The 576,716-nt window shown below is 42.2% G+C and overlaps 255 non-coding genes across 255 annotated transcripts; all 255 read right to left on the bottom strand.

Annotated features, from left to right (window-relative positions):
- Window positions 1-107,677: 107,677 nt before the first annotated feature.
- TRNAK-UUU (transfer RNA lysine (anticodon UUU)) lies at window positions 107,678-107,750 on the bottom strand. The gene has a single exon. It is a non-coding gene; the product is annotated as a tRNA-Lys (tRNA).
- Window positions 107,751-110,583: 2,833 nt separating this feature from the next.
- On the bottom strand, window positions 110,584-110,656 carry TRNAK-UUU (transfer RNA lysine (anticodon UUU)). Its single transcript has one exon. It is a non-coding gene; the product is annotated as a tRNA-Lys (tRNA).
- A 2,951-nt stretch (window positions 110,657-113,607) lies between these two features.
- TRNAK-UUU (transfer RNA lysine (anticodon UUU)) lies at window positions 113,608-113,680 on the bottom strand. The gene has a single exon. It is a non-coding gene; the product is annotated as a tRNA-Lys (tRNA).
- A 935-nt stretch (window positions 113,681-114,615) lies between these two features.
- TRNAK-UUU (transfer RNA lysine (anticodon UUU)) lies at window positions 114,616-114,688 on the bottom strand. Its single transcript has one exon. It is a non-coding gene; the product is annotated as a tRNA-Lys (tRNA).
- A 935-nt stretch (window positions 114,689-115,623) lies between these two features.
- Window positions 115,624-115,696, bottom strand: TRNAK-UUU (transfer RNA lysine (anticodon UUU)). Its single transcript has one exon. It is a non-coding gene; the product is annotated as a tRNA-Lys (tRNA).
- A 935-nt stretch (window positions 115,697-116,631) lies between these two features.
- On the bottom strand, window positions 116,632-116,704 carry TRNAK-UUU (transfer RNA lysine (anticodon UUU)). The gene has a single exon. It is a non-coding gene; the product is annotated as a tRNA-Lys (tRNA).
- A 1,943-nt stretch (window positions 116,705-118,647) lies between these two features.
- On the bottom strand, window positions 118,648-118,720 carry TRNAK-UUU (transfer RNA lysine (anticodon UUU)). Its single transcript has one exon. It is a non-coding gene; the product is annotated as a tRNA-Lys (tRNA).
- A 935-nt stretch (window positions 118,721-119,655) lies between these two features.
- Window positions 119,656-119,728, bottom strand: TRNAK-UUU (transfer RNA lysine (anticodon UUU)). The gene has a single exon. It is a non-coding gene; the product is annotated as a tRNA-Lys (tRNA).
- A 935-nt stretch (window positions 119,729-120,663) lies between these two features.
- TRNAK-UUU (transfer RNA lysine (anticodon UUU)) lies at window positions 120,664-120,736 on the bottom strand. The gene has a single exon. It is a non-coding gene; the product is annotated as a tRNA-Lys (tRNA).
- A 935-nt stretch (window positions 120,737-121,671) lies between these two features.
- On the bottom strand, window positions 121,672-121,744 carry TRNAK-UUU (transfer RNA lysine (anticodon UUU)). The gene has a single exon. It is a non-coding gene; the product is annotated as a tRNA-Lys (tRNA).
- Window positions 121,745-122,679: 935 nt separating this feature from the next.
- Window positions 122,680-122,752, bottom strand: TRNAK-UUU (transfer RNA lysine (anticodon UUU)). The gene has a single exon. It is a non-coding gene; the product is annotated as a tRNA-Lys (tRNA).
- Window positions 122,753-123,687: 935 nt separating this feature from the next.
- TRNAK-UUU (transfer RNA lysine (anticodon UUU)) lies at window positions 123,688-123,760 on the bottom strand. The gene has a single exon. It is a non-coding gene; the product is annotated as a tRNA-Lys (tRNA).
- Window positions 123,761-124,695: 935 nt separating this feature from the next.
- Window positions 124,696-124,768, bottom strand: TRNAK-UUU (transfer RNA lysine (anticodon UUU)). Its single transcript has one exon. It is a non-coding gene; the product is annotated as a tRNA-Lys (tRNA).
- A 3,959-nt stretch (window positions 124,769-128,727) lies between these two features.
- Window positions 128,728-128,800, bottom strand: TRNAK-UUU (transfer RNA lysine (anticodon UUU)). Its single transcript has one exon. It is a non-coding gene; the product is annotated as a tRNA-Lys (tRNA).
- Window positions 128,801-130,743: 1,943 nt separating this feature from the next.
- TRNAK-UUU (transfer RNA lysine (anticodon UUU)) lies at window positions 130,744-130,816 on the bottom strand. The gene has a single exon. It is a non-coding gene; the product is annotated as a tRNA-Lys (tRNA).
- Window positions 130,817-131,751: 935 nt separating this feature from the next.
- Window positions 131,752-131,824, bottom strand: TRNAK-UUU (transfer RNA lysine (anticodon UUU)). Its single transcript has one exon. It is a non-coding gene; the product is annotated as a tRNA-Lys (tRNA).
- A 935-nt stretch (window positions 131,825-132,759) lies between these two features.
- TRNAK-UUU (transfer RNA lysine (anticodon UUU)) lies at window positions 132,760-132,832 on the bottom strand. Its single transcript has one exon. It is a non-coding gene; the product is annotated as a tRNA-Lys (tRNA).
- A 2,951-nt stretch (window positions 132,833-135,783) lies between these two features.
- On the bottom strand, window positions 135,784-135,856 carry TRNAK-UUU (transfer RNA lysine (anticodon UUU)). The gene has a single exon. It is a non-coding gene; the product is annotated as a tRNA-Lys (tRNA).
- Window positions 135,857-137,787: 1,931 nt separating this feature from the next.
- Window positions 137,788-137,860, bottom strand: TRNAK-UUU (transfer RNA lysine (anticodon UUU)). Its single transcript has one exon. It is a non-coding gene; the product is annotated as a tRNA-Lys (tRNA).
- A 1,931-nt stretch (window positions 137,861-139,791) lies between these two features.
- On the bottom strand, window positions 139,792-139,864 carry TRNAK-UUU (transfer RNA lysine (anticodon UUU)). The gene has a single exon. It is a non-coding gene; the product is annotated as a tRNA-Lys (tRNA).
- A 935-nt stretch (window positions 139,865-140,799) lies between these two features.
- TRNAK-UUU (transfer RNA lysine (anticodon UUU)) lies at window positions 140,800-140,872 on the bottom strand. Its single transcript has one exon. It is a non-coding gene; the product is annotated as a tRNA-Lys (tRNA).
- Window positions 140,873-141,807: 935 nt separating this feature from the next.
- On the bottom strand, window positions 141,808-141,880 carry TRNAK-UUU (transfer RNA lysine (anticodon UUU)). Its single transcript has one exon. It is a non-coding gene; the product is annotated as a tRNA-Lys (tRNA).
- Window positions 141,881-143,810: 1,930 nt separating this feature from the next.
- On the bottom strand, window positions 143,811-143,883 carry TRNAK-UUU (transfer RNA lysine (anticodon UUU)). Its single transcript has one exon. It is a non-coding gene; the product is annotated as a tRNA-Lys (tRNA).
- A 3,959-nt stretch (window positions 143,884-147,842) lies between these two features.
- TRNAK-UUU (transfer RNA lysine (anticodon UUU)) lies at window positions 147,843-147,915 on the bottom strand. The gene has a single exon. It is a non-coding gene; the product is annotated as a tRNA-Lys (tRNA).
- A 2,951-nt stretch (window positions 147,916-150,866) lies between these two features.
- On the bottom strand, window positions 150,867-150,939 carry TRNAK-UUU (transfer RNA lysine (anticodon UUU)). Its single transcript has one exon. It is a non-coding gene; the product is annotated as a tRNA-Lys (tRNA).
- Window positions 150,940-155,278: 4,339 nt separating this feature from the next.
- TRNAK-UUU (transfer RNA lysine (anticodon UUU)) lies at window positions 155,279-155,351 on the bottom strand. The gene has a single exon. It is a non-coding gene; the product is annotated as a tRNA-Lys (tRNA).
- Window positions 155,352-158,302: 2,951 nt separating this feature from the next.
- On the bottom strand, window positions 158,303-158,375 carry TRNAK-UUU (transfer RNA lysine (anticodon UUU)). Its single transcript has one exon. It is a non-coding gene; the product is annotated as a tRNA-Lys (tRNA).
- Window positions 158,376-160,318: 1,943 nt separating this feature from the next.
- On the bottom strand, window positions 160,319-160,391 carry TRNAK-UUU (transfer RNA lysine (anticodon UUU)). Its single transcript has one exon. It is a non-coding gene; the product is annotated as a tRNA-Lys (tRNA).
- Window positions 160,392-162,334: 1,943 nt separating this feature from the next.
- Window positions 162,335-162,407, bottom strand: TRNAK-UUU (transfer RNA lysine (anticodon UUU)). The gene has a single exon. It is a non-coding gene; the product is annotated as a tRNA-Lys (tRNA).
- A 2,951-nt stretch (window positions 162,408-165,358) lies between these two features.
- TRNAK-UUU (transfer RNA lysine (anticodon UUU)) lies at window positions 165,359-165,431 on the bottom strand. The gene has a single exon. It is a non-coding gene; the product is annotated as a tRNA-Lys (tRNA).
- A 7,788-nt stretch (window positions 165,432-173,219) lies between these two features.
- TRNAK-UUU (transfer RNA lysine (anticodon UUU)) lies at window positions 173,220-173,292 on the bottom strand. Its single transcript has one exon. It is a non-coding gene; the product is annotated as a tRNA-Lys (tRNA).
- A 935-nt stretch (window positions 173,293-174,227) lies between these two features.
- Window positions 174,228-174,300, bottom strand: TRNAK-UUU (transfer RNA lysine (anticodon UUU)). The gene has a single exon. It is a non-coding gene; the product is annotated as a tRNA-Lys (tRNA).
- A 935-nt stretch (window positions 174,301-175,235) lies between these two features.
- Window positions 175,236-175,308, bottom strand: TRNAK-UUU (transfer RNA lysine (anticodon UUU)). Its single transcript has one exon. It is a non-coding gene; the product is annotated as a tRNA-Lys (tRNA).
- Window positions 175,309-176,243: 935 nt separating this feature from the next.
- TRNAK-UUU (transfer RNA lysine (anticodon UUU)) lies at window positions 176,244-176,316 on the bottom strand. The gene has a single exon. It is a non-coding gene; the product is annotated as a tRNA-Lys (tRNA).
- Window positions 176,317-178,428: 2,112 nt separating this feature from the next.
- TRNAK-UUU (transfer RNA lysine (anticodon UUU)) lies at window positions 178,429-178,501 on the bottom strand. Its single transcript has one exon. It is a non-coding gene; the product is annotated as a tRNA-Lys (tRNA).
- Window positions 178,502-179,436: 935 nt separating this feature from the next.
- TRNAK-UUU (transfer RNA lysine (anticodon UUU)) lies at window positions 179,437-179,509 on the bottom strand. The gene has a single exon. It is a non-coding gene; the product is annotated as a tRNA-Lys (tRNA).
- A 1,943-nt stretch (window positions 179,510-181,452) lies between these two features.
- On the bottom strand, window positions 181,453-181,525 carry TRNAK-UUU (transfer RNA lysine (anticodon UUU)). Its single transcript has one exon. It is a non-coding gene; the product is annotated as a tRNA-Lys (tRNA).
- A 935-nt stretch (window positions 181,526-182,460) lies between these two features.
- TRNAK-UUU (transfer RNA lysine (anticodon UUU)) lies at window positions 182,461-182,533 on the bottom strand. The gene has a single exon. It is a non-coding gene; the product is annotated as a tRNA-Lys (tRNA).
- Window positions 182,534-185,616: 3,083 nt separating this feature from the next.
- On the bottom strand, window positions 185,617-185,689 carry TRNAK-UUU (transfer RNA lysine (anticodon UUU)). Its single transcript has one exon. It is a non-coding gene; the product is annotated as a tRNA-Lys (tRNA).
- A 4,967-nt stretch (window positions 185,690-190,656) lies between these two features.
- On the bottom strand, window positions 190,657-190,729 carry TRNAK-UUU (transfer RNA lysine (anticodon UUU)). The gene has a single exon. It is a non-coding gene; the product is annotated as a tRNA-Lys (tRNA).
- Window positions 190,730-191,664: 935 nt separating this feature from the next.
- On the bottom strand, window positions 191,665-191,737 carry TRNAK-UUU (transfer RNA lysine (anticodon UUU)). Its single transcript has one exon. It is a non-coding gene; the product is annotated as a tRNA-Lys (tRNA).
- Window positions 191,738-195,390: 3,653 nt separating this feature from the next.
- TRNAK-UUU (transfer RNA lysine (anticodon UUU)) lies at window positions 195,391-195,463 on the bottom strand. Its single transcript has one exon. It is a non-coding gene; the product is annotated as a tRNA-Lys (tRNA).
- A 935-nt stretch (window positions 195,464-196,398) lies between these two features.
- Window positions 196,399-196,471, bottom strand: TRNAK-UUU (transfer RNA lysine (anticodon UUU)). Its single transcript has one exon. It is a non-coding gene; the product is annotated as a tRNA-Lys (tRNA).
- Window positions 196,472-200,104: 3,633 nt separating this feature from the next.
- Window positions 200,105-200,177, bottom strand: TRNAK-UUU (transfer RNA lysine (anticodon UUU)). Its single transcript has one exon. It is a non-coding gene; the product is annotated as a tRNA-Lys (tRNA).
- Window positions 200,178-208,913: 8,736 nt separating this feature from the next.
- Window positions 208,914-208,986, bottom strand: TRNAK-UUU (transfer RNA lysine (anticodon UUU)). The gene has a single exon. It is a non-coding gene; the product is annotated as a tRNA-Lys (tRNA).
- A 935-nt stretch (window positions 208,987-209,921) lies between these two features.
- Window positions 209,922-209,994, bottom strand: TRNAK-UUU (transfer RNA lysine (anticodon UUU)). The gene has a single exon. It is a non-coding gene; the product is annotated as a tRNA-Lys (tRNA).
- Window positions 209,995-212,945: 2,951 nt separating this feature from the next.
- TRNAK-UUU (transfer RNA lysine (anticodon UUU)) lies at window positions 212,946-213,018 on the bottom strand. The gene has a single exon. It is a non-coding gene; the product is annotated as a tRNA-Lys (tRNA).
- Window positions 213,019-213,953: 935 nt separating this feature from the next.
- TRNAK-UUU (transfer RNA lysine (anticodon UUU)) lies at window positions 213,954-214,026 on the bottom strand. Its single transcript has one exon. It is a non-coding gene; the product is annotated as a tRNA-Lys (tRNA).
- Window positions 214,027-214,961: 935 nt separating this feature from the next.
- On the bottom strand, window positions 214,962-215,034 carry TRNAK-UUU (transfer RNA lysine (anticodon UUU)). The gene has a single exon. It is a non-coding gene; the product is annotated as a tRNA-Lys (tRNA).
- A 935-nt stretch (window positions 215,035-215,969) lies between these two features.
- On the bottom strand, window positions 215,970-216,042 carry TRNAK-UUU (transfer RNA lysine (anticodon UUU)). Its single transcript has one exon. It is a non-coding gene; the product is annotated as a tRNA-Lys (tRNA).
- Window positions 216,043-217,985: 1,943 nt separating this feature from the next.
- On the bottom strand, window positions 217,986-218,058 carry TRNAK-UUU (transfer RNA lysine (anticodon UUU)). The gene has a single exon. It is a non-coding gene; the product is annotated as a tRNA-Lys (tRNA).
- Window positions 218,059-218,993: 935 nt separating this feature from the next.
- On the bottom strand, window positions 218,994-219,066 carry TRNAK-UUU (transfer RNA lysine (anticodon UUU)). The gene has a single exon. It is a non-coding gene; the product is annotated as a tRNA-Lys (tRNA).
- A 1,935-nt stretch (window positions 219,067-221,001) lies between these two features.
- On the bottom strand, window positions 221,002-221,074 carry TRNAK-UUU (transfer RNA lysine (anticodon UUU)). The gene has a single exon. It is a non-coding gene; the product is annotated as a tRNA-Lys (tRNA).
- Window positions 221,075-222,009: 935 nt separating this feature from the next.
- TRNAK-UUU (transfer RNA lysine (anticodon UUU)) lies at window positions 222,010-222,082 on the bottom strand. The gene has a single exon. It is a non-coding gene; the product is annotated as a tRNA-Lys (tRNA).
- Window positions 222,083-223,017: 935 nt separating this feature from the next.
- On the bottom strand, window positions 223,018-223,090 carry TRNAK-UUU (transfer RNA lysine (anticodon UUU)). The gene has a single exon. It is a non-coding gene; the product is annotated as a tRNA-Lys (tRNA).
- Window positions 223,091-225,025: 1,935 nt separating this feature from the next.
- Window positions 225,026-225,098, bottom strand: TRNAK-UUU (transfer RNA lysine (anticodon UUU)). Its single transcript has one exon. It is a non-coding gene; the product is annotated as a tRNA-Lys (tRNA).
- A 935-nt stretch (window positions 225,099-226,033) lies between these two features.
- Window positions 226,034-226,106, bottom strand: TRNAK-UUU (transfer RNA lysine (anticodon UUU)). The gene has a single exon. It is a non-coding gene; the product is annotated as a tRNA-Lys (tRNA).
- A 935-nt stretch (window positions 226,107-227,041) lies between these two features.
- On the bottom strand, window positions 227,042-227,114 carry TRNAK-UUU (transfer RNA lysine (anticodon UUU)). The gene has a single exon. It is a non-coding gene; the product is annotated as a tRNA-Lys (tRNA).
- A 1,935-nt stretch (window positions 227,115-229,049) lies between these two features.
- TRNAK-UUU (transfer RNA lysine (anticodon UUU)) lies at window positions 229,050-229,122 on the bottom strand. The gene has a single exon. It is a non-coding gene; the product is annotated as a tRNA-Lys (tRNA).
- A 935-nt stretch (window positions 229,123-230,057) lies between these two features.
- Window positions 230,058-230,130, bottom strand: TRNAK-UUU (transfer RNA lysine (anticodon UUU)). Its single transcript has one exon. It is a non-coding gene; the product is annotated as a tRNA-Lys (tRNA).
- Window positions 230,131-231,020: 890 nt separating this feature from the next.
- On the bottom strand, window positions 231,021-231,093 carry TRNAK-UUU (transfer RNA lysine (anticodon UUU)). The gene has a single exon. It is a non-coding gene; the product is annotated as a tRNA-Lys (tRNA).
- A 1,943-nt stretch (window positions 231,094-233,036) lies between these two features.
- TRNAI-UAU (transfer RNA isoleucine (anticodon UAU)) lies at window positions 233,037-233,109 on the bottom strand. The gene has a single exon. It is a non-coding gene; the product is annotated as a tRNA-Ile (tRNA).
- A 1,935-nt stretch (window positions 233,110-235,044) lies between these two features.
- On the bottom strand, window positions 235,045-235,117 carry TRNAK-UUU (transfer RNA lysine (anticodon UUU)). Its single transcript has one exon. It is a non-coding gene; the product is annotated as a tRNA-Lys (tRNA).
- A 935-nt stretch (window positions 235,118-236,052) lies between these two features.
- TRNAK-UUU (transfer RNA lysine (anticodon UUU)) lies at window positions 236,053-236,125 on the bottom strand. Its single transcript has one exon. It is a non-coding gene; the product is annotated as a tRNA-Lys (tRNA).
- Window positions 236,126-238,068: 1,943 nt separating this feature from the next.
- TRNAI-UAU (transfer RNA isoleucine (anticodon UAU)) lies at window positions 238,069-238,141 on the bottom strand. Its single transcript has one exon. It is a non-coding gene; the product is annotated as a tRNA-Ile (tRNA).
- A 935-nt stretch (window positions 238,142-239,076) lies between these two features.
- TRNAK-UUU (transfer RNA lysine (anticodon UUU)) lies at window positions 239,077-239,149 on the bottom strand. Its single transcript has one exon. It is a non-coding gene; the product is annotated as a tRNA-Lys (tRNA).
- Window positions 239,150-243,108: 3,959 nt separating this feature from the next.
- Window positions 243,109-243,181, bottom strand: TRNAK-UUU (transfer RNA lysine (anticodon UUU)). Its single transcript has one exon. It is a non-coding gene; the product is annotated as a tRNA-Lys (tRNA).
- Window positions 243,182-245,124: 1,943 nt separating this feature from the next.
- Window positions 245,125-245,197, bottom strand: TRNAK-UUU (transfer RNA lysine (anticodon UUU)). Its single transcript has one exon. It is a non-coding gene; the product is annotated as a tRNA-Lys (tRNA).
- A 935-nt stretch (window positions 245,198-246,132) lies between these two features.
- TRNAK-UUU (transfer RNA lysine (anticodon UUU)) lies at window positions 246,133-246,205 on the bottom strand. Its single transcript has one exon. It is a non-coding gene; the product is annotated as a tRNA-Lys (tRNA).
- A 935-nt stretch (window positions 246,206-247,140) lies between these two features.
- Window positions 247,141-247,213, bottom strand: TRNAK-UUU (transfer RNA lysine (anticodon UUU)). The gene has a single exon. It is a non-coding gene; the product is annotated as a tRNA-Lys (tRNA).
- A 935-nt stretch (window positions 247,214-248,148) lies between these two features.
- On the bottom strand, window positions 248,149-248,221 carry TRNAK-UUU (transfer RNA lysine (anticodon UUU)). The gene has a single exon. It is a non-coding gene; the product is annotated as a tRNA-Lys (tRNA).
- Window positions 248,222-249,156: 935 nt separating this feature from the next.
- Window positions 249,157-249,229, bottom strand: TRNAK-UUU (transfer RNA lysine (anticodon UUU)). Its single transcript has one exon. It is a non-coding gene; the product is annotated as a tRNA-Lys (tRNA).
- Window positions 249,230-250,164: 935 nt separating this feature from the next.
- Window positions 250,165-250,237, bottom strand: TRNAK-UUU (transfer RNA lysine (anticodon UUU)). Its single transcript has one exon. It is a non-coding gene; the product is annotated as a tRNA-Lys (tRNA).
- A 935-nt stretch (window positions 250,238-251,172) lies between these two features.
- TRNAK-UUU (transfer RNA lysine (anticodon UUU)) lies at window positions 251,173-251,245 on the bottom strand. Its single transcript has one exon. It is a non-coding gene; the product is annotated as a tRNA-Lys (tRNA).
- A 935-nt stretch (window positions 251,246-252,180) lies between these two features.
- TRNAK-UUU (transfer RNA lysine (anticodon UUU)) lies at window positions 252,181-252,253 on the bottom strand. The gene has a single exon. It is a non-coding gene; the product is annotated as a tRNA-Lys (tRNA).
- Window positions 252,254-253,188: 935 nt separating this feature from the next.
- Window positions 253,189-253,261, bottom strand: TRNAK-UUU (transfer RNA lysine (anticodon UUU)). The gene has a single exon. It is a non-coding gene; the product is annotated as a tRNA-Lys (tRNA).
- Window positions 253,262-254,196: 935 nt separating this feature from the next.
- Window positions 254,197-254,269, bottom strand: TRNAK-UUU (transfer RNA lysine (anticodon UUU)). The gene has a single exon. It is a non-coding gene; the product is annotated as a tRNA-Lys (tRNA).
- Window positions 254,270-255,204: 935 nt separating this feature from the next.
- Window positions 255,205-255,277, bottom strand: TRNAK-UUU (transfer RNA lysine (anticodon UUU)). Its single transcript has one exon. It is a non-coding gene; the product is annotated as a tRNA-Lys (tRNA).
- A 935-nt stretch (window positions 255,278-256,212) lies between these two features.
- Window positions 256,213-256,285, bottom strand: TRNAK-UUU (transfer RNA lysine (anticodon UUU)). The gene has a single exon. It is a non-coding gene; the product is annotated as a tRNA-Lys (tRNA).
- A 935-nt stretch (window positions 256,286-257,220) lies between these two features.
- Window positions 257,221-257,293, bottom strand: TRNAK-UUU (transfer RNA lysine (anticodon UUU)). Its single transcript has one exon. It is a non-coding gene; the product is annotated as a tRNA-Lys (tRNA).
- A 935-nt stretch (window positions 257,294-258,228) lies between these two features.
- TRNAK-UUU (transfer RNA lysine (anticodon UUU)) lies at window positions 258,229-258,301 on the bottom strand. Its single transcript has one exon. It is a non-coding gene; the product is annotated as a tRNA-Lys (tRNA).
- Window positions 258,302-259,236: 935 nt separating this feature from the next.
- Window positions 259,237-259,309, bottom strand: TRNAK-UUU (transfer RNA lysine (anticodon UUU)). The gene has a single exon. It is a non-coding gene; the product is annotated as a tRNA-Lys (tRNA).
- A 1,943-nt stretch (window positions 259,310-261,252) lies between these two features.
- Window positions 261,253-261,325, bottom strand: TRNAK-UUU (transfer RNA lysine (anticodon UUU)). Its single transcript has one exon. It is a non-coding gene; the product is annotated as a tRNA-Lys (tRNA).
- A 935-nt stretch (window positions 261,326-262,260) lies between these two features.
- On the bottom strand, window positions 262,261-262,333 carry TRNAK-UUU (transfer RNA lysine (anticodon UUU)). Its single transcript has one exon. It is a non-coding gene; the product is annotated as a tRNA-Lys (tRNA).
- A 935-nt stretch (window positions 262,334-263,268) lies between these two features.
- On the bottom strand, window positions 263,269-263,341 carry TRNAK-UUU (transfer RNA lysine (anticodon UUU)). Its single transcript has one exon. It is a non-coding gene; the product is annotated as a tRNA-Lys (tRNA).
- Window positions 263,342-264,275: 934 nt separating this feature from the next.
- Window positions 264,276-264,348, bottom strand: TRNAK-UUU (transfer RNA lysine (anticodon UUU)). Its single transcript has one exon. It is a non-coding gene; the product is annotated as a tRNA-Lys (tRNA).
- A 935-nt stretch (window positions 264,349-265,283) lies between these two features.
- On the bottom strand, window positions 265,284-265,356 carry TRNAK-UUU (transfer RNA lysine (anticodon UUU)). Its single transcript has one exon. It is a non-coding gene; the product is annotated as a tRNA-Lys (tRNA).
- Window positions 265,357-266,290: 934 nt separating this feature from the next.
- Window positions 266,291-266,363, bottom strand: TRNAK-UUU (transfer RNA lysine (anticodon UUU)). The gene has a single exon. It is a non-coding gene; the product is annotated as a tRNA-Lys (tRNA).
- Window positions 266,364-267,298: 935 nt separating this feature from the next.
- Window positions 267,299-267,371, bottom strand: TRNAK-UUU (transfer RNA lysine (anticodon UUU)). The gene has a single exon. It is a non-coding gene; the product is annotated as a tRNA-Lys (tRNA).
- A 935-nt stretch (window positions 267,372-268,306) lies between these two features.
- Window positions 268,307-268,379, bottom strand: TRNAK-UUU (transfer RNA lysine (anticodon UUU)). The gene has a single exon. It is a non-coding gene; the product is annotated as a tRNA-Lys (tRNA).
- A 935-nt stretch (window positions 268,380-269,314) lies between these two features.
- Window positions 269,315-269,387, bottom strand: TRNAK-UUU (transfer RNA lysine (anticodon UUU)). The gene has a single exon. It is a non-coding gene; the product is annotated as a tRNA-Lys (tRNA).
- Window positions 269,388-271,330: 1,943 nt separating this feature from the next.
- On the bottom strand, window positions 271,331-271,403 carry TRNAK-UUU (transfer RNA lysine (anticodon UUU)). The gene has a single exon. It is a non-coding gene; the product is annotated as a tRNA-Lys (tRNA).
- Window positions 271,404-272,338: 935 nt separating this feature from the next.
- On the bottom strand, window positions 272,339-272,411 carry TRNAK-UUU (transfer RNA lysine (anticodon UUU)). Its single transcript has one exon. It is a non-coding gene; the product is annotated as a tRNA-Lys (tRNA).
- Window positions 272,412-273,346: 935 nt separating this feature from the next.
- Window positions 273,347-273,419, bottom strand: TRNAK-UUU (transfer RNA lysine (anticodon UUU)). The gene has a single exon. It is a non-coding gene; the product is annotated as a tRNA-Lys (tRNA).
- Window positions 273,420-277,378: 3,959 nt separating this feature from the next.
- TRNAK-UUU (transfer RNA lysine (anticodon UUU)) lies at window positions 277,379-277,451 on the bottom strand. The gene has a single exon. It is a non-coding gene; the product is annotated as a tRNA-Lys (tRNA).
- An 890-nt stretch (window positions 277,452-278,341) lies between these two features.
- TRNAK-UUU (transfer RNA lysine (anticodon UUU)) lies at window positions 278,342-278,414 on the bottom strand. The gene has a single exon. It is a non-coding gene; the product is annotated as a tRNA-Lys (tRNA).
- A 935-nt stretch (window positions 278,415-279,349) lies between these two features.
- Window positions 279,350-279,422, bottom strand: TRNAK-UUU (transfer RNA lysine (anticodon UUU)). Its single transcript has one exon. It is a non-coding gene; the product is annotated as a tRNA-Lys (tRNA).
- A 935-nt stretch (window positions 279,423-280,357) lies between these two features.
- TRNAK-UUU (transfer RNA lysine (anticodon UUU)) lies at window positions 280,358-280,430 on the bottom strand. The gene has a single exon. It is a non-coding gene; the product is annotated as a tRNA-Lys (tRNA).
- A 9,804-nt stretch (window positions 280,431-290,234) lies between these two features.
- On the bottom strand, window positions 290,235-290,307 carry TRNAK-UUU (transfer RNA lysine (anticodon UUU)). The gene has a single exon. It is a non-coding gene; the product is annotated as a tRNA-Lys (tRNA).
- A 1,943-nt stretch (window positions 290,308-292,250) lies between these two features.
- Window positions 292,251-292,323, bottom strand: TRNAK-UUU (transfer RNA lysine (anticodon UUU)). The gene has a single exon. It is a non-coding gene; the product is annotated as a tRNA-Lys (tRNA).
- A 935-nt stretch (window positions 292,324-293,258) lies between these two features.
- Window positions 293,259-293,331, bottom strand: TRNAK-UUU (transfer RNA lysine (anticodon UUU)). Its single transcript has one exon. It is a non-coding gene; the product is annotated as a tRNA-Lys (tRNA).
- A 935-nt stretch (window positions 293,332-294,266) lies between these two features.
- Window positions 294,267-294,339, bottom strand: TRNAK-UUU (transfer RNA lysine (anticodon UUU)). Its single transcript has one exon. It is a non-coding gene; the product is annotated as a tRNA-Lys (tRNA).
- Window positions 294,340-295,274: 935 nt separating this feature from the next.
- Window positions 295,275-295,347, bottom strand: TRNAK-UUU (transfer RNA lysine (anticodon UUU)). The gene has a single exon. It is a non-coding gene; the product is annotated as a tRNA-Lys (tRNA).
- A 934-nt stretch (window positions 295,348-296,281) lies between these two features.
- Window positions 296,282-296,354, bottom strand: TRNAK-UUU (transfer RNA lysine (anticodon UUU)). The gene has a single exon. It is a non-coding gene; the product is annotated as a tRNA-Lys (tRNA).
- Window positions 296,355-297,289: 935 nt separating this feature from the next.
- Window positions 297,290-297,362, bottom strand: TRNAK-UUU (transfer RNA lysine (anticodon UUU)). Its single transcript has one exon. It is a non-coding gene; the product is annotated as a tRNA-Lys (tRNA).
- A 935-nt stretch (window positions 297,363-298,297) lies between these two features.
- On the bottom strand, window positions 298,298-298,370 carry TRNAK-UUU (transfer RNA lysine (anticodon UUU)). Its single transcript has one exon. It is a non-coding gene; the product is annotated as a tRNA-Lys (tRNA).
- Window positions 298,371-299,305: 935 nt separating this feature from the next.
- TRNAK-UUU (transfer RNA lysine (anticodon UUU)) lies at window positions 299,306-299,378 on the bottom strand. Its single transcript has one exon. It is a non-coding gene; the product is annotated as a tRNA-Lys (tRNA).
- A 934-nt stretch (window positions 299,379-300,312) lies between these two features.
- Window positions 300,313-300,385, bottom strand: TRNAK-UUU (transfer RNA lysine (anticodon UUU)). The gene has a single exon. It is a non-coding gene; the product is annotated as a tRNA-Lys (tRNA).
- A 935-nt stretch (window positions 300,386-301,320) lies between these two features.
- Window positions 301,321-301,393, bottom strand: TRNAK-UUU (transfer RNA lysine (anticodon UUU)). The gene has a single exon. It is a non-coding gene; the product is annotated as a tRNA-Lys (tRNA).
- Window positions 301,394-302,328: 935 nt separating this feature from the next.
- Window positions 302,329-302,401, bottom strand: TRNAK-UUU (transfer RNA lysine (anticodon UUU)). Its single transcript has one exon. It is a non-coding gene; the product is annotated as a tRNA-Lys (tRNA).
- Window positions 302,402-303,336: 935 nt separating this feature from the next.
- TRNAK-UUU (transfer RNA lysine (anticodon UUU)) lies at window positions 303,337-303,409 on the bottom strand. Its single transcript has one exon. It is a non-coding gene; the product is annotated as a tRNA-Lys (tRNA).
- A 935-nt stretch (window positions 303,410-304,344) lies between these two features.
- On the bottom strand, window positions 304,345-304,417 carry TRNAK-UUU (transfer RNA lysine (anticodon UUU)). The gene has a single exon. It is a non-coding gene; the product is annotated as a tRNA-Lys (tRNA).
- A 935-nt stretch (window positions 304,418-305,352) lies between these two features.
- On the bottom strand, window positions 305,353-305,425 carry TRNAK-UUU (transfer RNA lysine (anticodon UUU)). Its single transcript has one exon. It is a non-coding gene; the product is annotated as a tRNA-Lys (tRNA).
- An 890-nt stretch (window positions 305,426-306,315) lies between these two features.
- TRNAK-UUU (transfer RNA lysine (anticodon UUU)) lies at window positions 306,316-306,388 on the bottom strand. Its single transcript has one exon. It is a non-coding gene; the product is annotated as a tRNA-Lys (tRNA).
- Window positions 306,389-307,323: 935 nt separating this feature from the next.
- On the bottom strand, window positions 307,324-307,396 carry TRNAK-UUU (transfer RNA lysine (anticodon UUU)). The gene has a single exon. It is a non-coding gene; the product is annotated as a tRNA-Lys (tRNA).
- A 935-nt stretch (window positions 307,397-308,331) lies between these two features.
- Window positions 308,332-308,404, bottom strand: TRNAK-UUU (transfer RNA lysine (anticodon UUU)). The gene has a single exon. It is a non-coding gene; the product is annotated as a tRNA-Lys (tRNA).
- Window positions 308,405-309,339: 935 nt separating this feature from the next.
- TRNAK-UUU (transfer RNA lysine (anticodon UUU)) lies at window positions 309,340-309,412 on the bottom strand. The gene has a single exon. It is a non-coding gene; the product is annotated as a tRNA-Lys (tRNA).
- Window positions 309,413-316,307: 6,895 nt separating this feature from the next.
- TRNAK-UUU (transfer RNA lysine (anticodon UUU)) lies at window positions 316,308-316,380 on the bottom strand. The gene has a single exon. It is a non-coding gene; the product is annotated as a tRNA-Lys (tRNA).
- A 1,943-nt stretch (window positions 316,381-318,323) lies between these two features.
- TRNAK-UUU (transfer RNA lysine (anticodon UUU)) lies at window positions 318,324-318,396 on the bottom strand. Its single transcript has one exon. It is a non-coding gene; the product is annotated as a tRNA-Lys (tRNA).
- A 6,895-nt stretch (window positions 318,397-325,291) lies between these two features.
- TRNAK-UUU (transfer RNA lysine (anticodon UUU)) lies at window positions 325,292-325,364 on the bottom strand. Its single transcript has one exon. It is a non-coding gene; the product is annotated as a tRNA-Lys (tRNA).
- A 1,943-nt stretch (window positions 325,365-327,307) lies between these two features.
- Window positions 327,308-327,380, bottom strand: TRNAK-UUU (transfer RNA lysine (anticodon UUU)). The gene has a single exon. It is a non-coding gene; the product is annotated as a tRNA-Lys (tRNA).
- A 935-nt stretch (window positions 327,381-328,315) lies between these two features.
- Window positions 328,316-328,388, bottom strand: TRNAK-UUU (transfer RNA lysine (anticodon UUU)). The gene has a single exon. It is a non-coding gene; the product is annotated as a tRNA-Lys (tRNA).
- A 1,943-nt stretch (window positions 328,389-330,331) lies between these two features.
- TRNAK-UUU (transfer RNA lysine (anticodon UUU)) lies at window positions 330,332-330,404 on the bottom strand. Its single transcript has one exon. It is a non-coding gene; the product is annotated as a tRNA-Lys (tRNA).
- A 1,104-nt stretch (window positions 330,405-331,508) lies between these two features.
- On the bottom strand, window positions 331,509-331,581 carry TRNAK-UUU (transfer RNA lysine (anticodon UUU)). Its single transcript has one exon. It is a non-coding gene; the product is annotated as a tRNA-Lys (tRNA).
- Window positions 331,582-333,524: 1,943 nt separating this feature from the next.
- Window positions 333,525-333,597, bottom strand: TRNAK-UUU (transfer RNA lysine (anticodon UUU)). The gene has a single exon. It is a non-coding gene; the product is annotated as a tRNA-Lys (tRNA).
- Window positions 333,598-335,540: 1,943 nt separating this feature from the next.
- On the bottom strand, window positions 335,541-335,613 carry TRNAK-UUU (transfer RNA lysine (anticodon UUU)). Its single transcript has one exon. It is a non-coding gene; the product is annotated as a tRNA-Lys (tRNA).
- Window positions 335,614-337,556: 1,943 nt separating this feature from the next.
- Window positions 337,557-337,629, bottom strand: TRNAK-UUU (transfer RNA lysine (anticodon UUU)). Its single transcript has one exon. It is a non-coding gene; the product is annotated as a tRNA-Lys (tRNA).
- Window positions 337,630-338,564: 935 nt separating this feature from the next.
- On the bottom strand, window positions 338,565-338,637 carry TRNAK-UUU (transfer RNA lysine (anticodon UUU)). The gene has a single exon. It is a non-coding gene; the product is annotated as a tRNA-Lys (tRNA).
- Window positions 338,638-340,580: 1,943 nt separating this feature from the next.
- TRNAK-UUU (transfer RNA lysine (anticodon UUU)) lies at window positions 340,581-340,653 on the bottom strand. Its single transcript has one exon. It is a non-coding gene; the product is annotated as a tRNA-Lys (tRNA).
- Window positions 340,654-344,332: 3,679 nt separating this feature from the next.
- On the bottom strand, window positions 344,333-344,405 carry TRNAK-UUU (transfer RNA lysine (anticodon UUU)). The gene has a single exon. It is a non-coding gene; the product is annotated as a tRNA-Lys (tRNA).
- A 3,456-nt stretch (window positions 344,406-347,861) lies between these two features.
- Window positions 347,862-347,934, bottom strand: TRNAK-UUU (transfer RNA lysine (anticodon UUU)). The gene has a single exon. It is a non-coding gene; the product is annotated as a tRNA-Lys (tRNA).
- A 4,808-nt stretch (window positions 347,935-352,742) lies between these two features.
- Window positions 352,743-352,815, bottom strand: TRNAK-UUU (transfer RNA lysine (anticodon UUU)). Its single transcript has one exon. It is a non-coding gene; the product is annotated as a tRNA-Lys (tRNA).
- A 935-nt stretch (window positions 352,816-353,750) lies between these two features.
- On the bottom strand, window positions 353,751-353,823 carry TRNAK-UUU (transfer RNA lysine (anticodon UUU)). Its single transcript has one exon. It is a non-coding gene; the product is annotated as a tRNA-Lys (tRNA).
- Window positions 353,824-362,150: 8,327 nt separating this feature from the next.
- TRNAK-UUU (transfer RNA lysine (anticodon UUU)) lies at window positions 362,151-362,223 on the bottom strand. Its single transcript has one exon. It is a non-coding gene; the product is annotated as a tRNA-Lys (tRNA).
- A 929-nt stretch (window positions 362,224-363,152) lies between these two features.
- Window positions 363,153-363,225, bottom strand: TRNAK-UUU (transfer RNA lysine (anticodon UUU)). Its single transcript has one exon. It is a non-coding gene; the product is annotated as a tRNA-Lys (tRNA).
- Window positions 363,226-364,157: 932 nt separating this feature from the next.
- TRNAK-UUU (transfer RNA lysine (anticodon UUU)) lies at window positions 364,158-364,230 on the bottom strand. The gene has a single exon. It is a non-coding gene; the product is annotated as a tRNA-Lys (tRNA).
- An 892-nt stretch (window positions 364,231-365,122) lies between these two features.
- On the bottom strand, window positions 365,123-365,195 carry TRNAK-UUU (transfer RNA lysine (anticodon UUU)). The gene has a single exon. It is a non-coding gene; the product is annotated as a tRNA-Lys (tRNA).
- Window positions 365,196-366,125: 930 nt separating this feature from the next.
- TRNAK-UUU (transfer RNA lysine (anticodon UUU)) lies at window positions 366,126-366,198 on the bottom strand. Its single transcript has one exon. It is a non-coding gene; the product is annotated as a tRNA-Lys (tRNA).
- A 1,906-nt stretch (window positions 366,199-368,104) lies between these two features.
- TRNAK-UUU (transfer RNA lysine (anticodon UUU)) lies at window positions 368,105-368,177 on the bottom strand. The gene has a single exon. It is a non-coding gene; the product is annotated as a tRNA-Lys (tRNA).
- Window positions 368,178-369,112: 935 nt separating this feature from the next.
- On the bottom strand, window positions 369,113-369,185 carry TRNAK-UUU (transfer RNA lysine (anticodon UUU)). The gene has a single exon. It is a non-coding gene; the product is annotated as a tRNA-Lys (tRNA).
- A 935-nt stretch (window positions 369,186-370,120) lies between these two features.
- Window positions 370,121-370,193, bottom strand: TRNAK-UUU (transfer RNA lysine (anticodon UUU)). The gene has a single exon. It is a non-coding gene; the product is annotated as a tRNA-Lys (tRNA).
- A 1,966-nt stretch (window positions 370,194-372,159) lies between these two features.
- TRNAK-UUU (transfer RNA lysine (anticodon UUU)) lies at window positions 372,160-372,232 on the bottom strand. Its single transcript has one exon. It is a non-coding gene; the product is annotated as a tRNA-Lys (tRNA).
- A 4,538-nt stretch (window positions 372,233-376,770) lies between these two features.
- On the bottom strand, window positions 376,771-376,843 carry TRNAK-UUU (transfer RNA lysine (anticodon UUU)). The gene has a single exon. It is a non-coding gene; the product is annotated as a tRNA-Lys (tRNA).
- A 935-nt stretch (window positions 376,844-377,778) lies between these two features.
- TRNAK-UUU (transfer RNA lysine (anticodon UUU)) lies at window positions 377,779-377,851 on the bottom strand. The gene has a single exon. It is a non-coding gene; the product is annotated as a tRNA-Lys (tRNA).
- A 935-nt stretch (window positions 377,852-378,786) lies between these two features.
- Window positions 378,787-378,859, bottom strand: TRNAK-UUU (transfer RNA lysine (anticodon UUU)). The gene has a single exon. It is a non-coding gene; the product is annotated as a tRNA-Lys (tRNA).
- Window positions 378,860-379,793: 934 nt separating this feature from the next.
- TRNAK-UUU (transfer RNA lysine (anticodon UUU)) lies at window positions 379,794-379,866 on the bottom strand. The gene has a single exon. It is a non-coding gene; the product is annotated as a tRNA-Lys (tRNA).
- Window positions 379,867-381,809: 1,943 nt separating this feature from the next.
- Window positions 381,810-381,882, bottom strand: TRNAK-UUU (transfer RNA lysine (anticodon UUU)). The gene has a single exon. It is a non-coding gene; the product is annotated as a tRNA-Lys (tRNA).
- A 935-nt stretch (window positions 381,883-382,817) lies between these two features.
- TRNAK-UUU (transfer RNA lysine (anticodon UUU)) lies at window positions 382,818-382,890 on the bottom strand. The gene has a single exon. It is a non-coding gene; the product is annotated as a tRNA-Lys (tRNA).
- Window positions 382,891-384,833: 1,943 nt separating this feature from the next.
- On the bottom strand, window positions 384,834-384,906 carry TRNAK-UUU (transfer RNA lysine (anticodon UUU)). Its single transcript has one exon. It is a non-coding gene; the product is annotated as a tRNA-Lys (tRNA).
- A 935-nt stretch (window positions 384,907-385,841) lies between these two features.
- Window positions 385,842-385,914, bottom strand: TRNAK-UUU (transfer RNA lysine (anticodon UUU)). Its single transcript has one exon. It is a non-coding gene; the product is annotated as a tRNA-Lys (tRNA).
- A 3,959-nt stretch (window positions 385,915-389,873) lies between these two features.
- TRNAK-UUU (transfer RNA lysine (anticodon UUU)) lies at window positions 389,874-389,946 on the bottom strand. Its single transcript has one exon. It is a non-coding gene; the product is annotated as a tRNA-Lys (tRNA).
- Window positions 389,947-391,881: 1,935 nt separating this feature from the next.
- TRNAK-UUU (transfer RNA lysine (anticodon UUU)) lies at window positions 391,882-391,954 on the bottom strand. The gene has a single exon. It is a non-coding gene; the product is annotated as a tRNA-Lys (tRNA).
- A 3,959-nt stretch (window positions 391,955-395,913) lies between these two features.
- On the bottom strand, window positions 395,914-395,986 carry TRNAK-UUU (transfer RNA lysine (anticodon UUU)). The gene has a single exon. It is a non-coding gene; the product is annotated as a tRNA-Lys (tRNA).
- A 1,935-nt stretch (window positions 395,987-397,921) lies between these two features.
- Window positions 397,922-397,994, bottom strand: TRNAK-UUU (transfer RNA lysine (anticodon UUU)). The gene has a single exon. It is a non-coding gene; the product is annotated as a tRNA-Lys (tRNA).
- Window positions 397,995-399,929: 1,935 nt separating this feature from the next.
- Window positions 399,930-400,002, bottom strand: TRNAK-UUU (transfer RNA lysine (anticodon UUU)). Its single transcript has one exon. It is a non-coding gene; the product is annotated as a tRNA-Lys (tRNA).
- A 935-nt stretch (window positions 400,003-400,937) lies between these two features.
- On the bottom strand, window positions 400,938-401,010 carry TRNAK-UUU (transfer RNA lysine (anticodon UUU)). Its single transcript has one exon. It is a non-coding gene; the product is annotated as a tRNA-Lys (tRNA).
- Window positions 401,011-407,516: 6,506 nt separating this feature from the next.
- TRNAK-UUU (transfer RNA lysine (anticodon UUU)) lies at window positions 407,517-407,589 on the bottom strand. The gene has a single exon. It is a non-coding gene; the product is annotated as a tRNA-Lys (tRNA).
- A 1,935-nt stretch (window positions 407,590-409,524) lies between these two features.
- TRNAK-UUU (transfer RNA lysine (anticodon UUU)) lies at window positions 409,525-409,597 on the bottom strand. The gene has a single exon. It is a non-coding gene; the product is annotated as a tRNA-Lys (tRNA).
- A 935-nt stretch (window positions 409,598-410,532) lies between these two features.
- Window positions 410,533-410,605, bottom strand: TRNAK-UUU (transfer RNA lysine (anticodon UUU)). The gene has a single exon. It is a non-coding gene; the product is annotated as a tRNA-Lys (tRNA).
- A 1,943-nt stretch (window positions 410,606-412,548) lies between these two features.
- Window positions 412,549-412,621, bottom strand: TRNAK-UUU (transfer RNA lysine (anticodon UUU)). Its single transcript has one exon. It is a non-coding gene; the product is annotated as a tRNA-Lys (tRNA).
- A 935-nt stretch (window positions 412,622-413,556) lies between these two features.
- Window positions 413,557-413,629, bottom strand: TRNAK-UUU (transfer RNA lysine (anticodon UUU)). Its single transcript has one exon. It is a non-coding gene; the product is annotated as a tRNA-Lys (tRNA).
- A 935-nt stretch (window positions 413,630-414,564) lies between these two features.
- TRNAK-UUU (transfer RNA lysine (anticodon UUU)) lies at window positions 414,565-414,637 on the bottom strand. The gene has a single exon. It is a non-coding gene; the product is annotated as a tRNA-Lys (tRNA).
- Window positions 414,638-415,572: 935 nt separating this feature from the next.
- Window positions 415,573-415,645, bottom strand: TRNAK-UUU (transfer RNA lysine (anticodon UUU)). Its single transcript has one exon. It is a non-coding gene; the product is annotated as a tRNA-Lys (tRNA).
- Window positions 415,646-424,127: 8,482 nt separating this feature from the next.
- On the bottom strand, window positions 424,128-424,200 carry TRNAK-UUU (transfer RNA lysine (anticodon UUU)). Its single transcript has one exon. It is a non-coding gene; the product is annotated as a tRNA-Lys (tRNA).
- A 1,943-nt stretch (window positions 424,201-426,143) lies between these two features.
- Window positions 426,144-426,216, bottom strand: TRNAK-UUU (transfer RNA lysine (anticodon UUU)). Its single transcript has one exon. It is a non-coding gene; the product is annotated as a tRNA-Lys (tRNA).
- Window positions 426,217-428,159: 1,943 nt separating this feature from the next.
- Window positions 428,160-428,232, bottom strand: TRNAK-UUU (transfer RNA lysine (anticodon UUU)). Its single transcript has one exon. It is a non-coding gene; the product is annotated as a tRNA-Lys (tRNA).
- A 1,935-nt stretch (window positions 428,233-430,167) lies between these two features.
- TRNAK-UUU (transfer RNA lysine (anticodon UUU)) lies at window positions 430,168-430,240 on the bottom strand. Its single transcript has one exon. It is a non-coding gene; the product is annotated as a tRNA-Lys (tRNA).
- A 935-nt stretch (window positions 430,241-431,175) lies between these two features.
- On the bottom strand, window positions 431,176-431,248 carry TRNAK-UUU (transfer RNA lysine (anticodon UUU)). Its single transcript has one exon. It is a non-coding gene; the product is annotated as a tRNA-Lys (tRNA).
- Window positions 431,249-433,191: 1,943 nt separating this feature from the next.
- On the bottom strand, window positions 433,192-433,264 carry TRNAK-UUU (transfer RNA lysine (anticodon UUU)). Its single transcript has one exon. It is a non-coding gene; the product is annotated as a tRNA-Lys (tRNA).
- Window positions 433,265-435,199: 1,935 nt separating this feature from the next.
- TRNAK-UUU (transfer RNA lysine (anticodon UUU)) lies at window positions 435,200-435,272 on the bottom strand. Its single transcript has one exon. It is a non-coding gene; the product is annotated as a tRNA-Lys (tRNA).
- Window positions 435,273-439,215: 3,943 nt separating this feature from the next.
- Window positions 439,216-439,288, bottom strand: TRNAK-UUU (transfer RNA lysine (anticodon UUU)). Its single transcript has one exon. It is a non-coding gene; the product is annotated as a tRNA-Lys (tRNA).
- A 2,943-nt stretch (window positions 439,289-442,231) lies between these two features.
- TRNAK-UUU (transfer RNA lysine (anticodon UUU)) lies at window positions 442,232-442,304 on the bottom strand. The gene has a single exon. It is a non-coding gene; the product is annotated as a tRNA-Lys (tRNA).
- A 935-nt stretch (window positions 442,305-443,239) lies between these two features.
- TRNAK-UUU (transfer RNA lysine (anticodon UUU)) lies at window positions 443,240-443,312 on the bottom strand. The gene has a single exon. It is a non-coding gene; the product is annotated as a tRNA-Lys (tRNA).
- Window positions 443,313-448,271: 4,959 nt separating this feature from the next.
- TRNAK-UUU (transfer RNA lysine (anticodon UUU)) lies at window positions 448,272-448,344 on the bottom strand. The gene has a single exon. It is a non-coding gene; the product is annotated as a tRNA-Lys (tRNA).
- A 935-nt stretch (window positions 448,345-449,279) lies between these two features.
- Window positions 449,280-449,352, bottom strand: TRNAK-UUU (transfer RNA lysine (anticodon UUU)). The gene has a single exon. It is a non-coding gene; the product is annotated as a tRNA-Lys (tRNA).
- A 935-nt stretch (window positions 449,353-450,287) lies between these two features.
- On the bottom strand, window positions 450,288-450,360 carry TRNAK-UUU (transfer RNA lysine (anticodon UUU)). Its single transcript has one exon. It is a non-coding gene; the product is annotated as a tRNA-Lys (tRNA).
- A 1,943-nt stretch (window positions 450,361-452,303) lies between these two features.
- Window positions 452,304-452,376, bottom strand: TRNAK-UUU (transfer RNA lysine (anticodon UUU)). Its single transcript has one exon. It is a non-coding gene; the product is annotated as a tRNA-Lys (tRNA).
- Window positions 452,377-453,311: 935 nt separating this feature from the next.
- On the bottom strand, window positions 453,312-453,384 carry TRNAK-UUU (transfer RNA lysine (anticodon UUU)). The gene has a single exon. It is a non-coding gene; the product is annotated as a tRNA-Lys (tRNA).
- A 935-nt stretch (window positions 453,385-454,319) lies between these two features.
- On the bottom strand, window positions 454,320-454,392 carry TRNAK-UUU (transfer RNA lysine (anticodon UUU)). Its single transcript has one exon. It is a non-coding gene; the product is annotated as a tRNA-Lys (tRNA).
- A 935-nt stretch (window positions 454,393-455,327) lies between these two features.
- TRNAK-UUU (transfer RNA lysine (anticodon UUU)) lies at window positions 455,328-455,400 on the bottom strand. The gene has a single exon. It is a non-coding gene; the product is annotated as a tRNA-Lys (tRNA).
- A 935-nt stretch (window positions 455,401-456,335) lies between these two features.
- Window positions 456,336-456,408, bottom strand: TRNAK-UUU (transfer RNA lysine (anticodon UUU)). Its single transcript has one exon. It is a non-coding gene; the product is annotated as a tRNA-Lys (tRNA).
- A 935-nt stretch (window positions 456,409-457,343) lies between these two features.
- Window positions 457,344-457,416, bottom strand: TRNAK-UUU (transfer RNA lysine (anticodon UUU)). Its single transcript has one exon. It is a non-coding gene; the product is annotated as a tRNA-Lys (tRNA).
- Window positions 457,417-459,359: 1,943 nt separating this feature from the next.
- TRNAK-UUU (transfer RNA lysine (anticodon UUU)) lies at window positions 459,360-459,432 on the bottom strand. The gene has a single exon. It is a non-coding gene; the product is annotated as a tRNA-Lys (tRNA).
- A 935-nt stretch (window positions 459,433-460,367) lies between these two features.
- On the bottom strand, window positions 460,368-460,440 carry TRNAK-UUU (transfer RNA lysine (anticodon UUU)). Its single transcript has one exon. It is a non-coding gene; the product is annotated as a tRNA-Lys (tRNA).
- A 1,935-nt stretch (window positions 460,441-462,375) lies between these two features.
- TRNAK-UUU (transfer RNA lysine (anticodon UUU)) lies at window positions 462,376-462,448 on the bottom strand. Its single transcript has one exon. It is a non-coding gene; the product is annotated as a tRNA-Lys (tRNA).
- Window positions 462,449-463,383: 935 nt separating this feature from the next.
- On the bottom strand, window positions 463,384-463,456 carry TRNAK-UUU (transfer RNA lysine (anticodon UUU)). Its single transcript has one exon. It is a non-coding gene; the product is annotated as a tRNA-Lys (tRNA).
- Window positions 463,457-465,399: 1,943 nt separating this feature from the next.
- On the bottom strand, window positions 465,400-465,472 carry TRNAK-UUU (transfer RNA lysine (anticodon UUU)). Its single transcript has one exon. It is a non-coding gene; the product is annotated as a tRNA-Lys (tRNA).
- Window positions 465,473-466,407: 935 nt separating this feature from the next.
- Window positions 466,408-466,480, bottom strand: TRNAK-UUU (transfer RNA lysine (anticodon UUU)). The gene has a single exon. It is a non-coding gene; the product is annotated as a tRNA-Lys (tRNA).
- A 935-nt stretch (window positions 466,481-467,415) lies between these two features.
- TRNAK-UUU (transfer RNA lysine (anticodon UUU)) lies at window positions 467,416-467,488 on the bottom strand. Its single transcript has one exon. It is a non-coding gene; the product is annotated as a tRNA-Lys (tRNA).
- A 935-nt stretch (window positions 467,489-468,423) lies between these two features.
- Window positions 468,424-468,496, bottom strand: TRNAK-UUU (transfer RNA lysine (anticodon UUU)). Its single transcript has one exon. It is a non-coding gene; the product is annotated as a tRNA-Lys (tRNA).
- Window positions 468,497-469,431: 935 nt separating this feature from the next.
- TRNAK-UUU (transfer RNA lysine (anticodon UUU)) lies at window positions 469,432-469,504 on the bottom strand. Its single transcript has one exon. It is a non-coding gene; the product is annotated as a tRNA-Lys (tRNA).
- Window positions 469,505-471,439: 1,935 nt separating this feature from the next.
- Window positions 471,440-471,512, bottom strand: TRNAK-UUU (transfer RNA lysine (anticodon UUU)). Its single transcript has one exon. It is a non-coding gene; the product is annotated as a tRNA-Lys (tRNA).
- A 935-nt stretch (window positions 471,513-472,447) lies between these two features.
- On the bottom strand, window positions 472,448-472,520 carry TRNAK-UUU (transfer RNA lysine (anticodon UUU)). The gene has a single exon. It is a non-coding gene; the product is annotated as a tRNA-Lys (tRNA).
- Window positions 472,521-474,463: 1,943 nt separating this feature from the next.
- On the bottom strand, window positions 474,464-474,536 carry TRNAK-UUU (transfer RNA lysine (anticodon UUU)). The gene has a single exon. It is a non-coding gene; the product is annotated as a tRNA-Lys (tRNA).
- Window positions 474,537-477,479: 2,943 nt separating this feature from the next.
- TRNAK-UUU (transfer RNA lysine (anticodon UUU)) lies at window positions 477,480-477,552 on the bottom strand. Its single transcript has one exon. It is a non-coding gene; the product is annotated as a tRNA-Lys (tRNA).
- A 935-nt stretch (window positions 477,553-478,487) lies between these two features.
- TRNAI-UAU (transfer RNA isoleucine (anticodon UAU)) lies at window positions 478,488-478,560 on the bottom strand. Its single transcript has one exon. It is a non-coding gene; the product is annotated as a tRNA-Ile (tRNA).
- A 935-nt stretch (window positions 478,561-479,495) lies between these two features.
- On the bottom strand, window positions 479,496-479,568 carry TRNAK-UUU (transfer RNA lysine (anticodon UUU)). The gene has a single exon. It is a non-coding gene; the product is annotated as a tRNA-Lys (tRNA).
- A 1,935-nt stretch (window positions 479,569-481,503) lies between these two features.
- Window positions 481,504-481,576, bottom strand: TRNAK-UUU (transfer RNA lysine (anticodon UUU)). Its single transcript has one exon. It is a non-coding gene; the product is annotated as a tRNA-Lys (tRNA).
- A 935-nt stretch (window positions 481,577-482,511) lies between these two features.
- Window positions 482,512-482,584, bottom strand: TRNAI-UAU (transfer RNA isoleucine (anticodon UAU)). Its single transcript has one exon. It is a non-coding gene; the product is annotated as a tRNA-Ile (tRNA).
- Window positions 482,585-483,519: 935 nt separating this feature from the next.
- TRNAK-UUU (transfer RNA lysine (anticodon UUU)) lies at window positions 483,520-483,592 on the bottom strand. Its single transcript has one exon. It is a non-coding gene; the product is annotated as a tRNA-Lys (tRNA).
- Window positions 483,593-489,363: 5,771 nt separating this feature from the next.
- TRNAK-UUU (transfer RNA lysine (anticodon UUU)) lies at window positions 489,364-489,436 on the bottom strand. Its single transcript has one exon. It is a non-coding gene; the product is annotated as a tRNA-Lys (tRNA).
- Window positions 489,437-490,371: 935 nt separating this feature from the next.
- On the bottom strand, window positions 490,372-490,444 carry TRNAK-UUU (transfer RNA lysine (anticodon UUU)). Its single transcript has one exon. It is a non-coding gene; the product is annotated as a tRNA-Lys (tRNA).
- A 940-nt stretch (window positions 490,445-491,384) lies between these two features.
- Window positions 491,385-491,457, bottom strand: TRNAK-UUU (transfer RNA lysine (anticodon UUU)). The gene has a single exon. It is a non-coding gene; the product is annotated as a tRNA-Lys (tRNA).
- Window positions 491,458-492,392: 935 nt separating this feature from the next.
- On the bottom strand, window positions 492,393-492,465 carry TRNAK-UUU (transfer RNA lysine (anticodon UUU)). Its single transcript has one exon. It is a non-coding gene; the product is annotated as a tRNA-Lys (tRNA).
- A 935-nt stretch (window positions 492,466-493,400) lies between these two features.
- Window positions 493,401-493,473, bottom strand: TRNAK-UUU (transfer RNA lysine (anticodon UUU)). Its single transcript has one exon. It is a non-coding gene; the product is annotated as a tRNA-Lys (tRNA).
- Window positions 493,474-495,416: 1,943 nt separating this feature from the next.
- TRNAK-UUU (transfer RNA lysine (anticodon UUU)) lies at window positions 495,417-495,489 on the bottom strand. The gene has a single exon. It is a non-coding gene; the product is annotated as a tRNA-Lys (tRNA).
- Window positions 495,490-497,432: 1,943 nt separating this feature from the next.
- Window positions 497,433-497,505, bottom strand: TRNAK-UUU (transfer RNA lysine (anticodon UUU)). Its single transcript has one exon. It is a non-coding gene; the product is annotated as a tRNA-Lys (tRNA).
- A 935-nt stretch (window positions 497,506-498,440) lies between these two features.
- On the bottom strand, window positions 498,441-498,513 carry TRNAK-UUU (transfer RNA lysine (anticodon UUU)). Its single transcript has one exon. It is a non-coding gene; the product is annotated as a tRNA-Lys (tRNA).
- Window positions 498,514-499,448: 935 nt separating this feature from the next.
- On the bottom strand, window positions 499,449-499,521 carry TRNAK-UUU (transfer RNA lysine (anticodon UUU)). The gene has a single exon. It is a non-coding gene; the product is annotated as a tRNA-Lys (tRNA).
- Window positions 499,522-500,456: 935 nt separating this feature from the next.
- Window positions 500,457-500,529, bottom strand: TRNAK-UUU (transfer RNA lysine (anticodon UUU)). Its single transcript has one exon. It is a non-coding gene; the product is annotated as a tRNA-Lys (tRNA).
- Window positions 500,530-501,464: 935 nt separating this feature from the next.
- On the bottom strand, window positions 501,465-501,537 carry TRNAK-UUU (transfer RNA lysine (anticodon UUU)). Its single transcript has one exon. It is a non-coding gene; the product is annotated as a tRNA-Lys (tRNA).
- A 935-nt stretch (window positions 501,538-502,472) lies between these two features.
- On the bottom strand, window positions 502,473-502,545 carry TRNAK-UUU (transfer RNA lysine (anticodon UUU)). The gene has a single exon. It is a non-coding gene; the product is annotated as a tRNA-Lys (tRNA).
- Window positions 502,546-503,480: 935 nt separating this feature from the next.
- On the bottom strand, window positions 503,481-503,553 carry TRNAK-UUU (transfer RNA lysine (anticodon UUU)). Its single transcript has one exon. It is a non-coding gene; the product is annotated as a tRNA-Lys (tRNA).
- A 935-nt stretch (window positions 503,554-504,488) lies between these two features.
- Window positions 504,489-504,561, bottom strand: TRNAK-UUU (transfer RNA lysine (anticodon UUU)). Its single transcript has one exon. It is a non-coding gene; the product is annotated as a tRNA-Lys (tRNA).
- Window positions 504,562-505,496: 935 nt separating this feature from the next.
- Window positions 505,497-505,569, bottom strand: TRNAK-UUU (transfer RNA lysine (anticodon UUU)). The gene has a single exon. It is a non-coding gene; the product is annotated as a tRNA-Lys (tRNA).
- A 935-nt stretch (window positions 505,570-506,504) lies between these two features.
- TRNAK-UUU (transfer RNA lysine (anticodon UUU)) lies at window positions 506,505-506,577 on the bottom strand. Its single transcript has one exon. It is a non-coding gene; the product is annotated as a tRNA-Lys (tRNA).
- Window positions 506,578-507,512: 935 nt separating this feature from the next.
- On the bottom strand, window positions 507,513-507,585 carry TRNAK-UUU (transfer RNA lysine (anticodon UUU)). The gene has a single exon. It is a non-coding gene; the product is annotated as a tRNA-Lys (tRNA).
- A 935-nt stretch (window positions 507,586-508,520) lies between these two features.
- Window positions 508,521-508,593, bottom strand: TRNAK-UUU (transfer RNA lysine (anticodon UUU)). The gene has a single exon. It is a non-coding gene; the product is annotated as a tRNA-Lys (tRNA).
- Window positions 508,594-509,528: 935 nt separating this feature from the next.
- Window positions 509,529-509,601, bottom strand: TRNAK-UUU (transfer RNA lysine (anticodon UUU)). The gene has a single exon. It is a non-coding gene; the product is annotated as a tRNA-Lys (tRNA).
- Window positions 509,602-510,536: 935 nt separating this feature from the next.
- Window positions 510,537-510,609, bottom strand: TRNAK-UUU (transfer RNA lysine (anticodon UUU)). Its single transcript has one exon. It is a non-coding gene; the product is annotated as a tRNA-Lys (tRNA).
- A 935-nt stretch (window positions 510,610-511,544) lies between these two features.
- Window positions 511,545-511,617, bottom strand: TRNAK-UUU (transfer RNA lysine (anticodon UUU)). Its single transcript has one exon. It is a non-coding gene; the product is annotated as a tRNA-Lys (tRNA).
- Window positions 511,618-512,552: 935 nt separating this feature from the next.
- On the bottom strand, window positions 512,553-512,625 carry TRNAK-UUU (transfer RNA lysine (anticodon UUU)). Its single transcript has one exon. It is a non-coding gene; the product is annotated as a tRNA-Lys (tRNA).
- A 935-nt stretch (window positions 512,626-513,560) lies between these two features.
- On the bottom strand, window positions 513,561-513,633 carry TRNAK-UUU (transfer RNA lysine (anticodon UUU)). The gene has a single exon. It is a non-coding gene; the product is annotated as a tRNA-Lys (tRNA).
- Window positions 513,634-514,568: 935 nt separating this feature from the next.
- TRNAK-UUU (transfer RNA lysine (anticodon UUU)) lies at window positions 514,569-514,641 on the bottom strand. The gene has a single exon. It is a non-coding gene; the product is annotated as a tRNA-Lys (tRNA).
- Window positions 514,642-515,576: 935 nt separating this feature from the next.
- On the bottom strand, window positions 515,577-515,649 carry TRNAK-UUU (transfer RNA lysine (anticodon UUU)). Its single transcript has one exon. It is a non-coding gene; the product is annotated as a tRNA-Lys (tRNA).
- Window positions 515,650-516,584: 935 nt separating this feature from the next.
- Window positions 516,585-516,657, bottom strand: TRNAK-UUU (transfer RNA lysine (anticodon UUU)). The gene has a single exon. It is a non-coding gene; the product is annotated as a tRNA-Lys (tRNA).
- Window positions 516,658-522,098: 5,441 nt separating this feature from the next.
- Window positions 522,099-522,171, bottom strand: TRNAK-UUU (transfer RNA lysine (anticodon UUU)). Its single transcript has one exon. It is a non-coding gene; the product is annotated as a tRNA-Lys (tRNA).
- A 935-nt stretch (window positions 522,172-523,106) lies between these two features.
- Window positions 523,107-523,179, bottom strand: TRNAK-UUU (transfer RNA lysine (anticodon UUU)). Its single transcript has one exon. It is a non-coding gene; the product is annotated as a tRNA-Lys (tRNA).
- A 3,959-nt stretch (window positions 523,180-527,138) lies between these two features.
- Window positions 527,139-527,211, bottom strand: TRNAK-UUU (transfer RNA lysine (anticodon UUU)). Its single transcript has one exon. It is a non-coding gene; the product is annotated as a tRNA-Lys (tRNA).
- Window positions 527,212-528,146: 935 nt separating this feature from the next.
- TRNAK-UUU (transfer RNA lysine (anticodon UUU)) lies at window positions 528,147-528,219 on the bottom strand. The gene has a single exon. It is a non-coding gene; the product is annotated as a tRNA-Lys (tRNA).
- A 935-nt stretch (window positions 528,220-529,154) lies between these two features.
- TRNAK-UUU (transfer RNA lysine (anticodon UUU)) lies at window positions 529,155-529,227 on the bottom strand. Its single transcript has one exon. It is a non-coding gene; the product is annotated as a tRNA-Lys (tRNA).
- A 1,943-nt stretch (window positions 529,228-531,170) lies between these two features.
- On the bottom strand, window positions 531,171-531,243 carry TRNAK-UUU (transfer RNA lysine (anticodon UUU)). The gene has a single exon. It is a non-coding gene; the product is annotated as a tRNA-Lys (tRNA).
- Window positions 531,244-532,178: 935 nt separating this feature from the next.
- TRNAK-UUU (transfer RNA lysine (anticodon UUU)) lies at window positions 532,179-532,251 on the bottom strand. The gene has a single exon. It is a non-coding gene; the product is annotated as a tRNA-Lys (tRNA).
- A 935-nt stretch (window positions 532,252-533,186) lies between these two features.
- Window positions 533,187-533,259, bottom strand: TRNAK-UUU (transfer RNA lysine (anticodon UUU)). The gene has a single exon. It is a non-coding gene; the product is annotated as a tRNA-Lys (tRNA).
- A 935-nt stretch (window positions 533,260-534,194) lies between these two features.
- TRNAK-UUU (transfer RNA lysine (anticodon UUU)) lies at window positions 534,195-534,267 on the bottom strand. Its single transcript has one exon. It is a non-coding gene; the product is annotated as a tRNA-Lys (tRNA).
- Window positions 534,268-535,202: 935 nt separating this feature from the next.
- Window positions 535,203-535,275, bottom strand: TRNAK-UUU (transfer RNA lysine (anticodon UUU)). The gene has a single exon. It is a non-coding gene; the product is annotated as a tRNA-Lys (tRNA).
- A 935-nt stretch (window positions 535,276-536,210) lies between these two features.
- TRNAK-UUU (transfer RNA lysine (anticodon UUU)) lies at window positions 536,211-536,283 on the bottom strand. Its single transcript has one exon. It is a non-coding gene; the product is annotated as a tRNA-Lys (tRNA).
- A 1,943-nt stretch (window positions 536,284-538,226) lies between these two features.
- On the bottom strand, window positions 538,227-538,299 carry TRNAK-UUU (transfer RNA lysine (anticodon UUU)). The gene has a single exon. It is a non-coding gene; the product is annotated as a tRNA-Lys (tRNA).
- A 935-nt stretch (window positions 538,300-539,234) lies between these two features.
- On the bottom strand, window positions 539,235-539,307 carry TRNAK-UUU (transfer RNA lysine (anticodon UUU)). Its single transcript has one exon. It is a non-coding gene; the product is annotated as a tRNA-Lys (tRNA).
- A 935-nt stretch (window positions 539,308-540,242) lies between these two features.
- On the bottom strand, window positions 540,243-540,315 carry TRNAK-UUU (transfer RNA lysine (anticodon UUU)). The gene has a single exon. It is a non-coding gene; the product is annotated as a tRNA-Lys (tRNA).
- Window positions 540,316-541,250: 935 nt separating this feature from the next.
- Window positions 541,251-541,323, bottom strand: TRNAK-UUU (transfer RNA lysine (anticodon UUU)). The gene has a single exon. It is a non-coding gene; the product is annotated as a tRNA-Lys (tRNA).
- A 935-nt stretch (window positions 541,324-542,258) lies between these two features.
- On the bottom strand, window positions 542,259-542,331 carry TRNAK-UUU (transfer RNA lysine (anticodon UUU)). The gene has a single exon. It is a non-coding gene; the product is annotated as a tRNA-Lys (tRNA).
- Window positions 542,332-543,266: 935 nt separating this feature from the next.
- Window positions 543,267-543,339, bottom strand: TRNAK-UUU (transfer RNA lysine (anticodon UUU)). Its single transcript has one exon. It is a non-coding gene; the product is annotated as a tRNA-Lys (tRNA).
- A 935-nt stretch (window positions 543,340-544,274) lies between these two features.
- Window positions 544,275-544,347, bottom strand: TRNAK-UUU (transfer RNA lysine (anticodon UUU)). Its single transcript has one exon. It is a non-coding gene; the product is annotated as a tRNA-Lys (tRNA).
- A 935-nt stretch (window positions 544,348-545,282) lies between these two features.
- TRNAK-UUU (transfer RNA lysine (anticodon UUU)) lies at window positions 545,283-545,355 on the bottom strand. Its single transcript has one exon. It is a non-coding gene; the product is annotated as a tRNA-Lys (tRNA).
- Window positions 545,356-549,314: 3,959 nt separating this feature from the next.
- On the bottom strand, window positions 549,315-549,387 carry TRNAK-UUU (transfer RNA lysine (anticodon UUU)). The gene has a single exon. It is a non-coding gene; the product is annotated as a tRNA-Lys (tRNA).
- Window positions 549,388-550,277: 890 nt separating this feature from the next.
- Window positions 550,278-550,350, bottom strand: TRNAK-UUU (transfer RNA lysine (anticodon UUU)). Its single transcript has one exon. It is a non-coding gene; the product is annotated as a tRNA-Lys (tRNA).
- A 1,943-nt stretch (window positions 550,351-552,293) lies between these two features.
- TRNAK-UUU (transfer RNA lysine (anticodon UUU)) lies at window positions 552,294-552,366 on the bottom strand. Its single transcript has one exon. It is a non-coding gene; the product is annotated as a tRNA-Lys (tRNA).
- Window positions 552,367-556,325: 3,959 nt separating this feature from the next.
- On the bottom strand, window positions 556,326-556,398 carry TRNAK-UUU (transfer RNA lysine (anticodon UUU)). The gene has a single exon. It is a non-coding gene; the product is annotated as a tRNA-Lys (tRNA).
- A 935-nt stretch (window positions 556,399-557,333) lies between these two features.
- Window positions 557,334-557,406, bottom strand: TRNAK-UUU (transfer RNA lysine (anticodon UUU)). Its single transcript has one exon. It is a non-coding gene; the product is annotated as a tRNA-Lys (tRNA).
- A 2,906-nt stretch (window positions 557,407-560,312) lies between these two features.
- Window positions 560,313-560,385, bottom strand: TRNAK-UUU (transfer RNA lysine (anticodon UUU)). Its single transcript has one exon. It is a non-coding gene; the product is annotated as a tRNA-Lys (tRNA).
- A 935-nt stretch (window positions 560,386-561,320) lies between these two features.
- On the bottom strand, window positions 561,321-561,393 carry TRNAK-UUU (transfer RNA lysine (anticodon UUU)). Its single transcript has one exon. It is a non-coding gene; the product is annotated as a tRNA-Lys (tRNA).
- A 2,906-nt stretch (window positions 561,394-564,299) lies between these two features.
- On the bottom strand, window positions 564,300-564,372 carry TRNAK-UUU (transfer RNA lysine (anticodon UUU)). Its single transcript has one exon. It is a non-coding gene; the product is annotated as a tRNA-Lys (tRNA).
- Window positions 564,373-568,331: 3,959 nt separating this feature from the next.
- TRNAK-UUU (transfer RNA lysine (anticodon UUU)) lies at window positions 568,332-568,404 on the bottom strand. Its single transcript has one exon. It is a non-coding gene; the product is annotated as a tRNA-Lys (tRNA).
- A 935-nt stretch (window positions 568,405-569,339) lies between these two features.
- On the bottom strand, window positions 569,340-569,412 carry TRNAK-UUU (transfer RNA lysine (anticodon UUU)). Its single transcript has one exon. It is a non-coding gene; the product is annotated as a tRNA-Lys (tRNA).
- Between the last annotated feature and the right edge of the window lie 7,304 nt (window positions 569,413-576,716).

Here is a 576,716-nt window from a genome sequence, read left to right as displayed (position 1 = left end):
TCATCGTGAGAAGATAACTTTCTATGTTTTGCCTAATCTAACCCATACTCTGCTTCTAGGTTTACCTTGGCTCCGTTTGCACGAACCCACCCTGGACTGGCGTTCAGGTGATATACTCCGTTGGGGATCTACGTGTCAAACACAATGCCTTCTGCCTGTTCGCCCTGTAGTTTCGCTTCCGACTGATTCCGTTCTTCCCGGACTATCTACTCCATATCTGTCCTACATCGATGTTTTTGACAAGAAAGAAGCAGAGAGTCTTCCTCCGCATCGACTCTACGATTGCCCGATCGAACTTCTTCCCGGTTCCACTCAACCTAGAGGGAGGATTTACCCTCTGTCTCCTGCTGAGACTAAAGCTATGTCTGAGTACGTCCAAGAGAATCTATCTAGGGGATTCATCCGAAAGTCTTCTTCCCCTGCCGGTGCGGGGTTCTTCTTCGTCAAGAAAAAAGACGGATCTCTACGACCCTGCATTGACTACAGAGGTTTGAACAACATTACTATCAAGAACAAGTACCCTCTGCCCCTTATTCCTGAACTCTTCGACCGATTAAGAGGAGCACGAATCTTTACGAAGCTGGATCTTCGAGGTGCTTATAATCTTGTTCGAATCCGGGCCGGCGACGAGTGGAAGACTGCCTTTAACACTCGGGACGGGCATTATGAATACCTAGTCATGCCGTTTGGTCTCTGCAATGCTCCCGCAGTCTTCCAAGAATTCGTCAATGACATTTTCCGAGACCTTCTTTACTCCTGTGTGGTAGTATATCTAGACGACATCCTAATTTTTTCGGCTGACCTATCATCTCACAGAAGAAGCGTCCGTTTGGTTTTGCAACGCCTTAGAGAGAATCGTCTTTTTGCTAAGTTTGAGAAGTGTCTCTTCGAACAGACTTCACTGCCTTTTCTCGGATACGTCATTTCGGATTCTGGTCTCAAGATGGACCCTGAGAAGCTGAGAACCATTCTCAGTTGGCCACGTCCCTATGGAACAAAAGCCATCCAGCGCTTTCTAGGGTTCGCCAACTACTACAGGCAGTTCATTTCACATTTCTCCTCGGTAGTTCGGCCTCTTGCTGCTCTCACTCGTAAAGGTGCCAATCCGAAGACTTGGACTCCAGAGGCCGAAAAAGCTTTTGAGCTTCTGAAGCAATCCTTTTCCTCCGCTCCCGTTTTACACCATCCAGAGATCAATAGACCATTCATTCTCGAGGTGGATGCCTCTTCTACCGGTGCCGGGGCAGTGCTCTCTCAAAGATCTTCTACTGGTCGCCTGGTTCCCTGTGGCTTCTTTTCCAAGACATTCTCAGCATCGGAACGAAATTATACCATTGGGGACCGAGAACTCTTGGCCATAAAGCTGGCTCTTGGGGAGTGGAGGCATCTTCTGGAGGGAGCCGTTCATCCGTTTGTGATTTTTTCTGACCACAAGAATTTGGCCTATCTTCAGACCGCACACAGACTTAATCCACGGCAAGCTCGATGGTCCCTGTTTTTTGCCCGCTTCGACTTTGAGCATCGTTTTCGTCCTGGCGACAAGAACGTCAAAGCAGATGCCCTGTCCAGACTTTCGCAGCTTGAGGACATCGACGAGGAACCAGCGCATATTGTGGATCCCGGTAAAATCGTTACTGTGGCCCCTTTAAGTATAAGCTGTCCACCCCCGGGTAAGACGTTTGTCACTGAGAAGGACAGAGAGACAGTGCTGCGATGGGGACATTCCTCCAAATTGGCAGGCCACGCCGGGATTAGAAAAACCTCTCTTCTCATCTCTCGCTACTATTGGTGGCGCTCGTTACGTCATGATGTCGAGGAGTTTGTCGTCTCCTGCCCTTCCTGTGCCAAGTGCAAGGTGCCTAGACAATTACCTCGTGGAGGGTTACTTCCTCTTCCTGTGCCTTCGAGTCCTTGGCAACACATCGCCATGGACTTCATTACCGATTTACCGAGATCCTCTGGTTGTACAGCCATCCTTATGGTGGTAGATCGGTTCTCTAAGATGGCCCATTTCGTTACCTTGTCTGGACTTCCCTCAGCTCCAGAATTGGCGAGGATCTTTATTTCTAATATCTTCAAACTCCATGGGTTCCCTTTAAACATCGTGTCTGACCGAGGAGTCCAGTTTACATCACGATTCTGGAGAGCGTTATGCAGCTTTTGAAGGTATCACTAGATTTTTCATCAGCCTATCACCCTCAGACTAATGGTCAAGCTGAACGAACAAATCAGATTGTGACTGCCTATCTTCGTCATTTCATCAACTCCCACCAAGATGATTGGGTAAACCTTCTGCCTTGGGCCGAATTCGCCTATAACAATCATTCTAGTGAATCCTCAGCCAAGTCTCCTTTTTTTGTCGTATTCGGACAACATCCGAATATGCCTCTTCCAATTTCTTCCACTACTGGAGTTCCGGCAGCAGACTCTTTGACTTTAAATTTTTCTGCAATTTGGGGTGAGGTTAAAGAGGCTCTCAAAAAGACTTCTGTTAAAATGAAGAGACATGCCGACAAGAAGCGCTTAGATTCTTTCTCATTTTTACCAGGCGATAAAGTTTGGCTCGCCTCTCGTTACATTAGGCTCAAGATACCATCCTATAAACTTGGTCCTCGTTTCATCGGTCCCTTCGAGATTCTGAGTCGAGTCAACGAAGTTGCCTACAAGCTGAAGTTGCCCGCTTCGCTCCGGATTCCCAATACTTTTCATGTGTCTCTGCTCAAGCCTGTTGTTCTTAATCGCTTCCATCCTTCTTCCTGTACCTCTCCTCAGCCTGTCCATGCTGATAACATCTTTGAGGTGAGGGATATTTTAGCCAAGAAGAGTATTCGCGGGAGAGAGTTTTTCCTAGTGGATTGGAAGGGGTTTGGGCCTGAGGAAAGATCCTGGGAACCTCGAGAGAATATCGATGCACCTCGTCTACTTAACAAATTCCTCTCTAGTTTTAGGAAGGGAGATTTTAAAGAGGGGGGTACTGTTACAGCGGCTGCTCACCGCTCTGTTCCTGGTCCTCAGTGTGCCGCCTCCGCCCCCCTCGCGCGCTCTTCTTTCAGCGCTCGGCGCGTTGTCCTCTCCTCCTCTCGGGCGGCGCCATCTTCTTCCGGCATCGCTCGTTCCTGTGCCCCTACTTCCGGCACTCCTGCGCAGGCGCACAGGCTTCAGCATTAGATACAGCCTCACAGCTCCGGATCACCTAGCACCGGGTGTGGTGCATCTGCAGACAATCACCATGGAGAGCACGGTATTTCAGGCCACCTCCTCTGCTAGGAGGTGCCTGAGTATCTTAAGTGTTTGCTTAGTCTCTGGCCGTTCGCTGTGTCTCTGTACTTGCTCTGCGCTCCGGCGCTACTATTTACTGTGTTTGTTTTCCGTTACTTTGTTTCAGTTCCCTCTCCGTCCCTGGTTCTCCTCTGCCGATTCCTGCCTTCCGCTCCCGTGTCTTCTGCCTCTGGATTTTCCGCTGCTGATTCCGGTCCTCAGTTTTGTCTACTCTTCAGCCTTCCCTTTACTTGAGCTGTCCCTTCTGGTATCCGCTACCGTGGTAAGGTAACCTCTGGGCCTGCTCCTAAACAGCCCCTGTATAGGGGTTGGTTAACACTGGGTCTGCTCGCCCACGAGGGGGACTTCTACGGTCCAGAGAGTCCACTCTCGTACCCATCTCTGTAGTCCTAACACTCAATTGGAGTTGGTGTCTGAGCTCTTCCCCCATCATAAGGGAATGTTCAAACTACATCTTTTTCTGACAATCCAAAACTACCATTATTTTTTTTAGCATTTTTGGTTGTTTCCTGTTGGCTTTTCTTTGATTTTTGGATGACTTTTTATGATTGTTTTCCTGAGGTTTTTGTAATTCCATTAAACAGTGAAGGAGACCCTAGTGGTTTTTAAGCAAAAATGCTGACAAAATGCTTGAGAAGATACTTGAGTGTCTTCTGCGCATCTTTTTAGCCTTCCCATTGATGTCTATTGTAAAGGTAGATCCATTTTTTTCAGAGTTTTTCAGAGGTTTTTCCAATGCTCTCAATGCAAAAAGTGGAGAAAAAAGAAGGCTGTTTTTACCTAGTGTTGATCCTACTTGCATTTACATTTTTAGGTTTTGCCTGGGGAGATATTAGTATCCCATCAGTGTACACCCTGTTGTGGCTGGTGGGCACACAGCAATTGAATAATTTGTCTGCTAAGTACCTCAATTTTATAAGTATATTGTTTACTCTATATGGTCTACTCTATATTGGAGTGCACACACTGTGAGAATTTTTTGGTGCCGGTTTCGAGACCCGGTGGTCATGTGATCATAAGTATGCAATATGCATTCTTCTGGCCACATTCCGACTAGACGTGTATGGCCCCTCTCAAGCCACACATGTCTAGTCGAAATATGGCCAGGAGTATGCATATCACATACTGGTGTTCATATGACCACCCATTCTCACTGCTGGTATTGGAGAAATCTGCCTCTCACAAATCTACGGTCTCACAAATTGACTACAGAGTTTAATGAGAAACGTGGACAATCCCGTTCGTGTGGTCCTTTACCTGGAAGCCACATGTAGAGAATGTGTTTTGGAGCTCTGCTGATCTACAGCCATTGGCCCCTATGAAGGAGACTGTCACCCATCTTAGGCCCTTATGGAAGAGAACTGAAAGGTTTATTAAAATAAAAAGAGATCTAAATATTTCCAAGAATGAAATCCACAGAGATGGCCGAGTCCCAGATTTTGTGATGTAGTTGTGGTTTTTGTCTTGCGGCTTCGACCCTTCGTTTCCATGTCCTCACAGCACTCGGAAAACCATCTACTCCTATTACGTGAGACAGTAAATGTCATTCTCAGATGTGCAGATCCCAATGCGCCGTTATTTCAGTGGCAAGAACCACGCAAACCCGAAACGGGCACCAAAGTCAGCGGTGTAATAAAAAACTAGTGCTACAATACAGCAGAGGCTCACGTAGCACACTAGCCAAAAAAAAAAGATCCAGGATCTTTACCCATAAAATTCAGGTTGTACAATAAAACTCCAACATCTTTATGGTTGGGGTTTTCCAACCAAATAAATGTATTGTTAAAATTGTTCAAACTAGTTAAAATTTTAAAAAAAGTGATACTCAATGGCACCAGTCTACTGCCGCTTCTCTTACGATGGCTATCGTCTACGATACACATCAGAAATGGGCTGCGCAATATACTACGTGGGCATGTGTAGTGTAATGTGTGTATTTATATATGCACTAGATGGTAGCCCGATTCTAACGCATCGGGTATTCTAGAATATGTATGTAGTTTATTTATGAAGATTTTAGAATAATACGTTGAATACACAGGACTGCGCCTGTCGCTAATTGTTCGCGGCCGGCCACGTAGTATATAGCACAGCCACGTAGTATATAACAGCCCACGTAGTAAATAGCAGAGCCACTAAATATATAGCAGAGCCACGTAGTATATAGCAGAGCCACGTAGTATATAGCACAGCCCACGGAGTACATTGCACAGCCCGCGTAGTATATTGCACAGCCCACGTAGTATATAGCACAGCCCACGTAGTATATAGCAATGTGGGCATCATATCCCTGTTAAAAAAAAAAAAAGAATTAAAATAAAAAATAGTTATATACTCGCCTTCAGTTGGCCCCCGGATCGAAGCGGTTACCGACGCTCCTCGCGCACTCCGGTCTGAAGAGTGCATTGCGGTCTCACGAGATGATGACGTAGCGGTCTCGTGAGACCGATACGTCATAATCTCGCGAGATCGCAATGCATGGAGCGGTCACCAGCGCGTCGCGAAGAGCGGGAAAGGCCTGTTGTGAATCCTAGGGGCCGACGGACGGTGAGTATATAACGATTTTTTTTTTTTATTATTATTTTTAACATTAGATCTTTTTACTAGTGATGCTGCATAGGCGCATGGCAGAGCTTGGAAGAGATGGAGTTCCGTTTGACTTTTTCAATGCAGAATTGGCTGGAATTGAGATGGGACGCCATGTCGCGTTTGGAGAGCCCCTGATGTGCCTAAACAGTGGAAACCCCCCACAAGTGACCCCATTTTGGAAACTAGACCCATTACGGAACTTATCTAGATGTGTGGTGAGCACTTTGAACCCCCAAGTGCTTCACCGAAATTTATAACGTAGAGCCGTGAAAATAAAACATCCTTTTTTTTTCTCAAAATTGATTTTTTAGCTCGCAATTTTTTGTCACAGGAGAAATTGGACCCCAAAATTTGTTGTCCAGTTTGTCCTGAGTATGCTGCCCATATGTGGGGGGGACCACTCTTTGGGCACACGTCGGGGCTCAGAAGGAAAGTAGTGACGTTTTAAAATGCAGACTTTGATGGAATGGTCTGCGGGCGTCATGTTGCATTTGCAGAGCTCTTGATGTACCTACACAGTAGAAACCCCCCACAAGTGACCCCATTTTGGAAACTAGACCCCCAAAGAGCTTATCTAGATGTGTGGTGAGCACTATGAACCCCCAACTGCTTCACAGAAGTTTATAATGTAGAGCCATGAAAATAAAAAATCATATTTTTTCCACAAAAATTATCTTTTCACCCCCAAATTTTTACTTTCACAAGGGTAACAGGAGAAATTGGACCCCCAAATTTATTGTGCAATTTATGCTGAGTACGGTGATACCCCATATGTGGGGGGGACCACTGTTTGGGTGCATGGCAGAGCTCGGAAGGGTTCTGAAATGCAGACTTTGATAGAATGGTCTGCGTGCGTTACGTTGCGTTTGCAGCGCCCCTGATGTACCTAAACAGTAGAAACCCCCCCCACAAGTGTCCCTATTTTGGAAACTAGACCCCAAAGGAACTTATCTAGATGTGTGGTGAGCACTTTGAATGCCCAAGTGCTTCATAAAAGTTTATAATGCAGAGTCGTGAAAATAATTTTTTTTCCACAAAAATGATTTTTTTAGCCCCCAATTTTTTTAACAGGAGAAATTGGACCCCAAAATTTGTTATCCAATTTGTCCTGAGTACGCTGATACCTCATATGTGGAGGAGACCACTGTTTGGGCACACATCAGGGCACGGAAGGGAAGTAGTGACGTTTTAAAATGCAGACTTTGATGGAATGGTCTGCGGGCGTCATGTTGCATTTTCAGTGCCCCTGATGTACCTAAACAGTAGAAACCCTATTTTGGAAACTAGACCCCCAAGGAACTTATCTAGATATGTGGTGAGCATTTTGAACGCACAAGTGCTTCACAGAAGTTTGACGCAGAGCCGTGAAAATAAAAAATCATTTTTTTTCGACAAAAATGATTTTTTAGCCCCCAATTGTTTTTAATTTTTGCAAGGGTAACAGGAGAAACTTGACCCCAAAAGTTGTTGTCCAATTTGTCTTGAGTACGCTGATACCCCATATGTGGGGGTAAACCACTGTTTGGGCGCACGGCAGAGCTCAGAAGGGAGGGAGCACCATTTGACTTTTTGAGCGCAAAATTGGCTGTCGCGTTTGGAGACCCCCTGATGTACCTAAACAGTGGAAACCCCCCCAATTCTAACTCCAACCCTAACCCCAACACACCCCTAACCCTAATCCCAACCCAATCCATAACCCTAATTAAAACCCTAATCTCAATACACCCCTAACCCTATTCCCAACCCTAACCTTAACCCTAATCCCAAACCTATCCCTAATCCCAAACGTAACCCTAATGCCAACCCTAACCCTATCTTTAGCACCAACCCTATCCCTAACTTTAGCACCAACCCTAACTTTAGCACCAACCCTAGCACTAACCCTAACTTTAGCCCCAACCCTAACCCTAACTTTAGCACCAACCCTAACCCTATCCCTAACCCTAATTGGAAAATGGAAATAGATACTTTTTTTATTTTATTGTTTTTTCCTAACTAAGGGGGAGATTTTTATTATTTTTTCACTGTGATAGGATCTCGCAGTGACCAAAATAAAACAAGAGGAAGAATCTTCCTCTGCTGGCCGGCACATCACGGCGGGTGCACTGCGCATGCGCCCGCCATTTTCTTCTTGGAGGAAGAAGCCAGCGGCCAGGAGGGAATGCAGGAGGACCCTGGGACACCGGTAAGTATAACAGGGTCCCCGATCCCCCTATTTCTCTGTCCTCTGATGTGGGATCACATCAGAGGACAGAGAATGACACGCCGCTTTTTTTTTTGCGGTCGCCGGTAAACTATTAATTACCGGCGATCGCAAAACAGGGGTCGGTAAAAACCGACTTCGATCATGTTCTTTGGGGTCTCTGCTACCCCTGGCAGCCGAGACACCAAACATCTGCCAGATGCCGGGCCGGAAAAAGATGGTGGTGCCTGTTATGATGAGGTAATTCAGTACCACAATGGACATAGAAGTCAGAGCACATACAGTGATCTGACAATAACCCAAAAACATAGAACGAGCTCTGAGACGTGGGAACTCTGCTGACCGCAATCCCTAATCCTCTCCAACCACACTAGAGGCAGCCGTGGATTGCGCCTAACGCTCCCTATGCAACTCGGCACAGCCTGAGAAACTAGCTAGCCTGAAGATAGAAAATAAGCCTACCTTGCCTCAGAGAAATACCCCAAAGGAAAAGGCAGCCCCCACATATAATGACTGTGAGTTAAGATGAAAAGACAAACGTAGAGATGAAATAGATTTAGCAAAGTGAGGCCCGACTTACTAAACAGAGCGAGGATAGGAAAGGTAACTTTGCGGTCAACACAAAACCCTACAAACAACCACGCAAAGGGGGCAAAAAGACCCTCCGTACTGAACTAACGGCACGGAGGTACACCCTCTGCGTCCCAGAGCTTCCAGCAAGCAAGAAAAATCAATAGACAAGCTGGACAGAAAAAAACAGCAAACAAAATAGCAAAGCAGAACTTAGCTATGAAGAGCAGCAGGCCACAGGAACGATCCAGGAGGAAACAGGTCCAATACTAGAACATTGACTGGAGGCCAGGATCAAAGCACTAGGTGGAGTTAAATAGAGCAGCACCTAACGACTTCACTACATCACCTGAGAAAGGAAACTCAGAAGCCGCAGTACCACTTTCCTCCACCAACGGAAGCTCACAGAGAGAATCAGCCGAAATACCACTTGTGACCACAGGAGGGAGCTCTGCCACAGAATTCACAACAGGTGCCCATTGGGAGCCACGAGGAGCATCAGGGGAGACGGGTGAGTATCGGGGGGCGATCGGGGACCCCATTTCTCTGTCCTCTGATGTGCGATCACATCGGAGGACAGAGAAATTAAATGGCAAATCGCTTTTTTTTTTAACCGGTAAATGGTTAATTACCGGCGATCGCAACCCGGGGTTGGGTAAAAACCGACCCGAATCATGTTCTCTGGGGTCTTGGCTACCCCCGGCAACCGAGACCCCAGAGAAAATCTGACTCTGGGGGCACTATACACTTTTTCCACAGCGCCGTTAATTACGTGGTTGTTAATAAAATGATACATGGTTTTCTAATTAATTTAAAAATGTAAATCTGACGTGCATTTGTATTCAGCCCTCCTGTAGTCTGATACCCCTAAATAAAATTCTGAGTGACTAATCGCCTCCAGAAGTCAAATAATTTGTATATTGAGTTCACCTGTGTGTAATTTATTCTCAGTATAACTTCAGCTGTTCTGTGAAGGCCTCATAGGTTTGTTTTAGAACAAGGAACACACCAGGCAGGTCAGGGATAAAGTTGTGGAAAAGAGTAAAACAGGGTTAGGTTGTAAAATATAGCCCAAGCTCTGAACATGTCACGGAGCACTGTTCAATCCATCATCCAAAAATGGATGGAGTATGGCACAACTGTAAACCTACCTATACATGGCCCCCACCTAAACTGACATCCCAAGCAAGAAGAATACTAATGAGAGAAGCAGCCAAGAAGCCCATGGTGACTCGGGAGGAGCTGTAGAGATCCACACCTCGGGGGGGGAGAATCTGTCCACAGGACAACTATTAGTCATATACACCACAAATCTGGCCTTTATGGAAGAGTATCAAGAAGAAAGCCATTTTTGAAAGCAAGCCATATGAAGTCCCGTTTGGAGTTTGCAAAATGCCTTGTAGGGGACACATTGAGCAGGTAGAAGAAGGTGTTCTGGTCAGATGAGACCAAAGTAGTACTTTTTGGGCTAAGTGCAAAATGTTATGTTTGGTAGACAACTAACATTGCACATCACCCTGAAAACACCAGCTTTTATTCAGCAGGAACAGGGAAGCTGGTAAGAGATTATGGTAAGATGGATGAAGCTCAATACAGAGCAATCCAAGAGGAAAAGTTGTCAGAGACTGCAAATGTTGTGAATTCTGTGGCCAAGCTCCCTCCTGTGGTCGTGAGTGGTACTGCGGCTGGTTCTGTCTATAAGCTTCCTTTGGTGGATGAGAGTGGTACTGCGGCTTCTGAGTTTCCTTCCTCAGGTGATGAGGTTAAGTCGTTAGGTGCTGCTCTATTTAACTCCACCTGGTGCTTTGATCCTGGCCTCCAGTCAATGTTCTAGTATTGGTCTTGCTTCCTCCTGGATCGTTCCTGTGGCCTCTCTATCCTGCATAAGCTAAGTTCTGCTTGTGTTATTTTTGTTTGCTATATTTTCTGTCCAGCTTGCTATATTGTTTTTTTCTTGCTTGCTGAAAGCTCTGAGACGCAGAGGGAGCACCTCCATACCATTAGTCGGTGCGGAGGGTCTTTTTGCCCCTCTGCGTGGTTGTTTGTAGGTTTTTGTGTTGACCGCAAAGCTATCTTTCCTATCCTCGGTCTATTCAGTAAGTCGGGCCTCACTTTGCTAAATCTATTTAATCTCTGTGTTTGTATTTCATCTTTACTCACAGTCATTATATGTGGGGGGCTGCCTTTTCCTTTGGGGAATTTCTCTGAGGCAAGGTAGGCTTATTTTTCTATCTTCAGGGCTAGTTAGTTTCTCAGGCTGTGCCGAGTTGCATAGGGAGCGTTAGGCGCAATCCACGGCTACCTCTAGTGTGGTGTGTTAGGATTAGGGATTGCGGTCAGCAGAGTTTCCACGTCTCAGAGCTCGTCCTATGTTTTTGGTAAATGTCAGGTCACCTTGTGTGCTCTGAACTTCAAGGTCCATTGTGGTTCTGAATTACCTGTTCATAACAGTACTGGAGGCCCAAAATACTAATGCTTCTCAATAGAGGGAAATGAGAAGTTCTGAGACCATTTTTTTTCTTTGCACTGTGTTCTGTCTTTCTTTTCCCCTTTACATCAGGGTGGTTCAGAACACAGGTGTGGACATGGACATTCAGGGTCTGTCCTCTTTGATGGATAATCTCACTATAAGAGTACAGAACATTCAAGATTTAGTGGTTCAGAATCCTATGTTAGAACCTAAAATTCCTATTCCTGAGTTATTTTCTGGAGATAGAACTAAGTTTTTGAATTTTAAAAATAATTGTAAACTGTTTCTGGCTTTGAAACCCCGCTCCTCTGGTGACCCAGTTCAACAAGTTAAAATCATTATTTCTTTATTACATGGCGACCCTCAAGACTGGGCATTTTCCCTTGCGCCAGGAGATCCTGCATTATGTAATATTGATGCGTTTTTTCTGGCGCTCGGATTGCTGTACGACGAACCTAATTCAGTGGATCAGGTAGAGAAAAATTTGCTGGCTCTGTGTCAGGGTCAGGATGAGATAGAGATTTATTGTCAGAAGTTTAGAAAGTGGTCCGTGCTCACTCAATGGAATGAATGTGCGCTGGCAGCTATTTTCAGAAAGGGTCTCTCTGAAGCCCTTAAGGATGTCATGGTGGGATTTCCTATGCCTGCTGGTCTGAATGAGTCTATGTCTTTGGCCATTCAGATCGGTCAACGCTTGCGCGAGCGTAAATCTGTGCACCATTTGGCGATATTATCTGAGCATAAACCTGAGCCTATGCAGTGCGATAGGACTTTGACCAGAGCTGAAAGGCAAGAACACAGACGTCAGAATGGGCTGTGTTTCTACTGTGGTGATTCCACTCATGCTATCTCCGATTGTCCTAAGCGCACTAAGCGGTTCGCTAGGTCTGCCACCATTGGTACGGTACGGTTGAAATTTCTTTTGTCCGTTACTTTGATCTGCTCTTTGTCTTCCTATTCTGTCATGGCATTTGTGGATTCAGGCACTGCCCTGAATTTGATGGACTTGGAGTATGCTAGGCGCTGTGGGTTTGTCTTGGAGCCCTTGCAGTGTCCTATTCCATTGAGAGGAATTGATGCTACGCCTTTGGCCAAGAATAAGCCTCAGTATTGGACCCAGCTGACCATGTGCATGGCTCCTGCGCACCAGGAGGATATTCGCTTTCTGGTGTTGCATAATCTGCATGATGTGGTCGTGTTGGGGTTGCCATGGCTACAAGTCCATAACCCAGTATTAGATTGGAAATCAATGTCTGTGTCCAGCTGGGGTTGTCAGGGGGTACATGGTGATGTTCCATTTCTGTCTATCTCATCATCCACCCCTTCTGAGGTCCCAGAGTTCTTGTCTGATTACCGGGATGTATTCGATGAGCCCAAGTCCAATGCCCTACCTCCGCATAGGGATTGTGATTGTGCTATCGATTTGATTCCTGGTAGTAAGTTTCCTAAGGGTCGACTGTTTAATTTATCTGTACCTGAGCACGCCGCTATGCGGAGTTACGTGAAGGAGTCTTTGGAGAAGGGTCATATTCGCCCGTCATCGTCGCCATTGGCAGCGGGTTTCTTTTTTGTGGCCAAGAAGGATGGTTCGCTGAGACCTTGTATTGATTACCGCCTTCTAAATAAAATTACGGTCAAATTTCAGTACCCCTTGCTGCTGCTGTCTGATTTGTTTGCTCGGATTAAGGGGGCTAGTTGGTTCACCAAGATAGATCTTCGTGGTGCGTATAATCTTATGCGTATCAAACAGGGAGATGAATGGAAAACAGCATTTAATACGCCCGAAGGCCATTTTGAGTACCTGGTTATGCCATTCGGACTTTCTAATGCTCCATCAGTGTTTCAGTCCTTTATGCATGACATCTTCCGAGAGTACCTGGATAAATTCCTGATTGTATACTTGGATGATATTTTGGTCTTCTCGGATGATTGGGAGTCTCATGTGAAGCAGGTCAGAATGGTGTTCCGGGTCCTGCGTGCTAATTCTTTGTTTGTGAAGGGATCAAAGTGTCTCTTTGGTGTTCAGAAAATTTCATTTTTTGGGTTCATTTTTTCTCCTTCTACTATCGAGATGGACCCTGTTAAAGTTCAGGCCATTTATGATTGGACTCAGCCAACATCTCTGAAGAGTCTGCAGAAGTTCCTGGGCTTTGCTAATTTTTATCGTCGCTTCATCGCTAATTTTTCTAGCGTTGCTAAACCGTTGACTGATTTAACCAAGAAGGGTGCTGATGTGGTCAATTGGTCTTCTGCTGCTGTGGAAGCTTTTCAGGAGTTGAAGCGTCGTTTTTCTTCTGCCCCTGTGTTGTGCCAACCAGATGTTTCGCTTCCGTTCCAGGTCGAGGTTGATGCTTCCGAAATTGGAGCAGGGGCTGTTTTGTCGCAGAGAAGTTCTAATTGCTCGGTGATGAAACCATGCGCCTTCTTTTCCAGGAAATTTTTGCCTGCTGAGCGAAATTATGATGTTGGCAATCGAGAGTTGCTAGCCATGAAGTGGGCATTCGAGGAGTGGCGTCATTGGCTTGAAGGAGCTAAGCATCGCGTGGTGGTCTTGACTGATCACAAAAACTTGACTTATCTCGAGTCTGCCAAACGGTTGAATCCTAGACAGGCTCATTGGTCGCTGTTTTTCTCCCGTTTTGACTTTGTGGTTTCGTACCTTCCGGGTTCTAAAAATGTGAAGGCGGATGCCCTGTCTAGGAGTTTTGTGCCCGATTCTCCGGGTTTGTCTGAGCCGGCGGGTATTCTCAAAGAGGGGGTAATTTTGTCTGCCATCCCCCCTGATTTGCGGCGGGTGCTGCAAAAATTTCAGGCTAATAGACCTGACCGTTGCCCAGCGGAGAAACTGTTTGTCCCTGATAGGTGGACGAATAAAGTTATCTCTGAGGTTCATTGTTCGGTGTTGGCTGGTCATCCTGGAATCTTTGGTACCAGAGATTTGGTGGCTAGATCCTTTTGGTGGCCGTCTCTGTCACGGGATGTGCGTTCTTTTGTGCAGTCCTGTGGGATTTGTGCTCGGGCTAAGCCCTGCTGTTCTCGTGCCAGTGGGTTGCTTTTGCCCTTGCCGGTCCCGAAGAGGCCTTGGACACATATCTCTATGGATTTTATTTCGGATCTCCCCGTCTCTCAAAGAATGTCGGTCATTTGGGTGGTTTGTGATCGCTTCTCTAAGATGGTCCATTTGGTGCCCTTGTCTAAATTGCCTTCCTCCTCTGATTTGGTGCTATTGTTTTTTCAGCATGTGGTTCGTTTACATGGCATTCCAGAGAACATCGTTTCTGACAGAGGTTCCCAGTTTGTTTCGAGGTTTTGGCGAGCCTTTTGTGCTAGGATGGGCATTGATTTGTCTTTTTCCTCGGCTTTCCATCCTCAGACAAATGGCCAGACTGAACGAACCAATCAGACCTTGGAAACATATCTGAGATGTTTTGTTTCTGCTGATCAGGATGATTGGGTGTCCTTTTTGCCTTTGGCTGAGTTCGCCCTTAATAATCGGGCCAGCTCGGCTACTTTGGTTTCGCCGTTTTTCTGCAATTCTGGGTTCCACCCTCGTTTCTCTTCAGGGCAGGTTGAGTCTTCGGACTGTCCTGGTGTGGATACTGTGGTGGATAGGTTGCAGCAGATTTGGACTCATGTAGTGGACAATTTGACTTTGTCCCAGGAGAAGGCTCAACGTTTCGCTAACCGCAGGCGCTGTGTGGGTCCCCGACTTCGTGTTGGGGATTTGGTTTGGTTGTCATCTCGTTATATTCCTATGAAGGTTTCCTCTCCTAAATTTAAGCCTCGTTTCATTGGTCCATATAGGATTTCTGAGGTTCTTAATCCTGTCTCTTTTCGTTTGACTCTTCCGGCTTCTTTTTCCATCCATAACGTGTTCCATAGGTCATTGTTGCGGAGATACGTGGCACCTGTGGTTCCATCTATTGATCCTCCTGCTCCGGTTTTGGTTGAAGGGGAATTGGAGTATATTGTGGAGAAGATTTTGGATTCTCGTGTTTCGAGACGGAACTCCAGTATCTGGTTAAGTGGAAAGGTTATGGTCAGGAAGATAATTCCTGGGTCTTTGCCTCTGATGTCCATGCTGCCGATCTGGTTCGTGCCTTTCATGTGGCTCATCCTGGTCGGCCTGGAGGCTCTGGTGAGGGTTCGGTGACCCCTCCTCAAGGGGGGGGTACTGTTGTGAATTCTGTGGCCAAGCTCCCTCCTGTGGTCGTGAGTGGTACTGCGGCTGGTTCTGTCTATAAGCTTCCTTTGGTGGATGAGAGTGGTACTGCGGCTTCTGAGTTTCCTTCCTCAGGTGATGAGGTTAAGTCGTTAGGTGCTGCTCTATTTAACTCCACCTGGTGCTTTGATCCTGGCCTCCAGTCAATGTTCTAGTATTGGTCTTGCTTCCTCCTGGATCGTTCCTGTGGCCTCTCTATCCTGCATAAGCTAAGTTCTGCTTGTGTTATTTTTGTTTGCTATATTTTCTGTCCAGCTTGCTATATTGGTTTTTTCTTGCTTGCTGGAAGCTCTGAGACGCAGAGGGAGCACCTCCGTACCATTAGTCGGTGCGGAGGGTCTTTTTGCCCCTCTGCGTGGTTGTTTGTAGGTTTTTGTGTTGACCGCAAAGCTATCTTTCCTATCCTCGGTCTATTCAGTAAGTCGGGCCTCACTTTGCTAAATCTATTTCATCTCTGTGTTTGTATTTCATCTTTACTCACAGTCATTATATGTGGGGGGCTGCCTTTTCCTTTGGGGAATTTCTCTGAGGTAAGGTAGGCTTATTTTTCTATCTTCAGGGCTAGTTAGTTTCTCAGGCTGTGCCGAGTTGCATAGGGAGCGTTAGGCGCAATCCACGGCTATTTCTAGTGTGGTTGATAGGATTAGGGATTGCGGTCAGCAGAGTTTCCACGTCTCAGAGCTCGTCCTATGTTTTTGGTAAATGTCAGGTCACCTTGTGTGCTCTGAACTTCAAGGTCCATTGTGGTTCTGAATTACCTGTTCATAACATGCAAAAGCCTTTAGAGTGGGGCATAGGTTCTCCTTTCAGCGGGACAACGACCTAGACATACTGCCAGAACTACAATGAATGGTTTAGATCAAAGCATGTCCATGTATGTGTATGGTCCAGTCACAGTCCAGACCTAAATCTTATTGAGAATCTGTTGCAAGACGTGAAAATTGGCAAGACTAGGATTCGCTGAAGTTTTGTAATACATAACATGTGCACTCTCGAGTGGTTGATAACTGAACTAGTCTTTTCTGATGTGTGATCCTTTTTTTTTACAATTGAGCTCAATCTCACTGATCTGTTTCTTTTCTGTGATTCTCCCCATTTTTGAGCCCAGCTTCAGGTTATGTGGAGCTCTAGGTGATCCAGTAAGCCCCCATTACTTTAAATTTTTCCTCCTCATATTCTAGGAGCTATTACTTTTTTATTTTTTGTTGATCAAGCTGTATCAGAAACTATAGCCCATAGCCCAAAAATAAGCTCTATCACAATTTTGGGGTCCATACAAGCTTATGATTTTTATTTATTCCATTTTTTTTTTTAGAAAAAAAGTGACCAAAAAACATCACTTCCTCCATTTTGGTTATTCTTTTTAAGTTTCAGCATCCACTGTTTGGGACACAAATTATGATATTTTACTAGTTTATACAGTTTGGAAATATTAAATGTGTCTTTTTACATTTTATTTATGTGATATGAACTTTTATATGTTTTTAATTGTTCACTTTTTTTTTATTATACAAACCCAAATGTTGGGCCTCTGTGTATGTAAAGAAAAAAATAAGAATGCAATGATTTCGAAATCTCTTATCACCATATTTTATTGACAACGAAACATAATACGTGCGTCAGACGTTGGACATTTTTCTATGTCATTTGAAAAAAATTATCTAATTTGGAAATAGATGGCAGCAACACATCTCAAAAAAATTGGAATGGTTAATACAAGGCTGGAAAAGTAAGTGGCATTAATAAAAAACAACTGGAGGATCAATTTTCAACTGATTCGCTTGACTGTGTATAATAATACATGTTAGAGAGGCAGAGTTTCTAAGAAGCAAAGATGGTCAGAGGTTTAACAATCTGTGAATAACTGCGCCTAAAAATTGTGGAACAATTTCAGAAAAATGTGACTCATGCCTAGTGCCTAGTGCAGTCGAAACGTGCCGACTGGGTCATGTCGACCATGTACATTTTTCTTTTGTATGCACTATATTTTCTTTTGAAAAAGAAAAAGGAAAGAAAAATCCAGTCCTGTTGAGCCGGACTCCAATTTTTTCTATTTTCCTTGATGGGAGGCCGGTGTCTGAGCCCCAGGTGGATGAGCATAGAGCAACTGGGTGAGCTGGAATTAAGTTTTTATAATATCAAAAGATTCAGAGATTCTGGAGAAATTCATGTGAACAAAGGACGACCAGAAAATACGCATTGCACACGGCCCAATGATTCTCTATGGGGCAGCTCCTATCTGCCGTATATTACGCATCCGTAATATACGGTATGTTACGGGCGTAGAAAATCGCAGCTTGCTGCGTTTGTCAGCGTATTGCGCAAAGAAAAAGCCAATGAAAGTCTATGGGGGCAAGAAAATTACGGATTACACACGGACCATGCGTGTGACTTGCGAGAAATACGCAGCGGTGTTCTATAGAAAAGCCGGCAATTCAGCGCGGTGTACAGTAAAATCACACTGACAGCTTACAGTAGAATAGGTAGAATAAATGTGTACAGATAGAATAGATATATATATATGTCAAGGACATATATATATGTATATATATACATACATTACATATATTACATACAGTAAACCATCTCATATCCCTTCTTTTATTACATATTCCTCTTTAGTAATGTTAGTAGTGTGTTTGTGTCAAATTTGGGGTCTCTAGCTATTAAATTAGCGGGTTAAATCCCGGAAAAAATTGACGTGGGCTCCCGCGCAATTTTCTCCGCCAGAGTGGGAAAGCCAGTGACTGAGGGCAGACATTAATAGCCTAGAGAGGGTCCATGGTTATTGGCTCCCCCCCCCCCCCCCCGGCTAAAAACATCTTCCCCAGCCACCCCAGAAAAGACACATCTGTAAGATGGGCCTATTCTGGCACTTAGCCTCTCTCTTCTCACTCCCCTGTAGCGGTGGGATATGGGGTAATGAAGGATTAATGTCACCTTGCTATTGTAAGGTGACATTAAGCCAGGTTAATAATGGAGAGGCGTCAATTATGACACCTATCCATTATTAATCCAATAGTACAAAATGGTTAATAAAACACACACACATTATTAAAAAGTATTTTAATGAAATAAAGACACATGGTGTTTTAATATTTTATTATACTCTTAATCCACCTGAAGAGCCTTGTCACCTGAAACAAAGTTAAAACAAACAACAACAATATTCCATACCTTCCGTCGTTACAGTCTTGTCCCACGCTGTAAATCCATCTGAAGGGGTCAAATCATTTTACACCCAGGAGCCTGCTAATGCAGCTGTGCTCCTGACTGTAAAACTTGGTGAATGAATGGAATGCAGGGGAATGTACTGTAGTTACCTCGAGTCGCGGTGATGCGCCCTCTGCTGGATGAACTCATATGAACTCGAGCTTGGGAACTTTTCAGAATATTTTCCCAAGCTCAAGTCCTCGCATTGAATATGGAACAGTGTTTTGGGACAATTACTGCGTATTACGGCTGTAAAAAATGGACCGTATTTACTTACGCCTAGTGTGAGACCGGCCTTATAGTCAATTTTGGATGCTCATAATCTGCAGGCCCTCAGGTGGCACAACATTAAAATCAGGCAGGATCGAGTCATGCAAATCACAGCATAGGCTCAGGAATGCTTCCAGACATCATTTTCTGCAATCACAGTTTGCCGTGCAATGGACAAATAGAAGGTAAAGCTCTATCGTGTGATGAAGAAGTCATATATGGAATCAATGGTGCTATATAAATAAATAATAATAATAATAATAATATATCAACACAATCCAGAAATGCTGATGTCACAAAGTGACTAGGGTCTGTGGGTGCCTACCAAATCCCTCAAACTAGGGGCGCCTAGTTCAGATCTGAATGTGCGACTATGAACTATGTACCTATGAAGTAGGTACTGGCGTCGGTGGGCACCCTCCTGCATGGGCTTGATTGTGGCCACATTCTCAGCACTGACAACCATTACACACCTGTCGGTTGTCATAAATCAGCTGAGAGGAGTTAAGAAAGAGGGAAATCAGAATTCTGAAATCAGATTGAGCTCACTGATTGATACTCAGTTAACTCATTCTGAAGCCAGCAATAGAAAGCATAAAACAGGGGCCATAAAAGACAAACCGTGCTAAATTTTTAATGAAACCCAACTGAAAAAAAATATACGGTATATGTTCTTTTAAGTAAAAAAAAACTCTTTTAATCTTAATTTTTATCTTTGCTGATGCACATTATTAGTTTCTCTCTAGTCTGCGAGTACTACATTGGGTTTATCCCTTCTCCATTGTGATAAACGGTCCTGCAGATAAGCAAGAAGAACTTATCCAGCGTCTCCTACATTTTCCGTCAATTAATCCCCTTCCCTGTGTGTAATTCTTACATGATATTCTACGATGTGCCTCATTGTTCCATAATTGGAAAAAAAACTATATTTAATGTCTGGTCGGTGGCTAAAGGGAGGAATTTCTGGGACGGATACCCCATAATTTAGCACATGACCTCAGCCTCCTTAAATTATTCTCTTTTCAGGGTATTTCTTTCCATTGAAAAGAGCTGACGAGGCTTCAATTATAATCCGTCCGGAATAGGAGATACTATGATATGAAAACATTTAACCCCGTTGTTGATGAGTATAAACTAATCCAGGATACTGCACACCCGCTGAACTGGATCATACTGTTCCCATGAGCAAAATAATAATTGTCCCATAATCACAGACAAGTGGTGGATGAAGGTGTGTGTTTCCCCATGTGCTCCCTGCAGGGAGATTTCAAGGCCCTGAGTATAATTAAGAACATAAATCTGAAAAGAAAGTTCTACACTGGGTTTGGAAAGTATTCAGACCCCTTTAAATTTTTCACTCTTTGTTTCATTGCAGCCATTTGGTAAATTCAAAAAAGTTCATTTTTTTCTCATTAATGTACATCCTGCGCCCCATCTTGACTGAAAAAAACAGAAATATAAAATTTTTTTGCAAATTTAATAAAAAAGAAAAACTGAAATATCACATGGTCATTAGTCTTCAGACCCTTTGCTCAGACACTCATATTTAAGTCACATGCTGTCCATTTCCTTGTGATCCTCCTTGAGATGGTTATACTCCTTCATTGGAGTCCAGCTGTGTTTAATTAAACTGATAGGACTTGATTTGGAAAGGCGCACACCTCTCTATATAAGACCTCACAGCTCACAGTGCATGTCAGACCAAATGAGAATCATGAGGTCAAAGGAACTGGCCAACGAGCTCAGAGACAGAATTGTGGCAAGGCACAGATCTGGCCAAGATTACAACAGAATGTCTGCAGTACTCAAGGTTCCTAAGAGCACAGTGGCCTCCATAATCCTTAAATGGATAAAGTTTGGGACCACAAGAAGTCTTCCTAGACCTGGCCGTCCAGCCAAACTGAGCAATTGAGGGAGAAGAGCCTTGGTGAGAGAGGTAAAGAAGAACTCCAAGATCACTGTGCCTGAGCTCCAGAGATGCAGTAGGAAGATGGGAGAAAGTTCCACAAAGCCAGCTATCACTGCAGCCCTCAACCCATCGAGCCTTTATGGCAGAGTGGCCCGACGGAAGCCTCTCCTCAGTGCAAGATATATGAAAGCCCACATAGAGTTTGCTAAAAAAACACATGAAGGACTCCCAGACTATGAGAAATAAGATTCTCTGGTGTGAGGAGAGGAAGATAGACCTTTTTGGTGATAATTCTAAGCTTCATGTGTGGAGAAAACCAGGCACTGCTCATCACCTGCTCAATACAGTCCCAACAGTGAAACATGGTGGAGGCAGCATCATGCTATGGGGGTGTTTTTCAGCTGCAGGGACAGGGCGACTGGTTGTCATTGGAGGAAACACGAATGCGGCCAAGTACAGAGATATCCTGGATGAAAACCTCTTCCAGAGTGCCTTGGACCTCAGACTTGGCCAAAGGTTCACCTTCCAACAAGACAATGACCCTAAGCACACAGCTAAAATAACAAAGGAGTGGCTTCAGAACAACTCTGTAACCATTCTTGACTGGCCCAGCTAGAGCCCTGACCTAAACCCAATTGAGCATCTCTGGAGAGACCTGAAAATGGCCGTCCACCAACGTTCACCATCCAACCTGACGGAACTAGAGAGGATCTGCAAGGAAGAATGGCAGAGGATCCCCAAATCCAGGTGTGAGAAACTTGTTGCATCATTCCCAAGAAGACTCGTGGCTGTACTAGCTCAGAAGGTGCTTCTACTCAATGCTGAGCAAAGGGTCTGCATACTTATGACCATTAAGGGCTTAGAGATGCCCTTAATCTGGTAGACTGGGACAATATCCTAAGAAATGAGAATACAGATAATAAATGGGAAATGTTTAAGAACATCCTAAATAGGCAGTGTAAGCGGTTTATACCTTGTGGGAATAAAAGGACTAGAAATAGGAAAAACCCAATGTGGCTAAACAAAGAAGTAAGACAGGCAATTAACAGTAAAAAGAAAGCATTTGCACTACTAAAGCAGGATGGCACCATTGAAGCTCTAAAAAACTATAGGGAGAAAAATACTTTATCTAAAAAACTAATTAAAGCTGCCAAAAAGGAAACAGAGAAGCACATTGCTAAGGAGAGTAAAACTAATCCCAAACTGTTCTTCAACTATATCAATAGTAAAAGAATAAAAACTGAAAATGTAGGCCCCTTAAAAAATAGTGAGGAAAGAATGGTTGTAGATGACGAGGAAAAAGCTAACATATTAAACACCTTCTTCTCCACGGTATTCACGGTGGAAAATGAAATGCTAGGTGAAATCCCAAGAAACAATGAAAACCCTATATTAAGGGTCACCAATCTAACCCAAGAAGAGGTGCGAAACCGGCTAAATAAGATTAAAATAGATAAATCTCCGGGTCCGGATGGCATACACCCACGAGTACTAAGAGAACTAAGTAATGTAATAGATAAACCATTATTTCTTATTTTTAGTGACTCTATAGCGACAGGGTCTGTTCCGCAGGACTGGCGCATAGCAAATGTGGTGCCAATATTCAAAAAGGGCTCTAAAAGTGAACCTGGAAATTATAGGCCAGTAAGTCTAACCTCTATTGTTGGTAAAATATTTGAAGGGTTTCTGAGGGATGTTATTCTGGATTATCTCAATGAGAATAACTGTTTAACTCCATATCAGCATGGGTTTATGAGAAATCGCTCCTGTCAAACCAATCTAATCAGTTTTTATGAAGAGGTAAGCTATAGGCTGGACCACGGTGAGTCATTGGACGTGGTATATCTCGATTTTTCCAAAGCGTTTGATACCGTGCCGCACAAGAGGTTGGTACACAAAATGAGAATGCTTGGTCTGGGGGAAAATGTGTGTAAATGGGTTAGTAACTGGCTTAGTGATAGAAAGCAGAGGGTGGTTATAAATGGTATAGTCTCTAACTGGGTCGCTGTGACCAGTGGGGTACCGCAGGGGTCAGTATTGGGACCTGTTCTCTTCAACATATTCATTAATGATCTGGTAGAAGGTTTACACAGTAAAATATCGATATTTGCAGATGATACAAAACTATGTAAAGCAGTTAATACAAGAGAAGATAGTATTCTGCTACAGATGGATCTGGATAAGTTGGAAACTTGGGCTGAAAGGTGGCAGATGAGGTTTAACAATGATAAATGTAAGGTTATACACATGGGAAGAGGGAATCAATATCACCATTACACACTGAACGGGAAACCACTGGGTAAATCTGACAGGGAGAAGGACTTGGGGATCCTAGTTAATGATAAACTTACCTGGAGCAGCCAGTGCCAGGCAGCAGCTGCCAAGGCAAACAGGATCATGGGGTGCATTAAAAGAGGTCTGGATACACATGATGAGAGCATTATACTGCCTCTGTACAAATCCCTAGTTAGACCGCACATGGAGTACTGTGTCCAGTTTTGGGCACCGGTGCTCAGGAAGGATATAATGGAACTAGAGAGAGTACAAAGGAGGGCAACAAAATTAATAAAGGGGATGGGAGAACTACAATACCCAGATAGATTAGCGAAATTAGGATTATTTAGTCTAGAAAAAAGACGACTGAGGGGCGATCTAATAACCATGTATAAGTATATAAGGGGACAATACAAATATCTCGCTGAGGATCTGTTTATACCAAGGAAGGTGACGGGCACAAGGGGGCATTCTTTGCGTCTGGAGGAGAGAAGGTTTTTCCACCAACATAGAAGAGGATTCTTTACTGTTAGGGCAGTGAGAATCTGGAATTGCTTGCCTGAGGAGGTGGTGATGGCGAACTCAGTCGAGGGGTTCAAGAGAGGCCTGGATGTCTTCCTGGAGCAGAACAATATTGTATCATACAATTATTAGGTTCTGTAGAAGGACGTAGATCTGGGTATTTATTATGATGGAATATAGGCTGAACTGGATGGACAAATGTCTTTTTTCGGCCTTACTAACTATGTTACTATGTTACTATGTTACTATGTGATATTTCAGTTTTTCTATTTACCGTATATACTCGAGTATAAGCCGACCCGAGTATAAGCCGACCCCCCTAATTTTGCCACAAAAAACTGGGAAAACTTATTGACTCGAGTATAAGCCTAGGGTGGAAATGCAGCATTTACCGGTGAATTTCAAAAACAAAAATAGATCATTATTTCCCCATAGCTGTGCCATATAGTGCTCTGCACCGTTCATATTTCCCCATAGGTGTGAACCATATAGTGCTCTGCACCGTTCATTGTGCCTCCTAGCTGTGCCATATACGGTGCTCTGCACCGTTCATTGTGCCCCATAGATGTGCCATATACGGTGCTCTGCACCGTTCACTGTGCCCCATAGCTGTGCCATATACGGTGCTCTGCACCGTTCACTGTGCCCCATAGATGTGCTGTGCCATATACGGTGCTCTGCACCGTTCACTGTGCCCCATAGCTGTGCTGTGCCATATACGGTGCTCTGCACCGTTCACTGTGCCCCATAGCTGTGCTGTGCCATATACGGTGCTCTGCACCGTTCACTGTGCCCCATAGCTGTGCCATATACGGTGCTCTGCACCGTTCACTGTGCCCCATAGCTGTGCTGTGCCATATACGGTGCTCTGCACCGTTCACTGTGCCCCATACATAGCTGTGCTGTGCCATATACGGTGCTCTGCACCGTTCACTGTGCCCCATAGCTGTGCTGTGCCATATACGGTGCTCTGCACCGTTCACTGTGCCCCATACATAGCTGTGCTGTGCCATATACGGTGCTCTGCACCGTTCACTGTGCCCCATAGCTGTGCTGTGCCATATACGGTGCTCTGCACCGTTCACTGTGCCCCATAGCTGTGCTGTGCCATATACGGTGCTCTGCACCGTTCACTGTGCCCCATAGCTGTGCCATATACGGTGCTCTGCACCGTTCACTGTGCCCCATAGCTGTGCTGTGCCATATACGGTGCCCTGCACCGTTCACTGTGCCCCATAGCTGTGCTGTGCCATATACGGTGCTCTGCACCGTTCACTGTGCCCCATAGCTGTGCTGTGCCATATACGGTGCTCTGCACCGTTCACTGTGCCCCATAGCTGTGCTGTGCCATATACGGTGCTCTGCACCGTTCACTGTACCCCATAGCTGTGCTGTGCCATATACGGTGCCCTGCACCGTTCACTGTGCCCCATAGCTGTGCTGTGCCATATACGGTGCTCTGCACCGTTCACTGTGCCCCATAGCTGTGCTGTGCCATATACGGTGCTCTGCACCGTTCACTGTGCCCCATAGCTGTGCTGTGCCATATACGGTGCTCTGCACCGTTCACTGTGCCCCATACATAGCTGTGCTGTGCCATATACGGTGCTCTGCACCGTTCACTGTGCCCCATAGCTGTGCCATATACGGTGCTCTGCACCGTTCACTGTGCCCCATAGCTGTGCTGTGCCATATACGGTGCTCTGCACCGTTCACTGTGCCCCATAGCTGTGCTGTGCCATATACGGTGCTCTGCACCGTTCACTGTGCCCCATAGCTGTGCTGTGCCATATACGGTGCTCTGCACCGTTCACTGTGCCCCATAGATGTTCCACATAAATTTGTGCCGCCGCTGCCGCAATAAAGAAAAAAAACACATACTCACCTCCCTTGATTGCAGCTCCCGGCGTCTCGTTCCGGCGCCTCCATCTTCCCGGCGTCTCTGCTCTGACTGATCAGGCAGAGGGCGCCGCGCACACTATATGCGTCATCGCGCCCTCTGCCTGAACAGTCAGAGAGCAGAGACGCCGGGAAGATGGAGGCGCCGGCCGGGAAGATGGATCGGCGCCCGGCGGCTGGAACGAGGACAGGTGAATATGCTATACTCACCTAGTCCTGGCGATCCTCGCGCTGTCCCTCTGCCTGGTCTTCGGTGCCGCAGCTTCTTTCTCTATCAGCGGTCACCGGCACCGCTGATTAGAGAAATGAATAAGCGGCTCCGCCCCTATGGGAGGTGGAGCCGCTTATTCATTTCTGTAATGAGCGGTCCCACGTGACCGCTGAAGAGAGGAAGAAACTGCAGCGCCGAAGCCCGTGGGACGGCAGGGACAGCGCGAGGATCGCTGGGACTAGGTAAGTATGCCTCAGCGCCCTCACCCCCTCACCCGCCGACCCCACCGCTACCGTGACTCGAGTATAAGCCGAGGGGGGCACTTTCAGCCCAAAAATTTGGGCTGAAAATCTCGGCTTATACTCGAGTATATACGGTAAATAAATTTGCAAAAATTGCCAAATTTCTATTTTTTTAGTCAAGATAGGGTGCAGAGTGTACGTCAATGAGAAAAAAATAAACTTTTTTGAATTTACGAAATGGCTGCAATGAAAAAAAGAGTGAAAAATTTAAAGGGGTCTGAATACTTCCCATACCCACTGTAGGTCAGACTGTATAAGGCCATATACACAAGAGAAGACAGTGCCAGAGAGAGAATAATATCAGCACATCGATATCATTATACAGTGTGGTGTGGTTATTATCAGTATATAGATACAGTGCCTTGAAAAAGTATTCATGCCTTGTGAACTTTTCCACATTTTTCACGCTACACCCACAAACTTCAATCTATTTTATTGGGATTTTATGTGATACTATCACAAAGTAGCAAGTATTTGTGAAGTATAAAGGAAATTATATACAGGGTCCAATAAAAGAAGAAAAAAGCAGCAACACTCCACTTCTTGGTGAAAAAACAACCTTAGTCCTTTATTGCATAATAAAGATCATGGACAAGGTATTACGGGTAAAACAAGTGCAGGTTATGCAGGCAAATGAAGCAGGACATGCTTCATTTGCCTGCATAACCTGCACTTGTTTTACCCGTAATACCTTGTCCATGATCTTTATTATGCAGTAAAGGACTAAGGTTGTTTTTTCACCAAGAAGTGGAGTGTTGCTGCTTTTTTCTTCTTTTATTGGACCCTGTATGCACCTTCTTCATAGCAAGCACCTCCAGCAGGGTGAAGGTTTCTGGAATGTGTCCGTGATTCAGAGCTCATTCATCCTTTATCAGTGAGTACTAAGAGCGGTTTTTCTCAGTGCCATTCATATCTCTTTTTACTGATAAAGGAAATTATACAAGGTCTTATAATTCTTTTTCAACTATAAATAGGAAAATTGTAAAATGCATTTGTTTTCAACCCCCTGAGTCAACACTCTAAAGGACCACCTTTTGATGCAATTATTTCTGCAAGTTTTTTTATGCCTATCTCTAAGAGCTTTGCACATCTAGAGGTGACATTTTTGCCCCATCTTTGGGATGTAGTGCAGCAGTAGCACACTTAGGCAGTGATGAGGCAGTGACCCAGAAAAAAGTTCAACTCATATAAACACAACACATGTATCCAGCGGTGCATTTGCCCACCTCTGACTGGTTACAGTGAGCAAATGCACTGCCGTGTTAATGTCTCTTTACTCACAGCAATACACAGTACACTATATCCTCCGGATCGCAGCCGGGAACCATATCTTCCAGTTAACAGTCAGTAAACATGCCAATCCACCTCCTGAGACCAGTTGCCGTGGGCGACTGCACCGCTGTGTACGCTGTAGGTTCCAGGCTTTTCAGCTGGCTTGGCCATTTGGCTCCATTGGCCTGTGTTGCCACACACCACGTGGAGCTCTGCAGAGCATTCTGCTCTGTACTCCTCCAAACACCAGACTGACACTGACTCTGAACGTGACACACCATGTCCAAGACCTATACTCACTTTAGTCTACATTGCAACCACAGCTATGCATGTGACTGCAATGCACTCTCACGGCCTCAATATGCTTCCATGTGCATGCTGGGGAGAACATACAGTGACCCTCACATGTAACACCAGTCACTGCTTCACAGGGGACAAATATTGGGGATATTACTAGAAGATGGGGACATTACTACAAGATGGGACATTACTAGAGATGGGGACATTACTAGAAAATGGGGACATTACTACAGGATGGAAAGATTTCTACAAGATGGGGACCAGGATAGGAAACATTAATACATGAAGGGGACCAGGATAGGGGACATTACTACATGAAGGCAACCTGGATAGGGACATTAATACAGAATGGGATCATTACTACAAAATGAGAACCAAGAAGAGGAATGTTGCTACAAGATGGGGACCATGATGGAGGACATTGCCACAGGATGGGGAACATTGCTACAGGATGGAGAGATTTCTGCAAGATGGAGACCAGGATAGGAAACATTAATACATGAAGGGGACCAGGAAAGGGGACATTACTACATGAAGGCAACCTGGATAGGGACATTAATACAGAATGGGATCATTACTACAAAATGAGAACCAAGAAGAGGAATGTTGCTACAAGATGGGGACCATGATGGAGGACATTGCCACAGGATGGGGAACATTGCTACAGGATGGAGAGATTTCTGCAAGATGGAGACCAGGATAGGAGACAATATTACATGAAGGGGATCAGGATTGGGGACATTAATACAGCAATATTGCTCTGTTTGATGAATCCTGTCATAAATCACACTCTGTGAGTATCTCCAGGCTCTTTATTCACATCATGTCTCAACCTCCATTACATGAATTCCGAGTACAACAACATCCAACAAGTTCCAAACAAAGAATATAGAACACACATAAAAGTAGTGAGACCCCTAGAGGCCACATGAACATATAACATATTGCTACATCCTTTCTCTTTTAACTAGAGGAACAATAAAAGATACTAAACTAATGTATACTATGACCAAGTTAGAAATTAACCTAGTACGTCCAGTTAGATATAATCTTTGAGGTGCGCCGGCTTTTTGCTAATTCTGCCAGCTCTGGTAATATAAGATGTGTCACTTTCTACATCTGGTACATCTGGTAGTTCTTCTGATATTGTCTGTCTCTGGCCAGAGCCCTCACCCTGATGGTTAGCTGTCACTGTTGGTGCCTGACTTGTACTTGCTGCCTCGTTGTCTTGGGTGTCTGGATACTGTTCAAAAGGCCATGAATCATCTCTTTCTTGCGTTTTCCTCAAATATCTTCGATTCCTCCTTAGTCTTCTTCCGTCGTCTGTTAGAATTTCGTAAGACCGAGGTCCCAGTTTCTGGACAACCTTTGCCTTTTGCCAGTGTTTGTCAAATGTGGTGCTTGGCTGCAGCCGAATGTTGTCATTTCTCTGGAGCTCCGGCAGATCCTTTGCAGATTTATTGTAATAGAAAGCTTGCCTAGCTTGATTCTTCTGTATTTTAGCTTCGATGTTTCCCAGCAGCTTTGGCTCTAACAGATGACTCGCAGTTGGTACTAGTGTCTTTGTACGCCTACTCATGAGCCTCTGTGCCGGACTGCTGTCTAGGCCTTGGGTGGGTGTGTTTCTATGATCCAGTATAGACAGATATACATCAGCACCCGCCTGGTTTGCTTTCTGCATGAGTCTTTTGGCCGTTTTTACTGCTGACTCTGCTTTCCCATTACTCTGAGAATATTTTGGAGAAGACGTCTGGTGTTCAAATTCCCATTTCTTACTGAAAGTTTTGAATTCTTCCGACGTAAACTGTGCCGCATTGTCAGAGAAAACGATATCTGGAATGCCATACCTGGCAAAATGGGCCTTGAGTTTTTTAATCACTGTTCTCGCCCTTGTGTCCTGCACCAAATCAACCTCCCAGAAGTTAGAGAAATAGTCCACTGTAATCAGGTATTCTTTGTCATTCCATGTGAACAAGTCTGTTCCTATTTTTGACCAAGGCCTATGTGGAATTTCATGAGGTTGCAATGTCTCCTTTGGTTGCTTATCATTGCAGGATGCACATATTTCACATTGTGCTATGTAATTTTTTATGTGGTCATTCATTCCTGGCCAATAAACTGATTCTCGTGCCCGACGTAGGCATCCTTCCATGCCTAAGTGAGAAGAGTGCAATGTCTTCAATATGCCTCTTCTGAGAACTTCAGGTATAACAGCCCTGTCTCCTTTAAAGATGATTCCTTGCTGCACTGACAATTCATCTCTTATGTGGAAGAATGGTGAGACTTCCCTCGGAGCATGCTGCTTGTATTTTGGCCAGCCCTGCAAGATGACAGTCTTTAAACTCTGGAGACTTTTATCCTTCTCTGTAAAAGTCTGGATTTGCTTGGCCTTTTCTTTTGACACTGCAAGGTAGTTACACATATTGATGGTTTCAATGTCTTCCTCCTCATCATTTGTGATAGGAAGGTAAGCTCTGCTTAGCGTATCTGCAATCAGTAAGTCTCTTCCTGGACAGTACCCGATGTCAACATCATATTTCTGAAGTCGCAACAGCATGCGCTGTAGTCTCTTTGGGGCATTTAGTAATGGTTTCTTTGTAATGCTCTCCAATGGTTTGTGATCCGACTGCACTGTTACCCGTCGACCATAGGTGTACTGGTGAAACGTCTCCATCCCAAATACCACAGCCAGTAGTTCCTTCTCAATCTGCGCATATCCCTGCTCTGTTGTTGTAAGGGCTCTGCTTGCAAATGTAATTGGCTGTTTGTTCTGCATTAATGTGGCTCCAAGGCCTTTTTCCGAAGCATCACATTGTACCACCACTTCTCGATCTGGATCGAAATACTTTAGGTTGCTGTATCTGCAATGGCATTCTTTACTGCTCGGAAAGCAGTCTCCTGGCTTTCTGTCCATTCCCAGCGCACATCTTTGTGGGTTAGCTGTCTCAGTGGCTCACACATGTCTGACAGATGTCTGCAAAATTTTGAGAGATAATTCACCATGCCCAAAAATCGTTGTACTCCAGAAACATCAGTAGGGGTAGGCAAATCTTGTATTGCTCTCACCTTTTCAGGATCCACTTTGACCCCAGTTGAAGTCAGTCGATGACCAATATAGGCCACTTCTGTCATTTTCAATTTGAATTTGTCCAAATTCAGCTTTATGTTTTTTTCTCTGCATCTGTCCAAAAATTGTATCATCTTCTGATCGTGATCCTTGATTGCAGATTCCACATTTTCACCTTCTCCCACTACTAGGATATCATCCGCTATTGTCTTCACTCCAGTAAGTCCTTCCAAAGCCTGCATCAATTTCTGCTGGAATATCTCTGGAGCAGGTTTTAGTCCCATGGGCATTTTCAGCCATTTAAAGCGTCCAAATGGTGAAGAAAATGTTGTCAATAAACTTGAATCTTCAGTCAGGGCCACATGCCAGAATCCATTTTTTACATCACATACAGAAAATATTTTAGCCTTTGATAAATCTTGTAGAACATCATCTAATGTTGGCATTGGGTAATGATTTTGTTTCAGCGCCTTGTTGAGTGGCTTAGGATCAATACATATTCTTAACTTGCCCGATGGTTTCTGCACTATGACCAAACTGCTGATCCAATCTGTGCTCTTATGGACTGGTGCTATCATGCCTCTTCTCTGTAGATCTTGCAGTTCTACTTTCAACGGTTGCATTAACGCTACAGGCACTCTTCTTGTAGGTAATCTGGTGGGCTGCACTGTGTTGTCAATTTCTAGCCTATATTTACCTTCAAAGCATCCATCACCTTCAAATACATCAGCATACTCTGCTTTTATTTTCTGCATGTCCAAGTTGTGCTCTGCATTTAGTTTTGGATTTTGTATATCCTGGGCAACTTCAACAGACATAATGTTCTGAGACTGTACTTTTATTAAGTCCATTGCCTGAACTGCTTTTACTCCCAGTAATGGTACATGGTTACCACCCCGTAACACGATAAATTCAACTCTATAACTCTTTCTGTTACATGGGTTTCGTATTTTTAGCTTACATGTCCCCATTGGTTTCAGAACACTTTTGTTGTACATCACCAGTACCTTGTCAGTTGGCTCAATAGAAACCTGTTTGTTTAGCAGATCAAATGAAATTACATTGCAGCTTGCTCCACAATCCAGCTGAAATCTAATGGGCTTCTCATCCAACAAGAATGTTGCATAAAGCTGCTTGGCATCTGTCATGTCTCACGACTTAGGAAATCATTCAATGTTTGCATTGCTTGTGTTCGATCCTTCTTTCTAGGCAGAAGTTTGCCTTTCCCTGTATTTTGTCCCAACTCTCTCACTGTAGTCTTGTGATGTATGTTTGTTCACGCCCTTATTCTCCATTTTGTTATCATTCCTCCATCTGTATGCATCCAACTACATGTCCTCTGTTGAATATTCCTTTTTACCTGCTACTTTCATCATAATACAAGAATTTCAGTTAAAGCAACCCTCTTTTCCTGGAGTCTTCTTACATGAGATCGTGGCTGAGTTAAGCTGTCTGATTAATCGGTATGAACGTGAGTACAGGTGAATACGGAAGCGCCTAAAAAGAAGGGTCTATCCAGGCACCACTACGTTCTACATATCCATGAGTCAGAATAGTAAAAAGGAATAGCCTGCCTTCAGAGACAGTAACTCAAGGTCTGTGCTGAACCTCAGTGGAATAGGACATTTCCCAGATAGATGGTATCCCAGTTCCCAGCCAGACCCCAGCGTGCATAGAAGCACACACTGCAGATAAACAGGGAGAAGTATAACCCTCATCCTCCACTCTTCCTGCCTGCAATCAAATCATGTCTGAAGCAAGGAATACAATGTCCCTACCAGACTTACAAACACAGGAAAGAGACCCAGATCCCCATCCACCAGCTAGTGAAAGGGGAAAACGTACAGTCAAACCTACATGGAAAGTCATGGAGAATTTAGAGACTGCAAAATGTGTCGTGTATAGTGATGTGTCTTCACTGTGGGAGAAAGTGCTGAATCACATAGACACTGTATCAAGGCCTGCTTCTCATGAGTTACCACTTGAGGGAGCCCTAGAACAATTATGCACAGCATACCAAATGTATATGGAGAAGACTGACCAATACATTATTCTCCTGAAAAAACTGAATCTGCCAGAGACTTTAAACGAATTGCAAAGTTTCCAGCAGCTTAATTCTGAAAGAGACTGCACCGTACGTGACATTAAAACCAAGTTAGAGGCTAAAATTGCACGGACACCAGATGCATCAACTCGCTCATCCAAATTGTCCAAGCACTCAAAACGCTCATCTAGGTCAAGTTCATCAAAATATTCCACTCTCAGCGAGCAGCTTATAAGAGCACGTGCTAAGGCTGAAACGTCTAAGATACAAGCTGCCTTTGCGCAAAGGAGAGCAGAAATGGATGCAGCCACGGCACAAAAGAGAGCAGAAATGGATGCAGCCGCAGCACAAAGGAGAGCAGAAATGGATGCAGCCGCAGCACAAAGGAGAGCAGAAATGGATGCGGATGCAGCACGCAAGGAAGCTCTGGAGAAGGAATGCGAGCACGCGACAGCCATGGCAGAGTTAAGGATCCTGGAGCGAGCTATCAGTGGGAGTCAAAGAGACAGCATCAGTTTGTGTGAAGTGGAGGCAGAAGACCCTATTGAACGCACAAGAGACTACGTGCTAAGCCAAAATGGCGAACCGCAGATCATTACTAACACTCCTGGTGGCGTTCATGCTTCTCCAGGGCACCAGGATGCCGATCCACTTACAGAACCCTGCATTCAAGGTCAGTACAATGCTCCCAAACTTGAACTTCCTTCGTATTCCAGTATGCGCCAAGACCCCGCATCTCACCAAACTCCACAGGCTATTATCTACACGCAACTCAATATGCCGGCAGGTCATTATACTCTCGACAACCGCGCAGTGCCAGCTCCGCATGTAGCAGAGACTATACCCACCAAACCGGTTGCTGGACTAAATGCATATGCCACTCCATACTTACCCACGTCTCAAGGCCAGGACGTCTCCACCCCTATGTACAACACTGCTCAGCCTACATTTGTGCATCCTAAGTCAGAAAGAACAGACATGTCCGACTTCGCAAGGTACATGATTCGCCGCGAACTTACTAAAACCGGTCTCACAAGGTTTGACGACCAACCTGAAAATTACAGAGGTTGGAAAAATGCCTTTAGAACCGTAACTAGTGACCTCGGCATCACTGCTACCGAAGAGCTGGACCTGCTAATCAGATGGCTAGGACCACAATCCACAGAGCGTGTCAAGAGACTCAGGTCTGTACATATCAGTAATCCAATGGCTGGTCTCATGGCTGCATGGGAAAGACTAGAGAAAAACTTTGGCAGTCCAGAAGCCATAGAGGATGCACTGTTCAAGCGATTACAGAGTTTTCCAAAGATATCAAGCAAAGACAGTTCAAAGTTCCTAGAGCTCAGTGACTTGCTGTTAGAGCTCCAGCTGGCCAAGGCAGACACCCACCTACCTGGCCTCAGCTACCTGGACACTGCTCGTGGAGTAAATCCCATTATCTCCAAGCTACCGTACAATGTACAAGAAAGGTGGACTACACTAGGGTCAAAATACAAGAAAGACCATAAAGTGTCATTTCCTCCATTCTCCTACTTCTGTGAGCTTATAAAAGACGTGGCAGAGTGTAAGAACGACCCAAGCTTTTCCTACGAAGAATCCAGTGGCCCAGCTTCACCTCCTTCTAAGTACGTCAGCGCACGCTCGAATGACAGAAACCGCAGGGGTCCAGTGTCAGTGAAGAAGACGGATATTCTTCCCTCACCAACATCAGCCCCAAGCAAGAGCAACAAGGGTGAAAAGATAGAGAACCCAAATCGTGAATGTCCCATCCACAAGAAGCCACATCCCTTAAAAAAGTGCATCGGCTTCAGGAAGAAACCGCTCGAAGAACGCAAGGAGCTTCTAAAGAAGTTCGGGGTATGCTACAGATGTTGTGCTTCTACTGAACACCTTGCTAAAGACTGTAAAACTACAATTAAGTGCATGGAGTGTGACAGTGAGGACCACGTACAAGCACTCCACCCATTCCGTCCTGACTCTACACTTACTCCTTCCCTCACCATGAGCCATGGCGGGGAGGACGCAACTCAAACTGCAAGCCATACCACAATATCTTCTTCATGCACAGAAGTCTGCGGAGAAGACCTCTGGGACAAGTCCTGTGCGAAGATTTGCCTGGTGAACGTGTATCCCAACGGTCACCCAGAGAAAGCCGTGAAGGTGTATGTCCTTCTGGATGATCAGAGCAACCGATCACTTGCAAGGTCAGAACTCTTTGATATGTTTAACTTAAAGGGAAATGCTTACCCTTACACCTTAGGTACCTGCAGTGGTGTTACAGAGGTTTCTGGGAGAAGGGCCAGTGGCCTTACAGCGACATCTCTCGAGAACACCGTCGAGATACCGTTACCTACACTGGTCGAGTGCAACCAGATTCCATCCAATCGAGAAGAGATCCCAACGCCAGAGGCTGCTCTTCATCATCAACATCTCAAGAAGATAGCAAACAAGATACCAGCCCTCAACAACAAAGCAGATATCCTGATTCTGCTGGGCAGAGACATTCTCCGGCTGCACAAGGTACGTCAGCAAATTAACGGACCACACGATGCACCATTTGCCCAACGCTTAGATCTAGGCTGGGTAATCGTAGGCAATGTTTGCATACATAAGATGAAGAGACCTAACAACATCTCCTCTTACAAAACACACATCTTGTCAAATGGTCGCAGCACCCATTTCCAACCATGCCCACATCACTACTGGGTGAAAGAGAAAGTGAGCAACACCAAGTGGCAACAGGAATCCTTCAACAACATGAACACGCACCAGCCCAGGGATGAAAACCTCGGGTCATCAGTGTTCGACTCTACAAGTAGTGACAACAAGTTGGCACCCACAAGGGAAGATAAAGAATTCATAAAGGTTATGGATAAAGAATTTGCTCAAGATGACTCCAACAGTTGGGTAGCTCCTTTACCCTTTCGTTTCCCAAGAGTGAGGTTGCCGAACAACCTGCAACAAGCTACTGCAAGGTTCTCATCCTTAAAGCGTACCCTAAAGAGGAAACCAGAGATGGAGAAGCATTTCATCGACTTTATGCAGAACATCTTTGACAGAGATCATGCCGAACCTGCGCCACCACTGAGGGAGGGAGAAGAATGTTGGTATCTTCCATCCTTTGGTGTCTATCACCCTCGCAAGCCTAATCAGATCAGAGTCGTGTTTGACTCCAGTACTCAGTTTGAAGGCCTCTCTCTCAATAACCTGCTCCTAACTGGGCCCAACCTGAACAACAGCCTCCTTGGAGTATTGATCCGCTTCAGACAAGAACCTGTCGCCATAATGGCCGACATTCAGCAGATGTTTCATTGCTTCATCGTGAAAGAAGACAACAGAAACTATCTTAGGTTCCTATGGCACAAAGACAACAATGTCAACAATCAGGTCATAGACTATCGGATGAAGGTCCATGTCTTCGGCAATAGTCCCTCACCTGCTGTGGCGATCTATGGTCTGAGACGGACAGCCCAGGAAGGTGAGAGAGAGTACGGATCCGATGCTCGGCAATTTGTAGAGAAGAACTTCTACGTGGACGATGGGCTCAAGTCCTTGCCCACAAGTCAAGATGCAATGGACCTACTCTCCAGGACACAGGAAATGCTATCCATATCAAACCTCAGACTCCACAAGATTATCTCTAACAGTCAAGAGGTAATGAACGCGTTTCCATCTGAAGACCATGCCACAAACCTAAAAGACCTCGACTTGGGTTCTGATGTTCCTGCAACACAGCGCAGCCTTGGTCTACTGTGGGATATCAAACGGGACACCTTCACCTTCCAAGTGTCAGCCATAATAAATGCTAGACCTTTGGTTCCAGTATCATCCGACCCCGATGCTCCAATGATCCTTACTCCAGCTACACTTCTTACACAGAAGACTGGAGCTGCTACAGTTCCGCCTGGGAATTTCGATAACAAGGACATTTACAAACGTCAGTGGAGGCAAGTACAACGTCTGGCTAACGTGTTTTGGCATCGCTGGAAGACTGAATATTTGCACTTGCTTCAAACTCGTCACAAATGGCAGACGCCCAGTCCCAATCTCCAAGAAGGAGACCTTGTTCTCTTAAAGAACATAGAGGCTCATCGCAATGACTGGCCAATGGGACTTATCGCCAAGGTCCTACCCAGTGAGGACGGAAAGACTCGTAAGGTAGAAGTTAAGGTGACAAAAGGGGGCTCTACCCGAACCTTCTTCCGCCCGGTCACGGAACTCGTGCTGCTTCTACGAAAGGAGGACATCACATGAACTGAACATGCTCCTGGACGTTGCTCACGGCGGGGAGCATTCCTCCTCGTCTCCCAGTTTATTGAATATTGACATTTTCCTTTGGATTGAACTGTTAACATTCCCATTGGATTCTGGGTTGGTGGAAGAGTTGGCATGTTTGCGGCTTCCCCAATCTGAAGATGGGTTTAATATATTTGGACTTATCTTTCGGTTTGATCTACGGGTCGACAACAACGAGTTTGGACTTTAAATTCTTTGATGTTTATTATTGCATGCATGTTTTCTTTCCTCTTGTTTTTCTTTTTCAGCTTCGAACGACTTCGAAGAATTACGGACATCGTGAAATCCAAGGATTTCAGACGGGGAGTGTCATGTCTCACGACTTAGGAAATCATTCAATGTTTGCATTGCTTGTGTTCGATCCTTCTTTCTAGGCAGAAGTTTGCCTTTCCCTGTATTTTGTCCCAACTCTCTCACTGTAGTCTTGTGATGTATGTTTGTTCACGCCCTTATTCTCCATTTTGTTATCATTCCTCCATCTGTATGCATCCAACTACATGTCCTCTGTTGAATATTCCTTTTTACCTGCTACTTTCATCATAATACAAGAATTTCAGTTAAAGCAACCCTCTTTTCCTGGAGTCTTCTTACATGAGATCGTGGCTGAGTTAAGCTGTCTGATTAATCGGTATGAACGTGAGTACAGGTGAATACGGAAGCGCCTAAAAAGAAGGGTCTATCCAGGCACCACTACGTTCTACATATCCATGAGTCAGAATAGCATCCTTCACTACTGACTGCCCGACTACATTGACTTTCTCTGTTGTAGATTGCATTTGTAGCCATGTAATGTCCTCTGCACTGTCAGTGTCTGGTGTCACAGTGTGGAGCTGTCTGTACTGTTTGCCTCTTCCTTGCCTGCAGACAGCAGAGGAATGATTCTTCTTGCCACATGACCTGCAGGTTTCCCCATATGCTGGACACTTGGTTTTGTCTCTCTCATGTCTTTTCCCACAATACTTGCAGTGGACAGTGTTTATAGGGTAGTCTGGTCCTGTCTTTCCTTTCATAGATACTGCATGTACCTTGTCATCATCATTCTCACTGGTGCCTGCCATCATCTTCAGGCTGTGCTTTGTGAGCTCAGCAGCCCTGCAGATTTGCAAACATTTCTCTAAAGTCATGCCTTCCTCTCTCAGTAATCTTTCTTTGAGATGACTGTCCTTTATGCCACACACCATTCTGTCCTTGATCAGACTGTCCCTGATCTCTCCAAAGCCACATGTTTCTGCAAGTCTCCTCAGCTCTGTCAGATATCTGTCCACATTTTCACCATCCTCCTGATGTCTTGTGAAAAACTTATATCTTTCCACTGTCTCATTCTTCTTTGGGTCACAGTGTTTATCAAATGCCTGCACAATGTCTGCTAGGAGGAGGTTGTCTGTGTCTGGGAGCAAGGTGTGGGCTAACTCTCTGCCACTTTCCCCAATTAGGTAATAAAACAGCTTTACTTTCCGTTTGTCATCAGTGGGGCCCACAGTCAGATCCACATACAGTGTAAACTCTTCCTTCCAATGTCTCCAAGTCTGGGACAGATTACATGAAGTGACATCCAGTCTCTGAGGGGGCTTCAGACCAGTCTCCATTTTTCTGTACTGTCAGGGAATCTGTACTTACAGTTGTAGTGACCTGTGCAGTTCCAGCCTCATATAAGCTCTAAGAATTTGCAGGTTCTGTGCCCGGCTGCCACCATGTTCTGTTTGATGAATCCTGTCATAAATCACACTCTGTGTGTATCTCCAGGCTCTTTATTCACATCATGTCTTAACCTCCATTACATGAATCCCGAGTACAACAACATCCAACAAGTTCCAAACAAAGAATATAGAACACACATAAAAGTAGTGAGACCCCTAGAGGCCACATGAACATATAACATATTGCTACAAATATTGTTACAAGATGGGGACCAGGATGAGGGACATTGCTACAAGATGGGAAAGGGATGGAAACATTACTACAAGATGGGGATGAGAATCAGGAACGTTACTACAAGATGGAGACCAGGATGGAATACATTACTACAAGATGAGGATCAGGAAGAGGAACTTTGCTACAAAATGGGGACTAGGATGAGGGACATTGCTACAAGATGGGGACCATGATGGGAGACATTGCTACAAGATAGGGATCAGAATGAGGAACATTGCTACAAGATGGGGACCAGGATGGAGTACATTATTACAAGATGGGAATCAGGAAGAAGAATGTTGCTATAAGATGGGGACCAGGATGAGGAACATTGCTACAAGATGGGGGACCATGATGGGGACATTGCTACAAGATGGAAGCCAAAATTACTATATGGGGCTAATTTTAGGACAATATTACTGTAAGGCACCAATTGGAGGACAAAAGAGGAAAAATGTAAAAAAAAAAAAATTAAAATAAAGTTTGGAAAAATATTTGCCACTAAAAATGCTTTGTTCTGTACAAACTAAAGTTTGCCATTGCAAAAAAAAAGTACACTTTATCACTGCATCCATAACAGTCCAAGCTATAAAGCCTTAACAGAACCCATGCAATGAATTCAGTTGGGAAAAAAATCCCAAAATATAAAAAAAAAAGTATAAAAAAGTGCTAATATTAAAAAAAAACACGGGAAAACTGAAAACGTCATCTCGTCCTGCAAACAATGTGACCTAAAAAATTTGAATTTTCTTCCAAGTACGGTATTTACTCAAGGGGGCTGAATTAGAAATGCAAGTCATAATTTTCAGATTCCACCCTGTATCATTTCTTTGACACTTCACAAATACTTGCTACTTTGTGTTGGTATCACATAAAATCCAAATAAAATGCATTTAAGTTGGTGGGTGTAACATGACAAATGCGGAACAGTTCATGGGGTATGAATACTTTTTCAAGGCACTGTATATCATACAGTGCAGTGTGATTATTATCAGTATATATTGATACAGTGGCATGTAAAAGTTTGGCCACCCCTGGTCTAAATTACTGTGAGATTCCCGGGTCGTCTTGTATCCTTTGCTATTTTGAGGTGAAGGCATAGATTTTCAATGATGTTCAGATCAGGGAACTGTGAAGGCCATTGTAAAATCTTCAACTTGTAAAATCTTCAGATTTGATTTTTTTTTCTTCCTATAAAATTACAAAAAAAAAAAGAAAAACATTTACAATAATGTCATTTTTAAAGTGCTTTAAAAAAAATAAAATAATAATAAGCATCACAAATCAGATTATTTACAGACACAAAAAGCCATATGCCATATAGTGAAGCTACATAATAATAATGCTTTTATTTCTATAGCACCAACATATTTTGCAGCACTTTACATTCTAAAAGGGAGTTGTACAGACAATAAAAGACATTACAGAATAACAATAATCCCATTAATCATCAGATACCAAGAGGAGTGAGGGTCCGGCTGCTCGCAAGCTTACAATCTATGAGGAAATAGGGGTGATATGAATGATCGATGGTAAAAATTGCTTGTATTGTACAGTCCAGCCATCAATGTAATAAATAAAGTATTCACATAATGCTGCATGAACCGGTCACCAACCAATACGTGTACAAATACAGATACAGAGGACCATTAAGTGCATGGGGATGTGTCAACAGATGGTACTAGCTAGAGGGCTAGCAGACGGTCCTGACTAAGCATTTTTGGAGGGCAAGCAGATGGCTATGCTTTGCATAGCCATATATTGCTACTGCAATATAATGTAGCCATCTGAGGTGGGCAAATTTTTTTTCTCAATAATATTGTAAAGTTTGAAACTTAGAGCGCCAGCACACAACCCTCACAATTTATAGCTGGCCAGCAGGTGGCACTCAACTATTTTTAGAGGGCCTGCAGGTGTCCTGTGGACAGATGAGACCAAGATAGAGCTTTTTGGCAAAGCACATCATTCTACCGTTTACTGTTAAGGGAATGAAGCCTACAGATAAAAGAACACAGTAGTTACAGTCAAATATGGTGGAGGTTCAAAGATATTTTGTGGTTGTTTTGCTGCCTCTAGCACTGGGTGCCTTGACTATCATGAAATGTGAAGATTCCCAAAGGATTTTGGATCGCAATGTAGTGCCCAGTGTCAGAAAGCTGGGTTTGTATCCTAGGTCATAGGTCTTACAATAGGGCAATGACCCCAAACATACTTTTGAAGCACCCAGAAATGGATGGAAACAATGCACTGGAGAGTTTAGAAGTGGTAATTCCATCTCTAGTAGGGTGAAGTCTTCCACCACTACCTCTTACATATGGAAGCTACAGAGTAACTGAGAATGGACACATTAAATCAGTTAATTTTGCCTGCTTTGATGAATTTCTGAGTAGAGATCACTGTAAAAAACACGAATCGGTCAATGAGTATATGGAAAAAAGCAGCAGCAAGGATTATAATTTATAAGGCAATAATCCCTGACTAGATGCATGTAATACGCTATCCCTACTGCTACACCTCACCCAAAAATGAATTGCAGATAAGAGCGGTATTATTGTAGAATGTAGACGGGATTTGAACTGGCCCTGAAAATATATTTTCTTGTACGTAGCAGCAACAAACTCTGGTGGAACGCAAATAACACTGCCAGCTTTTATGAATTTCTGAGTACAGATCACCATAAAAAACTGAATCTGTCAATGAGTGTATGGAAAAAAGCAGCAGCAAGGAATATAATTTATAAGGAAATAATCCCTGACTACAGTAGATGACTGCAATACGCTATCTACTTCGACAGCTCACCCTACACGAATTGCAGATAAGAGCGATATTATAATTACAGAACAAAAATCTATTTGAATTAGGTCTTAAAAAAGTTATTAGTTTACCGTAGCAGCATCAAGGACTGTTATTTCATCAACTCTGCTGGGGAATTTAGTGGAGCGTTTTGCATTTACTCAGCCTACAAAGAAAAAAGAGAAAAAAAGAAACATGCCCACAAATTGGAAAGACCCAAAATTTAAAAATATATAAATATGATTTATATTGTTGATCAGCAAAAAGCACACACGCACAAAAAACAACACAGACTCAATAAAAGCATTTAACAACAATGAAACAAATGTCTAGTTATGCCCATAACAAGGCGAAAACTGGCCCACACTATATCCTAATCAGCAGTGTATAAATATCAACATTAGCTCCAACTAAAGATCCATACATGACAGTAAGACATGATGTATACCACTGAAAACCAATCATGTCGATGTAGCCCCAGAACAGAATATATCCGTGCAAAATTCTTTATATATGCAAAAAGACAATATTAAACAAGACGGCATGTATATATCTATTCACGGCACTATATGTGTAGCTAGACACAGGGAACCAGTGATCAAATAAAGGAACAAAATGTGCAAAATAACACACATGCAACTATTAAACACCAAATAGAGCTAGTCCACTGTATACCAACGAGACAAGAAATATATAAAGACAAAGAATATAAGATAGAAAACAAACCAATCCTTATAATGCATCCATAAGGAACAACCTGGGTATTATGCCCATTGGTGTAGAGATGAAGGAAGTATAAAGGGAGCCATAAGTGCTGAAGGATTTTAGGAGGGTCGGGGCCGGCGTTAGGGGCAGGCAGACTAGGCAGCTGCCTAGGGCCCCACCGCACAGCACACAGGGACAGCAGTGGAGGAAGAGCAGGACTTACACGTCTTCTGCTTCCTCCACAGTTCTATTCGGAGCAGGCTGCAGCATCTCCTCACTGTGAAGAGACGGGGGAGGACCTCACTGCACAGGACAGCATTGCAGAACCAGGGGGCTGATATCAGTCCAGTCTCCTCTGTGCCCCATCCCCCACAGTGGGTTCTGCAGCCCACTCCAGCGGAACTATGTGACCTCTTCCAGGGCTCATCTGATCACCTGATATCACAGATTAGTATGTATGTATGTGTGCATCTGTGTATGTGTGTGTATCTATGTGTATGTTTCTATCTGTGTGTATCTGTGTACGGTATATGTGTGCATGTATGGTATATTTGTATGGCTGTGTGTGTATGTACAGTACGTGTATGTGTATCCGTATGTATGTACGGTATATGTGTGTATGCATGTAAGGTATATATATGTATATACGGTATATGTATGTGTATCTGTGTGTATGTACGTTATATGTATGTACTGTATGTGTGTGAATGTACGGTGTATGCATGTGTGTATGTATGGTATGTGTATGTATGATGTATGTGTATGTATGGTATATGTATGTGTTTGCATATACTGTATTTATATGTGTATCTCTATGTATGTACAGTATATGGAGCGCCCCCAGACACAGGACCACGAGTTCTCGGTACCGGGCCTCTCTGGTTCGGTTCTGAGGCTGTCACGGTGGCTAGACCCGGTCCGCGACCCTGCTAAGGGGCGTCCAATAAAGGTGGTGCAGTCTGTCAGGGGTTTGTGACGCCACCTGTGGTGTTCGGTCAGGGTGACCGACGCTGCTGTGGGGTCCGCTGGGGTGATGGAATAGCAGCTGGATGGTATACCTTCCCACAGGTGAAGTATGTCCCCAGGGCTTCCCAGTAATGTGGATAGTGATGGTGTGAGGTGCAGGCAATAACGAGGACACAAGGTTGCAGTCTCTTTACCTCTTTACTGAAGACTTCAGGACCCTCAATCCAGAGCACGTTTAACAGGGTTATCAGAGAGCGGCCGGTCCGATGGGCACTTCCAGAGTTTCCCTCGCAGATGAAAATCGTTGCCCACCACTAGCACCTGTGTGTTGTAGTCCTACCCTGCTGAGCATTCGGAATAGTCCTCACAACTGCTGTTCTCATTCGTCGTTCTCTACAGCTCTCTCTCTCTTTAGTTCCAGATGTTGCTAGTTTCTCGTCCCCCAGTATGTTTTGGCTAGGACGCACCCGTATGACGGGAAGGCCTGGAGGTCTTCCGGGACCCTAGAGATGCCCCTCTCCCACTGTTGCCCCCTATGTCTTCTTAGGAAATTTACGGTAGACAGCCAACCTATAATTAACTGTCCTGCGGAGTTTGAAGTAAGGCCTAAAGTCAGTTACTCCTGCAGTGTTCCGGCCACCGGCTACGCTCCTCAGTAGGATGTTGCCTCGGTCTCACGGCACGACTCCTACTGGTACTCCTTTTTGCTTGATCTCGTTTACACTGTTCCACAATATCCTTCCCTTCTTGTCTCTTTCTTAGGATACCGCTGCAAGGAGGTGCAGGCGCGGCTCCGTTACATTCTGCTCTGTTCGCTAGGCACCTGCCAGGTTCCCACGCCTGACAGGGACCCCCCTGTGTCTTCTCCCTGCAACACCCCCTGCCACGGGATGTTGCCTGAATCCAACCCAGTCAGCTTCTGACTAACTTTCTATCCAACCCCTAGTTTTACCAGTGTGAGGAGGGGCCCAATAAATAAAGCCTTTTGCTCCCCCTAGTGGCCGGAGTGTGAAGTGTAATGTGTGCTGGTGATACCTGGTTGTTGTGAATTCTGTGGCAGAGCTCCCTTCTGTGGTCACAAGTGGTACTTCGGCTGATTCTCTCTGTGAGCTTCCGTTGGTGGAGGAAAGTGGTACTGCGGCTTCTGAGTTTCCTTCCTCAGGTGATGTGGTGAAGTCGTTAGGTGCTGCTCTATTTAACTCCACCTAGTGCTTTGATCCTGGCCTCCAGTCAATGTTCTAGTATTGGACCTGTTTCCTCCTGGATCGTTCCTGTGGCCTGCTGCTCTGCATAGCTAAGTTCCTCTTTGCTATTTGTTTGCTGTTTTTTTCTGTCCAGCTTGTCAATTTGTTTTTTTTCTGCTTGCTGGAAGCTCTGGGACGCAGAGGGTGTACCTCCGTGCCGTTAGTTCGGTACGGAGGGTCTTTTTGCCCCCTTTGCGTGGTTTTTGTAGGGTTTTGTGTTGACCGCAAAGTTACCTTTCCTATCCTCGCTCTGTTCAGAAAGTTGGGCCTCACTTTGCTAAATCTATTTCATCTCTACGTTTGTCTTTTCATCTTAACTCACAGTCATTATATGTGGGGGCTGCCTTTTCCTTTGGGGTATTTCTCTGAGGCAAGGTAGGCTTATTTTCTATCTTCAGGCTAGCTAGTTTCTCAGGCCGTGCCGAGTTGCATAGGGAGCGTTAGGCGCAATCCACGGCTGCCTTTAGTGTGGTTGGAGAGGATTAGGGATTGCGGTCAACAGAGTTCCCACGTCTCAGAGCTCGTTCTTGTTTTTTGGGTTATTGCCAGGTCACTGTATGTGCGCTGACCTCTATGTCCATTGTGGTGCTGAATTACCTTTCATAACAGTACTGGAGGCCCAAAGTACTAATGATTCCCAATAGAGGGAAAAAAGAAGTTCTGAGACCATTTTTTTTTCTTTGCACTGTGTTTTGCCTTTTTTTTCCCCTAGACATTTGGGTGGTTCAGGACACAGGTGTAGCAATGGACATTAAAGGTCTGTCTTCATGTGTGGATCAGCTCACGGCAAGAGTACAAAGTATTCAAGACTTTGTGGTTCAGAATTCTATGTTAGAACCGAGAATTCCTATTCCTGATTTGTTTTTTGGAGATAGAACTAAATTTCTGAGTTTCAAAAATAATTGTAAACTATTTCTGGCTTTGAAACCTCGCTCCTCTGGTGACCCAGTTCAACAAGTTAGGATCGTTATTTCTTTTTTGCGTGGCGACCCTCAGGACTGGGCATTTTCTCTTGCGTCAGGAGATCCTGCATTAAGTAATATCGATACATTTTTCCTGGCGCTCGGATTGCTGTACGATGAGCCTAATTCTGTGGATCAGGCAGAGAAGAATTTGCTGGCTCTGTGTCAGGGTCAGGATGAAATAGAGGTATATTGTCAGAAATTTAGAAAGTGGTCCGTACTCACTCAGTGGAATGAAGGTGCGCTCGCAGCTATTTTCAGAAAAGGTCTCTCTGAAGCCCTTAAGGATGTCATGGTGGGATTTCTTATGCCTGCTGGTCTGAATGAGTCTGTCTTTGGCCATTCAGATCGGTCGACGCTTGCGCGAGCGTAAATCTGTGCACCATTTGGCGGTATTACCTGAGCTTAAACCTGAGCCTATGCAGTGCGATAGGACTTTGACCAGAGTTGAACGGCAAGAACACAGACGTCTGAATGGGCTGTGTTTCTACTGTGGTGATTCCACTCATGCTATCTCTGATTGTCCTAAGCGCCCTAAGCGGTTCGCTAGGTCTGCCACCATTGGTACGGTACAGTCAAAATTTCTTCTGTCCGTTACCTTGATCTGCTCTTTGTCATCGTATTCTGTCATGGCATTTGTGGACTCAGGCGCTGCTCTGAATTTGATGGACTTGGAGTATGCTAGGCGTTGTGGGTTTTTCTTGGAGCCCTTGCAGTGTCCTATTCCATTGAGAGGAACTGATGCTACGCCTTTGGCCAAGAATAAGCCTCAGTACTGGACCCAGCTGACCATGTGCATGGCTCCTGCACATCAGGAGGTTATTCGCTTTCTGATGTTGCATAATCTGCATGATGTGGTCGTGTTGGGGTTGCCATGGCTACAAGTCCATAATCCAGTATTAGATTGGAAATCCATGTCTGTGTCCAGCTGGGGTTGTCAGGGGGTACATGGTGATGTCCCATTTCTGACTATTTCGTCATCCACCCCTTCTGAGGTTCCTGAGTTCTTGTCTGATTACCGGGATTTATTTGATGAGCCCAAGTCCGATACCCTACCTCCGCATAGGGATTGTGATTGTGCTATCGATTTGATTCCTGGTAGTAAATTCCCAAAAGGTCGACTGTTTAATTTATCTGTGCCTGAGCACGCCGCTATGCGGAGTTATGTGAAGGAGTCTTTGGAGAAGGGGCATATTCGCCCGTCATCGTCGCCATTAGGAGCAGGGTTCTTTTTTGTAGCCAAGAAGGATGGTTCACTGAGACCTTGTATAGATTACCGCCTTCTAAATAAGATCACGGTTAAATTTCAGTACCCCTTGCCATTGTTATCTGATTTGTTTGCTCGGATTAAGGGGGCTAGTTGGTTCACCAAGATAGATCTTCGTGGTGCGTATAATTTTGTGCGTATTAAGCGAGGCGATGAGTGGAAAACTGCATTTAATACGCCCAAGGGCCATTTTGAGTATCTAGTAATGCCATTCGGACTTGCCAATGCTCCATCAGTGTTTCAGTCCTTTATGCATGACATCTTCCGAGAGTACCTGGATAAATTCCTGATTGTGTACTTAGATGACATTTTGATCTTCTCGGATGATTGGGAGTCTCATGTGAAGCAGGTCAGAACGGTGTTTCAGGTCCTGCGTGCTAATTCTTTGTTTGTGAAGGGATCAAAGTGTCTCTTTGGTGTTCAGAAGGTTTCATTTTTGGGGTTCATCTTTTCCCCTTCTACTATCGAGATGGACCCTGTTAAGGTCCAAGCCATCCATAATTGGACTCAGCCGACATCTCTGAAAAGTCTGCAAAAGTTCCTGGGCTTTGCTAATTTTTATCGTCGCTTCATCTGCAATTTTTCTAGTATTGCTAAACCATTGACCGATTTGACCAAGAAAGGTGCTGATTTGGTCAATTGGTCTTCTGCTGCGGTGGAAGCTTTTCAAGAGTTGAAGCGTCGTTTTTATTCTGCCCCTGTGTTGTGTCAACCAGATGTTTCGCTTCCGTTCCAGGTCGAGGTTGATGCTTCTGAGATTGGAGCAGGGGCTGTTTTGTCGCAGAGAAGTTCTGATTGCTCGGTGATGAAACCATGCGCCTTCTTTTCCAGGAAGTTTTCGCCTGCTGAGCGAAATTATGATGTGGGCAATCGAGAGTTGCTGGCCATGAAGTGGGCATTCGAGGAGTGGCGTCATTGGCTTGAAGGAGCTAAGCATCGCGTGGTGGTCTTGACTGATCATAAGAACTTGACTTATCTCGAGTCCGCCAAGCGGTTGAATCCTAGACAAGCTCGTTGGTCGTTGTTTTTTGCCCGTTTTGACTTTGTGATTTCATACCTTCCGGGCTCTAAAAATGTGAAGGGGGATGCTCTGTCTAGGAGTTTTGTGCCCGACTCTCCGGGTGTATCTGAGCCGGCGGGTATCCTCAAAGAGGGAGTAATTGTGTCTGCCATCTCCCCTGATTTGCGGCGGGTGCTGCAAAAATTTCAGGCTAATAAACCTGATCGTTGCCCAGCGGAGAAACTGTTTGTCCCTGATAGGTGGACGAATAAAGTTGTCTCTGAGGTTCATTGTTCGGTGTTGGCTGGTCATCCTGGAATCTTTGGTACCAGAGAGTTAGTGGCTAGATCCTTTTGGTGACCATCTCTGTCGCGGGATGTGCGTACTTTTGTGCAGTCCTGTGGGATTTGTGCTCGGGCTAAGCCCTGCTGTTCTCGTGCCAGTGGGTTGCTTTTGCCATTGCTGGTCCCGAAGAGGCCTTGGACACATATCTCTATGGATTTTATTTCAGATCTTCCCGTCTCTCAAAAGATGTCAGTCATTTGGGTGATCTGTGATCGCTTCTCTAAGATGGTCCATTTGGTACCCTTGTCTAAATTGCCTTCCTCCTCTGATTTGGTGCTATTGTTTTTCCAGCATGTGGTTCGTTTACATGGCATTCCAGAGAATATCGTTTCTGACAGAGGTTCCCAGTTTGTTTCGAGGTTTTGGCAAGCCTTTTGTGGTAGGATGGGCATTGACTTGTCTTTTTCCTCGGCTTTCCATCCTCAGACTAATGGCCAGACCGAACGAACCAATCAGACCTTGGAAACATATCTGAGATGCTTTGTTTCTGCTGATCAGGATGACTGGGTGTCCTTTTTGCCTTTGGCTGAGTTCGCCCTTAATAATCGGGCCAGCTCGGCTACCTTGGTTTCACCGTTTTTCTGCAACTCTGGGTTCCATCCTCGTTTCTCTTCAGGGCAGGTTGAGTCTTCGGACTGTCCTGGTGTGGATACTGTGGTGGACAGGTTGCAGCAGATTTGGACTCTTGTAGTGGACAATTTGACTTTGTCCCAGGAGAAGGCTCAACGTTTCGCTAATCGCAGACGCTGTGTGGGTCCCCGACTTCGGGTTGGGGACTTGGTTTGGTTATCTTCTTGTCATATTCCTATGAAGGTTTCCTCTCCAAAGTTTAAACCTCGTTTTATTGGTCCATATAGGATCTCTGAGGTTCTTAATCCTGTGTCTTTTCGTCTGACCCTTCCAGATTCTTTTTCCATACATAACGTATTCCATAGGTCATTGTTGCGGAGATACGTGGCACCTATGGTTCCATCTGTTGATCCTCCTGCCCCGGTTTTGGTGGAGGGGGAGTTGGAGTATATTGTGGAGAAGATTTTGGATTCTCGTGTTTCAAGGCGGAAACTCCAGTATCTGGTTAAGTGGAAGGGTTATGCTCAGGAAGATAATTCCTGGGTCTTTGCCTCTGATGTCCATGCTCCCGATCTTGTTCGTGCCTTTCATATGGCTCATCCTGGTCGTCCTGGGAGCTCTGGTAAGGGTTCGGTGACCCCTCCTTAAGGGGGGGGTACTGTTGTGAATTCTGTGGCAGAGCTCCCTCCTGTGGTCACAAGTGGTACTTCGGCTGGTTCTCTCTGTGAGCTTCCGTTGGTGGAGGAAAGTGGTACTGCGGCTTCTGAGTTTCCTTCCTCAGGTGATGTGGTGAAGTCGTTAGGTGCTGCTCTATTTAACTCCACCTAGTGCTTTGATCCTGGCCTCCAGTCAATGTTCTAGTATTGGACCTGTTTCCTCCTGGATCGTTCCTGTGGCCTGCTGCTCTGCATAGCTAAGTTCCTCTTTGCTATTTGTTTGCTGTTTTTTTCTGTCCAGCTTGTCAATTTGTTTTTTTCTGCTTGCTGGAAGCTCTGGGACGCAGAGGGTGTACCTCCGTGCCGTTAGTTCGGTACGGAGGGTCTTTTTGCCCCCTTTGCGTGGTTTTTGTAGGGTTTTGTGTTGACCGCAAAGTTACCTTTCCTATCCTCGCTCTGTTCAGAAAGTTGGGCCTCACTTTGCTAAATCTATTTCATCTCTACGTTTGTCTTTTCATCTTAACTCATAGTCATTATATGTGGGGGCTGCCTTTTCCTTTGGGGTATTTCTCTGAGGCAAGGTAGGCTTATTTTCTATCTTCAGGCTAGCTAGTTTCTCAGGCCGTGCCGAGTTGCATAGGGAGCGTTAGGCGCAATCCACGGCTGCCTTTAGTGTGGTTGGAGAGGATTAGGGAATTAGGGATTGCGGTCAACAGAGTTCCCACGTCTCAGAGCTCGTTCTTGTTTTTTGGGTTATTGCCAGGTCACTGTATGTGAGCTGACCTCTATGTCCATTGTGGTACTGAATTACCTTTCATAACACCTGGTCAGGACAATTCCTTCAGTGCCATCAGACGTACCATCACTCCCCTTAGTGGCAGAGTGTCATACTGCAACGACCAGATCTCTGGGGTGCTGCACTCCCCCCCGGTTAAATCCAGTACTCCTGGACTGGGAAGAAGAACAAAAATACATAGCAGCAAAAGACATACAAAATTTTTGAAATGCTAAAACAAGTAAATAGAACAATGCTTCCCTTTATGGGAGGTGAGGACACTTGAACGTTACAAACAAAATTAAATATTTTTAAATAACAGGTTGACTATAAATAACTCTCAGTACCCAGCCGGGTATTCTACCAAGTGCAAACTTTGAACAATAATTTAACCTTTTCCTTCAAGGGCGTATAAGCTGAACCCACTAAAGGCCTACTATAAAATACTATATAAATATCTCAACTTTTCTTTCTGTTCTAACTTCCCCAATGCAGGACCGCCTAGCTCCTTGGCTGAGCCTACTGTCATTGTGCCGACCATCTTTCTACAGTTCTCAGGAGGACTCTCTCTCTAACCCCTACGGGTTCACTTTCAAGCTTTCCTGTCCTCAGTCTCTATCAACATTATCAAACTTTATTAACTTTCAACATTATTAACGTTTCAATCTTGTCTAAGGCAACATGTCAACATTCCCTTTAAGAGGGAACCAAGTCTCTAGAAAGTAGTGCAGATTCTCTCTGTCTGCAAGTCCACTGAAAGCAAGACCTTCTGCGTCATGTCCAGAAGCATTATCTTCGCAAAGTCTTCTTTCTGTGTAAAACCAGTAGGGAGCACCTTTAAGAAGGTGCAAACTATATACAAAAACAGTTTTGAATCATTCACCGTCCATGATCCGGCAGTCTTTAGAACAATTATAACTCTGTGCAAAAGTAGAAAAAGAACTATAACCGATAGGGATCCCGGGTAATCAAAGGGACCCCTTTAAGAAATAACCCTGGTCGGGTTTAAAGCAGCAGCAAAAGCAGGACATAGTCAACTATTTACATATCCGGGCTTTTGAGGTTTAGTTCTGTGAAGGTTGTGGTCTTACCTCGCAGACCACTCCTCTCCGTTGAGCATGGGTCGGATCCACAGTCGCACGCGGGGCCTAGTCAGCCCGGCGATCCGCAGCGGGAACCTCATCCTTCGGAGTCCCAGCTGCGACCTGAAGGACTGCGCACCGCTGAACGCCCCTGGCCGTCCAGCCGGTCTCCCTCGACCATCGGGTATAAGTTACCGCATCTCCAGGTCTTAGGTCGCGGTCTTCGACCGTCCCATAACACGGCTCCACCTCGCTCCAGTTGAAATGGACTCGCACGGGCTCTCCGATCTCCTGGATAGCTCCTCTTTCCTCCCTGGGATCAAAAAGGACCACCACTCCCCAGTGCGACGGCGAGACCTCCACTTCCTCCGTGAGGTCGACTACGGTCACGGGTTGAGGCTGCTTCCTCCGGGCCGCCACCAGGCCACCATCACCGTTAGGATCTTCAGATCCGACCCCTGCGGTACACGTTCCCCTGGCCAGGTTCGGGGGTCTGCCGCAGCTGGAACGGGTAAAGGAGGAGACATGGGCGACAGGCGAATCTCTGTCGGGTAGCCCAATCGGGAACTCACAAGAGCTTGGGCCCTCAGGCAGCGCGCCAGCTGCCGGGCCTCGGCCGCGGCCATCCCACCGACGGGCATCCATCAGCCGGATTTTCCCTCCGGCTGCTCCGCGATGGGAAGTCTCTGCAGCGGTGATGACTCCGAGGTCGCTGCAGGGGGTGCAGGTCTCTGCCTGGCCGGGTTGTCGCCATGCGGTGGCCTGGACGTCGCCATCTTTGTCTCCTCCTCTGGGTCTTCTTCCCGGGCTCTTTTCCGAGGGCGGTCCCGTCTCCATTGTCTACACCCTCCATGGAGAATGAGAAGGCGGACCTCAGCCGCTGACGGACATGCCCTCAGGATACAGCAATGCTTAGACTGGGCGGCCATTATCTTTCGCACTCTCCAGTTTACGCCCACTTCCACGCCCTTCTTCTCTTGCGCTCCTCGTGGCGCTACAATGGCTTCAGTTTTGGCAGGAATCTTGCGGCAGATAGCAATACACAGTCCTTGCAATAAATCACAGTCCAACACGTTTCAATCCCAGTTCCAAGGCACACATGACACAATTCTTCAGGCTTAAGTACGATCCTGTTCGTGACGCCAAGTTGGAGCGCCCCCAGACACAGGGCCACGAGTTCTCGGTACCGGGCCTCTCTGGTTCGGTTCTGAGGCTGTCACGGTGGCTAGACCTGGTCCGCGACCCTGCTAAGGGGCGTCCAATAAAGGTGGTGCAGTCTGTCAGGGGTTCGTGACGCCACCTGTGGTGTTTGGTCAGGGTGACCGACGCTGCTGTGGGGTCCGCTGGGGTGATGGAATAGCAGCTGGATGGTATACCTTCCCACAGGTGAAGTATGTCCCCAGGGCTTCCCAGTAAGGTAGATGGTGATGGTGTGAGGTGCAGGCAATAACGAGGACACAAGGTTGCAGTCTCTTTACCTCTTTACTGAAGGCTTCAGGATCCTCAATCCAGAGCACGTTTAACAGGGCTATCAGAGACCGGCCGGTCCGATGGGCACTTCCAGAGTTTCCCTCGCAGATGGAAATCGTTGCCCACCACTAGCACCTGTGTGTTGTAGTCCTACCCTGCTGAGCATTCGGAATAGTCCTCACAACTGCTGTTCTCATTTGTTGTTCTCTACAGCTCTCTCTCTCTTTAGTTCCAGATGTTGCTAGTTTCTCGTCCCCCAGTATGTTTTGGCTAGGACGCACCCGTATGACGGGAAGGCCTGGAGGTCTTCCGGGACCCTAGAGACGCCCCTCTCCCACTATTGCCCCCTATGTCTTCTTAGGAAATTTAAGGTAGACAGCCAACCTATAATTAACTGTCCTGCGGAGTTTGAAGTAAGGCCTAAAGTCAGTTACTCCCGCAGTGTTCCAGCCACCGGCTACGCGCCTCAGTAGGATGTTGCTCCGGTCTCACGGCACGACTCCTACTGGTACTCCTTTTTGCTTGATCTCGTTTTCACTGTTCCACAATATCCTTCCCTTCTTGTCTCTTTGTTAGGATACCGCCGCAAGGAGGTGCAGGCGCGGCTCCATTACATTCTGCTCTGTTCGCTAGGCACCTGCCAGGTTCCCACGCCTGACAGGGACCCCCCTGTGTCTTCTCCCTGCAACACCCCCTGCCACGGGATGTTGCCTGAATCCAACCCAGTCAGCTTCTGACTAACTTCCTATCCAACCCCTAGTTTTACCAGTGTGAGGAGGGGCCCAATAAATAAAGCCTTTTGCTCCCCCTAGTGGCCGGAGTGTGAAGTGTAATGTGTGCTGGTGATACCTGGTCAGGAGATTTCCTTCAGTGCCATCAAACGTACCATCACTCCCCTTAGTGGCAGAGTGTCTTACTGCAACGAATAGATGTCTGTGGCGCTGCACAAATCGTGGTTATGTAATCTATATACCGTATATACTCGAGTATAAGCCGACCCGAGTATAAGCCGACCCCCCTAATTTTGCCACAATAAACTGGGAAAACTTATTGACTCGAGTATAAGCCTAGGGTGGGAAATGCAACAGCTACCGGTGAATTTCAAAAATAAAAATAGATGCTCCATACCGTTCATTATGGCCCCATAGCTGTGCCATATAGTGATCTGCACCGTTCATTATTGCCCCATAGATGTACCATAGAAAGCTCTGCCATATAGTGCTCTGCACCGTTCATTATTGCCCCATAGCTGTGCCATATAGTGCCCTGCACCGTTTATTATTGCCCCATAGATGTACCATAGAAACCTCTGCCATATAGTGCTCTGCACCGTTCCTTATTGCCCCATAGCTGTGCCATATAGTGCTCTGCACCGTTCATTATTGCCCCATAGATGTACCATAGAAAGCTCTGCCATATAGTGCTCTGCACCATTCATTATTGCCCCATAGCTATACCATATAGTGCTCTGCACCGTTCATTATTGCCCCATAGCTGTGCCATATAGTGCTCTGCATCGTTCATTATTGCCCCATAGCTGTGCCATATAGTGCTCTGCACCGTTCATTATTGCCCCATAGTTGTGCCATATAGTGCTCTGCACCGTTCATTATTGCCCCATAGCTGTGCCATATAGTGCTCTGCACCGTTCATTATTGCCCCATAGATATACCATAGAAAGCTGTGCCATTGCTGCTGCTGCTGCAATAAAAAAAAAGCCATACTCACCTCTCTTGCTTGCAGCTCCTAAGCGTCCCGTCCCGGCGTCTCTCTGCACTGGCTGATCAGGCAGAGGGCGGCGCGCACACTATATGCGTCATCGCGCCCTCTGACCTGAACAGTCAGTGCAAGAGGACGCGAAGACAGAGCGACGCCCGGCGTGTGGAACGCGGACAGGTGAATATGTAATACTTATCTGCTCCCGGCGTCCCGCTCCTTCTCCCGGACAGCTGGTCATCGGTGCCGCAGCCTCTTCCTCTATCAGCGGTCACCGTTACCGCTCATTAGAGAAATGAATATGCGGCTCCACCCCTATGGAAGTAGAGACCATATTCATTTCTCTAATGAGCGGTCCCACGTGACCGCTGAACAGGGGAAGAGCTGCAGCACCCGGAGACCATGGGACTGCAGGGACAGCGCCAGGAGCCCCGGAAGCAGGTAAGTATGCCTCAGCGCCCTCTCCCCCTCACCCGCCGACCCCACCGCCGACCGTGACTCGAGTATAAGCCGAGAGGGGCACTTTCAGCCCAAAAATTTGGGCTGAAAATCTTGGCTTATACTCGAGTATATACGGTATATAATTGTCTAAGGGTCACTTCCGTCTGTCTGTCTGTCTGTAACTAACTTCCGTAGCGGAAATCCCGCGTCGCTGATTGGTCGCGGCCGGCTGGGCACGACCAATCAGTGACAGACTTAGTCCGGCCGCGAATTGGCCCCTCCCTACTCTCCGCAAGTCAGTGCCCCCCTCCCTACTACCCTCCAGTCAGCGCCAGTGTGTCGCCCCATCCCGGACCAACTTTTTTACTATTGATGCTGCTTGTGCAGCATCAATAGTAAAAATATATAATGTTAAAAATAATAAAAAAAAAAAAAAATTGTGCTATTCTCACCTTCCTACGTCTACCGAAGCGCGCGATGCTGCCGCCAGCTTCCGTTCCCTGTGATGCATTGCGAAATTACCCAGGTGACTTAGCGGTCTCGCGAGACCGCTAAGTCATCTGGGTAATTTTGCAATGCATCACTGGGAACGGAAGCTGGCGGCAGCATCGCGCACATTGGGACAGCTTTGGTGGACGCCGGAGGGTGAATATATAACTATTTTTTATTTGAATTTTTTTTTTAACAGGGATATGGTGCCCACACTGCTATATACTATGTGGGCTGTGTTATATACTGCGTGTGCTGTGTTATATACTATATGGGCTGTGCTATATATTATGTGGGCTGTGTTATATACTGCCTGGCTGCTATATACTACATGGGCAGTGTTTTATACTGCGTGGGCTGTGTTATATACTACGTGGGCAGTGTTATATACTACGTGGGCAGTGTTATATACTACGTGGGCTGTGTTATATACTACGTGGGCTGTGTTATATACTACGTGGGCTGTGTTATATACTGCGTGGGCTGTGTTCTATACTGCATGGGCAGTGTTATATACTACATGGGCTGTACTATATACTACGTGGGCTGTGTTATATACTGCGTGGGCTGTGTTATATACTGTGTGGGCTGTGTTATATAATGCATGGCCTGTGTTATATACTACGTAGCCTATGTAATAAAGTACGTGGGCTGTGCTATATATTACGTGGGCTGTGTTATATATTACGTGGGCTGTGTTATATACTGGCTGGCTGCTTTATACTACATGGGCAGTGTTATATACTGTGTGGGCTTTGTTATATACTACGTGGCCTGTGTTATATACTGCATGGGCTGTGTTATATATTACATGGGCTGTGCTATATATTACGTGGGCTGTGCTATATACTATGTGGCTGCTATATACTACGTGGCTGTCCTATATACTACGTGACTGTCCTAGATACTACGTGGCTGCCCTATATAATACGTGGCTGTGCTACATACTACGTGGCTGTGCTATATACTTCGTGGCTGTGCTATATACTACGTGGCTGTGTTATATACTACGTGGCTGTGTTATATACTACGTGGCTGTGTTATATTCTATGTGGCTGTGCTATATACTACGTGGCTGTGCTAAGCGCGATGTACATACATACATATTTTAGAATACCTGATGCGTTAGAATCGGGCCACCATCTAGTATCACATAACAACGAGGAGACGCTTTGCACACTTGCTGTCATGTGCCAACTAGAGTGTCAGCCATGTCTGTAGTGTTCTATTCACTGACATAGAGGACACTAGTTGCCACTTGGCTGCAAGTCTGACTGCACTGGAACCAGCAGAAATGAATGCGAACGTATATATATATTTATTTAAAACACACAAAGTGTATATATATCTCTCCATCTCAGTGAAAAAATATAAATATATATTTTTTATTGCTGACGGGGCCCTGTGATTGCTAAGTATGCCCTGCTTGCAAGGCAGTAATAATGAGGGCATTCTGACTTGTTTCTTGGAGCCCGAGGGTCCCATTGACAGATTGCAATCATCATAAGCAGCGTACCGGGCAGGGAGGGGGCCCACACACAGTTCTTGAACAGGGGCCCCAAGCTATTAGTGTCCGCCCCTGCCCCCAGCCAGTGTTGTGCCACTAATAGCGGCACACCATGCATCTGCTATGGGGCCCCTGAGCAGGGCCGCCATCAGGGCATTACAGCCGTGACTGGCGTATGGGGCCCGGTGAGCAGAGGGGGCCCGCAGGCTGAACCGGGCCCTTAGCGGCGGCCGGCGCTACAGCTGTTTAACGCTATTGACGTGCGGGCCCGCGCCCGCACGTCAATAGTTAACAGTCGCCGGCGTCTGACGTCATTGTCAGTCGCCGACGAGTGCATGCTTCAGCTGCGTGGAGAGATCAGGAGCGCGGCAGGTAAGCAGAACTTTTTTTTTTTTTTTTTTTTTTTTTTATTGAGAGCGGCGATCCGGGGGGGGGGGGCCCAGGGCAGTAAAGCTGGACACAGAGGGGTCAGTAAAGCTGGTCACAGAGGGGGCAGAAAGCTGGACACAGAGGGGGCAGTAAAGCTGGTCACAGAGGGGGCAGTAAAGCTGGTCACAGAGGGGGCAGAAAGCTGGACACAGAGGGGGCAGTAAAGCTGGACACAGAGGGGGCAGTAAAGCTGGACACAGAGGGGGCAGTAAAGCTGGACACAGAGGGGGCAGAAAGCTGGACACAGAGGGGGCAGTAAAGCTGGACACAGAGGGGGCAGTAAAGCTGGACACATGGGGGGCAGAGTGCTGGACAGAGATGGGGCAGAGTGCTGGACAGAGATGGGGCAGAGTGCTGGACAGAGATGGGGCAGAGTGCTGGACAGAGATGGGACAGAGTGCTGGACAGAGATGGGGCAGAGTGCTGGACAGAGATGGGGCAGAGTGCTGGACAGAGATGGGGCAGAGTGCTGGACAGAGATGGGGCAGAGTGCTGGACAGAGATGGGGCAGGATTGGACACCGATGGGGCAGAGTGCTGGACAGAGATGGGGCAGAGTGCTGGACAGAGATGGGGCAGAGTGCTGGACAGAGATGGGGCAGAGTGCTGGACAGAGATGGGGCAGAGTGCTGGACAGAGATGGGGCAGAGTGCTGGACAGAGATGGGGCAGAGTGCTGGACAGAGATGGGGCAGAGTGCTGGACAGAGATGGGGCAGAGTGCTGGACAGAGATGGGGCAGAGTGCTGGACAGAGATGGGGCAGAGTGCAGGACAGAGATGGGGCAGAGTGCTGGACAGAGATGGGGCAGAGTGCTGGACAGAGATGGGGCAGAGTGCTGGACAGAGATGGGGCAGAGTGCTGGACAGAGATGGGGCAGAGTGCTGGACAGAGATGGGGCAGAGTGCTGGACAGAGATGGGGCAGGATTGGAAACAGATGGGGCAGAATGGAGACAGATGGGGCAAGATTGGAGACAGATGGGGCAGGATGGATACGATGGAGACAGATGGGGCAGGATGGGGAGATCATATGGGGCAGAATGGATACTCATGAGGGCAGGATGGGAGAACATATGGCTGGAGCCTGGAATGAGACACACGGGGGCTAGGATGGCGAATATTACCATAGGGGCTAATTAAGGGATATTATTATTGCAGTGATGTATTTATTTTATTTTTTGAGTATACTGTTTTAAATGGGGGGGCGGTCCTGTTACTGTGTAGAGTGATACTATGTTGCCTTCTTCATGTGGTGTAATGTAGAAGTTGGGAAAATTAAGTAATGTGTTCTACAAGCGGAACTCGAGATAACTGTTTTATTTCCTGCAGAGACGAGTCCTGGCTGGATGAAGTGATGGCGGTCTGTGCTGGATGAAAGATGAAGGACTTCACCTAGAGGCGTCACTGGTGAGTCAGTGTTACCTTTACACTGACACTATACACTGTATACTATATACAGAGGTCCTGTGTACAATGTCACCAGTGATCACTGTATTACCTATACATTATATACAGAGCTCCTGTGTGTAATGTCACCGGTGATCACTGTATTACCTGTACACAGACACTGCTTAATAATTACAGATCTCCTGTGCATAATGGCACTGATGGTGATAGTATTCTGGTTTTTTTTTTATTACTGATCAGTATTGTAGTATTCAGTCATTTGTGGTAATATGCGGTGTGATCATGGTGTAGCGGTATTTGTTCCTTGTATTTTATATTATTCGATCACTGTGGTGGTAATATGTCATCTGGTCATAGTGCTGTGGTATTTGTTCCTTGTATGTAGTATTATAGGTCATTTTAAAAATTGAAAAATAAATAAAAATATACCTAAATTGTATTGCATATTTTAACAAATATTTAGTAGGTTACAGTAGAGTAGGGCCCGGCCAAAAGTGTCTACCGTGTTATGGTGGCGGCTTAAAAAATCTTTTGGCCAAAACAAAAGCTGCTGGCTATATGTGTGATCTGGTGATGGGAACTGTTAATGTATGATAGGTGAGAAGTGGAGATTTTCCAAGAGAGAGCGGTGGGACTGTGGACAGTTCGAGGGGTGGAGCCTGGAGGCGGGGCTGGGGTGGAGCCTGGGCGGAGTTTCAAGGGGGCCCCGAAAATTTTGCCAGTATGGGGCCCCGAAATTTCTAGTGGCAGCCCTGCCCCTGAGTCAGGCCCAATAGCCTGCCCGATGTCAGTGAAACAGCAGCGGAGCAGTGGGTGACTGGAGGCAAGAGTCGGCTGCTGTGGCTAGTGCCTGTGCCCGCTGTTAAAGAGAAATTCATATTCACTGCACCCCTCGCCCATAGTCCCTCCCACCGCTATGCACTGAAGCCAGCACCCAGAGATGGGAGGGACTATAGGAGTGGAGAGCATTTAATATTCATTTCACTTTAATCACTTTAATAGCGGGCACAGTAGCCGCAGCTGCAGGCTTCCTGCTGCTGGGCAATCATATGTGCCCATTACTAAAGGGAATGAATATTCACTGCTCTGCACACCCATGAATACGGTATATATCAGTGAGCGAGTGAGTACATGGTGGCCATAATACTGTAGGACTGAATTATAATCTATAGGCAGCTGCATTATATTCTATGGGGGGGGCTGAATTATATTCTATGTGGGGGTTGCGTTATACTGTATGAGGTCAAAATTATATTCTATACAGTGACTGCATTATACTCTATGGAGGACTATGGGGAGTGTATTATACTCTATGGAGGACTATGGGAATTGTATTATACTCTATGGAGGACTATGGGGAGTGTATTATACTCTATGGAGGACTCTGGGGAGTGTGTTGTGAATTCTGTTGTTAAGCTCCCTCCTGTGGTCATGAATGGTACTTCGGCTGGTTCTGTCCATGGGCTTCCTCTGGTGGTTGTGAGTGGGGCTGCGGCTTCTGAGGTTCCTTCCACAGGTGACGAGGTTAATTCGTTAGCTGGCTGCTCTATTTAACTCCACCTAGATCTTTGCTCCATGCCACCTGTCAATGTTCCAGTATTGGTCTAGTTCGCTCCTGGATCGTTCTTGTGACCTGTCTTCCCAGCAGAAGCTAAGTTCCTGCTTGTTTTTCTCTGTTTACTATTTTTTCTGTCCAGCTTGCTATTTTGATTTTTGTCTTGCTTGCTGGAAGCTCTGGGATGCAGAGGGAGTGCCTCCGCACCGTGAGTCGGTGCGGAGGGTCTTTTTGCGCCCTCTGCATGGTCTTTTTGTAGTTTTTTGTGCTGACCGCAAAGTTACCTTTCCTATCCTCTGTCTGTTCAGTAAGTCGGGCCTCACTTTGCTAAATCTATTTCATCTCTGTGTTTGTAATTTTCATCTTAACTCACAGTCATTATATGTGGGGGGCTGCCTGTTCCTTTGCGGAATTTCTCTGAGGCAAGGTAGGCTTTATTTTTCTATCTCTAGGGCTAGCTAGTTCCTTAGGCTGTGACGAGGCGCCTAGGAAGCGTCAGGAGCGCTCCACGGCTATTTCTAGTGTGTGTGATAGGATTAGGGATTGCGGTCAGCAGAGTTCCCACGTCTCAGAGCTTGTCCTGTATTGTTAGTAACTATCAGGTCATTCCGTGTGATCTTAACCACCAGGTCCATTATTGTCCTCACCACCAGGTCATAACAGTACAGGTGGCCCAAAGTACTAATGCATCTCAATAGAGGGATAAGAGAAGTTCTGAGACCATTTTTTTTTCTTTGCAGTGTGTTTTGTCTCTCTTTTCCCCTTTACCTCTGGGTGGTTCAGGATACAGGTGTAGATATGGACATTCAAGGTCTGTTCTCTTGTATGGATAATCTCACTACAAGGGTACAAAACATTCAAGATTTTGTGGTTCAGAATCCGATGTTAGAGCCTAGGATTCCAATTCCTGATTTGTTTTTTGGGGATAGATCTAAGTTTCTGAATTTCAAAAATAATTGTAAATTGTTTCTTGCTTTGAAACCTCGCTCCTCAGGTGACCCTGTTCAACAAGTGAAAATCATTATTTCTTTGTTACGTGGCGACCCTCAAGACTGGGCATTTTCCCTTGCGCCAGGAGATCCGGCATTGCGTGATGTTGATGCGTTTTTTCTGGCGCTTGGATTGCTTTATGATGAACCAAATTCAGTGGATCAGGCAGAGAAAATCTTGCTGGCTCTGTGTCAGGGTCAGGATGAGGTAGAGATATATTGTCAGAAGTTTAGGAAGTGGTCTGTACTCACTCAGTGGAATGAATATGCGCTGGCAGCAATTTTCAGAAAGGGTCTCTCTGAAGCCCTTAAGGATGTCATGGTGGGATTTCCCATGCCTGCTGGTCTGAATGAGTCTATGTCTTTGGCCATTCAGATCGATCGACGCTTGCGTGAGCGTAAAGTTGTGCACCATTTGGCGGTATTATCTGAGCATAGACCTGAGCCTATGCGATGTGATAGGACTTTGACCAGAGCTGAACGGCAGGAACACAGACGTCGGAATGGGCTGTGTTTTTACTGTGGTGATTCCACTCATGCTATCTCCGATTGTCCTAAGCGCACTAAGCGGTTCGCTAGGTCTGCCACCATTGGTACGGTACAGTCGAAATTTCTTTTGTCCGTTACTCTGATTTGCTCTTTGTCATCCTATTCTGTTATGGCATTTGTGGATTCAGGCGCTGCCCTGAATTTGATGGACTTGGAGTTTGCTAGGCGCTGTGGTTTTTTCTTGGAGCCCTTGCAGTGTCCTATTCCATTGAGAGGAATTGATGCTACGCCTTTGGCCAAGAATAAGCCCCAGTACTGGACCCAATTGACCATGTGCATGGCTCCTGCACATCAGGAGGATATTCGCTTTTTGGTGTTGCATAATCTGCATGATGTGGTCGTTTTGGGGTTGCCATGGCTACAGGTCCATAATCCAGTATTGGATTGGAAATCTATGTCTGTGTCCAGCTGGGGTTGTCAGGGGGTACATGGTGATGTTCCATTTTTGTCTATTTCGTCATCCACCCCTTCTGAAGTCCCGGAGTTTTTGTCGGATTACCGGGATGTATTTGATGAGCCCAAATCCAGTGCCCTACCTCCTCATAGGGATTGCGATTGTGCTATCAATTTGATTCCTGGTAGTAAGTTTCCTAAGGGCCGACTGTTCAATTTATCTGTGCCAGAACACGCCGCTATGCGGAGTTATATAAAGGAATCCTTGGAGAAGGGTCATATTCGCCCGTCGTCGTCACCATTGGGAGCAGGGTTCTTTTTTGTGGCCAAGAAGGATGGTTCTTTGAGACCTTGTATTGATTACCGCCTTCTCAATAAGATCACAGTCAAATTTCAGTACCCTTTGCCGCTGCTGTCTGATTTATTTGCTCGGATCAAGGGGGCTAGTTGGTTCACCAAGATAGATCTTCGTGGTGCGTATAATCTTGTGCGTATTAAACAGGGCGATGAATGGAAAACAGCATTTAATACGCCCGAGGGCCATTTTGAGTACCTGGTTATGCCATTCGGGCTTTCCAATGCTCCATCAGTATTTCAGTCCTTTATGCATGACATCTTCCGAGAGTACCTGGATAAATTCCTGATTGTATATTTGGATGATATTTTGGTCTTCTCGGATGATTGGGAGTCTCACGTGAAGCAGGTCAGAATGGTGTTCCAGGTCCTTCGTGCTAATTCTTTGTTTGTGAAGGGGTCTAAGTGTCTCTTTGGAGTTCAGAAGGTTTCATTTTTGGGTTTCATTTTTTTCCCCTTCTACTATTGAGATGGACCCTGTTAAAGTCCAGGCTATTTATGATTGGACTCAGCCGACATCTGTGAAGAGTCTGCAAAAGTTCCTGGGCTTTGCTAATTTTTATCATCGCTTCATCAGTAATTTTTCTAGTGTTGCTAAACCGTTGACTGATTTGACCAAGAAGGGTGCTGATGTGGTCAATTGGTCTTCTGCGGCTGTGGAAGCTTTTCAGGAGTTGAAGCGTCGTTTTTCTTCTGCCCCTGTGTTGTGCCAGCCAGATGTTTCGCTCCCGTTTCAGGTCGAGGTTGATGCTTCTGAGATTGGAGCAGGAGCTGTTTTGTCGCATAGAATTTCTGATGGCTCGGTGATGAAACCATGTGCCTTCTTTTCTAGAAAGTTTTCGCCTGCTGAGCGCAATTATGATGTTGGAAATCGAGAGTTGTTGGCCATGAAGTGGGCATTCGAGGAGTGGCGTCATTGGCTTGAAGGAGCCAAGCATCGCGTGGTGGTCTTGACGGATCACAAGAATTTGACTTATCTCGAGTCTGCCAAACGGTTGAATCCTAGACAGGCTCGTTGGTCGCTATTTTTCTCCCGTTTTGATTTTGTGGTTTCGTACCTTCCGGGCTCTAAGAATGTGAAGGCTGATGCCCTCTCAAGGAGTTTTGTGCCCGGGTGTTCCTGAGCCGGCGGGTATTCTCAAAAAGGGGGTAATTTTGTCTGCCATCTCCCCTGATTTGCGGCGGGTGCTGCAAAAAATTTCAGGCTGATAGACCTGACCGTTGCCCAGCGGAGAAACTGTTTGTCCCTGATAAATGGACTAGTAGAGTTATCTCTGAGGTTCATTGTTCGGTGTTGGCTGGTCATCCTGGAATCTTTGGTACCAGAGATTTGGTGGCTAGATCCTTTTGGTGGCCGTCTTTGTCACGGGATGTGCGTTCTTTTGTGCAGTCCTGTGGGACTTGTGCTCGGGCTAAGCCCTGCTGTTCTCGTGCCAGTGGGTTGCATATTTCTATGGATTTTATTTCGGATCTCCCTGTCTCTCAAAAGATGACGGTCATTTGGGTGGTTTGTGATCGCTTCTCTAAGATGGTCCATTTGGTACCCTTGTCTAAATTGCCTTCCTCCTCTGATTTGGTGCCGTTGTTTTTCCAGCATGTGGTTCGTTTACATGGCATTCCGGAGAACATTGTTTTGGACAGAGGTTCCCAGTTTGTTTTGAGGTTTTGGCGATCCTTTTGTGCTAGGATGGGCATTGATTTGTCTTTTTCCTCGGCTTTCCATCCTCAGACAAATGGCCAAACCGAACGTACTAATCAGACTTTGGAAACATATCTGAGATGCTTTGTTTCTGCTGATCAGGATGATTGGGTGTCCTTTTTGCCTTTGGCTGAGTTCGCCCTTAATAATCGGGCCAGCTCGGCTACTTTGGTTTCGCCGTTTTTCTGCAATTCTGGTTTCCATCCTCGTTTCTCTTCAGGGCAGGTTGAGTCTTCGGACTGTCCTGGTGTAGATACTGTGGTGGATAGGTTGCAGCAGATTTGGACTCATGTGGTGGACAATTTGACATTGTCCCAGGAGAAGGCTCAACGTTTCGCTAACCGCCGGCGCTGTGTGGGTCCCCGACTTCGTGTTGGGGATTTGGTTTGGTTGTCGTCTCGTTTTATTCCTATGAAGGTTTCCTCTCCTAAGTTTAAGCCTCGTTTCATTGGTCCGTATAAGATTTCTGAGGTTCTCAATCCTGTGTCATTTCGTTTGGCCCTTCCAGCTTCTTTTGCCATCCATAATGTATTCCATAGGTCGTTGTTGCGGAGATACGTGGCGCCTGTGGTTTCATCCGTTGATCCTCCTGCCCCGGTGTTGGTTGAGGGGGAGTTGGAGTATGTGGTGGAGAAGATTTTGGATTCTCGTATTTCGAGACGAAAACTCCAGTACCTGGTCAAGTGGAAGGGTTATGGTCAGGAAGATAATTCCTGGGTCTTTGCCTCTGATGTTCATGCTGCCGATCTGGTTCGTGCCTTTCATTTGGCTCGTCCTGGTCGGCCTGGGGGCTCTGGTGAGGGTTCGGTGACCCCTCCTCAAGGGCGGGGTACTGTTGTGAATTCTGTTGTTAAGCTCCCTCCTGTGGTCATGAATGGTACTTCGGCTGGTTCTGTCCATGGGCTTCCTCTGGTGGTTGTGAGTGGGGCTGCGGCTTCTGAGGTTCCTTCCACAGGTGACGAGGTTAATTCGTTAGCTGGCTGCTCTATTTAACTCCACCTAGATCTTTGCTCCATGCCCCCTGTCAATGTTCCAGTATTGGTCTAGTTCGTACTGGATCGTTCTTGTGACCTGTCTTCCCAGCAGAAGCTAAGTTCCTGCTTGTTTTTCTCTGTTTGCTATTTTTTCTGTCCAGCTTGCTATTTTGATTCTTGTCTTGCTTGCTGGAAGCTCTGGGACGCAGAGGGAGCGCCTCAGCACTGTGAGTCGGTGCGGAGGGTCTTTTTGCGCCCTCTGCGTGGTCTTTTTGTAGTTTTTTGTGCTGACCGCAAAGTTACCTTTCCTATCCTCTGTCTATTATAATATATAGAGGACTATGGGGAGTGTATTATACTATATGGAGGTCTAGGGGAGTGTATTATACTAAATGGAGGACCATGGGGAGTCTGTTACCTTATATGGAGGGCTATGGGGAGTCTATTATACTATATAGAGGACTATGGAGAGTGTATTATACTATATGGAGGTCTAGGGGGAGTCTATTATACTATATGGAGGACTATGGTGAGTATATTATACTATATGGAGGACTATGGCGAGTGTATTATACTATAAGGAGGACTAGGGGGAGTACATTATACTATATGGAGGACTATGAGGAGTCTATTATACTATATGGAGGACTATGCTGAGTGTATTATACTATGTGGAGGACTAGAGGGAGTATATTATACTGTATGGAAGACTATGGAGGTGCATTATACTATATGGAGGACTATGGGGTGAATTATACTATATGGAGGACTAGAGGGACTGCAAAATGCAGGATATTCATCAAGTAATTGGATTGGTTATGCCGGAACAAAATTTATTTACTTGTGATCATTCTGTCCCCTTCATTATTCCTCAGCCAGTGTAAAGAGGCTGGGAAATAAGTGGCAAATGACTTTAATATTGTTGATCACACACATGTAGCTACAACCAAAATGTTTCTGTGTGATGTGCAATATGTTAGTATTTGGGGCCCCATTTTAAACTTTTGCCTAGGGCTCCACTTTGCCTAAAACCAGCCCTTTCCATATGGGACCATCACCTGAAAGCCCACAACCGGTCATTGGATCATATACTAATACTGTAGAACCCACAGGCTCTTTAGGTTTCCAAAAATGTTCCCTCAACTAGAAGGTGGAGCCTGGTAAAGCATATGCACTAAGTGCAAGGGATGCCAAAAAATTAGGAGGTCGCAATCCAATACCCCTTTGAAGAAGCGTAGTGGAGGGCCTCAGAAAACATTTTTTTCCCATGGATAAGGAGTGAGTATCCTCGACTGGTAATGCGCACTCACTAAGTGCATTCAATGAAAAACATTTACCCCTGGGGTGTATACATATATATTAAAGAATGTGAGAGGTAGGCCTCTCAATATTCTAAATCCGGGCAACATAAATACCCTTACAAAATTTATAGCGAGGGTAGAATTATCACCCTGTTGATATGGTGGAGGAGCAGGACAACACAAAAATAGACGAAATCCTGAAGCGTATACCCATTTTTGGGTTTAAAGGGGTGCATGGGAATACACCAGAAAAAAAAGCACTGGATTTAAGTTTATGTTCCACTACTGTCATCCGGTAGTGTTAAGGATTCTGGGAGAATCTAGCCCTGGTTCGTTTTGATTAGATTCAGTCTGACAGCATTTTCAGTTGACAGGCGGACGTGTCTATTAATTTTAATAGCACTAAAAACCTGCTCTGACAAAACGCTAGCGGCAGGGCAGGCCAGAATATCCAAGACGTAGAGAGACAGTTCATGCCCCGTGTCTAGCTTGGATACCCAATAGTTGTAAGGCACTGAGGAATCATGAAGGATGCTGGTATGGTCGGCAAGGCACTCCTTCAGCATCTTCTAAAACTTTTCCTGTGTCAGTATCCCGCGCATCAGGGCCTGGGTACAGCAACATTTAATTAGACCACCATGGGAAGGAGAGACGGAAAGTTCTCCTTGTAGAGTGGGTCTAGAAGGGTGTCCAACCAGTCCACTGAAAAGGCAGTGGAACATAAACTCAGCCGTGTGTGCCAGACTGCCAACAGCCAAGACTTCCTGATCCCCACCAAGAGGATGACTGTCCATCTTCTCCTCACTGACTGATTACAGAGACTGTCAGGCAATCCCCGCCTGTTTATAGCATGTCTGAAAAGTGCCGAACATCTGGGGAGGAGACTCGAGCTTCCACTCAAGCATTAAAAAAAATACTCGCCGAGTAACGAGCATCCCGAGCACACTGATGCTCGATCGAGTACTTAGAAGTGATAAGGACACTCACTCATCACTAATGAGAAAGTTCTGGTGGCTCCGACTCTTAATGAAGGACCAAAAAAATAAATCCACAGGTCCCAACTAAAGATGAGCAGGACACCCAGAAGATGTCACACCAGTCCTGGGTGATCAAAAGCCGCGCCGGAGACGCTGGAAGGTTAGAGATTCACAGGACTCAAGTCCAGTTGCCATTTAGCACTGACCTGGGTGCTGGACCGAAGTCCCATGAATCCATCCAGTCATCTCTAGTCTCAACTGTCCTGGATACAGCTTAGAGTCCCAGATTTGCGTCTATGTCCTGCGTTAATTGGGGTGTGGCCAATATTTACTACTGTGCGCTTTGTATACTTTATCCCTGTTTCTGTTCTTCAAAAGTTGTGAGGTATGATCAGTATACGGTGCACTTCTGATTTTCTTGGTGTTGAGGTCAATAACTGATTGAAGTTTTATGTGTGAGTGTAGGTTGATGTGGGTGGATCTGAGAATTGTGTCTTGATATTCCATCTAGAATGCAAAATCCATATGTTTGAGGATATACTAGGAATTATTGTGGTCTGAGCGACAGGACCACAGGATCAGATTTACACTTCAGGGCTTCAGACTCCAAACCCAAGACTTCCATCCTGACAACGCTCCAGCACCATGAACTTTCTACCTACCATTGCCATCTGCTGGTGATATTGCATACGCCAAGTTATACTTTCCAGGTGCATCACAGTGGATGACTGCTGCTAGAAAACCATGCTATAAGGGTATGTGCACGCATTGCAGGTTTGCCTGGGGAATTTTCTGTGCAGATTCTTCCCTCTCTTGCCAGAAAATGCAGGTGCCGATTTGCTGCTTTTTTTATGCGTTTCTTGTGCGTTTTTTCATGCGGATTTTTTTGCATTTTTGTAACCTAAATAAAGCTAACATCACTTAAAAAAAAGAATTGTGATGTCATTTCTTGTCCAACTTCTTAATTTACATACTCCATTGAAGAATACTGTTTACACAGATAGATAGATAGATAGATATATAGATAGATAGATAATAGATAGATTGAAGATAGATAGATAGATAGATAACCAAAAAAAATAGAAAAAAAACAGCACAGTTAAGAGGTAGGGTGCAGACGCCTCACAGGTGCATACCAGTCCTACTAAATACTTATTCAAAAAAGTTGAGGCAGCACACCAAATCCAAAGTTACAAAGTGCTTTTTAATGGCCCATGTGGCGACGTTTCGGTCCTGGGTACAGACCTTTCTTAGATAGATACTGTGATTCAGTGACCCCTGTTACAGGTTGGGGGCGCTGCATGGTCTCCCCAGAATACGCATGGAGGTGTATTGAGGTCATAGGAATGCATGGCAATCGCAGGCTAGTTCTACTTGCCCAGCTCTCAGAACTAGCACTGTCAGCCTCCCTCTAAAACAACACAATTACTTGCAGGACTACAGGTCCCAGAACATCCTTACTTAAGGCTGACAGTGCAGAGTATCATCCTCTGCGACACACACTGGCCATTCGCAATAATGCCGGACTTTGACTCATCACCACAGTAATGTCTGCAATTGCCATGCATTCCTATGGCCTCAATACGCCACCATGCATATTCTGGGGAGACCATGCAGCGCCCCCTCCCTGTAAGGCTGGGTTCACACTGCGTTAGTGTGAACCCGTTTAACGGACTACGTTACACCGTGGCATAACGCGGTGTAACGTAGTCCGTTAACGCCGCCATTACTAGCAATGGCAATAGCATCGCTAGCGCACGCCCACAATGGGCGTGCGCTAGCTATGTGCCATCATTGGAGTGACGGACCCGAGACGCGGGCTGCAGCGTTTCCGGGTCCGTCACTGCGAACGCACTGCTAGCGCAGATGGAGCTAGCAGATGCTCCATCTGCGCTAGCGCAGTGCCAAAGTCGGCACTTGCGTTAGTGCAGTCCGTGAACGGATTTGTTGAACGGACTGTACTAACGCAGTCTGAACCTAGGGGTCACTGCATCACAATATATAGATAATTGATAGATAGATAGATAAATACCAAGCCCAATGTTTAGTAATAAACATAATAAAATGGTACATAGAGAGTTAAATAAAGACACACACACAAAATTTTGTGTTAGGCTGGGGTTACACTTGCGAGAAACTCACACGAGTCTCGCACCTCAGTACCTAGTACTGCCACCGGCACTTGGGACCGGAGTGTGCGGTTGCATCTATTTCTATGTAGCTGAACACTCCGGTCCGAGTGCCGGCGGCAGTGCGAGGTATTGAGGTGCGAGACTTGTGCGAGGTTTTCGCAAGTGTGACCCCGGCCTTAAACGTAATATCTGTTTAATTTCAACAAAATGGGAAAAAAATGGTGTAGGCTCCCGTGCAATTTTCAAGTCTAGTGTGGGAAAGTCAGCGACTGGGGGCCGATGTTTATAGCCTGGGAAGTGGATAATACCCATGGAGCTTCCCAGGCTAAGAATATCAGCCCACAGCTGTCTGCGTAGCCTTTACTGGCTATTCAAATAGGGGGACCTCCCAAAAAATGATGTGGGGTCCCCCTATAATTTATAGCCAGAAAGGCTATGCAGACAGCTGTGGGCTGATATTCATAGCCTACAGAGGGGCCATGGATATTGCCCCCCTCCCCCGGCTACAAATACCAGCTCCCAGCCGCCCCAGAAATGGCGCATACTCCTAGATCCACTCTCTTGGCCATGATATTTTAATCGTTTGAATAGAGTATGGAATTTTGATAAGGATCGGTGAGTGCTATCCATCTTCTCTCCATGATGTTAAAAATTCTTTTGGCCAGAACAAAAGCTGCTGGTTATGAATGTGACCTGGTGGTTGATGGGAACTGTTAATATCTAATTGGTGAGGATGTGGTGGAGAAGTTGAGTTTTTCCAAGAGTGGGCGGTGGTCCGGTGGTGGCGGAGCTGGGGTGGAGCCTGGGCAGAGTCTCAAGGGAACCCGAAAATGTTGCCAGTATGGGGCCCCGAAATTCCTAGTGGAAGTCCTGGTCTGTCTCATAAGCTGCAGACTGCAGCGTGCTCACTCAGGCGGCGCGATGACATTATTACCTCTTGCCATTCTGTGGACCGGAAGAGAAAATGGAGGCTGCAGTGTCGGGAATCAGGATGAGGTGAGTATAAACTTCACTATTTTCATATGGAGAACTGGGGCCATCATACTGTATACATGGGGAGAACGGGGGCCATCATACTAGATATATGGGGAGAACTGGGGCCACCATACTATATATATGGGCAAATGGTGCCATCGTACTATATGGTGGGAACTGGGGCCATCGCAATATATATACTATATATGTGGGGCTGTGGGGACCTTCATACTATATATGTGGGACAGTGGGATACCTTCATACTATATATATAACTAAAATAAACTGTGGACACCATCATATGGGGGCTGTGGGGCCACCATATTCCATGTAGGGGGCTGTAGGGACATGATACTATATATAGAGGGGATGCGGAATCATCATACTATATATAGGAAGCTGTGAGGTACATAAGATCGCAATTAGAGAGCTGTAGGGGACCATCATACTTTATTTAGGGGGTTTTGGAGACATACTATTTGTAGGGAGCTATAGTATACGGCAGGGGTCCCCAACTCCAGTCCTCAAGGCCCACCAACAGGTCATGTTTTCAGGATTTCCTTTGCATTGCACAGGTGATGCAATTATTACCTGGGCAAGATTAAGGAAATCCTGAAAACATGACATGTTGGTGGGCCTTGAGGACTGGAGTTGGGGACCCCTGGTATACGGTATATAGAAAACTCTAAAGCCTCATACTATATATAGGAGGCAGTGGCGACATCATATTGTATATTCCATATCTATGTACCAGCCTGTTTTTAAAGCACGTTATCTCTGCTGCTTTAATGCAATAGCCAGAGATAAGCAGGAAAAAGGAGGGCCGCCGCAACTCGAGGGCCACTGCCTTGTGATTGCCCCCCAGGCTGAAAAGTACCAGCCAGCCCCTGCATGCTGGGCACTAATTCCTACTAGCTCTATGGAGATCTGAATACCGCAATACCATCACCACATAACATCATATAGAGACTGACAACCGCCATAAAATATCCACATACTACACAGATCACAGAGATGATTCAGTATAGCAAAGGAGAGCACTTCGATTGGAGATTTTCCGTGAACAGGATTCATGCATGTTCTATGGCTATGGTATGATGGTACTCAGTCTCTATTTGGCACTATTATGTGGTTCTGTTATGGTGATATTCAGAAAATCCATATTTTTATAACTGTAACTCCTGCCTATAAGCCACAAATCAATAGTAGACAGATCAACAGCCATGTGATGTTTGGTCTCTGGATAGTGGTAAAATCCCAAGTCCTAAAAAGATATAGCGGCGAAGGAGAGCACTTCGATTGGAGATGATCTGTGAAGAGGATTCATGCATACACCGATGTGTATCTCTCTACAGGAACACAGATCATAATTTCTTTAGACCTTTTACCAGCACACAAGTTACACCCACTTTACTCTCGTGATGAACTCTTGTGAGCCTGCTTATGGGATGCCCTCAGCCCTTCAGAATTTGATGAAATTCCCAACTTATGTGATATCTTCACCTCTGAAGATCGCAAGAGTTTGAGATCGCCACCATATTAAAAACATCCGCCCGAACAGAGATTTGAACCCTGGACCCTCAGGTTAAAAGTCTGATGCTCTACCGACTGAGCTATCTGGGATTTATATCAAGTCATGAATGAATACCGCCAAACCGTCACCATATACTAACAACACATGTTATAAAATATCGTCAAACCATCACCACATAATAGCACCAAATAGTGACTGATTACTGCCATACAATCACCACATAATAATGCAGCGCCCTAGAGACCTGGTCGTTGCAGTAACGTCGCTCTGCCACTAAGGGGAGTGATGGTACGTCTGATGGCACTAAAGGAGTTCACCTGACCAGGTATCATAGTCACACACTACATTTCACACTCCGGCCACCAGGGGGAGCAAAAGGTTCTATTTATTAGGCCACTCCTCACACTTTGGTAAAACTAGGGGTTGGATAGGAAGTTAGTGAGAAGCTGGCTGGGTTTTGTCCAGGCAACATCCCGTGGCAGGGGGTGTTGCGGGGAAGATTCAGAGGGGTCCCTGTCAGGCGTGGGAACCTGGCTTAGCGACAAGGACAGATCGTTACAGAACCGCGCCTGCACTACCTTGCGCCGGTATCTAAAGAAAGGACACGAAGCGAAGTATATTGTGGAGAAGTGAGAAACGAGATCAAAGCACAAAGGAGAACCAGTAGGAGTCGTGCCCCGAGATCGGCAACATCCTACTGAGGCGCGTAGCCAGTGACCAGAACGCCGAGGAAGTAATTGACTCCAAGCATTACTTCAAACAGAGGCAGGACAGTTGACTATAGGTTGGCTGTCTAACATACATCACCTAAGAAGACATAGGGGGCAAGCGTGGAGAGGGCCGTCTCTAGGGTCCCAGAATAGCTCCAAGCCTTCCCGTCAAACGGGTGCATCCTAGCCATAACAAACTGGGGGACGAAGCAGAACATCATAATAGAAATGACAGTTGTGAGGACTATCCCGAATGCTCAGTAGGGAAGGACTGCAACACACAGGCGCTAGTTGGTAGGCACTGATTTCCACCTGCAAAGGGAACTCTGGAAGTGCCTTCGGACCGGCCTGTCTCAGCCAGCCCTGTTAACAGTGCTCTGGATTGAGGATCCTGAAGTCACCAGTAAAGTGGTAAAGAGACTGCAACCCTGTGTCCTCGTTATTAACTGCGCCTCACACCATCGCCACCTACACTACTGGGAAGACCTGGGGATACACTTCACCTGTGGGAAGGTATACCATCTAGCTGCCATTCCATCACCCCAGCGGACCACGAAGCAGCGTCGGTCGCCCTGACCGAACACCACAGGTGGCGTCACGAACCCTTGACAAACTACCATCAACCCTTTCATTGGACGCCCCTTAGCAGGGTCACGGACCGGGTCCCGCCACCGTGACAACCCCAGAACTGAGACAGAGAGGACCGGTACCGAGTAACCTGTGGCCCTGTGTCCGGGGGCGCTCCAACTTGACATCACAGACAGGATCGTACTGAAGCCTGAAGAATCGGGTCATGTGTGCCTTGGAACTGTGATTGAATCGTGCTTGAACTGTGATTTATTGCAAAGACTGTGTATTGCTATTTGCTGCCAAAAGTTCCCGCCAAAACCGCCGCCATTACAGCGCCAAGAGGGGCGCAGGAGAAGAAGAAGGGCGTGGAAGTGGGCGTGAACAAGCTGAAGAGCGTGAACGACAATGGCCGCCCAGTCTAAATATCTCTGTACCTTGAGGACGTGTCCGTCAGCAGCCGAGATCCGCCTCCTGATCCTCAGTGGTGCGCGGAGGCAAAGAAAGCGAAACCGCCCACGAAGGAGAGAGTGAGAAAAGGACAAAGAGGACAGCAGTCACGTGGAGGACGCCATGACAAGCCGCCCGGGATCGGAGCGTGGGGTCGGAGCAGAGGACTCCCCCAGCTACCCAGAGAGATACCGCGGCCAGGCATCACCTGTTGGCCCTGACTTCCTGCAGGCTGGAGTGGATGGGCTCAGCGATCAACTCCGGCAGACGCAGCTGAGCACTGAGGCCGGGTGGAAGGAGACCGTCATCGGGGGCCTCACCAGACGTCTGTCGGCAGCCTCGTCTGGTCCGGAGCAAGAAAGAAGTTCCAGCGCTCCGAAGCCAGAAAGCAAGGCCCTGCCGGAAAGTGAGATACTGCAAACAGAGATGACAACGCCGCAGCGCAAGGCCCCGCAGTCAGCGTTCCAGACCCCAGTGGAGACGGAGCAGGCCGACACCGGAGGGACCGCATCTGAAGCAGGTATGAAGAACGACCCTGCCTCAGTGACAGAAGACCTGCGGGTAAGCCCCGTCGCGGCGCCACCTGCTGCCCTGACTAAGACTACCTCTGAACTGAAGAGTCCCAGCACTACTACCACTGTGTGCACCATTTCTACTACTGCACCTACTACCAAAACTGACATTCGAACACCGATCCCTAACGACTTGACTATACCGGAGAAACCGATTAGTGACATTGATACCGCATTGGATGAGAAAAGAGATATGCAAAGCCATAAGACCCCCTTCTGGAGTGAGGGAGCCCCTTATGTGGCACCTGGTAGCCGCCAGTATCCAGCTGGGCTACTCCGACCGGTGCTACCCCCTGAGTTACAGCACTAAACCTCAAAACCCCGACAACTGTAAATAGTTGATTGTCTTCCTGCTGTTTTGCTGCTAGTACCCGTCTAGGGTTAACTCTAAAAGGATCCCTTTGTTGACCCGGGATCCCTATTGTTTTACATTTTTTCTATTTTGCACAAGTTCATCACTGTTTAAAAGACTGCCGAATCATGGACGTTGAATGATTCACAAACTGTGTTGTATATAGTTTGCACCTTCTTAAAGGTGCCCTCTACTGGTTTTGTCGGGGTCGTCACGACAATACCCTTCATCCACCAGTCATTCCAAATCAGAATAAAGCAGTGGTACCGGGGTGAAGAATGAGTCAGACAAAAGCTGGTTCCATCTCAGTGCCTGCTCGTGCCTCCACACGTAGTGGGAACGTCACAGCAACTACTTTATTTCCTGATACACAACACTACATGATCTATTGGGGGAAGGTGTGCAGAGGGCGGGGATATGCAGGGGTTAAGCAATGTATCTAGTATTCAGTCCTTCTGGTTGGCTCTGACATCATCTGATGAATCTTCCTTTGTCCACATCTTGTCCACATCGCTTTAAGTATCATTTCCAGAGAAGTGATACTTGTCCTTCTGGAATGTGTAACTTGCTTCTTCAGCAGGGCGAATCTGGGGCAAAGGTGAATACTGGCAGCCATCTTAAATACAGTTAAATTTGCATTAATAAGCATGAAGGGGAAAAACCTATTGTTTCACAGCATAAGAATACATAAAAGTACAAAAGAGTATAAAGATATATATTTTCACCTTGACAATCCCCCCTAAACACTAAGTTTTTCCCTAAAAAGAAAGATCCTTCGATACTGTCCATGTGATGGGGAAAGGGGAGGTGGATTTCTTCATCCAGACACCTCAGAAGCTCTCCCCTTGTGAGAGGCCTCCAGGCAGCTGAACCCTTCACTAGCTTCACATGGAGTTCTCCTGCTGTCCCTAAACTAAATCTCTTAGCATCATCTGAAAGTAGTGGGTTTTGTCTATCTTCTTGGTTGAGCAAGGTGCCAGTCGGAGTTGCCTCAGTGATAACCTTTTTATACAGGGGAATAACACAACAGAGAATTATTGATCCAACTACAAGAAGAGCAATCAGTACTAGACAAGCTTGTTGGAGGAATCCTTTGAGACCACCCAACCAGCCGGAAAAGAAAGATGTGTCTACTCCAGCATTAATTTTTAATTCTGCTGTCAACCCATTTATCTTTTTAAGGGCTATCATGGTCTTTCCATTTATCCCAGAGTTCTGAGGGATATAGGTACAACATTCCTCTCCCACCATCCCACAGACTCCTCCTTTCTCAGCTAAGATCATATCAAGGGCTAGTCAGTTTTGGAGGGTCATTCTAGTGTTAGGGCCTAACTCCTCAACTATACCTTGGAAAGCATCACAGATAAAATTGACAAACCTTTGTTCACTGTAATATATGTAATTGATCCAATCAACATTTTTATTAATCTGCACCTGTGGGATTATAGAAGCAAAGCCAGCATAGATCTGGTTCTGGGCTTTAAATTGGTGAGGCACCCCCCTTGGCACTCCAATGCCATCGACATAAACCAATGGATCTTCTTCATAACTCATGTGGAACTGATCGAGACTTCTCCTCTTTCTGGTATATTCATCAGGTGTCTCTGGATCCCAAAGTAAAATCTTGAACAAGGGTACATTGACCTGTCCAGGCATTAAGCAACCTAGGACGGAGCTTACCATCTCCACATAATCAATAAATGTCGTACATGTACTGTGTATGATTAGCTAGCAAATCAGTATCAGTTCTCTTTGCAGAAACCTGTCTCGAAGACCCCTACTGGTGTACCTGTAGTGTCATGGGAATTATAGCAGGTATAATTATCAGCTAATACAGTTATCCCCCCTGGGACCTTTAGTTTAGGTGCTTCATGAATTAGTGGGACATAATCTGAGCAATCAGTGGACTTTAGACCCCTCAACAGATTCATAACACAGGCAGTGGTATTAAGTATATCCAATATATCCCAAATTTGATCATCTGGACAATCTGTGGCCCTAACCAATTTATCCCACATTTGTATAACTGACAATTTTATTGGCTATACCCATCTGTACTACTAATCTTTTATGATATTGTACAAACTTATTATTCAAGAATATTGGGGAATTTAGACTGTCCCATACGGTTACCAATATTATTATATGGAAATACGAAAAACTAAAACATTATGTCCCCTTATTTGCTACTAGTCTGTTTGACCAGCTTGCAGTGCGATACGTTGATCCACGTCGGCCTTCCTTCCAGCTTTACTGACATAGGAGTAATGAGGACTTGGTAGGGACCGTCATACAAGGGTTCTAGTCCGTGTTTTCTGACATGCCTTTTCACGACCATAAAACCACCAGGCTTCAAATTGTGACCAATATCGGTTTCTGCTGAATCTGGAAGGGAAGAAGAAACTAAAACATGGGTGTTAGCAACATTTTTACTAAGCTGAATAACATATTGAACAGCACAGTCAATTTCTTCTGACAACTACTGAGACTGAAAATTTGCAACTGAGAACCTAGCACCAAACAATATCTCATATGGGGACAGGCCATGTTTTGCAATAGGGGTAGTACGAATGTGTAAGAGCCCTGGCCATGGAGCCGTAGTCTCCTGAATCATTTTGATCAATTCTCCCTTCAGTGTGTCGTTCAGCCTCTTAACTTTCCCACTGGATTGTGGATGGTATGGAGGGCTACAGTGGATCCAAGCATTGTCAGAACCTCCTGATACACATGAAAAGAAAAGGCCGGGCCTTGGTCACTTTCAACAACTTCTGGAACACCATATCTGCATATAACTTCCATCACCAGTTTCCTTGCTGTGATCTTTGCAGTCACGTTGGTAACGGGGAATACTTCTGGCCAACTGGAGAACATATCGACAACCACCAGACAATATTCATACCTTCCAGACTTAGGCAACGTGATGTAGTCCACCTGGAGCCTTTGGAAAGGATAGTCGGGCTTTAGCAAGATACTTCGGGGGGTACACGTTGAAATTGACCGGGATTGCAGGTCTGACAGATACCTCGATGTGTGGGCCCATGCGCCCACGTGGCAATAGCAGGGTACATCCGCTTAGGGAGACACACAAGTTGGTCCTTTTTTTCCAGCGACCATTGTCCATACGTGCTCCATCAGCTTTCCACTGCTTCACTTCTTCCTTTGGAGACATTCTCTGCATCGTCATTAAGCGGTCTTGCGGGGTCCGACAGAAAACCTCAGTCTGGCATAGATCATCAGGTTCCTGTAGAGTCAGTGTTTCTTGTAACTGTTTACGCTGAGAGCGTGTGGTCACCATAGTTGGTATGGGCTGTTCAACAGGCAGGAGAGCAGCGGCTTTTGCTTGCATATCCGCAAAGGCGTTACCACCAGTCTGTGGACTGTTCCATAGTACCATGCTCCTTAACTTTGATAATGGCCACCTGAGTAGGTAATTTGATTGAGTCCATGAGGGTTTTAACAGCTTCAGCATTCTTCACTGAGTCCCGGCGGTAGTAACAAACCCTCGATTGGTCCATAGGGCTCCGAAATCATGAGCAATACCAAATGCATACTGTGAGTCCGTATATATTAGCCCGCCTGTCTTTGGCCAGAACAGATGCAGTAGACAAATCCTGAAGTTCTACTTCTTGTGCTGACAGGGAGGGAGAGAGTGCAGCTCCGTGCACTACAGTATCTTCCGTAGTATCAGCGTATCCGGTGTGAAATCTGCCAAAATCATCAGCATATCTTGAACAGTCTTTCAGGGCCTTGTAGAGAGGTAGCATTATGCGGGATGCGTCCGGTATCCACTGACAACAATAAGTACATAGTCCAAGGAAACGTTGGAGTTCAGTCACATCCTTTGTAGCTTACGGCTATTTTTCTTTCTACTATGAGGTGTCTGGCACCCTGAAGGAGACAGTGACCCAAAAATATCACTTGACCAAGGCAGAACCGAAGTTTCGAGGCCGAAACCCGACAGTTCAGATCTGCCAGATACTTGTGAAAACTAACAGTGGCAACAATGGCTTCCTGCTCTGTCTGTGCACACAACAAAAAATTACCCACATACTGAAGCAACGTGACATAAGGATATTCTAACTGCCAGGGTTAGAGACACTATCCCCCCCCCCTTTTTTTTTTTGCAAACTGATTGGGAAAGGGCGTGTAAGATACATATCTCATTATATTCATCTGCATAGGGGTTATATAACATAAATACCATCTGACCATCATCTTGGCTCACCAACTCTCTAGGTCTGCTCAGGTGCACTTATACATCCATCATATTATCTTTGTCTGTAAAATGGGAAAGGTTTGTTCTCAGGGTCAGCCAATTATTTTAGCATACCTAGCTAGTTAGAGGGCTTCCAGGGATAATACTCCTGTATCTGTCTTACACTACCTGATGTGGTTGGTTCTCTGGTGGTGGGGGTGACATGATGACCGGTTGGAGGTGACATGACATGCTGGTCTACAGCTCCTTCCCAAAAGGATTACTGTCAGCTTACTCCCAAAAGTTAATGTCCCCACTACCCACTAACCACAATCCTGTGTCAGCTTCTTATATCACTACATGTGATCTTATCTGGACAGGATTCAGCGTAATTCACTTAGGTTGGGTTGCAGCACAGATTATACAAGTATTTCTCCAGTCTGGGTTTTGTTGTGAATTCTGTGGCAGAGCTCCCTCTTGTGGTCACAAGTGGTACTTCGGCTGATTCTCTCTGTGAGCTTCCGTTGGTGGAGGAAAGTGGTACTGCGGCTTCTGAGTTTCCTTCCTCAGGTGATATGGTGAAGTCGTTAGGTGCTACCCTATTTAACTCCACCTGGTGCTTTGATCCTGGCTTCCAGTCAATGTTCTAGTATTGGACCTGTTTCCTCCTGGATCATTCCTGTGGCCTGCTGCTCTGCATAGCTAAGTTCCTCTTTGCTATTTGTTTGCTGTTTTGTTTTCTGTCCAGCTTGTCATTTTGTTTTTTCTGCTTGCTGGAAGCTCTGGGACGCAGAGGGTGTACCTCCGTGCCGTTAGTTCGGTACGGAGGGTCTTTTTGCCCCCTTTGCGTGGTTTTTGTAGGGTTTTGTGTTGACCGCAAAGTTACCTTTCCTATCCTCGCTCTGTTCAGAAAGTTGGGCCTCACTTTGCTAAGTCTATTTCATCTCTACGTTTGTCTTTTCATCTTAACTCACAGTCATTATATGTGGGGGCTGCCTTTTCGTTTGGGGTATTTCTCTGAGGCAAGGTAGGCTTATTTTCTATCTTCAGGCTAGCTAGTTTCTCAGGCCGTGCCGAGTTGCATAGGCAGCGTTAGGCGCAATCCACGGCTGCCTCTAGTGTGGTTGGAGAGGATCAGGGATTGCGGTCAACAGAGTTCCCACGTCTCAGGGCTCGTTCTTGTTTTTTGGGTTATTGCCAGGTCACTATATGTGCACTGACCTCTATGTCCATTGTGGTACTGAATTACCTTTCATAACAGTACTGGAAGCCCAAAGTACTAATGATTCTCAATAGAGGGAAAAAAGAAGTTCTGAGACCATTTTTTTTTCTTTGCACTGTGTTTTGCCTTTTTTTTCCCCTAGACATTTGGGTGGTTCAGGACACAGGTGTAGCAATGGACATTAAAGGTCTGTCATCATGTGTGGATCAGCTCACGGCAAGAGTACAAAGTATTCAAGACTTTGTGGTTCAGAATTCTATGTTAGAACCGAGAATTCCTATTCCTGATTTGTTTTTTGGAGACAGAACTAAATTTCTGAGTTTCAAAAATAATTGTAAACTATTTCTGGCTTTGAAACCTCGCTCCTCTGGTGACCCAGTTCAACAAGTTAGGATCGTTATTTCTTTTTTGCGTGGCGACCCTCAGGACTGGAGAAGCAAAGGTGTGTAGAAATCACACCATACATCTACCCTCTGGCTCAAGACAAAATCAGCTGTGGAGGATGTCCACTAATAAAACATAACTTTTAATAGTAAACACTAAAAAACGCACACCCAATAGGACACAAACAAGAAACATATACATACAAAGTGCTCAGGTGAACCAGTGCTCTATATATAAAATGGTTTGATCTCACCCAAGCTGCCGGACACTGTGTAATTCCGTGTAATTCCGTATGACACAATAAGGATCCACGTAGATGAAAGGAGGCAGGGCTAAAATAGTATATCTACCCTGTAGCCCCCATGTAACTCCTGTCCTAACAAGGACAGGCCCCAAGTGGACCTAACTCAGAGGGACCAATCCACCCAATATGTATGGAGGAAAAGTCCCAAATCCTCTTGAAATATAAATTCTTCCTCCCTACGCGTTTCAACTCCGGTCATGGAGAATCATCAGGGGAGTCTTTATGGAGAAAAATGCCAACAGGCAGAGAGATTGAGGTCAATATAATGTCTGGTGCCTGCAGTGGCTAGGCATTCCAGACTGGAAGTATCCGTCTGTGTCCACAGTCTCTGATGGATTGGTCCCTCTGAGTTAGGTCCACTTGGGGCCTGTCCTTGTTAGGACAGGAGTTACATGGGGGCTACAGGGTAGATATACTATTTTAGCCCTGCCTCCTTTCATCTACGTGGATCCTTATTGTGTCATACGGAATTACACGGAATTACACAGTATAGAATAAATTACTTGGCACTCAAGAGATAGTCTTTGCAAGATAAAACGTGAACAATTCGTTTATTAGGTGCATCCAGTTCCACATAAATTGAACGTTTTCGGTCTAATCATAAGACCTTCATCAGAAAGGTTATTGAGTACTGGATGATGTGAACAATCTGATAGGGCCCATAAGGTGCCAGCATCAGAGCAGTCCTGGGAGAGGGAGGGCGCCTGTCAGAGGGTATAGAAGGCGAGCGCTGTGGGAGGCGAACTAATCGCAGGAGCAGAAGCGCTGTAACGCCGGAGGACGCCGGCACCGTGCTGTGGAGGCTGCGAGACTCCCAGCCTCCACAGCACGGTGCCGGCGTCCTCCGGCGTTACAGCGCTTCTGCTCCTGCGATTAGTTCGCCTCCCACAGCGCTCGCCTTCTATACCCTCTGACAGGCGCCCTCCCTCTCCCAGGACTGCTCTGATGCTGGCACCTTATGGGCCCTATCAGATTGTTCACATCATCCAGTACTCAATAACCTTTCTGATGAAGGTCTTATGATTAGACCGAAAATGTTCAATTTATGTGGAACTGGATGCACCTAATAAACGAATTGTTCACGTTTTATCTTGCAAAGACTATCTCTTGAGTGCCAAGTAATTTATTCTATATGATTGATGGGTTGGATACCTAACTTGTGCACCTCCTACAAACCTTGAGTGCCGTGTCCTCTATTATTATACGGAATTACACAGTGTCCGGCAGCTTGGGTGAGATCAAACCATTTTATATATAGAGCACTGGTTCACCTGAGCACTTTGTATGTATATGTTTCTTGTTTGTGTCCTATTGGGTGTGCGTTTTTTAGTGTTTACTATTAAAAGTTATGTTTTATTAGTGGATATCCTCCACAGCTGACCCTCAGGACTGGGCATTTTCTCTTGCGTCAGGAGATCCTGCATTAAGTAATATCGATGCGTTTTTCCTGGCGCTCGGATTGCTGTACGATGAGCCTAATTCTGTGGATCAGGCAGAGAAGAATTTGCTGGCTCTGTGTCAGGGTCAAGATGAAATAGAGGTATATTGTCAGAAATTTAGAAAGTGGTCCGTACTCACTCAGTGGAATGAAGGTGCGCTCGCAGCTATTTTCAGAAAAGGTCTCTCTGAAGCCCTTAAGGATGTCATGGTGGGATTTCCTATGCCTGCTGGTCTGAATGAGTCTATGTCTTTGGCCATTCAGATCGGTCGACGCTTGCGCGAGCGTAAATCTGTGCACCGTTTGGCGGTATTACCTGAGCTTAGACCTGAGCCTATGCAGTGCGATAGGACTTTGACCAGAGTTGAACGGCAAGAACACAGACGTCTGAATGGGCTGTGTTTCTACTGTGGTGATTCCACTCATGCTATCTCTGATTGTCCTAAGCGCACTAAGCGGTTCGCTAGGTCTGCCACCATTGGTACGGTACAGTCAAAATTTCTTCTGTCCGTTACCTTGATCTGCTCTTTGTCATCGTATTCTGTCATGGCATTTGTGGACTCAGGCGCTGCTTTGAATTTGATGGACTTGGAGTATGCTAGGCGTTGTGGGTTTTTCTTGGAGCCCTTGCAGTGTCCTATTCCATTGAGAGGAATTGATGCTACGCCTTTGGCCAAGAATAAGCCTCAGTACTGGACCCAGCTGACCATGTGCATGGCTCCTGCACATCAGGAGGTTATTCGCTTTCTGGTGTTGCATAATCTGCAAGATGTGGTCGTGTTGGGGTTGCCATGGCTACAAGTCCATAATCCAGTATTAGATTGGAAATCCATGTCTGTGTCCAGCTGGGGTTGTCAGGGGGTACATGGTGATGTCCCATTTCTGACTATTTCGTCATCCACCCCTTCTGAGGTTCCTGAGTTCTTGTCTGATTACCGGGATTTATTTGATGAGCCCAAGTCCGATACCCTACCTCCGCATAGGGATTGTGATTGTGCTATCGATTTGATTCCTGGTAGTAAATTCCCAAAAGGTCGACTGTTTAATTTATCTGTGCCTGAGCACGCCGCTATGCGGAGTTATGTGAAGGAGTCTTTGGAGAAGGGGCATATTCGCCCGTCATCGTCGCCATTAGGAGCAGGGTTCTTTTTTGTAGCCAAGAAGGATGGTTCACTGAGACCTTGTATAGATTACCGCCTTCTAAATAAGATCACGGTTAAATTTCAGTACACCTTGCCATTGTTATCTGATTTGTTTGCTCGGATTAAAGGGGCTAGTTGGTTCACCAAGATAGATCTTCGTGGTGCGTATAATCTTGTGCGTATTAAGCGAAGAGATGAGTGGAAAACTGCATTTAATACGCCCGAGGGCCATTTTGAGTACCTGGTAATGCCATTCGGACTTGCCAATGCTCCATCAGTGTTTCAGTCCTTTATGCATGACATCTTCCGAGAGTACCTGGATAAATTCCTGATTGTGTACTTAGATGACATTTTGATCTTCTCGGATGATTGGGAGTCTCATGTGAAGCAGGTCAGAACGGTGTTTCAGGTCCTGCGTGCTAATTCTTTGTTTGTGAAGGGATCAAAGTGTCTCTTTGGTGTTCAGAAGGTTTCATTTTTGGGGTTCATCTTTTCCCCTTCTACTATCGAGATGGACCCTGTTAAGGTCCAAGCCATCCATAATTGGACTCAGCCGACATCTCTGAAAAGTCTGCAAAAGTTCCTGGGCTTTGCTAATTTTTATCGTCGCTTCATCTGCAATTTTTCTAGTATTGCTAAACCATTGACCGATTTGACCAAGAAAGGTGCTGATGTGGTCAATTGGTCTTCTGCTGCTGTGGAAGCTTTTCGAGAGTTGAAGCGTCGTTTTTCTTCTGCCCCTGTGTTGTGTCAGCCAGATGTTTCGCTTCCATTCCAGGTCGAGGTTGATGCTTCTGAGATTGGAGCAGGGGCTGTTTTGTCGCAGAGAAGTTCTGATTGCTCGGTGATGAAACCATGCGCCTTCTTTTCCAGGAAGTTTTCGCCTGCTGAGCGAAATTATGATGTGGGCAATCGTGAGTTGCTGGCCATGAAGTGGGCATTCGAGGCATGGAGTCATTGGCTTGAAGGAGCTAAGCATCGCGTGGTGGTCTTGACTGATCATAAGAACTTGACTTATCTCGAGTCCGCCAAGCGGTTGAATCCTAGACAAGCTCGTTGGTCGTTGTTTTTTGCCCGTTTTGACTTTGTGATTTCATACCTTCCGGGCTCTAAAAATGTGAAGGCGGATGCTCTGTCTAGGAGTTTTGTGCCCGACTCTCCGGGTGTATCTGAGCTGGCGAGTATCCTCAAAGAGGGAGTAATTGTGTCTGCCATCTCCCCTGATTTGCGGCGGGTGCTGCAGAAATTTCAGGCTAATAAACCTGATCGTTGCCCAGCGGAGAAACTGTTTGTCCCTGATAGGTGGACGAATAAAGTCATCTCTGAGGTTCATTGTTCGGTGTTGGCTGGTCATCCTGGAATCTTTGGTACCAGAGAGTTAGTGGCTAGATCCTTTTGGTGGCCATCTCTGTCGCGGGATGTGCGTACTTTTGTGCAGTCCTGTGGGATTTGTGCTCCGGCTAAGCCCTGCTGTTCTCGTGCCAGTGGGTTGCTTTTGCCCTTGCCGGTCCCAAAGAGGCCTTGGACACATATCTCTATGGATTTTATTTCAGATCTTCCTGTCTCTCAAAAGATGTCAGTCATTTGGGTGGTCTGTGATCGCTTCTCTAAGATGGTCCATTTGGTACCCTTGTCTAAATTGCCTTCCTCCTCTGATTTGGTGCCATTGTTTTTCCAGCATGTGGTTCGTTTACATGGCATTCCAGAGAATATCGTTTCTGACAGAGGTTCCCAGTTTGTTTCGAGGTTTTGGCGAGCCTTTTGTGGTAGGATGGGCATTGACTTGTCTTTTTCCTCGGCTTTCCATCCTCAGACTAATGGCCAGACCGAACGAACCAATCAGACCTTGGAAACATATCTGAGATGCTTTGTTTCTGCTGATCAGGATGACTGGGTGTCCTTTTTGCCTTTGGCTGAGTTCGCCCTTAATAATCGGGCCAGCTCGGCTACCTTGGTTTCACCGTTTTTCTGCAACTCTGGGTTCCATCCTCGTTTCTCTTCAGGGCAGGTTGAGTCTTCGGACTGTCCTGGTGTGGATACTGTGGTGGACAGGTTGCAGCAGATTTGGACTCATGTAGTGGACAATTTGACTTTGTCCCAGGAGAATGCTCAACGTTTCGCTAATCGCAGACGCTGTGTGGGTCCCCGACTTCGGGTTGGGGACTTGGTTTGGTTATCTTCTCGTCATATTCCTATGAAGGTTTCCTCTCCTAAGTTTAAACCTCGTTTTATTGGTCCGTATAGGATTTCTGAGGTTCTTAATCCTGTGTCTTTTCGTCTGACCCTTCCAGATTCTTTTTCCATACATAACGTATTCCATAGGTCATTGTTGCGGAGATACGTGGCACCCGCGGTTCCATCTGTTGATCCTCCTGCCCCGGTTTTGGTGGAGGGGGAGTTGGAGTATATTGTGGAGAAGATTTTGGATTCTCGTGTTTCTAGACGGAAACTCCAGTATCTGGTTAAGTGGAAGGGTTATGCTCAGGAAGATAATTCCTGGGTCTTTGCCTCTGATGTCCATGCTCCCGATCTTGTTCGTGCCTTTCATATGGCTCATCCTGGTCGTCCTGGGAGCTCTGGTGAGGGTTCGGTGACCCCTCCTTAAGGGGGGGGTACTGTTGTGAATTCTGTGGCAGAGCTCCCTCTTGTGGTCACAAGTGGTACTTCGGCTGATTCTCTCTGTGAGCTTCCGTTGGTGAAGGAAAGTGGTACTGCGGCTTCTGAGTTTCCTTCCTCAGGTGATATGGTGAAGTCGTTAGGTGCTACCCTATTTAACTCCACCTGGTGCTTTGATCCTGGCTTCCAGTCAATGTTCTAGTATTGGACCTGTTTCCTCCTGGATCATTCCTGTGGCCTGCTGCTCTGCATAGCTAAGTTCCTCTTTGCTATTTGTTTGCTGTTTTGTTTTCTGTCCAGCTTGTCATTTTGTTTTTTCTGCTTGCTGGAAGCTCTGGGACGCAGAGGGTGTACCTCCGTGCCGTTAGTTCGGTACGGAGGGTCTTTTTGCCCCCTTTGCGTGGTTTTTGTAGGGTTTTGTGTTGACCACAAAGTTACCTTTCCTATCCTCGCTCTGTTCAGAAAGTTGGGCCTCACTTTGCTAAGTCTATTTCATCTCTACGTTTGTCTTTTCATCTTAACTCACAGTCATTATATGTGGGGGCTGCCTTTTCCTTTGGAGTATTTCTCTGAGGCAAGGTAGGCTTATTTTCTATCTTCAGGCTAGCTAGTTTCTCAGGCCGTGCCGAGTTGCATAGGCAGCGTTAGGCGCAATCCACGGCTGCCTCTAGTGTGGTTGGAGAGGATCAGGGATTGCGGTCAACAGAGTTCCCACGTCTCAGAGCTCGTTCTTGTTTTTTGGGTTATTGCCAGGTCACTGTATGTGCACTGACCTCTATGTCCATTGTGGTACTGAATTACCTTTCATAACAGGGTTTGTCTGACCGCAATGTTTACAAGTCCATCTGTCTTGTCTTGGTCTGAGAATAAACATGGCAAGGGAGATTTCCAGACACAGGGTTAAAATGGATATTGGAGTATGAGACTGGATTTGTGTAGGGGAGGGGGGGCTGGAGCTGGAGTCTAGTGGGCCACTGATAAGGAACTAGCTGTGTCCTTGAAGCTGCCGTTCCTGCTCCTTGAAGCTACGGTGGGGGCTACAGAGCGCAGCTGCTGATACAGAATGGGTTAAGTTCTTCTGGAAACTTTGTACTACTTTTAATGCATCGTCCGGAGTGGAATTCTCGATGTCAGGTCTGACTGACATTATTGCCTCTTTCAATTCAGATTTAAAACTCGGACATCAAATCTACCACAAAAACGTGTAAATGGGCTTTATTATACAGTGAAAACCCCAGATCTTTAAACACTACCATAAGACGCCCATAGAACTTCTCGGCAGTCTAGGATATATTGGTGCCTTGGGGTTAAGGGGCACAGAGCTTACAGTCGGGAAAAGAGACTTAATTTCCTGGGGAGGGACCATATTACCTAACAGGGAGCCCCCCTGTACCAAATTTTTTATTGTTTGCTTTCCCAATACATTAATCTCAGTCACTTTCTCAGTTCCTTCTTGCACCACAAAACATCAAGTTTTTGTCATAGCAACAGACAATTTTTCCTTTTTCAACGTAACAATCTAAAACAAAACACCATATTTTACTTTAAACTTACAATAATTCTTACTACACAAGGAGAGAACGCAGCGACTCTACCCCCTCCATACCAGAAACACAGAACAGATAAGAACATCACAGCATTCCTCAACACAAAGAAGGAAGAAAGGCACAGCGCAGCTGTTTGACCCCTCCCATCGGGTGTCTCGGAAAACCACACAGAGTAACGAAATACAGCAGTTCTCAGACTTAATTCATTTCTACAAAACCTTCACACAACTCATATGCCAGAACACCCTAGAAAAACTAATGATTGAGGTATTTTATAACCAAACACGGGCTCTGCATCCTTTCATCTTTCCTCTCCATCAACCTTTTTCCATTCCTCGTTCTTTAAACCTCGCGCAACTCGCAGATGAGCTTGCGCTTGTTCTAACAGTCCTTTATCTTTCAACATTCTTGACTGCCTTCTTGCCCTCCCGTGACTCTACTGTTGTCTTGACTTCCACAGCATCCTCACTTAACTCGTGGGGCACGGACTTCTTCTGCTATAAGAGACGCAACATGACTCACAGAATACTACGCCCTTCTGCAGCAGGCCGCTGACAGCGACAACAACACGTGTGTCCTAACACGGAGCCTCGCGCTCGACGTGTTATGAATAAAGAGCCTCGCGCTCAATATTTTTCCCTGACCTGAACACCAGTGATTACAGTCTGTCCTGTCACGATATTCTAAACGTTGGGAGGCTGTCTCCTAGTGAGACCCCTCCACTGAGATTCTGGTGGTCCCCCCACTTGGGACGTCTTAATTACCAATGTGATTCTGGTGGTCCCCCCACTTGGGACGTCTTAATTACCAATGTGATTCTGGTGGTCCCCTCACTTGGGACGTCTTAATTACCAATGTGATTCTGGTGGTCCCCCCACTTGGGACGTCTTAATTACCAATGTGTACAATATCACAGAGGCTGCGTCTCCTGTACCTTTCTCAAAGCCGCCCCCAATCCACAAACTTCCTCAATCTTTCACTCTATCACTACTAGGCAACAGTCACGGGTAGGGTGGTTGAATGGAGTACAATGACCGGTGGAGGAGGTGTGGTGTACACGAGGACGCGCAGAGTGCGACGTCTCTCAGTTGCTGGTTCGAAGCGTGGCTCGGGATCGCGCTCGGTCTCACCACTCGACCGGTCACTCCCCAGACCCAAGGAGACCACAGACTAACCAATAATGGCTGAAACACTAGCAAGTGTGACACATACATAGTATGTGATCTCCACTTACCGTGTTTGGAGGGTAATCAGTTCTCGAGGTCAGCCACTATGGGTGTCGTCCACGGACGTCCAGGCATGGGTCCAGGGGGTCTCGGATCACGGGCCACGCCCCACGTTGGTTGCATTAAATTGTCGGGGTCGTCACGACAATACCCTTCATCCACCAGTCATTCCAAATCAGAATAAAGCAGTGGTACCGGGGTGAAGAATGAGTCAGACAAAAGCTGGTTTAAACTCAGTGCCTGCTTGTGCCTCCACACGTAGTGGGAACGTCACAGCAACTACTTTATTACACAACACTACATGATCTATTGGGGGAAGGTGTGCAGAGGGCGGGGATATGCAGGGGTTAAGCAATGTATCTAGTATTCAGTCCTTCTGGTTGGCTCTGACATCATCTGATGAATCTTCCTTTGTCCACATCGCTTTAAGTATCATTTCCAGAGAAATGATACTTGTCCTTCTGGAATGTGTAACTTGCTTCTTCAGCAGGGCGAATCTGGGGCAAAGGTGAATACTGGCAGCCATCTTAAATACAGTTAAATTTGCATTAATAAGCATGAAGGGGAAAAACTTATTGTTTCACAGCATAAGAATACATAAAAGTACAAAAGAGTATAAAGATATATATTTTCACCTTGACAGTTTTACAAAAGAAAGAAGACTTTGTGAAGAGACTGTTTCTGAATACAGCATAGAAGTTCTTGCTTTCCAAAGGACTTGCAGATAGAGAGAATCTGTACTACCTCAAAGAGACTTAGTTCCCTCTTAAAGGGAATGTTCACGTGTTGCACTTAAGTAGAATGTTGCCTTAAGAAAGTTAAATTGTAATAGTATTGAGACTTAGGAAATGTTAATAATGTTACTAGAGATTGAGGACAGGAAAAGTTGGAAGCCGAATTTCAACACAGTGAACCCGTAGGGGTTAGAGAGTCCTCCTGAGAACCATAGAGAGATGGTTGATTGCGCTGATAGAAGAACAATGGCAGTAGGCCCAGACAAGGAGCTAGGCGGTCCTGCATTTGTGAAGTCAGAAAAATAAAGAAAAAGTTAAGTTTGCATTATAGTATTTTATAGTAAGCCTTTAGTAGGTTCAGGCTATACGCCCTTAACGGAGAAGTAAAATTATTGTTCAGAATTTGCACTTAGTAGAATACCCGGCAGGGTACCAGAAGTTATTTATAGTCAGTGTGTTATTTAAAATATTTAACCTTGTTTTCATTTGTAACGTTCAAGTGTTCTCACCTCCCATAAAGGGAAGCATTTTTATATTTATTTGTTCCTTGCATTTCAAAAATTTGCATGTCTTTTGCTAACATGTTTTGTTGTTCTTCTTCCCAGTCCGGGAGTACTGGATTTAACCGGGGGGGAGTGCAGCGCCCTAGAGACCTGGTCGTTGCAGTAATGTCGCTCTGCCACTAAGGGGAGTGATGGTACGTCTGATGGCACTAAAGGAGTTCACCTGACCAGGTATCACAGTCACACACTACATTTCACACTCCGGCCACCAGGGGGAGCAAAAGGTTCTATTTATTAGGCCACTCCTCACACTTTGGTAAAACTAGGGGTTGGATAGGAAGTTAGTGAGAAGCTGGCTGGGTTTTGTCCAGGCAACATCCCATGGCAGGAGGTGTTGCAGGGAAGATTCAGAGGGGTCCCTGTCAGGCGTGGGAACCTGGCTTAGCGACAAGGACAGATCGTTACAGAACCGCGCCTGCACTACCTTGCGCCGGTATCTAAAGAAAGGACACGAAGCGAAGTATATTGTGGAGAAGTGAGAAACGAGATCAAAGCACAAAGGAGAACCAGTAGGAGTCGTGCCCCGAGATCGGCAACATCCTACTGAGGCGCGTAGCCGGTGGCCAAAATGTCGAGGAAGTAACTGACTCCAAGCATTACTTCAAACAGAGGCAGGACAGTTGATTATAGGTTGGCTGTCTAACATACATCACTTAAGAAGACATAGGGGGCAAGCGTGGAGAGGGGCGTCTCTAGGGTCCCAGAATAGCTCCGAGCCTTCCCGTCAAACGGGTGCGTCCTAGCCATAACAAACTGGGGGACGAAGCAGAACATCAGAATAGAAACGACAGTTGTGAGGACTATCCCGAATGCTCAGTAGGGAAGGACTGCAACACACAGGCGCTAGTTGGTAGGCACTGATTTCCCCCTGCAAAGGGAACTCTGGATGTGCCTTCGGACCGGCCTGTCTCAGCCAGCCCTGTTAACAGTGCTCCGGATTGAGGATCCTGATGTCACCAGTAAAGAGGTAAAGAGACTGCAACCCTGTGTCCTCGTTATTAACTGCGCCTCACACCATCGCCACCTACACTACTGGGAAGCCCTGGGGATACACTTCACCTGTGGGAAGGTATACCATCTAGCTGCCATTCCATCACCCCAGCGGACCCCGAAGCAGCGTCGTTCGCCCTGACCGAACACCACAGGTGGCGTCACGAACCCTTGACAAACTACCATCAACCCTTTCATTGGACGCCCCTTAGCAAGGTCACGGACCGGGTCCTGCCACCGTGACAACCGCAGAACTGAGACAGAGAGGACCGGTACCGAGTAACCTGTGGCCCTGTGTCCGGGGGCGCTCCAATAACACTGTAAAGTGACTTAATAGCGCCATACAACACAAACATAACATAAAATAGCGACAGAATACTGCCATACCATCACCACATAATAACAGCATATAATGACTGAACACCGCCATACAATTACCACATAAAATCACCAAATAGTGACTGAACACCATCCCAACATAAAAACACCAAATAATGACTGATTACCACAATACCATGACCACATAATAACACAAAATAGTGACTGAATACCGCCATACTAAGTTACACCCACTTTACTCTCGTGATGACCTCACGTGAATCTGCTTGTGGGATGCCCTCAGCCGTTCAGAATTTTATGAAATTCCCAACTTATGTGATATCTTTATCCCTGAAGATCGCAAAAGGTTGAGATTGCCGCCATATCTTTTATCAGGATTTTACCACTACCCAGAGACCAAACATCACATGGCTGTTGTTAGCGATCTGTCTACTATTGATTTGTGGCTTATAGGCAGGAGTTACAGTTATGAAAATAAGCATCTTCTGAATATCACCATAACAGAACCAAGTAATAGTGCTAAACAGTGACTGAGTACCATCATACCATAGCCATGGTACATAACATAACCAGTGATCACTTGCTGCTGGTGCCAAAAAAGCAACCAAGCAGAACATGGTCACGGCTCTATACTGTCATAAACTAGCCGAAATTAAAGAAATTACGGTAACTAATATTTTTTGCTGAATAATCGCAATCATTTGTTTTTCAGTAGTTTTCTCACATCCTTTAAATATAGCGTTTACTGGTTTACACTATATTCAAAAAATACACCCAAACAGGGACTTGAACCCAGGACCTTAAGATTAAAAGTCCGATGCTCTACCGACTGAGCTATCCAGTTCTGTATCAAGTTAGGACTGAATGCCGCCATACCATCACCATATACCAGACCTGGGCAAGATGTGGCCCACGGGCCGCATCCGGCCCGCCTAATGATTTTAAACGGCCCGCCAGCCAATGGCGTATCTAGGGGGGGCAGCCGGGGCATGTGCCCCGGGCGCAGCTGGCAGGGGGGTGCAGTCGGGCTGCAATTCGGCGGTCCGCAGTGTCTCTCCCGGCGGCTGCAATCTGCCGCCCCCGGTCTGGGAGTCAGCTGTTCTCTGTGCCGACTGTCAAGCTGACAGCCGGCACAGAGAAGCTGCAGAGCGCCGGCTCCCAACATATGCAGAGGTGGAGGAGGCCCCTGCAGGGTGGCTGCGGCAGGCAGGGAGAAATCCGTGCAGCTCCGCTGCCCAGCGATTTGTCTTTCTGCTTCCTCTCACACAGACGCGCCGCTGGATGACGTCATCATTCAGCGGTCGGCTGTGTCAGAGGAAGGCGATGGAGATGCTGCGGCAGAACGCGAGGAGAGGTGAGAGGGGTGTGTGTGTGTGTGTGTGGCGCGCTGCAGGGGAATGTGCAGAGAAGTGAATGGTGTGTGTGTGGGGGGGAGGAGAGGGCAATGATCGGGCTGACGGGGAGAGAGCAATGATGGGAATGGTGGAGGAGGAGAGGGCAATGATGGGGCTGACGGGGAGAGAGCAATGATGGGGATGGTGGGGGAGGAGAGGGCAATGATGGGGCTGACGGGGCGAGAGCATTGATGGGGATGGTGAGGGAGGAGAGGGCAATGATGGGGCTGATGGGGAGAGAGCAATGATGGGGATGGTAGGGGAGGAGAGGGCAATGATGGGGCTGATGGGGGGCATAAGTCCTTGGAGGGGCGCCAAAATGACATATGTATACTATTGGGTAAAAATGAGTTCATTATATTAGTCCAGCCCTCTAAAACCATCCCAATTTCTCATGTGGCCCCATGACAAAATTAATTGCCCACCCTTGCCATATACCAACAACAAACGTGATAAAATATCGCCAAACATTAACCAAATAATAACAACAAATAGTGACTGAATACCACCATACAATCACCACATAATAACACTGTAAAGTGACTGAATATCGCCATACAACACAAACATAATAACATAAAATAGCGACAGAATACTGCCTTACCATCACCACATGATAACAGCATAAAATGACTGAATACCGCCATACAATTACCACATAAAAACACCAAATAGTGACGGAACACCATCCCAACATAATAATACCAAATAATGACTGATTACCACAATACCATTACCACATAATAACACCATAGTGACCGAATACCGCCATCCTATCACCACATAACACCAAACACAGATTGAATACCGCCATACCATCACCACATAATGATACTATATATTGACTGAACACCGCCATTCCATCACCACATAACATCATATAGAGACGACCATAAAATATCCACATACTATACAGATCACAGACATGATTCAGCGAAGGAGAGCATTCGATTGGAGATGATCTGTGAAGAGGATTAATGCATACACCGATGTATATCTCTCTACAGGAACACAGATCATAATTTCTTTAGACCTTTTACCAGCACACAAGTTACACCCACTTTACTCTCGTGATGAACTCTTGTGAGCCTGCTTGTGGGATGCCCTCAGCCCTTCAGAATTTTATGAAATTCCCAACTTATGTGACATCTTCACCCCTATTTGTGGCTTATAGGCTGGAGTTACAGTTATGAAAATAAGCATCTTCTGAATATCACCATAACAGAACCAAGTAATAGTGCTAAATAGTGACTGAGTACCATCATACCATAGCCATGGTACATAACATTACCAGTGATCACTTGCTGCTGGTGCCAAAAAAGCAACCGAGTAGAACATGGTCACTGCTCTATACTGTCAAAAGCTAGCTGAAATAAAAAAAACTATGGTAACCAAGATATTTTCCTTAATAGTCACCATCATTTGTTTTTCAGTAGTCTTCATACATCCTTTCAATATAGCGTTTATTGTTTTCCGCTTTATTAAAAACATCCACCCAAACAGGGACTTGAACCCTGGACCCTCAGATTAAAAGTCTGATGTTCTACCGACTGAGCTATCCAGAACAAGTGTGAAGTCATGACTGAATACCGCCAAACAATCACCATATAATAACAACAAATGTGATAAAATATCGCCAAACCAGCACCACATAATAACACCAAATAGTGACTGAATACCACCATACAATCACCACGTAATAACACTGTAAAGTGACTGAATATCGCCATACAACACAAACATAACATAAAATAGCGACAGAATACTGCCATACCATCACCACATAATAACAGCATATAATGACTGAACACCGCCATAAAATTAGCACATAAAAACACCAAATAGTGACTGAACACTATCCCAACATAAAACACCCCCCCTCACCCAAAGCCTGGGCGGAGGCCAATGGAGCGCCCCCAGGCACAGGGCCACGCGTTTCGGTACTGGGCCTCTCTGGTTCGGTTCTGAGGCTGTCACGGTGGCTAGACCCGGTCCGCGACCCTGCTAAGGGGCGTCCAATAAAGGTGGAGAATAGTCTGTCAGGGGTTCGTGACGCCACCTGTGGTGTTCGGTCAGGGTGACCGACGCTGCTATGGGGTCCGCTGGGGTGATGGAATGGCAGCTGGATGGTATACCTTCCCACAGGTGAAGTATGTCCCCAGGGCTTCCCAGTAAGTTGGATGGTGATGATGTGAGGTGCAGTCAATAGCGAGGACACAAGGTTGCAGTCTCTTTACCTCTTTACTGAAGGCTTCAGGATCCTCAATCCAGAGTACGTTTAACAGGGCTCTCTGAGACCGGCCGGTCCGATGGGCACATCCAGAGTTTCCTTCGCAGATGGAAATCGTTACCTACCATTTGCGCTTGTGTGTTGTAGTCCTACCATGCTGAGCATTCGGAATAGTCCTCACAACTGCTGTTCTCGTTCGTTCGTTCTCTACAGCTCTCTCTCGTTCTTTGGTTCCAGATGTTACTAGTTTCTAACATCCCCCAGGTATGTTATGTGTTGTGAATTCTGTGGCAGAGCTCCCTCCTGTGGTCACAAGTGGTACTTCGGCTGGTTCTCTCTGTGAGCTTCCGTAGGTGGAGGAAAGTGGTACTGCGGCTTCTGAGTTTCCTTCCTCGGGTGATGTGGTGAAGTTGTTAGGTGCTGCTCTATTTAACTCCACCTAGTGCTTTGATCCTGGCCTCCAGTCAATGTTCTAGTATTGGACCTGTTTCCTCCTGGATCGTTCCTGTGGCCTGCTGCTCTGCATAGCTAAGTTCCTCTTTGCTATTTGTTTGGTGTTTTTTTCTGTCCAGCTTGTCAATTTGTTTTTTACTGCTTGCTGGAAGCTCTGGGACGCAGAGGGTGTACCTCCGTGCCGTTAGTTCGGTATGGAGGGTCTTTTTGCCCCCTTTGCGTCGTTTTTGTAGGGTTTTGTGTTGACCGCAAAGTTACCTTTCCTATCCTCGCTCTGTTCAGAAAGTTGGGCCTCACTTTGCTAAATCTATTTCATCTCTACGTTTGTCTTTTCATCTTAACTCACAGTCATTATATGTGGGGGCTGCCTTTTCCTTTGGGGTATTTCTCTGAGGCAAGGTAGGCTTATTTTCTATCTTCAGGCTAGCTAGTTTCTCAGGCCGTGCCGAGTTGCATAGTGAGCGTTAGGCGCAATCCACGGCTGCCTTTAGTGTGGTTGGAGAGGATTAGGGATTGCGGTCAACAGAGTTCCCACGTCTCAGAGCTCGTTCTTGTTTTTTGGGTGATTGCCAGGTCACTGTATGTGCGCTGACCTCTATGTCCATTGTGGTACTGAATTACCTTTCATAACAGTTATGGCTAGGACGCCACCCGTGTGACGGGAAGGCTTGGAGGTCTTCCGGGACCCTAGAGACGCCCCTCTCCCAATGTTGCCCCCTATGTCTTCGTAGGTGTAGTAAGGTAGACAGCCAACCTATGATTAACTGTCCGGCGGAGTTTGAAGTAAGGCCTGAAGTCAGTTACTCCTGCGGTGTTCCAGCCACCGACTACGCGCCTCAGTAAGATGTTGCCTCTCTCTCTCGGCACGACTCCTACTGACTCTCATTTTAGCTTCATCTCGTTTACACTTTTCCACAATATCCTTCCCTTCGTGTCTCTCTCTTAGGATGCCGCCGCAAGTGGTGCAGGTGCGGCTCCGTAACGTTCAGTCCTGTTCGCTAGGCACCTGCCAGATTCCCACGCCTGACAGGGACCCCCCTGTGCCTTCTCCCTGCAACACCCCCTGCCACGGGATGTTGCCTGGATCCAACCCAGTCAGCTTCTGACTAACTTCCTCCCCAGCCCCTAGTTTTACCAATGTGAGGAGTGGCCCAATAAATAAAGCCTTTTTCTCCCCCTAGTGGCCGGAGTGTGAAGTGTAATGTGTTCTGGTGATACCTGGTCAGGAGAACTCCTTAGTGCCATCAGACGTACCGCTACTCCCCTTAGTGGCAGAGTGCCATACTGCAACGACCAGGTCTCTGGGGCGCTGCACCAACATGACAGTGGTTTGGAGGTGGGTATTTAGGGTAATTAGGGGGAGATTTAGTGGGGCTGGGGGTATTATAGGGCTAGTTGGGGGTGGGGCCTGTCAGTTCTCGCTCTCTGAACCCCTGAAGCATCACTCACCATGTCTGCCATAGACAGGGTTTTGGAGGGCCTCAGGGCTGCGGCGACTTTGCACCCTGATGGCTGGCTTGAGGCGCAAGTGTCCAGAATTCTCGGTGGAGGCGCGGTGGCGGCAGCGGTTTCACTGCCGGAGCGGCGTTTCCGGTGGTGCAGGCCCCCGGAATGGCTGTCGCCGGACATGGCTCCTAAGGCCCCCCACAGGCGCAGGAGCCCCTCCAGGGACTCTCCAGGCTGGGCGCCGGTGAGTTCCAGTGCCAGCAGGACCTGGCCTGTGAGGAATCCTAGGCTTCCGCCGCGTGTCAGAAAGGGGGCGGAGCCGGCGCGCGCCAGGCAGCGTGCAGGGCCCAGCAGTTCGGGAGGCCGCAGCGGCGATGCTCCTGTCGTGCGGCCTGCCTCTTTATCCCGGAGCAGTGTCGGAGCCGCAGATGGGGCAGACGGCTGGGGGCAGCATTACGCTGGGCCGGTCCATTCACCGTCAGCAGGGAGCTATTCTGCACACTTGAATACCAGCGGCGGTGCGTCTGTGGCGCCTGGGCTGGCATCTGGTGATCGGTGGTGCTCGGCAGGATCATCAGGACTGGCAAGTACTCCTGTCGGAAGTGGAGTGGCAGCCCTTTCTTCAGCGGTGGCGCAAGACCCTTCGTCCGAGGTTCGCAGTCCACGCAATGTTTCACCAGGTCCGGAGTTCGTGCTCCAGGGACGTCTGGATACCGGTATTCCGGCTGGAGGGGTCACAGCTTCCTCGCAGCCTGGTGAGTATATGTCTGTGTCTAGTCTATGTCCTCAAAATGTTTCCATACCGGTTGATGATGGTACGCGGGGTAGTGTGTCTGGTGCGGATGTAGCCAGTAAGTCTGCTTTTGTGGAGGGCGCAGGTGTGCGGAAAGTGTTAGATAATGTGCGGGATTTGTTAGCCAGGTTGGATAGAGGTTTGATTGAGCAGAGGCAGCTGGCTGCGTGGGTAGCCTCTTGTGGGCCCCCGGTTGGTGTTTTAGCGACAGCGGCGTTGCCGGCGGCTCCGGTTTCCGTGACGGTTCAGACGGAAAAGGAGAAGGAATGCAGGGTGCATCTGGATGATAGGGTACACGGAGAGGTCTACGTCTGTTTTGAGGGTCCTTTGGGGACCCATCTTAAAAAGGAGGTAAAAGAGAAGGTTGTGAAAGATGAATATGTTGAGATATTTTTGTAGCTTCCTCTAGAGAAATTTCATTCGGACAAGGGCAAAAAGGAGGGTAGCAAAAAAGAGGATGAGGAAAAGCGGAGGTGGCGTGTGATTCCGCAGACGTTTACCAATTGGCTTCAAGCGTTTGCTATTTTAGCCAGTGTGATTGCGGAAAAGGCGCATGAGAACTGTGCAGGGTTATTTTGTTACATGAACTCCATCGGCGAGGCCTACCGGGTTTATGGGGGGCAGGCGTGGCTTCGGTATGATGAACAATTTACACAGCGTAAAGCTATTCGGCCCACCATCACGTGGGATCAAAAAGACATTGGGCTATGGTTGAGGGTCATGGCGCAGTATAAGTTCGGGCATTCCTTTCACGGGGGATCCGGAACCTCTAATCAGGCTAATCAAGCCAGTGGGTCAGGTTCCTCAGGTCAATTGGGTAATTCGGAAGGGCTTAAACCGGGCTTATGCTGGCAGTTCAATGATGGTCAATGCAAGTTTGGGGCCAACTGCAAATTTAAACATCTTTTGCTCCCATTGCAGTGGCTCTGCTCATGGGGCCGTGAAATGTTTTAAAAAAGCCAAGTCCAAGACAGGGGCCGGTAATACCCAAGAGGGTGACTCCAGTGAAGTTGGAAAAGATGGCCCCTTATCTAAGTAGATACCCCGATAAGGAAAAGGCGGAATTGTTATTTTCAGGTTTTAAGGACGGTTTCGTTATACCGGCACCTAACTTTGTTGTGTCACAGGTGGTTAAAAATTTACATTCAGCTCTGTTGCACAGTGCGGTGGTTACAGAAAAATTAGTCAAGGAAGTGACGTTGGGTCGCATGGCAGGCCCATTTGAGGTGCCACCATTGACTGACTTAGTGGTTTCACCGTTGGGTGTTGTGCCCAAGAAAGAATCCGGAAAATTTTGGCTGATTCATCATTTGCCCTATCCGTGGGGGTTGTCTGTTAATGACGGTATTGCACCTGAGCTTTGCTCCGTGGTATATGTGTCTTTCGATGAAGCAGTGTCTTGGGTTTGTAGGTCCGGCAAGGGGGCGCTATTGGCTAAGACGGACATTGAATCAGCGTTCCATTTGTTGCCGGTTCAACCAACCAGTGTTAGATTGTTGGGTTGTTTTTGGAATGGGGTTTTTTTTGTTGACAGGTGTTTACTGATGGGTTGTTCGCTGTCATGTGCTTTATTTGAGGCATTTAGTTCATTTTTGGAATGGGTGGTTCGCGATGTGTCCTGTTATGACTCTGTCATTCATTACTTGGATGATTTTTTGTGCGTCAGCCCAGCAGGGTCTGACCGTTGTCTCAGGTTGTTGTACGCGGTTCAGTGGGTGGCTAATCTTTTTGGTGTTCCTTTAGCTCCTGGTAAAACGGAGGGCCCTGACACTTGTCTTTGTTTTTTGGGCATTGTTATTGACACGGTACGGTGGGAGTTTAGGTTGCCGATCGAGAAGGTTCAGGGTCTTCAGGCCGAAGTGGCCAGGGCCTGTTGCTTGAAAAAATTGTCAGTCATTGTTGGGGAAGCTTAATTTTGCTTGTCGTGTTATGCCAATGGGAGAGTTTTCTTCAGAAGGTTGGCTAGTGCTACGGCTGGAGTTCGGGCCCCTAACCATTTCATCAGATTGTCGGCTGAGCTGCGGGAGGATTTGGCAGTCTGGAATACGTTTTTGTCAGATTATAATGGACACTCCTTGATTTTGGAGGATGTGATTGACAGCGACATTTTGGAGTTGTTTACGGACATCGCAGGTGGGATTGGTTTTGGAGCATATTTTCAGGGCCAGTGGTGCATGGAAAAATGGCCTGAAGCTTGGATTGCTGCAGGTTTGGTCAGGAATATTGCGTTGTTAGAGATTTTTCCCATCCTGGTGGCGGTCCATTTGTGGAAAAATGACTTTCGTGACAAGCGTGTGCGCTTTATTTGTGATAATATGGGTGTTGTATGCGCTATCAATGGGCTTACGGCGTCGTCACCCCCGGTGGTGCGTGTGCTGAGGCAGTTGGTTTTGACATGTCTGGCGTTGAATGCACATGTGACGGCATCCCATGTGCCGGGTTCACGAAATTCCATTGCTGACTCTCTTTCTCGTTCGCAGTTCGACTGTTTCCGGTCGCTGGCCCCAGAAGCAGAGGTCGTCGGCTTGAAATGCCCTGCGGAGCTTTGGCAAGTGGTATTCAGGACGCTGAGGGATTGATAAGGTCATCACTGGCTCCTAGGACTTGTGAGGCTTATCAGACGGTGTGGTTATCTTGGGAGGGTGTATTGGCAGAAGGGCCGTATGGGACAAGTGTGCAGGATCAAGTGGGTGCGTTGCTATCCTGGTTAAGTGTGGGGGCATCTGAAGGGTGGTAAGTGGCAAAGGTGTCACGTACTATGGCAGCCCTAGCCTTTGGTTTCAAATTACGAGGGCAGCAAGATTTGTCCAAGGTCGTTTTGGTTAAACAGGCGGTTAAAGGTTTTCGTAGGAGACGTAGTCAAGGGGATACTAGGTGGCCGGTTTCTTTTGCCTTGTTAGAACAATTGGGAAGGGTCTTGCCTTCGGTATGTACGTCAGATTTTGAATGCTGTCTGCTCAGGTTGGCTTTTTCGTTTGCCTTTTTTGGGGCGCTTAGGCTGGGGGAACTGGTGTCTCCCAGTAAAAGTGAGATGGGGGGTATTTTAGCGAAAGATGTGCTGTTGTCTTCCGATTGTGTGGAATTTTGGTTACGTAGGTCTAAAACCGATCAGGAAGGTTGGTGTCAGAGGGTTGTATTGGGTAAGGTTGCCGGTTCGACAATGTGTCCGGTGAGTTGTTTGGCTAACTTTTATTGGCTGCGGCCTAATCGGGATGGGGCTTTGTTGTGTCATGCCGACGGTACGTTTTTGTCTAGATATCAATTTACGGTGGTCTTCAAGAAGGCGGTTCAATTGATAGGGTTGGATAATTCGTGTTTTGTGCCTCACTCTTTTCGGATTGGGGCGGCGACTGAGGCCGCATTGGGCGGTTTGGGGGGAGATGTAATTCGGCGAATTGGTCGGTGGCAGTCCAATAGGTATCGCAGTTATGTTAGGCCGCAATGTGTGACCGCAGAACGTTAATGCCTCATGACCTGTTGGTACTTGCATGTTTTGTTTAGGTTTTTCTGAGTTGCTGTGTTTTGTTGTTTCAGGGTCTCCGCCAGTATTAGTGTGGATCTTTGGTCATTCGTTTATTCATTGGGGAGCTTTGCGTGCCGACGTGCGGAAGGAGGGTAGACAACTTGGTTTTGAACGAACATTGGCTGTGGTACGGTGGCTCGGTCTTAGGGGAATGCTATGGAGCAGGTTTTTGCGGGAGGTGCACAACAGCGTGAGTTTGGATAGGGCTCCAGATATTTTTGTTCTGCACGCCGGGGGGAACGATTTGGGGGTGCGGCCTTTCCGGGAATTGGTTAGGGATATCAAGCAGGATTTGTTACGTTTGTGGGTTTTGTATTCTGGCCTAATAGTTGTTTGGTCGGAAATTGTGCCACATACACGTTGGCGGAACATGCGGTCTTGTGTCAAAATCAACAAGGCCAGGGTGAAGGTGAACAGGGCGGTGTCATCTTTTGTGTCCTGGAATGGGGGTGTAGCCGTTTGGCATTTTGAATTGGAAAAAGGTGAAGGTGGTTATTGGTTGGCGGACGGCGTGCATTTGAATGCGGTGGGCAGTGACCTTTGGGCTTTGGGCCTACAAGAGGGTGTTGAAAGGGCCATAGCTTTTCGGTTTGGTGGAGTCTCGGGCCTTTGAGGTGTTCATCGGCCCTCGTTGTGGCGGCTGGGGGGAGTCCTTGGAGTTATTGGAAATTGGTTTGGAGGATTCATTGGCATATGGGTCCCCTGTTTTTTCAGCGTTCAACAGGTTTCGGATCTGGTGAATTGTGCAGGGCAATTTCGGCTGGGGTGGCCGAATCCCCGAGAAGTTTATCATGAACAGTTAAACCTTTGAGTTTATTGGTGCTCCCGAGCCAGGGTGGTAACGGCTGGGAGTAATTCGGTGTTTACTGTTATGTTCACAGTTATGTTTTGGGGTATTCGCCAGATTCTTTGTAGCTTCAAGGACTCCTCCTAGTATAAGAGTTAATATATAAATTGTGAGTACCGTAATTATTTATTTCATGTGTTAAAATAAAAGGCTGCTGTGGCCAAGTTATTCCAAAAGAAATTATTACCATGTGTTCTTTGTGTGATTGGGAGTATGGGTATTGTGCAATGGTTGGGTAAAGGGGGAAGTTATAGGGGTGGGTTTCGGGTAAAAAGGGCTCACCCGGTATACCCAAGGACTCGACAATGCCAGTGTCATGACTGATTACCACAATACCATGACCACATAATAACACAAAATAGTGACTGAATACCGCCATACTAAGTTACACCCACTTTACTCTCGTGATGACCTCACGTGAGTCTGCTCGTGGGATGCCCTCAGCTGTTCAGAATTTTATGAAATTCCCAACTTATGTGATGCCTACGATCCTGCAGCCTTCCCCTTTAATGGTACAAACATCTCTTCTCGCTGTTGTCTGCTGTACACCATCCTGCAACCTTCCCTTTAATGTACCTGCTGAATGTTTGTTAAATTCATTTGTTGCATTGTATTACTTACAGCTGTACATCCATGCTGGGGTCACAGGAGATATTATCGTGTTCAAGGTGTTAGAGCATATGTCTGCAGCCAGGCTCAGTGCCTTTGATCATGTAACCTCCCCTGAGGTGTTGGCCAATTGCTAATTTATCCCAAATAAGGACCCACAATCCCTCTCACCTGATCCTTTACTCTGCCCTCTAAATTTATGAGCTTTTTAAGGGGTGCACGCGTGTGGGGTCAGGCACGCGCATTTCTGCAGCAAAGCATTTCGAAGCTAAGCATTAAGGCGCCGCAGTTATTTCAACGGCAGTTAGTCACGGCAGGAGTCAGGACCCCACACTATGTCGCCGTCTCTTTTGGGTATGTCTGCTGAGTAAGGACTTCTTATTACTTGGATCTAACTTTTCTATTAACCCATCTTAAGGTACCTTCACACTGAACGATATCGCTAGCGATCCGTGACGTTGCAGCGTCCTGGCTAGCGATATCGTTGAGTTTGACAGGCAGCAGCGATCAGGATCCTGCTGTGCCATCGTTGGTCGGAGCAGAAAGTCCAGAACTTTATTTCGTCGCTGGACTCCCGCAGACATCGCTTAATCGGCGTGTGTGACGCCGATTCAGCAATGTCTTCACTGGTAACCAGGGTGAACATCGGGTTACTAAGCGCAGGACCGCGCTTAGTAACCCGATGTTTACCCTGGTTACCAGGGGACTTCGCATAGTTGGTCGCTAGAGAGCTGTTTGTGTGACAGCTCTCCAGCGACCACACAGCGACGCTGCAGCGATCGGGATCGTTGTCCAGATCGCTGCAGCGTCGCTAGATGTGACGGTACCTTTACTCCTTCACCATGTTTACCTATGCCCTTACAGTGTTTGCTCCACTAATCCTCTCTCTCCTTCGCTATCACAAACCCCAGCAGTCTCTAACCTAATAATCATCTCCCCTTCCCTCTTACCTCCCTCCCCACCTGTCCTCCTCTGCTGACCTGCTCCTCAACCTCAAATCTGTCCTAAGAAAACATAAAACAAGTCGGCCACTCTCTTTCTCCCACCTGCTCTCCCTTTCTCTGCTTCCCCTCACTGCTGGAGACATATGTACCAACCCAGGACCCCCACAGCTCATACCTCCCACTTCTACCCCCTCCTATCGCTCCCTATCTAATATGAACTACCGCAATCTTTCAAACATAAAACCCGTACCCCTGACGCCCATCTCCCTGCTCCCTCTCTCTGGAGCACTCTGGAATGCCCGCTCAATCTGCAATAAGCTTCACGTGATTCACAACCTTTTTCTCTCTCGCAATCTTGCCTTCCTTGGCCTCACAGAAACATGGCTAACACCCTCTGACACCGACTCCCCTGCTGCGCTGTGTTACGGAGGCCTCCACTTCACCCACACCCTTCGACCCGGCAACAAACATGGTGGAGGAGTGGGTCTTCTCCTTTCTCCTAACTGCACCTTTAACCCAATCCCACCTCTACCCTCCCTTATCCTCCCCTCTGTTGAAGTCCATTCTGTCCGCATCTACTCTCCCTCCAACCTCCAAGTGGCCATCATATACTGACCTCCGGGCCTGGTCCAGGCCTTTATTGACCAATTCTCTACCTGGCTTCTTCACTTTCTTTCCACTGACATTCCCACCATCATCATGGATGACTTCAACATCTCCATTGATACTCTTCAGTCAACAGCCTCCAAACTTCTGTCCCTTACCTCATCCTTTGGACTTACTCAGTGGTCTTCCGCAGCCACCCACATAGATGGACATACATTAGACCTGGTATTCACCAGACCACCATCTGCTCACCTTCTCATCCCTGTCCTCGCCACCGATCATCCATGTCCAGCAAAATGCGCACCCCCGCAGAAACCTTGCACACCTAGACACCCACACACTCTCTGACTCTGTCCTACCATTGGCAGCCATGTCCTCACTCCACGACAAAGACAGTGCCACTGCTTTCTACAATGCCACTCTCGCATCAGCTATTGACACAGTTGCCCCTCTCATCCATGGCAGAGTGCAACGTCGCAATAGACAACCTTGGCATAATAACACCACTAAAAAGCTCCAGCGAGTGTCCGGGGTTGCGGTGCGGCGTCGGAAGAAAACATACCTGCAAGATGACTTCACTGCATTCAAACAGGCAACACTCGCTTTTAAATCTGCTCTCACCTCTGCTAAACAGGTCTACTTCACAACCCTCGTCTCTTCCCTATCCTACAACCCTAAACAGTTAAGGTACCGTCACACTAAGCGACGCTGCAGCGATACCGACAACGATGCTGATCGCTGCAGCGTCGCTGTTTGGTCGCTGGAGAGCTGTCACACAGACAGCTCTCCAGCGACCAACGATCCCGAAGTCCCCGGGTAACCAAGGTAAACATCGGGTTACTAAGCGCAGGGCCGCACTTAGTAACCCGATGTTTACCCTGGTTACCATTGTAAATGTAAAAAAACAAACACTACATACTTACATTCACGGTGTCTGGTCATGTCCCTTGCCTTCAGCTTCCCGCACTGACTGAGCGCCGGCCGTAAAGTACAGCGGTGACGTCACCGCTGTGCTGTGCTTTATGGCTGGCCGGCGCTCACCAGTCAGTGCGGGAAGCTGACGGCGAGGGACATGACCAGACACCGGGAATGTAAGTATGTAGTGTTTGTTTTTTTACATTTACAACGGTAACCAGGGTAAACATCGGGTTACTAAGCGCGGCCCTGCGCTTAGTAACCCGATATTTACCCTGGTTACTAGTGAAGACATCGCTGAATCGGCGTCACACACGCCGATTCAGCGATGTCAGCGGGAGATCCAGTGACAAAATAAAGTGCTGGACTTTCCCCAGCGACCAACGATCTCCCAGCAGGGGGCTGATCGTTGGTCGCTGTCACACATAACGATTTAGTTAACGATATCGTTGCTACGTCACAAAAAGCAATGATATCGTTAACGATATCGTTATGTGTGACGGTACCTTTATTCAAAACCTTTAACTCCATATATCTCTGAACTAATCTCCCGATATCTTCCCTCACGTGATCTCCGGTCCTCCCAAGACCTCCTTCTCTCCTCCACACTTATTCGCTCCTTATCCAACCGCCTCCAAGACTTCTCCCGAATATCCCCCATCCCCTGGAATTCTTTGCCTCAACACGTCCGACTATCAACCACATTCGGATGCTTCTGACAGAACCTGAAAACCTATCTCTTCAGGAAAGCCTACAGCCTGCACAGACCCCGCTGCTGCCTCATCACTACCGAAGCTACCGCCTCACCAACACTGGAGCTCCTGCAACCCTCAACCTGCTGTCTCCTTCCCCATAATCCTGTAGAATGTAAGCCCGCAAGGGCAGGGTCCTTGCCCCTCTGTATCAGACTGTCATTGTTAGTTTGTTTACTGTAAGTGATATCTGTAAATTATATGTAACCCATTCTCATGTAAAGCACCATGGAATCAATGGTGCTGTATAAATAAATAATAATAATAACAACAATAATATCTTTACCCCTGAAGATCGCAAAAGGTTGAGATCGCTGCCATATCTTTTATCAGGATTTTACCACTACCCAGAGACCAAACATCACATGGCTGTTGTTAGCGATCTGTCTACTATTGATTTGTGGCTTATAGGCAGGAGTTACAGTTATGAAAATAAGCATCTTCTGAATATCACCATAACAGAACCAAGTAATAGTGCTAAACAGTGACTGAGTACCATCATACCATAGCCATGGTACATAACATTACCAGTGATCACTTGCTGCTGGTGCCAAAAAAGCAACCGAGCAGAACATGGTCACGGCTCTATACTGTCATAAACTAGCTGAAATCAAAGAAACTACGGTAACCAAGATATTTTTCTGAATAGTCACCATCATTTGTTTTTCAGTAGTTTTCTCACATCCTTAAATTATAGCGTTTATTGTTTTCCGCTTTATTAAAAGCATCCGCCCGAACAGGGACTTGAACCCTGGACCCTCAGATTAAAAGTCTGATGCTCTACCGACTGAGCTATCTGGGCTCTGTATCGAGTCGTGACTGAATACCGCCAAACCGTCACCATATACTAACAACAAATGTGATAAAATATCGCCAAACCACCACTACATAATAACACCAAATAGTGACTGAATACCGCCATACAATCACCACATAATAACACTGTAAACTGACTGAATATCGCCATGCAACACAAACATAATAACCTAAAATAGCGACAGAATACTGCCATACCATCACCACATAATAACAGCATATAATGACTGAACACCGCCATACAATTACCACATAAAATCACCAAATAGTGACTGAACACCATCCCAACATAAAAACACCAAATAATGACTGATTACCACAATACCATGACCACATAATAACACAAAATAGTGACTGAATACCGCCATACTAATTTACACCCACTTTACTCTCGTGATGACCTCACGTGAGTCTGCTTGTGGGATGCCCTCAGCCGTTCAGAATTTTATGAAATTCCCAACTTATGTGATATCTTTACCCCTGAAGATCGCAAAAGGTTCAGATCGCCGCCATATCTTTTATCAGGATTTTACCACTACCCAGAGACCAAACATCACATGGCTGTTGTTAGCGATCTGTCTACTATTGATTTGTGGCTTATAGGCAGGAGTTACAGTTATGAAAATAAGCATCTTCTGAATATCACCATAACAGAACCAAGTAATAGTGCTAAACAGTGACTGAGTACCATCATACCATAGCCATGGTACATAACATTACCAGTGATCACTTGCTGCTGGTGCCAAAAAAGCAACCGAGCAGAACATGGTCACGGCTCTATACTGTCATAAACTAGCTGAAATCAAAGAAACTACGGTAACCAAGAAATTTTTCTGAATAGTCACCATCATTTGTTTTTCAGTAGTTTTCTCACATCCTTAAATTATAGCGTTTATTGTTTTCCGCTTTATTAAAAGCATCCGCCCGAACAGGGACTTGAACCCTGGACCCTCAGATTAAAAGTCTGATGCTCTACCGACTGAGCTATCCGGGCTCTGTATCGAGTCGTGACTGAATACCGCCAAACCGTCACCATATACTAACAACAAATGTGATAAAATATCGCCAAACCACCACCACATAATAACACCAAATAGTGACTGAATACCGCCATACAATCACCACATAATAACACTGTAAACTGACTGAATATCGCCATGCAACACAAACATAATAACCTAAAATAGCGACAGAATACTGCCATACCATCACCACATAATAACAGCATATAATGACTGAACACCGCCATACAATTACCACATAAAATCACCAAATAGTGACTGAACACCATCCCAACATAAAAACACCAAATAATGACTGATTAACACAATACCATGACCACATAATAACACAAAATAGTGACTGAATACCGCCATACTAAGTTACACCCACTTTACTCTCGTGATGACCTCACGTGAGTCTGCTTGTGGGATGCCCTCAGCCGTTCAGAATTTTATGAAATTCCCAACTTATGTGATATCTTTACCCCTGAAGATCGCAAAAGGTTCAGATCGCCGCCCTATCTTTTATCAGGATTTTACCACTACCCAGAGACCAAACATCACATGGCTGTTGTTAGCGATCTGTCTACTATTGATTTGTGGCTTATAGGCAGGAGTTACAGTTATGAAAATAAGCATCTTCTGAATATCACCATAACAGAACCAAGTAATAGTGCTAAACAGTGACTGAGTACCATCATACCATAGCCATGGTACATAACATTACCAGTGATCACTTGCTGCTGGTGCCAAAAAAGCAACCGAGCAGAACATGGTCACGGCTCTATACTGTCATAAACTAGCTGAAATCAAAGAAACTACGGTAACCAAGATATTTTTCTGAATAGTCACCATCATTTGTTTTTCAGTAGTTTTCTCACATCCTTAAATTATAGCGTTTATTGTTTTCCGCTTTATTAAAAGCATCCGCCCGAACAGGGACTTGAACCCTGGACCCTCAGATTAAAAGTCTGATGCTCTACCGACTGAGCTATCCGGGATCTGTATCGAGTCGTGACTGAATACCGCCAAACCGTCACCATATACTAACAACAAATGTGATAAAATATCGCCAAACCACCACCACATAATAACACCAAATAGTGACTGAATACCGCCATACAATCACCACATAATAACACTGTAAACTGACTGAATATCGCCATGCAACACAAACATAATAACCTAAAATAGCGACAGAATACTGCCATACCATCACCACATAATAACAGCATATAATGACTGAACACCGCCATACAATTACCACATAAAATCACCAAATAGTGACTGAACACCATCCCAACATAAAAACACCAAATAATGACTGATTACCACAATACCATGACCACATAATAACACAAAATAGTGACTGAATACCGCCATACTAAGTTACACCCACTTTACTCTCGTGATGACCTCACGTGAGTCTGCTTGTGGGATGCCCTCAGCCATTCAGAATTTTATGAAATTCCCAACTTATGTGATATCTTTACCCCTGAAGATCGCAAAAGGTTCAGATCGCCGCCATATCTTTTATCAGGATTTTACCACTACCCAGAGACCAAACATCACATGGCTGTTGTTAGCGATCTGTCTACTATTGATTTGTGGCTTATAGGCAGGAGTTACAGTTATGAAAATAAGCATCTTCTGAATATCACCATAACAGAACCAAGTAATAGTGCTAAACAGTGACTGAGTACCATCATACCATAGCCATGGTACATAACATTACCAGTGATCACTTGCTGCTGGTGCCAAAAAAGCAACCGAGCAGAACATGGTCACGGCTCTATACTGTCATAAACTAGCTGAAATCAAAGAAACTACGGTAACCAAGATATTTTTCTGAATAGTCACCATCATTTGTTTTTCAGTAGTTTTCTCACATCCTTAAATTATAGCGTTTATTGTTTTCCGCTTTATTAAAAGCATCCGCCCGAACAGGGACTTGAACCCTGGACCCTCAGATTAAAAGTCTGATGCTCTACCGATTGAGCTATCCGGGATCTGTATCGAGTCGTGACTGAATACCGCCAAACCGTCACCATATACTAACAACAAATGTGATAAAATATCGCCAAACCACCACCACATAATAACACCAAATAGTGACTGAATACCGCCATACAATCACCACATAATAACACTGTAAACTGACTGAATATCGCCATGCAACACAAACATAATAACCTAAAATAGCGACAGAATACTGCCATACCATCACCACATAATAACAGCATATAATGACTGAACACCGCCATACAATTACCACATAAAATCACCAAATAGTGACTGAACACCATCCCAACATAAAAACACCAAATAATGACTGATTACCACAATACCATGACCACATAATAACACAAAATAGTGACTGAATACCGCCATACTAAGTTACACCCACTTTACTCTCGTGATGACCTCACGTGAGTCTGCTTGTGGGATGCCCTCAGCCGTTCAGAATTTTATGAAATTCCCAACTTATGTGATATCTTTACCCCTGAAGATCGCAAAAGGTTGAGATCGCCGCCATATCTTTTATCAGGATTTTACCACTACCCAGAGACCAAACATCACATGGCTGTTGTTAGCGATCTGTCTACTATTGATTTGTGGCTTATAGGCAGGAGTTACAGTTATGAAAATAAGCATCTTCTGAATATCACCATAACAGAACCAAGTAATAGTGCTAAACTAGCTGAAATCAAAGAAACTACGGTAACCAAGATATTTTTCTGAATAGTCACCATCATTTGTTTTTCAGTAGTTTTCTCACATCCTTAAATTATAGCGTTTATTGTTTTCCGCTTTATTGAAAGCATCCGCCCGAACAGGGACTTGAACCCTGGACCCTCAGATTAAAAGTCTGATGCTCTACCGACTGAGCTATCCGGGCTCTGTATCGAGTCGTGACTGAATACCGCCAAACCGTCACCATATACTAACAACAAATGTGATAAAATATCGCCAAACCACCACCACATAATAACACCAAATAGTGACTGAATACCGCCATACAATCACCACATAATAACACTGTAAACTGACTGAATATCGCCATGCAACACAAACATAATAACCTAAAATAGCTACAGAATACTGCCATACCATCACCACATAATAACAGCATATAATGACTGAACACCGCCATACAATTACCACATAAAATCACCAAATAGTGACTGAACACCATCCCAACATAAAAACACCAAATAATGACTGATTACCACAATACCATGACCACATAATAACACAAAATAGTGACTGAATACCGCCATACTAAGTTACACCCACTTTACTCTCGTGATGACCTCACGTGAGTCTGCTTGTGGGATGCCCTCAGCCGTTCAGAATTTTATGAAATTCCCAACTTATGTGATATCTTTACCCCTGAAGATCGCAAAAGGTTCAGATCGCCGCCATATCTTTTATCAGGATTTTACCACTACCCAGAGACCAAACATCACATGGCTGTTGTTAGCGATCTGTCTACTATTGATTTGTGGCTTATAGGCAGGAGTTACAGTTATGAAAATAAGCATCTTCTGAATATCACCATAACAGAACCAAGTAATAGTGCTAAACAGTGACTGAGTACCATCATACCATAGCCATGGTACATAACATTACCAGTGATCACTTGCTGCTGGTGCCAAAAAAGCAACCGAGCAGAACATGGTCACGGCTCTATACTGTCATAAACTAGCTGAAATCAAAGAAACTACGGTAACCAAGATATTTTTCTGAATAGTCACCATCATTTGTTTTTCAGTAGTTTTCTCACATCCTTAAATTATAGCGTTTATTGTTTTCCGCTTTATTAAAAGCATCCGCCCGAACAGGGACTTGAACCCTGGACCCTCAGATTAAAAGTCTGATGCTCTACCGATTGAGCTATCCGGGCTCTGTATCGAGTCGTGACTGAATACCGCCAAACCGTCACCATATACTAACAACAAATGTGATAAAATATCGCCAAACCACCACCACATAATAACACCAAATAGTGACTGAATACCGCCATACAATCACCACATAATAACACTGTAAACTGACTGAATATCGCCATGCAACACAAACATAATAACCTAAAATAGCGACAGAATACTGCCATACCATCACCACATAATAACAGCATATAATGACTGAACACCGCCATACAATTACCACATAAAATCACCAAATAGTGACTGAACACCATCCCAACATAAAAACACCAAATAATGACTGATTACCACAATACCATGACCACATAATAACACAAAATAGTGACTGAATACCGCCATACTAAGTTACACCCACTTTACTCTCGTGATGACCTCACGTGAGTCTGCTTGTGGGATGCCCTCAGCCGTTCAGAATTTTATGAAATTCCCAACTTATGTGATATCTTTACCCCTGAAGATCGCAAAAGGTTCAGATCGCCGCCATATCTTTTATCAGGATTTTACCACTACCCAGAGACCAAACATCACATGGCTGTTGTTAGCGATCTGTCTACTATTGATTTGTGGCTTATAGGCAGGAGTTACAGTTATGAAAATAAGCATCTTCTGAATATCACAATAACAGAACCAAGTAATAGTGCTAAACAGTGACTGAGTACCATCATACCATAGCCATGGTACATAACATTACCAGTGATCACTTGCTGCTGGTGCCAAAAAAGCAACCGAGCAGAACATGGTCACGGCTCTATACTGTCATAAACTAGCTGAAATCAAAGAAACTACGGTAACCAAGATATTTTTCTGAATAGTCACCATCATTTGTTTTTCAGTAGTTTTCTCACATCCTTAAATTATAGCGTTTATTGTTTTCCGCTTTATTAAAAGCATCCGCCCGAACAGGGACTTGAACCCTGGACCCTCAGATTAAAAGTCTGATGCTCTACCGATTGAGCTATCCGGGCTCTGTATCGAGTCGTGACTGAATACCGCCAAACCGTCACCATATACTAACAACAAATGTGATAAAATATCGCCAAACCACCACCACATAATAACACCAAATAGTGACTGAATACCGCCATACAATCACCACATAATAACACTGTAAACTGACTGAATATCGCCATGCAACACAAACATAATAACCTAAAATAGCGACAGAATACTGCCATACCATCACCACATAATAACAGCATATAATGACTGAACACAGCCATACAATTACCACATAAAATCACCAAATAGTGACTGAACACCATCCCAACATAAAAACACCAAATAATGACTGATTACCACAATACCATGACCACATAATAACACAAAATAGTGACTGAATACCGCCATACTAAGTTACACCCACTTTACTCTCGTGATGACCTCACGTGAGTCTGCTTGTGGGATGCCCTCAGCCGTTCAGAATTTTATGAAATTCCCAACTTATGTGATATCTTTACCCCTGAAGATCGCAAAAGGTTGAGATCGCCGCCATATCTTTTATCAGGATTTTACCACTACCCAGAGACCAAACATCACATGGCTGTTGTTAGCGATCTGTCTACTATTGATTTGTGGCTTATAGGCAGGAGTTACAGTTATGAAAATAAGCATCTTCTGAATATCACCATAACAGAACCAAGTAATAGTGCTAAACAGTGACTGAGTACCATCATACCATAGCCATGGTACATAACATTACCAGTGATCACTTGCTGCTGGTGCCAAAAAAGCAACCGAGCAGAACATGGTCACGGCTCTATACTGTCCTAAACTAGCTGAAATCAAAGAAACTACGGTAACCAAGATATTTTTCTGAATAGTCACCATCATTTGTTTTTCAGTAGTTTTCTCACATCCTTAAATTATAGCGTTTATTGTTTTCCGCTTTATTAAAAGCATCCGCCCGAACAGGGACTTGAACCCTGGACCCTCAGATTAAAAGTCTGACGCTCTACCGACTGAGCTATCCGGGCTCTGTATCGAGTCGTGACTGAATACCGCCAAACCGTCACCATATACTAACAACAAATGTGATAAAATATCGCCAAACCACCACCACATAATAACACCAAATAGTGACTGAATACCGCCATACAATCACCACATAATAACACTGTAAACTGACTGAATATCGCCATGCAACACAAACATAATAACCTAAAATAGCTACAGAATACTGCTATACCATCACCACATAATAACAGCATATAATGACTGAACACCGCCATACAATTACCACATAAAATCACCAAATAGTGACTGAACACCATCCCAACATAAAAACACCAAATAATGACTGATTACCACAATACCATGACCACATAATAACACAAAATAGTGACTGAATACCGCCATACTAAGTTACACCCACTTTACTCTCGTGATGACCTCACGTGAGTCTGCTTGTGGGATGCCCTCAGCCGTTCAGAATTTTATGAAATTCCCAACTTATGTGATATCTTTACCCCTGAAGATCGCAAAAGGTTCAGATCGCCGCCATATCTTTTATCAGGATTTTACCACTACCCAGAGACCAAACATCACATGGCTGTTGTTAGCGATCTGTCTACTATTGATTTGTGGCTTATAGGCAGGAGTTACAGTTATGAAAATAAGCATCTTCTGAATATCACCATAACAGAACCAAGTAATAGTGCTAAACAGTGACTGAGTACCATCATACCATAGCCATGGTACATAACATTACCAGTGATCACTTGCTGCTGGTGCCAAAAAAGCAACCGAGCAGAACATGGTCACGGCTCTATACTGTCATAAACTAGCTGAAATCAAAGAAACTACGGTAACCAAGATATTTTTCTGAATAGTCACCATCATTTGTTTTTCAGTAGTTTTCTCACATCCTTAAATTATAGCGTTTATTGTTTTCCGCTTTATTAAAAGCATCCGCCCGAACAGGGACTTGAACCCTGGACCCTCAGATTAAAAGTCTGATGCTCTACCGACTGAGCTATCCGGGCTCTGTATCGAGTCGTGACTGAATACCGCCAAACCGTCACCATATACTAACAACAAATGTGATAAAATATCGCCAAACCACCACCACATAATAACACCAAATAGTGACTGAATACCGCCATACAATCACCACATAATAACACTGTAAACTGACTGAATATCGCCATGCAACACAAACATAATAACCTAAAATAGCGACAGAATACTGCCATACCATCACCACATAATAACAGCATATAATGACTGAACACCGCCATACAATTACCACATAAAATCACCAAATAGTGACTGAACACCATCCCAACATAAAAACACCAAATAATGACTGATTACCACAATACCATGACCACATAATAACACAAAATAGTGACTGAATACCGCCATACTAAGTTACACCCACTTTACTCTCGTGATGACCTCACGTGAGTCTGCTTGTGGGATGCCCTCAGCCGTTCAGAATTTTATGAAATTCCCAACTTATGTGATATCTTTACCCCTGAAGATCGCAAAAGGTTCAGATCGCCGCCATATCTTTTATCAGGATTTTACCACTACCCAGAGACCAAACATCACATGGCTGTTGTTAGCGATCTGTCTACTATTGATTTGTGGCTTATAGGCAGGAGTTACAGTTATGAAAATAAGCATCTTCTGAATATCACCATAACAGAACCAAGTAATAGTGCTAAACAGTGACTGAGTACCATCATACCATAGCCATGGTACATAACATTACCAGTGATCACTTGCTGCTGGTGCCAAAAAAGCAACCGAGCAGAACATGGTCACGGCTCTATACTGTCCTAAACTAGCTGAAATCAAAGAAACTACGGTAACCAAGATATTTTTCTGAATAGTCACCATCATTTGTTTTTCAGTAGTTTTCTCACATCCTTAAATTATAGCGTTTATTGTTTTCCGCTTTATTAAAAGCATCCGCCCGAACAGGGACTTGAACCCTGGACCCTCAGATTAAAAGTCTGATGCTCTACCGACTGAGCTATCCGGGCTCTGTATCGAGTCGTGACTGAATACCGCCAAACCGTCACCATATACTAACAACAAATGTGATAAAATATCGCCAAACCACCACTACATAATAACACCAAATAGTGACTGAATACCGCCATACAATCACCACATAATAACACTGTAAACTGACTGAATATCGCCATGCAACACAAACATAATAACCTAAAATAGCGACAGAATACTGCCATACCATCACCACATAATAATAGCATATAATGACTGAACACCGCCATACAATTACCACATAAAATCACCAAATAGTGACTGAACACCATCCCAACATAAAAACACCAAATAATGACTGATTACCACAATACCATGACCACATAATAACACAAAATAGTGACTGAATACCGCCATACTAAGTTACACCCACTTTACTCTCGTGATGACCTCACGTGAGTCTGCTTGTGGGATGCCCTCAGCCGTTCAGAATTTTATGAAATTCCCAACTTATGTGATATCTTTACCCCTGAAGATCGCAAAAGGTTCAGATCGCCGCCATATCTTTTATCAGGATTTTACCACTACCCAGAGACCAAACATCACATGGCTGTTGTTAGCGATCTGTCTACTATTGATTTGTGGCTTATAGGCAGGAGTTACAGTTATGAAAATAAGCATCTTCTGAATATCACCATAACAGAACCAAGTAATAGTGCTAAACAGTGACTGAGTACCATCATACCATAGCCATGGTACATAACATTACCAGTGATCACTTGCTGCTGGTGCCAAAAAAGCAACCGAGCAGAACATGGTCACGGCTCTATACTGTCATAAACTAGCTGAAATCAAAGAAACTACGGTAACCAAGAAATTTTTCTGAATAGTCACCATCATTTGTTTTTCAGTAGTTTTCTCACATCCTTAAATTATAGCGTTTATTGTTTTCCGCTTTATTAAAAGCATCCGCCCGAACAGGGACTTGAACCCTGGACCCTCAGATTAAAAGTCTGATGCTCTACCGACTGAGCTATCCGGGCTCTGTATCGAGTCGTGACTGAATACCGCCAAACCGTCACCATATACTAACAACAAATGTGATAAAATATCGCCAAACCACCACCACATAATAACACCAAATAGTGACTGAATACCGCCATACAATCACCACATAATAACACTGTAAACTGACTGAATATCGCCATGCAACACAAACATAATAACCTAAAATAGCGACAGAATACTGCCATACCATCACCACATAATAACAGCATATAATGACTGAACACCGCCATACAATTACCACATAAAATCACCAAATAGTGACTGAACACCATCCCAACATAAAAACACCAAATAATGACTGATTAACACAATACCATGACCACATAATAACACAAAATAGTGACTGAATACCGCCATACTAAGTTACACCCACTTTACTCTCGTGATGACCTCACGTGAGTCTGCTTGTGGGATGCCCTCAGCCGTTCAGAATTTTATGAAATTCCCAACTTATGTGATATCTTTACCCCTGAAGATCGCAAAAGGTTCAGATCGCCGCCATATCTTTTATCAGGATTTTACCACTACCCAGAGACCAAACATCACATGGCTGTTGTTAGCGATCTGTCTACTATTGATTTGTGGCTTATAGGCAGGAGTTACAGTTATGAAAATAAGCATCTTCTGAATATCACCATAACAGAACCAAGTAATAGTGCTAAACAGTGACTGAGTACCATCATACCATAGCCATGGTACATAACATTACCAGTGATCACTTGCTGCTGGTGCCAAAAAAGCAACCGAGCAGAACATGGTCACGGCTCTATACTGTCATCAACTAGCTGAAATCAAAGAAACTACGGTAACCAAGATATTTTTCTGAATAGTCACCATCATTTGTTTTTCAGTAGTTTTCTCACATCCTTAAATTATAGCGTTTATTGTTTTCCGCTTTATTAAAAGCATCCGCCCGAACAGGGACTTGAACCCTGGACCCTCAGATTAAAAGTCTGATGCTCTACCGACTGAGCTATCCGGGATCTGTATCGAGTCGTGACTGAATACCGCCAAACCGTCACCATATACTAACAACAAATGTGATAAAATATCGCCAAACCACCACCACATAATAACACCAAATAGTGACTGAATACCGCCATACAATCACCACATAATAACACTGTAAACTGACTGAATATCGCCATGCAACACAAACATAATAACCTAAAATAGCGACAGAATACTGCCATACCATCACCACATAATAACAGCATATAATGACTGAACACCGCCATACAATTACCACATAAAATCACCAAATAGTGACTGAACACCATCCCAACATAAAAACACCAAATAATGACTGATTACCACAATACCATGACCACATAATAACACAAAATAGTGACTGAATACCGCCATACTAAGTTACACCCACTTTACTCTCGTGATGACCTCACGTGAGTCTGCTTGTGGGATGCCCTCAGCCGTTCAGAATTTTATGAAATTCCCAACTTATGTGATATCTTTACCCCTGAAGATCGCAAAAGGTTCAGATCGCCGCCATATCTTTTATCAGGATTTTACCACTACCCAGAGACCAAACATCACATGGCTGTTGTTAGCGATCTGTCTACTATTGATTTGTGGCTTATAGGCAGGAGTTACAGTTATGAAAATAAGCATCTTCTGAATATCACCATAACAGAACCAAGTAATAGTGCTAAACAGTGACTGAGTACCATCATACCATAGCCATGGTACATAACATTACCAGTGATCACTTGCTGCTGGTGCCAAAAAAGCAACCGAGCAGAACATGGTCACGGCTCTATACTGTCATAAACTAGCTGAAATCAAAGAAACTACGGTAACCAAGATATTTTTCTGAATAGTCACCATCATTTGTTTTTCAGTAGTTTTCTCACATCCTTAAATTATAGCGTTTATTGTTTTCCGCTTTATTAAAAGCATCCGCCCGAACAGGGACTTGAACCCTGGACCCTCAGATTAAAAGTCTGATGCTCTACCGACTGAGCTATCCGGGCTCTGTATCGAGTCGTGACTGAATACCGCCAAACCGTCACCATATACTAACAACAAATGTGATAAAATATCGCCAAACCACCACCACATAATAACACCAAATAGTGACTGAATACCGCCATACAATCACCACATAATAACACTGTAAACTGACTGAATATCGCCATGCAACACAAACATAATAACCTAAAATAGCGACAGAATACTGCCATACCATCACCACATAATAACAGCATATAATGACTGAACACCGCCATACAATTACCACATAAAATCACCAAATAGTGACTGAACACCATCCCAACATAAAAACACCAAATAATGACTGATTACCACAATACCATGACCACATAATAACACAAAATAGTGACTGAATACCGCCATACTAAGTTACACCCACTTTACTCTCGTGATGACCTCACGTGAGTCTGCTTGTGGGATGCCCTCAGCCGTTCAGAATTTTATGAAATTCCCAACTTATGTGATATCTTTACCCCTGAAGATCGCAAAAGGTTCAGATCGCCGCCATATCTTTTATCAGGATTTTACCACTACCCAGAGACCAAACATCACATGGCTGTTGTTAGCGATCTGTCTACTATTGATTTGTGGCTTATAGGCAGGAGTTACAGTTATGAAAATAAGCATCTTCTGAATATCACCATAACAGAACCAAGTAATAGTGCTAAACAGTGACTGAGTACCATCATACCATAGCCATGGTACATAACATTACCAGTGATCACTTGCTGCTGGTGCCAAAAAAGCAACCGAGCAGAACATGGTCACGGCTCTATACTGTCATAAACTAGCTGAAATCAAAGAAACTACGGTAACCAAGATATTTTTCTGAATAGTCACCATCATTTGTTTTTCAGTAGTTTTCTCACATCCTTAAATTATAGCGTTTATTGTTTTCCGCTTTATTAAAAGCATCCGCCCGAACAGGGACTTGAACCCTGGACCCTCAGATTAAAAGTCTGATGCTCTACCGACTGAGCTATCCGGGCTCTGTATCGAGTCGTGACTGAATACCGCCAAACCGTCACCATATACTAACAACAAATGTGATAAAATATCGCCAAACCACCACCACATAATAACACCAAATAGTGACTGAATACCGCCATACAATCACCACATAATAACACTGTAAACTGACTGAATATCGCCATGCAACACAAACATAATAACCTAAAATAGCGACAGAATACTGCCATACCATCACCACATAATAACAGCATATAATGACTGAACACCGCCATACAATTACCACATAAAATCACCAAATAGTGACTGAACACCATCCCAACATAAAAACACCAAATAATGACTGATTACCACAATACCATGACCACATAATAACACAAAATAGTGACTGAATACCGCCATACTAAGTTACACCCACTTTACTCTCGTGATGACCTCACGTGAGTCTGCTTGTGGGATGCCCTCAGCCGTTCAGAATTTTATGAAATTCCCAACTTATGTGATATCTTTACCCCTGAAGATCGCAAAAGGTTGAGATCGCCGCCATATCTTTTATCAGGATTTTACCACTACCCAGAGACCAAACATCACATGGCTGTTGTTAGCGATCTGTCTACTATTGATTTGTGGCTTATAGGCAGGAGTTACAGTTATGAAAATAAGCATCTTCTGAATATCACCATAACAGAACCAAGTAATAGTGCTAAACAGTGACTGAGTACCATCATACCATAGCCATGGTACATAACATTACCAGTGATCACTTGCTGCTGGTGCCAAAAAAGCAACCGAGCAGAACATGGTCACGGCTCTATACTGTCCTAAACTAGCTGAAATCAAAGAAACTACGGTAACCAAGATATTTTTCTGAATAGTCACCATCATTTGTTTTTCAGTAGTTTTCTCACATCCTTAAATTATAGCGTTTATTGTTTTCCGCTTTATTAAAAGCATCCGCCCGAACAGGGACTTGAACCCTGGACCCTCAGATTAAAAGTCTGATGCTCTACCGACTGAGCTATCCGGGCTCTGTATCGAGTCGTGACTGAATACCGCCAAACCGTCACCATATACTAACAACAAATGTGATAAAATATCGCCAAACCACCACCACATAATAACACCAAATAGTGACTGAATACCGCCATACAATCACCACATAATAACACTGTAAACTGACTGAATATCGCCATGCAACACAAACATAATAACCTAAAATAGCGACAGAATACTGCCATACCATCACCACATAATAACAGCATATAATGACTGAACACCGCCATACAATTACCACATAAAATCACCAAATAGTGACTGAACACCATCCCAACATAAAAACACCAAATAATGACTGATTACCACAATACCATGACCACATAATAACACAAAATAGTGACTGAATACCGCCATACTAAGTTACACCCACTTTACTCTCGTGATGACCTCACGTGAGTCTGCTTGTGGGATGCCCTCAGCCGTTCAGAATTTTATGAAATTCCCAACTTATGTGATATCTTTACCCCTGAAGATCGCAAAAGGTTGAGATCGCCGCCATATCTTTTATCCGGATTTTACCACTACCCAGAGACCAAACATCACATGGCTGTTGTTAGCGATCTGTCTACTATTGATTTGTGGCTTATAGGCAGGAGTTACAGTTATGAAAATAAGCATCTTCTGAATATCACCATAACAGAACCAAGTAATAGTGCTAAACAGTGACTGAGTACCATCATACCATAGCCATGGTACATAACATTACCAGTGATCACTTGCTGCTGGTGCCAAAAAAGCAACCGAGCAGAACATGGTCACGGCTCTATACTGTCATAAACTAGCTGAAATCAAAGAAACTACGGTAACCAAGATATTTTTCTGAATAGTCACCATCATTTGTTTTTCAGTAGTTTTCTCACATCCTTAAATTATAGCGTTTATTGTTTTCCGCTTTATTAAAAGCATCCGCCCGAACAGGGACTTGAACCCTGGACCCTCAGATTAAAAGTCTGATGCTCTACCGACTGAGCTATCCGGGCTCTGTATCGAGTCGTGACTGAATACCGCCAAACCGTCACCATATACTAACAACAAATGTGATAAAATATCGCCAAACCACCACCACATAATAACACCAAATAGTGACTGAATACCGCCATACAATCACCACATAATAACACTGTAAACTGACTGAATATCGCCATGCAACACAAACATAATAACCTAAAATAGCGACAGAATACTGCCATACCATCACCACATAATAACAGCATATAATGACTGAACACCGCCATACAATTACCACATAAAATCACCAAATAGTGACTGAACACCATCCCAACATAAAAACACCAAATAATGACTGATTACCACAATACCATGACCACATAATAACACAAAATAGTGACTGAATACCGCCATACTAAGTTACACCCACTTTACTCTCGTGATGACCTCACGTGAGTCTGCTTGTGGGATGCCCTCAGCCGTTCAGAATTTTATGAAATTCCCAACTTATGTGATATCTTTACCCCTGAAGATCGCAAAAGGTTCAGATCGCCGCCATATCTTTTATCAGGATTTTACCACTACCCAGAGACCAAACATCACATGGCTGTTGTTAGCGATCTGTCTACTATTGATTTGTGGCTTATAGGCAGGAGTTACAGTTATGAAAATAAGCATCTTCTGAATATCACCATAACAGAACCAAGTAATAGTGCTAAACAGTGACTGAGTACCATCATACCATAGCCATGGTACATAACATTACCAGTGATCACTTGCTGCTGGTGCCAAAAAAGCAACCGAGCAGAACATGGTCACGGCTCTATACTGTCATAAACTAGCTGAAATCAAAGAAACTACGGTAACCAAGAAATTTTTCTGAATAGTCACCATCATTTGTTTTTCAGTAGTTTTCTCACATCCTTAAATTATAGCGTTTATTGTTTTCCGCTTTATTAAAAGCATCCGCCCGAACAGGGACTTGAACCCTGGACCCTCAGATTAAAAGTCTGATGCTCTACCGACTGAGCTATCCGGGCTCTGTATCGAGTCGTGACTGAATACCGCCAAACCGTCACCATATACTAACAACAAATGTGATAAAATATCGCCAAACCACCACCACATAATAACACCAAATAGTGACTGAATACCGCCATACAATCACCACATAATAACACTGTAAACTGACTGAATATCGCCATGCAACACAAACATAATAACCTAAAATAGCGACAGAATACTGCCATACCATCACCACATAATAACAGCATATAATGACTGAACACCGCCATACAATTACCACATAAAATCACCAAATAGTGACTGAACACCATCCCAACATAAAAACACCAAATAATGACTGATTACCACAATACCATGACCACATAATAACACAAAATAGTGACTGAATACCGCCATACTAAGTTACACCCACTTTACTCTCGTGATGACCTCACGTGAGTCTGCTTGTGGGATGCCCTCAGCCGTTCAGAATTTTATGAAATTCCCAACTTATGTGATATCTTTACCCCTGAAGATCGCAAAAGGTTCAGATCGCCGCCATATCTTTTATCAGGATTTTACCACTACCCAGAGACCAAACATCACATGGCTGTTGTTAGCGATCTGTCTACTATTGATTTGTGGCTTATAGGCAGGAGTTACAGTTATGAAAATAAGCATCTTCTGAATATCACCATAACAGAACCAAGTAATAGTGCTAAACAGTGACTGAGTACCATCATACCATAGCCATGGTACATAACATTACCAGTGATCACTTGCTGCTGGTGCCAAAAAAGCAACCGAGCAGAACATGGTCACGGCTCTATACTGTCATAAACTAGCTGAAATCAAAGAAACTACGGTAACCAAGAAATTTTTCTGAATAGTCACCATCATTTGTTTTTCAGTAGTTTTCTCACATCCTTAAATTATAGCGTTTATTGTTTTCCGCTTTATTAAAAGCATCCGCCCGAACAGGGACTTGAACCCTGGACCCTCAGATTAAAAGTCTGATGCTCTACCGACTGAGCTATCCGGGCTCTGTATCGAGTCGTGACTGAATACCGCCAAACCGTCACCATATACTAACAACAAATGTGATAAAATATCGCCAAACCACCACCACATAATAACACCAAATAGTGACTGAATACCGCCATACAATCACCACATAATAACACTGTAAACTGACTGAATATCGCCATGCAACACAAACATAATAACCTAAAATAGCGACAGAATACTGCCATACCATCACCACATAATAACAGCATATAATGACTGAACACCGCCATACAATTACCACATAAAATCACCAAATAGTGACTGAACACCATCCCAACATAAAAACACCAAATAATGACTGATTACCACAATACCATGACCACATAATAACACAAAATAGTGACTGAATACCGCCATACTAAGTTACACCCACTTTACTCTCGTGATGACCTCACGTGAGTCTGCTTGTGGGATGCCCTCAGCCGTTCAGAATTTTATGAAATTCCCAACTTATGTGATATCTTTACCCCTGAAGATCGCAAAAGGTTCAGATCGCCGCCATATCTTTTATCAGGATTTTACCACTACCCAGAGACCAAACATCACATGGCTGTTGTTAGCGATCTGTCTACTATTGATTTGTGGCTTATAGGCAGGAGTTACAGTTATGAAAATAAGCATCTTCTGAATATCACCATAACAGAACCAAGTAATAGTGCTAAACAGTGACTGAGTACCATCATACCATAGCCATGGTACATAACATTACCAGTGATCACTTGCTGCTGGTGCCAAAAAAGCAACCGAGCAGAACATGGTCACGGCTCTATACTGTCATAAACTAGCTGAAATCAAAGAAACTACGGTAACCAAGAAATTTTTCTGAATAGTCACCATCATTTGTTTTTCAGTAGTTTTCTCACATCCTTAAATTATAGCGTTTATTGTTTTCCGCTTTATTAAAAGCATCCGCCCGAACAGGGACTTGAACCCTGGACCCTCAGATTAAAAGTCTGATGCTCTACCGACTGAGCTATCCGGGCTCTGTATCGAGTCGTGACTGAATACCGCCAAACCGTCACCATATACTAACAACAAATGTGATAAAATATCGCCAAACCACCACCACATAATAACACCAAATAGTGACTGAATACCGCCATACAATCACCACATAATAACACTGTAAACTGACTGAATATCGCCATGCAACACAAACATAATAACCTAAAATAGCGACAGAATACTGCCATACCATCACCACATAATAACAGCATATAATGACTGAACACCGCCATACAATTACCACATAAAATCACCAAATAGTGACTGAACACCATCCCAACATAAAAACACCAAATAATGACTGATTAACACAATACCATGACCACATAATAACACAAAATAGTGACTGAATACCGCCATACTAAGTTACACCCACTTTACTCTCGTGATGACCTCACGTGAGTCTGCTTGTGGGATGCCCTCAGCCGTTCAGAATTTTATGAAATTCCCAACTTATGTGATATCTTTACCCCTGAAGATCGCAAAAGGTTCAGATCGCCGCCATATCTTTTATCAGGATTTTACCACTACCCAGAGACCAAACATCACATGGCTGTTGTTAGCGATCTGTCTACTATTGATTTGTGGCTTATAGGCAGGAGTTACAGTTATGAAAATAAGCATCTTCTGAATATCACCATAACAGAACCAAGTAATAGTGCTAAACAGTGACTGAGTACCATCATACCATAGCCATGGTACATAACATTACCAGTGATCACTTGCTGCTGGTGCCAAAAAAGCAACCGAGCAGAACATGGTCACGGCTCTATACTGTCATAAACTAGCTGAAATCAAAGAAACTACGGTAACCAAGATATTTTTCTGAATAGTCACCATCATTTGTTTTTCAGTAGTTTTCTCACATCCTTAAATTATAGCGTTTATTGTTTTCCGCTTTATTAAAAGCATCCGCCCGAACAGGGACTTGAACCCTGGACCCTCAGATTAAAAGTCTGATGCTCTACCGACTGAGCTATCCGGGATCTGTATCGAGTCGTGACTGAATACCGCCAAACCGTCACCATATACTAACAACAAATGTGATAAAATATCGCCAAACCACCACCACATAATAACACCAAATAGTGACTGAATACCGCCATACAATCACCACATAATAACACTGTAAACTGACTGAATTTCGCCATGCAACACAAACATAATAACCTAAAATAGCGACAGAATACTGCCATACCATCACCACATAATAACAGCATATAATGACTGAACACCGCCATACAATTACCACATAAAATCACCAAATAGTGACTGAACACCATCCCAACATAAAAACACCAAATAATGACTGATTACCACAATACCATGACCACATAATAACACAAAATAGTGACTGAATACCGCCATACTAAGTTACACCCACTTTACTCTCGTGATGACCTCACGTGAGTCTGCTTGTGGGATGCCCTCAGCCGTTCAGAATTTTATGAAATTCCCAACTTATGTGATATCTTTACCCCTGAAGATCGCAAAAGGTTGAGATCGCCGCCATATCTTTTATCAGGATTTTACCACTACCCAGAGACCAAACATCACATGGCTGTTGTTAGCGATCTGTCTACTATTGATTTGTGGCTTATAGGCAGGAGTTACAGTTATGAAAATAAGCATCTTCTGAATATCACCATAACAGAACCAAGTAATAGTGCTAAACAGTGACTGAGTACCATCATACCATAGCCATGGTACATAACATTACCAGTGATCACTTGCTGCTGGTGCCAAAAAAGCAACCGAGCAGAACATGGTCACGGCTCTATACTGTCATAAACTAGCTGAAATCAAAGAAACTACGGTAACCAAGATATTTTTCTGAATAGTCACCATCATTTGTTTTTCAGTAGTTTTCTCACATCCTTAAATTATAGCGTTTATTGTTTTCCGCTTTATTAAAAGCATCCGCCCGAACAGGGACTTGAACCCTGGACCCTCAGATTAAAAGTCTGATGCTCTACCGATTGAGCTATCCGGGCTCTGTATCGAGTCGTGACTGAATACCGCCAAACCGTCACCATATACTAACAACAAATGTGATAAAATATCGCCAAACCACCACCACATAATAACACCAAATAGTGACTGAATACCGCCATACAATCACCACATAATAACACTGTAAACTGACTGAATATCGCCATTCAACACAAACATAATAACCTAAAATAGCGACAGAATACTGCCATACCATCACCACATAATAACAGCATATAATGACTGAACACCGCCATACAATTACCACATAAAATCACCAAATAGTGACTGAACACCATCCCAACATAAAAACACCAAATAATGACTGATTACCACAATACCATGACCACATAATAACACAAAATAGTGACTGAATACCGCCATACTAAGTTACACCCACTTTACTCTCGTGATGACCTCACGTGAGTCTGCTTGTGGGATGCCCTCAGCCGTTCAGAATTTTATGAAATTCCCAACTTATGTGATATCTTTACCCCTGAAGATCGCAAAAGGTTGAGATCGCCGCCATATCTTTTATCAGGATTTTACCACTACCCAGAGACCAAACATCACATGGCTGTTGTTAGCGATCTGTCTACTATTGATTTGTGGCTTATAGGCAGGAGTTACAGTTATGAAAATAAGCATCTTCTGAATATCACCATAACAGAACCAAGTAATAGTGCTAAACAGTGACTGAGTACCATCATACCATAGCCATGGTACATAACATTACCAGTGATCACTTGCTGCTGGTGCCAAAAAAGCAACCGAGCAGAACATGGTCACGGCTCTATACTGTCCTAAACTAGCTGAAATCAAAGAAACTACGGTAACCAAGATATTTTTCTGAATAGTCACCATCATTTGTTTTTCAGTAGTTTTCTCACATCCTTAAATTATAGCGTTTATTGTTTTCCGCTTTATTAAAAGCATCCGCCCGAACAGGGACTTGAACCCTGGACCCTCAGATTAAAAGTATGATGCTCTACCGACTGAGCTATCCGGGCTCTGTATCGAGTCGTGACTGAATACCGCCAAACCGTCACCATATACTAACAACAAATGTGATAAAATATCGCCAAACCACCACCACATAATAACACCAAATAGTGACTGAATACCGCCATACAATCACCACATAATAACACTGTAAACTGACTGAATATCGCCATGCAACACAAACATAATAACCTAAAATAGCTACAGAATACTGCCATACCATCACCACATAATAACAGCATATAATGACTGAACACCGCCATACAATTACCACATAAAATCACCAAATAGTGACTGAACACCATCCCAACATAAAAACACCAAATAATGACTGATTACCACAATACCATGACCACATAATAACACAAAATAGTGACTGAATACCGCCATACTAAGTTACACCCACTTTACTCTCGTGATGACCTCACGTGAGTCTGCTTGTGGGATGCCCTCAGCCGTTCAGAATTTTATGAAATTCCCAACTTATGTGATATCTTTACCCCTGAAGATCGCAAAAGGTTGAGATCGCCGCAATATCTTTTATCAGGATTTTACCACTACCCAGAGACCAAACATCACATGGCTGTTGTTAGCGATCTGTCTACTATTGATTTGTGGCTTATAGGCAGGAGTTACAGTTATGAAAATAAGCATCTTCTGAATATCACCATAACAGAACCAAGTAATAGTGCTAAACAGTGACTGAGTACCATCATACCATAGCCATGGTACATAACATTACCAGTGATCACTTGCTGCTGGTGCCAAAAAAGCAACCGAGCAGAACATGGTCACGGCTCTATACTGTCATAAACTAGCTGAAATCAAAGAAACTACGGTAACCAAGATATTTTTCTGAATAGTCACCATCATTTGTTTTTCAGTAGTTTTCTCACATCCTTAAATTATAGCGTTTATTGTTTTCCGCTTTATTAAAAGCATCCGCCCGAACAGGGACTTGAACCCTGGACCCTCAGATTAAAAGTCTGATGCTCTACCGACTGAGCTATCCGGGCTCTGTATCGAGTCGTGACTGAATACCGCCAAACCGTCACCATATACTAAGAACAAATGTGATAAAATATCGCCAAACCACCACCACATAATAACACCAAATAGTGACTGAATATCGCCATACAATCACCACATAATAACACTGTAAACTGACTGAATATCGCCATGCAACACAAACATAATAACCTAAAATAGCGACAGAATACTGCCATACCATCACCACATAATAACAGCATATAATGACTGAACACCGCCATACAATTACCACATAAAATCACCAAATAGTGACTGAACACCATCCCAACATAAAAACACCAAATAATGACTGATTACCACAATACCATGACCACATAATAACACAAAATAGTGACTGAATACCGCCATACTAAGTTACACCCACTTTACTCTCGTGATGACCTCACGTGAGTCTGCTTGTGGGATGCCCTCAGCCGTTCAGAATTTTATGAAATTCCCAACTTATGTGATATCTTTACCCCTGAAGATCGCAAAAGGTTGAGATCGCCGCCATATCTTTTATCAGGATTTTACCACTACCCAGAGACCAAACATCACATGGCTGTTGTTAGCGATCTGTCTACTATTGATTTGTGGCTTATAGGCAGGAGTTACAGTTATGAAAATAAGCATCTTCTGAATATCACCATAACAGAACCAAGTAATAGTGCTAAACAGTGACTGAGTACCATCATACCATAGCCATGGTACATAACATTACCAGTGATCACTTGCTGCTGGTGCCAAAAAAGCAACCGAGCAGAACATGGTCACGGCTCTATACTGTCATAAACTAGCTGAAATGAAAGAAACTACGGTAACCAAGATATTTTTCTGAATAGTCACCATCATTTGTTTTTCAGTAGTTTTCTCACATCCTTAAATTATAGCGTTTATTGTTTTCCGCTTTATTAAAAGCATCCGCCCGAACAGGGACTTGAACCCTGGACCCTCAGATTAAAAGTCTGATGCTCTACCGATTGAGCTATCCGGGCTCTGTATCGAGTCGTGACTGAATACCGCCAAACCGTCACCATATACTAACAACAAATGTGATAAAATATCGCCAAACCACCACCACATAATAACACCAAATAGTGACTGAATACCGCCATACAATCACCACATAATAACACTGTAAACTGACTGAATATCGCCATGCAACACAAACATAATAACCTAAAATAGCGACAGAATACTGCCATACCATCACCACATAATAACAGCATATAATGACTGAACACCGCCATACAATTACCACATAAAATCACCAAATAGTGACTGAACACCATCCCAACATAAAAACACCAAATAATGACTGATTACCACAATACCATGACCACATAATAACACAAAATAGTGACTGAATACCGCCATACTAAGTTACACCCACTTTACTCTCGTGATGACCTCACGTGAGTCTGCTTGTGGGATGCCCTCAGCCGTTCAGAATTTTATGAAATTCCCAACTTATGTGATATCTTTACCCCTGAAGATCGCAAAAGGTTCAGATCGCCGCCATATCTTTTATCAGGATTTTACCACTACCCAGAGCCCAAACATCACATGGCTGTTGTTAGCGATCTGTCTACTATTGATTTGTGGCTTATAGGCAGGAGTTACAGTTATGAAAATAAGCATCTTCTGAATATCACCATAACAGAACCAAGTAATAGTGCTAAACAGTGACTGAGTACCATCATACCATAGCCATGGTACATAACATTACCAGTGATCACTTGCTGCTGGTGCCAAAAAAGCAACCGAGCAGAACATGGTCACGGCTCTATACTGTCATAAACTAGCTGAAATCAAAGAAACTACGGTAACCAAGATATTTTTCTGAATAGTCACCATCATTTGTTTTTCAGTAGTTTTCTCACATCCTTAAATTATAGCGTTTATTGTTTTCCGCTTTATTAAAAGCATCCGCCCGAACAGGGACTTGAACCCTGGACCCTCAGATTAAAAGTCTGATGCTCTACCGACTGAGCTATCCGGGCTCTGTATCGAGTCGTGACTGAATACCGCCAAACCGTCACCATATACTAACAACAAATGTGATAAAATATCGCCAAACCACCACCACATAATAACACCAAATAGTGACTGAATACCGCCATACAATCACCACATAATAACACTGTAAACTGACTAAATATCGCCATGCAACACAAACATAATAACCTAAAATAGCGACAGAATACTGCCATACCATCACCACATAATAACAGCATATAATGACTGAACACCGCCATACAATTACCACATAAAATCACCAAATAGTGACTGAACACCATCCCAACATAAAAACACCAAATAATGACTGATTACCACAATACCATGACCACATAATAACACAAAATAGTGACTGAATACCGCCATACTAAGTTACACCCACTTTACTCTCGTGATGACCTCACGTGAGTCTGCTTGTGGGATGCCCTCAGCCGTTCAGAATTTTATGAAATTCCCAACTTATGTGATATCTTTACCCCTGAAGATCGCAAAAGGTTCAGATCGCCGCCATATCTTTTATCAGGATTTTACCACTACCCAGAGACCAAACATCACATGGCTGTTGTTAGCGATCTGTCTACTATTGATTTGTGGCTTATAGGCAGGAGTTACAGTTATGAAAATAAGCATCTTCTGAATATCACCATAACAGAACCAAGTAATAGTGCTAAACAGTGACTGAGTACCATCATACCATAGCCATGGTACATAACATTACCAGTGATCACTTGCTGCTGGTGCCAAAAAAGCAACCGAGCAGAACATGGTCACGGCTCTATACTGTCATAAACTAGCTGAAATCAAAGAAACTACGGTAACCAAGAAATTTTTCTGAATAGTCACCATCATTTGTTTTTCAGTAGTTTTCTCACATCCTTAAATTATAGCGTTTATTGTTTTCCGCTTTATTAAAAGCATCCGCCCGAACAGGGACTTGAACCCTGGACCCTCAGATTAAAAGTCTGATGCTCTACCGACTGAGCTATCCGGGCTCTGTATCGAGTCGTGACTGAATACCGCCAAACCGTCACCATATACTAACAACAAATGTGATAAAATATCGCCAAACCACCACCACATAATAACACCAAATAGTGACTGAATACCGCCATACAATCACCACATAATAACACTGTAAACTGACTGAATATCGCCATGCAACACAAACATAATAACCTAAAATAGCGACAGAATACTGCCATACCATCACCACATAATAACAGCATATAATGACTGAACACCGCCATACAATTACCACATAAAATCACCAAATAGTGACTGAACACCATCCCAACATAAAAACACCAAATAATGACTGATTACCACAATACCATGACCACATAATAACACAAAATAGTGACTGAATACCGCCATACTAAGTTACACCCACTTTACTCTCGTGATGACCTCACGTGAGTCTGCTTGTGGGATGCCCTCAGCCGTTCAGAATTTTATGAAATTCCCAACTTATGTGATATCTTTACCCCTGAAGATCGCAAAAGGTTCAGATCGCCGCCATATCTTTTATCAGGATTTTACCACTACCCAGAGACCAAACATCACATGGCTGTTGTTAGCGATCTGTCTACTATTGATTTGTGGCTTATAGGCAGGAGTTACAGTTATGAAAATAAGCATCTTCTGAATATCACCATAACAGAACCAAGTAATAGTGCTAAACAGTGACTGAGTACCATCATACCATAGCCATGGTACATAACATTACCAGTGATCACTTGCTGCTGGTGCCAAAAAAGCAACCGAGCAGAACATGGTCACGGCTCTATACTGTCATAAACTAGCTGAAATCAAAGAAACTACGGTAACCAAGAAATTTTTCTGAATACTCACCATCATTTGTTTTTCAGTAGTTTTCTCACATCCTTAAATTATAGCGTTTATTGTTTTCCGCTTTATTAAAAGCATCCGCCCGAACAGGGACTTGAACCCTGGACCCTCAGATTAAAAGTCTGATGCTCTACCGACTGAGCTATCCGGGCTCTGTATCGAGTCGTGACTGAATACCGCCAAACCGTCACCATATACTAACAACAAATGTGATAAAATATCGCCAAACCACCACCACATAATAACACCAAATAGTGACTGAATACCGCCATACAATCACCACATAATAACACTGTAAACTGACTGAATATCGCCATGCAACACAAACATAATAACCTAAAATAGCGACAGAATACTGCCATACCATCACCACATAATAACAGCATATAATGACTGAACACCGCCATACAATTACCACATAAAATCACCAAATAGTGACTGAACACCATCCCAACATAAAAACACCAAATAATGACTGATTAACACAATACCATGACCACATAATAACACAAAATAGTGACTGAATACCGCCATACTAAGTTACACCCACTTTACTCTCGTGATGACCTCACGTGAGTCTGCTTGTGGGATGCCCTCAGCCGTTCAGAATTTTATGAAATTCCCAACTTATGTGATATCTTTACCCCTGAAGATCGCAAAAGGTTCAGATCGCCGCCATATCTTTTATCAGGATTTTACCACTACCCAGAGACCAAACATCACATGGCTGTTGTTAGCGATCTGTCTACTATTGATTTGTGGCTTATAGGCAGGAGTTACAGTTATGAAAATAAGCATCTTCTGAATATCACCATAACAGAACCAAGTAATAGTGCTAAACAGTGACTGAGTACCATCATACCATAGCCATGGTACATAACATTACCAGTGATCACTTGCTGCTGGTGCCAAAAAAGCAACCGAGCAGAACATGGTCACGGCTCTATACTGTCATAAACTAGCTGAAATCAAAGAAACTACGGTAACCAAGATATTTTTCTGAATAGTCACCATCATTTGTTTTTCAGTAGTTTTCTCACATCCTTAAATTATAGCGTTTATTGTTTTCCGCTTTATTAAAAGCATCCGCCCGAACAGGGACTTGAACCCTGGACCCTCAGATTAAAAGTCTGATGCTCTACCGACTGAGCTATCCGGGATCTGTATCGAGTCGTGACTGAATACCGCCAAACCGTCACCATATACTAACAACAAATGTGATAAAATATCGCCAAACCACCACCACATAATAACACCAAATAGTGACTGAATACCGCCATACAATCACCACATAATAACACTGTAAACTGACTGAATATCGCCATGCAACACAAACATAATAACCTAAAATAGCGACAGAATACTGCCATGCCATCACCACATAATAACAGCATATAATGACTGAACACCGCCATACAATTACCACATAAAATCACCAAATAGTGACTGAACACCATCCCAACATAAAAACACCAAATAATGACTGATTACCACAATACCATGACCACATAATAACACAAAATAGTGACTGAATACCGCCATACTAAGTTACACCCACTTTACTCTCTTGATGACCTCACGTGAGTCTGCTTGTGGGATGCCCTCAGCCGTTCAGAATTTTATGAAATTCCCAACTTATGTGATATCTTTACCCCTGAAGATCGCAAAAGGTTGAGATCGCCGCCATATCTTTTATCAGGATTTTACCACTACCCAGAGACCAAACATCACATGGCTGTTGTTAGCGATCTGTCTACTATTGATTTGTGGCTTATAGGCAGGAGTTACAGTTATGAAAATAAGCATCTTCTGAATATCACCATAACAGAACCAAGTAATAGTGCTAAACAGTGACTGAGTACCATCATACCATAGCCATGGTACATAACATTACCAGTGATCACTTGCTGCTGGTGCCAAAAAAGCAACCGAGCAGAACATGGTCACGGCTCTATACTGTCATACACTAGCTGAAATCAAAGAAACTACGGTAACCAAGATATTTTTCTGAATAGTCACCATCATTTGTTTTTCAGTAGTTTTCTCACATCCTTAAATTATAGCATTTATTGTTTTCCGCTTTATTAAAAGCATCCGCCCGAACAGGGACTTGAACCCTGGACCCTCAGATTAAAAGTCTGATGCTCTACCGATTGAGCTATCCGGGCTCTGTATCGAGTCGTGACTGAATACCGCCAAACCGTCACCATATACTAACAACAAATGTGATAAAATATCGCCAAACCACCACCACATAATAACACCAAATAGTGACTGAATACCGCCATACAATCACCACATAATAACACTGTAAACTGACTGAATATCGCCATTCAACACAAACATAATAACCTAAAATAGCGACAGAATACTGCCATACCATCACCACATAATAACAGCATATAATGACTGAACACCGCCATACAATTACCACATAAAATCACCAAATAGTGACTGAACACCATCCCAACATAAAAACACCAAATAATGACTGATTACCACAATACCATGACCACATAATAACACAAAATAGTGACTGAATACCGCCATACTAAGTTACACCCACTTTACTCTCGTGATGACCTCACGTGAGTCTGCTTGTGGGATGCCCTCAGCCGTTCAGAATTTTATGAAATTCCCAACTTATGTGATATCTTTACCCCTGAAGATCGCAAAAGGTTGAGATCGCCGCCATATCTTTTATCAGGATTTTACCACTACCCAGAGACCAAACATCACATGGCTGTTGTTAGCGATCTGTCTACTATTGATTTGTGGCTTATAGGCAGGAGTTACAGTTATGAAAATAAGCATCTTCTGAATATCACCATAACAGAACCAAGTAATAGTGCTAAACAGTGACTGAGTACCATCATACCATAGCCATGGTACATAACATTACCAGTGATCACTTGCTGCTGGTGCCAAAAAAGCAACCGAGCAGAACATGGTCACGGCTCTATACTGTCCTAAACTAGCTGAAATCAAAGAAACTACGGTAACCAAGATATTTTTCTGAATAGTCACCATCATTTGTTTTTCAGTAGTTTTCTCACATCCTTAAATTATAGCGTTTATTGTTTTCCGCTTTATTAAAAGCATCCGCCCGAACAGGGACTTGAACCCTGGACCCTCAGATTAAAAGTCTGATGCTCTACCGACTGAGCTATCCGGGCTCTGTATCGAGTCGTGACTGAATACCGCCAAACCGTCACCATATACTAACAACCAATGTGATAAAATATCGCCAAACCACCACCACATAATAACACCAAATAGTGACTGAATACCGCCATACAATCACCACATAATAACACTGTAAACTGACTGAATATCGCCATGCAACACAAACATAATAACCTAAAATAGCGACAGAATACTGCCATACCATCACCACATAATAACAGCATATAATGACTGAACACCGCCATACAATTACCACATAAAATCACCAAATAGTGACTGAACACCATCCCAACATAAAAACACCAAATAATGACTGATTACCACAATACCATGACCACATAATAACACAAAATAGTGACTGAATACCGCCATACTAAGTTACACCCACTTTACTCTCGTGATGACCTCACGTGAGTCTGCTTGTGGGATGCCCTCAGCCGTTCAGAATTTTATGAAATTCCCAACTTATGTGATATCTTTACCCCTGAAGATCGCAAAAGGTTGAGATCGCCGCCATATCTTTTATCAGGATTTTACCACTACCCAGAGACCAAACATCACATGGCTGTTGTTAGCGATCTGTCTACTATTGATTTGTGGCTTATAGGCAGGAGTTACAGTTATGAAAATAAGCATCTTCTGAATATCACCATAACAGGACCAAGTAATAGTGCTAAACAGTGACTGAGTACCATCATACCATAGCCATGGTACATAACATTACCAGTGATCACTTTGCTGCTGCTGCCAAAAATGCAACCGAGCAGAACATGGTCACGGCTCTATACTGTCATAAACTAGCTGAAATCAAAGAAACTACGGTAACCAAGATATTTTTCTGAATAGTCACCATCATTTGTTTTTCAGTAGTTTTCTCACATCCTTAAATTATAGCGTTTATTGTTTTCCGCTTTATTAAAAGCATCCGCCCGAACAGGGACTTGAACCCTGGACCCTCAGATTAAAAGTCTGATGCTCTACCGACTGAGCTATCGAGTCGTGACTGAATACCGCCAAACCGTCACCATATACTAACAACAAATGTGATAAAATATCGCCAAACCACCACCACATAATAACACCAAATAGTGACTGAATACCGCCATACAATCACCACATAATAACACTGTAAACTGACTGAATATCGCCATGCAACACAAACATAATAACCTAAAATAGCGACAGAATACTGCCATACCATCACCACATAATAACAGCATATAATGACTGAACACCGCCATACAATTACCACATAAAATCACCAAATAGTGACTGAACACCATCCCAACATAAAAACACCAAATAATGACTGATTACCACAATACCATGACCACATAATAACACAAAATAGTGACTGAATACCGCCATACTAAGTTACACCCACTTTACTCTCGTGATGACCTCACGTGAGTCTGCTTGTGGGATGCCCTCAGCCGTTCAGAATTTTATGAAATTCCCAACTTATGTGATATCTTTACCCCTGAAGATCGCAAAAGGTTGAGATCGCTGCCATATCTTTTATCAGGATTTTACCACTACCCAGAGACCAAACATCACATGGCTGTTGTTAGCGATCTGTCTACTATTGATTTGTGGCTTATAGGCAGGAGTTACAGTTATGAAAATAAGCATCTTCTGAATATCACCATAACAGAACCAAGTAATAGTGCTAAACAGTGACTGAGTACCATCATACCATAGCCATGGTACATAACATTACCAGTGATCACTTGCTGCTGGTGCCAAAAAAGCAACCGAGCAGAACATGGTCACGGCTCTATACTGTCATCAACTAGCTGAAATCAAAGAAACTACGGTAACCAAGATATTTTTCTGAATAGTCACCATCATTTGTTTTTCAGTAGTTTTCTCACATCCTTAAATTATAGCGTTTATTGTTTTCCGCTTTATTAAAAGCATCCGCCCGAACAGGGACTTGAACCCTGGACCCTCAGATTAAAAGTCTGATGCTCTACCGACTGAGCTATCCGGGCTCTGTATCGAGTCGTGACTGAATACCGCCAAACCGTCACCATATACTAACAACAAATGTGATAAAATATCGCCAAACCACCACCACATAATAACACCAAATAGTGACTGAATACCGCCATACAATCACCACATAATAACACTGTAAACTGACTGAATATCGCCATGCAACACAAACATAATAACCTAAAATAGCGACAGAATACTGCCATACCATCACCACATAATAACAGCATATAATGACTGAACACCGCCATACAATTACCACATAAAATCACCAAATAGTGACTGAACACCATCCCAACATAAAAACACCAAATAATGACTGATTACCACAATACCATGACCACATAATAACACAAAATAGTGACTGAATACCGCCATACTAAGTTACACCCACTTTACTCTCGTGATGACCTCACGTGAGTCTGCTTGTGGGATGCCCTCAGCCGTTCAGAATTTTATGAAATTCCCAACTTATGTGATATCTTTACCCCTGAAGATCGCAAAAGGTTGAGATCGCCGCCATATCTTTTATCAGGATTTTACCACTACCCAGAGACCAAACATCACATGGCTGTTGTTAGCGATCTGTCTACTATTGATTTGTGGCTTATAGGCAGGAGTTACAGTTATGAAAATAAGCATCTTCTGAATATCACCATAACAGAACCAAGTAATAGTGCTAAACAGTGACTGAGTACCATCATACCATAGCCATGGTACATAACATTACCAGTGATCACTTTGCTGCTGCTGCCAAAAAAGCAACCGAGCAGAACATGGTCACGGCTCTATACTGTCATAAACTAGCTGAAATCAAAGAAACTACGGTAACCAAGATATTTTTCTGAATAGTCACCATCATTTGTTTTTCAGTAGTTTTCTCACATCCTTAAATTATAGCGTTTATTGTTTTCCGCTTTATTAAAAGCATCCGCCCGAACAGGGACTTGAACCCTGGACCCTCAGATTAAAAGTCTGATGCTCTACCGACTGAGCTATCGAGTCGTGACTGAATACCGCCAAACCGTCACCATATACTAACAACAAATGTGATAAAATATCGCCAAACCACCACCACATAATAACACCAAATAGTGACTGAATACCGCCATACAATCACCACATAATAACACTGTAAACTGACTGAATATCGCCATGCAACACAAACATAATAACCTAAAATAGCGACAGAATACTGCCATACCATCACCACATAATAACAGCATATAATGACTGAACACCGCCATACAATTACCACATAAAATCACCAAATAGTGACTGAACACCATCCCAACATAAAAACACCAAATAATGACTGATTACCACAATACCATTACCACATAATAACACAAAATAGTGACTGAATACCGCCATACTAAGTTACACCCACTTTACTCTCGTGATGACCTCACGTGAGTCTGCTTGTGGGATGCCCTCAGCCGTTCAGAATTTTATGAAATTCCCAACTTATGTGATATCGTTACCCCTGAAGATCGCAAAAGGTTGAGATCGCCGCCATATCTTTTATCAGGATTTTACCACTACCCAGAGACCAAACATCACATGGCTGTTGTTAGCGATCTGTCTACTATTGATTTGTGGCTTATAGGCAGGAGTTACAGTTATGAAAATAAGCATCTTCTGAATATCACCATAACAGAACCAAGTAATAGTGCTAAACAGTGACTGAGTACCATCATACCATAGCCATGGTACATAACATTACCAGTGATCACTTGCTGCTGGTGCCAAAAAAGCAACCGAGCAGAACATGGTCACGGCTCTATACTGTCATAAACTAGCTGAAATCAAAGAAACTACGGTAACCAAGATATTTTTCTGAATAGTCACCATCATTTGTTTTTCAGTAGTTTTCTCACATCCTTAAATTATAGCGTTTATTGTTTTCCGCTTTATTAAAAGCATCCGCCCGAACAGGGACTTGAACCCTGGACCCTCAGATTAAAAGTCTGATGCTCTACCGACTGAGCTATCCGGGCTCTGTATCGAGTCGTGACTGAATACCGTGAAACCGTCACCATATACTAACAACAAATGTGATAAAATATCGCCAAACCACCACCACATAATAACACCAAATAGTGACTGAATACCGCCATACAATCACCACATAATAACACTGTAAACTGACTGAATATCGCCATGCAACACAAACATAATAACCTAAAATAGCGACAGAATACTGCCATACCATCACCACATAATAACAGCATATAATGACTGAACACCGCCATACAATTACCACATAAAATCACCAAATAGTGACTGAACACCATCACAACATAAAAACACCAAATAATGACTGATTACCACAATACCATGACCACATAATAACACAAAATAGTGACTGAATACCGCCATACTAAGTTACACCCACTTTACTCTCGTGATGACCTCACGTGAGTCTGCTTGTGGGATGCCCTCAGCCGTTCAGAATTTTATGAAATTCCCAACTTATGTGATATCTTTACCCCTGAAGATCGCAAAAGGTTCAGATCGCCGCCATATCTTTTATCAGGATTTTACCACTACCCAGAGACCAAACATCACATGGCTGTTGTTAGCGATCTGTCTACTATTGATTTGTGGCTTATAGGCAGGAGTTACAGTTATGAAAATAAGCATCTTCTGAATATCACCATAACAGAACCAAGTAATAGTGCTAAACAGTGACTGAGTACCATCATACCATAGCCATGGTACATAACATTACCAGTGATCACTTGCTGCTGGTGCCAAAAAAGCAACCGAGCAGAACATGGTCACGGCTCTATACTGTCATAAACTAGCTGAAATCAAAGAAACTACGGTAACCAAGATATTTTTCTGAATAGTCACCATCATTTGTTTTTCAGTAGTTTTCTCACATCCTTAAATTATAGCGTTTATTGTTTTCCGCTTTATTAAAAGCATCCGCCCGAACAGGGACTTGAACCCTGGACCCTCAGATTAAAAGTCTGATGCTCTACCGACTGAGCTATCCGGGCTCTGTATCGAGTCGTGACTGAATACCGCCAAACCGTCACCATATACTAACAACAAATGTGATAAAATATCGCCAAACCACCACCACATAATAACACCAAATAGTGACTGAATACCGCCATACAATCACCACATAATAACACTGTAAACTGACTGAATATCGCCATGCAACACAAACATAATAACCTAAAATAGCGACAGAATACTGCCATACCATCACCACATAATAACAGCATATAATGACTGAACACCGCCATACAATTACCACATAAAATCACCAAATAGTGACTGAACACCATCCCAACATAAAAACACCAAATAATGACTGATTACCACAATACCATGACCACATAATAACACAAAATAGTGACTGAATACCGCCATACTAAGTTACACCCACTTTACTCTCGTGATGACCTCACGTGAGTCTGCTTGTGGGATGCCCTCAGCCGTTCAGAATTTTATGAAATTCCCAACTTATGTGATATCTTTACCCCTGAAGATCGCAAAAGGTTGAGATCGCTGCCATATCTTTTATCAGGATTTTACCACTACCCAGAGACCAAACATCACATGGCTGTTGTTAGCGATCTGTCTACTATTGATTTGTGGCTTATAGGCAGGAGTTACAGTTATGAAAATAAGCATCTTCTGAATATCACCATAACAGAACCAAGTAATAGTGCTAAACAGTGACTGAGTACCATCATACCATAGCCATGGTACATAACATTACCAGTGATCACTTGCTGCTGGTGCCAAAAAAGCAACCGAGCAGAACATGGTCACGGCTCTATACTGTCATCAACTAGCTGAAATCAAAGAAACTACGGTAACCAAGATATTTTTCTGAATAGTCACCATCATTTGTTTTTCAGTAGTTTTCTCACATCCTTAAATTATAGCGTTTATTGTTTTCCGCTTTATTAAAAGCATCCGCCCGAACAGGGACTTGAACCCTGGACCCTCAGATTAAAAGTCTGATGCTCTACCGACTGAGCTATCCGGGCTCTGTATCGAGTCGTGACTGAATACCGCCAAACCGTCACCATATACTAACAACAAATGTGATAAAATATCGCCAAACCACCACCACATAATAACACCAAATAGTGACTGAATACCGCCATACAATCACCACATAATAACACTGTAAACTGACTGAATATCGCCATGCAACACAAACATAATAACCTAAAATAGCGACAGAATACTGCCATACCATCACCACATAATAACAGCATATAATGACTGAACACCGCCATACAATTACCACATAAAATCACCAAATAGTGACTGAACACCATCCCAACATAAAAACACCAAATAATGACTGATTACCACAATACCATGACCACATAATAACACAAAATAGTGACTGAATACCGCCATACTAAGTTACACCCACTTTACTCTCGTGATGACCTCACGTGAGTCTGCTTGTGGGATGCCCTCAGCCGTTCAGAATTTTATGAAATTCCCAACTTATGTGATATCTTTACCCCTGAAGATCGCAAAAGGTTGAGATCGCCGCCATATCTTTTATCAGGATTTTACCACTACCCAGAGACCAAACATCACATGGCTGTTGTTAGCGATCTGTCTACTATTGATTTGTGGCTTATAGGCAGGAGTTACAGTTATGAAAATAAGCATCTTCTGAATATCACCATAACAGAACCAAGTAATAGTGCTAAACAGTGACTGAGTACCATCATACCATAGCCATGGTACATAACATTACCAGTGATCACTTGCTGCTGGTGCCAAAAAAGCAACCGAGCAGAACATGGTCACGGCTCTATACTGTCATAAACTAGCTGAAATCAAAGAAACTACGGTAACCAAGATATTTTTCTGAATAGTCACCATCATTTGTTTTTCAGTAGTTTTCTCACATCCTTAAATTATAGCGTTTATTGTTTTCCGCTTTATTAAAAGCATCCGCCCGAACAGGGACTTGAACCCTGGACCCTCAGATTAAAAGTCTGATGCTCTACCGACTGAGCTATCGAGTCGTGACTGAATACCGCCAAACCGTCACCATATACTAACAACAAATGTGATAAAATATCGCCAAACCACCACCACATAATAACACCAAATAGTGACTGAATACCGCCATACAATCACCACATAATAACACTGTAAACTGACTGAATATCGCCATGCAACACAAACATAATAACCTAAAATAGCGACAGAATACTGCCATACCATCACCACATAATAACAGCATATAATGACTGAACACCGCCATACAATTACCACATAAAATCACCAAATAGTGACTGAACACCATCCCAACATAAAAACACCAAATAATGACTGATTACCACAATACCATGACCACATAATAACACAAAATAGTGACTGAATACCGCCATACTAAGTTACACCCACTTTACTCTCGTGATGACCTCACGTGAGTCTGCTTGTGGGATGCCCTCAGCCGTTCAGAATTTTATGAAATTCCCAACTTATGTGATATCTTTACCCCTGAAGATCGCAAAAGGTTGAGATCGCCGCCATATCTTTTATCAGGATTTTACCACTACCCAGAGACCAAACATCACATGGCTGTTGTTAGCGATCTGTCTACTATTGATTTGTGGCTTATAGGCAGGAGTTACAGTTATGAAAATAAGCATCTTCTGAATATCACCATAACAGAACCAAGTAATAGTGCTAAACAGTGACTGAGTACCATCATACCATAGCCATGGTACATAACATTACCAGTGATCACTTGCTGCTGGTGCCAAAAAAGCAACCGAGCAGAACATGGTCACGGCTCTATACTGTCATAAACTAGCTGAAATCAAAGAAACTACGGTAACCAAGATATTTTTCTGAATAGTCACCATCATTTGTTTTTCAGTAGTTTTCTCACATCCTTAAATTATAGCGTTTATTGTTTTCCGCTTTATTAAAAGCATCCGCCCGAACAGGGACTTGAACCCTGGACCCTCAGATTAAAAGTCTGATGCTCTACCGACTGAGCTATCCGGGCTCTGTATCGAGTCGTGACTGAATACCGCCAAACCGTCACCATATACTAACAACAAATGTGATAAAATATCGCCAAACCACCACCACATAATAACACCAAATAGTGACTGAATACCGCCATACAATCACCACATAATAACACTGTAAACTGACTGAATATCGCCATGCAACACAAACATAATAACCTAAAATAGCGACAGAATACTGCCATACCATCACCACATAATAACAGCATATAATGACTGAACACCGCCATACAATTACCACATAAAATCACCAAATAGTGACTGAACACCATCCCAACATAAAAACACCAAATAATGACTGATTACCACAATACCATGACCACATAATAACACAAAATAGTGACTGAATACCGCCATACTAAGTTACACCCACTTTACTCTCGTGATGACCTCACGTGAGTCTGCTTGTGGGATGCCCTCAGCCGTTCAGAATTTTATGAAATTCCCAACTTATGTGATATCTTTACCCCTGAAGATCGCAAAAGGTTGAGATCGCCGCCATATCTTTTATCAGGATTTTACCACTACCCAGAGACCAAACATCACATGGCTGTTGTTAGCGATCTGTCTACTATTGATTTGTGGCTTATAGGCAGGAGTTACAGTTATGAAAATAAGCATCTTCTGAATATCACCATAACAGAACCAAGTAATAGTGCTAAACAGTGACTGAGTACCATCATACCATAGCCATGGTACATAACATTACCAGTGATCACTTGCTGCTGGTGCCAAAAAAGCAACCGAGCAGAACATGGTCACGGCTCTATACTGTCATAAACTAGCTGAAATCAAAGAAACTACGGTAACCAAGACATTTTTCTGAATAGTCACCATCATTTGTTTTTCAGTAGTTTTCTCACATCCTTAAATTATAGCGTTTATTGTTTTCCGCTTTATTAAAAGCATCCGCCCGAACGGGGACTTGAACCCTGGACCCTCAGATTAAAAGTCTGATGCTCTACCGACTGAGCTATCCGGGCTCTGTATCGAGTCGTGACTGAATACCGCCAAACCGTCACCATATACTAACAACAAATGTGATAAAATATCGCCAAACCACCACCACATAATAACACCAAATAGTGACTGAATACCGCCATACAATCACCACATAATAACACTGTAAACTGACTGAATATCGCCATGCAACACAAACATAATAACCTAAAATAGCGACAGAATACTGCCATACCATCACCACATAATAACAGCATATAATGACTGAACACCGCCATACAATTACCACATAAAATCACCAAATAGTGACTGAACACCATCCCAACATAAAAACACCAAATAATGACTGATTACCACAATACCATGACCACATAATAACACAAAATAGTGACTGAATACCGCCATACTAAGTTACACCCACTTTACTCTCGTGATGACCTCACGTGAGTCTGCTTGTGGGATGCCCTCAGCCGTTCAGAATTTTATGAAATTCCCAACTTATGTGATATCTTTACCCCTGAAGATCGCAAAAGGTTGAGATCGCCGCCATATCTTTTATCAGGATTTTACCACTACCCAGAGACCAAACATCACATGGCTGTTGTTAGCGATCTGTCTACTATTGATTTGTGGCTTATAGGCAGGAGTTACAGTTATGAAAATAAGCATCTTCTGAATATCACCATAACAGAACCAAGTAATAGTGCTAAACAGTGACTGAGTACCATCATACCATAGCCATGGTACATAACATTACCAGTGATCACTTGCTGCTGGTGCCAAAAAAGCAACCGAGCAGAACATAGTCACGGCTCTATACTGTCGTAAACTAGCTGAAATCAAAGAAACTACGGTAACCAAGATATTTTTCTGAATAGTCACCATCATTTGTTTTTCAGTAGTTTTCTCACATCCTTAAATTATAGCGTTTATTGTTTTCCGCTTTATTAAAAGCATCCGCCCGAACAGGGACTTGAACCCTGGACCCTCAGATTAAAAGTCTGATGCTCTACCGACTGAGCTATCCGAGATCTGTATCGAGTCGTGACTGAATACCGCCAAACCGTCACCATATACTAACAACAAATGTGATAAAATATCGCCAAACCACCACCACATAATAACACCAAATAATGACTGAATACCGCCATACAATCACCACATAATAACACTGTAAACTGACTGAATATCGCCATGCAACACAAACATAATAACCTAAAATAGCGACAGAATACTGCCATACCATCACCACATAATAACAGCATATAATGACTGAACACCGCCATACAATTACCACATAAAATCACCAAATAGTGACTGAACACCATCCCAACATAAAAACACCAAATAATGACTGATTACCACAATACCATGACCACATAATAACACAAAATAGTGACTGAATACCGCCATACTAAGTTACACCCACTTTACTCTCGTGATGACCTCACGTGAGTCTGCTTGTGGGATGCCCTCAGCCGTTCAGAATTTTATGAAATTCCCAACTTATGTGATATCTTTACCCCTGAAGATCGCAAAAGGTTGAGATCGCCGCCATATCTTTTATCAGGATTTTACCACTACCCAGAGACCAAACATCACATGGCTGTTGTTAGCGATCTGTCTACTATTGATTTGTGGCTTATAGGCAGGAGTTACAGTTATGAAAATAAGCATCTTCTGAATATCACCATAACAGAACCAAGTAATAGTGCTAAACAGTGACTGAGTACCATCATACCATAGCCATGGTACATAACATTACCAGTGATCACTTGCTGCTGGTGCCAAAAAAGCAACCGAGCAGAACATGGTCACGGCTCTATACTGTCATAAACTAGCTGAAATCAAAGAAACTACGGTAACCAAGATATTTTTCTGAATAGTCACCATCATTTGTTTTTCAGTAGTTTTCTCACATCCTTAAATTATAGCGTTTATTGTTTTCCGCTTTATTAAAAGCATCCGCCCGAACGGGGACTTGAACCCTGGACCCTCAGATTAAAAGTCTGATGCTCTACCGACTGAGCTATCCGGGCTCTGTATCGAGTCGTGACTGAATACCGCCAAACCGTCACCATATACTAACAACAAATGTGATAAAATATCGCCAAACCACCACCACATAATAACACCAAATAGTGACTGAATACCGCCATACAATCACCACATAATAACACTGTAAACTGACTGAATATCGCCATGCAACACAAACATAATAACCTAAAATAGCGACAGAATACTGCCATACCATCACCACATAATAACAGCATATAATGACTGAACACCGCCATACAATTACCACATAAAATCACCAAATAGTGACTGAACACCATCCCAACATAAAAACACCAAATAATGACTGATTACCACAATACCATGACCACATAATAACACAAAATAGTGACTGAATACCGCCATACTAAGTTACACCCACTTTACTCTCGTGATGACCTCACGTGAGTCTGCTTGTGGGATGCCCTCAGCCGTTCAGAATTTTATGAAATTCCCAACTTATGTGATATCTTTACCCCTGAAGATCGCAAAAGGTTGAGATCGCCGCCATATCTTTTATCAGGATTTTACCACTACCCAGAGACCAAACATCACATGGCTGTTGTTAGCGATCTGTCTACTATTGATTTGTGGCTTATAGGCAGGAGTTACAGTTATGAAAATAAGCATCTTCTGAATATCACCATAACAGAACCAAGTAATAGTGCTAAACAGTGACTGAGTACCATCATACCATAGCCATGGTACATAACATTACCAGTGATCACTTGCTGCTGGTGCCAAAAAAGCAACCGAGCAGAACATAGTCACGGCTCTATACTGTCATAAACTAGCTGAAATCAAAGAAACTACGGTAACCAAGATATTTTTCTGAATAGTCACCATCATTTGTTTTTCAGTAGTTTTCTCACATCCTTAAATTATAGCGTTTATTGTTTTCCGCTTTATTAAAAGCATCCGCCCGAACAGGGACTTGAACCCTGGACCCTCAGATTAAAAGTCTGATGCTCTACCGACTGAGCTATCCGGGCTCTGTATCGAGTCGTGACTGAATACCGCCAAACCGTCACCATATACTAACAACAAATGTGATAAAATATCGCCAAACCACCACCACATAATAACACCAAATAATGACTGAATACCGCCATACAATCACCACATAATAACACTGTAAACTGACTGAATATCGCCATGCAACACAAACATAATAACCTAAAATAGCGACAGAATACTGCCATACCATCACCACATAATAACAGCATATAATGACTGAACACCGCCATACAATTACCACATAAAATCACCAAATAGTGACTGAACACCATCCCAACATAAAAACACCAAATAATGACTGATTACCACAATACCATGACCACATAATAACACAAAATAGTGACTGAATACCGCCATACTAAGTTACACCCACTTTACTCTCGTGATGACCTCACGTGAGTCTGCTTGTGGGATGCCCTCAGCCGTTCAGAATTTTATGAAATTCCCAACTTATGTGATATCTTTACCCCTGAAGATCGCAAAAGGTTGAGATCGCCGCCATATCTTTTATCAGGATTTTACCACTACCCAGAGACCAAACATCACATGGCTGTTGTTAGCGATCTGTCTACTATTGATTTGTGGCTTATAGGCAGGAGTTACAGTTATGAAAATAAGCATCTTCTGAATATCACCATAACAGAACCAAGTAATAGTGCTAAACAGTGACTGAGTACCATCATACCATAGCCATGGTACATAACATTACCAGTGATCACTTGCTGCTGGTGCCAAAAAAGCAACCGAGCAGAACATGGTCACGGCTCTATACTGTCATAAACTAGCTGAAATCAAAGAAACTACGGTAACCAAGATATTTTTCTGAATAGTCACCATCATTTGTTTTTCAGTAGTTTTCTCACATCCTTAAATTATAGCGTTTATTGTTTTCCGCTTTATTAAAAGCATCCGCCCGAACAGGGACTTGAACCCTGGACCCTCAGATTAAAAGTCTGATGCTCTACCGACTGAGCTATCCGGGATCTGTATCGAGTCGTGACTGAATACCGCCAAACCGTCACCATATACTAACAACAAATGTGATAAAATATCGCCAAACCACCACCACATAATAACACCAAATAATGACTGAATACCGCCATACAATCACCACATAATAACACTGTAAACTGACTGAATATCGCCATGCAACACAAACATAATAACCTAAAATAGCGACAGAATACTGCCATACCATCACCACATAATAACAGCATATAATGACTGAACACCGCCATACAATTACCACATAAAATCACCAAATAGTGACTGAACACCATCCCAACATAAAAACACCAAATAATGACTGATTACCACAATACCATGACCACATAATAACACAAAATAGTGACTGAATACCGCCATACTAAGTTACACCCACTTTACTCTCGTGATGACCTCACGTGAGTCTGCTTGTGGGATGCCCTCAGCCGTTCAGAATTTTATGAAATTCCCAACTTATGTGATATCTTTACCCCTGAAGATCGCAAAAGGTTGAGATCGCCGCCATATCTTTTATCAGGATTTTACCACTACCCAGAGACCAAACATCACATGGCTGTTGTTAGCGATCTGTCTACTATTGATTTGTGGCTTATAGGCAGGAGTTACAGTTATGAAAATAAGCATCTTCTGAATATCACCATAACAGAACCAAGTAATAGTGCTAAACAGTGACTGAGTACCATCATACCATAGCCATGGTACATAACATTACCAGTGATCACTTGCTGCTGGTGCCAAAAAAGCAACCGAGCAGAACATGGTCACGGCTCTATACTGTCATAAACTAGCTGAAATCAAAGAAACTACGGTAACCAAGATATTTTTCTGAATAGTCACCATCATTTGTTTTTCAGTAGTTTTCTCACATCCTTAAATTATAGCGTTTATTGTTTTCCGCTTTATTAAAAGCATCCGCCCGAACGGGGACTTGAACCCTGGACCCTCAGATTAAAAGTCTGATGCTCTACCGACTGAGCTATCCGGGCTCTGTATCGAGTCGTGACTGAATACCGCCAAACCGTCACCATATACTAACAACAAATGTGATAAAATATCGCCAAACCACCACCACATAATAACACCAAATAGTGACTGAATACCGCCATACAATCACCACATAATAACACTGTAAACTGACTGAATATCGCCATGCAACACAAACATAATAACCTAAAATAGCGACAGAATACTGCCATACCATCACCACATAATAACAGCATATAATGACTGAACACCGCCATACAATTACCACATAAAATCACCAAATAGTGACTGAACACCATCCCAACATAAAAACACCAAATAATGACTGATTACCACAATACCATGACCACATAATAACACAAAATAGTGACTGAATACCGCCATACTAAGTTACACCCACTTTACTCTCGTGATGACCTCACGTGAGTCTGCTTGTGGGATGCCCTCAGCCGTTCAGAATTTTATGAAATTCCCAACTTATGTGATATCTTTACCCCTGAAGATCGCAAAAGGTTGAGATCGCCGCCATATCTTTTATCAGGATTTTACCACTACCCAGAGACCAAACATCACATGGCTGTTGTTAGCGATCTGTCTACTATTGATTTGTGGCTTATAGGCAGGAGTTACAGTTATGAAAATAAGCATCTTCTGAATATCACCATAACAGAACCAAGTAATAGTGCTAAACAGTGACTGAGTACCATCATACCATAGCCATGGTACATAACATTACCAGTGATCACTTGCTGCTGGTGCCAAAAAAGCAACCGAGCAGAACATAGTCACGGCTCTATACTGTCATAAACTAGCTGAAATCAAAGAAACTACGGTAACCAAGATATTTTTCTGAATAGTCACCATCATTTGTTTTTCAGTAGTTTTCTCACATCCTTAAATTATAGCGTTTATTGTTTTCCGCTTTATTAAAAGCATCCGCCCGAACAGGGACTTGAACCCTGGACCCTCAGATTAAAAGTCTGATGCTCTACCGACTGAGCTATCCGGGCTCTGTATCGAGTCGTGACTGAATACCGCCAAGGACAGCTCCAAGGACGTCTACCCATTTCTTCTGATACATGTTGGCACCAATGACACGGCAAGGAAGGACCTACCGACAATCTGCAAGGACTTTGAAGAGTTGGGGAAGAAAGTAAAGGAACTGGATGCACAGGTAGTTTTTTCTTCTATCCTTCCAGTAGACGGGCATGGCACCAGGAGATGGAACAGGATCCTTGATGCAAACAACTGGCTAAGACGATGGTGCAGACAACAAGGATTTGGATTCCTGGACCACGGTGTGAATTACTGGTATGATGGACTCCTCGCCAGAGACGGACTACACCTCAACAAACCTGGGAAACACACATTCGCCAGAAGACTCGCTACACTCATCAGGAGGGCGTTAAACTAGAAGAAGAGGGGACGGGAAGAAAAACATTAGACTCGAACAAAGACGACCCAGGAAAACATACTCAGAAGGGAGGTAAGAACATTTCTAAAACAATCCACAGTGAGGAGATTGGAACAAAACAAAATCCTCTAAACTGCATGCTCGCAAACGCCAGAAGCCTGACAAACAAGATGGAAGAACTAGAAGCAGAAATATCTACAGGTAACTTTGACATAGTGGGAATAACCGAGACATGGTTAGATGAAAGCTATGACTGGGCAGTTAACTTACAGGGTTACAGTCTGTTTAGAAAGGATCGTAAAAATCGGAGAGGAGGAGGGGTTTGTCTCTATGTAAAGTCTTGTCTAAAGTCCACTTTAAGGGAGGATATTAGCGAAGGGAATGAGGATGTCGAGTCCATATGGGTTGAAATTCATGGAGGGAAAAATGGTAACAAAATTCTCATTGGGGTCTGTTACAAACCCCCAAATATAACAGAAAGCATGGAAAGTCTACTTCTAAAGCAGATAGATGAAGCTGCAACCCATAATGAGGTCCTGGTTATGGGGGACTTTAACTACCCGGATATTAACTGGGAAACAGAAACCTGTGAAACCCATAAAGGCAACAGGTTTCTGCTAATAACCAAGAAAAATTATCTTTCACAATTGGTGCAGAATCCAACCAGAGGAGCAGCACTTTTAGACCTAATACTATCTAATAGACCTGACAGAATAACAAATCTGCAGGTGGTCGGGCATCTAGGAAATAGCGACCACAATATTGTGCAGTTTCACCTGTCTTTCACTAGGGGGACTTGTCAGGGAGTCACAAAAACATTGAACTTTAGGAAGGCAAAGTTTGAACAGCTTAGAGATGCCCTTAATCTGGTAGACTGGGACAATATCCTCAGAAATGAGAATACAGATAATAAATGGGAAATGTTTAAGAACATCCTAAATAGGCAGTGTAAGCGGTTTATACCTTGTGGGAATAAAAGGACTAGAAATAGGAAAAACCCAATGTGGCTAAACAAAGAAGTAAGACAGGCAATTAACAGTAAAAAGAAAGCATTTGCACTACTAAAGCAGGATGGCACCATTGAAGCTCTAAAAAACTATAGGGAGAAAAATACTTTATCTAAAAAACTAATTAAAGCTGCCAAAAAGGAAACAGAGAAGCACATTGCTAAGGAGAGTAAAACTAATCCCAAACTGTTCTTCAACTATATCAATAGTAAAAGAATAAAAACTGAAAATGTAGGCCCCTTAAAAAATAGTGAGGAAAGAATGGTTGTAGATGACGAGGAAAAAGCTAACATATTAAACACCTTCTTCTCCACGGTATTCACGGTGGAAAATGAAATGCTAGGTGAAATCCCAAGAAACAATGAAAACCCTATATTAAGGGTCACCAATCTAACCCAAGAAGAGGTGCGAAACCGGCTAAATAAGATTAAAATAGATAAATCTCCGGGTCCGGATGGCATACACCCACGAGTACTAAGAGAACTAAGTAATGTAATAGATAAACCATTATTTCTTATTTTTAGTGACTCTATAGCGACAGGGTCTGTTCCGCAGGACTGGCGCATAGCAAATGTGGTGCCAATATTCAAAAAGGGCTCTAAAAGTGAACCTGGAAATTATAGGCCAGTAAGTCTAACCTCTATTGTTGGTAAAATATTTGAAGGGTTTCTGAGGGATGTTATTCTGGATTATCTCAATGAGAATAACTGTTTAACTCCATATCAGCATGGGTTTATGAGAAATCGCTCCTGTCAAACCAATCTAATCAGTTTTTATGAAGAGGTAAGCTATAGACTGGACCACGGTGAGTCATTGGACGTGGTATATCTCGATTTTTCCAAAGCGTTTGATACCGTGCCGCACAAGAGGTTGGTACACAAAATGAGAATGCTTGGTCTGGGGGAAAATGTGTGTAAATGGGTTAGTAACTGGCTTAGTGATAGAAAGCAGAGGGTGGTTATAAATGGTATAGTCTCTAACTGGGTCGCTGTGACCAGTGGGGTACCGCAGGGGTCAGTATTGGGACCTGTTCTCTTCAACATATTCATTAATGATCTGGTAGAAGGTTTACACAGTAAAATATCGATATTTGCAGATGATGCAAAACTATGTAAAGCAGTTAATACAAGAGAAGATAGTATTCTGCTACAGATGGATCTGGATAAGTTGGAAACTTGGGCTGAAAGGTGGCAGATGAGGTTTAACAATGATAAATGTAAGGTTATACACATGGGAAGAGGGAATCAATATCACCATTACACACTGAATGGGAAACCACTGGGTAAATCTGACAGGGAGAAGGACTTGGGGATCCTAGTTAATGATAAACTTACCTGGAGCAGCCAGTGCCAGGCAGCAGCTGCCAAGGCAAACAGGATCATGGGGTGCATTAAAAGAGGTCTGGATACACATGATGAGAGCATTATACTGCCTCTGTACAAATCCCTAGTTAGACCGCACATGGAGTACTGTGTCCAGTTTTGGGCACCGGTGCTCAGGAAGGATATAATGGAACTAGAGAGAGTACAAAGGAGGGCAACAAAATTAATAAAGGGGATGGGAGAACTACAATACCCAGATAGATTAGCGAAATTAGGATTATTTAGTCTAGAAAAAAGACGACTAAGGGGCGATCTAATAACCATGTATAAGTATATAAGGGGACAATACAAATATCTCGCTGAGGATCTGTTTATACCAAGGAAGGTGACGGGCACAAGGGGGCATTCTTTGCGTCTGGAGGAGAGAAGGTTTTTCCACCAACATAGAAGAGGATTCTTTACTGTTAGGGCAGTGAGAATCTGGAATTGCTTGCCTGAGGAGGTGGTGATGGCGAACTCAGTCGAGGGGTTCAAGAGAGGCCTGGATGTCTTCCTGGAGCAGAACAATATTGTATCATACAATTATTAGGTTCTGTAGAAGGACGTAGATCTGGGTATTTATTATGATGGAATATAGGCTGAACTGGATGGACAAATGTCTTTTTTCGGCCTTACTAACTATGTTACTATGTTACTATGTAAACCGTCACCATATACTAACAACAAATGTGATAAAATATCGCCAAACCACCACCACATAATAACACCAAATAATGACTGAATACCGCCATACAATCACCACATAATAACACTGTAAACTGACTGAATATCGCCATGCAACACAAACATAATAACCTAAAATAGCGACAGAATACTGCCATACCATCACCACATAATAACAGCATATAATGACTGAACACCGCCATACAATTACCACATAAAATCACCAAATAGTGACTGAACACCATCCCAACATAAAAACACCAAATAATGACTGATTACCACAATACCATGACCACATAATAACACAAAATAGTGACTGAATACCGCCATACTAAGTTACACCCACTTTACTCTCGTGATGACCTCACGTGAGTCTGCTTGTGGGATGCCCTCAGCCGTTCAGAATTTTATGAAATTCCCAACTTATGTGATATCTTTACCCCTGAAGATCGCAAAAGGTTGAGATCGCCGCCATATCTTTTATCAGGATTTTACCACTACCCAGAGACCAAACATCACATGGCTGTTGTTAGCGATCTGTCTACTATTGATTTGTGGCTTATAGGCAGGAGTTACAGTTATGAAAATAAGCATCTTCTGAATATCACCATAACAGAACCAAGTAATAGTGCTAAACAGTGACTGAGTACCATCATACCATAGCCATGGTACATAACATTACCAGTGATCACTTGCTGCTGGTGCCAAAAATGCAACCGAGCAGAACATGGTCACGGCTCTATACTGTCATAAACTAGCTGAAATCAAAGAAACTACGGTAACCAAGACATTTTTCTGAATAGTCACCATCATTTGTTTTTCAGTAGTTTTCTCACATCCTTAAATTATAGCGTTTATTGTTTTCCGCTTTATTAAAAGCATCCGCCCGAACAGGGACTTGAACCCTGGACCCTCAGATTAAAAGTCTGATGCTCTACCGACTGAGCTATCCGGGCTCTGTATCGAGTCGTGACTGAATACCGCCAAACCGTCACCATATACTAACAACAAATGTGATAAAATATCGCCAAACCACCACCACATAATAACACCAAATAGTGACTGAATACCGCCATACAATCACCACATAATAACACTGTAAACTGACTGAATATCGCCATGCAACACAAACATAATAACCTAAAATAGCGACAGAATACTGCCATACCATCACCACATAATAACAGCATATAATGACTGAACACCGCCATACAATTACCACATAAAATCACCAAATAGTGACTGAACACCATCCCAACATAAAAACACCAAATAATGACTGATTACCACAATACCATGACCACATAATAACACAAAATAGTGACTGAATACCGCCATACTAAGTTACACCCACTTTACTCTCGTGATGACCTCACGTGAGTCTGCTTGTGGGATGCCCTCAGCCGTTCAGAATTTTATGAAATTCCCAACTTATGTGATATCTTTACCCCTGAAGATCGCAAAAGGTTGAGATCGCCGCCATATCTTTTATCAGGATTTTACCACTACCCAGAGACCAAACATCACATGGCTGTTGTTAGCGATCTGTCTACTATTGATTTGTGGCTTATAGGCAGGAGTTACAGTTATGAAAATAAGCATCTTCTGAATATCACCATAACAGAACCAAGTAATAGTGCTAAACAGTGACTGAGTACCATCATACCATAGCCATGGTACATAACATTACCAGTGATCACTTGCTGCTGGTGCCAAAAAAGCAACCGAGCAGAACATAGTCACGGCTCTATACTGTCATAAACTAGCTGAAATCAAAGAAACTACGGTAACCAAGATATTTTTCTGAATAGTCACCATCATTTGTTTTTCAGTAGTTTTCTCACATCCTTAAATTATAGCGTTTATTGTTTTCCGCTTTATTAAAAGCATCCGCCCGAACAGGGACTTGAACCCTGGACCCTCAGATTAAAAGTCTGATGCTCTACCGACTGAGCTATCCGGGATCTGTATCGAGTCGTGACTGAATACCGCCAAACCGTCACCATATACTAACAACAAATGTGATAAAATATCGCCAAACCACCACCACATAATAACACCAAATAATGACTGAATACCGCCATACAATCACCACATAATAACACTGTAAACTGACTGAATATCGCCATGCAACACAAACATAATAACCTAAAATAGCGACAGAATACTGCCATACCATCACCACATAATAACAGCATATAATGACTGAACACCGCCATACAATTACCACATAAAATCACCAAATAGTGACTGAACACCATCCCAACATAAAAACACCAAATAATGACTGATTACCACAATACCATGACCACATAATAACACAAAATAGTGACTGAATACCGCCATACTAAGTTACACCCACTTTACTCTCGTGATGACCTCACGTGAGTCTGCTTGTGGGATGCCCTCAGCCGTTCAGAATTTTATGAAATTCCCAACTTATGTGATATCTTTACCCCTGAAGATCGCAAAAGGTTGAGATCGCCGCCATATCTTTTATCAGGATTTTACCACTACCCAGAGACCAAACATCACATGGCTGTTGTTAGCGATCTGTCTACTATTGATTTGTGGCTTATAGGCAGGAGTTACAGTTATGAAAATAAGCATCTTCTGAATATCACCATAACAGAACCAAGTAATAGTGCTAAACAGTGACTGAGTACCATCATACCATAGCCATGGTACATAACATTACCAGTGATCACTTGCTGCTGGTGCCAAAAAAGCAACCGAGCAGAACATGGTCACGGCTCTATACTGTCATAAACTAGCTGAAATCAAAGAAACTACGGTAACCAAGATATTTTTCTGAATAGTCACCATCATTTGTTTTTCAGTAGTTTTCTCACATCCTTAAATTATAGCGTTTATTGTTTTCCGCTTTATTAAAAGCATCCGCCCGAACGGGGACTTGAACCCTGGACCCTCAGATTAAAAGTCTGATGCTCTACCGACTGAGCTATCCGGGCTCTGTATCGAGTCGTGACTGAATACCGCCAAACCGTCACCATATACTAACAACAAATGTGATAAAATATCGCCAAACCACCACCACATAATAACACCAAATAGTGACTGAATACCGCCATACAATCACCACATAATAACACTGTAAACTGACTGAATATCGCCATGCAACACAAACATAATAACCTAAAATAGCGACAGAATACTGCCATACCATCACCACATAATAACAGCATATAATGACTGAACACCGCCATACAATTACCACATAAAATCACCAAATAGTGACTGAACACCATCCCAACATAAAAACACCAAATAATGACTGATTACCACAATACCATGACCACATAATAACACAAAATAGTGACTGAATACCGCCATACTAAGTTACACCCACTTTACTCTCGTGATGACCTCACGTGAGTCTGCTTGTGGGATGCCCTCAGCCGTTCAGAATTTTATGAAATTCCCAACTTATGTGATATCTTTACCCCTGAAGATCGCAAAAGGTTGAGATCGCCGCCATATCTTTTATCAGGATTTTACCACTACCCAGAGACCAAACATCACATGGCTGTTGTTAGCGATCTGTCTACTATTGATTTGTGGCTTATAGGCAGGAGTTACAGTTATGAAAATAAGCATCTTCTGAATATCACCATAACAGAACCAAGTAATAGTGCTAAACAGTGACTGAGTACCATCATACCATAGCCATGGTACATAACATTACCAGTGATCACTTGCTGCTGGTGCCAAAAAAGCAACCGAGCAGAACATAGTCACGGCTCTATACTGTCATAAACTAGCTGAAATCAAAGAAACTACGGTAACCAAGATATTTTTCTGAATAGTCACCATCATTTGTTTTTCAGTAGTTTTCTCACATCCTTAAATTATAGCGTTTATTGTTTTCCGCTTTATTAAAAGCATCCGCCCGAACAGGGACTTGAACCCTGGACCCTCAGATTAAAAGTCTGATGCTCTACCGACTGAGCTATCCGGGCTCTGTATCGAGTCGTGACTGAATACCGCCAAACCGTCACCATATACTAACAACAAATGTGATAAAATATCGCCAAACCACCACCACATAATAACACCAAATAATGACTGAATACCGCCATACAATCACCACATAATAACACTGTAAACTGACTGAATATCGCCATGCAACACAAACATAATAACCTAAAATAGCGACAGAATACTGCCATACCATCACCACATAATAACAGCATATAATGACTGAACACCGCCATACAATTACCACATAAAATCACCAAATAGTGACTGAACACCATCCCAACATAAAAACACCAAATAATGACTGATTACCACAATACCATGACCACATAATAACACAAAATAGTGACTGAATACCGCCATACTAAGTTACACCCACTTTACTCTCGTGATGACCTCACGTGAGTCTGCTTGTGGGATGCCCTCAGCCGTTCAGAATTTTATGAAATTCCCAACTTATGTGATATCTTTACCCCTGAAGATCGCAAAAGGTTGAGATCGCCGCCATATCTTTTATCAGGATTTTACCACTACCCAGAGACCAAACATCACATGGCTGTTGTTAGCGATCTGTCTACTATTGATTTGTGGCTTATAGGCAGGAGTTACAGTTATGAAAATAAGCATCTTCTGAATATCACCATAACAGAACCAAGTAATAGTGCTAAACAGTGACTGAGTACCATCATACCATAGCCATGGTACATAACATTACCAGTGATCACTTGCTGCTGGTGCCAAAAAAGCAACCGAGCAGAACATGGTCACGGCTCTATACTGTCATAAACTAGCTGAAATCAAAGAAACTACGGTAACCAAGATATTTTTCTGAATAGTCACCATCATTTGTTTTTCAGTAGTTTTCTCACATCCTTAAATTATAGCGTTTATTGTTTTCCGCTTTATTAAAAGCATCCGCCCGAACGGGGACTTGAACCCTGGACCCTCAGATTAAAAGTCTGATGCTCTACCGACTGAGCTATCCGGGCTCTGTATCGAGTCGTGACTGAATACCGCCAAACCGTCACCATATACTAACAACAAATGTGATAAAATATCGCCAAACCACCACCACATAATAACACCAAATAGTGACTGAATACCGCCATACAATCACCACATAATAACACTGTAAACTGACTGAATATCGCCATGCAACACAAACATAATAACCTAAAATAGCGACAGAATACTGCCATACCATCACCACATAATAACAGCATATAATGACTGAACACCGCCATACAATTACCACATAAAATCACCAAATAGTGACTGAACACCATCCCAACATAAAAACACCAAATAATGACTGATTACCACAATACCATGACCACATAATAACACAAAATAGTGACTGAATACCGCCATACTAAGTTACACCCACTTTACTCTCGTGATGACCTCACGTGAGTCTGCTTGTGGGATGCCCTCAGCCGTTCAGAATTTTATGAAATTCCCAACTTATGTGATTTCTTTACCCCTGAAGATCGCAAAAGGTTCAGATCGCTGCCATATCTTTTATCAGGATTTTACCACTACCCAGAGACCAAACATCACATGGCTGTTGTTAGCGATCTGTCTACTATTGATTTGTGGCTTATAGGCAGGAGTTACAGTTATGAAAATAAGCATCTTCTGAATATCACCATAACAGAACCAAGTAATAGTGCTAAACAGTGACTGAGTACCATCATACCATAGCCATGGTACATAACATTACCAGTGATCACTTGCTGCTGGTGCCAAAAAAGCAACCGAGCAGAACATGGTCACGGCTCTATACTGTCATAAACTAGCTGAAATCAAAGAAACTACGGTAACCAAGATATTTTTCTGAATAGTCACCATCATTTGTTTTTCAGTAGTTTTCTCACATCCTTAAATTATAGCGTTTATTGTTTTCCGCTTTATTAAAAGCATCCGCCCGAACAGGGACTTGAACCCTGGACCCTCAGATTAAAAGTCTGATGCTCTACCGACTGAGCTATCCGGGCTCTGTATCGAGTCGTGACTGAATACCGCCAAACCGTCACCATATACTAACAACAAATGTGATAAAATATCGCCAAACCACCACCACATAATAACACCAAATAGTGACTGAATACCGCCATACAATCACCACATAATAACACTGTAAACTGACTGAATATCGCCATGCAACACAAACATAATAACCTAAAATAGCGACAGAATACTGCCATACCATCACCACATAATAACAGCATATAATGACTGAACACCGCCATACAATTACCACATAAAATCACCAAATAGTGACTGAACACCATCCCAACATAAAAACACCAAATAATGACTGATTACCACAATACCATGACCACATAATAACACAAAATAGTGACTGAATACCGCCATACCAAGTTACACCCACTTTACTCTCGTGATGACCTCATGTGAGTCTGCTTGTGGGATGCCCTCAGCCGTTCAGAATTTTATGAAATTCCCAACTTATGTGATATCTTTACCCCTGAAGATCGCAAAAGGTTGAGATCGCCGCCATATCTTTTATCAGGATTTTACCACTACCCAGAGACCAAACATCACATGGCTGTTGTTAGCGATCTGTCTACTATTAATTTGTGGCTTATAGGCAGGAGTTACAGTTATGAAAATAAGCATCTTCTGAATATCACCATAACAGAACCAAGTAATAGTGCTAAACAGTGACTGAGTACCATCATACCATAGCCATGGTACATAACATTACCAGTGATCACTTGCTGCTGGTGCCAAAAACGCAACCGAGCAGAACATGGTCACGGCTCTATACTGTCATAAACCAGCTGAAATCAAAGAAACTACGGTAACCAAGATATTTTTCTGAATAGTCACCATTATTTGTTTTTCAGTAGTTTTCTCACATCCTTAAATTATAGCGTTTATTGTTTTCCGCTTTATTAAAAGCATCCGCCCGAACAGGGACTTGAACCCTGGACCCTCAGATTAAAAGTCTGATGCTCTATCGACTGAGCTATCTGGGCTCTGTAGCGAGTCGTGACTGAATTCCCGCAAATCGTCACCATATACTAACAACAAATGTGATAAAATATCGCCAAACCACCACCACATAATAACACCAAATAGTGACTGAATACCGCCATACAATCATCACATAATAACACTGTAAACTGACTGAATATCGCCATGCAACACAAACATAATAACCTAAAATAGCGACAGAATACTGCCATACCATCACCACATAATAACAGCATATAATGACTGAACACCGCCATACAATTACCACATAAAATCACCAAATAGTGACTGAACACCATCCCAACATAAAAACACCAAATAATGACTGATTACCACAATACCATGACCACATAATAACACAAAATAGTGACTGAATACCGCCATACTAAGTTACACCCACTTTACTCTCGTGATGACCTCACGTGAGTCTGCTTGTGGGATGCCCTCAGCCGTTCAGAATTTTATGAAATTCCCAACTTATGTGATATCTTTACCCCTGAAGATCGCAAAAGGTTGAGATCGCCGCCATATCTTTTATCAGGATTTTACCACTACCCAGAGACCAAACATCACATGGCTGTTGTTAGCGATCTGTCTACTATTGATTTGTGGCTTATAGGCAGGAGTTACAGTTATGAAAATAAGCATCTTCTGAATATCACCATAACAGAACCAAGTAATAGTGCTAAACAGTAACTGAGTACCATCATACCATAGCCATGGTACATAACATTACCAGTGATCACTTGCTGCTGGTGCCAAAAAAGCAACCGAGCAGAACATGGTCACGGCTCTATACTGTCATAAACTAGCTGAAATCAAAGAAACTACGGTAACCAAGATATTTTTCTGAATAGTCACCATCATTTGTTTTTCAGTAGTTTTCTCACATCCTTAAATTATAGCGTTTATTGTTTTCCGCTTTATTAAAAGCATCCGCCCGAACAGGGACTTGAACCCTGGACCCTCAGATTAAAAGTCTGATGCTCTACCGACTGAGCTATCCGGGCTCTGTATCGAGTCGTGACTGAATTCCCGCAAACCGTCACCATATACTAACAACAAATGTGATAAAATATCGCCAAACCACCACCACATAATAACACCAAATAGTGACTGAATACCGCCATACAATCACCACATAATAACACTGTAAACTGACTGAATATCGCCATGCAACACAAACATAATAACCTAAAATAGCGACAGAATACTGCCATACCATCACCACATAATAACAGCATATAATGACTGAACACCGCCATACAATTACCACATAAAATCACCAAATAGTGACTGAACACCATCCCAACATAAAAACACCAAATAATGACTGATTACCACAATACCATGACCACATAATAACACAAAATAGTGACTGAATACCGCCATACTAAGTTACACCCACTTTACTCTCGTGATGACCTCACGTGAGTCTGCTTGTGGGATGCCCTCAGCCGTTCAGAATTTTATGAAATTCCCAACTTATGTGATATCTTTACCCCTGAAGATCGCAAAAGGTTGAGATCGCCGCCATATCTTTTATCAGGATTTTACCACTACCCAGAGACCAAACATCACATGGCTGTTGTTAGCGATCTGTCTACTATTGATTTGTGGCTTATAGGCAGGAGTTACAGTTATGAAAATAAGCATCTTCTGAATATCACCATAACAGAACCAAGTAATAGTGCTAAACAGTGACTGAGTACCATCATACCATAGCCATGGTACATAACATTACCAGTGATCACTTGCTGCTGGTGCCAAAAACGCAACCGAGCAGAACATGGTCACGGCTCTATACTGTCATAAACTAGCTGAAATCAAAGAAACTACGGTAACCAAGATATTTTTCTGAATAGTCACCATCATTTGTTTTTCAGTAGTTTTCTCACATCCTTAAATTATAGCGTTTATTGTTTTCCGCTTTATTAAAAGCATCCGCCCGAACAGGAACTTGAACCCTGGACCCTCAGATTAAAAGTCTGATGCTCTACCGACTGAGCTATCTGGGCTCTGTATCGAGTCGTGACTGAATTCCCGCAAACCGTCACCATATACTAACAACAAATGTGATAAAATATCGACAAACCACCACCACATAATAACACCAAATAGTGACTGAATACCGCCATACAATCACCACATAATAACACTGTAAACTGACTGAATATCGCCATGCAACACAAACATAATAACCTAAAATAGCGACAGAATACTGCCATACCATCACCACATAATAACAGCATATAATGACTGAACACCGCCATACAATTACCACATAAAATCACCAAATAGTGACTGAACACCATCCCAACATAAAAACACCAAATAATGACTGATTACCACAATACCATGACCACATAATAACACAAAATAGTGACTGAATACCGCCATACTAAGTTACACCCACTTTACTCTCGTGATGACCTCACGTGAGTCTGCTTGTGGGATGCCCTCAGCCGTTCAGAATTTTATGAAATTCCCAACTTATGTGATATCTTTACCCCTGAAGATCGCAAAAGGTTGAGATCGCTGCCATTTCTTTTATCAGGATTTTACCACTACCCAGAGACCAAACATCACATGGCTGTTGTTAGCGATCTGTCTACTATTGATTTGTGGCTTATAGGCAGGAGTTACAGTTATGAAAATAAGCATCTTCTGAATATCACCATAACAGAACCAAGTAATAGTGCTAAACAGTGACTGAGTACCATCATACCATAGCCATGGTACATAACATTACCAGTGATCACTTGCTGCTGGTGCCAAAAAAGCAACCGAGCAGAACATGGTCACGGCTCTATACTGTCATAAACTAGCTGAAATCAAAGAAACTACGGTAACCAAGATATTTTTCTGAATAGTCACCATCATTTGTTTTTCAGTAGTTTTCTCACATCCTTAAATTATAGCGTTTATTGTTTTCCGCTTTATTAAAAGCATCCGCCCGAACAGGGACTTGAACCCTGGACCCTCAGATTAAAAGTCTGATGTTCTACCGACTGAGCTATCCGGGCTCTGTATCGAGTCGTGACTGAATACCGCCAAACCGTCACCATATACTAACAACAAATGTGATAAAATATCGCCAAACCACCACCACATAATAACACCAAATAGTGACTGAATACCGCCATACAATCACCACATAATAACACTGTAAACTGACTGAATATCGCCATGCAACACAAACATAATAACCTAAAATAGCGACAGAATACTGCCATACCATCACCACATAATAACAGCATATAATGACTGAACACCGCCATACAATTACCACATAAAATCACCAAATAGTGACTGAACACCATCCCAACATAAAAACACCAAATAATGACTGATTACCACAATACCATGACCACATAATAACACAAAATAGTGACTGAATACCGCCATACTAAGTTACACCCACTTTACTCTCGTGATGACCTCACGTGAGTCTGCTTGTGGGATGCCCTCAGCCGTTCAGAATTTTATGAAATTCCCAACTTATGTGATATCTTTACCCCTGAAGATCGCAAAAGGTTGAGATCGCCGCCATATCTTTTATCAGGATTTTACCACTACCCAGAGACCAAACATCACATGGCTGTTGTTAGCGATCTGTCTACTATTGATTTGTGGCTTATAGGCAGGAGTTACAGTTATGAAAATAAGCATCTTCTGAATATCACCATAACAGAACCAAGTAATAGTGCTAAACAGTGACTGAGTACCATCATACCATAGCCATGGTACATAACATTACCAGTGATCACTTGCTGCTGGTGCCAAAAAAGCAACCGAGCAGAACATGGTCACGGCTCTATACTGTCATAAACTAGCTGAAATCAAAGAAACTACGGTAACCAAGATATTTTTCTGAATAGTCACCATCATTTGTTTTTCAGTAGTTTTCTCACATCCTTAAATTATAGCGTTTATTGTTTTCCGCTTTATTAAAAGCATCCGCCCGAACAGGGACTTGAACCCTGGACCCTCAGATTAAAAGTCTGATGCTCTACCGACTGAGCTATCCGGGCTCTGTATCGAGTCGTGACTGAATACCGCCAAACCGTCACCATATACTAACAACAAATGTGATAAAATATCGCCAAACCACCACCACATAATAACACCAAATAGTGACTGAATACCGCCATACAATCACCACATAATAACACTGTAAACTGACTGAATATCGCCATGCAACACAAACATAATAACCTAAAATAGCGACAGAATACTGCCATACCATCACCACATAATAACAGCATATAATGACTGAACACCGCCATACAATTACCACATAAAATCACCAAATAGTGACTGAACACCATCCCAACATAAAAACACCAAATAATGACTGATTACCACAATACCATGACCACATAATAACACAAAATAGTGACTGAATACCGCCATACTAAGTTACACCCACTTTACTCTCGTGATGACCTCACGTGAGTCTGCTTGTGGGATGCCCTCAGCCGTTCAGAATTTTATGAAATTCCCAACTTATGTGATATCTTTACCCCTGAAGATCGCAAAAGGTTGAGATCGCTGCCATATCTTTTATCAGGATTTTACCACTACCCAGAGACCAAACATCACATGACATAGGGTATACGTGAGTTCCGTGACCTGGAAAAAATTACCCCAACCCCCTTAAACAGATCTCTTAACAATCTAAAGAATAAACTTCTAACGTACTCAAAACAGCAGACGGAGACATATGTTGGATTTAATTGGCCACAGCAGCCATTTTATTAAATAAAAGATAACAGAACTTTTATGACAACCCAGAATAGGAGGGGCGGTCCTCGAAGCCCCAAAGTTATAAAAAACTCAGTATCCCAAAAACTCCACAATGTTCAGCCCAGGATGAGTCTTACCCCCAGCCGTAAAGCACCAGCTCAGGGATAGATAACAACCAATCCTGGTCCACCGAACCCACCCCCATGCCAGGGGTCCATAAATCCACCTCACGCGGAATAACCGTACCGCGCCTTGTTAAATTCTCTCATGGGGTGTCCAGGACCTCTCAAGATCCCCACCCCATTGAACCACGATTTACCATTTCCACCGACTTCGAGGACCTCCACCCCCGCCAACTGCCGTGACAATACCCTGACAGCATTCACATAACAAAATAAATACATTTAGACGCCTCTTAAAACAATACTCCAAAAGCCCACATATGCCGACTTCACCCCCCCCATTACCCTAACCAAAAAAGGGAGGGTGGGCGGGAGATTCCTCACTTGTCACGCAGGCACCTAAAATGGATGCCTGCGTGAGGAGCGTGCCCCTTTTTATGTGCCCCCTCCCCACAGTCCCCTAGTTCCACCCCTTATTTTCAAAAAATGCCCCTAAAGCCACCCCTCAAGTTCCCAGTTAACCCCTTACCACCGTATCCCTTCTAACTGCTCCAGCTCCCCAGGTCCCACGTAACCCCGTCATGGCGGCCTCCCTTTACGTGCCGTAGGCCCCCAGTACGGCCTTTCTTGACATAGGGTATACGTGAGTTCCGTGACCTGGAAAAAATTACCCCAACCCCCTTAAACAGATCTCTTAACAATCTAAAGAATAAACTTCTAACGTACTCAAAACAGCAGACGGAGACATATGTTGGATTTAATTGGCCACAGCAGCCATTTTATTAAATAAAAGATAACAGAACTTTTATGACAACCCAGAATAGGAGGGGCGGTCCTCGAAGCCCCAAAGTTATAAAAAACTCAGTATCCCAAAAACTCCACAATGTTCAGCCCAGGATGAGTCTTACCCCCAGCCGTAAAGCACCAGCTCAGGGATAGATAACAACCAATCCTGGTCCACCGAACCCACCCCCATGCCAGGGGTCCATAAATCCACCTCACGCGGAATAACCGTACCGCGCCTTGTTAAATTCTCTCATGGGGTGTCCAGGACCTCTCAAGATCCCCACCCCATTGAACCACGATTTACCATTTCCACCGACTTCGAGGACCTCCACCCCCGCCACGAACACGAATGGCCTGACACCTTAGCCATTCATGTCCCTCCACACCTTCAAGCTTAATTCAATGCCACTACGGATAGCCAAACACCACATATCGTTACCCACCGCGTTCAGGTGCACGCCATCAGCTCTCCAGTAAGCTCCTTGACCCGATTCCAAGTCCACATGTCTCACGGCCAACGCGCCATTCCTCACCATAAACCGAGATATGGCCCTGTTTATTTTAATCCGGGCCCTGTTCACCCCCTCGTGTGATCTAGCACCTCTCCATCTTTTACGGGGAATGATGTCGGACCACACCAACAACACTTTTGGAAACATGACCCAGAACCTCAGGATATCGAATTTGATATCCTTAATCAGCTCCCTACAAGACCGTTTAGCCAAATCATTCCCCCCTAAATGTATCACCACGATCTCCGGCACTCTATCCAGTCTAACAAAACGATGAAATTCAGGTAACCATTCCTTCCACACCATCCCCCTTTTACCGATCCATCGTAAAGTCACTGTCTCTCGAGAAAGACCCAACTGACGACCGTCCGGACGAACCGCAGCACGCAACGCAGCCCATACAACATACGAATGCCCCATGATCCAGACGAGCATCGGATCAGGCCCTGCAACACAGAAAGAAAGGCAACAAACAATTAACTTAACACAGCTTCTAACTCACAATAGGTTTGGGCGAACATACGACTGGAATCTTGAAGATTCCCACCTCCCAATTCTCCGAACCACATCCTCACCAAGGCCCCACCTAGCGGCCTCAGTCGCTGCCCCGATCCTGAAGGAGTGACCACTATATTGTGTTGCAGGTAAGCCCGCTGCCGCCAAACATTTCCTAAAAACAGAAATAAACTGAAAACGGGACAAGAAAGACCCATTTTCGTGCACCAAGAATGGCTCGTCTAACACCCCGCCCTTTGCCATGTACTTCTTCACGGATGCCACCGGGCACACCGGGGATCCTTCAACATTGAACAACACCACTTTGCACCCTTTCCCATACACGTCCGTTTTGGAAGCCTTAATAAACACTACCACCTTATTCCCTTCGACATCCACGTTTTCTCTTAACAAAATACCTTTTTTACTAACGGACGGGCTAACCAACTCACCTAACCGAAATGCCCCAAAGAAGGCCAAAGAAAAGGCTGCACGGAACAGAACCACTTCCCATTCGGAAAAACACACCTCTTGCAACTTCCGCTCAATGGCTGAGAGCACCTCATAAGATACGGGTCGGCGACCGTCCGAAGCCTTCCAGCCTTTCTTCCAACCCCGAACAACTTGCCGAACCAAGAAGGATTTCGTTATATCCTTACCCCCCCTACATTTAAGGTTGAAGGCTAGCCCCGCCAGAAACTTATTCAAACGTGTCACAGACCAACCTGCCTCCCAATGATGACCTAAGAACAACAACAAACCATACTCCTCCTCCATATCCTGGTCCATACTTGACATCCAGGATTCCCACAAGCTCCAAGCCTGATTATAATGAGACCAAGATGAATCCGCGAGCGATTTGGTAAATAACTCTGTTACGGCCCTCGCGGCAGGTTCCACAACTCCACTGGACAATCCCAGCCCGCGCTCTCCGCCTGTGGTGCCAAATCCCGGAAAAGCTGCCACTGAAATTGAGAAAGAGCAACAACTATTGGATCAGGCGCTGACAAGCTAACTTCAGATACAATCCATAAGTTAAACTTAAGACCCAGGAAAACCAAGTGCTGCAAGACCTTCACTACTGCAGGCGTAGCCGCTGACAACGAGTTTACCGCCGTCACCGTTCCAACATGCTCACAATGAAAAGAAATCTTCAAATTCCTCAATTTGTCACCCCACAGGGCCAACGCAACTCCCCTGGGGAACAAATGCAACAGTAGCCGGTTGTTTGTTAACCCCTCCTCCTTCCATTCTTCCGGCCAAGCCGCTGCTGACCAGCTACCATGAAAGAAAAGACCAAAGCCACTCATTTCAACGACATGCACCAAAATGCCCAAGGAGGTAGCATCTGCCACCGGCTGAATCCACAGAGATCTGCCATTGTACTCGTCCAGAAAATCCGCCCACATCTTCAAATCGTCCCGAAACTCTTTCTTTATCCTGATGAAATGCAAAGGGGACTTTACCCCTACTGTTGCCAAGGATAGGCGGCGGCAGAACGCTCGACCCATCGGCATGATCCTACATGCAAAGTTCAGTTTCCCTAACAACGATTGCAAACTGCGCAAATTTATCTTCTTCAAACCAATCGTATTAACCACATCTTGGCGCAACGCGGTAACCTTGTCTGCAGGTAGCCTACATTCCATTGCTACCGTGTCGATTTCAATGCCTAGGAAGCTCAACACTGTCACCGGACCAACTGTTTTATCCTCCGCCAAAGGCACCCCGAAGTTTTTTGTCACACTCTCCATTGTATGCAACAAAATCGAACAATCTGCTGATTCCGCTGGCCCTATAAACAGAAAGTCATCCAGATAGTGCGAACATGAGCGTATCCCAGACACATCTTTCACCACCCATTCTAGGAACGTGCTGAAGGCCTCAAAGTAAGCACATGAAATCGAGCAACCCATGGGAAGACAACGATCAACAAAGAAGCCGCCATCCCAAAAACAACCCAATAAATGCAAACTGTCAGTATGAACTGGCAACAAACGAAAGGCCGCTTCGATGTCGGTCTTAGCCAGCTTAGCCCCCTTTCCACATGCTCTAACCCACTCCATCGCTGAATCGAATGATAAGTACGACACCGAACTCAACTCGGGATCAATACCATCATTAACCGAAGATCCCTTCGGAAATGACAGGTGATGGATTAACCTAAATTTATTAGGTTCTTTCTTAGGGACCACGCCAAGAGGTGACACCCTCAGATTTGCAATCGGAGGGGCGACAAACGGGCCTGCCATTCTTCCCAGAGCAACTTCCTTATTCAACTTCTCCGACACGACCTCCGGGAATTGTAACGCCGATTTCAAATTTTTTCTTTTTAAACTAACATCCTGCTCAACATAAGGGATTTTGAAACCCTCCTTAAAACCGTCGCGCAATAAAACTGCAGCTGACCTATCAGGGTATCTACTTAGAAAGGCCTCCATCACGACCCACTGCACCGGAGTCACCCCTTTTGTCAGCTGAATCTCCAACTTTTTGCCTGTTACCCCTGAAACATTTTGAAGCGCTATGCACCCCCCGCAGGTTGAACACTCGTGCCTATATTTACACTTGCTCCCGAATCTGCATATGCCATCATTGAAGGCGAAACACAGTCCCTTCTGCAAAGCCGCCGAGTGTCCTGACTGCCCTGAACTCCCGGCGCCCCCGTGAAAAGGCTGGCTGGTCTGACCTAAACGGGACGGGACCATAACTCTCATCCACAACGCTATGTCCTTGTAATCCCACCTGATACTTGGCCTAAAAGCCTTACGCTGACGAAACTGTTCGTCATAGCGTAACCAACCCTGTCCCCCATAGGTCCTGTAAGCCTCCCCTATGGCATCTAAGTAACAAAATAATGCCGAGCAATTTTCCGGGGCCTTCTCCCCGATTACGCTAGCCATAATAGCGAAAGCTTGCAGCCAATTTGAAAATGATCTGGGAATCAGCCTATATCTCCGTTTCTCCTCATCTTCTTTTTTAGAGTCCTCCCTTCTAGGTCTATCCAAATTAAATCTCTCTAGGGGTAAAAGAGAAAATATTTCTATGTACTCCCCTTTCCAGATTTTTTCCCTAACCTCTTGTTTTAAATGTGCCCCTAACGGGCCCTCGAAGCAGACATAGACCTCCCCCCTAGCCGCATCGTCTAGTTGCGGTACATCCTCCTTTTCCTTATCCTGCAAAGCTCCCTCACCTGGTGCATCAATTCCTGACCCAGGCCCTGGTGCTGTTCCGTCCTTCTCCCTTGATGAGCTCCCCGTGTCTGCCGCAGGACCCGCACTGCTGGATGTACCCGTAACTTCAGACAACTGTCTAGACCCCTCAAACGACCCCGTATTTCCCAACCAAGCAGCTGACGGCAAAGACCCCCTGCTAAGACCGGACCCCCACAAGCCCGCTAGCTCCCCTAAACCTCTAAGGATTAAACCCATACCCCCGCTAGCAACTCCCGAAGTAATGTCACTATTCCTAGCTTCAGGGGAAACTATGCCTGGCAAATTAAAGATAGGGAAAATGTTCTCACCTAGCTGCCTGGGTGCTGTGAGCCCAGCAGCCGAAGATCCAGCTCCCAGCCGAAGGTGTCCTGCATCCCGACCGGCTTGATCCGCGATGTTGCCCGCCGAACTCCTGGCGGCCGTATCCGTGTCCTGGCGACTCGGTGATGCCGTCGACTGCCCTGGTGCTGCGGAAAGGGAAAAGGCCGAGCCAGCATCCTGCCGCCCGATGGAAGATGTGCGGCTCCTTGCCACGGATACGTCCCCGGCACTGCGTACCGAAGCGACGGAATGTCGCCTGCCGGAATCCGGAAAATTTCCGCCACCACCAGCAGAGGACGCAGATCCAGGAAAGTTCCAGCCATCACCAGCAGAGGGCGCAGATCCAGGAAAATCCCGGCCATCACCAGCAGAGGGCGCAGCTGCAGGAAAATCCCGGCCAACACCAGCAGAGGGCGCAGAACTTGCAATATCCAGGCCACCACCAGCAGAGGGCGCTGCTGCGTTGAAGACTCCAGAGCTGTGCACTGCAGAAGGCCGCACGCTGATGCCAGGGCCAGCCGACTGCCGCCCGCATAATCCTCGGCGCTGAGGGGCCACCGCACCTGACCCCCGTCTCCTCGGCTGTCGCTGCCTCCCACGCTGAGCGGCGCCAGCGGGCATGCTGGCGGCCGCCGTACCGGCTCCTGCTCCTGCCGCCCGGACACTGAAGGAGGGGAGGAAGGATCCACCCCCCGTTGTAGGCCCCGCCGCACTGGAGGATTCCTCCCGGCGCCGCGCTGTGAGGTGGAGGGAACAGCGCTGCTTACCGGAGGGTCCGCAGAGGGGCTCCTATTTCGGCACCGGGCCCTGGGGATGATGTCCGGGCTTAGGCGCGCCGGAGGCCTAGTCCTCCGCGGCCGGCGCCCGTCCTGCGGTGTCTGCGATGGTGCTCCCCTGGAGAAGGCTGTTAACGGATGCATTCAGCCAATCTGTCCCCTGGGAGCTGGCTGCCGTCCGGAGACGCTGGAGGATCGCTTCAACGTCCATTCTGGTAAGTGTGACAGAGATTCCTCACTTGTCACGCAGGCACCTAAAATGGATGCCTGCGTGAGGAGCGTGCCCCTTTTTATGTGCCCCCTCCCCACAGTCCCCTAGTTCCACCCCTTATTTTCAAAAAATGCCCCTAAAGCCACCCCTCAAGTTCCCAGTTAACCCCTTACCACCGTATCCCTTCTAACTGCTCCAGCTCCCCAGGTCCCACGTAACCCCGTCATGGCGGCCTCCCTTTACGTGCCGTGGGCCCCCAGTACGGCCTTTCTTGGCTGTTGTTAGCGATCTGTCTACTATTGATTTGTGGCTTATAGGCAGGAGTTACAGTTATGAAAATAAGCATCTTCTGAATATCACCATAACAGAACCAAGTAATAGTGCTAAACAGTGACTGAGTACCATCATACCATAGCCATGGTACATAACATTACCAGTGATCACTTGCTGCTGGTGCCAAAAAAGCAACCGAGCAGAACATGGTCACGGCTCTATACTGTCATAAACTAGCTGAAATCAAAGAAACTACGGTAACCAAGATATTTTTCTGAATAGTCACCATCATTTGTTTTTCAGTAGTTTTCTCACATCCTTAAATTATAGCGTTTATTGTTTTCCGCTTTATTAAAAGCATCCGCCCGAACAGGGACTTGAACCCTGGACCCTCAGATTAAAAGTCTGATGCTCTACCGACTGAGCTATCCGGGCTCTGTATCGAGTCGTGACTGAATACCGCCAAACCGTCACCATATACTAACAACAAATGTGATAAAATATCGCCAAACCACCACCACATAATAACACCAAATAGTGACTGAATACCGCCATACAATCACCACATAATAACACTGTAAACTGACTGAATATCGCCATGCAACACAAACATAATAACCTAAAATAGCGACAGAATACTGCCATACCATCACCACATAATAACAGCATATAATGACTGAACACCGCCATACAATTACCACATAAAATCACCAAATAGTGACTGAACACCATCCCAACATAAAAACACCAAATAATGACTGATTACCACAATACCATGACCACATAATAACACAAAATAGTGACTGAATACCGCCATACTAAGTTACACCCACTTTACTCTCGTGATGACCTCACGTGAGTCTGCTTGTGGGATGCCCTCAGCCGTTCAGAATTTTATGAAATTCCCAACTTATGTGATATCTTTACCCCTGAAGATCGCAAAAGGTTGAGATCGCTGCCATATCTTTTATCAGGATTTTACCACTACCCAGAGACCAAACATCACATGGCTGTTGTTAGCGATCTGTCTACTATTGATTTGTGGCTTATAGGCAGGAGTTACAGTTATGAAAATAAGCATCTTCTGAATATCACCATAACAGAACCAAGTAATAGTGCTAAACAGTGACTGAGTACCATCATACCATAGCCATGGTACATAACATTACCAGTGATCACTTGCTGCTGGTGCCAAAAAAGCAACCGAGCAGAACATGGTCACGGCTCTATACTGTCATAAACTAGCTGAAATCAAAGAAACTACGGTAACCAAGATATTTTTCTGAATAGTCACCATCATTTGTTTTTCAGTAGTTTTCTCACATCCTTAAATTATAGCGTTTATTGTTTTCCGCTTTATTAAAAGCATCCGCCCGAACAGGGACTTGAACCCTGGACCCTCAGATTAAAAGTCTGATGCTCTACCGACTGAGCTATCCGGGCTCTGTATCGAGTTGTGACTGAATACCGCCAAACCGTCACCATATACTAACAACAAATGTGATAAAATATCGCCAAACCACCACCACATAATAACACCAAATAGTGACTGAATACCGCCATACAATCACCACATAATAACACTGTAAACTGACTGAATATCGCCATGCAACACAAACATAATAACCTAAAATAGCGACAGAATACTGCCATACCATCACCACATAATAACAGCATATAATGACTGAACACCGCCATACAATTACCACATAAAATCACCAAATAGTGACTGAACACCATCCCAACATAAAAACACCAAATAATGACTGATTACCACAATACCATGACCACATAATAACACAAAATAGTGACTGAATACCGCCATACTAAGTTACACCCACTTTACTCTCGTGATGACCTCACGTGAGTCTGCTTGTGGGATGCCCTCAGCCGTTCAGAATTTTATGAAATTCCCAACTTATGTGATATCTTTACCCCTGAAGATCGCAAAAGGTTGAGATCGCCGCCATATCTTTTATCAGGATTTTACCACTACCCAGAGACCAAACATCACATGGCTGTTGTTAGCGATCTGTCTACTATTGATTTGTGGCTTATAGGCAGGAGTTACAGTTATGAAAATAAGCATCTTCTGAATATCACCATAACAGAACCAAGTAATAGTGCGAAACAGTGACTGAGTACCATCATACCATAGCCATGGTACATAACATTACCAGTGATCACTTGCTGCTGGTGCCAAAAAAGCAACCGAGCAGAACATGGTCACGGCTCTATACTGTCATAAACTAGCTGAAATCAAAGAAACTACGGTAACCAAGATATTTTTCTGAATAGTCACCATCATTTGTTTTTCACTAGTTTTCTCACATCCTTAAATTATAGCGTTTATTGTTTTCCGCTTTATTAAAAGCATCCGCCCGAACAGGGACTTGAACCCTGGACCCTCAGATTAAAAGTCTGATGCTCTACCGACTGAGCTATCCGGGCTCTGTATCGAGTCGTGACTGAATACCGCCAAACCGTCACCATATACTAACAACAAATGTGATAAAATATCGCCAAACCACCACCACATAATAACACCAAATAGTGACTGAATACCGCCATACAATCACCACATAATAACACTGTAAACTGACTGAATATCGCCATGCAACACAAACATAATAACCTAAAATAGCGACAGAATACTGCCATACCATCACCACATAATAACAGCATATAATGACTGAACACCGCCATACAATTACCACATAAAATCACCAAATAGTGACTGAACACCATCCCAACATAAAAACACCAAATAATGACTGATTACCACAATACCATGACCACATAATAACACAAAATAGTGACTGAATACCGCCATACTAAGTTACACCCACTTTACTCTCGTGATGACCTCACGTGAGTCTGCTTGTGGGATGCCCTCAGCCGTTCAGAATTTTATGAAATTCCCAACTTATGTGATATCTTTACCCCTGAAGATCGCAAAAGGTTGAGATCGCCGCCATATCTTTTATCAGGATTTTACCACTACCCAGAGACCAAACATCACATGGCTGTTGTTAGCGATCTGTCTACTATTGATTTGTGGCTTATAGGCAGGAGTTACAGTTATGAAAATAAGCATCTTCTGAATATCACCATAACAGAACCAAGTAATAGTGCTAAACAGTGACTGAGTACCATCATACCATAGCCATGGTACATAACATTACCAGTGATCACTTGCTGCTGGTGCCAAAAAAGCAACCGAGCAGAACATGGTCACGGCTCTATACTGTCATAAACTAGCTGAAATCAAAGAAACTACGGTAACCAAGATATTTTTCTGAATAGTCACCATCATTTGTTTTTCAGTAGTTTTCTCACATCCTTAAATTATAGCGTTTATTGTTTTCCGCTTTATTAAAAGCATCCGCCCGAACAGGGACTTGAACCCTGGACCCTCAGATTAAAAGTCTGATGCTCTACCGACTGAGCTATCCGGGCTCTGTATCGAGTCGTGACTGAATACCGCCAAACCGTCACCATATACTAACAACAAATGTGATAAAATATCGCCAAACCACCACCGCTTAATAACACCAAATAGTGACTGAATATCGCCATACAATCACCACATAATAACATGATGCTCTACCGACTGAGCTATCCGGGCTCTGTATCGAGTCGTGACTGAATACCGCCAAACCGTCACCATATACTAACAACAAATGTGATAAAATATCGCCAAACCACCACCACATAATAACACCAAATAGTGACTGAATACCGCCATAGAATCACCACATAATAACACTGTAAACTGACTGAATATCGCCATGCAACACAAACATAATAACCTAAAATAGCGACAGAATACTGCCATACCATCACCACATAATAACAGCATATAATGACTGAACACCGCCATACAATTACCACATAAAATCACCAAATAGTGACTGAACACCATCTCAACATAAAAACACCAAATAATGACTGATTACCACAATACCATGACCACATAATAACACAAAATAGTGACTGAATACCGCCATACTAAGTTACACCCACTTTACTCTCGTGATGACCTCACGTGAGTCTGCTTGTGGGATGCCCTCAGCCGTTCAGAATTTTATGAAATTCCCAACTTATGTGATATCTTTACCCCTGAAGATCGCAAAAGGTTGAGATCGCCGCCATTTCTTTTATCAGGATTTTACCACTACCCAGAGACCAAACATCACATGGCTGTTGTTAGCGATCTGTCTACTATTGATTTGTGGCTTATAGGCAGGAGTTACAGTTATGAAAATAAGCATCTTCTGAATATCACCATAACAGAACCAAGTAATAGTGCTAAACAGTGACTGAGTACCATCATACCATAGCCATGGTACATAACATTACCAGTGATCACTTGCTGCTGGTGCCAAAAAAGCAACCGAGCAGAACATGGTCACGGCTCTATACTGTCATAAACTAGCTGAAATCAAAGAAACTACGGTAACCAAGATATTTTTCTGAATAGTCACCATCATTTGTTTTTCAGTAGTTTTCTCACATCCTTAAATTATAGCGTTTATTGTTTTCCGCTTTATTAAAAGCATCCGCCTGAACAGGGACTTGAACCCTGGACCCTCAGATTAAAAGTCTGATGCTCTACCGACTGAGCTATCCGGGATCTGTATCGAGTCGTGACTGAATACCGCCAAACCGTCACCATATACTAACAACAAATGTGATAAAATATCGCCAAACCACCACCACATAATAACACCAAATAGTGACTGAATACCGCCATACAATCACCACATAATAACACTGTAAACTGACTGAATATCGCCATGCAACACAAACATAATAACCTAAAATAGCGACAGAATACTGCCATACCATCACCACATAATAACAGCATATAATGACTGAACACCGCCATACAATTACCACATAAAATCACCAAATAGTGACTGAACACCATGCCAACATAAAAACACCAAATATTGACTGATTACCACAATACCATGACCACATAATAACACAAAATAGTGACTGAATACCGCCATACTAAGTTACACCCACTTTACTCTCGTGATGACCTCACGTGAGTCTGCTTGTGGGATGCCCTCAGCCGTTCAGAATTTTATGAAATTCCCAACTTATGTGATATCTTTACCCCTGAAGATCGCAAAAGGTTCAGATCGCCGCCATATCTTTTATCAGGATTTTACCACTACCCAGAGACCAAACATCACATGGCTGTTGTTAGCGATCTGTCTACTATTGATTTGTGGCTTATAGGCAGGAGTTACAGTTATGAAAATAAGCATCTTCTGAATATCACCATAACAGAACCAAGTAATAGTGCTAAACAGTGACTGAGTACCATCATACCATAGCCATGGTACATAACATTACCAGTGATCACTTGCTGCTGGTGCCAAAAAAGCAACCGAGCAGAACATGGTCACGGCTCTATACTGTCATAAACTAGCTGAAATCAAAGAAACTACGGTAACCAAGATATTTTTCTGAATAGTCACCATCATTTGTTTTTCAGTAGTTTTCTCACATCCTTAAATTATAGCGTTTATTGTTTTCCGCTTTATTAAAAGCATCCGCCCGAACAGGGACTTGAACCCTGGACCCTCAGATTAAAAGTCTGATGCTCTACCGACTGAGCTATCCGGGCTCTGTATCGAGTTGTGACTGAATACCGCCAAACCGTCACCATATACTAACAACAAATGTGATAAAATATCGCCAAACCACCACCACATAATAACACCAAATAGTGACTGAATACCGCCATACAATCACCACATAATAACACTGTAAACTGACTGAATATCGCCATGCAACACAAACATAATAACCTAAAATAGCGACAGAATACTGCCATACCATCACCACATAATAACAGCATATAATGACTGAACACCGCCATACAATTACCACATAAAATCACGAAATAGTGACTGAACACCATCCCAACATAAAAACACCAAATAATGACTGATTACCACAATACCATGACCACATAATAACACAAAATAGTGACTGAATACCGCCATACTAAGTTACACCCACTTTACTCTCGTGATGACCTCACGTGAGTCTGCTTGTGGGATGCCCTCAGCCGTTCAGAATTTTATGAAATTCCCAACTTATGTGATATCTTTACCCCTGAAGATCGCAAAAGGTTGAGATCGCCGCCATATCTTTTATCAGGATTTTACCACTACCCAGAGACCAAACATCACATGGCTGTTGTTAGCGATCTGTCTACTATTGATTTGTGGCTTATAGGCAGGAGTTACAGTTATGAAAATAAGCATCTTCTGAATATCACCATAACAGAACCAAGTAATAGTGCTAAACAGTGACTGAGTACCATCATACCATAGCCATGGTACATAACATTACCAGTGATCACTTGCTGCTGGTGCCAAAAAAGCAACCGAGCAGAACATGGTCACGGCTCTATACTGTCATAAACTAGCTGAAATCAAAGAAACTACGGTAACCAAGATATTTTTCTGAATAGTCACCATCATTTGTTTTTCAGTAGTTTTCTCACATCCTTAAATTATAGCGTTTATTGTTTTCCGCTTTATTAAAAGCATCCGCCCGAACAGGGACTTGAACCCTGGACCCTCAGATTAAAAGTCTGATGCTCTACCGACTGAGCTATCCGGGCTCTGTATCGAGTCGTGACTGAATACCGCCAAACCGTCACCATATACTAACAACAAATGTGATAAAATATCGCCAAACCACCACCACATAATAACACCAAATAGTGACTGAATACCGCCATACAATCACCACATAATAACACTGTAAACTGACTGAATATCGCCATGCAACACAAACATAATAACCTAAAATAGCGACAGAATACTGCCATACCATCACCACATAATAACAGCATATAATGACTGAACACCGCCATACAATTACCACATAAAATCACCAAATAGTGACTGAACACCATCCCAACATAAAAACACCAAATAATGACTGATTACCACAATACCATGACCACATAATAACACAAAATAGTGACTGAATACCGCCATACTAAGTTACACCCACTTTACTCTCGTGATGACCTCACGTGAGTCTGCTTGTGGGATGCCCTCAGCCGTTCAGAATTTTATGAAATTCCCAACTTATGTGATATCTTTACCCCTGAAGATCGCAAAAGGTTGAGATCGCTGCCATATCTTTTATCAGGATTTTACCACTACCCAGAGACCAAACATCACATGGCTGTTGTTAGCGATCTGTCTACTATTGATTTGTGGCTTATAGGCAGGAGTTACAGTTATGAAAATAAGCATCTTCTGAATATCACCATAACAGAACCAAGTAATAGTGCTAAACAGTGACTGAGTACCATCATACCATAGCCATGGTACATAACATTACCAGTGATCACTTGCTGCTGGTGCCAAAAAAGCAACCGAGCAGAACATGGTCACGGCTCTATACTGTCATAAACTAGCTGAAATCAAAGAAACTACGGTAACCAAGATATTTTTCTGAATAGTCACCATCATTTGTTTTTCAGTAGTTTTCTCACATCCTTAAATTATAGCGTTTATTGTTTTCCGCTTTATTAAAAGCATCCGCCCGAACAGGGACTTGAACCCTGGACCCTCAGATTAAAAGTCTGATGCTCTACCGACTGAGCTATCTGGGCTCTGTATCGAGTCGTGACTGAATACCGCCAAACCGTCACCATATACTAACAACAAATGTGATAAAATATCGCCAAACCACCACCACATAATAACACCAAATAGTGACTGAATACCGCCATACAATCACCACATAATAACACTGTAAACTGACTGAATATCGCCATGCAACACAAACATAATAACCTAAAATAGCGACAGAATACTGCCATACCATCACCACATAATAACAGCATATAATGACTGAACACCGCCATACAATTACCACATAAAATCACCAAATAGTGACTGAACACCATCCCAACATAAAAACACCAAATAATGACTGATTACCACAATACCATGACCACATAATAACACAAAATAGTGACTGAATACCGCCATACTAAGTTACACCCACTTTACTCTCGTGATGACCTCACGTGAGTCTGCTTGTGGGATGCCCTCAGCCGTTCAGAATTTTATGAAATTCCCAACTTATGTGATATCTTTACCCCTGAAGATCGCAAAAGGTTCAGATCGCCGCCATATCTTTTATCAGGATTTTACCACTACCCAGAGACCAAACATCACATGGCTGTTGTTAGCGATCTGTCTACTATTGATTTGTGGTTTATAGGCAGGAGTTACAGTTATAAAAATAAGCATCTTCTGAATATCACCATAACAGAACCAAGTAATAGTGCTAAACAGTGACTGAGTACCATCATACCATAGCCATGGTACATAACATTACCAGTGATCACTTGCTGCTGGTGCCAAAAAAGCAACCGAGCAGAACATGGTCACGGCTCTATACTGTCATAAACTAGCTGAAATCAAAGAAACTACGGTAACCAAGATATTTTTCTGAATAGTCACCATCATTTGTTTTTCACTAGTTTTCTCACATCCTTAAATTATAGCGTTTATTGTTTTCCGCTTTATTAAAAGCATCCGCCCGAACAGGGACTTGAACCCTGGACCCTCAGATTAAAAGTCTGATGCTCTACCGACTGAGCTATCCGGGCTCTGTATCGAGTCGTGACTGAATACCGCCAAACCGTCACCATATACTAACAACAAATGTGATAAAATATCGCCAAACCACCACCACATAATAACACCAAATAGTGACTGAATACCGCCATACAATCACCACATAATAACACTGTAAACTGACTGAATATCGCCATGCAACACAAACATAATAACCTAAAATAGCGACAGAATACTGCCATACCATCACCACATAATAACAGCATATAATGACTGAACACCGCCATACAATTACCACATAAAATCACCAAATAGTGACTGAACACCATCCCAACATAAAAACACCAAATAATGACTGATTACCACAATACCATGACCACATAATAACACAAAATAGTGACTGAATACCGCCATACTAAGTTACACCCACTTTACTCTCGTGATGACCTCACGTGAGTCTGCTTGTGGGATGCCCTCAGCCGTTCAGAATTTTATGAAATTCCCAACTTATGTGATATCTTTACCCCTGAAGATCGCAAAAGGTTGAGATCGCCGCCATATCTTTTATCAGGATTTTACCACTACCCAGAGACCAAACATCACATGGCTGTTGTTAGCGATCTGTCTACTATTGATTTGTGGCTTATAGGCAGGAGTTACAGTTATGAAAATAAGCATCTTCTGAATATCACCATAACAGAACCAAGTAATAGTGCGAAACAGTGACTGAGTACCATCATACCATAGCCATGGTACATAACATTACCAGTGATCACTTGCTGCTGGTGCCAAAAAAGCAACCGAGCAGAACATGGTCACGGCTCTATACTGTCATAAACTAGCTGAAATCAAAGAAACTACGGTAACCAAGATATTTTTCTGAATAGTCACCATCATTTGTTTTTCACTAGTTTTCTCACATCCTTAAATTATAGCGTTTATTGTTTTCCGCTTTATTAAAAGCATCCGCCCGAACAGGGACTTGAACCCTGGACCCTCAGATTAAAAGTCTGATGCTCTACCGACTGAGCTATCCGGGCTCTGTATCGAGTCGTGACTGAATACCGCCAAACCGTCACCATATACTAACAACAAATGTGATAAAATATCGCCAAACCACCACCACATAATAACACCAAATAGTGACTGAATACCGCCATACAATCACCACATAATAACACTGTAAACTGACTGAATATCGCCATGCAACACAAACATAATAACCTAAAATAGCGACAGAATACTGCCATACCATCACCACATAATAACAGCATATAATGACTGAACACCGCCATACAATTACCACATAAAAACACCAAATAATGACTGATTACCACAATACCATGACCACATAATAACACAAAATAGTGACTGAATACCGCCATACTAAGTTACACCCACTTTACTCTCGTGATAACCTCACGTGAGTCTGCTTGTGGGATGCCCTCAGCCGTTCAGAATTTTATGAAATTCCCAACTTATGTGATATCTTTACCCCTGAAGATCGCAAAAGGTTGAGATCGCTGCCATATCTTTTATCAGGATTTTACCACTACCCAGAGACCAAACATCACATGGCTGTTGTTAGCGATCTGTCTACTATTGATTTGTGGCTTATAGGCAGGAGTTACAGTTATGAAAATAAGCATCTTCTGAATATCACCATAACAGAACCAAGTAATAGTGCTAAACAGTGACTGAGTACCATCATACCATAGCCATGGTACATAACATTACCAGTGATCACTTGCTGCTGGTGCCAAAAAAGCAACCGAGCAGAACATGGTCACGGCTCTATACTGTCATAAACTAGCTGGAATCAAAGAAACAACGGTAACCAAGATATTTTTCTGAATAGTCACCATCATTTGTTTTTCAGTAGTTTTCTCACATCCTTAAATTATAGCGTTTATTGTTTTCCGCTTTATTAAAAGCATCCGCCCGAACAGGGACTTGAACTCTGGACCCTCAGATTAAGAGTCTGATGCTCTACCGACTGAGCTATCCGGGCTCTGTATCGAGTTGTGACTGAATACCGCCAAACCGTCACCATATACTAACAACAAATGTGATAAAATATCGCCAAACCACCACCACATAATAACACCAAATAGTGACTGAATACCGCCATACAATCACCACATAATAACACTGTAAACTGACTGAATATCCCCATGCAACACAAACATAATAACCTAAAATAGCGACAGAATACTGCCATACCATCACCACATAATAACAGCATATAATGACTGAACACCGCCATACAATTACCACATAAAATCACCAAATAGTGACTGAACACCATCCCAACATAAAAACACCAAATAATGACTGATTACCACAATACCATGACCACATAATAACACAAAATAGTGACTGAATACCGCCATACTAAGTTACACCCACTTTACTCTCGTGATGACCTCACGTGAGTCTGCTTGTGGGATGCCCTCAGCCGTTCAGAATTTTATGAAATTCCCAACTTATGTGATATCTTTACCCCTGAAGATCGCAAAAGGTTGAGATCGCCGCCATATCTTTTATCAGGATTTTACCACTACCCAGAGACCAAACATCACATGGCTGTTGTTAGCGATCTGTCTACTATTGATTTGTGGCTTATAGGCAGGAGTTACAGTTATGAAAATAAGCATCTTCTGAATATCACCATAACAGAACCAAGTAATAGTGCTAAACAGTGACTGAGTACCATCATACCATAGCCATGGTACATAACATTACCAGTGATCACTTGCTGCTGGTGCCAAAAAAGCAACCGAGCAGAACATGGTCACGGCTCTATACTGTCATAAACTAGCTGGAATCAAAGAAACTACGGTAACCAAGATATTTTTCTGAATAGTCACCATCATTTGTTTTTCAGTAGTTTTCTCACATCCTTAAATTATAGCGTTTATTGTTTTCCGCTTTATTAAAAGCATACGCCCGAACAGGGACTTGAACCCTGGACCCTCAGATTAAAAGTCTGATGCTCTACCGACTGAGCTATCCGGGTTCTGTATCGATTCGTGACTGAATACCGCCAAACCGTCACCATATACTAACAACAAATGTGATAAAATATCGCCAAACCACCACCGCTTAATAACACCAAATAGTGACTGAATATCGCCATACAATCACCACATAATAACATGATGCTCTACCGACTGAGCTATCCGGGCTCTGTATCGAGTCGTGACTGAATACCGCCAAACCGTCACCATATACTAACAACAAATGTGATAAAATATCGCCAAACCACCACCACATAATAACACCAAATAGTGACTGAATACCGCCATAGAATCACCACATAATAACACTGTAAACTGACTGAATATCGCCATGCAACACAAACATAATAACCTAAAATAGCGACAGAATACTGCCATACCATCACCACATAATAACAGCATATAATGACTGAACACCGCCATACAATTACCACATAAAATCACCAAATAGTGACTGAACACCATCCCAACATAAAAACACCAAATAATGACTGATTACCACAATACCATGACCACATAATAACACAAAATAGTGACTGAATACCGCCATACTAAGTTACACCCACTTTACTCTCGTGATGACCTCACGTGAGTCTGCTTGTGGGATGCCCTCAGCCGTTCAGAATTTTATGAAATTCCCAACTTATGTGATATCTTTACCCCTGAAGATCGCAAAAGGTTGAGATCGCCGCCATTTCTTTTATCAGGATTTTACCACTACCCAGAGACCAAACATCACATGGCTGTTGTTAGCGATCTGTCTACTATTGATTTGTGGCTTATAGGCAGGAGTTACAGTTATGAAAATAAGCATCTTCTGAATATCACCATAACAGAACCAAGTAATAGTGCTAAACAGTGACTGAGTACCATCATACCATAGCCATGGTACATAACATTACCAGTGATCACTTGCTGCTGGTGCCAAAAAAGCAACCGAGCAGAACATGGTCACGGCTCTATACTGTCATAAACTAGCTGAAATCAAAGAAACTACGGTAACCAAGATATTTTTCTGAATAGTCACCATCATTTGTTTTTCAGTAGTTTTCTCACATCCTTAAATTATAGCGTTTATTGTTTTCCGCTTTATTAAAAGCATCCGCCCGAACAGGGACTTGAACCCTGGACCCTCAGATTAAAAGTCTGATGCTCTACCGACTGAGCTATCCGGGCTCTGTATCGAGTCGTGACTGAATACCGCCAAACCGTCACCATATACTAACAACAAATGTGATAAAATATCGCCAAACCACCACCACATAATAACACCAAATAGTGACTGAATACCGCCATACAATCACCACATAATAACACTGTAAACTGACTGAATATCGCCATGCAACACAAACATAATAACCTAAAATAGCGACAGAATACTGCCATACCATCACCACATAATAACAGCATATAATGACTGAACACCGCCATACAATTACCACATAAAATCACGAAATAGTGACTGAACACCATCCCAACATAAAAACACCAAATAATGACTGATTACCACAATACCATGACCACATAATAACACAAAATAGTGACTGAATACCGCCATACTAAGTTACACCCACTTTACTCTCGTGATGACCTCACGTGACTCTGCTTGTGGGATGCCCTCAGCCATTCAGAATTTTATGAAATTCCCAACTTATGTGATATCTTTACCCCTGAAGATCGCAAAAGGTTGAGATCGCCGCCATATCTTTTATCAGGATTTTACCACTACCCAGAGACCAAACATCACATGGCTGTTGTTAGCGATCTGTCTACTATTGATTTGTGGCTTATAGGCAGGAGTTACAGTTATGAAAATAAGCATCTTCTGAATATCACCATAACAGAACCAAGTAATAGTGCTAAACAGTGACTGAGTACCATCATACCATAGCCATGGTACATAACATTACCAGTGATCACTTGCTGCTGGTGCCAAAAAAGCAACCGAGCAGAACATGGTCACGGCTCTATACTGTCATAAACTAGCTGAAATCAAAGAAACTACGGTAACCAAGATATTTTTCTGAATAGTCACCATCATTTGTTTTTCAGTAGTTTTCTCACATCCTTAAATTATAGCGTTTATTGTTTTACGCTTTATTAAAAGCATCCGCCCGAACAGGGACTTGAACCCTGGACCCTCAGATTAAAAGTCTGATGCGCTACCGACTGAGCTATCCGGGCTCTGTATCGAGTCGTGACTGAATACCGCCAAACCGTCACCATATACTAACAACAAATGTGATAAAATATCGCCAAACCACCACCACATAATAACACCAAATAGTGACTGAATACCGCCATACAATCACCACATAATAACACTGTAAACTGACTGAATATCGCCATGCAACACAAACATAATAACCTAAAATAGCGACAGAATACTGCCATACCATCACCACATAATAACAGCATATAATGACTGAACACCGCCATACAATTACCACATAAAATCACCAAATAGTGACTGAACACCATCCCAACATAAAAACACCAAATAATGACTGATTACCACAATACCATGACCACATAATAACACAAAATAGTGACTGAATACCGCCATACTAAGTTACACCCACTTTACTCTCGTGATGACCTCACGTGAGTCTGCTTGTGGGATGCCCTCAGCCGTTCAGAATTTTATGAAATTCCCAACTTATGTGATATCTTTACCCCTGAAGATCGCAAAAGGTTCAGATCGCCGCCATATCTTTTATCAGGATTTTACCACTACCCAGAGACCAAACATCACATGGCTGTTGTTAGCGATCTGTCTACTATTGATTTGTGGCTTATAGGCAGGAGTTACAGTTATGAAAATAAGCATCTTCTGAATATCACCATAACAGAACCAAGTAATAGTGCTAAACAGTGACTGAGTACCATCATACCATAGCCATGGTACATAACATTACCAGTGATCACTTGCTGCTGGTGCCAAAAAAGCAACCGAGCAGAACATGGTCACGGCTCTATACTGTCATAAACTAGCTGAAATCAAAGAAACTACGGTAACCAAGATATTTTTCTGAATAGTCACCATCATTTGTTTTTCAGTAGTTTTCTCACATCCTTAAATTATAGCGTTTATTGTTTTCCGCTTTATTAAAAGCATCCGCCCGAACAGGGACTTGAACCCTGGACCCTCAGATTAAAAGTCTGATGCTCTACCGACTGAGATATCCGGGCTCTGTATCGAGTCGTGACTGAATACCGCCAAACCGTCACCATATACTAACAACAAATGTGATAAAATATCGCCAAACCACCACCACATAATAACACCAAATAGTGACTGAATACCGCCATACAATCACCACATAATAACACTGTAAACTGACTGAATATCGCCATGCAACACAAACATAATAACCTAAAATAGCGACAGAATACTGCCATACCATCACCACATAATAACAGCATATAATGACTGAACACCGCCATACAATTACCACATAAAATCACCAAATAGTGACTGAACACCATCCCAACATAAAAACACCAAATAATGACTGATTACCACAATACCATGACCACATAATAACACAAAATAGTGACTGAATACCGCCATACTAAGTTACACCCACTTTACTCTCGTGATGACCTCACGTGAGTCTGCTTGTGGGATGCCCTCAGCCGTTCAGAATTTTATGAAATTCCCAACTTATGTGATATCTTTACCCCTGAAGATCGCAAAAGGTTGAGATCGCTGACATATCTTTTATCAGGATTTTACCACTACCCAGAGACCAAACATCACATGGCTGTTGTTAGCGATCTGTCTACTATTGATTTGTGGCTTATAGGCAGGAGTTACAGTTATGAAAATAAGCATCTTCTGAATATCACCATAACAGAACCAAGTAATAGTGCTAAACAGTGACTGAGTACCATCATACCATAGCCATGGTACATAACATTACCAGTGATCACTTGCTGCTGGTGCCAAAAAAGCAACCGAGCAGAACATGGTCACGGCTCTATACTGTCATAAACTAGCTGAAATCAAAGAAACTACGGTAACCAAGATATTTTTCTGAATAGTCACCATCATTTGTTTTTCAGTAGTTTTCTCACATCCTTAAATTATAGCGTTTATTGTTTTCCGCTTTATTAAAAGCATCCGCCCGAACAGGGACTTGAACCCTGGACCCTCAGATTAAAAGTCTGATGCGCTACCGACTGAGCTATCCGGGCTCTGTATCGAGTCGTGACTGAATACCGCCAAACCGTCACCATATACTAACAACAAATGTGACAAAATATTGCCAAACCACCACCACATAATAACACCAAATAGTGACTGAATACCGCCATACAATCACCACATAATAACACTGTAAACTGACTGAATATCGCCATGCAACACAAACATAATAACCTAAAATAGCGACAGAATACTGCCATACCATCACCACATAATAACAGCATATAATGACTGAACACCGCCATACAATTACCACATAAAATCACCAAATAGTGACTGAACACCATCCCAACATAAAAACACCAAATAATGACTGATTACCACAATACCATGACCACATAATAACACAAAATAGTGACTGAATACCGCCATACTAAGTTACACCCACTTTACTCTCGTGATGACCTCACGTGAGTCTGCTTGTGGGATGCCCTCAGCCGTTCAGAATTTTATGAAATTCCCAACTTATGTGATATCTTTACCCCTGAAGATCGCAAAAGGTTGAGATCGCCGCCATATCTTTTATCAGGATGTTACCACTACCCAGAGACCAAACATCACATGGCTGTTGTTAGCGATCTGTCTACTATTGATTTGTGGCTTATAGGCAGGAGTTACAGTTATGAAAATAAGCATCTTCTGAATATCACCATAACAGAACCAAGTAATAGTGCTAAACAGTGACTGAGTACCATCATACTATAGCCATGGTACATAACATTACCAGTGATCACTTGCTGCTGGTGCCAAAAAAGCAACCGAGCAGAACATGGTCACGGCTCTATACTGTCATAAACTAGCTGAAATCAAAGAAACTACGGTAACCAAGATATTTTTCTGAATAGTCACCATCATTTGTTTTTCAGTAGTTTTCTCACATCCTTAAATTATAGCGTTTATTGTTTTCCGCTTTATTAAAAGCATCCGCCCGAACAGGAACTTGAACCCTGGACCCTCAGATTAAAAGTCTGATGCTCTACCGACTGAGCTATCCGGGCTCTGTATCGAGTCGTGACTGAATACCGCCAAACCGTCACCATATACTAACAACAAATGTGATAAAATATCGCCAAACCACCACCACATAATAACACCAAATAGTGACTGAATACCGCCATACAATCACCACATAATAACACTGTAAACTGACTGAATATCGCCATGCAACACAAACATAATAACCTAAAATAGCGACAGAATACTGCCATACCATCACCACATAATAACAGCATATAATGACTGAACACCGCCATACAATTACCACATAAAATCACCAAATAGTGACTGAACACCATCCCAACATAAAAACACCAAATAATGACTGATTACCACAATACCATGACCACATAATAACACAAAATAGTGACTGAATACCGCCATACTAAGTTACACCCACTTTACTCTCGTGATGACCTCACGTGAGTCTGCTTGTGGGATGCCCTCAGCCGTTCAGAATTTTATGAAATTCCCAACTTATGTGATATCTTTACCCCTGAAGATCGCAAAAGGTTGAGATCGCCGCCATATCTTTTATCAGGATTTTACCACTACCCAGAGACCAAACATCACATGGCTGTTGTTAGCGATCTGTCTACTATTGATTTGTGGCTTATAGGCAGGAGTTACAGTTATGAAAATAAGCATCTTCTGAATATCACCATAACAGAACCAAGTAATAGTGCTAAACAGTGACTGAGTACCATCATACCATAGCCATGGTACATAACATTACCAGTGATCACTTGCTGCTGGTGCCAAAAAAGCAACCGAGCAGAACATGGTCACGGCTCTATACTGTCATAAACTAGCTGAAATCAAAGAAACTACGGTAACCAAGATATTTTTCTGAATAGTCACCATCATTTGTTTTTCAGTAGTTTTCTCACATCCTTAAATTATAGCGTTTATTGTTTTCCGCTTTATTAAAAGCATCCGCCCGAACAGGGACTTGAACCCTGGACCCTCAGATTAAAAGTCTGATGCTCTACCGACTGAGCTATCCGGGCTCTGTATCGAGTCGTGACTGAATACCGCCAAACCGTCACCATATACTAACAACAAATGTGATAAAATATCGCCAAACCACCACCACATAATAACACCAAATAGTGACTGAATACCGCCATACAATCACCACATAATAACACTGTAAACTGACTGAATATCGCCATGCAACACAAACATAATAACCTAAAATAGCGACAGAATACTGCCATACCATCACCACATAATAACAGCATATAATGACTGAACACCGCCATACAATTACCACATAAAATCACCAAATAGTGACTGAACACCATCCCAACATAAAAACACCAAATAATGACTGATTACCACAATACCATGACCACATAATAACACAAAATAGTGACTGAATACCGCCATACTAAGTTACACCCACTTTACTCTCGTGATGACCTCACGTGAGTCTGCTTGTGGGATGCCCTCAGCCGTTCAGAATTTTATGAAATTCCCAACTTATGTGATATCTTTACCCCTGAAGATCGCAAAAGGTTCAGATCGCCGCCATATCTTTTATCAGGATTTTACCACTACCCAGAGACCAAACATCACATGGCTGTTGTTAGCGATCTGTCTACTATTGATTTGTGGCTTATAGGCAGGAGTTACAGTTATGAAAATAAGCATCTTCTGAATATCACCATAACAGAACCAAGTAATAGTGCTAAACAGTGACTGAGTACCATCATACCATAGCCATGGTACATTACATTACCAGTGATCACTTGCTGCTGGTGCCAAAAAAGCAACCGAGCAGAATATGGTCACGGCTCTATACTGTCATAAACTAGCTGAAATCAAAGAAACTACGGTAACCAAGATATTTTTCTGAATAGTCACCATCATTTGTTTTTCAGTAGTTTTCTCACATCCTTAAATTATAGCGTTTATTGTTTTCCGCTTTATTAAAAGCATCCGCCCGAACAGGGACTTGAACCCTGGACCCTCAGATTAAAAGTCTGATGCTCTACCGACTGAGCTATCCGGGCTCTGTATCGAGTCGTGACTGAATACCGCCAAACCGTCACCATATACTAACAACAAATGTGATAAAATATCGCCAAACCACCACCACATAATAACACCAAATAGTGACTGAATACCGCCATACAATCACCACATAATAACACTGTAAACTGACTGAATATCGCCATGCAACACAAACATAATAACCTAAAATAGCGACAGAATACTGCCATACCATCACCACATAATAACAGCATATAATGACTGAACACCGCCATACAATTACCACATAAAATCACCAAATAGTGACTGAACACCATCCCAACATAAAAACACCAAATAATGACTGATTACCACAATACCATGACCACATAATAACACAAAATAGTGACTGAATACCGCCATACTAAGTTACACCCACTTTACTCTCGTGATGACCTCACGTGAGTCTGCTTGTGGGATGCCCTCAGCCAGAGGCGTAGCTAGAGCTTTTGCCGCTCGGGGCTGATCCTGAGTTTGGCGCCCCCCCCCAGCTCAATACACACAAAGGTTACCAAAAATGGTTTTCCTGTTTTGTAGAACTTAAACTGGGCCTAATGGTGTCACCCCCACATGCCACACCTGTGACTTAATACCACCACACCATGACCAGGCCACATAGTGACCGAATAATACTACATACAAGGGACAAATACCACCGCACCATTTCCAGACCACATATTACCACCACATAGTGACTGAATACTACAATACTGATCAGTAATAAAAAAAAAACCACAATACTATCACCATAAGTGCCAGTATTCACAGGAGATCTGTACTTAGTATGCAGTGTCTGTGTAGAGGTAATACAGAGATCACTGGTGACATTATACACAGGACCTCTATATAGTATACAGTGTATAGTGTCAGTGTATAGGTAACACTGACTCACCAGTGACGTCTCTAGGTGAAGTCCTTCATCTTTCATCCAGCACAGACCGCCATCATTCCTTCCAGCCAGGACTCGTTTCTGCAGGAAATAACACAGTTATCTCGAGCTCCGCTTGCAGAACACATTACTTAATTTTTCACAACTTCTACATTACACCACATGAAGAAAAAAAGGTGATATAGTGTCACTCTGCACAGTAACAGGACCGCCCCCCCATTTAAAACAGTATACTCAAAAAATAAAATAAATACATCACTGCAGTAATAATATCCCTTAATTATCCCCTATGGTAATAATATTCCCCACCCTGGCCCCGTTTATCTCATTCCTGGCTCCAGCCATATGTTGTCGTATCCTGCCCTCATGAGTATCCATTCTACCCCATATGATCTCCCCATCCTGCCCCACCAGCCTCCATCGTATCCGTCCTGCCCCATGATCCAATCCTGCCCCGTGTCTCCAATCATGCCCCGTATCTACATTCTGCCCATGCCTCAAGTCCTGCCCCCAGTGTGTCCAGCATATTACCCCCAGTGTGTCCAGCAATCTGCCCCAGTGTCCAGCCTTTCCCCAGTGTGTCCAGCAGTCTGCCCCAGTGTGTCCAGCATATTACCCCCAGTGTCCAGCATTGCCCCAGTGTCTCCAGTATATTACCCCCAGTGTGTCCAGCAATCTGCCCCAGTGTCCAGCATTGCCCCAGTGTGTCCAGAAGTCTGCCCCAGGGTCTCCAGCATTGCCTCAATGTGTCCAGAAATCTGCCCCAGGGTCTCCAGTATTGCCCCAGTGTGTCCAGCAATCTGCCCCAGGGTCTCCAGTATTGCCCCAGTGTGTCCAGCAATCTGCCCCATGGTCTCCTGTATTGCCCCAGTGTGTCCAGCATTCTGCCCCATGGTCTCCAGTATTGCCCCGGTGTGTCCAGCAATCTGCCCCATGGTCTCCAGTATTGCCCCAGTATGTCCAGAAATCTGCCCCAGGGTCTCCAGTATTGCCCCAGTGTGTCCAGCAATCTGCCCCAGGGTCTCCAGTATTGCCCCAGTGTGTCCAGCAATCTGCCCCATGGTCTCCTGTATTGCCCCAGTGTGTCCAGCATTCTGCCCCATGGTCTCCAGTATTGCCCCGGTGTGTCCAGCAATCTGCCCCATGGTCTCCAGTATTGCCCCAGTATGTCCAGAAGTCTGCCCCAGGGTCTCCAGCATTGCCTCAATGTGTCCTGAAATCTGCCACATGGTCTCCAGTATTCAGTGTGTCCAGCATTCTGCCCCATAGTCTCCTGTACTGCCCCAGTGTGTCCAGCATTCTGCCCCATGGTCTCCAGTATTGCCCCAGTGTGTCCAGCATTCTGCCCCATGGTCTCCAGTATTGCCCCAGTGTGTCCAGCATTCTGCCCCAGGGTCTCCAGTATTGCCCCAGTGTGTCCAGCAATCTGCCCCATGGTCTCCAGTATTGCCCCAGTGTGTCCAGCATTCTGCCCCATGGTCTCCAGTATTGCCCCAGTGTGACCAGCAATCTGCCCCATAGTCTCCTGTATTGCCCCAGTGTGTCCAGCAATCTGCCCCATGGTCTCCTGTATTGCCCCAGTGTGTCCAGCAATCTGCCCCATGGTCTCCTGTATTGCCCCAGTGTGTCCAGCAATCTGCCCCATAGTCTCCTGTATTGCCCTAGTGTGTCCAGCAATCTGCCCCATGGTCTCCTGTATTGCCCCAGTGTGTCCAGCATTCTGCCCCATGGTCTCCAGTACTGCCCCAGTGTGTCCAGCAATCTGCCCCATGGTCTCCAGTATTGCCCCAGTGTGTCCAGCATTGCCCCAGCCCCAGACAGTCAGACATAAAGAAAAAAAAAAAAAAAGTAAAATCCTCACCTCTCCCGTTCCCAGCGCAGGTCCGGTGCAGTCAGCGTCTCTCCGGCTCTGCGACGCTCAGGACAGAGAGGCAGAGCGGCGCGCACAGTAGTGACGTCATCGCGCCCTCTGCTCTGAGACGTCGCAGAGTCAGAGGACGCTGCAGCTGCCGGCGCCGCAGGAATCAGGAGAGGTGAGTATAGAGCGGGGGGCGGGGGCGGGGGCGGGGGCGGGACCCGGGGGTGGGGGGAGCTGGCCCTGGTCGTGGCGGCGGACGGCGCCGCCCGAAGATTTAAAGGGGCGTCTTTTTTTTTTTTTTTTCATCTTCTTCTCCTGCAGCGCCGGCCGCCCCCAGCATTGTGCCGCCCGGGGCGGACAGCCCCCCCCGCACCCCCCTTCCTACGCCACTGCCCTCAGCCGTTCAGAATTTTATGAAATTCCCAACTTATGTGATATCTTTACCCCTGAAGATCGCAAAAGGTTCAGATCGCCGCCATATCTTTTATCAGGATTTTACCACTACCCAGAGACCAAACATCACATGGCTGTTGTTAGCGATCTGTCTACTATTGATTTGTGGCTTATAGGCAGGAGTTACAGTTATGAAAATAAGCATCTTCTGAATATCACCATTACAGAACCAAGTAATAGTGCTAAACAGTGACTGAGTACCATCATACCATAGCCATGGTACATAACATTACCAGTGATCACTTGCTGCTGGTGCCAAAAAAGCAACCGAGCAGAATATGGTCACGGCTCTATACTGTCATAAACTAGCTGAAATCAAAGAAACTACGGTAACCAAGATATTTTTCTGAATAGTCACCATCATTTGTTTTTCAGTAGTTTTCTCACATCCTTAAATTATAGCGTTTATTGTTTTCCGCTTTATTAAAAGCATCCGCCCGAACAGGGACTTGAACCCTGGACCCTCAGATTAAAAGTCTGATGCTCTACCGACTGAGCTATCCGGGCTCTGTATCGAGTCGTGACTGAATACCGCCAAACCGTCACCATATACTAACAACAAATGTGATAAAATATCGCCAAACCACCACCACATAATAACACCAAATAGTGACTGAATACCGCCATACAATCACCACATAATAACACTGTAAACTGACTGAATATCGCCATGCAACACAAACATAATAACCTAAAATAGCGACAGAATACTGCCATACCATCACCACATAATAACAGCATATAATGACTGAACACCGCCATACAATTACCACATAAAATCACCAAATAGTGACTGAACACCATCCCAACATAAAAACACCAAATAATGACTGATTACCACAATACCATGACCACATAATAACACAAAATAGTGACTGAATACCGCCATACTAAGTTACACCCACTTTACTCTCGTGATGACCTCACGTGAGTCTGCTTGTGGGATGCCCTCAGCCGTTCAGAATTTTATGAAATTCCCAACTTATGTGATATCTTTACCCCTGAAGATCGCAAAAGGTTGAGATCGCCGCCATATCTTTTATCAGGATTTTACCACTACCCAGAGACCAAACATCACATGGCTGTTGTTAGCGATCTGTCTACTATTGATTTGTGGCTTATAGGCAGGAGTTACAGTTATGAAAATAAGCATCTTCTGAATATCACCATAACAGAACCAAGTAATAGTGCTAAACAGTGACTGAGTACCATCATACCATAGCCATGGTACATAACATTACCAGTGATCACTTGCTGCTGGTGCCAAAAAAGCAACCGAGCAGAATATGGTCACGGCTCTATACTGTCATAAACTAGCTGAAATCAAAGAAACTACGGTAACCAAGATATTTTTCTGAATAGTCACCATCATTTGTTTTTCAGTAGTTTTCTCACATCCTTAAATTATAGCGTTTATTGTTTTCCGCTTTATTAAAAGCATCCGCCCGAACAGGGACTTGAACCCTGGACCCTCAGATTAAAAGTCTGATGCTCTACCGACTGAGCTATCCGGGCTCTGTATCGAGTCGTGACTGAATACCGCCAAACCGTCACCATATACTAACAACAAATGTGATAAAATATCGCCAAACCACCACCACATAATAACACCAAATAGTGACTGAATACCGCCATACAATCACCACAATCACCACATAATAACACTGTAAACTGACTGAATATCGCCATGCAACACAAACATAATAACCTAAAATAGCGACAGAATACTGCCATACCATCACCACATAATAACAGCATATAATGACTGAACACCGCCATACAATTACCACATAAAATCACCAAATAGTGACTGAACACCATCCCAACATAAAAACACCAAATAATGACTGATTACCACAATACCATGACCACATAATAACACAAAATAGTGACTGAATACCGCCATACTAAGTTACACCCACTTTACTCTCGTGATGACCTCACGTGAGTCTGCTTGTGGGATGCCCTCAGCCAGAGGCGTAGCTAGAGCTTTTGCCGCTCGGGGCTGATCCTGAGTTTGGCGCCCCCCCCCCCAGCTCAATACACACAAAGGTTACCAAAAATGGTTTTCCTGTTTTGTAGAACTTAAACTGGGCCTAATGGTGTCACCCCCACATGCCACACCTGTGACTTAATACCACCACACCATGACCAGGCCACATAGTGACCGAATAATACTACATACAAGGGACAAATACCACCGCACCATTTCCAGACCACATATTACCACCACATAGTGACTGAATACTACAATACTGATCAGTAATAAAAAAAAAACCACAATACTATCACCATAAGTGCCAGTATTCACAGGAGATCTGTACTTAGTATGCAGTGTCTGTGTAGAGGTAATACAGAGATCACTGGTGACATTATACACAGGACCTCTATATAGTATACAGTGTATAGTGTCAGTGTATAGGTAACACTGACTCACCAGTGACGTCTCTAGGTGAAGTCCTTCATCTTTCATCCAGCACAGACCGCCATCATTCCTTCCAGCCAGGACTCGTTTCTGCAGGAAATAACACAGTTATCTCGAGCTCCGCTTGCAGAACACATTACTTAATTTTTCACAACTTCTACATTACACCACATGAAGAAAAAAAGGTGATATAGTGTCACTATGCACAGTAACAGGACCGCCCCCCCATTTAAAACAGTATACTCAAAAAATAAAATAAATACATCACTGCAGTAATAATATCCCTTAATTATCCCCTATGGTAATAATATTCCCCACCCTGGCCCCGTTTATCTCATTCCTGGCTCCAGCCATATGTTGTCGTATCCTGCCCTCATGAGTATCCATTCTACCCCATATGATCTCCCCATCCTGCCCCACCAGCCTCCATCGTATCCGTCCTGCCCCATGATCCAATCCTGCCCCGTGTCTCCAATCATGCCCCGTATCTACATTCTGCCCATGCCTCAAGTCCTGCCCCCAGTGTGTCCAGCATATTACCCCCAGTGTGTCCAGCAATCTGCCCTCAGTGTGTCCAGCAATCTGCCCCAGTGTCCAGCCTTTCCCCAGTGTGTCCAGCAGTCTGCCCCAGTGTGTCCAGCATATTACCCCCAGTGTCCAGCATTGCCCCAGTGTGTCCAGTATATTACCCCCAGTGTGTCCAGCAATCTGCCCCAGTGTCCAGCATTGCCCCAGTGTGTCCAGAAGTCTGCCCCAGGGTCTCCAGCATTGCCTCAATGTGTCCAGAAATCTGCCCCAGGGTCTCCAGTATTGCCCCAGTGTGTCCAGCAATCTGCCCCAGGGTCTCCAGTACTGCCCCAGTGTGTCCAGCAATCTGCCCCATGGTCTCCTGTATTGCCCCAGTGTGTCCAGCATTCTGCCCCATGGTCTCCAGTATTGCCCCGGTGTGTCCAGCAATCTGCCCCATGGTCTCCAGTATTGCCCCAGTATGTCCAGAAATCTGCCCCAGGGTCTCCAGTATTGCCCCAGTGTGTCCAGCAATCTGCCCCAGGGTCTCCAGTATTGCCCCAGTGTGTCCAGCAATCTGCCCCATGGTCTCCTGTATTGCCCCAGTGTGTCCAGCATTCTGCCCCATGGTCTCCAGTATTGCCCCGGTGTGTCCAGCAATCTGCCCCATGGTCTCCAGTATTGCCCCAGTATGTCCAGAAGTCTGCCCCAGGGTCTCCAGCATTGCCTCAATGTGTCCTGAAATCTGCCCCATGGTCTCCAGTATTCAGTGTGTCCAGCATTCTGCCCCATAGTCTCCTGTACTGCCCCAGTGTGTCCAGCATTCTGCCCCATGGTCTCCAGTATTGCCCCAGTGTGTCCAGCATTCTGCCCCATGGTCTCCAGTATTGCCCCAGTGTGTCCAGCATTCTGCCCCATGGTCTCCAGTATTGCCCCAGTGTGTCCAGCATTCTGCCCCATGGTCTCCAGTATTGCCCCAGTGTGACCAGCAATCTGCCCCATAGTCTCCTGTATTGCCCCAGTGTGTCCAGCAATCTGCCCCATGGTCTCCTGTATTGCCCCAGTGTGTCCAGCAATCTGCCCCATGGTCTCCTGTATTGCCCCAGTGTGTCCAGCAATCTGCCCCATAGTCTCCTGTATTGCCCTAGTGTGTCCAGCAATCTGCCCCATGGTCTCCTGTATTGCCCCAGTGTGTCCAGCATTCTGCCCCATGGTCTCCAGTACTGCCCCAGTGTGTCCAGCAATCTGCCCCATGGTCTCCAGTATTGCCCCAGTGTGTCCAGCATTGCCCCAGCCCCAGACAGTCAGACATAAAGAAAAAAAAAAAAAAAGTAAAATCCTCACCTCTCCCGTTCCCAGCGCAGGTCCGGTGCAGTCAGCGTCTCTCCGGCTCTGCGACGCTCAGGACAGAGAGGCAGAGCGGCGCGCACAGTAGTGACGTCATCGCGCCCTCTGCTCTGAGACGTCGCAGAGTCAGAGGACGCTGCAGCTGCCGGCGCCGCAGGAATCAGGAGAGGTGAGTATAGAGCGGGGGGCGGGGGCGGGACCCGGGGGTGGGGGGAGCTGGCCCTGGTCGTGGCGGCGGACGGCGCCGCCCGAAGATTTAAAGGGGCGTCTTTTTTTTTTTTTTTTCATCTTCTTCTCCTGCAGCGCCGGCCGCCCCCAGCATTGTGCCGCCCGGGGCGGACCGCCCCCCCCGCACCCCCCTTCCTACGCCACTGCCCTCAGCCGTTCAGAATTTTATGAAATTCCCAACTTATGTGATATCTTTACCCCTGAAGATCGCAAAAGGTTCAGATCGCCGCCATATCTTTTATCAGGATTTTACCACTACCCAGAGACCAAACATCACATGGCTGTTGTTAGCGATCTGTCTACTATTGATTTGTGGCTTATAGGCAGGAGTTACAGTTATGAAAATAAGCATCTTCTGAATATCACCATAACAGAACCAAGTAATAGTGCTAAACAGTGACTGAGTACCATCATACCATAGCCATGGTACATAACATTACCAGTGATCACTTGCTGCTGGTGCCAAAAAAGCAACCGAGCAGAATATGGTCACGGCTCTATACTGTCATAAACTAGCTGAAATCAAAGAAACTACGGTAACCAAGATATTTTTCTGAATAGTCACCATCATTTGTTTTTCAGTAGTTTTCTCACATCCTTAAATTATAGCGTTTATTGTTTTCCGCTTTATTAAAAGCATCCGCCCGAACAGGGACTTGAACCCTGGACCCTCAGATTAAAAGTCTGATGCTCTACCGACTGAGCTATCCGGGCTCTGTATCGAGTCGTGACTGAATACCGCCAAACCGTCACCATATACTAACAACAAATGTGATAAAATATCGCCAAACCACCACCACATAATAACACCAAATAGTGACTGAATACCGCCATACAATCACCACATAATAACACTGTAAACTGACTGAATATCGCCATGCAACACAAACATAATAACCTAAAATAGCGACAGAATACTGCCATACCATCACCACATAATAACAGCATATAATGACTGAACACCGCCATACAATTACCACATAAAATCACCAAATAGTGACTGAACACCATCCCAACATAAAAACACCAAATAATGACTGATTACCACAATACCATGACCACATAATAACACAAAATAGTGACTGAATACCGCCATACTAAGTTACACCCACTTTACTCTCGTGATGACCTCACGTGAGTCTGCTTGTGGGATGCCCTCAGCCAGAGGCGTAGCTAGAGCTTTTGCCGCTCGGGGCTGATCCTGAGTTTGGCGCCCCCCCCCCAGCTCAATACACACAAAGGTTACCAAAAATGGTTTTCCTGTTTTGTAGAACTTAAACTGGGCCTAATGGTGTCACCCCCACATGCCACACCTGTGACTTAATACCACCACACCATGACCAGGCCACATAGTGACCGAATAATACTACATACAAGGGACAAATACCACCGCACCATTTCCAGACCACATATTACCACCACATAGTGACTGAATACTACAATACTGATCAGTAATAAAAAAAAAACCACAATACTATCACCATAAGTGCCAGTATTCACAGGAGATCTGTACTTAGTATGCAGTGTCTGTGTAGAGGTAATACAGAGATCACTGGTGACATTATACACAGGACCTCTATATAGTATACAGTGTATAGTGTCAGTGTATAGGTAACACTGACTCACCAGTGACGTCTCTAGGTGAAGTCCTTCATCTTTCATCCAGCACAGACCTGTTGTGAATTCTGTGGCTGAGTTCACTTCTGTGGTCACAAGTGGTATTGCAGTCTCTGGGCTTCCTCCCTCAGGTGTTTTGGTGAGCTCGTTGGCTGCCTTGCTATTTAGCTCCACCTGAGTCTGTCTTCCTTGCTCCTTGTCAATGTTCCAGTGTTGGATCTGAGCTACTGCATCTTTCCTTGGGCCTGCTGCTCTGCTAGATAAGTGCTTCTAGTTTGTTTTCTGTTTTTTCTGTCCAGCTTGTTATTATCTTTTGCTGGAAGCTCTGAGAAGCAAAGGGGTGCACCGCCGTGCTGTTAGTTCGGCACGGTGGGTCTTTTTGCCCCTTTGCGTGGTTTTTGTTTTAGGGTTTTTTGTAGACTGCATAGTTCTCTTTGCTATCCTCGCTCTGTCTAGAATATCGGGCCTCACTTTGCTGAATCTATTTCATTCCTACGTTTGTCTTTTCATCTTGCTAACAGTCATTATATGTGGGGGCTGCCTATTCCTTTGGGGTATTTCTCTGAGGTAAGTCAGGCTTGTATTTCTATCTTCAGGCTAGTCAGCTCCTCAGGCAGTGCCGAGTTGCATAGGTAGTTGATAGGCGCAATCCACTGCTGCTTCCAGTTGTGTGAGGATAGATCAGGTACTGCAGTCTACAGAGATTCCACGTCTCAGAGCTCGTCCTATTGTTTTGGGTTTTGCCAGATCTCTGTATGTGCGCTGATTACTGCACGCTGTGTTGCCTGATTGCCAGCCATAACAGTACAAGGAGCCATTCAATGATTTCCAATAGAGGGAAAAAAGAAATCCTGACATCATTTTTTTTTCTTAGCTCTGTCTTCAGTCTTTTTTTTCCCCTAGACATTAGAGTGCTTCAGGACACAGCTGTGGACATGGATATTCAGGCTCTGTGCTCCTCAATGGATAATCTCGTTGTAAATGTACAAAAGATTCAAGATACTATTGATCAGAAATCGATGCTAGAACCAAGAATTCCGATTCCTGATTTGTTTTTTGGTGACAGAACTAAGTTCCTGAGCTTCAGAAATAATTGTAAGCTATTTTTGGCCTTGAAACCTCATTCTTCTGGTAATCCTATTCAACAGGTTTTGATTATTATTTCTTTTTTGCGCGGCGACCCACAGGACTGGGCGTTTTCTCTTGCACCAGGAGATTCTGCATTGAGTAATGTTGATGCATTTTTCCAGGCGCTGGGATTGCTTTACGATGAGCCTAATTCAGTGGATCAAGCTGAGAAAAATCTGCTGGCTTTATGCCAGGGTCAGGATGATGTAGAAGTATATTGTCAGAAATTTAGAAAATGGTCAGTACTCACTCTGTGGAATGAATCTGCACTAGCGGCTTTGTTCAGAAAGGGTCTCTCTGAAGCTCTTAAGGATGTAATGGTGGGATTTCCTATGCCTGCTGGTTTGAATGAGTCTATGTCCTTGGCCATTCAGATCGGTCGTCGCTTGCGCGAGCGTAAATCTGTGCACCATCTGGCGGTATTGTCTGAGAGTAAGCCTGAGCCTATGCAGTGCGACAGGACTATGACTAAAGTAGAACGGCACGAACACAGACGTCTGAACAGACTGTGTTTCTATTGTGGTGATTCTACTCATGCTATTTCTAATTGTCCTAAACGCACTAGGCGGTTCGATAGCTCTGCCGTTATTGGTACTGTACAGTCCAAATTCCTTTTGTCCATTACCTTAATGTGCTCTTTGTCATCATATTCTGTCATGGCGTTTGTGGATTCAGGCGCTGCCCTGAATCTGATGGATTTGGATTATGCTAAACGTTGTGGATTTTTCTTGGAGCCTTTGCGGTGTCCTATTCCGTTGAGAGGAATTGATGCTACACCTCTGGCCAAGAATAAGCCTCAGTACTGGGCCCAGTTGACCATGTGCATGGCTCCTGCACATCAGGAAGTTATTCGCTTTTTGGTACTGCATAATTTGCATGATGTGGTCGTGTTGGGGTTGCCATGGCTACAAACCCATAATCCAGTATTGGATTGGAACTCTATGTCGGTAACCAGCTGGGGTTGTCAGGGAGTACATGGTGATGTTCTATTTTTGTCTATTTCGTCATCCATCCCTTCTGACATCCCAGAGTTCTTGTCGGACTTTCAGGATGTATTTGAAGAGTCCAAGTCTGATGCCCTTCCTCCGCATAGGAATTGTGATTGTGCTATCGATTTGATTCCTGGTAGTAAATTCCCTAAGGGTCGTTTATTTAATTTGTCCGTACCTGAACACACCGCTATGCGCAGTTATGTGAAGGAGTCCCTGGAGAAGGGACATATTCGCCCATCGTCGTCACCATTGGGAGCAGGGTTCTTTTTTGTAGCCAAGAAGGATGGTTCGCTAAGACCGTGTATTGATTACCGCCTTCTTAATAAGATCACTGTTAAGTTTCAGTATCCCTTGCCATTGATTTCTGACTTGTTTGCTCGGATTAAGGGGGCTAGTTGGTTTACTAAGATTGATCTTCGTGGTGCGTATAATCTGGTGAGAATCAGGCAGGGAGATGAATGGAAAACGGCATTTAATACGCCCGAGGGTCATTTTGAGTATCTGGTGATGCCGTTCGGACTTGCCAATGCTCCATCTGTTTTTCAGTCTTTTATGCATGACATTTTCCGTGAGTATCTGGATAAATTCTTGATTGTTTACTTGGATGACATTTTGATCTTCTCAGATGATTGGGAGTCTCATGTGAAGCAAGTCAGAATGGTTTTCCAGGTACTGCGTGCTAATTCCTTGTTCGTGAAGGGATCAAAGTGTCTCTTCGGTGTGCAGAAAGTTTCATTTTTGGGGTTCATCTTTTCCCCTTCTACTATCGAGATGGATCCGGTTAAGGTTCAGGCCATCCAGGATTGGACTCAGCCGACATCTCTAAAAAGTTTGCAGAAATTCCTGGGCTTTGCTAATTTTTATCGTCGCTTCATCTGTAATTTTTCTAGCATTGCCAGACCATTGACCGATTTGACCAAGAAGGGTGCTGATTTGGTTAATTGGTCTTCTGCTGCCGTGGAAGCTTTTCAGGAGTTGAAGCGTCGTTTTTGCTGTGCCCCTGTGTTGTGTCAACCTGATGTTTCTCTTCCGTTCCAGGTCGAGGTTGATGCTTCTGAGATTGGTGCAGGGGCGGTTTTGTCACAGAGAGGTTCTGGTTGCTCAGTGTTCAAACCATGTGCTTTCTTTTCCAGGAAATTTTCTGCTGCTGAGCGTAATTATGATGTGGGCAACCGAGAGTTGCTGGCCATGAAGTGGGCATTCGAGGAGTGGCGTCATTGGCTTGAGGGTGCTAAGCATCGCGTGGTGGTTTTGACTGATCATAAGAACCTTACTTATCTTGAGTCTGCCAAGCGCTTGAATCCTAGACAGGCCCGTTGGTCGTTATTTTTTGCTCGTTTTGATTTTGTGATTTCATATCTTCCGGGCTCTAAAAATGTGAAGGCGGATGCTCTGTCTAGGAGTTTTGTGCCCGACTCTCCGGGGTTATCTGAGCCGGCGAGTATCCTCAAGGAAGGAGTCATTGTGTCTGCCATCTCCCCTGATTTGCGGAGAGTGTTGCAGAAATTTCAGGCTAATAAACCTGATCGTTGTCCGGCCGAGAAACTGTTCGTCCCTGATAGGTGGACTAGTAAAGTTATCTCTGAACTTCATTGTTCGGTGCTGGCCGGTCATCCAGGAATCTTTGGTACCAGGGAGTTGGTTGCTAGATCCTTCTGGTGGCCATCTCTGTCACGGGATGTGCGTGCTTTTGTGCAGTCCTGTGGAATTTGTGCTAGGGCTAAGCCCTGCTGTTCACGTGCCAGTGGGTTGCTTTTGCCCTTGCCGGTCCCGAAGAGGCCTTGGACACATATTTCGATGGATTTCATTTCTGACCTTCCCGTTTCTCAAAAAATGTCGGTCATTTGGGTGGTCTGTGATCGCTTTTCTAAAATGGTCCATCTGGTGCCCTTGGTTAAATTGCCTTCCTCCTCTGATTTGGTGCCTTTGTTCTTCCAGCATGTGGTTCGTTTACATGGCATTCCTGAGAATATTGTTTCTGACAGAGGTTCCCAGTTTGTCTCGAGGTTCTGGCGAGCCTTTTGTGGTAGGATGGGCATTGACCTATCTTTTTCCTCGGCCTTCCATCCTCAGACTAATGGCCAGACCGAACGAACCAATCAGACCTTGGAAACATATCTGAGATGTTTTGTTTCCGCTGACCAGGATGATTGGGTGTCATTTTTGCCGTTGGCTGAGTTCGCCCTTAATAATCGGGCCAGCTCGGCTACCTTGGTCTCTCCATTTTTCTGCAATTCTGGGTTCCATCCTCGTTTCTCTTCAGGACAGGTTGAGTCTTCGGACTGTCCTGGTGTGGATTATGTGGTGGACAGGTTGCAGCAGATCTGGACTCAGGTAGTGGACAATTTGACCTTGTCCCAGGAGAAGGCTCAGCTTTTCGCTAATCGCAGACGCCGTGTGGGACCCCGACTTCGTGTTGGGGATCTGGTTTGGTTATCTTCTCGTCATATACCTATGAAGGTTTCCTCTCCTAAATTTAAACCTCGTTTTATTGGTCCGTATAGGATTTCTGAGATTCTCAATCCGGTGTCTTTTCGTCTGATCCTCCCAGACTCCTTTTCCATACATAATGTATTCCATAGGTCGTTGTTGAGGAGATACGTGGCACCTATGGTTCCATCTGTGGAGCCTCCTGCCCCTGTTTTGGTGGAGGGGGAATTGGAGTATATTGTGGAGAAGATTTTGGATTCTCGTGTCTCTAGACGGAAACTCCAGTATCTGGTCAAATGGAAGGGTTATGCTCAGGAAGATAATTCCTGGGTTTTTGCCTCTGATGTCCATGCCCCAGATCTTGTTCGTGCCTTTCATGTGGCTCATCCTGGTCGGCCTGGGGGTTCTGGTGAGGGTTCGGTGACCCCTCCTCAAGGGGGGGGTACTGTTGTGAATTCTGTGGCTGAGTTCACTTCTGTGGTCACAAGTGGTATTGCAGTCTCTGGGCTTCCTCCCTCAGGTGTTTTGGTGAGCTCGTTGGCTGCCTTGCTATTTAGCTCCACCTGAGTCTGTCTTCCTTGCTCCTTGTCAATGTTCCAGTGTTGGATCTGAGCTACTGCATCTTTCCTTGGGCCTGCTGCTCTGCTAGATAAGTGCTTCTAGTTTGTTTTCTGTTTTTTCTGTCCAGCTTGTTATTATCTTTTGCTGGAAGCTCTGAGAAGCAAAGGGGTGCACCGCCGTGCTGTTAGTTCGGCACGGTGGGTCTTTTTGCCCCTTTGCGTGGTTTTCGTTTTAGGGTTTTTTGTAGACTGCATAGTTCTCTTTGCTATCCTCGCTCTGTCTAGAATATCGGGCCTCACTTTGCTGAATCTATTTCATTCCTACGTTTGTCTTTTCATCTTGCTAACAGTCATTATATGTGGGGGCTGCCTATTCCTTTGGGGTATTTCTCTGAGGTAAGTCAGGCTTGTATTTCTATCTTCAGGCTAGTCAGCTCCTCAGGCAGTGCCGAGTTGCATAGGTAGTTGATAGGCGCAATCCACTGCTGCTTCCAGTTGTGTGAGGATAGATCAGGTACTGCAGTCTACAGAGATTCCACGTCTCAGAGCTCGTCCTATTGTTTTGGGTTTTGCCAGATCTCTGTATGTGCGCTGATTACTGCACGCTGTGTTGCCTGATTGCCAGCCATAACACAGACCGCCATCATTCCTTCCAGCCAGGACTCGTTTCTGCAGGAAATAACACAGTTATCTCGAGCTCCGCTTGCAGAACACATTACTTAATTTTTCACAACTTCTACATTACACCACATGAAGAAAAAAAGGTGATATAGTGTCACTCTGCACAGTAACAGGACTGCCCCCCCATTTAAAACAGTATACTCAAAAAATAAAATAAATACATCACTGCAGTAATAATATCCCTTAATTATCCCCTATGGTAATAATATTCCCCACCCTGGCCCCGTTTATCTCATTCCTGGCTCCAGCCATATGTTGTCGTATCCTGCCCTCATGAGTATCCATTCTACCCCATATGATCTCCCCATCCTGCCCCACCAGCCTCCATCGTATCCGTCCTGCCCCATGATCCAATCCTGCCCAGTGTCTCCAATCATGCCCCGTATCTACATTCTGCCCATGCCTCAAGTCCTGCCCCCAGTGTGTCCAGCATATTACCCCCAGTGTGTCCAGCAATCTGCCCTCAGTGTGTCCAGCAATCTGCCCCAGTGTCCAGCCTTTCCCCAGTGTGTCCAGCAGTCTGCCCCAGTGTGTCCAGCATATTACCCCCAGTGTCCAGCATTGCCCCAGTGTGTCCAGTATATTACCCCCAGTGTGTCCAGCAATCTGCCCCAGTGTCCAGCATTGCCCCAGTGTGTCCAGAAGTCTGCCCCAGGGTCTCCAGCATTGCCTCAATGTGTCCAGAAATCTGCCCCAGGGTCTCCAGTATTGCCCCAGTGTGTCCAGCAATCTGCCCCAGGGTCTCCAGTATTGCCCCAGTGTGTCCAGCAATCTGCCCCATGGTCTCCTGTATTGCCCCAGTGTGTCCAGCATTCTGCCCCATGGTCTCCAGTATTGCCCCGGTGTGTCCAGCAATCTGCCCCATGGTCTCCAGTATTGCCCCAGTATGTCCAGAAATCTGCCCCAGGGTCTCCAGTATTGCCCCAGTGTGTCCAGCAATCTGCCCCAGGGTCTCCAGTATTGCCCCAGTGTGTCCAGCAATCTGCCCCATGGTCTCCTGTATTGCCCCAGTGTGTCCAGCATTCTGCCCCATGGTCTCCAGTACTGCCCCAGTGTGTCCAGCAATCTGCCCCATGGTCTCCAGTATTGCCCCAGTGTGTCCAGCATTGCCCCAGCCCCAGACAGTCAGACATAAAGAAAAAAAAAAAAAAAGTAAAATCCTCACCTCTCCCGTTCCCAGCGCAGGTCCGGTGCAGTCAGCGTCTCTCCGGCTCTGCGACGCTCAGGACAGAGAGGCAGAGCGGCGCGCACAGTAGTGACGTCATCGCGCCCTCTGCTCTGAGACGTCGCAGAGTCAGAGGACGCTGCAGCTGCCGGCGCCGCAGGAACCAGGAGAGGTGAGTATAGAGCGGGGGGCGGGGGCGGGGGCGGGACCCGGGGGTGGGGGGAGCTGGCCCTGGTCGTGGCGGCGGACGGCGCCGCCCGAAGATTTAAAGGGGCGTCTTTTTTTTTTTTTTTTCATCTTCTTCTCCTGCAGCGCCGGCCGCCCCCAGCATTGTGCCGCCCGGGGCGGACCGCCCCCCCCGCACCCCCTTCCTACGCCACTGCCCTCAGCCGTTCAGAATTTTATGAAATTCCCAACTTATGTGATATCTTTACCCCTGAAGATCGCAAAAGGTTCAGATCGCCGCCATATCTTTTATCAGGATTTTACCACTACCCAGAGACCAAACATCACATGGCTGTTGTTAGCGATCTGTCTACTATTGATTTGTGGCTTATAGGCAGGAGTTACAGTTATGAAAATAAGCATCTTCTGAATATCACCATAACAGAACCAAGTAATAGTGCTAAACAGTGACTGAGTACCATCATACCATAGCCATGGTACATAACATTACCAGTGATCACTTGCTGCTGGTGCCAAAAAAGCAACCGAGCAGAACATGGTCACGGCTCTATACTGTCATAAACTAGCTGAAATCAAAGAAACTACGGTAACCAAGATATTTTTCTGAATAGTCACCATCATTTGTTTTTCAGTAGTTTTCTCACATCCTTAAATTATAGCGTTAATTGTTTTCCGCTTTATTAAAAGCATCCGCCCGAACAGGGACTTGAACCCTGGACCCTCAGATTAAAAGTCTGATGCTCTACCGACTGAGCTATCCGGGCTCTGTATCGAGTCGTGACTGAATACCGCCAAACCGTCACCATATACTAACAACAAATGTGATAAAATATCGCCAAACCACCACCACATAATAACACCAAATAGTGACTGAATACCGCCATACAATCACCACATAATAACACTGTAAACTGACTGAATATCGCCATGCAACACAAACATAATAACCTAAAATAGCGACAGAATACTGCCATACCATCACCACATAATAACAGCATATAATGACTGAACACCGCCATACAATTACCACATAAAATCACCAAATAGTGACTGAACACCATCCCAACATAAAAACACCAAATAATGACTGATTACCACAATACCATGACCACATAATAACACAAAATAGTGACTGAATACCGCCATACTAAGTTACACCCACTTTACTCTCGTGATGACCTCACGTGAGTCTGCTTGTGGGATGCCCTCAGCCGTTCAGAATTTTATGAAATTCCCAACTTATGTGATATCTTTACCCCTGAAGATCGCAAAAGGTTGAGATCGCCGCCATATCTTTTATCAGGATTTTACCACTACCCAGAGACCAAACATCACATGGCTGTTGTTAGCGATCTGTCTACTATTGATTTGTGGCTTATAGGCAGGAGCTACAGTTATGAAAATAAGCATCTTCTGAATATCACCATAACAGAACCAAGTAATAGTGCTAAACAGTGACTGAGTACCATCATACCATAGCCATGTTACATAACATTACCAGTGATCACTTGCTGCTGGTGCCAAAAAAGCAACCGAGCAGAACATGGTCACGGCTCTATACTGTCATAAACTAGCTGAAATCAAAGAAACTACGGTAACCAAGATATTTTTCTGAATAGTCACCATCATTTGTTTTTCAGTAGTTTTCTCACATCCTTAAATTATAGCGTTTATTGTTTTCCGCTTTATTAAAAGCATCCGCCCGAACAGGGACTTGAACCCTGGACCCTCAGATTAAAAGTCTGATGCTCTACCGACTGAGCTATCCGGGCTCTGTATCGAGTCGTGACTGAATACCGCCAAACCGTCACCATATACTAACAACAAATGTGATAAAATATCGCCAAACCACCACCACATAATAACACCAAATAGTGACTGAATACCGCCATACAATCACCACATAATAACACTGTAAACTGACTGAATATCGCCATGCAACACAAACATAATAACCTAAAATAGCGACAGAATACTGCCATACCATCACCACATAATAACAGCATATAATGACTGAACACCGCCATACAATTACCACATAAAATCACCAAATAGTGACTGAACACCATCCCAACATAAAAACACCAAATAATGACTGATTACCACAATACCATGACCACGTAATAACACAAAATAGTGACTGAATACCGCCATACTAAGTTACACCCACTTTACTCTCGTGATGACCTCACGTGAGTCTGCTTGTGGGATGCCCTCAGCCGTTCAGAATTTTATGAAATTCCCAACTTATGTGATATCTTTACCCATGAAGATCACAAAAGGTTGAGATCGCCGCCATATCTTTTATCAGGATTTTACCACTACCCAGAGACCAAACATCACATGGCTGTTGTTAGCGATCTGTCTACTATTGATTTGTGGCTTATAGGCAGGAGTTACAGTTATGAAAATAAGCATCTTCTGAATATCACCATAACAGAACCAAGTAATAGTGCTAAACAGTGACTGAGTACCATCATACCATAGCCATGGTACATAACATTACCAGTGATCACTTGCTGCTGGTGCCAAAAAAGCAACCGAGCAGAACATGGTCACGGCTCTATACTGTCATAAACTAGCTGAAATCAAAGAAACTACGGTAACCAAGATATTTTTCTGAATAGTCACCATCATTTGTTTTTCAGTAGTTTTCTCACATCCTTAAATTATAGCGTTTATTGTTTTCCGCTTTATTAAAAGCATCCGCCAGAACAGGGACTTGAACCCTGGACCCTCAGATTAAAAGTCTGATGCTCTACCGACTGAGCTATCCGGGCTCTGTATCGAGTCGTGACTGAATACCGCCAAACCGTCACCATATACTAACAACAAATGTGATAAAATATCGCCAAACCACCACCACATAATAACACCAAATAGTGACTGAATACCGCCATACAATCACCACATAATAACACTGTAAACTGACTGAATATCGCCATGCAACACAAACATAATAACCTAAAATAGCGACAGAATACTGCCATACCATCACCACATAATAACAGCATATAATGACTGAACACCGCCATACAATTACCACATAAAATCACCAAATAGTGACTGAACACCATCCCAACATAAAAACACCAAATAATGACTGATTACCACAATACCATGACCACATAATAACACAAAATAGTGACTGAATACCGCCATACTAAGTTACACCCACTTTACTCTCGTGATGACCTCACGTGAGTCTGCTTGTGGGATGCCCTCAGCCGTTCAGAATTTTATGAAATTCCCAACTTATGTGATATCTTTACCCCTGAAGATCGCAAAAGGTTGAGATCGCCGCCATATCTTTTATCAGGATTTTACCACTACCCAGAGACCAAACATCACATGGCTGTTGTTAGCGATCTGTCTACTATTGATTTGTGGCTTATAGGCAGGAGTTACAGTTATGAAAATAAGCATCTTCTGAATATCACCATAACAGAACCAAGTAATAGTGCTAAACAGTGACTGAGTACCATCATACCATAGCCATGGTACATAACATTACCAGTGATCACTTGCTGCTGGTGCCAAAAAAGCAACCGAGCAGAACATGGTCACGGCTCTATACTGTCATAAACTAGCTGAAATCAAAGAAACTACGGTAACCAAGATATTTTTCTGAATAGTCACCATCATTTGTTTTTCAGTAGTTTTCTCACATCCTTAAATTATAGCTTTTATTGTTTTCCGCTTTATTGAAAGCATCCGCCCGAACAGGGACGTGAACCCTGGACCCTCAGATTAAAAGTCTGATGCTCTACCGACTGAGCTATCCGGGCTCTGTATCGAGGCGTGACTGAATACCGCCAAACCGTCACCATATACTAACAACAAATGTGATAAAATATCGCCAAACCACCACCACATAATAACACCAAATAGTGACTGAATACCGCCATACAATCACCACATAATAACACTGTAAACTGACTGAATATCGCCATGCAACACAAACATAATAACCTAAAATAGCGACAGAATACTGCCATACCATCACCACATAATAACAGCATATAATGACTGAACACCGCCATACAATTACCACATAAAATCACCAAATAGTGACTGAACACCATCCCAACATAAAAACACCAAATAATGACTGATTACCACAATACCATGACCACATAATAACACAAAATAGTGACTGAATACCGCCATACTAAGTTACACCCACTTTACTCTCGTGATGACCTCACGTGAGTCTGCTTGTGGGATGCCCTCAGCCGTTCAGAATTTTATGAAATTCCCAACTTATGTGATATCGTTACCCCTGAAGATCGCAAAAGGTTGAGATCGCCGCCATATCTTTTATCAGGATTTTACCACTACCCAGAGACCAAACATCACATGGCTGTTGTTAGCGATCTGTCTACTATTGATTTGTGGCTTATAGGCAGGAGCTACAGTTATGAAAATAAGCATCTTCTGAATATCACCATAACAGAACCAAGTAATAGTGCTAAACAGTGACTGAGTACCATCATACCATAGCCATGGTACATAACATTACCAGTGATCACTTGCTGCTGGTGCCAAAAAAGGAACCGAGCAGAACATGGTCACGGCTCTATACTGTCATAAACTAGCTGAAATCAAAGAAACTACGGTAACCAAGATATTTTTCTGAATAGTCACCATCATTTGTTTTTCAGTAGTTTTCTCACATCCTTAAATTATAGCGTTTATTGTTTTCCGTTTTATTAAAAGCATCCGCCCGAACAGGGACTTGAACCCTGGACCCTCAGATTAAAAGTCTGATGCTCTACCGACTGAGCTATCCGGGCTCTGTATCGAGTCGTGACTGAATACCGCCAAACCGTCACCATATACTAACAACAAATGTGATAAAATATCGCCAAACCACCACCACATAATAACACCAAATAGTGACTGAATACCGCCATACAATCACCACATAATAACACTGTAAACTGACTGAATATCGCCATGCAACACAAACATAATAACCTAAAATAGCGACAGAATACTGCCATACCATCACCACATAATAACAGCATATAATGACTGAACACCGCCATACAATTACCACATAAAATCACCAAATAGTGACTGAACACCATCCCAACATAAAAACACCAAATAATGACTGATTACCACAATACCATGACCACATAATAACACAAAATAGTGACTGAATACCGCCATACTAAGTTACACCCACTTTACTCTCGTGATGACCTCACGTGAGTCTGCTTGTGGGATGCCCTCAGCCGTTCAGAATTTTATGAAATTCCCAACTTATGTGATATCTTTACCCCTGAAGATCGCAAAAGGTTGAGATCGCCGCCATATCTTTTATCAGGATTTTACCACTACCCAGAGACCAAACATCACATGGCTGTTGTTAGCGATCTGTCTACTATTGATTTGTGGCTTATAGGCAGGAGTTACAGTTATGAAAATAAGCATCTTCTGAATATCACCATAACAGAACCAAGTAATAGTGCTAAACAGTGACTGAGTACCATCATACCATAGCCATGGTACATAACATTACCAGTGATCACTTGCTGCTGGTGCCAAAAAAGCAACCGAGCAGAACATGGTCACGGCTCTATACTGTCATAAACTAGCTGAAATCAAAGAAACTACGGTAACCAAGATATTTTTCTGAATAGTCACCATCATTTGTTTTTCAGTAGTTTTCTCACATCCTTAAATTATAGCGTTTATTGTTTTCCGTTTTATTAAAAGCATCCGCCCGAACAGGGACTTGAACCCTGGACCCTCAGATTAAAAGTCTGATGCTCTACCGACTGAGCTATCCGGGCTCTGTATCGAGTCGTGACTGAATACCGCCAAACCGTCACCATATACTAACAACAAATGTGATAAAATATCGCCAAACCACCACCACATAATAACACCAAATAGTGACTGAATACCGCCATACAATCACCACATAATAACACTGTAAACTGACTGAATATCGCCATGCAACACAAACATAATAACCTAAAATAGCGACAGAATACTGCCATACCATCACCACATAATAACAGCATATAATGACTGAACACCGCCATACAATTACCACATAAAATCACCAAATAGTGACTGAACACCATCCCAACATAAAAACACCAAATAATGACTGATTACCACAATACCATGACCACATAATAACACAAAATAGTGACTGAATACCGCCATACTAAGTTACACCCACTTTACTCTCGTGATGACCTCACGTGAGTCTGCTTGTGGGATGCCCTCAGCCGTTCAGAATTTTATGAAATTCCCAACTTATGTGATATCGTTACCCCTGAAGATCGCAAAAGGTTGAGATCGCCGCCATATCTTTTATCAGGATTTTACCACTACCCAGAGACCAAACATCACATGGCTGTTGTTAGCGATCTGTCTACTATTGATTTGTGGCTTATAGGCAGGAGCTACAGTTATGAAAATAAGCATCTTCTGAATATCACCATAACAGAACCAAGTAATAGTGCTAAACAGTGACTGAGTACCATCATACCATAGCCATGGTACATAACATTACCAGTGATCACTTGCTGCTGGTGCCAAAAAAGCAACCGAGCAGAACATGGTCACGGCTCTATACTGTCATAAACTAGCTGAAATCAAAGAAACTACGGTAACCAAGATATTTTTCTGAATAGTCACCATCATTTGTTTTTCAGTAGTTTTCTCACATCCTTAAATTATAGCGTTTATTGTTTTCCGTTTTATTAAAAGCATCCGCCCGAACAGGGACTTGAACCCTGGACCCTCAGATTAAAAGTCTGATGCTCTACCGACTGAGCTATCCGGGCTCTGTATCGAGTCGTGACTGAATACCGCCAAACCGTCACCATATACTAACAACAAATGTGATAAAATATCGCCAAACCACCACCACATAATAACACCAAATAGTGACTGAATACCGCCATACAATCACCACATAATAACACTGTAAACTGACTGAATATCGCCATGCAACACAAACATAATAACCTAAAATAGCGACAGAATACTGCCATACCATCACCACATAATAACAGCATATAATGACTGAACACCGCCATACAATTACCACATAAAATCACCAAATAGTGACTGAACACCATCCCAACATAAAAACACCAAATAATGACTGATTACCACAATACCATGACCACATAATAACACAAAATAGTGACTGAATACCGCCATACTAAGTTACACCCACTTTACTCTCGTGATGACCTCACGTGAGTCTGCTTGTGGGATGCCCTCAGCCGTTCAGAATTTTATGAAATTCCCAACTTATGTGATATCGTTACCCCTGAAGATCGCAAAAGGTTGAGATCGCCGCCATATCTTTTATCAGGATTTTACCACTACCCAGACACCAAACATCACATGGCTGTTGTTAGCGATCTGTCTACTATTGATTTGTGGCTTATAGGCAGGAGCTACAGTTATGAAAATAAGCATCTTCTGAATATCACCATAACAGAACCAAGTAATAGTGCTAAACAGTGACTGAGTACCATCATACCATAGCCATGGTACATAACATTACCAGTGATCACTTGCTGCTGGTGCCAAAAAAGCAACCGAGCAGAACATGGTCACGGCTCTATACTGTCATAAACTAGCTGAAATCAAAGAAACTACGGTAACCAAGATATTTTTCTGAATAGTCACCATCATTTGTTTTTCAGTAGTTTTCTCACATCCTTAAATTATAGCGTTTATTGTTTTCCGTTTTATTAAAAGCATCCGCCCGAACAGGGACTTGAACCCTGGACCCTCAGATTAAAAGTCTGATGCTCTACCGACTGAGCTATCCGGGCTCTGTATCGAGTCGTGACTGAATACCGCCAAACCGTCACCATATACTAACAACAAATGTGATAAAATATCGCCAAACCACCACCACATAATAACACCAAATAGTGACTGAATACCGCCATACAATCACCACATAATAACACTGTAAACTGACTGAATATCGCCATGCAACACAAACATAATAACCTAAAATAGCGACAGAATACTGCCATACCATCACCACATAATAACAGCATATAATGACTGAACACCGCCATACAATTACCACATAAAATCACCAAATAGTGACTGAACACCATCCCAACATAAAAACACCAAATAATGACTGATTACCACAATACCATGACCACATAATAACACAAAATAGTGACTGAATACCGCCATACTAAGTTACACCCACTTTACTCTCGTGATGACCTCACGTGAGTCTGCTTGTGGGATGCCCTCAGCCGTTCAGAATTTTATGAAATTCCCAACTTATGTGATATCTTTACCCCTGAAGATCGCAAAAGGTTGAGATCGCCGCCATATCTTTTATCAGGATTTTACCACTACCCAGAGACCAAACATCACATGGCTGTTGTTAGCGATCTGTCTACTATTGATTTGTGGCTTATAGGCAGGAGTTACAGTTATGAAAATAAGCATCTTCTGAATATCACCATAACAGAACCAAGTAATAGTGCTAAACAGTGACTGAGTACCATCATACCATAGCCATGGTACATAACATTACCAGTGATCACTTGCTGCTGGTGCCAAAAAAGCAACCGAGCAGAACATGGTCACGGCTCTATACTGTCATAAACTAGCTGAAATCAAAGAAACTACGGTAACCAAGATATTTTTCTGAATAGTCACCATCATTTGTTTTTCAGTAGTTTTCTCACATCCTTAAATTATAGCGTTTATTGTTTTCCGCTTTATTAAAAGCATCCGCCCGAACAGGGACGTGAACCCTGGACCCTCAGATTAAAAGTCTGATGCTCTACCGACTGAGCTATCCGGGCTCTGTATCGAGTCGTGACTGAATACCGCCAAACCGTCACCATATACTAACAACAAATGTGATAAAATATCGCCAAACCACCACCACATAATAACACCAAATAGTGACTGAATACCGCCATACAATCACCACATAATAACACTGTAAACTGACTGAATATCGCCATGCAACACAAACATAATAACCTAAAATAGCGACAGAATACTGCCATACCATCACCACATAATAACAGCATATAATGACTGAACACCGCCATACAATTACCACATAAAATCACCAAATAGTGACTGAACACCATCCCAACATAAAAACACCAAATAATGACTGATTACCACAATACCATGACCACATAATAACACAAAATAGTGACTGAATACCGCCATACTAAGTTACACCCACTTTACTCTCGTGATGACCTCACGTGAGTCTGCTTGTGGGATGCCCTCAGCCGTTCAGAATTTTATGAAATTCCCAACTTATGTGATATCTTTACCCCTGAAGATCGCAAAAGGTTGAGATCGCCGCCATATCTTTTATCAGGATTTTACCACTACCCAGAGACAAAACATCACATGGCTGTTGTTAGCGATCTGTCTACTATTGATTTGTGGCTTATAGGCAGGAGTTACAGTTATGAAAATAAGCATCTTCTGAATATCACCATAACAGAACCAAGTAATAGTGCTAAACAGTGACTGAGTACCATCATACCATAGCCATGGTACATAACATTACCAGTGATCACTTGCTGCTGGTGCCAAAAAAGCAACCGAGCAGAACATGGTCACGGCTCTATACTGTCATAAACTAGCTGAAATCAAAGAAACTACGGTAACCAAGATATTTTTCTGAATAGTCACCATCATTTGTTTTTCAGTAGTTTTCTCACATCCTTAAATTATAGCGTTTATTGTTTTCCGTTTTATTAAAAGCATCCGCCCGAACAGGGACTTGAACCCTGGACCCTCAGATTAAAAGTCTGATGCTCTACCGACTGAGCTATCCGGGCTCTGTATCGAGTTGTGACTGAATACCGCCAAACCGTCACCATATACTAACAACAAATGTGATAAAATATCGCCAAACCACCACCACATAATAACACCAAATAGTGACTGAATACCGCCATACAATCACCACATAATAACACTGTAAACTGACTGAATATCGCCATGCAACACAAACATAATAACCTAAAATAGCGACAGAATACTGCCATACCATCACCACATAATAACAGCATATAATGACTGAACACCGCCATACAATTACCACATAAAATCACCAAATAGTGACTGAACACCATCCCAACATAAAAACACCAAATAATGACTGATTACCACAATACCATGACCACATAATAACACAAAATAGTGACTGAATACCGCCATACTAAGTTACACCCACTTTACTCTCGTGATGACCTCACGTGAGTCTGCTTGTGGGATGCCCTCAGCCGTTCAGAATTTTATGAAATTCCAAACTTATGTGATATCTTTACCCCTGAAGATCGCAAAAGGTTGAGATCGCCGCCATATCTTTTATCAGGATTTTACCACTACCCAGAGACCAAACATCACATGGCTGTTGTTAGCGATCTGTCTACTATTGATTTGTGGCTTATAGGCAGGAGTTACAGTTATGAAAATAAGCATCTTCTGAATATCACCATAACAGAACCAAGTAATAGTGCTAAACAGTGACTGAGTACCATCATACCATAGCCATGGTACATAACATTACCAGTGATCACTTGCTGCTGGTGCCAAAAAAGCAACCGAGCAGAACATGGTCACGGCTCTATACTGTCATAAACTAGCTGAAATCAAAGAAACTACGGTAACCAAGATATTTTTCTGAATAGTCACCATCATTTGTTTTTCAGTAGTTTTCTCACATCCTTAAATTATAGCGTTTATTGTTTTCCGCTTTATTAAAAGCATCCGCCCGAACAGGGACTTGAACCCTGGACCCTCAGATTAAAAGTCTGATGCTCTACCGACTGAGCTATCCGGGCTCTGTATCGAGTCGTGACTGAATACCGCCAAACTGTCACCATATACTAACAACAAATGTGATAAAATATCGCCAAACCACCACCACATAATAACACCAAATAGTGACTGAATACCGCCATACAATCACCACATAATAACACTGTAAACTGACTGAATATCGCCATGCAACACAAACATAATAACCTAAAATAGCGACAGAATACTGCCATACCATCACCACATAATAACAGCATATAATGACTGAACACCGCCATACAATTACCACATAAAATCACCAAATAGTGACTGAACACCATCCCAACATAAAAACACCAAATAATGACTGATTACCACAATACCATGACCACATAATAACACAAAATAGTGACTGAATACCGCCATACTAAGTTACACCCACTTTACTCTCGTGATGACCTCACGTGAGTCTGCTTGTGGGATGCCCTCAGCCGTTCAGAATTTTATGAAATTCCCAACTTATGTGATATCTTTACCCCTGAAGATCGCAAAAGGTTGAGATCGCCGCCATATCTTTTATCAGGATTTTACCACTACCCAGAGACCAAACATCACATGGCTGTTGTTAGCGATCTGTCTACTATTGATTTGTGGCTTATAGGCAGGAGTTACAGTTATGAAAATAAGCATCTTCTGAATATCACCATAACAGAACCAAGTAATAGTGCTAAACAGTGACTGAGTACCATCATACCATAGCCATGGTACATAACATTACCAGTGATCACTTGCTGCTGGTGCCAAAAAAGCAACCGAGCAGAACATGGTCACGGCTCTATACTGTCATAAACTAGCTGAAATCAAAGAAACTACGGTAACCAAGATATTTTTCTGAATAGTCACCATCATTTGTTTTTCAGTAGTTTTCTCACATCCTTAAATTATAGCGTTTATTGTTTTCCGCTTTATTAAAAGCATCCGCCCGAACAGGGACTTGAACCTCAGATTAAAAGTCTGATGCTCTACCGACTTAGCTATCCGGGCTCTGTATCGAGTCGTGACTGAATACCGCCAAACCGTCACCATATACTAACAACAAATGTGATAAAATATCGCCAAACCACCACCACATAATAACACCAAATAGTGACTGAATACCGCCATACAATCACCACATAATAACACTGTAAACTGACTGAATATCGCCATGCAACACAAACATAATAACCTAAAATAGCGACAGAATACTGCCATACCATCACCACATAATAACAGCATATAATGACTGAACACCGCCATACAATTACCACATAAAATCACCAAATAGTGACTGAACACCATCCCAACATAAAAACACCAAATAATGACTGATTACCACAATACCATGACCACATAATAACACAAAATAGTGACTGAATACCGCCATACTAAGTTACACCCACTTTACTCTCGTGATGACCTCACGTGAGTCTGCTTGTGGGATGCCCTCAGCCGTTCAGAATTTTATGAAATTCCCAACTTATGTGATATCTTTACCCCTGAAGATCGCAAAAGGTTGAGATCGCCGCCATATCTTTTATCAGGATTTTACCACTACCCAGAGACCAAACATCACATGGCTGTTGTTAGCGATCTGTCTACTATTGATTTGTGGCTTATAGGCAGGAGCTACAGTTATGAAAATAAGCATCTTCTGAATATCACCATAACAGAACCAAGTAATAGTGCTAAACAGTGACTGAGTACCATCATACCATAGCCATGGTACATAACATTACCAGTGATCACTTGCTGCTGGTGCCAAAAAAGCAACCGAGCAGAACATGGTCACGGCTCTATACTGTCATAAACTAGCTGAAATCAAAGAAACTACGGTAACCAAGATATTTTTCTGAATAGTCACCATCATTTGTTTTTCAGTAGTTTTCTCACATCCTTAAATTATAGCGTTTATTGTTTTCCGTTTTATTAAAAGCATCCGCCCGAACAGGGACTTGAACCCTGGACCCTCAGATTAAAAGTCTGATGCTCTACCGACTGAGCTATCCGGGCTCTGTATCAAGTCGTGACTGAATACCGCCAAACCGTCACCATATACTAACAACAAATGTGATAAAATATCGCCAAACCACCACCACATAATAACACCAAATAGTGACTGAATACCGCCATACAATCACCACATAATAACACTGTAAACTGACTGAATATCGCCATGCAACACAAACATAATAACCTAAAATAGCGACAGAATACTGCCATACCATCACCACATAATAACAGCATATAATGACTGAACACCGCCATACAATTACCACATAAAATCACCAAATAGTGACTGAACACCATCCCAACATAAAAACACCAAATAATGACTGATTACCACAATACCATGACCACATAATAACACAAAATAGTGACTGAATACCGCCATACTAAGTTACACCCACTTTACTCTCGTGATGACCTCACGTGAGTCTGCTTGTGGGATGCCCTCAGCCGTTCAGAATTTTATGAAATTCCCAACTTATGTGATATCTTTACCCCTGAAGATCGCAAAAGGTTGAGATCGCCGCCATATCTTTTATCAGGATTTTACCACTACCCAGAGACCAAACATCACATGGCTGTTGTTAGCGATCTGTCTACTATTGATTTGTGGCTTATAGGCAGGAGTTACAGTTATGAAAATAAGCATCTTCTGAATATCACCATAACAGAACCAAGTAATAGTGCTAAACAGTGACTGAGTACCATCATACCATAGCCATGGTACATAACATTACCAGTGATCACTTGCTGCTGGTGCCAAAAAAGCAACCGAGCAGAACATGGTCACGGCTCTATACTGTCATAAACTAGCTGAAATCAAAGAAACTACGGTAACCAAGATATTTTTCTGAATAGTCACCATCATTTGTTTTTCAGTAGTTTTCTCACATCCTTAAATTATAGCGTTTATTGTTTTCCGCTTTATTAAAAGCATCCGCCCGAACAGGGACTTGAACCCTGGACCCTCAGATTAAAAGTCTGATGCTCTACCGACTGAGCTATCCGGGCTCTGTATCGAGTCGTGACTGAATACCGCCAAACCGTCACCATATACTAACAACAAATGTGATAAAATATCGCCAAACCACCACCACATAATAACACCAAATAGTGACTGAATACCGCCATACAATCACCACATAATAACACTGTAAACTGACTGAATATCGCCATGCAACACAAACATAATAACCTAAAATAGCGACAGAATACTGCCATACCATCACCACATAATAACAGCATATAATGACTGAACACCGCCATACAATTACCACATAAAATCACCAAATAGTGACTGAACACCATCCCAACATAAAAACACCAAATAATGACTGATTACCACAATACCATGACCACATAATAACACAAAATAGTGACTGAATACCGCCATACTAAGTTACACCCACTTTACTCTCGTGATGACCTCACGTGAGTCTGCTTGTGGGATGCCCTCAGCCGTTCAGAATTTTATGAAATTCCCAACTTATGTGATATCTTTACCCCTGAAGATCGCAAAAGGTTGAGATCGCCGCCATATCTTTTATCAGGATTTTACCACTACCCAGAGACCAAACATCACATGGCTGTTGTTAGCGATCTGTCTACTATTGATTTGTGGCTTATAGGCAGGAGCTACAGTTATGAAAATAAGCATCTTCTGAATATCACCATAACAGAACCAAGTAATAGTGCTAAACAGTGACTGAGTACCATCATACCATAGCCATGGTACATAACATTACCAGTGATCACTTGCTGCTGGTGCCAAAAAAGCAACCGAGCAGAACATGGTCACGGCTCTATACTGTCATAAACTAGCTGAAATCAAAGAAACTACGGTAACCAAGATATTTTTCTGAATAGTCACCATCATTTGTTTTTCAATAGTTTTCTCACATCCTTAAATTATAGCGTTTATTGTTTTCCGTTTTATTAAAAGCATCCGCCCGAACAGGGACTTGAACCCTGGACCCTCAGATTAAAAGTCTGATGCTCTACCGACTGAGCTATCCGGGCTCTGTATCGAGTCGTGACTGAATACCGCCAAACCGTCACCATATACTAACAACAAATGTAATAAAATATCGCCAAACCACCACCACATAATAACACCAAATAGTGACTGAATACCGCCATACAATCACCACATAATAACACTGTAAACTGACTGAATATCGCCATGCAACACAAACATAATAACCTAAAATAGCGACAGAATACTGCCATACCATCACCACATAATAACAGCATATAATGACTGAACACCGCCATACAATTACCACATAAAATCACCAAATAGTGACTGAACACCATCCCAACATAAAAACACCAAATAATGACTGATTACCACAATACCATGACCACATAATAACACAAAATAGTGACTGAATACCGCCATACTAAGTTACACCCACTTTACTCTCGTGATGACCTCACGTGAGCCTGCTTGTGGGATGCCCTCAGCCGTTCAGAATTTTATGAAATTCCCAACTTATGTGATATCTTTACCCCTGAAGATCGCAAAAGGTTGAGATCGCCGCCATATCTTTTATCAGGATTTTACCACTACCCAGAGACCAAACATCACATGGCTGTTGTTAGCGATCTGTCTACTATTGATTTGTGGCTTATAGGCAGGAGTTACAGTTATGAAAATAAGCATCTTCTGAATATCACCATAACAGAACCAAGTAATAGTGCTAAACAGTGACTGAGTACCATCATACCATAGCCATGGTACATAACATTACCAGTGATCACTTGCTGCTGGTGCCAAAAAAGCAACCGAGCAGAACATGGTCACGGCTCTATACTGTCATAAACTAGCTGAAATCAAAGAAACTACGGTAACCAAGATATTTTTCTGAATAGTCACCATCATTTGTTTTTCAGTAGTTTTCTCACATCCTTAAATTATAGCGTTTATTGTTTTCCGCTTTATTAAAAGCATCCGCCCGAACAGGGACTTGAACCTCAGATTAAAAGTCTGATGCTCTACCGACTTAGCTATCCGGGCTCTGTATCGAGTCGTGACTGAATACCGCCAAACCGTCACCATATACTAACAACAAATGTGATAAAATATCGCCAAACCACCACCACATAATAACACCAAATAGTGACTGAATACCGCCATACAATCACCACATAATAACACTGTAAACTGACTGAATATCGCCATGCAACACAAACATAATAACCTAAAATAGCGACAGAATACTGCCATACCATCACCACATAATAACAGCATATAATGACTGAACACCGCCATACAATTACCACATAAAATCACCAAATAGTGACTGAACACCATCCCAACATAAAAACACCAAATAATGACTGATTACCACAATACCATGACCACATAATAACACAAAATAGTGACTGAATACCGCCATACTAAGTTACACCCACTTTACTCTCGTGATGACCTCACGTGAGTCTGCTTGTGGGATGCCCTCAGCCGTTCAGAATTTTATGAAATTCCCAACTTATGTGATATCTTTACCCCTGAAGATCGCAAAAGGTTGAGATCGCCGCCATATCTTTTATCAGGATTTTACCACTACCCAGAGACCAAACATCACATGGCTGTTGTTAGCGATCTGTCTACTATTGATTTGTGGCTTATAGGCAGGAGCTACAGTTATGAAAATAAGCATCTTCTGAATATCACCATAACAGAACCAAGTAATAGTGCTAAACAGTGACTGAGTACCATCATACCATAGCCATGGTACATAACATTACCAGTGATCACTTGCTGCTGGTGCCAAAAAAGCAACCGAGCAGAACATGGTCACGGCTCTATACTGTCATAAACTAGCTGAAATCAAAGAAACTACGGTAACCAAGATATTTTTCTGAATAGTCACCATCATTTGTTTTTCAGTAGTTTTCTCACATCCTTAAATTATAGCGTTTATTGTTTTCCGTTTTATTAAAAGCATCCGCCCGAACAGGGACTTGAACCCTGGACCCTCAGATTAAAAGTCTGATGCTCTACCGACTGAGCTATCCGGGCTCTGTATCGAGTCGTGACTGAATACCGCCAAACCGTCACCATATACTAACAACAAATGTGATAAAATATCGCCAAACCACCACCACATAATAACACCAAATAGTGACTGAATACCGCCATACAATCACCACATAATAACACTGTAAACTGACTGAATATCGCCATGCAACACAAACATAATAACCTAAAATAGCGACAGAATACTGCCATACCATCACCACATAATAACAGCATATAATGACTGAACACCGCCATACAATTACCACATAAAATCACCAAATAGTGACTGAACACCATCCCAACATAAAAACACCAAATAATGACTGATTACCACAATACCATGACCACATAATAACACAAAATAGTGACTGAATACCGCCATACTAAGTTACACCCACTTTACTCTCGTGATGACCTCACGTGAGTCTGCTTGTGGGATGCCCTCAGCCGTTCAGAATTTTATGAAATTCCCAACTTATGTGATATCTTTACCCCTGAAGATCGCAAAAGGTTGAGATCGCCGCCATATCTTTTATCAGGATTTTACCACTACCCAGAGACCAAACATCACATGGCTGTTGTTAGCGATCTGTCTACTATTGATTTGTGGCTTATAGGCAGGAGTTACAGTTATGAAAATAAGCATCTTCTGAATATCACCATAACAGAACCAAGTAATAGTGCTAAACAGTGACTGAGTACCATCATACCATAGCCATGGTACATAACATTACCAGTGATCACTTGCTGCTGGTGCCAAAAAAGCAACCGAGCAGAACATGGTCACGGCTCTATACTGTCATAAACTAGCTGAAATCAAAGAAACTACGGTAACCAAGATATTTTTCTGAATAGTCACCATCATTTGTTTTTCAGTAGTTTTCTCACATCCTTAAATTATAGCGTTTATTGTTTTCCGCTTTATTAAAAGCATCCGCCCGAACAGGGACTTGAACCCTGGACCCTCAGATTAAAAGTCTGATGCTCTACCGACTGAGCTATCCGGGCTCTGTATCGAGTCGTGACTGAATACCGCCAAACCGTCACCATATACTAACAACAAATGTGATAAAATATCGCCAAACCACCACCACATAATAACACCAAATAGTGACTGAATACCGCCATACAATCACCACATAATAACACTGTAAACTGACTGAATATCGCCATGCAACACAAACATAATAACCTAAAATAGCGACAGAATACTGCCATACCATCACCACATAATAACAGCATATAATGACTGAACACCGCCATACAATTACCACATAAAATCACCAAATAGTGACTGAACACCATCCCAACATAAAAACACCAAATAATGACTGATTACCACAATACCATGACCACATAATAACACAAAATAGTGACTGAATACCGCCATACTAAGTTACACCCACTTTACTCTCGTGATGACCTCACGTGAGTCTGCTTGTGGGATGCCCTCAGCCGTTCAGAATTTTATGAAATTCCCAACTTATGTGATATCTTTACCCCTGAAGATCGCAAAAGGTTGAGATCGCCGCCATATCTTTTATCAGGATTTTACCACTACCCAGAGACCAAACATCACATGGCTGTTGTTAGCGATCTGTCTACTATTGATTTGTGGCTTATAGGCAGGAGTTACAGTTATGAAAATAAGCATCTTCTGAATATCACCATAACAGAACCAAGTAATAGTGCTAAACAGTGACTGAGTACCATCATACCATAGCCATGGTACATAACATTACCAGTGATCACTTGCTGCTGGTGCCAAAAAAGCAACCGAGCAGAACATGGTCACGGCTCTATACTGTCATAAACTAGCTGAAATCAAAGAAACTACGGTAACCAAGATATTTTTCTGAATAGTCACCATCATTTGTTTTTCAGTAGTTTTCTCACATCCTTAAATTATAGCGTTTATTGTTTTCCGCTTTATTAAAAGCATCCGCCCGAACAGGGACTTGAACCCTGGACCCTCAGATTAAAAGTCTGATGCTCTACCGACTGAGCTATCCGGGCTCTGTATCGAGTCGTGACTGAATACCGCCAAACCGTCACCATATACTAACAACAAATGTGATAAAATATCGCCAAACCACCACCACATAATAACACCAAATAGTGACTGAATACCGCCATACAATCACCACATAATAACACTGTAAACTGACTGAATATCGCCATGCAACACAAACATAATAACCTAAAATAGCGACAGAATACTGCCATACCATCACCACATAATAACAGCATATAATGACTGAACACCGCCATACAATTACCACATAAAATCACCAAATAGTGACTGAACACCATCCCAACATAAAAACACCAAATAATGACTGATTACCACAATACCATGACCACATAATAACACAAAATAGTGACTGAATACCGCCATACTAAGTTACACCCACTTTACTCTCGTGATGACCTCACGTGAGCCTGCTTGTGGGATGCCCTCAGCCGTTCAGAATTTTATGAAATTCCCAACTTATGTGATATCTTTACCCCTGAAGATCGCAAAAGGTTGAGATCGCCGCCATATCTTTTATCAGGATTTTACCACTACCCAGAGACCAAACATCACATGGCTGTTGTTAGCGATCTGTCTACTATTGATTTGTGGCTTATAGGCAGGAGTTACAGTTATGAAAATAAGCATCTTCTGAATATCACCATAACAGAACCAAGTAATAGTGCTAAACAGTGACTGAGTACCATCATACCATAGCCATGGTACATAACATTACCAGTGATCACTTGCTGCTGGTGCCAAAAAAGCAACCGAGCAGAACATGGTCACGGCTCTATACTGTCATAAACTAGCTGAAATCAAAGAAACTACGGTAACCAAGATATTTTTCTGAATAGTCACCATCATTTGTTTTTCAGTAGTTTTCTCACATCCTTAAATTATAGCGTTTATTGTTTTCCGCTTTATTAAAAGCATCCGCCCGAACAGGGACTTGAACCTCAGATTAAAAGTCTGATGCTCTACCGACTTAGCTATCCGGGCTCTGTATCGAGTCGTGACTGAATACCGCCAAACCGTCACCATATACTAACAACAAATGTGATAAAATATCGCCAAACCACCACCACATAATAACACCAAATAGTGACTGAATACCGCCATACAATCACCACATAATAACACTGTAAACTGACTGAATATCGCCATGCAACACAAACATAATAACCTAAAATAGCGACAGAATACTGCCATACCATCACCACATAATAACAGCATATAATGACTGAACACCGCCATACAATTACCACATAAAATCACCAAATAGTGACTGAACACCATCCCAACATAAAAACACCAAATAATGACTGATTACCACAATACCATGACCACATAATAACACAAAATAGTGACTGAATACCGCCATACTAAGTTACACCCACTTTACTCTCGTGATGACCTCACGTGAGTCTGCTTGTGGGATGCCCTCAGCCGTTCAGAATTTTATGAAATTCCCAACTTATGTGATATCTTTACCCCTGAAGATCGCAAAAGGTTGAGATCGCCGCCATATCTTTTATCAGGATTTTACCACTACCCAGAGACCAAACATCACATGGCTGTTGTTAGCGATCTGTCTACTATTGATTTGTGGCTTATAGGCAGGAGTTACAGTTATGAAAATAAGCATCTTCTGAATATCACCATAACAGAACCAAGTAATAGTGCTAAACAGTGACTGAGTACCATCATACCATAGCCATGGTACATAACATTACCAGTGATCACTTGCTGCTGGTGCCAAAAAAGCAACCGAGCAGAACATGGTCACGGCTCTATACTGTCATAAACTAGCTGAAATCAAAGAAACTACGGTAACCAAGATATTTTTCTGAATAGTCACCATCATTTGTTTTTCAGTAGTTTTCTCACATCCTTAAATTATAGCGTTTATTGTTTTCCGCTTTATTAAAAGCATCCGCCCGAACAGGGACTTGAACCCTGGACCCTCAGATTAAAAGTCTGATGCTCTACCGACTGAGCTATCCGGGCTCTGTATCGAGTCGTGACTGAATACCGCCAAACCGTCACCATATACTAACAACAAATGTGATAAAATATCGCCAAACCACCACCACATAATAACACCAAATAGTGACTGAATACCGCCATACAATCACCACATAATAACACTGTAAACTGACTGAATATCGCCATGCAACACAAACATAATAACCTAAAATAGCGACAGAATACTGCCATACCATCACCACATAATAACAGCATATAATGACTGAACACCGCCATACAATTACCACATAAAATCACCAAATAGTGACTGAACACCATCCCAACATAAAAACACCAAATAATGACTGATTACCACAATACCATGACCACATAATAACACAAAATAGTGACTGAATACCGCCATACTAAGTTACACCCACTTTACTCTCGTGATGACCTCACGTGAGTCTGCTTGTGGGATGCCCTCAGCCGTTCAGAATTTTATGAAATTCCCAACTTATGTGATATCTTTACCCCTGAAGATCGCAAAAGGTTGAGATCGCTGCCATATCTTTTATCAGGATTTTACCACTACCCAGAGACCAAACATCACATGGCTGTTGTTAGCGATCTGTCTACTATTGATTTGTGGCTTATAGGCAGGAGTTACAGTTATGAAAATAAGCATCTTCTGAATATCACCATAACAGAACCAAGTAATAGTGCTAAACAGTGACTGAGTACCATCATACCATAGCCATGGTACATAACATTACCAGTGATCACTTGCTGCTGGTGCCAAAAAAGGAACCGAGCAGAACATGGTCACGGCTCTATACTGTCATAAACTAGCTGAAATCAAAGAAACTACGGTAACCAAGATATTTTTCTGAATAGTCACCATCATTTGTTTTTCAGTAGTTTTCTCACATCCTTAAATTATAGCGTTTATTGTTTTCCGCTTTATTAAAAGCATCCGCCCGAACAGGGACTTGAACCCTGGACCCTCAGATTAAAAGTCTGATGCTCTACCGACTGAGCTATCCGGGCTCTGTATCGAGTCGTGACTGAATACCGCCAAACCGTCACCATATACTAACAACAAATGTGATCAAATATCGCCAAACCACCACCACATAATAACACCAAATAGTGACTGAATACCGCCATACAATCACCACATAATAACACTGTAAACTGACTGAATATCGCCATGCAACACAAACATAATAACCTAAAATAGCGACAGAATACTGCCATACCATCACCACATAATAACAGCATATAATGACTGAACACCGCCATACAATTACCACATAAAATCACCAAATAGTGACTGAACACCATCCCAACATAAAAACACCAAATAATGACTGAATACCGCCATACTAAGTTACACCCACTTTACTCTCGTGATGACCTCACGTGAGTCTGCTTGTGGGATGCCCTCAGCCGTTCAGAATTTTATGAAATTCCCAACTTATGTGATATCTTTACCCCTGAAGATCGCAAAAGGTTCAGATCGCCGCCATATCTTTTATCAGGATTTTACCACTACCCAGAGACCAAACATCACATGGCTGTTGTTAGCGATCTGTCTACTATTGATTTGTGGCTTATAGGCAGGAGTTACAGTTATGAAAATAAGCATCTTCTGAATATCACCATAACAGAACCAAGTAATAGTGCTAAACAGTGACCGAGTACCATCATACCATAGCCATGGTACATAACATTACCAGTGATCACTTGCTGCTGGTGCCAAAAAAGCAACCGAGCAGAACATGGTCACGGCTCTATACTGTCATAAACTAGCTGAAATCAAAGAAACTACGGTAACCAAGATATTTTTCTGAATAGTCACCATCATTTGTTTTTCAGTAGTTTTCTCACATCCTTCAATTATAGCGTTTATTGTTTTCCGCTTTATTAAAAGCATCCGCCCGAACAGGGACTTGAACCCTGGACCCTCAGATTAAAAGTCTGATGCTCTACCGACTGAGCTATCCGGGCTCTGTATCGAGTCGTGACTGAATACCGCCAAACCGTCACCATATACTAACAACAAATGTGATAAAATATCGCCAAACCACCACCACATAATAACACCAAATAGTGACTGAATACCGCCATACAATCACCACATAATAACACTGTAAACTGACTGAATATCGCCATGCAACACAAACATAATAACCTAAAATAGCGACAGAATACTGCCATACCATCACCACATAATAACAGCATATAATGACTGAACACCGCCATACAATTACCACATAAAATCACCAAATAGTGACTGAACACCATCCCAACATAAAAACACCAAATAATGACTGATTACCACAATACCATGACCACATAATAACACAAAATAGTGACTGAATACCGCCATACTAAGTTACACCCACTTTACTCTCGTGATGACCTCACGTGAGTCTGCTTGTGGGATGCCCTCAGCCGTTCAGAATTTTATGAAATTCCCAACTTATGTGATATCTTTACCCCTGAAGATCACAAAAGGTTGAGATCGCCGCCATATCTTTTATCAGGATTTTACCACTACCCAGAGACCAAACATCACATGGCTGTTGTTAGCGATCTGTCTACTATTGATTTGTGGCTTATAGGCAGGAGTTACAGTTATGAAAATAAGCATCTTCTGAATATCACCATAACAGAACCAAGTAATAGTGCTAAACAGTGACTGAGTACCATCATACCATAGCCATGGTACATAACATTACCAGTGATCACTTGCTGCTGGTGCCAAAAAAGCAACCGAGCAGAACATGGTCACGGCTCTATACTGTCATAAACTAGCTGAAATCAAAGAAACTACGGTAACCAAGATATTTTTCTGAATAGTCACCATCATTTGTTTTTCAGTAGTTTTCTCACATCCTTAAATTATAGCGTTTATTGTTTTCCGCTTTATTAAAAGCATCCGCCCGAACAGGGACTTGAACCCTGGACCCTCAGATTAAAAGTCTGATGCTCTACCGACTGAGCTATCCGGGATCTGTATCGAGTCGTGACTGAATACCGCCAAACCGTCACCATATACTAACAACAAATGTGATAAAATATCGCCAAACCACCACCACATAATAACACGAAATAGTGACTGAATACCGCCATACAATCACCACATAATAACACTGTAAACTGACTGAATATCGCCATGCAACACAAACATAATAACCTAAAATAGCGACAGAATACTGCCATACCATCACCACATAATAACAGCATATAATGACTGAACACCGCCATACAATTACCACATAAAATCACCAAATAGTGACTGAACACCATCCCAACATAAAAACACCAAATAATGACTGATTACCACAATACCATGACCACATAATAACACAAAATAGTGACTGAATACCGCCATACTAAGTTACACCCACTTTACTCTCGTGATGACCTCACGTGAGTCTGCTTGTGGGATGCCCTCAGCCGTTCAGAATTTTATGAAATTCCCAACTTATGTGATATCTTTACCCCTGAAGATCGCAAAAGGTTCAGATCGCCGCCATATCTTTTATCAGGATTTTACCACTACCCAGAGACCAAACATCACATGGCTGTTGTTAGCGATCTGTCTACTATTGATTTGTGGCTTATAGGCAGGAGTTACAGTTATGAAAATAAGCATCTTCTGAATATCACCATAACAGAACCAAGTAATAGTGCTAAACAGTGACTGAGTACCATCATACCATAGCCATGGTACATAACATTACCAGTGATCACTTGCTGCTGGTGCCAAAAAAGCAACCGAGCAGAACATGGTCACGGCTCTATACTGTCATGAACTAGCTGAAATCAAAGAAACTACAGTAACCAAGATATTTTTCTGAATAGTCACCATCATTTGTTTTTCAGTAGTTTTCTCACATCCTTAAATTATAGCGTTTATTGTTTTCCGCTTTATTAAAAGCATCCGCCCGAACAGGGACTTGAACCCTGGACCCTCAGATTATAAGTCTAATGCTCTACCGACTGAGCTATCCGGGCTCTGTATCGAGTCGTGACTGAATACCGCCAAACCGTCACCATATACTAACAACAAATGTGATAAAATATCGCCAAACCACCACCACATAATAACACCAAATAGTGACTGAATACCGCCATACAATCACCACATAATAACACTGTAAACTGACTGAATATCGCCATGCAACACAAACATAATAACCTAAAATAGCGACAGAATACTGCCATACCATCACCACATAATAACAGCATATAATGACTGAACACCGCCATACAATTACCACATAAAATCACCAAATAGTGACTGAACACCATCCCAACATAAAAACACCAAATAATGACTGATTACCACAATACCATGACCACGTAATAACACAAAATAGTGACTGAATACCGCCATACTAAGTTACACCCACTTTACTCTCGTGATGACCTCACGTGAGTCTGCTTGTGGGATGCCCTCAGCCGTTCAGAATTTTATGAAATTCCCAACTTATGTGATATCTTTACCCCTGAAGATCGCAAAAGGTTCAGATCGCCGCCATATCTTTTATCAGGATTTTACCACTACCCAGAGACCAAACATCACATGGCTGTTGTTAGCGATCTGTCTACTATTGATTTGTGGCTTATAGGCAGGAGTTACAGTTATGAAAATAAGCATCTTCTGAATATCACCATAACAGAACCAAGTAATAGTGCTAAACAGTGACTGAGTACCATCATACCATAGCCATGGTACATAACATTACCAGTGATCACTTGCTGCTGGTGCCAAAAAAGCAACCGAGCAGAACATGGTCACGGCTCTATACTGTCATAAACTAGCTGAAATCAAAGAAACTACGGTAACCAAGATATTTTTCTGAATAGTCACCATCATTTGTTTTTCAGTAGTTTTCTCACATCCTTAAATTATAGCGTTTATTGTTTTCCGCTTTATTAAAAGCATCCGCCCGAACAGGGACTTGAACCTCAGATTAAAAGTCTGATGCTCTACCGACTTAGCTATCCGGGCTCTGTATCGAGTCGTGACTGAATACCGCCAAACCGTCACCATATACTAACAACAAATGTGATAAAATATCGCCAAACCACCACCACATAATAACACCAAATAGTGACTGAATACCGCCATACAATCACCACATAATAACACTGTAAACTGACTGAATATCGCCATGCAACACAAACATAATAACCTAAAATAGCGACAGAATACTGCCATACCATCACCACATAATAACAGCATATAATGACTGAACACCGCCATACAATTACCACATAAAATCACCAAATAGTGACTGAACACCATCCCAACATAAAAACACCAAATAATGACTGATTACCACAATACCATGACCACATAATAACACAAAATAGTGACTGAATACCGCCATACTAAGTTACACCCACTTTACTCTCGTGATGACCTCACGTGAGTCTGCTTGTGGGATGCCCTCAGCCGTTCAGAATTTTATGAAATTCCCAACTTATGTGATATCTTTACCCCTGAAGATCGCAAAAGGTTGAGATCGCCGCCATATCTTTTATCAGGATTTTACCACTACCCAGAGACCAAACATCACATGGCTGTTGTTAGCGATCTGTCTACTATTGATTTGTGGCTTATAGGCAGGAGTTACAGTTATGAAAATAAGCATCTTCTGAATATCACCATAACAGAACCAAGTAATAGTGCTAAACAGTGACTGAGTACCATCATACCATAGCCATGGTACATAACATTACCAGTGATCACTTGCTGCTGGTGCCAAAAAAGCAACCGAGCAGAACATGGTCACGGCTCTATACTGTCATAAACTAGCTGAAATCAAAGAAACTACGGTAACCAAGATATTTTTCTGAATAGTCACCATCATTTGTTTTTCAGTAGTTTTCTCACATCCTTAAATTATAGCGTTTATTGTTTTCCGCTTTATTAAAAGCATCCGCCCGAACAGGGACTTGAACCCTGGACCCTCAGATTAAAAGTCTGATGCTCTACCGACTGAGCTATCCGGGCTCTGTATCGAGTCGTGACTGAATACCGCCAAACCGTCACCATATACTAACAACAAATGTGATAAAATATCGCCAAACCACCACCACATAATAACACCAAATAGTGACTGAATACCGCCATACAATCACCACATAATAACACTGTAAACTGACTGAATATCGCCATGCAACACAAACATAATAACCTAAAATAGCGACAGAATACTGCCATACCATCACCACATAATAACAGCATATAATGACTGAACACCGCCATACAATTACCACATAAAATCACCAAATAGTGACTGAACACCATCCCAACATAAAAACACCAAATAATGACTGATTACCACAATACCATGACCACATAATAACACAAAATAGTGACTGAATACCGCCATACTAAGTTACACCCACTTTACTCTCGTGATGACCTCACGTGAGTCTGCTTGTGGGATGCCCTCAGCCGTTCAGAATTTTATGAAATTCCCAACTTATGTGATATCTTTACCCCTGAAGATCGCAAAAGGTTGAGATCGCTGCCATATCTTTTATCAGGATTTTACCACTACCCAGAGACCAAACATCACATGGCTGTTGTTAGCGATCTGTCTACTATTGATTTGTGGCTTATAGGCAGGAGTTACAGTTATGAAAATAAGCATCTTCTGAATATCACCATAACAGAACCAAGTAATAGTGCTAAACAGTGACTGAGTACCATCATACCATAGCCATGGTACATAACATTACCAGTGATCACTTGCTGCTGGTGCCAAAAAAGGAACCGAGCAGAACATGGTCACGGCTCTATACTGTCATAAACTAGCTGAAATCAAAGAAACTACGGTAACCAAGATATTTTTCTGAATAGTCACCATCATTTGTTTTTCAGTAGTTTTCTCACATCCTTAAATTATAGCGTTTATTGTTTTCCGCTTTATTAAAAGCATCCGCCCGAACAGGGACTTGAACCCTGGACCCTCAGATTAAAAGTCTGATGCTCTACCGACTGAGCTATCCGGGCTCTGTATCGAGTCGTGACTGAATACCGCCAAACCGTCACCATATACTAACAACAAATGTGATAAAATATCGCCAAACCACCACCACATAATAACACCAAATAGTGACTGAATACCGCCATACAATCACCACATAATAACACTGTAAACTGACTGAATATCGCCATGCAACACAAACATAATAACCTAAAATAGCGACAGAATACTGCCATACCATCACCACATAATAACAGCATATAATGACTGAACACCGCCATACAATTACCACATAAAATCACCAAATAGTGACTGAACACCATCCCAACATAAAAACACCAAATAATGACTGATTACCACAATACCATGACCACATAATAACACAAAATAGTGACTGAATACCGCCATACTAAGTTACACCCACTTTACTCTCGTGATGACCTCACGTGAGTCTGCTTGTGGGATGCCCTCAGCCGTTCAGAATTTTATGAAATTCCCAACTTATGTGATATCTTTACCCCTGAAGATCGCAAAAGGTTGAGATCGCCGCCATATCTTTTATCAGGATTTTACCACTACCCAGAGACCAAACATCACATGGCTGTTGTTAGCGATCTGTCTACTATTGATTTGTGGCTTATAGGCAGGAGTTACAGTTATGAAAATAAGCATCTTCTGAATATCACCATAACAGAACCAAGTAATAGTGCTAAACAGTGACTGAGTACCATCATACCATAGCCATGGTACATAACATTACCAGTGATCACTTGCTGCTGGTGCCAAAAAAGCAACCGAGCAGAACATGGTCACGGCTCTATACTGTCATAAACTAGCTGAAATCAAAGAAACTACGGTAACCAAGATATTTTTCTGAATAGTCACCATCATTTGTTTTTCAGTAGTTTTCTCACATCCTTAAATTATAGCGTTTATTGTTTTCCGCTTTATTAAAAGCATCTGCCCGAACAGGGACTTGAACCCTGGACCCTCAGATTAAAAGTCTGATGCTCTACCGACTGAGCTATCCGGGATCTGTATCGAGTCGTGACTGAATACCGCCAAACCGTCACCATATACTAACAACAAATGTGATAAAATATCGCCAAACCACCACCACATAATAACACGAAATAGTGACTGAATACCGCCATACAATCACCACATAATAACACTGTAAACTGACTGAATATCGCCATGCAACACAAACATAATAACCTAAAATAGCGACAGAATACTGCCATACCATCACCACATAATAACAGCATATAATGACTGAACACCGCCATACAATTACCACATAAAATCACCAAATAGTGACTGAACACCATCCCAACATAAAAACACCAAATAATGACTGATTACCACAATACCATGACCACATAATAACACAAAATAGTGACTGAATACCGCCATACTAAGTTACACCCACTTTACTCTCGTGATGACCTCACGTGAGTCTGCTTGTGGGATGCCCTCAGCCGTTCAGAATTTTATGAAATTCCCAACTTATGTGATATCTTTACCCCTGAAGATCGCAAAAGGTTCAGATCGCCGCCATATCTTTTATCAGGATTTTACCACTACCCAGAGACCAAACATCACATGGCTGTTGTTAGCGATCTGTCTACTATTGATTTGTGGCTTATAGGCAGGAGTTACAGTTATGAAAATAAGCATCTTCTGAATATCACCATAACAGAACCAAGTAATAGTGCTAAACAGTGACTGAGTACCATCATACCATAGCCATGGTACATAACATTACCAGTGATCACTTGCTGCTGGTGCCAAAAAAGCAACCGAGCAGAACATGGTCACGGCTCTATACTGTCATAAACTAGCTGAAATCAAAGAAACTACGGTAACCAAGATATTTTTCTGAATAGTCACCATCATTTGTTTTTCAGTAGTTTTCTCACATCCTTAAATTATAGCGTTTATTGTTTTCCGCTTTATTAAAAGCATCCGCCCGAACAGGGACTTGAACCCTGGACCCTCAGATTATAAGTCTAATGCTCTACCGACTGAGCTATCCGGGCTCTGTATCGAGTCGTGACTGAATACCGCCAAACCGTCACCATATACTAACAACAAATGTGATAAAATATCGCCAAACCACCACCACATAATAACACCAAATAGTGACTGAATACCGCCATACAATCACCACATAATAACACTGTAAACTGACTGAATATCGCCATGCAACACAAACATAATAACCTAAAATAGCGACAGAATACTGCCATACCATCACCACATAATAACAGCATATAATGACTGAACACCGCCATACAATTACCACATAAAATCACCAAATAGTGACTGAACACCATCCCAACATAAAAACACCAAATAATGTCTGATTACCACAATACCATGACCACGTAATAACACAAAATAGTGACTGAATACCGCCATACTAAGTTACACCCACTTTACTCTCGTGATGACCTCACGTGAGTCTGCTTGTGGGATGCCCTCAGCCGTTCAGAATTTTATGAAATTCCCAACTTATGTGATATCTTTACCCCTGAAGATCGCAAAAGGTTCAGATCGCCGCCATATCTTTTATCAGGATTTTACCACTACCCAGAGACCAAACATCACATGGCTGTTGTTAGCGATCTGTCTACTATTGATTTGTGGCTTATAGGCAGGAGTTACAGTTATGAAAATAAGCATCTTCTGAATATCACCATAACAGAACCAAGTAATAGTGCTAAACAGTGACTGAGTACCATCATACCATAGCCATGGTACATAACATTACCAGTGATCACTTGCTGCTGGTGCCAAAAAAGCAACCGAGCAGAACATGGTCACGGCTCTATACTGTCATAAACTAGCTGAAATCAAAGAAACTACGGTAACCAAGATATTTTTCTGAATAGTCACCATCATTTGTTTTTCAGTAGTTTTCTCACATCCTTAAATTATAGCGTTTATTGTTTTCCGCTTTATTAAAAGCATCCGCCCGAACAGGGACTTGAACCCTGGACCCTCAGATTAAAAGTCTGATGCTCTACCGACTGAGCTATCCGGGCTCTGTATCGAGTCGTGACTGAATACCGCCAAACCGTCACCATATACTAACAACAAATGTGATAAAATATCGCCAAACCACCACCACATAATAACACCAAATAGTGACTGAATACCGCCATACAATCACCACATAATAACACTGTAAACTGACTGAATATCGCCATGCAACACAAACATAATGACCTAAAATAGCGACAGAATACTGCCATACCATCACCACATAATAACAGCATATAATGACTGAACACCGCCATACAATTACCACATAAAATCACCAAATAGTGACTGAACACCATCCCAACATAAAAACACCAAATATTGACTGATTACCACAATACCATGACCACATAATAACACAAAATAGTGACTGAATACCGCCATACTAAGTTACACCCACTTTACTCTCGTGATGACCTCACGTGAGTCTGCTTGTGGAATGCCCTCAGCCGTTCAGAATTTTATGAAATTCCCAACTTATGTGATATCTTTACCCCTGAAGATCGCAAAAGGTTCAGATCGCCGCCATATCTTTTATCAGGATTTTACCACTACCCAGAGACCAAACATCACATGGCTGTTGTTAGCGATCTGTCTACTATTGATTTGTGGCTTATAGGCAGGAGTTACAGTTATGAAAATAAGCATCTTCTGAATATCACCATAACAGAACCAAGTAATAGTGCTAAACAGTGACTGAGTACCATCATACCATAGCCATGGTACATAACATTACCAGTGATCACTTGCTGCTGGTGCCAAAAAAGCAACCGAGCAGAACATGGTCACGGCTCTATACTGTCATAAACTAGCTGAAATCAAAGAAACTACGGTAACCAAGATATTTTTCTGAATAGTCACCATCATTTGTTTTTCAGTAGTTTTCTCACATCCTTAAATTATAGCGTTTATTGTTTTCCGCTTTATTAAAAGCATCAGCCCGAACAGGGACTTGAACCCTGGGCCCTCAGATTAAAAGTCTGATGCTCTACCGACTGAGCTATCCGGGCTCTGTATTGAGTCGTGACTGAATACCGCCAAACCGTCACCATATACTAACAACAAATGTGATAAAATATCGCCAAACCACCACCACATAATAACACCAAATAGTGACTGAATACCGCCATACAATCACCACATAATAACACTGTAAACTGACTGAATATCGCCATGCAACACAAACATAATAACCTAAAATAGCGACAGAATACTGCCATACCATCACTACATAATAACAGCATATAATGACTGAACACCGCCATACAATTACCACATAAAATCACCAAATAGTGACTGAACACCATCCCAACATAAAAACACCAAATAATGACTGATTACCACAATACCATGACCACATAATAACACAAAATAGTGACTGAATACCGCCATACTAAGTTACACCCACTTTACTCTCGTGATGACCTCACGTGAGTCTGCTTGTGGGATGCCCTCAGCCGTTCAGAATTTTATGAAATTCCCAACTTATGTGATATCTTTACCCCTGAAGATCGCAAAAGGTTCAGATCGCCGCCATATCTTTTATCAGGATTTTACCACTACCCAGAGACCAAACATCACATGGCTGTTGTTAGCGATCTGTCTACTATTGATTTGTGGCTTATAGGCAGGAGTTACAGTTATGAAAATAAGCATCTTCTGAATATCACCATAACAGAACCAAGTAATAGTGCTAAACAGTGACTGAGTACCATCATACCATAGCCATGGTACATAACATTACCAGTGATCACTTGCTGCTGGTGCCAAAAAAGCAACCGAGCAGAACATGGTCACGGCTCTATACTGTCATAAACTAGCTGAAATCAAAGAAACTACGGTAACCAAGATATTTTTCTGAATAGTCACCATCATTTGTTTTTCAGTAGTTTTCTCACATCCTTAAATTATAGCGTTTATTGTTTTCCGCTTTATTAAAAGCATCCGCCCGAACAGGGACTTGAACCCCGGACCCTCAGATTAAAAGTCTGATGCTCTACCGACTGAGCTATCCGGGCTCTGTATCGAGTCATGACTGAATACCGCCAAACCGTCACCATATACTAACAACAACTGTGATAAAATATCGCCAAACCACCAGCACATAATAAAAACAAATAGTGACTGAATACCGCCATACAATCACCACATAATAACACTGTAAACTGACTGAATATCGCCATGCAACACAAACATAATAACCTAAAATAGCGACAGAATACTGCCATACCATCACCACATAATAACAGCATATAATGACTGAACACCGCCATACAATTACCACATAAAATCATCAAATAGTGACTGAACACCATCCCAACATAAAAACACCAAATAATGACTGATTACCACAATACCATGACCACATAATAACACAAAATAGTGACTGAATACCGCCATACTAAGTTACACCCACTTTACTCTCGTGATGACCTCACGTGAGTCTGCTTGTGGGATGCCCTCAGCCGTTCAGAATTTTATGAAATTCCCAACTTATGTGATATCTTTACCCCTGAAGATCGCAAAAGGTTGAGATCGCCGCCATATCTTTTATCAGGATTTTACCACTACCCAGAGACCAAACATCACATGGCTGTTGTTAGCGATCTGTCTACTATTGATTTGTGGCTTGTAGGCAGGAGTTACAGTTATGAAAATAAGCATCTTCTGAATATCACCATAACAGAACCAAGTAATAGTGCTAAACAGTGACTGAGTACCATCATACCATAGCCATGGTACATAACATTACCAGTGATCACTTGCTGCTGGTGCCAAAAAAGCAACCGAGCAGAACATGGTCACGGCTCTATACTGTCATAAACTAGCTGAAATCAAAGAAACTACGGTAACCAAGATATTTTTCTGAATAGTCACCATCATTTGTTTTTCAGTAGTTTTCTCACATCCTTAAATTATAGCGTTTATTGTTTTCCGCTTTATTAAAAGCATCCGCCCGAACAGGGACTTGAACCCTGGACCCTCAGATTAAAAGTCTGATGCTTTACCGACTGAGCTATCCGGGCTCTGTATCGAGTCGTGACTGAATACCGCCAAACCGTCACCATATACTAACAACAAATGTGATAAAATATCGCCAAACCACCACCACATAATAACACCAAATAGTGACTGAATACCGCCATACAATCACCACATAATAACACTGTAAACTGACTGAATATCGCCATGCAACACAAACATAATAACCTAAAATAGCGACAGAATACTGCCATACCATCACCACATAATAACAGCATATAATGACTGAACACCGCCATACAATTACCACATAAAATCACCAAATAGTGACTGAACACCATCCCAACATAAAAACACCAAATAATGACTGATTACCACAATACCATGACCACATAATAACACAAAATAGTGACTGAATACCGCCATACTAAGTTACACCCACTTTACTCTCGTGATGACCTCACGTGAGTCTGCTTGTGGGATGCCCTCAGCCGTTCAGAATTTTATGAAATTCCCAACTTATGTGATATCTTTACCCCTGAAGATCGCAAAAGGTTGAGATCGCCGCCATATCTTTTATCAGGATTTTACCACTACCCAGAGACCAAACATCACATGGCTGTTGTTAGCGATCTGTCTACTATTGATTTGTGGCTTATAGGCAGGAGTTACAGTTATGAAAATAAGCATCTTCTGAATATCACCATAACAGAACCAAGTAATAGTGCTAAACAGTGACTGAGTACCATCATACCATAGCCATGGTACATAACATTACCAGTGATCACTTGCTGCTGGTGCCAAAAAAGCAACCGAGCAGAACATGGTCACGGCTCTATACTGTCATAAACTAGCTGAAATCAAAGAAACTACGGTAACCAAGATATTTTTCTGAATAGTCACCATCATTTGTTTTTCAGTAGTTTTCTCACATCCTTAAATTATTGCGTTTATTGTTTTCCGCTTTATTAAAAGCATCCGCCCGAACAGGGACTTGAACCCTGGACCCTCAGATTAAAAGTCTGATGCTCTACCGACTGAGCTATCCGGGCTCTGTATCGAGTCGTGACTGAATACCGCCAAACCGTCACCATATACTAACAACAAATGTGATAAAATATCGCCAAACCACCACCACATAATAACACCAAATAGTGACTGAATACCGCCATACAATCACCACATAATAACACTGTAAACTGACTGAATATCGCCATGCAACACAAACATAATAACCTAAAATAGCGACAGAATTCTGCCATACCATCACCACATAATAACAGCATATAATGACTGAACACCGCCATACAATTACCACATAAAATCACCAAATAGTGACTGAACACCATCCCAACATAAAAACACCAAATAATGACTGATTACCACAATACCATGACCACATAATAACACAAAATAGTGACTGAATACCGCCATACTAAGTTACACCCACTTTACTCTCGTGATGACCTCACTTGAGTCTGCTTGTGGGATGCCCTCAGCCGTTCAGAATTTTATGAAATTCCCAACTTATGTGATATCTTTACCCCTGAAGATCGCAAAAGGTTGAGATCGCCGCCATATCTTTTATCAGGATTTTACCACTACCCAGAGACCAAACATCACATGGCTGTTGTTAGCGATCTGTCTACTATTGATTTGTGGCTTATAGGCAGGAGTTACAGTTATGAAAATAAGCATCTTCTGAATATCACCATAACAGAACCAAGTAATAGTGCTAAACAGTGACTGAGTACCATCATACCATAGCCATGGTACATAACATTACCAGTGATCATTTGCTGCTGGTGCCAAAAAAGCAACCGAGCAGAACATGGTCACGGCTCTATACTGTCATAAACTAGCTGAAATCAAAGAAACTACGGTAACCAAGATATTTTTCTGAATAGTCACCATCATTTGTTTTTCAGTAGTTTTCTCACATCCTTAAATTATAGCGTTTATTGTTTTCCGCTTTATTAAAAGCATCCGCCCGAACAGGGACTTGAACCCTGGACCCTCAGATTAAAAGTCTGATGCTCTACCGACTGAGCTATCCAGGCTCTGTATCAAGTCGTGACTGAATACCGCCAAACCGTCACCATATACTAACAACAAATGTGATAAAATATCGCCAAACCACCACCACATAATAACACCAAATAGTGACTGAATACCGCCATACAATCACCACATAATAACACTGTAAACTGACTGAATATCGCCATGCAACACAAACATAATAACCTAAAATAGCGACAGAATACTGCCATACCATCACCACATAATAACAGCATATAATGACTGAACACCGCCATACAATTACCACATAAAATCACCAAATAGTGACTGATCACCATCCCAACATAAAAACACCAAATAATGACTGATTACCACAATACCATGACCACATAATAACACAAAATAGTGACTGAATACCGCCATACTAAGTTACACCCACTTTACTCTCGTGATGACCTCACGTGAGTCTGCTTGTGGGATGCCCTCAGCCGTTCAGAATTTTATGAAATTCCCAACTTATGTGATATCTTTACCCCTGAAGATCGCAAAAGGTTCAGATCGCCGCCATATCTTTTATCAGGATTTTACCACTACCCAGAGACCAAACATCACATGGCTGTTGTTAGCGATCTGTCTACTATTGATTTGTGGCTTATAGGCAGGAGTTACAGTTATGAAAATAAGCATCTTCTGAATATCACCATAACAGAACCAAGTAATAGTGCTAAACAGTGACTGAGTACCATCATACCATAGCCATGGTACATAACATTACCAGTGATCACTTGCTGCTGGTGCCAAAAAAGCAACCGAGCAGAACATGGTCACGGCTCTATACTGTCATAAACTAGCTGAAATCAAAGAAACTACGGTAACCAAGATATTTTTCTGAATAGTCACCATCATTTGTTTTTCAGTAGTTTTCTCACATCCTTAAATTATAGCGTTTATTGTTTTCCGCTTTATTAAAAGCATCCGCCCGAACAGGGACTTGAACCCTGGACCCTCAGATTAAAAGTCTGATGCTCTACCGACTGAGCTATCCGGGCTCTGTATCGAGTCGTGACTGAATACCGCCAAACCGTCACCATATACTAACAACAAATGTGATAAAATATCGCCAAACCACCACCACATAATAACACCAAATAGTGACTGAATACCGCCATACAATCACCACATAATAACACTGTAAACTGACTGAATATCGCCATGCAACACAAACATAATAACCTAAAATAGCGACAGAATACTGCCATACCATCACCACATAATAACAGCATATAATGACTGAACACCGCCATACAATTACCACATAAAATCACCAAATAGTGACTGAACACCATCCCAACATAAAAACACCAAATAATGACTGATTACCACAATACCATGACCACATAATAACACAAAATAGTGACTGAATACCGCCATACTAAGTTACACCCACTTTACTCTCGTGATGACCTCACGTGAGTCTGCTTGTGGGATGCCCTCAGCCGTTCAGAATTTTATGAAATTCCCAACTTATGTGATATCTTTACCCCTGAAGATCGCAAAAGGTTGAGATCGCCGCCATATCTTTTATCAGGATTTTACCACTACCCAGAGACCAAACATCACATGGCTGTTGTTAGCGATCTGTCTACTATTGATTTGTGGCTTATAGGCAGGAGTTACAGTTATGAAAATAAGCATCTTCTGAATATCACCATAACAGAACCAAGTAATAGTGCTAAACAGTGACTGAGTACCATCATACCATAGCCATGGTACATAACATTACCAGTGATCACTTGCTGCTGGTGCCAAAAAAGCAACCGAGCAGAACATGGTCACGGCTCTATACTGTCATAAACTAGCTGAAATCAAAGAAACTACGGTAACCAAGATATTTTTCTGAATAGTCACCATCATTTGTTTTTCAGTAGTTTTCTCACATCCTTAAATTATAGCGTTTATTGTTTTCCGCTTTATTAAAAGCATCCGCCCGAACAGGGACTTGAACCCTGGACCCTCAGATTAAAAGTCTGATGCTCTACCGACTGAGCTATCCGGGCTCTGTATCGAGTCGTGACTGAATACCGCCAAACCGTCACCATATACTAACAACAAATGTGATAAAATATCGCCAAACCACCACCACATAATAACACCAAATAGTGACTGAATACCGCCATACAATCACCACATAATAACACTGTAAACTGACTGAATATCGCCATGCAACACAAACATAATAACCTAAAATAGCGACAGAATACTGCCATACCATCACCACATAATAACAGCATATAATGACTGAACACCGCCATACAATTACCACATAAAATCACCAAATAGTGACTGAACACCATCCCAACATAAAAACACCAAATAATGACTGATTACCACAATACCATGACCACATAATAACACAAAATAGTGACTGAATACCGCCATACTAAGTTACACCCACTTTACTCTCGTGATGACCTCACGTGAGTCTGCTTGTGGGATGCCCTCAGCCGTTCAGAATTTTATGAAATTCCCAACTTATGTGATATCTTTACCCCTGAAGATCGCAAAAGGTTGAGATCGCCGCCATATCTTTTATCAGGATTTTACCACTACCCAGAGACCAAACATCACATGGCTGTTGTTAGCGATCTGTCTACTATTGATTTGTGGCTTATAGGCAGGAGTTACAGTTATGAAAATAAGCATCTTCTGAATATCACCATAACAGAACCAAGTAATAGTGCTAAACAGTGACTGAGTACCATCATACCATAGCCATGGTACATAACATTACCAGTGATCACTTGCTGCTGGTGCCAAAAAAGCAACCGAGCAGAACATGGTCACGGCTCTATACTGTCATAAACTAGCTGAAATCAAAGAAACTACGGTAACCAAGATATTTTTCTGAATAGTCACCATCATTTGTTTTTCAGTAGTTTTCTCACATCCTTAAATTATAGCGTTTATTGTTTTCCGCTTTATTAAAAGCATCCGCCCGAACAGGGACTTGAACCCTGGACCCTCAGATTAAAAGTCTGATGCTCTACCGACTGAGCTATCCGGGCTCTGTATCGAGTCGTGACTGAATACCGCCAAACCGTCACCATATACTAACAACAAATGTGATAAAATATCGCCAAACCACCACCACATAATAACACCAAATAGTGACTGAATACCGCCATACAATCACCACATAATAACACTGTAAACTGACTGAATATCGCCATGCAACACAAACATAATAACCTAAAATAGCGACAGAATACTGCCATACCATCACCACATAATAACAGCATATAATGACTGAACACCGCCATACAATTACCACATAAAATCACCAAATAGTGACTGAACACCATCCCAACATAAAAACACCAAATAATGACTGATTACCACAATACCATGACCACATAATAACACAAAATAGTGACTGAATACCGCCATACTAAGTTACACCCACTTTACTCTCGTGATGACCTCACGTGAGTCTGCTTGTGGGATGCCCTCAGCCGTTCAGAATTTTATGAAATTCCCAACTTATGTGATATCTTTACCCCTGAAGATCGCAAAAGGTTGAGATCGCCGCCATATCTTTTATCAGGATTTTACCACTACCCAGAGACCAAACATCACATGGCTGTTGTTAGCGATCTGTCTACTATTGATTTGTGGCTTATAGGCAGGAGTTACAGTTATGAAAATAAGCATCTTCTGAATATCACCATAACAGAACCAAGTAATAGTGCTAAACAGTGACTGAGTACCATCATACCATAGCCATGGTACATAACATTACCAGTGATCACTTGCTGCTGGTGCCAAAAAAGCAACCGAGCAGAACATGGTCACGGCTCTATACTGTCATAAACTAGCTGAAATCAAAGAAACTACGGTAACCAAGATATTTTTCTGAATAGTCACCATCATTTGTTTTTCAGTAGTTTTCTCACATCCTTAAATTATTGCGTTTATTGTTTTCCGCTTTATTAAAAGCATCCGCCCGAACAGGGACTTGAACCCTGGACCCTCAGATTAAAAGTCTGATGCTCTACCGACTGAGCTATCCGGGCTCTGTATCGAGTCGTGACTGAATACCGCCAAACCGTCACCATATACTAACAACAAATGTGATAAAATATCGCCAAACCACCACCACATAATAACACCAAATAGTGACTGAATACCGCCATACAATCACCACATAATAACACTGTAAACTGACTGAATATCGCCATGCAACACAAACATAATAACCTAAAATAGCGACAGAATTCTGCCATACCATCACCACATAATAACAGCATATAATGACTGAACACCGCCATACAATTACCACATAAAATCACCAAATAGTGACTGAACACCATCCCAACATAAAAACACCAAATAATGACTGATTACCACAATACCATGACCACATAATAACACAAAATAGTGACTGAATACCGCCATACTAAGTTACACCCACTTTACTCTCGTGATGACCTCACTTGAGTCTGCTTGTGGGATGCCCTCAGCCGTTCAGAATTTTATGAAATTCCCAACTTATGTGATATCTTTACCCCTGAAGATCGCAAAAGGTTGAGATCGCCGCCATATCTTTTATCAGGATTTTACCACTACCCAGAGACCAAACATCACATGGCTGTTGTTAGCGATCTGTCTACTATTGATTTGTGGCTTATAGGCAGGAGTTACAGTTATGAAAATAAGCATCTTCTGAATATCACCATAACAGAACCAAGTAATAGTGCTAAACAGTGACTGAGTACCATCATACCATAGCCATGGTACATAACATTACCAGTGATCATTTGCTGCTGGTGCCAAAAAAGCAACCGAGCAGAACATGGTCACGGCTCTATACTGTCATAAACTAGCTGAAATCAAAGAAACTACGGTAACCAAGATATTTTTCTGAATAGTCACCATCATTTGTTTTTCAGTAGTTTTCTCACATCCTTAAATTATAGCGTTTATTGTTTTCCGCTTTATTAAAAGCATCCGCCCGAACAGGGACTTGAACCCTGGACCCTCAGATTAAAAGTCTGATGCTCTACCGACTGAGCTATCCGGGCTCTGTATCAAGTCGTGACTGAATACCGCCAAACCGTCACCATATACTAACAACAAATGTGATAAAATATCGCCAAACCACCACCACATAATAACACCAAATAGTGACTGAATACCGCCATACAATCACCACATAATAACACTGTAAACTGACTGAATATCGCCATGCAACACAAACATAATAACCTAAAATAGCGACAGAATACTGCCATACCATCACCACATAATAACAGCATATAATGACTGAACACCGCCATACAATTACCACATAAAATCACCAAATAGTGACTGATCACCATCCCAACATAAAAACACCAAATAATGACTGATTACCACAATACCATGACCACATAATAACACAAAATAGTGACTGAATACCGCCATACTAAGTTACACCCACTTTACTCTCGTGATGACCTCACGTGAGTCTGCTTGTGGGATGCCCTCAGCCGTTCAGAATTTTATGAAATTCCCAACTTATGTGATATCTTTACCCCTGAAGATCGCAAAAGGTTCAGATCGCCGCCATATCTTTTATCAGGATTTTACCACTACCCAGAGACCAAACATCACATGGCTGTTGTTAGCGATCTGTCTACTATTGATTTGTGGCTTATAGGCAGGAGTTACAGTTATGAAAATAAGCATCTTCTGAATATCACCATAACAGAACCAAGTAATAGTGCTAAACAGTGACTGAGTACCATCATACCATAGCCATGGTACATAACATTACCAGTGATCACTTGCTGCTGGTGCCAAAAAAGCAACCGAGCAGAACATGGTCACGGCTCTATACTGTCATAAACTAGCTGAAATCAAAGAAACTACGGTAACCAAGATATTTTTCTGAATAGTCACCATCATTTGTTTTTCAGTAGTTTTCTCACATCCTTAAATTATAGCGTTTATTGTTTTCCGCTTTATTAAAAGCATCCGCCCGAACAGGGACTTGAACCCTGGACCCTCAGATTAAAAGTCTGATGCTCTACCGACTGAGCTATCCGGGCTCTGTATCGAGTCGTGACTGAATACCGCCAAACCGTCACCATATACTAACAACAAATGTGATAAAATATCGCCAAACCACCACCACATAATAACACCAAATAGTGACTGAATACCGCCATACAATCACCACATAATAACACTGTAAACTGACTGAATATCGCCATGCAACACAAACATAATAACCTAAAATAGCGACAGAATACTGCCATACCATCACCACATAATAACAGCATATAATGACTGAACACCGCCATACAATTACCACATAAAATCACCAAATAGTGACTGAACACCATCCCAACATAAAAACACCAAATAATGACTGATTACCACAATACCATGACCACATAATAACACAAAATAGTGACTGAATACCGCCATACTAAGTTACACCCACTTTACTCTCGTGATGACCTCACGTGAGTCTGCTTGTGGGATGCCCTCAGCCGTTCAGAATTTTATGAAATTCCCAACTTATGTGATATCTTTACCCCTGAAGATCGCAAAAGGTTGAGATCGCCGCCATATCTTTTATCAGGATTTTACCACTACCCAGAGACCAAACATCACATGGCTGTTGTTAGCGATCTGTCTACTATTGATTTGTGGCTTATAGGCAGGAGTTACAGTTATGAAAATAAGCATCTTCTGAATATCACCATAACAGAACCAAGTAATAGTGCTAAACAGTGACTGAGTACCATCATACCATAGCCATGGTACATAACATTACCAGTGATCACTTGCTGCTGGTGCCAAAAAAGCAACCGAGCAGAACATGGTCACGGCTCTATACTGTCATAAACTAGCTGAAATCAAAGAAACTACGGTAACCAAGATATTTTTCTGAATAGTCACCATCATTTGTTTTTCAGTAGTTTTCTCACATCCTTAAATTATAGCGTTTATTGTTTTCCGCTTTATTAAAAGCATCCGCCCGAACAGGGACTTGAACCCTGGACCCTCAGATTAAAAGTCTGATGCTCTACCGACTGAGCTATCCGGGCTCTGTATCGAGTCGTGACTGAATACCGCCAAACCGTCACCATATACTAACAACAAATGTGATAAAATATCGCCAAACCACCACCACATAATAACACCAAATAGTGACTGAATACCGCCATACAATCACCACATAATAACACTGTAAACTGACTGAATATCGCCATGCAACACAAACATAATAACCTAAAATAGCGACAGAATACTGCCATACCATCACCACATAATAACAGCATATAATGACTGAACACCGCCATACAATTACCACATAAAATCACCAAATAGTGACTGAACACCATCCCAACATAAAAACACCAAATAATGACTGATTACCACAATACCATGACCACATAATAACACAAAATAGTGACTGAATACCGCCATACTAAGTTACACCCACTTTACTCTCGTGATGACCTCACGTGAGTCTGCTTGTGGGATGCCCTCAGCCGTTCAGAATTTTATGAAATTCCCAACTTATGTGATATCTTTACCCCTGAAGATCGCAAAAGGTTGAGATCGCCGCCATATCTTTTATCAGGATTTTACCACTACCCAGAGACCAAACATCACATGGCTGTTGTTAGCGATCTGTCTACTATTGATTTGTGGCTTATAGGCAGGAGTTACAGTTATGAAAATAAGCATCTTCTGAATATCACCATAACAGAACCAAGTAATAGTGCTAAACAGTGACTGAGTACCATCATACCATAGCCATGGTACATAACATTACCAGTGATCACTTGCTGCTGGTGCCAAAAAAGCAACCGAGCAGAACATGGTCACGGCTCTATACTGTCATAAACTAGCTGAAATCAAAGAAACTACGGTAACCAAGATATTTTTCTGAATAGTCACCATCATTTGTTTTTCAGTAGTTTTCTCACATCCTTAAATTATAGCGTTTATTGTTTTCCGCTTTATTAAAAGCATCCGCCCGAACAGGGACTTGAACCCTGGACCCTCAGATTAAAAGTCTGATGCTCTACCGACTGAGCTATCCGGGCTCTGTATCGAGTCGTGACTGAATACCGCCAAACCGTCACCATATACTAACAACAAATGTGATAAAATATCGCCAAACCACCACCACATAATAACACCAAATAGTGACTGAATACCGCCATACAATCACCACATAATAACACTGTAAACTGACTGAATATCGCCATGCAACACAAACATAATAACCTAAAATAGCGACAGAATACTGCCATACCATCACCACATAATAACAGCATATAATGACTGAACACCGCCATACAATTACCACATAAAATCACCAAATAGTGACTGAACACCATCCCAACATAAAAACACCAAATAATGACTGATTACCACAATACCATGACCACATAATAACACAAAATAGTGACTGAATACCGCCATACTAAGTTACACCCACTTTACTCTCGTGATGACCTCACGTGAGTCTGCTTGTGGGATGCCCTCAGCCGTTCAGAATTTTATGAAATTCCCAACTTATGTGATATCTTTACCCCTGAAGATCGCAAAAGGTTGAGATCGCCGCCATATCTTTTATCAGGATTTTACCACTACCCAGAGACCAAACATCACATGGCTGTTGTTAGCGATCTGTCTACTATTGATTTGTGGCTTATAGGCAGGAGTTACAGTTATGAAAATAAGCATCTTCTGAATATCACCATAACAGAACCAAGTAATAGTGCTAAACAGTGACTGAGTACCATCATACCATAGCCATGGTACATAACATTACCAGTGATCACTTGCTGCTGGTGCCAAAAAAGCAACCGAGCAGAACATGGTCACGGCTCTATACTGTCATAAACTAGCTGAAATCAAAGAAACTATGGTAACCAAGATATTTTTCTGAATAGTCACCATCATTTGTTTTTCAGTAGTTTTCTCACATCCTTAAATTATAGCGTTTATTGTTTTCCGCTTTATTAAAAGCATCCGCCCGAACAGGGACTTGAACCCTGGACCCTCAGATTAAAAGTCTGATGCTCTACCGACTGAGCTATCCGGGCTCTGTATCGAGTCGTGACTGAATACCGCCAAACCGTCACCATATACTAACAACAAATGTGATAAAATATCGCCAAACCACCACCACATAATAACACCAAATAGTGACTGAATACCGCCATACAATCACCACATAATAACACTGTAAACTGACTGAATATCGCCATGCAACACAAACATAATAACCTAAAATAGCGACAGAATACTGCCATACCATCACCACATAATAACAGCATATAATGACTGAACACCGCCATACAATTACCACATAAAATCACCAAATAGTGACTGATCACCATCCCAACATAAAAACACCAAATAATGACTGATTACCACAATACCATGACCACATAATAACACAAAATAGTGACTGAATACCGCCATACTAAGTTACACCCACTTTACTCTCGTGATGACCTCACGTGAGTCTGCTTGTGGGATGCCCTCAGCCGTTCAGAATTTTATGAAATTCCCAACTTATGTGATATCTTTACCCCTGAAGATCGCAAAAGGTTGAGATCGCCGCCATATCTTTTATCAGGATTTTACCACTACCCAGAGACCAAACATCACATGGCTGTTGTTAGCGATCTGTCTACTATTGATTTGTGGCTTATAGGCAGGAGTTACAGTTATGAAAATAAGCATCTTCTGAATATCACCATAACAGAACCAAGTAATAGTGCTAAACAGTGACTGAGTACCATCATACCATAGCCATGGTACATAACATTACCAGTGATCACTTGCTGCTGGTGCCAAAAAAGCAACCGAGCAGAACATGGTCACGGCTCTATACTGTCATAAACTAGCTGAAATCAAAGAAACTACGGTAACCAAGATATTTTTCTGAATAGTCACCATCATTTGTTTTTCAGTAGTTTTCTCACATCCTTAAATTATAGCGTTTATTGTTTTCCGCTTTATTAAAAGCATCCGCCCGAACAGGGACTTGAACCCTGGACCCTCAGATTAAAAGTCTGATGCTCTACCGACTGAGCTATCCGGGCTCTGTATCGAGTCGTGACTGAATACCGCCAAACCGTCACCATATACTAACAACAAATGTGATAAAATATCGCCAAACCACCACCACATAATAACACCAAATAGTGACTGAATACCGCCATACAATCACCACATAATAACACTGTAAACTGACTGAATATCGCCATGCAACACAAACATAATAACCTAAAATAGCGACAGAATACTGCCATACCATCACCACATAATAACAGCATATAATGACTGAACACCGCCATACAATTACCACATAAAATCACCAAATAGTGACTGAACACCATCCCAACATAAAAACACCAAATAATGACTGATTACCACAATACCATGACCACGTAATAACACAAAATAGTGACTGAATACCGCCATACTAAGTTACACCCACTTTACTCTCGTGATGACCTCACGTGAGTCTGCTTGTGGGATGCCCTCAGCCGTTCAGAATTTTATGAAATTCCCAACTTATGTGATATCTTTACCCCTGAAGATCGCAAAAGGTTGAGATCGCCGCCATATCTTTTATCAGGATTTTACCACTACCCAGAGACCAAACATCACATGGCTGTTGTTAGCGATCTGTCTACTATTGATTTGTGGCTTATAGGCAGGAGTTACAGTTATGAAAATAAGCATCTTCTGAATATCACCATAACAGAACCAAGTAATAGTGCTAAACAGTGACTGAGTACCATCATACCATAGCCATGGTACATAACATTACCAGTGATCACTTGCTGCTGGTGCCAAAAAAGCAACCGAGCAGAACATGGTCACGGCTCTATACTGTCATAAACTAGCTGAAATCAAAGAAACTACGGTAACCAAGATATTTTTCTGAATAGTCACCATCATTTGTTTTTCAGTAGTTTTCTCACATCCTTAAATTATAGCGTTTATTGTTTTCCGCTTTATTAAAAGCATCCGCCCGAACAGGGACTTGAACCCTGGACCCTCAGATTAAAAGTCTGATGCTCTACCGACTGAGCTATCCGGGCTCTGTATCGAGTCGTGACTGAATACCGCCAAACCGTCACCATATACTAACAACAAATGTGATAAAATATCGCCAAACCACCACCACATAATAACACCAAATAGTGACTGAATACCGCCATACAATCACCACATAATAACACTGTAAACTGACTGAATATCGCCATGCAACACAAACATAATAACCTAAAATAGCGACAGAATACTGCCATACCATCACCACATAATAACAGCATATAATGACTGAACACCGCCATACAATTACCACATAAAATCACCAAATAGTGACTGAACACCATCCCAACATAAAAACACCAAATAATGACTGATTACCACAATACCATGACCACATAATAACACAAAATAGTGACTGAATACCGCCATACTAAGTTACACCCACTTTACTCTCGTGATGACCTCACGTGAGTCTGCTTGTGGGATGCCCTCAGCCGTTCAGAATTTTATGAAATTCCCAACTTATGTGATATCTTTACCCCTGAAGATCGCAAAAGGTTGAGATCGCCGCCATATCTTTTATCAGGATTTTACCACTACCCAGAGACCAAACATCACATGGCTGTTGTTAGCGATCTGTCTACTATTGATTTGTGGCTTATAGGCAGGAGCTACAGTTATGAAAATAAGCATCTTCTGAATATCACCATAACAGAACCAAGTAATAGTGCTAAACAGTGACTGAGTACCATCATACCATAGCCATGTTACATAACATTACCAGTGATCACTTGCTGCTGGTGCCAAAAAAGCAACCGAGCAGAACATGGTCACGGCTCTATACTGTCATAAACTAGCTGAAATCAAAGAAACTACGGTAACCAAGATATTTTTCTGAATAGTCACCATCATTTGTTTTTCAGTAGTTTTCTCACATCCTTAAATTATAGCGTTTATTGTTTTCCGCTTTATTAAAAGCATCCGCCCGAACAGGGACTTGAACCCTGGACCCTCAGATTAAAAGTCTGATGCTCTACCGACTGAGCTATCCGGGCTCTGTATCGAGTCGTGACTGAATACCGCCAAACCGTCACCATATACTAACAACAAATGTGATAAAATATCGCCAAACCACCACCACATAATAACACCAAATAGTGACTGAATACCGCCATACAATCACCACATAATAACACTGTAAACTGACTGAATATCGCCATGCAACACAAACATAATAACCTAAAATAGCGACAGAATACTGCCATACCATCACCACATAATAACAGCATATAATGACTGAACACCGCCATACAATTACCACATAAAATCACCAAATAGTGACTGAACACCATCCCAACATAAAAACACCAAATAATGACTGATTACCACAATACCATGACCACGTAATAACACAAAATAGTGACTGAATACCGCCATACTAAGTTACACCCACTTTACTCTCGTGATGACCTCACGTGAGTCTGCTTGTGGGATGCCCTCAGCCGTTCAGAATTTTATGAAATTCCCAACTTATGTGATATCTTTACCCCTGAAGATCGCAAAAGGTTGAGATCGCCGCCATATCTTTTATCAGGATTTTACCACTACCCAGAGACCAAACATCACATGGCTGTTGTTAGCGATCTGTCTACTATTGATTTGTGGCTTATAGGCAGGAGTTACAGTTATGAAAATAAGCATCTTCTGAATATCACCATAACAGAACCAAGTAATAGTGCTAAACAGTGACTGAGTACCATCATACCATAGCCATGGTACATAACATTACCAGTGATCACTTGCTGCTGGTGCCAAAAAAGCAACCGAGCAGAACATGGTCATGGCTCTATACTGTCATAAACTAGCTGAAATCAAAGAAACTACGGTAACCAAGATATTTTTCTGAATAGTCACCATCATTTGTTTTTCAGTAGTTTTCTCACATCCTTAAATTATAGCGTTTATTGTTTTCCGTTTTATTAAAAGCATCCGCCCGAACAGGGACTTGAACCCTGGACCCTCAGATTAAAAGTCTGATGCTCTACCGACTGAGCTATCCGGGCTCTGTATCGAGTCGTGACTGAATACCGCCAAACCGTCACCATATACTAACAACAAATGTGATAAAATATCGCCAAACCACCACCACATAATAACACCAAATAGTGACTGAATACCGCCATACAATCACCACATAATAACACTGTAAACTGACTGAATATCGCCATGCAACACAAACATAATAACCTAAAATAGCGACAGAATACTGCCATACCATCACCACATAATAACAGCATATAATGACTGAACACCGCCATACAATTACCACATAAAATCACCAAATAGTGACTGAACACCATCCCAACATAAAAACACCAAACAATGACTGATTACCACAATACCATGACCACGTAATAACACAAAATAGTGACTGAATACCGCCATACTAAGTTACACCCACTTTACTCTCGTGATGACCTCACGTGAGTCTGCTTGTGGGATGCCCTCAGCCGTTCAGAATTTTATGAAATTCCCAACTTATGTGATATCTTTACCCCTGAAGATCGCAAAAGGTTCAGATCGCCGCCATATCTTTTATCAGGATTTTACCACTACCCAGAGACCAAACATCACATGGCTGTTGTTAGCGATCTGTCTACTATTGATTTGTGGCTTATAGGCAGGAGTTACAGTTATGAAAATAAGCATCTTCTGAATATCACCATAACAGAACCAAGTAATAGTGCTAAACAGTGACTGAGTACCATCATACCATAGCCATGGTACATAACATTACCAGTGATCACTTGCTGCTGGTGCCAAAAAAGCAACCGAGCAGAACATGGTCACGGCTCTATACTGTCATAAACTAGCTGAAATCAAAGAAACTACGGTAACCAAGATATTTTTCTGAATAGTCACCATCATTTGTTTTTCAGTAGTTTTCTCACATCCTTAAATTATAGCGTTTATTGTTTTCCGCTTTATTAAAAGCATCCGCCCGAACAGGGACTTGAACCCTGGACCCTCAGATTAAAAGTCTGATGCTCTACCGACTGAGCTATCCGGGCTCTGTATCGAGTCGTGACTGAATACCGCCAAACCGTCACCATATACTAACAACAAATGTGATAAAATATCGCCAAACCACCACCACATAATAACACCAAATAGTGACTGAATACCGCCATACAATCACCACATAATAACACTGTAAACTGACTGAATATCGCCATGCAACACAAACATAATAACCTAAAATAGCGACAGAATACTGCCATACCATCACCACATAATAACAGCATATAATGACTGAACACCGCCATACAATTACCACATAAAATCACCAAATAGTGACTGAACACCATCCCAACATAAAAACACCAAATAATGACTGATTACCACAATACCATGACCACATAATAACACAAAATAGTGACTGAATACCGCCATACTAAGTTACACCCACTTTACTCTCGTGATGACCTCACGTGAGTCTGCTTGTGGGATGCCCTCAGCCGTTCAGAATTTTATGAAATTCCCAACTTATGTGATATCTTTACCCCTGAAGATCGCAAAAGGTTGAGATCGCCGCCATATCTTTTATCAGGATTTTACCACTACCCAGAGACCAAACATCACATGGCTGTTGTTAGCGATCTGTCTACTATTGATTTGTGGCTTATAGGCAGGAGTTACAGTTATGAAAATAAGCATCTTCTGAATATCACCATAACAGAACCAAGTAATAGTGCTAAACAGTGACTGAGTACCATCATACCATATCCATGGTACATAACATTACCAGTGATCACTTGCTGCTGGTGCCAAAAAAGCAACCGAGCAGAACATGGTCACGGCTCTATACTGTCATAAACTAGCTGAAATCAAAGAAACTACGGTAACCAAGATATTTTTCTGAATAGTCACCATCATTTGTTTTTCAGTAGTTTTCTCACATCCTTAAATTATAGCGTTTATTGTTTTCCGCTTTATTAAAAGCATCCGCCCGAACAGGGACTTGAACCCTGGACCCTCAGATTAAAAGTCTGATGCTCTACCGACTGAGCTATCCGGGCTCTGTATCAAGTCGTGACTGAATACCGCCAAACCGTCACCATATACTAACAACAAATGTGATAAAATATCGCCAAACCACCACCACATAATAACACCAAATAGTGACTGAATACCGCCATACAATCACCACATAATAACACTGTAAACTGACTGAATATCGCCATGCAACACAAACATAATAACCTAAAATAGCGACAGAATACTGCCATACCATCACCACATAATAACAGCATATAATGACTGAACACCGCCATACAATTACCACATAAAATCACCAAATAGTGACTGATCACCATCCCAACATAAAAACACCAAATAATGACTGATTACCACAATACCATGACCACATAATAACACAAAATAGTGACTGAATACCGCCATACTAAGTTACACCCACTTTACTCTCGTGATGACCTCACGTGAGTCTGCTTGTGGGATGCCCTCAGCCGTTCAGAATTTTATGAAATTCCCAACTTATGTGATATCTTTACCCCTGAAGATCGCAAAAGGTTGAGATCGCCGCCATATCTTTTATCAGGATTTTACCACTACCCAGAGACCAAACATCACATGGCTGTTGTTAGCGATCTGTCTACTATTGATTTGTGGCTTATAGGCAGGAGTTACAGTTATGAAAATAAGCATCTTCTGAATATCACCATAACAGAACCAAGTAATAGTGCTAAACAGTGACTGAGTACCATCATACCATAGCCATGGTACATAACATTACCAGTGATCACTTGCTGCTGGTGCCAAAAAAGCAACCGAGCAGAACATGGTCACGGCTCTATACTGTCATAAACTAGCTGAAATCAAAGAAACTACGGTAACCAAGATATTTTTCTGAATAGTCACCATCATTTGTTTTTCAGTAGTTTTCTCACATCCTTAAATTATAGCGTTTATTGTTTTCCGCTTTATTAAAAGCATCCGCCCGAACAGGGACTTGAACCCTGGACCCTCAGATTAAAAGTCTGATGCTCTACCGACTGAGCTATCCGGGTTCTGTATCGAGTCGTGACTGAATACCGCCAAACCGTCACCATATACTAACAACAAATGTGATAAAATATCGCCAAACCACCACCACATAATAACACCAAATAGTGACTGAATACCGCCATACAATCACCACATAATAACACTGTAAACTGACTGAATATCGCCATGCAACACAAACATAATAACCTAAAATAGCGACAGAATACTGCCATACCATCACCACATAATAACAGCATATAATGACTGAACACCGCCATACAATTACCACATAAAATCACCAAATAGTGACTGAACACCATCCCAACATAAAAACACCAAATAATGACTGATTACCACAATACCATGACCACATAATAACACAAAATAGTGACTGAATACCGCCATACTAAGTTACACCCACTTTACTCTCGTGATGACCTCACGTGAGTCTGCTTGTGGGATGCCCTCAGCCGTTCAGAATTTTATGAAATTCCCAACTTATGTGATATCTTTACCCCTGAAGATCGCAAAAGGTTGAGATCGCCGCCATATCTTTTATCAGGATTTTACCACTACCCAGAGACCAAACATCACATGGCTGTTGTTAGCGATCTGTCTACTATTGATTTGTGGCTTATAGGCAGGAGCTACAGTTATGAAAATAAGCATCTTCTGAATATCACCATAACAGAACCAAGTAATAGTGCTAAACAGTGACTGAGTACCATCATACCATAGTCATGTTACATAACATTACCAGTGATCACTTGCTGCTGGTGCCAAAAAAGCAACCGAGCAGAACATGGTCACGGCTCTATACTGTCATAAACTAGCTGAAATCAAAGAAACTACGGTAACCAAGATATTTTTCTGAATAGTCACCATCATTTGTTTTTCAGTAGTTTTCTCACATCCTTAAATTATAGCGTTTATTGTTTTCCGCTCTATTGAAAGCATCCGCCCGAACAGGGACTTGAACCCTGGACCCTCAGATTAAAAGTCTGATGCTCTACCGACTGAGCTATCCGGGCTCTGTATCGAGTCGTGACTGAATACCGCCAAACCGTCACCATATACTAACAACAAATGTGATAAAATATCGCCAAACCACCACCACATAATAACACCAAATAGTGACTGAATACCGCCATACAATCACCACATAATAACACTGTAAACTGACTGAATATCGCCATGCAACACAAACATAATAACCTAAAATAGCGACAGAATACTGCCATACCATCACCACATAATAACAGCATATAATGACTGAACACCGCCATACAATTACCACATAAAATCACCAAATAGTGACTGAACACCATCCCAACATAAAAACACCAAATAATGACTGATTACCACAATACCATGACCACGTAATAACACAAAATAGTGACTGAATACCGCCATACTAAGTTACACCCACTTTACTCTCGTGATGACCTCACGTGAGTCTGCTTGTGGGATGCCCTCAGCCGTTCAGAATTTTATGAAATTCCCAACTTATGTGATATCTTTACCCCTGAAGATCGCAAAAGGTTGAGATCGCCGCCATATCTTTTATCAGGATTTTACCACTACCCAGAGACCAAACATCACATGGCTGTTGTTAGCGATCTGTCTACTATTGATTTGTGGCTTATAGGCAGGAGTTACAGTTATGAAAATAAGCATCTTCTGAATATCACCATAACAGAACCAAGTAATAGTGCTAAACAGTGACTGAGTACCATCATACCATAGCCATGGTACATAACATTACCAGTGATCACTTGCTGCTGGTGCCAAAAAAGCAACCGAGCAGAACATGGTCACGGCTCTATACTGTCATAAACTAGCTGAAATCAAAGAAACTACGGTAACCAAGATATTTTTCTGAATAGTCACCATCATTTGTTTTTCAGTAGTTTTCTCACATCCTTAAATTATAGCGTTTATTGTTTTCCGCTTTATTAAAAGCATCCGCCCGAACAGGGACTTGAACCCTGGACCCTCAGATTAAAAGTCTGATGCTCTACCGACTGAGCTATCCGGGCTCTGTATCGAGTCGTGACTGAATACCGCCAAACCGTCACCATATACTAACAACAAATGTGATAAAATATCGCCAAACCACCACCACATAATAACACCAAATAGTGACTGAATACCGCCATACAATCACCACATAATAACACTGTAAACTGACTGAATATCGCCATGCAACAGAAACATAATAACCTAAAATAGCGACAGAATACTGCCATACCATCACCACATAATAACAGCATATAATGACTGAACACCGCCATACAATTACCACATAAAATCACCAAATAGTGACTGAACACCATCCCAACATAAAAACACCAAATAATGACTGATTACCACAATACCATGACCACATAATAACACAAAATAGTGACTGAATACCGCCATACTAAGTTACACCCACTTTACTCTCGTGATGACCTCACGTGAGTCTGCTTGTGGGATGCCCTCAGCCGTTCAGAATTTTATGAAATTCCCAACTTATGTGATATCTTTACCCCTGAAGATCGCAAAAGGTTGAGATCGCCGCCATATCTTTTATCAGGATTTTACCACTACCCAGAGACCAAACATCACATGGCTGTTGTTAGCGATCTGTCTACTATTGATTTGTGGCTTATAGGCAGGAGTTACAGTTATGAAAATAAGCATCTTCTGAATATCACCATAACAGAACCAAGTAATAGTGCTAAACAGTGACTGAGTACCATCATACCATAGCCATGGTACATAACATTACCAGTGATCACTTGCTGCTGGTGCCAAAAAAGCAACCGAGCAGAACATGGTCACGGCTCTATACTGTCATAAACTAGCTGAAATCAAAGAAACTACGGTAACCAAGATATTTTTCTGAATAGTCACCATCATTTGTTTTTCAGTAGTTTTCTCACATCCTTAAATTATAGCGTTTATTGTTTTCCGCTTTATTAAAAGCATCCGCCCGAACAGGGACTTGAACCCTGGACCCTCAGATTAAAAGTCTGATGCTCTACCGACTGAGCTATCCGGGCTCTGTATCGAGTCGTGACTGAATACCGCCAAACCGTCACCATATACTAACAACAAATGTGATAAAATATCGCCAAACCACCACCACATAATAACACCAAATAGTGACTGAATACCGCCATACAATCACCACATAATAACACTGTAAACTGACTGAATATCGCCATGCAACACAAACATAATAACCTAAAATAGCGACAGAAACTGCCATACCATCACCACATAATAACAGCATATAATGACTGAACACCGCCATACAATTACCACATAAAATCACCAAATAGTGACTGATCACCATCCCAACATAAAAACACCAAATAATGACTGATTACCACAATACCATGACCACATAATAACACAAAATAGTGACTGAATACCGCCATACTAAGTTACACCCACTTTACTCTCGTGATGACCTCACGTGAGTCTGCTTGCGGGATGCCCTCAGCCGTTCAGAATTTTATGAAATTCCCAACTTATGTGATATCTTTACCCCTGAAGATCGCAAAAGGTTCAGATCGCCGCCATATCTTTTATCAGGATTTTACCACTACCCAGAGACCAAACATCACATGGCTGTTGTTAGCGATCTGTCTACTATTGATTTGTGGCTTATAGGCAGGAGTTACAGTTATGAAAATAAGCATCTTCTGAATATCACCATAACAGAACCAAGTAATAGTGCTAAACAGTGACTGAGTACCATCATACCATAGCCATGGTACATAACATTACCAGTGATCACTTGCTGCTGGTGCCAAAAAAGCAACCGAGCAGAACATGGTCACGGCTCTATACTGTCATAAACTAGCTGAAATCAAAGAAACTACGGTAACCAAGATATTTTTCTGAATAGTCACCATCATTTGTTTTTCAGTAGTTTTCTCACATCCTTAAATTATAGCGTTTATTGTTTTCCGCTTTATTAAAAGCATCCGCCCGAACAGGGACTTGAACCCTGGACCCTCAGATTAAAAGTCTGATGCTCTACCGACTGAGCTATCCGGGCTCTGTATCGAGTCGTGACTGAATACCGCCAAACCGTCACCATATACTAACAACAAATGTGATAAAATATCGCCAAACCACCACCACATAATAACACCAAATAGTGACTGAATACCGCCATACAATCACCACATAATAACACTGTAAACTGACTGAATATCGCCATGCAACACAAACATAATAACCTAAAATAGCGACAGAATACTGCCATACCATCACCACATAATAACAGCATATAATGACTGAACACCGCCATACAATTACCACATAAAATCACCAAATAGTGACTGAACACCATCCCAACATAAAAACACCAAATAATGACTGATTACCACAATACCATGACCACATAATAACACAAAATAGTGACTGAATACCGCCATACTAAGTTACACCCACTTTACTCTCGTGATGACCTCACGTGAGTCTGCTTGTGGGATGCCCTCAGCCGTTCAGAATTTTATGAAATTCCCAACTTATGTGATATCTTTACCCCTGAAGATCGCAAAAGGTTGAGATCGCCGCCATATCTTTTATCAGGATTTTACCACTACCCAGAGACCAAACATCACATGGCTGTTGTTAGCGATCTGTCTACTATTGATTTGTGGCTTATAGGCAGGAGTTACAGTTATGAAAATAAGCATCTTCTGAATATCACCATAACAGAACCAAGTAATAGTGCTAAACAGTGACTGAGTACCATCATACCATAGCCATGGTACATAACATTACCAGTGATCACTTGCTGCTGGTGCCAAAAAAGCAACCGAGCAGAACATGGTCACGGCTCTATACTGTCATAAACTAGCTGAAATCAAAGAAACTACGGTAACCAAGATATTTTTCTGAATAGTCACCATCATTTGTTTTTCAGTAGTTTTCTCACATCCTTAAATTATAGCGTTTATTGTTTTCCGCTTTATTAAAAGCATCCGCCCGAACAGGGACTTGAACCCTGGACCCTCAGATTAAAAGTCTGATGCTCTACCGACTGAGCTATCCGGGCTCTGTATCGAGTCGTGACTGAATACCGCCAAACCGTCACCATATACTAACAACAAATGTGATAAAATATCGCCAAACCACCACCACATAATAACACCAAATAGTGACTGAATACCGCCATACAATCACCACATAATAACACTGTAAACTGACTGAATATCGCCATGCAACACAAACATAATAACCTAAAATAGCGACAGAAACTGCCATACCATCACCACATAATAACAGCATATAATGACTGAACACCGCCATACAATTACCACATAAAATCACCAAATAGTGACTGATCACCATCCCAACATAAAAACACCAAATAATGACTGATTACCACAATACCATGACCACATAATAACACAAAATAGTGACTGAATACCGCCATACTAAGTTACACCCACTTTACTCTCGTGATGACCTCACGTGAGTCTGCTTGCGGGATGCCCTCAGCCGTTCAGAATTTTATGAAATTCCCAACTTATGTGATATCTTTACCCCTGAAGATCGCAAAAGGTTCAGATCGCCGCCATATCTTTTATCAGGATTTTACCACTACCCAGAGACCAAACATCACATGGCTGTTGTTAGCGATCTGTCTACTATTGATTTGTGGCTTATAGGCAGGAGTTACAGTTATGAAAATAAGCATCTTCTGAATATCACCATAACAGAACCAAGTAATAGTGCTAAACAGTGACTGAGTACCATCATACCATAGCCATGGTACATAACATTACCAGTGATCACTTGCTGCTGGTGCCAAAAAAGCAACCGAGCAGAACATGGTCACGGCTCTATACTGTCATAAACTAGCTGAAATCAAAGAAACTACGGTAACCAAGATATTTTTCTGAATAGTCACCATCATTTGTTTTTCAGTAGTTTTCTCACATCCTTAAATTATAGCGTTTATTGTTTTCCGCTTTATTAAAAGCATCCGCCCGAACAGGGACTTGAACCCTGGACCCTCAGATTAAAAGTCTGATGCTCTACCGACTGAGCTATCCGGGCTCTGTATCGAGTCGTGACTGAATACCGCCAAACCGTCACCATATACTAACAACAAATGTGATAAAATATCGCCAAACCACCACCACATAATAACACCAAATAGTGACTGAATACCGCCATACAATCACCACATAATAACACTGTAAACTGACTGAATATCGCCATGCAACACAAACATAATAACCTAAAATAGCGACAGAATACTGCCATACCATCACCACATAATAACAGCATATAATGACTGAACACCGCCATACAATTACCACATAAAATCACCAAATAGTGACTGAACACCATCCCAACATAAAAACACCAAATAATGACTGATTACCACAATACCATGACCACATAATAACACAAAATAGTGACTGAATACCGCCATACTAAGTTACACCCACTTTACTCTCGTGATGACCTCACGTGAGTCTGCTTGTGGGATGCCCTCAGCCGTTCAGAATTTTATGAAATTCCCAACTTATGTGATATCTTTACCCCTGAAGATCGCAAAAGGTTGAGATCGCCGCCATATCTTTTATCAGGATTTTACCACTACCCAGAGACCAAACATCACATGGCTGTTGTTAGCGATCTGTCTACTATTGATTTGTGGCTTATAGGCAGGAGCTACAGTTATGAAAATAAGCATCTTCTGAATATCACCATAACAGAACCAAGTAATAGTGCTAAACAGTGACTGAGTACCATCATACCATAGCCATGTTACATAACATTACCAGTGATCACTTGCTGCTGGTGCCAAAAAAGCAACCGAGCAGAACATGGTCACGGCTCTATACTGTCATAAACTAGCTGAAATCAAAGAAACTACGGTAACCAAGATATTTTTCTGAATAGTCACCATCATTTGTTTTTCAGTAGTTTTCTCACATCCTTAAATTATAGCGTTTATTGTTTTCCGCTTTATTAAAAGCATCCGCCCGAACAGGGACTTGAACCCTGGACCCTCAGATTAAAAGTCTGATGCTCTACCGACTGAGCTATCCGGGCTCTGTATCGAGTCGTGACTGAATACCGCCAAACCGTCACCATATACTAACAACAAATGTGATAAAATATCGCCAAACCACCACCACATAATAACACCAAATAGTGACTGAATACCGCCATACAATCACCACATAATAACACTGTAAACTGACTGAATATCGCCATGCAACACAAACATAATAACCTAAAATAGCGACAGAATACTGCCATACCATCACCACATAATAACAGCATATAATGACTGAACACCGCCATACAATTACCACATAAAATCACCAAATAGTGACTGAACACCATCCCAACATAAAAACACCAAATAATGACTGATTACCACAATACCATGACCACGTAATAACACAAAATAGTGACTGAATACCGCCATACTAAGTTACACCCACTTTACTCTCGTGATGACCTCACGTGAGTCTGCTTGTGGGATGCCCTCAGCCGTTCAGAATTTTATGAAATTCCCAACTTATGTGATATCTTTACCCCTGAAGATCGCAAAAGGTTGAGATCGCCGCCATATCTTTTATCAGGATTTTACCACTACCCAGAGACCAAACATCACATGGCTGTTGTTAGCGATCTGTCTACTATTGATTTGTGGCTTATAGGCAGGAGTTACAGTTATGAAAATAAGCATCTTCTGAATATCACCATAACAGAACCAAGTAATAGTGCTAAACAGTGACTGAGTACCATCATACCATAGCCATGGTACATAACATTACCAGTGATCACTTGCTGCTGGTGCCAAAAAAGCAACCGAGCAGAACATGGTCATGGCTCTATACTGTCATAAACTAGCTGAAATCAAAGAAACTACGGTAACCAAGATATTTTTCTGAATAGTCACCATCATTTGTTTTTCAGTAGTTTTCTCACATCCTTAAATTATAGCGTTTATTGTTTTCCGTTTTATTAAAAGCATCCGCCCGAACAGGGACTTGAACCCTGGACCCTCAGATTAAAAGTCTGATGCTCTACCGACTGAGCTATCCGGGCTCTGTATCGAGTCGTGACTGAATACCGCCAAACCGTCACCATATACTAACAACAAATGTGATAAAATATCGCCAAACCACCACCACATAATAACACCAAATAGTGACTGAATACCGCCATACAATCACCACATAATAACACTGTAAACTGACTGAATATCGCCATGCAACACAAACATAATAACCTAAAATAGCGACAGAATACTGCCATACCATCACCACATAATAACAGCATATAATGACTGAACACCGCCATACAATTACCACATAAAATCACCAAATAGTGACTGAACACCATCCCAACATAAAAACACCAAATAATGACTGATTACCACAATACCATGACCACATAATAACACAAAATAGTGACTGAATACCGCCATACTAAGTTACACCCACTTTACTCTCGTGATGACCTCACGTGAGTCTGCTTGTGGGATGCCCTCAGCCGTTCAGAATTTTATGAAATTCCCAACTTATGTGATATCTTTACCCCTGAAGATCGCAAAAGGTTGAGATCGCCGCCATATCTTTTATCAGGATTTTACCACTACCCAGAGACCAAACATCACATGGCTGTTGTTAGCGATCTGTCTACTATTGATTTGTGGCTTATAGGCAGGAGTTACAGTTATGAAAATAAGCATCTTCTGAATATCACCATAACAGAACCAAGTAATAGTGCTAAACAGTGACTGAGTACCATCATACCATAGCCATGGTACATAACATTACCAGTGATCACTTGCTGCTGGTGCCAAAAAAGCAACCGAGCAGAACATGGTCACGGCTCTATACTGTCATAAACTAGCTGAAATCAAAGAAACTACGGTAACCAAGATATTTTTCTGAATAGTCACCATCATTTGTTTTTCAGTAGTTTTCTCACATCCTTAAATTATAGCGTTTATTGTTTTCCGCTTTATTAAAAGCATCCGCCCGAACAGGGACTTGAACCCTGGACCCTCAGATTAAAAGTCTGATGCTCTACCGACTGAGCTATCCGGGCTCTGTATCGAGTCGTGACTGAATACCGCCAAACCGTCACCATATACTAACAACAAATGTGATAAAATATCGCCAAACCACCACCACATAATAACACCAAATAGTGACTGAATACCGCCATACAATCACCACATAATAACACTGTAAACTGACTGAATATCGCCATGCAACACAAACATAATAACCTAAAATAGCGACAGAATACTGCCATACCATCACCACATAATAACAGCATATAATGACTGAACACCGCCATACAATTACCACATAAAATCACCAAATAGTGACTGATCACCATCCCAACATAAAAACACCAAATAATGACTGATTACCACAATACCATGACCACATAATAACACAAAATAGTGACTGAATACCGCCATACTAAGTTACACCCACTTTACTCTCGTGATGACCTCACGTGAGTCTGCTTGTGGGATGCCCTCAGCCGTTCAGAATTTTATGAAATTCCCAACTTATGTGATATCTTTACCCCTGAAGATCGCAAAAGGTTGAGATCGCCGCCATATCTTTTATCAGGATTTTACCACTACCCAGAGACCAAACATCACATGGCTGTTGTTAGCGATCTGTCTACTATTGATTTGTGGCTTATAGGCAGGAGTTACAGTTATGAAAATAAGCATCTTCTGAATATCACCATAACAGAACCAAGTAATAGTGCTAAACAGTGACTGAGTACCATCATACCATAGCCATGGTACATAACATTACCAGTGATCACTTGCTGCTGGTGCCAAAAAAGCAACCGAGCAGAACATGGTCACGGCTCTATACTGTCATAAACTAGCTGAAATCAAAGAAACTACGGTAACCAAGATATTTTTCTGAATAGTCACCATCATTTGTTTTTCAGTAGTTTTCTCACATCCTTAAATTATAGCGTTTATTGTTTTCCGCTTTATTAAAAGCATCCGCCCGAACAGGGACTTGAACCCTGAACCCTCAGATTAAAAGTCTGATGCTCTACCGACTGAGCTATCCGGGCTCTGTATCGAGTCGTGACTGAATACCGCCAAACCGTCACCATATACTAACAACAAATGTGATAAAATATCGCCAAACCACCACCACATAATAACACCAAATAGTGACTGAATACCGCCATACAATCACCACATAATAACACTGTAAACTGACTGAATATCGCCATGCAACACAAACATAATAACCTAAAATAGCGACAGAATACTGCCATACCATCACCACATAATAACAGCATATAATGACTGAACACCGCCATACAATTACCACATAAAATCACCAAATAGTGACTGAACACCATCCCAACATAAAAACACCAAATAATGACTGATTACCACAATACCATGACCACATAATAACACAAAATAGTGACTGAATACCGCCATACTAAGTTACACCCACTTTACTCTCGTGATGACCTCACGTGAGTCTGCTTGTGGGATGCCCTCAGCCGTTCAGAATTTTATGAAATTCCCAACTTATGTGATATCTTTACCCCTGAAGATCGCAAAAGGTTGAGATCGCCGCCATATCTTTTATCAGGATTTTACCACTACCCAGAGACCAAACATCACATGGCTGTTGTTAGCGATCTGTCTACTATTGATTTGTGGCTTATAGGCAGGAGCTACAGTTATGAAAATAAGCATCTTCTGAATATCACCATAACAGAACCAAGTAATAGTGCTAAACAGTGACTGAGTACCATCATACCATAGCCATGGTACATAACATTACCAGTGATCACTTGCTGCTGGTGCCAAAAAAGCAACCGAGCAGAACATGGTCACGGCTCTATACTGTCATAAACTAGCTGAAATCAAAGAAACTACGGTAACCAAGATAATTTTCTGAATAGTCACCATCATTTGTTTTTCAGTAGTTTTCTCACATCCTTAAATTATAGCGTTTATTGTTTTCCGCTTTATTAAAAGCATCCGCCCGAACAGGGACTTGAACCCTGGACCCTCAGATTAAAAGTCTGATGCTCTACCGACTGAGCTATCCGGGCTCTGTATCGAGTCGTGACTGAATACCGCCAAACCGTCACCATATACTAACAACAAATGTGATAAAATATCGCCAAACCACCACCACATAATAACACCAAATAGTGACTGAATACCGCCATACAATCACCACATAATAACACTGTAAACTGACTGAATATCGCCATGCAACACAAACATAATAGCCTAAAATAGCGACAGAATACTGCCATACCATCACCACATAATAACAGCATATAATGACTGAACACCGCCATACAATTACCACATAAAATCACCAAATAGTGACTGAACACCATCCCAACATAAAAACACCAAATAATGACTGATTACCACAATACCATGACCACGTAATAACACAAAATAGTGACTGAATACCGCCATACTAAGTTACACCCACTTTACTCTCGTGATGACCTCACGTGAGTCTGCTTGTGGGATGCCCTCAGCCGTTCAGAATTTTATGAAATTCCCAACTTATGTGATATCTTTACCCCTGAAGATCGCAAAAGGTTCAGATCGCCGCCATATCTTTTATCAGGATTTTACCACTACCCAGAGACCAAACATCACATGGCTGTTGTTAGCGATCTGTCTACTATTGATTTGTGGCTTATAGGCAGGAGTTACAGTTATGAAAATAAGCATCTTCTGAATATCACCATAACAGAACCAAGTAATAGTGCTAAACAGTGACTGAGTACCATCATACCATAGCCATGGTACATAACATTACCAGTGATCACTTGCTGCTGGTGCCAAAAAAGCAACCGAGCAGAACATGGTCATGGCTCTATACTGTCATAAACTAGCTGAAATCAAAGAAACTACGGTAACCAAGATATTTTTCTGAATAGTCACCATCATTTGTTTTTCAGTAGTTTTCTCACATCCTTAAATTATAGCGTTTATTGTTTTCCGTTTTATTAAAAGCATCCGCCCGAACAGGGACTTGAACCCTGGACCCTCAGATTAAAAGTCTGATGCTCTACCGACTGAGCTATCCGGGCTCTGTATCGAGTCGTGACTGAATACCGCCAAACCGTCACCATATACTAACAACAAATGTGATAAAATATCGCCAAACCACCACCACATAATAACACCAAATAGTGACTGAATACCGCCATACAATCACCACATAATAACACTGTAAACTGACTGAATATCGCCATGCAACACAAACATAATAACCTAAAATAGCGACAGAATACTGCCATACCATCACCACATAATAACAGCATATAATGACTGAACACCGCCATACAATTACCACATAAAATCACCAAATAGTGACTGAACACCATCCCAACATAAAAACACCAAATAATGACTGATTACCACAATACCATGACCACATAATAACACAAAATAGTGACTGAATACCGCCATACTAAGTTACACCCACTTTACTCTCGTGATGACCTCACGTGAGTCTGCTTGTGGGATGCCCTCAGCCGTTCAGAATTTTATGAAATTCCCAACTTATGTGATATCTTTACCCCTGAAGATCGCAAAAGGTTGAGATCGCCGCCATATCTTTTATCAGGATTTTACCACTACCCAGAGACCAAACATCACATGGCTGTTGTTAGCGATCTGTCTACTATTGATTTGTGGCTTATAGGCAGGAGTTACAGTTATGAAAATAAGCATCTTCTGAATATCACCATAACAGAACCAAGTAATAGTGCTAAACAGTGACTGAGTACCATCATACCATAGCCATGGTACATAACATTACCAGTGATCACTTGCTGCTGGTGCCAAAAAAGCAACCGAGCAGAACATGGTCACGGCTCTATACTGTCATAAACTAGCTGAAATCAAAGAAACTACGGTAACCAAGATATTTTTCTGAATAGTCACCATCATTTGTTTTTCAGTAGTTTTCTCACATCCTTAAATTATAGCGTTTATTGTTTTCCGCTTTATTAAAAGCATCCGCCCGAACAGGGACTTGAACCCTGGACCCTCAGATTAAAAGTCTGATGCTCTACCGACTGAGCTATCCGGGCTCTGTATCGAGTCGTGACTGAATACCGCCAAACCGTCACCATATACTAACAACAAATGTGATAAAATATCGCCAAACCACCACCACATAATAACACCAAATAGTGACTGAATACCGCCATACAATCACCACATAATAACACTGTAAACTGACTGAATATCGCCATGCAACACAAACATAATAACCTAAAATAGCGACAGAATACTGCCATACCATCACCACATAATAACAGCATATAATGACTGAACACCGCCATACAATTACCACATAAAATCACCAAATAGTGACTGAACACCATCCCAACATAAAAACACCAAATAATGACTGATTACCACAATACCATGACCACATAATAACACAAAATAGTGACTGAATACCGCCATACTAAGTTACACCCACTTTACTCTCGTGATGACCTCACGTGAGTCTGCTTGTGGGATGCCCTCAGCCGTTCAGAATTTTATGAAATTCCCAACTTATGTGATATCTTTACCCCTGAAGATCGCAAAAGGTTGAGATCGCCGCCATATCTTTTATCAGGATTTTACCACTACCCAGAGACCAAACATCACATGGCTGTTGTTAGCGATCTGTCTACTATTGATTTGTGGCTTATAGGCAGGAGTTACAGTTATGAAAATAAGCATCTTCTGAATATCACCATAACAGAACCAAGTAATAGTGCTAAACAGTGACTGAGTACCATCACACCATAGCCATGGTACATAACATTACCAGTGATCACTTGCTGCTGGTGCCAAAAAAGCAACCGAGCAGAACATGGTCACGGCTCTATACTGTCATAAACTAGCTGAAATCAAAGAAACTACGGTAACCAAGATATTTTTCTGAATAGTCACCATCATTTGTTTTTCAGTAGTTTTCTCACATCCTTAAATTATAGCGTTTATTGTTTTCTGCTTTATTAAAAGCATCCGCCCGAACAGGGACTTGAACCCTGGACCCTCAGATTAAAAGTCTGATGCTCTACCGACTGAGCTATCCGGGATCTGTATCGAGTCGTGACTGAATACCGACAAACCGTCACCATATACTAACAACAAATGTGATAAAATATCGCCAAACCACCACCACATAATAACACCAAATAGTGACTGAATACCGCCATACAATCACCACATAATAACACTGTAAACTGACTGAATATCGCCATGCAACACAAACATAATAACCTAAAATAGCGACAGAATACTGCCATACCATCACCACATAATAACAGCATATAATGACTGAACACCGCCATACAATTACCACATAAAATCACCAAATAGTGACTGAACACCATCCCAACATAAAAACACCAAATAATGACTGATTACCACAATACCATGACCACATAATAACACAAAATAGTGACTGAATACCGCCATACTAAGTTACACCCACTTTACTCTCGTGATGACCTCACGTGAGTCTGCTTGTGGGATGCCCTCAGCCGTTCAGAATTTTATGAAATTCCCAACTTATGTGATATCTTTACCCCTGAAGATCGCAAAAGGTTCAGATCGCCGCCATATCTTTTATCAGGATTTTACCACTACCCAGAGACCAAACATCACATGGCTGTTGTTAGCGATCTGTCTACTATTGATTTGTGGCTTATAGGCAGGAGTTACAGTTATGAAAATAAGCATCTTCTGAATATCACCATAACAGAACCAAGTAATAGTGCTAAACAGTGACTGAGTACCATCACACCATAGCCATGGTACATAACATTACCAGTGATCACTTGCTGCTGGTGCCAAAAAAGCAACCGAGCAGAACATGGTCACGGCTCTATACTGTCATAAACTAGCTGAAATCAAAGAAACTACGGTAACCAAGATATTTTTCTGAATAGTCACCATCATTTGTTTTTCAGTAGTTTTCTCACATCCTTAAATTATAGCGTTTATTGTTTTCTGCTTTATTAAAAGCATCCGCCCGAACAGGGACTTGAACCCTGGACCCTCAGATTAAAAGTCTGATGCTCTACCGACTGAGCTATCCGGGATCTGTATCGAGTCGTGACTGAATACCGACAAACCGTCACCATATACTAACAACAAATGTGATAAAATATCGCCAAACCACCACCACATAATAACACCAAATAGTGACTGAATACCGCCATACAATCACCACATAATAACACTGTAAACTGACTGAATATCGCCATGCAACACAAACATAATAACCTAAAATAGCGACAGAATACTGCCATACCATCACCACATAATAACAGCATATAATGACTGAACACCGCCATACAATTACCACATAAAATCACCAAATAGTGACTGAACACCATCCCAACATAAAAACACCAAATAATGACTGATTACCACAATACCATGACCACATAATAACACAAAATAGTGACTGAATACCGCCATACTAAGTTACACCCACTTTACTCTCGTGATGACCTCACGTGAGTCTGCTTGTGGGATGCCCTCAGCCGTTCAGAATTTTATGAAATTCCCAACTTATGTGATATCTTTACCCCTGAAGATCGCAAAAGGTTGAGATCGCCGCCATATCTTTTATCAGGATTTTACCACTACCCAGAGACCAAACATCACATGGCTGTTGTTAGCGATCTGTCTACTATTGATTTGTGGCTTATAGGCAGGAGTTACAGTTATGAAAATAAGCATCTTCTGAATATCACCATAACAGAACCAAGTAATAGTGCTAAACAGTGACTGAGTACCATCATACCATAGCCATGGTACATAACATTACCAGTGATCACTTGCTGCTGGTGCCAAAAAAGCAACCGAGCAGAACATGGTCACGGCTCTATACTGTCATAAACTAGCTGAAATCAAAGAAACTACGGTAACCAAGATATTTTTCTGAATAGTCACCATCATTTGTTTTTCAGTAGTTTTCTCACATCCTTAAATTATAGCGTTTATTGTTTTCCGCTTTATTAAAAGCATCCGCCCGAACAGGGACTTGAACCCTGGACCCTCAGATTAAAAGTCTGATGCTCTACCGACTGAGCTATCCAGGCTCTGTATCGAGTCGTGACTGAATACCGCCAAACCGTCACCATATACTAACAACAAATGTGATAAAATATCGCCAAACCACCACCACATAATAACACCAAATAGTGACTGAATACCGCCATACAATGACCACATAATAACACTGTAAACTGACTGAATATCGCCATGCAACACAAACATAATAACCTAAAATAGCGACAGAATACTGCCATACCATCACCACATAATAACAGCATATAATGACTGAACACCGCCATACAATTACCACATAAAATCACCAAATAGTGACTGAACACCATCCCAACATAAAAACACCAAATAATGACTGATTACCACAATACCATGACCACATAATAACACAAAATAGTGACTGAATACCGCCATACTAAGTTACACCCACTTTACTCTCGTGATGACCTCACGTGAGCCTGCTTGTGGGATGCCCTCAGCCGTTCAGAATTTTATGAAATTCCCAACTTATGTGATATCTTTACCCCTGAAGATCGCAAAAGGTTGAGATCGCCGCCATATCTTTTATCAGGATTTTACCACTACCCAGAGACCAAACATCACATGGCTGTTGTTAGCGATCTGTCTACTATTGATTTGTGGCTTATAGGCAGGAGTTACAGTTATGAAAATAAGCATCTTCTGAATATCACCATAACAGAACCAAGTAATAGTGCTAAACAGTGACTGAGTACCATCATACCATAGCCATGGTACATAACATTACCAGTGATCACTTGCTGCTGGTGCCAAAAAAGCAACCGAGCAGAACATGGTCACGGCTCTATACTGTCATAAACTAGCTGAAATCAAAGAAACTACGGTAACCAAGATATTTTTCTGAATAGTCACCATCATTTGTTTTTCAGTAGTTTTCTCACATCCTTAAATTATAGCGTTTATTGTTTTCCGCTTTATTAAAAGCATCCGCCCGAACAGGGACTTGAACCCTGGACCCTCAGATTAAAAGTCTGATGCTCTACCGACTGAGCTATCCGGGCTCTGTATCGAGTCGTGACTGAATACCGCCAAACCGTCACCATATACTAACAACAAATGTGATAAAATATCGCCAAACCACCACCACATAATAACACCAAATAGTGACTGAATACCGCTATACAATCACCACATAATAACACTGTAAACTGACTGAATATCGCCATGCAACACAAACATAATAACCTAAAATAGCGACAGAATACTGCCATACCATCACCACATAATAACAGCATATAATGACTGAACACCGCCATACAATTACCACATAAAATCACCAAATAGTGACTGAACACCATCCCAACATAAAAACACCAAATAATGACTGAATACCGCCATACTAAGTTACACCCACTTTACTCTCGTGATGACCTCACGTGAGTCTGCTTGTGGGATGCCCTCAGCCGTTCAGAATTTTATGAAATTCCCAACTTATGTGATATCTTTACCCCTGAAGATCGCAAAAGGTTCAGATCGCCGCCATATCTTTTATCAGGATTTTACCACTACCCAGAGACCAAACATCACATGGCTGTTGTTAGCGATCTGTCTACTATTGATTTGTGGCTTATAGGCAGGAGTTACAGTTATGAAAATAAGCATCTTCTGAATATCACCATAACAGAACCAAGTAATAGTGCTAAACAGTGACTGAGTACCATCATACCATAGCCATGGTACATAACATTACCAGTGATCACTTGCTGCTGGTGCCAAAAAAGCAACCGAGCAGAACATGGTCACGGCTCTATACTGTCATAAACTAGCTGAAATCAAAGAAACTACGGTAACCAAGATATTTTTCTGAATAGTCACCATCATTTGTTTTTCAGTAGTTTTCTCACATCCTTAAATTATAGCGTTTATTGTTTTCCGCTTTATTAAAAGCATCCGCCCGAACAGGGACTTGAACCCTGGACCCTCAGATTAAAAGTCTGATGCTCTACCGACTGAGCTATCCGGGCTCTGTATCGAGTCGTGACTGAATACCGCCAAACCGTCACCATATACTAACAACAAATGTGATAAAATATCGCCAAACCACCACCACATAATAACACGAAATAGTGACTGAATACCGCCATACAATCACCACATAATAACACTGTAAACTGACTGAATATCGCCATGCAACACAAACATAATAACCTAAAATAGCGACAGAATACTGCCATACCATCACCACATAATAACAGCATATAATGACTGAACACCGCCATACAATTACCACATAAAATCACCAAATAGTGACTGAACACCATCCCAACATAAAAACACCAAATAATGACTGATTACCACAATACCATGACCACATAATAACACAAAATAGTGACTGAATACCGCCATACTAAGTTACACCCACTTTACTCTCGTGATGACCTCACGTGAGTCTGCTTGTGGGATGCCCTCAGCCGTTCAGAATTTTATGAAATTCCCAACTTATGTGATATCTTTACCCCTGAAGATCGCAAAAGGTTGAGATCGCCGCCATATCTTTTATCAGGATTTTACCACTACCCAGAGACCAAACATCACATGGCTGTTGTTAGCGATCTGTCTACTATTGATTTGTGGCTTATAGGCAGGAGTTACAGTTATGAAAATAAGCATCTTCTGAATATCACCATAACAGAACCAAGTAATAGTGCTAAACAGTGACTGAGTACCATCATACCATAGCCATGGTACATAACATTACCAGTGATCACTTGCTGCTGGTGCCAAAAAAGCAACCGAGCAGAACATGGTCACGGCTCTATACTGTCATAAACTAGCTGAAATCAAAGAAACTACGGTAACCAAGATATTTTTCTGAATAGTCACCATCATTTGTTTTTCAGTAGTTTTCTCACATCCTTAAATTATAGCGTTTATTGTTTTCCGCTTTATTAAAAGCATCCGCCCGAACAGGGACTTGAACCCTGGACCCTCAGATTAAAAGTCTGATGCTCTACCGACTGAGCTATCCGGGCTTTGTATCGAGTCGTGACTGAATACCGCCAAACCGTCACCATATACCAACAACAAATGTGATAAAATATCGCCAAACCACCACCACATAATAACACCAAATAGTGACTGAATACCGCCATACAATCACCACATAATAACACTGTAAACTGACTGAATATCGCCATGCAACACAAACATAATAACCTAAAATAGCGACAGAATACTGCCATACCATCACCACATAATAACAGCATATAATGACTGAACACCGCCATACAATTACCACATAAAATCACCAAATAGTGACTGAACACCATCCCAACATAAAAACACCAAATAATGACTGATTACCACAATACCATGACCACATAATAACACAAAATAGTGACTGAATACCGCCATACTAAGTTACACCCACTTTACTCTCGTGATGACCTCACGTGAGTCTGCTTGTGGGATGCCCTCAGCCGTTCAGAATTTTATGAAATTCCCAACTTATGTGATATCTTTACCCCTGAAGATCGCAAAAGGTTGAGATCGCCGCCATATCTTTTATCAGGATTTTACCACTACCCAGAGACCAAACATCACATGGCTGTTGTTAGCGATCTGTCTACTATTGATTTGTGGCTTATAGGCAGGAGTTACAGTTATGAAAATAAGCATCTTCTGAATATCACCATAACAGAACCAAGTAATAGTGCTAAACAGTGACTGAGTACCATCACACCATAGCCATGGTACATAACATTACCAGTGATCACTTGCTGCTGGTGCCAAAAAAGCAACCGAGCAGAACATGGTCACGGCTCTATACTGTCATAAACTAGCTGAAATCAAAGAAACTACGGTAACCAAGATATTTTTCTGAATAGTCACCATCATTTGTTTTTCAGTAGTTTTCTCACATCCTTAAATTATAGCGTTTATTGTTTTCCGCTTTATTAAAAGCATCCGCCCGAACAGGGACTTGAACCCTGGACCCTCAGATTAAAAGTCTGATGCTCTACCGACTGAGCTATCCGGGCTTTGTATCGAGTCGTGACTGAATACCGCCAAACCGTCACCATATACCAACAACAAATGTGATAAAATATCGCCAAACCACCACCACATAATAACACCAAATAGTGACTGAATACCGCCATACAATCACCACATAATAACACTGTAAACTGACTGAATATCGCCATGCAACACAAACATAATAACCTAAAATAGCGACAGAATACTGCCATACCATCACCACATAATAACAGCATATAATGACTGAACACCGCCATACAATTACCACATAAAATCACCAAATAGTGACTGAACACCATCCCAACATAAAAACACCAAATAATGACTGATTACCACAATACCATGACCACATAATAACACAAAATAGTGACTGAATACCGCCATACTAAGTTACACCCACTTTACTCTCGTGATGACCTCACGTGAGTCTGCTTGTGGGATGCCCTCAGCCGTTCAGAATTTTATGAAATTCCCAACTTATGTGATATCTTTACCCCTGAAGATCGCAAAAGGTTGAGATCGCTGCCATATCTTTTATCAGGATTTTACCACTACCCAGAGACCAAACATCACATGACATAGGGTATACGTGAGTTCCGTGACCTGGAAAAAATTACCCCAACCCCCTTAAACAGATCTCTTAACAATCTAAAGAATAAACTTCTAACGTACTCAAAACAGCAGACGGAGACATATGTTGGATTTAATTGGCCACAGCAGCCATTTTATTAAATAAAAGATAACAGAACTTTTATGACAACCCAGAATAGGAGGGGCGGTCCTCGAAGCCCCAAAGTTATAAAAAACTCAGTATCCCAAAAACTCCACAATGTTCAGCCCAGGATGAGTCTTACCCCCAGCCGTAAAGCACCAGCTCAGGGATAGATAACAACCAATCCTGGTCCACCGAACCCACCCCCATGCCAGGGGTCCATAAATCCACCTCACGCGGAATAACCGTACCGCGCCTTGTTAAATTCTCTCATGGGGTGTCCAGGACCTCTCAAGATCCCCACCCCATTGAACCACGATTTACCATTTCCACCGACTTCGAGGACCTCCACCCCCGCCAACTGCCGTGACAATACCCTGACAGCATTCACATAACAAAATAAATACATTTAGACGCCTCTTAAAACAATACTCCAAAAGCCCACATATGCCGACTTCACCCCCCCCATTACCCTAACCAAAAAAGGGAGGGTGGGCTGGAGATTCCTCACTTGTCACGCAGGCACCTAAAATGGATGCCTGCGTGAGGAGCGTGCCCCTTTTTATGTGCCCCCTCCCCACAGTCCCCTAGTTCCACCCCTTATTTTCAAAAAATGCCCCTAAAGCCACCCCTCAAGTTCCCAGTTAACCCCTTACCACCGTATCCCTTCTAACTGCTCCAGCTCCCCAGGTCCCACGTAACCCCGTCATGGCGGCCTCCCTTTACGTGCCGTGGGCCCCCAGTACGGCCTTTCTTGACATAGGGTATACGTGAGTTCCGTGACCTGGAAAAAATTACCCCAACCCCCTTAAACAGATCTCTTAACAATCTAAAGAATAAACTTCTAACGTACTCAAAACAGCAGACGGAGACATATGTTGGATTTAATTGGCCACAGCAGCCATTTTATTAAATAAAAGATAACAGAACTTTTATGACAACCCAGAATAGGAGGGGCGGTCCTCGAAGCCCCAAAGTTATAAAAAACTCAGTATCCCAAAAACTCCACAATGTTCAGCCCAGGATGAGTCTTACCCCCAGCCGTAAAGCACCAGCTCAGGGATAGATAACAACCAATCCTGGTCCACCGAACCAACCCCCATGCCAGGGGTCCATAAATCCACCTCACGCGGAATAACCGTACCGCGCCTTGTTAAATTCTCTCATGGGGTGTCCAGGACCTCTCAAGATCCCCACCCCATTGAACCACGATTTACCATTTCCACCGACTTCGAGGACCTCCACCCCCGCCACGAACACGAATGGCCTGACACCTTAGCCATTCATGTCCCTCCACACCTTCAAGCTTAATTCAATGCCACTACGGATAGCCAAACACCACATATCATTACCCACCGCGTTCAGGTGCACGCCATCAGCTCTCCAGTAAGCTCCTTGACCCGATTCCAAGTCCACATGTCTCACGGCCAACGCGCCATTCCTCACCATAAACCGAGATATGGCCCTGTTTATTTTAATCCGGGCCCTGTTCACCCCCTCGTGTGATCTAGCACCTCTCCATCTTTTACGGGGAATGATGTCGGACCACACCAACAACACTTTTGGAAACATGACCCAGAACCTCAGGATATCGAATTTGATATCCTTAATCAGCTCCCTACAAGACCGTTTAGCCAAATCATTCCCCCCTAAATGTATCACCACGATCTCCGGCACTCTATCCAGTCTAACAAAACGATGAAATTCAGGTAACCATTCCTTCCACACCATCCCCCTTTTACCGATCCATCGTAAAGTCACTGTCTCTCGAGAAAGACCCAACTGACGACCGTCCGGACGAACCGCAGCACGCAACGCAGCCCATACAACATACGAATGCCCCATGATCCAGACGAGCATCGGATCAGGCCCTGCAACACAGAAAGAAAGGCAACAAACAATTAACTTAACACAGCTTCTAACTCACAATAGGTTTGGGCGAACATACGACTGGAATCTTGAAGATTCCCACCTCCCAATTCTCCGAACCACATCCTCACCAAGGCCCCACCTAGCGGCCTCAGTCGCTGCCCCGATCCTGAAGGAGTGACCACTATATTGTGTTGCAGGTAAGCCCGCTGCCGCCAAACATTTCCTAAAAACAGAAATAAACTGAAAACGGGACAAGAAAGACCCATTTTCGTGCACCAAGAATGGCTCGTCTAACACCCCGCCCTTTGCCATGTACTTCTTCACGGATGCCACCGGGCACACCGGGGATCCTTCAACATTGAACAACACCACTTTGCACCCTTTCCCATACACGTCCGTTTTGGAAGCCTTAATAAACACTACCACCTTATTCCCTTCGACATCCACGTTTTCTCTTAACAAAATACCTTTTTTACTAACGGACGGGCTAACCAACTCACCTAACCGAAATGCCCCAAAGAAGGCCAAAGAAAAGGCTGCACGGAACAGAACCACTTCCCATTCGGAAAAACACACCTCTTGCAACTTCCGCTCAATGGCTGAGAGCACCTCATAAGATACGGGTCGGCGACCGTCCGAAGCCTTCCAGCCTTTCTTCCAACCCCGAACAACTTGCCGAACCAAGAAGGATTTCGTTATATCCTTACCCCCCCTCCATTTAAGGTTGAAGGCTAGCCCCGCCAGAAACTTATTCAAACGTATCACGGACCAACCTGCCTCCCAATGATGACCTAAGAACAACAACAAACCATACTCCTCCTCCATATCCTGGTCCATACTTGACATCCAGGATTCCCACAAGCTCCAAGCCTGATTATAATGAGACCAAGATGAATCCGCGAGCGATTTGGTAAATAACTCTGTTACGGCCCTCGCGGCAGGTTCCACAACTCCACTGGACAATCCCAGCCCGCGCTCTCCGCCTGTGGTGCCAAATCCCGGAAAAGCTGCCACTGAAATTGAGAAAGAGCAACAACTATTGGATCAGGCGCTGACAAGCTAACTTCAGATACAATCCATAAGTTAAACTTAAGACCCAGGAAAACCAAGTGCTGCAAGACCTTCACTACTGCAGGCGTAGCCGCTGACAACGAGTTTACCGCCGTCACCGTTCCAACATGCTCACAATGAAAAGAAATCTTCAAATTCCTCAATTTGTCACCCCACAGGGCCAACGCAACTCCCCTGGGGAACAAATGCAACAGTAGCCGGTTGTTTGTTAACCCCTCCTCCTTCCATTCTTCCGGCCAAGCCGCTGCTGACCAGCTACCATGAAAGAAAAGACCAAAGCCACTCATTTCAACGACATGCACCAAAATGCCCAAGGAGGTAGCATCTGCCACCGGCTGAATCCACAGAGATCTGCCATTGTACTCGTCCAGAAAATCCGCCCACATCTTCAAATCGTCCCGAAACTCTTTCTTTATCCTGATGAAATGCAAAGGGGACTTTACCCCTACTGTTGCCAAGGATAGGCGGCGGCAGAACGCTCGACCCATCGGCATGATCCTACATGCAAAGTTCAGTTTCCCTAACAACGATTGCAAACTGCGCAAATTTATCTTCTTCAAACCAATCGTATTAACCACATCTTGGCGCAACGCGGTAACCTTGTCTGCAGGTAGCCTACATTCCATTGCTACCGTGTCGATTTCAATGCCTAGGAAGCTCAACACTGTCACCGGACCAACTGTTTTATCCTCCGCCAAAGGCACCCCGAAGTTTTTTGTCACACTCTCCATTGTATGCAACAAAATCGAACAATCTGCTGATTCCGCTGGCCCTATAAACAGAAAGTCATCCAGATAGTGCGAACATGAGCGTATCCCAGACACATCTTTCACCACCCATTCTAGGAACGTGCTGAAGGCCTCAAAGTAAGCACATGAAATCGAGCAACCCATGGGAAGACAACGATCAACAAAGAAGCCGCCATCCCAAAAACAACCCAATAAATGCAAACTGTCAGTATGAACTGGCAACAAACGAAAGGCCGCTTCGATGTCGGTCTTAGCCAGCTTAGCCCCCTTTCCACATGCTCTAACCCACTCCATCGCTGAATCGAATGATAAGTACGACACCGAACTCAACTCGGGATCAATACCATCATTAACCGAAGATCCCTTCGGAAATGACAGGTGATGGATTAACCTAAATTTATTAGGTTCTTTCTTAGGGACCACGCCAAGAGGTGACACCCTCAGATTTGCAATCGGAGGGGCGACAAACGGGCCTGCCATTCTTCCCAGAGCAACTTCCTTATTCAACTTCTCCGACACGACCTCCGGGAATTGTAACGCCGATTTCAAATTTTTTCTTTTTAAACTAACATCCTGCTCAACATAAGGGATTTTGAAACCCTCCTTAAAACCGTCGCGCAATAAAACTGCAGCTGACCTATCAGGGTATCTACTTAGAAAGGCCTCCATCACGACCCACTGCACCGGAGTCACCCCTTTTGTCAGCTGAATCTCCAACTTTTTGCCTGTTACCCCTGAAACATTTTGAAGCGCTATGCACCCCCCGCAGGTTGAACACTCGTGCCTATATTTACACTTGCTCCCGAATCTGCATATGCCATCATTGAAGGCGAAACACAGTCCCTTCTGCAAAGCCGCCGAGTGTCCTGACTGCCCTGAACTCCCGGCGCCCCCGTGAAAAGGCTGGCTGGTCTGACCTAAACGGGACGGGACCATAACTCTCATCCACAACGCTATGTCCTTGTAATCCCACCTGATACTTGGCCTAAAAGCCTTACGCTGACGAAACTGTTCGTCATAGCGTAACCAACCCTGTCCCCCATAGGTCCTGTAAGCCTCCCCTATGGCATCTAAGTAACAAAATAATGCCGAGCAATTTTCCGGGGCCTTCTCCCCGATTACGCTAGCCATAATAGCGAAAGCTTGCAGCCAATTTGAAAATGATCTGGGAATCAGCCTATATCTCCGTTTCTCCTCATCTTCTTTTTTAGAGTCCTCCCTTCTAGGTCTATCCAAATTAAATCTCTCTAGGGGTAAAAGAGAAAATATTTCTATGTACTCCCCTTTCCAGATTTTTTCCCTAACCTCTTGTTTTAAATGTGCCCCTAACGGGCCCTCGAAGCAGACATAGACCTCCCCCCTAGCCGCATCGTCTAGTTGCGGTACATCCTCCTTTTCCTTATCCTGCAAAGCTCCCTCACCTGGTGCATCAATTCCTGACCCAGGCCCTGGTGCTGTTCCGTCCTTCTCCCTTGATGAGCTCCCCGTGTCTGCCGCAGGACCCGCACTGCTGGATGTACCCGTAACTTCAGACAACTGTCTAGACCCCTCAAACGACCCCGTATTTCCCAACCAAGCAGCTGACGGCAAAGACCCCCTGCTAAGACCGGACCCCCACAAGCCCGCTAGCTCCCCTAAACCTCTAAGGATTAAACCCATACCCCCGCTAGCAACTCCCGAAGTAATGTCACTATTCCTAGGTTCAGGGGAAACTATGCCTGGCAAATTAAAGATAGGGAAAATGTTCTCACCTAGCTGCCTGGGTGCTGTGAGCCCAGCAGCCGAAGATCCAGCTCCCAGCCGAAGGTGTCCTGCATCCCGACCGGCTTGATCCGCGATGTTGCCCGCCGAACTCCTGGCGGCCGTATCCGTGTCCTGGCGACTCGGTGATGCCGTCGACTGCCCTGGTGCTGCGGAAAGGGAAAAGGCCGAGCCAGCATCCTGCCGCCCGATGGAAGATGTGCGGCTCCTTGCCACGGATACGTCCCCGGCACTGCGTACCGAAGCGACGGAATGTCGCCTGCCGGAATCCGGAAAATTTCCGCCACCACCAGCAGAGGACGCAGATCCAGGAAAGTTCCAGCCATCACCAGCAGAGGGCGCAGATCCAGGAAAATCCCGGCCATCACCAGCAGAGGGCGCAGCTGCAGGAAAATCCCGGCCAACACCAGCAGAGGGCGCAGAACTTGCAATATCCAGGCCACCACCAGCAGAGGGCGCTGCTGCGTTGAAGACTCCAGAGCTGTGCACTGCAGAAGGCCGCACGCTGATGCCAGGGCCAGCCGACTGCCGCCCGCATAATCCTCGGCGCTGAGGGGCCACCGCACCTGACCCCCGTCTCCTCGGCTGTCGCTGCCTCCCACGCTGAGCGGCGCCAGCGGGCATGCTGGCGGCCGCCGTACCGGCTCCTGCTCCTGCCGCCCGGACACTGAAGGAGGGGAGGAAGGATCCACCCCCCGTTGTAGGCCCCGCCGCACTGGAGGATTCCTCCCGGCGCCGCGCTGTGAGGTGGAGGGAACAGCGCTGCTTACCGGAGGGTCCGCAGAGGGGCTCCTATTTCGGCACCGGGCCCTGGGGATGATGTCCGGGCTTAGGCGCGCCGGAGGCCTAGTCCTCCGCGGCCGGCGCCCGTCCTGCGGTGTCTGCGATGGTGCTCCCCTGGAGAAGGCTGTTAACGGATGCATTCAGCCAATCTGTCCCCTGGGAGCTGGCTGCCGTCCGGAGACGCTGGAGGATCGCTTCAACGTCCATTCTGGTAAGTGTGACAGAGATTCCTCACTTGTCACGCAGGCACCTAAAATGGATGCCTGCGTGAGGAGCGTGCCCCTTTTTATGTGCCCCCTCCCCACAGTCCCCTAGTTCCACCCCTTATTTTCAAAAAATGCCCCTAAAGCCACCCCTCAAGTTCCCAGTTAACCCCTTACCACCGTATCCCTTCTAACTGCTCCAGCTCCCCAGGTCCCACGTAACCCCGTCATGGCGGCCTCCCTTTACGTGCCGTGGGCCCCCAGTACGGCCTTTCTTGGCTGTTGTTAGCGATCTGTCTACTATTGATTTGTGGCTTATAGGCAGGAGTTACAGTTATGAAAATAAGCATCTTCTGAATATCACCATAACAGAACCAAGTAATAGTGCTAAACAGTGACTGAGTACCATCATACCATAGCCATGGTACATAACATTACCAGTGATCACTTGCTGCTGGTGCCAAAAAAGCAACCGAGCAGAACATGGTCACGGCTCTATACTGTCATAAACTAGCTGAAATCAAAGAAACTACGGTAACCAAGATATTTTTCTGAATAGTCACCATCATTTGTTTTTCAGTAGTTTTCTCACATCCTTAAATTATAGCGTTTATTGTTTTTCGCTTTATTAAAAGCATCCGCCCGAACAGGGACTTGAACCCTGGACCCTCAGATTAAAAGTCTGATGCTCTACCGACTGAGCTATCCAGGCTCTGTATCGAGTCGTGACTGAATACCGCCAAACCGTCACCATATACTAACAACAAATGTGATAAAATATCGCCAAACCACCACCACATAATAACACCAAATAGTGACTGAATACCGCCATACAATCACCACATAATAACACTGTAAACTGACTGAATATCGCCATGCAACACAAACATAATAACCTAAAATAGCGACAGAATACTGCCATACCATCACCACATAATAACAGCATATAATGACTGAACACCGCCATACAATTACCACATAAAATCACCAAATAGTGACTGAACACCATCCCAACATAAAAACACCAAATAATGACTGATTACCACAATACCATGACCACATAATAACACAAAATAGTGACTGAATACCGCCATACTAAGTTACACCCACTTTACTCTCGTGATGACCTCACGTGAGTCTGCTTGTGGGATGCCCTCAGCCGTTCAGAATTTTATGAAATTCCCAACTTATGTGATATCTTTACCCCTGAAGATCGCAAAAGGTTGAGATCGCTGCCATATCTTTTATCAGGATTTTACCACTACCCAGAGACCAAACATCACATGGCTGTTGTTAGCGATCTGTCTACTATTGATTTGTGGCTTATAGGCAGGAGTTACAGTTATGAAAATAAGCATCTTCTGAATATCACCATAACAGAACCAAGTAATAGTGCTAAACAGTGACTGAGTACCATCATACCATAGCCATGGTACATAACATTACCAGTGATCACTTGCTGCTGGTGCCAAAAAAGCAACCGAGCAGAACATGGTCACGGCTCTATACTGTCATAAACTAGCTGAAATCAAAGAAACTACGGTAACCAAGATATTTTTCTGAATAGTCACCATCATTTGTTTTTCAGTAGTTTTCTCACATCCTTAAATTATAGCGTTTATTGTTTTCCGCTTTATTAAAAGCATCCGCCCGAACAGGGACTTGAACCCTGGACCCTCAGATTAAAAGTCTGATGCTCTACCGACTGAGCTATCTGGGCTCTGTATCGAGTCATGACTGAATACCGCCAAACCGTCACCATATACTAACAACAAATGTGATAAAATATCGCCAAACCACCACCACATAATAACACCAAATAGTGACTGAATACCGCCATACAATCACCACATAATAACACTGTAAACTGACTGAATATCGCCATGCAACACAAACATAATAACCTAAAATAGCGACAGAATACTGCCATACCATCACCACATAATAACAGCATATAATGACTGAACACCGCCATACAATTACCACATAAAATCACCAAATAGTGACTGAACACCATCCCAACATAAAAACACCAAATAATGACTGATTACCACAATACCATGACCACATAATAACACAAAATAGTGACTGAATACCGCCATACTAAGTTACACCCACTTTACTCTCGTGATGACCTCACGTGAGTCTGCTTGTGGGATGCCCTCAGCCGTTCAGAATTTTATGAAATTCCCAACTTATGTGATATCTTTACCCCTGAAGATCGCAAAAGGTTGAGATCGCCGCCATATCTTTTATCAGGATTTTACCACTACCCAGAGACCAAACATCACATGGCTGTTGTTAGCGATCTGTCTACTATTGATTTGTGGCTTATAGGCAGGAGTTACAGTTATGAAAATAAGCATCTTCTGAATATCACCATAACAGAACCAAGTAATAGTGCGAAACAGTGACTGAGTACCATCATACCATAGCCATGGTACATAACATTACCAGTGATCACTTGCTGCTGGTGCCAAAAAAGCAACCGAGCAGAACATGGTCACGGCTCTATACTGTCATAAACTAGCTGAAATCAAAGAAACTACGGTAACCAAGATATTTTTCTGAATAGTCACCATCATTTGTTTTTCACTAGTTTTCTCACATCCTTAAATTATAGCGTTTATTGTTTTCCGCTTTATTAAAAGCATCCGCCCGAACAGGGACTTGAACCCTGGACCCTCAGATTAAAAGTCTGATGCTCTACCGACTGAGCTATCCGGGCTCTGTATCGAGTCGTGACTGAATACCGCCAAACCGTCACCATATACTAACAACAAATGTGATAAAATATCGCCAAACCACCACCACATAATAACACCAAATAGTGACTGAATACCGCCATACAATCACCACATAATAACACTGTAAACTGACTGAATATCGCCATGCAACACAAACATAATAACCTAAAATAGCGACAGAATACTGCCATACCATCACCACATAATAACAGCATATAATGACTGAACACCGCCATACAATTACCACATAAAATCACCAAATAGTGACTGAACACCATCCCAACATAAAAACACCAAATAATGACTGATTACCACAATACCATGACCACATAATAACACAAAATAGTGACTGAATACCGCCATACTAAGTTACACCCACTTTACTCTCGTGATAACCTCACGTGAGTCTGCTTGTGGGATGCCCTCAGCCGTTCAGAATTTTATGAAATTCCCAACTTATGTGATATCTTTACCCCTGAAGATCGCAAAAGGTTGAGATCGCTGCCATATCTTTTATCAGGATTTTACCACTACCCAGAGACCAAACATCACATGGCTGTTGTTAGCGATCTGTCTACTATTGATTTGTGGCTTATAGGCAGGAGTTACAGTTATGAAAATAAGCATCTTCTGAATATCACCATAACAGAACCAAGTAACAGTGCTAAACAGTGACTGAGTACCATCATACCATAGCCATGGTACATAACATTACCAGTGATCACTTGCTGCTGGTGCCAAAAAAGCAACCGAGCAGAACATGGTCACGGCTCTATACTGTCATAAACTAGCTGAAATCAAAGAAACAACGGTAACCAAGATATTTTTCTGAATAGTCACCATCATTTGTTTTTCAGTAGTTTTCTCACATCCTTAAATTATAGCGTTTATTGTTTTCCGCTTTATTAAAAGCATCCGCCCGAACAGGGACTTGAACTCTGGACCCTCAGATTAAGAGTCTGATGCTCTACCGACTGAGCTATCCGGGCTCTGTATCGAGTCGTGACTGAATACCGCCAAACCGTCACCATATACTAACAACAAATGTGATAAAATATCGCCAAACCACCACCACATAATAACACCAAATAGTGACTGAATACCGCCATAGAATCACCACATAATAACACTGTAAACTGACTGAATATCGCCATGCAACACAAACATAATAACCTAAAATAGCGACAGAATACTGCCATACCATCACCACATAATAACAGCATATAATGACTGAACACCGCCATACAATTACCACATAAAATCACCAAATAGTGACTGAACACCATCCCAACATAAAAACACCAAATAATGACTGATTACCACAATACCATGACCACATAATAACACAAAATAGTGACTGAATACCGCCATACTAAGTTACACCCACTTTACTCTCGTGATGACCTCACGTGAGTCTGCTTGTGGGATGCCCTCAGCCGTTCAGAATTTTATGAAATTCCCAACTTATGTGATATCTTTACCCCTGAAGATCGCAAAAGGTTGAGATCGCCGCCATTTCTTTTATCAGGATTTTACCACTACCCAGAGACCAAACATCACATGGCTGTTGTTAGCGATCTGTCTACTATTGATTTGTGGCTTATAGGCAGGAGTTACAGTTATGAAAATAAGCATCTTCTGAATATCACCATAACAGAACCAAGTAATAGTGCTAAACAGTGACTGAGTACCATCATACCATAGCCATGGTACATAACATTACCAGTGATCACTTGCTGCTGGTGCCAAAAAAGCAACCGAGCAGAACATGGTCACGGCTCTATACTGTCATAAACTAGCTGAAATCAAAGAAACTACGGTAACCAAGATATTTTTCTGAATAGTCACCATCATTTGTTTTTCAGTAGTTTTCTCACATCCTTAAATTATAGCGTTTATTGTTTTCCGCTTTATTAAAAGCATCCGCCCGAACAGGGACTTGAACCCTGGACCCTCAGATTAAAAGTCTGATGCTCTACCGACTGAGCTATCCGGGCTCTGTATCGAGTCGTGACTGAATACCGCCAAACCGTCACCATATACTAACAACAAATGTGATAAAATATCGCCAAACCACCACCACATAATAACACCAAATAGTGACTGAATACCGCCATACAATCACCACATAATAACACTGTAAACTGACTGAATATCGCCATGCAACACAAACATAATAACCTAAAATAGCGACAGAATACTGCCATACCATCACCACATAATAACAGCATATAATGACTGAACACCGCCATACAATTACCACATAAAATCACGAAATAGTGACTGAACACCATCCCAACATAAAAACACCAAATAATGACTGATTACCACAATACCATGACCACATAATAACACAAAATAGTGACTGAATACCGCCATACTAAGTTACACCCACTTTACTCTCGTGATGACCTCACGTGAGTCTGCTTGTGGGATGCCCTCAGCCATTCAGAATTTTATGAAATTCCCAACTTATGTGATATCTTTACCCCTGAAGATCGCAAAAGGTTGAGATCGCCGCCATATCTTTTATCAGGATTTTACCACTACCCAGAGACCAAACATCACATGGCTGTTGTTAGCGATCTGTCTACTATTGATTTGTGGCTTATAGGCAGGAGCTACAGTTATGAAAATAAGCATCTTCTGAATATCACCATAACAGAACCAAGTAATAGTGCTAAACAGTGACTGAGTACCATCATACCATAGTCATGTTACATAACATTACCAGTGATCACTTGCTGCTGGTGCCAAAAAAGCAACCGAGCAGAACATGGTCACGGCTCTATACTGTCATAAACTAGCTGAAATCAAAGAAACTACGGTAACCAAGATATTTTTCTGAATAGTCACCATCATTTGTTTTTCAGTAGTTTTCTCACATCCTTAAATTATAGCGTTTATTGTTTTCCGCTCTATTAAAAGCATCCGCCCGAACAGGGACTTGAACCCTGGACCCTCAGATTAAAAGTCTGATGCTCTACCGACTGAGCTATCCGGGCTCTGTATCGAGTCGTGACTGAATACCGCCAAACCGTCACCATATACTAACAACAAATGTGATAAAATATCGCCAAACCACCACCACATAATAACACCAAATAGTGACTGAATACCGCCATACAATCACCACATAATAACACTGTAAACTGACTGAATATCGCCATGCAACACAAACATAATAACCTAAAATAGCGACAGAATACTGCCATACCATCACCACATAATAACAGCATATAATGACTGAACACCGCCATACAATTACCACATAAAATCACCAAATAGTGACTGAACACCATCCCAACATAAAAACACCAAATAATGACTGATTACCACAATACCATGACCACGTAATAACACAAAATAGTGACTGAATACCGCCATACTAAGTTACACCCACTTTACTCTCGTGATGACCTCACGTGAGTCTGCTTGTGGGATGCCCTCAGCCGTTCAGAATTTTATGAAATTCCCAACTTATGTGATATCTTTACCCCTGAAGATCGCAAAAGGTTCAGATCGCCGCCATATCTTTTATCAGGATTTTACCACTACCCAGAGACCAAACATCACATGGCTGTTGTTAGCGATCTGTCTACTATTGATTTGTGGCTTATAGGCAGGAGTTACAGTTATGAAAATAAGCATCTTCTGAATATCACCATAACAGAACCAAGTAATAGTGCTAAACAGTGACTGAGTACCATCATACCATAGCCATGGTACATAACATTACCAGTGATCACTTGCTGCTGGTGCCAAAAAAGCAACCGAGCAGAACATGGTCACGGCTCTATACTGTCATAAACTAGCTGAAATCAAAGAAACTACGGTAACCAAGATATTTTTCTGAATAGTCACCATCATTTGTTTTTCAGTAGTTTTCTCACATCCTTAAATTATAGCGTTTATTGTTTTCCGCTTTATTAAAAGCATCCGCCCGAACAGGGACTTGAACCCTGGACCCTCAGATTAAAAGTCTGATGCTCTACCGACTGAGCTATCCGGGCTCTGTATCGAGTCGTGACTGAATACCGCCAAACCGTCACCATATACTAACAACAAATGTGATAAAATATCGCCAAACCACCACCACATAATAACACCAAATAGTGACTGAATACCGCCATACAAACACCACATAATAACACTGTAAACTGACTGAATATCGCCATGCAACACAAACATAATAACCTAAAATAGCGACAGAATACTGCCATACCATCACCACATAATAACAGCATATAATGACTGAACACCGCCATACAATTACCACATAAAATCACCAAATAGTGACTGAACACCATCCCAACATAAAAACACCAAATAATGACTGATTACCACAATACCATGACCACATAATAACACAAAATAGTGACTGAATACCGCCATACTAAGTTACACCCACTTTACTCTCGTGATGACCTCACGTGAGTCTGCTTGTGGGATGCCCTCAGCCGTTCAGAATTTTATGAAATTCCCAACTTATGTGATATCTTTACCCCTGAAGATCGCAAAAGGTTGAGATCGCCGCCATATCTTTTATCAGGATTTTACCACTACCCAGAGACCAAACATCACATGGCTGTTGTTAGCGATCTGTCTACTATTGATTTGTGGCTTATAGGCAGGAGTTACAGTTATGAAAATAAGCATCTTCTGAATATCACCATAACAGAACCAAGTAATAGTGCTAAACAGTGACTGAGTACCATCATACCATAGCCATGGTACATAACATTACCAGTGATCACTTGCTGCTGGTGCCAAAAAAGCAACCGAGCAGAACATGGTCACGGCTCTATACTGTCATAAACTAGCTGAAATCAAAGAAACTACGGTAACCAAGATATTTTTCTGAATAGTCACCATCATTTGTTTTTCAGTAGTTTTCTCACATCCTTAAATTATAGCGTTTATTGTTTTCCGCTTTATTAAAAGCATCCGCCCGAACAGGGACTTGAACCCTGGACCCTCAGATTAAAAGTCTGATGCTCTACCGACTGAGCTATCCGGGCTCTGTATCGAGTCGTGACTGAATACCGCCAAACCGTCACCATATACTAACAACAAATGTGATAAAATATCGCCAAACCACCACCACATAATAACACCAAATAGTGACTGAATACCGCCATACAATCACCACATAATAACACTGTAAACTGACTGAATATCGCCATGCAACACAAACATAATAACCTAAAATAGCGACAGAAACTGCCATACCATCACCACATAATAACAGCATATAATGACTGAACACCGCCATACAATTACCACATAAAATCACCAAATAGTGACTGATCACCATCCCAACATAAAAACACCAAATAATGACTGATTACCACAATACCATGACCACATAATAACACAAAATAGTGACTGAATACCGCCATACTAAGTTACACCCACTTTACTCTCGTGATGACCTCACGTGAGTCTGCTTGCGGGATGCCCTCAGCCGTTCAGAATTTTATGAAATTCCCAACTTATGTGATATCTTTACCCCTGAAGATCGCAAAAGGTTCAGATCGCCGCCATATCTTTTATCAGGATTTTACCACTACCCAGAGACCAAACATCACATGGCTGTTGTTAGCGATCTGTCTACTATTGATTTGTGGCTTATAGGCAGGAGTTACAGTTATGAAAATAAGCATCTTCTGAATATCACCATAACAGAACCAAGTAATAGTGCTAAACAGTGACTGAGTACCATCATACCATAGCCATGGTACATAACATTACCAGTGATCACTTGCTGCTGGTGCCAAAAAAGCAACCGAGCAGAACATGGTCACGGCTCTATACTGTCATAAACTAGCTGAAATCAAAGAAACTACGGTAACCAAGATATTTTTCTGAATAGTCACCATCATTTGTTTTTCAGTAGTTTTCTCACATCCTTAAATTATAGCGTTTATTGTTTTCCGCTTTATTAAAAGCATCCGCCCGAACAGGGACTTGAACCCTGGACCCTCAGATTAAAAGTCTGATGCTCTACCGACTGAGCTATCCGGGCTCTGTATCGAGTCGTGACTGAATACCGCCAAACCGTCACCATATACTAACAACAAATGTGATAAAATATCGCCAAACCACCACCACATAATAACACCAAATAGTGACTGAATACCGCCATACAATCACCACATAATAACACTGTAAACTGACTGAATATCGCCATGCAACACAAACATAATAACCTAAAATAGCGACAGAATACTGCCATACCATCACCACATAATAACAGCATATAATGACTGAACACCGCCATACAATTACCACATAAAATCACCAAATAGTGACTGAACACCATCCCAACATAAAAACACCAAATAATGACTGATTACCACAATACCATGACCACATAATAACACAAAATAGTGACTGAATACCGCCATACTAAGTTACACCCACTTTACTCTCGTGATGACCTCACGTGAGTCTGCTTGTGGGATGCCCTCAGCCGTTCAGAATTTTATGAAATTCCCAACTTATGTGATATCTTTACCCCTGAAGATCGCAAAAGGTTGAGATCGCCGCCATATCTTTTATCAGGATTTTACCACTACCCAGAGACCAAACATCACATGGCTGTTGTTAGCGATCTGTCTACTATTGATTTGTGGCTTATAGGCAGGAGCTACAGTTATGAAAATAAGCATCTTCTGAATATCACCATAACAGAACCAAGTAATAGTGCTAAACAGTGACTGAGTACCATCATACCATAGCCATGTTACATAACATTACCAGTGATCACTTGCTGCTGGTGCCAAAAAAGCAACCGAGCAGAACATGGTCACGGCTCTATACTGTCATAAACTAGCTGAAATCAAAGAAACTACGGTAACCAAGATATTTTTCTGAATAGTCACCATCATTTGTTTTTCAGTAGTTTTCTCACATCCTTAAATTATAGCGTTTATTGTTTTCCGCTTTATTAAAAGCATCCGCCCGAACAGGGACTTGAACCCTGGACCCTCAGATTAAAAGTCTGATGCTCTACCGACTGAGCTATCCGGGCTCTGTATCGAGTCGTGACTGAATACCGCCAAACCGTCACCATATACTAACAACAAATGTGATAAAATATCGCCAAACCACCACCACATAATAACACCAAATAGTGACTGAATACCGCCATACAATCACCACATAATAACACTGTAAACTGACTGAATATCGCCATGCAACACAAACATAATAACCTAAAATAGCGACAGAATACTGCCATACCATCACCACATAATAACAGCATATAATGACTGAACACCGCCATACAATTACCACATAAAATCACCAAATAGTGACTGAACACCATCCCAACATAAAAACACCAAATAATGACTGATTACCACAATACCATGACCACGTAATAACACAAAATAGTGACTGAATACCGCCATACTAAGTTACACCCACTTTACTCTCGTGATGACCTCACGTGAGTCTGCTTGTGGGATGCCCTCAGCCGTTCAGAATTTTATGAAATTCCCAACTTATGTGATATCTTTACCCCTGAAGATCGCAAAAGGTTCAGATCGCCGCCATATCTTTTATCAGGATTTTACCACTACCCAGAGACCAAACATCACATGGCTGTTGTTAGCGATCTGTCTACTATTGATTTGTGGCTTATAGGCAGGAGTTACAGTTATGAAAATAAGCATCTTCTGAATATCACCATAACAGAACCAAGTAATAGTGCTAAACAGTGACTGAGTACCATCATACCATAGCCATGGTACATAACATTACCAGTGATCACTTGCTGCTGGTGCCAAAAAAGCAACCGAGCAGAACATGGTCACGGCTCTATACTGTCATAAACTAGCTGAAATCAAAGAAACTACGGTAACCAAGATATTTTTCTGAATAGTCACCATCATTTGTTTTTCAGTAGTTTTCTCACATCCTTAAATTATAGCGTTTATTGTTTTCCGCTTTATTAAAAGCATCCGCCCGAACAGGGACTTGAACCCTGGACCCTCAGATTAAAAGTCTGATGCTCTACCGACTGAGCTATCCGGGCTCTGTATCGAGTCGTGACTGAATACCGCCAAACCGTCACCATATACTAACAACAAATGTGATAAAATATCGCCAAACCACCACCACATAATAACACCAAATAGTGACTGAATACCGCCATACAAACACCACATAATAACACTGTAAACTGACTGAATATCGCCATGCAACACAAACATAATAACCTAAAATAGCGACAGAATACTGCCATACCATCACCACATAATAACAGCATATAATGACTGAACACCGCCATACAATTACCACATAAAATCACCAAATAGTGACTGAACACCATCCCAACATAAAAACACCAAATAATGACTGATTACCACAATACCATGACCACATAATAACACAAAATAGTGACTGAATACCGCCATACTAAGTTACACCCACTTTACTCTCGTGATGACCTCACGTGAGTCTGCTTGTGGGATGCCCTCAGCCGTTCAGAATTTTATGAAATTCCCAACTTATGTGATATCTTTACCCCTGAAGATCGCAAAAGGTTGAGATCGCCGCCATATCTTTTATCAGGATTTTACCACTACCCAGAGACCAAACATCACATGGCTGTTGTTAGCGATCTGTCTACTATTGATTTGTGGCTTATAGGCAGGAGTTACAGTTATGAAAATAAGCATCTTCTGAATATCACCATAACAGAACCAAGTAATAGTGCTAAACAGTGACTGAGTACCATCATACCATAGCCATGGTACATAACATTACCAGTGATCACTTGCTGCTGGTGCCAAAAAAGCAACCGAGCAGAACATGGTCACGGCTCTATACTGTCATAAACTAGCTGAAATCAAAGAAACTACGGTAACCAAGATATTTTTCTGAATAGTCACCATCATTTGTTTTTCAGTAGTTTTCTCACATCCTTAAATTATAGGGTTTATTGTTTTCCGCTTTATTAAAAGCATCCGCCCGAACAGGGACTTGAACCCTGGACCCTCAGATTAAAAGTCTGATGCTCTACCGACTGAGCTATCCGGGCTCTGTATCGAGTCGTGACTGAATACCGCCAAACCGTCACCATATACTAACAACAAATGTGATAAAATATCGCCAAACCACCACCACATAATAACACCAAATAGTGACTGAATACCGCCATACAATCACCACATAATAACACTGTAAACTGACTGAATATCGCCATGCAACACAAACATAATAACCTAAAATAGCGACAGAAACTGCCATACCATCACCACATAATAACAGCATATAATGACTGAACACCGCCATACAATTACCACATAAAATCACCAAATAGTGACTGATCACCATCCCAACATAAAAACACCAAATAATGACTGATTACCACAATACCATGACCACATAATAACACAAAATAGTGACTGAATACCGCCATACTAAGTTACACCCACTTTACTCTCGTGATGACCTCACGTGAGTCTGCTTGCGGGATGCCCTCAGCCGTTCAGAATTTTATGAAATTCCCAACTTATGTGATATCTTTACCCCTGAAGATCGCAAAAGGTTCAGATCGCCGCCATATCTTTTATCAGGATTTTACCACTACCCAGAGACCAAACATCACATGGCTGTTGTTAGCGATCTGTCTACTATTGATTTGTGGCTTATAGGCAGGAGTTACAGTTATGAAAATAAGCATCTTCTGAATATCACCATAACAGAACCAAGTAATAGTGCTAAACAGTGACTGAGTACCATCATACCATAGCCATGGTACATAACATTACCAGTGATCACTTGCTGCTGGTGCCAAAAAAGCAACCGAGCAGAACATGGTCACGGCTCTATACTGTCATAAACTAGCTGAAATCAAAGAAACTACGGTAACCAAGATATTTTTCTGAATAGTCACCATCATTTGTTTTTCAGTAGTTTTCTCACATCCTTAAATTATAGCGTTTATTGTTTTCCGCTTTATTAAAAGCATCCGCCCGAACAGGGACTTGAACCCTGGACCCTCAGATTAAAAGTCTGATGCTCTACCGACTGAGCTATCCGGGCTCTGTATCGAGTCGTGACTGAATACCGCCAAACCGTCACCATATACTAACAACAAATGTGATAAAATATCGCCAAACCACCACCACATAATAACACCAAATAGTGACTGAATACCGCCATACAATCACCACATAATAACACTGTAAACTGACTGAATATCGCCATGCAACACAAACATAATAACCTAAAATAGCGACAGAATACTGCCATACCATCACCACATAATAACAGCATATAATGACTGAACACCGCCATACAATTACCACATAAAATCACCAAATAGTGACTGAACACCATCCCAACATAAAAACACCAAATAATGACTGATTACCACAATACCATGACCACATAATAACACAAAATAGTGACTGAATACCGCCATACTAAGTTACACCCACTTTACTCTCGTGATGACCTCACGTGAGTCTGCTTGTGGGATGCCCTCAGCCGTTCAGAATTTTATGAAATTCCCAACTTATGTGATATCTTTACCCCTGAAGATCGCAAAAGGTTGAGATCGCCGCCATATCTTTTATCAGGATTTTACCACTACCCAGAGACCAAACATCACATGGCTGTTGTTAGCGATCTGTCTACTATTGATTTGTGGCTTATAGGCAGGAGCTACAGTTATGAAAATAAGCATCTTCTGAATATCACCATAACAGAACCAAGTAATAGTGCTAAACAGTGACTGAGTACCATCATACCATAGCCATGTTACATAACATTACCAGTGATCACTTGCTGCTGGTGCCAAAAAAGCAACCGAGCAGAACATGGTCACGGCTCTATACTGTCATAAACTAGCTGAAATCAAAGAAACTACGGTAACCAAGATATTTTTCTGAATAGTCACCATCATTTGTTTTTCAGTAGTTTTCTCACATCCTTAAATTATAGCGTTTATTGTTTTCCGCTTTATTAAAAGCATCCGCCCGAACAGGGACTTGAACCCTGGACCCTCAGATTAAAAGTCTGATGCTCTACCGACTGAGCTATCCGGGCTCTGTATCGAGTCGTGACTGAATACCGCCAAACCGTCACCATATACTAACAACAAATGTGATAAAATATCGCCAAACCACCACCACATAATAACACCAAATAGTGACTGAATACCGCCATACAATCACCACATAATAACACTGTAAACTGACTGAATATCGCCATGCAACACAAACATAATAACCTAAAATAGCGACAGAATACTGCCATACCATCACCACATAATAACAGCATATAATGACTGAACACCGCCATACAATTACCACATAAAATCACCAAATAGTGACTGAACACCATCCCAACATAAAAACACCAAATAATGACTGATTACCACAATACCATGACCACGTAATAACACAAAATAGTGACTGAATACCGCCATACTAAGTTACACCCACTTTACTCTCGTGATGACCTCACGTGAGTCTGCTTGTGGGATGCCCTCAGCCGTTCAGAATTTTATGAAATTCCCAACTTATGTGATATCTTTACCCCTGAAGATCGCAAAAGGTTGAGATCGCCGCCATATCTTTTATCAGGATTTTACCACTACCCAGAGACCAAACATCACATGGCTGTTGTTAGCGATCTGTCTACTATTGATTTGTGGCTTATAGGCAGGAGTTACAGTTATGAAAATAAGCATCTTCTGAATATCACCATAACAGAACCAAGTAATAGTGCTAAACAGTGACTGAGTACCATCATACCATAGCCATGGTACATAACATTACCAGTGATCACTTGCTGCTGGTGCCAAAAAAGCAACCGAGCAGAACATGGTCATGGCTCTATACTGTCATAAACTAGCTGAAATCAAAGAAACTACGGTAACCAAGATATTTTTCTGAATAGTCACCATCATTTGTTTTTCAGTAGTTTTCTCACATCCTTAAATTATAGCGTTTATTGTTTTCCGCTTTATTAAAAGCATCCGCCCGAACAGGGACTTGAACCCTGGACCCTCAGATTAAAAGTCTGATGCTCTACCGACTGAGCTATCCGGGCTCTGTATCGAGTCGTGACTGAATACCGCCAAACCGTCACCATATACTAACAACAAATGTGATAAAATATCGCCAAACCACCACCACATAATAACACCAAATAGTGACTGAATACCGCCATACAATCACCACATAATAACACTGTAAACTGACTGAATATCGCCATGCAACACAAACATAATAACCTAAAATAGCGACAGAATACTGCCATACCATCACCACATAATAACAGCATATAATGACTGAACACCGCCATACAATTACCACATAAAATCACCAAATAGTGACTGAACACCATCCCAACATAAAAACACCAAATAATGACTGATTACCACAATACCATGACCACATAATAACACAAAATAGTGACTGAATACCGCCATACTAAGTTACACCCACTTTACTCTCGTGATGACCTCACGTGAGTCTGCTTGTGGGATGCCCTCAGCCGTTCAGAATTTTATGAAATTCCCAACTTATGTGATATCTTTACCCCTGAAGATCGCAAAAGGTTGAGATCGCCGCCATATCTTTTATCAGGATTTTACCACTACCCAGAGACCAAACATCACATGGCTGTTGTTAGCGATCTGTCTACTATTGATTTGTGGCTTATAGGCAGGAGCTACAGTTATGAAAATAAGCATCTTCTGAATATCACCATAACAGAACCAAGTAATAGTGCTAAACAGTGACTGAGTACCATCATACCATAGCCATGGTACATAACATTACCAGTGATCACTTGCTGCTGGTGCCAAAAAAGCAACCGAGCAGAACATGGTCATGGCTCTATACTGTCATAAACTAGCTGAAATCAAAGAAACTACGGTAACCAAGATATTTTTCTGAATAGTCACCATCATTTGTTTTTCAGTAGTTTTCTCACATCCTTAAATTATAGCGTTTATTGTTTTCCGTTTTATTAAAAGCATCCGCCCGAACAGGGACTTGAACCCTGGACCCTCAGATTAAAAGTCTGATGCTCTACCGACTGAGCTATCCGGGCTCTGTATCGAGTCGTGACTGAATACCGCCAAACCGTCACCATATACTAACAACAAATGTGATAAAATATCGCCAAACCACCACCACATAATAACACCAAATAGTGACTGAATACCGCCATACAATCACCACATAATAACACTGTAAACTGACTGAATATCGCCATGCAACACAAACATAATAACCTAAAATAGCGACAGAATACTGCCATACCATCACCACATAATAACAGCATATAATGACTGAACACCGCCATACAATTACCACATAAAATCACCAAATAGTGACTGAACACCATCCCAACATAAAAACACCAAATAATGACTGATTACCACAATACCATGACCACATAATAACACAAAATAGTGACTGAATACCGCCATACTAAGTTACACCCACTTTACTCTCGTGATGACCTCACGTGAGTCTGCTTGTGGGATGCCCTCAGCCGTTCAGAATTTTATGAAATTCCCAACTTATGTGATATCTTTACCCCTGAAGATCGCAAAAGGTTGAGATCGCTGCCATATCTTTTATCAGGATTTTACCACTACCCAGAGACCAAACATCACATGGCTGTTGTTAGCGATCTGTCTACTATTGATTTGTGGCTTATAGGCAGGAGTTACAGTTATGAAAATAAGCATCTTCTGAATATCACCATAACAGAACCAAGTAATAGTGCTAAACAGTGACTGAGTACCATCATACCATAGCCATGGTACATAACATTACCAGTGATCACTTGCTGCTGGTGCCAAAAAAGCAACCGAGCAGAACATGGTCACGGCTCTATACTGTCATAAACTAGCTGAAATCAAAGAAACTACGGTAACCAAGATATTTTTCTGAATAGTCACCATCATTTGTTTTTCAGTAGTTTTCTCACATCCTTAAATTATAGCGTTTATTGTTTTCCGCTTTATTAAAAGCATCCGCCCGAACAGGGACTTGAACCCTGGACCCTCAGATTAAAAGTCTGATGCTCTACCGACTGAGCTATCCGGGCTCTGTATTGAGTCGTGACTGAATACCGCCAAACCGTCACCATATACTAACAACAAATGTGATAAAATATCGCCAAACCACCACCACATAATAACACCAAATAGTGACTGAATACCGCCATACAATCACCACATAATAACACTGTAAACTGACTGAATATCGCCATGCAACACAAACATAATAACCTAAAATAGCGACAGAATACTGCCATACCATCACCACATAATAACAGCATATAATGACTGAACACCGCCATACAATTACCACATAAAATCACCAAATAGTGACTGAACACCATCCCAACATAAAAACACCAAATAATGACTGATTACCACAATACCATGACCACATAATAACACAAAATAGTGACTGAATACCGCCATACTAAGTTACACCCACTTTACTCTCGTGATGACCTCACGTGAGTCTGCTTGTGGGATGCCCTCAGCCGTTCAGAATTTTATGAAATTCCCAACTTATGTGATATCTTTACCCCTGAAGATCGCAAAAGGTTCAGATCGCCGCCATATCTTTTATCAGGATTTTACCACTACCCAGAGACCAAACATCACATGGCTGTTGTTAGCGATCTGTCTACTATTGATTTGTGGCTTATAGGCAGGAGTTACAGTTATGAAAATAAGCATCTTCTGAATATCACCATAACAGAACCAAGTAATAGTGCTAAACAGTGACTGAGTACCATCATACCATAGCCATGGTACATAACATTACCAGTGATCACTTGCTGCTGGTGCCAAAAAAGCAACCGAGCAGAACATGGTCACGGCTCTATACTGTCATAAACTAGCTGAAATCAAAGAAACTACGGTAACCAAGATATTTTTCTGAATAGTCACCATCATTTGTTTTTCAGTAGTTTTCTCACATCCTTAAATTATAGCGTTTATTGTTTTCCGCTTTATTAAAAGCATCCGCCCGAACAGGGACTTGAACCCTGGACCCTCAGATTAAAAGTCTGATGCTCTACCGACTGAGCTATCCGGGCTCTGTATCGAGTCGTGACTGAATACCGCCAAACCGTCACCATATACTAACAACAAATGTGATAAAATATCGCCAAACCACCACCACATAATAACACCAAATAGTGACTGAATACCGCTATACAATCACCACATAATAACACTGTAAACTGACTGAATATCGCCATGCAACACAAACATAATAACCTAAAATAGCGACAGAATACTGCCATACCATCACCACATAATAACAGCATATAATGACTGAACACCGCCATACAATTACCACATAAAATCACCAAATAGTGACTGAACACCATCCCAACATAAAAACACCAAATAATGACTGAATACCGCCATACTAAGTTACACCCACTTTACTCTCGTGATGACCTCACGTGAGTCTGCTTGTGGGATGCCCTCAGCCGTTCAGAATTTTATGAAATTCCCAACTTATGTGATATCTTTACCCCTGAAGATCGCAAAAGGTTCAGATCGCCGCCATATCTTTTATCAGGATTTTACCACTACCCAGAGACCAAACATCACATGGCTGTTGTTAGCGATCTGTCTACTATTGATTTGTGGCTTATAGGCAGGAGTTACAGTTATGAAAATAAGCATCTTCTGAATATCACCATAACAGAACCAAGTAATAGTGCTAAACAGTGACTGAGTACCATCATACCATAGCCATGGTACATAACATTACCAGTGATCACTTGCTGCTGGTGCCAAAAAAGCAACCGAGCAGAACATGGTCACGGCTCTATACTGTCATAAACTAGCTGAAATCAAAGAAACTACGGTAACCAAGATATTTTTCTGAATAGTCACCATCATTTGTTTTTCAGTAGTTTTCTCACATCCTTAAATTATAGCGTTTATTGTTTTCCGCTTTATTAAAAGCATCCGCCCGAACAGGGACTTGAACCCTGGACCCTCAGATTAAAAGTCTGATGCTCTACCGACTGAGCTATCCGGGCTCTGTATCGAGTCGTGACTGAATACCGCCAAACCGTCACCATATACTAACAACAAATGTGATAAAATATCGCCAAACCACCACCACATAATAACACGAAATAGTGACTGAATACCGCCATACAATCACCACATAATAACACTGTAAACTGACTGAATATCGCCATGCAACACAAACATAATAACCTAAAATAGCGACAGAATACTGCCATACCATCACCACATAATAACAGCATATAATGACTGAACACCGCCATACAATTACCACATAAAATCACCAAATAGTGACTGAACACCATCCCAACATAAAAACACCAAATAATGACTGATTACCACAATACCATGACCACATAATAACACAAAATAGTGACTGAATACCGCCATACTAAGTTACACCCACTTTACTCTCGTGATGACCTCACGTGAGTCTGCTTGTGGGATGCCCTCAGCCGTTCAGAATTTTATGAAATTCCCAACTTATGTGATATCTTTACCCCTGAAGATCGCAAAAGGTTCAGATCGCCGCCATATCTTTTATCAGGATTTTACCACTACCCAGAGACCAAACATCACATGGCTGTTGTTAGCGATCTGTCTACTATTGATTTGTGGCTTATAGGCAGGAGTTACAGTTATGAAAATAAGCATCTTCTGAATATCACCATAACAGAACCAAGTAATAGTGCTAAACAGTGACTGAGTACCATCATACCATAGCCATGGTACATAACATTACCAGTGATCACTTGCTGCTGGTGCCAAAAAAGCAACCGAGCAGAACATGGTCACGGCTCTATACTGTCATAAACTAGCTGAAATCAAAGAAACTACGGTAACCAAGATATTTTTCTGAATAGTCACCATCATTTGTTTTTCAGTAGTTTTCTCACATCCTTAAATTATAGCGTTTATTGTTTTCCGCTTTATTAAAAGCATCCGCCCGAACAGGGACTTGAACCCTGGACCCTCAGATTAAAAGTCTGATGCTCTACCGACTGAGCTATCCGGGCTCTGTATCGAGTCGTGACTGAATACCGCCAAACCGTCACCATATACTAACAACAAATGTGATAAAATATCGCCAAACCACCACCACATAATAACACGAAATAGTGACTGAATACCGCCATACAATCACCACATAATAACACTGTAAACTGACTGAATATCGCCATGCAACACAAACATAATAACCTAAAATAGCGACAGAATACTGCCATACCATCACCACATAATAACAGCATATAATGACTGAACACCGCCATACAATTACCACATAAAATCACCAAATAGTGACTGAACACCATCCCAACATAAAAACACCAAATAATGACTGATTACCACAATACCATGACCACATAATAACACAAAATAGTGACTGAATACCGCCATACTAAGTTACACCCACTTTACTCTCGTGATGACCTCACGTGAGTCTGCTTGTGGGATGCCCTCAGCCGTTCAGAATTTTATGAAATTCCCAACTTATGTGATATCTTTACCCCTGAAGATCGCAAAAGGTTCAGATCGCCGCCATATCTTTTATCAGGATTTTACCACTACCCAGAGACCAAACATCACATGGCTGTTGTTAGCGATCTGTCTACTATTGATTTGTGGCTTATAGGCAGGAGTTACAGTTATGAAAATAAGCATCTTCTGAATATCACCATAACAGAACCAAGTAATAGTGCTAAACAGTGACTGAGTACCATCATACCATAGCCATCGTACATAACATTACCAGTGATCACTTGCTGCTGGTGCCAAAAAAGCAACCGAGCAGAACATGGTCACGGCTCTATACTGTCATAAACTAGCTGAAATCAAAGAAACTACGGTAACCAAAATATTTTTCTGAATAGTCACCATCATTTGTTTTTCAGTAGTTTTCTCACATCCTTAAATTATAGCGTTTATTGTTTTCCGCTTTATTAAAAGCATCCGCCCGAACAGGGACTTGAACCCTGGACCCTCAGATTAAAAGTCTGATGCTCTACCGACTGAGCTATCCGGGCTTTGTATCGAGTCGTGACTGAATACCGCCAAACCGTCACCATATACCAACAACAAATGTGATAAAATATCGCCAAACCACCACCACATAATAACACCAAATAGTGACTGAATACCGCCATACAATCACCACATAATAACACTGTAAACTGACTGAATATCGCCATGCAACACAAACATAATAACCTAAAATAGCGACAGAATACTGCCATACCATCACCACATAATAACAGCATATAATGACTGAACACCGCCATACAATTACCACATAAAATCACCAAATAGTGACTGAACACCATCCCAACATAAAAACACCAAATAATGACTGATTACCACAATACCATGACCACATAATAACACAAAATAGTGACTGAATACCGCCATACTAAGTTACACCCACTTTACTCTCGTGATGACCTCACGTGAGTCTGCTTGTGGGATGCCCTCAGCCGTTCAGAATTTTATGAAATTCCCAACTTATGTGATATCTTTACCCCTGAAGATCGCAAAAGGTTGAGATCGCCGCCATATCTTTTATCAGGATTTTACCACTACCCAGAGACCAAACATCACATGGCTGTTGTTAGCGATCTGTCTACTATTGATTTGTGGCTTATAGGCAGGAGTTACAGTTATGAAAATAAGCATCTTCTGAATATCACCATAACAGAACCAAGTAATAGTGCTAAACAGTGACTGAGTACCATCACACCATAGCCATGGTACATAACATTACCAGTGATCACTTGCTGCTGGTGCCAAAAAAGCAACCGAGCAGAACATGGTCACGGCTCTATACTGTCATAAACTAGCTGAAATCAAAGAAACTACGGTAACCAAGATATTTTTCTGAATAGTCACCATCATTTGTTTTTCAGTAGTTTTCTCACATCCTTAAATTATAGCGTTTATTGTTTTCCGCTTTATTAAAAGCATCCGCCCGAACAGGGACTTGAACCCTGGACCCTCAGATTAAAAGTCTGATGCTCTACCGACTGAGCTATCCGGGCTTTGTATCGAGTCGTGACTGAATACCGCCAAACCGTCACCATATACCAACAACAAATGTGATAAAATATCGCCAAACCACCACCACATAATAACACCAAATAGTGACTGAATACCGCCATACAATCACCACATAATAACACTGTAAACTGACTGAATATCGCCATGCAACACAAACATAATAACCTAAAATAGCGACAGAATACTGCCATACCATCACCACATAATAACAGCATATAATGACTGAACACCGCCATACAATTACCACATAAAATCACCAAATAGTGACTGAACACCATCCCAACATAAAAACACCAAATAATGACTGATTACCACAATACCATGACCACATAATAACACAAAATAGTGACTGAATACCGCCATACTAAGTTACACCCACTTTACTCTCGTGATGACCTCACGTGAGTCTGCTTGTGGGATGCCCTCAGCCGTTCAGAATTTTATGAAATTCCCAACTTATGTGATATCTTTACCCCTGAAGATCGCAAAAGGTTGAGATCGCTGCCATATCTTTTATCAGGATTTTACCACTACCCAGAGACCAAACATCACATGACATAGGGTATACGTGAGTTCCGTGACCTGGAAAAAATTACCCCAACCCCCTTAAACAGATCTCTTAACAATCTAAAGAATAAACTTCTAACGTACTCAAAACAGCAGACGGAGACATATGTTGGATTTAATTGGCCACAGCAGCCATTTTATTAAATAAAAGATAACAGAACTTTTATGACAACCCAGAATAGGAGGGGCGGTCCTCGAAGCCCCAAAGTTATAAAAAACTCAGTATCCCAAAAACTCCACAATGTTCAGCCCAGGATGAGTCTTACCCCCAGCCGTAAAGCACCAGCTCAGGGATAGATAACAACCAATCCTGGTCCACCGAACCCACCCCCATGCCAGGGGTCCATAAATCCACCTCACGCGGAATAACCGTACCGCGCCTTGTTAAATTCTCTCATGGGGTGTCCAGGACCTCTCAAGATCCCCACCCCATTGAACCACGATTTACCATTTCCACCGACTTCGAGGACTTCCACCCCCGCCACGAACACGAATGGCCTGACACCTTAGCCATTCATGTCCCTCCACACCTTCAAGCTTAATTCAATGCCACTACGGATAGCCAAACACCACATATCATTACCCACCGCGTTCAGGTGCACGCCATCAGCTCTCCAGTAAGCTCCTTGACCCGATTCCAAGTCCACATGTCTCACGGCCAGCGCGCCATTCCTCACCATAAACCGAGATATGGCCCTGTTTATTTTAATCCGGGCCCTGTTCACCCCCTCGTGTGATCTAGCACCTCTCCATCTTTTACGGGGAATGATGTCGGACCACACCAACAACACTTTTGGAAACATGACCCAGAACCTCAGGATATCGAATTTGATATCCTTAATCAGCTCCCTACAAGACCGTTTAGCCAAATCATTCCCCCCTAAATGTATCACCACGATCTCCGGCACTCTATCCAGTCTAACAAAACGATGAAATTCAGGTAACCATTCCTTCCACACCATCCCCCTTTTACCGATCCATCGTAAAGTCACTGTCTCTCGAGAAAGACCCAACTGACGACCGTCCGGACGAACCGCAGCACGCAACGCAGCCCATACAACATACGAATGCCCCATGATCCAGACGAGCATCGGATCAGGCCCTGCAACACAGAAAGAAAGGCAACAAACAATTAACTTAACACAGCTTCTAACTCACAATAGGTTTGGGCGAACATACGACTGGAATCTTGAAGATTCCCACCTCCCAATTCTCCGAACCACATCCTCACCAAGGCCCCACCTAGCGGCCTCAGTCGCTGCCCCGATCCTGAAGGAGTGACCACTATATTGTGTTGCAGGTAAGCCCGCTGCCGCCAAACATTTCCTAAAAACAGAAATAAACTGAAAACGGGACAAGAAAGACCCATTTTCGTGCACCAAGAATGGCTCGTCTAACACCCCGCCCTTTGCCATGTACTTCTTCACGGATGCCACCGGGCACACCGGGGATCCTTCAACATTGAACAACACCACTTTGCACCCTTTCCCATACACGTCCGTTTTGGAAGCCTTAATAAACACTACCACCTTATTCCCTTCGACATCCACGTTTTCTCTTAACAAAATACCTTTTTTACTAACGGACGGGCTAACCAACTCACCTAACCGAAATGCCCCAAAGAAGGCCAAAGAAAAGGCTGCACGGAACAGAACCACTTCCCATTCGGAAAAACACACCTCTTGCAACTTCCGCTCAATGGCTGAGAGCACCTCATAAGATACGGGTCGGCGACCGTCCGAAGCCTTCCAGCCTTTCTTCCAACCCCGAACAACTTGCCGAACCAAGAAGGATTTCGTTATATCCTTACCCCCCCTCCATTTAAGGTTGAAGGCTAGCCCCGCCAGAAACTTATTCAAACGTATCACGGACCAACCTGCCTCCCAATGATGACCTAAGAACAACAACAAACCATACTCCTCCTCCATATCCTGGTCCATACTTGACATCCAGGATTCCCACAAGCTCCAAGCCTGATTATAATGAGACCAAGATGAATCCGCGAGCGATTTGGTAAATAACTCTGTTACGGCCCTCGCGGCAGGTTCCACAACTCCACTGGACAATCCCAGCCCGCGCTCTCCGCCTGTGGTGCCAAATCCCGGAAAAGCTGCCACTGAAATTGAGAAAGAGCAACAACTATTGGATCAGGCGCTGACAAGCTAACTTCAGATACAATCCATAAGTTAAACTTAAGACCCAGGAAAACCAAGTGCTGCAAGACCTTCACTACTGCAGGCGTAGCCGCTGACAACGAGTTTACCGCCGTCACCGTTCCAACATGCTCACAATGAAAAGAAATCTTCAAATTCCTCAATTTGTCACCCCACAGGGCCAACGCAACTACCCTGGGGAACAAATGCAACAGTAGCCGGTTGTTTGTTAACCCCTCCTCCTTCCATTCTTCCGGCCAAGCCGCTGCTGACCAGCTACCATGAAAGAAAAGACCAAAGCCACTCATTTCAACGACATGCACCAAAATGCCCAAGGAGGTAGCATCTGCCACCGGCTGAATCCACAGAGATCTGCCATTGTACTCGTCCAGAAAATCCGCCCACATCTTCAAATCGTCCCGAAACTCTTTCTTTATCCTGATGAAATGCAAAGGGGACTTTACCCCTACTGTTGCCAAGGATAGGCGGCGGCAGAACGCTCGACCCATCGGCATGATCCTACATGCAAAGTTCAGTTTCCCTAACAACGATTGCAAACTGCGCAAATTTATCTTCTTCAAACCAATCGTATTAACCACATCTTGGCGCAACGCGGTAACCTTGTCTGCAGGTAGCCTACATTCCATTGCTACCGTGTCGATTTCAATGCCTAGGAAGCTCAACACTGTCACCGGACCAACTGTTTTATCCTCCGCCAAAGGCACCCCGAAGTTTTTTGTCACACTCTCCATTGTATGCAACAAAATCGAACAATCTGCTGATTCCGCTGGCCCTATAAACAGAAAGTCATCCAGATAGTGCGAACATGAGCGTATCCCAGACACATCTTTCACCACCCATTCTAGGAACGTGCTGAAGGCCTCAAAGTAAGCACATGAAATCGAGCAACCCATGGGAAGACAACGATCAACAAAGAAGCCGCCATCCCAAAAACAACCCAATAAATGCAAACTGTCAGTATGAACTGGCAACAAACGAAAGGCCGCTTCGATGTCGGTCTTAGCCAGCTTAGCCCCCTTTCCACATGCTCTAACCCACTCCATCGCTGAATCGAATGATAAGTACGACACCGAACTCAACTCGGGATCAATACCATCATTAACCGAAGATCCCTTCGGAAATGACAGGTGATGGATTAACCTAAATTTATTAGGTTCTTTCTTAGGGACCACGCCAAGAGGTGACACCCTCAGATTTGCAATCGGAGGGGCGACAAACGGGCCTGCCATTCTTCCCAGAGCAACTTCCTTATTCAACTTCTCCGACACGACCTCCGGGAATTGTAACGCCGATTTCAAATTTTTTCTTTTTAAACTAACATCCTGCTCAACATAAGGGATTTTGAAACCCTCCTTAAAACCGTCGCGCAATAAAACTGCAGCTGACCTATCAGGGTATCTACTTAGAAAGGCCTCCATCACGACCCACTGCACCGGAGTCACCCCTTTTGTCAGCTGAATCTCCAACTTTTTGCCTGTTACCCCTGAAACATTTTGAAGCGCTATGCACCCCCCGCAGGTTGAACACTCGTGCCTATATTTACACTTGCTCCCGAATCTGCATATGCCATCATTGAAGGCGAAACACAGTCCCTTCTGCAAAGCCGCCGAGTGTCCTGACTGCCCTGAACTCCCGGCGCCCCCGTGAAAAGGCTGGCTGGTCTGACCTAAACGGGACGGGACCATAACTCTCATCCACAACGCTATGTCCTTGTAATCCCACCTGATACTTGGCCTAAAAGCCTTACGCTGACGAAACTGTTCGTCATAGCGTAACCAACCCTGTCCCCCATAGGTCCTGTAAGCCTCCCCTATGGCATCTAAGTAACAAAATAATGCCGAGCAATTTTCCGGGGCCTTCTCCCCGATTACGCTAGCCATAATAGCGAAAGCTTGCAGCCAATTTGAAAATGATCTGGGAATCAGCCTATATCTCCGTTTCTCCTCATCTTCTTTTTTAGAGTCCTCCCTTCTAGGTCTATCCAAATTAAATCTCTCTAGGGGTAAAAGAGAAAATATTTCTATGTACTCCCCTTTCCAGATTTTTTCCCTAACCTCTTGTTTTAAATGTGCCCCTAACGGGCCCTCGAAGCAGACATAGACCTCCCCCCTAGCCGCATCGTCTAGTTGCGGTACATCCTCCTTTTCCTTATCCTGCAAAGCTCCCTCACCTGGTGCATCAATTCCTGACCCAGGCCCTGGTGCTGTTCCGTCCTTCTCCCTTGATGAGCTCCCCGTGTCTGCCGCAGGACCCGCACTGCTGGATGTACCCGTAACTTCAGACAACTGTCTAGACCCCTCAAACGACCCCGTATTTCCCAACCAAGCAGCTGACGGCAAAGACCCCCTGCTAAGACCGGACCCCCACAAGCCCGCTAGCTCCCCTAAACCTCTAAGGATTAAACCCATACCCCCGCTAGCAACTCCCGAAGTAATGTCACTATTCCTAGCTTCAGGGGAAACTATGCCTGGCAAATTAAAGATAGGGAAAATGTTCTCACCTAGCTGCCTGGGTGCTGTGAGCCCAGCAGCCGAAGATCCAGCTCCCAGCCGAAGGTGTCCTGCATCCCGACCGGCTTGATCCGCGATGTTGCCCGCCGAACTCCTGGCGGCCGTATCCGTGTCCTGGCGACTCGGTGATGCCGTCGACTGCCCTGGTGCTGCGGAAAGGGAAAAGGCCGAGCCAGCATCCTGCCGCCCGATGGAAGATGTGCGGCTCCTTGCCACGGATACGTCCCCGGCACTGCGTACCGAAGCGACGGAATGTCGCCTGCCGGAATCCGGAAAATTTCCGCCACCACCAGCAGAGGACGCAGATCCAGGAAAGTTCCAGCCATCACCAGCAGAGGGCGCAGATCCAGGAAAATCCCGGCCATCACCAGCAGAGGGCGCAGCTGCAGGAAAATCCCGGCCAACACCAGCAGAGGGCGCAGAACTTGCAATATCCAGGCCACCACCAGCAGAGGGCGCTGCTGCGTTGAAGACTCCAGAGCTGTGCACTGCAGAAGGCCGCACGCTGATGCCAGGGCCAGCCGACTGCCGCCCGCATAATCCTCGGCGCTGAGGGGCCACCGCACCTGACCCCCGTCTCCTCGGCTGTCGCTGCCTCCCACGCTGAGCGGCGCCAGCGGGCATGCTGGCGGCCGCCGTAACGGCTCCTGCTCCTGCCGCCCGGACACTGAAGGAGGGGAGGAAGGATCCACCCCCCGTTGTAGGCACCGCCGCACTGGAGGATTCCTCCCGGCGCCGCGCTGTGAGGTGGAGGGAACAGCGCTGCTTACCGGAGGGTCCGCAGAGGGGCTCCTATTTCGGCACCGGGCCCTGGGGATGATGTCCGGGCTTAGGCGCGCCGGAGGCCTAGTCCTCCGCGGCCGGCGCCCGTCCTGCGGTGTCTGCGATGGTGCTCCCCTGGAGAAGGCTGTTAACGGATGCATTCAGCCAATCTGTCCCCTGGGAGCTGGCTGCCGTCCGGAGACGCTGGAGGATCGCTTCAACGTCCATTCTGGTAAGTGTGACAGAGATTCCTCACTTGTCACGCAGGCACCTAAAATGGATGCCTGCGTGAGGAGCGTGCCCCTTTTTATGTGCCCCCTCCCCACAGTCCCCTAGTTCCACCCCTTATTTTCAAAAAATGCCCCTAAAGCCACCCCTCAAGTTCCCAGTTAACCCCTTACCACCGTATCCCTTCTAACTGCTCCAGCTCCCCAGGTCCCACGTAACCCCGTCATGGCGGCCTCCCTTTACGTGCCGTGGGCCCCCAGTACGGCCTTTCTTGGCTGTTGTTAGCGATCTGTCTACTATTGATTTGTGGCTTATAGGCAGGAGTTACAGTTATGAAAATAAGCATCTTCTGAATATCACCATAACAGAACCAAGTAATAGTGCTAAACAGTGACTGAGTACCATCATACCATAGCCATGGTACATAACATTACCAGTGATCACTTGCTGCTGGTGCCAAAAAAGCAACCGAGCAGAACATGGTCACGGCTCTATACTGTCATAAACTAGCTGAAATCAAAGAAACTACGGTAACCAAGATATTTTTCTGAATAGTCACCATCATTTGTTTTTCAGTAGTTTTCTCACATCCTTAAATTATAGCGTTTATTGTTTTCCGCTTTATTATAAGCATCCGCCCGAACAGGGACTTGAACCCTGGACCCTCAGATTAAAAGTCTGATGCTCTACCGACTGAGCTATCCGGGCTCTGTATCGAGTCGTGACTGAATACCGCCAAACCGTCACCATATACTAACAACAAATGTGATAAAATATCGCCAAACCACCACCACATAATAACACCAAATAGTGACTGAATACCGCCATACAATCACCACATAATAACACTGTAAACTGACTGAATATCGCCATGCAACACAAACATAATAACCTAAAATAGCGACAGAATACTGCCATACCATCACCACATAATAACAGCATATAATGACTGAACACCGCCATACAATTACCACATAAAATCACCAAATAGTGACTGAACACCATCCCAACATAAAAACACCAAATAATGACTGATTACCACAATACCATGACCACATAATAACACAAAATAGTGACTGAATACCGCCATACTAAGTTACACCCACTTTACTCTCGTGATGACCTCACGTGAGTCTGCTTGTGGGATGCCCTCAGCCGTTCAGAATTTTATGAAATTCCCAACTTATGTGATATCTTTACCCCTGAAGATCGCAAAAGGTTGAGATCGCTGCCATATCTTTTATCAGGATTTTACCACTACCCAGAGACCAAACATCACATGGCTGTTGTTAGCGATCTGTCTACTATTGATTTGTGGCTTATAGGCAGGAGTTACAGTTATGAAAATAAGCATCTTCTGAATATCACCATAACAGAACCAAGTAATAGTGCTAAACAGTGACTGAGTACCATCATACCATAGCCATGGTACATAACATTACCAGTGATCACTTGCTGCTGGTGCCAAAAAAGCAACCGAGCAGAACATGGTCACGGCTCTATACTGTCATAAACTAGCTGAAATCAAAGAAACTACGGTAACCAAGATATTTTTCTGAATAGTCACCATCATTTGTTTTTCAGTAGTTTTCTCACATCCTTAAATTATAGCGTTTATTGTTTTCCGCTTTATTAAAAGCATCCGCCCGAACAGGGACTTGAACCCTGGACCCTCAGATTTAAAGTCTGATGCTCTACCGACTGAGCTATCTGGGCTCTGTATCGAGTCATGACTGAATACCGCCAAACCGTCACCATATACTAACAACAAATGTGATAAAATATCGCCAAACCACCACCACATAATAACACCAAATAGTGACTGAATACCGCCATACAATCACCACATAATAACACTGTAAACTGACTGAATATCGCCATGCAACACAAACATAATAACCTAAAATAGCGACAGAATACTGCCATACCATCACCACATAATAACAGCATATAATGACTGAACACCGCCATACAATTACCACATAAAATCACCAAATAGTGACTGAACACCATCCCAACATAAAAACACCAAATAATGACTGATTACCACAATACCATGACCACATAATAACACAAAATAGTGACTGAATACCGCCATACTAAGTTACACCCACTTTACTCTCGTGATGACCTCACGTGAGTCTGCTTGTGGGATGCCCTCAGCCGTTCAGAATTTTATGAAATTCCCAACTTATGTGATATCTTTACCCCTGAAGATCGCAAAAGGTTCAGATCGCCGCCATATCTTTTATCAGGATTTTACCACTACCCAGAGACCAAACATCACATGGCTGTTGTTAGCGATCTGTCTACTATTGATTTGTGGCTTATAGGCAGGAGTTACAGTTATGAAAATAAGCATCTTCTGAATATCACCATAACAGAACCAAGTAATAGTGCTAAACAGTGACTGAGTACCATCATACCATAGCCATGGTACATAACATTACCAGTGATCACTTGCTGCTGGTGCCAAAAAAGCAACCGAGCAGAACATGGTCACGGCTCTATACTGTCATAAACTAGCTGAAATCAAAGAAACTACGGTAACCAAGATATTTTTCTGAATAGTCACCATCATTTGTTTTTCAGTAGTTTTCTCACATCCTTAAATTATAGCGTTTATTGTTTTCCGCTTTATTAAAAGCATCCGCCCGAACAGGGACTTGAACCCTGGACCCTCAGATTAAAAGTCTGATGCTCTACCGACTGAGCTATCCGGGCTCTGTATTGAGTCGTGACTGAATACCGCCAAACCGTCACCATATACTAACAACAAATGTGATAAAATATCGCCAAACCACCACCACATAATAACACCAAATAGTGACTGAATACCGCCATACAATCACCACATAATAACACTGTAAACTGACTGAATATCGCCATGCAACACAAACATAATAACCTAAAATAGCGACAGAATACTGCCATACCATCACCACATAATAACAGCATATAATGACTGAACACCGCCATACAATTACCACATAAAATCACCAAATAGTGACTGAACACCATCCCAACATAAAAACACCAAATAATGACTGATTACCACAATACCATGACCACATAATAACACAAAATAGTGACTGAATACCGCCATACTAAGTTACACCCACTTTACTCTCGTGATGACCTCACGTGAGTCTGCTTGTGGGATGCCCTCAGCCGTTCAGAATTTTATGAAATTCCCAACTTATGTGATATCTTTACCCCTGAAGATCGCAAAAGGTTGAGATCGCTGCCATATCTTTTATCAGGATTTTACCACTACCCAGAGACCAAACATCACATGACATAGGGTATACGTGAGTTCCGTGACCTGGAAAAAATTACCCCAACCCCCTTAAACAGATCTCTTAACAATCTAAAGAATAAACTTCTAACGTACTCAAAACAGCAGACGGAGACATATGTTGGATTTAATTGGCCACAGCAGCCATTTTATTAAATAAAAGATAACAGAACTTTTATGACAACCCAGAATAGGAGGGGCGGTCCTCGAAGCCCCAAAGTTATAAAAAACTCAGTATCCCAAAAACTCCACAATGTTCAGCCCAGGATGAGTCTTACCCCCAGCCGTAAAGCACCAGCTCAGGGATAGATAACAACCAATCCTGGTCCACCGAACCCACCCCCATGCCAGGGGTCCATAAATCCACCTCACGCGGAATAACCGTACCGCGCCTTGTTAAATTCTCTCATGGGGTGTCCAGGACCTCTCAAGATCCCCACCCCATTGAACCACGATTTACCATTTCCACCGACTTCGAGGACTTCCACCCCCGCCACGAACACGAATGGCCTGACACCTTAGCCATTCATGTCCCTCCACACCTTCAAGCTTAATTCAATGCCACTACGGATAGCCAAACACCACATATCATTACCCACCGCGTTCAGGTGCACGCCATCAGCTCTCCAGTAAGCTCCTTGACCCGATTCCAAGTCCACATGTCTCACGGCCAACGCGCCATTCCTCACCATAAACCGAGATATGGCCCTGTTTATTTTAATCCGGGCCCTGTTCACCCCCTCGTGTGATCTAGCACCTCTCCATCTTTTACGGGGAATGATGTCGGACCACACCAACAACACTTTTGGAAACATGACCCAGAACCTCAGGATATCGAATTTGATATCCTTAATCAGCTCCCTACAAGACCGTTTAGCCAAATCATTCCCCCCTAAATGTATCACCACGATCTCCGGCACTCTATCCAGTCTAACAAAACGATGAAATTCAGGTAACCATTCCTTCCACACCATCCCCCTTTTACCGATCCATCGTAAAGTCACTGTCTCTCGAGAAAGACCCAACTGACGACCGTCCGGACGAACCGCAGCACGCAACGCAGCCCATACAACATACGAATGCCCCATGATCCAGACGAGCATCGGATCAGGCCCTGCAACACAGAAAGAAAGGCAACAAACAATTAACTTAACACAGCTTCTAACTCACAATAGGTTTGGGCGAACATACGACTGGAATCTTGAAGATTCCCACCTCCCAATTCTCCGAACCACATCCTCACCAAGGCCCCACCTAGCGGCCTCAGTCGCTGCCCCGATCCTGAAGGAGTGACCACTATATTGTGTTGCAGGTAAGCCCGCTGCCGCCAAACATTTCCTAAAAACAGAAATAAACTGAAAACGGGACAAGAAAGACCCATTTTCGTGCACCAAGAATGGCTCGTCTAACACCCCGCCCTTTGCCATGTACTTCTTCACGGATGCCACCGGGCACACCGGGGATCCTTCAACATTGAACAACACCACTTTGCACCCTTTCCCATACACGTCCGTTTTGGAAGCCTTAATAAACACTACCACCTTATTCCCTTCGACATCCACGTTTTCTCTTAACAAAATACCTTTTTTACTAACGGACGGGCTAACCAACTCACCTAACCGAAATGCCCCAAAGAAGGCCAAAGAAAAGGCTGCACGGAACAGAACCACTTCCCATTCGGAAAAACACACCTCTTGCAACTTCCGCTCAATGGCTGAGAGCACCTCATAAGATACGGGTCGGCGACCGTCCGAAGCCTTCCAGCCTTTCTTCCAACCCCGAACAACTTGCCGAACCAAGAAGGATTTCGTTATATCCTTACCCCCCCTCCATTTAAGGTTGAAGGCTAGCCCCGCCAGAAACTTATTCAAACGTATCACGGACCAACCTGCCTCCCAATGATGACCTAAGAACAACAACAAACCATACTCCTCCTCCATATCCTGGTCCATACTTGACATCCAGGATTCCCACAAGCTCCAAGCCTGATTATAATGAGACCAAGATGAATCCGCGAGCGATTTGGTAAATAACTCTGTTACGGCCCTCGCGGCAGGTTCCACAACTCCACTGGACAATCCCAGCCCGCGCTCTCCGCCTGTGGTGCCAAATCCCGGAAAAGCTGCCACTGAAATTGAGAAAGAGCAACAACTATTGGATCAGGCGCTGACAAGCTAACTTCAGATACAATCCATAAGTTAAACTTAAGACCCAGGAAAACCAAGTGCTGCAAGACCTTCACTACTGCAGGCGTAGCCGCTGACAACGAGTTTACCGCCGTCACCGTTCCAACATGCTCACAATGAAAAGAAATCTTCAAATTCCTCAATTTGTCACCCCACAGGGCCAACGCAACTACCCTGGGGAACAAATGCAACAGTAGCCGGTTGTTTGTTAACCCCTCCTCCTTCCATTCTTCCGGCCAAGCCGCTGCTGACCAGCTACCATGAAAGAAAAGACCAAAGCCACTCATTTCAACGACATGCACCAAAATGCCCAAGGAGGTAGCATCTGCCACCGGCTGAATCCACAGAGATCTGCCATTGTACTCGTCCAGAAAATCCGCCCACATCTTCAAATCGTCCCGAAACTCTTTCTTTATCCTGATGAAATGCAAAGGGGACTTTACCCCTACTGTTGCCAAGGATAGGCGGCGGCAGAACGCTCGACCCATCGGCATGATCCTACATGCAAAGTTCAGTTTCCCTAACAACGATTGCAAACTGCGCAAATTTATCTTCTTCAAACCAATCGTATTAACCACATCTTGGCGCAACGCGGTAACCTTGTCTGCAGGTAGCCTACATTCCATTGCTACCGTGTCGATTTCAATGCCTAGGAAGCTCAACACTGTCACCGGACCAACTGTTTTATCCTCCGCCAAAGGCACCCCGAAGTTTTTTGTCACACTCTCCATTGTATGCAACAAAATCGAACAATCTGCTGATTCCGCTGGCCCTATAAACAGAAAGTCATCCAGATAGTGCGAACATGAGCGTATCCCAGACACATCTTTCACCACCCATTCTAGGAACGTGCTGAAGGCCTCAAAGTAAGCACATGAAATCGAGCAACCCATGGGAAGACAACGATCAACAAAGAAGCCGCCATCCCAAAAACAACCCAATAAATGCAAACTGTCAGTATGAACTGGCAACAAACGAAAGGCCGCTTCGATGTCGGTCTTAGCCAGCTTAGCCCCCTTTCCACATGCTCTAACCCACTCCATCGCTGAATCGAATGATAAGTACGACACCGAACTCAACTCGGGATCAATACCATCATTAACCGAAGATCCCTTCGGAAATGACAGGTGATGGATTAACCTAAATTTATTAGGTTCTTTCTTAGGGACCACGCCAAGAGGTGACACCCTCAGATTTGCAATCGGAGGGGCGACAAACGGGCCTGCCATTCTTCCCAGAGCAACTTCCTTATTCAACTTCTCCGACACGACCTCCGGGAATTGTAACGCCGATTTCAAATTTTTTCTTTTTAAACTAACATCCTGCTCAACATAAGGGATTTTGAAACCCTCCTTAAAACCGTCGCGCAATAAAACTGCAGCTGACCTATCAGGGTATCTACTTAGAAAGGCCTCCATCACGACCCACTGCACCGGAGTCACCCCTTTTGTCAGCTGAATCTCCAACTTTTTGCCTGTTACCCCTGAAACATTTTGAAGCGCTATGCACCCCCCGCAGGTTGAACACTCGTGCCTATATTTACACTTGCTCCCGAATCTGCATATGCCATCATTGAAGGCGAAACACAGTCCCTTCTGCAAAGCCGCCGAGTGTCCTGACTGCCCTGAACTCCCGGCGCCCCCGTGAAAAGGCTGGCTGGTCTGACCTAAACGGGACGGGACCATAACTCTCATCCACAACGCTATGTCCTTGTAATCCCACCTGATACTTGGCCTAAAAGCCTTACGCTGACGAAACTGTTCGTCATAGCGTAACCAACCCTGTCCCCCATAGGTCCTGTAAGCCTCCCCTATGGCATCTAAGTAACAAAATAATGCCGAGCAATTTTCCGGGGCCTTCTCCCCGATTACGCTAGCCATAATAGCGAAAGCTTGCAGCCAATTTGAAAATGATCTGGGAATCAGCCTATATCTCCGTTTCTCCTCATCTTCTTTTTTAGAGTCCTCCCTTCTAGGTCTATCCAAATTAAATCTCTCTAGGGGTAAAAGAGAAAATATTTCTATGTACTCCCCTTTCCAGATTTTTTCCCTAACCTCTTGTTTTAAATGTGCCCCTAACGGGCCCTCGAAGCAGACATAGACCTCCCCCCTAGCCGCATCGTCTAGTTGCGGTACATCCTCCTTTTCCTTATCCTGCAAAGCTCCCTCACCTAGTGCATCAATTCCTGACCCAGGCCCTGGTGCTGTTCCGTCCTTCTCCCTTGATGAGCTCCCCGTGTCTGCCGCAGGACCCGCACTGCTGGATGTACCCGTAACTTCAGACAACTGTCTAGACCCCTCAAACGACCCCGTATTTCCCAACCAAGCAGCTGACGGCAAAGACCCCCTGCTAAGACCGGACCCCCACAAGCCCGCTAGCTCCCCTAAACCTCTAAGGATTAAACCCATACCCCCGCTAGCAACTCCCGAAGTAATGTCACTATTCCTAGCTTCAGGGGAAACTATGCCTGGCAAATTAAAGATAGGGAAAATGTTCTCACCTAGCTGCCTGGGTGCTGTGAGCCCAGCAGCCGAAGATCCAGCTCCCAGCCGAAGGTGTCCTGCATCCCGACCGGCTTGATCCGCGATGTTGCCCGCCGAACTCCTGGCGGCCGTATCCGTGTCCTGGCGACTCGGTGATGCCGTCGACTGCCCTGGTGCTGCGGAAAGGGAAAAGGCCGAGCCAGCATCCTGCCGCCCGATGGAAGATGTGCGGCTCCTTGCCACGGATACGTCCCCGGCACTGCGTACCGAAGCGACGGAATGTCGCCTGCCGGAATCCGGAAAATTTCCGCCACCACCAGCAGAGGACGCAGATCCAGGAAAGTTCCAGCCATCACCAGCAGAGGGCGCAGATCCAGGAAAATCCCGGCCATCACCAGCAGAGGGCGCAGCTGCAGGAAAATCCCGGCCAACACCAGCAGAGGGCGCAGAACTTGCAATATCCAGGCCACCACCAGCAGAGGGCGCTGCTGCGTTGAAGACTCCAGAGCTGTGCACTGCAGAAGGCCGCACGCTGATGCCAGGGCCAGCCGACTGCCGCCCGCATAATCCTCGGCGCTGAGGGGCCACCGCACCTGACCCCCGTCTCCTCGGCTGTCGCTGCCTCCCACGCTGAGCGGCGCCAGCGGGCATGCTGGCGGCCGCCGTACCGGCTCCTGCTCCTGCCGCCCGGACACTGAAGGAGGGGAGGAAGGATCCACCCCCCGTTGTAGGCCCCGCCGCACTGGAGGATTCCTCCCGGCGCCGCGCTGTGAGGTGGAGGGAACAGCGCTGCTTACCGGAGGGTCCGCAGAGGGGCTCCTATTTCGGCACCGGGCCCTGGGGATGATGTCCGGGCTTAGGCGCGCCGGAGGCCTAGTCCTCCGCGGCCGGCGCCCGTCCTGCGGTGTCTGCGATGGTGCTCCCCTGGAGAAGGCTGTTAACGGATGCATTCAGCCAATCTGTCCCCTGGGAGCTGGCTGCCGTCCGGAGACGCTGGAGGATCGCTTCAACGTCCATTCTGGTAAGTGTGACAGAGATTCCTCACTTGTCACGCAGGCACCTAAAATGGATGCCTGCGTGAGGAGCGTGCCCCTTTTTATGTGCCCCCTCCCCACAGTCCCCTAGTTCCACCCCTTATTTTCAAAAAATGCCCCTAAAGCCACCCCTCAAGTTCCCAGTTAACCCCTTACCACCGTATCCCTTCTAACTGCTCCAGCTCCCCAGGTCCCACGTAACCCCGTCATGGCGGCCTCCCTTTACGTGCCGTGGGCCCCCAGTACGGCCTTTCTTGGCTGTTGTTAGCGATCAGTCTACTATTGATTTGTGGCTTATAGGCAGGAGTTACAGTTATGAAAATAAGCATCTTCTGAATATCACCATAACAGAACCAAGTAATAGTGCTAAACAGTGACTGAGTACCATCATACCATAGCCATGGTACATAACATTACCAGTGATCACTTGCTGCTGGTGCCAAAAAAGCAACCGAGCAGAACATGGTCACGGCTCTATACTGTCATAAACTAGCTGAAATCAAAGAAACTACGGTAACCAAGATATTTTTCTGAATAGTCACCATCATTTGTTTTTCAGTAGTTTTCTCACATCCTTAAATTATAGCGTTTATTGTTTTCCGCTTTATTAAAAGCATCCGCCCGAACAGGGACTTGAACCCTGGACCCTCAGATTAAAAGTCTGATGCTCTACCGACTGAGCTATCCGGGCTCTGTATCGAGTCGTGACTGAATACCGCCAAACCGTCACCATATACTAACAACAAATGTGATAAAATATCGCCAAACCACCACCACATAATAACACCAAATAGTGACTGAATACCGCCATACAATCACCACATAATAACACTGTAAACTGACTGAATATCGCCATGCAACACAAACATAATAACCTAAAATAGCGACAGAATACTGCCATACCATCACCACATAATAACAGCATATAATGACTGAACACCGCCATACAATTACCACATAAAATCACCAAATAGTGACTGAACACCATCCCAACATAAAAACACCAAATAATGACTGATTACCACAATACCATGACCACATAATAACACAAAATAGTGACTGAATACCGCCATACTAAGTTACACCCACTTTACTCTCGTGATGACCTCACGTGAGTCTGCTTGTGGGATGCCCTCAGCCGTTCAGAATTTTATGAAATTCCCAACTTATGTGATATCTTTACCCCTGAAGATCGCAAAAGGTTGAGATCGCTGCCATATCTTTTATCAGGATTTTACCACTACCCAGAGACCAAACATCACATGGCTGTTGTTAGCGATCTGTCTACTATTGATTTGTGGCTTATAGGCAGGAGTTACAGTTATGAAAATAAGCATCTTCTGAATATCACCATAACAGAACCAAGTAATAGTGCTAAACAGTGACTGAGTACCATCATACCATAGCCATGGTACATAACATTACCAGTGATCACTTGCTGCTGGTGCCAAAAAAGCAACCGAGCAGAACATGGTCACGGCTCTATACTGTCATAAACTAGCTGAAATCAAAGAAACTACGGTAACCAAGATATTTTTCTGAATAGTCACCATCATTTGTTTTTCAGTAGTTTTCTCACATCCTTAAATTATAGCGTTTATTGTTTTCCGCTTTATTAAAAGCATCCGCCCGAACAGGGACTTGAACCCTGGACCCTCAGATTTAAAGTCTGATGCTCTACCGACTGAGCTATCTGGGATCTGTATCGAGTCATGACTGAATACCGCCAAACCGTCACCATATACTAACAACAAATGTGATAAAATATCGCCAAACCACCACCACATAATAACACCAAATAGTGACTGAATACCGCCATACAATCACCACATAATAACACTGTAAACTGACTGAATATCGCCATGCAACACAAACATAATAACCTAAAATAGCGACAGAATACTGCCATACCATCACCACATAATAACAGCATATAATGACTGAACACCGCCATACAATTACCACATAAAATCACCAAATAGTGACTGAACACCATCCCAACATAAAAACACCAAATAATGACTGATTACCACAATACCATGACCACATAATAACACAAAATAGTGACTGAATACCGCCATACTAAGTTACACCCACTTTACTCTCGTGATGACCTCACGTGAGTCTGCTTGTGGGATGCCCTCAGCCGTTCAGAATTTTATGAAATTCCCAACTTATGTGATATCTTTACCCCTGAAGATCGCAAAAGGTTCAGATCGCCGCCACATCTTTTATCAGGATTTTACCACTACCCAGAGACCAAACATCACATGGCTGTTGTTAGCGATCTGTCTACTATTGATTTGTGGCTTATAGGCAGGAGTTACAGTTATGAAAATAAGCATCTTCTGAATATCACCATAACAGAACCAAGTAATAGTGCTAAACAGTGACTGAGTACCATCATACCATAGCCATGGTACATAACATTACCAGTGATCACTTGCTGCTGGTGCCAAAAAAGCAACCGAGCAGAACATGATCACGGCTCTATACTGTCATAAACTAGCTGAAATCAAAGAAACTACGGTAACCAAGATATTTTTCTGAATAGTCACCATCATTTGTTTTTCAGTAGTTTTCTCACATCCTTAAATTATAGCGTTTATTGTTTTCCGCTTTATTAAAAGCATCCGCCCGAACAGGGACTTGAACCCTGGACCCTCAGATTAAAAGTCTGATGCTCTACCGACTGAGCTATCCGGGCTCTGTATTGAGTTGTGACTGAATACCGCCAAACCGTCACCATATACTAACAACAAATGTGATAAAATATCGCCAAACCACCACCACATAATAACACCAAATAGTGACTGAATACCGCCATACAATCACCACATAATAACACTGTAAACTGACTGAATATCGCCATGCAACACAAACATAATAACCTAAAATAGCGACAGAATACTGCCATACCATCACCACATAATAACAGCATATAATGACTGAACACCGCCATACAATTACCACATAAAATCACCAAATAGTGACTGAACACCATCCCAACATAAAAACACCAAATAATGACTGATTACCACAATACCATGACCACATAATAACACAAAATAGTGACTGAATACCGCCATACTAAGTTACACCCACTTTACTCTCGTGATGACCTCACGTGAGTCTGCTTGTGGGATGCCCTCAGCCGTTCAGAATTTTATGAAATTCCCAACTTATGTGATATCTTTACCCCTGAAGATCGCAAAAGGTTGAGATCGCCGCCATATCTTTTATCAGGATTTTACCACTACCCAGAGACCAAACATCACATGGCTGTTGTTAGCGATCTGTCTACTATTGATTTGTGGCTTATAGGCAGGAGTTACAGTTATGAAAATAAGCATCTTCTGAATATCACCATAACAGAACCAAGTAATAGTGCGAAACAGTGACTGAGTACCATCATACCATAGCCATGGTACATAACATTACCAGTGATCACTTGCTGCTGGTGCCAAAAAAGCAACCGAGCAGAACATGGTCACGGCTCTATACTGTCATAACCTAGCTGAAATCAAAGAAACTACGGTAACCAAGATATTTTTCTGAATAGTCACCATCATTTGTTTTTCACTAGTTTTCTCACATCCTTAAATTATAGCGTTTATTGTTTTCCGCTTTATTAAAAGCATCCGCCCGAACAGGGACTTGAACCCTGGACCCTCAGATTAAAAGTCTGATGCTCTACCGACTGAGCTATCCGGGCTCTGTATCGAGTCGTGACTGAATACCGCCAAACCGTCACCATATACTAACAACAAATGTGATAAAATATCGCCAAACCACCACCACATAATAACACCAAATAGTGACTGAATACCGCCATACAATCACCACATAATAACACTGTAAACTGACTGAATATCGCCATGCAACACAAACATAATAACCTAAAATAGCGACAGAATACTGCCATACCATCACCACATAATAACAGCATATAATGACTGAACACCGCCATACAATTACCACATAAAATCACCAAATAGTGACTGAACACCATCCCAACATAAAAACACCAAATAATGACTGATTACCACAATACCATGACCACATAATAACACAAAATAGTGACTGAATACCGCCATACTAAGTTACACCCACTTTACTCTCGTGATAACCTCACGTGAGTCTGCTTGTGGGATGCCCTCAGCCGTTCAGAATTTTATGAAATTCCCAACTTATGTGATATCTTTACCCCTGAAGATCGCAAAAGGTTGAGATCGCTGCCATATCTTTTATCAGGATTTTACCACTACCCAGAGACCAAACATCACATGGCTGTTGTTAGCGATCTGTCTACTATTGATTTGTGGCTTATAGGCAGGAGTTACAGTTATGAAAATAAGCATCTTCTGAATATCACCATAACAGAACCAAGTAACAGTGCTAAACAGTGACTGAGTACCATCATACCATAGCCATGGTACATAACATTACCAGTGATCACTTGCTGCTGGTGCCAAAAAAGCAACCGAGCAGAACATGGTCACGGCTCTATACTGTCATAAACTAGCTGAAATCAAAGAAACAACGGTAACCAAGATATTTTTCTGAATAGTCACCATCATTTGTTTTTCAGTAGTTTTCTCACATCCTTAAATTATAGCGTTTATTGTTTTCCGCTTTATTAAAAGCATCCGCCCGAACAGGGACTTGAACTCTGGACCCTCAGATTAAGAGTCTGATGCTCTACCGACTGAGCTATCCGGGCTCTGTATCGAGTCGTGACTGAATACCGCCAAACCGTCACCATATACTAACAACAAATGTGATAAAATATCGCCAAACCACCACCACATAATAACACCAAATAGTGACTGAATACCGCCATACAATCACCACATAATAACACTGTAAACTGACTGAATATCGCCATGCAACACAAACATAATAACCTAAAATAGCGACAGAATACTGCCATACCATCACCACATAATAACAGCATATAATGACTGAACACCGCCATACAATTACCACATAAAATCACCAAATAGTGACTGAACACCATCCCAACATAAAAACACCAAATAATGACTGATTACCACAATACCATGACCACATAATAACACAAAATAGTGACTGAATACCGCCATACTAAGTTACACCCACTTTACTCTCGTGATGACCTCACGTGAGTCTGCTTGTGGGATGCCCTCAGCCGTTCAGAATTTTATGAAATTCCCAACTTATGTGATATCTTTACCCCTGAAGATCGCAAAAGGTTGAGATCGCCGCCATATCTTTTATCAGGATTTTACCACTACCCAGAGACCAAACATCACATGGCTGTTGTTAGCGATCTGTCTACTATTGATTTGTGGCTTATAGGCAGGAGTTACAGTTATGAAAATAAGCATCTTCTGAATATCACCATAACAGAACCAAGTAATAGTGCTAAACAGTGACTGAGTACCATCATACCATAGCCATGGTACATAACATTACCAGTGATCACTTGCTGCTGGTGCCAAAAAAGCAACCGAGCAGAACATGGTCACGGCTCTATACTGTCATAAACTAGCTGAAATCAAAGAAACTACGGTAACCAAGATATTTTTCTGAATAGTCACCATCATTTGTTTTTCAGTAGTTTTCTCACATCCTTAAATTATAGCGTTTATTGTTTTCCGCTTTATTAAAAGCATCCGCCCGAACAGGGACTTGAACCCTGGACCCTCAGATTAAAAGTCTGATGCTCTACCGACTGAGCTATCCGGGCTCTGTATCGAGTCGTGACTGAATACCGCCAAACCGTCACCATATACTAACAACAAATGTGATAAAATATCGCCAAACCACCACCGCTTAATAACACCAAATAGTGACTGAATATCGCCATACAATCACCACATAATAACATGATGCTCTACCGACTGAGCTATCCGGGCTCTGTATCGAGTCGTGACTGAATACCGCCAAACCGTCACCATATACTAACAACAAATGTGATAAAATATCGCCAAACCACCACCACATAATAACACCAAATAGTGACTGAATACCGCCATAGAATCACCACATAATAACACTGTAAACTGACTGAATATCGCCATGCAACACAAACATAATAACCTAAAATAGCGACAGAATACTGCCATACCATCACCACATAATAACAGCATATAATGACTGAACACCGCCATACAATTACCACATAAAATCACCAAATAGTGACTGAACACCATCCCAACATAAAAACACCAAATAATGACTGATTACCACAATACCATGACCACATAATAACACAAAATAGTGACTGAATACCGCCATACTAAGTTACACCCACTTTACTCTCGTGATGACCTCACGTGAGTCTGCTTGTGGGATGCCCTCAGCCGTTCAGAATTTTATGAAATTCCCAACTTATGTGATATCTTTACCCCTGAAGATCGCAAAAGGTTGAGATCGCCGCCATTTCTTTTATCAGGATTTTACCACTACCCAGAGACCAAACATCACATGGCTGTTGTTAGCGATCTGTCTACTATTGATTTGTGGCTTATAGGCAGGAGTTACAGTTATGAAAATAAGCATCTTCTGAATATCACCATAACAGAACCAAGTAATAGTGCTAAACAGTGACTGAGTACCATCATACCATAGCCATGGTACATAACATTACCAGTGATCACTTGCTGCTGGTGCCAAAAAAGCAACCGAGCAGAACATGGTCACGGCTCTATACTGTCATAAACTAGCTGAAATCAAAGAAACTACGGTAACCAAGATATTTTTCTGAATAGTCACCATCATTTGTTTTTCAGTAGTTTTCTCACATCCTTAAATTATAGCGTTTATTGTTTTCCGCTTTATTAAAAGCATCCGCCCGAACAGGGACTTGAACCCTGGACCCTCAGATTAAAAGTCTGATGCTCTACCGACTGAGCTATCCGGGCTCTGTATCGAGTCGTGACTGAATACCGCCAAACCGTCACCATATACTAACAACAAATGTGATAAAATATCGCCAAACCACCACCACATAATAACACCAAATAGTGACTGAATACCGCCATACAATCACCACATAATAACACTGTAAACTGACTGAATATCGCCATGCAACACAAACATAATAACCTAAAATAGCGACAGAATACTGCCATACCATCACCACATAATAACAGCATATAATGACTGAACACCGCCATACAATTACCACATAAAATCACGAAATAGTGACTGAACACCATCCCAACATAAAAACACCAAATAATGACTGATTACCACAATACCATGACCACATAATAACACAAAATAGTGACTGAATACCGCCATACTAAGTTACACCCACTTTACTCTCGTGATGACCTCACGTGAGTCTGCTTGTGGGATGCCCTCAGCCATTCAGAATTTTATGAAATTCCCAACTTATGTGATATCTTTACCCCTGAAGATCGCAAAAGGTTGAGATCGCCGCCATATCTTTTATCAGGATTTTACCACTACCCAGAGACCAAACATCACATGGCTGTTGTTAGCGATCTGTCTACTATTGATTTGTGGCTTATAGGCAGGAGTTACAGTTATGAAAATAAGCATCTTCTGAATATCACCATAACAGAACCAAGTAATAGTGCTAAACAGTGACTGAGTACCATCATACCATAGCCATGGTACATAACATTACCAGTGATCACTTGCTGCTGGTGCCAAAAAAGCAACCGAGCAGAACATGGTCACGGCTCTATACTGTCATAAACTTGCTGAAATCAAAGAAACTACGGTAACCAAGATATTTTTCTGAATAGTCACCATCATTTGTTTTTCAGTAGTTTTCTCACATCCTTAAATTATAGCGTTTATTGTTTTCCGCTTTATTAAAAGCATCCGCCCGAACAGGGACTTGAACCCTGGACCCTCAGATTAAAAGTCTGATGCGCTACCGACTGAGCTATCCGGGCTCTGTATCGAGTTGTGACTGAATACCGCCAAACCGTCACCATATACTAACAACAAATGTGATAAAATATCGCCAAACCACCACCACATAATAACACCAAATAGTGACTGAATACCGCCATACAATCACCACATAATAACACTGTAAACTGACTGAATATCGCCATGCAACACAAACATAATAACCTAAAATAGCGACAGAATACTGCCATACCATCACCACATAATAACAGCATATAATGACTGAACACCGCCATACAATTACCACATAAAATCACCAAATAGTGACTGAACACCATCCCAACATAAAAACACCAAATAATGACTGATTACCACAATACCATGACCACATAATAACACAAAATAGTGACTGAATACCGCCATACTAAGTTACACCCACTTTACTCTCGTGATGACCTCACGTGAGTCTGCTTGTGGGATGCCCTCAGCCGTTCAGAATTTTATGAAATTCCCAACTTATGTGATATCTTTACCCCTGAAGATCGCAAAAGGTTCAGATCGCCGCCATATCTTTTATCAGGATTTTACCACTACCCAGAGACCAAACATCACATGGCTGTTGTTAGCGATCTGTCTACTATTGATTTGTGGCTTATAGGCAGGAGTTACAGTTATGAAAATAAGCATCTTCTGAATATCACCATAACAGAACCAAGTAATAGTGCTAAACAGTGACTGAGTACCATCATACCATAGCCATGGTACATAACATTACCAGTGATCACTTGCTGCTGGTGCCAAAAAAGCAACCGAGCAGAACATGGTCACGGCTCTATACTGTCATAAACTAGCTGAAATCAAAGAAACTACGGTAACCAAGATATTTTTCTGAATAGTCACCATCATTTGTTTTTCAGTAGTTTTCTCACATCCTTAAATTATAGCGTTTATTGTTTTCCGCTTTATTAAAAGCATCCGCCCGAACAGGGACTTGAACCCTGGACCCTCAGATTAAAAGTCTGATGCTCTACCGACTGAGCTATCCGGGCTCTGTAGCGAGTCGTGACTGAATACCGCCAAACCGTCACCATATACTAACAACAAATGTGATAAAATATCGCCAAACCACCACCACATAATAACACCAAATAGTGACTGAATACCGCCATACAATCACCACATAATAACACTGTAAACTGACTGAATATCGCCATGCAACACAAACATAATAACCTAAAATAGCGACAGAATACTGCCATACCATAACCACATAATAACAGCATATAATGACTGAACACCGCCATACAATTACCACATAAAATCACCAAATAGTGACTGAACACCATCCCAACATAAAAACACCAAATAATGACTGATTACCACAATACCATGACCACATAATAACACAAAATAGTGACTGAATACCGCCATACTAAGTTACACCCACTTTACTCTCGTGATGACCTCACGTGAGTCTGCTTGTGGGATGCCCTCAGCCGTTCAGAATTTTATGAAATTCCCAACTTATGTGATATCTTTACCCCTGAAGATCGCAAAAGGTTGAGATCGCTGCCATATCTTTTATCAGGATTTTACCACTACCCAGAGACCAAACATCACATGGCTGTTGTTAGCGATCTGTCTACTATTGATTTGTGGCTTATAGGCAGGAGTTACAGTTATGAAAATAAGCATCTTCTGAATATCACCATAACAGAACCAAGTAATAGTGCTAAACAGTGACTGAGTACCATCATACCATAGCCATGGTACATAACATTACCAGTGATCACTTGCTGCTGGTGCCAAAAAAGCAACCGAGCAGAACATGGTCACGGCTCTATACTGTCATAAACTAGCTGAAATCAAAGAAACTACGGTAACCAAGATATTTTTCTGAATAGTCACCATCATTTGTTTTTCAGTAGTTTTCTCACATCCTTAAATTATAGCGTTTATTGTTTTCCGCTTTATTAAAAGCATCCGCCCGAACAGAGACTTGAACCCTGGACCCTCAGATTAAAAGTCTGATGCGCTACCGACTGAGCTATCCGGGCTCTGTATCGAGTCGTGACTGAATACCGCCAAACCGTCACCATATACTAACAACAAATGTGACAAAATATTGCCAAACCACCACCACATAATAACACCAAATAGTGACTGAATACCGCCATACAATCACCACATAATAACACTGTAAACTGACTGAATATCGCCATGCAACACAAACATAATAACCTAAAATAGCGACAGAATACTGCCATACCATCACCACATAATAACAGCATATAATGACTGAACACCGCCATACAATTACCACATAAAATCACCAAATAGTGACTGAACACCATCCCAACATAAAAACACCAAATAATGACTGATTACCACAATACCATGACCACATAATAACACAAAATAGTGACTGAATACCGCCATACTAAGTTACACCCACTTTACTCTCGTGATGACCTCACGTGAGTCTGCTTGTGGGATGCCCTCAGCCGTTCAGAATTTTATGAAATTCCCAACTTATGTGATATCTTTACCCCTGAAGATCGCAAAAGGTTGAGATCGCCGCCATTTCTTTTATCAGGATTTTACCACTACCCAGAGACCAAACATCACATGGCTGTTGTTAGCGATCTGTCTACTATTGATTTGTGGCTTATAGGCAGGAGTTACAGTTATGAAAATAAGCATCTTCTGAATATCACCATAACAGAACCAAGTAATAGTGCTAAACAGTGACTGAGTACCATCATACCATAGCCATGGTACATAACATTACCAGTGATCACTTGCTGCTGGTGCCAAAAAAGCAACCGAGCAGAACATGGTCACGGCTCTATACTGTCATAAACTAGCTGAAATCAAAGAAACTACGGTAACCAAGATATTTTTCTGAATAGTCACCATCATTTGTTTTTCAGTAGTTTTCTCACATCCTTAAATTATAGCGTTTATTGTTTTCCGCTTTATTAAAAGCATCCGCCCGAACAGGGACTTGAACCCTGGACCCTCAGATTAAAAGTCTGATGCTCTACCGACTGAGCTATCCGGGCTCTGTATCGAGTTGTGACTGAATACCGCCAAACCGTCACCATATACTAACAACAAATGTGATAAAATATCGCCAAACCACCACCACATAATAACACCAAATAGTGACTGAATACCGCCATACAATCACCACATAATAACACTGTAAACTGACTGAATATCGCCATGCAACACAAACATAATAACCTAAAATAGCGACAGAATACTGCCATACCATCACCACATAATAACAGCATATAATGACTGAACACCGCCATACAATTACCACATAAAATCACCAAATAGTGACTGAACACCATCCCAACATAAAAACACCAAATAATGACTGATTACCACAATACCATGACCACATAATAACACAAAATAGTGACTGAATACCGCCATACTAAGTTACACCCACTTTACTCTCGTGATGACCTCACGTGAGTCTGCTTGTGGGATGCCCTCAGCCGTTCAGAATTTTATGAAATTCCCAACTTATGTGATATCTTTACCCCTGAAGATCGCAAAAGGTTGAGATCGCTGCCATATCTTTTATCAGGATTTTACCACTACCCAGAGACCAAACATCACATGGCTGTTGTTAGCGATCTGTCTACTATTGATTTGTGGCTTATAGGCAGGAGTTACAGTTATGAAAATAAGCATCTTCTGAATATCACCATAACAGAACCAAGTAATAGTGCTAAACAGTGACTGAGTACCATCATACCATAGCCATGGTACATAACATTACCAGTGATCACTTGCTGCTGGTGCCAAAAAAGCAACCGAGCAGAACATGGTCACGGCTCTATACTGTCATAAACTAGCTGAAATCAAAGAAACTACGGTAACCAAGATATTTTTCTGAATAGTCACCATCATTTGTTTTTCAGTAGTTTTCTCACATCCTTAAATTATAGCGTTTATTGTTTTCCGCTTTATTAAAAGCATCCGCCCGAACAGGGACTTGAACCCTGGACCCTCAGATTAAAAGTCTGATGCGCTACCGACTGAGCTATCCGGGCTCTGTATCGAGTCGTGACTGAATACCGCCAAACCGTCACCATATACTAACAACAAATGTGACAAAATATTGCCAAACCACCACCACATAATAACACCAAATAGTGACTGAATACCGCCATACAATCACCACATAATAACACTGTAAACTGACTGAATATCGCCATGCAACACAAACATAATAACCTAAAATAGCGACAGAATACTGCCATACCATCACCACATAATAACAGCATATAATGACTGAACACCGCCATACAATTACCACATAAAATCACCAAATAGTGACTGAACACCATCCCAACATAAAAACACCAAATAATGACTGATTACCACAATACCATGACCACATAATAACACAAAATAGTGACTGAATACCGCCATACTAAGTTACACCCACTTTACTCTCGTGATGACCTCACGTGAGTCTGCTTGTGGGATGCCCTCAGCCGTTCAGAATTTTATGAAATTCCCAACTTATGTGATATCTTTACCCCTGAAGATCGCAAAAGGTTGAGATCGCCGCCATATCTTTTATCAGGATTTTACCACTACCTAGAGACCAAACATCACATGGCTGTTGTTAGCGATCTGTCTACTATTGATTTGTGGCTTATAGGCAGGAGTTACAGTTATGAAAATAAGCATCTTCTGAATATCACCATAACAGAACCAAGTAATAGTGCTAAACAGTGACTGAGTACCATCATACTATAGCCATGGTACATAACATTACCAGTGATCACTTGCTGCTGGTGCCAAAAAAGCAACCGAGCAGAACATGGTCACGGCTCTATACTGTCATAAACTAGCTGAAATCAAAGAAACTACGGTAACCAAGATATTTTTCTGAATAGTCACCATCATTTGTTTTTCAGTAGTTTTCTCACATCCTTAAATTATAGCGTTTATTGTTTTCCGCTTTATTAAAAGCATCCGCCCGAACAGGGACTTGAACCCTGGACCCTCAGATTAAAAGTCTGATGCTCTACCGACTGAGCTATCCGGGCTCTGTATCGAGTCGTGACTGAATACCGCCAAACCGTCACCATATACTAACAACAAATGTGATAAAATATCGCCAAACCACCACCACATAATAACACCAAATAGTGACTGAATACCGCCATACAATCACCACATAATAACACTGTAAACTGACTGAATATCGCCATGCAACACAAACATAATAACCTAAAATAGCGACAGAATACTGCCATACCATCACCACATAATAACAGCATATAATGACTGAACACCGCCATACAATTACCACATAAAATCACCAAATAGTGACTGAACACCATCCCAACATAAAAACACCAAATAATGACTGATTACCACAATACCATGACCACATAATAACACAAAATAGTGACTGAATACCGCCATACTAAGTTACACCCACTTTACTCTCGTGATGACCTCACGTGAGTCTGCTTGTGGGATGCCCTCAGCCGTTCAGAATTTTATGAAATTCCCAACTTATGTGATATCTTTACCCCTGAAGATCGCAAAAGGTTGAGATCGCCGCCATTTCTTTTATCAGGATTTTACCACTACCCAGAGACCAAACATCACATGGCTGTTGTTAGCGATCTGTCTACTATTGATTTGTGGCTTATAGGCAGGAGTTACAGTTATGAAAATAAGCATCTTCTGAATATCACCATAACAGAACCAAGTAATAGTGCTAAACAGTGACTGAGTACCATCATACCATAGCCATGGTACATAACATTACCAGTGATCACTTGCTGCTGGTGCCAAAAAAGCAACCGAGCAGAACATGGTCACGGCTCTATACTGTCATAAACTAGCTGAAATCAAAGAAACTACGGTAACCAAGATATTTTTCTGAATAGTCACCATCATTTGTTTTTCAGTAGTTTTCTCACATCCTTAAATTATAGCGTTTATTGTTTTCCGCTTTATTAAAAGCATCCGCCCGAACAGGGACTTGAACCCTGGACCCTCAGATTAAAAGTCTGATGCTCTACCGACTGAGCTATCCGGGCTCTGTATCGAGTTGTGACTGAATACCGCCAAACCGTCACCATATACTAACAACAAATGTGATAAAATATCGCCAAACCACCACCACATAATAACACCAAATAGTGACTGAATACCGCCATACAATCACCACATAATAACACTGTAAACTGACTGAATATCGCCATGCAACACAAACATAATAACCTAAAATAGCGACAGAATACTGCCATACCATCACCACATAATAACAGCATATAATGACTGAACACCGCCATACAATTACCACATAAAATCACCAAATAGTGACTGAACACCATCCCAACATAAAAACACCAAATAATGACTGATTACCACAATACCATGACCACATAATAACACAAAATAGTGACTGAATACCGCCATACTAAGTTACACCCACTTTACTCTCGTGATGACCTCACGTGAGTCTGCTTGTGGGATGCCCTCAGCCGTTCAGAATTTTATGAAATTCCCAACTTATGTGATATCTTTACCCCTGAAGATCGCAAAAGGTTGAGATCGCTGCCATATCTTTTATCAGGATTTTACCACTACCCAGAGACCAAACATCACATGGCTGTTGTTAGCGATCTGTCTACTATTGATTTGTGGCTTATAGGCAGGAGTTACAGTTATGAAAATAAGCATCTTCTGAATATCACCATAACAGAACCAAGTAATAGTGCTAAACAGTGACTGAGTACCATCATACCATAGCCATGGTACATAACATTACCAGTGATCACTTGCTGCTGGTGCCAAAAAAGCAACCGAGCAGAACATGGTCACGGCTCTATACTGTCATAAACTAGCTGAAATCAAAGAAACTACGGTAACCAAGATATTTTTCTGAATAGTCACCATCATTTGTTTTTCAGTAGTTTTCTCACATCCTTAAATTATAGCGTTTATTGTTTTCCGCTTTATTAAAAGCATCCGCCCGAACAGGGACTTGAACCCTGGACCCTCAGATTAAAAGTCTGATGCGCTACCGACTGAGCTATCCGGGCTCTGTATCGAGTCGTGACTGAATACCGCCAAACCGTCACCATATACTAACAACAAATGTGACAAAATATTGCCAAACCACCACCACATAATAACACCAAATAGTGACTGAATACCGCCATACAATCACCACATAATAACACTGTAAACTGACTGAATATCGCCATGCAACACAAACATAATAACCTAAAATAGCGACAGAATACTGCCATACCATCACCACATAATAACAGCATATAATGACTGAACACCGCCATACAATTACCACATAAAATCACCAAATAGTGACTGAACACCATCCCAACATAAAAACACCAAATAATGACTGATTACCACAATACCATGACCACATAATAACACAAAATAGTGACTGAATACCGCCATACTAAGTTACACCCACTTTACTCTCGTGATGACCTCACGTGAGTCTGCTTGTGGGATGCCCTCAGCCGTTCAGAATTTTATGAAATTCCCAACTTATGTGATATCTTTACCCCTGAAGATCGCAAAAGGTTGAGATCGCCGCCATATCTTTTATCAGGATTTTACCACTACCTAGAGACCAAACATCACATGGCTGTTGTTAGCGATCTGTCTACTATTGATTTGTGGCTTATAGGCAGGAGTTACAGTTATGAAAATAAGCATCTTCTGAATATCACCATAACAGAACCAAGTAATAGTGCTAAACAGTGACTGAGTACCATCATACTATAGCCATGGTACATAACATTACCAGTGATCACTTGCTGCTGGTGCCAAAAAAGCAACCGAGCAGAACATGGTCACGGCTCTATACTGTCATAAACTAGCTGAAATCAAAGAAACTACGGTAACCAAGATATTTTTCTGAATAGTCACCATCATTTGTTTTTCAGTAGTTTTCTCACATCCTTAAATTATAGCGTTTATTGTTTTCCGCTTTATTAAAAGCATCCGCCCGAACAGGGACTTGAACCCTGGACCCTCAGATTAAAAGTCTGATGCTCTACCGACTGAGCTATCCGGGCTCTGTATCGAGTCGTGACTGAATACCGCCAAACCGTCACCATATACTAACAACAAATGTGATAAAATATCGCCAAACCACCACCACATAATAACACCAAATAGTGACTGAATACCGCCATACAATCACCACATAATAACACTGTAAACTGACTGAATATCGCCATGCAACACAAACATAATAACCTAAAATAGCGACAGAATACTGCCATACCATCACCACATAATAACAGCATATAATGACTGAACACCGCCATACAATTACCACATAAAATCACCAAATAGTGACTGAACACCATCCCAACATAAAAACACCAAATAATGACTGATTACCACAATACCATGACCACATAATAACACAAAATAGTGACTGAATACCGCCATACTAAGTTACACCCACTTTACTCTCGTGATGACCTCACGTGAGTCTGCTTGTGGGATGCCCTCAGCCAGAGGCGTAGCTAGAGCTTTTGCCGCTCGGGGCTGATCCTGAGTTTGGCGCCCCCCCCCCCCAGCTCAATACACACAAAGGTTACCAAAAATGGTTTTCCTGTTTTGTAGAACTTAAACTGGGCCTAATGGTGTCACCCCCACATGCCACACCTGTGACTTAATACCACCACACCATGACCAGGCCACATAGTGACCGAATAATACTACATACAAGGGACAAATACCACCGCACCATTTCCAGACCACATATTACCACCACATAGTGACTGAATACTACAATACTGATCAGTAATAAAAAAAAAAACACAATACTATCACCATAAGTGCCAGTATTCACAGGAGATCTGTCCTTAGTATGCAGTGTCTGTGTAGAGGTAATACAGAGATCACTGGTGACATTATACACAGGACCTCTATATAGTATACAGTGTATAGTGTCAGTGTATAGGTAACACTGACTCACCAGTGACGTCTCTAGGTGAAGTCCTTCATCTTTCATCCAGCACAGACCGCCATCATTCCTTCCAGCCAGGACTCGTTTCTGCAGGAAATAACACAGTTATCTCGAGCTCCGCTTGCAGAACACATTACTTAATTTTTCACAACTTCTACATTACACCACATGAAGAAAAAAAGGTGATATAGTGTCACTCTGCACAGTAACAGGACCGCCCCCCCATTTAAAACAGTATACTCAAAAAATAAAATAAATACATCACTGCAGTAATAATATCCCTTAATTATCCCCTATGGTAATAATATTCCCCACCCTGGCCCCGTTTATCTCATTCCTGGCTCCAGCCATATGTTGTCGTATCCTGCCCTCATGAGTATCCATTCTACCCCATATGATCTCCCCATCCTGCCCCACCAGCCTCCATCGTATCCGTCCTGCCCCATGATCCAATCCTGCCCCGTGTCTCCAATCATGCCCCGTATCTACATTCTGCCCATGCCTCAAGTCCTGCCCCCAGTGTGTCCAGCATATTACCCCCAGTGTGTCCAGCAATCTGCCCTCAGTGTGTCCAGCAATCTGCCCCAGTGTCCAGCCTTTCCCCAGTGTGTCCAGCAGTCTGCCCCAGTGTGTCCAGCATATTACCCCCAGTGTCCAGCATTGCCCCAGTGTGTCCAGTATATTACCCCCAGTGTGTCCAGCAATCTGCCCCAGTGTCCAGCATTGCCCCAGTGTGTCCAGAAGTCTGCCCCAGGGTCTCCAGCATTGCCTCAATGTGTCCAGAAATCTGCCCCAGGGTCTCCAGTATTGCCCCAGTGTGTCCAGCAATCTGCCCCAGGGTCTCCAGTATTGCCCCAGTGTGTCCAGCAATCTGCCCCATGGTCTCCTGTATTGCCCCAGTGTGTCCAGCATTCTGCCCCATGGTCTCCAGTATTGCCCCGGTGTGTCCAGCAATCTGCCCCATGGTCTCCAGTATTGCCCCAGTATGTCCAGAAATCTGCCCCAGGGTCTCCAGTATTGCCCCAGTGTGTCCAGCAATCTGCCCCAGGGTCTCCAGTATTGCCCCAGTGTGTCCAGCAATCTGCCCCATGGTCTCCTGTATTGCCCCAGTGTGTCCAGCATTCTGCCCCATGGTCTCCAGTATTGCCCCGGTGTGTCCAGCAATCTGCCCCATGGTCTCCAGTATTGCCCCAGTATGTCCAGAAGTCTGCCCCAGGGTCTCCAGCATTGCCTCAATGTGTCCTGAAATCTGCCCCATGGTCTCCAGTATTCAGTGTGTCCAGCATTCTGCCCCATAGTCTCCTGTACTGCCCCAGTGTGTCCAGCATTCTGCCCCATGGTCTCCAGTATTGCCCCAGTGTGTCCAGCATTCTGCCCCATGGTCTCCAGTATTGCCCCAGTGTGTCCAGCATTCTGCCCCAGGGTCTCCAGTATTGCCCCAGTGTGTCCAGCAATCTGCCCCATGGTCTCCAGTATTGCCCCAGTGTGTCCAGCATTCTGCCCCATGGTCTCCAGTATTGCCCCAGTGTGACCAGCAATCTGCCCCATAGTCTCCTGTATTGCCCCAGTGTGTCCAGCAATCTGCCCCATGGTCTCCTGTATTGCCCCAGTGTGTCCAGCAATCTGCCCCATGGTCTCCTGTATTGCCCCAGTGTGTCCAGCAATCTGCCCCATAGTCTCCTGTATTGCCCTAGTGTGTCCAGCAATCTGCCCCATGGTCTCCTGTATTGCCCCAGTGTGTCCAGCATTCTGCCCCATGGTCTCCAGTACTGCCCCAGTGTGTCCAGCAATCTGCCCCATGGTCTCCAGTATTGCCCCAGTGTGTCCAGCATTGCCCCAGCCCCAGACAGTCAGACATAAAGAAAAAAAAAAAAAAAGTAAAATCCTCACCTCTCCCGTTCCCAGCGCAGGTCCGGTGCAGTCAGCGTCTCTCCGGCTCTGCGACGCTCAGGACAGAGAGGCAGAGCGGCGCGCACAGTAGTGACGTCATCGCGCCCTCTGCTCTGAGACGTCGCAGAGTCAGAGGACGCTGCAGCTGCCGGCGCCGCAGGAATCAGGAGAGGTGAGTATAGAGCGGGGGGCGGGGGCGGGGGCGGGGGCGGGACCCGGGGGTGGGGGGAGCTGGCCCTGGTCGTGGCGGCGGACGGCGCCGCCCGAAGATTTAAAGGGGCGTCTTTTTTTTTTTTTTTTCATCTTCTTCTCCTGCAGCGCCGGCCGCCCCCAGCATTGTGCCGCCCGGGGCGGACCGCCCCCCCCGCACCCCCCTTCCTACGCCACTGCCCTCAGCCGTTCAGAATTTTATGAAATTCCCAACTTATGTGATATCTTTACCCCTGAAGATCGCAAAAGGTTCAGATCGCCGCCATATCTTTTATCAGGATTTTACCACTACCCAGAGACCAAACATCACATGGCTGTTGTTAGCGATCTGTCTACTATTGATTTGTGGCTTATAGGCAGGAGTTACAGTTATGAAAATAAGCATCTTCTGAATATCACCATTACAGAACCAAGTAATAGTGCTAAACAGTGACTGAGTACCATCATACCATAGCCATGGTACATAACATTACCAGTGATCACTTGCTGCTGGTGCCAAAAAAGCAACCGAGCAGAATATGGTCACGGCTCTATACTGTCATAAACTAGCTGAAATCAATGAAACTACGGTAACCAAGATATTTTTCTGAATAGTCACCATCATTTGTTTTTCAGTAGTTTTCTCACATCCTTAAATTATAGCGTTTATTGTTTTCCGCTTTATTAAAAGCATCCGCCCGAACAGGGACTTGAACCCTGGACCCTCAGATTAAAAGTCTGATGCTCTACCGACTGAGCTATCCGGGCTCTGTATCGAGTCGTGACTGAATACCGCCAAACCGTCACCATATACTAACAACAAATGTGATAAAATATCGCCAAACCACCACCACATAATAACACCAAATAGTGACTGAATACCGCCATACAATCACCACATAATAACACTGTAAACTGACTGAATATCGCCATGCAACACAAACATAATAACCTAAAATAGCGACAGAATACTGCCATACCATCACCACATAATAACAGCATATAATGACTGAACACCGCCATACAATTACCACATAAAATCACCAAATAGTGACTGAACACCATCCCAACATAAAAACACCAAATAATGACTGATTACCACAATACCATGACCACATAATAACACAAAATAGTGACTGAATACCGCCATACTAAGTTACACCCACTTTACTCTCGTGATGACCTCACGTGAGTCTGCTTGTGGGATGCCCTCAGCCAGAGGCGTAGCTAGAGCTTTTGCCGCTCGGGGCTGATCCTGAGTTTGGCGCCCCCCCCCCCAGCTCAATACACACAAAGGTTACCAAAAATGGTTTTCCTGTTTTGTAGAACTTAAACTGGGCCTAATGGTGTCACCCCCACATGCCACACCTGTGACTTAATACCACCACACCATGACCAGGCCACATAGTGACCGAATAATACTACATACAAGGGACAAATACCACCGCACCATTTCCAGACCACATATTACCACCACATAGTGACTGAATACTACAATACTGATCAGTAATAAAAAAAAAACCACAATACTATCACCATAAGTGCCAGTATTCACAGGAGATCTGTACTTAGTATGCAGTGTCTGTGTAGAGGTAATACAGAGATCACTGGTGACATTATACACAGGACCTCTATATAGTATACAGTGTATAGTGTCAGTGTATAGGTAACACTGACTCACCAGTGACGTCTCTAGGTGAAGTCCTTCATCTTTCATCCAGCACAGACCGCCATCATTCCTTCCAGCCAGGACTCGTTTCTGCAGGAAATAACACAGTTATCTCGAGCTCCGCTTGCAGAACACATTACTTAATTTTTCACAACTTCTACATTACACCACATGAAGAAAAAAAGGTGATATAGTGTCACTCTGCACAGTAACAGGACCGCCCCCCCATTTAAAACAGTATACTCAAAAAATAAAATAAATACATCACTGCAGTAATAATATCCCTTAATTATCCCCTATGGTAATAATATTCCCCACCCTGGCCCCGTTTATCTCATTCCTGGCTCCAGCCATATGTTGTCGTATCCTGCCCTCATGAGTATCCATTCTACCCCATATGATCTCCCCATCCTGCCCCACCAGCCTCCATCGTATCCGTCCTGCCCCATGATCCAATCCTGCCCCGTGTCTCCAATCATGCCCCGTATCTACATTCTGCCCATGCCTCAAGTCCTGCCCCCAGTGTGTCCAGCATATTACCCCCAGTGTGTCCAGCAATCTGCCCTCAGTGTGTCCAGCAATCTGCCCCAGTGTCCAGCCTTTCCCCAGTGTGTCCAGCAGTCTGCCCCAGTGTGTCCAGCATATTACCCCCAGTGTCCAGCATTGCCCCAGTGTGTCCAGTATATTACCCCCAGTGTGTCCAGCAATCTGCCCCAGTGTCCAGCATTGCCCCAGTGTGTCCAGAAGTCTGCCCCAGGGTCTCCAGCATTGCCTCAATGTGTCCAGAAATCTGCCCCAGGGTCTCCAGTATTGCCCCAGTGTGTCCAGCAATCTGCCCCAGGGTCTCCAGTATTGCCCCAGTGTGTCCAGCAATCTGCCCCATGGTCTCCTGTATTGCCCCAGTGTGTCCAGCATTCTGCCCCATGGTCTCCAGTATTGCCCCGGTGTGTCCAGCAATCTGCCCCATGGTCTCCAGTATTGCCCCAGTATGTCCAGAAATCTGCCCCAGGGTCTCCAGTATTGCCCCAGTGTGTCCAGCAATCTGCCCCAGGGTCTCCAGTATTGCCCCAGTGTGTCCAGCAATCTGCCCCATGGTCTCCTGTATTGCCCCAGTGTGTCCAGCATTCTGCCCCATGGTCTCCAGTATTGCCCCGGTGTGTCCAGCAATCTGCCCCATGGTCTCCAGTATTGCCCCAGTATGTCCAGAAGTCTGCCCCAGGGTCTCCAGCATTGCCTCAATGTGTCCTGAAATCTGCCCCATGGTCTCCAGTATTCAGTGTGTCCAGCATTCTGCCCCATGGTCTCCAGTATTGCCCCAGTGTGACCAGCAATCTGCCCCATAGTCTCCTGTATTGCCCCAGTGTGTCCAGCAATCTGCCCCATGGTCTCCTGTATTGCCCCAGTGTGTCCAGCAATCTGCCCCATGGTCTCCTGTATTGCCCCAGTGTGTCCAGCAATCTGCCCCATAGTCTCCTGTATTGCCCTAGTGTGTCCAGCAATCTGCCCCATGGTCTCCTGTATTGCCCCAGTGTGTCCAGCATTCTGCCCCATGGTCTCCAGTACTGCCCCAGTGTGTCCAGCAATCTGCCCCATGGTCTCCAGTATTGCCCCAGTGTGTCCAGCATTGCCCCAGCCCCAGACAGTCAGACATAAAGAAAAAAAAAAAAAAAGTAAAATCCTCACCTCTCCCGTTCCCAGCGCAGGTCCGGTGCAGTCAGCGTCTCTCCGGCTCTGCGACGCTCAGGACAGAGAGGCAGAGCGGCGCGCACAGTAGTGACGTCATCGCGCCCTCTGCTCTGAGACGTCGCAGAGTCAGAGGACGCTGCAGCTGCCGGCGCCGCAGGAATCAGGAGAGGTGAGTATAGAGCGGGGGGCGGGGGCGGGACCCGGGGGTGGGGGGAGCTGGCCCTGGTCGTGGCGGCGGACGGCGCCGCCCGAAGATTTAAAGGGGCGTCTTTTTTTTTTTTTTTTCATCTTCTTCTCCTGCAGCGCCGGCCGCCCCCAGCATTGTGCCGCCCGGGGCGGACCGCCCCCCCCGCACCCCCCTTCCTACGCCACTGCCCTCAGCCGTTCAGAATTTTATGAAATTCCCAACTTATGTGATATCTTTACCCCTGAAGATCGCAAAAGGTTCAGATCGCCGCCATATCTTTTATCAGGATTTTACCACTACCCAGAGACCAAACATCACATGGCTGTTGTTAGCGATCTGTCTACTATTGATTTGTGGCTTATAGGCAGGAGTTACAGTTATGAAAATAAGCATCTTCTGAATATCACCATAACAGAACCAAGTAATAGTGCTAAACAGTGACTGAGTACCATCATACCATAGCCATGGTACATAACATTACCAGTGATCACTTGCTGCTGGTGCCAAAAAAGCAACCGAGCAGAATATGGTCACGGCTCTATACTGTCATAAACTAGCTGAAATCAAAGAAACTACGGTAACCAAGATATTTTTCTGAATAGTCACCATCATTTGTTTTTCAGTAGTTTTCTCACATCCTTAAATTATAGCGTTTATTGTTTTCCGCTTTATTAAAAGCATCCGCCCGAACAGGGACTTGAACCCTGGACCCTCAGATTAAAAGTCTGATGCTCTACCGACTGAGCTATCCGGGCTCTGTATCGAGTCGTGACTGAATACCGCCAAACCGTCACCATATACTAACAACAAATGTGATAAAATATCGCCAAACCACCACCACATAATAACACCAAATAGTGACTGAATACCGCCATACAATCACCACATAATAACACTGTAAACTGACTGAATATCGCCATGCAACACAAACATAATAACCTAAAATAGCGACAGAATACTGCCATACCATCACCACATAATAACAGCATATAATGACTGAACACCGCCATACAATTACCACATAAAATCACCAAATAGTGACTGAACACCATCCCAACATAAAAACACCAAATAATGACTGATTACCACAATACCATGACCACATAATAACACAAAATAGTGACTGAATACCGCCATACTAAGTTACACCCACTTTACTCTCGTGATAACCTCACGTGAGTCTGCTTGTGGGATGCCCTCAGCCAGAGGCGTAGCTAGAGCTTTTGCCGCTCGGGGCTGATCCTGAGTTTGGCGCCCCCCCCCCAGCTCAATACACACAAAGGTTACCAAAAATGGTTTTCCTGTTTTGTAGAACTTAAACTGGGCCTAATGGTGTCACCCCCACATGCCACACCTGTGACTTAATACCACCACACCATGACCAGGCCACATAGTGACCGAATAATACTACATACAAGGGACAAATACCACCGCACCATTTCCAGACCACATATTACCACCACATAGTGACTGAATACTACAATACTGATCAGTAATAAAAAAAAAAACACAATACTATCACCATAAGTGCCAGTATTCACAGGAGATCTGTACTTAGTATGCAGTGTCTGTGTAGAGGTAATACAGAGATCACTGGTGACATTATACACAGGACCTCTATATAGTATACAGTGTATAGTGTCAGTGTATAGGTAACACTGACTCACCAGTGACGTCTCTAGGTGAAGTCCTTCATCTTTCATCCAGCACAGACCTGTTGTGAATTCTGTGGCTGAGTTCACTTCTGTGGTCACAAGTGGTATTGCAGTCTCTGGGCTTCCTCCCTCAGGTGTTTTGGTGAGCTCGTTGGCTGCCTTGCTATTTAGCTCCACCTGAGTCTGTCTTCCTTGCTCCTTGTCAATGTTCCAGTGTTGGATCTGAGCTACTGCATCTTTCCTTGGGCCTGCTGCTCTGCTAGATAAGTGCTTCTAGTTTGTTTTCTGTTTTTTCTGTCCAGCTTGTTATTATCTTTTGCTGGAAGCTCTGAGAAGCAAAGGGGTGCACCGCCGTGCTGTTAGTTCGGCACGGTGGGTCTTTTTGCCCCTTTGCGTGGTTTTCGTTTTAGGGTTTTTTGTAGACTGCATAGTTCTCTTTGCTATCCTCGCTCTGTCTAGAATATCGGGCCTCACTTTGCTGAATCTATTTCATTCCTACGTTTGTCTTTTCATCTTGCTAACAGTCATTATATGTGGGGGCTGCCTATTCCTTTGGGGTATTTCTCTGAGGTAAGTCAGGCTTGTATTTCTATCTTCAGGCTAGTCAGCTCCTCAGGCAGTGCCGAGTTGCATAGGTAGTTGATAGGCGCAATCCACTGCTGCTTCCAGTTGTGTGAGGATAGATCAGGTACTGCAGTCTACAGAGATTCCACGTCTCAGAGCTCGTCCTATTGTTTTGGGTTTTGCCAGATCTCTGTATGTGCGCTGATTACTGCACGCTGTGTTGCCTGATTGCCAGCCATAACACAGACCGCCATCATTCCTTCCAGCCAGGACTCGTTTCTGCAGGAAATAACACAGTTATCTCAAGCTCCGCTTGCAGAACACATTACTTAATTTTTCACAACTTCTACATTACACCACATGAAGAAAAAAAGGTGATATAGTGTCACTCTGCACAGTAACAGGACCGCCCCCCCATTTAAAACAGTATACTCAAAAAATAAAATAAATACATCACTGCAGTAATAATATCCCTTAATTATCCCCTATGGTAATAATATTCCCCACCCTGGCCCCGTTTATCTCATTCCTGGCTCCAGCCATATGTTGTCGTATCCTGCCCTCATGAGTATCCATTCTACCCCATATGATCTCCCCATCCTGCCCCACCAGCCTCCATCGTATCCGTCCTGCCCCATGATCCAATCCTGCCCAGTGTCTCCAATCATGCCCCGTATCTACATTCTGCCCATGCCTCAAGTCCTGCCCCCAGTGTGTCCAGCATATTACCCCCAGTGTGTCCAGCAATCTGCCCTCAGTGTGTCCAGCAATCTGCCCCAGTGTCCAGCCTTTCCCCAGTGTGTCCAGCAGTCTGCCCCAGTGTGTCCAGCATATTACCCCCAGTGTCCAGCATTGCCCCAGTGTGTCCAGTATATTACCCCCAGTGTGTCCAGCAATCTGCCCCAGTGTCCAGCATTGCCCCAGTGTGTCCAGAAGTCTGCCCCAGGGTCTCCAGCATTGCCTCAATGTGTCCAGAAATCTGCCCCAGGGTCTCCAGTATTGCCCCAGTGTGTCCAGCAATCTGCCCCAGGGTCTCCAGTATTGCCCCAGTGTGTCCAGCAATCTGCCCCATGGTCTCCTGTATTGCACCAGTGTGTCCAGCATTCTGCCCCATGGTCTCCAGTATTGCCCCGGTGTGTCCAGCAATCTGCCCCATGGTCTCCAGTATTGCCCCAGTATGTCCAGAAATCTGCCCCAGGGTCTCCAGTATTGCCCCAGTGTGTCCAGCAATCTGCCCCAGGGTCTCCAGTATTGCCCCAGTGTGTCCAGCAATCTGCCCCATGGTCTCCTGTATTGCCCCAGTGTGTCCAGCATTCTGCCCCATGGTCTCCAGTACTGCCCCAGTGTGTCCAGCAATCTGCCCCATGGTCTCCAGTATTGCCCCAGTGTGTCCAGCATTGCCCCAGCCCCAGACAGTCAGACATAAAGAAAAAAAAAAAAAAAGTAAAATCCTCACCTCTCCCGTTCCCAGCGCAGGTCCGGTGCAGTCAGCGTCTCTCCGGCTCTGCGACGCTCAGGACAGAGAGGCAGAGCGGCGCGCACAGTAGCGACGTCATCGCGCCCTCTGCTCTGAGACGTCGCAGAGTCAGAGGACGCTGCAGCTGCCGGCGCCGCAGGAACCAGGAGAGGTGAGTATAGAGCGGGGAGCGGGGGCGGGGGCGGGACCCGGGGGTGGGGGGAGCTGGCCCTGGTCGTGGCGGCGGACGGCGCCGCCCGAAGATTTAAAGGGGCGTCTTTTTTTTTTTTTTTTTTCATCTTCTTCTCCTGCAGCGCCGGCCGCCCCCAGCATTGTGCCGCCCGGGGCGGACCGCCCCCCCCCGCACCCCCTTCCTACGCCACTGCCCTCAGCCGTTCAGAATTTTATGAAATTCCCAACTTATGTGATATCTTTACCCCTGAAGATCGCAAAAGGTTCAGATCGCCGCCATATCTTTTATCAGGATTTTACCACTACCCAGAGACCAAACATCACATGGCTGTTGTTAGCGATCTGTCTACTATTGATTTGTGGCTTATAGGCAGGAGTTACAGTTATGAAAATAAGCATCTTCTGAATATCACCATAACAGAACCAAGTAATAGTGCTAAACAGTGACTGAGTACCATCATACCATAGCCATGGTACATAACATTACCAGTGATCACTTGCTGCTGGTGCCAAAAAAGCAACCGAGCAGAACATGGTCACGGCTCTATACTGTCATAAACTAGCTGAAATCAAAGAAACTACGGTAACCAAGATATTTTTCTGAATAGTCACCATCATTTGTTTTTCAGTAGTTTTCTCACATCCTTAAATTATAGCGTTTATTGTTTTCCGCTTTATTAAAAGCATCCGCCCGAACAGGGACTTGAACCCTGGACCCTCAGATTAAAAGTCTGATGCTCTACCGACTGAGCCATCTGGGCTCTGTATCGAGTCGTGACTGAATACCGCCAAACCGTCACCATATACTAACAACAAATGTGATAAAATATCGCCAAACCACCACCACATAATAACACCAAATAGTGACTGAATACCGCCATACAATCACCACATAATAACACTGTAAACTGACTGAATATCGCCATGCAACACAAACATAATAACCTAAAATAGCGACAGAATACTGCCATACCATCACCACATAATAACAGCATATAATGACTGAACACCGCCATACAATTACCACATAAAATCACCAAATAGTGACTGAACACCATCCCAACATAAAAACACCAAATAATGACTGATTACCACAATACCATGACCACATAATAACACAAAATAGTGACTGAATACCGCCATACTAAGTTACACCCACTTTACTCTCGTGATGACCTCACGTGAGTCTGCTTGTGGGATGCCCTCAGCCGTTCAGAATTTTATGAAATTCCCAACTTATGTGATATCTTTACCCCTGAAGATCGCAAAAGGTTGAGATCGCTGCCATATCTTTTATCAGGATTTTACCACTACCCAGAGACCAAACATCACATGGCTGTTGTTAGCGATCTGTCTACTATTGATTTGTGGCTTATAGGCAGGAGTTACAGTTACGAAAATAAGCATCTTCTGAATATCACCATAACAGAACCAAGTAATAGTGCTAAACAGTGACTGAGTACCATCATACCATAGCCATGGTACATAACATTACCAGTGATCACTTGCTGCTGGTGCCAAAAAAGCAACCGAGCAGAACATGGTCACGGCTCTATACTGTCATAAACTAGCTGAAATCAAAGAAACTACGGTAACCAAGATATTTTTCTGAATAGTCACCATCATTTGTTTTTCAGTAGTTTTCTCACATCCTTAAATTATAGCGTTTATTGTTTTCCGCTTTATTAAAAGCATCCGCCCGAACAGGGACTTGAACCCTGGACCCTCAGATTAAAAGTCTGATGCTCTACCGACTGAGCTATCCGGGCTCTGCATCGAGTCGTGACTGAATACCGCCAAACCGTCACCATATACTAACAACAAATGTGATAAAATATCGCCAAACCACCACCACATAATAACACCAAATAGTGACTGAATACCGCCATACAATCACCACATAATAACACTGTAAACTGACTGAATATCGCCATGCAACACAAACATAATAACCTAAAATAGCGACAGAATACTGCCATACCATCACCACATAATAACAGCATATAATGACTGAACACCGCCATACAATTACCACATAAAATCACCAAATAGTGACTGAACACCATCCCAACATAAAAACACCAAATAATGACTGATTACCACAATACCATGACCACATAATAACACAAAATAGTGACTGAATACCGCCATACTAAGTTACACTCACTTTACTCTCGTGATGACCTCACGTGAGTCTGCTTGTGGGATGCCCTCAGCCGTTCAGAATTTTATGAAATTCCCAACTTATGTGATATCTTTACCCCTGAAGATCGCAAAAGGTTCAGATCGCCGCCATATCTTTTATCAGGATTTTACCACTACCCAGAGACCAAACATCACATGGCTGTTGTTAGCGATCTGTCTACTATTGATTTGTGGCTTATAGGCAGGAGTTACAGTTATGAAAATAAGCATCTTCTGAATATCACCATAACAGAACCAAGTAATACTGCTAAACAGTGACTGAGTACCATCATACCATAGCCATGGTACATAACATTACCAGTGATCACTTGCTGCTGGTGCCAAAAAAGCAACCGAGCAGAACATGGTCACGGCTCTATACTGTCATAAACTAGCTGAAATCAAAGAAACTACGGTAACCAAGATATTTTTCTGAATAGTCACCATCATTTGTTTTTCAGTAGTTTTCTCACATCCTTAAATTATAGCGTTTATTGTTTTCCGCTTTATTAAAAGCATCCGCCCGAACAGGGACTTGAACCCTGGACCCTCAGATTAAAAGTCTGATGCTCTACCGACTGAGCTATCCGGGCTCTGTATCGAGTCGTGACTGAATACCGCCAAACCGTCACCATATACTAACAACAAATGTGATAAAATATCGCCAAACCACCACCACATAATAACACCAAATAGTGACTGAATACCGCCATACAATCACCACATAATAACACTGTAAACTGACTGAATATCGCCATGCAACACAAACATAATAACCTAAAATAGCGACAGAATACTGCCATACCATCACCACATAATTACAGCATATAATGACTGAACACCGCCATACAATTACCACATAAAATCACCAAATAGTGACTGAACACCATCCCAACATAAAAACACCAAATAATGACTGATTACCACAATACCATGACCACATAATAACACAAAATAGTGACTGAATACCGCCATACTAAGTTACACCTGTTGAGGAGAGCCATAAGATCAAATACTTAATTAAGCCCAAGACATAAGAGGTTGAGAGAAGCGACCCATAACGTGTATTGTTTAACCTTACAAGCTTTCTTAGATTAAAAGACACTAAAGATGGCTGCCATTTCCTGTCTCAGCATACCATGTGGCTGCCTGGCTGGTATCCAAGATGACGCCCACCCTGATGACCTCATGGATCCACCCACAGTGACGCCCACCTTGATGACCTCATGGACCAACCCACCCTGATGACCTCATGGATCCACCCATGGACTTGCTCATTGCCCAACCTACTAACCAATGGAATGCATCGATCACTCCCATTTTAGAGCTAACCGAGCCCCCTTACAGGGGATATGTAACCATGTGTTCTGACTGAAAAAAGTCTCTTTTCCCTTGCAGCTGGGCCATAGATTGATCATGGAGAGTTTACATATGACTGTGTGTTGTTATATGTTTATTTCTTTGGTGCGCACCTGATCAATATCCATTAGGCCAGGAGTAGGCAACTTAAGTGAACATTTTATTAAATTGTTCAACCTAACAATTTGGCGCCCAACGTGGGGCCAGCAGAGGAAGAGCCCTGAACCCTGAGGACCGGCGACTGGAATGGCAGAACGCGCTGAATACCCCGAACGTGGAGACTGATCACCTCCTTATCAGAACACGGTAAGTCTGCTGATTTTTATAATCTGTAGTCTTTACCTGTGTCCTTCGGGGTATCCTGTGCAGATTGCCTGACCGTGTCCGGTCTTCGTGGTATCTGTAAGACGGCAGAAGGGTCTCTCCGCTGCTGGTCATTTAATTGCAAGAACCGTCACATGTTTTAGTTGCCTACTGCCTGTTATGTGTTGTGAGGAGGGGAGATGACTGGTAGTTAGAACAGGAAAAGCAAGTTGTTTTTTTTTTTAGTGAAGGAAAAGCAAGTGTTAGAACAGGAAAAGCAAGTTTTTAGAAAAGAAAAGCAAGCAAGTGTAAGAAAAAAAAAAAAAAAAAATATTTTTGTCTGTGGTACAGTACATGGTTGTCGCCTGTGATAAGATTTTCAGTTCTGTATAAGAGAGACTAGGACCTTGAGTGATTGACTCGGCCTAGGGGGGCCCGGTAAAACTTGGAGTGAGATGACTCAGTTCGGCGCCTAATAAATTGTGTAGCGGCTCATTAAAACTTGGAGTGAGATGACTCAGTTCGAGCCAAATAAATAAATTTATAGTTTTATTTTTGCCCCGTGGCATCGAGTGAGTTGACTCTGCACGGGGACTGGTAAGTTAGGGAGCAATTTGACTAAGTAGGGAATAATTGGTTTGTAAAGTACAGAATACGGAAGTCAGACAGGGACCACGTGACAAGAAAGAATAGGAACTGAGTACTGCAGACTCAGTTCCCTTTAGAATCTCAGGGTTGAGTCATCTCCCCCGTCTTATTGTTTGTTTGGTGCTTGTTATCTTGATAGGGATATAGATATCTATAGAAAGATGGAGAAATTAATGCAGTTCTGCCGTATTGGCACTAAGCCAAATTCAGATGGCAAGTTAGACCCGTGCACATTAGTAATGACTCGTGAAGGGAAGAGTCATGTTAAACAATGTAAAAAGCTTATGAAGTTGTGTTGAATGCCAGAAGGGGGGAGGTTACAGCCCCTGGAGTGGAAGATTGTCTTGAAAGAAAGAAAGGGTATCCTAAAAGATAATGGATTTTTGTCTACTGCTAGGGCATGGGAGAGAGTCTCTGAAAGTCTGTATAGAGAAAATTGGGTAGAAGAGGAAAGGAATAAAAAGGGCAGAGTTTTGAATTATGTGTATTACAAAAATATATCCCGTGAGCGGCCACCACCTTATAATGGTGGCCCAGAGCCATGTGCTAACCCTGACGGCGGCCATCTTGTGAATGGCAAATTTGTTAGTGCTGACGGCGGCCATTTTGCAGATGGCAAATTTGTTAGTGCTGACGGCGGCCATCTTGTGAATGGCAAATTTGTTAGTGCTGACGGCGGCCATCTTGTGAATGGCAAATTTGTTAGTGCTGACGGCGGCCATCTTGTGAATGGCAAATTTGTTAATGCTGGTAGTATCCATTTTGTGGATGGTAAATTTGTTAATGCTGGTAGCATCCATTTTGTGGATGGTAAATTTGTTAATGCTGGTAGCAGCCATTTTATGGATGGCAAATGTGTTCATGCTGGCGGCGGCCATTCTGTGGATGGCAAATGTGTTAATTTTAATGGTGGCCATTTTGTGGATAACATGTAATTCTGACGGTAGCCATTTTCTGGATGGCAAATGTGCTGCTCCTGGTGGTGAACATCTTAGACTAAGGCTATACACCACATCACCAAATCCTTGTTACCCAGTAATGACCACTAACGGCCAATACTATTTTCCTTTGGGTAGTGAACAAGCTTTACCCATGTATCCTGTCTCAGTGGTTTCCAATGGGGCACCGAACCTTTCCCCTATCTAGCAATGCTCCCGCCTGGATCGTCCTCGGCACCAACCCTTTCTACTGTCACTTCCACTGCTAATTTAGCCGCACACCCACTGTTGTGAATTCTGTGGCCAAGCTCCCTCCTGTGGTCGTGAGTGGTACTTCGGCTGGTTCTGTCTATGAGCTTCCTTTGGTGGATGAGAGTGGTACTGCAGCTTCTGAGTTTCCTTCCTCAGGTGATGAGGTTAAGTCGTTAGGTGCTGCTCTATTTAACTCCACCTAGTGCTTTTATCCTGGCCTCCAGTCAATGCTCTAGTATTGGTCTTGCTTCCTCCTGGATCGTTCCTGTGGCCAGTCTGTCCTGCGTAAGCTAAGTTTTGCTTGTGTTATTTTTGTTTGCTATTTTTTCTGTCCAGCTTGCTTTGTTGGTTTTTCTTGCTTGCTGGAAGCTCAGACGCAGAGGGAGCACCTCCGTACCGTTAGTCGGTGCGGAGGGTCTTTTTGCCCCTCTGCGTGGTTGTTTGTAGGTTTTTGTGTTGACCGCAAAGCTATCTTTCCTATCCTCGGTCTATTCAGTAAGTCGGGCCTCACTTTGCTAAATCTATTTCATCTCTGTGTTTGTGTTTTCATCTTTACTCACAGTCATTATATGTGGGGGGCTGCCTTTTCCTTTGGGGAGTTTCTCTGAGGCAAGGTAGGCTTATTTTTCTATCTTCAGGGCTGGTTAGTTTCTCAGGCTGTGCCGAGTTGCATAGGGAGCATTAGGCGCAATCCACGGCTACCTCTGGTGTTGTGTGATAGGATTGGGGATTGCGGTCAGCGGAGTTCCCACGTCTCAGAGCTCGTCCTATGTTTTTGGTAATTGTCAGGTCACTTTGTGTGCTCTGAACTTCAATGTCCATTGTGGTTCTGAATTACCTGTTCACAACAACCCACACAAGATGCTCCAAGCAATGGCCTCTCCTCCCAACGCTTCCACTACAATAGCACTCTCACACAGTCTACCTAACCCTATGCCCGGTACCTCACAGGCTCTCTTGCAGCCAAGTGCACACCTGTATGGGACGGTGGCAACTGTATCAAGGGGGGGGCTCAATCTGGGAGGGGGATGTCAATAGCACAGGAAGCACAAAGGGGAGGGAATGTTGACAACCTGTTTTCAAAAAGAACTTCCTGAGGGACCCTTGTTAGTGGTGGGAAAGGGTGACATAACGACAATGGAAACAGACGCTATTGTTAAAGCTGCCAATTCTCGGTTAGAGCATAATGGAGGTGTAGCTAGAGCTATAGTGTAAGCAGGAGGGGCGACTATTCAAGCTGACAGTCAAATCATTGTTGAGTCACATGGTCAGATAGCTGTTGGGGACATAGTGGTGACTAAAGCTGGCAATCTTCCATGTAGAATGATCATACACGCTGTGACCCCTACTTTTGACCCTATTCATCCAGATGTTAGTGCTCAACAACTTCATGCAGCAATAACTCGCATTTTAGAGTATGCGAATATTAGTGAGCAAATTGAGACCTTGACAATTCCGGTGCCATCTCTACTCCCGCCTCAGGTGTCACCACCAACAGTGCCAATGCTCATGTCTGAGGAGCCCACCCTCTACGTCAAGTTTACACCCCAGCAAGCTGCTACTCTGTTGTACCAAGCTCCAGATCCAGAAAAACAGCCGATGCCTTTCTACAGAAGCATGCTTCAAATCCAAAGAACTTACCCAGCTACGTGGCAAGATCTAATTTCCCTGTCAAATCTTAAAGCAGTCGATGCATATTGGCCTGTTATGGATATCGTGTTCAATGATGACTCACTTGCCAGTGACAAGACATGGGACTCTGGTGTTGAGTTCTGCCAAGAACCCAAGACATGGGCCTCGGATGAGCTGGCTGACCTATCACTTATTGTCGCCAAAGGATTCCAGATGCCTCAAAGCTGATGCAGCCATTGTACAAAGACCTCAAGACATCAGCGTTTCCACTATGTACCAAATCCGTGGAAGCTTTCTACGCTCTTAAACAGGCCATACAGTCTGCACCAGCTTTTGGAATCCCAAATTCTGATATCATCTGAGGACATCCAGTTCTCTTAATGGCTCCACACGACATAATTGCTATTCCTGCAACCCTAAGCATCTGTTGGTGCAGCGTCATATGAGACTACAATATTCGCTGTTGGTTCCGGATAATGTCACTCTTGTCCGCTGCAGCATCTTCAAACTGTCCATGCTGCTTCCTCTTTCCAGGGGGGATGTGGATGATGATGCTCATGCTCTCGGAGAAGATGCCTCTACACACTCAAAGGAGGATCATGACTGTCTTGAACAAATGCAGAAAGAAGTAGCCTCCAAGAAAAACGTGTCTGAAGACCCATTCCCACATGCTGACCTGACGTTCCTCACTGATGGTTCCAGATTTGCAGATGAAACGGGAAGGTTCCATACGGGATATGCCGTGGTTACACATGACCAGGTCATCTCAGCTGGATCACTACCACCGCACATGTCTGCACAAGAAGCGGAACTTAAAGCTTTGACGTTGGCTTGTCAGGAAGCAACGGAGAAGGTGGTCAACCTCTACACGGATTCAAGATATGCTTTCGGAGTGGCTCATGACTTCGGCAGTATCTGGGCAGCCAGAGGATACCTAACTAACTTGTGGCCGCTCTTGATCTACGTTCGGAGGTTGCAGTGATCAAGATCAAAGCTGACGGAAGATTGGATTCTCCAGAAGCAAGGAGGAACTTTTTTGCTGACAAAACAGTAAAAACCTATGCTGCTGATCCATTTGGGAAAGAGAAAGCAGCGGTGTACGTGTCACAAAACACTGAAGAAGGGACTAAAGGCTCTCTTATGAGGATTATCCATCTACATCAAGACATTGGATGATGAAAAGAAGCCATGACCAGAAGGAGGAGCTAAAAAAGGATGAAGATGGAGTCTGGAGGGTGAACAAAAAGTTCTGTCTACCCCGTAATCTGTATTCCTCGGAGACAGAATGGGCACACGGTATCGCCCAGAGGCCGGAATCAGATGATTGACCTGATTTGGAAGACTTACATGGCACTTGGGATCTCTACTGTCACCCAAAAATACTGCAATTCCTGCCTTGTGTGTGCAACATGCAATCCAGCACCGCCCCAGAAAGTTACTCAGAAACATTGGCTAAACCACTCTATCCCTTTCGGAGGATTCAGATTGATCACATTCAAATGCCAAAAGTAGGGAAGTACGAGTATGTACTGGTAGTGACTGACATGTTCTCAGGATGGCCCGAAGCCTATCCAGTAATAAACATGACTGCCAGAGTGACTGTTAAGAGACTGATGACTGAAGTAGTATGCAGATATGGGGTCCCAGAGGTAATTGAGAGTGACCAAGTACCCACATTTACTGCAGCACTGACTAAGGAACTGTGGACATTGGTGGGAGCTGATTTGGGTTTACATACTCCATATCACCCACAGAACAGTGGGAAAGTAGAAACACTGAATGGCACCTTAAAAAATAAAATACTGAAAGCCAGTTAGGAGGTCAGACTTGGACAGATATTTTGCCCATTGCCTTATACTCAGTCAGAAACACTCCAAGGGGTCCCACCAAACTCACACCACACGAGATTCTTTTTGGGGGAGCCTCCAAGGTTGGGTCAATATTTTCCACAACAACTAGCTTTAGGAAGTGATACTCTTGTAAATTATGTAATTGTCGTTACTAAAAGAACTGTCAGTAACACATGTACAAGTTTTATCATCCATTCCAGATTCCAGTGAAGGTACCCATGATTTCCAACCTGGTGACTACATGCTGGTAAAGAAGTTCATCAGAAAGACATCCCTGCAGTCGAGATTTGAGGGTCCCTACCAAGTGCTCCTGACTACTCCTACTTCAGTCAGGATTGCTGAGCGTCTCCTGGATCCATATTATTATTATTATTATTGTTTATTGTTATAGCGCCATTTAATCCATCTCTCACATTATAAACTTGTTAGACAGTTAGGGACAGAGTAGGATCTGACCTGCTTGTCAAAGTCCAGCTACAAAGGGAGGTTTTCCACAAGGGAAAACTTGTCTCAAACTGGTGAAAACTCCAATTCCCCCCTCCCGGGCGAGACGGTCAGATATAGGATGTGTTACATCAGGGTGAGTGACATATGTATTTTATGTAACCATGGAGATTGGAGAGTAATAGATCCAACAGGTAGAAAAGTCCCGAGGACGCTGGTAGCGCGCTCCGAGATACCTCCTGATATATCCATGATTGGTCACACATTCTCTGGTGTCTATAGCATCTGTATTGTCATGAAGCCTCTGATGTCATAGTGACACTTAACACTGGTGGGTTAGGAAACCACGGTGGGATCAAGATAAAAAAAAAGGTAAATAAAGTATTTAGGGGGGACTGTTGAGGAGAGCCATAAGATCAAATACTTAATTAAGCCCAAGACATAAGAGGTTGAGAGAAGCGACCCATAACGTGTATTGTTTAACCTTACAAGCTTTCTTAGATTAAAAGACACTAAAGATGGCTGCCATTTCCTGTCTCAGCATACCATGTGGCTGCCTGGCTGGTATCCAAGATGACGCCCACCCTGATGACCTCATGGATCCACCCACAGTGACGCCCACCTTGATGACCTCATGGACCAACCCACCCTGATGACCTCATGGATCGACCCATGGACTTGCTCATTGCCCAACCTACTAACCAATGGAATGCATCGATCACTCCCATTTTAGAGCTAACCGAGCCCCCTTACAGGGGATATGTAACCATGTGTTCTGACTGAAAAAAGTCTCTTTTCCCTTGCAGCTGGGCCATAGATTGATCATGGAGAGTTTACATATGACTGTGTGTTGTTATATGTTTATTTCTTTGGTGCGCACCTGATCAATATCCATTAGGCCAGGAGTAGGCAACTTAAGTGAACATTTTATTAAATTGTTCAACCTAACACACCCACTTTACTCTCGTGATGACCTCACGTGAGTCTGCTTGTGGGATGCCCTCAGCCGTTCAGAATTTTATGAAATTCCCAACTTATGTGATATCTTTACCCCTGAAGATCGCAAAAGGTTCAGATCGCCGCCATATCTTTTATCAGGATTTTACCACTACCCAGAGACCAAACATCACATGGCTGTTGTTAGCGATCTGTCTACTATTGATTTGTGGCTTATAGGCAGGAGTTACAGTTATGAAAATAAGCATCTTCTGAATATCACCATAACAGAACCAAGTAATAGTGCTAAACAGTGACTGAGTACCATCACACCATAGCCATGGTACATAACATTACCAGTGATCACTTGCTGCTGGTGCCAAAAAAGCAACCGAGCAGAACATGGTCACGGCTCTATACTGTCATAAACTAGCTGAAATCAAAGAAACTACGGTAACCAAGATATTTTTCTGAATAGTCACCATCATTTGTTTTTCAGTAGTTTTCTCACATCCTTGAATTATAGCGTTTATTGTTTTCCGCTTTATTAAAAGCATCCGCCCGAACAGGGACTTGAACCCTGGACCCTCAGATTAAAAGTCTGATGCTCTACCGACTGAGCTATCCGGGCTCTGTATTGAGTCGTGACTGAATACCGCCAAACCGTCACCATATACTAACAACAAATGTGATAAAATATCGCCAAACCACCACCACATAATAACACCAAATAGTGACTGAATACCGCCATACAATCACCACATAATAACACTGTAAACTGACTGAATATCGCCATGCAACACAAACATAATAACCTAAAATAGCGACAGAATACTGCCATACCATCACCACATAATAACAGCATATAATGACTGAACACCGCCATACAATTACCACATAAAATCACCAAATAGTGACTGAACACCATCCCAACATAAAAACACCAAATAATGACTGATTACCACAATACCATGACCACATAATAACACAAAATAGTGACTGAATACCGCCATACTAAGTTACACCCACTTTACTCTCGTGATGACCTCACGTGAGTCTGCTTGTGGGATACCCTCAGCCGTTCAGAATTTTATGAAATTCCCAACTTATGTGATATCGTTACCCCTGAAGATCGCAAAAGGTTCAGATCGCCGCCATATCTTTTATCAGGATTTTACCACTACCCAGAGACCAAACATCACATGGCTGTTGTTAGCGATCTGTCTACTATTGATTTGTGGCTTATAGGCAGGAGTTACAGTTATGAAAATAAGCATCTTCTGAATATCACCATAACAGAACCAAGTAATAGTGCTAAACAGTGACTGAGTACCATCATACCATAGCCATGGTACATAACATTACCAGTGATCACTTGCTGCTGGTGCCAAAAAAGCAACCGAGCAGAACATGGTCACGGCTCTATACTGTCATAAACTAGCTGAAATCAAAGAAACTACGGTAACCAAGATATTTTTCTGAATAGTCATTTGTTTTTCAGTAGTTTTCTCACATCCTTAAATTATAGCGTTTATTGTTTTCCGCTTTATTAAAAGCATCCGCCCGAACAGGGACTTGAACCCTGGACCCTCAGATTAAAAGTCTGATGCTCTACCGACTGAGCTATCCGGGCTCTGTATCGAGTCGTGACTGAATACCGCCAAACCATCACTATATACTAACAACAAATGTGATAAAATATCGCCAAACCACCACCACATAATAACACCAAATAGTGACTGAATACCGCCATACAATCACCACATAATAACACTGTAAACTGACTGAATATCGCCATGCAACACAAACATAATAACCTAAAATAGCGACAGAATACTGCCATACCATCACCACATAATAACAGCATATAATGACTGAACACCACCATACAATTACCACATAAAATCATCAAAATAGTGACTGAACACCATCCCAACATAAAAACACCAAATAATGACTGATTACCACAATACCATGACCACATAATAACACAAAATAGTGACTGAATACCGCCATACTAAGTTACACCCACTTTACTCTCGTGATGACCTCACGTGAGTCTGCTTGTGGGATGCCCTCAGCCGTTCAGAATTTTATGAAATTCCCAACTTATGTGATATCTTTACCCCTGAAGATCGCAAAAGGTTCAGATCGCCGCCATATCTTTTATCAGGATTTTACCACTACCCAGAGACCAAACATCACATGGCTGTTGTTAGCGATCTGTCTACTATTGATTTGTGGCTTATAGGCAGGAGTTACAGTTATGAAAATAAGCATCTTCTGAATATCACCATAACAGAACCAAGTAATAGTGCTAAACAGTGACTACCATCATACCATAGCCATGGTACATAACATTACCAGTGATCACTTGCTGCTGGTGACAAAAAAGCAACCGAGCAGAACATGGTCACGGCTCTATACTGTCATAAACTAGCTGAAATCAAAGAAACTACAGTAACCAAGATATTTTTCTGAATAGTCACCATCATTTGTTTTTCAGTAGTTTTCTCACATCCTTAAATTATAGCGTTTATTGTTTTCCGCTTTATTAAAAGCATCCGCCCGAACAGGGACTTGAACCCTGGACCCTCAGATTAAAAGTCTGATGCTCTACCGACTGAGCTATCCGGGCTCTGTTGCGAGTCGTGACTGAATACCGCCAAACCGTCACCATATACTAACAACAAATGTGATAAAATATCGCCAAACCACCACCACATAATAACACCAAATAGTGACTGAATACCGCCATACAATCACCACATAATAACACTGTAAACTGACTGAATATCGCCATGCAACACAAACATAATAACCTAAAATAGCGACAGAATACTGCCATACCATCACCACATAATAACAGCATATAATGACTGAACACCGCCATACAATTACCACATAAAATCACCAAATAGTGACTGATTACCACAATACCATGACCACATAATAACACAAAATAGTGACTGAATACCGCCATACTAAGTTACACCCACTTTACTCTCGTGATGACCTCACGTGAGTCTGCTTGTGGGATGCCCTCAGCCGTTCAGAATTTTATGAAATTCCCAACTTATGTGATATCTTTACCCCTGAAGATCGCAAAAGGTTGAGATCGCTGCCATATCTTTTATCAGGATTTTACCACTACCCAGAGACCAAACATCACATGGCTGTTGTTAGCGATCTGTCTACTATTGATTTGTGGCTTATAGGCAGGAGTTACAGTTATGAAAATAAGCATCTTCTGAATATCACCATAACAGAACCAAGTAATAGTGCTAAACAGTGAGTGAGTACCATCATACCATAGCCATGGTACATAACATTACCAGTGATCACTTGCTGCTGGTGCCAAAAAAGCAACCGAGCAGAACATGGTCACGGCTCTATACTGTCATAAACTAGCTGAAATCAAAGAAACTACGGTAACCAAGATATTTTTCTGAATAGTCATTTGTTTTTCAGTAGTTTTCTCACATCCTTAAATTATAGCGTTTATTGTTTTCCGCTTTATTAAAAGCATCCGCCCGAACAGGGACTTGAACCCTGGACCCTCAGATTAAAAGTCTGATGCTCTACCGACTGAGCTATCCGGGCTCTGTATCGAGTCGTGACTGAATACCGCCAAACCGTCACCATATACTAACAACAAACGTGATAAAATATCGCCAAACCACCACCACATAATAACACCAAATAGTGACTGAATACCGCCATACAATCACCACATAATAACACTGTAAACTGACTGAATATCGCCATGCAACACAAACATAATAACCTAAAATAGCGACAGAATACTGCCATACCATCACCACATAATAACAGCATATAATGACTGAACACCGCCATACAATTACCACATAAAATCACCAAATAGTGACTGAACACCATCCCAACATAAAAACACCAAATAATGACTGATTACCACAATACCATGACCACATAATAACACAAAATAGTGACTGAATACCGCCATACTAAGTTACACCCACTTTACTCTCGTGATGACCTCACGTGAGTCTGCTTGTGGGATGCCCTCAGCCGTTCAGAATTTTATGAAATTCCCAACTTATGTGATATCTTTACCCCTGAAGATCGCAAAAGGTTCAGATCGCCGCCATATCTTTTATCAGGATTTTACCACTACCCAGAGACCAAACATCACATGGCTGTTGTTAGCGATCTGTCTACTATTGATTTGTGGCTTATAGGCAGGAGTTACAGTTATGAAAATAAGCATCTTCTGAATATCACCATAACAGAACCAAGTAATAGTGCTAAACAGTGAGTACCATCATACCATAGCCATGGTACATAACATTACCAGTGATCACTTGCTGCTGGTGCCAAAAAAGCAACCGAGCAGAACATGGTCACGGCTCTATACTGTCATAAACTAGCTGAAATCAAAGAAACTACGGTAACCAAGATACTTTTCTGAATAGTCACCATCATTTGTTTTCAGTAGTTTTCTCACATCCTTAAATTATAGCGTTTATTGTTTTCCGCTTTATTAAAAGCATCCGCCCGAACAGGGACTTGAACCCTGGACCCTCAGATTAAAAGTCTGATGCTCTACCGACTGAGCTATCCGGGCTCTGTATCGAGTCGTGACTGAATACCGCCAAACCATCACCATATACTAACAACAAATGTGATAAAATATCGCCAAACCACCACCACATAATAACACCAAATAGTGACTGAATACCGCCATACAATCACCACATAATAACACTGTAAACTGACTGAATATCGCCATGCAACACAAACATAATAACCTAAAATAGCGACAGAATACTGCCATACCATCACCACATAATAACAGCATATAATGACTGAACACCGCCATACAATTACCACATAAAATCACCAAATAGTGACTGATTACCACAATACCATGACCACATAATAACACAAAATAGTGACTGAATACCGCCATACTAAGTTACACCCACTTTACTCTCGTGATGACCTCACGTGAGTCTGCTTGTGGGATGCCCTCAGCCGTTCAGAATTTTATGAAATTCCCAACTTATGTGATATCTTTACCCCTGAAGATCGCAAAAGGTTGAGATCGCTGCCATATCTTTTATCAGGATTTTACCACTACCCAGAGACCAAACATCACATGGCTGTTGTTAGCGATCTGTCTACTATTGATTTGTGGCTTATAGGCAGGAGTTACAGTTATGAAAATAAGCATCTTCTGAATATCACCATAACAGAACCAAGTAATAGTGCTAAACAGTGACTGAGTACCATCATACCATAGCCATGGTACATAACATTACCAGTGATCACTTGCTGCTGGTGCCAAAAAAGCAACCGAGCAGAACATGGTCACGGCTCTATACTGTCATAAACTAGCTGAAATCAAAGAAACTACGGTAACCAAGATATTTTTCTGAATAGTCACCATCATTTGTTTTTCAGTAGTTTTCTCACATCCTTAAATTATAGCGTTTATTGTTTTCCGATTTATTAAAAGCATCCACCCGAACAGGGACTTGAACCCTGGACCCTCAGATTAAAAGTCTGATGCTCTACCGACTGAGCTATCCGGGCTCTGTAGCGAGTTGTGACTGAATACCGCCAAACCGTCACCATATACTAACAACAAATGTGATAAAATATCGCCAAACCACCACCACATAATAACACCAAATAGTGACTGAATACCGCCATACATTTACCACATAATAACACTGTAAACTGACTGAATATCGCCATGCAACACAAACATAATAACCTAAAATAGCGACAGAATACTGCCATACCATCACCACATAATAACAGCATATAATGACTGAACACCGCCATACAATTACCACATAAAATCACCAAATAGTGACTGAACACCATCCCAACATAAAAACACCAAATAATGACTGATTACCACAATACCATGACCACATAATAACACAAAATAGTGACTGAATACCGCCATACTAAGTTACACCCACTTTACTCTCGTGATGACCTCACGTGAGTCTGCTTGTGGGATGCCCTCAGCCGTTCAGAATTTTATGAAATTCCCAACTTATGTGATATCTTTACCCCTGAAGATCGCAAAAGGTTGAGATCGCTGCCATATCTTTTATCAGGATTTTACCACTACCCAGAGACCAAACATCACATGGCTGTTGTTAGCGATCTGTCTACTATTGATTTGTGGCTTATAGGCAGGAGTTACAGTTATGAAAATAAGCATCTTCTGAATATCACCATAACAGAACCAAGTAATAGTGCTAAACAGTGACTGAGTACCATCATACCATAGCCATGGTACATAACATTACCAGTGATCACTTGCTGCTGGTGCCAAAAAAGCAACCGAGCAGAACATGGTCACGGCTCTATACTGTCATAAACTAGCTGAAATCAAAGAAACTACGGTAACCAAGATATTTTTCTGAATAGTCACCATCATTTGTTTTTCAGTAGTTTTCTCACATCCTTAAATTATAGCGTTTATTGTTTTCCGCTTTATTAAAAGCATCCGCCCGAACAGGGACTTGAACCCTGGACCCTCAGATTAAAAGTCTGATGCTCTACCGACTGAGCTATCCGGGCTCTGCATCGAGTCGTGACTGAATACCGCCAAACCGTCACCATATACTAACAACAAATGTGATAAAATATCGCCAAACCACCACCACATAATAACACCAAATAGTGACTGAATACCGCCATACAATCACCACATAATAACACTGTAAACTGACTGAATATCGCCATGCAACACAAACATAATAACCTAAAATAGCGACAGAATACTGCCATACCATCACCACATAATAACAGCATATAATGACTGAACACCGCCATACAATTACCACATAACATCACCAAATAGTGACTGAACACCATCCCAACATAAAAACACCAAATAATGACTGATTACCACAATACCATGACCACATAATAACACAAAATAGTGACTGAATACCGCCATACTAAGTTACACCCACTTTACTCTCGTGATGACCTCACGTGAGTCTGCTTGTGGGATGCCCTCAGCCGTTCAGAATTTTATGAAATTCCCAACTTATGTGATATCTTTACCCCTGAAGATCGCAAAAGGTTCAGATCGCCGCCATATCTTTTATCAGGATTTTACCACTACCCAGAGACCAAACATCACATGGCTGTTGTTAGCGATCTGTCTACTATTGATTTGTGGCTTATAGGCAGGAGTTACAGTTATGAAAATAAGCATCTTCTGAATATCACCATAACAGAACCAAGTAATAGTGCTAAACAGTGACTGAGTACCATCATACCATAGCCATGGTACATAACATTACCAGTGATCACTTGCTGCTGGTGCCAAAAAAGCAACCGAGCAGAACATGGTCACGGCTCTATACTGTCATAAACTAGCTGAAATCAAAGAAACTACGGTAACCAAGATATTTTTCTGAATAGTCACCATCATTTGTTTTTCAGTAGTTTTCTCACATCCTTGAATTATAGCGTTTATTGTTTTCCGCTTTATTAAAAGCATCCGCCCGAACAGGGACTTGAACCCTGGACCCTCAGATTAAAAGTCTGATGCTCTACCGACTGAGCTATCCGGGCTCTGTATCGAGTCGTGACTGAATACCGCCAAACCGTCACCATATACTAACAACAAATGTGATAAAATATCGCCAAACCACCACCACATAATAACACCAAATAGTGACTGAATACCGCCATACAATCACCACATAATAACACTGTAAACTGACTGAATATCGCCATGCAACACAAACATAATAACCTAAAATAGCGACAGAATACTGCCATACCATCACCACATAATAACAGCATATAATGACTGAACACCGCCATACAATTACCACATAAAATCACCAAATAGTGACTGAACACCATCCCAACATAAAAACACCAAATAATGACTGATTACCACAATACCATGACCACATAATAACACAAAATAGTGACTGAATACCGCCATACTAAGTTACACCCACTTTACTCTCGTGATGACCTCACGTGAGTCTGCTTGGGGGATGCCCTCAGCCGTTCAGAATTTTATGAAATTCCCAACTTATGTGATATCTTTACCCCTGAAGATCGCAAAAGGTCCAGATCGCCGCCATATCTTTTATCAGGATTTTACCACTACCCAGAGACCAAACATCACATGGCTGTTGTTAGCGATCTGTCTACTATTGATTTGTGGCTTATAGGCAGGAGTTACAGTTATGAAAATAAGCATCTTCTGAATATCACCATAACAGAACCAAGTAATAGTGCTACACAGTGACTGAGTACCATCATACCATAGCCATGGTACATAACATTACCAGTGATCACTTGCTGCTGGTGCCAAAAAAGCAACCGAGCAGAACATGGTCACGGCTCTATACTGCCATAAACTAGCTGAAATCAAAGAAACTACGGTAACCAAGATATTTTTCTGAATAGTCACCATCATTTGTTTTTCAGTAGTTTTCTCACATCCTTAAATTATAGCGTTTATTGTTTTCCGCTTTATTAAAAGCATCCGCCCGAACAGGGACTCGAACCCTGGGCCCTCAGATTAAAAGTCTGATGCTCTACCGACTGAGCTATCCGGGCTCTGTATCGAGTCGTGACTGAATACCGCCAAACCGTCACCATATACTAACAACAAATGTGATAAAATATCGCCAAACCACCACCACATAATAACACCAAATAGTGACTGAATACCGCCATACAGTCACCACATAATAACACTGTAAACTGACTGAATATCGCCATGCAACACAAACATAATAACCTAAAATAGCGACAGAATACTGCCATACCATCACCACATAATAACAGCATATAATGACTGAACACCGCCATACAATTACCACATAAAATCACCAAATAGTGACTGAACACCATCCCAACATAAAAACACCAAATAATGACTGATTACCACAATACCATGACCACATAATAACACAAAATAGTGACTGAATACCGCCATACTAAGTTACACCCACTTTACTCTCGTGATGACCTCACGTGAGTCTGCTTGTGGGATGCCCTCAGCCGTTCAGAATTTTATGAAATTCCCAACTTATGTGATATCTTTACCCCTGAAGATCGCAAAAGGTTGAGATCGCTGCCATATCTTTTATCAGGATTTTACCACTACCCAGAGACCAAACATCACATGGCTGTTGTTAGCGATCTGTCTACTATTGATTTGTGGCTTATAGGCAGGAGTTACAGTTATGAAAATAAGCATCTTCTGAATATCACCATAACAGAACCAAGTAATAGTGCTAAACAGTGACTGAGTACCATCATACCATAGCCATGGTACATAACATTACCAGTGATCACTTGCTGCTGGTGCCAAAAAAGCAACCGAGCAGAACATGATCACGGCTCTATACTGCCATAAACTAGCTGAAATCAAAGAAACTACGGTAACCAAGATATTTTTCTGAATAGTCACCATCATTTGTTTTTCAGTAGTTTTCTCACATCCTTAAATTATAGCGTTTATTGTTTTCCGCTTTATTAAAAGCATCCGACCGAACAGGGACTTGAACCCTGGACCCTCAGATTAAAAGTCTGATGCTCTACCGACTGAGCTATCCGGGCTCTACCGACTGAGCTATCCGGGCTCTGTATCGAGTCATGACTGAATACCGCCAAACCGTCACCATATACTAACAACAAATGTGATAAAATATCGCCAAACCACCACCACATAATAACACCAAATAGTGACTGAATACCGCCATACAATCACCACATAATAACACTGTAAACTGACTGAATATCGCCATGCAACACAAACATAATAACCTAAAATAGCGACAGAATACTGCCATACCATCACCACATAATAACAGCATATAATGACTGAACACCGCCATACAATTACCACATAAAATCACCAAATAGTGACTGAACACCATCCCAACATAAAAACACCAAATAATGACTGATTACCACAATACCATGACCACATAATAACACAAAATAGTGACTGAATACCGCCATACTAAGTTACACCCACTTTACTCTCGTGATGACCTCACGTGAGTCTGCTTGTGGGATGCCCTCAGCCGTTCAGAATTTTATGAAATTCCCAACTTATGTGATATCTTTACCCCTGAAGATCGCAAAAGGTTCAGATCGCCGCCATATCTTTTATCAGGATTTTACCACTACCCAGAGACCAAACATCACATGGCTGTTGTTAGCGATCTGTCTACTATTGATTTGTGGCTTATAGGCAGGAGTTACAGTTATGAAAATAAGCATCTTCTGAATATCACCATAACAGAACCAAGTAATAGTGCTAAACAGTGACTGAGTACCATCATACCATAGCCATGGTACATAACATTACCAGTGATCACTTGCTGCTGGTGCCAAAAAAGCAACCGAGCAGAACATGGTCACGGCTCTATACTGTCATAAACTAGCTGAAATCAAAGAAACTACGGTAACCAAGATATTTTTCTGAATAGTCACCATCATTTGTTTTTCAGTAGTTTTCTCACATCCTTAAATTATAGCGTTTATTGTTTTCCGCTTTATTAAAAGCATCCGCCCGAACAGGGACTTGAACCCTGGACCCTCAGATTAAAAGTCTGATGCTCTACCGACTGAGCTATCCGGGCTCTGTATCGAGTCGTGACTGAATACCGCCAAACCGTCACCATATACTAACAACAAATGTGATAAAATATCGCCAAACCACCACCACATAATAACACCAAATAGTGACTGAATACCGCCATACAATCACCACATAATAACACTGTAAACTGACTGAATATCGCCATGCAACACAAACATAATAACCTAAAATAGCGACAGAATACTGCCATACCATCACCACATAATAACAGCATATAATGACTGAACACCGCCATACAATTACCACATAAAATCACCAAATAGTGACTGAACACCATCCCAACATAAAAACACCAAATAATGACTGATTACCACAATACCATGACCACATAATAACACAAAATAGTGACTGAATACCGCCATACTAAGTTACACCCACTTTACTCTCGTGATGACCTCACGTGAGTCTGCTTGGGGGATGCCCTCAGCCGTTCAGAATTTTATGAAATTCCCAACTTATGTGATATCTTTACCCCTGAAGATCGCAAAAGGTCCAGATCGCCGCCATATCTTTTATCAGGATTTTACCACTACCCAGAGACCAAACATCACATGGCTGTTGTTAGCGATCTGTCTACTATTGATTTGTGGCTTATAGGCAGGAGTTACAGTTATGAAAATAAGCATCTTCTGAATATCACCATAACAGAACCAAGTAATAGTGCTAAACAGTGACTGAGTACCATCATACCATAGCCATGGTACATAACATTACCAGTGATCACTTGCTGCTGGTGCCAAAAAAGCAACCGAGCAGAACATGGTCACGGCTCTATACTGTCATAAACTAGATGAAATCAAAGAAACTACGGTAACCAAGATATTTTTCTGAATAGTCACCATCATTTGTTTTTCAGTAGTTTTCTCACATCCTTAAATTATAGCGTTAGACGCGTGGAGAACAACACATCCTATGGATCGGGAGTACACACATTACTCTCACGCACACAAGACATGGTCAAGATTAGACATGTTCTTTATTTCAGACAAGGTATTACATAAAATGCTAGATACTAATATTGAGGACATGGTGATCTCGGATCATAGCCCTGTTACTCTAGATTTGGCTGACACACATCGGAAAGGGACAGACTATTTATGGCGTTTCCCAGAGACCATGACAAAAGATCATGATTTTGTGAAACTGATGACGGAATGGTGGACGGAATTTGCATCTCATAACGGAGAACATAAATCAAATTCTAGATTATATTGGGAAACTGCAAAGGCGGTACTAAGGGGAAACATTATAGCTCACACACAGAGATTAAAGAAGCGCATAAAAGACCAGTTCTTAATGGCAAGCAGTGAAGTTAGGACCACGTATATAACGTATAAAAACTCACTGTTAGATGAGGATAAAAATAATTGGATACGAGCCAAAAAAAAATTTTGAAGAGTGGGCGGAAAAAAGGGAACAATTATATAAAAGTAACTTGGAAATAGAGTTGAATAGATATGGGGATAAAGCAGGGAAAATATTGGCTAATCTAGCTAGGGGAAGATATGCTTATGCATCTATAATGGCAATTAGAGACTCAAGAGGGCAACGCCTGATGGACCCCAAAGATATAAATAAGGAATTGGGCAAATTTTACACTAAGTTGTACAAAGAGGAGGGACGACAGGACGTAGCAGGGGATGTATGGCTTGACAAAATTAAAATTCCCGGATTGACAGATGAGGAACTACAAGAATTGAATGGATGCATTACGGAAGAAGAAATTAGTATGGCAATAAAGGGGATGGGAGCCAATAAGGCACCTGGACCCGATGGATTTAATGGTTCTTTCTATAAAGCAATGAGTGAGCAAATAATTCCCACACTTAAAGATTTATATAATCGTATTTTACAAGGAGAAACTATGTCAGAAGTCATGAATACGGCTTACATAAAACTTCTCCCAAAGGGAGGGAAAGACTTAGAGGACCCCTCGGTTTATAGACCGATATCACTGATAAATCAAGATGTCAAACTCCTCTCAAAAATTATGGCAGATAGGTTGGCTAAAATACTGCCAAGATTAATATCGAAACATCAAACAGGCTTTGTAAAGGGAAGGTCAGCCGTTGCTAATATAAGAAAAGCCATGTTGTTGTTAGACATGGTTAGGAACAAACAATTGGAAAAGGGGGAGGATCCAGCAATGGTCACATTAGATGCAGAAAAAGCATTCGATAATGTGAGGTGGCCATGGCTGGGTCAAGTACTAGACAAAATAAACCTAGTAGGCCCATTTAGGCAATTTCTGGAGGTATTGTACCATAACCCCAAGGCAAAGGTATATACAACGGGGTTTCTTTCCGATGCCTTTGAGCTGAAGAAGGGAACAAGGCAGGGATGCCCTTTATCCCCTTTGTTGTTTAATCTAGCAATCGAACCCTTGTCAAGGTACCTAACTGATCATAGCTCTTACAAGGGGATAACGGTGGGAAAGGAGGTGGTCAAAACTGCTTTGTTTGCAGATGACATAATTTTGTTCATGAGAAATCCAGAAGAAGATCTTCCTAGGTTACTATTAGAGATTGAAAAATTTGGGGAATTCTCGGGCTTTCGATTAAACAAGACTAAATGTGAAATTCTGTTCATGAGAAATAATGTGAAACGTGGTCAGGGAAATAATATAATGGGCATCCCAAAAGCGACAGCATCTGTAAAATATTTGGGAATACATTTGGGAAGTTCGCCGAAACAAATATATGACCTAAATTATAAGCCTATTATTGACAAAATAGAGAAAGAATTGGAAAGATGGGGAAATCTACCCCTCTCACTACTAGGCCGCTGTCATCTAATTAAGATGACAAGCTTTGCGAGATTATTATATCCAATGCAGACTATTCCAATGCTAATCCGACACGTCGATGTTCTCAAATTGAATAGGGCTTTCTCTAAATTTATTTGGAGGGGGAGAAAAGCGAGACTTGTTATGAGAACACTAATGCGTCCAAAAGAGGGAGGAGGAGTAGGGTTGCCGAATATTAGAGGGTATAATCTCTCGTGCTTAATGAGGAATGTAGTTGATTGGATTAAAAAGACAGGACGCTATACAGATTATACACTAGAAACGGAATTTTGTGGCTCATGGGATTTGACAGCATTGCTTCACACGCCACTGTCATACTTACCACCAAATATTAAACACTCGGTTATTTGTAAAGACACTATTGCTACATGGAAAGCAGTAAGGAAAAAACTGAAAATGTCATGGAGAGTGTCAAAGCACCTGAATCCTTGGTCATTTCCAGCCTTTAAATTGGGAAGGGAAAATAAATTATTCATAGAATGGTCTAGAAAAGGAGTACAGACACTAGAAGATTTACTACATTTACAGGAAGGTCGGTGGCTGACGGGATCTGAGGTATTAGACAAATATGAGCTACCGGGATTCCATTTGATGCTATATAGTCAACTGAAGCATTATGTACTAGATCTCTTACAAGATGTAAGGAAGGAGGTTGACTCAGATGTGTGGGGAGACTTAGTCACTAAAGACATTAAGGAAATATCGATCTCCTCGATATATGGGTCGTTGAGAGATGTATTACGACCATCAGGGTCAGACAAAGTGTTTTGCAAATGGGAAAAATTCATGCAAGATGAAGAACTTGAGCATAAAATACTACATGGATGGAAATTGGTAAGGGAACATATCATAAATGAGCAATGGAGGGATAGCCAATTTAGAATAATGCATAAAATAATATGTGGCTTTAATATACCGCCAACTCCACAGAACCCTGATAGGCAGATGAGTTGCCCCAAATGTAGCGCATCAAGAACAGATATGGAGCATGGCATGTGGTCGTGTCCCAAGACACAAGAGCTTTGGACCATGGTTCAGGATATGTATCTACAGATGTGTGGGATTTGGGTAGACTCTAGCCCGATGTGCTGGTTGTTTCATTATACGACAGGCAAAACAAGAGGGGGACAGTTACATGATCTGTTCCATACTATTGCTTTGGTGACAAAACGTTTAATTTTGCAATATTGGTTGGCTAGTTTACTCCCAGGGATAAAAGAGATTAAAGCAGGACTAATGGCTGTCCTATATTTAGAAAAAAGAGAAGCAGAAAGGGATAAAGATAAGATGACGAAAAGATTTTTCAAAAAATGGAGAGTGTTCATAGAATCCCTATTGTCGACAGGGGAAATTCAAGAGATAATGAGGCCCTTTGTTAATTCAGATTGGTATTTGTTAGAAGATTTAAGTGGTAGTTTGGATAAATTAAAATTTGTCACATGATAAAGGCATCAGTTGGTGTATGTTCTAGATTTGATTGTCGGACTCCAATCATTGAAGTGGGTTAGATGTGGACATTAGGAGACATGTTAATATTATTTGTGTTATAAAGATTAACGAGTGTTTTATTTCTGCGTAATAATTTAAAGTAACACTTGCAATATGTATTGTACTTATTTGTTTAAAAAAAAAAAAAAACAACCAATAAAAATGATGTTTAAAAAAAAAAAAAAATTATAGCGTTTATTGTTTTCCGCTTTATTAAAAGCATCCGCCCGAACAGGGACTTGAACCCTGGACCCTCAGATTAAAAGTCTGATGCTCTACCGACTGAGCTATCCGGGCTCTGTATCGAGTCGTGACTGAATACCGCCAAACCGTCACCATATACTAACAACAAATGTGATAAAATATCGCCAAACCACCACCACATAATAACACCAAATAGTGACTGAATACCGCCATACAATCACCACATAATAACACTGTAAACTGACTGAATATCGCCATGCAACACAAACATAATAACCTAAAATAGCGACAGAATACTGCCATACCATCACCACATAATAACAGCATATAATGACTGAACACCGCCATACAATTACCACATAAAATCACCAAATAGTGACTGAACACCATCCCAACATAAAAACACCAAATAATGACTGATTACCACAATACCATGACCACATAATAACACAAAATAGTGACTGAATACCGCCATACTAAGTTACACCCACTTTACTCTCGTGATGACCTCACGTGAGTCTGCTTGTGGGATGCCCTCAGCCGTTCAGAATTTTATGAAATTCCCAACTTATGTGATATCTTTACCCCTGAAGATCGCAAAAGGTTGAGATCGCCGCCATATCTTTTATCAGGATTTTACCACTACCCAGAGACCAAACATCACATGGCTGTTGTTAGCGATCTGTCTACTATTGATTTGTGGCTTATAGGCAGGAGTTACAGTTATGAAAATAAGCATCTTCTGAATATCACCATAACAGAACCAAGTAATAGTGCTAAACAGTGACTGAGTACCATCATACCATAGCCATGGTACATAACATTACCAGTGATCACTTGCTGCTGGTGCCAAAAAAGCAACCGAGCAGAACATGGTCACGGCTCTATACTGTCATAAACTAGCTGAAATCAAAGAAACTACGGTAACCAAGATATTTTTCTGAATAGTCACCATCATTTGTTTTTCAGTAGTTTTCTCACATCCTTAAATTATAGCGTTCATTGTTTTCCGCTTTATTAAAAGCATCCGCCCGAACAGGGACTTGAACCCTGGACCCTCAGATTAAAAGTCTGATGCTCTACCGACTGAGCTATCCGGGCTCTGTATCGAGTCGTGACTGAATACCGCCAAACCGTCACCATATACTAACAACAAATGTGATAAAATATCGCCAAACCACCACCACATAATAACACCAAATAGTGACTGAATACCGCCATACAATCACCACATAATAACACTGTAAACTGACTGAATATCGCCATGCAACACAAACATAATAACCTAAAATAGCGACAGAATACTGCCATACCATCACCACATAATAACAGCATATAATGACTGAACACCGCCATACAATTACCACATAAAATCACCAAATAGTGACTGAACACCATCCCAACATAAAAACACCAAATAATGACTGATTACCACAATACCATGACCACATAATAACACAAAATAGTGACTGAATACCGCCATACTAAGTTACACCCACTTTACTCTCGTGATGACCTCACGTGAGTCTGCTTGTGGGATGCCCTCAGCCGTTCAGAATTTTATGAAATTCCCAACTTATGTGATATCTTTACCCCTGAAGATCGCAAAAGGTTCAGATCGCCGCCATATCTTTTATCAGGATTTTACCACTACCCAGAGACCAAACATCACATGGCTGTTGTTAGCGATCTGTCTACTATTGATTTGTGGCTTATAGGCAGGAGTTACAGTTATGAAAATAAGCATCTTCTGAATATCACCATAACAGAACCAAGTAATAGTGCTAAACAGTGACTGAGTACCATCATACCATAGCCATGGTACATAACATTACCAGTGATCACTTGCTGCTGGTGCCAAAAAAGCAACCGAGCAGAACATGGTCACGGCTCTATACTGTCATAAACTAGCTGAAATCAAAGAAACTACGGTAACCAAGATATTTTTCTGAATAGTCACCATCATTTGTTTTTCAGTAGTTTTCTCACATCCTTAAATTATAGCGTTTATTGTTTTCCGCTTTATTAAAAGCATCCGCCCGAACAGGGACTTGAACCCTGGACCCTCAGATTAAAAGTCTGATGCTCTACCGACTGAGCTATCCGGGCTCTGTATCGAGTCGTGACTGAATACCGCCAAACCGTCACCATATACTAACAACAAATGTGATAAAATATCGCCAAACCACCACCACATAATAACACCAAATAGTGACTGAATACCGCCATACAATCACCACATAATAACACTGTAAACTGACTGAATATCGCCATGCAACACAAACATAATAACCTAAAATAGCGACAGAATACTGCCATACCATCACCACATAATAACAGCATATAATGACTGAACACCGCCATACAATTACCACATAAAATCACCAAATAGTGACTGAACACCATCCCAACATAAAAACACCAGATAATGACTGATTACCACAATACCATGACCACATAATAACACAAAATAGTGACTGAATACCGCCATACTAAGTTACACCCACTTTACTCTCGTGATGACCTCACGTGAGTCTGCTTGTGGGATGCCCTCAGCCGTTCAGAATTTTATGAAATTCCCAACTTATGTGATATCTTTACCCCTGAAGATCGCAAAAGGTTGAGATCGCCGCCATATCTTTTATCAGGATTTTACCACTACCCAGAGACCAAACATCACATGGCTGTTGTTAGCGATCTGTCTACTATTGATTTGTGGCTTATAGGCAGGAGTTACAGTTATGAAAATAGCATCTTCTGAATATCACCATAACAGAACCAAGTAATAGTGCTAAACAGTGACTGAGTACCATCATACCATAGCCATGGTACATAACATTACCAGTGATCACTTGCTGCTGGTGCCAAAAAAGCAACCGAGCAGAACATGGTCACGGCTCTATACTGTCATAAACTAGCTGAAATCAAAGAAACTACGGTAACCAAGATATTTTTCTGAATAGTCACCATCATTTGTTTTTCAGTAGTTTTCTCACATCCTTAAATTATAGCGTTTATTGTTTTCCGCTTTATTAAAAGCATCCGCCCGAACAGGGACTTGAACCCTGGACCCTCAGATTAAAAGTCTGATGCTCTACCGACTGAGCTATCCGGGCTCTGTATTGAGTCGTGACTGAATACCGCCAAACCGTCACCATATACTAACAACAAATGTGATAAAATATCGCCAAACCACCACCACATAATAACACCAAATAGTGACTGAATACCGCCATACAATCACCACATAATAACACTGTAAACTGACTGAATATCGCCATGCAACACAAACATAATAACCTAAAATAGCGACAGAATACTGCCATACCATCACCACATAATAACAGCATATAATGACTGAACACCGCCATACAATTACCACATAAAATCACCAAATAGTGACTGAACACCATCCCAACATAAAAACACCAAATAATGACTGATTACCACAATACCATGACCACATAATAACACAAAATAGTGACTGAATACCGCCATACTAAGTTACACCCACTTTACTCTCGTGATGACCTCACGTGAGTCTGCTTGTGGGATGCCCTCAGCCGTTCAGAATTTTATGAAATTCCCAACTTATGTGATATCTTTACCCCTGAAGATCGCAAAAGGTTGAGATCGCTGCCATATCTTTTATCAGGATTTTACCACTACCCAGAGACCAAACATCACATGGCTGTTGTTAGCGATCTGTCTACTATTGATTTGTGGCTTATAGGCAGGAATTACAGTTATGAAAATAAGCATCTTCTGAATATCACCATAACAGAACCAAGTAATAGTGCTAAACAGTGACTGAGTACCATCATACCATAGCCATGGTACATAACATTACCAGTGATCACTTGCTGCTGGTGCCAAAAAAGCAACCGAGCAGAACATAGTCACGGCTCTATACTGTCATAAACTAGCTGAAATCAAAGAAACTACGGTAACCAAGATATTTTTCTGAATAGTCACCATCATTTGTTTTTCAGTAGTTTTCTCACATCCTTAAATTATAGCGTTTATTGTTTTCCGCTTTATTAAAAGCATCCGCCCGAACAGGGACTTGAACCCTGGACCCTCAGATTAAAAGTCTGATGCTCTACCGACTGAGCTATCCGGACTCTGTATCGAGTCGTGACTGAATACCGCCAAACCGTCACCATATACTAACAACAAATGTGATAAAATATCGCCAAACCACCACCACATAATAACACCAAATAGTGACTGAATATCGCCATACAATCACCACATAATAACACTGTAAACTGACTGAATATCGCCATGCAACACAAACATAATAACCTAAAATAGCGACAGAATACTGCCATACCATCACCACATAATAACAGCATATAATGACTGAACACCGCCATACAATTACCACATAAAATCACCAAATAGTGACTGAACACCATCCCAACATAAAAACACCAAATAATGACTGATTACCACAATACCATGACCACATAATAACACAAAATAGTGACTGAATACCGCCATACTAAGTTACACCCACTTTACTCTCGTGATGACCTCACGTGAGTCTGCTTGTGGGATGCCCTCAGCCGTTCAGAATTTTATGAAATTCCCAACTTATGTGATATCTTTACCCCTGAAGATCGCAAAAGGTTGAGATCGCCGCCATATCTTTTATCAGGATTTTACCACTACCCAGAGACCAAACATCACATGGCTGTTGTTAGCGATCTGTCTACTATTGATTTGTGGCTTATAGGCAGGAGTTACAGTTATGAAAATAAGCATCTTCTGAATATCACCATAACAGAACCAAGTAATAGTGCTAAACAGTGACTGAGTACCATCATACCATAGCCATGGTACATAACATTACCAGTGATCACTTGCTGCTGGTGCCAAAAAAGCAACCGAGCAGAACATGGTCACGGCTCTATACTGTCATAAACTAGCTGAAATCAAAGAAACTACGGTAACCAAGATATTTTTCTGAATAGTCACCATCATTTGTTTTTCAGTAGTTTTTTCACATCCTTAAATTATAGCGTTTATTGTTTTCTGCTTTATTAAAAGCATCCGCCCGAACAGGGACTTGAACCCTGGACCCTCAGATTAAAAGTCTGATGCTCTACCGACTGAGCTATCCGGGCTCTGTATCGAGTCGTGACTGAATACCGCCAAACCGTCACCATATACTAACAACAAATGTGATAAAATATCGCCAAACCACCACCACATAATGACACCAAATAGTGACTGAATACCGCCATACAATCACCACATAATAACACTGTAAACTGACTGAATATCGCCATGCAACACAAACATAATAACCTAAAATAGCGACAGAATACTGCCATACCATCACCACATAATAACAGCATATAATGACTGAACACCGCCATACAATTACCACATAAAATCACCAAATAGTGACTGAACACCATCCCAACATAAAAACACCAAATAATGACTGATTACCACAATACCATGACCACATAATAACACAAAATAGTGACTGAATACCGCCATACTAAGTTACACCCACTTTACTCTCGTGATGACCTCACGTGAGTCTGCTTGTGGGATGCCCTCAGCCGTTCAGAATTTTATGAAATTCCCAACTTATGTGATATCTTTACCCCTGAAGATCGCAAAAGGTTGAGATCGCTGCCATATCTTTTATCAGGATTTTACCACTACCCAGAGACCAAACATCACATGGCTGTTGTTAGCGATCTGTCTACTATTGATTTGTGGCTTATAGGCAGGAATTACAGTTATGAAAATAAGCATCTTCTGAATATCACCATAACAGAACCAAGTAATAGTGCTAAACAGTGACTGAGTACCATCATACCATAGCCATGGTACATAACATTACCAGTGATCACTTGCTGCTGGTGCCAAAAAAGCAACCGAGCAGAACATGGTCACGGCTCTATACTGTCATAAACTAGCTGAAATCAAAGAAACTACGGTAACCAAGATATTTTTCTGAATAGTCACCATCATTTGTTTTTCAGTAGTTTTCTCACATCCTTAAATTATAGCGTTTATTGTTTTCCGCTTTATTAAAAGCATCCGCCCGAACAGGGACTTGAACCCTGGACCCTCAGATTAAAAGTCTGATGCTCTACCGACTGAGCTATCCGGGCTCTGTATCGAGGCGTGACTGAATACCGCCAAACCGTCACCATATACTAACAACAAATGTGATAAAATATCGCCAAACCACCACCACATAATGACACCAAATAGTGACTGAATACCGCCATACAATCACCACATAATAACACTGTAAACTGACTGAATATCGCCATGCAACACAAACATAATAACCTAAAATAGCGACAGAATACTGCCATACCATCACCACATAATAACAGCATATAATGACTGAACACCGCCATACAATTACCACATAAAATCACCAAATAGTGACTGAACACCATCCCAACATAAAAACACCAAATAATGACTGATTACCACAATACCATGACCACATAATAACACAAAATAGTGACTGAATACCGCCATACTAAGTTACACCCACTTTACTCTCGTGATGACCTCACGTGAGTCTGCTTGTGGGATGCCCTCAGCCGTTCAGAATTTTATGAAATTCCCAACTTATGTGATATCTTTACCCCTGAAGATCGCAAAAGGTTGAGATCGCTGCCATATCTTTTATCAGGATTTTACCACTACCCAGAGACCAAACATCACATGGCTGTTGTTAGCGATCTGTCTACTATTGATTTGTGGCTTATAGGCAGGAATTACAGTTATGAAAATAAGCATCTTCTGAATATCACCATAACAGAACCAAGTAATAGTGCTAAACAGTGACTGAGTACCATCATACCATAGCCATGGTACATAACATTACCAGTGATCACTTGCTGCTGGTGCCAAAAAAGCAACCGAGCAGAACATGGTCACGGCTCTATACTGTCATAAACTAGCTGAAATCAAAGAAACTACGGTAACCAAGATATTTTTCTGAATAGTCACCATCATTTGTTTTTCAGTAGTTTTCTCACATCCTTAAATTATAGCGTTTATTGTTTTCCGCTTTATTAAAAGCATCCGCCCGAACAGGGACTTGAACCCTGGACCCTCAGATTAAAAGTCTGATGCTCTACCGACTGAGCTATCCAGGCTCTGTATTGAGTCGTGACTGAATACCGCCAAACCGTCACCATATACTAACAACAAATGTGATAAAATATCGCCAAACCACCACCACATAATAACACCAAATAGTGACTGAATACCGCCATACAATCACCACATAATAACACTGTAAACTGACTGAATATCGCCATGCAACACAAACATAATAACCTAAAATAGCGACAGAATACTGCCATACCATCACCACATAATAACAGCATATAATGACTGAACACCGCCATACAATTACCACATAAAATCACCAAATAGTGACTGAACACCATCCCAACATAAAAACACCAAATAATGACTGATTACCACAATACCATGACCACGTAATAACACAAAATAGTGACTGAATACCGCCATACTAAGTTACACCCACTTTACTCTCGTGATGACCTCACGTGAGTCTGCTTGTGGGATGCCCTCAGCCGTTCAGAATTTTATGAAATTCCCAACTTATGTGATATCTTTACCCCTGAAGATCGCAAAAGGTTCAGATCGCCGCCATATCTTTTATCAGGATTTTACCACTACCCAGAGACCAAACATCACATGGCTGTTGTTAGCGATCTGTCTACTATTGATTTGTGGCTTATAGGCAGGAGTTACAGTTATGAAAATAAGCATCTTCTGAATATCACCATAACAGAACCAAGTAATAGTGCTAAACAGTGACTGAGTACCATCATACCATAGCCATGGTACATAACATTACCAGTGATCACTTGCTGCTGGTGCCAAAAAAGCAACCGAGCAGAACATGGTCACGGCTCTATACTGTCATAAACTAGCTGAAATCAAAGAAACTACGGTAACCAAGATATTTTTCTGAATAGTCACCATCATTTGTTTTTCAGTAGTTTTCTCACATCCTTAAATTATAGCGTTTATTGTTTTCCGCTTTATTAAAAGCATCCGCCCGAACAGGGACTTGAACCCTGGACCCTCAGATTAAAAGTCTGATGCTCTACCGACTGAGCTATCCGGGCTCTGTATCGAGTCGTGACTGAATACCGCCAAACCGTCACCATATACTAACAACAAATGTGATAAAATATCGCCAAACCACCACCACATAATAACACCAAATAGTGACTGAATACCGCCATACAATCACCACATAATAACACTGTAAACTGACTGAATATCGCCATGCAACACAAACATAATAACCTAAAATAGCGACAGAATACTGCCATACCATCACCACATAATAACAGCATATAATGACTGAACACCGCCATACAATTACCACATAAAATCACCAAATAGTGACTGAACACCATCCCAACATAAAAACACCAAATAATGACTGATTACCACAATACCATGACCACATAATAACACAAAATAGTGACTGAATACCGCCATACTAAGTTACACCCACTTTACTCTCGTGATGACCTCACGTGAGTCTGCTTGTGGGATGCCCTCAGCCGTTCAGAATTTTATGAAATTCCCAACTTATGTGATATCTTTACCCCTGAAGATCGCAAAAGGTTGAGATCGCCGCCATATCTTTTATCAGGATTTTACCACTACCCAGAGACCAAACATCACATGGCTGTTGTTAGCGATCTGTCTACTATTGATTTGTGGCTTATAGGCAGGAGTTACAGTTATGAAAATAAGCATCTTCTGAATATCACCATAACAGAACCAAGTAATAGTGCTAAACAGTGACTGAGTACCATCATACCATAGCCATGGTACATAACATTACCAGTGATCACTTGCTGCTGGTGCCAAAAAAGCAACCGAGCAGAACATGGTCACGGCTCTATACTGTCATAAACTAGCTGAAATCAAAGAAACTATGGTAACCAAGATATTTTTCTGAATAGTCACCATCATTTGTTTTTCAGTAGTTTTCTCACATCCTTAAATTATAGCGTTTATTGTTTTCCGCTTTATTAAAAGCATCCGCCCGAACAGGGACTTGAACCCTGGACCCTCAGATTAAAAGTCTGATGCTCTACCGACTGAGCTATCCGGGCTCTGTATCGAGTCGTGACTGAATACCGCCAAACCGTCACCATATACTAACAACAAATGTGATAAAATATCGCCAAACCACCACCACATAATAACACCAAATAGTGACTGAATACCGCCATACAATCACCACATAATAACACTGTAAACTGACTGAATATCGCCATGCAACACAAACATAATAACCTAAAATAGCGACAGAATACTGCCATACCATCACCACATAATAACAGCATATAATGACTGAACACCGCCATACAATTACCACATAAAATCACCAAATAGTGACTGAACACCATCCCAACATAAAAACACCAAATAATGACTGATTACCACAATACCATGACCACATAATAACACAAAATAGTGACTGAATACCGCCATACTAAGTTACACCCACTTTACTCTCGTGATGACCTCACGTGAGTCTGCTTGTGGGATGCCCTCAGCCGTTCAGAATTTTATGAAATTCCCAACTTATGTGATATCTTTACCCCTGAAGATCGCAAAAGGTTGAGATCGCCGCCATATCTTTTATCAGGATTTTACCACTACCCAGAGACCAAACATCACATGGCTGTTGTTAGCGATCTGTCTACTATTGATTTGTGGCTTATAGGCAGGAGTTACAGTTATGAAAATAAGCATCTTCTGAATATCACCATAACAGAACCAAGTAATAGTGCTAAACAGTGACTGAGTACCATCATACCATAGCCATGGTACATAACATTACCAGTGATCACTTGCTGCTGGTGCCAAAAAAGCAACCGAGCAGAACATGGTCACGGCTCTATACTGTCATAAACTAGCTGAAATCAAAGAAACTATGGTAACCAAGATATTTTTCTGAATAGTCACCATCATTTGTTTTTCAGTAGTTTTCTCACATCCTTAAATTATAGCGTTTATTGTTTTCCGCTTTATTAAAAGCATCCGCCCGAACAGGGACTTGAACCCTGGACCCTCAGATTAAAAGTCTGATGCTCTACCGACTGAGCTATCCAGGCTCTGTATCAAGTCGTGACTGAATACCGCCAAACCGTCACCATATACTAACAACAAATGTGATAAAATATCGCCAAACAACCACCACATAATAACACCAAATAGTGACTGAATACCGCCATACAATCACCACATAATAACACTGTAAACTGACTGAATATCGCCATGCAACACAAACATAATAACCTAAAATAGCGACAGAATACTGCCATACCATCACCACATAATAACAGCATATAATGACTGAACACCGCCATACAATTACCACATAAAATCACCAAATAGTGACTGATCACCATCCCAACATAAAAACACCAAATAATGACTGATTACCACAATACCATGACCACATAATAACACAAAATAGTGACTGAATACCGCCATACTAAGTTACACCCACTTTACTCTCGTGATGACCTCACGTGAGTCTGCTTGTGGGATGCCCTCAGCCGTTCAGAATTTTTTGAAATTTCCAACTTATGTGATATCTTTACCCCTGAAGATCGCAAAAGGTTCAGATCGCCGCCATATCTTTTATCAGGATTTTACCACTACCCAGAGACCAAACATCACATGGCTGTTGTTAGCGATCTGTCTACTATTGATTTGTGGCTTATAGGCAGGAGTTACAGTTATGAAAATAAGCATCTTCTGAATATCACCATAACAGAACCAAGTAATAGTGCTAAACAGTGACTGAGTACCATCATACCATAGCCATGGTACATAACATTACCAGTGATCACTTGCTGCTGGTGCCAAAAAAGCAACCGAGCAGAACATGGTCACGGCTCTATACTGTCATAAACTAGCTGAAATCAAAGAAACTACGGTAACCAAGATATTTTTCTGAATAGTCACCATCATTTGTTTTTCAGTAGTTTTCTCACATCCTTAAATTATAGCGTTTATTGTTTTCCGCTTTATTAAAAGCATCCGCCCGAACAGGGACTTGAACCCTGGACCCTCAGATTAAAAGTTTGATGCTCTACCGACTGAGCTATCCGGGCTCTGTATCGAGTCGTGACTGAATACCGCCAAACCGTCACCATATACTAACAACAAATGTGATAAAATATCGCCAAACCACCACCACATAATAACACCAAATAGTGACTGAATACCGCCATACAATCACCACATAATAACACTGTAAACTGACTGAATATCGCCATGCAACACAAACATAATAACCTAAAATAGCGACAGAATACTGCCATACCATCACCACATAATAACAGCATATAATGACTGAACACCGCCATACAATTACCACATAAAATCACCAAATAGTGACTGAACACCATCCCAACATAAAAACACCAAATAATGACTGATTACCACAATACCATGACCACATAATAACACAAAATAGTGACTGAATACCGCCATACTAAGTTACACCCACTTTACTCTCGTGATGACCTCACGTGAGTCTGCTTGTGGGATGCCCTCAGCCGTTCAGAATTTTATGAAATTCCCAACTTATGTGATATCTTTACCCCTGAAGATCGCAAAAGGTTGAGATCGCCGCCATATCTTTTATCAGGATTTTACCACTACCCAGAGACCAAACATCACATGGCTGTTGTTAGCGATCTGTCTACTATTGATTTGTGGCTTATAGGCAGGAGCTACAGTTATGAAAATAAGCATCTTCTGAATATCACCATAACAGAACCAAGTAATAGTGCTAAACAGTGACTGAGTACCATCATACCATAGCCATGGTACATAACATTACCAGTGATCACTTGCTGCTGGTGCCAAAAAAGCAACCGAGCAGAACATGGTCACGGCTCTATACTGTCATAAACTAGCTGAAATCAAAGAAACTACGGTAACCAAGATATTTTTCTGAATAGTCACCATCATTTGTTTTTCAGTAGTTTTCTCACATCCTTAAATTATAGCGTTTATTGTTTTCCGCTTTATTAAAAGCATCCGCCCGAACAGGGACGTGAACCCTGGACCCTCAGATTAAAAGTCTGATGCTCTACCGACTGAGCTATCCGGGCTCTGTATCGAGTCGTGACTGAATACCGCCAAACCGTCACCATATACTAACAACAAATGTGATAAAATATCGCCAAACCACCACCACATAATAACACCAAATAGTGACTGAATACCGCCATACAATCACCACATAATAACACTGTAAACTGACTGAATATCGCCATGCAACACAAACATAATAACCTAAAATAGCGACAGAATACTGCCATACCATCACCACATAATAACAGCATATAATGACTGAACACCGCCATACAATTACCGCATAAAATCACCAAATAGTGACTGAACACCATCCCAACATAAAAACACCAAATAATGACTGATTACCACAATACCATGACCACATAATAACACAAAATAGTGACTGAATACCGCCATACTAAGTTACACCCACTTTACTCTCGTGATGACCTCACGTGAGTCTGCTTGTGGGATGCCCTCAGCCGTTCAGAATTTTATGAAATTCCCAACTTATGTGATATCGTTACCCCTGAAGATCGCAAAAGGTTGAGATCGCCGCCATATCTTTTATCAGGATTTTACCACTACCCAGAGACCAAACATCACATGGCTGTTGTTAGCGATCTGTCTACTATTGATTTGTGGCTTATAGGCAGGAGCTACAGTTATGAAAATAAGCATCTTCTGAATATCACCATAACAGAACCAAGTAATAGTGCTAAACAGTGACTGAGTACCATCATACCATAGCCATGGTACATAACATTACCAGTGATCACTTGCTGCTGGTGCCAAAAAAGGAACCGAGCAGAACATGGTCACGGCTCTATACTGTCATAAACTAGCTGAAATCAAAGAAACTACGGTAACCAAGATATTTTTCTGAATAGTCACCATCATTTGTTTTTCAGTAGTTTTCTCACATCCTTAAATTATAGCGTTTATTGTTTTCCGTTTTATTAAAAGCATCCGCCCGAACAGGGACTTGAACCCTGGACCCTCAGATTAAAAGTCTGATGCTCTACCGACTGAGCTATCCGGGCTCTGTATCGAGTCGTGACTGAATACCGCCAAACCGTCACCATATACTAACAACAAATGTGATAAAATATCGCCAAACCACCACCACATAATAACACCAAATAGTGACTGAATACCGCCATACAATCACCACATAATAACACTGTAAACTGACTGAATATCGCCATGCAACACAAACATAATAACCTAAAATAGCGACAGAATACTGCCATACCATCACCACATAATAACAGCATATAATGACTGAACACCGCCATACAATTACCACATAAAATCACCAAATAGTGACTGAACACCATCCCAACATAAAAACACCAAATAATGACTGATTACCACAATACCATGACCACATAATAACACAAAATAGTGACTGAATACCGCCATACTAAGTTACACCCACTTTACTCTCGTGATGACCTCACGTGAGTCTGCTTGTGGGATGCCCTCAGCCGTTCAGAATTTTATGAAATTCCCAACTTATGTGATATCTTTACCCCTGAAGATCGCAAAAGGTTGAGATCGCCGCCATATCTTTTATCAGGATTTTACCACTACCCAGAGACCAAACATCACATGGCTGTTGTTAGCGATCTGTCTACTATTGATTTGTGGCTTATAGGCAGGAGTTACAGTTATGAAAATAAGCATCTTCTGAATATCACCATAACAGAACCAAGTAATAGTGCTAAACAGTGACTGAGTACCATCATACCATAGCCATGGTACATAACATTACCAGTGATCACTTGCTGCTGGTGCCAAAAAAGCAACCGAGCAGAACATGGTCACGGCTCTATACTGTCATAAACTAGCTGAAATCAAAGAAACTACGGTAACCAAGATATTTTTCTGAATAGTCACCATCATTTGTTTTTCAGTAGTTTTCTCACATCCTTAAATTATAGCGTTTATTGTTTTCCGCTTTATTAAAAGCATCCGCCCGAACAGGGACTTGAACCTCAGATTAAAAGTCTGATGCTCTACCGACTTAGCTATCCGGGCTCTGTATCGAGTCGTGACTGAATACCGCCAAACCGTCACCATATACTAACAACAAATGTGATAAAATATCGCCAAACCACCACCACATAATAACACCAAATAGTGACTGAATACCGCCATACAATCACCACATAATAACACTGTAAACTGACTGAATATCGCCATGCAACACAAACATAATAACCTAAAATAGCGACAGAATACTGCCATACCATCACCACATAATAACAGCATATAATGACTGAACACCGCCATACAATTACCACATAAAATCACCAAATAGTGACTGAACACCATCCCAACATAAAAACACCAAATAATGACTGATTACCACAATACCATGACCACATAATAACACAAAATAGTGACTGAATACCGCCATACTAAGTTACACCCACTTTACTCTCGTGATGACCTCACGTGAGTCTGCTTGTGGGATGCCCTCAGCCGTTCAGAATTTTATGAAATTCCCAACTTATGTGATATCTTTACCCCTGAAGATCGCAAAAGGTTGAGATCGCCGCCATATCTTTTATCAGGATTTTACCACTACCCAGAGACCAAACATCACATGGCTGTTGTTAGCGATCTGTCTACTATTGATTTGTGGCTTATAGGCAGGAGTTACAGTTATGAAAATAAGCATCTTCTGAATATCACCATAACAGAACCAAGTAATAGTGCTAAACAGTGACTGAGTACCATCATACCATAGCCATGGTACATAACATTACCAGTGATCACTTGCTGCTGGTGCCAAAAAAGCAACCGAGCAGAACATGGTCACGGCTCTATACTGTCATAAACTAGCTGAAATCAAAGAAACTATGGTAACCAAGATATTTTTCTGAATAGTCACCATCATTTGTTTTTCAGTAGTTTTCTCACATCCTTAAATTATAGCGTTTATTGTTTTCCGCTTTATTAAAAGCATCCGCCCGAACAGGGACTTGAACCCTGGACCCTCAGATTAAAAGTCTGATGCTCTACCGACTGAGCTATCCGGGCTCTGTATCGAGTCGTGACTGAATACCGCCAAACCGTCACCATATACTAACAACAAATGTGATAAAATATCGCCAAACCACCACCACATAATAACACCAAATAGTGACTGAATACCGCCATACAATCACCACATAATAACACTGTAAACTGACTGAATATCGCCATGCAACACAAACATAATAACCTAAAATAGCGACAGAATACTGCCATACCATCACCACATAATAACAGCATATAATGACTGAACACCGCCATACAATTACCACATAAAATCACCAAATAGTGACTGAACACCATCCCAACATAAAAACACCAAATAATGACTGATTACCACAATACCATGACCACATAATAACACAAAATAGTGACTGAATACCGCCATACTAAGTTACACCCACTTTACTCTCGTGATGACCTCACGTGAGTCTGCTTGTGGGATGCCCTCAGCCGTTCAGAATTTTATGAAATTCCCAACTTATGTGATATCTTTACCCCTGAAGATCGCAAAAGGTTGAGATCGCCGCCATATCTTTTATCAGGATTTTACCACTACCCAGAGACCAAACATCACATGGCTGTTGTTAGCGATCTGTCTACTATTGATTTGTGGCTTATAGGCAGGAGTTACAGTTATGAAAATAAGCATCTTCTGAATATCACCATAACAGAACCAAGTAATAGTGCTAAACAGTGACTGAGTACCATCATACCATAGCCATGGTACATAACATTACCAGTGATCACTTGCTGCTGGTGCCAAAAAAGCAACCGAGCAGAACATGGTCACGGCTCTATACTGTCATAAACTAGCTGAAATCAAAGAAACTATGGTAACCAAGATATTTTTCTGAATAGTCACCATCATTTGTTTTTCAGTAGTTTTCTCACATCCTTAAATTATAGCGTTTATTGTTTTCCGCTTTATTAAAAGCATCCGCCCGAACAGGGACTTGAACCCTGGACCCTCAGATTAAAAGTCTGATGCTCTACCGACTGAGCTATCCAGGCTCTGTATCAAGTCGTGACTGAATACCGCCAAACCGTCACCATATACTAACAACAAATGTGATAAAATATCGCCAAACAACCACCACATAATAACACCAAATAGTGACTGAATACCGCCATACAATCACCACATAATAACACTGTAAACTGACTGAATATCGCCATGCAACACAAACATAATAACCTAAAATAGCGACAGAATACTGCCATACCATCACCACATAATAACAGCATATAATGACTGAACACCGCCATACAATTACCACATAAAATCACCAAATAGTGACTGATCACCATCCCAACATAAAAACACCAAATAATGACTGATTACCACAATACCATGACCACATAATAACACAAAATAGTGACTGAATACCGCCATACTAAGTTACACCCACTTTACTCTCGTGATGACCTCACGTGAGTCTGCTTGTGGGATGCCCTCAGCCGTTCAGAATTTTATGAAATTTCCAACTTATGTGATATCTTTACCCCTGAAGATCGCAAAAGGTTCAGATCGCCGCCATATCTTTTATCAGGATTTTACCACTACCCAGAGACCAAACATCACATGGCTGTTGTTAGCGATCTGTCTACTATTGATTTGTGGCTTATAGGCAGGAGTTACAGTTATGAAAATAAGCATCTTCTGAATATCACCATAACAGAACCAAGTAATAGTGCTAAACAGTGACTGAGTACCATCATACCATAGCCATGGTACATAACATTACCAGTGATCACTTGCTGCTGGTGCCAAAAAAGCAACCGAGCAGAACATGGTCACGGCTCTATACTGTCATAAACTAGCTGAAATCAAAGAAACTACGGTAACCAAGATATTTTTCTGAATAGTCACCATCATTTGTTTTTCAGTAGTTTTCTCACATCCTTAAATTATAGCGTTTATTGTTTTCCGCTTTATTAAAAGCATCCGCCCGAACAGGGACTTGAACCCTGGACCCTCAGATTAAAAGTTTGATGCTCTACCGACTGAGCTATCCGGGCTCTGTATCGAGTCGTGACTGAATACCGCCAAACCGTCACCATATACTAACAACAAATGTGATAAAATATCGCCAAACCACCACCACATAATAACACCAAATAGTGACTGAATACCGCCATACAATCACCACATAATAACACTGTAAACTGACTGAATATCGCCATGCAACACAAACATAATAACCTAAAATAGCGACAGAATACTGCCATACCATCACCACATAATAACAGCATATAATGACTGAACACCGCCATACAATTACCACATAAAATCACCAAATAGTGACTGAACACCATCCCAACATAAAAACACCAAATAATGACTGATTACCACAATACCATGACCACATAATAACACAAAATAGTGACTGAATACCGCCATACTAAGTTACACCCACTTTACTCTCGTGATGACCTCACGTGAGTCTGCTTGTGGGATGCCCTCAGCCGTTCAGAATTTTATGAAATTCCCAACTTATGTGATATCTTTACCCCTGAAGATCGCAAAAGGTTGAGATCGCCGCCATATCTTTTATCAGGATTTTACCACTACCCAGAGACCAAACATCACATGGCTGTTGTTAGCGATCTGTCTACTATTGATTTGTGGCTTATAGGCAGGAGCTACAGTTATGAAAATAAGCATCTTCTGAATATCACCATAACAGAACCAAGTAATAGTGCTAAACAGTGACTGAGTACCATCATACCATAGCCATGGTACATAACATTACCAGTGATCACTTGCTGCTGGTGCCAAAAAAGCAACCGAGCAGAACATGGTCACGGCTCTATACTGTCATAAACTAGCTGAAATCAAAGAAACTACGGTAACCAAGATATTTTTCTGAATAGTCACCATCATTTGTTTTTCAGTAGTTTTCTCACATCCTTAAATTATAGCGTTTATTGTTTTCCGCTTTATTAAAAGCATCCGCCCGAACAGGGACGTGAACCCTGGACCCTCAGATTAAAAGTCTGATGCTCTACCGACTGAGCTATCCGGGCTCTGTATCGAGTCGTGACTGAATACCGCCAAACCGTCACCATATACTAACAACAAATGTGATAAAATATCGCCAAACCACCACCACATAATAACACCAAATAGTGACTGAATACCGCCATACAATCACCACATAATAACACTGTAAACTGACTGAATATCGCCATGCAACACAAACATAATAACCTAAAATAGCGACAGAATACTGCCATACCATCACCACATAATAACAGCATATAATGACTGAACACCGCCATACAATTACCACATAAAATCACCAAATAGTGACTGAACACCATCCCAACATAAAAACACCAAATAATGACTGATTACCACAATACCATGACCACATAATAACACAAAATAGTGACTGAATACCGCCATACTAAGTTACACCCACTTTACTCTCGTGATGACCTCACGTGAGTCTGCTTGTGGGATGCCCTCAGCCGTTCAGAATTTTATGAAATTCCCAACTTATGTGATATCGTTACCCCTGAAGATCGCAAAAGGTTGAGATCGCCGCCATATCTTTTATCAGGATTTTACCACTACCCAGAGACCAAACATCACATGGCTGTTGTTAGCGATCTGTCTACTATTGATTTGTGGCTTATAGGCAGGAGCTACAGTTATGAAAATAAGCATCTTCTGAATATCACCATAACAGAACCAAGTAATAGTGCTAAACAGTGACTGAGTACCATCATACCATAGCCATGGTACATAACATTACCAGTGATCACTTGCTGCTGGTGCCAAAAAAGGAACCGAGCAGAACATGGTCACGGCTCTATACTGTCATAAACTAGCTGAAATCAAAGAAACTACGGTAACCAAGATATTTTTCTGAATAGTCACCATCATTTGTTTTTCAGTAGTTTTCTCACATCCTTAAATTATAGCGTTTATTGTTTTCCGTTTTATTAAAAGCATCCGCCCGAACAGGGACTTGAACCCTGGACCCTCAGATTAAAAGTCTGATGCTCTACCGACTGAGCTATCCGGGCTCTGTATCGAGTCGTGACTGAATACCGCCAAACCGTCACCATATACTAACAACAAATGTGATAAAATATCGCCAAACCACCACCACATAATAACACCAAATAGTGACTGAATACCGCCATACAATCACCACATAATAACACTGTAAACTGACTGAATATCGCCATGCAACACAAACATAATAACCTAAAATAGCGACAGAATACTGCCATACCATCACCACATAATAACAGCATATAATGACTGAACACCGCCATACAATTACCACATAAAATCACCAAATAGTGACTGAACACCATCCCAACATAAAAACACCAAATAATGACTGATTACCACAATACCATGACCACATAATAACACAAAATAGTGACTGAATACCGCCATACTAAGTTACACCCACTTTACTCTCGTGATGACCTCACGTGAGTCTGCTTGTGGGATGCCCTCAGCCGTTCAGAATTTTATGAAATTCCCAACTTATGTGATATCTTTACCCCTGAAGATCGCAAAAGGTTGAGATCGCCGCCATATCTTTTATCAGGATTTTACCACTACCCAGAGACCAAACATCACATGGCTGTTGTTAGCGATCTGTCTACTATTGATTTGTGGCTTATAGGCAGGAGTTACAGTTATGAAAATAAGCATCTTCTGAATATCACCATAACAGAACCAAGTAATAGTGCTAAACAGTGACTGAGTACCATCATACCATAGCCATGGTACATAACATTACCAGTGATCACTTGCTGCTGGTGCCAAAAAAGCAACCGAGCAGAACATGGTCACGGCTCTATACTGTCATAAACTAGCTGAAATCAAAGAAACTACGGTAACCAAGATATTTTTCTGAATAGTCACCATCATTTGTTTTTCAGTAGTTTTCTCACATCCTTAAATTATAGCGTTTATTGTTTTCCGCTTTATTAAAAGCATCCGCCCGAACAGGGACTTGAACCTCAGATTAAAAGTCTGATGCTCTACCGACTTAGCTATCCGGGCTCTGTATCGAGTCGTGACTGAATACCGCCAAACCGTCACCATATACTAACAACAAATGTGATAAAATATCGCCAAACCACCACCACATAATAACACCAAATAGTGACTGAATACCGCCATACAATCACCACATAATAACACTGTAAACTGACTGAATATCGCCATGCAACACAAACATAATAACCTAAAATAGCGACAGAATACTGCCATACCATCACCACATAATAACAGCATATAATGACTGAACACCGCCATACAATTACCACATAAAATCACCAAATAGTGACTGAACACCATCCCAACATAAAAACACCAAATAATGACTGATTACCACAATACCATGACCACATAATAACACAAAATAGTGACTGAATACCGCCATACTAAGTTACACCCACTTTACTCTCGTGATGACCTCACGTGAGTCTGCTTGTGGGATGCCCTCAGCCGTTCAGAATTTTATGAAATTCCCAACTTATGTGATATCTTTACCCCTGAAGATCGCAAAAGGTTGAGATCGCCGCCATATCTTTTATCAGGATTTTACCACTACCCAGAGACCAAACATCACATGGCTGTTGTTAGCGATCTGTCTACTATTGATTTGTGGCTTATAGGCAGGAGCTACAGTTATGAAAATAAGCATCTTCTGAATATCACCATAACAGAACCAAGTAATAGTGCTAAACAGTGACTGAGTACCATCATACCATAGCCATGGTACATAACATTACCAGTGATCACTTGCTGCTGGTGCCAAAAAAGCAACCGAGCAGAACATGGTCACGGCTCTATACTGTCATAAACTAGCTGAAATCAAAGAAACTACGGTAACCAAGATATTTTTCTGAATAGTCACCATCATTTGTTTTTCAGTAGTTTTCTCACATCCTTAAATTATAGCGTTTATTGTTTTCCGTTTTATTAAAAGCATCCGCCCGAACAGGGACTTGAACCCTGGACCCTCAGATTAAAAGTCTGATGCTCTACCGACTGAGCTATCCGGGCTCTGTATCGAGTCGTGACTGAATACCGCCAAACCGTCACCATATACTAACAACAAATGTGATAAAATATCGCCAAACCACCACCACATAATAACACCAAATAGTGACTGAATACCGCCATACAATCACCACATAATAACACTGTAAACTGACTGAATATCGCCATGCAACACAAACATAATAACCTAAAATAGCGACAGAATACTGCCATACCATCACCACATAATAACAGCATATAATGACTGAACACCGCCATACAATTACCACATAAAATCACCAAATAGTGACTGAACACCATCCCAACATAAAAACACCAAATAATGACTGATTACCACAATACCATGACCACATAATAACACAAAATAGTGACTGAATACCGCCATACTAAGTTACACCCACTTTACTCTCGTGATGACCTCACGTGAGCCTGCTTGTGGGATGCCCTCAGCCGTTCAGAATTTTATGAAATTCCCAACTTATGTGATATCTTTACCCCTGAAGATCGCAAAAGGTTGAGATCGCCGCCATATCTTTTATCAGGATTTTACCACTACCCAGAGACCAAACATCACATGGCTGTTGTTAGCGATCTGTCTACTATTGATTTGTGGCTTATAGGCAGGAGTTACAGTTATGAAAATAAGCATCTTCTGAATATCACCATAACAGAACCAAGTAATAGTGCTAAACAGTGACTGAGTACCATCATACCATAGCCATGGTACATAACATTACCAGTGATCACTTGCTGCTGGTGCCAAAAAAGCAACCGAGCAGAACATGGTCACGGCTCTATACTGTCATAAACTAGCTGAAATCAAAGAAACTACGGTAACCAAGATATTTTTCTGAATAGTCACCATCATTTGTTTTTCAGTAGTTTTCTCACATCCTTAAATTATAGCGTTTATTGTTTTCCGCTTTATTAAAAGCATCCGCCCGAACAGGGACTTGAACCTCAGATTAAAAGTCTGATGCTCTACCGACTTAGCTATCCGGGCTCTGTATCGAGTCGTGACTGAATACCGCCAAACCGTCACCATATACTAACAACAAATGTGATAAAATATCGCCAAACCACCACCACATAATAACACCAAATAGTGACTGAATACCGCCATACAATCACCACATAATAACACTGTAAACTGACTGAATATCGCCATGCAACACAAACATAATAACCTAAAATAGCGACAGAATACTGCCATACCATCACCACATAATAACAGCATATAATGACTGAACACCGCCATACAATTACCACATAAAATCACCAAATAGTGACTGAACACCATCCCAACATAAAAACACCAAATAATGACTGATTACCACAATACCATGACCACATAATAACACAAAATAGTGACTGAATACCGCCATACTAAGTTACACCCACTTTACTCTCGTGATGACCTCACGTGAGTCTGCTTGTGGGATGCCCTCAGCCGTTCAGAATTTTATGAAATTCCCAACTTATGTGATATCTTTACCCCTGAAGATCGCAAAAGGTTGAGATCGCCGCCATATCTTTTATCAGGATTTTACCACTACCCAGAGACCAAACATCACATGGCTGTTGTTAGCGATCTGTCTACTATTGATTTGTGGCTTATAGGCAGGAGCTACAGTTATGAAAATAAGCATCTTCTGAATATCACCATAACAGAACCAAGTAATAGTGCTAAACAGTGACTGAGTACCATCATACCATAGCCATGGTACATAACATTACCAGTGATCACTTGCTGCTGGTGCCAAAAAAGCAACCGAGCAGAACATGGTCACGGCTCTATACTGTCATAAACTAGCTGAAATCAAAGAAACTACGGTAACCAAGATATTTTTCTGAATAGTCACCATCATTTGTTTTTCAGTAGTTTTCTCACATCCTTAAATTATAGCGTTTATTGTTTTCCGTTTTATTAAAAGCATCCGCCCGAACAGGGACTTGAACCCTGGACCCTCAGATTAAAAGTCTGATGCTCTACCGACTGAGCTATCCGGGCTCTGTATCGAGTCGTGACTGAATACCGCCAAACCGTCACCATATACTAACAACAAATGTGATAAAATATCGCCAAACCACCACCACATAATAACACCAAATAGTGACTGAATACCGCCATACAATCACCACATAATAACACTGTAAACTGACTGAATATCGCCATGCAACACAAACATAATAACCTAAAATAGCGACAGAATACTGCCATGCCATCACCACATAATAACAGCATATAATGACTGAACACCGCCATACAATTACCACATAAAATCACCAAATAGTGACTGAACACCATCCCAACATAAAAACACCAAATAATGACTGATTACCACAATACCATGACCACATAATAACACAAAATAGTGACTGAATACCGCCATACTAAGTTACACCCACTTTACTCTCGTGATGACCTCACGTGAGTCTGCTTGTGGGATGCCCTCAGCCGTTCAGAATTTTATGAAATTCCCAACTTATGTGATATCTTTACCCCTGAAGATCGCAAAAGGTTGAGATCGCCGCCATATCTTTTATCAGGATTTTACCACTACCCAGAGACCAAACATCACATGGCTGTTGTTAGCGATCTGTCTACTATTGATTTGTGGCTTATAGGCAGGAGTTACAGTTATGAAAATAAGCATCTTCTGAATATCACCATAACAGAACCAAGTAATAGTGCTAAACAGTGACTGAGTACCATCATACCATAGCCATGGTACATAACATTACCAGTGATCACTTGCTGCTGGTGCCAAAAAAGCAACCGAGCAGAACATGGTCACGGCTCTATACTGTCATAAACTAGCTGAAATCAAAGAAACTACGGTAACCAAGATATTTTTCTGAATAGTCACCATCATTTGTTTTTCAGTAGTTTTCTCACATCCTTAAATTATAGCGTTTATTGTTTTCCGTTTTATTAAAAGCATCCGCCCGAACAGGGACTTGAACCCTGGACCCTCAGATTAAAAGTCTGATGCTCTACCGACTGAGCTATCCGGGCTCTGTATCGAGTCGTGACTGAATACCGCCAAACCGTCACCATATACTAACAACAAATGTGATAAAATATCGCCAAACCACCACCACATAATAACACCAAATAGTGACTGAATACCGCCATACAATCACCACATAATAACACTGTAAACTGACTGAATATCGCCATGCAACACAAACATAATAACCTAAAATAGCGACAGAATACTGCCATACCATCACCACATAATAACAGCATATAATGACTGAACACCGCCATACAATTACCACATAAAATCACCAAATAGTGACTGAACACCATCCCAACATAAAAACACCAAATAATGACTGATTACCACAATACCATGACCACATAATAACACAAAATAGTGACTGAATACCGCCATACTAAGTTACACCCACTTTACTCTCGTGATGACCTCACATGAGTCTGCTTGTGGGATGCCCTCAGCCGTTCAGAATTTTATGAAATTCCCAACTTATGTGATATCTTTACCCCTGAAGATCGCAAAAGGTTGAGATCGCCGCCATATCTTTTATCAGGATTTTACCACTACCCAGAGACCAAACATCACATGGCTGTTGTTAGCGATCTGTCTACTATTGATTTGTGGCTTATAGGCAGGAGCTACAGTTATGAAAATAAGCATCTTCTGAATATCACCATAACAGAACCAAGTAATAGTGCTAAACACTGCCGGGCCGGATGCAGCGCCATTCCTACCGCCTGGAGGTCTCATTAGTTGGATATTTAAGGACCCCCTTTCTTTCCACTCCTCACTAGCGCCCCCCGAGGAAGCAACTTCTGCGAAACGCGCGTCGGGGCCTCCTCTTCCACGCATGATTACAGCAGGTCGGTAAGGTATTCACTTTCCTACAGCCTAGTCTTTCCTCCCCTTTCCTTGCTTGGGACTTCCCGGGTTCACATGCATTGCATGGTTTAGTGAGCCATTTAGGAGGGATCGGACAGCTTTGCTATACTACTGCTTTTGTAACAGCTGATATTTACCAGGTGGGGTTGATTCAATATGCACTATGTTCTTAATGTGACACCCTTACATTTGGTCATATATTTTTGTTACATTCCTGCCGCCTGCCTAGTACTTTAGAACTATAGCTTGTATTGTGACCATATTACACTTACTATTTATTATTATATAGGATATATGCTAACTATATATGGCCCTATGAGTTTTTCAGCTACTACCTGATGTGTTTGACATCACATTTGTACTTATACTTGTGTTTTTGTGCGTGGCACTAGGCTCGTCTCTGCTTTTAGCCTTTGCATCGTATATGTATGGTTTTTAAAGTTTATTTGTGTATTGTTGTTCATGATTGGTCTTTAATAAAGTTGTTACATTTTTTACTTTGAGCTCTTGTATCCATTTTTTCTTAGGTTTTTCATATTATATGATGGTGGAGCATTTATACTATTTGCCCTCTTTGTAGGTTTATTGATCTAGCTGGTGTGTTCTGCACATCCTTTCTTGGGCTATGGATCTGAAGGCACGGGATCAAACCTGGCTAGCACACATTGATGCAATTTTTAAGAGTGAGGCGACACCTAGTGGTGAAATCGAGAATGGGACTATTACTGAAATCAAAACTAGTTTAAAATTTATGTTGAAAAAAAGAATGCGTATCTGGTGGAATAAGGCCACCCTGGAGAATTATTTGTCTAAGAACTTGATCCCTCGGGGTCTCCGAGTCAGAATTTTACCCTCATTTCCCGTCGAAGACACTTTTTTTCGTTCCCGCTGGGAGGAAGCCTGTAATATATGCTCCCGTTCCTTGATTGAATTACTTATAGGATTGAATAAAAAGAGTCTGGAGTCTATGGAGAGTGAAATCGAAACCTTACAAAAGAAACTCACCGAATCTGTGAGCCCTGCGGATATGGAGTCATTTAAGAAGGACCTTGATGGACAGTTTGCTACTTGGGAAAAGGAGATTCAGGAAGTGAAAACCAGCAAATTTATGAGAGACGTACAAGATTTTAAGACTAACTCCGTATACAAGTGGTACAAGCCGCGGATGTCAACACGTTCCTCCTCTATTTCCTCTCTCTCCTCAGTTGAGGGGAAAACCGAAACTCTGGATACACAACGCTTCTCCTCCAATGGAAGGAATAAAAGAAAAGGTACTAACTATAATCGGAAGTATAATTCGTCTAAACGGATCTACACCAATTCTGGAGGGCCATCCAAACTGCAGGTGATTAACCTCTCTTCTGTTCCTCTCACTGACATACAGTTGGAAGTGTTAAGTTTGGGCTTATCCTTTTCCCCTACCTCATCATTCAATTTATTCACAGCAATAAAGGATCTCCATTTATTTGCTAGGAAGTTGGTACTTCATAAATTACACCAGAAGAACAACACGGATAATGCCCAGTGGACTATTGAGGAGCAGGAAACAATTGCCATCTTGAATGAACTTTGTGAGGAATCTTCATCTGTTGCATCCAAAGGTAAGTTTGTACTACCTAAGCCTAAACGCTTCCCCCCACTTAACCTTTTTCCGGAGATTGATCTGTTTGTCAAAGTGGTCACTGAAGACTTAAAGAAAATTTCAACAGGATTGCAACATGACAACTTGACCCGTCAACAGCGACGAGCCCTGACTGATTTACGATCTATGGATCAGGTGTTAATCAAGCCTGCCGATAAAGGCGGCAACATTGTACTATGGCCAACCGAAATGTACGAAAAAGAGGCTTTTAGACAGTTGCGTGACATAAATACCTATAGGAGATTGAGCTTCAACCCCACCTCTATTTTTCAGGCTGAACTGCTGGATATAATTGAGGAAGCTTTTACCGACGGATTGATCACTAAAGATCTGAGAGATGGCTTGGTTCCAGATGCACCACGTACTCCATGTCTGTACCTTTTACCCAAAGTGCATAAGAATTTGACATGCCCTACAGGTCGACCCATTGTGTCCGGAAATGGAGGATTGACGGAGAATGTGGGTAAGATGCTTGATTTTTACCTCAAACCTATTGTGGAAACACTTCCTTCTTTTTTGAGAGACACGGGGGATATTCTATCGAAGATCGCTAATATCAATCTGGAACCAGATATGCTGTTGGTCACATTAGACGTCGAATCTCTCTATACGTCTATTCGGCATGCAGATGGCATGGAGGCAGTGAGCTTTTTCTTGAACAACACTGATACTGATGATCACTTCTGCAAGTTTTTGTTATCCTTGCTAGAATTTGCATTGAGTCATAATTTTTTTATTTTTAAGGAGGCACTCTACCTACAGCTCCAGGGGACAGCCATGGGGGCGGCCTTTGCGCCGTCCTATGCATGTCTGTTCCTGGGGCTGTGGGAGAGGAAAATCTTCATTACCGATGCCACTCCTCTCTCTTCCAACGTACTTATGTGGGCCAGATACATTGATGACGTGTTTGCAATCTGGCAAGGCTCAGAAGAAGATCTTCTGAAGTTCATTGATGAACTCAACGTCAATGACTTGAATATAAAACTTACCTGTCATTACAGCCGCGAGAAGATCGACTTCTTGGATGTGTGTGTTCAGAGGGATGGAGACGGCTTCCTTCAGAGTGATCTACATAGAAAAACAACATCAGTCAATAGTCTCCTACACTCTACTTCCGCACACCCGAAACATCTAAAAAACAGCATTCCATATGGACAACTACTTAGAGCTAAACGAATATGCTCGGAGGATAGCTCATATCAAAAACAAGCGGATGACATCTCACATCGATTTATGGACCGGGGCTACTCAATGAGGACCATCAAACGGTGTAGGAGGAGAGCTTCACGAGTTGACAGGGCAAGCCTTCTTACAACCAAGAGGGCAATTGAGAAGGATACCCAGACACCAATGGAGGTGAGATTTATAGCCACTTTTTCAAATAAATCGACGGAGGTCAGAGAAATACTTAACAAATATTGGCCCATCATAAAACAAGATACTATATTGAAGAAATGTCTAACTAATACACCGTCTGTTACGTATCGTAGGAACAAAAATTTGAAGGACCTCCTTACCCACAGTTATTACAGGGGCCCAGTTTTTAAAAATGCATTTGGTTCTAAGGGCCCTAGGTGGGGTTTTTTCCCCTGTCGTGATTGCACGGCATGCAAAAATCTGGAACGGTGCTTCACATGTCTATCCAGTGATGGGTCCAAAGAATTCAGGATAACCCAGCATATAACTTGCTCCACGGATCATGTGGTTTACTATGCCACTTGCCCTTGTGGACTCGTCTACGTAGGCCTTACATCACGCCAATTGCGCATCAGGATCAGAGAGCACATTAGGGACATTAAAGCAGCTTTGAATTCATCGGCCGATGAATTCCTGAAACCTATTCCAAGGCATTTTAAAGAGAAGCACGGCTGCAATAGTCACCTCCTGAAAGTACGTGGCATAGATCGTGTCCTCATGGATGGAAGAGGTGGTGATATGAGGAAAAGACTCGCTCAGTTGGAGGCCCAATGGATTGTACGCATAGATTGTATTCGCCCTAAGGGGCTTAATGAAGTTCTTAGTTTTGTCCCATTCTTGTAACAGTTTTCTTATAGCCCTATATTTATTTTCATTTTTGGCTATATTTAAACTTTTAACTAGTGTTTTGTGGTTCTATTTTATTGTTTCTTAACAGGTGTTTTCTGTTCATGTCACTTACATTTTTCTTTTCCCTTATTCTACAGATTATTTACGTCCTCCACTAATTCTTACTTATATTCAGGAAGCGTTGATGGACTCAGCTATCAAGCAATCAAGAGTTATTCTACATATCCCTCCATGTTTATTTACTTCAATGTTGTTGGTTTTCTTTTCTATATTTCATTTATTTTTATTTATTTACTTTTGGTGCATTATCAACCACCTATGTGGCTTGTACTGTTCCTGTTTCACTCGCATGCACCCTATTTCATCGTCTGACTTGTATATAGTCATACTACCACTTCCTTAGTAGTGTAGTTATGGAGTCTATAGTATTTCTCACAATATAGCACAGCATATTGCCATTATGATTCCCCCTGTAGGATTATTTCCTTCTTTGTTTTTCGTAGCGCTTTATGCTTTCACCATTTTTACATCTCTATTATGCTATTTTTAGTATCACCTATTTAATTAGTTCCCTATATGGGTTATATATTTTAGCACCTAGTATTAGTAGACTAGTGCCCATCAGTGGTCTGGTGACATATTGTTCACTTTCATTATTATCACCATTATCCCATTTCAATATCACTTTTATATGTAGTCTAACTTAATGCATCAACCTTTTTGTGGCTATGTTCGGCCTCCTGGTATGCACTTTAGTCCGATTCCACTTTCTCTGCAGTGATCAGAGCGATATGCACTTTCTCCCCATAGACTCCTTGCTGTTTCTCCTTGGTCAGCGTCTTCCTTCCCTCCGGGCGGCGTGCGCTTCACTGGCTGGGCGTGTGCTTGGTTGCCGTGGACACGCGTCCTATTCGCGTCGCACGGCCGGCCCCTCCCACTGACGCGTCAGTGCGGGGCGCGGGTGTGTGACGTTGGACGCCGCCTCCGCCGCTTCCAGCCACTGCCGGGCCGGATGCAGCGCCATTCCTACCGCCTGGAGGTCTCATTAGTTGGATATTTAAGGACCCCCTTTCTTTCCACTCCTCACTAGCGCCCCCCGAGGAAGCAACTTCTGCGAAACGCGCGTCGGGGCCTCCTCTTCCACGCATGATTACAGCAGGTCGGTAAGGTATTCACTTTCCTACAGCCTAGTCTTTCCTCCCCTTTCCTTGCTTGGGACTTCCCGGGTTCACATGCATTGCATGGTTTAGTGAGCCATTTAGGAGGGATCGGACAGCTTTGCTATACTACTGCTTTTGTAACAGCTGATATTTACCAGGTGGGGTTGATTCAATATGCACTATGTTCTTAATGTGACACCCTTACATTTGGTCATATATTTTTGTTACATTCCTGCCGCCTGCCTAGTACTTTAGAACTATAGCTTGTATTGTGACCATATTACACTTACTATTTATTATTATATAGGATATATGCTAACTATATATGGCCCTATGAGTTTTTCAGCTACTACCTGATGTGTTTGACATCACATTTGTACTTATACTTGTGTTTTTGTGCGTGGCACTAGGCTCGTCTCTGCTTTTAGCCTTTGCATCGTATATGTATGGTTTTTAAAGTTTATTTGTGTATTGTTGTTCATGATTGGTCTTTAATAAAGTTGTTACATTTTTTACTTTGAGCTCTTGTATCCATTTTTTCTTAGGTTTTTGAGTACCATCATACCATAGCCATGGTACATAACATTACCAGTGATCACTTGCTGCTGGTGCCAAAAAAGCAACCGAGCAGAACATGGTCACGGCTCTATACTGTCATAAACTAGCTGAAATCAAAGAAACTACGGTAACCAAGATATTTTTCTGAATAGTCACCATCATTTGTTTTTCAGTAGTTTTCTCACATCCTTAAATTATAGCGTTTATTGTTTTCCGTTTTATTAAAAGCATCCGCCCGAACAGGGACTTGAACCCTGGACCCTCAGATTAAAAGTCTGATGCTCTACCGACTGAGCTATCCGGGCTCTGTATCGAGTCGTGACTGAATACCGCCAAACCGTCACCATATACTAACAACAAATGTGATAAAATATCGCCAAACCACCACCACATAATAACACCAAATAGTGACTGAATACCGCCATACAATCACCACATAATAACACTGTAAACTGACTGAATATCGCCATGCAACACAAACATAATAACCTAAAATAGCGACAGAATACTGCCATACCATCACCACATAATAACAGCATATAATGACTGAACACCGCCATACAATTACCACATAAAATCACCAAATAGTGACTGAACACCATCCCAACATAAAAACACCAAATAATGACTGATTACCACAATACCATGACCACATAATAACACAAAATAGTGACTGAATACCGCCATACTAAGTTACACCCACTTTACTCTCGTGATGACCTCACGTGAGCCTGCTTGTGGGATGCCCTCAGCCGTTCAGAATTTTATGAAATTCCCAACTTATGTGATATCTTTACCCCTGAAGATCGCAAAAGGTTGAGATCGCCGCCATATCTTTTATCAGGATTTTACCACTACCCAGAGACCAAACATCACATGGCTGTTGTTAGCGATCTGTCTACTATTGATTTGTGGCTTATAGGCAGGAGTTACAGTTATGAAAATAAGCATCTTCTGAATATCACCATAACTGAACCAAGTAATAGTGCTAAACAGTGACTGAGTACCATCATACCATAGCCATGGTACATAACATTACCAGTGATCACTTGCTGCTGGTGCCAAAAAAGCAACCGAGCAGAACATGGTCACGGCTCTATACTGTCATAAACTAGCTGAAATCAAAGAAACTACGGTAACCAAGATATTTTTCTGAATAGTCACCATCATTTGTTTTTCAGTAGTTTTCTCACATCCTTAAATTATAGCGTTTATTGTTTTCCGCTTTATTAAAAGCATCCGCCCGAACAGGGACTTGAACCTCAGATTAAAAGTCTGATGCTCTACCGACTTAGCTATCCGGGCTCTGTATCGAGTCGTGACTGAATACCGCCAAACCGTCACCATATACTAACAACAAATGTGATAAAATATCGCCAAACCACCACCACATAATAACACCAAATAGTGACTGAATACCGCCATACAATCACCACATAATAACACTGTAAACTGACTGAATATCGCCATGCAACACAAACATAATAACCTAAAATAGCGACAGAATACTGCCATACCATCACCACATAATAACAGCATATAATGACTGAACACCGCCATACAATTACCACATAAAATCACCAAATAGTGACTGAACACCATCCCAACATAAAAACACCAAATAATGACTGATTACCACAATACCATGACCACATAATAACACAAAATAGTGACTGAATACCGCCATACTAAGTTACACCCACTTTACTCTCGTGATGACCTCACGTGAGTCTGCTTGTGGGATGCCCTCAGCCGTTCAGAATTTTATGAAATTCCCAACTTATGTGATATCTTTACCCCTGAAGATCGCAAAAGGTTGAGATCGCCGCCATATCTTTTATCAGGATTTTACCACTACCCAGAGACCAAACATCACATGGCTGTTGTTAGCGATCTGTCTACTATTGATTTGTGGCTTATAGGCAGGAGTTACAGTTATGAAAATAAGCATCTTCTGAATATCACCATAACAGAACCAAGTAATAGTGCTAAACAGTGACTGAGTACCATCATACCATAGCCATGGTACATAACATTACCAGTGATCACTTGCTGCTGGTGCCAAAAAAGCAACCGAGCAGAACATGGTCACGGCTCTATACTGTCATAAACTAGCTGAAATCAAAGAAACTACGGTAACCAAGATATTTTTCTGAATAGTCACCATCATTTGTTTTTCAGTAGTTTTCTCACATCCTTAAATTATAGCGTTTATTGTTTTCCGTTTTATTAAAAGCATCCGCCCGAACAGGGACTTGAACCCTGGACCCTCAGATTAAAAGTCTGATGCTCTACCGACTGAGCTATCCGGGCTCTGTATTGAGTCGTGACTGAATACCGCCAAACCGTCACCATATACTAACAACAAATGTGATAAAATATCGCCAAACCACCACCACATAATAACACCAAATAGTGACTGAATACCGCCATACAATCACCACATAATAACACTGTAAACTGACTGAATATCGCCATGCAACACAAACATAATAACCTAAAATAGCGACAGAATACTGCCATACCATCACAACATAATAACAGCATATAATGACTGAACACCGCCATACAATTACCACATAAAATCACCAAATAGTGACTGAACACCATCCCAACATAAAAACACCAAATAATGACTGATTACCACAATACCATGACCACATAATAACACAAAATAGTGACTGAATACCGCCATACTAAGTTACACCCACTTTACTCTCGTGATGACCTCACGTGAGTCTGCTTGTGGGATGCCCTCAGCCGTTCAGAATTTTATGAAATTCCCAACTTATGTGATATCTTTACCCCTGAAGATCGCAAAAGGTTGAGATCGCCGCCATATCTTTTATCAGGATTTTACCACTACCCAGAGACCAAACATCACATGGCTGTTGTTAGCGATCTGTCTACTATTGATTTGTGGCTTATAGGCAGGAGTTACAGTTATGAAAATAAGCATCTTCTGAATATCACCATAACAGAACCAAGTAATAGTGCTAAACAGTGACTGAGTACCATCATACCATAGCCATGGTACATAATATTACCAGTGATCACTTGCTGCTGGTGCCAAAAAAGCAACCGAGCAGAACATGGTCACGGCTCTATACTGTCATAAACTAGCTGAAATCAAAGAAACTACGGTAACCAAGATATTTTTCTGAATAGTCACCATCATTTGTTTTTCAGTAGTTTTCTCACATCCTTAAATTATAGCGTTTATTGTTTTCCGCTTTATTAAAAGCATCCGCCCGAACAGGGACTTGAACCCTGGACCCTCAGATTAAAAGTCTGATGCTCTACCGACTGAGCTATCCGGGCTCTGTATCGAGTCGTGACTGAATACCGCCAAACCGTCACCATATACTAACAACAAATGTGATAAAATATCGCCAAACCACCACCACATAATAACACCAAATAGTGACTGAATACCGCCATACAATCACCACATAATAACACTGTAAACTGACTGAATATCGCCATGCAACACAAACATAATAACCTAAAATAGCGACAGAATACTGCCATACCATCACCACATAATAACAGCATATAATGACTGAACACCGCCATACAATTACCACATAAAATCACCAAATAGTGACTGAACACCATCCCAACATAAAAACACCAAATAATGACTGATTACCACAATACCATGACCACATAATAACACAAAATAGTGACTGAATACCGCCATACTAAGTTACACCCACTTTACTCTCGTGATGACCTCACGTGAGTCTGCTTGTGGGATGCCCTCAGCCGTTCAGAATTTTATGAAATTCCCAACTTATGTGATATCTTTACCCCTGAAGATCGCAAAAGGTTGAGATCGCCGCCATATCTTTTATCAGGATTTTACCACTACCCAGAGACCAAACATCACATGGCTGTTGTTAGCGATCTGTCTACTATTGATTTGTGGCTTATAGGCAGGAGTTACAGTTATGAAAATAAGCATCTTCTGAATATCACCATAACAGAACCAAGTAATAGTGCTAAACAGTGACTGAGTACCATCATACCATAGCCATGGTACATAACATTACCAGTGATCACTTGCTGCTGGTGCCAAAAAAGCAACCGAGCAGAACATGGTCACGGCTCTATACTGTCATAAACTAGCTGAAATCAAAGAAACTACGGTAACCAAGATATTTTTCTGAATAGTCACCATCATTTGTTTTTCAGTAGTTTTCTCACATCCTTAAATTATAGCGTTTATTGTTTTCCGCTTTATTAAAAGCATCCGCCCGAACAGAGACGTGAACCCTGGACCCTCAGATTAAAAGTCTGATGCTCTACCGACTGAGCTATCCGGGCTCTGTATCGAGTCGTGACTGAATACCGCCAAACCGTCACCATATACTAACAACAAATGTGATAAAATATCGCCAAACCACCACCACATAATAACACCAAATAGTGACTGAATACCGCCATACAATCACCACATAATAACACTGTAAACTGACTGAATATCGCCATGCAACACAAACATAATAACCTAAAATAGCGACAGAATACTGCCATACCATCACCACATAATAACAGCATATAATGACTGAACACCGCCATACAATTACCACATAAAATCACCAAATAGTGACTGAACACCATCCCAACATAAAAACACCAAATAATGACTGATTACCACAATACCATGACCACATAATAACACAAAATAGTGACTGAATACCGCCATACTAAGTTACACCCACTTTACTCTCGTGATGACCTCACGTGAGTCTGCTTGTGGGATGCCCTCAGCCGTTCAGAATTTTATGAAATTCCCAACTTATGTGATATCTTTACCCCTGAAGATCGCAAAAGGTTGAGATCGCCGCCATATCTTTTATCAGGATTTTACCACTACCCAGAGACCAAACATCACATGGCTGTTGTTAGCGATCTGTCTACTATTGATTTGTGGCTTATAGGCAGGAGTTACAGTTATGAAAATAAGCATCTTCTGAATATCACCATAACAGAACCAAGTAATAGTGCTAAACAGTGACTGAGTACCATCATACCATAGCCATGGTACATAACATTACCAGTGATCACTTGCTGCTGGTGCCAAAAAAGCAACCGAGCAGAACATGGTCACGGCTCTATACTGTCATAAACTAGCTGAAATCAAAGAAACTACGGTAACCAAGATATTTTTCTGAATAGTCACCATCATTTGTTTTTCAGTAGTTTTCTCACATCCTTAAATTATAGCGTTTATTGTTTTCCGCTTTATTAAAAGCATCCGCCCGAACAGGGACTTGAACCCTGGACCCTCAGATTAAAAGTCTGATGCTCTACCGACTGAGCTATCCGGGCTCTGTATCGAGTCGTGACTGAATACCGCCAAACCGTCACCATATACTAACAACAAATGTGATAAAATATCGCCAAACCACCACCACATAATAACACCAAATAGTGACTGAATACCGCCATACAATCACCACATAATAACACTGTAAACTGACTGAATATCGCCATGCAACACAAACATAATAACCTAAAATAGCGACAGAATACTGCCATACCATCACCACATAATAACAGCATATAATGACTGAACACCGCCATACAATTACCACATAAAATCACCAAATAGTGACTGAACACCATCCCAACATAAAAACACCAAATAATGACTGATTACCACAATACCATGACCACATAATAACACAAAATAGTGACTGAATACCGCCATACTAAGTTACACCCACTTTACTCTCGTGATGACCTCACGTGAGCCTGCTTGTGGGATGCCCTCAGCCGTTCAGAATTTTATGAAATTCCCAACTTATGTGATATCTTTACCCCTGAAGATCGCAAAAGGTTGAGATCGCCGCCATATCTTTTATCAGGATTTTACCACTACCCAGAGACCAAACATCACATGGCTGTTGTTAGCGATCTGTCTACTATTGATTTGTGGCTTATAGGCAGGAGTTACAGTTATGAAAATAAGCATCTTCTGAATATCACCATAACAGAACCAAGTAATAGTGCTAAACAGTGACTGAGTACCATCATACCATAGCCATGGTACATAACATTACCAGTGATCACTTGCTGCTGGTGCCAAAAAAGCAACCGAGCAGAACATGGTCACGGCTCTATACTGTCATAAACTAGCTGAAATCAAAGAAACTACGGTAACCAAGATATTTTTCTGAATAGTCACCATCATTTGTTTTTCAGTAGTTTTCTCACATCCTTAAATTATAGCGTTTATTGTTTTCCGTTTTATTAAAAGCATCCGCCCGAACAGGGACTTGAACCCTGGACCCTCAGATTAAAAGTCTGATGCTCTACCGACTGAGCTATCCGGGCTCTGTATCGAGTCGTGACTGAATACCGCCAAACCGTCACCATATACTAACAACAAATGTGATAAAATATCGCCAAACCACCACCACATAATAACACCAAATAGTGACTGAATACCGCCATACAATCACCACATAATAACACTGTAAACTGACTGAATATCGCCATGCAACACAAACATAATAACCTAAAATAGCGACAGAATACTGCCATACCATCACCACATAATAACAGCATATAATGACTGAACACCGCCATACAATTACCACATAAAATCACCAAATAGTGACTGAACACCATCCCAACATAAAAACACCAAATAATGACTGATTACCACAATACCATGACCACATAATAACACAAAATAGTGACTGAATACCGCCATACTAAGTTACACCCACTTTACTCTCGTGATGACCTCACGTGAGTCTGCTTGTGGGATGCCCTCAGCCGTTCAGAATTTTATGAAATTCCCAACTTATGTGATATCTTTACCCCTGAAGATCGCAAAAGGTTGAGATCGCCGCCATATCTTTTATCAGGATTTTACCACTACCCAGAGACCAAACATCACATGGCTGTTGTTAGCGATCTGTCTACTATTGATTTGTGGCTTATAGGCAGGAGTTACAGTTATGAAAATAAGCATCTTCTGAATATCACCATAACAGAACCAAGTAATAGTGCTAAACAGTGACTGAGTACCATCATACCATAGCCATGGTACATAACATTACCAGTGATCACTTGCTGCTGGTGCCAAAAAAGCAACCGAGCAGAACATGGTCACGGCTCTATACTGTCATAAACTAGCTGAAATCAAAGAAACTACGGTAACCAAGATATTTTTCTGAATAGTCACCATCATTTGTTTTTCAGTAGTTTTCTCACATCCTTAAATTATAGCGTTTATTGTTTTCCGCTTTATTAAAAGCATCCGCCCGAACAGGGACTTGAACCCTGGACCCTCAGATTAAAAGTCTGATGCTCTACCGACTGAGCTATCCGGGCTCTGTATCGAGTCGTGACTGAATACCGCCAAACCGTCACCATATACTAACAACAAATGTGATAAAATATCGCCAAACCACCACCACATAATAACACCAAATAGTGACTGAATACCGCCATACAATCACCACATAATAACACTGTAAACTGACTGAATATCGCCATGCAACACAAACATAATAACCTAAAATAGCGACAGAATACTGCCATACCATCACCACATAATAACAGCATATAATGACTGAACACCGCCATACAATTACCACATAAAATCACCAAATAGTGACTGAACACCATCCCAACATAAAAACACCAAATAATGACTGATTACCACAATACCATGACCACATAATAACACAAAATAGTGACTGAATACCGCCATACTAAGTTACACCCACTTTACTCTCGTGATGACCTCACGTGAGTCTGCTTGTGGGATGCCCTCAGCCGTTCAGAATTTTATGAAATTCCCAACTTATGTGATATCTTTACCCCTGAAGATCGCAAAAGGTTGAGATCGCCGCCATATCTTTTATCAGGATTTTACCACTACCCAGAGACCAAACATCACATGGCTGTTGTTAGCGATCTGTCTACTATTGATTTGTGGCTTATAGGCAGGAGCTACAGTTATGAAAATAAGCATCTTCTGAATATCACCATAACAGAACCAAGTAATAGTGCTAAACAGTGACTGAGTACCATCATACCATAGCCATGGTACATAACATTACCAGTGATCACTTGCTGCTGGTGCCAAAAAAGCAACCGAGCAGAACATGGTCACGGCTCTATACTGTCATAAACTAGCTGAAATCAAAGAAACTACGGTAACCAAGATATTTTTCTGAATAGTCACCATCATTTGTTTTTCAGTAGTTTTCTCACATCCTTAAATTATAGCGTTTATTGTTTTCCGTTTTATTAAAAGCATCCGCCCGAACAGGGACTTGAACCCTGGACCCTCAGATTAAAAGTCTGATGCTCTACCGACTGAGCTATCCGGGCTCTGTATCGAGTCGTGACTGAATACCGCCAAACCGTCACCATATACTAACAACAAATGTGATAAAATATCGCCAAACCACCACCACATAATAACACCAAATAGTGACTGAATACCGCCATACAATCACCACATAATAACACTGTAAACTGACTGAATATCGCCATGCAACACAAACATAATAACCTAAAATAGCGACAGAATACTGCCATACCATCACCACATAATAACAGCATATAATGACTGAACACCGCCATACAATTACCACATAAAATCACCAAATAGTGACTGAACACCATCCCAACATAAAAACACCAAATAATGACTGATTACCACAATACCATGACCACATAATAACACAAAATAGTGACTGAATACCGCCATACTAAGTTACACCCACTTTACTCTCGTGATGACCTCACGTGAGCCTGCTTGTGGGATGCCCTCAGCCGTTCAGAATTTTATGAAATTCCCAACTTATGTGATATCTTTACCCCTGAAGATCGCAAAAGGTTGAGATCGCCGCCATATCTTTTATCAGGATTTTACCACTACCCAGAGACCAAACATCACATGGCTGTTGTTAGCGATCTGTCTACTATTGATTTGTGGCTTATAGGCAGGAGTTACAGTTATGAAAATAAGCATCTTCTGAATATCACCATAACAGAACCAAGTAATAGTGCTAAACAGTGACTGAGTACCATCATACCATAGCCATGGTACATAACATTACCAGTGATCACTTGCTGCTGGTGCCAAAAAAGCAACCGAGCAGAACATGGTCACGGCTCTATACTGTCATAAACTAGCTGAAATCAAAGAAACTACGGTAACCAAGATATTTTTCTGAATAGTCACCATCATTTGTTTTTCAGTAGTTTTCTCACATCCTTAAATTATAGCGTTTATTGTTTTCCGCTTTATTAAAAGCATCCGCCCGAACAGGGACTTGAACCTCAGATTAAAAGTCTGATGCTCTACCGACTTAGCTATCCGGGCTCTGTATCGAGTCGTGACTGAATACCGCCAAACCGTCACCATATACTAACAACAAATGTGATAAAATATCGCCAAACCACCACCACATAATAACACCAAATAGTGACTGAATACCGCCATACAATCACCACATAATAACACTGTAAACTGACTGAATATCGCCATGCAACACAAACATAATAACCTAAAATAGCGACAGAATACTGCCATACCATCACCACATAATAACAGCATATAATGACTGAACACCGCCATACAATTACCACATAAAATCACCAAATAGTGACTGAACACCATCCCAACATAAAAACACCAAATAATGACTGATTACCACAATACCATGACCACATAATAACACAAAATAGTGACTGAATACCGCCATACTAAGTTACACCCACTTTACTCTCGTGATGACCTCACGTGAGTCTGCTTGTGGGATGCCCTCAGCCGTTCAGAATTTTATGAAATTCCCAACTTATGTGATATCTTTACCCCTGAAGATCGCAAAAGGTTGAGATCGCCGCCATATCTTTTATCAGGATTTTACCACTACCCAGAGACCAAACATCACATGGCTGTTGTTAGCGATCTGTCTACTATTGATTTGTGGCTTATAGGCAGGAGCTACAGTTATGAAAATAAGCATCTTCTGAATATCACCATAACAGAACCAAGTAATAGTGCTAAACAGTGACTGAGTACCATCATACCATAGCCATGGTACATAACATTACCAGTGATCACTTGCTGCTGGTGCCAAAAAAGCAACCGAGCAGAACATGGTCACGGCTCTATACTGTCATAAACTAGCTGAAATCAAAGAAACTACGGTAACCAAGATATTTTTCTGAATAGTCACCATCATTTGTTTTTCAGTAGTTTTCTCACATCCTTAACCCCTTCATGACCCAGCCTATTTTGACCTTAATGACCTGGCCGTTTTTTGCAATTCTGACCAGTGTCCCTTTATGAGGTAATAACTCAGGAACGCTTCAACGGATCCTAGCGGTTCTGAGATTGTTTTTTCGTGACATATTGGGCTTCATGTTAGTGGTAAATTTAGGTCAATAAATTCTGCGTTTATTTGTGATAAAAACGGAAATTTGGCGAAAATTTTGAAAATTTCGCAATTTTCACATTTTGAATTTTTATTCTGTTAAACCAGAGAGTTATGTGACACAAAATAGTTAATAAATAACATTTCCCACATGTATACTTTACACCAGCACAATTTTGGAAACAACATTTTTTTTTGCTAGGAAGTTATAAGAGTTAAAATTTGACCAGCGATTTCTCATTTTTACAACGAAATTTACAAAACCATTTTTTTTAGGGACCACCTCACATTTGAAGTCAGTTTGAGGGGTCTATATGGATGAAAATACCCAAAAGTGACACCATTCTAAAAAATGCACCCCTCAAGGTGCTCAAAACCACATTCAAGAAGTTTTTTAACCCTTCAGGTGCTTCACAGCAGCAGAAGCAACATGGAAGGAAAAAATGAACATTTAACTTTTTAGTCACAAAAATTATCTTTTAGCAACATTTTTTTTATTTTCCCAATGGTACAAGGAGAAACTGAACCACGAAAGTTGTTGTCCAATTTGTCCTGAGTACGCTGATACCTCATATGTGGGGGTAAACCAATGTTTGGGCGCACGGCAGGGCTTGGAAGGGAAGGAGCGCCATTTGACTTTTTGAATGAAAAATTGGCTCCACTCTTTAGCGGACACCATGTCACGTTTGGAGAGCCCCCCGTGTGCCTAAAAATTGGAGCTCCCCCACACGTGACCCCATTTTGGAAACTAGACGCCCCAAGGAACTTATCTAGATGCATAGTGAGAACTTTGAACCCCCGGGGGCTTCACAAATTGATCCGTAAAAATGAAAAAGTACTTTTTTTTCACAAAAAAATTCTTTTAGCCTCAATTTTTTTCATTTTCACATGGGCAACAGGATAAAATGGATCCTAAAATTTGTTGGGCAATTTCTCATGAGTACACCGATACCTCACATGTGGAGGTAAACCACTGTTTGGGCACATGGTAAGGTTCGGAAGGGAAGGAGCGCCATTTGACTCTTTGAATGAAAAATTATCTCCATCGTTAGCGGACACCATGTCGTGTTTGGAGAGCCCCCGTGTGCCTAAACATTGGAGCTCCCCCACAAATGACCCCATTTTGGAAACTAGACCCCCCAAGGAACTTATCTAGATGCATATTGAGCACTTTAAACCCTCAGGTGCTTCACAAATTGATCTGTAAAAATGAAAAAGTACTTTTTTTTTTCACAAAAAAATTCTTTTCGCCTCAGTTTTTCATTTTCACATGGGCAATAGGATAAAATGAATCCTAAAATTTGTTGGGCAATTTCTCCCGAGTACGCCGATACCTCATATGTGGGGGTAAACCACTGTTTGGGCACACGGCAGGGCTCGGAAGGGAAGGCGCGCCATTTGACTTTTTGAATGGAAAATTAGCTCCAATTGTTAGCGGACACCATGTCGCGTTTAGAGAGCCCCTGTGTGCCTATGCATTGGAGCTCCCCCACAAGTGACCCCATTTTGGAAACTAGACCCCCCAAGGAACTTATCTAGATGCATATTGAGCACTTTAAACCCCCAGGTGCTTCACAGAAGTTTATAATGCAGAGCCATGAAAATAAAAAATAATTTTTCTTTCCTCAAAAATGATTTTTAGCCTGGAATTTCCTATTTTGCCAAGGGTAATAGGAGAAATTGGACCGCAAATGTTGTTGTCCAGTTTGTCCTGAGTACGCTGATACCCCATATGTGGGGGTAAACCACTGTTTGGGCGCACGGCAGGGCTCGGAAGGGAAGGCACGCCAATTGGCTTTTTAAATGGAAAATTAGCTCCAATCATTAGCGGACACCATGTCACGTTTGGAGAGCCCCTGTGTGCCTAAACATTGGAGATCCCCCACATATGACCCCATTTTGGAAACTAGACCCCCAAAGGAACTAATCTAGATGTGTGGTGAGGACTTTGAACTTCCAAGTGCTTCACAGAAGTTTATAACGCAGAGCCATGAAAATAAAATAAAAATTTTATTTTCTCTAAAATGATCTTTTAGCCTGCAATTTATTATTTTCCCAAGGGTAACAGGAGAAATTTGACCCCAAAAGTTGTTGTACAGTTTCTCCTGAGTACGCTGATACCCCATATGTGGGGGTAAACCACAGTTTGGGCACATGTCGGGGCTCGGAAGTCAAGTAGTGACATTTTGAAATGCAGACTTTGATGGAATGCTCTGCGGGCGTTACGTTGCGTTTGCAGAGCCCCTGATGTGGCTAAACAGTAGAAACCCCCCACAAGTGACCCCATTTTAGAAACTAGACCCCGAAAGGAACTTATCTAGATGTGAGGTGAGCACTTTGAACCCCCAAGTGCTTCACAGAAGTTTATAACACAGAGCAGTGAAAATAATAAATACGTTTTCTTTCCTCAAAAATAATCTTTTAGCCCAGAATTTTTTATTTTCCCAAGGGTTACAGGAGAAATTGGACCCCAAAAGTTGTTGTCCAGTTTCTCCTGAGTACGCTGATACCCCATATGTGGGGGTAAACCACTGTTTGGGCACACGTCGGGGCTCAGAAGGGAAGTAGTGACTTTTGAAATGCAGACTTTGATGGAATGGTCTGCGGGCGTCACGTTGCGTTTGCAGAGCCCCTGGTGTGCCTAAACAGTAGAAACCCCCCACAAGTGACCCCATTTTGGAAACTAGACCCCCCAAGGAACTTATCTAGATATGTGGTGAGCACTTTGAACCCCCAAGTGCTTCACAGACGTTTACAACGCAGAGCCGTGAAAATAAAAAATCATTTTTCTTTCCTCAAAAATGATGTTTTAGCAAGCAATTTTTTATTTTCTCAAGGGTAACAGGAGAAATTGGACCCCAGTAATTGTTGCCCAGTTTGTCCTGAGTACGCTGATACCCCATATGTGGGGGTAAACCACTGTTTGGGCACATGTCGGGGCTCGGAAGTCAAGTAGTGACGTTTTGAAATGCAGACTTTGATGGAATGGTCTGCGGGCGTCACGTTGCGTTTGCAGAGCCCCTGGTGTGCCTAAACAGTAGAAACCCCCCACAAGTGACCCCATTTTGGAAACTAGACCCCCCAAGGAACTTATCTAGATATGTGGTGAGCACTTTGAACCCCCAAGTGCTTCACAGACGTTTACAACGCAGAGCCGTGAAAATAAAAAATCATTTTACTTTCCTCAAAAATGATGTTTTAGCAAGCAATTTTTTATTTTCTCAAGGGTAACAGGAGAAATTGGACCCCAGTAATTGTTGCCCAGTTTGTCCTGAGTACACTGATACCCCATATGTGGGGGTAAACCACTGTTTGGGCACACGTCGGGGCTCGGAAGGGAAGGAGCACCATTTGACTTTTTGAATAAAAGATTGGCTGGAATCAATGGTGGCGCCATGTTGCGTTTGGAGACCCCCTGATGTGCCTAAACAGTGGAAACCCCTCAATTCTTACGCCAACACACCCCTAACCCTTATCCCAACTGTAGCCGTAACCCTAACCACAACCCTAACCGCAACACACCCCTAACCACAACCCTAACCCCAACACACCCCTAACCCTAACCACAACCCTAATTCCAACCCAACCCTAACCCTAAGGCTATGTACCCACGTTGCGGATTCGTGTGAGATTTTTCCGCACCATTTTTGAAAAATCCGCGGGTAAAAGGCACTGCGTTTTACCTGCGGATTTCACCTGCGGATTCCTATTGAGGAATAGGTGTAAAACGCTGCGGAAACCGCACAAAGAATTGACATGCTGCGGAAAATACAACGCAGCGTTTCCGTGCGGTATTTTCCGCACCATGGGCACAGCGGATTTGGTTTTCCATAGGTTTACATGGTACTGTAAACCTGATGGAACACTGCTGCGGATCCGCAGCGGCCAATCCGCTGCGGATCCGCAGCCAAATCCGCACCGTGTGCACATAGCCTAATTCTAAAGGTATGTGCACACGCTTTGGAAAACGCTGCGGATCCGCAGCAGTTTCCCATGAGTTTACATTTCAATGTAAACCTATGGGAAACAAAAATCGCTGTACACATGCTGCGGAAAAACTGCACGGAAACGCAGCGGTTTACATTCCGCAGCATGTCACTTCTTTCTGCGGATTCCACAGCGGTTTTACAACTGCTCCAATAGAAAATCGCAGTTGTAAAACCGCAGTGAAATGCGCAGAAAAACCGCGGTAAATCTGCCATAAATCCGCAGCGGTTTAGCACTGCGGATTTATCAAATCCGCTGCAGAAAAATCCGCAGAGGACCAGAATACGTGTGCACATACCGAAACCCTAACCCTAACCCTACCCCTAACCCTACCCCTACCCCTACCCCTAACCCTACCCCTAACCCTACCCCTACCCCTACCCCTAACCCTACCCCTAACCCTAACCCTAACCCTAACCCTACCCCTAACCCTACCCCTAACCCTAACCCTAACCCTAGTTCTAACTCCAACCTTAGTGAAAAAAAAAAAAAATTCTTTATTTTATTATTGTCCCTATCTATGGGGGACAAATGGGGGGGGTCATTTACTGTTTTTTTATTTTGACCACTGTGATAGATTATATCACAGTGATCAAAATTCACATTGGAACGAATCTGCCGGCCGGCAGATTCGGCGGGCGCACTGCGCATGCGCCCGCCATTTTGGAACATGGCGGCGCTCGGGGAAGAAGACTGACGGACCCCGCCAGGATCGGTAAGTATAAGGGGGGGAGATCAGGGCACAGGGGGGGGAGATCAGGGCACGGGGGGGCGTCGGAGCACGGGGGGGGAGGGATCGGAGCATGGGGGAGAGTGATCGGTGTGCGGGCGGGTGGATCGGTGTGCAGGGGGGGGGGATCGGTGTGCAGGGGGGGTGGTTCGGAGCACGGGGGGGGATCGGAGTGCGGGGGGGTTTGATTGGAGCACGGGGGGGTGTGATTGGAGCACGGGGGAGCGGACAGGAGGACGGGGGAGCGGAGCACAGGACGGAGGGGAGCGGGCCACAGATCGGGGGGCTGGGGGGGCGATCGGAGGGGTGGGGTGGGGGCACATTAGTATTTCCAGCCATGGCCGATGATATTGCAGCATCGGCCATGGCTGGATTGTAATATTTCACCATTTTTTTAGGTGAAATATTACAAATCGCTCTGATTGGCAGTTTCACTTTCAACAGCCAATCAGAGCGATCGTAGCCACGAGGGGGTGAAGCCACCCCCCCTGGGCTAAACTACCACTCCCCCTGTCCCTGCAGAGCGGGTGAAATGGGAGTTAACCCTTTCACCCGATCTGCAGGGACGCGATCTTTCTGTGACACAGCATATGCGTCACAGGTCGGATTGGCACCGACTTTCATGACGCATACGCTGTGTCACAGGTCGGGAAGGGGTTAAATTATAGCGTTTATTGTTTTCCGTTTTATTAAAAGCATCCGCCCGAACAGGGATTTGAACCCTGGAACCTCAGATTAAAAGTCTGATGCTCTACCGACTGAGCTATCCGGGCTCTGTATCGAGTCGTGACTGAATACCGCCAAACCGTCACCATATACTAACAACAAATGTGATAAAATATCGCCAAACCACCACCACATAATAACACCAAATAGTGACTGAATACCGCCATACAATCACCACATAATAACACTGTAAACTGACTGAATATCGCCATGCAACACAAACATAATAACCTAAAATAGCGACAGAATACTGCCATACCATCACAACATAATAACAGCATATAATGACTGAACACCGCCATACAATTACCACATAAAATCACCAAATAGTGACTGAACACCATCCCAACATAAAAACACCAAATAATGACTGATTACCACAATACCATGACCACATAATAACACAAAATAGTGACTGAATACCGCCATACTAAGTTACACCCACTTTACTCTCGTGATGACCTCACGTGAGTCTGCTTGTGGGATGCCCTCAGCCGTTCAGAATTTTATGAAATTCCCAACTTATGTGATATCTTTACCCCTGAAGATCGCAAAAGGTTGAGATCGCCGCCATATCTTTTATCAGGATTTTACCACTACCCAGAGACCAAACATCACATGGCTGTTGTTAGCGATCTGTCTACTATTGATTTGTGGCTTATAGGCAGGAGTTACAGTTATGAAAATAAGCATCTTCTGAATATCACCATAACAGAACCAAGTAATAGTGCTAAACAGTGACTGAGTACCATCATACCATAGCCATGGTACATAACATTACCAGTGATCACTTGCTGCTGGTGCCAAAAAAGCAACCGAGCAGAACATGGTCACGGCTCTATACTGTCATAAACTAGCTGAAATCAAAGAAACTACGGTAACCAAGATATTTTTCTGAATAGTCACCATCATTTGTTTTTCAGTAGTTTTCTCACATCCTTAAATTATAGCGTTTATTGTTTTCCGCTTTATTAAAAGCATCCGCCCGAACAGGGACTTGAACCCTGGACCCTCAGATTAAAAGTCTGATGCTCTACCGACTGAGCTATCCGGGCTCTGTATCGAGTCGTGACTGAATACCGCCAAACCGTCACCATATACTAACAACAAATGTGATAAAATATCGCCAAACCACCACCACATAATAACACCAAATAGTGACTGAATACCGCCATACAATCACCACATAATAACACTGTAAACTGACTGAATATCGCCATGCAACACAAACATAATAACCTAAAATAGCGACAGAATACTGCCATACCACCACCACATAATAACAGCATATAATGACTGAACACCGCCATACAATTACCACATAAAATCACCAAATAGTGACTGAACACCATCCCAACATAAAAACACCAAATAATGACTGATTACCACAATACCATGACCACATAATAACACAAAATAGTGACTGAATACCGCCATACTAAGTTACACCCACTTTACTCTCGTGATGACCTCACGTGAGTCTGCTTGTGGGATGCCCTCAGCCGTTCAGAATTTTATGAAATTCCCAACTTATGTGATATCTTTACCCCTGAAGATCGCAAAAGGTTGAGATCGCCGCCATATCTTTTATCAGGATTTTACCACTACCCAGAGACCAAACATCACATGGCTGTTGTTAGCGATCTGTCTACTATTGATTTGTGGCTTATAGGCAGGAGTTACAGTTATGAAAATAAGCATCTTCTGAATATCACCATAACAGAACCAAGTAATAGTGCTAAACAGTGACTGAGTACCATCATACCATAGCCATGGTACATAACATTACCAGTGATCACTTGCTGCTGGTGCCAAAAAAGCAACCGAGCAGAACATGGTCACGGCTCTATACTGTCATAAACTAGCTGAAATCAAAGAAACTACGGTAACCAAGATATTTTTCTGAATAGTCACCATCATTTGTTTTTCAGTAGTTTTCTCACATCCTTAAATTATAGCGTTTATTGTTTTCCGCTTTATTAAAAGCATCCGCCCGAACAGAGACGTGAACCCTGGACCCTCAGATTAAAAGTCTGATGCTCTACCGACTGAGCTATCCGGGCTCTGTATCGAGTCGTGACTGAATACCGCCAAACCGTCACCATATACTAACAACAAATGTGATAAAATATCGCCAAACCACCACCACATAATAACACCAAATAGTGACTGAATACCGCCATACAATCACCACATAATAACACTGTAAACTGACTGAATATCGCCATGCAACACAAACATAATAACCTAAAATAGCGACAGAATACTGCCATACCATCACCACATAATAACAGCATATAATGACTGAACACCGCCATACAATTACCACATAAAATCACCAAATAGTGACTGAACACCATCCCAACATAAAAACACCAAATAATGACTGATTACCACAATACCATGACCACATAATAACACAAAATAGTGACTGAATACCGCCATACTAAGTTACACCCACTTTACTCTCGTGATGACCTCACGTGAGTCTGCTTGTGGGATGCCCTCAGCCGTTCAGAATTTTATGAAATTCCCAACTTATGTGATATCTTTACCCCTGAAGATCGCAAAAGGTTGAGATCGCCGCCATATCTTTTATCAGGATTTTACCACTACCCAGAGACCAAACATCACATGGCTGTTGTTAGCGATCTGTCTACTATTGATTTGTGGCTTATAGGCAGGAGTTACAGTTATGAAAATAAGCATCTTCTGAATATCACCATAACAGAACCAAGTAATAGTGCTAAACAGTGACTGAGTACCATCATACCATAGCCATGGTACATAACATTACCAGTGATCACTTGCTGCTGGTGCCAAAAAAGCAACCGAGCAGAACATGGTCACGGCTCTATACTGTCATAAACTAGCTGAAATCAAAGAAACTACGGTAACCAAGATATTTTTCTGAATAGTCACCATCATTTGTTTTTCAGTAGTTTTCTCACATCCTTAAATTATAGCGTTTATTGTTTTCCGCTTTATTAAAAGCATCCGCCCGAACAGGGACTTGAACCCTGGACCCTCAGATTAAAAGTCTGATGCTCTACCGACTGAGCTATCCGGGCTCTGTATCGAGTCGTGACTGAATACCGCCAAACCGTCACCATATACTAACAACAAATGTGATAAAATATCGCCAAACCACCACCACATAATAACACCAAATAGTGACTGAATACCGCCATACAATCACCACATAATAACACTGTAAACTGACTGAATATCGCCATGCAACACAAACATAATAACCTAAAATAGCGACAGAATACTGCCATACCATCACCACATAATAACAGCATATAATGACTGAACACCGCCATACAATTACCACATAAAATCACCAAATAGTGACTGAACACCATCCCAACATAAAAACACCAAATAATGACTGATTACCACAATACCATGACCACATAATAACACAAAATAGTGACTGAATACCGCCATACTAAGTTACACCCACTTTACTCTCGTGATGACCTCACGTGAGTCTGCTTGTGGGATGCCCTCAGCCGTTCAGAATTTTATGAAATTCCCAACTTATGTGATATCTTTACCCCTGAAGATCGCAAAAGGTTGAGATCGCCGCCATATCTTTTATCAGGATTTTACCACTACCCAGAGACCAAACATCACATGGCTGTTGTTAGCGATCTGTCTACTATTGATTTGTGGCTTATAGGCAGGAGTTACAGTTATGAAAATAAGCATCTTCTGAATATCACCATAACAGAACCAAGTAATAGTGCTAAACAGTGACTGAGTACCATCATACCATAGCCATGGTACATAACATTACCAGTGATCACTTGCTGCTGGTGCCAAAAAAGCAACCGAGCAGAACATGGTCACGGCTCTATACTGTCATAAACTAGCTGAAATCAAAGAAACTACGGTAACCAAGATATTTTTCTGAATAGTCACCATCATTTGTTTTTCAGTAGTTTTCTCACATCCTTAAATTATAGCGTTTATTGTTTTCCGCTTTATTAAAAGCATCCGCCCGAACAGAGACGTGAACCCTGGACCCTCAGATTAAAAGTCTGATGCTCTACCGACTGAGCTATCCGGGCTCTGTATCGAGTCGTGACTGAATACCGCCAAACCGTCACCATATACTAACAACAAATGTGATAAAATATCGCCAAACCACCACCACATAATAACACCAAATAGTGACTGAATACCGCCATACAATCACCACATAATAACACTGTAAACTGACTGAATATCGCCATGCAACACAAACATAATAACCTAAAATAGCGACAGAATACTGCCATACCATCACCACATAATAACAGCATATAATGACTGAACACCGCCATACAATTACCACATAAAATCACCAAATAGTGACTGAACACCATCCCAACATAAAAACACCAAATAATGACTGATTACCACAATACCATGACCACATAATAACACAAAATAGTGACTGAATACCGCCATACTAAGTTACACCCACTTTACTCTCGTGATGACCTCACGTGAGTCTGCTTGTGGGATGCCCTCAGCCGTTCAGAATTTTATGAAATTCCCAACTTATGTGATATCTTTACCCCTGAAGATCGCAAAAGGTTGAGATCGCCGCCATATCTTTTATCAGGATTTTACCACTACCCAGAGACCAAACATCACATGGCTGTTGTTAGCGATCTGTCTACTATTGATTTGTGGCTTATAGGCAGGAGTTACAGTTATGAAAATAAGCATCTTCTGAATATCACCATAACAGAACCAAGTAATAGTGCTAAACAGTGACTGAGTACCATCATACCATAGCCATGGTACATAACATTACCAGTGATCACTTGCTGCTGGTGCCAAAAAAGCAACCGAGCAGAACATGGTCACGGCTCTATACTGTCATAAACTAGCTGAAATCAAAGAAACTACGGTAACCAAGATATTTTTCTGAATAGTCACCATCATTTGTTTTTCAGTAGTTTTCTCACATCCTTAAATTATAGCGTTTATTGTTTTCCGCTTTATTAAAAGCATCCGCCCGAACAGGGACTTGAACCCTGGACCCTCAGATTAAAAGTCTGATGCTCTACCGACTGAGCTATCCGGGCTCTGTATCGAGTCGTGACTGAATACCGCCAAACCGTCACCATATACTAACAACAAATGTGATAAAATATCGCCAAACCACCACCACATAATAACACCAAATAGTGACTGAATACCGCCATACAATCACCACATAATAACACTGTAAACTGACTGAATATCGCCATGCAACACAAACATAATAACCTAAAATAGCGACAGAATACTGCCATACCATCACCACATAATAACAGCATATAATGACTGAACACCGCCATACAATTACCACATAAAATCACCAAATAGTGACTGAACACCATCCCAACATAAAAACACCAAATAATGACTGATTACCACAATACCATGACCACATAATAACACAAAATAGTGACTGAATACCGCCATACTAAGTTACACCCACTTTACTCTCGTGATGACCTCACGTGAGCCTGCTTGTGGGATGCCCTCAGCCGTTCAGAATTTTATGAAATTCCCAACTTATGTGATATCTTTACCCCTGAAGATCGCAAAAGGTTGAGATCGCCGCCATATCTTTTATCAGGATTTTACCACTACCCAGAGACCAAACATCACATGGCTGTTGTTAGCGATCTGTCTACTATTGATTTGTGGCTTATAGGCAGGAGTTACAGTTATGAAAATAAGCATCTTCTGAATATCACCATAACAGAACCAAGTAATAGTGCTAAACAGTGACTGAGTACCATCATACCATAGCCATGGTACATAACATTACCAGTGATCACTTGCTGCTGGTGCCAAAAAAGCAACCGAGCAGAACATGGTCACGGCTCTATACTGTCATAAACTAGCTGAAATCAAAGAAACTACGGTAACCAAGATATTTTTCTGAATAGTCACCATCATTTGTTTTTCAGTAGTTTTCTCACATCCTTAAATTATAGCGTTTATTGTTTTCCGCTTTATTAAAAGCATCCGCCCGAACAGGGACTTGAACCTCAGATTAAAAGTCTGATGCTCTACCGACTTAGCTATCCGGGCTCTGTATCGAGTCGTGACTGAATACCGCCAAACCGTCACCATATACTAACAACAAATGTGATAAAATATCGCCAAACCACCACCACATAATAACACCAAATAGTGACTGAATACCGCCATACAATCACCACATAATAACACTGTAAACTGACTGAATATCGCCATGCAACACAAACATAATAACCTAAAATAGCGACAGAATACTGCCATACCATCACCACATAATAACAGCATATAATGACTGAACACCGCCATACAATTACCACATAAAATCACCAAATAGTGACTGAACACCATCCCAACATAAAAACACCAAATAATGACTGATTACCACAATACCATGACCACATAATAACACAAAATAGTGACTGAATACCGCCATACTAAGTTACACCCACTTTACTCTCGTGATGACCTCACGTGAGTCTGCTTGTGGGATGCCCTCAGCCGTTCAGAATTTTATGAAATTCCCAACTTATGTGATATCTTTACCCCTGAAGATCGCAAAAGGTTGAGATCGCCGCCATATCTTTTATCAGGATTTTACCACTACCCAGAGACCAAACATCACATGGCTGTTGTTAGCGATCTGTCTACTATTGATTTGTGGCTTATAGGCAGGAGTTACAGTTATGAAAATAAGCATCTTCTGAATATCACCATAACAGAACCAAGTAATAGTGCTAAACAGTGACTGAGTACCATCATACCATAGCCATGGTACATAACATTACCAGTGATCACTTGCTGCTGGTGCCAAAAAAGCAACCGAGCAGAACATGGTCACGGCTCTATACTGTCATAAACTAGCTGAAATCAAAGAAACTACGGTAACCAAGATATTTTTCTGAATAGTCACCATCATTTGTTTTTCAGTAGTTTTCTCACATCCTTAAATTATAGCGTTTATTGTTTTCCGTTTTATTAAAAGCATCCGCCCGAACAGGGACTTGAACCCTGGACCCTCAGATTAAAAGTCTGATGCTCTACCGACTGAGCTATCCGGGCTCTGTATCGAGTCGTGACTGAATACCGCCAAACCGTCACCATATACTAACAACAAATGTGATAAAATATCGCCAAACCACCACCACATAATAACACCAAATAGTGACTGAATACCGCCATACAATCACCACATAATAACACTGTAAACTGACTGAATATCGCCATGCAACACAAACATAATAACCTAAAATAGCGACAGAATACTGCCATACCATCACAACATAATAACAGCATATAATGACTGAACACCGCCATACAATTACCACATAAAATCACCAAATAGTGACTGAACACCATCCCAACATAAAAACACCAAATAATGACTGATTACCACAATACCATGACCACATAATAACACAAAATAGTGACTGAATACCGCCATACTAAGTTACACCCACTTTACTCTCGTGATGACCTCACGTGAGTCTGCTTGTGGGATGCCCTCAGCCGTTCAGAATTTTATGAAATTCCCAACTTATGTGATATCTTTACCCCTGAAGATCGCAAAAGGTTGAGATCGCCGCCATATCTTTTATCAGGATTTTACCACTACCCAGAGACCAAACATCACATGGCTGTTGTTAGCGATCTGTCTACTATTGATTTGTGGCTTATAGGCAGGAGTTACAGTTATGAAAATAAGCATCTTCTGAATATCACCATAACAGAACCAAGTAATAGTGCTAAACAGTGACTGAGTACCATCATACCATAGCCATGGTACATAACATTACCAGTGATCACTTGCTGCTGGTGCCAAAAAAGCAACCGAGCAGAACATGGTCACGGCTCTATACTGTCATAAACTAGCTGAAATCAAAGAAACTACGGTAACCAAGATATTTTTCTGAATAGTCACCATCATTTGTTTTTCAGTAGTTTTCTCACATCCTTAAATTATAGCGTTTATTGTTTTCCGCTTTATTAAAAGCATCCGCCCGAACAGGGACTTGAACCCTGGACCCTCAGATTAAAAGTCTGATGCTCTACCGACTGAGCTATCCGGGCTCTGTATCGAGTCGTGACTGAATACCGCCAAACCGTCACCATATACTAACAACAAATGTGATAAAATATCGCCAAACCACCACCACATAATAACACCAAATAGTGACTGAATACCGCCATACAATCACCACATAATAACACTGTAAACTGACTGAATATCGCCATGCAACACAAACATAATAACCTAAAATAGCGACAGAATACTGCCATACCATCACCACATAATAACAGCATATAATGACTGAACACCGCCATACAATTACCACATAAAATCACCAAATAGTGACTGAACACCATCCCAACATAAAAACACCAAATAATGACTGATTACCACAATACCATGACCACATAATAACACAAAATAGTGACTGAATACCGCCATACTAAGTTACACCCACTTTACTCTCGTGATGACCTCACGTGAGTCTGCTTGTGGGATGCCCTCAGCCGTTCAGAATTTTATGAAATTCCCAACTTATGTGATATCTTTACCCCTGAAGATCGCAAAAGGTTGAGATCGCCGCCATATCTTTTATCAGGATTTTACCACTACCCAGAGACCAAACATCACATGGCTGTTGTTAGCGATCTGTCTACTATTGATTTGTGGCTTATAGGCAGGAGTTACAGTTATGAAAATAAGCATCTTCTGAATATCACCATAACAGAACCAAGTAATAGTGCTAAACAGTGACTGAGTACCATCATACCATAGCCATGGTACATAACATTACCAGTGATCACTTGCTGCTGGTGCCAAAAAAGCAACCGAGCAGAACATGGTCACGGCTCTATACTGTCATAAACTAGCTGAAATCAAAGAAACTACGGTAACCAAGATATTTTTCTGAATAGTCACCATCATTTGTTTTTCAGTAGTTTTCTCACATCCTTAAATTATAGCGTTTATTGTTTTCCGCTTTATTAAAAGCATCCGCCCGAACAGAGACGTGAACCCTGGACCCTCAGATTAAAAGCCTGATGCTCTACCGACTGAGCTATCCGGGCTCTGTATCGAGTCGTGACTGAATACCGCCAAACCGTCACCATATACTAACAACAAATGTGATAAAATATCGCCAAACCACCACCACATAATAACACGAAATAGTGACTGAATACCGCCATACAATCACCACATAATAACACTGTAAACTGACTGAATATCGCCATGCAACACAAACATAATAACCTAAAATAGCGACAGAATACTGCCATACCATCACCACATAATAACAGCATATAATGACTGAACACCGCCATACAATTACCACATAAAATCACCAAATAGTGACTGAACACCATCCCAACATAAAAACACCAAATAATGACTGATTACCACAATACCATGACCACATAATAACACAAAATAGTGACTGAATACCGCCATACTAAGTTACACCCACTTTACTCTCGTGATGACCTCACGTGAGTCTGCTTGTGGGATGCCCTCAGCCGTTCAGAATTTTATGAAATTCCCAACTTATGTGATATCTTTACCCCTGAAGATCGCAAAAGGTTGAGATCGCCGCCATATCTTTTATCAGGATTTTACCACTACCCAGAGACCAAACATCACATGGCTGTTGTTAGCGATCTGTCTACTATTGATTTGTGGCTTATAGGCAGGAGTTACAGTTATGAAAATAAGCATCTTCTGAATATCACCATAACAGAACCAAGTAATAGTGCTAAACAGTGACTGAGTACCATCATACCATAGCCATGGTACATAACATTACCAGTGATCACTTGCTGCTGGTGCCAAAAAAGCAACCGAGCAGAACATGGTCACGGCTCTATACTGTCATAAACTAGCTGAAATCAAAGAAACTACGGTAACCAAGATATTTTTCTGAATAGTCACCATCATTTGTTTTTCAGTAGTTTTCTCACATCCTTAAATTATAGCGTTTATTGTTTTCCGCTTTATTAAAAGCATCCGCCCGAACAGGGACTTGAACCCTGGACCCTCAGATTAAAAGTCTGATGCTCTACCGACTGAGCTATCCGGGCTCTGTATCGAGTCGTGACTGAATACCGCCAAACCGTCACCATATACTAACAACAAATGTGATAAAATATCGCCAAACCACCACCACATAATAACACCAAATAGTGACTGAATACCGCCATACAATCACCACATAATAACACTGTAAACTGACTGAATATCGCCATGCAACACAAACATAATAACCTAAAATAGCGACAGAATACTGCCATACCATCACCACATAATAACAGCATATAATGACTGAACACCGCCATACAATTACCACATAAAATCACCAAATAGTGACTGAACACCATCCCAACATAAAAACACCAAATAATGACTGATTACCACAATACCATGACCACATAATAACACAAAATAGTGACTGAATACCGCCATACTAAGTTACACCCACTTTACTCTCGTGATGACCTCACGTGAGCCTGCTTGTGGGATGCCCTCAGCCGTTCAGAATTTTATGAAATTCCCAACTTATGTGATATCTTTACCCCTGAAGATCGCAAAAGGTTGAGATCGCCGCCATATCTTTTATCAGGATTTTACCACTACCCAGAGACCAAACATCACATGGCTGTTGTTAGCGATCTGTCTACTATTGATTTGTGGCTTATAGGCAGGAGTTACAGTTATGAAAATAAGCATCTTCTGAATATCACCATAACAGAACCAAGTAATAGTGCTAAACAGTGACTGAGTACCATCATACCATAGCCATGGTACATAACATTACCAGTGATCACTTGCTGCTGGTGCCAAAAAAGCAACCGAGCAGAACATGGTCACGGCTCTATACTGTCATAAACTAGCTGAAATCAAAGAAACTACGGTAACCAAGATATTTTTCTGAATAGTCACCATCATTTGTTTTTCAGTAGTTTTCTCACATCCTTAAATTATAGCGTTTATTGTTTTCCGCTTTATTAAAAGCATCCGCCCGAACAGGGACTTGAACCTCAGATTAAAAGTCTGATGCTCTACCGACTTAGCAATCCGGGCTCTGTATCGAGTCGTGACTGAATACCGCCAAACCGTCACCATATACTAACAACAAATGTGATAAAATATCGCCAAACCACCACCACATAATAACACCAAATAGTGACTGAATACCGCCATACAATCACCACATAATAACACTGTAAACTGACTGAATATCGCCATGCAACACAAACATAATAACCTAAAATAGCGACAGAATACTGCCATACCATCACCACATAATAACAGCATATAATGACTGAACACCGCCATACAATTACCACATAAAATCACCAAATAGTGACTGAACACCATCCCAACATAAAAACACCAAATAATGACTGATTACCACAATACCATGACCACATAATAACACAAAATAGTGACTGAATACCGCCATACTAAGTTACACCCACTTTACTCTCGTGATGACCTCACGTGAGTCTGCTTGTGGGATGCCCTCAGCCGTTCAGAATTTTATGAAATTCCCAACTTATGTGATATCTTTACCCCTGAAGATCGCAAAAGGTTGAGATCGCCGCCATATCTTTTATCAGGATTTTACCACTACCCAGAGACCAAACATCACATGGCTGTTGTTAGCGATCTGTCTACTATTGATTTGTGGCTTATAGGCAGGAGCTACAGTTATGAAAATAAGCATCTTCTGAATATCACCATAACAGAACCAAGTAATAGTGCTAAACAGTGACTGAGTACCATCATACCATAGCCATGGTACATAACATTACCAGTGATCACTTGCTGCTGGTGCCAAAAAAGCAACCGAGCAGAACATGGTCACGGCTCTATACTGTCATAAACTAGCTGAAATCAAAGAAACTACGGTAACCAAGATATTTTTCTGAATAGTCACCATCATTTGTTTTTCAGTAGTTTTCTCACATCCTTAAATTATAGCGTTTATTGTTTTCCGTTTTATTAAAAGCATCCGCCCGAACAGGGACTTGAACCCTGGACCCTCAGATTAAAAGTCTGATGCTCTACCGACTGAGCTATCCGGGCTCTGTATCGAGTCGTGACTGAATACCGCCAAACCGTCACCATATACTAACAACAAATGTGATAAAATATCGCCAAACCACCACCACATAATAACACCAAATAGTGACTGAATACCGCCATACAATCACCACATAATAACACTGTAAACTGACTGAATATCGCCATGCAACACAAACATAATAACCTAAAATAGCGACAGAATACTGCCATACCATCACCACATAATAACAGCATATAATGACTGAACACCGCCATACAATTACCACATAAAATCACCAAATAGTGACTGAACACCATCCCAACATAAAAACACCAAATAATGACTGATTACCACAATACCATGACCACATAATAACACAAAATAGTGACTGAATACCGCCATACTAAGTTACACCCACTTTACTCTCGTGATGACCTCACGTGAGCCTGCTTGTGGGATGCCCTCAGCCGTTCAGAATTTTATGAAATTCCCAACTTATGTGATATCTTTACCCCTGAAGATCGCAAAAGGTTGAGATCGCCGCCATATCTTTTATCAGGATTTTACCACTACCCAGAGACCAAACATCACATGGCTGTTGTTAGCGATCTGTCTACTATTGATTTGTGGCTTATAGGCAGGAGTTACAGTTATGAAAATAAGCATCTTCTGAATATCACCATAACAGAACCAAGTAATAGTGCTAAACAGTGACTGAGTACCATCACACCATAGCCATGGTACATAACATTACCAGTGATCACTTGCTGCTGGTGCCAAAAAAGCAACCGAGCAGAACATGGTCACGGCTCTATACTGTCATAAACTAGCTGAAATCAAAGAAACTACGGTAACCAAGATATTTTTCTGAATAGTCACCATCATTTGTTTTTCAGTAGTTTTCTCACATCCTTAAATTATAGCGTTTATTGTTTTCCGCTTTATTAAAAGCATCCGCCCGAACAGGGACTTGAACCTCAGATTAAAAGTCTGATGCTCTACCGACTTAGCTATCCGGGCTCTGTATCGAGTCGTGACTGAATACCGCCAAACCGTCACCATATACTAACAACAAATGTGATAAAATATCGCCAAACCACCACCACATAATAACACCAAATAGTGACTGAATACCGCCATACAATCACCACATAATAACACTGTAAACTGACTGAATATCGCCATGCAACACAAACATAATAACCTAAAATAGCGACAGAATACTGCCATACCATCACCACATAATAACAGCATATAATGACTGAACACCGCCATACAATTACCACATAAAATCACCAAATAGTGACTGAACACCATCCCAACATAAAAACACCAAATAATGACTGATTACCACAATACCATGACCACATAATAACACAAAATAGTGACTGAATACCGCCATACTAAGTTACACCCACTTTACTCTCGTGATGACCTCACGTGAGTCTGCTTGTGGGATGCCCTCAGCCGTTCAGAATTTTATGAAATTCCCAACCTATGTGATATCTTTACCCCTGAAGATCGCAAAAGGTTGAGATCGCCGCCATATCTTTTATCAGGATTTTACCACTACCCAGAGACCAAACATCACATGGCTGTTGTTAGCGATCTGTCTACTATTGATTTGTGGCTTATAGGCAGGAGCTACAGTTATGAAAATAAGCATCTTCTGAATATCACCATAACAGAACCAAGTAATAGTGCTAAACAGTGACTGAGTACCATCATACCATAGCCATGGTACATAACATTACCAGTGATCACTTGCTGCTGGTGCCAAAAAAGCAACCGAGCAGAACATGGTCACGGCTCTATACTGTCATAAACTAGCTGAAATCAAAGAAACTACGGTAACCAAGATATTTTTCTGAATAGTCACCATCATTTGTTTTTCAGTAGTTTTCTCACATCCTTAAATTATAGCGTTTATTGTTTTCCGTTTTATTAAAAGCATCCGCCCGAACAGGGACTTGAACCCTGGACCCTCAGATTAAAAGTCTGATGCTCTACCGACTGGGCTATCCGGGCTCTGTATCGAGTCGTGACTGAATACCGCCAAACCGTCACCATATACTAACAACAAATGTGATAAAATATCGCCAAACCACCACCACATAATAACACCAAATAGTGACTGAATACCGCCATACAATCACCACATAATAACACTGTAAACTGACTGAATATCGCCATGCAACACAAACATAATAACCTAAAATAGCGACAGAATACTGCCATACCATCACCACATAATAACAGCATATAATGACTGAACACCGCCATACAATTACCACATAAAATCACCAAATAGTGACTGAACACCATCCCAACATAAAAACACCAAATAATGACTGATTACCACAATACCATGACCACATAATAACACAAAATAGTGACTGAATACCGCCATACTAAGTTACACCCACTTTACTCTCGTGATGACCTCACGTGAGTCTGCTTGTGGGATGCCCTCAGCCGTTCAGAATTTTATGAAATTCCCAACTTATGTGATATCTTTACCCCTGAAGATCGCAAAAGGTTGAGATCGCCGCCATATCTTTTATCAGGATTTTACCAGTACCCAGAGACCAAACATCACATGGCTGTTGTTAGCGATCTGTCTACTATTGATTTGTGGCTTATAGGCAGGAGTTACAGTTATGAAAATAAGCATCTTCTGAATATCACCATAACAGAACCAAGTAATAGTGCTAAACAGTGACTGAGTACCATCATACCATAGCCATGGTACATAACATTACCAGTGATCACTTGCTGCTGGTGCCAAAAAAGCAACCGAGCAGAACATGGTCACGGCTCTATACTGTCATAAACTAGCTGAAATCAAAGAAACTACGGTAACCAAGATATTTTTCTGAATAGTCACCATCATTTGTTTTTCAGTAGTTTTCTCACATCCTTAAATTATAGCGTTTATTGTTTTCCGCTTTATTAAAAGCATCCGCCCGAACAGGGACTTGAACCTCAGATTAAAAGTCTGATGCTCTACCGACTTAGCTATCCGGGCTCTGTATCGAGTCGTGACTGAATACCGCCAAACCGTCACCATATACTAACAACAAATGTGATAAAATATCGCCAAACCACCACCACATAATAACACCAAATAGTGACTGAATACCGCCATACAATCACCACATAATAACACTGTAAACTGACTGAATATCGCCATGCAACACAAACATAATAACCTAAAATAGCGACAGAATACTGCCATACCATCACCACATAATAACAGCATATAATGACTGAACACCGCCATACAATTACCACATAAAATCACCAAATAGTGACTGAACACCATCCCAACATAAAAACACCAAATAATGACTGATTACCACAATACCATGACCACATAATAACACAAAATAGTGACTGAATACCGCCATACTAAGTTACACCCACTTTACTCTCGTGATGACCTCACGTGAGTCTGCTTGTGGGATGCCCTCAGCCGTTCAGAATTTTATGAAATTCCCAACTTATGTGATATCTTTACCCCTGAAGATCGCAAAAGGTTGAGATCGCCGCCATATCTTTTATCAGGATTTTACCACTACCCAGAGACCAAACATCACATGGCTGTTGTTAGCGATCTGTCTACTATTGATTTGTGGCTTATAGGCAGGAGCTACAGTTATGAAAATAAGCATCTTCTGAATATCACCATAACAGAACCAAGTAATAGTGCTAAACAGTGACTGAGTACCATCATACCATAGCCATGGTACATAACATTACCAGTGATCACTTGCTGCTGGTGCCAAAAAAGCAACCGAGCAGAACATGGTCACGGCTCTATACTGTCATAAACTAGCTGAAATCAAAGAAACTACGGTAACCAAGATATTTTTCTGAATAGTCACCATCATTTGTTTTTCAGTAGTTTTCTCACATCCTTAAATTATAGCGTTTATTGTTTTCCGTTTTATTAAAAGCATCCGCCCGAACAGGGACTTGAACCCTGGACCCTCAGATTAAAAGTCTGATGCTCTACCGACTGAGCTATCCGGGCTCTGTATCGAGTCGTGACTGAATACCGCCAAACCGTCACCATATACTAACAACAAATGTGATAAAATATCGCCAAACCACCACCACATAATAACACCAAATAGTGACTGAATACCGCCATACAATCACCACATAATAACACTGTAAACTGACTGAATATCGCCATGCAACACAAACATAATAACCTAAAATAGCGACAGAATACTGCCATACCATCACCACATAATAACAGCATATAATGACTGAACACCGCCATACAATTACCACATAAAATCACCAAATAGTGACTGAACACCATCCCAACATAAAAACACCAAATAATGACTGATTACCACAATACCATGACCACATAATAACACAAAATAGTGACTGAATACCGCCATACTAAGTTACACCCACTTTACTCTCGTGATGACCTCACGTGAGCCTGCTTGTGGGATGCCCTCAGCCGTTCAGAATTTTATGAAATTCCCAACTTATGTGATATCTTTACCCCTGAAGATCGCAAAAGGTTGAGATCGCCGCCATATCTTTTATCAGGATTTTACCACTACCCAGAGACCAAACATCACATGGCTGTTGTTAGCGATCTGTCTACTATTGATTTGTGGCTTATAGGCAGGAGTTACAGTTATGAAAATAAGCATCTTCTGAATATCACCATAACAGAACCAAGTAATAGTGCTAAACAGTGACTGAGTACCATCACACCATAGCCATGGTACATAACATTACCAGTGATCACTTGCTGCTGGTGCCAAAAAAGCAACCGAGCAGAACATGGTCACGGCTCTATACTGTCATAAACTAGCTGAAATCAAAGAAACTACGGTAACCAAGATATTTTTCTGAATAGTCACCATCATTTGTTTTTCAGTAGTTTTCTCACATCCTTAAATTATAGCGTTTATTGTTTTCCGCTTTATTAAAAGCATCCGCCCGAACAGGGACTTGAACCTCAGATTAAAAGTCTGATGCTCTACCGACTTAGCTATCCGTGCTCTCTATCGAGTCGTGACTGAATACCGCCAAACCGTCACCATATACTAACAACAAATGTGATAAAATATCGCCAAACCACCACCACATAATAACACCAAATAGTGACTGAATACCGCCATACAATCACCACATAATAACACTGTAAACTGACTGAATATCGCCATGCAACACAAACATAATAACCTAAAATAGCGACAGAATACTGCCATACCATCACCACATAATAACAGCATATAATGACTGAACACCGCCATACAATTACCACATAAAATCACCAAATAGTGACTGAACACCATCCCAACATAAAAACACCAAATAATGACTGATTACCACAATACCATGACCACATAATAACACAAAATAGTGACTGAATACCGCCATACTAAGTTACACCCACTTTACTCTCGTGATGACCTCACGTGAGTCTGCTTGTGGGATGCCCTCAGCCGTTCAGAATTTTATGAAATTCCCAACCTATGTGATATCTTTACCCCTGAAGATCGCAAAAGGTTGAGATCGCCGCCATATCTTTTATCAGGATTTTACCACTACCCAGAGACCAAACATCACATGGCTGTTGTTAGCGATCTGTCTACTATTGATTTGTGGCTTATAGGCAGGAGCTACAGTTATGAAAATAAGCATCTTCTGAATATCACCATAACAGAACCAAGTAATAGTGCTAAACAGTGACTGAGTACCATCATACCATAGCCATGGTACATAACATTACCAGTGATCACTTGCTGCTGGTGCCAAAAAAGCAACCGAGCAGAACATGGTCACGGCTCTATACTGTCATAAACTAGCTGAAATCAAAGAAACTACGGTAACCAAGATATTTTTCTGAATAGTCACCATCATTTGTTTTTCAGTAGTTTTCTCACATCCTTAAATTATAGCGTTTATTGTTTTCCGTTTTATTAAAAGCATCCGCCCGAACAGGGACTTGAACCCTGGACCCTCAGATTAAAAGCCTGATGCTCTACCGACTGGGTTATCCGGGCTCTGTATCGAGTCGTGACTGAATACCGCCAAACCGTCACCATATACTAACAACAAATGTGATAAAATATCGCCAAACCACCACCACATAATAACACCAAATAGTGACTGAATACCGCCATACAATCACCACATAATAACACTGTAAACTGACTGAATATCGCCATGCAACACAAACATAATAACCTAAAATAGCGACAGAATACTGCCATACCATCACCACATAATAACAGCATATAATGACTGAACACCGCCATACAATTACCACATAAAATCACCAAATAGTGACTGAACACCATCCCAACATAAAAACACCAAATAATGACTGATTACCACAATACCATGACCACATAATAACACAAAATAGTGACTGAATACCGCCATACTAAGTTACACCCACTTTACTCTCGTGATGACCTCACGTGAGTCTGCTTGTGGGATGCCCTCAGCCGTTCAGAATTTTATGAAATTCCCAACTTATGTGATATCTTTACCCCTGAAGATCGCAAAAGGTTGAGATCGCCGCCATATCTTTTATCAGGATTTTACCACTACCCAGAGACCAAACATCACATGGCTGTTGTTAGCGATCTGTCTACTATTGATTTGTGGCTTATAGGCAGGAGTTACAGTTATGAAAATAAGCATCTTCTGAATATCACCATAACAGAACCAAGTAATAGTGCTAAACAGTGACTGAGTACCATCATACCATAGCCATGGTACATAACATTACCAGTGATCACTTGCTGCTGGTGCCAAAAAAGCAACCGAGCAGAACATGGTCACGGCTCTATACTGTCATAAACTAGCTGAAATCAAAGAAACTACGGTAACCAAGATATTTTTCTGAATAGTCACCATCATTTGTTTTTCAGTAGTTTTCTCACATCCTTAAATTATAGCGTTTATTGTTTTCCGCTTTATTAAAAGCATCCGCCCGAACAGGGACTTGAACCCTGGACCCTCAGATTAAAAGTCTGATGCTCTACCGACTGAGCTATCCGGGCTCTGTATCGAGTCGTGACTGAATACCGCCAAACCGTCACCATATACTAACAACAAATGTGATAAAATATCGCCAAACCACCACCACATAATAACACCAAATAGTGACTGAATACCGCCATACAATCACCACATAATAACACTGTAAACTGACTGAATATCGCCATGCAACACAAACATAATAACCTAAAATAGCGACAGAATACTGCCATACCATCACCACATAATAACAGCATATAATGACTGAACACCGCCATACAATTACCACATAAAATCACCAAATAGTGACTGAACACCATCCCAACATAAAAACACCAAATAATGACTGATTACCACAATACCATGACCACATAATAACACAAAATAGTGACTGAATACCGCCATACTAAGTTACACCCACTTTACTCTCGTGATGACCTCACGTGAGCCTGCTTGTGGGATGCCCTCAGCCGTTCAGAATTTTATGAAATTCCCAACTTATGTGATATCTTTACCCCTGAAGATCGCAAAAGGTTGAGATCGCCGCCATATCTTTTATCAGGATTTTACCACTACCCAGAGACCAAACATCACATGGCTGTTGTTAGCGATCTGTCTACTATTGATTTGTGGCTTATAGGCAGGAGCTACAGTTATGAAAATAAGCATCTTCTGAATATCACCATAACAGAACCAAGTAATAGTGCTAAACAGTGACTGAGTACCATCATACCATAGCCATGGTACATAACATTACCAGTGATCACTTGCTGCTGGTGCCAAAAAAGCAACCGAGCAGAACATGGTCACGGCTCTATACTGTCATAAACTAGCTGAAATCAAAGAAACTACGGTAACCAAGATATTTTTCTGAATAGTCACCATCATTTGTTTTTCAGTAGTTTTCTCACATCCTTAAATTATAGCGTTTATTGTTTTCCGTTTTATTAAAAGCATCCGCCCGAACAGGGACTTGAACCCTGGACCCTCAGATTAAAAGTCTGATGCTCTACCGACTGAGCTATCCGGGCTCTGTATCGAGTCGTGACTGAATACCGCCAAACCGTCACCATATACTAACAACAAATGTGATAAAATATCGCCAAACCACCACCACATAATAACACCAAATAGTGACTGAATACCGCCATACAATCACCACATAATAACACTGTAAACTGACTGAATATCGCCATGCAACACAAACATAATAACCTAAAATAGCGACAGAATACTGCCATACCATCACCACATAATAACAGCATATAATGACTGAACACCGCCATACAATTACCACATAAAATCACCAAATAGTGACTGAACACCATCCCAACATAAAAACACCAAATAATGACTGATTACCACAATACCATGACCACATAATAACACAAAATAGTGACTGAATACCGCCATACTAAGTTACACCCACTTTACTCTCGTGATGACCTCACGTGAGCCTGCTTGTGGGATGCCCTCAGCCGTTCAGAATTTTATGAAATTCCCAACTTATGTGATATCTTTACCCCTGAAGATCGCAAAAGGTTGAGATCGCCGCCATATCTTTTATCAGGATTTTACCACTACCCAGAGACCAAACATCACATGGCTGTTGTTAGCGATCTGTCTACTATTGATTTGTGGCTTATAGGCAGGAGTTACAGTTATGAAAATAAGCATCTTCTGAATATCACCATAACAGAACCAAGTAATAGTGCTAAACAGTGACTGAGTACCATCATACCATAGCCATGGTACATAACATTACCAGTGATCACTTGCTGCTGGTGCCAAAAAAGCAACCGAGCAGAACATGGTCACGGCTCTATACTGTCATAAACTAGCTGAAATCAAAGAAACTACGGTAACCAAGATATTTTTCTGAATAGTCACCATCATTTGTTTTTCAGTAGTTTTCTCACATCCTTAAATTATAGCGTTTATTGTTTTCCGCTTTATTAAAAGCATCCGCCCGAACAGGGACTTGAACCTCAGATTAAAAGTCTGATGCTCTACCGACTTAGCTATCCGGGCTCTGTATCGAGTCGTGACTGAATACCGCCAAACCGTCACCATATACTAACAACAAATGTGATAAAATATCGCCAAACCACCACCACATAATAACACCAAATAGTGACTGAATACCGCCATACAATCACCACATAATAACACTGTAAACTGACTGAATATCGCCATGCAACACAAACATAATAACCTAAAATAGCGACAGAATACTGCCATACCATCACCACATAATAACAGCATATAATGACTGAACACCGCCATACAATTACCACATAAAATCACCAAATAGTGACTGAACACCATCCCAACATAAAAACACCAAATAATGACTGATTACCACAATACCATGACCACATAATAACACAAAATAGTGACTGAATACCGCCATACTAAGTTACACCCACTTTACTCTCGTGATGACCTCACGTGAGTCTGCTTGTGGGATGCCCTCAGCCGTTCAGAATTTTATGAAATTCCCAACTTATGTGATATCTTTACCCCTGAAGATCGCAAAAGGTTGAGATCGCCGCCATATCTTTTATCAGGATTTTACCACTACCCAGAGACCAAACATCACATGGCTGTTGTTAGCGATCTGTCTACTATTGATTTGTGGCTTATAGGCAGGAGCTACAGTTATGAAAATAAGCATCTTCTGAATATCACCATAACAGAACCAAGTAATAGTGCTAAACAGTGACTGAGTACCATCATACCATAGCCATGGTACATAACATTACCAGTGATCACTTGCTGCTGGTGCCAAAAAAGCAACCGAGCAGAACATGGTCACGGCTCTATACTGTCATAAACTAGCTGAAATCAAAGAAACTACGGTAACCAAGATATTTTTCTGAATAGTCACCATCATTTGTTTTTCAGTAGTTTTCTCACATCCTTAAATTATAGCGTTTATTGTTTTCCGTTTTATTAAAAGCATCCGCCCGAATAGGGACTTGAACCCTGGACCCTCAGATTAAAAGTCTGATGCTCTACCGACTGAGCTATCCGGGCTCTGTATCGAGTCGTGACTGAATACCGCCAAACCGTCACCATATACTAACAACAAATGTGATAAAATATCGCCAAACCACCACCACATAATAACACCAAATAGTGACTGAATACCGCCATACAATCACCACATAATAACACTGTAAACTGACTGAATATCGCCATGCAACACAAACATAATAACCTAAAATAGCGACAGAATACTGCCATACCATCACAACATAATAACAGCATATAATGACTGAACACCGCCATACAATTACCACATAAAATCACCAAATAGTGACTGAACACCATCCCAACATAAAAACACCAAATAATGACTGATTACCACAATACCATGACCACATAATAACACAAAATAGTGACTGAATACCGCCATACTAAGTTACACCCACTTTACTCTCGTGATGACCTCACGTGAGTCTGCTTGTGGGATGCCCTCAGCCGTTCAGAATTTTATGAAATTCCCAACTTATGTGATATCTTTACCCCTGAAGATCGCAAAAGGTTGAGATCGCCGCCATATCTTTTATCAGGATTTTACCACTACCCAGAGACCAAACATCACATGGCTGTTGTTAGCGATCTGTCTACTATTGATTTGTGGCTTATAGGCAGGAGTTACAGTTATGAAAATAAGCATCTTCTGAATATCACCATAACAGAACCAAGTAATAGTGCTAAACAGTGACTGAGTACCATCATACCATAGCCATGGTACATAACATTACCAGTGATCACTTGCTGCTGGTGCCAAAAAAGCAACCGAGCAGAACATGGTCACGGCTCTATACTGTCATAAACTAGCTGAAATCAAAGAAACTACGGTAACCAAGATATTTTTCTGAATAGTCACCATCATTTGTTTTTCAGTAGTTTTCTCACATCCTTAAATTATAGCGTTTATTGTTTTCCGCTTTATTAAAAGCATCCGCCCGAACAGAGACGTGAACCCTGGACCCTCAGATTAAAAGTCTGATGCTCTACCGACTGAGCTATCCGGGCTCTGTATCGAGTCGTGACTGAATACCGCCAAACCGTCACCATATACTAACAACAAATGTGATAAAATATCGCCAAACCACCACCACATAATAACACGAAATAGTGACTGAATACCGCCATACAATCACCACATAATAACACTGTAAACTGACTGAATATCGCCATGCAACACAAACATAATAACCTAAAATAGCGACAGAATACTGCCATACCATCACCACATAATAACAGCATATAATGACTGAACACCGCCATACAATTACCACATAAAATCACCAAATAGTGACTGAACACCATCCCAACATAAAAACACCAAATAATGACTGATTACCACAATACCATGACCACATAATAACACAAAATAGTGACTGAATACCGCCATACTAAGTTACACCCACTTTACTCTCGTGATGACCTCACGTGAGTCTGCTTGTGGGATGCCCTCAGCCGTTCAGAATTTTATGAAATTCCCAACTTATGTGATATCTTTACCCCTGAAGATCGCAAAAGGTTGAGATCGCCGCCATATCTTTTATCAGGATTTTACCACTACCCAGAGACCAAACATCACATGGCTGTTGTTAGCGATCTGTCTACTATTGATTTGTGGCTTACAGGCAGGAGTTACAGTTATGAAAATAAGCATCTTCTGAATATCACCATAACTGAACCAAGTAATAGTGCTAAACAGTGACTGAGTACCATCATACCATAGCCATGGTACATAACATTACCAGTGATCACTTGCTGCTGGTGCCAAAAAAGCAACCGAGCAGAACATGGTCACGGCTCTATACTGTCATAAACTAGCTGAAATCAAAGAAACTACGGTAACCAAGATATTTTTCTGAATAGTCACCATCATTTGTTTTTCAGTAGTTTTCTCACATCCTTAAATTATAGCGTTTATTGTTTTCCGCTTTATTAAAAGCATCCGCCCAAACAGGGACTTGAACCCTGGACCCTCAGATTAAAAGTCTGATGCTCTACCGACTGAGCTATCCGGGCTCTGTATCGAGTCGTGACTGAATACCGCCAAACCGTCACCATATACTAACAACAAATGTGATAAAATATCGCCAAACCACCACCACATAATAACACCAAATAGTGACTGAATACCGCCATACAATCACCACATAATAACACTGTAAACTGACTGAATATCGCCATGCAACACAAACATAATAACCTAAAATAGCGACAGAATACTGCCATACCATCACCACATAATAACAGCATATAATGACTGAACACCGCCATACAATTACCACATAAAATCACCAAATAGTGACTGAACACCATCCCAACATAAAAACACCAAATAATGACTGATTACCACAATACCATGACCACATAATAACACAAAATAGTGACTGAATACCGCCATACTAAGTTACACCCACTTTACTCTCGTGATGACCTCACGTGAGCCTGCTTGTGGGATGCCCTCAGCCGTTCAGAATTTTATGAAATTCCCAACTTATGTGATATCTTTACCCCTGAAGATCGCAAAAGGTTGAGATCGCCGCCATATCTTTTATCAGGATTTTACCACTACCCAGAGACCAAACATCACATGGCTGTTGTTAGCGATCTGTCTACTATTGATTTGTGGCTTATAGGCAGGAGCTACAGTTATGAAAATAAGCATCTTCTGAATATCACCATAACAGAACCAAGTAATAGTGCTAAACAGTGACTGAGTACCATCATACCATAGCCATGGTACATAACATTACCAGTGATCACTTGCTGCTGGTGCCAAAAAAGCAACCGAGCAGAACATGGTCACGGCTCTATACTGTCATAAACTAGCTGAAATCAAAGAAACTACGGTAACCAAGATATTTTTCTGAATAGTCACCATCATTTGTTTTTCAGTAGTTTTCTCACATCCTTAAATTATAGCGTTTATTGTTTTCCGTTTTATTAAAAGCATCCGCCCGAACAGGGACTTGAACCCTGGACCCTCAGATTAAAAGTCTGATGCTCTACCGACTGAGCTATCCGGGCTCTGTATCGAGTCGTGACTGAATACCGCCAAACCGTCACCATATACTAACAACAAATGTGATAAAATATCGCCAAACCACCACCACATAATAACACCAAATAGTGACTGAATACCGCCATACAATCACCACATAATAACACTGTAAACTGACTGAATATCGCCATGCAACACAAACATAATAACCTAAAATAGCGACAGAATACTGCCATACCATCACAACATAATAACAGCATAAAATGACTGAACACCGCCATACAATTACCACATAAAATCACCAAATAGTGACTGAACACCATCCCAACATAAAAACACCAAATAATGACTGATTACCACAATACCATGACCACATAATAACACAAAATAGTGACTGAATACCGCCATACTAAGTTACACCCACTTTACTCTCGTGATGACCTCACGTGAGTCTGCTTGTGGGATGCCCTCAGCCGTTCAGAATTTTATGAAATTCCCAACTTATGTGATATCTTTACCCCTGAAGATCGCAAAAGGTTGAGATCGCCGCCATATCTTTTATCAGGATTTTACCACTACCCAGAGACCAAACATCACATGGCTGTTGTTAGCGATCTGTCTACTATTGATTTGTGGCTTATAGGCAGGAGTTACAGTTATGAAAATAAGCATCTTCTGAATATCACCATAACAGAACCAAGTAATAGTGCTAAACAGTGACTGAGTACCATCATACCATAGCCATGGTACATAACATTACCAGTGATCACTTGCTGCTGGTGCCAAAAAAGCAACCGAGCAGAACATGGTCACGGCTCTATACTGTCATAAACTAGCTGAAATCAAAGAAACTACGGTAACCAAGATATTTTTCTGAATAGTCACCATCATTTGTTTTTCAGTAGTTTTCTCACATCCTTAAATTATAGCGTTTATTGTTTTCCGCTTTATTAAAAGCATCCGCCCGAACAGGGACTTGAACCCTGGACCCTCAGATTAAAAGTCTGATGCTCTACCGACTGAGCTATCCGGGCTCTGTATCGAGTCGTGACTGAATACCGCCAAACCGTCACCATATACTAACAACAAATGTGATAAAATATCGCCAAACCACCACCACATAATAACACCAAATAGTGACTGAATACCGCCATACAATCACCACATAATAACACTGTAAACTGACTGAATATCGCCATGCAACACAAACATAATAACCTAAAATAGCGACAGAATACTGCCATACCATCACCACATAATAACAGCATATAATGACTGAACACCGCCATACAATTACCACATAAAATCACCAAATAGTGACTGAACACCATCCCAACATAAAAACACCAAATAATGACTGATTACCACAATACCATGACCACATAATAACACAAAATAGTGACTGAATACCGCCATACTAAGTTACACCCACTTTACTCTCGTGATGACCTCACGTGAGTCTGCTTGTGGGATGCCCTCAGCCGTTCAGAATTTTATGAAATTCCCAACTTATGTGATATCTTTACCCCTGAAGATCGCAAAAGGTTGAGATCGCCGCCATATCTTTTATCAGGATTTTACCACTACCCAGAGACCAAACATCACATGGCTGTTGTTAGCGATCTGTCTACTATTGATTTGTGGCTTATAGGCAGGAGTTACAGTTATGAAAATAAGCATCTTCTGAATATCACCATAACAGAACCAAGTAATAGTGCTAAACAGTGACTGAGTACCATCATACCATAGCCATGGTACATAACATTACCAGTGATCACTTGCTGCTGGTGCCAAAAAAGCAACCGAGCAGAACATGGTCACGGCTCTATACTGTCATAAACTAGCTGAAATCAAAGAAACTACGGTAACCAAGATATTTTTCTGAATAGTCACCATCATTTGTTTTTCAGTAGTTTTCTCACATCCTTAAATTATAGCGTTTATTGTTTTCCGCTTTATTAAAAGCATCCGCCCGAACAGGGACTTGAACCCTGGACCCTCAGATTAAAAGTCTGATGCTCTACCGACTGAGCTATCCGGGCTCTGTATCGAGTCGTGACTGAATACCGCCAAACCGTCACCATATACTAACAACAAATGTGATAAAATATCGCCAAACCACCACCACATAATAACACCAAATAGTGACTGAATACCGCCATACAATCACCACATAATAACACTGTAAACTGACTGAATATCGCCATGCAACACAAACATAATAACCTAAAATAGCGACAGAATACTGCCATACCATCACCACATAATAACAGCATATAATGACTGAACACCGCCATACAATTACCACATAAAATCACCAAATAGTGACTGAACACCATCCCAACATAAAAACACCAAATAATGACTGATTACCACAATACCATGACCACATAATAACACAAAATAGTGACTGAATACCGCCATACTAAGTTACACCCACTTTACTCTCGTGATGACCTCACGTGAGTCTGCTTGTGGGATGCCCTCAGCCGTTCAGAATTTTATGAAATTCCCAACTTATGTGATATCTTTACCCCTGAAGATCGCAAAAGGTTGAGATCGCCGCCATATCTTTTATCAGGATTTTACCACTACCCAGAGACCAAACATCACATGGCTGTTGTTAGCGATCTGTCTACTATTGATTTGTGGCTTATAGGCAGGAGTTACAGTTATGAAAATAAGCATCTTCTGAATATCACCATAACAGAACCAAGTAATAGTGCTAAACAGTGACTGAGTACCATCATACCATAGCCATGGTACATAACATTACCAGTGATCACTTGCTGCTGGTGCCAAAAAAGCAACCGAGCAGAACATGGTCACGGCTCTATACTGTCATAAACTAGCTGAAATCAAAGAAACTACGGTAACCAAGATATTTTTCTGAATAGTCACCATCATTTGTTTTTCAGTAGTTTTCTCACATCCTTAAATTATAGCGTTTATTGTTTTCCGCTTTATTAAAAGCATCCGCCCGAACAGAGACGTGAACCCTGGACCCTCAGATTAAAAGTCTGATGCTCTACCGACTGAGCTATCCGGGCTCTGTATCGAGTCGTGACTGAATACCGCCAAACCGTCACCATATACTAACAACAAATGTGATAAAATATCGCCAAACCACCACCACATAATAACACGAAATAGTGACTGAATACCGCCATACAATCACCACATAATAACACTGTAAACTGACTGAATATCGCCATGCAACACAAACATAATAACCTAAAATAGCGACAGAATACTGCCATACCATCACCACATAATAACAGCATATAATGACTGAACACCGCCATACAATTACCACATAAAATCACCAAATAGTGACTGAACACCATCCCAACATAAAAACACCAAATAATGACTGATTACCACAATACCATGACCACATAATAACACAAAATAGTGACTGAATACCGCCATACTAAGTTACACCCACTTTACTCTCGTGATGACCTCACGTGAGTCTGCTTGTGGGATGCCCTCAGCCGTTCAGAATTTTATGAAATTCCCAACTTATGTGATATCTTTACCCCTGAAGATCGCAAAAGGTTGAGATCGCCGCCATATCTTTTATCAGGATTTTACCACTACCCAGAGACCAAACATCACATGGCTGTTGTTAGCGATCTGTCTACTATTGATTTGTGGCTTATAGGCAGGAGTTACAGTTATGAAAATAAGCATCTTCTGAATATCACCATAACTGAACCAAGTAATAGTGCTAAACAGTGACTGAGTACCATCATACCATAGCCATGGTACATAACATTACCAGTGATCATTTGCTGCTGGTGCCAAAAAAGCAACCGAGCAGAACATGGTCACGGCTCTATACTGTCATAAACTAGCTGAAATCAAAGAAACTACGGTAACCAAGATATTTTTCTGAATAGTCACCATCATTTGTTTTTCAGTAGTTTTCTCACATCCTTAAATTATAGCGTTTATTGTTTTCCGCTTTATTAAAAGCATCCGCCCGAACAGGGACTTGAACCCTGGACCCTCAGATTAAAAGTCTGATGCTCTACCGACTGAGCTATCCGGGCTCTGTATCGAGTCGTGACTGAATACCGCCAAACCGTCACCATATACTAACAACAAATGTGATAAAATATCGCCAAACCACCACCACATAATAACACCAAATAGTGACTGAATACCGCCATACAATCACCACATAATAACACTGTAAACTGACTGAATATCGCCATGCAACACAAACATAATAACCTAAAATAGCGACAGAATACTGCCATACCATCACCACATAATAACAGCATATAATGACTGAACACCGCCATACAATTACCACATAAAATCACCAAATAGTGACTGAACACCATCCCAACATAAAAACACCAAATAATGACTGATTACCACAATACCATGACCACATAATAACACAAAATAGTGACTGAATACCGCCATACTAAGTTACACCCACTTTACTCTCGTGATGACCTCACGTGAGCCTGCTTGTGGGATGCCCTCAGCCGTTCAGAATTTTATGAAATTCCCAACTTATGTGATATCTTTACCCCTGAAGATCGCAAAAGGTTGAGATCGCCGCCATATCTTTTATCAGGATTTTACCACTACCCAGAGACCAAACATCACATGGCTGTTGTTAGCGATCTGTCTACTATTGATTTGTGGCTTATAGGCAGGAGTTACAGTTATGAAAATAAGCATCTTCTGAATATCACCATAACAGAACCAAGTAATAGTGCTAAACAGTGACTGAGTACCATCATACCATAGCCATGGTACATAACATTACCAGTGATCACTTGCTGCTGGTGCCAAAAAAGCAACCGAGCAGAACATGGTCACGGCTCTATACTGTCATAAACTAGCTGAAATCAAAGAAACTACGGTAACCAAGATATTTTTCTGAATAGTCACCATCATTTGTATTTCAGTAGTTTTCTCACATCCTTAAATTATAGCGTTTATTGTTTTCCGTTTTATTAAAAGCATCCGCCCGAACAGGGACTTGAACCCTGGACCCTCAGATTAAAAGTCTGATGCTCTACCGACTGAGCTATCCGGGCTCTGTATCGAGTCGTGACTGAATACCGCCAAACCGTCACCATATACTAACAACAAATGTGATAAAATATCGCCAAACCACCACCACATAATAACACCAAATAGTGACTGAATACCGCCATACAATCACCACATAATAACACTGTAAACTGACTGAATATCGCCATGCAACACAAACATAATAACCTAAAATAGCGACAGAATACTGCCATACCATCACCACATAATAACAGCATATAATGACTGAACACCGCCATACAATTACCACATAAAATCACCAAATAGTGACTGAACACCATCCCAACATAAAAACACCAAATAATGACTGATTACCACAATACCATGACCACATAATAACACAAAATAGTGACTGAATACCGCCATACTAAGTTACACCCACTTTACTCTCGTGATGACCTCACGTGAGTCTGCTTGCGGGATGCCCTCAGCCGTTCAGAATTTTATGAAATTCCCAACTTATGTGATATCTTTACCCCTGAAGATCGCAAAAGGTTGAGATCGCCGCCATATCTTTTATCAGGATTTTACCACTACCCAGAGACCAAACATCACATGGCTGTTGTTAGCGATCTGTCTACTATTGATTTGTGGCTTATAGGCAGGAGTTACAGTTATGAAAATAAGCATCTTCTGAATATCACCATAACAGAACCAAGTAATAGTGCTAAACAGTGACTGAGTACCATCATACCATAGCCATGGTACATAACATTACCAGTGATCACTTGCTGCTGGTGCCAAAAAGGCAACCGAGCAGAACATGGTCACGGCTCTATACTGTCATAAACTAGCTGAAATCAAAGAAACTACGGTAACCAAGATATTTTTCTGAATAGTCACCATCATTTGTTTTTCAGTAGTTTTCTCACATCCTTAAATTATAGCGTTTATTGTTTTCCGCTTTATTAAAAGCATCCGCCCGAACAGGGACTTGAACCCTGGACCCTCAGATTAAAAGTCTGATGCTCTACCGACTGAGCTATCCGGGCTCTGTATCGAGTCGTGACTGAATACCGCCAAACCGTCACCATATACTAACAACAAATGTGATAAAATATCGCCAAACCACCACCACATAATAACACGAAATAGTGACTGAATACCGCCATACAATCACCACATAATAACACTGTAAACTGACTGAATATCGCCATGCAACACAAACATAATAACCTAAAATAGCGACAGAATACTGCCATACCATCACCACATAATAACAGCATATAATGACTGAACACCGCCATACAATTACCACATAAAATCACCAAATAGTGACTGAACACCATCCCAACATAAAAACACCAAATAATGACTGATTACCACAATACCATGACCACATAATAACACAAAATAGTGACTGAATACCGCCATACTAAGTTACACCCACTTTACTCTCGTGATGACCTCACGTGAGCCTGCTTGTGGGATGCCCTCAGCCGTTCAGAATTTTATGAAATTCCCAACTTATGTGATATCTTTACCCCTGAAGATCGCAAAAGGTTGAGATCGCCGCCATATCTTTTATCAGGATTTTACCACTACCCAGAGACCAAACATCACATGGCTGTTGTTAGCGATCTGTCTACTATTGATTTGTGGCTTATAGGCAGGAGCTACAGTTATGAAAATAAGCATCTTCTGAATATCACCATAACAGAACCAAGTAATAGTGCTAAACAGTGACTGAGTACCATCATACCATAGCCATGGTACATAACATTACCAGTGATCACTTGCTGCTGGTGCCAAAAAAGCAACCGAGCAGAACATGGTCACGGCTCTATACTGTCATAAACTAGCTGAAATCAAAGAAACTACGGTAACCAAGATATTTTTCTGAATAGTCACCATCATTTGTTTTTCAGTAGTTTTCTCACATCCTTAAATTATAGCGTTTATTGTTTTCCGTTTTATTAAAAGCATCCGCCCGAACAGGGACTTGAACCCTGGACCCTCAGATTAAAAGTCTGATGCTCTACCGACTGAGCTATCCGGGCTCTGTATCGAGTCGTGACTGAATACCGCCAAACCGTCACCATATACTAACAACAAATGTGATAAAATATCGCCAAACCACCACCACATAATAACACCAAATAGTGACTGAATACCGCCATACAATCACCACATAATAACACTGTAAACTGACTGAATATCGCCATGCAACACAAACATAATAACCTAAAATAGCGACAGAATACTGCCATACCATCACAACATAATAACAGCATATAATGACTGAACACCGCCATACAATTACCACATAAAATCACCAAATAGTGACTGAACACCATCCCAACATAAAAACACCAAATAATGACTGATTACCACAATACCATGACCACATAATAACACAAAATAGTGACTGAATACCGCCATACTAAGTTACACCCACTTTACTCTCGTGATGACCTCACGTGAGTCTGCTTGTGGGATGCCCTCAGCCGTTCAGAATTTTATGAAATTCCCAACTTATGTGATATCTTTACCCCTGAAGATCGCAAAAGGTTGAGATCGCCGCCATATCTTTTATCAGGATTTTACCACTACCCAGAGACCAAACATCACATGGCTGTTGTTAGCGATCTGTCTACTATTGATTTGTGGCTTATAGGCAGGAGTTACAGTTATGAAAATAAGCATCTTCTGAATATCACCATAACAGAACCAAGTAATAGTGCTAAACAGTGACTGAGTACCATCATACCATAGCCATGGTACATAACATTACCAGTGATCACTTGCTGCTGGTGCCAAAAAAGCAACCGAGCAGAACATGGTCACGGCTCTATACTGTCATAAACTAGCTGAAATCAAAGAAACTACGGTAACCAAGATATTTTTCTGAATAGTCACCATCATTTGTTTTTCAGTAGTTTTCTCACATCCTTAAATTATAGCGTTTATTGTTTTCCGCTTTATTAAAAGCATCCGCCCGAACAGGGACTTGAACCCTGGACCCTCAGATTAAAAGTCTGATGCTCTACCGACTGAGCTATCCGGGCTCTGTATCGAGTCGTGACTGAATACCGCCAAACCGTCACCATATACTAACAACAAATGTGATAAAATATCGCCAAACCACCACCACATAATAACACCAAATAGTGACTGAATACCGCCATACAATCACCACATAATAACACTGTAAACTGACTGAATATCGCCATGCAACACAAACATAATAACCTAAAATAGCGACAGAATACTGCCATACCATCACCACATAATAACAGCATATAATGACTGAACACCGCCATACAATTACCACATAAAATCACCAAATAGTGACTGAACACCATCCCAACATAAAAACACCAAATAATGACTGATTACCACAATACCATGACCACATAATAACACAAAATAGTGACTGAATACCGCCATACTAAGTTACACCCACTTTACTCTCGTGATGACCTCACGTGAGTCTGCTTGTGGGATGCCCTCAGCCGTTCAGAATTTTATGAAATTCCCAACTTATGTGATATCTTTACCCCTGAAGATCGCAAAAGGTTGAGATCGCCGCCATATCTTTTATCAGGATTTTACCACTACCCAGAGACCAAACATCACATGGCTGTTGTTAGCGATCTGTCTACTATTGATTTGTGGCTTATAGGCAGGAGTTACAGTTATGAAAATAAGCATCTTCTGAATATCACCATAACAGAACCAAGTAATAGTGCTAAACAGTGACTGAGTACCATCATACCATAGCCATGGTACATAACATTACCAGTGATCACTTGCTGCTGGTGCCAAAAAAGCAACCGAGCAGAACATGGTCACGGCTCTATACTGTCATAAACTAGCTGAAATCAAAGAAACTACGGTAACCAAGATATTTTTCTGAATAGTCACCATCATTTGTTTTTCAGTAGTTTTCTCACATCCTTAAATTATAGCGTTTATTGTTTTCCGCTTTATTAAAAGCATCCGCCCGAACAGGGACTTGAACCCTGGACCCTCAGATTAAAAGTCTGATGCTCTACCGACTGAGCTATCCGGGCTCTGTATCGAGTCGTGACTGAATACCGCCAAACCGTCACCATATACTAACAACAAATGTGATAAAATATCGCCAAACTACCACCACATAATAACACCAAATAGTGACTGAATACCGCCATACAATCACCACATAATAACACTGTAAACTGACTGAATATCGCCATGCAACACAAACATAATAACCTAAAATAGCGACAGAATACTGCCATACCATCACCACATAATAACAGCATATAATGACTGAACACCGCCATACAATTACCACATAAAATCACCAAATAGTGACTGAACACCATCCCAACATAAAAACACCAAATAATGACTGATTACCACAATACCATGACCACATAATAACACAAAATAGTGACTGAATACCGCCATACTAAGTTACACCCACTTTACTCTCGTGATGACCTCACGTGAGTCTGCTTGTGGGATGCCCTCAGCCGTTCAGAATTTTATGAAATTCCCAACTTATGTGATATCTTTACCCCTGAAGATCGCAAAAGGTTGAGATCGCCGCCATATCTTTTATCAGGATTTTACCACTACCCAGAGACCAAACATCACATGGCTGTTGTTAGCGATCTGTCTACTATTGATTTGTGGCTTATAGGCAGGAGTTACAGTTATGAAAATAAGCATCTTCTGAATATCACCATAACAGAACCAAGTAATAGTGCTAAACAGTGACTGAGTACCATCATACCATAGCCATGGTACATAACATTACCAGTGATCACTTGCTGCTGGTGCCAAAAAAGCAACCGAGCAGAACATGGTCACGGCTCTATACTGTCATAAACTAGCTGAAATCAAAGAAACTACGGTAACCAAGATATTTTTCTGAATAGTCACCATCATTTGTTTTTCAGTAGTTTTCTCACATCCTTAAATTATAGCGTTTATTGTTTTCCGCTTTATTAAAAGCATCCGCCCGAACAGAGACGTGAACCCTGGACCCTCAGATTAAAAGTCTGATGCTCTACCGACTGAGCTATCCGGGCTCTGTATCGAGTCGTGACTGAATACCGCCAAACCGTCACCATATACTAACAACAAATGTGATAAAATATCGCCAAACCACCACCACATAATAACACGAAATAGTGACTGAATACCGCCATACAATCACCACATAATAACACTGTAAACTGACTGAATATCGCCATGCAACACAAACATAATAACCTAAAATAGCGACAGAATACTGCCATACCATCACCACATAATAACAGCATATAATGACTGAACACCGCCATACAATTACCACATAAAATCACCAAATAGTGACTGAACACCATCCCAACATAAAAACACCAAATAATGACTGATTACCACAATACCATGACCACATAATAACACAAAATAGTGACTGAATACCGCCATACTAAGTTACACCCACTTTACTCTCGTGATGACCTCACGTGAGTCTGCTTGTGGGATGCCCTCAGCCGTTCAGAATTTTATGAAATTCCCAACTTATGTGATATCTTTACCCCTGAAGATCGCAAAAGGTTGAGATCGCCGCCATATCTTTTATCAGGATTTTACCACTACCCAGAGACCAAACATCACATGGCTGTTGTTAGCGATCTGTCTACTATTGATTTGTGGCTTATAGGCAGGAGTTACAGTTATGAAAATAAGCATCTTCTGAATATCACCATAACTGAACCAAGTAATAGTGCTAAACAGTGACTGAGTACCATCATACCATAGCCATGGTACATAACATTACCAGTGATCACTTGCTGCTGGTGCCAAAAAAGCAACCGAGCAGAACATGGTCACGGCTCTATACTGTCATAAACTAGCTGAAATCAAAGAAACTACGGTAACCAAGATATTTTTCTGAATAGTCACCATCATTTGTTTTTCAGTAGTTTTCTCACATCCTTAAATTATAGCGTTTATTGTTTTCCGCTTTATTAAAAGCATCCGCCCGAACAGGGACTTGAACCCTGGACCCTCAGATTAAAAGTCTGATGCTCTACCGACTGAGCTATCCGGGCTCTGTATCGAGTCGTGACTGAATACCGCCAAACCGTCACCATATACTAACAACAAATGTGATAAAATATCGCCAAACCACCACCACATAATAACACGAAATAGTGACTGAATACCGCCATACAATCACCACATAATAACACTGTAAACTGACTGAATATCGCCATGCAACACAAACATAATAACCTAAAATAGCGACAGAATACTGCCATACCATCACCACATAATAACAGCATATAATGACTGAACACCGCCATACAATTACCACATAAAATCACCAAATAGTGACTGAACACCATCCCAACATAAAAACACCAAATAATGACTGATTACCACAATACCATGACCACATAATAACACAAAATAGTGACTGAATACCGCCATACTAAGTTACACCCACTTTACTCTCGTGATGACCTCACGTGAGTCTGCTTGTGGGATGCCCTCAGCCGTTCAGAATTTTATGAAATTCCCAACTTATGTGATATCTTTACCCCTGAAGATCGCAAAAGGTTGAGATCGCCGCCATATCTTTTATCAGGATTTTACCACTACCCAGAGACCAAACATCACATGGCTGTTGTTAGCGATCTGTCTACTATTGATTTGTGGCTTATAGGCAGGAGCTACAGTTATGAAAATAAGCATCTTCTGAATATCACCATAACAGAACCAAGTAATAGTGCTAAACAGTGACTGAGTACCATCATACCATAGCCATGGTACATAACATTACCAGTGATCACTTGCTGCTGGTGCCAAAAAAGCAACCGAGCAGAACATGGTCACGGCTCTATACTGTCATAAACTAGCTGAAATCAAAGAAACTACGGTAACCAAGATATTTTTCTGAATAGTCACCATCATTTGTTTTTCAGTAGTTTTCTCACATCCTTAAATTATAGCGTTTATTGTTTTCCGTTTTATTAAAAGCATCCGCCCGAACAGGGACTTGAACCCTGGACCCTCAGATTAAAAGTCTGATGCTCTACCGACTGAGCTATCCGGGCTCTGTATCGAGTCGTGACTGAATACCGCCAAACCGTCACCATATACTAACAACAAATGTGATAAAATATCGCCAAACCACCACCACATAATAACACCAAATAGTGACTGAATACCGCCATACAATCACCACATAATAACACTGTAAACTGACTGAATATCGCCATGCAACACAAACATAATAACCTAAAATAGCGACAGAATACTGCCATACCATCACCACATAATAACAGCATATAATGACTGAACACCGCCATACAATTACCACATAAAATCACCAAATAGTGACTGAACACCATCCCAACATAAAAACACCAAATAATGACTGATTACCACAATACCATGACCACATAATAACACAAAATAGTGACTGAATACCGCCATACTAAGTTACACCCACTTTACTCTCGTGATGACCTCACGTGAGCCTGCTTGTGGGATGCCCTCAGCCGTTCAGAATTTTATGAAATTCCCAACTTATGTGATATCTTTACCCCTGAAGATCGCAAAAGGTTGAGATCGCCGCCATATCTTTTATCAGGATTTTACCACTACCCAGAGACCAAACATCACATGGCTGTTGTTAGCGATCTGTCTACTATTGATTTGTGGCTTATAGGCAGGAGTTACAGTTATGAAAATAAGCATCTTCTGAATATCACCATAACAGAACCAAGTAATAGTGCTAAACAGTGACTGAGTACCATCATACCATAGCCATGGTACATAACATTACCAGTGATCACTTGCTGCTGGTGCCAAAAAAGCAACCGAGCAGAACATGGTCACGGCTCTATACTGTCATAAACTAGCTGAAATCAAAGAAACTACGGTAACCAAGATATTTTTCTGAATAGTCACCATCATTTGTTTTTCAGTAGTTTTCTCACATCCTTAAATTATAGCGTTTATTGTTTTCCGCTTTATTAAAAGCATCCGCCCGAACAGGGACTTGAACCTCAGATTAAAAGTCTGATGCTCTACCGACTTAGCTATCCGGGCTCTGTATCGAGTCGTGACTGAATACCGCCAAACCGTCACCATATACTAACAACAAATGTGATAAAATATCGCCAAACCACCACCACATAATAACACCAAATAGTGACTGAATACCGCCATACAATCACCACATAATAACACTGTAAACTGACTGAATATCGCCATGCAACACAAACATAATAACCTAAAATAGCGACAGAATACTGCCATACCATCACCACATAATAACAGCATATAATGACTGAACACCGCCATACAATTACCACATAAAATCACCAAATAGTGACTGAACACCATCCCAACATAAAAACACCAAATAATGACTGATTACCACAATACCATGACCACATAATAACACAAAATAGTGACTGAATACCGCCATACTAAGTTACACCCACTTTACTCTCGTGATGACCTCACGTGAGTCTGCTTGTGGGATGCCCTCAGCCGTTCAGAATTTTATGAAATTCCCAACTTATGTGATATCTTTACCCCTGAAGATCGCAAAAGGTTGAGATCGCCGCCATATCTTTTATCAGGATTTTACCACTACCCAGAGACCAAACATCACATGGCTGTTGTTAGCGATCTGTCTACTATTGATTTGTGGCTTATAGGCAGGAGCTACAGTTATGAAAATAAGCATCTTCTGAATATCACCATAACAGAACCAAGTAATAGTGCTAAACAGTGACTGAGTACCATCATACCATAGCCATGGTACATAACATTACCAGTGATCACTTGCTGCTGGTGCCAAAAAAGCAACCGAGCAGAACATGGTCACGGCTCTATACTGTCATAAACTAGCTGAAATCAAAGAAACTACGGTAACCAAGATATTTTTCTGAATAGTCACCATCATTTGTTTTTCAGTAGTTTTCTCACATCCTTAAATTATAGCGTTTATTGTTTTCCGTTTTATTAAAAGCATCCGCCCGAACAGGGACTTGAACCCTGGACCCTCAGATTAAAAGTCTGATGCTCTACCGACTGAGCTATCCGGGCTCTGTATCGAGTCGTGACTGAATACCGCCAAACCGTCACCATATACTAACAACAAATGTGATAAAATATCGCCAAACCACCACCACATAATAACACCAAATAGTGACTGAATACCGCCATACAATCACCACATAATAACACTGTAAACTGACTGAATATCGCCATGCAACACAAACATAATAACCTAAAATAGTGACAGAATACTGCCATACCATCACAACATAATAACAGCATATAATGACTGAACACGGCCATACAATTACCACATAAAATCACCAAATAGTGACTGAACACCATCCCAACATAAAAACACCAAATAATGACTGATTACCACAATACCATGACCACATAATAACACAAAATAGTGACTGAATACCGCCATACTAAGTTACACCCACTTTACTCTCGTGATGACCTCACGTGAGTCTGCTTGTGGGATGCCCTCAGCCGTTCAGAATTTTATGAAATTCCCAACTTATGTGATATCTTTACCCCTGAAGATCGCAAAAGGTTGAGATCGCCGCCATATCTTTTATCAGGATTTTACCACTACCCAGAGACCAAACATCACATGGCTGTTGTTAGCGATCTGTCTACTATTGATTTGTGGCTTATAGGCAGGAGTTACAGTTATGAAAATAAGCATCTTCTGAATATCACCATAACAGAACCAAGTAATAGTGCTAAACAGTGACTGAGTACCATCATACCATAGCCATGGTACATAACATTACCAGTGATCACTTGCTGCTGGTGCCAAAAAAGCAACCGAGCAGAACATGGTCACGGCTCTATACTGTCATAAACTAGCTGAAATCAAAGAAACTACGGTAACCAAGATATTTTTCTGAATAGTCACCATCATTTGTTTTTCAGTAGTTTTCTCACATCCTTAAATTATAGCGTTTATTGTTTTCCGCTTTATTAAAAGCATCCGCCCGAACAGGGACTTGAACCCTGGACCCTCAGATTAAAAGTCTGATGCTCTACCGACTGAGCTATCCGGGCTCTGTAACGAGTCGTGACTGAATACCGCCAAACCGTCACCATATACTAACAACAAATGTGATAAAATATCGCCAAACCACCACCACATAATAACACCAAATAGTGACTGAATACCGCCATACAATCACCACATAATAACACTGTAAACTGACTGAATATCGCCATGCAACACAAACATAATAACCTAAAATAGCGACAGAATACTGCCATACCATCACCACATAATAACAGCATATAATGACTGAACACCGCCATACAATTACCACATAAAATCACCAAATAGTGACTGAACACCATCCCAACATAAAAACACCAAATAATGACTGATTACCACAATACCATGACCACATAATAACACAAAATAGTGACTGAATACCGCCATACTAAGTTACACCCACTTTACTCTCGTGATGACCTCACGTGAGTCTGCTTGTGGGATGCCCTCAGCCGTTCAGAATTTTATGAAATTCCCAACTTATGTGATATCTTTACCCCTGAAGATCGCAAAAGGTTGAGATCGCCGCCATATCTTTTATCAGGATTTTACCACTACCCAGAGACCAAACATCACATGGCTGTTGTTAGCGATCTGTCTACTATTGATTTGTGGCTTATAGGCAGGAGTTACAGTTATGAAAATAAGCATCTTCTGAATATCACCATAACAGAACCAAGTAATAGTGCTAAACAGTGACTGAGTACCATCATACCATAGCCATGGTACATAACATTACCAGTGATCACTTGCTGCTGGTGCCAAAAAAGCAACCGAGCAGAACATGGTCACGGCTCTATACTGTCATAAACTAGCTGAAATCAAAGAAACTACGGTAACCAAGATATTTTTCTGAATAGTCACCATCATTTGTTTTTCAGTAGTTTTCTCACATCCTTAAATTATAGCGTTTATTGTTTTCCGCTTTATTAAAAGCATCCGCCCGAACAGAGACGTGAACCCTGGACCCTCAGATTAAAAGTCTGATGCTCTACCGACTGAGCTATCCGGGCTCTGTATTGAGTCGTGACTGAATACCGCCAAACCGTCACCATATACTAACAACAAATGTGATAAAATATCGCCAAACCACCACCACATAATAACACGAAATAGTGACTGAATACCGCCATACAATCACCACATAATAACACTGTAAACTGACTGAATATCGCCATGCAACACAAACATAATAACCTAAAATAGCGACAGAATACTGCCATACCATCACCACATAATAACAGCATATAATGACTGAACACCGCCATACAATTACCACATAAAATCACCAAATAGTGACTGAACACCATCCCAACATAAAAACACCAAATAATGACTGATTACCACAATACCATGACCACATAATAACACAAAATAGTGACTGAATACCGCCATACTAAGTTACACCCACTTTACTCTCGTGATGACCTCACGTGAGTCTGCTTGTGGGATGCCCTCAGCCGTTCAGAATTTTATGAAATTCCCAACTTATGTGATATCTTTACCCCTGAAGATCGCAAAAGGTTGAGATCGCCGCCATATCTTTTATCAGGATTTTACCACTACCCAGAGACCAAACATCACATGGCTGTTGTTAGCGATCTGTCTACTATTGATTTGTGGCTTATAGGCAGGAGTTACAGTTATGAAAATAAGCATCTTCTGAATATCACCATAACAGAACCAAGTAATAGTGCTAAACAGTGACTGAGTACCATCATACCATAGCCATGGTACATAACATTACCAGTGATCACTTGCTGCTGGTGCCAAAAAAGCAACCGAGCAGAACATGGTCACGGCTCTATACTGTCATAAACTAGCTGAAATCAAAGAAACTACGGTAACCAAGATATTTTTCTGAATAGTCACCATCATTTGTTTTTCAGTAGTTTTCTCACATCCTTAAATTATAGCGTTTATTGTTTTCCGCTTTATTAAAAGCATCCGCCCGAACAGGGACTTGAACCCTGGACCCTCAGATTAAAAGTCTGATGCTCTACCGACTGAGCTATCCGGGCTCTGTATCGAGTCGTGACTGAATACCGCCAAACCGTCACCATATACTAACAACAAATGTGATAAAATATCGCCAAACCACCACCACATAATAACACCAAATAGTGACTGAATACCGCCATACAATCACCACATAATAACACTGTAAACTGACTGAATATCGCCATGCAACACAAACATAATAACCTAAAATAGCGACAGAATACTGCCATACCATCACCACATAATAACAGCATATAATGACTGAACACCGCCATACAATTACCACATAAAATCACCAAATAGTGACTGAACACCATCCCAACATAAAAACACCAAATAATGACTGATTACCACAATACCATGACCACATAATAACACAAAATAGTGACTGAATACCGCCATACTAAGTTACACCCACTTTACTCTCGTGATGACCTCACGTGAGCCTGCTTGTGGGATGCCCTCAGCCGTTCAGAATTTTATGAAATTCCCAACTTATGTGATATCTTTACCCCTGAAGATCGCAAAAGGTTGAGATCGCCGCCATATCTTTTATCAGGATTTTACCACTACCCAGAGACCAAACATCACATGGCTGTTGTTAGCGATCTGTCTACTATTGATTTGTGGCTTATAGGCAGGAGTTACAGTTATGAAAATAAGCATCTTCTGAATATCACCATAACTGAACCAAGTAATAGTGCTAAACAGTGACTGAGTACCATCATACCATAGCCATGGTACATAACATTACCAGTGATCACTTGCTGCTGGTGCCAAAAAAGCAACCGAGCAGAACATGGTCACGGCTCTATACTGTCATAAACTAGCTGAAATCAAAGAAACTACGGTAACCAAGATATTTTTCTGAATAGTCACCATCATTTGTTTTTCAGTAGTTTTCTCACATCCTTAAATTATAGCGTTTATTGTTTTCCGCTTTATTAAAAGCATCCGCCCGAACAGGGACTTGAACCCTGGACCCTCAGATTAAAAGTCTGATGCTCTACCGACTGAGCTATCCGGGCTCTGTATCGAGTCGTGACTGAATACCGCCAAACCGTCACCATATACTAACAACAAATGTGATAAAATATCGCCAAACCACCACCACATAATAACACCAAATAGTGACTGAATACCGCCATACAATCACCACATAATAACACTGTAAACTGACTGAATATCGCCATGCAACACAAACATAATAACCTAAAATAGCGACAGAATACTGCCATACCATCACCACATAATAACAGCATATAATGACTGAACACCGCCATACAATTACCACATAAAATCACCAAATAGTGACTGAACACCATCCCAACATAAAAACACCAAATAATGACTGATTACCACAATACCATGACCACATAATAACACAAAATAGTGACTGAATACCGCCATACTAAGTTACACCCACTTTACTCTCGTGATGACCTCACGTGAGCCTGCTTGTGGGATGCCCTCAGCCGTTCAGAATTTTATGAAATTCCCAACTTATGTGATATCTTTACCCCTGAAGATCGCAAAAGGTTGAGATCGCCGCCATATCTTTTATCAGGATTTTACCACTACCCAGAGACCAAACATCACATGGCTGTTGTTAGCGATCTGTCTACTATTGATTTGTGGCTTATAGGCAGGAGTTACAGTTATGAAAATAAGCATCTTCTGAATATCACCATAACAGAACCAAGTAATAGTGCTAAACAGTGACTGAGTACCATCATACCATAGCCATGGTACATAACATTACCAGTGATCACTTGCTGCTGGTGCCAAAAAAGCAACCGAGCAGAACATGGTCACGGCTCTATACTGTCATAAACTAGCTGAAATCAAAGAAACTACGGTAACCAAGATATTTTTCTGAATAGTCACCATCATTTGTTTTTCAGTAGTTTTCTCACATCCTTAAATTATAGCGTTTATTGTTTTCCGTTTTATTAAAAGCATCCGCCCGAACAGGGACTTGAACCCTGGACCCTCAGATTAAAAGTCTGATGCTCTACCGACTGAGCTATCCGGGCTCTGTATTGAGTCGTGACTGAATACCGCCAAACCGTCACCATATACTAACAACAAATGTGATAAAATATCGCCAAACCACCACCACATAATAACACCAAATAGTGACTGAATACCGCCATACAATCACCACATAATAACACTGTAAACTGACTGAATATCGCCATGCAACACAAACATAATAACCTAAAATAGCGACAGAATACTGCCATACCATCACCACATAATAACAGCATATAATGACTGAACACCGCCATACAATTACCACATAAAATCACCAAATAGTGACTGAACACCATCCCAACATAAAAACACCAAATAATGACTGATTACCACAATACCATGACCACATAATAACACAAAATAGTGACTGAATACCGCCATACTAAGTTACACCCACTTTACTCTCGTGATGACCTCACGTGAGTCTGCTTGCGGGATGCCCTCAGCCGTTCAGAATTTTATGAAATTCCCAACTTATGTGATATCTTTACCCCTGAAGATCGCAAAAGGTTGAGATCGCCGCCATATCTTTTATCAGGATTTTACCACTACCCAGAGACCAAACATCACATGGCTGTTGTTAGCGATCTGTCTACTATTGATTTGTGGCTTATAGGCAGGAGTTACAGTTATGAAAATAAGCATCTTCTGAATATCACCATAACAGAACCAAGTAATAGTGCTAAACAGTGACTGAGTACCATCATACCATAGCCATGGTACATAACATTACCAGTGATCACTTGCTGCTGGTGCCAAAAAAGCAACCGAGCAGAACATGGTCACGGCTCTATACTGTCATAAACTAGCTGAAATCAAAGAAACTACGGTAACCAAGATATTTTTCTGAATAGTCACCATCATTTGTTTTTCAGTAGTTTTCTCACATCCTTAAATTATAGCGTTTATTGTTTTCCGCTTTATTAAAAGCATCCGCCCGAACAGGGACTTGAACCCTGGACCCTCAGATTAAAAGTCTGATGCTCTACCGACTGAGCTATCCGGGCTCTGTATCGAGTCGTGACTGAATACCGCCAAACCGTCACCATATACTAACAACAAATGTGATAAAATATCGCCAAACCACCACCACATAATAACACGAAATAGTGACTGAATACCGCCATACAATCACCACATAATAACACTGTAAACTGACTGAATATCGCCATGCAACACAAACATAATAACCTAAAATAGCGACAGAATACTGCCATACCATCACCACATAATAACAGCATATAATGACTGAACACCGCCATACAATTACCACATAAAATCACCAAATAGTGACTGAACACCATCCCAACATAAAAACACCAAATAATGACTGATTACCACAATACCATGACCACATAATAACACAAAATAGTGACTGAATACCGCCATACTAAGTTACACCCACTTTACTCTCGTGATGACCTCACGTGAGTCTGCTTGTGGGATGCCCTCAGCCGTTCAGAATTTTATGAAATTCCCAACTTATGTGATATCTTTACCCCTGAAGATCGCAAAAGGTTGAGATCGCCGCCATATCTTTTATCAGGATTTTACCACTACCCAGAGACCAAACATCACATGGCTGTTGTTAGCGATCTGTCTACTATTGATTTGTGGCTTATAGGCAGGAGCTACAGTTATGAAAATAAGCATCTTCTGAATATCACCATAACAGAACCAAGTAATAGTGCTAAACAGTGACTGAGTACCATCATACCATAGCCATGGTACATAACATTACCAGTGATCACTTGCTGCTGGTGCCAAAAAAGCAACCGAGCAGAACATGGTCACGGCTCTATACTGTCATAAACTAGCTGAAATCAAAGAAACTACGGTAACCAAGATATTTTTCTGAATAGTCACCATCATTTGTTTTTCAGTAGTTTTCTCACATCCTTAAATTATAGCGTTTATTGTTTTCCGTTTTATTAAAAGCATCCGCCCGAACAGGGACTTGAACCCTGGACCCTCAGATTAAAAGTCTGATGCTCTACCGACTGAGCTATCCGGGCTCTGTATCGAGTCGTGACTGAATACCGCCAAACCGTCACCATATACTAACAACAAATGTGATAAAATATCGCCAAACCACCACCACATAATAACACCAAATAGTGACTGAATACCGCCATACAATCACCACATAATAACACTGTAAACTGACTGAATATCGCCATGCAACACAAACATAATAACCTAAAATAGCGACAGAATACTGCCATACCATCACCACATAATAACAGCATATAATGACTGAACACCGCCATACAATTACCACATAAAATCACCAAATAGTGACTGAACACCATCCCAACATAAAAACACCAAATAATGACTGATTACCACAATACCATGACCACATAATAACACAAAATAGTGACTGAATACCGCCATACTAAGTTACACCCACTTTACTCTCGTGATGACCTCACGTGAGCCTGCTTGTGGGATGCCCTCAGCCGTTCAGAATTTTATGAAATTCCCAACTTATGTGATATCTTTACCCCTGAAGATCGCAAAAGGTTGAGATCGCCGCCATATCTTTTATCAGGATTTTACCACTACCCAGAGACCAAACATCACATGGCTGTTGTTAGCGATCTGTCTACTATTGATTTGTGGCTTATAGGCAGGAGTTACAGTTATGAAAATAAGCATCTTCTGAATATCACCATAACAGAACCAAGTAATAGTGCTAAACAGTGACTGAGTACCATCATACCATAGCCATGGTACATAACATTACCAGTGATCACTTGCTGCTGGTGCCAAAAAAGCAACCGAGCAGAACATGGTCACGGCTCTATACTGTCATAAACTAGCTGAAATCAAAGAAACTACGGTAACCAAGATATTTTTCTGAATAGTCACCATCATTTGTTTTTCAGTAGTTTTCTCACATCCTTAAATTATAGCGTTTATTGTTTTCCGCTTTATTAAAAGCATCCGCCCGAACAGGGACTTGAACCTCAGATTAAAAGTCTGATGCTCTACCGACTTAGCTATCCGGGCTCTGTATCGAGTCGTGACTGAATACCGCCAAACCGTCACCATATACTAACAACAAATGTGATAAAATATCGCCAAACCACCACCACATAATAACACCAAATAGTGACTGAATACCGCCATACAATCACCACATAATAACACTGTAAACTGACTGAATATCGCCATGCAACACAAACATAATAACCTAAAATAGCGACAGAATACTGCCATACCATCACCACATAATAACAGCATATAATGACTGAACACCGCCATACAATTACCACATAAAATCACCAAATAGTGACTGAACACCATCCCAACATAAAAACACCAAATAATGACTGATTACCACAATACCATGACCACATAATAACACAAAATAGTGACTGAATACCGCCATACTAAGTTACACCCACTTTACTCTCGTGATGACCTCACGTGAGTCTGCTTGTGGGATGCCCTCAGCCGTTCAGAATTTTATGAAATTCCCAACTTATGTGATATCTTTACCCCTGAAGATCGCAAAAGGTTGAGATCGCCGCCATATCTTTTATCAGGATTTTACCACTACCCAGAGACCAAACATCACATGGCTGTTGTTAGCGATCTGTCTACTATTGATTTGTGGCTTATAGGCAGGAGCTACAGTTATGAAAATAAGCATCTTCTGAATATCACCATAACAGAACCAAGTAATAGTGCTAAACAGTGACTGAGTACCATCATACCATAGCCATGGTACATAACATTACCAGTGATCACTTGCTGCTGGTGCCAAAAAAGCAACCGAGCAGAACATGGTCACGGCTCTATACTGTCATAAACTAGCTGAAATCAAAGAAACTACGGTAACCAAGATATTTTTCTGAATAGTCACCATCATTTGTTTTTCAGTAGTTTTCTCACATCCTTAAATTATAGCGTTTATTGTTTTCCGTTTTATTAAAAGCATCCGCCCGAACAGGGACTTGAACCCTGGACCCTCAGATTAAAAGTCTGATGCTCTACCGACTGAGCTATCCGGGCTCTGTATCGAGTCGTGACTGAATACCGCCAAACCGTCACCACATACTAACAACAAATGTGATAAAATATCGCCAAACCACCACCACATAATAACACCAAATAGTGACTGAATACCGCCATACAATCACCACATAATAACACTGTAAACTGACTGAATATCGCCATGCAACACAAACATAATAACCTAAAATAGCGACAGAATACTGCCATACCATCACAACATAATAACAGCATATAATGACTGAACACGGCCATACAATTACCACATAAAATCACCAAATAGTGACTGAACACCATCCCAACATAAAAACACCAAATAATGACTGATTACCACAATACCATGACCACATAATAACACAAAATAGTGACTGAATACCGCCATACTAAGTTACACCCACTTTACTCTCGTGATGACCTCACGTGAGTCTGCTTGTGGGATGCCCTCAGCCGTTCAGAATTTTATGAAATTCCCAACTTATGTGATATCTTTACCCCTGAAGATCGCAAAAGGTTGAGATCGCCGCCATATCTTTTATCAGGATTTTACCACTACCCAGAGACCAAACATCACATGGCTGTTGTTAGCGATCTGTCTACTATTGATTTGTGGCTTATAGGCAGGAGTTACAGTTATGAAAATAAGCATCTTCTGAATATCACCATAACAGAACCAAGTAATAGTGCTAAACAGTGACTGAGTACCATCATACCATAGCCATGGTACATAACATTACCAGTGATCACTTGCTGCTGGTGCCAAAAAAGCAACCGAGCAGAACATGGTCACGGCTCTATACTGTCATAAACTAGCTGAAATCAAAGAAACTACGGTAACCAAGATATTTTTCTGAATAGTCACCATCATTTGTTTTTCAGTAGTTTTCTCACATCCTTAAATTATAGCGTTTATTGTTTTCCGCTTTATTAAAAGCATCCGCCCGAACAGGGACTTGAACCCTGGACCCTCAGATTAAAAGTCTGATGCTCTACCGACTGAGCTATCCGGGCTCTGTAACGAGTCGTGACTGAATACCGCCAAACCGTCACCATATACTAACAACAAATGTGATAAAATATCGCCAAACCACCACCACATAATAACACCAAATAGTGACTGAATACCGCCATACAATCACCACATAATAACACTGTAAACTGACTGAATATCGCCATGCAACACAAACATAATAACCTAAAATAGCGACAGAATACTGCCATACCATCACCACATAATAACAGCATATAATGACTGAACACCGCCATACAATTACCACATAAAATCACCAAATAGTGACTGAACACCATCCCAACATAAAAACACCAAATAATGACTGATTACCACAATACCATGACCACATAATAACACAAAATAGTGACTGAATACCGCCATACTAAGTTACACCCACTTTACTCTCGTGATGACCTCACGTGAGTCTGCTTGTGGGATGCCCTCAGCCGTTCAGAATTTTATGAAATTCCCAACTTATGTGATATCTTTACCCCTGAAGATCGCAAAAGGTTGAGATCGCCGCCATATCTTTTATCAGGATTTTACCACTACCCAGAGACCAAACATCACATGGCTGTTGTTAGCGATCTGTCTACTATTGATTTGTGGCTTATAGGCAGGAGTTACAGTTATGAAAATAAGCATCTTCTGAATATCACCATAACAGAACCAAGTAATAGTGCTAAACAGTGACTGAGTACCATCATACCATAGCCATGGTACATAACATTACCAGTGATCACTTGCTGCTGGTGCCAAAAAAGCAACCGAGCAGAACATGGTCACGGCTCTATACTGTCATAAACTAGCTGAAATCAAAGAAACTACGGTAACCAAGATATTTTTCTGAATAGTCACCATCATTTGTTTTTCAGTAGTTTTCTCACATCCTTAAATTATAGCGTTTATTGTTTTCCGCTTTATTAAAAGCATCCGCCCGAACAGAGACGTGAACCCTGGACCCTCAGATTAAAAGTCTGATGCTCTACCGACTGAGCTATCCGGGCTCTGTATTGAGTCGTGACTGAATACCGCCAAACCGTCACCATATACTAACAACAAATGTGATAAAATATCGCCAAACCACCACCACATAATAACACGAAATAGTGACTGAATACCGCCATACAATCACCACATAATAACACTGTAAACTGACTGAATATCGCCATGCAACACAAACATAATAACCTAAAATAGCGACAGAATACTGCCATACCATCACCACATAATAACAGCATATAATGACTGAACACCGCCATACAATTACCACATAAAATCACCAAATAGTGACTGAACACCATCCCAACATAAAAACACCAAATAATGACTGATTACCACAATACCATGACCACATAATAACACAAAATAGTGACTGAATACCGCCATACTAAGTTACACCCACTTTACTCTCGTGATGACCTCACGTGAGTCTGCTTGTGGGATGCCCTCAGCCGTTCAGAATTTTATGAAATTCCCAACTTATGTGATATCTTTACCCCTGAAGATCGCAAAAGGTTGAGATCGCCGCCATATCTTTTATCAGGATTTTACCACTACCCAGAGACCAAACATCACATGGCTGTTGTTAGCGATCTGTCTACTATTGATTTGTGGCTTATAGGCAGGAGTTACAGTTATGAAAATAAGCATCTTCTGAATATCACCATAACAGAACCAAGTAATAGTGCTAAACAGTGACTGAGTACCATCATACCATAGCCATGGTACATAACATTACCAGTGATCACTTGCTGCTGGTGCCAAAAAAGCAACCGAGCAGAACATGGTCACGGCTCTATACTGTCATAAACTAGCTGAAATCAAAGAAACTACGGTAACCAAGATATTTTTCTGAATAGTCACCATCATTTGTTTTTCAGTAGTTTTCTCACATCCTTAAATTATAGCGTTTATTGTTTTCCGCTTTATTAAAAGCATCCGCCCGAACAGGGACTTGAACCCTGGACCCTCAGATTAAAAGTCTGATGCTCTACCGACTGAGCTATCCGGGCTCTGTATCGAGTCGTGACTGAATACCGCCAAACCGTCACCATATACTAACAACAAATGTGATAAAATATCGCCAAACCACCACCACATAATAACACCAAATAGTGACTGAAGACCGCCATACAATCACCACATAATAACACTGTAAACTGACTGAATATCGCCATGCAACACAAACATAATAACCTAAAATAGCGACAGAATACTGCCATACCATCACCACATAATAACAGCATATAATGACTGAACACCGCCATACAATTACCACATAAAATCACCAAATAGTGACTGAACACCATCCCAACATAAAAACACCAAATAATGACTGATTACCACAATACCATGACCACATAATAACACAAAATAGTGACTGAATACCGCCATACTAAGTTACACCCACTTTACTCTCGTGATGACCTCACGTGAGCCTGCTTGTGGGATGCCCTCAGCCGTTCAGAATTTTATGAAATTCCCAACTTATGTGATATCTTTACCCCTGAAGATCGCAAAAGGTTGAGATCGCCGCCATATCTTTTATCAGGATTTTACCACTACCCAGAGACCAAACATCACATGGCTGTTGTTAGCGATCTGTCTACTATTGATTTGTGGCTTATAGGCAGGAGTTACAGTTATGAAAATAAGCATCTTCTGAATATCACCATAACAGAACCAAGTAATAGTGCTAAACAGTGACTGAGTACCATCATACCATAGCCATGGTACATAACATTACCAGTGATCACTTGCTGCTGGTGCCAAAAAAGCAACCGAGCAGAACATGGTCACGGCTCTATACTGTCATAAACTAGCTGAAATCAAAGAAACTACGGTAACCAAGATATTTTTCTGAATAGTCACCATCATTTGTTTTTCAGTAGTTTTCTCACATCCTTAAATTATAGCGTTTATTGTTTTCCGCTTTATTAAAAGCATCCGCCCGAACAGGGACTTGAACCTCAGATTAAAAGTCTGATGCTCTACCGACTTAGCTATCCGGGCTCTGTATCGAGTCGTGACTGAATACCGCCAAACCGTCACCATATACTAACAACAAATGTGATAAAATATCGCCAAACCACCACCACATAATAACACCAAATAGTGACTGAATACCGCCATACAATCACCACATAATAACACTGTAAACTGACTGAATATCGCCATGCAACACAAACATAATAACCTAAAATAGCGACAGAATACTGCCATACCATCACCACATAATAACAGCATATAATGACTGAACACCGCCATACAATTACCACATAAAATCACCAAATAGTGACTGAACACCATCCCAACATAAAAACACCAAATAATGACTGATTACCACAATACCATGACCACATAATAACACAAAATAGTGACTGAATACCGCCATACTAAGTTACACCCACTTTACTCTCGTGATGACCTCACGTGAGTCTGCTTGTGGGATGCCCTCAGCCGTTCAGAATTTTATGAAATTCCCAACTTATGTGATATCTTTACCCCTGAAGATCGCAAAAGGTTGAGATCGCCGCCATATCTTTTATCAGGATTTTACCACTACCCAGAGACCAAACATCACATGGCTGTTGTTAGCGATCTGTCTACTATTGATTTGTGGCTTATAGGCAGGAGTTACAGTTATGAAAATAAGCATCTTCTGAATATCACCATAACAGAACCAAGTAATAGTGCTAAACAGTGACTGAGTACCATCATACCATAGCCATGGTACATAACATTACCAGTGATCACTTGCTGCTGGTGCCAAAAAAGCAACCGAGCAGAACATGGTCACGGCTCTATACTGTCATAAACTAGCTGAAATCAAAGAAACTACGGTAACCAAGATATTTTTCTGAATAGTCACCATCATTTGTTTTTCAGTAGTTTTCTCACATCCTTAAATTATAGCGTTTATTGTTTTCCGCTTTATTAAAAGCATCCGCCCGAACAGGGACTTGAACCCTGGACCCTCAGATTAAAAGTCTGATGCTCTACCGACTGAGCTATCTGGGCTCTGTATCGAGTCGTGACTGAATACCGCCAAACCGTCACCATATACTAACAACAAATGTGATAAAATATCGCCAAACCACCACCACATAATAACACCAAATAGTGACTGAATACCGCCATACAATCACCACATAATAACACTGTAAACTGACTGAATATCGCCATGCAACACAAACATAATAACCTAAAATAGCGACAGAATACTGCCATACCATCACCACATAATAACAGCATATAATGACTGAACACCGCCATACAATTACCACATAAAATCACCAAATAGTGACTGAACACCATCCCAACATAAAAACACCAAATAATGACTGATTACCACAATACCATGACCACATAATAACACAAAATAGTGACTGAATACCGCCATACTAAGTTACACCCACTTTACTCTCGTGATGACCTCACGTGAGTCTGCTTGTGGGATGCCCTCAGCCGTTCAGAATTTTATGAAATTCCCAACTTATGTGATATCTTTACCCCTGAAGATCGCAAAAGGTTCAGATCGCCGCCATATCTTTTATCAGGATTTTACCACTACCCAGAGACCAAACATCACATGGCTGTTGTTAGCGATCTGTCTACTATTGATTTGTGGCTTATAGGCAGGAGTTACAGTTATGAAAATAAGCATCTTCTGAATATCACCATAACAGAACCAAGTAATAGTGCTAAACAGTGACTGAGTACCATCATACCATAGCCATGGTACATAACATTACCAGTGATCACTTGCTGCTGGTGCCAAAAAAGCAACCGAGCAGAACATGGTCACGGCTCTATACTGTCATAAACTAGCTGAAATCAAAGAAACTACGGTAACCAAGATATTTTTCTGAATAGTCACCATCATTTGTTTTTCAGTAGTTTTCTCACATCCTTAAATTATAGCGTTTATTGTTTTCCGCTTTATTAAAAGCATCCGCCCGAACAGGGACTTGAACCCTGGACCCTCAGATTAAAAGTCTGATGCTCTACCGACTGAGCTATCCGGGCTCTGTATCGAGTCGTGACTGAATACCGCCAAACCGTCACCATATACTAACAACAAATGTGATAAAATATCGCCAAACCACCACCACATAATAACACCAAATAGTGACTGAATACCGCCATACAATCACCACATAATAACACTGTAAACTGACTGAATATCGCCATGCAACACAAACATAATAACCTAAAATAGCGACAGAATACTGCCATACCATCACCACATAATAACAGCATATAATGACTGAACACCGCCATACAATTACCACATAAAATCACCAAATAGTGACTGAACACCATCCCAACATAAAAACACCAAATAATGACTGATTACCACAATACCATGACCACATAATAACACAAAATAGTGACTGAATACCGCCATACTAAGTTACACCCACTTTACTCTCGTGATGACCTCACGTGAGTCTGCTTGTGGGATGCCCTCAGCCGTTCAGAATTTTATGAAATTCCCAACTTATGTGATATCTTTACCCCTGAAGATCGCAAAAGGTTCAGATCGCCGCCATATCTTTTATCAGGATTTTACCACTACCCAGAGACCAAACATCACATGGCTGTTGTTAGCGATCTGTCTACTATTGATTTGTGGCTTATAGGCAGGAGTTACAGTTATGAAAATAAGCATCTTCTGAATATCACCATAACAGAACCAAGTAATAGTGCTAAACAGTGACTGAGTACCATCATACCATAGCCATGGTACATAACATTACCAGTGATCACTTGCTGCTGGTGCCAAAAAAGCAACCGAGCAGAACATGGTCACGGCTCTATACTGTCATAAACTAGCTGAAATCAAAGAAACTACGGTAACCAAGATATTTTTCTGAATAGTCACCATCATTTGTTTTTCAGTAGTTTTCTCACATCCTTAAATTATAGCGTTTATTGTTTTCCGCTTTATTAAAAGCATCCGCCCGAACAGGGACTTGAACCCTGGACCCTCAGATTATAAGTCTAATGCTCTACCGACTGAGCTATCCGGGCTCTGTATCGAGTCGTGACTGAATACCGCCAAACCGTCACCATATACTAACAACAAATGTGATAAAATATCGCCAAACCACCACCACATAATAACACCAAATAGTGACTGAATACCGCCATACAATCACCACATAATAACACTGTAAACTGACTGAATATCGCCATGCAACACAAACATAATAACCTAAAATAGCGACAGAATACTGCCATACCATCACCACATAATAACAGCATATAATGACTGAACACCGCCATACAATTACCACATAAAATCACCAAATAGTGACTGAACACCATCCCAACATAAAAACACCAAATAATGACTGATTACCACAATACCATGACCACGTAATAACACAAAATAGTGACTGAATACCGCCATACTAAGTTACACCCACTTTACTCTCGTGATGACCTCACGTGAGTCTGCTTGTGGGATGCCCTCAGCCGTTCAGAATTTTATGAAATTCCCAACTTATGTGATATCTTTACCCCTGAAGATCGCAAAAGGTTCAGATCGCCGCCATATCTTTTATCAGGATTTTACCACTACCCAGAGACCAAACATCACATGGCTGTTGTTAGCGATCTGTCTACTATTGATTTGTGGCTTATAGGCAGGAGTTACAGTTATGAAAATAAGCATCTTCTGAATATCACCATAACAGAACCAAGTAATAGTGCTAAACAGTGACTGAGTACCATCATACCATAGCCATGGTACATAACATTACCAGTGATCACTTGCTGCTGGTGCCAAAAAAGCAACCGAGCAGAACATGGTCACGGCTCTATACTGTCATAAACTAGCTGAAATCAAAGAAACTACGGTAACCAAGATATTTTTCTGAATAGTCACCATCATTTGTTTTTCAGTAGTTTTCTCACATCCTTAAATTATAGCGTTTATTGTTTTCCGCTTTATTAAAAGCATCCGCCCGAACAGGGACTTGAACCCTGGACCCTCAGATTAAAAGTCTGATGCTCTACCGACTGAGCTATCCGGGCTCTGTATCGAGTCGTGACTGAATACCGCCAAACCGTCACCATATACTAACAACAAATGTGATAAAATATCGCCAAACCACCACCACATAATAACACCAAATAGTGACTGAATACCGCCATACAATCACCACATAATAACACTGTAAACTGACTGAATATCGCCATGCAACACAAACATAATAACCTAAAATAGCGACAGAATACTGCCATACCATCACCACATAATAACAGCATATAATGACTGAACACCGCCATACAATTACCACATAAAATCACCAAATAGTGACTGAACACCATCCCAACATAAAAACACCAAATAATGACTGATTACCACAATACCATGACCACATAATAACACAAAATAGTGACTGAATACCGCCATACTAAGTTACACCCACTTTACTCTCGTGATGACCTCACGTGAGTCTGCTTGTGGGATGCCCTCAGCCGTTCAGAATTTTATGAAATTCCCAACTTATGTGATATCTTTACCCCTGAAGATCGCAAAAGGTTGAGATCGCTGCCATATCTTTTATCAGGATTTTACCACTACCCAGAGACCAAACATCACATGGCTGTTGTTAGCGATCTGTCTACTATTGATTTGTGGCTTATAGGCAGGAGTTACAGTTATGAAAATAAGCATCTTCTGAATATCACCATAACAGAACCAAGTAATAGTGCTAAACAGTGACTGAGTACCATCATACCATAGCCATGGTACATAACATTACCAGTGATCACTTGCTGCTGGTGCCAAAAAAGGAACCGAGCAGAACATGGTCACGGCTCTATACTGTCATAAACTAGCTGAAATCAAAGAAACTACGGTAACCAAGATATTTTTCTGAATAGTCACCATCATTTGTTTTTCAGTAGTTTTCTCACATCCTTAAATTATAGCGTTTATTGTTTTCCGCTTTATTAAAAGCATCCGCCCGAACAGGGACTTGAACCTCAGATTAAAAGTCTGATGCTCTACCGACTTAGCTATCCGGGCTCTGTATCGAGTCGTGACTGAATACCGCCAAACCGTCACCATATACTAACAACAAATGTGATAAAATATCGCCAAACCACCACCACATAATAACACCAAATAGTGACTGAATACCGCCATACAATCACCACATAATAACACTGTAAACTGACTGAATATCGCCATGCAACACAAACATAATAACCTAAAATAGCGACAGAATACTGCCATACCATCACCACATAATAACAGCATATAATGACTGAACACCGCCATACAATTACCACATAAAATCACCAAATAGTGACTGAACACCATCCCAACATAAAAACACCAAATAATGACTGATTACCACAATACCATGACCACATAATAACACAAAATAGTGACTGAATACCGCCATACTAAGTTACACCCACTTTACTCTCGTGATGACCTCACGTGAGTCTGCTTGTGGGATGCCCTCAGCCGTTCAGAATTTTATGAAATTCCCAACTTATGTGATATCTTTACCCCTGAAGATCGCAAAAGGTTGAGATCGCCGCCATATCTTTTATCAGGATTTTACCACTACCCAGAGACCAAACATCACATGGCTGTTGTTAGCGATCTGTCTACTATTGATTTGTGGCTTATAGGCAGGAGTTACAGTTATGAAAATAAGCATCTTCTGAATATCACCATAACAGAACCAAGTAATAGTGCTAAACAGTGACTGAGTACCATCATACCATAGCCATGGTACATAACATTACCAGTGATCACTTGCTGCTGGTGCCAAAAAAGCAACCGAGCAGAACATGGTCACGGCTCTATACTGTCATAAACTAGCTGAAATCAAAGAAACTACGGTAACCAAGATATTTTTCTGAATAGTCACCATCATTTGTTTTTCAGTAGTTTTCTCACATCCTTAAATTATAGCGTTTATTGTTTTCCGCTTTATTAAAAGCATCCGCCCGAACAGGGACTTGAACCCTGGACCCTCAGATTAAAAGTCTGATGCTCTACCGACTGAGCTATCCGGGCTCGGTATCGAGTCGTGACTGAATACCGCCAAACCGTCACCATATACTAACAACAAATGTGATAAAATATCGCCAAACCACCACCACATAATAACACCAAATAGTGACTGAATACCGCCATACAATCACCACATAATAACACTGTAAACTGACTGAATATCGCCATGCAACACAAACATAATAACCTAAAATAGCGACAGAATACTGCCATACCATCACCACATAATAACAGCATATAATGACTGAACACCGCCATACAATTACCACATAAAATCACCAAATAGTGACTGAACACCATCCCAACATAAAAACACCAAATAATGACTGATTACCACAATACCATGACCACATAATAACACAAAATAGTGACTGAATACCGCCATACTAAGTTACACCCACTTTACTCTCGTGATGACCTCACGTGAGTCTGCTTGTGGGATGCCCTCAGCCGTTCAGAATTTTATGAAATTCCCAACTTATGTGATATCTTTACCCCTGAAGATCGCAAAAGGTTGAGATCGCCGCCATATCTTTTATCAGGATTTTACCACTACCCAGAGACCAAACATCACATGGCTGTTGTTAGCGATCTGTCTACTATTGATTTGTGGCTTATAGGCAGGAGTTACAGTTATGAAAATAAGCATCTTCTGAATATCACCATAACAGAACCAAGTAATAGTGCTAAACAGTGACTGAGTACCATCATACCATAGCCATGGTACATAACATTACCAGTGATCACTTGCTGCTGGTGCCAAAAAAGCAACCGAGCAGAACATGGTCACGGCTCTATACTGTCATAAACTAGCTGAAATCAAAGAAACTACGGTAACCAAGATATTTTTCTGAATAGTCACCATCATTTGTTTTTCAGTAGTTTTCTCACATCCTTAAATTATAGCGTTTATTGTTTTCCGCTTTATTAAAAGCATCCGCCCGAACAGGGACTTGAACCCTGGACCCTCAGATTATAAGTCTAATGCTCTACCGACTGAGCTATCCGGGCTCTGTATCGAGTCGTGACTGAATACCGCCAAACCGTCACCATATACTAACAACAAATGTGATAAAATATCGCCAAACCACCACCACATAATAACACCAAATAGTGACTGAATACCGCCATACAATCACCACATAATAACACTGTAAACTGACTGAATATCGCCATGCAACACAAACATAATAACCTAAAATAGCGACAGAATACTGCCATACCATCACCACATAATAACAGCATATAATGACTGAACACCGCCATACAATTACCACATAAAATCACCAAATAGTGACTGAACACCATCCCAACATAAAAACACCAAATAATGACTGATTACCACAATACCATGACCACGTAATAGCACAAAATAGTGACTGAATACCGCCATACTAAGTTACACCCACTTTACTCTCGTGATGACCTCACGTGAGTCTGCTTGTGGGATGCCCTCAGCCGTTCAGAATTTTATGAAATTCCCAACTTATGTGATATCTTTACCCCTGAAGATCGCAAAAGGTTCAGATCGCCGCCATATCTTTTATCAGGATTTTACCACTACCCAGAGACCAAACATCACATGGCTGTTGTTAGCGATCTGTCTACTATTGATTTGTGGCTTATAGGCAGGAGTTACAGTTATGAAAATAAGCATCTTCTGAATATCACCATAACAGAACCAAGTAATAGTGCTAAACAGTGACTGAGTACCATCATACCATAGCCATGGTACATAACATTACCAGTGATCACTTGCTGCTGGTGCCAAAAAAGCAACCGAGCAGAACATGGTCACGGCTCTATACTGTCATAAACTAGCTGAAATCAAAGAAACTACGGTAACCAAGACATTTTTCTGAATAGTCACCATCATTTGTTTTTCAGTAGTTTTCTCACATCCTTAAATTATAGCGTTTATTGTTTTCCGCTTTATTAAAAGCATCCGCCCGAACAGGGACTTGAACCCTGGACCCTCAGATTAAAAGTCTGATGCTCTACCGACTGAGCTATCCGGGCTCTGTATCGAGTCGTGACTGAATACCGCCAAACCGTCACCATATACTAACAACAAATGTGATAAAATATCGCCAAACCACCACAACATAATAACACCAAATAGTGACTGAATACCGCCATACAATCACCACATAATAACACTGTAAACTGACTGAATATCGCCATGCAACACAAACATAATGACCTAAAATAGCGACAGAATACTGCCATACCATCACCACATAATAACAGCATATAATGACTGAACACCGCCATACAATTACCACATAAAATCACCAAATAGTGACTGAACACCATCCCAACATAAAAACACCAAATATTGACTGATTACCACAATACCATGACCACATAATAACACAAAATAGTGACTGAATACCGCCATACTAAGTTACACCCACTTTACTCTCGTGATGACCTCACGTGAGTCTGCTTGTGGAATGCCCTCAGCCGTTCAGAATTTTATGAAATTCCCAACTTATGTGATATCTTTACCCCTGAAGATCGCAAAAGGTTCAGATCGCCGCCATATCTTTTATCAGGATTTTACCACTACCCAGAGACCAAACATCACATGGCTGTTGTTAGCGATCTGTCTACTATTGATTTGTGGCTTATAGGCAGGAGTTACAGTTATGAAAATAAGCATCTTCTGAATATCACCATAACAGAACCAAGTAATAGTGCTAAACAGTGACTGAGTACCATCATACCATAGCCATGGTACATAACATTACCAGTGATCACTTGCTGCTGGTGCCAAAAAAGCAACCGAGCAGAACATGGTCACGGCTCTATACTGTCATAAACTAGCTGAAATCAAAGAAACTACGGTAACCAAGATATTTTTCTGAATAGTCACCATCATTTGTTTTTCAGTAGTTTTCTCACATCCTTAAATTATAGCGTTTATTGTTTTCCGCTTTATTAAAAGCATCAGCCCGAACAGTGACTTGAACCCTGGGCCCTCAGATTAAAAGTCTGATGCCCCCTTCCCCGATCCGCATTCAGAACTTCCTCAAAGATCTGACACTACCTAAAGTCCCAGACACAGACACAGCTTATCTCCAAGCACCAATCAACTCTGACGAAATAAAAGCAACGATAAAAAATTTGAAAAAAAACAAGGCTCCTGGGCCTGATGGACTCACAGCACAGTACTACAAAAAATTTGACAGCTTACTCATACCTCACATACAGAGCTTCTGTAATGCTCTACTAAACGGAACTCAAATGCCACCTGAATTTTATATTGCCCACGTAACTGTAATTCCAAAACCGAAGAAAGATCACCTTTACCCCAAGAACTATAGGCCTATTTCATTGCTAAACATAGATTTAAAAATTTTTACATCCATAATCACGGCCAGAATCAATAAAATACTACCCATCCTGGTTCATCGAGATCAGGTAGGGTTCATCCCCAAGAGACAGGGCCCTGACAATATTAGGAGGAACCTTAACTTAATACATTCAGCTAATCACTCCAAGCAATCCTTACTCTTGTTAGCACTCGATATAGAGAAGGCCTTTGACTCGGTATCATGGTCATACTTATTCGAAGTCCTCACTAAGTTTGGCTTCCCAAGAGGTATTACCTCTTGCCTTAAACTGCTATATGATCGCCCCACGGCCTATCTGAAATTACCTTCAAACCAGCCTACCCCTATTAACATACAACGTGGTACCAGGCAGGGATGTCCGCTTTCTCCGGCCTTATTCGCATTAGCCATGGAACCCCTAGCGGAAGCTATCAGAGCCAACCCCAACATTAATGGACCTATAATTAGAGACGATCAATACAAGGCTAGCCTTTTTGCAGATGATCTACTATTATCCATAGTCAACCCCGCTATTACACTCCCAAATCTCTTTGTCGCTCTCCATGAGTTTGAACTGGTTTCTGGTCTCAAAATTAACGTTGACAAATCTGAAGCCCTATTTATTAACACCCCCAGAGACATACAAAACAACATAACAACACAATTTAAGTTTACCAGAAATGAGCAGTACTTAACCTATCTCGGCATCAATCTAACGCCCCATAGGTCGACTTTATTTAAATGGAACTATGCCCCCTTAATTAAAAATCTCAAATCGGATCTTACCAGATGGTCATCTATGCCCTTATCCTGGTTAGGTAGGCTACACGCCATTAAGATGGTTTCCTTACCACGATTTCTGTATGTTTTCCGATCTTTGCCCATCCCTGTCCCTGCCAAAACGTTACTAGATATTCATAGCACGATCTCAAAATTTTTATGGCAGGGAAAAAGACCTAGGATAAGACTTAAAACCATGTTTATTAGTAGAAGACGAGGAGGTATGTCTCTGCCCAACTTCACTTTATACCATAGAGCGGCCCAACTAGCCCAGCTAATAAGTGCTAATGCGGACAACCATAGCGCACCCAGATGGGTGAATCTCGAATCTCACTTCCTGACCCCATTCACTCTACCAGGCCTCATGTGGTCGTTGCAAAGACTTCCAAAAGGGATCCATGTATCAGCTCCATTCACAGCACATTCCCTGATGTTATGGAGGAAGGAAAGATTTAAACACTCCCTACAATCCAAAACTTCCTTAATGACGCATATTTTTCATAATCCAGCTTTTCCACCAGGGTTGGAGCCCCGCCCTTTCCATTGGTGGGTGTCTAGAGGTCTAAATACCCTTAAACATCTTACTTCGCCATTTAATATTCTACTCACCAAACAAGAGTTCATCCAAAAGTACTCTCCACCTAGCTCTGAAATATTGCGTATCATTCAAATTTTTCACTTTGCTGAACAGATCCTGGGACATGGTGTCACCCACCGCCCATCGGGTTACGAGCAAATATGTTTAAATGACCCACTGGGCAGGGGAGCCATCTCTTTGATTTACTCAAACCTAAACGCAATATCAGAGGATGTAAAACTCACATATATGATACATTGGGAAAGAGACCTTAATAAGATAATGTCCCCATTGGAGTGGCAAAAGTGCTGCTGCACCCTCTCTAAGGGAAGTCTTCAAACCTCTTTAGTTGAAACATCCATCAAGCTCCTACATAGGACATATTTAGTTCCGAGCAAATTACATGCCATCTACCCAAATCTATCAGATCGGTGTTTCAGGGGGTGTGGAGCTCTGGGAGATCTAAAGCATACGTGGTGGGATTGTCCGGTCGTTTCCACACTCTGGTCAAAGATCAAATCTATTGTAGAGGAGCTTTATGGTGGAACGATTCAGTTAGACGCAACGGTGTTCCTGCTGGGAGCTAGATACCCGGGCTTCTCCAACAAACTCCATATTCTAGTCAATCAGCTGTTCCTCGCCGCTAAGCTACACATTGCAACAAAATGGAAAACAACTACCCTATCTCTTTCCTCAGTAATTGACAAGATGAACACTATCATGTTATGTGAACGAATACAAGCTACAAGAGAGGACTCATGGGAGCCTTACTATCAAATATGGAGACCGTGGATTGAAAGGAACTCTAGCAGTAATCTTGACAAAGTCCTAACACTATCTCTATGAGGCCAATCTGGTGTTAAATTGCCTTCCTTTGATTGGGTCCTTATACCCGACCATTGATAGTACTCTGACGCAGTAATGGATCTCTTACCCCTTTCCCCCCCCCCCTTGTCTTTTTCAACCACCTGTCTTTGTCTCCGTGTTTAACTGTATTGTTTAATTACCATCAAGGTTAATTTAGAATTTGATAATATTCATATATACTCCCCTGCGAGGGATTTTGTTGTGAAACTTTCTTGGTTTTTTGTTGAAAAATAAAAACTTGTTGAAACTAAAAGTCTGATGCTCTACCGACTGAGCTATCCGGGCTCTGTATCGAGTCGTGACTGAATACCGCCAAACCGTCACCATATACTAACAACAAATGTGATAAAATATCGCCAAACCACCACCACATAATAACACCAAATAGTGACTGAATACCGCCATACAATCACCACATAATAACACTGTAAACTGACTGAATATCGCCATGCAACACAAACATAATAACCTAAAATAGCGACAGAATACTGCCATACCATCACTACATAATAACAGCATATAATGACTGAACACCGCCATACAATTACCACATAAAATCACCAAATAGTGACTGAACACCATCCCAACATAAAAACACCAAATAATGACTGATTACCACAATACCATGACCACATAATAACACAAAATAGTGACTGAATACCGCCATACTAAGTTACACCCACTTTACTCTCGTGATGACCTCACGTGAGTCTGCTTGTGGGATGCCCTCAGCCGTTCAGAATTTTATGAAATTCCCAACTTATGTGATATCTTTACCCCTGAAGATCGCAAAAGGTTCAGATCGCCGCCATATCTTTTATCAGGATTTTACCACTACCCAGAGACCAAACATCACATGGCTGTTGTTAGCGATCTGTCTACTATTGATTTGTGGCTTATAGGCAGGAGTTACAGTTATGAAAATAAGCATCTTCTGAATATCACCATAACAGAACCAAGTAATAGTGCTAAACAGTGACTGAGTACCATCATACCATAGCCATGGTACATAACATTACCAGTGATCACTTGCTGCTGGTGCCAAAAAAGCAACCGAGCAGAACATGGTCACGGCTCTATACTGTCATAAACTAGCTGAAATCAAAGAAACTACGGTAACCAAGATATTTTTCTGAATAGTCACCATCATTTGTTTTTCAGTAGTTTTCTCACATCCTTAAATTATAGCGTTTATTGTTTTCCGCTTTATTTAAAGCATCCGCCCGAACAGGGACTTGAACCCCGGACCCTCAGATTAAAAGTCTGATGCTCTACCGACTGAGCTATCCGGGCTCTGTATCGAGTCATGACTGAATACCGCCAAACCGTCACCATATACTAACAACAACTGTGATAAAATATCGCCAAACCACCAGCACATAATAAAAACAAATAGTGACTGAATACCGCCATACAATCACCACATAATAACACTGTAAACTGACTGAATATCGCCATGCAACACAAACATAATAACCTAAAATAGCGACAGAATACTGCCATACCATCACCACATAATAACAGCATATAATGACTGAACACCGCCATACAATTACCACATAAAATCATCAAATAGTGACTGAACACCATCCCAACATAAAAACACCAAATAATGACTGATTACCACAATACCATGACCACATAATAACACAAAATAGTGACTGAATACCGCCATACTAAGTTACACCCACTTTACTCTCGTGATGACCTCACGTGAGTCTGCTTGTGGGATGCCCTCAGCCGTTCAGAATTTTATGAAATTCCCAACTTATGTGATATCTTTACCCCTGAAGATCGCAAAAGGTTGAGATCGCCGCCATATCTTTTATCAGGATTTTACCACTACCCAGAGACCAAACATCACATGGCTGTTGTTAGCGATCTGTCTACTATTGATTTGTGGCTTGTAGGCAGGAGTTACAGTTATGAAAATAAGCATCTTCTGAATATCACCATAACAGAACCAAGTAATAGTGCTAAACAGTGACTGAGTACCATCATACCATAGCCATGGTACATAACATTACCAGTGATCACTTGCTGCTGGTGCCAAAAAAGCAACCGAGCAGAACATGGTCACGGCTCTATACTGTCATAAACTAGCTGAAATCAAAGAAACTACGGTAACCAAGATATTTTTCTGAATAGTCACCATCATTTGTTTTTCAGTAGTTTTCTCACATCCTTAAATTATAGCGTTTATTGTTTTCCGCTTTATTAAAAGCATCCGCCCGAACAGGGACTTGAACCCTGGACCCTCAGATTAAAAGTCTGATGCTCTACCGACTGAGCTATCCGGGCTCTGTATCGAGTCGTGACTGAATACCGCCAAACCGTCACCATATACTAACAACAAATGTGATAAAATATCGCCAAACCACCACCACATAATAACACCAAATAGTGACTGAATACCGCCATACAATCACCACATAATAACACTGTAAACTGACTGAATATCGCCATGCAACACAAACATAATAACCTAAAATAGCGACAGAATACTGCCATACCATCACCACATAATAACAGCATATAATGACTGAACACCGCCATACAATTACCACATAAAATCACCAAATAGTGACTGAACACCATCCCAACATAAAAACACCAAATAATGACTGATTACCACAATACCATGACCACATAATAACACAAAATAGTGACTGAATACCGCCATACTAAGTTACACCCACTTTACTCTCGTGATGACCTCACGTGAGTCTGCTTGTGGGATGCCCTCAGCCGTTCAGAATTTTATGAAATTCCCAACTTATGTGATATCTTTACCCCTGAAGATCGCAAAAGGTTGAGATCGCCGCCATATCTTTTATCAGGATTTTACCACTACCCAGAGACCAAACATCACATGGCTGTTGTTAGCGATCTGTCTACTATTGATTTGTGGCTTATAGGCAGGAGTTACAGTTATGAAAATAAGCATCTTCTGAATATCACCATAACAGAACCAAGTAATAGTGCTAAACAGTGACTGAGTACCATCATACCATAGCCATGGTACATAACATTACCAGTGATCACTTGCTGCTGGTGCCAAAAAAGCAACCGAGCAGAACATGGTCACGGCTCTATACTGTCATAAACTAGCTGAAATCAAAGAAACTACGGTAACCAAGATATTTTTCTGAATAGTCACCATCATTTGTTTTTCAGTAGTTTTCTCACATCCTTAAATTATTGCGTTTATTGTTTTCCGCTTTATTAAAAGCATCCGCCCGAACAGGGACTTGAACCCTGGACCCTCAGATTAAAAGTCTGATGCTCTACCGACTGAGCTATCCGGGCTCTGTATCGAGTCGTGACTGAATACCGCCAAACCGTCACCATATACTAACAACAAATGTGATAAAATATCGCCAAACCACCACCACATAATAACACCAAATAGTGACTGAATACCGCCATACAATCACCACATAATAACACTGTAAACTGACTGAATATCGCCATGCAACACAAACATAATAACCTAAAATAGCGACAGAATTCTGCCATACCATCACCACATAATAACAGCATATAATGACTGAACACCGCCATACAATTACCACATAAAATCACCAAATAGTGACTGAACACCATCCCAACATAAAAACACCAAATAATGACTGATTACCACAATACCATGACCACATAATAACACAAAATAGTGACTGAATACCGCCATACTAAGTTACACCCACTTTACTCTCGTGATGACCTCACTTGAGTCTGCTTGTGGGATGCCCTCAGCCGTTCAGAATTTTATGAAATTCCCAACTTATGTGATATCTTTACCCCTGAAGATCGCAAAAGGTTGAGATCGCCGCCATATCTTTTATCAGGATTTTACCACTACCCAGAGACCAAACATCACATGGCTGTTGTTAGCGATCTGTCTACTATTGATTTGTGGCTTATAGGCAGGAGTTACAGTTATGAAAATAAGCATCTTCTGAATATCACCATAACAGAACCAAGTACCGTAATAGTGCTAAACAGTGACTGAGTACCATCATACCATAGCCATGGTACATAACATTACCAGTGATCATTTGCTGCTGGTGCCAAAAAAGCAACCGAGCAGAACATGGTCACGGCTCTATACTGTCATAAACTAGCTGAAATCAAAGAAACTACGGTAACCAAGATATTTTTCTGAATAGTCACCATCATTTGTTTTTCAGTAGTTTTCTCACATCCTTAAATTATAGCGTTTATTGTTTTCCGCTTTATTAAAAGCATCCGCCCGAACAGGGACTTGAACCCTGGACCCTCAGATTAAAAGTCTGATGCTCTACCGACTGAGCTATCCGGGCTCTGTATCGAGTCGTGACTGAATACCGCCAAACCGTCACCATATACTAACAACAAATGTGATAAAATATCGCCAAACCACCACCACATAATAACACCAAATAGTGACTGAATACCGCCATACAATCACCACATAATAACACTGTAAACTGACTGAATATCGCCATGCAACACAAACATAATAACCTAAAATAGCGACAGAATACTGCCATACCATCACCACATAATAACAGCATATAATGACTGAACACCGCCATACAATTACCACATAAAATCACCAAATAGTGACTGAACACCATCCCAACATAAAAACACCAAATAATGACTGATTACCACAATACCATGACCACGTAATAACACAAAATAGTGACTGAATACCGCCATACTAAGTTACACCCACTTTACTCTCGTGATGACCTCACGTGAGTCTGCTTGTGGGATGCCCTCAGCCGTTCAGAATTTTATGAAATTCCCAACTTATGTGATATCTTTACCCCTGAAGATCGCAAAAGGTTCAGATCGCCGCCATATCTTTTATCAGGATTTTACCACTACCCAGAGACCAAACATCACATGGCTGTTGTTAGCGATCTGTCTACTATTGATTTGTGGCTTATAGGCAGGAGTTACAGTTATGAAAATAAGCATCTTCTGAATATCACCATAACAGAACCAAGTAATAGTGCTAAACAGTGACTGAGTACCATCATACCATAGCCATGGTACATAAGATTACCAGTGATCACTTGCTGCTGGTGCCAAAAAAGCAACCGAGCAGAACATGGTCACGGCTCTATACTGTCATAAACTAGCTGAAATCAAAGAAACTATGGTAACCAAGATATTTTTCTGAATAGTCACCATCATTTGTTTTTCAGTAGTTTTCTCACATCCTTAAATTATAGCGTTTATTGTTTTCCGCTTTATTAAAAGCATCCGCCCGAACAGGGACTTGAACCCTGGACCCTCAGATTAAAAGTCTGATGCTCTACCGACTGAGCTATCCGGGCTCTGTATCAAGTCGTGACTGAATACCGCCAAACCGTCACCATATACTAACAACAAATGTGATAAAATATCGCCAAACCACCACCACATAATAACACCAAATAGTGACTGAATACCGCCATACAATCACCACATAATAACACTGTAAACTGACTGAATATCGCCATGCAACACAAACATAATAACCTAAAATAGCGACAGAATACTGCCATACCATCACCACATAATAACAGCATATAATGACTGAACACCGCCATACAATTACCACATAAAATCACCAAATAGTGACTGATCACCATCCCAACATAAAAACACCAAATAATGACTGATTACCACAATACCATGACCACATAATAACACAAAATAGTGACTGAATACCGCCATACTAAGTTACACCCACTTTACTCTCGTGATGACCTCACGTGAGTCTGCTTGTGGGATGCCCTCAGCCGTTCAGAATTTTATGAAATTCCCAACTTATGTGATATCTTTACCCCTGAAGATCGCAAAAGGTTCAGATCGCCGCCATATCTTTTATCAGGATTTTACCACTACCCAGAGACCAAACATCACATGGCTGTTGTTAGCGATCTGTCTACTATTGATTTGTGGCTTATAGGCAGGAGTTACAGTTATGAAAATAAGCATCTTCTGAATATCACCATAACAGAACCAAGTAATAGTGCTAAACAGTGACTGAGTACCATCATACCATAGCCATGGTACATAACATTACCAGTGATCACTTGCTGCTGGTGCCAAAAAAGCAACCGAGCAGAACATGGTCACGGCTCTATACTGTCATAAACTAGCTGAAATCAAAGAAACTACGGTAACCAAGATATTTTTCTGAATAGTCACCATCATTTGTTTTTCAGTAGTTTTCTCACATCCTTAAATTATAGCGTTTATTGTTTTCCGCTTTATTAAAAGCATCCGCCCGAACAGGGACTTGAACCCTGGACCCTCAGATTAAAAGTCTGATGCTCTACCGACTGAGCTATCCGGGCTCTGTATCGAGTCGTGACTGAATACCGCCAAACCGTCACCATATACTAACAACAAATGTGATAAAATATCGCCAAACCACCACCACATAATAACACCAAATAGTGACTGAATACCGCCATACAATCACCACATAATAACACTGTAAACTGACTGAATATCGCCATGCAACACAAACATAATAACCTAAAATAGCGACAGAATACTGCCATACCATCACCACATAATAACAGCATATAATGACTGAACACCGCCATACAATTACCACATAAAATCACCAAATAGTGACTGAACACCATCCCAACATAAAAACACCAAATAATGACTGATTACCACAATACCATGACCACATAATAACACAACATAGTGACTGAATACCGCCATACTAAGTTACACCCACTTTACTCTCGTGATGACCTCACGTGAGTCTGCTTGTGGGATGCCCTCAGCCGTTCAGAATTTTATGAAATTCCCAACTTATGTGATATCTTTACCCCTGAAGATCGCAAAAGGTTGAGATCGCCGCCATATCTTTTATCAGGATTTTACCACTACCCAGAGACCAAACATCACATGGCTGTTGTTAGCGATCTGTCTACTATTGATTTGTGGCTTATAGGCAGGAGCTACAGTTATGAAAATAAGCATCTTCTGAATATCACCATAACAGAACCAAGTAATAGTGCTAAACAGTGACTGAGTACCATCATACCATAGCCATGTTACATAACATTACCAGTGATCACTTGCTGCTGGTGCCAAAAAAGCAACCGAGCAGAACATGGTCACGGCTCTATACTGTCATAAACTAGCTGAAATCAAAGAAACTACGGTAACCAAGATATTTTTCTGAATAGTCACCATCATTTGTTTTTCAGTAGTTTTCTCACATCCTTAAATTATAGCGTTTATTGTTTTCCGCTCTATTAAAAGCATCCGCCCGAACAGGGACTTGAACCCTGGACCCTCAGATTAAAAGTCTGATGCTCTAACGACTGAGCTATCCGGGCTCTGTATCGAGTCGTGACTGAATACCGCCAAACCGTCACCATATACTAACAACAAATGTGATAAAATATCGCCAAACCACCACCACATAATAACACCAAATAGTGACTGAATACCGCCATACAATCACCACATAATAACACTGTAAACTGACTGAATATCGCCATGCAACACAAACATAATAACCTAAAATAGCGACAGAATACTGCCATACCATCACCACATAATAACAGCATATAATGACTGAACACCGCCATACAATTACCACATAAAATCACCAAATAGTGACTGAACACCATCCCAACATAAAAACACCAAATAATGACTGATTACCACAATACCATGACCACGTAATAACACAAAATAGTGACTGAATACCGCCATACTAAGTTACACCCACTTTACTCTCGTGATGACCTCACGTGAGTCTGCTTGTGGGATGCCCTCAGCAGTTCAGAATTTTATGAAATTCCCAACTTATGTGATATCTTTACCCCTGAAGATCGCAAAAGGTTGAGATCGCCGCCATATCTTTTATCAGGATTTTACCACTACCCAGAGACCAAACATCACATGGCTGTTGTTAGCGATCTGTCTACTATTGATTTGTGGCTTATAGGCAGGAGTTACAGTTATGAAAATAAGCATCTTCTGAATATCACCATAACAGAACCAAGTAATAGTGCTAAACAGTGACTGAGTACCATCATACCATAGCCATGGTACATAACATTACCAGTGATCACTTGCTGCTGGTGCCAAAAAAGCAACCGAGCAGAACATGGTCACGGCTCTATACTGTCATAAACTAGCTGAAATCAAAGAAACTACGGTAACCAAGATATTTTTCTGAATAGTCACCATCATTTGTTTTTCAGTAGTTTTCTCACATCCTTAAATTATAGCGTTTATTGTTTTCCGCTTTATTAAAAGCATCCGCCCGAACAGGGACTTGAACCCTGGACCCTCAGATTAAAAGTCTGATGCTCTACCGACTGAGCTATCCGGGCTCTGTATCGAGTCGTGACTGAATACCGCCAAACCGTCACCATATACTAACAACAAATGTGATAAAATATCGCCAAACCACCACCACATAATAACACCAAATAGTGACTGAATACCGCCATACAATCACCACATAATAACACTGTAAACTGACTGAATATCGCCATGCAACACAAACATAATAACCTAAAATAGCGACAGAATACTGCCATACCATCACCACATAATAACAGCATATAATGACTGAACACCGCCATACAATTACCACATAAAATCACCAAATAGTGACTGAACACCATCCCAACATAAAAACACCAAATAATGACTGATTACCACAATACCATGACCACATAATAACACAAAATAGTGACTGAATACCGCCATACTAAGTTACACCCACTTTACTCTCGTGATGACCTCACGTGAGTCTGCTTGTGGGATGCCCTCAGCCGTTCAGAATTTTATGAAATTCCCAACTTATGTGATATCTTTACCCCTGAAGATCGCAAAAGGTTGAGATCGCCGCCATATCTTTTATCAGGATTTTACCACTACCCAGAGACCAAACATCACATGGCTGTTGTTAGCGATCTGTCTACTATTGATTTGTGGCTTATAGGCAGGAGTTACAGTTATGAAAATAAGCATCTTCTGAATATCACCATAACAGAACCAAGTAATAGTGCTAAACAGTGACTGAGTACCATCATACCATAGCCATGGTACATAACATTACCAGTGATCACTTGCTGCTGGTGCCAAAAAAGCAACCGAGCAGAACATGGTCACGGCTCTATACTGTCATAAACTAGCTGAAATCAAAGAAACTATGGTAACCAAGATATTTTTCTGAATAGTCACCATCATTTGTTTTTCAGTAGTTTTCTCACATCCTTAAATTATAGCGTTTATTGTTTTCCGCTTTATTAAAAGCATCCGCCCGAACAGGGACTTGAACCCTGGACCCTCAGATTAAAAGTCTGATGCTCTACCGACTGAGCTATCCGGGTTCTGTATCAAGTCGTGACTGAATACCGCCAAACCGTCACCATATACTAACAACAAATGTGATAAAATATCGCCAAACCACCACCACATAATAACACCAAATAGTGACTGAATACCGCCATACAATCACCACATAATAACACTGTAAACTGACTGAATATCGCCATGCAACACAAACATAATAACCTAAAATAGCGACAGAATACTGCCATACCATCACCACATAATAACAGCATATAATGACTGAACACCGCCATACAATTACCACATAAAATCACCAAATAGTGACTGATCACCATCCCAACATAAAAACACCAAATAATGACTGATTACCACAATACCATGACCACATAATAACACAAAATAGTGACTGAATACCGCCATACTAAGTTACACCCACTTTACTCTCGTGATGACCTCACGTGAGTCTGCTTGTGGGATGCCCTCAGCCGTTCAGAATTTGATGAAATTCCCAACTTATGTGATATCTTTACCCCTGAAGATCGCAAAAGGTTCAGATCGCCGCCATATCTTTTATCAGGATTTTACCACTACCCAGAGACCAAACATCACATGGCTGTTGTTAGCGATCTGTCTACTATTGATTTGTGGCTTATAGGCAGGAGTTACAGTTATGAAAATAAGCATCTTCTGAATATCACCATAACAGAACCAAGTAATAGTGCTAAACAGTGACTGAGTACCATCATACCATAGCCATGGTACATAACATTACCAGTGATCACTTGCTGCTGGTGCCAAAAAAGCAACCGAGCAGAACATGGTCACGGCTCTATACTGTCATAAACTAGCTGAAATCAAAGAAACTACGGTAACCAAGATATTTTTCTGAATAGTCACCATCATTTGTTTTTCAGTAGTTTTCTCACATCCTTAAATTATAGCGTTTATTGTTTTCCGCTTTATTAAAAGCATCCGCCCGAACAGGGACTTGAACCCTGGACCCTCAGATTAAAAGTCTGATGCTCTACCGACTGAGCTATCCGGGCTCTGTATCGAGTCGTGACTGAATACCGCCAAACCGTCACCATATACTAACAACAAATGTGATAAAATATCGCCAAACCACCACCACATAATAACACCAAATAGTGACTGAATACCGCCATACAATCACCACATAATAACACTGTAAACTGACTGAATATCGCCATGCAACACAAACATAATAACCTAAAATAGCGACAGAATACTGCCATACCATCACCACATAATAACAGCATATAATGACTGAACACCGCCATACAATTACCACATAAAATCACCAAATAGTGACTGAACACCATCCCAACATAAAAACACCAAATAATGACTGATTACCACAATACCATGACCACGTAATAACACAAAATAGTGACTGAATACCGCCATACTAAGTTACACCCACTTTACTCTCGTGATGACCTCACGTGAGTCTGCTTGTGGGATGCCCTCAGCCGTTCAGAATTTTATGAAATTCCCAACTTATGTGATATCTTTACCCCTGAAGATCGCAAAAGGTTGAGATCGCCGCCATATCTTTTATCAGGATTTTACCACTACCCAGAGACCAAACATCACATGGCTGTTGTTAGCGATCTGTCTACTATTGATTTGTGGCTTATAGGCAGGAGCTACAGTTATGAAAATAAGCATCTTCTGAATATCACCATAACAGAACCAAGTAATAGTGCTAAACAGTGACTGAGTACCATCATACCATAGCCATGTTACATAACATTACCAGTGATCACTTGCTGCTGGTGCCAAAAAAGCAACCGAGCAGAACATGGTCACGGCTCTATACTGTCATAAACTAGCTGAAATCAAAGAAACTACGGTAACCAAGATATTTTTCTGAATAGTCACCATCATTTGTTTTTCAGTAGTTTTCTCACATCCTTAAATTATAGCGTTTATTGTTTTCCGCTTTATTAAAAGCATCCGCCCGAACAGGGACTTGAACCCTGGACCCTCAGATTAAAAGTCTGATGCTCTACCGACTGAGCTATCCGGGCTCTGTATCGAGTCGTGACTGAATACCGCCAAACCGTCACCATATACTAACAACAAATGTGATAAAATATCGCCAAACCACCACCACATAATAACACCAAATAGTGACTGAATACCGCCATACAATCACCACATAATAACACTGTAAACTGACTGAATATCGCCATGCAACACAAACATAATAACCTAAAATAGCGACAGAATACTGCCATACCATCACCACATAATAACAGCATATAATGACTGAACACCGCCATACAATTACCACATAAAATCACCAAATAGTGACTGAACACCATCCCAACATAAAAACACCAAATAATGACTGATTACCACAATACCATGACCACGTAATAACACAAAATAGTGACTGAATACCGCCATACTAAGTTACACCCACTTTACTCTCGTGATGACCTCACGTGAGTCTGCTTGTGGGATGCCCTCAGCCGTTCAGAATTTTATGAAATTCCCAACTTATGTGATATCTTTACCCCTGAAGATCGCAAAAGGTTGAGATCGCCGCCATATCTTTTATCAGGATTTTACCACTACCCAGAGACCAAACATCACATGGCTGTTGTTAGCGATCTGTCTACTATTGATTTGTGGCTTATAGGCAGGAGTTACAGTTATGAAAATAAGCATCTTCTGAATATCACCATAACAGAACCAAGTAATAGTGCTAAACAGTGACTGAGTACCATCATACCATAGCCATGGTACATAACATTACCAGTGATCACTTGCTGCTGGTGCCAAAAAAGCAACCGAGCAGAACATGGTCATGGCTCTATACTGTCATAAACTAGCTGAAATCAAAGAAACTACGGTAACCAAGATATTTTTCTGAATAGTCACCATCATTTGTTTATCAGTAGTTTTCTCACATCCTTAAATTATAGCGTTTATTGTTTTCCGTTTTATTAAAAGCATCCGCCCGAACAGGGACTTGAACCCTGGACCCTCAGATTAAAAGTCTGATGCTCTACCGACTGAGCTATCCGGGCTCTGTATCGAGTCGTGACTGAATACCGCCAAACCGTCACCATATACTAACAACAAATGTGATAAAATATCGCCAAACCACCACCACATAATAACACCAAATAGTGACTGAATACCGCCATACAATCACCACATAATAACACTGTAAACTGACTGAATATCGCCATGCAACACAAACATAATAACCTAAAATAGCGACAGAATACTGCCATACCATCACCACATAATAACAGCATATAATGACTGAACACCGCCATACAATTACCACATAAAATCACCAAATAGTGACTGAACACCATCCCAACATAAAAACACCAAATAATGACTGATTACCACAATACCATGACCACGTAATAACACAAAATAGTGACTGAATACCGCCATACTAAGTTACACCCACTTTACTCTCGTGATGACCTCACGTGAGTCTGCTTGTGGGATGCCCTCAGCCGTTCAGAATTTTATGAAATTCCCAACTTATGTGATATCTTTACCCCTGAAGATCGCAAAAGGTTCAGATCGCCGCCATATCTTTTATCAGGATTTTACCACTACCCAGAGACCAAACATCACATGGCTGTTGTTAGCGATCTGTCTACTATTGATTTGTGGCTTATAGGCAGGAGTTACAGTTATGAAAATAAGCATCTTCTGAATATCACCATAACAGAACCAAGTAATAGTGCTAAACAGTGACTGAGTACCATCATACCATAGCCATGGTACATAACATTACCAGTGATCACTTGCTGCTGGTGCCAAAAAAGCAACCGAGCAGAACATGGTCACGGCTCTATACTGTCATAAACTAGCTGAAATCAAAGAAACTACGGTAACCAAGATATTTTTCTGAATAGTCACCATCATTTGTTTTTCAGTAGTTTTCTCACATCCTTAAATTATAGCGTTTATTGTTTTCCGCTTTATTAAAAGCATCCGCCCGAACAGGGACTTGAACCCTGGACCCTCAGATTAAAAGTCTGATGCTCTACCGACTGAGCTATCCGGGCTCTGTATCGAGTCGTGACTGAATACCGCCAAACCGTCACCATATACTAACAACAAATGTGATAAAATATCGCCAAACCACCACCACATAATAACACCAAATAGTGACTGAATACCGCCATACAATCACCACATAATAACACTGTAAACTGACTGAATATCGCCATGCAACACAAACATAATAACCTAAAATAGCGACAGAATACTGCCATACCATCACCACATAATAACAGCATATAATGACTGAACACCGCCATACAATTACCACATAAAATCACCAAATAGTGACTGAACACCATCCCAACATAAAAACACCAAATAATGACTGATTACCACAATACCATGACCACATAATAACACAAAATAGTGACTGAATACCGCCATACTAAGTTACACCCACTTTACTCTCGTGATGACCTCACGTGAGTCTGCTTGTGGGATGCCCTCAGCCGTTCAGAATTTTATGAAATTCCCAACTTATGTGATATCTTTACCCCTGAAGATCGCAAAAGGTTGAGATCGCCGCCATATCTTTTATCAGGATTTTACCACTACCCAGAGACCAAACATCACATGGCTGTTGTTAGCGATCTGTCTACTATTGATTTGTGGCTTATAGGCAGGAGTTACAGTTATGAAAATAAGCATCTTCTGAATATCACCATAACAGAACCAAGTAATAGTGCTAAACAGTGACTGAGTACCATCATACCATATCCATGGTACATAACATTACCAGTGATCACTTGCTGCTGGTGCCAAAAAAGCAACCGAGCAGAACATGGTCACGGCTCTATACTGTCATAAACTAGCTGAAATCAAAGAAACTATGGTAACCAAGATATTTTTCTGAATAGTCACCATCATTTGTTTTTCAGTAGTTTTCTCACATCCTTAAATTATAGCGTTTATTGTTTTCCGCTTTATTAAAAGCATCCGCCCGAACAGGGACTTGAACCCTGGACCCTCAGATTAAAAGTCTGATGCTCTACCGACTGAGCTATCCGGGCTCTGTATCGAGTCGTGACTGAATACCGCCAAACCGTCACCATATACTAACAACAAATGTGATAAAATATCGCCAAACCACCACCACATAATAACACCAAATAGTGACTGAATACCGCCATACAATCACCACATAATAACACTGTAAACTGACTGAATATCGCCATGCAACACAAACATAATAACCTAAAATAGCGACAGAATACTGCCATACCATCACCACATAATAACAGCATATAATGACTGAACACCGCCATACAATTACCACATAAAATCACCAAATAGTGACTGAACACCATCCCAACATAAAAACACCAAATAATGACTGATTACCACAATACCATGACCACATAATAACACAAAATAGTGACTGAATACCGCCATACTAAGTTACACCCACTTTACTCTCGTGATGACCTCACGTGAGTCTGCTTGTGGGATGCCCTCAGCCGTTCAGAATTTTATGAAATTCCCAACTTATGTGATATCTTTACCCCTGAAGATCGCAAAAGGTTGAGATCGCCGCCATATCTTTTATCAGGATTTTACCACTACCCAGAGACCAAACATCACATGGCTGTTGTTAGCGATCTGTCTACTATTGATTTGTGGCTTATAGGCAGGAGTTACAGTTATGAAAATAAGCATCTTCTGAATATCACCATAACAGAACCAAGTAATAGTGCTAAACAGTGACTGAGTACCATCATACCATATCCATGGTACATAACATTACCAGTGATCACTTGCTGCTGGTGCCAAAAAAGCAACCGAGCAGAACATGGTCACGGCTCTATACTGTCATAAACTAGCTGAAATCAAAGAAACTATGGTAACCAAGATATTTTTCTGAATAGTCACCATCATTTGTTTTTCAGTAGTTTTCTCACATCCTTAAATTATAGCGTTTATTGTTTTCCGCTTTATTAAAAGCATCCGCCCGAACAGGGACTTGAACCCTGGACCCTCAGATTAAAAGTCTGATGCTCTACCGACTGAGCTATCCGGGCTCTGTATCAAGTCGTGACTGAATACCGCCAAACCGTCACCATATACTAACAACAAATGTGATAAAATATCGCCAAACCACCACCACATAATAACACCAAATAGTGACTGAATACCGCCATACAATCACCACATAATAACACTGTAAACTGACTGAATATCGCCATGCAACACAAACATAATAACCTAAAATAGCGACAGAATACTGCCATACCATCACCACATAATAACAGCATATAATGACTGAACACCGCCATACAATTACCACATAAAATCACCAAATAGTGACTGATCACCATCCCAACATAAAAACACCAAATAATGACTGATTACCACAATACCATGACCACATAATAACACAAAATAGTGACTGAATACCGCCATACTAAGTTACACCCACTTTACTCTCGTGATGACCTCACGTGAGTCTGCTTGTGGGATGCCCTCAGCCGTTCAGAATTTTATGAAATTCCCAACTTATGTGATATCTTTACCCCTGAAGATCGCAAAAGGTTCAGATCGCCGCCATATCTTTTATCAGGATTTTACCACTACCCAGAGACCAAACATCACATGGCTGTTGTTAGCGATCTGTCTACTATTGATTTGTGGCTTATAGGCAGGAGTTACAGTTATGAAAATAAGCATCTTCTGAATATCACCATAACAGAACCAAGTAATAGTGCTAAACAGTGACTGAGTACCATCATACCATAGCCATGGTACATAACATTACCAGTGATCACTTGCTGCTGGTGCCAAAAAAGCAACCGAGCAGAACATGGTCACGGCTCTATACTGTCATAAACTAGCTGAAATCAAAGAAACTACGGTAACCAAGATATTTTTCTGAATAGTCACCATCATTTGTTTTTCAGTAGTTTTCTCACATCCTTAAATTATAGCGTTTATTGTTTTCCGCTTTATTAAAAGCATCCGCCCGAACAGGGACTTGAACCCTGGACCCTCAGATTAAAAGTCTGATGCTCTACCGACTGAGCTATCCGGGCTCTGTATCGAGTCGTGACTGAATACCGCCAAACCGTCACCATATACTAACAACAAATGTGATAAAATATCGCCAAACCACCACCACATAATAACACCAAATAGTGACTGAATACCGCCATACAATCACCACATAATAACACTGTAAACTGACTGAATATCGCCATGCAACACAAACATAATAACCTAAAATAGCGACAGAATACTGCCATACCATCACCACATAATAACAGCATATAATGACTGAACACCGCCATACAATTACCACATAAAATCACCAAATAGTGACTGAACACCATCCCAACATAAAAACACCAAATAATGACTGATTACCACAATACCATGACCACATAATAACACAAAATAGTGACTGAATACCGCCATACTAAGTTACACCCACTTTACTCTCGTGATGACCTCACGTGAGTCTGCTTGTGGGATGCCCTCAGCCGTTCAGAATTTTATGAAATTCCCAACTTATGTGATATCTTTACCCCTGAAGATCGCAAAAGGTTGAGATCGCCGCCATATCTTTTATCAGGATTTTACCACTACCCAGAGACCAAACATCACATGGCTGTTGTTAGCGATCTGTCTACTATTGATTTGTGGCTTATAGGCAGGAGCTACAGTTATGAAAATAAGCATCTTCTGAATATCACCATAACAGAACCAAGTAATAGTGCTAAACAGTGACTGAGTACCATCATACCATAGTCATGTTACATAACATTACCAGTGATCACTTGCTGCTGGTGCCAAAAAAGCAACCGAGCAGAACATGGTCACGGCTCTATACTGTCATAAACTAGCTGAAATCAAAGAAACTACGGTAACCAAGATATTTTTCTGAATAGTCACCATCATTTGTTTTTCAGTAGTTTTCTCACATCCTTAAATTATAGCGTTTATTGTTTTCCGCTCTATTAAAAGCATCCGCCCGAACAGGGACTTGAACCCTGGACCCTCAGATTAAAAGTCTGATGCTCTACCGACTGAGCTATCCGGGCTCTGTATCGAGTCGTGACTGAATACCGCCAAACCGTCACCATATACTAACAACAAATGTGATAAAATATCGCCAAACCACCACCACATAATAACACCAAATAGTGACTGAATACCGCCATACAATCACCACATAATAACACTGTAAACTGACTGAATATCGCCATGCAACACAAACATAATAACCTAAAATAGCGACAGAATACTGCCATACCATCACCACATAATAACAGCATATAATGACTGAACACCGCCATACAATTACCACATAAAATCACCAAATAGTGACTGAACACCATCCCAACATAAAAACACCAAATAATGACTGATTACCACAATACCATGACCACATAATAACACAAAATAGTGACTGAATACCGCCATACTAAGTTACACCCACTTTACTCTCGTGATGACCTCACGTGAGTCTGCTTGTGGGATGCCCTCAGCCGTTCAGAATTTTATGAAATTCCCAACTTATGTGATATCTTTACCCCTGAAGATCGCAAAAGGTTGAGATCGCCGCCATATCTTTTATCAGGATTTTACCACTACCCAGAGACCAAACATCACATGGCTGTTGTTAGCGATCTGTCTACTATTGATTTGTGGCTTATAGGCAGGAGTTACAGTTATGAAAATAAGCATCTTCTGAATATCACCATAACAGAACCAAGTAATAGTGCTAAACAGTGACTGAGTACCATCATACCATATCCATGGTACATAACATTACCAGTGATCACTTGCTGCTGGTGCCAAAAAAGCAACCGAGCAGAACATGGTCACGGCTCTATACTGTCATAAACTAGCTGAAATCAAAGAAACTATGGTAACCAAGATATTTTTCTGAATAGTCACCATCATTTGTTTTTCAGTAGTTTTCTCACATCCTTAAATTATAGCGTTTATTGTATTCCGCTTTATTAAAAGCATCCGCCCGAACAGGGACTTGAACCCTGGACCCTCAGATTAAAAGTCTGATGCTCTACCGACTGAGCTATCCGGGCTCTGTATCGAGTCGTGACTGAATACCGCCAAACCGTCACCATATACTAACAACAAATGTGATAAAATATCGCCAAACCACCACCACATAATAACACCAAATAGTGACTGAATACCGCCATACAATCACCACATAATAACACTGTAAACTGACTGAATATCGCCATGCAACACAAACATAATAACCTAAAATAGCGACAGAATACTGCCATACCATCACCACATAATAACAGCATATAATGACTGAACACCGCCATACAATTACCACATAAAATCACCAAATAGTGACTGAACACCATCCCAACATAAAAACACCAAATAATGACTGATTACCACAATACCATGACCACATAATAACACAAAATAGTGACTGAATACCGCCATACTAAGTTACACCCACTTTACTCTCGTGATGACCTCACGTGAGTCTGCTTGTGGGATGCCCTCAGCCGTTCAGAATTTTATGAAATTCCCAACTTATGTGATATCTTTACCCCTGAAGATCGCAAAAGGTTGAGATCGCCGCCATATCTTTTATCAGGATTTTACCACTACCCAGAGACCAAACATCACATGGCTGTTGTTAGCGATCTGTCTACTATTGATTTGTGGCTTATAGGCAGGAGTTACAGTTATGAAAATAAGCATCTTCTGAATATCACCATAACAGAACCAAGTAATAGTGCTAAACAGTGACTGAGTACCATCATACCATATCCATGGTACATAACATTACCAGTGATCACTTGCTGCTGGTGCCAAAAAAGCAACCGAGCAGAACATGGTCACGGCTCTATACTGTCATAAACTAGCTGAAATCAAAGAAACTATGGTAACCAAGATATTTTTCTGAATAGTCACCATCATTTGTTTTTCAGTAGTTTTCTCACATCCTTAAATTATAGCGTTTATTGTTTTCCGCTTTATTAAAAGCATCCGCCCGAACAGGGACTTGAACCCTGGACCCTCAGATTAAAAGTCTGATGCTCTACCGACTGAGCTATCCGGGCTCTGTATCGAGTCGTGACTGAATACCGCCAAACCGTCACCATATACTAACAACAAATGTGATAAAATATCGCCAAACCACCACCACATAATAACACCAAATAGTGACTGAATACCGCCATACAATCACCACATAATAACACTGTAAACTGACTGAATATCGCCATGCAACACAAACATAATAACCTAAAATAGCGACAGAATACTGCCATACCATCACCACATAATAACAGCATATAATGACTGAACACCGCCATACAATTACCACATAAAATCACCAAATAGTGACTGAACACCATCCCAACATAAAAACACCAAATAATGACTGATTACCACAATACCATGACCACATAATAACACAAAATAGTGACTGAATACCGCCATACTAAGTTACACCCACTTTACTCTCGTGATGACCTCACGTGAGTCTGCTTGTGGGATGCCCTCAGCCGTTCAGAATTTTATGAAATTCCCAACTTATGTGATATCTTTACCCCTGAAGATCGCAAAAGGTTGAGATCGCCGCCATATCTTTTATCAGGATTTTACCACTACCCAGAGACCAAACATCACATGGCTGTTGTTAGCGATCTGTCTACTATTGATTTGTGGCTTATAGGCAGGAGTTACAGTTATGAAAATAAGCATCTTCTGAATATCACCATAACAGAACCAAGTAATAGTGCTAAACAGTGACTGAGTACCATCATACCATATCCATGGTACATAACATTACCAGTGATCACTTGCTGCTGGTGCCAAAAAAGCAACCGAGCAGAACATGGTCACGGCTCTATACTGTCATAAACTAGCTGAAATCAAAGAAACTATGGTAACCAAGATATTTTTCTGAATAGTCACCATCATTTGTTTTTCAGTAGTTTTCTCACATCCTTAAATTATAGCGTTTATTGTTTTCCGCTTTATTAAAAGCATCCGCCCGAACAGGGACTTGAACCCTGGACCCTCAGATTAAAAGTCTGATGCTCTACCGACTGAGCTATCCGGGCTCTGTATCGAGTCGTGACTGAATACCGCCAAACCGTCACCATATACTAACAACAAATGTGATAAAATATCGCCAAACCACCACCACATAATAACACCAAATAGTGACTGAATACCGCCATACAATCACCACATAATAACACTGTAAACTGACTGAATATCGCCATGCAACACAAACATAATAACCTAAAATAGCGACAGAATACTGCCATACCATCACCACATAATAACAGCATATAATGACTGAACACCGCCATACAATTACCACATAAAATCACCAAATAGTGACTGAACACCATCCCAACATAAAAACACCAAATAATGACTGATTACCACAATACCATGACCACATAATAACACAAAATAGTGACTGAATACCGCCATACTAAGTTACACCCACTTTACTCTCGTGATGACCTCACGTGAGTCTGCTTGTGGGATGCCCTCAGCCGTTCAGAATTTTATGAAATTCCCAACTTATGTGATATCTTTACCCCTGAAGATCGCAAAAGGTTGAGATCGCCGCCATATCTTTTATCAGGATTTTACCACTACCCAGAGACCAAACATCACATGGCTGTTGTTAGCGATCTGTCTACTATTGATTTGTGGCTTATAGGCAGGAGTTACAGTTATGAAAATAAGCATCTTCTGAATATCACCATAACAGAACCAAGTAATAGTGCTAAACAGTGACTGAGTACCATCATACCATATCCATGGTACATAACATTACCAGTGATCACTTGCTGCTGGTGCCAAAAAAGCAACCGAGCAGAACATGGTCACGGCTCTATACTGTCATAAACTAGCTGAAATCAAAGAAACTATGGTAACCAAGATATTTTTCTGAATAGTCACCATCATTTGTTTTTCAGTAGTTTTCTCACATCCTTAAATTATAGCGTTTATTGTTTTCCGCTTTATTAAAAGCATCCGCCCGAACAGGGACTTGAACCCTGGACCCTCAGATTAAAAGTCTGATGCTCTACCGACTGAGCTATCCGGGCTCTGTATCGAGTCGTGACTGAATACCGCCAAACCGTCACCATATACTAACAACAAATGTGATAAAATATCGCCAAACCACCACCACATAATAACACCAAATAGTGACTGAATACCGCCATACAATCACCACATAATAACACTGTAAACTGACTGAATATCGCCATGCAACACAAACATAATAACCTAAAATAGCGACAGAATACTGCCATACCATCACCACATAATAACAGCATATAATGACTGAACACCGCCATACAATTACCACATAAAATCACCAAATAGTGACTGATCACCATCCCAACATAAAAACACCAAATAATGACTGATTACCACAATACCATGACCACATAATAACACAAAATAGTGACTGAATACCGCCATACTAAGTTACACCCACTTTACTCTCGTGATGACCTCACGTGAGTCTGCTTGTGGGATGCCCTCAGCCGTTCAGAATTTTATGAAATTCCCAACTTATGTGATATCTTTACCCCTGAAGATCGCAAAAGGTTCAGATCGCCGCCATATCTTTTATCAGGATTTTACCACTACCCAGAGACCAAACATCACATGGCTGTTGTTAGCGATCTGTCTACTATTGATTTGTGGCTTATAGGCAGGAGTTACAGTTATGAAAATAAGCATCTTCTGAATATCACCATAACAGAACCAAGTAATAGTGCTAAACAGTGACTGAGTACCATCATACCATAGCCATGGTACATAACATTACCAGTGATCACTTGCTGCTGGTGCCAAAAAAGCAACCGAGCAGAACATGGTCACGGCTCTATACTGTCATAAACTAGCTGAAATCAAAGAAACTACGGTAACCAAGATATTTTTCTGAATAGTCACCATCATTTGTTTTTCAGTAGTTTTCTCACATCCTTAAATTATAGCGTTTATTGTTTTCCGCTTTATTAAAAGCATCCGCCCGAACAGGGACTTGAACCCTGGACCCTCAGATTAAAAGTCTGATGCTCTACCGACTGAGCTATCCGGGCTCTGTATCGAGTCGTGACTGAATACCGCCAAACCGTCACCATATACTAACAACAAATGTGATAAAATATCGCCAAACCACCACCACATAATAACACCAAATAGTGACTGAATACCGCCATACAATCACCACATAATAACACTGTAAACTGACTGAATATCGCCATGCAACACAAACATAATAACCTAAAATAGCGACAGAATACTGCCATACCATCACCACATAATAACAGCATATAATGACTGAACACCGCCATACAATTACCACATAAAATCACCAAATAGTGACTGAACACCATCCCAACATAAAAACACCAAATAATGACTGATTACCACAATACCATGACCACGTAATAACACAAAATAGTGACTGAATACCGCCATACTAAGTTACACCCACTTTACTCTCGTGATGACCTCACGTGAGTCTGCTTGTGGGATGCCCTCAGCCGTTCAGAATTTTATGAAATTCCCAACTTATGTGATATCTTTACCCCTGAAGATCGCAAAAGGTTGAGATCGCCGCCATATCTTTTATCAGGATTTTACCACTACCCAGAGACCAAACATCACATGGCTGTTGTTAGCGATCTGTCTACTATTGATTTGTGGCTTATAGGCAGGAGCTACAGTTATGAAAATAAGCATCTTCTGAATATCACCATAACAGAACCAAGTAATAGTGCTAAACAGTGACTGAGTACCATCATACCATAGTCATGTTACATAACATTACCAGTGATCACTTGCTGCTGGTGCCAAAAAAGCAACCGAGCAGAACATGGTCACGGCTCTATACTGTCATAAACTAGCTGAAATCAAAGAAACTACGGTAACCAAGATATTTTTCTGAATAGTCACCATCATTTGTTTTTCAGTAGTTTTCTCACATCCTTAAATTATAGCGTTTATTGTTTTCCGCTCTATTAAAAGCATCCGCCCGAACAGGGACTTGAACCCTGGACCCTCAGATTAAAAGTCTGATGCTCTACCGACTGAGCTATCCGGGCTCTGTATCGAGTCGTGACTGAATACCGCCAAACCGTCACCATATACTAACAACAAATGTGATAAAATATCGCCAAACCACCACCACATAATAACACCAAATAGTGACTGAATACCGCCATACAATCACCACATAATAACACTGTAAACTGACTGAATATCGCCATGCAACACAAACATAATAACCTAAAATAGCGACAGAATACTGCCATACCATCACCACATAATAACAGCATATAATGACTGAACACCGCCATACAATTACCACATAAAATCACCAAATAGTGACTGAACACCATCCCAACATAAAAACACCAAATAATGACTGATTACCACAATACCATGACCACATAATAACACAAAATAGTGACTGAATACCGCCATACTAAGTTACACCCACTTTACTCTCGTGATGACCTCACGTGAGTCTGCTTGCGGGATGCCCTCAGCCGTTCGGAATTTTATGAAATTCCCAACTTATGTGATATCTTTACCCCTGAAGATCGCAAAAGGTTCAGATCGCCGCCATATCTTTTATCAGGATTTTACCACTACCCAGAGACCAAACATCACATGGCTGTTGTTAGCGATCTGTCTACTATTGATTTGTGGCTTATAGGCAGGAGTTACAGTTATGAAAATAAGCATCTTCTGAATATCACCATAACAGAACCAAGTAATAGTGCTAAACAGTGACTGAGTACCATCATACCATAGCCATGGTACATAACATTACCAGTGATCACTTGCTGCTGGTGCCAAAAAAGCAACCGAGCAGAACATGGTCACGGCTCTATACTGTCATAAACTAGCTGAAATCAAAGAAACTACGGTAACCAAGATATTTTTCTGAATAGTCACCATCATTTGTTTTTCAGTAGTTTTCTCACATCCTTAAATTATAGCGTTTATTGTTTTCCGCTTTATTAAAAGCATCCGCCCGAACAGGGACTTGAACCCTGGACCCTCAGATTAAAAGTCTGATGCTCTACCGACTGAGCTATCCGGGCTCTGTATCGAGTCGTGACTGAATACCGCCAAACCGTCACCATATACTAACAACAAATGTGATAAAATATCGCCAAACCACCACCACATAATAACACCAAATAGTGACTGAATACCGCCATACAATCACCACATAATAACACTGTAAACTGACTGAATATCGCCATGCAACACAAACATAATAACCTAAAATAGCGACAGAATACTGCCATACCATCACCACATAATAACAGCATATAATGACTGAACACCGCCATACAATTACCACATAAAATCACCAAATAGTGACTGAACACCATCCCAACATAAAAACACCAAATAATGACTGATTACCACAATACCATGACCACATAATAACACAAAATAGTGACTGAATACCGCCATACTAAGTTACACCCACTTTACTCTCGTGATGACCTCACGTGAGTCTGCTTGCGGGATGCCCTCAGCCGTTCGGAATTTTATGAAATTCCCAACTTATGTGATATCTTTACCCCTGAAGATCGCAAAAGGTTCAGATCGCCGCCATATCTTTTATCAGGATTTTACCACTACCCAGAGACCAAACATCACATGGCTGTTGTTAGCGATCTGTCTACTATTGATTTGTGGCTTATAGGCAGGAGTTACAGTTATGAAAATAAGCATCTTCTGAATATCACCATAACAGAACCAAGTAATAGTGCTAAACAGTGACTGAGTACCATCATACCATAGCCATGGTACATAACATTACCAGTGATCACTTGCTGCTGGTGCCAAAAAAGCAACCGAGCAGAACATGGTCACGGCTCTATACTGTCATAAACTAGCTGAAATCAAAGAAACTACGGTAACCAAGATATTTTTCTGAATAGTCACCATCATTTGTTTTTCAGTAGTTTTCTCACATCCTTAAATTATAGCGTTTATTGTTTTCCGCTTTATTAAAAGCATCCGCCCGAACAGGGACTTGAACCCTGGACCCTCAGATTAAAAGTCTGATGCTCTACCGACTGAGCTATCCGGGCTCTGTATCGAGTCGTGACTGAATACCGCCAAACCGTCACCATATACTAACAACAAATGTGATAAAATATCGCCAAACCACCACCACATAATAACACCAAATAGTGACTGAATACCGCCATACAATCACCACATAATAACACTGTAAACTGACTGAATATCGCCATGCAACACAAACATAATAACCTAAAATAGCGACAGAATACTGCCATACCATCACCACATAATAACAGCATATAATGACTGAACACCGCCATACAATTACCACATAAAATCACCAAATAGTGACTGAACACCATCCCAACATAAAAACACCAAATAATGACTGATTACCACAATACCATGACCACGTAATAACACAAAATAGTGACTGAATACCGCCATACTAAGTTACACCCACTTTACTCTCGTGATGACCTCACGTGAGTCTGCTTGTGGGATGCCCTCAGCCGTTCAGAATTTTATGAAATTCCCAACTTATGTGATATCTTTACCCCTGAAGATCGCAAAAGGTTGAGATCGCCGCCATATCTTTTATCAGGATTTTACCACTACCCAGAGACCAAACATCACATGGCTGTTGTTAGCGATCTGTCTACTATTGATTTGTGGCTTATAGGCAGGAGTTACAGTTATGAAAATAAGCATCTTCTGAATATCACCATAACAGAACCAAGTAATAGTGCTAAACAGTGACTGAGTACCATCATACCATAGCCATGGTACATAACATTACCAGTGATCACTTGCTGCTGGTGCCAAAAAAGCAACCGAGCAGAACATGGTCACGGCTCTATACTGTCATAAACTAGCTGAAATCAAAGAAACTACGGTAACCAAGATATTTTTCTGAATAGTCACCATCATTTGTTTTTCAGTAGTTTTCTCACATCCTTAAATTATAGCGTTTATTGTTTTCCGTTTTATTAAAAGCATCCGCCCGAACAGGGACTTGAACCCTGGACCCTCAGATTAAAAGTCTGATGCTCTACCGACTGAGCTATCCGGGCTCTGTATCGAGTCGTGACTGAATACCGCCAAACCGTCACCATATACTAACAACAAATGTGATAAAATATCGCCAAACCACCACCACATAATAACACCAAATAGTGACTGAATACCGCCATACAATCACCACATAATAACACTGTAAACTGACTGAATATCGCCATGCAACACAAACATAATAACCTAAAATAGCGACAGAATACTGCCATACCATCACCACATAATAACAGCATATAATGACTGAACACCGCCATACAATTACCACATAAAATCACCAAATAGTGACTGAACACCATCCCAACATAAAAACACCAAATAATGACTGATTACCACAATACCATGACCACATAATAACACAAAATAGTGACTGAATACCGCCATACTAAGTTACACCCACTTTACTCTCGTGATGACCTCACGTGAGTCTGCTTGTGGGATGCCCTCAGCCGTTCAGAATTTTATGAAATTCCCAACTTATGTGATATCTTTACCCCTGAAGATCGCAAAAGGTTGAGATCGCCGCCATATCTTTTATCAGGATTTTACCACTACCCAGAGACCAAACATCACATGGCTGTTGTTAGCGATCTGTCTACTATTGATTTGTGGCTTATAGGCAGGAGTTACAGTTATGAAAATAAGCATCTTCTGAATATCACCATAACAGAACCAAGTAATAGTGCTAAACAGTGACTGAGTACCATCATACCATAGCCATGGTACATAACATTACCAGTGATCACTTGCTGCTGGTGCCAAAAAAGCAACCGAGCAGAACATGGTCACGGCTCTATACTGTCATAAACTAGCTGAAATCAAAGAAACTACGGTAACCAAGATATTTTTCTGAATAGTCACCATCATTTGTTTTTCAGTAGTTTTCTCACATCCTTAAATTATAGCGTTTATTGTTTTCCGCTTTATTAAAAGCATCCGCCCGAACAGGGACTTGAACCCTGGACCCTCAGATTAAAAGTCTGATGCTCTACCGACTGAGCTATCCGGGCTCTGTATCGAGTCGTGACTGAATACCGCCAAACCGTCACCATATACTAACAACAAATGTGATAAAATATCGCCAAACCACCACCACATAATAACACCAAATAGTGACTGAATACCGCCATACAATCACCACATAATAACACTGTAAACTGACTGAATATCGCCATGCAACACAAACATAATAACCTAAAATAGTGACAGAATACTGCCATACCATCACCACATAATAACAGCATATAATGACTGAACACCGCCATACAATTACCACATAAAATCACCAAATAGTGACTGAACACCATCCCAACATAAAAACACCAAATAATGACTGATTACCACAATACCATGACCACATAATGACACAAAATAGTGACTGAATACCGCCATACTAAGTTACACCCACTTTACTCTCGTGATGACCTCACGTGAGTCTGCTTGTGGGATGCCCTCAGCCGTTCAGAATTTTATGAAATTCCCAACTTATGTGATATCTTTACCCCTGAAGATCGCAAAAGGTTCAGATCGCCGCCATATCTTTTATCAGGATTTTACCACTACCCAGAGACCAAACATCACATGGCTGTTGTTAGCGATCTGTCTACTATTGATTTGTGGCTTATAGGCAGGAGTTACAGTTATGAAAATAAGCATCTTCTGAATATCACCATAACAGAACCAAGTAATAGTGCTAAACAGTGACTGAGTACCATCATACCATAGCCATGGTACATAACATTACCAGTGATCACTTGCTGCTGGTGCCAAAAAAGCAACCGAGCAGAACATGGTCACGGCTCTATACTGTCATAAACTAGCTGAAATCAAAGAAACTACGGTAACCAAGATATTTTTCTGAATAGTCACCATCATTTGTTTTTCAGTAGTTTTCTCACATCCTTAAATTATAGCGTTTATTGTTTTCCGCTTTATTAAAAGCATCCGCCCGAACAGGGACTTGAACCCTGGACCCTCAGATTAAAAGTCTGATGCTCTACCGACTGAGCTATCCGGGCTCTGTATCGAGTCGTGACTGAATACCGCCAAACCGTCACCATATACTAACAACAAATGTGATAAAATATCGCCAAACCACCACCACATAATAACACCAAATAGTGACTGAATACCGCCATACAATCACCACATAATAACACTGTAAACTGACTGAATATCGCCATGCAACACAAACATAATAACCTAAAATAGCGACAGAATACTGCCATACCATCACCACATAATAACAGCATATAATGACTGAACACCGCCATACAATTACCACATAAAATCACCAAATAGTGACTGATCACCATCCCAACATAAAAACACCAAATAATGACTGATTACCACAATACCATGACCACATAATGACACAAAATAGTGACTGAATACCGCCATACTAAGTTACACCCACTTTACTCTCGTGATGACCTCACGTGAGTCTGCTTGTGGGATGCCCTCAGCCGTTCAGAATTTTATGAAATTCCCAACTTATGTGATATCTTTACCCCTGAAGATCGCAAAAGGTTCAGATCGCCGCCATATCTTTTATCAGGATTTTACCACTACCCAGAGACCAAACATCACATGGCTGTTGTTAGCGATCTGTCTACTATTGATTTGTGGCTTATAGGCAGGAGTTACAGTTATGAAAATAAGCATCTTCTGAATATCACCATAACAGAACCAAGTAATAGTGCTAAACAGTGACTGAGTACCATCATACCATAGCCATGGTACATAACATTACCAGTGATCACTTGCTGCTGGTGCCAAAAAAGCAACCGAGCAGAACATGGTCACGGCTCGATACTGTCATAAACTAGCTGAAATCAAAGAAACTACGGTAACCAAGATAATTTTCTGAATAGTCACCATCATTTGTTTTTCAGTAGTTTTCTCACATCCTTAAATTATAGCGTTTATTGTTTTCCGCTTTATTAAAAGCATCCGCCCGAACAGGGACTTGAACCCTGGACCCTCAGATTAAAAGTCTGATGCTCTACCGACTGAGCTATCCGGGCTCTGTATCGAGTTGTGACTGAATACCGCCAAACCGTCACCATATACTAACAACAAATGTGATAAAATATCGCCAAACCACCACCACATAATAACACCAAATAGTGACTGAATACCGCCATACAATCACCACATAATAACACTGTAAACTGACTGAATATCGCCATGCAACACAAACATAATAACCTAAAATAGCGACAGAATACTGCCATACCATCACCACATAATAACAGCATATAATGACTGAACACCGCCATACAATTACCACATAAAATCACCAAATAGTGACTGAACACCATCCCAACATAAAAACACCAAATAATGACTGATTACCACAATACCATGACCACGTAATAACACAAAATAGTGACTGAATACCGCCATACTAAGTTACACCCACTTTACTCTCGTGATGACCTCACGTGAGTCTGCTTGTGGGATGCCCTCAGCCGTTCAGAATTTTATGAAATTCCCAACTTATGTGATATCTTTACCCCTGAAGATCGCAAAAGGTTGAGATCGCCGCCATATCTTTTATCAGGATTTTACCACTACCCAGAGACCAAACATCACATGGCTGTTGTTAGCGATCTGTCTACTATCGCTACTACTGTCTATCTGTCTACTATATCTGTCTACTGTCAAGGGATTCAAGCTTCAGGAGGCTAATTTGCATATTCCAGGTGCCTTCTGGGAGAAGCGAAGTCTCCCTAAGCTAGAAGATCGTTGGGTACAGCCGGGACCAGCTGCTTCGAAAGCATCACCAAACCAGGGATTCAAGCTTCGGGAGGCTAATTTGCATATTCCAGGTGCCTTCTGGGAGAAGCGAAGTCTACCTAAGCTAGAAGATCGTTGGGTACAGCCGGGACCAGCTGCTTCGAAAGCATCACCAAACCAGGGATTCAAGCTTCAGGAGGCTAATTTGCATATTCCAGGTGCCTTCTGGGAGAAGCGAAGTCTCCCTAAGCTAGAAGATCGTTGGGTACAGCCGGGACCAGCTGCTTCGAAAGCATCACCAAACCGAATTTTTGCCTGTAGGACATTATTGCAAGAGAGCTTGGCTGAGTAGATTACACAAGAAGGAAAACACACAGCAAGTCAGCAGGATCTAGGAGCAACATGGCAGATGTGACAACCTACATGGTGAGCTGCAGCATGTGCTACATGTTCACAGATCGACCAGAAGAAGAATCCAATTTCACCTGTCAGAAGTGTAGACTAGTGGCCCTTTTAGAAGAAAAGGTGCGGGGTCTGGAAGAAAGAATAGCAACTTTGAAACTCATCAAAGAGAATGAAGACTTTCTAGACAGAACAGAAGCATCTCTACTGGTCACAGAAGGTGCAAAAAGTGTCAGAGAACCTCCAAAAGCAGATGAGTGGAAGCATGTGACCAAAAGAAGCAAGAAGACCATGGAGAAATCACCAACCACACAACTGAAGAACCGATATCAAATCTTTGTAGAGGATGAAGATGGCACACCTAAGAATGAAGCAATACCAGCAAGCAAAAAAGAAAAGGGCACACAGCAACAAGTGACAGCAAAAAGTACAGCCAAGAAGCAACGAAGAGTGGTGGTGGTGGGAGACTCACTACTGAGAGGCACCGAAGCAGCCATCTGCAGACCGGACATAACTGCAAGAGAAGTATGCTGCCTTCCAGGTGCGATGATCAAGGATGTGACCGATAGGATACCAAAGCTCTTCAGCTCCAAGGACGTCCACCCATTTCTTCTGATACATGTTGGCACCAATGACACGGCAAGGAAGGACCTACCGACAATCTGCAAGGACTTTGAAGAGTTGGGGAAGAAAGTAAAGGAACTGGATGCACAGGTAGTTTTTTCTTCTATCCTTCCAGTAGACGGGCATGGCACCAGGAGATGGAACAGGATCCTTGATGCAAACAACTGGCTAAGACGATGGTGCAGACAACAAGGATTTGGATTCCTGGACCACGGTGTGAATTACTGGTATGATGGACTCCTCGCCAGAGACGGACTACACCTCAACAAACCTGGGAAACACACATTCGCCAGAAGACTCGCTACACTCATCAGGAGGGCGTTAAACTAGAAGAAGAGGGGACGGGAAGAAAAACATTAGACTCGAACAAAGACGACCCAGGAAAACATACTCAGAAGGGAGGTAAGAACATTTCTAAAACAATCCACAGTGAGGAGATTGGAACAAAACAAAATCCTCTAAACTGCATGCTCGCAAACGCCAGAAGCCTGACAAACAAGATGGAAGAACTAGAAGCAGAAATATCTACAGGTAACTTTGACATAGTGGGAATAACCGAGACATGGTTAGATGAAAGCTATGACTGGGCAGTTAACTTACAGGGTTACAGTCTGTTTAGAAAGGATCGTAAAAATCGGAGAGGAGGAGGGGTTTGTCTCTATGTAAAGTCTTGTCTAAAGTCCACTTTAAGGGAGGATATTAGCGAAGGGAATGAGGATGTCGAGTCCATATGGGTTGAAATTCATGGAGGGAAAAATGGTAACAAAATTCTCATTGGGGTCTGTTACAAACCCCCAAATATAACAGAAAGCATGGAAAGTCTACTTCTAAAGCAGATAGATGAAGCTGCAACCCATAATGAGGTCCTGGTTATGGGGGACTTTAACTACCCGGATATTAACTGGGAAACAGAAACCTGTGAAACCCATAAAGGCAACAGGTTTCTGCTAATAACCAAGAAAAATTATCTTTCACAATTGGTGCAGAATCCAACCAGAGGAGCAGCACTTTTAGACCTAATACTATCTAATAGACCTGACAGAATAACAAATCTGCAGGTGATTGGGCATTTAGGAAATAGCGACCACAATATTGTGCAGTTTCACCTGTCTTTCACTAGGGGGACTTGTCAGGGAGTCACAAAAACATTGAACTTTAGGAAGGCAAAGTTTGAACAGCTTAGAGATGCCCTTAATCTGGTAGACTGGGACAATATCCTCAGAAATGAGAATACAGATAATAAATGGGAAATGTTTAAGAACATCCTAAATAGGCACTGTAAGCGGTTTATACCTTGTGGGAATAAAAGGACTAGAAATAGAAAAAACCCAATGTGGCTAAACAAAGAAGTAAGACAGGCAATTAACAGTAAAAAGAAAGCATTTGCACTACTAAAGCAGGATGGCACCATTGAAGCTCTAAAAAACTATAGGGAGAAAAATACTTTATCTAAAAAACTAATTAAAGCTGCCAAAAAGGAAACAGAGAAGCACATTGCTAAGGAGAGTAAAACTAATCCCAAACTGTTCTTCAACTATATCAATAGTAAAAGAATAAAAACTGAAAATGTAGGCCCCTTAAAAAATAGTGAGGAAAGAATGGTTGTAGATGACGAGGAAAAAGCTAACATATTAAACACCTTCTTCTCCACGGTATTCACGGTGGAAAATGAAATGCTAGGTGAAATCCCAAGAAACAATGAAAACCCTATATTAAGGGTCACCAATCTAACCCAAGAAGAGGTGCGAAACCGGCTAAATAAGATTAAAATAGATAAATCTCCGGGTCCGGATGGCATACACCCACGAGTACTAAGAGAACTAAGTAATGTAATAGATAAACCATTATTTCTTATTTTTAGTGACTCTATAGCGACAGGGTCTGTTCCGCAGGACTGGCGCATAGCAAATGTGGTGCCAATATTCAAAAAGGGCTCTAAAAGTGAACCTGGAAATTATAGGCCAGTAAGTCTAACCTCTATTGTTGGTAAAATATTTGAAGGGTTTCTGAGGGATGTTATTCTGGATTATCTCAATGAGAATAACTGTTTAACTCCATATCAGCATGGGTTTATGAGAAATCGCTCCTGTCAAACCAATCTAATCAGTTTTTATGAAGAGGTAAGCTATAGACTGGACCACGGTGAGTCATTGGACGTGGTATATCTCGATTTTTCCAAAGCGTTTGATACCGTGCCGCACAAGAGGTTGGTACACAAAATGAGAATGCTTGGTCTGGGGGAAAATGTGTGTAAATGGGTTAGTAACTGGCTTAGTGATAGAAAGCAGAGGGTGGTTATAAATGGTATAGTCTCTAACTGGGTCGCTGTGACCAGTGGGGTACCGCAGGGGTCAGTATTGGGACCTGTTCTCTTCAACATATTCATTAATGATCTGGTAGAAGGTTTACACAGTAAAATATCGATATTTGCAGATGATACAAAACTATGTAAAGCAGTTAATACAAGAGAAGATAGTATTCTGCTACAGATGGATCTGGATAAGTTGGAAACTTGGGCTGAAAGGTGGCAGATGAGGTTTAACAATGATAAATGTAAGGTTATACACATGGGAAGAGGGAATCAATATCACCATTACACACTGAACGGGAAACCACTGGGTAAATCTGACAGGGAGAAGGACTTGGGGATCCTAGTTAATGATAAACTTACCTGGAGCAGCCAGTGCCAGGCAGCAGCTGCCAAGGCAAACAGGATCATGGGGTGCATTAAAAGAGGTCTGGATACACATGATGAGAGCATTATACTGCCTCTGTACAAATCCCTAGTTAGACCGCACATGGAGTACTGTGTCCAGTTTTGGGCACCGGTGCTCAGGAAGGATATAATGGAACTAGAGAAAGTACAAAGGAGGGCAACAAAATTAATAAAGGGGATGGGAGAACTACAATACCCAGATAGATTAGCGAAATTAGGATTATTTAGTCTAGAAAAAAGACGACTGAGGGGCGATCTAATAACCATGTATAAGTATATAAGGGGACAATACAAATATCTCGCTGAGGATCTGTTTATACCAAGGAAGGTGACGGGCACAAGGGGGCATTCTTTGCGTCTGGAGGAGAGAAGGTTTTTCCACCAACATAGAAGAGGATTCTTTACTGTTAGGGCAGTGAGAATCTGGAATTGCTTGCCTGAGGAGGTGGTGATGGCGAACTCAGTCGAGGGGTTCAAGAGAGGCCTGGATGTCTTCCTGGAGCAGAACAATATTGTATCATACAATTATTAGGTTCTGTAGAAGGACGTAGATCTGGGTATTTATTATGATGGAATATAGGCTGAACTGGATGGACAAATGTCTTTTTTCGGCCTTACTAACTATGTTACTATGTTACTATGTTACTATTGATTTGTGGCTTATAGGCAGGAGCTACAGTTATGAAAATAAGCATCTTCTGAATATCACCATAACAGAACCAAGTAATAGTGCTAAACAGTGACTGAGTACCATCATACCATAGCCATGGTACATAACATTACCAGTGATCACTTGCTGCTGGTGCCAAAAAAGCAACCGAGCAGAACATGGTCACGGCTCGATACTGTCATAAACTAGCTGAAATCAAAGAAACTACGGTAACCAAGATATTTTTCTGAATAGTCACCATCATTTGTTTTTCAGTAGTTTTCTCACATCCTTAAATTATAGCGTTTATTGTTTTCCGCTTTATTAAAAGCATCCGCCCGAACAGGGACTTGAACCCTGGACCCTCAGATTAAAAGTCTGATGCTCTACCGACTGAGCTATCCGGGCTCTGTATCGAGTCGTGACTGAATACCGCCAAACCGTCACCATATACTAACAACAAATGTGATAAAATATCGCCAAACCACCACCACATAATAACACCAAATAGTGACTGAATACCGCCATACAATCACCACATAATAGCACTGTAAACTGACTGAATATCGCCATGCAACACAAACATAATAACCTAAAATAGCGACAGAATACTGCCATACCATCACCACATAATAACAGCATATAATGACTGAACACCGCCATACAATTACCACATAAAATCACCAAATAGTGACTGAACACCATCCCAACATAAAAACACCAAATAATGACTGATTACCACAATACCATGACCACATAATAACACAAAATAGTGACTGAATACCGCCATACTAAGTTACACCCACTTTACTCTCGTGATGACCTCACGTGAGTCTGCTTGTGGGATGCCCTCAGCCGTTCAGAATTTTATGAAATTCCCAACTTATGTGATATCTTTACCCCTGAAGATCGCAAAAGGTTGAGATCGCCGCCATATCTTTTATCAGGATTTTACCACTACCCAGAGACCAAACATCACATGGCTGTTGTTAGCGATCTGTCTACTATTGATTTGTGGCTTATAGGCAGGAGTTACAGTTATGAAAATAAGCATCTTCTGAATATCACCATAACAGAACCAAGTAATAGTGCTAAACAGTGACTGAGTACCATCATACCATAGCCATGGTACATAACATTACCAGTGATCACTTGCTGCTGGTGCCAAAAAAGCAACCGAGCAGAACATGGTCACGGCTCTATACTGTCATAAACTAGCTGAAATCAAAGAAACTACGGTAACCAAGATATTTTTCTGAATAGTCACCATCATTTGTTTTTCAGTAGTTTTCTCACATCCTTAAATTATAGCGTTTATTGTTTTCCGCTTTATTAAAAGCATCCGCCCGAACAGGGACTTGAACCCTGGACCCTCAGATTAAAAGTCTGATGCTCTACCGACTGAGCTATCCGGGCTCTGTATCGAGTCGTGACTGAATACCGCCAAACCGTCACCATATACTAACAACAAATGTGATAAAATATCGCCAAACCACCACCACATAATAACACCAAATAGTGACTGAATACCGCCATACAATCACCACATAATAACACTGTAAACTGACTGAATATCGCCATGCAACACAAACATAATAACCTAAAATAGCGACAGAATACTGCCATACCATCACCACATAATAACAGCATATAATGACTGAACACCGCCATACAATTACCACATAAAATCACCAAATAGTGACTGAACACCATCCCAACATAAAAACACCAAATAATGACTGATTACCACAATACCATGACCACATAATAACACAAAATAGTGACTGAATACCGCCATACTAAGTTACACCCACTTTACTCTCGTGATGACCTCACGTGAGTCTGCTTGTGGGATGCCCTCAGCCGTTCAGAATTTTATGAAATTCCCAACTTATGTGATATCTTTACCCCTGAAGATCGCAAAAGGTTGAGATCGCCGCCATATCTTTTATCAGGATTTTACCACTACCCAGAGACCAAACATCACATGGCTGTTGTTAGCGATCTGTCTACTATTGATTTGTGGCTTATAGGCAGGAGTTACAGTTATGAAAATAAGCATCTTCTGAATATTACCATAACAGAACCAAGTAATAGTGCTAAACAGTGACTGAGTACCATCACACCATAGCCATGGTACATAACATTACCAGTGATCACTTGCTGCTGGTGCCAAAAAAGCAACCGAGCAGAACATGGTCACGGCTCTATACTGTCATAAACTAGCTGAAATCAAAGAAACTACGGTAACCAAGATATTTTTCTGAATAGTCACCATCATTTGTTTTTCAGTAGTTTTCTCACATCCTTAAATTATAGCGTTTATTGTTTTCTGCTTTATTAAAAGCATCCGCCCGAACAGGGACTTGAACCCTGGACCCTCAGATTAAAAGTCTGATGCTCTACCGACTGAGCTATCCGGGATCTGTATCGAGTCGTGACTGAATACCGACAAACCGTCACCATATACTAACAACAAATGTGATAAAATATCGCCAAACCACCACCACATAATAACACCAAATAGTGACTGAATACCGCCATACAATCACCACATAATAACACTGTAAACTGACTGAATATCGCCATGCAACACAAACATAATAACCTAAAATAGCGACAGAATACTGCCATACCATCACCACATAATAACAGCATATAATGACTGAACACCGCCATACAATTACCACATAAAATCACCAAATAGTGACTGAACACCATCCCAACATAAAAACACCAAATAATGACTGATTACCACAATACCATGACCACATAATAACACAAAATAGTGACTGAATACCGCCATACTAAGTTACACCCACTTTACTCTCGTGATGACCTCACGTGAGTCTGCTTGTGGGATGCCCTCAGCCGTTCAGAATTTTATGAAATTCCCAACTTATGTGATATCTTTACCCCTGAAGATCGCAAAAGGTTCAGATCGCCGCCATATCTTTTATCAGGATTTTACCACTACCCAGAGACCAAACATCACATGGCTGTTGTTAGCGATCTGTCTACTATTGATTTGTGGCTTATAGGCAGGAGTTACAGTTATGAAAATAAGCATCTTCTGAATATCACCATAACAGAACCAAGTAATAGTGCTAAACAGTGACTGAGTACCATCACACCATAGCCATGGTACATAACATTACCAGTGATCACTTGCTGCTGGTGCCAAAAAAGCAACCGAGCAGAACATGGTCACGGCTCTATACTGTCATAAACTAGCTGAAATCAAAGAAACTACGGTAACCAAGATATTTTTCTGAATAGTCACCATCATTTGTTTTTCAGTAGTTTTCTCACATCCTTAAATTATAGCGTTTATTGTTTTCTGCTTTATTAAAAGCATCCGCCCGAACAGGGACTTGAACCCTGGACCCTCAGATTAAAAGTCTGATGCTCTACCGACTGAGCTATCCGGGAACTGTATCGAGTCGTGACTGAATACCGCCAAACCGTCACCATATACTAACAACAAATGTGATAAAATATCGCCAAACCACCACCACATAATAACACCAAATAGTGACTGAATACCGCCATACAATCACCACATAATAACACTGTAAACTGACTGAATATCGCCATGCAACACAAACATAATAACCTAAAATAGCGACAGAATACTGCCATACCATCACCACATAATAACAGCATATAATGACTGAACACCGCCATACAATTACCACATAAAATCACCAAATAGTGACTGAACACCATCCCAACATAAAAACACCAAATAATGACTGATTACCACAATACCATGACCACATAATAACACAAAATAGTGACTGAATACCGCCATACTAAGTTACACCCACTTTACTCTCGTGATGACCTCACGTGAGTCTGCTTGTGGGATGCCCTCAGCCGTTCAGAATTTTATGAAATTCCCAACTTATGTGATATCTTTACCCCTGAAGATCGCAAAAGGTTCAGATCGCCGCCATATCTTTTATCAGGATTTTACCACTACCCAGAGACCAAACATCACATGGCTGTTGTTAGCGATCTGTCTACTATTGATTTGTGGCTTATAGGCAGGAGTTACAGTTATGAAAATAAGCATCTTCTGAATATCACCATAACAGAACCAAGTAATAGTGCTAAACAGTGACTGAGTACCATCATACCATAGCCATGGTACATAACATTACCAGTGATCACTTGCTGCTGGTGCCAAAAAAGCAACCGAGCAGAACATGGTCACGGCTCTATACTGTCATAAACTAGCTGAAATCAAAGAAACTACGGTAACCAAGATATTTTTCTGAATAGTCACCATCATTTGTTTTTCAGTAGTTTTCTCACATCCTTAAATTATAGCGTTTATTGTTTTCCGCTTTATTAAAAGCATCCTCCCGAACAGGGACTTGAACCCTGGACCCTCAGATTAAAAGTCTGATGCTCTACCGACTGAGCTATCCAGTCTCTGTATCGAGTCGTGACTGAATACCGCCAAACCGTCACCATATACTAACAACAAATGTGATAAAATATCGCCAAACCACCACCACATAATAACACCAAATAGTGACTGAATACCGCCATACAATGACCACATAATAACACTGTAAACTGACTGAATATCGCCATGCAACACAAACATAATAACCTAAAATAGCGACAGAATACTGCCATACCATCACCACATAATAACAGCATATAATGACTGAACACCGCCATACAATTACCACATAAAATCACCAAATAGTGACTGAACACCATCCCAACATAAAAACACCAAATAATGACTGATTACCACAATACCATGACCACATAATAACACAAAATAGTGACTGAATACCGCCATACTAAGTTACACCCACTTTACTCTCGTGATGACCTCACGTGAGCCTGCTTGTGGGATGCCCTCAGCCGTTCAGAATTTTATGAAATTCCCAACTTATGTGATATCTTTACCCCTGAAGATCGCAAAAGGTTGAGATCGCCGCCATATCTTTTATCAGGATTTTACCACTACCCAGAGACCAAACATCACATGGCTGTTGTTAGCGATCTGTCTACTATTGATTTGTGGCTTATAGGCAGGAGTTACAGTTATGAAAATAAGCATCTTCTGAATATCACCATAACAGAACCAAGTAATAGTGCTAAACAGTGACTGAGTACCATCATACCATAGCCATGGTACATAACATTACCAGTGATCACTTGCTGCTGGTGCCAAAAAAGCAACCGAGCAGAACATGGTCACGGCTCTATACTGTCATAAACTAGCTGAAATCAAAGAAACTACGGTAACCAAGATATTTTTCTGAATAGTCACCATCATTTGTTTTTCAGTAGTTTTCTCACATCCTTAAATTATAGCGTTTATTGTTTTCCGCTTTATTAAAAGCATCCGCCCGAACAGGGACTTGAACCCTGGACCCTCAGATTAAAAGTCTGATGCTCTACCGACTGAGCTATCCGGGCTCTGTATCGAGTCGTGACTGAATACCGCCAAACCGTCACCATATACTAACAACAAATGTGATAAAATATCGCCAAACCACCACCACATAATAACACGAAATAGTGACTGAATACCGCTATACAATCACCACATAATAACACTGTAAACTGACTGAATATCGCCATGCAACACAAACATAATAACCTAAAATAGCGACAGAATACTGCCATACCATCACCACATAATAACAGCATATAATGACTGAACACCGCCATACAATTACCACATAAAATCACCAAATAGTGACTGAACACCATCCCAACATAAAAACACCAAATAATGACTGATTACCACAATACCATGACCACATAATAACACAAAATAGTGACTGAATACCGCCATACTAAGTTACACCCACTTTACTCTCGTGATGACCTCACGTGAGTCTGCTTGTGGGATGCCCTCAGCCGTTCAGAATTTTATGAAATTCCCAACTTATGTGATATCTTTACCCCTGAAGATCGCAAAAGGTTGAGATCGCCGCCATATCTTTTATCAGGATTTTACCACTACCCAGAGACCAAACATCACATGGCTGTTGTTAGCGATCTGTCTACTATTGATTTGTGGCTTATAGGCAGGAGTTACAGTTATGAAAATAAGCATCTTCTGAATATCACCATAACAGAACCAAGTAATAGTGCTAAACAGTGACTGAGTACCATCATACCATATCCATGGTACATAACATTACCAGTGATCACTTGCTGCTGGTGCCAAAAAAGCAACCGAGCAGAACATGGTCACGGCTCTATACTGTCATAAACTAGCTGAAATCAAAGAAACTATGGTAACCAAGATATTTTTCTGAATAGTCACCATCATTTGTTTTTCAGTAGTTTTCTCACATCCTTAAATTATAGCGTTTATTGTTTTCCGCTTTATTAAAAGCATCCGCCCGAACAGGGACTTGAACCCTGGACCCTCAGATTAAAAGTCTGATGCTCTACCGACTGAGCTATCCGGGCTCTGTATCGAGTCGTGACTGAATACCGCCAAACCGTCACCATATACTAACAACAAATGTGATAAAATATCGCCAAACCACCACCACATAATAACACCAAATAGTGACTGAATACCGCCATACAATCACCACATAATAACACTGTAAACTGACTGAATATCGCCATGCAACACAAACATAATAACCTAAAATAGCGACAGAATACTGCCATACCATCACCACATAATAACAGCATATAATGACTGAACACCGCCATACAATTACCACATAAAATCACCAAATAGTGACTGAACACCATCCCAACATAAAAACACCAAATAATGACTGATTACCACAATACCATGACCACATAATAACACAAAATAGTGACTGAATACCGCCATACTAAGTTACACCCACTTTACTCTCGTGATGACCTCACGTGAGTCTGCTTGTGGGATGCCCTCAGCCGTTCAGAATTTTATGAAATTCCCAACTTATGTGATATCTTTACCCCTGAAGATCGCAAAAGGTTGAGATCGCCGCCATATCTTTTATCAGGATTTTACCACTACCCAGAGACCAAACATCACATGGCTGTTGTTAGCGATCTGTCTACTATTGATTTGTGGCTTATAGGCAGGAGTTACAGTTATGAAAATAAGCATCTTCTGAATATCACCATAACAGAACCAAGTAATAGTGCTAAACAGTGACTGAGTACCATCATACCATATCCATGGTACATAACATTACCAGTGATCACTTGCTGCTGGTGCCAAAAAAGCAACCGAGCAGAACATGGTCACGGCTCTATACTGTCATAAACTAGCTGAAATCAAAGAAACTATGGTAACCAAGATATTTTTCTGAATAGTCACCATCATTTGTTTTTCAGTAGTTTTCTCACATCCTTAAATTATAGCGTTTATTGTTTTCCGCTTTATTAAAAGCATCCGCCCGAACAGGGACTTGAACCCTGGACCCTCAGATTAAAAGTCTGATGCTCTACCGACTGAGCTATCCGGGCTCTGTATCAAGTCGTGACTGAATACCGCCAAACCGTCACCATATACTAACAACAAATGTGATAAAATATCGCCAAACCACCACCACATAATAACACCAAATAGTGACTGAATACCGCCATACAATCACCACATAATAACACTGTAAACTGACTGAATATCGCCATGCAACACAAACATAATAACCTAAAATAGCGACAGAATACTGCCATACCATCACCACATAATAACAGCATATAATGACTGAACACCGCCATACAATTACCACATAAAATCACCAAATAGTGACTGATCACCATCCCAACATAAAAACACCAAATAATGACTGATTACCACAATACCATGACCACATAATAACACAAAATAGTGACTGAATACCGCCATACTAAGTTACACCCACTTTACTCTCGTGATGACCTCACGTGAGTCTGCTTGTGGGATGCCCTCAGCCGTTCAGAATTTTATGAAATTCCCAACTTATGTGATATCTTTACCCCTGAAGATCGCAAAAGGTTCAGATCGCCGCCATATCTTTTATCAGGATTTTACCACTACCCAGAGACCAAACATCACATGGCTGTTGTTAGCGATCTGTCTACTATTGATTTGTGGCTTATAGGCAGGAGTTACAGTTATGAAAATAAGCATCTTCTGAATATCACCATAACAGAACCAAGTAATAGTGCTAAACAGTGACTGAGTACCATCATACCATAGCCATGGTACATAACATTACCAGTGATCACTTGCTGCTGGTGCCAAAAAAGCAACCGAGCAGAACATGGTCACGGCTCTATACTGTCATAAACTAGCTGAAATCAAAGAAACTACGGTAACCAAGATATTTTTCTGAATAGTCACCATCATTTGTTTTTCAGTAGTTTTCTCACATCCTTAAATTATAGCGTTTATTGTTTTCCGCTTTATTAAAAGCATCCGCCCGAACAGGGACTTGAACACTGGACCCTCAGATTAAAAGTCTGATGCTCTACCGACTGAGCTATCCGGGCTCTGTATCGAGTCGTGACTGAATACCGCCAAACCGTCACCATATACTAACAACAAATGTGATAAAATATCGCCAAACCACCACCACATAATAACACCAAATAGTGACTGAATACCGCCATACAATCACCACATAATAACACTGTAAACTGACTGAATATCGCCATGCAACACAAACATAATAACCTAAAATAGCGACAGAATACTGCCATACCATCACCACATAATAACAGCATATAATGACTGAACACCGCCATACAATTACCACATAAAATCACCAAATAGTGACTGAACACCATCCCAACATAAAAACACCAAATAATGACTGATTACCACAATACCATGACCACATAATAACACAAAATAGTGACTGAATACCGCCATACTAAGTTACACCCACTTTACTCTCGTGATGACCTCACGTGAGTCTGCTTGTGGGATGCCCTCAGCCGTTCAGAATTTTATGAAATTCCCAACTTATGTGATATCTTTACCCCTGAAGATCGCAAAAGGTTGAGATCGCCGCCATATCTTTTATCAGGATTTTACCACTACCCAGAGACCAAACATCACATGGCTGTTGTTAGCGATCTGTCTACTATTGATTTGTGGCTTATAGGCAGGAGCTACAGTTATGAAAATAAGCATCTTCTGAATATCACCATAACAGAACCAAGTAATAGTGCTAAACAGTGACTGAGTACCATCATACCATAGTCATGTTACATAACATTACCAGTGATCACTTGCTGCTGGTGCCAAAAAAGCAACCGAGCAGAACATGGTCACGGCTCTATACTGTCATAAACTAGCTGAAATCAAAGAAACTACGGTAACCAAGATATTTTTCTGAATAGTCACCATCATTTGTTTTTCAGTAGTTTTCTCACATCCTTAAATTATAGCGTTTATTGTTTTCCGCTCTATTAAAAGCATCCGCCCGAACAGGGACTTGAACCCTGGACCCTCAGATTAAAAGTCTGATGCTCTACCGACTGAGCTATCCGGGCTCTGTATCGAGTCGTGACTGAATACCGCCAAACCGTCACCATATACTAACAACAAATGTGATAAAATATCGCCAAACCACCACCACATAATAACACCAAATAGTGACTGAATACCGCCATACAATCACCACATAATAACACTGTAAACTGACTGAATATCGCCATGCAACACAAACATAATAACCTAAAATAGCGACAGAATACTGCCATACCATCACCACATAATAACAGCATATAATGACTGAACACCGCCATACAATTACCACATAAAATCACCAAATAGTGACTGAACACCATCCCAACATAAAAACACCAAATAATGACTGATTACCACAATACCATGACCACATAATAACACAAAATAGTGACTGAATACCGCCATACTAAGTTACACCCACTTTACTCTCGTGATGACCTCACGTGAGTCTGCTTGTGGGATGCCCTCAGCCGTTCAGAATTTTATGAAATTCCCAACTTATGTGATATCTTTACCCCTGAAGATCGCAAAAGGTTGAGATCGCCGCCATATCTTTTATCAGGATTTTACCACTACCCAGAGACCAAACATCACATGGCTGTTGTTAGCGATCTGTCTACTATTGATTTGTGGCTTATAGGCAGGAGTTACAGTTATGAAAATAAGCATCTTCTGAATATCACCATAACAGAACCAAGTAATAGTGCTAAACAGTGACTGAGTACCATCATACCATATCCATGGTACATAACATTACCAGTGATCACTTGCTGCTGGTGCCAAAAAAGCAACCGAGCAGAACATGGTCACGGCTCTATACTGTCATAAACTAGCTGAAATCAAAGAAACTATGGTAACCAAGATATTTTTCTGAATAGTCACCATCATTTGTTTTTCAGTAGTTTTCTCACATCCTTAAATTATAGCGTTTATTGTATTCCGCTTTATTAAAAGCATCCGCCCGAACAGGGACTTGAACCCTGGACCCTCAGATTAAAAGTCTGATGCTCTACCGACTGAGCTATCCGGGCTCTGTATCGAGTCGTGACTGAATACCGCCAAACCGTCACCATATACTAACAACAAATGTGATAAAATATCGCCAAACCACCACCACATAATAACACCAAATAGTGACTGAATACCGCCATACAATCACCACATAATAACACTGTAAACTGACTGAATATCGCCATGCAACACAAACATAATAACCTAAAATAGCGACAGAATACTGCCATACCATCACCACATAATAACAGCATATAATGACTGAACACCGCCATACAATTACCACATAAAATCACCAAATAGTGACTGAACACCATCCCAACATAAAAACACCAAATAATGACTGATTACCACAATACCATGACCACATAATAACACAAAATAGTGACTGAATACCGCCATACTAAGTTACACCCACTTTACTCTCGTGATGACCTCACGTGAGTCTGCTTGTGGGATGCCCTCAGCCGTTCAGAATTTTATGAAATTCCCAACTTATGTGATATCTTTACCCCTGAAGATCGCAAAAGGTTGAGATCGCCGCCATATCTTTTATCAGGATTTTACCACTACCCAGAGACCAAACATCACATGGCTGTTGTTAGCGATCTGTCTACTATTGATTTGTGGCTTATAGGCAGGAGTTACAGTTATGAAAATAAGCATCTTCTGAATATCACCATAACAGAACCAAGTAATAGTGCTAAACAGTGACTGAGTACCATCATACCATATCCATGGTACATAACATTACCAGTGATCACTTGCTGCTGGTGCCAAAAAAGCAACCGAGCAGAACATGGTCACGGCTCTATACTGTCATAAACTAGCTGAAATCAAAGAAACTATGGTAACCAAGATATTTTTTTGAATAGTCACCATCATTTGTTTTTCAGTAGTTTTCTCACATCCTTAAATTATAGCGTTTATTGTTTTCCGCTTTATTAAAAGCATCCGCCCGAACAGGGACTTGAACCCTGGACCCTCAGATTAAAAGTCTGATGCTCTACCGACTGAGCTATCCGGGCTCTGTATCGAGTCGTGACTGAATACCGCCAAACCGTCACCATATACTAACAACAAATGTGATAAAATATCGCCAAACCACCACCACATAATAACACCAAATAGTGACTGAATACCGCCATACAATCACCACATAATAACACTGTAAACTGACTGAATATCGCCATGCAACACAAACATAATAACCTAAAATAGCGACAGAATACTGCCATACCATCACCACATAATAACAGCATATAATGACTGAACACCGCCATACAATTACCACATAAAATCACCAAATAGTGACTGAACACCATCCCAACATAAAAACACCAAATAATGACTGATTACCACAATACCATGACCACATAATAACACAAAATAGTGACTGAATACCGCCATACTAAGTTACACCCACTTTACTCTCGTGATGACCTCACGTGAGTCTGCTTGTGGGATGCCCTCAGCCGTTCAGAATTTTATGAAATTCCCAACTTATGTGATATCTTTACCCCTGAAGATCGCAAAAGGTTGAGATCGCCGCCATATCTTTTATCAGGATTTTACCACTACCCAGAGACCAAACATCACATGGCTGTTGTTAGCGATCTGTCTACTATTGATTTGTGGCTTATAGGCAGGAGTTACAGTTATGAAAATAAGCATCTTCTGAATATCACCATAACAGAACCAAGTAATAGTGCTAAACAGTGACTGAGTACCATCATACCATATCCATGGTACATAACATTACCAGTGATCACTTGCTGCTGGTGCCAAAAAAGCAACCGAGCAGAACATGGTCACGGCTCTATACTGTCATAAACTAGCTGAAATCAAAGAAACTATGGTAACCAAGATATTTTTCTGAATAGTCACCATCATTTGTTTTTCAGTAGTTTTCTCACATCCTTAAATTATAGCGTTTATTGTTTTCCGCTTTATTAAAAGCATCCGCCCGAACAGGGACTTGAACCCTGGACCCTCAGATTAAAAGTCTGATGCTCTACCGACTGAGCTATCCGGGCTCTGTATCAAGTCGTGACTGAATACCGCCAAACCGTCACCATATACTAACAACAAATGTGATAAAATATCGCCAAACCACCACCACATAATAACACCAAATAGTGACTGAATACCGCCATACAATCACCACATAATAACACTGTAAACTGACTGAATATCGCCATGCAACACAAACATAATAACCTAAAATAGCGACAGAATACTGCCATACCATCACCACATAATAACAGCATATAATGACTGAACACCGCCATACAATTACCACATAAAATCACCAAATAGTGACTGATCACCATCCCAACATAAAAACACCAAATAATGACTGATTACCACAATACCATGACCACATAATAACACAAAATAGTGACTGAATACCGCCATACTAAGTTACACCCACTTTACTCTCGTGATGACCTCACGTGAGTCTGCTTGTGGGATGCCCTCAGCCGTTCAGAATTTTATGAAATTCCCAACTTATGTGATATCTTTACCCCTGAAGATCGCAAAAGGTTCAGATCGCCGCCATATCTTTTATCAGGATTTTACCACTACCCAGAGACCAAACATCACATGGCTGTTGTTAGCGATCTGTCTACTATTGATTTGTGGCTTATAGGCAGGAGTTACAGTTATGAAAATAAGCATCTTCTGAATATCACCATAACAGAACCAAGTAATAGTGCTAAACAGTGACTGAGTACCATCATACCATAGCCATGGTACATAACATTACCAGTGATCACTTGCTGCTGGTGCCAAAAAAGCAACCGAGCAGAACATGGTCACGGCTCTATACTGTCATAAACTAGCTGAAATCAAAGAAACTACGGTAACCAAGATATTTTTCTGAATAGTCACCATCATTTGTTTTTCAGTAGTTTTCTCACATCCTTAAATTATAGCGTTTATTGTTTTCCGCTTTATTAAAAGCATCCGCCCGAACAGGGACTTGAACCCTGGACCCTCAGATTAAAAGTCTGATGCTCTACCGACTGAGCTATCCGGGCTCTGTATCGAGTCGTGACTGAATACCGCCAAACCGTCACCATATACTAACAACAAATGTGATAAAATATCGCCAAACCACCACCACATAATAACACCAAATAGTGACTGAATACCGCCATACAATCACCACATAATAACACTGTAAACTGACTGAATATCGCCATGCAACACAAACATAATAACCTAAAATAGCGACAGAATACTGCCATACCATCACCACATAATAACAGCATATAATGACTGAACACCGCCATACAATTACCACATAAAATCACCAAATAGTGACTGAACACCATCCCAACATAAAAACACCAAATAATGACTGATTACCACAATACCATGACCACATAATAACACAAAATAGTGACTGAATACCGCCATACTAAGTTACACCCACTTTACTCTCGTGATGACCTCACGTGAGTCTGCTTGTGGGATGCCCTCAGCCGTTCAGAATTTTATGAAATTCCCAACTTATGTGATATCTTTACCCCTGAAGATCGCAAAAGGTTGAGATCGCCGCCATATCTTTTATCAGGATTTTACCACTACCCAGAGACCAAACATCACATGGCTGTTGTTAGCGATCTGTCTACTATTGATTTGTGGCTTATAGGCAGGAGCTACAGTTATGAAAATAAGCATCTTCTGAATATCACCATAACAGAACCAAGTAATAGTGCTAAACAGTGACTGAGTACCATCATACCATAGTCATGTTACATAACATTACCAGTGATCACTTGCTGCTGGTGCCAAAAAAGCAACCGAGCAGAACATGGTCACGGCTCTATACTGTCATAAACTAGCTGAAATCAAAGAAACTACGGTAACCAAGATATTTTTCTGAATAGTCACCATCATTTGTTTTTCAGTAGTTTTCTCACATCCTTAAATTATAGCGTTTATTGTTTTCCGCTCTATTAAAAGCATCCGCCCGAACAGGGACTTGAACCCTGGACCCTCAGATTAAAAGTCTGATGCTCTACCGACTGAGCTATCCGGGCTCTGTATCGAGTCGTGACTGAATACCGCCAAACCGTCACCATATACTAACAACAAATGTGATAAAATATCGCCAAACCACCACCACATAATAACACCAAATAGTGACTGAATACCGCCATACAATCACCACATAATAACACTGTAAACTGACTGAATATCGCCATGCAACACAAACATAATAACCTAAAATAGCGACAGAATACTGCCATACCATCACCACATAATAACAGCATATAATGACTGAACACCGCCATACAATTACCACATAAAATCACCAAATAGTGACTGAACACCATCCCAACATAAAAACACCAAATAATGACTGATTACCACAATACCATGACCACGTAATAACACAAAATAGTGACTGAATACCGCCATACTAAGTTACACCCACTTTACTCTCGTGATGACCTCACGTGAGTCTGCTTGTGGGATGCCCTCAGCCGTTCAGAATTTTATGAAATTCCCAACTTATGTGATATCTTTACCCCTGAAGATCGCAAAAGGTTGAGATCGCCGCCATATCTTTTATCAGGATTTTACCACTACCCAGAGACCAAACATCACATGGCTGTTGTTAGCGATCTGTCTACTATTGATTTGTGGCTTATAGGCAGGAGTTACAGTTATGAAAATAAGCATCTTCTGAATATCACCATAACAGAACCAAGTAATAGTGCTAAACAGTGACTGAGTACCATCATACCATAGCCATGGTACATAACATTACCAGTGATCACTTGCTGCTGGTGCCAAAAAAGCAACCGAGCAGAACATGGTCACGGCTCTATACTGTCATAAACTAGCTGAAATCAAAGAAACTACGGTAACCAAGATATTTTTCTGAATAGTCACCATCATTTGTTTTTCAGTAGTTTTCTCACATCCTTAAATTATAGCGTTTATTGTTTTCCGCTTTATTAAAAGCATCCGCCTGAACAGGGACTTGAACCCTGGACCCTCAGATTAAAAGTCTGATGCTCTACCGACTGAGCTATCCGGGCTCTGTATCGAGTCGTGACTGAATACCGCCAAACCGTCACCATATACTAACAACAAATGTGATAAAATATCGCCAAACCACCACCACATAATAACACCAAATAGTGACTGAATACCGCCATACAATCACCACATAATAACACTGTAAACTGACTGAATATCGCCATGCAACACAAACATAATAACCTAAAATAGCGACAGAATACTGCCATACCATCACCACATAATAACAGCATATAATGACTGAACACCGCCATACAATTACCACATAAAATCACCAAATAGTGACTGAACACCATCCCAACATAAAAACACCAAATAATGACTGATTACCACAATACCATGACCACATAATAACACAAAATAGTGACTGAATACCGCCATACTAAGTTACACCCACTTTACTCTCGTGATGACCTCACGTGAGTCTGCTTGCGGGATGCCCTCAGCCGTTCGGAATTTTATGAAATTCCCAACTTATGTGATATCTTTACCCCTGAAGATCGCAAAAGGTTCAGATCGCCGCCATATCTTTTATCAGGATTTTACCACTACCCAGAGACCAAACATCACATGGCTGTTGTTAGCGATCTGTCTACTATTGATTTGTGGCTTATAGGCAGGAGTTACAGTTATGAAAATAAGCATCTTCTGAATATCACCATAACAGAACCAAGTAATAGTGCTAAACAGTGACTGAGTACCATCATACCATAGCCATGGTACATAACATTACCAGTGATCACTTGCTGCTGGTGCCAAAAAAGCAACCGAGCAGAACATGGTCACGGCTCTATACTGTCATAAACTAGCTGAAATCAAAGAAACTACGGTAACCAAGATATTTTTCTGAATAGTCACCATCATTTGTTTTTCAGTAGTTTTCTCACATCCTTAAATTATAGCGTTTATTGTTTTCCGCTTTATTAAAAGCATCCGCCCGAACAGGGACTTGAACCCTGGACCCTCAGATTAAAAGTCTGATGCTCTACCGACTGAGCTATCCGGGCTCTGTATCGAGTCGTGACTGAATACCGCCAAACCGTCACCATATACTAACAACAAATGTGATAAAATATCGCCAAACCACCACCACATAATAACACCAAATAGTGACTGAATACCGCCATACAATCACCACATAATAACACTGTAAACTGACTGAATATCGCCATGCAACACAAACATAATAACCTAAAATAGCGACAGAATACTGCCATACCATCACCACATAATAACAGCATATAATGACTGAACACCGCCATACAATTACCACATAAAATCACCAAATAGTGACTGAACACCATCCCAACATAAAAACACCAAATAATGACTGATTACCACAATACCATGACCACATAATAACACAAAATAGTGACTGAATACCGCCATACTAAGTTACACCCACTTTACTCTCGTGATGACCTCACGTGAGTCTGCTTGTGGGATGCCCTCAGCCGTTCAGAATTTTATGAAATTCCCAACTTATGTGATATCTTTACCCCTGAAGATCGCAAAAGGTTGAGATCGCCGCCATATCTTTTATCAGGATTTTACCACTACCCAGAGACCAAACATCACATGGCTGTTGTTAGCGATCTGTCTACTATTGATTTGTGGCTTATAGGCAGGAGCTACAGTTATGAAAATAAGCATCTTCTGAATATCACCATAACAGAACCAAGTAATAGTGCTAAACAGTGACTGAGTACCATCATACCATAGCCATGTTACATAACATTACCAGTGATCACTTGCTGCTGGTGCCAAAAAAGCAACCGAGCAGAACATGGTCACGGCTCTATACTGTCCTAAACTAGCTGAAATCAAAGAAACTACGGTAACCAAGATATTTTTCTGAATAGTCACCATCATTTGTTTTTCAGTAGTTTTCTCACATCCTTAAATTATAGCGTTTATTGTTTTCCGCTTTATTAAAAGCATCCGCCCGAACAGGGACTTGAACCCTGGACCCTCAGATTAAAAGTCTGATGCTCTACCGACTGAGCTATCCGGGCTCTGTATCGAGTCGTGACTGAATACCGCCAAACCGTCACCATATACTAACAACAAATGTGATAAAATATCGCCAAACCACCACCACATAATAACACCAAATAGTGACTGAATACCGCCATACAATCACCACATAATAACACTGTAAACTGACTGAATATCGCCATGCAACACAAACATAATAACCTAAAATAGCGACAGAATACTGCCATACCATCACCACATAATAACAGCATATAATGACTGAACACCGCCATACAATTACCACATAAAATCACCAAATAGTGACTGAACACCATCCCAACATAAAAACACCAAATAATGACTGATTACCACAATACCATGACCACGTAATAACACAAAATAGTGACTGAATACCGCCATACTAAGTTACACCCACTTTACTCTCGTGATGACCTCACGTGAGTCTGCTTGTGGGATGCCCTCAGCCGTTCAGAATTTTATGAAATTCCCAACTTATGTGATATCTTTACCCCTGAAGATCGCAAAAGGTTGAGATCGCCGCCATATCTTTTATCAGGATTTTACCACTACCCAGAGACCAAACATCACATGGCTGTTGTTAGCGATCTGTCTACTATTGATTTGTGGCTTATAGGCAGGAGTTACAGTTATGAAAATAAGCATCTTCTGAATATCACCATAACAGAACCAAGTAATAGTGCTAAACAGTGACTGAGTACCATCATACCATAGCCATGGTACATAACATTACCAGTGATCACTTGCTGCTGGTGCCAAAAAAGCAACCGAGCAGAACATGGTCATGGCTCTATACTGTCATAAACTAGCTGAAATCAAAGAAACTACGGTAACCAAGATATTTTTCTGAATAGTCACCATCATTTGTTTTTCAGTAGTTTTCTCACATCCTTAAATTATAGCGTTTATTGTTTTCCGTTTTATTAAAAGCATCCGCCCGAACAGGGACTTGAACCCTGGACCCTCAGATTAAAAGTCTGATGCTCTACCGACTGAGCTATCCGGGCTCTGTATCGAGTCGTGACTGAATACCGCCAAACCGTCACCATATACTAACAACAAATGTGATAAAATATCGCCAAACCACCACCACATAATAACACCAAATAGTGACTGAATACCGCCATACAATCACCACATAATAACACTGTAAACTGACTGAATATCGCCATGCAACACAAACATAATAACCTAAAATAGTGACAGAATACTGCCATACCATCACCACATAATAACAGCATATAATGACTGAACACCGCCATACAATTACCACATAAAATCACCAAATAGTGACTGAACACCATCCCAACATAAAAACACCAAATAATGACTGATTACCACAATACCATGACCACATAATAACACAAAATAGTGACTGAATACCGCCATACTAAGTTACACCCACTTTACTCTCGTGATGACCTCACGTGAGTCTGCTTGTGGGATGCCCTCAGCCGTTCAGAATTTTATGAAATTCCCAACTTATGTGATATCTTTACCCCTGAAGATCGCAAAAGGTTGAGATCGCCGCCATATCTTTTATCAGGATTTTACCACTACCCAGAGACCAAACATCACATGGCTGTTGTTAGCGATCTGTCTACTATTGATTTGTGGCTTATAGGCAGGAGTTACAGTTATGAAAATAAGCATCTTCTGAATATCACCATAACAGAACCAAGTAATAGTGCTAAACAGTGACTGAGTACCATCATACCATAGCCATGGTACATAACATTACCAGTGATCACTTGCTGCTGGTGCCAAAAAAGCAACCGAGCAGAACATGGTCACGGCTCTATACTGTCATAAACTAGCTGAAATCAAAGAAACTACGGTAACCAAGATATTTTTCTGAATAGTCACCATCATTTGTTTTTCAGTAGTTTTCTCACATCCTTAAATTATAGCGTTTATTGTTTTCCGCTTTATTAAAAGCATCCGCCCGAACAGGGACTTGAACCCTGGACCCTCAGATTAAAAGTCTGATGCTCTACCGACTGAGCTATCCGGGCTCTGTATCGAGTCGTGACTGAATACCGCCAAACCGTCACCATATACTAACAACAAATGTGATAAAATATCGCCAAACCACCACCACATAATAACACCAAATAGTGACTGAATACCGCCATACAATCACCACATAATAACACTGTAAACTGACTGAATATCGCCATGCAACACAAACATAATAACCTAAAATAGCGACAGAATACTGCCATACCATCACCACATAATAACAGCATATAATGACTGAACACCGCCATACAATTACCACATAAAATCACCAAATAGTGACTGATCACCATCCCAACATAAAAACACCAAATAATGACTGATTACCACAATACCATGACCACATAATGACACAAAATAGTGACTGAATACCGCCATACTAAGTTACACCCACTTTACTCTCGTGATGACCTCACGTGAGTCTGCTTGTGGAATGCCCTCAGCCGTTCAGAATTTTATGAAATTCCCAACTTATGTGATATCTTTACCCCTGAAGATCGCAAAAGGTTCAGATCGCCGCCATATCTTTTATCAGGATTTTACCACTACCCAGAGACCAAACATCACATGGCTGTTGTTAGCGATCTGTCTACTATTGATTTGTGGCTTATAGGCAGGAGTTACAGTTATGAAAATAAGCATCTTCTGAATATCACCATAACAGAACCAAGTAATAGTGCTAAACAGTGACTGAGTACCATCATACCATAGCCATGGTACATAACATTACCAGTGATCACTTGCTGCTGGTGCCAAAAAAGCAACCGAGCAGAACATGGTCACGGCTCTATACTGTCATAAACTAGCTGAAATCAAAGAAACTACGGTAACCAAGATATTTTTCTGAATAGTCACCATCATTTGTTTTTCAGTAGTTTTCTCACATCCTTAAATTATAGCGTTTATTGTTTTCCGCTTTATTAAAAGCATCCGCCCGAACAGGGACTTGAACCCTGGACCCTCAGATTAAAAGTCTGATGCTCTACCGACTGAGCTATCCGGGCTCTGTATCGAGTCGTGACTGAATACCGCCAAACCGTCACCATATACTAACAACAAATGTGATAAAATATCGCCAAACCACCACCACATAATAACACCAAATAGTGACTGAATACCGCCATACAATCACCACATAATAACACTGTAAACTGACTGAATATCGCCATGCAACACAAACATAATAACCTAAAATAGCGACAGAATACTGCCATACCATCACCACATAATAACAGCATATAATGACTGAACACCGCCATACAATTACCACATAAAATCACCAAATAGTGACTGAACACCATCCCAACATAAAAACACCAAATAATGACTGATTACCACAATACCATGACCACATAATAACACAAAATAGTGACTGAATACCGCCATACTAAGTTACACCCACTTTACTCTCGTGATGACCTCACGTGAGTCTGCTTGTGGGATGCCCTCAGCCGTTCAGAATTTTATGAAATTCCCAACTTATGTGATATCTTTACCCCTGAAGATCGCAAAAGGTTGAGATCGCCGCCATATCTTTTATCAGGATTTTACCACTACCCAGAGACCAAACATCACATGGCTGTTGTTAGCGATCTGTCTACTATTGATTTGTGGCTTATAGGCAGGAGCTACAGTTATGAAAATAAGCATCTTCTGAATATCACCATAACAGAACCAAGTAATAGTGCTAAACAGTGACTGAGTACCATCATACCATAGCCATGGTACATAACATTACCAGTGATCACTTGCTGCTGGTGCCAAAAAAGCAACCGAGCAGAACATGGTCACGGCTCGATACTGTCATAAACTAGCTGAAATCAAAGAAACTACGGTAACCAAGATAATTTTCTGAATAGTCACCATCATTTGTTTTTCAGTAGTTTTCTCACATCCTTAAATTATAGCGTTTATTGTTTTCCGCTTTATTAAAAGCATCCGCCCGAACAGGGACTTGAACCCTGGACCCTCAGATTAAAAGTCTGATGCTCTACCGACTGAGCTATCCGGGCTCTGTATCGAGTCGTGACTGAATACCGCCAAACCGTCACCATATACTAACAACAAATGTGATAAAATATCGCCAAACCACCACCACATAATAACACCAAATAGTGACTGAATACCGCCATACAATCACCACATAATAACACTGTAAACTGACTGAATATCGCCATGCAACACAAACATAATAGCCTAAAATAGCGACAGAATACTGCCATACCATCACCACATAATAACAGCATATAATGACTGAACACCGCCATACAATTACCACATAAAATCACCAAATAGTGACTGAACACCATCCCAACATAAAAACACCAAATAATGACTGATTACCACAATACCATGACCACGTAATAACACAAAATAGTGACTGAATACCGCCATACTAAGTTACACCCACTTTACTCTCGTGATGACCTCACGTGAGTCTGCTTGTGGGATGCCCTCAGCCGTTCAGAATTTTATGAAATTCCCAACTTATGTGATATCTTTACCCCTGAAGATCGCAAAAGGTTGAGATCGCCGCCATATCTTTTATCAGGATTTTACCACTACCCAGAGACCAAACATCACATGGCTGTTGTTAGCGATCTGTCTACTATTGATTTGTGGCTTATAGGCAGGAGTTACAGTTATGAAAATAAGCATCTTCTGAATATCACCATAACAGAACCAAGTAATAGTGCTAAACAGTGACTGAGTACCATCATACCATAGCCATGGTACATAACATTACCAGTGATCACTTGCTGCTGGTGCCAAAAAAGCAACCGAGCAGAACATGGTCATGGCTCTATACTGTCATAAACTAGCTGAAATCAAAGAAACTACGGTAACCAAGATATTTTTCTGAATAGTCACCATCATTTGTTTTTCAGTAGTTTTCTCACATCCTTAAATTATAGAGTTTATTGTTTTCCGTTTTATTAAAAGCATCCGCCCGAACAGGGACTTGAACCCTGGACCCTCAGATTAAAAGTCTGATGCTCTACCGACTGAGCTATCCGGGCTCTGTATCGAGTCGTGACTGAATACCGCCAAACCGTCACCATATACTAACAACAAATGTGATAAAATATCGCCAAACCACCACCACATAATAACACCAAATAGTGACTGAATACCGCCATACAATCACCACATAATAGCACTGTAAACTGACTGAATATCGCCATGCAACACAAACATAATAACCTAAAATAGCGACAGAATACTGCCATACCATCACCACATAATAACAGCATATAATGACTGAACACCGCCATACAATTACCACATAAAATCACCAAATAGTGACTGAACACCATCCCAACATAAAAACACCAAATAATGACTGATTACCACAATACCATGACCACATAATAACACAAAATAGTGACTGAATACCGCCATACTAAGTTACACCCACTTTACTCTCGTGATGACCTCACGTGAGTCTGCTTGTGGGATGCCCTCAGCCGTTCAGAATTTTATGAAATTCCCAACTTATGTGATATCTTTACCCCTGAAGATCGCAAAAGGTTGAGATCGCCGCCATATCTTTTATCAGGATTTTACCACTACCCAGAGACCAAACATCACATGGCTGTTGTTAGCGATCTGTCTACTATTGATTTGTGGCTTATAGGCAGGAGTTACAGTTATGAAAATAAGCATCTTCTGAATATCACCATAACAGAACCAAGTAATAGTGCTAAACAGTGACTGAGTACCATCATACCATAGCCATGGTACATAACATTACCAGTGATCACTTGCTGCTGGTGCCAAAAAAGCAACCGAGCAGAACATGGTCACGGCTCTATACTGTCATAAACTAGCTGAAATCAAAGAAACTACGGTAACCAAGATATTTTTCTGAATAGTCACCATCATTTGTTTTTCAGTAGTTTTCTCACATCCTTAAATTATAGCGTTTATTGTTTTCCGCTTTATTAAAAGCATCCGCCCGAACAGGGACTTGAACCCTGGACCCTCAGATTAAAAGTCTGATGCTCTACCGACTGAGCTATCCGGGCTCTGTATCGAGTCGTGACTGAATACCGCCAAACCGTCACCATATACTAACAACAAATGTGATAAAATATCGCCAAACCACCACCACATAATAACACCAAATAGTGACTGAATACCGCCATACAATCACCACATAATAACACTGTAAACTGACTGAATATCGCCATGCAACACAAACATAATAACCTAAAATAGCGACAGAATACTGCCATACCATCACCACATAATAACAGCATATAATGACTGAACACCGCCATACAATTACCACATAAAATCACCAAATAGTGACTGAACACCATCCCAACATAAAAACACCAAATAATGACTGATTACCACAATACCATGACCACATAATAACACAAAATAGTGACTGAATACCGCCATACTAAGTTACACCCACTTTACTCTCGTGATGACCTCACGTGAGTCTGCTTGTGGGATGCCCTCAGCCGTTCAGAATTTTATGAAATTCCCAACTTATGTGATATCTTTACCCCTGAAGATCGCAAAAGGTTGAGATCGCCGCCATATCTTTTATCAGGATTTTACCACTACCCAGAGACCAAACATCACATGGCTGTTGTTAGCGATCTGTCTACTATTGATTTGTGGCTTATAGGCAGGAGTTACAGTTATGAAAATAAGCATCTTCTGAATATTACCATAACAGAACCAAGTAATAGTGCTAAACAGTGACTGAGTACCATCACACCATAGCCATGGTACATAACATTACCAGTGATCACTTGCTGCTGGTGCCAAAAAAGCAACCGAGCAGAACATGGTCACGGCTCTATACTGTCATAAACTAGCTGAAATCAAAGAAACTACGGTAACCAAGATATTTTTCTGAATAGTCACCATCATTTGTTTTTCAGTAGTTTTCTCACATCCTTAAATTATAGCGTTTATTGTTTTCTGCTTTATTAAAAGCATCCGCCCGAACAGGGACTTGAACCCTGGACCCTCAGATTAAAAGTCTGATGCTCTACCGACTGAGCTATCCGGGATCTGTATCGAGTCGTGACTGAATACCGACAAACCGTCACCATATACTAACAACAAATGTGATAAAATATCGCCAAACCACCACCACATAATAACACCAAATAGTGACTGAATACCGCCATACAATCACCACATAATAACACTGTAAACTGACTGAATATCGCCATGCAACACAAACATAATAACCTAAAATAGCGACAGAATACTGCCATACCATCACCACATAATAACAGCATATAATGACTGAACACCGCCATACAATTACCACATAAAATCACCAAATAGTGACTGAACACCATCCCAACATAAAAACACCAAATAATGACTGATTACCACAATACCATGACCACATAATAACACAAAATAGTGACTGAATACCGCCATACTAAGTTACACCCACTTTACTCTCGTGATGACCTCACGTGAGTCTGCTTGTGGGATGCCCTCAGCCGTTCAGAATTTTATGAAATTCCCAACTTATGTGATATCTTTACCCCTGAAGATCGCAAAAGGTTCAGATCGCCGCCATATCTTTTATCAGGATTTTACCACTACCCAGAGACCAAACATCACATGGCTGTTGTTAGCGATCTGTCTACTATTGATTTGTGGCTTATAGGCAGGAGTTACAGTTATGAAAATAAGCATCTTCTGAATATCACCATAACAGAACCAAGTAATAGTGCTAAACAGTGACTGAGTACCATCACACCATAGCCATGGTACATAACATTACCAGTGATCACTTGCTGCTGGTGCCAAAAAAGCAACCGAGCAGAACATGGTCACGGCTCTATACTGTCATAAACTAGCTGAAATCAAAGAAACTACGGTAACCAAGATATTTTTCTGAATAGTCACCATCATTTGTTTTTCAGTAGTTTTCTCACATCCTTAAATTATAGCGTTTATTGTTTTCTGCTTTATTAAAAGCATCCGCCCGAACAGGGACTTGAACCCTGGACCCTCAGATTAAAAGTCTGATGCTCTACCGACTGAGCTATCCGGGAACTGTATCGAGTCGTGACTGAATACCGCCAAACCGTCACCATATACTAACAACAAATGTGATAAAATATCGCCAAACCACCACCACATAATAACACCAAATAGTGACTGAATACCGCCATACAATCACCACATAATAACACTGTAAACTGACTGAATATCGCCATGCAACACAAACATAATAACCTAAAATAGCGACAGAATACTGCCATACCATCACCACATAATAACAGCATATAATGACTGAACACCGCCATACAATTACCACATAAAATCACCAAATAGTGACTGAACACCATCCCAACATAAAAACACCAAATAATGACTGATTACCACAATACCATGACCACATAATAACACAAAATAGTGACTGAATACCGCCATACTAAGTTACACCCACTTTACTCTCGTGATGACCTCACGTGAGTCTGCTTGTGGGATGCCCTCAGCCGTTCAGAATTTTATGAAATTCCCAACTTATCTGATATCTTTACCCCTGAAGATCGCAAAAGGTTGAGATCGCCGCCATATCTTTTATCAGGATTTTACCACTACCCAGAGACCAAACATCACATGGCTGTTGTTAGCGATCTGTCTACTATTGATTTGTGGCTTATAGGCAGGAGTTACAGTTATGAAAATAAGCATCTTCTGAATATCACCATAACAGAACCAAGTAATAGTGCTAAACAGTGACTGAGTACCATCATACCATAGCCATGGTACATAACATTACCAGTGATCACTTGCTGCTGGTGCCAAAAAAGCAACCGAGCAGAACATGGTCACGGCTCTATACTGTCATAAACTAGCTGAAATCAAAGAAACTACGGTAACCAAGATATTTTTCTGAATAGTCACCATCATTTGTTTTTCAGTAGTTTTCTCACATCCTTAAATTATAGCGTTTATTGTTTTCCGCTTTATTAAAAGCATCCTCCCGAACAGGGACTTGAACCCTGGACCCTCAGATTAAAAGTCTGATGCTCTACCGACTGAGCTATCCAGTCTCTGTATCGAGTCGTGACTGAATACCGCCAAACCGTCACCATATACTAACAACAAATGTGATAAAATATCGCCAAACCACCACCACATAATAACACCAAATAGTGACTGAATACCGCCATACAATGACCACATAATAACACTGTAAACTGACTGAATATCGCCATGCAACACAAACATAATAACCTAAAATAGCGACAGAATACTGCCATACCATCACCACATAATAACAGCATATAATGACTGAACACCGCCATACAATTACCACATAAAATCACCAAATAGTGACTGAACACCATCCCAACATAAAAACACCAAATAATGACTGATTACCACAATACCATGACCACATAATAACACAAAATAGTGACTGAATACCGCCATACTAAGTTACACCCACTTTACTCTCGTGATGACCTCACGTGAGCCTGCTTGTGGGATGCCCTCAGCCGTTCAGAATTTTATGAAATTCCCAACTTATGTGATATCTTTACCCCTGAAGATCGCAAAAGGTTGAGATCGCCGCCATATCTTTTATCAGGATTTTACCACTACCCAGAGACCAAACATCACATGGCTGTTGTTAGCGATCTGTCTACTATTGATTTGTGGCTTATAGGCAGGAGTTACAGTTATGAAAATAAGCATCTTCTGAATATCACCATAACAGAACCAAGTAATAGTGCTAAACAGTGACTGAGTACCATCATACCATAGCCATGGTACATAACATTACCAGTGATCACTTGCTGCTGGTGCCAAAAAAGCAACCGAGCAGAACATGGTCACGGCTCTATACTGTCATAAACTAGCTGAAATCAAAGAAACTACGGTAACCAAGATATTTTTCTGAATAGTCACCATCATTTGTTTTTCAGTAGTTTTCTCACATCCTTAAATTATAGCGTTTATTGTTTTCCGCTTTATTAAAAGCATCCGCCCGAACAGGGACTTGAACCCTGGACCCTCAGATTAAAAGTCTGATGCTCTACCGACTGAGCTATCCGGGCTCTGTATCGAGTCGTGACTGAATACCGCCAAACCGTCACCATATACTAACAACAAATGTGATAAAATATCGCCAAACCACCACCACATAATAACACGAAATAGTGACTGAATACCGCTATACAATCACCACATAATAACACTGTAAACTGACTGAATATCGCCATGCAACACAAACATAATAACCTAAAATAGCGACAGAATACTGCCATACCATCACCACATAATAACAGCATATAATGACTGAACACCGCCATACAATTACCACATAAAATCACCAAATAGTGACTGAACACCATCCCAACATAAAAACACCAAATAATGACTGAATACCGCCATACTAAGTTACACCCACTTTACTCTCGTGATGACCTCACGTGAGTCTGCTTGTGGGATGCCCTCAGCCGTTCAGAATTTTATGAAATTCCCAACTTATGTGATATCTTTTCCCCTGAAGATCGCAAAAGGTTCAGATCGCCGCCATATCTTTTATCAGGATTTTACCACTACCCAGAGACCAAACATCACATGGCTGTTGTTAGCGATCTGTCTACTATTGATTTGTGGCTTATAGGCAGGAGTTACAGTTATGAAAATAAGCATCTTCTGAATATCACCATAACAGAACCAAGTAATAGTGCTAAACAGTGACTGAGTACCATCATACCATAGCCATGGTACATAACATTACCAGTGATCACTTGCTGCTGGTGCCAAAAAAGCAACCGAGCAGAACATGGTCACGGCTCTATACTGTCATAAACTAGCTGAAATCAAAGAAACTACGGTAACCAAGATATTTTTCTGAATAGTCACCATCATTTGTTTTTCAGTAGTTTTCTCACATCCTTAAATTATAGCGTTTATTGTTTTCCGCTTTATTAAAAGCATCCGCCCGAACAGGGACTTGAACCCTGGACCCTCAGATTAAAAGTCTGATGCTCTACCGACTGAGCTATCCGGGCTCTGTATCGAGTCGTGACTGAATACCGCCAAACCGTCACCATATACTAACAACAAATGTGATAAAATATCGCCAAACCACCACCACATAATAACACGAAATAGTGACTGAATACCGCCATACAATCACCACATAATAACACTGTAAACTGACTGAATATCGCCATGCAACACAAACATAATAACCTAAAATAGCGACAGAATACTGCCATACCATCACCACATAATAACAGCATATAATGACTGAACACCGCCATACAATTACCACATAAAATCACCAAATAGTGACTGAACACCATCCCAACATAAAAACACCAAATAATGACTGATTACCACAATACCATGACCACATAATAACACAAAATAGTGACTGAATACCGCCATACTAAGTTACACCCACTTTACTCTCGTGATGACCTCACGTGAGTCTGCTTGTGGGATGCCCTCAGCCGTTCAGAATTTTATGAAATTCCCAACTTATGTGATATCTTTACCCCTGAAGATCGCAAAAGGTTGAGATCGCCGCCATATCTTTTATCAGGATTTTACCACTACCCAGAGACCAAACATCACATGGCTGTTGTTAGCGATCTGTCTACTATTGATTTGTGGCTTATAGGCAGGAGTTACAGTTATAAAAATAAGCATCTTCTGAATATCACCATAACAGAACCAAGTAATAGTGCTAAACAGTGACTGAGTACCATCATACCATAGCCATCGTACATAACATTACCAGTGATCACTTGCTGCTGGTGCCAAAAAAGCAACCGAGCAGAACATGGTCACGGCTCTATACTGTCATAAACTAGCTGAAATCAAAGAAACTACGGTAACCAAGATATTTTTCTGAATAGTCACCATCATTTGTTTTTCAGTAGTTTTCTCACATCCTTAAATTATAGCGTTTATTGTTTTCCGCTTTATTAAAAGCATCCGCCCGAACAGGGACTTGAACCCTGGACCCTCAGATTAAAAGTCTGATGCTCTACCGACTGAGCTATCCGGGATCTGTATCGAGTCGTGACTGAATACCGACAAACCGTCACCATATACTAACAACAAATGTGATAAAATATCGCCAAACCACCACCACATAATAACACCAAATAGTGACTGAATACCGCCATACAATCACCACATAATAACACTGTAAACTGACTGAATATCGCCATGCAACACAAACATAATAACCTAAAATAGCGACAGAATACTGCCATACCATCACCACATAATAACAGCATATAATGACTGAACACCGCCATACAATTACCACATAAAATCACCAAATAGTGACTGAACACCATCCCAACATAAAAACACCAAATAATGACTGATTACCACAATACCATGACCACATAATAACACAAAATAGTGACTGAATACCGCCATACTAAGTTACACCCACTTTACTCTCGTGATGACCTCACGTGAGTCTGCTTGTGGGATGCCCTCAGCCGTTCAGAATTTTATGAAATTCCCAACTTATGTGATATCTTTACCCCTGAAGATCGCAAAAGGTTGAGATCGCCGCCATATCTTTTATCAGGATTTTACCACTACCCAGAGACCAAACATCACATGGCTGTTGTTAGCGATCTGTCTACTATTGATTTGTGGCTTATAGGCAGGAGTTACAGTTATGAAAATAAGCATCTTCTGAATATCACCATAACAGAACCAAGTAATAGTGCTAAACAGTGACTGAGTACCATCATACCATAGCCATGGTACATAACATTACCAGTGATCACTTGCTGCTGGTGCCAAAAAAGCAACCGAGCAGAACATGGTCACGGCTCTATACTGTCATAAACTAGCTGAAATCAAAGAAACTACGGTAACCAAGATATTTTTCTGAATAGTCACCATCATTTGTTTTTCAGTAGTTTTCTCACATCCTTAAATTATAGCGTTTATTGTTTTCCGCTTTATTAAAAGCATCCGCCCGAACAGGGACTTGAACCCTGGACCCTCAGATTAAAAGTCTGATGCTCTACCGACTGAGCTATCCGGGCTTTGTATCGAGTCGTGACTGAATACCGCCAAACCGTCACCATATACTAACAACAAATGTGATAAAATATCGCCAAACCACCACCACATTATAACACCAAATAGTGACTGAATACCGCCATACAATCACCACATAATAACACTGTAAACTGACTGAATATCGCCATGCAACACAAACATAATAACCTAAAATAGCGACAGAATACTGCCATACCATCACCACATAATAACAGCATATAATGACTGAACACCGCCATACAATTACCACATAAAATCACCAAATAGTGACTGAACACCATCCCAACATAAAAACACCAAATAATGACTGATTACCACAATACCATGACCACATAATAACACAAAATAGTGACTGAATACCGCCATACTAAGTTACACCCACTTTACTCTCGTGATGACCTCACGTGAGTCTGCTTGTGGGATGCCCTCAGCCGTTCAGAATTTTATGAAATTCCCAACTTATGTGATATCTTTACCCCTGAAGATCGCAAAAGGTTGAGATCGCCGCCATATCTTTTATCAGGATTTTACCACTACCCAGAGACCAAACATCACATGGCTGTTGTTAGCGATCTGTCTACTATTGATTTGTGGCTTATAGGCAGGAGTTACAGTTATGAAAATAAGCATCTTCTGAATATCACCATAACAGAACCAAGTAATAGTGCTAAACAGTGACTGAGTACCATCACACCATAGCCATGGTACATAACATTACCAGTGATCACTTGCTGCTGGTGCCAAAAAAGCAACCGAGCAGAACATGGTCACGGCTCTATACTGTCATAAACTAGCTGAAATCAAAGAAACTACGGTAACCAAGATATTTTTCTGAATAGTCACCATCATTTGTTTTTCAGTAGTTTTCTCACATCCTTAAATTATAGCGTTTATTGTTTTCTGCTTTATTAAAAGCATCCGCCCGAACAGGGACTTGAACCCTGGACCCTCAGATTAAAAGTCTGATGCTCTACCGACTGAGCTATCCGGGATCTGTATCGAGTCGTGACTGAATACCGACAAACCGTCACCATATACTAACAACAAATGTGATAAAATATCGCCAAACCACCACCACATAATAACACCAAATAGTGACTGAATACCGCCATACAATCACCACATAATAACACTGTAAACTGACTGAATATCGCCATGCAACACAAACATAATAACCTAAAATAGCGACAGAATACTGCCATACCATCACCACATAATAACAGCATATAATGACTGAACACCGCCATACAATTACCACATAAAATCACCAAATAGTGACTGAACACCATCCCAACATAAAAACACCAAATAATGACTGATTACCACAATACCATGACCACATAATAACACAAAATAGTGACTGAATACCGCCATACTAAGTTACACCCACTTTACTCTCGTGATGACCTCACGTGAGTCTGCTTGTGGGATGCCCTCAGCCGTTCAGAATTTTATGAAATTCCCAACTTATGTGATATCTTTACCCCTGAAGATCGCAAAAGGTTCAGATCGCCGCCATATCTTTTATCAGGATTTTACCACTACCCAGAGACCAAACATCACATGGCTGTTGTTAGCGATCTGTCTACTATTGATTTGTGGCTTATAGGCAGGAGTTACAGTTATGAAAATAAGCATCTTCTGAATATCACCATAACAGAACCAAGTAATAGTGCTAAACAGTGACTGAGTACCATCATACCATAGCCATGGTACATAACATTACCAGTGATCACTTGCTGCTGGTGCCAAAAAAGCAACCGAGCAGAACATGGTCACGGCTCTATACTGTCATAAACTAGCTGAAATCAAAGAAACTACGGTAACCAAGATATTTTTCTGAATAGTCACCATCATTTGTTTTTCAGTAGTTTTCTCACATCCTTAAATTATAGCGTTTATTGTTTTCCGCTTTATTAAAAGCATCCTCCCGAACAGGGACTTGAACCCTGGACCCTCAGATTAAAAGTCTGATGCTCTACCGACTGAGCTATCCAGGCTCTGTATCGAGTCGTGACTGAATACCGCCAAACCGTCACCATATACTAACAACAAATGTGATAAAATATCGCCAAACCACCACCACATAATAACACCAAATAGTGACTGAATACCGCCATACAATGACCACATAATAACACTGTAAACTGACTGAATATCGCCATGCAACACAAACATAATAACCTAAAATAGCGACAGAATACTGCCATACCATCACCACATAATAACAGCATATAATGACTGAACACCGCCATACAATTACCACATAAAATCACCAAATAGTGACTGAACACCATCCCAACATAAAAACACCAAATAATGACTGATTACCACAATACCATGACCACATAATAACACAAAATAGTGACTGAATACCGCCATACTAAGTTACACCCACTTTACTCTCGTGATGACCTCACGTGAGTCTGCTTGTGGGATGCCCTCAGCCGTTCAGAATTTTATGAAATTCCCAACTTATGTGATATCTTTACCCCTGAAGATCGCAAAAGGTTCAGATCGCCGCCATATCTTTTATCAGGATTTTACCACTACCCAGAGACCAAACATCACATGGCTGTTGTTAGCGATCTGTCTACTATTGATTTGTGGCTTATAGGCAGGAGTTACAGTTATGAAAATAAGCATCTTCTGAATATCACCATAACAGAACCAAGTAATAGTGCTAAACAGTGACTGAGTACCATCATACCATAGCCATGGTACATAACATTACCAGTGATCACTTGCTGCTGGTGCCAAAAAAGCAACCGAGCAGAACATGGTCACGGCTCTATACTGTCATAAACTAGCTGAAATCAAAGAAACTACGGTAACCAAGATATTTTTCTGAATAGTCACCATCATTTGTTTTTCAGTAGTTTTCTCACATCCTTAAATTATAGCGTTTATTGTTTTCCGCTTTATTAAAAGCATCCTCCCGAACAGGGACTTGAACCCTGGACCCTCAGATTAAAAGTCTGATGCTCTACCGACTGAGCTATCCAGGCTCTGTATCGAGTCGTGACTGAATACCGCCAAACCGTCACCATATACTAACAACAAATGTGATAAAATATCGCCAAACCACCACCACATAATAACACCAAATAGTGACTGAATACCGCCATACAATGACCACATAATAACACTGTAAACTGACTGAATATCGCCATGCAACACAAACATAATAACCTAAAATAGCGACAGAATACTGCCATACCATCACCACATAATAACAGCATATAATGACTGAACACCGCCATACAATTACCACATAAAATCACCAAATAGTGACTGAACACCATCCCAACATAAAAACACCAAATAATGACTGATTACCACAATACCATGACCACATAATAACACAAAATAGTGACTGAATACCGCCATACTAAGTTACACCCACTTTACTCTCGTGATGACCTCACGTGAGTCTGCTTGTGGGATGCCCTCAGCCGTTCAGAATTTTATGAAATTCCCAACTTATGTGATATCTTTACCCCTGAAGATCGCAAAAGGTTGAGATCGCCGCCATATCTTTTATCAGGATTTTACCACTACCCAGAGACCAAACATCACATGGCTGTTGTTAGCGATCTGTCTACTATTGATTTGTGGCTTATAGGCAGGAGTTACAGTTATGAAAATAAGCATCTTCTGAATATCACCATAACAGAACCAAGTAATAGTGCTAAACAGTGACTGAGTACCATCATACCATAGCCATGGTACATAACATTACCAGTGATCACTTGCTGCTGGTGCCAAAAAAGCAACCGAGCAGAACATGGTCACGGCTCTATACTGTCATAAACTAGCTGAAATCAAAGAAACTACGGTAACCAAGATATTTTTCTGAATAGTCACCATCATTTGTTTTTCAGTAGTTTTCTCACATCCTTAAATTATAGCGTTTATTGTTTTCCGCTTTATTAAAAGCATCCGCCCGAACAGGGACTTGAACCCTGGACCCTCAGATTAAAAGTCTGATGCTCTACCGACTGAGCTATCCGGGCTCTGTATCGAGTCGTGACTGAATACCGCCAAACCGTCACCATATACTAACAACAAATGTGATAAAATATCGCCAAACCACCACCACATAATAACACCAAATAGTGACTGAATACCGCCATACAATCACCACATAATAACACTGTAAACTGACTGAATATCGCCATGCAACACAAACATAATAACCTAAAATAGCGACAGAATACTGCCATACCATCACCACATAATAACAGCATATAATGACTGAACACCGCCATACAATTACCACATAAAATCACCAAATAGTGACTGAACACCATCCCAACATAAAAACACCAAATAATGACTGATTACCACAATACCATGACCACATAATAACACAAAATAGTGACTGAATACCGCCATACTAAGTTACACCCACTTTACTCTCGTGATGACCTCACGTGAGTCTGCTTGTGGGATGCCCTCAGCCGTTCAGAATTTTATGAAATTCCCAACTTATGTGATATCTTTACCCCTGAAGATCGCAAAAGGTTGAGATCGCTGCCATATCTTTTATCAGGATTTTACCACTACCCAGAGACCAAACATCACATGGCTGTTGTTAGCGATCTGTCTACTATTGATTTGTGGCTTATAGGCAGGAGTTACAGTTATGAAAATAAGCATCTTCTGAATATCACCATAACAGAACCAAGTAATAGTGCTAAACAGTGACTGAGTACCATCATACCATAGCCATGGTACATAACATTACCAGTGATCACTTGCTGCTGGTGCCAAAAAAGCAACCGAGCAGAACATGGTCACGGCTCTATACTGTCATAAACTAGCTGAAATCAAAGAAACTACGGTAACCAAGATATTTTTCTGAATAGTCACCATCATTTGTTTTTCAGTAGTTTTCTCACATCCTTAAATTATAGCGTTTATTGTTTTCCGCTTTATTAAAAGCATCCGCCCGAACAGGGACTTGAACCCTGGACCCTCAGATTAAAAGTCTGATGCTCTACCGACTGAGCTATCCGGGCTCTGTATTGAGTCGTGACTGAATACCGCCAAACCGTCACCATATACTAACAACAAATGTGATAAAATATCGCCAAACCACCACCACATAATAACACCAAATAGTGACTGAATACCGCCATACAATCACCACATAATAACACTGTAAACTGACTGAATATCGCCATGCAACACAAACATAATAACCTAAAATAGCGACAGAATACTGCCATACCATCACCACATAATAACAGCATATAATGACTGAACACAGCCATACAATTACCACATAAAATCACCAAATAGTGACTGAACACCATCCCAACATAAAAACACCAAATAATGACTGAATACCGCCATACTAAGTTACACCCACTTTACTCTCGTGATGACCTCACGTGAGTCTGCTTGTGGGATGCCCTCAGCCGTTCAGAATTTTATGAAATTCCCAACTTATGTGATATCTTTACCCCTGAAGATCGCAAAAGGTTGAGATCGCCGCCATATCTTTTATCAGGATTTTACCACTACCCAGAGACCAAACATCACATGGCTGTTGTTAGCGATCTGTCTACTATTGATTTGTGGCTTATAGGCAGGAGTTACAGTTATGAAAATAAGCATCTTCTGAATATCACCATAACAGAACCAAGTAATAGTGCTAAACAGTGACTGAGTACCATCATACCATAGCCATGGTACATAACATTACCAGTGATCACTTGCTGCTGGTGCCAAAAAAGCAACCGAGCAGAACATGGTCACGGCTCTATACTGTCATAAACTAGCTGAAATCAAAGAAACTACGGTAACCAAGATATTTTTCTGAATAGTCACCATCATTTGTTTTTCAGTAGTTTTCTCACATCCTTAAATTATAGCGTTTATTGTTTTCCGCTTTATTAAAAGCATCCGCCCGAACAGGGACTTGAACCCTGGACCCTCAGATTAAAAGTCTGATGCTCTACCGACTGAGCTATCCGGGATCTGTATCGAGTCGTGACTGAATACCGCCAAACCGTCACCATATACTAACAACAAATGTGATAAAATATCGCCAAACCACCACCACATAATAACACCAAATAGTGACTGAATACCGCCATACAATCACCACATAATAACACTGTAAACTGACTGAATATCGCCATGCAACACAAACATAATAACCTAAAATAGCGACAGAATACTGCCATACCATCACCACATAATAACAGCATATAATGACTGAACACCGCCATACAATTACCACATAAAATCACCAAATAGTGACTGAACACCATCCCAACATAAAAACACCAAATAATGACTGATTACCACAATACCATGACCACATAATAACACAAAATAGTGACTGAATACCGCCATACTAAGTTACACCCACTTTACTCTCGTGATGACCTCACGTGAGTCTGCTTGTGGGATGCCCTCAGCCGTTCAGAATTTTATGAAATTCCCAACTTATGTGATATCTTTACCCCTGAAGATCGCAAAAGGTTCAGATCGCCGCCATATCTTTTATCAGGATTTTACCACTACCCAGAGACCAAACATCACATGGCTGTTGTTAGCGATCTGTCTACTATTGATTTGTGGCTTATAGGCAGGAGTTACAGTTATGAAAATAAGCATCTTCTGAATATCACCATAACAGAACCAAGTAATAGTGCTAAACAGTGACTGAGTACCATCATACCATAGCCATGGTACATAACATTACCAGTGATCACTTGCTGCTGGTGCCAAAAAAGCAACCGAGCAGAACATGGTCACGGCTCTATACTGTCATAAACTAGCTGAAATCAAAGAAACTACGGTAACCAAGATATTTTTCTGAATAGTCACCATCATTTGTTTTTCAGTAGTTTTCTCACATCCTTAAATTATAGCGTTTATTGTTTTCCGCTTTATTAAAAGCATCCTCCCGAACAGGGACTTGAACCCTGGACCCTCAGATTAAAAGTCTGATGCTCTACCGACTGAGCTATCCAGGCTCTGTATCGAGTCGTGACTGAATACCGCCAAACCGTCACCATATACTAACAACAAATGTGATAAAATATCGCCAAACCACCACCACATAATAACACCAAATAGTGACTGAATACCGCCATACAATGACCACATAATAACACTGTAAACTGACTGAATATCGCCATGCAACACAAACATAATAACCTAAAATAGCGACAGAATACTGCCATACCATCACCACATAATAACAGCATATAATGACTGAACACCGCCATACAATTACCACATAAAATCACCAAATAGTGACTGAACACCATCCCAACATAAAAACACCAAATAATGACTGATTACCACAATACCATGACCACATAATAACACAAAATAGTGACTGAATACCGCCATACTAAGTTACACCCACTTTACTCTCGTGATGACCTCACGTGAGTCTGCTTGTGGGATGCCCTCAGCCGTTCAGAATTTTATGAAATTCCCAACTTATGTGATATCTTTACCCCTGAAGATCGCAAAAGGTTGAGATCGCCGCCATATCTTTTATCAGGATTTTACCACTACCCAGAGACCAAACATCACATGGCTGTTGTTAGCGATCTGTCTACTATTGATTTGTGGCTTATAGGCAGGAGTTACAGTTATGAAAATAAGCATCTTCTGAATATCACCATAACAGAACCAAGTAATAGTGCTAAACAGTGACTGAGTACCATCATACCATAGCCATGGTACATAACATTACCAGTGATCACTTGCTGCTGGTGCCAAAAAAGCAACCGAGCAGAACATGGTCACGGCTCTATACTGTCATAAACTAGCTGAAATCAAAGAAACTACGGTAACCAAGATATTTTTCTGAATAGTCACCATCATTTGTTTTTCAGTAGTTTTCTCACATCCTTAAATTATAGCGTTTATTGTTTTCCGCTTTATTAAAAGCATCCGCCCGAACAGGGACTTGAACCCTGGACCCTCAGATTAAAAGTCTGATGCTCTACCGACTGAGCTATCCGGGCTCTGTATCGAGTCGTGACTGAATACCGCCAAACCGTCACCATATACTAACAACAAATGTGATAAAATATCGCCAAACCACCACCACATAATAACACCAAATAGTGACTGAATACCGCCATACAATCACCACATAATAACACTGTAAACTGACTGAATATCGCCATGCAACACAAACATAATAACCTAAAATAGCGACAGAATACTGCCATACCATCACCACATAATAACAGCATATAATGACTGAACACCGCCATACAATTACCACATAAAATCACCAAATAGTGACTGAACACCATCCCAACATAAAAACACCAAATAATGACTGATTACCACAATACCATGACCACATAATAACACAAAATAGTGACTGAATACCGCCATACTAAGTTACACCCACTTTACTCTCGTGATGACCTCACGTGAGTCTGCTTGTGGGATGCCCTCAGCCGTTCAGAATTTTATGAAATTCCCAACTTATGTGATATCTTTACCCCTGAAGATCGCAAAAGGTTGAGATCGCTGCCATATCTTTTATCAGGATTTTACCACTACCCAGAGACCAAACATCACATGGCTGTTGTTAGCGATCTGTCTACTATTGATTTGTGGCTTATAGGCAGGAGTTACAGTTATGAAAATAAGCATCTTCTGAATATCACCATAACAGAACCAAGTAATAGTGCTAAACAGTGACTGAGTACCATCATACCATAGCCATGGTACATAACATTACCAGTGATCACTTGCTGCTGGTGCCAAAAAAGCAACCGAGCAGAACATGGTCACGGCTCTATACTGTCATAAACTAGCTGAAATCAAAGAAACTACGGTAACCAAGATATTTTTCTGAATAGTCACCATCATTTGTTTTTCAGTAGTTTTCTCACATCCTTAAATTATAGCGTTTATTGTTTTCCGCTTTATTAAAAGCATCCGCCCGAACAGGGACTTGAACCCTGGACCCTCAGATTAAAAGTCTGATGCTCTACCGACTGAGCTATCCGGGCTCTGTATTGAGTCGTGACTGAATACCGCCAAACCGTCACCATATACTAACAACAAATGTGATAAAATATCGCCAAACCACCACCACATAATAACACCAAATAGTGACTGAATACCGCCATACAATCACCACATAATAACACTGTAAACTGACTGAATATCGCCATGCAACACAAACATAATAACCTAAAATAGCGACAGAATACTGCCATACCATCACCACATAATAACAGCATATAATGACTGAACACAGCCATACAATTACCACATAAAATCACCAAATAGTGACTGAACACCATCCCAACATAAAAACACCAAATAATGACTGAATACCGCCATACTAAGTTACACCCACTTTACTCTCGTGATGACCTCACGTGAGTCTGCTTGTGGGATGCCCTCAGCCGTTCAGAATTTTATGAAATTCCCAACTTATGTGATATCTTTACCCCTGAAGATCGCAAAAGGTTGAGATCGCCGCCATATCTTTTATCAGGATTTTACCACTACCCAGAGACCAAACATCACATGGCTGTTGTTAGCGATCTGTCTACTATTGATTTGTGGCTTATAGGCAGGAGTTACAGTTATGAAAATAAGCATCTTCTGAATATCACCATAACAGAACCAAGTAATAGTGCTAAACAGTGACTGAGTACCATCATACCATAGCCATGGTACATAACATTACCAGTGATCACTTGCTGCTGGTGCCAAAAAAGCAACCGAGCAGAACATGGTCACGGCTCTATACTGTCATAAACTAGCTGAAATCAAAGAAACTACGGTAACCAAGATATTTTTCTGAATAGTCACCATCATTTGTTTTTCAGTAGTTTTCTCACATCCTTAAATTATAGCGTTTATTGTTTTCCGCTTTATTAAAAGCATCCGCCCGAACAGGGACTTGAACCCTGGACCCTCAGATTAAAAGTCTGATGCTCTACCGACTGAGCTATCCGGGATCTGTATCGAGTCGTGACTGAATACCGCCAAACCGTCACCATATACTAACAACAAATGTGATAAAATATCGCCAAACCACCACCACATAATAACACCAAATAGTGACTGAATACCGCCATACAATCACCACATAATAACACTGTAAACTGACTGAATATCGCCATGCAACACAAACATAATAACCTAAAATAGCGACAGAATACTGCCATACCATCACCACATAATAACAGCATATAATGACTGAACACCGCCATACAATTACCACATAAAATCACCAAATAGTGACTGAACACCATCCCAACATAAAAACACCAAATAATGACTGATTACCACAATACCATGACCACATAATAACACAAAATAGTGACTGAATACCGCCATACTAAGTTACACCCACTTTACTCTCGTGATGACCTCACGTGAGTCTGCTTGTGGGATGCCCTCAGCCGTTCAGAATTTTATGAAATTCCCAACTTATGTGATATCTTTACCCCTGAAGATCGCAAAAGGTTGAGATCGCCGCCATATCTTTTATCAGGATTTTACCACTACCCAGAGACCAAACATCACATGGCTGTTGTTAGCGATCTGTCTACTATTGATTTGTGGCTTATAGGCAGGAGTTACAGTTATAAAAATAAGCATCTTCTGAATATCACCATAACAGAACCAAGTAATAGTGCTAAACAGTGACTGAGTACCATCATACCATAGCCATCGTACATAACATTACCAGTGATCACTTGCTGCTGGTGCCAAAAAAGCAACCGAGCAGAACATGGTCACGGCTCTATACTGTCATAAACTAGCTGAAATCAAAGAAACTACGGTAACCAAGATATTTTTCTGAATAGTCACCATCATTTGTTTTTCAGTAGTTTTCTCACATCCTTAAATTATAGCGTTTATTGTTTTCCGCTTTATTAAAAGCATCCGCCCGAACAGGGACTTGAACCCTGGACCCTCAGATTAAAAGTCTGATGCTCTACCGACTGAGCTATCCGGGATCTGTATCGAGTCGTGACTGAATACCGACAAACCGTCACCATATACTAACAACAAATGTGATAAAATATCGCCAAACCACCACCACATAATAACACCAAATAGTGACTGAATACCGCCATACAATCACCACATAATAACACTGTAAACTGACTGAATATCGCCATGCAACACAAACATAATAACCTAAAATAGCGACAGAATACTGCCATACCATCACCACATAATAACAGCATATAATGACTGAACACCGCCATACAATTACCACATAAAATCACCAAATAGTGACTGAACACCATCCCAACATAAAAACACCAAATAATGACTGATTACCACAATACCATGACCACATAATAACACAAAATAGTGACTGAATACCGCCATACTAAGTTACACCCACTTTACTCTCGTGATGACCTCACGTGAGTCTGCTTGTGGGATGCCCTCAGCCGTTCAGAATTTTATGAAATTCCCAACTTATGTGATATCTTTACCCCTGAAGATCGCAAAAGGTTGAGATCGCCGCCATATCTTTTATCAGGATTTTACCACTACCCAGAGACCAAACATCACATGGCTGTTGTTAGCGATCTGTCTACTATTGATTTGTGGCTTATAGGCAGGAGTTACAGTTATGAAAATAAGCATCTTCTGAATATCACCATAACAGAACCAAGTAATAGTGCTAAACAGTGACTGAGTACCATCATACCATAGCCATGGTACATAACATTACCAGTGATCACTTGCTGCTGGTGCCAAAAAAGCAACCGAGCAGAACATGGTCACGGCTCTATACTGTCATAAACTAGCTGAAATCAAAGAAACTACGGTAACCAAGATATTTTTCTGAATAGTCACCATCATTTGTTTTTCAGTAGTTTTCTCACATCCTTAAATTATAGCGTTTATTGTTTTCCGCTTTATTAAAAGCATCCGCCCGAACAGGGACTTGAACCCTGGACCCTCAGATTAAAAGTCTGATGCTCTACCGACTGAGCTATCCGGGCTTTGTATCGAGTCGTGACTGAATACCGCCAAACCGTCACCATATACTAACAACAAATGTGATAAAATATCGCCAAACCACCACCACATTATAACACCAAATAGTGACTGAATACCGCCATACAATCACCACATAATAACACTGTAAACTGACTGAATATCGCCATGCAACACAAACATAATAACCTAAAATAGCGACAGAATACTGCCATACCATCACCACATAATAACAGCATATAATGACTGAACACCGCCATACAATTACCACATAAAATCACCAAATAGTGACTGAACACCATCCCAACATAAAAACACCAAATAATGACTGATTACCACAATACCATGACCACATAATAACACAAAATAGTGACTGAATACCGCCATACTAAGTTACACCCACTTTACTCTCGTGATGACCTCACGTGAGTCTGCTTGTGGGATGCCCTCAGCCGTTCAGAATTTTATGAAATTCCCAACTTATGTGATATCTTTACCCCTGAAGATCGCAAAAGGTTGAGATCGCCGCCATATCTTTTATCAGGATTTTACCACTACCCAGAGACCAAACATCACATGGCTGTTGTTAGCGATCTGTCTACTATTGATTTGTGGCTTATAGGCAGGAGTTACAGTTATGAAAATAAGCATCTTCTGAATATCACCATAACAGAACCAAGTAATAGTGCTAAACAGTGACTGAGTACCATCACACCATAGCCATGGTACATAACATTACCAGTGATCACTTGCTGCTGGTGCCAAAAAAGCAACCGAGCAGAACATGGTCACGGCTCTATACTGTCATAAACTAGCTGAAATCAAAGAAACTACGGTAACCAAGATATTTTTCTGAATAGTCACCATCATTTGTTTTTCAGTAGTTTTCTCACATCCTTAAATTATAGCGTTTATTGTTTTCTGCTTTATTAAAAGCATCCGCCCGAACAGGGACTTGAACCCTGGACCCTCAGATTAAAAGTCTGATGCTCTACCGACTGAGCTATCCGGGATCTGTATCGAGTCGTGACTGAATACCGACAAACCGTCACCATATACTAACAACAAATGTGATAAAATATCGCCAAACCACCACCACATAATAACACCAAATAGTGACTGAATACCGCCATACAATCACCACATAATAACACTGTAAACTGACTGAATATCGCCATGCAACACAAACATAATAACCTAAAATAGCGACAGAATACTGCCATACCATCACCACATAATAACAGCATATAATGACTGAACACCGCCATACAATTACCACATAAAATCACCAAATAGTGACTGAACACCATCCCAACATAAAAACACCAAATAATGACTGATTACCACAATACCATGACCACATAATAACACAAAATAGTGACTGAATACCGCCATACTAAGTTACACCCACTTTACTCTCGTGATGACCTCACGTGAGTCTGCTTGTGGGATGCCCTCAGCCGTTCAGAATTTTATGAAATTCCCAACTTATGTGATATCTTTACCCCTGAAGATCGCAAAAGGTTCAGATCGCCGCCATATCTTTTATCAGGATTTTACCACTACCCAGAGACCAAACATCACATGGCTGTTGTTAGCGATCTGTCTACTATTGATTTGTGGCTTATAGGCAGGAGTTACAGTTATGAAAATAAGCATCTTCTGAATATCACCATAACAGAACCAAGTAATAGTGCTAAACAGTGACTGAGTACCATCATACCATAGCCATGGTACATAACATTACCAGTGATCACTTGCTGCTGGTGCCAAAAAAGCAACCGAGCAGAACATGGTCACGGCTCTATACTGTCATAAACTAGCTGAAATCAAAGAAACTACGGTAACCAAGATATTTTTCTGAATAGTCACCATCATTTGTTTTTCAGTAGTTTTCTCACATCCTTAAATTATAGCGTTTATTGTTTTCCGCTTTATTAAAAGCATCCTCCCGAACAGGGACTTGAACCCTGGACCCTCAGATTAAAAGTCTGATGCTCTACCGACTGAGCTATCCAGGCTCTGTATCGAGTCGTGACTGAATACCGCCAAACCGTCACCATATACTAACAACAAATGTGATAAAATATCGCCAAACCACCACCACATAATAACACCAAATAGTGACTGAATACCGCCATACAATGACCACATAATAACACTGTAAACTGACTGAATATCGCCATGCAACACAAACATAATAACCTAAAATAGCGACAGAATACTGCCATACCATCACCACATAATAACAGCATATAATGACTGAACACCGCCATACAATTACCACATAAAATCACCAAATAGTGACTGAACACCATCCCAACATAAAAACACCAAATAATGACTGATTACCACAATACCATGACCACATAATAACACAAAATAGTGACTGAATACCGCCATACTAAGTTACACCCACTTTACTCTCGTGATGACCTCACGTGAGTCTGCTTGTGGGATGCCCTCAGCCGTTCAGAATTTTATGAAATTCCCAACTTATGTGATATCTTTACCCCTGAAGATCGCAAAAGGTTCAGATCGCCGCCATATCTTTTATCAGGATTTTACCACTACCCAGAGACCAAACATCACATGGCTGTTGTTAGCGATCTGTCTACTATTGATTTGTGGCTTATAGGCAGGAGTTACAGTTATGAAAATAAGCATCTTCTGAATATCACCATAACAGAACCAAGTAATAGTGCTAAACAGTGACTGAGTACCATCATACCATAGCCATGGTACATAACATTACCAGTGATCACTTGCTGCTGGTGCCAAAAAAGCAACCGAGCAGAACATGGTCACGGCTCTATACTGTCATAAACTAGCTGAAATCAAAGAAACTACGGTAACCAAGATATTTTTCTGAATAGTCACCATCATTTGTTTTTCAGTAGTTTTCTCACATCCTTAAATTATAGCGTTTATTGTTTTCCGCTTTATTAAAAGCATCCTCCCGAACAGGGACTTGAACCCTGGACCCTCAGATTAAAAGTCTGATGCTCTACCGACTGAGCTATCCAGGCTCTGTATCGAGTCGTGACTGAATACCGCCAAACCGTCACCATATACTAACAACAAATGTGATAAAATATCGCCAAACCACCACCACATAATAACACCAAATAGTGACTGAATACCGCCATACAATGACCACATAATAACACTGTAAACTGACTGAATATCGCCATGCAACACAAACATAATAACCTAAAATAGCGACAGAATACTGCCATACCATCACCACATAATAACAGCATATAATGACTGAACACCGCCATACAATTACCACATAAAATCACCAAATAGTGACTGAACACCATCCCAACATAAAAACACCAAATAATGACTGATTACCACAATACCATGACCACATAATAACACAAAATAGTGACTGAATACCGCCATACTAAGTTACACCCACTTTACTCTCGTGATGACCTCACGTGAGTCTGCTTGTGGGATGCCCTCAGCCGTTCAGAATTTTATGAAATTCCCAACTTATGTGATATCTTTACCCCTGAAGATCGCAAAAGGTTGAGATCGCCGCCATATCTTTTATCAGGATTTTACCACTACCCAGAGACCAAACATCACATGGCTGTTGTTAGCGATCTGTCTACTATTGATTTGTGGCTTATAGGCAGGAGTTACAGTTATGAAAATAAGCATCTTCTGAATATCACCATAACAGAACCAAGTAATAGTGCTAAACAGTGACTGAGTACCATCATACCATAGCCATGGTACATAACATTACCAGTGATCACTTGCTGCTGGTGCCAAAAAAGCAACCGAGCAGAACATGGTCACGGCTCTATACTGTCATAAACTAGCTGAAATCAAAGAAACTACGGTAACCAAGATATTTTTCTGAATAGTCACCATCATTTGTTTTTCAGTAGTTTTCTCACATCCTTAAATTATAGCGTTTATTGTTTTCCGCTTTATTAAAAGCATCCGCCCGAACAGGGACTTGAACCCTGGACCCTCAGATTAAAAGTCTGATGCTCTACCGACTGAGCTATCCGGGCTCTGTATCGAGTCGTGACTGAATACCGCCAAACCGTCACCATATACTAACAACAAATGTGATAAAATATCGCCAAACCACCACCACATAATAACACCAAATAGTGACTGAATACCGCCATACAATCACCACATAATAACACTGTAAACTGACTGAATATCGCCATGCAACACAAACATAATAACCTAAAATAGCGACAGAATACTGCCATACCATCACCACATAATAACAGCATATAATGACTGAACACCGCCATACAATTACCACATAAAATCACCAAATAGTGACTGAACACCATCCCAACATAAAAACACCAAATAATGACTGATTACCACAATACCATGACCACATAATAACACAAAATAGTGACTGAATACCGCCATACTAAGTTACACCCACTTTACTCTCGTGATGACCTCACGTGAGTCTGCTTGTGGGATGCCCTCAGCCGTTCAGAATTTTATGAAATTCCCAACTTATGTGATATCTTTACCCCTGAAGATCGCAAAAGGTTGAGATCGCTGCCATATCTTTTATCAGGATTTTACCACTACCCAGAGACCAAACATCACATGGCTGTTGTTAGCGATCTGTCTACTATTGATTTGTGGCTTATAGGCAGGAGTTACAGTTATGAAAATAAGCATCTTCTGAATATCACCATAACAGAACCAAGTAATAGTGCTAAACAGTGACTGAGTACCATCATACCATAGCCATGGTACATAACATTACCAGTGATCACTTGCTGCTGGTGCCAAAAAAGCAACCGAGCAGAACATGGTCACGGCTCTATACTGTCATAAACTAGCTGAAATCAAAGAAACTACGGTAACCAAGATATTTTTCTGAATAGTCACCATCATTTGTTTTTCAGTAGTTTTCTCACATCCTTAAATTATAGCGTTTATTGTTTTCCGCTTTATTAAAAGCATCCGCCCGAACAGGGACTTGAACCCTGGACCCTCAGATTAAAAGTCTGATGCTCTACCGACTGAGCTATCCGGGCTCTGTATTGAGTCGTGACTGAATACCGCCAAACCGTCACCATATACTAACAACAAATGTGATAAAATATCGCCAAACCACCACCACATAATAACACCAAATAGTGACTGAATACCGCCATACAATCACCACATAATAACACTGTAAACTGACTGAATATCGCCATGCAACACAAACATAATAACCTAAAATAGCGACAGAATACTGCCATACCATCACCACATAATAACAGCATATAATGACTGAACACAGCCATACAATTACCACATAAAATCACCAAATAGTGACTGAACACCATCCCAACATAAAAACACCAAATAATGACTGAATACCGCCATACTAAGTTACACCCACTTTACTCTCGTGATGACCTCACGTGAGTCTGCTTGTGGGATGCCCTCAGCCGTTCAGAATTTTATGAAATTCCCAACTTATGTGATATCTTTACCCCTGAAGATCGCAAAAGGTTGAGATCGCCGCCATATCTTTTATCAGGATTTTACCACTACCCAGAGACCAAACATCACATGGCTGTTGTTAGCGATCTGTCTACTATTGATTTGTGGCTTATAGGCAGGAGTTACAGTTATGAAAATAAGCATCTTCTGAATATCACCATAACAGAACCAAGTAATAGTGCTAAACAGTGACTGAGTACCATCATACCATAGCCATGGTACATAACATTACCAGTGATCACTTGCTGCTGGTGCCAAAAAAGCAACCGAGCAGAACATGGTCACGGCTCTATACTGTCATAAACTAGCTGAAATCAAAGAAACTACGGTAACCAAGATATTTTTCTGAATAGTCACCATCATTTGTTTTTCAGTAGTTTTCTCACATCCTTAAATTATAGCGTTTATTGTTTTCCGCTTTATTAAAAGCATCCGCCCGAACAGGGACTTGAACCCTGGACCCTCAGATTAAAAGTCTGATGCTCTACCGACTGAGCTATCCGGGATCTGTATCGAGTCGTGACTGAATACCGCCAAACCGTCACCATATACTAACAACAAATGTGATAAAATATCGCCAAACCACCACCACATAATAACACCAAATAGTGACTGAATACCGCCATACAATCACCACATAATAACACTGTAAACTGACTGAATATCGCCATGCAACACAAACATAATAACCTAAAATAGCGACAGAATACTGCCATACCATCACCACATAATAACAGCATATAATGACTGAACACCGCCATACAATTACCACATAAAATCACCAAATAGTGACTGAACACCATCCCAACATAAAAACACCAAATAATGACTGATTACCACAATACCATGACCACGTAATAACACAAAATAGTGACTGAATACCGCCATACTAAGTTACACCCACTTTACTCTCGTGATGACCTCACGTGAGTCTGCTTGTGGGATGCCCTCAGCCGTTCAGAATTTTATGAAATTCCCAACTTATCTGATATCTTTACCCCTGAAGATCGCAAAAGGTTGAGATCGCCGCCATATCTTTTATCAGGATTTTACCACTACCCAGAGACCAAACATCACATGGCTGTTGTTAGCGATCTGTCTACTATTGATTTGTGGCTTATAGGCAGGAGTTACAGTTATGAAAATAAGCATCTTCTGAATATCACCATAACAGAACCAAGTAATAGTGCTAAACAGTGACTGAGTACCATCATACCATAGCCATGGTACATAACATTACCAGTGATCACTTGCTGCTGGTGCCAAAAAAGCAACCGAGCAGAACATGGTCACGGCTCTATACTGTCATAAACTAGCTGAAATCAAAGAAACTACGGTAACCAAGATATTTTTCTGAATAGTCACCATCATTTGTTTTTCAGTAGTTTTCTCACATCCTTAAATTATAGCGTTTATTGTTTTCCGCTTTATTAAAAGCATCAGCCCGAACAGGGACTTGAACCCTGGGCCCTCAGATTAAAAGTCTGATGCTCTACCGACTGAGCTATCCGGGCTCTGTATTGAGTCGTGACTGAATACCGCCAAACCGTCACCATATACTAACAACAAATGTGATAAAATATCGCCAAACCACCACCACATAATAACACGAAATAGTGACTGAATACCGCCATACAATCACCACATAATAACACTGTAAACTGACTGAATATCGCCATGCAACACAAACATAATAACCTAAAATAGCGACAGAATACTGCCATACCATCACCACATAATAACAGCATATAATGACTGAACACCGCCATACAATTACCACATAAAATCACCAAATAGTGACTGAACACCATCCCAACATAAAAACACCAAATAATGACTGATTACCACAATACCATGACCACATAATAACACAAAATAGTGACTGAATACCGCCATACTAAGTTACACCCACTTTACTCTCGTGATGACCTCACGTGAGTCTGCTTGTGGGATGCCCTCAGCCGTTCAGAATTTTATGAAATTCCCAACTTATGTGATATCTTTACCCCTGAAGATCGCAAAAGGTTGAGATCGCCGCCATATCTTTTATCAGGATTTTACCACTACCCAGAGACCAAACATCACATGGCTGTTGTTAGCGATCTGTCTACTATTGATTTGTGGCTTATAGGCAGGAGTTACAGTTATGAAAATAAGCATCTTCTGAATATCACCATAACAGAACCAAGTAATAGTGCTAAACAGTGACTGAGTACCATCATACCATAGCCATGGTACATAACATTACCAGTGATCACTTGCTGCTGGTGCCAAAAAAGCAACCGAGCAGAACATGGTCACGGCTCTATACTGTCATAAACTAGCTGAAATCAAAGAAACTACGGTAACCAAGATATTTTTCTGAATAGTCACCATCATTTGTTTTTCAGTAGTTTTCTCACATCCTTAAATTATAGCGTTTATTGTTTTCCGCTTTATTAAAAGCATCCGCCCGAACAGGGACTTGAACCCTGGACCCTCAGATTAAAAGTCTGACGCTCTACCGACTGAGCTATCCGGGATCTGTATCGAGTCGTGACTGAATACCGCCAAACCGTCACCATATACTAACAACAAATGTGATAAAATATCGCCAAACCACCACCACATAATAACACCAAATAGTGACTGAATACCGCCATACAATCACCACATAATAACACTGTAAACTGACTGAATATCGCCATGCAACACAAACATAATAACCTAAAATAGCGACAGAATACTGCCATACCATCACCACATAATAACAGCATATAATGACTGAACACCGCCATACAATTACCACATAAAATCACCAAATAGTGACTGAACACCATCCCAACATAAAAACACCAAATAATGACTGATTACCACAATACCATGACCACGTAATAACACAAAATAGTGACTGAATACCGCCATACTAAGTTACACCCACTTTACTCTCGTGATGACCTCACGTGAGTCTGCTTGTGGGATGCCCTCAGCCGTTCAGAATTTTATGAAATTCCCAACTTATGTGATATCTTTACCCCTGAAGATCGCAAAAGGTTGAGATCGCCGCCATATCTTTTATCAGGATTTTACCACTACCCAGAGACCAAACATCACATGGCTGTTGTTAGCGATCTGTCTACTATTGATTTGTGGCTTATAGGCAGGAGTTACAGTTATGAAAATAAGCATCTTCTGAATATCACCATAACAGAACCAAGTAATAGTGCTAAACAGTGACTGAGTACCATCATACCATAGCCATGGTACATAACATTACCAGTGATCACTTGCTGCTGGTGCCAAAAAAGCAACCGAGCAGAACATGGTCACGGCTCTATACTGTCATAAACTAGCTGAAATCAAAGAAACTACGGTAACCAAGATATTTTTCTGAATAGTCACCATCATTTGTTTTTCAGTAGTTTTCTCACATCCTTAAATTATAGCGTTTATTGTTTTCCGCTTTATTAAAAGCATCCGCCCGAACAGGGACTTGAACCCTGGACCCTCAGATTAAAAGTCTGATGCTCTACTGACTGAGCTATCCGCGCTCAGTATCGAGTCGTGACTGAATACCGCCAAACCGTCACCATATACTAACAACAAATGTGATAAAATATCGCCAAACCACCACAACATAATAACACCAAATAGTGACTGAATACCGCCATACAATCACCACATAATAACACTGTAAACTGACTGAATATCGCCATGCAACACAAACATAATGACCTAAAATAGCGACAGAATACTGCCATACCATCACCACATAATAACAGCATATAATGACTGAACACCGCCATACAATTACCACATAAAATCACCAAATAGTGACTGAACACCATCCCAACATAAAAACACCAAATATTGACTGATTACCACAATACCATGACCACATAATAACACAAAATAGTGACTGAATACCGCCATACTAAGTTACACCCACTTTACTCTCGTGATGACCTCACGTGAGTCTGCTTGTGGGATGCCCTCAGCCGTTCAGAATTTTATGAAATTCCCAACTTATGTGATATCTTTACCCCTGAAGATCGCAAAAGGTTCAGATCGCCGCCATATCTTTTATCAGGATTTTACCACTACCCAGAGACCAAACATCACATGGCTGTTGTTAGCGATCTGTCTACTATTGATTTGTGGCTTATAGGCAGGAGTTACAGTTATGAAAATAAGCATCTTCTGAATATCATCATAACAGAACCAAGTAATAGTGCTAAACAGTGACTGAGTACCATCATACCATAGCCATGTTACATAACATTACCAGTGATCACTTGCTGCTGGTGCCAAAAAAGCAACCGAGCAGAACATGGTCACGGCTCTATACTGTCATAAACTAGCTGAAATCAAAGAAACTACGGTAACCAAGATATTTTTCTGAATAGTCACCATCATTTGTTTTTCAGTAGTTTTCTCACATCCTTAAATTATAGCGTTTATTGTTTTCCGCTTTATTAAAAGCATCAGCCCGAACAGGGACTTGAACCCTGGGCCCTCAGATTAAAAGTCTGATGCTCTACCGACTGAGCTATCCGGGCTCTGTATTGAGTCGTGACTGAATACCGCCAAACCGTCACCATATACTAACAACAAATGTGATAAAATATTGCCAAACCACCACCACATAATAACACCAAATAGTGACTGAATACCGCCATACAATCACCACATAATAACACTGTAAACTGACTGAATATCGCCATGCAACACAAACATAATAACCTAAAATAGCGACAGAATACTGCCATACCATCACCACATAATAACAGCATATAATGACTGAACACCGCCATACAATTACCACATAAAATCACCAAATAGTGACTGAACACCATCCCAACATAAAAACACCAAATAATGACTGATTACCACAATACCATGACCACATAATAACACAAAATAGTGACTGAATACCGCCATACTAAGTTACACCCACTTTACTCTCGTGATGACCTCACGTGAGTCTGCTTGTGGGATGCCCTCAGCCGTTCAGAATTTTATGAAATTCCCAACTTATGTGATATCTTTACCCCTGAAGATCGCAAAAGGTTGAGATCGCTGCCATATCTTTTATCAGGATTTTACCACTACCCAGAGACCAAACATCACATGGCTGTTGTTAGCGATCTGTCTACTATTGATTTGTGGCTTATAGGCAGGAGTTACAGTTATGAAAATAAGCATCTTCTGAATATCACCATAACAGAACCAAGTAATAGTGCTAAACAGTGACTGAGTACCATCATACCATAGCCATGGTACATAACATTACCAGTGATCACTTGCTGCTGGTGCCAAAAAAGCAACCGAGCAGAACATGGTCACGGCTCTATACTGTCATAAACTAGCTGAAATCAAAGAAACTACGGTAACCAAGATATTTTTCTGAATAGTCACCATCATTTGTTTTTCAGTAGTTTTCTCACATCCTTAAATTATAGCGTTTATTGTTTTCCGCTTTATTAAAAGCATCCGCCCGAACAGGGACTTGAACCCTGGACCCTCAGATTAAAAGTCTGATGCTCTACCGACTGAGCTATCCAGGCTCTGTATCCAGTCGTGACTGAATACCGCCAAACCGTCACCATATACTAACAACAACTGTGATAAAATATCGCCAAACCACCAGCACATAATAAAAACAAATAGTGACTGAATACCGCCATACAATCACCACATAATAACACTGTAAACTGACTGAATATCGCCATGCAACACAAACATAATAACCTAAAATAGCGACAGAATACTGCCATTCCATCACCACATAATAACAGCATATAATGACTGAACACCGCCATACAATTACCACATAAAATCACCAAATAGTGACTGAACACCATCCCAACATAAAAACACCAAATAATGACTGATTACCACAATACCATGACCACATAATAACACAAAATAGTGACTGAATACCGCCATACTAAGTTACACCCACTTTACTCTCGTGATGACCTCACGTGAGTCTGCTTGTGGGATGCCCTCAGCCGTTCAGAATTTTATGAAATTCCCAACTTATGTGATATCTTTACCCCTGAAGATCGCAAAAGGTTGAGATCGCTGCCATATCTTTTATCAGGATTTTACCACTACCCAGAGACCAAACATCACATGGCTGTTGTTAGCGATCTGTCTACTATTGATTTGTGGCTTATAGGCAGGAGTTATAGTTATGAAAATAAGCATCTTCTGAATATCACCATAACAGAACCAAGTAATAGTGCTAAACAGTGACTGAGTACCATCATACCATAGCCATGGTACATAACATTACCAGTGATCACTTGCTGCTGGTGCCAAAAAAGCAACCGAGCAGAACATGGTCACGGCTCTATACTGTCATAAACTAGCTAAAATCAAAGAAACTACGGTAACCAAGATATTTTTTCTGAATAGTCACCATCATTTGTTTTTCAGTAGTTTTCTCACATCCTTAAATTATAGCGTTTATTGTTTTCCGCTTTATTAAAAGCATCCGCCCGAACAGGGACTTGAACCCTGGACCCTCAGATTAAAAGTCTGATGCTCTACCGACTGAGATATCCGGGCTCTGTATCAAGTCATGACTGAATACCGCCAAACCGTCACCATATACTAACAACAAATGTGATAAAATATCGCCAAACCACCACCACATAATAACACCAAATAGTGACTGAATACCGCCATACAATCACCACATAATAACACTGTAAACTGACTGAATATCGCCATGCAACACAAACATAATAACCTAAAATAGCGACAGAATACTGCCATACCATCACCACATAATAACAGCATATAATGACTGAACACCGCCATACAATTACCACATAAAATCACCAAATAGTGACTGAAC

Source organism: Ranitomeya imitator, chromosome 4 (assembly GCF_032444005.1).
Source record: "Ranitomeya imitator isolate aRanImi1 chromosome 4, aRanImi1.pri, whole genome shotgun sequence".
Taxonomy (NCBI): Eukaryota; Metazoa; Chordata; class Amphibia; order Anura; family Dendrobatidae; genus Ranitomeya; species Ranitomeya imitator.
This window is presented reverse-complemented; position numbering and strand designations above follow the sequence as displayed.